The 503,235-nt window shown below is 36.8% G+C and overlaps 18 protein-coding genes and 4 long non-coding RNA genes across 43 annotated transcripts; 10 read left to right on the forward strand and 12 right to left on the reverse strand.

Annotated features, from left to right (window-relative positions):
- Positions 1–4,229: 4,229 nt before the first annotated feature.
- LOC149911408 (uncharacterized) lies at positions 4,230–25,309 on the forward strand. 2 transcript variants are annotated; one of them, XM_090106151.1, is made up of 9 exons: positions 4,230–4,377; positions 4,532–4,629; positions 10,190–10,331; positions 20,279–20,447; positions 20,780–20,968; positions 21,152–21,390; positions 22,686–22,892; positions 23,681–23,876; positions 24,408–25,309. In XM_090106151.1, exons 2-9 carry the CDS (start codon positions 4,546–4,548, stop codon positions 24,541–24,543), a joined length of 1,362 nt encoding a protein of 453 aa, XP_089962277.1. In that variant the 5' UTR covers positions 4,230–4,377; positions 4,532–4,545; the 3' UTR covers positions 24,544–25,309. The 2 variants fall into 2 exon arrangements, with proteins under 2 accessions (XP_089962277.1, XP_089962286.1); XM_090106160.1 differs by having other exon boundaries at positions 4,265–4,377; positions 4,535–4,629.
- Positions 25,310–26,027: 718 nt separating this feature from the next.
- Positions 26,028–36,236, forward strand: LOC149911409 (uncharacterized). Its single transcript, XM_090117238.1, has 5 exons — positions 26,028–26,077; positions 27,569–27,670; positions 29,559–29,638; positions 35,338–35,466; positions 35,807–36,236. The coding sequence occupies exons 2-5, from the start codon at positions 27,577–27,579 to the stop codon at positions 35,966–35,968; spliced, it is 465 nt and encodes a 154-aa protein (XP_089973364.1). The 5' UTR covers positions 26,028–26,077; positions 27,569–27,576; the 3' UTR covers positions 35,969–36,236.
- A 433-nt stretch (positions 36,237–36,669) lies between these two features.
- Positions 36,670–42,154, reverse strand: LOC149911410 (ATP synthase F(1) complex subunit gamma, mitochondrial-like). The gene is made up of 5 exons (XM_090117339.1): positions 42,063–42,154; positions 41,511–41,716; positions 39,181–39,344; positions 38,260–38,424; positions 36,670–36,967 (listed from the first exon to the last, which is right to left on the reverse strand). The coding sequence occupies exons 1-5, from the start codon at positions 42,152–42,154 to the stop codon at positions 36,701–36,703; spliced, it is 894 nt and encodes a 297-aa protein (XP_089973465.1). The 3' UTR covers positions 36,670–36,700.
- Positions 42,155–46,969: 4,815 nt separating this feature from the next.
- Hn (phenylalanine hydroxylase) lies at positions 46,970–51,856 on the forward strand. Its single transcript, XM_090106170.1, has 6 exons — positions 46,970–47,123; positions 49,482–49,785; positions 49,885–50,244; positions 50,343–50,605; positions 50,779–51,008; positions 51,238–51,856. Exons 1-6 carry the CDS (start codon positions 47,073–47,075, stop codon positions 51,392–51,394), a joined length of 1,365 nt encoding a protein of 454 aa, XP_089962296.1. The 5' UTR covers positions 46,970–47,072; the 3' UTR covers positions 51,395–51,856.
- Positions 51,857–52,562: 706 nt separating this feature from the next.
- Positions 52,563–91,781, reverse strand: Awh (LIM/homeobox protein arrowhead). Its single transcript, XM_090117433.1, has 6 exons — positions 91,663–91,781; positions 68,214–68,395; positions 54,922–55,139; positions 54,446–54,688; positions 54,239–54,334; positions 52,563–53,749 (listed from the first exon to the last, which is right to left on the reverse strand). The coding sequence occupies exons 1-6, from the start codon at positions 91,726–91,728 to the stop codon at positions 53,670–53,672; spliced, it is 885 nt and encodes a 294-aa protein (XP_089973559.1). The 5' UTR covers positions 91,729–91,781; the 3' UTR covers positions 52,563–53,669.
- A 14,861-nt stretch (positions 91,782–106,642) lies between these two features.
- On the reverse strand, positions 106,643–112,036 carry LOC149911413 (uncharacterized). Its single transcript, XM_090106281.1, has 6 exons — positions 111,740–112,036; positions 111,230–111,436; positions 110,488–110,586; positions 109,602–109,700; positions 109,229–109,303; positions 106,643–108,994 (listed from the first exon to the last, which is right to left on the reverse strand). Exons 1-6 carry the CDS (start codon positions 111,771–111,773, stop codon positions 106,680–106,682), a joined length of 2,829 nt encoding a protein of 942 aa, XP_089962407.1. The 5' UTR covers positions 111,774–112,036; the 3' UTR covers positions 106,643–106,679.
- Positions 112,037–122,471: 10,435 nt separating this feature from the next.
- pins (G-protein-signaling modulator pins) lies at positions 122,472–164,086 on the forward strand. Its single transcript, XM_090106182.1, has 10 exons — positions 122,472–122,684; positions 124,798–125,027; positions 125,341–125,619; positions 125,854–126,093; positions 127,975–128,239; positions 128,799–128,978; positions 131,341–131,543; positions 148,418–148,613; positions 156,644–156,772; positions 163,981–164,086. Exons 1-10 carry the CDS (start codon positions 122,640–122,642, stop codon positions 164,029–164,031), a joined length of 1,818 nt encoding a protein of 605 aa, XP_089962308.1. The 5' UTR covers positions 122,472–122,639; the 3' UTR covers positions 164,032–164,086.
- Positions 134,031–135,076, forward strand: LOC149911415 (uncharacterized). The gene is made up of 2 exons (XR_016457139.1): positions 134,031–134,378; positions 134,779–135,076. It is a non-coding gene; the product is annotated as an uncharacterized LOC149911415 (long non-coding RNA).
- Positions 164,087–169,050: 4,964 nt separating the features above from the next.
- LOC149911416 (uncharacterized) lies at positions 169,051–170,916 on the reverse strand. The gene is made up of 2 exons (XR_016457140.1): positions 170,413–170,916; positions 169,051–169,621 (listed from the first exon to the last, which is right to left on the reverse strand). It is a non-coding gene; the product is annotated as an uncharacterized LOC149911416 (long non-coding RNA).
- Positions 170,917–171,707: 791 nt separating this feature from the next.
- On the reverse strand, positions 171,708–172,496 carry LOC149911417 (uncharacterized). The gene is made up of 2 exons (XR_016457148.1): positions 172,181–172,496; positions 171,708–171,856 (listed from the first exon to the last, which is right to left on the reverse strand). It is a non-coding gene; the product is annotated as an uncharacterized LOC149911417 (long non-coding RNA).
- Positions 172,497–172,537: 41 nt separating this feature from the next.
- Positions 172,538–247,061, forward strand: cyc (basic helix-loop-helix ARNT-like protein cyc). Of its 8 annotated transcripts, none has more exons than XM_090106239.1 (14): positions 172,538–172,879; positions 173,742–173,789; positions 181,505–181,564; positions 230,507–230,653; positions 234,738–234,854; positions 235,558–235,626; positions 235,862–236,198; positions 236,516–236,633; positions 237,848–238,024; positions 240,067–240,271; positions 240,783–240,986; positions 241,477–241,619; positions 242,104–242,279; positions 243,989–247,061. In XM_090106239.1, exons 3-14 carry the CDS (start codon positions 181,542–181,544, stop codon positions 244,280–244,282), a joined length of 2,010 nt encoding a protein of 669 aa, XP_089962365.1. In that variant the 5' UTR covers positions 172,538–172,879; positions 173,742–173,789; positions 181,505–181,541; the 3' UTR covers positions 244,283–247,061. The 8 variants fall into 8 exon arrangements, with proteins under 8 accessions (XP_089962365.1, XP_089962381.1, XP_089962372.1 ...); XM_090106255.1 differs by having other exon boundaries at positions 173,742–173,785; XM_090106246.1 differs by lacking the exon at positions 173,742–173,789.
- A 1,569-nt stretch (positions 247,062–248,630) lies between these two features.
- Positions 248,631–251,378, reverse strand: LOC149911419 (OCIA domain-containing protein 1-like). The gene is made up of 6 exons (XM_090117545.1): positions 251,167–251,378; positions 250,968–251,094; positions 250,666–250,840; positions 250,209–250,357; positions 249,462–249,570; positions 248,631–248,837 (listed from the first exon to the last, which is right to left on the reverse strand). Exons 1-6 carry the CDS (start codon positions 251,239–251,241, stop codon positions 248,750–248,752), a joined length of 723 nt encoding a protein of 240 aa, XP_089973671.1. The 5' UTR covers positions 251,242–251,378; the 3' UTR covers positions 248,631–248,749.
- Positions 251,379–251,613: 235 nt separating this feature from the next.
- Positions 251,614–252,309, reverse strand: LOC149911420 (OCIA domain-containing protein 1-like). The gene is made up of 3 exons (XM_090117648.1): positions 252,202–252,309; positions 251,987–252,113; positions 251,614–251,819 (listed from the first exon to the last, which is right to left on the reverse strand). The coding sequence occupies exons 1-3, from the start codon at positions 252,307–252,309 to the stop codon at positions 251,614–251,616; spliced, it is 441 nt and encodes a 146-aa protein (XP_089973774.1).
- A 994-nt stretch (positions 252,310–253,303) lies between these two features.
- Positions 253,304–261,588, forward strand: LOC149911421 (uncharacterized). The gene is made up of 5 exons (XM_090101405.1): positions 253,304–253,508; positions 253,590–254,303; positions 254,476–255,082; positions 259,804–260,026; positions 261,439–261,588. The coding sequence occupies exons 1-5, from the start codon at positions 253,304–253,306 to the stop codon at positions 261,586–261,588; spliced, it is 1,899 nt and encodes a 632-aa protein (XP_089957531.1).
- Positions 261,589–261,656: 68 nt separating this feature from the next.
- Positions 261,657–398,498, forward strand: Pdp1 (PAR bZIP family member Pdp1). Of its 12 annotated transcripts, none has more exons than XM_090106318.1 (9): positions 261,657–261,797; positions 348,483–348,521; positions 381,669–381,805; positions 382,185–382,392; positions 382,666–382,778; positions 385,804–385,896; positions 389,653–389,790; positions 390,099–390,215; positions 396,020–398,498. In XM_090106318.1, the coding sequence occupies exons 1-8, from the start codon at positions 261,698–261,700 to the stop codon at positions 390,183–390,185; spliced, it is 915 nt and encodes a 304-aa protein (XP_089962444.1). In that variant the 5' UTR covers positions 261,657–261,697; the 3' UTR covers positions 390,186–390,215; positions 396,020–398,498. The 12 variants fall into 12 exon arrangements, with proteins under 12 accessions (XP_089962444.1, XP_089962452.1, XP_089962505.1 ...); XM_090106326.1 differs by having other exon boundaries at positions 261,664–261,797; positions 381,669–381,796; XM_090106370.1 differs by lacking the exon at positions 261,657–261,797 and adding an exon at positions 346,021–346,048.
- LOC149911423 (uncharacterized) lies at positions 354,401–360,744 on the reverse strand. Its single transcript, XM_090106656.1, has 2 exons — positions 356,401–360,744; positions 354,401–356,227 (listed from the first exon to the last, which is right to left on the reverse strand). The coding sequence occupies exons 1-2, from the start codon at positions 359,590–359,592 to the stop codon at positions 354,401–354,403; spliced, it is 5,019 nt and encodes a 1,672-aa protein (XP_089962782.1). The 5' UTR covers positions 359,593–360,744.
- Positions 398,499–416,274: 17,776 nt separating the features above from the next.
- LOC149911424 (uncharacterized) lies at positions 416,275–417,863 on the forward strand. Its single transcript, XR_016457152.1, has 2 exons — positions 416,275–416,829; positions 417,619–417,863. It is a non-coding gene; the product is annotated as an uncharacterized LOC149911424 (long non-coding RNA).
- Positions 417,864–418,319: 456 nt separating this feature from the next.
- On the reverse strand, positions 418,320–444,980 carry LOC149911425 (proton-coupled amino acid transporter-like protein acs). 3 transcript variants are annotated; one of them, XM_090106401.1, is made up of 9 exons: positions 444,673–444,980; positions 439,343–439,428; positions 439,155–439,217; positions 438,663–438,813; positions 438,347–438,553; positions 431,086–431,355; positions 419,744–419,919; positions 419,482–419,663; positions 418,320–419,268 (listed from the first exon to the last, which is right to left on the reverse strand). In XM_090106401.1, the coding sequence occupies exons 2-9, from the start codon at positions 439,414–439,416 to the stop codon at positions 419,009–419,011; spliced, it is 1,383 nt and encodes a 460-aa protein (XP_089962527.1). In that variant the 5' UTR covers positions 439,417–439,428; positions 444,673–444,980; the 3' UTR covers positions 418,320–419,008. The 3 variants fall into 3 exon arrangements, with proteins under 3 accessions (XP_089962527.1, XP_089962539.1, XP_089962531.1); XM_090106413.1 differs by lacking the exon at positions 444,673–444,980 and adding an exon at positions 439,940–440,142; XM_090106405.1 differs by lacking the exon at positions 444,673–444,980 and adding an exon at positions 439,905–440,142.
- On the reverse strand, positions 421,377–429,503 carry LOC149911426 (uncharacterized). Its single transcript, XM_090106668.1, has 2 exons — positions 425,379–429,503; positions 421,377–421,460 (listed from the first exon to the last, which is right to left on the reverse strand). Exons 1-2 carry the CDS (start codon positions 428,553–428,555, stop codon positions 421,377–421,379), a joined length of 3,261 nt encoding a protein of 1,086 aa, XP_089962794.1. The 5' UTR covers positions 428,556–429,503.
- A 9,781-nt stretch (positions 444,981–454,761) lies between the features above and the next one.
- LOC149911427 (proton-coupled amino acid transporter-like protein acs) lies at positions 454,762–461,255 on the reverse strand. The gene is made up of 8 exons (XM_090117755.1): positions 461,191–461,255; positions 459,222–459,278; positions 458,914–459,064; positions 458,634–458,840; positions 455,715–455,984; positions 455,412–455,587; positions 455,086–455,264; positions 454,762–455,012 (listed from the first exon to the last, which is right to left on the reverse strand). The coding sequence occupies exons 1-8, from the start codon at positions 461,253–461,255 to the stop codon at positions 454,762–454,764; spliced, it is 1,356 nt and encodes a 451-aa protein (XP_089973881.1).
- Positions 461,256–462,351: 1,096 nt separating this feature from the next.
- LOC149911428 (proton-coupled amino acid transporter-like protein acs) lies at positions 462,352–467,806 on the forward strand. Its single transcript, XM_090119176.1, has 8 exons — positions 462,352–462,400; positions 462,469–462,526; positions 463,923–464,073; positions 464,157–464,363; positions 464,576–464,851; positions 464,963–465,141; positions 465,231–465,406; positions 467,565–467,806. The coding sequence occupies exons 1-8, from the start codon at positions 462,352–462,354 to the stop codon at positions 467,804–467,806; spliced, it is 1,338 nt and encodes a 445-aa protein (XP_089975302.1).
- Positions 467,807–490,842: 23,036 nt separating this feature from the next.
- On the reverse strand, positions 490,843–492,123 carry LOC149911429 (uncharacterized). Its single transcript, XM_090117867.1, has one exon. The coding sequence runs from the start codon at positions 492,121–492,123 to the stop codon at positions 490,843–490,845; it is 1,281 nt and encodes a 426-aa protein (XP_089973993.1).
- Positions 492,124–503,235: the final 11,112 nt, after the last annotated feature.

A 503,235-nucleotide genomic window follows, 5' to 3' on the forward strand; every position in this document is an offset into this window, starting at 1 on the left:
TACCTACTAGCTTTTATTTTTTTCTGTCTACTTAAAAAATAATTCGGTGTTGCCAACAAACACCACAGGATGGCGCGGCGCCGCAATCCGCCGCGGCAACGAATTATTTTATGAGTTTTTTTCATAACTGGAAAAATGTGAGTTTCAGTCGTAAAAGGTAATAGTATCTCAATTATTGTGATCTCAATGGTTCCAGTATTCATTTGTTGAAGGATTGGAACCCAAAATGTAAGGTTTAATGCTTGTTTAATTATCAAATAACATTAATTTTATGCGAAAATAATATTATATAGGGAATTTAATAATTGGTGGAAAGAAATAAAAAAAACGATTATTGTGTGGACATTAATATATTTATTTAAATTTTTTAATTATATAAATTAATTTAATTTATTTAATTAATAGAATTAATTTTAATTTATCATCCCATAACATTGTAACCACTGTAATTAATGTATTTCAGCAAGCTTACATTAAAATACTTTTACAAAATTATGCAAGTGTAATACTTAATTAACGGTAATGCATTTCAAATAGGTAAATAACTTAGTAGAAACGTTGGGGGAAAAAATGAGGGCGCCACAGACTAAAAACGAATGACTACCTACCTACTTTAACACGAGGAAAACAGGTTGTCTGAACATTTAATTGTTAAAATTTTTTGAAAAATCATTTTAAGAAAATAAATGTCATCACATTACTTTTGAAATGATTTTTCAAGTCTCTCGAATACATAGCACATGCGTTAATTCATATTCAAATTAAATTCTTCAAAATAAAGCATGATTCACGCTACACCGTGCCGTCAACGGGCCTTTCACTGTCCCTGCCCCGTCAGGGCTCGATCAAACATTATTTTACACGAAGTTATTCATGCCCGACGGGTTGGCTTGGTTGGTAGTGACTAGTGGCGCTGTCTTCCCAGCCAGAGGTAGTGATTTCGATTCCCACCCGGGGCAAATATTTGTGTGATGAACATAGATGTTTGCACTGTGTCTGGCTGTTAATTATCTATATGTCGTGGCCATATCGTAGATTTGCTCATTTCATGAAATGGCCAACATAGTTTGATCAGATCGTTAAATCGTCAACGTTTCACGATTTGGTCATCGACATTTGGCCAGATCGTATAAAATATCTTAGAGAGTCCATAAAACATTAAAAAATTGTTTAATGTCATTTAAGTTAGTGCCGCGGTAGCGCCGGCGAATACCAGAAGCGAATGGTTTTTTCAATAGAAAACAGTTAGGTTAGGTTAGGTTAGACTTTAATAAATATTAGATTTATTTAAAACTAGGGGTCCGCCCCGGACTCGTACCGTAGTACCATCCTCGTACTTCAAGGAATATTAAAAAAAAAGAATTATCTAAATCGATACACCCGTTCACCCGTTATATACCCGTATATACCCGTTCGTATATACAGGGTGGAAGGTTAAGATGGGGCATGAAGGGCAGGTACCTTAACCGTTGTAGCTACATGAAAACGTTCTTAGGAGACTATCCTTAAATTCTTGAGAAATTTTAATCTGCATTTACAGATTTTTGAAAAAATGTACGGTCAGCAAGGAAATCGGCAGTTTTCAAAAAAAATTTTTTTGATGCTAATCGATCCAGTTTCTCATGGGGATCAAAACACTCTAAAAGACCAACTGAGGTATGAGTACTAGAAAAGTCAGAAATCGCGAAAAACTATTTCCACACATTCACTAAGAAAATAAGTGATTCAACAAAAGATGCGCTAATAGAAAACTCCAAAGAGATTTTCAGGCTTCATGGCTTCATGTAGCTACAACGGTTAAGGTACCTGCCCTTCATGCCCCATCTTAACCTTCCACCCTGTATTATGTACATATTATATAAGTATGTTTATCAGCCATCTGGTTTCCATAACACAATAAGCGAAAGCTTAGTATGGGATCAGATCGTGCCATGTGTGAAAATTGTCCTGAAATATAATAAATTTATCTAAAAAATAAGGTGTAACATGCGGATGCGGGATTGGAACGAAGTTCCTTTCATGTTGAAATAAGTATAATAGGAGGTATAATTAAATAAATTAACAATATTTAGGATTTAAAACATGATAAATGAAATAATCGAAGGAATTTACGCTCGGAGAGCGCTACGCACTTTAAAGCAAGTCTCGTGAGAATTTTTCATGACGCTCGAGCTCTTATTTAGCCTAGCGCCTCGCCAGCGACTGTTTAGTGCAAGTGATTAGTAGGCTGTGTAGTAAAGTGAATAGAAGCGTTTTCTATTTTTTTGCGAGTGGACTGCGAGTAGCCACGTCCCGCGCGCCCCCCCTTCCCCCTCACTCGCAGCGTGCCTGCACTCGCACTAATCACCTGCACTCGCAGTGAATTGGACACTACTCGCACTACACACCTGCACTCGCACTAATCACCTGCAATCACACTAATCAAAGTGTAAACCAGCTTTTAGCCAGCGTACCGCGCGATAAAAAACTTTGTTCCAAAAAATAGTTCAGAAGTTTTTGCGTGAAAACCAGACAAAAAACAGTCTTCTGCAGTTTTTTATTATAACATTATGTACCAACACGTACCAATAATAATTAATTGTTATGTTTATTATCTGTGCTCCGCGTGAATAAAGCACGAATAAAATAAAACCCATAGAAATCTAAATAACAAGACACTAGAAGTCGTAAGCGTGCGTGACCTTGTCGCCACTTAGGTGATTTGCACATCACCAGTTGCATTCGTCACTGTTCAGTTGCTCTGGAGACGTATGAGTGTATACATGGTGTGTTTCAGCAATTCCCATTGCGGAAATTCTTCCACAAGTTGTAATTATACTTATAAAGAAATAATATTTCATCGGAAAATATTTTTTTTAGAAATAATGCCGCTTTTCCTTAAAATTATAGAATATTTACAAGTATTACGAGTGTCACCATAGTAATCGAAATAACAATGAATGACACAGTCGACCATTTTTATTATCACGTTTGTTCGTATTGGAGCAAAAAGTCTCATATACTTAGGGATGTTATTCTAAAATAAACCGTAAATTCGTGCGTTAGGATACATATTCAAAAGCTTAATTTAATAGATAAGTTAGTTTTCACTAAAATCAAGCTGTCCAATAAAAGGCATAGTTTACTTGTGTGTACTGTTTAGCTATCGGTTTGAATGTGTTGATTTTGGCGACAGCGGTTTTCATACGAATTATGACATTATAGCACTTCTATGTGTCTTGTTATTTAGATTTCTATGATAAAACCACATTAAAACAGTAATAGCGCCATCTATGGGAATTTTTGGAGTGATTCATCATTCAAGCATCATAAATTATTATTTAACTGTTCAATGTTCATGATCTTCCCGCAGGAATGAGATGTTTCTCCGCTGTAAAAAGTAGCCCATAACACTCTCCTGGTTTTGTAATGAAACTAATAAAATCATACCTTAACGTCGCTTCGTTGTGACTTAAAAGAAGGACAAACAAACAGAGTTTCGCATATTAGGTAAATATAGGTGTAGGTATAATGTATAATTATTATTATATTGTACTAGCGGTCCGCCCCGGCTTCGCCCGTGGTACATATTTACGTTTTCTCTACATAAAAACCATCCTCGTACTTCAAGGAATATAATAAAAAAAGAATTAACGAAATCGGTTCAGCCGTTCTCGAGTTATGCGCTTACCAACACATTTTGCGATTCATTTTTATATATATTGTATTATGTTAATTGTTAAGATATTCTTAATAATAATTAACTACATAATATATAAAAAGATACTTACCTATTTATATAAATAGATTTTCTAAATATTAATGTATTTCCCATAAATTAAAAATTTTAATTTTAAATTTTAAATTTATTGAAAAGACTTTTTAAGTTGCGTAGAAAATAGATATTCATTACATAATTCTAGCAAACTGGTAGTTATAGAATACTTGCCAATATATATTGTCAGGCGCTAATTAATATAAAAATAATATACAAAGATGGTTATTTTGTTGTGAAATTCTTAATGGAATTTAATTAGCTAATTAATATAAGGTTATGAAATATCTTTTAAATAATTGAGGTATTCTTAACTACCTATTAAATTGACAGAATAGTTTTGAGAACTTCTTGTGCGAACACGTTGTTTTGGTCTTTTTATTAAATTAATAATATTAGTATAATTTGACAAGCATAAGCATAAGATTATTATAAAACAATATCCGAGTCGCAACTCACAAGAAACGAGGTGTGCTTATGCGGTGAGCCTACGGCTACCGCTTAGCGCCTGCCGCCTGCGGAGCGGCGTGCTCGGGCTCGGGTGGGATTAGTGGCACGGGCAGTTTTATTACGAGTTCTGTGAGGAGCGGGTGCGTTCACTCGCTAGCTAGCCCACACTTTAGGTAAGAAGCCGTTCAATCATCTATTAGCTCATTGACGCCACAGGAAATCGTCTATAAAACGATACATCGACCCCGACCACTATTGAACTATTCAATGCCCCGAATTTCGAGTGGACATTCCGGTGCATTTATATTTAATTATTGTTTTTAACAGCAGGAATAAAGAAGATGGCGAAGAAGAACGGATTGGAAATCGAAGCAGCCGTGGGGAAGTCGGAAGCCACCGAGTCAACCCCCCTCGTGCCCAAGGGTGTAAGTGTTTTAAGCGAGTGAATGATTTAATAATTAAACTAACAAAAAGTTTTTGCATCATAATCAGCGCGGCTAGAAGTTTTTTCACATCGCGCATTTCTGATCGCGTTTAACTAGGTATTATAAGTATATATTTTTTCTATATATAAGTAACATTTATAATAGACTATCTAATACCATGCAAAGATTATTCTCGAACAATATTCTCGTCATTAATTACAGCCGCGCTAGGTTTCTTAACAACATGGACAGACGATCGTTTGCTCCATCTATTCCCACAAAAAACCTTTTAGTATCTTGATAAATTCGTCAGGTAGATACCTCACCCACTGCCGACCTTATAAAAAAGTTTAAAGTAGTTTAACTTTTTCTTAAATCACTTTTTAGTAAGCACATTAATTATCGATGAGTGTTATGCTAATTATTTTAGCAATTTAAATAAATAAATGCAGTAAATGGGAGGAAGCATTAACAGCCTGTAATTAATTTGAAATAGTTTATCGTGCAATAGCATAATGATTAGATATTAGACCGGACTCTCAGTGGAGTTTCGTTTGCAAAAATCGCGGACCTAAATCTGACTTCTGATATATATTGTATAGATCCCAGACATCCTATAGACAGATGTTGCCAACCAGTTTTGTGGTCCGCCTGCCCGCACCCCGGTAATTAAATATGGCATAACTACAAAGAAAAAAATAAAAATTTCCAAAACATGCCGTGTGGGGTATCAAATGAAAGAGCTTATTGAGTAGATCACGAATATATAGCATACTATATACATTTCTTACACTTTCTCTAAGATTTTTTAGAAAATTTACGAAAATGGTCCATTTTTGAGTTAACTTTAAACCACTATAGATTGAAAACTCATGAATATATTTTTTAAATTATTATTTTAAATAATTAACAATAGTCCATTGTTTACGATTCAATATTTCGTACAGTGAAATAGTTGCATGGGGGAGTGGGGGGAGCATTCAAAGATGGCGAGTATATTTTCAAGTTCATATAGTATATAGTTATTTTCATCAAATCCACCACATAGCTCACTTATATTATATTACGAACTATTGAATCATAAACAATGGACTGTTGTTAATTATTTAAAATAATAATTTAAAAAATATATTCATGAGTTTTCAATCTATAGTGGTTTAAAGTTAACTCAAAAATGGACCATTTTCGTAAATTTTCTAAAAAATCTTAGAGAAAGTGTAAGAAATGTATATAGTATTCTATATATTCGTGATCTACTCAATAAGCTCTTTCATTTGATACCCCACACGGCATGTTTTGGAAATTTTTTTTTTTTTTCTTTGTATGCCATATTTAATTACCGGGGTGCGGGCAGGGGGACCACAAAACTGGTTGGCAACATCTGTCTATAGGATGTCTGGGATCTATACAATATATATCAGAAGTCAGATTTAGGTCCGCGATTTTTGCAAACGAACATCTCCTTGGAGCCTGCTCTATATTATTTGACAACGTGTAATATTACTGAAAGTGACGTTAATTTAAATCCGTTACTTCTTTCCAATTTATGTATAGACTTTAGGACTGATGTTATCATCTATTCCTTGTAACTCTTTGATCGATTTAATTCCTTGAATATTCAGTTCCAACTTCCAAGCTATACAATGTATAAGTAATAACTAAAATTAATTTAATAATATGATATGATGGTAACGCGCGTGCCCACTCGCACGCTGCAACCAACGAAGCGAGCACGAAAGTTGAAACTCTCATACAATATCACTTACATTTTGCGGTCTAGCATGTCCTTCCCTACGTATCATAGTATATTTCAACTAAACGCCAAAGTCCTAAGGACTTAGCTTGCTTGGTAACCAATCAAAGACGAAAATGTAATCTTGTATCCTATCGATTTGTTAATAATGTAACTGAAGTGTAATGTACCCTGGCCAGTGGCCACATAAGCACCTAGCTTCTTAAACCTTATACCTTATGACATTTGGTTGCGAAATGTAAGAGGGACAAACAAATAAACACATATACTTACATTACTTACGACCTATATAAATAGGATGTACTTATAGATAGCTAATGGCTATTATCTAGGAATTTTGAAAAACTCATCGCTTCTTGCGCACTTCACCTGTAAACCGTTTTACTTAATTGCAGTTATCTTTCCTAGGTTTAGTTTGATTTTGAGGCATAGGTATATGTTCCAAAGTATACACATATGAATTTTAATTTTTAATAGGTACTAAAAATTAGATATATAACTGAAACATTTGGTTTTCTCTATGTGTCTAGAGTGATACCTACCTATATAATTTTCTAGCTGATGTTTTTCTGAATCAAAACGTACGAGCTTTTTAAAAGCTACGAAATAAATTTTATGTCTCATATGTGAAACATAATTATACTTTAAGCATTAAAGGCTTATGTATTGTGTCTGAGAATGTTTGTTGTAAATGTATTTCAGAATTAATAAACCGCGTTTTAATTACGTCAACAAGTATTTTATTTCTAGGCATCGAAGAATCGGTAAAATACGTGGACTACTTTTTGACAAACAGGAAAGACGAGTTTAAGCTTTAAATGATTAAAGCTGTCGCTACAGGTAGTTGTTTTTAAATATAACTTTAATGTAATTCGTGAAATAAACACCTTATCGATAATAATATAATTTTATCAAGAAATAAGTCTCGATTTATTAAATAAATGTTAATAAAATGAAACGGTTCGATAGCACAAATCCCGGGCTTAAAAATGTTCCGTTGCATGTTAAAAATACAAATCATATATTTCTACAGCCAGTATTACCCTGGTTTCCTAGACATAACATTAATTAGGTTTTTACTTTTATCGCAATTCATTTTATGGCTTCTCTTTGACTATAGGTCAGGAATAGATTATTGTTGTCTAATTAATTTCGAATCATATTGAATCGCAGATTTATATATTATATATATAACATATTACTTTTATTTGTACAATGATCGGCTTATAAACAATTTTATTTGCTTTAAAACCGAAAATAATACATTAAAGAACCTGATGAATATAATATTATCTTGATTCGTACATATCTTTTTACCCAAGAATTTTAACTAGGAAACCAGAAAATAACTATACAAATACAGTTTTATCTATATATTATCTTGTTTCATTACGCTCGCTTGTAAAAATACTTTTCATGTACAACTGGAAAAATATTATAATTTGATGAGCATAGAAACAAATGACAATAGACTAGCATGTGATATCTTCTTTGTATGTGTGTTACTCGTCGTGTCTAATCAGATGTAAAGCAATGAAACTCAGACTGACCTTACAACTAATTAACCGCATAATGAAATATTAAAAACATAGGTAGGTATCTAATAGAAATAATTAAATGGAATACTTTAATTTGTATGTAGCTATACTTACGTAAAACTATTGAAAAATGGATTGTTCACACTAATCTTCATAAAAGCAATGAAGTTCCATAAAAGAATATGAATAGTCTTGCAGCTCCTAGTTATTATTCTGTGGTCTTGCTTAGATTCTGTCCACAACGACTAGATAAAGTCGAATATTATGCTATTTAACATAATTATCTATTATGTTTCTATTTTTATTTAAAACCTGTCGTGTAATATTATAATGTACACTACTCAAATATAAGAGAAGAAATAGTAATAAAAGTATTAATTATTATCCTTAGTGCAGATTAGTTGGATTTTAGGAATATTTTATTTCATCATCTTCATCATCATCAACCTACAAATATAATATAGACACGGGACAGGGTCACGGGCACAGGCCTCCCATGAGGGTATATAAATACCGCAAGTAAAAATTTTATTGTCATCCTAGGAGAAGGAATCTTTAGAATTTTTATTATTGTAGAAGAATAATATTTAGACTACATTTTTCTTCTAAATTAGGTACCGTTTTTAACTTTTTGATCCTCAAGCTTCACTAAGTAAGCTCTCACCTCTGGGACGGTTCCGCCAAGTACCAGCTGGAGGCGCTTGAGGCGATAGAGAGGCGTGCCAAGAGGCTCATAAACGACGATGACCTAGTAGGCAAAAACTCCAGAGCCTCGGTCACCGCCGCAGAGTGGCCAGCTTATCGGTCTTCTATCGGATACACTTTGGAGAGTGCGCTGCGGAACTGCACGATATCGTTCCGCCATCCCCGTTCTTCTATCGATCGTCGAGGCGCACAGACTCTAGGCATCGCCATATTATGGTGGACGTTCCATGTACCCGGACTAAGCGGTTTGGTTCCACATTCTTTATCCGAACCGCGAGGGACTGGAACATGCTTCCTGAGTCTGTGTTCCCCGACGAGTACAATATGGGGGTCTTCAAGCGTAGAGTGAACAGGTACCTTCTAGGGAAGCGCGTTCCATCTTAGACCACATCTCAGCTTAACATCAGGCGAGATTGTGGTCAAGCGCTTCCCTATAACCAATAAAAAAAAAAAAAAAAGTAATAATACACCCTGATAACCATAATATCGAGTTCTTTTCCATTCTTTTTGTATTCTCTTCTTTTTTCGAATTCGCATTCACCTATAAGATTATATTAATATCTGTGACTATACAGTATACTTAGTTTTCATAAACGTATTAAGTTTCACAAAATTGTGGACAGTCTCACAAACGATAAAAATTGGAGATTGAATTATAATAATGTGATGTTCGATGATATTGCAATATGTTCTGATACCGGTCTCTGCGGCAATCACATACCTAATGTTTTATTTATTAAATTCTATTTGAATAAGAATTTAGACGAGTTGCGTTATCTCAGAAAACAAGACATTTTTGTTAGAATCAACTCTTTGTGCATTGTAAGAAAACAACATGAAGGCATCATTCATATATTATCGTGGGTATTCTATTGGTTGGAATTAATATGATAATAATAAATATCCATTATCTATGATATTTGATAAATGTGGAATTTTAATATTAATTAAAAAAAATATTATTCTCATTAAAATGAGAATTTGTTTTGGAAAGGTAAATTATAAGTAATATTTTACTGAAATTTCAATCAACATTTAATATGAGTGGATAAAAACCAATTCGATATATTACATTTTATGTCAATATAAACAATAAATTCAGTTTTCCGAATGAGACCAAATATTGGGTAGTTACTAGTTACCTATGTAGGTACCTATTTAATATAATTATTAAAATGTAAATGTTAATTGTATGTACTTGTATGAAATTGGAATTTATGGCATACTTTACGCCTGACCTATTTAACACATGGAACTTCTGTCGCAGAAACAAAACTCAAAAAATTAAAAAAATGCGTGTCGCGTGATGTCGTAGGTCGTAGAGTGTTAACTCCCGCACTCCTGTAGGTAACTGAAGGAAACCGTGGGCGGGAAGTTAGTTTCGTTAAACAAAGTCGTATATATATGTATTATCATTAAATTTCAATTTCAAATTCTTTATTTGCTTTTATCAGAATATACCTCTAGGAATTGGTAGGGACACAACTCCATACCTAGATATATTTTTGTAAAAGTCAGGAATTTCAATTTCATATAATACGATCTAATGAACCATCCTACACAGGGTGTCGACACAGGGGATGGCGGCGGCTCCGGCAAGGGAGGTGGCCAGCGGGGCCTCTCCGTGAAGCAAACGGCCATCCTGGTGGCCGGGGAAATGGCCGGCAGCGGAGTCCTAGCGCTCCCAAGAGCTCTCGTCAAAACCGGTAAGCTATTATTGAAAATGCAAAGCGATTGTTTACTTTTAATGTGTTCGTTGTATCATTTATCTAATGTCACAGAATCCTTAATAGTAGCTAACGCTACTAATGTAGAAGTGTTTATTAAAATGTTATTAGTATTATTAAGAATGTTCAGAAAAATAGGTTAAAATGAAATTGCAATATGAAACAAACAAGATATAAAATGTCCCACTCGTTAATTGAAAATACGGTTCGTCGCTTCACAAAGACTTTCCTGGAACAAAAGAGAGATGAGATTTTTATTGAGACACGGTATTTGTTAGGTTTTCTTTAAATTCGTGTAACTGTACTTGTTATTTGTAGCTCGGATATAATAATACATGCATGCATTTGTATGTCCGACTATTCCCATAGTTACGTACCCTGGAACCGTCGTGGTTCGCTGCATAATTATTACCTTAATTTGATGTACCGTAATATTTAAATTCTTTTTACTGTAGTAATATGTAAGGTAGTAATAGGTATGTAATATTACTAAAATGTGAAGTATTTATTAAAATTTATCTTTGAGTCTAAAATCTAATATTTCAAAGTTAGAACTTAGAAGTGCTGCAATTTTTTTCACTTCGAAACATTATTAAGTAGGTACCTAGACTACCTACCTAGAAAGCAAAAGTATAATAAAAGTATTGTCCAGATCAAACTTGTAATTAAAAACATAATCGGATTACCAGAAGAAAAAACTTAAAGCAAAATTTATTTATTCTGAAATCGCTTAACTGACACGTCTTTTCAAAGTTTTATCTGTCTGCAGTACCTAGTAACAAGTCCATAATTAATAAATTGATGGGAAGTTATTTGTATGACGAGTCGCTCATCTATTGCAATGTTATTGTTCATATAACAAAGCAAATAATAGTTTTACTCAAAGCCTATTTGCTAGTTAAGTACTTTTCTTGGTGTATAATCTCCTTAGCGATTTTTCTTATCGAGTTACAAGCAAAGGGGTGTGGGGACTTTCAATTATGAACTACTTTCAACATTTTTATTTACACGATAATTTTGTTCCATTGTTATTATTGAAAAACTGTTTTGTAGTTTCATATTGCTTATTTATAGTCTTATTGTTTACTTTAACATTGTTCTCTAGTAGTATACTTATTGATATTTAATTGATTATATTGATCACTTTATTAATTTATTAATAAGTTAATAGCTTTCTTGATACTTTCTAGTTATCAGACGTATCTTCTCAATTAGTGCCAAAAACAAGTCTACTGATACACACCCAAAAATTTTGTTCTTAAATTAGACACAAACAAGTGGGTGTTATATTAAAATTAATAATAACCCAATTGTTACATCAAAATATGTTCAATATCACCACAATTTTGTACGGCTTCACTCCCGGAGGTCGACAACCCTTCACGTATCGTGCTTGAAATGTGAAGAAAGTAGCCGACGTATTTACGTATACTGCTTCTTTCATACACATATAGGTACATATTATTAATACATTATTTTTTTAATTTAGCTACGTTAATTATTTTTTTAATGGTGCTTTAATGATCTTTTTTGTACTTATAAAGTCTCCTGTTCCTGTCCTATACCTACTTTAAAACATTTTTTAAATAATTATATTTTTTTTAACCATTATACACATTACATTATTTTATATGTTTTTATTTATTTACGTATTTATTATTCCAAAAATCTAGAGTAATTTAAAATCGGATAAATATTTGTTAACAATTGTTTAGGACATGATTGGCGTTCTGTTAAAGCTGTAAGTTCTTTACAAGCTTACAGCTCATAAAAATTAATGAGGACTCAGCGTATTTGTTTCTTATACATTATATCTATTTATAAACATGCGCAGCGAATTTTGACGTATATATTTGTAGACAGCGAATGTTACTTATAAATATGAATGTTTTTGAGTAAGCGACTGTAGCCATGCGTGTGAGAAGCGCACGCGACCGCATACCGGCCATTAGACGCCGTTTACACGTCACGTGACAATTACTTTTATTTACATTTCATATCGAAACAGGATTTTAGGAAAGTGCAAAGTATCAGACGAAATTGGGCACATTTTCAGAGACTTACTTTGGTTAATTATGTCACTAACTGTATAAATTGCATCAACTGCAGACCGGCCGACGTGAAGCATGTAGCCATTAAAAATTATATCGATCTTTAACTGGATTTGGATTTTCTGTTTAATATTTATAAACATATTTTTTTAAACCTTGAATAATATATTTTGTGAATTGCGATAGGTACTAAATAATATATAGACTTTCTTGATCCTTTGGGATGTTTAATATAGGTATATTATACCTACATTTGATAATATTTTCCTGTAATCTTGGCTGTAGATCTCTGACACAAATACTAGCTTTTTTGATGTGACAACATTATTAAAAATAATTACAGATAATAAAGCGATTTTACTCAACTCCCTAACGATCTTAAGTTATCGATGTTGTGAAATTGATTATGAAACTTAATCACTTGATGATATTCAAGAAGTCGTTTATAATGTGGTCAAGAGAATTATATTTTTTCAAGTTCTTAGAATGTGTTAGTTCGTGGAAAATTTTCGTTTTCCTTACTTATTTTTCAGGAAAATGCACTGTCTGGCACTTGTCCTGGCAAAATATATATGAATGTTTGAGTTTGAATAGAAAAATATAAAAAAACCCAAAAAATATTGATAAAAGAAATAACTTTTTATTTTACATTAATGTGCAATAATTTGACTTTAGTGGTGTTAAAATGACAGGTACAATCTTAGGGTACATTACAGGCATGATGAGCCCTAAAAGATAAAGCAATAAGCCTTGCTAGCCTTTTCACCTTGAAATAGTCAAAATTAATTTCATAGAAACTAAAGTATTATATAAACTATAAATTATCGAATTTAACATTTAAAAACACATTTTTTACGATTAACTCAGCGTTTAAAGAGCAGAGAATAAACGAGTTTTATTCATAAATGTTTTTATAAGTAATTTATATGTAGGTATGTGAATATAGATTCTCTTATTAAGTTCACGTCACTCTAGAGATATATTTGGTGCACATACTATCAACTATGTAAGAATTCAGTATTAGGTACTTGGCTATACTATCAAAAATTTGTTCAGGCGCTGTACAAATAACGCGTTTGTTTGTTGTTCCATTTCTTGCACTTGCGATGTACACCTGTTACCTGTATTACCCATAGGTAGGTACATAGGTAATACATTTTTGTGAACCCTTGTAATATCAATTTGATGAATTAAGGTATATTAAGGTATTACATCAACAAGATGACATCTTTCCTTTAATTTTGTGCCCAAAATCTTTTACTCCTGAAACTTTAAATCAACGCTCAAAATTGCTAAACTTCTTCTTTCCACATAGTTTAAATTCCCCAAAGTGTTAAATATTATTTACCTTTCTAAACCGATATTTATCCATGACACCTTAAGTGTGAATATGTTTCACACAAACTAAAGCAACTTGTGTCCCTTCGTCCAGCATACTCACCACAACTCACCATGGAATCCTGATATTTCATGAATGTCAAAAAACTGTTCTGAAATAGTGCTAAATAGTGCCCAAAGGAAAAAAATAGTGCTCTTGTACTTGCGAAGTTATAGCCATAGTTCGATGAGTATGCTGGACGAAGGTTTCGCCCAGCATACTCACCTCCGTCCGGAGAATCTGTATACGCTTCAAACATAATTCATACTTCAAAAAATAGTTCCCAAATAGTGCCAAACGGTGCCCAAAAAGAAAAAACAGTGCTCGAATAACTTCGGAGTTACAGGCTTCGTTCAGTGAGTATGCTGGGCGTAGGTTCTACGCCCAGCATACTCACATCAGTGCGCGAATATCGAACGAGCTATAGGAACAATTTACGTCTCAAAAAATTGTGCTTGAAATAGTGCCCAATATCAGTCCAATTTTTGCTTGACTTTTGACCTAGAAAACCATTAAATTTGATTGTAAACTTCTACATACATTACATTGAGTACAGTCGAATACAATATTATTAACTTTCTTTCTTTATTACAATTTTTGTCTTGTGTAAATTATTAATTGTCTATGTAAGGGAGTATTTACTTTAGAATCGCAATATTATTAATTACACATTATTTTAATAATACTTTATAATAATATGATTAAGCCTTCGCGCGTCGCATGGGACCCCGGTAGCTAGGAACAATGATTTTATATATTTGTCTAGATCACGGCGCTTGAAGGATTAAGATATCAAATGAAGTAAATCATGCATGAAAAATAAAGTTGCTGTTATTAATGCTTACATTACAACTGACAAAATTATTCAAAATAATCATTTTCCGGATCAAGGACGGTACCACAACGTTTACGGAATTGACCTGTATTCCTCATGCGATAAAGTTCAATATAGTGTGGCAGTAATGGATGCACGTACGGTCAATAGGTATGGGGCTTACGACGCGCGGCGCCCGCGACGCTAAACATTTTTTTATATGTATATTATATACAATATTAAAACTACAATTTTTTCTATTTACATTGATTATATTATGAATGTTAACAAAAGCTGTGAACTAGTTAACTAGAATTCTGATTACTTTGGCCCTTTAAATAGTAATAAATAACGTAAGTAATTAAAAAATTTTTTTATTGCTAAACCTTTCATTGATGAAACTATTGGAAAGAGTTTTAAAAATTTGTATAACTATGTCACAGTACTAGTTTTGACTGGTTATAAGTTTTGCCTGCAACATATATACAAAAAGAAACTGTATAATTTCCTTTTTACAATTTTTCAAGATATTAATTTTATTGGCTGCAAATGACTGTTTTTATTCAGACAAACACACAATGCAATGAAGTAATAGACTTCATTTACGCTTAAAGTTTCATTCATTTATTATTATTTATAAAATATATAATAATGCATTTAATCGAAAGTTTTTGACATGTGAGAAAATACCATAATTATTTCCAATAACATGAAGTCTACAATTAGAAAGTTTAATATTTTTGTCCAAAAACATGTGTCGACGACTGTACCCCATTTTACGTTAGTATGTAGAAGTTTACATTAAAATTTAATGGTTTTCTAAGTCAAAAGTCAAGCAAAAATTGGACTGATATTGGGCACTATTTCAAGTACAATTTTTTGAGACGTAAATTATACCTATAGCTCGTTCGATATTCGCGCACTGAGGTGAGTATGCTGGGCGTAGAACCTACGCCCAGCATACTCACTGAACGAAGCCTATAACTCCGAAGTTATTCGAGCACTGTTTTTTCTTTTTGGGCACCGTTTGGCACTATTTGGGAACTATTTTTTGAAGTATGAATTATGTTTGAAGCGTATACAGATTCTCCGGACGGAGGTGAGTATGCTGGGCGAAACCTTCGTCCAGCATACTCATCGAACTATGGCTATAACTTCGCAAGTACAAGAGCACTATTTTTTTCCATTGGGCACTATTTAGCACTATTTCAGAACAGTTTTTTGACATTCATGAAATATCAGGATTCCATGGTGAGTTGTGGTGAGTATGCTGGACGAAGGGACACAGCAACTTCCTCATTCGCATATAAATGAAAGGGCCGCTACAATCGGTCAATGCACCGACATCACTGAAACGCACGAGTATCCCACATTTGAGACAAATTTCTGTATAAACCTGTTTCTCGTTTTTTCCACTCACATTATTATAATAACGTCCCACTCGCCGGAACTTGATCCAATAAAAATTGTCCAAAATCAACATGATTGCAACTCTGCTATTAAAATTAGGTACCTACCGAAACTTTGCATTTATTTTAACTCGGTATTTAATATTTTATGCCAAATTCCTGAATATTTGAAATATTGAAGACATACTAGGTATAAGTTTCTTTTTCTCTGGTTACCACGCGAATCGCGATATAAGCCGTAGGTGTGTATGTATTGCAGCCTGCAGGTAGTTTTGTTAGCAACTGTTGATAATGTGCACTAATTAAAATAAAAGGAAGTAGAAATATTGTCGTCCTTTTCTGTCTCATCTTTGTCATGTCTAAGTTGAAACTTTTTAGCTTAAAATATTAAAACCGTCTTTTTTAGCTTTTACCCACGCTTATCTTCTGTGATCCCTTTTTATTAAGACGTCTAAAACTTTTTGTTATTAAATAGTAGATATCAATTTCTATTTTTTTTAATTTATTTAAGACCTTTTACATATAAGTATCACATTATACATCATTTATTAATTACCATTCAACCTATTTGAGAAAAATTTATTAAAACATAAACTCAATCTCAACTTTATTGAGGAAAATGAATGCCAATAAAAATGACATAATATTGAGACGCGTCTTGCCGCGGTCGCTCGCCAAGTCGCCACAAATGATACGTTCCAATCGCAATATCATACGAGGCGCAGAACACTTGGCTCCGTTAATTATTTCCTATCGTAATGTTGCGCAACATTATTCAATAGAACCTTTGCTGACTTAACTAAAAAACTGACGAACAACCCACGGCCGATTTCAACATTCTCGACTTTGTTTATAAATTAACATAATTCGGTTATTTTAGTTACTTTCTTGATTGACCCTATATTTGGAGTACGTGAGCGAGACACGTGTTATCTCCAACGTCGGTGTGAAAGAGATGGAGCTAGAACCTGTCTTACGGGTTTTGTTTTAACGAGCCACGGCCGGAGGACAATCCTCGAGTTATGTATAAAATATAAATACTAAATAGTAATAGACAATACAAACAAATTGTTAACTTTGCTATACAATCTGAGAAACCTAGAAGTTATAAAAAAAGAACCATATCATTCTGTTTTTAAAAAGTATAAAGCACGTGCTTTTTTGTCTGTGCCAGTCTATTTGTTATGCCCAAAATGGGCTCAATACAAAAACACCTGTTTTCTACGTATCCGACATCAAAATTCAATAAAATAGTATTATTATGTATTCTAATTTTCTACGTCGGTCTTAAGAAGGGTTGAACCTAGTCCTAGTGCATGACGGGTGCATTGCGGTTTCTAATATAAGGTTTCAGGCACACGACACAGTTTGTATTACAATTATTATGAAGGATAATTATAATTTCACAAGCAAAAAACTAAGAATGAATAGAAATTATTTATTTTACATTTATTTTTGTCATAAAATAATATTTACATTGAAGCCAAAGCCCAAAATAAATAATAATGTCAATTTTATTGTAACTTAAACAATTTGGGTAATTACAAGTTTACCAGAAATGCATTAGATATAAGAATCATACGAATCTGGAAACATTTACTACAAACCTAACCCTGCAAGCAGTGAACACCAATAACTAACTACATACATAGGTATCTACTAGGTATAAAAAATAAAAATAAAAAAAATTGTCAAAACCGGATTCATAGTGGAATGCCGTGCTATGTAGATTATACATACATAATAGATACTGCGTACTATGACAAACTTTAACTATTATTTTATATTTCTCTGAAGCCCGTGTTGTTGACCTAATCTCTATCGCTAACCAACAAAAAAGAGACAGACCGTCACAAAAAACGAAATAATTAAACTTCATGTATAACACACTCGCGGCCCAACTCCCAACACAAAGAGACACAAGGGATAGAGGTACAACGTCTGCCTATAAGGATAAAAAAGCAAGAAGTATAAAATAAATCGATAAATAGAGGCTTCTAAAAAAGTGCAATTAACGCCCAGACCACTAAGACACCAACAACCAAATCTAATCACGTACCTCTTGCTAGAAACTCTGAAACTTCCCTAAAAACCATACCCTCCTTATTGAACGTGTAATTAAGCTAAGCACATAAATCTCAAGTTAACTACATAATTCTTCACAGTCGCTGCGTCAAGACTTTCATAGTATTAATCAACTCTCTTGGCGCTGCTCAGCCGTGAATATCTCACGATAACTAAATAACTATGAAATCTATTTAAATCATAAATTAGTTCTTCCTTTGTAGGCTCTTTGAGCCATTCAATGACTTGATCTAAAATTGTTGCATGTTTATGTTTCACTATGCCAATGCTTATTTGCTTTCTGTTTAATAAAACTGCGAAGATGACGCCTTTTGCGATGGATAAAATAGGTATATTATGAAATCCTCTTAAATAAGTCTTTCTTTGGTTCTACCGTTAATTAACCTACATTGAGTAGCTTTAACACCCTCTTTTGAAAATTCAAAATCAGTGTACCTAATCATATTTATTGCATACTTTAAAAATACAAGAAAAACATTTAAATATATATAGATTTACAAAGATACATAGATTTACATCTGCAAGTTGCAACAGGTCACGTGACACGATCTATTCTGAACTCAAAATCTGAATTTCAAACAGTATTTATGTACTTATCTAAATCTGCCGTGGGACAGAAACGAATGTTTAGGTTATCTTGTTAATCTGTATTGGTATTCAAATAGATCACAATCAAAACCAGCTCAGACTGATTTGTTAATACCTAACGCCAACAAGTTTTGCCGTCATTTTGAATTTTTATCACCCATTATGCACAAAATTGTCATAAGGTAGATAATAGATCTGCTGTTTCCTATAATATGATGTGTCTATCTATACTTAGCTCATTATAATATTATGTTCCATCAATTTTTTAGCTTGACACTTTGTTGTCCTTATACATACATATTTAATTTTCACGGTCTGCTCAGCTTTATCATCTCATAGCCCTTTTTGGAAACGTATTTGTCTCTTACAAAAAGACATAGGTAAAATAAAGTATTTTTTTCAATCGGAATTTATTGAAGGTTCGTGCTATGGTTTAATTATAGATGTTTCTATTCTATATTCTGCTGTCATTAGTTTGAATAATTAAATATATTATTGTGGGTGAAACAGTATTTCTCACAAAGAGTATAGTTATATTATATTATATAGCTTTGCCCTTAGTAAGTTGTGTAATTTGATTAAAAATGTCACATAGTTTACATCAAAAACCGAATTTTATACTAATATACCGACCATAGCTTGGCCAACCAGTTAATAAAAACATGTTTTAGATATCTTTGAGTATGTAAATATTAAGAATTAATAAGCGAATTGAGTCGAAATGATTCGGAATCTTCAAGTATTACTAACAAATGTGGAAGTAGGTGTCTCGTAGACGAGATTTCTCCTGCATTTTGAGCACGCACTCTTAAAGTTTCCCCGCGAAATTATGTGCAGTAATACTTATAATTATAACGACTTGACACTCGTCACTCGCCTAACATCATTACACAGATCTAAATCTGTATTTGAGCCGCGCGAGCATGACAGTCGTTCCTCAATCGAATTTCGATCCAAATTGGATGGAAATTCATTTAGGTTTCCTAAAATTTATTTTGTCGCGTAAACAAAACTTGTATCAAAAATAGGTAGGTACTACATAATTTATCTTTCATAAAAACGAATATCTAATAATACATATAGTTCAAAGTACGATCCTAAAAAATATTTCTCAGATTTCCTGTATCTCTCAGAATTTTCATCCATTTCTCCAATTACCGAACTTTTTATCATCTTCGTTCGATCGTCTTGTATTTCCTTAAAAACTGTACGCCTCCATTTACTTGAACTGCAAACTTACTCTTCCGAGTAAGCGATAACGTTGGTTTTAATTAATGTTATATTGAGATTTTGGTTTGCTTTTAATTGAAGTATAGTGTTACATAGGGAACGCTGCAATTCTATATTTAACTACTTCGAATACACTTGCAAATTTTCATATCATGCTGCAAAATTTCTGCGAAGTTAAACAAATATGTTGTGAATTTTGCAATTGTTCAGTCAAAGTTGCTGTATTTAAGCGAAGTATTTTTTCAGTCTTAAAGCATTATTTGAGGCGTACACTTTTTTATATGCAATTTTCCAGCAATGCAAAATTTTCTGATATCCAAATTGTTTTTTCTCCGTCGCCCTATTTTAAACTGAATTCTCGTTGTTTGCAGGATGGGTCGGCATCCCGATCATCATAGTGATGTGTATCATCGCAGCCTTTAGCGGCAAGCGTCTCGGCGACTGCTGGACCATGGTTGAGAGCCGCAACCCGGACATGCGGACCAGGAAACGAAACCCTTATGCTATTATCGCTAACGAGGCTTTGGGACCTATTTGGAGGTAAAGACATTACACGTAGGAGGCCATATTTGTTATGAATATTTACTTATCTTTTCCAGGATTGATTCAATGAAATTTATCTAGAATAGGAATTTTTTTTAACTGTTCTGTGGCTTATGATAGTTCGTATCAAATAGAAATTCTTAATTAAAATTTCTCATTTTTTATACATTTTCGAATATAGTATCACAATTTTAATCGGCATGTTATTGAAAACCTTTCTGTAGAAACATTGCGATCCACGAAATATTACATTACAATCGATATAAAAATCTGAGTGAACTTTGAACTATAGATGCCTGACATAACTAACAATATGTTCGTATTCCCAGTGTGGGCGTGTCCCTCGCACTGGTGGTGACGCAGTTCGGCATGTCGGTGGTGTACCTGCTGCTGGCGGCTCAGATCATCGAGCAGATCTTCCTCTCGCTGATGCCCAACGTCACCATCTGCATCTGGTACCTGGTGGTGGCTGGGGCGGTCACTCCGCTGCTGCTGTTTGGCACTCCCAGGGACTTCTCGTAAGTTGGGTATTGGTGGGATCATTTGTAGATTTATGCGGTAGGATTCGACTCGACTACCAGAAAAAATAATTTAGTGTTTATAAGAACTCAGAAGGTATTTTTATCAATAGCATATCATCTAAGTAGAAACTTAATATCATGGTACTACAAACTCATTCATTTCTTAAATTTTTTCCACAGGTTGCTAGGCTTCATCGCGTTCATATCGACGGTAGTGGCTTGCGTGCTGTACTTTATCCAAATGATGAACGACATCAAGCCCTTCGTGTTCCGCTACGGAATCCACGGCTTCACGGACTTCTTCCTGGCGTTTGGCATCATCATGTTTGCATTTGGAGGAGCTTCCTCCTTCCCCACCATCCAGAACGATATGTCTGACAGATCCAAGTTCAATACTAGCCTGCAGTACAGCTTCCTGGGTGAGTTTGTTGGAATCTTCATCATCATTGCCATTGTCAAGTGCGCTTAGTGTAGTGTAGTATATTAACATATCTTTGATGTTTCGTTTGTTAATTTCATCATCATTTTTTCTATTAGTTGTTTTTTATTGGAATGTAATTTTAAAAAATTTACATCTTTCATTTTCAATTTTTGTAATCGAGTAAAATTAATGAAGCAATATCGCTCTTTCGGCCCAGCGTACCATAAGTTAATTAACCTCATCAATTGGGCCAACGTGTATACTCTTTAAAATGTTTTTCATATATATTTCCGTTTTACATTACATTATTTGGATATTGCGATTTGCGATATTGTGTTAATTAAAAATGATTCAATTTTAATCGAAAACAAGTTTCTTTTACCTAACTTGTTTTATAATATTCTCTTTTATTTGTCGTGTTTTGTTAGCTCCCCCACCATTAGTTAATGCTCTTTACAAAACTTTTTTCTCATTCATGTTAGAATTATTATATTGTACTAGCGGTCCGCCCCGGCTTCGCCTATGGTAGTTACGTTTTCTCTCCATAAGAACCATCCTCGTTATTCAAGGAATATTACAAAAAATAATTATCGAAATCGGTCCACCCGTTCACGCGTGATGCCGTGAACAAGGGAAATACGGATTCATTTATACAGGGTGTCCCACTGTTGGTATACTAAGCTCAAAGGAGGTTATAGTTTTGCATACGCTGAGTACGTAAAAAATATTTAAAAAATTCCAGACTCATTTTTTTTTCAAATAGATGAATTCTTAAAAATCTATGTGTACACCCATAACAAGCAACCCGCCCATTTTAGCCACTAGCACGTGAGCTTTCATTTAAGATTATGTTTTCATAGACAAAATGCTCACATTAGAGAAGCGGTATACGACGGCTGCGCGAAGCTAGGGAAGAAAACATGGATTTTCAGGAAAAAAATATCAAAAAAATTTTGACGTAATTTTGTTGTTTATATATTTTTTACGTGATCAGTGTATGCAAAACTACAAGTCCCTTCGCGCTTAGTATACCAATAGTGGGACACCCTGTATATAGAGACTGGAGGTCCGTCCCGGCTTCGCCCGTGGTACATATTATTATTATTTCGCAATAAAAGGTAGCCTATGTCCTTTCTCGGGTATCAAAATATCTCCATACCAAATTTCATGCAAATTGGTTCAGTAGTTTAGGCGTGATTGAGTAACAGACAGACAGACAAAGTTACTTTCGCATTTATAATATTAGTATATAGAGATTTACCTCTTTTCTAATACATTATTATCCTTGGACAGCAATCCTGGCCCTCTACCTGCCAATCGCCATCGCCGGTTACGCAGTATACGGTGAAGCAGTAGCCCCCAATATCGCCGCATCTCTATCAGCTACACCATTGTCACTCGTGGGGAATGTGTTAATGGCTGTCCATTTACTGGCTGCTTTTATTATCCTGGTGAACCCAGTTTGCCAGGAGATGGAAGAGCTGTACAGTGTACCTAATGGTAAGTGAATTTACAATATTGTGTTATGCAATGAATCATGAAGTCCTCTAGAAATTAAAGGCTAAAAAATACCATGAAATCAAATACTAGAAAATACCATGAACTCCTCTTTATATATTTCTGGGGAAGTTTATACATTTGAATAGCGCGCCTAAAGATAAGTGGAGAAAATATGGGAACCATGTTATCCTATGAATCTGCATCAACGTACTTATATACTCATGTTGTTCAACTCCTAGGATTATCTAGAAATTTAAATAAGAAGTGGAACAATATTCTCAATTTTATTTCATACAATAGTTTTATCGTGTATCTGCTATCACATACAAATGGTGAAAACTGATCAACAAATCATTGAAAAACGTGCCTCGAATTTATACCTATTAATATGAAGCTCTGCCAACCCTATAAATACCAAACCCCGATTAAAACATTAAAAGGCCCACAAGGCAACTGTAACATTACCAATATATTACAAGTGTTGACAGGTAACCAGTAACCACTTACCATCAGGCCCTTTGCTTGCTCTAAATAAAATAAATCTCACACACTTTTTTTTGAAGTGAAAACTTCTTTAGCGGCGTTGGGTATAAAATCTTAAACTCGCGTCAGGACACGTGGCCTGATCGAAAAAGCGTAAGACGGATGGATATCAAACATAATCAAGTTTTCACTTCTGCCGGCACTCCCGGAGTGAACCCGTCTTTTTATTGAACGAACGATCTCGCCTGATGGTAAGCTGAGATGTGACTAGATAGAACTTCCCTAGAACTGACCTCTTTCTCCAGACTCCGTGGGCTACCGGACCCTGGTGCGGCTGTCCATCATCGCCGGGATCCTGTTCATCGGTGAGAGCATCCCGCGGTTCTACACGATCCTGGCGCTGGTGGGCGGCACCACAGTGGCTCTGCTGACCTTCGTGCTGCCTTCCTATTGCTACCTGAGCCTGCTGAATAAGGGCCCGGGTGAGGGACAGGCCCCTATGTGAGTATCAACTAGCTGTGCTCCGCGGGTTCACCCGCGTGGCTCCACTCCTGTTGGTCGTAGCGTGATGATATATAGCCTATAACCTTTCTCGATAAATGAACTATCTAACACCGAAAGAATTTTTCAAATCGGACCAGTAGTTCCCGAGATTAGCGCGTTCAAACAAACAAACTCTTTAGCTTTATAATATTAGTAGTTATAGATAATGTGTTTTTGTATGTATGTTTGACAGAAAATTACTGGACTGTTTTCATAAATTCAAAGCAAAAGAGCCCATTTTTGCTCATGCACATTTACAGCTGATAGCGACAACATGCCTTGCCTATGACATTTCTTAAGGTCTTGTATAATATGCTGGAAGTTGGAACCATATCGATTCAGTAATGAGATTATGATGTCAAAATATTTGAAGAAAGAGTTACTTTTGCTTTCAAAGAATTAAAGCTTTCAAAAATTATATTGGCTACATTTCCAGAACAATAAAATTTAAAACCTTGAAAATATACCAAACTCATATTTTCTCACCAGCACCGCCTCCGGCTGGACGAAGCTGTTCTGTTGGGAAGTGATCACGGTGGGAGTGGTGGGAGGGATCTTCGCCACTTACAGCGCTCTCAGCGCCATCTTCAGCACCGCACAAGCGATGCCGTGCTATCTGCGATAAACACACTTTTTGGGGTAATTACGGAGTGGGGAGAAAAAAAAACAAAAAATCCACATTTTTTGCATCGAGCTCACAGTTTTTTAGTTTTACGTGTCAGGCGTTTGAAAAAATACAAAAAATTGCATTTTTGAGCTCATTTTTTTGCAATTAGCTCAGTCTTCCCAGCTGGGAATATTCATTTGAGCTGATCGTTGTTGTAAGAAAAATTGTAAAAATCAAACGATCCTTCGAGGTGGAAATCACAATTTTCGAAACAACCCTACATTCGGAATTACCCTGAAACATTATTTTGAGAGCAGTGCGGATAAAATAATATGAACACAAAGGGCATTACACAAAAAATTGTAAAAACTTATTTTTTATAACAGCCCTAATACGAATTTGCATGTTTTATGCGTTTTACAGAGTTAATATACTCTGCTGTTTATTTGTTTGTTTTTACTTTGCTAATAGATATTTTATTATTAAGGTGTCCAAGAACCCATCGTAAAATCCTGCATTCTATATTGCGTTAACAGTTTGCATTTTTATTTAAGATATTGAGATCAAAATATAATATTTATACGGAAAGTTAAGATTCAATTAAATAAGATCTAATACTAGGTACGATAAGCTAACACTATTTTGTAATAATAGAAGTAGTTATTAAGGGGTTTTAGAGGGTATTCCCTTACTACTTTCGATCCGATAGTTTTCAAGTGTACCTAAATACATTAGTTTTTAATTTTATGTTTTCTACCTTACTTTAAATAAAGTCTTTTTAATATATCCGTGTTTTACTTGAGAATACCCTTTCTTTTTAATTCCATACCAATGAAACACAAAAAATAACTTCAGATATTATAGAACCTACCTAACCTACCTGTACCTACCTGTAAAACAGGTAAAACTTTGATTATATATAAACAACATTAACAATCTATTTTTTTTTCATATTAATGTTTTCAAATTGTTTCTCATCAAACGTTACATCATTAATTATTTTATAGAACGACCTTCCAAAATGAGAACACTCCATAAAATGGAGAATAACAAATACAAACTTATCAATTACATAGGTAATTAATGTATGTTTACATCAATATTACTGCTTCAAAAAAAACACATATTTTGTCAATTATTACAATTCATATTTCATTGTTTATGCTTAGGTATTTATTTTGTCTAAAATGGTCGTCATATACTTAAGAAAGACGGAGTAAACGATCATTATAAATAACATACAAAATTGTAAATGAATTTCAGAATCTTTTGTCACAGCCTCCTAATATAAAGTCAACAAATTGCAAACGTTCGTCATACTACTATTTTTCATTATAAAAAAGCCATTATTTTACCTCTATTCATATAGGGAAACATTACAATTTTCTTGCACATATTAATAAAAAAATCAATTATTTCTATTTGAAATATAAATCGTCATAAAATCTCCGTCGTCACCAATATTCTGTACAAGTGAACTCAGAAGAGATTACCACAGAGGTCATCGGGCACTCCGTGCACGCACGCCGTTAGAAGCACACGTATATCACATGTAAGTATTTTATTATTATTTATTATGCGAAACAATTTAGGAATTGCGAATTTTAAGCTATGCAAGATATTTTTTGAATGTAAAAAAATGACAAAAAATTTTTTGAAAAAAAAAATATAAGTTATACAAAAAAAACTTTTTTTAGTCCTTCCACTATTTAAAGTTAAGTGACTAATTTTGGAAAAAAATTGACTTAGTTAAAATTTTCATATTTCACGCAGTTTTGCGCTGGATTTGTTTAACCCCTTATCAACCCACACTTTGTAATTAGTGCGAGTGCTTATTGTATCTAAAGTATTTCGACTAAGGTCAACAGAACGTTCATTGATAAATTTTAAGTGGTGTAATAAGTTTAAGTTTGATTTTCTCAATTTGTCTGCAGCAGTTTACTTTAGGAGCAATTTTTTTAACTCTTCCCTGATTATCTTTTTTGTAAATTTTACGAGAAAATGACAAATAAAATCCGTTCAGATGCTCATTAGTTGTATGTGATGTACCTAGCTAATACGACTTTTTTATAAAACAAAGTAGGAACAACTATATAGCTGATGTAAAAAAAAAATAACTTTAAAAAAAATCTGCTGCATTACAAAAGTGTATGCTACACGTCAATCGACAGTTTAAATAGATCTTTAAATACAACAAAAAGGGGCCAAGGTCACCAGAAGATATTGTAAGTTACTTCCGAAGGCAATCTTTATCTAGTTCATAATATGTAAAATAGTTATAAAAATCAATAGCATTCTACACTTCTAATAATTATTCTATTCTTCTTTTAAATATGTACATAAGATTTTTTTTTTACACATATATCACACAAAATGTGATCAAAACTCATTGCTACATTCAAAATAATACGTCGATTTAAAACATCAACAATCAAAAAGAAATGCTTTTATAAGCAGTTACTATGAATATAATCAACCATTATGAATACAATAAAACCAACTTTATATACTTTCAAACATCCTTATCCGGCTGATGTAAAAGCTATGAGGGAAAATAATAATCCCAATGCACAATAATAGAACTTAAATCCTAGTCTACTATTAACCTAGAACCGTGTTTTGATACTCGCGTTCCTGACTTATACTGATAGGTCAACGTAAACTGTTTTCTATGTAGCAAAACAGTTATATTGACGTCAAAATTACATATATCGCACATTAGATCATCGATTGACATAAATTAGCTACGAATGTATACTATTTAGTATCAATGATTTAGATTTGAAATCCTGATGATAACGAAAGTCATAATATTTTATTAAAAAATTATGAATGAATTTAAGGGTATTATTTATATATTATTTATATATACGAATTTAATCAAAAATAATTACATATTTTAGCCTTTTGGAACTTTAATGCAATGAGTAAAAAAAATATCTACATACCTTTAAATTAAGTTTTAAATTTTTATGTATATATATCTAAACGTAAATTGTAAGTTATGGAAATGTGTCTCATATATCATGAATATTTCTTTCAGTATCAAAAATGGCACTAAGCTGTGTAGTAAGGGCCGTCGCACGCGCACACCGCACCTCTCTCGTCTCTTGTTGTCGTAGAGCACACACATTGCAACATAAAGGTATGCATTTATCCTATTTCTTTGATTTTTTATTTATTTATTTTTATAAAGAAAAGTCCTTGGTATGTATTATTTTAAGCTGAAACTGCAAAGGAGAGAGAAAATTTAAGAAAAAGTTGGATCTAATAACGATCTATTGATCGCCTACTTGCCTATAAACATTGAAAGTAAAAGGCAGGGAGAAAAAAAAAAAGTAATATAGAATATTCCAAACTGTACGAGACAATTAAAGCTATGCGAAATTAATATAATCCTTGTTTTAAAATAAAAGCTACATTTTTATAAAGCTTTTTTTTTTAAATAAGAGTCTGTAAGCTCACGCAATTATATTATACTGAATGTTACATGGCTTATTTTGCGAAGAACTTTTGCGATTGCACAAAATGATTTAAATTTTAACATTCATAATATAAAATAAATAAAATATATATAATAATATATTTAGCGAAAGCAAAGTCAGAGCATATTGCTAAGCTTGGTGAGAAACTTGCCCGACTTCCTTCGGGAACACGAGCTTTTTGGGCACTCGCCAAAGCTGTGCAAGGGAACTTCTGTCAGCCGTCCCTACCATCTCTGCGCATGGAGAATGACCAGTTGGCCCACACGGCAAAAGAGAAAGCTGATCTCCTTAGCTCCCTCTTCGCCGCAAACTCGACTTTAGATGACATGGGGAACTCACCACCTATCATCCCACGGCTTGAGGGCTCTATGCCGGACATCCGATTTACCCAGAGTGCTGTGCGTAAGGCACTGTTCGCTCTAGATGTCCACAAGTCGAGTGGCCCCGACGGTATTCCTCCAATTGTGCTGAAGATGTGTGCACCAGAGTTGGCACCGGTCCTCGTGCGCCTTTTCCGGCACTCCTACTCCACATGCGTTTTCCCGAATTCATGGAAGAAAGCATTAGTGCATCCCATCCCGAAAAAGGATATATATATATATATATATATATATTATTATTTATATATAATATATATATATATATAATATAAAGGCTTTATTTTATTTTGTAATCTAAGGGCTTTTGTAAATAATTATAAAAAAATGTAGTAGAATACTAAATGACTCGCTACACTTTGTAAGCACTTAGTTAGGAACGTACCTTTAATTTAATTGTGTAAAATATTTTCTGCCACTTAATTAGCTAAAATTCATTAAAATTAAAATGTATAAAATCGTAAAGTTCCACTTTCCATTTTTCATTAAACTACGAATAGCCTGGCCCTGGACACTTGTTAAAATTTTAATAAATTTATTAAATTCCACGCAAAGTCGCGTCTGCAAGTAGTGAATCCGTATGAGATACAAATGTTTACAATTACATCGATGTTTATCCAACAATTATTGACAACATAATATTATACCCCCTGCGGCGTAAAACTTATTCGTTGATAAGAACATGATAAGATTGACCAATTCTGATGAAACTTGTACTTGGACGTTGTAACAATTATTGATGAAATTATGTAATAGGTAACAACTTTGAGTGTTATGTATTTTCGAAATAAACATATATTTTTATCACTAAAAATCATCATCTACAAAAGAAGGAAGATAGGATAAAACGAAGATATAAATTAAACTTGGAATTAGAACGTGCATAGGTACGTTCCTACGTTCATAATTAGTGTCTAAAGTAGACGCGACAAACATTTGGGTATTCTTGATGTATAATGAACTAAAATAATACTTATTATATTTTCTCAAGTGTAGATTACTATATCAATAAAATAAAACTGACTTTTTGATGATAATAATTAATTTTATTAATTAGGTATATCTATCATTCTCCTGCTACATGTTGCGACTGTCTTTTAGCTTAGCGATTTCGCATTTATTTTCGTTTATTCTAATATTTTATTAATAAAGTTATTTTTTATATTTACAGGGCGTTTATACACCAAGAAACATGAGTGGGTGTCAGTGGACGGTTGTATTGGAACAGTCGGCATTTCAGACTATGCTCAAGTAAGTAGATTTTATTTACGACCAAGTTTAGTTGAAAATAAATAAATAGTTTGAGTTTTGACCAAAAGCATGGTCATGCTCACGAGATTTGCAATTGATGCTTTTGAAGTTTCATGCCTCAGAATAAAAAATAAACTTAGATAATAGCGAATTAATTAAACACCTTCTATGGGTGGAATAACTCGTAACATTTTCAAATGAATTATTTGTTTGATTTGATTTATATTAAGATGTAGTAACAAGTCACTATCAAAGGGCAAAGCTGTTCAAATTTGGGTTAAGATTGCTTGTTACAGTAATCGCAGGACAGAGGTCAGGCGCGATCGCTCTCACGCATTCTTATCTATTCATTATAATTATAAACCAACAGTACACGAGTATCTGTTATTTATTTTAATTAATTGGTGAGTTCACCTGTCGTAAATAATTATTTGAATAGTGAGTTTCAATAATTGTGCTAAAATATAAATCAAAACGTGATTGGTTTATAACATACCTATGTCTTACCTATAACAAAAATTAGGAATCCCTTGCTTCAACATTGAAGAGAAAATTTATTTCAATCAATGAACAGACATACAGACACTTGTTACACGTACCTCTCTTAAGGGAAATTATATGTATAAGTAAAAGTATCTTTATAGATTTGACCGTCTTGGTGAACCTCTAGCTTTTTATACCAAAAAAAGATAATTAAAAAAAAGTGAAATAGTCTATAGTTCGTGGAATCAAGAAGTTGCTTAAATAATATTCGTTCCGGTAAAGGATTGTTCTAAAGTCTTTTCGTTGTAGAATCAAGTGAAGAAAGTTTTCCTTAAAAAACTCACAAAGTACCTATAATAATAATACAGTATACTGATGTGGAAATAATAGGCTTAAATAAACAGTTCTTGAGCACTAGCTCGGCTCAAAGCAAACTTTGCCTTGCGTTGTGAACTGGAAAACGATATCTTTAAGAGGCTGAGTTCCCAAGTACAATATTGATGAACTTCAATTTCAGGGGTTGCTGCACATTGCAATATAATTGTGATTGGCAACATTGATTGAACTTTATCGGGTACCTAATTGCTATGAATTATTTGTTTTGAATATTTCGAAGGTTTATTCAAGCTTTTCGCATGAAAATAACGTACCGGGGAATTTTTTAAGGAAAAGGAAGGATTAGGAATTTTTTACCGGGGAAATCACAACAGCGAACCAACTAGGTATCTTTTTGAATTCTCTCGTTGACCTAACTATAGTAAAAGGAGTATAGGTGGTAGTCCAGCAATCCAGTCCATCTCTAGGTATGCCAGAATTCCAGAAATAATACATTTGCATTCTATTGTATTCTGGACTCTGGTGTGACTAAGACCATACAAATACACTCTCGGATTTTTAATATTATAATACTAATAACACATTAAGTCTATAGGTAGTACTTAAAGAGTTTTATCTCTTTTTAATCGATTTCTATTCTAATACTTCATTGTAACGGTGATACATATGGAAACAAATTTGCATGTTATCTCGCTGTTATCATAACAGTTGGATGTCTCCAGTTTTACTCAGAGCTTATCTTATTCATACTTGATCTTATTATTCGTAACCTCTAACGTTACCTAACGTGTACTTGGTAATTTATTTACAAATTAGCGGTCCGCCCCGGCTTCGCCCGTGGTACATATTTACGTTTTCTCTACATAAGAACCATCCTCGTACTTCAAGGAATATAATAGAAAAGAATTATCGAAATCGGTTCAGCCGTTCACACGTGATGCCGTGACAAAGCGAAACGGGTGCGGACCCGCCGCCTTTTTATAGCTCCCGCCGCGAAGCGCGTCGAACGCCGCAACTGATACACAAAAATAATCCTTATGGCATGTAATTCACGCGCGATGACTTATAGCGTATTTCATGTATAACTTTGGTGTTTCTACACCGATTTACATGATTCTTTTACTATAACCTGCCCAGGAGTATGAAGAATAATTGTGCCAAATTTCGTTAAAATCCGTCGTGTAGTTTTTGTTTCTATAACGAATATACAGACAGACAGACAGACAGACAGACAGACAAAAATTTTACTGATTGCATTTTTGGCATCAGTAGCGATCCCTTATCACCCCTTCATAGTTTTTTTTTAAATATATTTCATGCACAGAATTGGCCTCTCTACAGATTTATTATAAGTATAGATATAATAATTAATACAATATTATTTGAACTCACCGTGTGATGTTTCACAGATAAGATTCTATAAAGAATAAACAATATAAAATTCTAAAACAATCAGTTAATGATAGATGCTGCGCTGTTTTTCTTAAAGATAGATAGAAAGGGTCCAATTTACAATCAAAAGCTTTTCTTACAGTAATTAATCAAATTCAAATTCAAATTCAAATTATATTTATTTGCAAGAATGTAGTTACAAATTATAGATGTTTTTAATTACAATATTATGTGGCTAATACATTCTACCCATTGATTGGGTGTGCAAATATTGAAAAGAAAGTTGATTAGTCTAATTATTTAAATGTACACACAATTCAATTTTCACAATTACGCGAACGCACTACGTTTAACACGATTATATCACACACTTATCACACACAATTCAGTTTACACTACTTAAAAGTCATAAATTCTTCAATGTCATAAAATTGTTTCACCATCAACCAGTTCGTCAGTTTATTTTTGAAAAAATTTATTGGTAGTTCCTTGAAATCGTCCGGTATTTTATTATATATTTTAATAGCCATAAATATTACACTGTTTTTAGCTTTGTTAATTCTACACGTTGGGAAATGTAATTTGTTTTGGTATCTTGTCAACATATGCGAATTTACTTCTCCTTTCTTCTTAAAGTATTCCGGGTGATATTTTACAAATAAACATACTTCTCTTATGTACATGCAAGTTAAAGTAAGGATCCGTAATTTACTAAACAGAGGTCTACAACTGTCTCTTTGGTTCAAACCGCACAGAGCTCTGATACATTTTTTTTGTGAGACAAATACCTTCCGCACATCACAAGATTGTCCCCAAAGAATGATTCCGTACGAAAGTACAGAGGAAACGTAGGCATGATAAGCATTTATTGCTGCATTCATAGAAACAGTATCTCTTAAACGCCGTAATACGTAAACGAAACGATTAATTCTGTCACAAACGTAATCAATATGTTTGTTCCATTTTAGACCTTCATCCAACAAAACACCCAAGAATTTATGATGATCTACTTGTTCTATTACTTGGTTATCACACTTTATATTTAGGTTTATTTTGGAGCAATTCTTTGTATAAAATTGAATTATTTTTGTTTTTAATAAGTTAATTTTAAGATTGTTGTCTTCTAACCATTTTACAATATTTTTAACTGCTTCATTTATATCTCTCTCGTACGTTTCCTTTTCAGTACATTTAACAATTAGGGTAGTGTCGTCTGCGAATAAAACTGATTTGTGTTTCACTGATTTCGGTAGGTCATTAATATACAAGAGAAATAAAAACGGGCCGAGCACACTTCCTTGTGGTACACCTGATCTATTAGTTTTTTTTACTGATCTATATACGTTTCTTGATTGATTTACTATTTGTTGTATTTCCACAAACTGATTTCTATCCTTTAAATAACTAGCAATCCATTCTTTGGCAATTCCTCTTATACCATATTTATCTAACTTAAGCAAGAGTAATTCATGGTCTACAAAATCAAATGCCTTGCTCATATCTAGAAATATAGCGCTTACGGGTTTTTTTTCGATGAAGGCTTGAATTATTTCTTTCACCATATCAAAGCATGCTAATGAAGTGGAACTATTTTTCCTAAATCCAAACTGTTCTTTACATAAGATCTTGTTTCTATCAATATAATTTCTAATTCTTTCTAAGATTACTTTTTCAAATATTTTAGATATCACTGGTATTAACGCTATCGGTCTGTAATTCTTAATATCTTTCGGATCGTCTTTTTTAAATAATGGTTTTATCACTGATGTTTTCAGCGCGTGTGGAAAAGTTCCCTGTTCCATCGATAAATTTACAAGAAAAGACAACGGTTCGCAAATATGGTCACTGCATGATTTTAATATTTTTGTACTTATTCCATCTGTTCCTACTGAATTAGTGTTATTAAGTGATTTTATTATTTTACAAATTTCGTTACTGTTTGTAGGTGTTAAGAAAATAGTATTGCAACTTTCTGTAGTCAAAGTCTTTTTTATGGCATTTACATCAAAATTAAATTTTGTTTGATTTGTGATGTCAATAAAAAAATTATTAAACTGTTCGCAAATTTCATTCATTGAGTCGTATATTTTATTATTAACTACAATCTCTTCAATTTCTGTAATATTGGTTTCGTCATTAATATTATTAGATATCATTTGCCATAATGCTTTGTTTTTATTTTTTGCCAATTTAATAAATTTTTCACTTTGAATTTGTTTTGATTTAAGAATGCACCTTTTTAGTATATTTTTATATTTCACATAATGATTCCAACTATGAGTATACATTTTTTTTATATATATATTTTTAAGATAAAGTTGTCGCTTTCGTATACAACATTTCTTCAATCCTTTTGTTATCCAGTTAAGATTAGATTTTCCTGTACTTCTCTTTATCTTAATAATAGGAAAACAAAGATCATAAAACAGTTTGAATAACTCATAAAAAGCATTGAAGCATTCATTTAAGTTATTAAATTCATGTATTTCAGAGAAGCTTAACGATGACATACATTCACAAAATTTACGAATATTCTCATTACAGTAGTCTCTTTTTGTTTCAAACCAGGATACATTTGTTTTGCGCTTTATCATACTAACTTTTAATATCTGTGCCGTTTCATGGTCTGACAAACCGAGGTGTAGTACTTCTGTATTCACATTTCTTTTTATATTTGTTGCTATTTGGTCTATGCATGCATTTTTCCTAGTAGGTGTTTTTATTAAGCATTCAATATTAATCAATAAACATGCCAAACGCCACACACACACGCCACACACAATGGAGAAACAAAATTATAATAGGTATGTGGGTTTTGGGGCCAATGGTTTTCACTTTTCATAATAATAATTATGACATTAAAGAACTTCTAGTGCCTTGTAATAATATATCATAAATAATTTGGAAAATCCAAAAGTGCACGCCTCATAATTTTTTTTAAATAAATATTTATTAATTATTATTTTTGATTATTTAATTACAATTAAACCACATCGAATCAGACCCTGAAAAATGAAAGGGTTCTATTCCTGAGCATACTCAAGCGTAAGAGAAAAAAAAGACTCGATTAGTAAAGTATTTCGGTCGCTATCGTGTTAACAAGAAAAAGGATCCGCACATACAGACACACGGACGTCCAAGACAGAACTTTTTTAAACTGTTTTTTAACTAGTTTAAATAACAAAAATGACATCAAAAATATCATGAACGTTAAAAATAGTGTTTTTTCTTAATATGTGTGTGTATGTATTATCTTACAAGTGCAATGTATGATACATAAAGACATTTTAAGTTTGAAAAATCAGATGTTTTGCGCGAAGTGACAGTACCACCTCAACGCTTCGCTTATGAGGCGTGCAAAAGTACGCAATCATTTTAAAACGATAACGGACATACAGGCAAATGTTGTTTTAGCACACAAGCATCCTCCATTTGCGACAGTCAAACTATCACAGCACTATTAACAGAAATCTCATGACTGTTTCCAGGAAGCCCTAGGCGAGGTGGTGTTCGCGCAGCTCCCAGAAGTGGGCAAGGAGATCCGAGCTGGTGAGGAGTGTGGAGCCCTCGAGAGCGTGAAGGCGGCTGGGGAAGTGTACTCGCCTGTGTCTGGATTGGTAAGCTGATAAATAGCACTACTTGCTTATTACCTCATATTAATGCAGACTCAAGAGATAAATTATATTCTTCAGTATTTTATCATCTGTGTTACAATTACTATGTGTTATAATACAATTCATATCTTAATAATCAATAATTTGCATTGTAGGTATGCACATTTTCAGTTTGTTATTCTGGAACGATTTTATAAATTGCCAAACGTATCAATAATTCAATAGAATCTTATGAAGGGTTAGATTTTCAATGTCAACCATTTGTTTATTTTGTATTGTTTAATGAGGTGAACTCTGAAAATTCAAAATACCTGAAATTATCTAACAATAACTTGTTCATCAGGTAACAGAAAAGAACGACGCCGTGGAGTCAAGCCCGGCGCTGATCAACAAAGCCTGCTACAGCGAGGGCTGGCTGTTCCGGGTGAAGCTGTCCACGCCGGAGGAGCTGCAGCAGCTCATGGACCAGACCTCCTACGACTCCTACCTCAAGGACTTGCACTGATCGTAACAGGACTGTAGCGACGATAGATATTGTTTATTTGTAAGGCGAGGTGGTTGTGTATAGGGTGATTGTGACGGTCATACAACTTGTTAGCAGTTTTACAAATGAAACGATCCTACCTTTAATAAATATGGCTGTGTTTTAACAAATTTCAATGACTCAATATTGTATAAAAAAATTCTGTTTTACCTAGTGTAAGAAATAAGAAAGTTTTTATACTATCTCAATATTAGAAAATAATCTGCACTGTTGTATATGACTACCGTAATGTAAGTAAAAATAAAATACAATTATTTAATAACCGTTTTATTTCATGACCACAAATATCTGCTCGTAATTATAACAATAGCATATAGCTTATATGCTTCTAATATGGTAAGTGCAAACAACGTCAAAGTTCGACTATTAGGACCTACATTTGTGTTCGAATAGTGCAATATACACAAGATCGAGCTGTTATTGCAATACACCTACACCACGAATAGGTATTCCTATAAATGCCGCGACTGTAAATTGATCAAAGGAATACCTACATTTCCTCTGATAGTAATATTTACATCAAGCGACCGGCTTCACGTTATTTGCTATAAAGATTGAAATTGAAAATGCAGTTCAAGTCGGGAATAAAAAAAATGTTTTAAAGATGTTCAATGGACAATTCCTTTCTATAAAGATAAAAGGCTCCAATTGCGCCTCTTAGTCAAAACTTTTCTATCATTCCTTCTACGTGAATTATTTAAGAGCAGCCGCCCCCGAGATGATCTCGATCAGTTCTCTCGTAATCACAGCTTGTCTCGTCCTATTGAACAGTAGCGTGAGCTTGCGTATCATCTCCTCCGCGTTCTTGGTGGCATTGTCCATGGCAGCCATGCGGGCGGACTGCTCGGAGGTCGCGCCCTCCTTCAGCGCGTAGTACAGGAGCGCGGCTAGCGTCCATTCTGCGTAACACTCGAGTTGGTCCGCATCGACGTCGTCGAAGGCGTTTATGTTTGGCGCACTCTGGAAAAGAGATCATTTCAGATGTAATAAAATGTAAATGGATATGTGATTGAAGTCAGGAATAGGATTCTGTCTAATAAACCTATATTATAATAATTCTGAAAGCACAGAATACGTAATAGTAGCTAGCGCTACTAAAATACTGAATAATAATTATTAATCGGAGAGGATTGATTAATTGCCCCGTAAAGTATATAGGTATCTTATAATACCTAAGAATAGGTACCTATTGTAAAAGACACCTTCACCAAAGTACCTACCTATTTAGAACCAAAGTTGGCAAGCCGAATAAAAATAGCAAAAATAAATAAAATAATTTTATAAAGCGAGATATTGAGGAACTATAATATTATTTTCCATGGTTTTTCTTATGTAGCATAACCATTTTCCAATCATTTGATTCTAGCGCCATCTATTCGATTTCATAATCATTACGGGATGGCAACTGCAGTGAAACTGCTGCAATCAGTTCCTATCATTTGTAGCAAGTAGTTCTTTTGCTTATCACAGAGGGCGCTGTATGGTTATCAGCACATAAGTATTTGTATATATATATATTTTGTATTGGTATTGGGGTTCACTGAAAGGTTACAATTTAGTTATTTATTTCTGTCCAATTGCCTTCAACATGAGCATTGTTCCGCTATAATGTATGGTATGCCAGACTCAGACTATACCATAGGTACCAGAATATTATTATTTTGGTGTTCATGGCAAGGTTTTATCTTCTTATATATAAAAATGAATCGCAAAATGTGTTGGTAAGCGCATAACTCGAGAACGGCTGAACCGATTTCGATAATTCTTTTTTTATTATATTCCTTGAAGTACGAGGATGGTTTTTATGTAGAGAAAACGTAAATATGTACCACGGGCGAAGCCTATGTAGATAATTGACAAAAAAATAAGCTTTTCTTATGCCTACTAATATTATAAATGCGAAAGTAACTGTCTGTCTGTCTGTTACGCTTTCCCGCTTAAACCTCTCAACCGATTTTGATGAAATTTGGCACAGACAATCTTTAGACCCTGAGAAAGAACATAGGCTACCTTTTATTGCGAAATAATATGTTCCACGGGCGAAGCCGGGGCGGACCGCTAGTAATTAATATAAATAGCATAGCATAGAGCTACCTACCTACTAACTACTAAGTACTAACTTCCAAATGCATATCTGTATTCCAAATTTCAAATCAAAATCGATTCAGTTTTTTAAGCCTATCAGATAGATAAGGTTACTTTAATGCAGTAACTATGTAAATAAATAATTTTGTATCTGAATTAATACCCACCTCGATTTTAAACTTATTAAAGAAGGGAATAACCGTCAGCTCATACTTGACGGGTGAGAAGTATTTGTTAAAGAATATTTCACCGAATTCGTACAAATAGCCCGAGTCTGCTATCGCCGCGGCCATCACAGAAGCGTCTGCGAACACTGGTGATACACGGCCTATCTGTGAAGACGAGTATAAATAATTTTCAATGAAATGGTCTTATGCAGGTGAAGAACTAGCCAGCGTATATAGTTATTATACTACTAGTGCCATCATTTATTTTTGACTATTTTGGTTTGGTGGAAAAGGCAAATAATAATTTTCTAAAATTATAAGCTATGTTGAAAAATATATAAGCTAGTAAAATGGGTAGGTATAGGTAACACAATTTTTGGAGCAGTGCAAGACCAAGAGGGCCGTATAAAATACTAGCTGCTCCGCGCGGTTTCACCCCCGTGGATCCACCCCTGTTGGTCGTAGCGTGATGATATATAGCCTATAACCTTCCTCGATAAATGGGCTATCTAACACCGAAAGAATTTTTCAAATCGGACCAGTAGTTCCCGAGATTAGCGCGTTCAAACAAACAAACAAACAAACAAACTCTTCAGCTTTATAATATTAGTATAGATTTAGTATGATAATTCATCACATCCCATAAAAATACTGATGACAAACAAAACAAAATGGCTTATAGCCATAAGGCCGCGCGCACTGTATGCCGATTGTATCTTTTATTTTGTGTCGTCTTAATCTTGTATTTCCTATACAGTGAAGAATAAATAAATAAATAAATAAATAAAACATTTATTATGCCTTAATGTAAATAAGTAGTATGAAATTGCGGATTATGGGCGAAGCTGATCAAGCAGGACCAGGTGATAAAGTCGTTTCACGAATGCATCAGGCTCCCTTTCTACATAAAAAAACACTAACATCTCTAATATTAATGAGCATATTCTCCGAGAAGGTCCTGCGCAGCATCCCGCGCGACTTCTCCCCCACACAGACCAGCTTGTGCGTGGCGCCGTCCGCCTTGCGCGCCGCCATCTCCCTGCGAATGCGCCGGGACACGCCGCTGTGCACGCCGCCGCAGAGCCCTGGTTTCAGGAAAGAAAATATGTTTATATTGGACACATTTGTGTAATTACAAATAACTGGTCCTTAATAACACAAGATCATGATCATCGAAGCGTTTCATGATCATTGAGTCCTCTTCGACCCTTCGTCTTTAAATAACAGTTTTAAAGTATGAAAGGCGTGGAAAAATGTTACAAGTGCAATCGATGTAAACAAAAACGAAAACTGAAATCACAAAAACGCTCAGGAAATGACGATCCATTTTTGCTAAAAAAACATTACACAAAAGATTTGGCCTCTGATCATTTTGTAATTGCTAACATTATTGAGTCATTTAATAGAAACATAACATTAATATTATGTATGATGAAAGCTATAGTACATATTACATTATTGTCGGAATGTCGCGTAAAATGCGAAATTCCCATACTATTAAGTAGGTACACATATTTGTACTAATATTATGACCTTTTGGCATCGCGTGTATACCGGAGCAGAGCGTGGAGGAAAACCAACTAGTATCATCAATAAAATAAAATAAAAACCGGCCAAGTGCGAGTCGGGCTCGCGCACAAAGGGTTCCGTAGCAGCAAATATAATAAATTACAGTTAAATCAACCTATCTCAAAAACTATAAGAGATACTTTGATCAAACCAAAAATCGTTGAAAGAGTTAATTAGCATGCATCACCTCTATTTTTTTTAGAATTTTATACCCCGTAGTTATAAAAATAGAGGGGGGGGGACATACTTTTTACGACTTTGAGAGCTGATATCTCAAAAACCGTTCACTTTAAGAAAAATGTTTTTTAGAAAACTTTATATCATTTTAAAAGACCTTTCCATTGATACCCCACACGGGTATGTACATCGAAAAAAAAAAATTTCATCCCTCAGTTACATGTATGGGGGGCCCCACCCCCAATTCTTTTTTTTACTATTTAGTGTCATATTTTTGTAGCGGTTCATACAACACATATTCCCATCAAATTTCATCACTGTAGTACTTATAGTTTCCGAGTAAATCGGCTGTGACAGACGGACAGACGGACAGACGGACAGACGGACATGACGAAACTATAAGGGTTCCGTTTTTGCCATTTTGGCTACGGAACCCTAATTTTATAATATCCACGGATACAACCCTAAAGCTGTTCCATTTATTCGTCATTGACCCCTTCTGTGTGACGTATTAACGCTCCTATCACAATGTAATTAAACAAAATATTATTTATTTTAAATAAATCTGTAGCTGATATTATACATTAATTATCTTTGAAATGGTTTATGATTGTTGTCAGTTTATTAAAACGGCAAAGAATTCGTTCGTTTGATTTTATGAAATTGTCTATACACAGAAATTTATTTTAATCCGGGAAACAAGATCAATCAACTTCACTTAAGTTTAGTTAGTGCAGTCGAAATGAAACATAACAGTACCTACACCAATTTCAAATTCTTTTCAGCAGGAAAATAATTGACAGGAAACATCCGTTGCCCACTGTGACTTATGCATTGTAATTTCGTCCATTACTTAATAGGAGAAACCTTTGATAATGAATCGATAATTTCACGTACTTGGCACACGTACTGTAACTGATCGTGTTGTCTAATCACATAGCTGGGGTCATCATGTCGGCGGTCGGAGATAGCCGGATATCTCAGCTTCGCGCCTGTGTAGTGTGTCCACGTGTCGCTTATCTGCTGATTGGACTGCGCCAAACTTTTATTGGATTGTTCGAGATAGTTTTCGATTCATTAATAGTTACATAAATAGGATCAATTTAAAATCATGAGACATGAAAGGGAGAAGAGTAGAAGTTGATTATATGAATATTTTCGGGAGTACAGAAGTTGCTTGGTTTGTAATTTTTTTTAAGAGAGAAAATATCTTGTGGTATTCAATTTTCATAAAAGGTAGTTTTCGTTGTGTGATTAAATTTTAAATAAATAATACGACTCTTTAATAACTTGTCTTTCACGTTCTGGCGGTAAACGTGTGAGGTATTCACTTTAAAATTATGTAATTGGTGTTATCACAAAATTACTTCATAAACATTGAACAATTTCACATATTTTGTTCTATGACCACTCTATCCTTGACCAGCGGAGTACAGTTTATAAATTCAGGCCAGACAGAACGACGACCTGACCCTAATTATAAGTTTATCCTTTGCAAATCGAACCTCGATCAGACGTCATTGCAACGTAGAGCCTCTTCGCCTTAGAGTCTTCTATTTTAACTTCTTCAGGCTTCACTTCTGGCTCCACAGCTTTGTCGTCTGGCTTCTTGTCGACGGGCCCTTTGACCAGTTGGCTGGACTCGTAGAACTTTCGAGGTCCGTAGCCGAAGGGCCTCGCCGCTTTTAGCTCCCGTTCAGCTTTAGTGAACCTGGGTTAACGGAGATAATCATAAAAGTAGTTTTATTTAGGTAAAATATTTGCATAATATAATGTATTTCAATTGTGTTTTTATTTAAAGGATTTGGTATTTCCCAAAATGTTAATATTATATTTTTTATAAGTACCTAATACATTTGATTACGTTAACCTTTAGGGTAATAATTTAAGTACCTGAATATCACTTATTTAAACAAACTTAGTTCTGTGCTTTTTTAATATGAAATAATACCTAGAAACATCAAAAATCACCACGAAAGCCCATTAAACCTGCATAGTGTAACCCATCATTATTATTAAGTGAAAGATAAATTGTAACTGTAAAATAATTGTCTCACTTGCTGGCTGACACCATTTTCATGGTTTTGGTAATTTTCTGAATGTTCTTGATAGATTTTAATCGCAGGGATACTTGTTTTAACTGAACCATGTTTTACGTTTCCTTATTTATACATTTTGAAGTTACTAGTCATGATGACAGTTTTATGCCACATTACATTCATAGATTTTTAAATTTATAAGAACTCCTTTTCATAATATAAATGATATTATGAAAACCACAGATGAATTTTATATAAAATAGGTAGGGCATTTGACCGCTATCCTGCCTGATGTAAAGCAGTGATGCGATCTATTTAAAATGTACAATCTATTTAGTATGTAAGTATGTAAAGTATTTTCATGAAGTAATTTTCTTTTTTAGGTGCGGTTAGTTCCGTACCGAAAGGGTTAAACGTCTTCAGGTCTCCAGGTGTCGGTCTCCAGGTTTTATCTCATAAACCGTGATGACATGATGTATTTCAGTTGCAGATAACAACAAATACAAAAAAAGAAAAAAAATATATTAAGGGGGGTTCCCATATAGTACGGAACCCTTCATGCGCGAGTCCAACTCGCACATGGCCGGTTTCTTTATTTAATTAGGTACCAATATTTAAATGGATACCTATATACTTACATATATGTATATATATATATTATGACTTTGTTTTGTATGTTTTATTGCTGTTGTATATATAGACTTCGCATAATATTATTGATATGTAATATTATTTACATTAAACAACATATTTTATTCTTATGGATAAACAACAGGCAACACTTGCAAACATTTCACTCGTGTTTGTTTATATTAATGTTTTCCCAAACCTCGCCACTAACATCATTATCTATGGTGACTACAATTACATATAAATTACCTTAACTGATACCGATATTATAAAAAACAAGCGAAACATAACCAAACAAGTTATTATGTTGCGTAATTTGTTGTATCGCGAATCCGAAGGTCGACTTCACAGGCGAGATCAGTTTTGACGCCGCTCATTTATCGACCTCAGATAGCAATAAGATTTTTGTTATTGTTGATAACATTGTTTTATGTACACGAGAAATAGGGAGGCTCTAATATATTATTATCGTATGCAAAGATCAACATGTAAATAAAATAATAAAAATAAGAACAATATACAGTACCTATACTGGCTTGATATTTAAATTATATAAAAGGTATGTTTTGATTTTCCTAACAGGCACTGCATGTAAGATCTTAAAATGTAGTAGATAAGTACATACTTAATGGTGCAAGAAATTATTAAGTTTACTTCACGACCCTTTACAGTTTATTCTCGAAGTAGTATATTACGTGATATTATGCAAGATACTGGAAATAATTGAAAAGGTCTGTAAGTGTCACTTATCGGGAAACTGCTTAAAAGCGGTTCATTACATCATACCTATAAGGTACCAACTTGTGATTATTATAATATATTGTTCTATCAATCAACCCTTTGTGAACAGGGTTAAAATATAATCATAATAATATGCAGTTATATTCAAGAAGCAATTAATTGGAACTTTAAGTTTTCACACAATGAAAGGGATTGCTACTAACTGCAGTAAAGTTATTAAAATAAGGGTCGATTTTTCAATGCTTGGATAAAACTTATCCGTCCAATAAAGTATTACACGATAATATTAAAATGTCACATAAACTGTTAAATACGGGCAATTAGAATACGTTTTTAAAATGGTAGTTTTATACAGTATTCGATGAATAAGTTTTATCCAAGCATTGAAAAATCGGCCCTTAGTGTACTAAATACCCTAGTGCAGAAGCTCATATATCCTTAATAAAGGAGTGCTCATTTTCTACACACATAAGTAAATAATCCACAGAAAATAAATATTTTTCTTTATTTACCAATTACCATCGACCCTACAGAATATGCATGCATGCAATATGATAATTTCACTCGACATTTTCAGCTCTTACTCTCTTTCCATGAACTTATATTCCGTAATGGGTAGCTGTAAAAAATTACAATGGACTTCTAGTCAAACTAATTATGTACAAAGAATATGATTAGCATTAGGTAACATTTTTTTACATAAATTCGACGACTTATTGGTGCGACAGTAAGGAAAATATAAAACCTGATGCACCGATGTTAAAAATATCATTAGGTTAAAATTGTAATAAAAATTATTATTCGTTACATTTTGTTAAACTTCGGTAACCTTTATTTGTAGAAAAGTTTTATTATGTTTACAAAACGATATGTAAAGGATCTCGTCAATACAAAGCTTATTTTAACATTACGGAATTAATGGGTACGACCTTGTCGGTGCAAACTAATTACATATAATATTTATAAACACTTCTACAAGACTACAAGTTTGAGGCTGGAATAACATCGGTCATGAACGAGTCGGCATTTGCTTCGAGGGTTGTGGACAATTTATTGTTCTTAATTTGTAAATAGAAGGGAAAGATCTTAAAATATGAATAACATTTTTTTTCAGGCTGTTTCCATATTTCCTACATCCTTTACAAAAATGTAAACATTACTTGCTACCTGCTTTCAGAATGAAAACTTAATTTAAAAATAAATAGCCGCTATTACGCTTGAAATATCGTATATTATGACAACTCTTACTTTTTATTTATTAGCTGTATTTATATATATATTTACTAGCGGTCCGCCCCAGCTTCGCCTGTGGTAAGTACCTACATGTTTAAACTATCCTATCTCTCAAGTTGGATTGAACTGCACATGGTGTGCGAATTTTATTATAATCGGTTAAGTGGTTTAGGAGTCCATTGAGGACAAACATTGTGACACGAGATTTATATATTATGTACCTAATACCCATATGGATGTTGACCACGTATGTGAGCTGTATTTACGTAGTAACTATTTTATTATCTGTGGCTACATGCTCCAGTGACGTCACCACATCGTCACGGCAGATCTACGTCGCAAATAATCTATCTTTTCTATACAAATATTATAAAGAGGAAAGGTTTGATTTTTTGTTTGTTTGTTTGTTTGTATGAATTGAATAGGCTCCGAAACTACTTGGCAGATTTGAAAAATTCTTTCACTGTTGGAAAGCTACATCATTTCTGAGTGACATAGGCTAGGTTTTATCCCGGAAATCCGACGGGAACGGGAACTATGCGGGTTTTTTTTTGAAAACGCGGGCGAAGCCGCAGGCGGAATGCTAGTCTTATATATAAAAATGAATCGCAAAATGTGTTGGTAAGCGCATAACTCGAGAACGGCTGAACCGATTTCGATAATTCTTTTTTTATTATATTCCTTGGAGTACGAGGATGGTTCTTATGTAGAGAAAACGTAAACATGTACCACGGGCGAAGCCGGGGCGGACCGCTAGTCTTATATATAAAAATGAATCGCAAAATGTGTTGGTAAGCGCATAACTCGAGAACGGCTGAACCGATTTAGATAATTCTTTTTTTATTATATTCCTTGAAGTACGAGGATGGTTTTTATGTAGAGAAAACGTAAACATGTACCACGGGCGAAGCTGGGGCGGACCGCTAGTACTAAATAATAATAATATGTATCTCGAAAATATAATATATATTATTTATAATTCTATAATTTTTTTTTCTATTATTTATAACTTTTATCTAATAATATACTATTTAACTAAATTTAAAATAAATGATAGAGCTTTTAAGCCCAGAACTTGCTTATTTGAAACAGTTCCGTTTGAACTCTACATTTTTAATTACTTTCGTTACATTTACTAAAATCTGCCAAACTGCTAACAATTATAATCATAATAACTGTAGTAACTGTGTGTTGTATAAGTATATCAAAGTTTTATAACAAGTATTTAGACGCAGAACCCCATAAAAAGGGTCAATTTACTAACGACCATGAATAGCTGTTATAATTCATCAATAGCGTATTGGTTATAAGACGCAATTTCAACCGAATAGCATCGGCTATCATTGTACTACGTACAAACACTTTATATATTAAAAAGAACATTACATAATCACGAACTTTAGCTTACATATTATTTTTTCAAGCCTCGAAAGGATCTATGTTACTATCACCACCTTAAACTCACAATAAATCTAAGTAGTCGAAGGAATCGAAATTATGCTACCAGAAATAATTGATTTTTAAAGTATCTACATAATATTAACATATATAAACATTAAACAGGCTGGATTTACATGGTTATAGGACATCGGCAGGTTTTGGTGAAAGCAAAAAGTAATCTTAATTTCTTTGGGACGAATTTAAATAGTCCTTTCACCAAAGATAAGAGCGAAAATAATAACCCTATAATATGTTTTATGTAGGATATAATTATTACAACTTTACAATAAAAATACGAAAAGCCTTCTTGGTTACTGGTTCATTTTTAACAATTTAACATGGTATATTATAACTGATGAGGATATTTATGATTACAATTATATTCTTCCATATAACAAAACTATTAAAACAAATCAAAAGCAAGTCAAAATTGCATCCATCACAAACTCTACATTTCTACAAACGAGAGCTTTACGAATGACGACATCCTTTTTTAAAATGTTTTAGGTCTTAAGTACTTTTTTTAAAACAACATGGCAAAGTGCACTTGTATGTCAGTGATTATAAATACTGTTTTTATTTAAATAACTTTTTTAAAACTTTTAGATGTTATTTAAATAAAAATAATGTATCGGTAGAAATCTATAATAGCAAAAATCATAAATAATAGTAATTATAGCAATGATCTTATTTGGACAGTATGAATAATAATTATATCATCTATATAAACTTATATTTAACACCGATATTCAAAATATTTTTCTCCATACAAGATAGTCGTATCGATATAAAATTGTGAGTTAAAGTTTACAAACACAGGGGTTAGCTTGTGACGTCATCCGGCGCGATAAAAGCGGCGCACGCGCTGCTGTTTCGTTTCTATTGCGACCGCGCCTCTTGCTGTGGTGGTGCTCGCGACGCTCTGACAAGACCGCCAGACAAACAAACGACCAGACGATCGGACCACCAGACCAACAGACAAGCATGGACATCCAACAGCCACAGGAGACGCTGTCATCCTCCCCACCTGATAAGGTACGGCTGGTGCAATTTGCGAAATTCTGTATTGTTTTTTTTGGAAAAATTTATCGTGATTTCTATTTTTTTTTTGGTTAATTATATTGAATGAAAATGTTGTGTAAACTTACAATGTAAACAAATTATTAAGTTTTCTATTGTTTTTAAGTTTTATTAGACTAAACTCGTTTAATAAAGTAAACATAATATTTTCGTAAACATAAATTCTTAATTTTGTACATGTATTTTTCTGTATACAGATGTATATCTCGCTGTAAAAAAAGTGTGAAATCTTTATAAATTAATGTAATAATGTCTATTGTGCGATTGTTATATAAGTTTCCAGAACTTAATGCATTTAAATAATCATTTAAAATGCGCAAACAGAAACTCAACTGAACAGGTGTTATACTTCAAAGCCTAGATACAGTATAAAAAGTAAATTCTATTTTACAAATGAAATAATGTAGAAATAGTATATGTAGTGGGGTGATACCAAATCTAACTACAACATCTATATACGAAACCAATGAGTAATCAATACTGGTAATTTAATAGCTCTATTTAAATGTCATACTCAAGACGTTTTTTCTGAAGTAGTGGAACGCGGAAAACGTTCGAGCAAAAACTTAATGTAAACTCGTTAACTAGAGGAAGTAAATAAACAATTTTATACTATATACAGGCAAACAGTAATAATATGCCAGGAAAATACCTAATAGCATGTTATTCTTCATTTTTTGTGTAAAAACTTATAAGTAAATTGTTATTGTACCGCTATCGCCGCTTTTGATTACCCAAAACTTCGCATGTAAACACGTATATTTAAAACATCTGTTATGTAACAGTACCGATTAAACTTACAGAAGCTTTATCTAGTGTTTTCCAAAAAGCTTCAATAAATAATAATACTATATGTTCCATTCAAAAGATTGTTTGGTACCTACATAATATCATGATGTCGCGTTGTGTCGTAATTACAACTATTTGTTTTAATTTTTACTTCTTATTCTGTTTTAAATTATATTTTTTTATGCGAGCTATAATTTTCGATGATAACTGGATTACCGACTTAAGTGTATTAGCACAGACTAATAATAATATACTACGTGGTATCTCCTTAAATACGCAGTGGCCTGCAAGTGAGGATGCCGTAAAATATGGCCTTTGCTTAAATAGATTGTAAATTATATTAGAGACTCATGAACACACAATAATAACGTTTAAAAAAACATTGTTTATTAAATTTTAGTGGTCAATTCGCTATAAAAAGCTTGAAAATATTAATATTAAAAATGAAAAGATAATAAAAACTAAGATAAAAAGTCAGAACTCTAGTAAATTCTATAATTATAATATTATCCTGTTATCCATCGTAAAAGCTTATCAAGGATTAAGTGTTGAGAAAAATACAACAATAGACTCTAGATACAATCTATATCATATATGTATCTCCTTAATTATTTTTAATTATTTATAATCTCTAGAATCAGTTGAACACGTATTTGCATACAAGATGATACCATGTAGTAACTAATTTCGCGAGATAAAATAAATAAATAAAAAATAATGAATTGTTTAAAGTGGATTTAAATTTATAAAGTGGATTTGTTAAAGATCAATCAAATGTATCGATGCCATAATATTAGTAGTAGCATATTCATTAGTACGTTTATACAAAACTTATAATTCCGGAAGTATTAAAAAATAAAGCAATTGCAAATGAAACGAATAACAAAATCTTTCAGTACCATCCCTATTTTTGCGCATAGGTACCTACCAACAAGCACCAATAACATTACGATCGTGGCGTCATAGCCGGCACGCTTGGTTTCGTCCTTAATTATTATTATCTGTGATCTTACTTATCGTTGGTCACATTGGTCACATCGAAGTACAGCGTAACACTCGCAAGGAAATCAACATATTAGGAGAAAGTACCAGAACATGAGCAATACGGCTGACATTATACATCATTTCGTATCACATGTCAAAGAGCAGAGGCTATCAGCAGACACTAAAACCAAGCACTCCCCACTCGGGATATCTTCCAAACATTCAATGGAACGATCGCCTTATCGACATCGCAATTCGATCGATGTATATAAATACATTGACCCTAATTTTGACATGAGGTGATAAAACTAAATATATGTATATAATTTAGATATTCATTGGTGACTGATTTGTTCAATTGAGATCACAATTGTCTCGTAATAGATCATTGCGGAAAATGTAAACATGAATTTGTTTTTAAAACTTAGTTCCTTACTTTCATCACGAACCTTACTTATCCTTTATCTTATATCCTCCCTCTTTATAATATCCTCCCTCTATCTTACTTTCTTATACCAGACAAAAGTATTTTCTTTCCAGCCAAAGTTAATTCATGGCGGTAACTACATAGCCGAGGGTCGTGACTCCAGCAAGTCTACGTGGCTGCTATTCGCCCCGGGGACAAGGGACGAAGCTGGTTCCTTAGCCAGGTTCTTGAGCGTCTTCTCCAGACATGGAGTCAACCTTAGCCACATCGAATCTCGATCTTCCGCCAGAAGGCCAGGCTATGAATTCATGGTGGAGTGTGTGCACGGTTCTGGAGATTTTGGAGCCGCTCTTGAGGAACTGAAGAAAGATACTGGCTATTTAAATATTATTTCCAGAAATTATAAAGACAATAGAGGTAAGACACCGTTAGCTTTCTCGATATATACCTTCTTCAAAAAATGTACTTATTTTAAATCTCAACTCTATCCACGAATGCATATTTTATTACTTACAGCTGCGGTACCATGGTTCCCCCGTCGTATTCGTGATCTGGACAGGTTCGCAAACCAGATCCTCTCATACGGTTCTGAGCTCGACTCCGATCACCCAGGCTTCACGGACGCAGTGTACCGCGCCAGGAGGAAATACTTCGCAGACATCGCTTACAACTATAAGTACGGACAACCCCTACCACGGGTTGATTACACGAAAGATGAGATAGCCACTTGGGGAGTCGTGTTCAGGAAGCTGACAGAGCTGTACCCCACTCATGCTTGCAAAGAACATAATCACGTCTTCCCACTCCTCATTGAGAACTGTGGATACAGAGAGGACAATATTCCTCAACTTGAAGATGTTTCTAATTTCTTGAAAGGTAAATTGATGTCACGAAATAACTTTACAAATTGTTGCAATTTTTAAATATACATTAGCAGTATTTTCGAAAATGAACCCCATTTCTTCTCTCCTCAGACTGCACAGGCTTCACGCTCCGGCCGGTGGCTGGTCTGCTCTCCTCCCGCGACTTCCTCGCTGGGCTGGCGTTCCGCGTGTTCCACAGCACGCAGTACATCCGCCACCACTCCCGCCCCCTCTACACCCCGGAGCCAGACGTCTGCCACGAGCTGCTGGGCCACGCGCCGCTGTTCGCTGACCCTGCGTTCGCGCAGTTCTCGCAGGAAATCGGCCTCGCTTCTTTGGGAGCGCCTGATGATTATATCGAGAAACTTGCCACGGTATGAAATAGTTTGAATAAAAGCAAATCAAATTAAACGAAAAAGTGAGGGATGATGATTTCGTGTGATATTAATTATTGTACATACATATTTTTTCAACAAAAATGACAAATTAGTTCTCTCAGTTATCATAACCGTGGGATATTAATCTAGTATTCTGTTTAAATTTACAGTGTTTCTGGTTCACGGTGGAGTATGGTATCTGTCGGCAAGACGGCCAGTTGAAAGCCTACGGAGCTGGCCTACTGTCCTCGTTTGGAGAACTCGAGTACTGTTTATCTGACAAGCCAGAACTGAAGGAGTTCGATCCTGAAATAACTGGTGATCAGAAGTATCCCATCACAGAGTACCAACCCATCTACTTCGTGGCGAACAGCTTCGAAAGTGCTAAGGACAAGATGATGTAAGTTTCTATGTATATTTTCAACAAGAGCAATATTTCAATTTAGAAAGTAATTTACGACACACCCTTTCATCTTTAATTATATTAATTGTAGTTTTTAATATTTCAGTTTCTTCGTAGAAAACTGTAACAAGTGTATTATTTCGATTTATTTGTTATCTGCAACTTATAATGCGTATGATGAATAGAAAGAGAACAAAATGAATAATTGCAAATGTTAATTTTCCAGCAAATTTGCCCAAACGATACCCCGTGACTTCAGCGTGCGCTACAACCCGTACACGCAGAGTATTGACATACTCGACTCGCAGAAGCAGATGAGGGACCTCCTCCGACAGGTGCACCAGGAGATGAACCTGCTCCTCAACACTATGGAAAAACTATAGATCTATTCATGTGCTGCTCCGATTTATTTGCTGAAGAGTACCTACGTTAGGAATTCCATTAGGTACTTATAAGAGCAAATGTATCAGAATCACTACAAATTATAGTATTAGGCAAAAAAATTTATTAATTACATAAGCATTTATAATAGAAGAATTATATAAGATTATAAGTTAAGTGTTATTGACTAGAGCAAGTTTTACTGACCAAAATAATTTCGATTTAATAACTAGATTGTTTTTTGAATATTTTTGTTTTAAGATAAGATTTTTTATCTTGTATGAGTATTACAATTTTTGTACGATATTGTGAGAAGTCATCACTTTGCATAATAATATCATACACGAATAGTAATCTAATAATAACAAGAATGTATCCTAAAATATTATATTTTATCTGTGATCTAAGCCACTTTTATAAAACCAATTATATCATAGGCCACATGTATATAACTAATAATAATTATTAATTGATTAATAAATAATTAAACTTTTATTTCATTATTTAATTCCCTTTTACTCAAAAACTATGTGTGATTCTGATTTTTCTTTACTTTTTTTGACATTCATTTCGACTGTTGTCTAGACTTTCTGGGAAAGTGGCATCACAATCAATACTTTCAATTACAACAAATTTTCTTCTCCTACACCTACATGAAAACACACCCACACTTACACACAAACAACTTTAAAGTTTACCACTTCAACGAAGATGAAATAAAACAAGAGTAATAACCAACATAGTATAATTAATAATTTGTACAGAATAAACTAAGTACCTAGTACTTATTAGCTACTAATTTACCAAAATGACAAGATGACGGGTCTAAGTCTTAAATAAAATTGAATTTACAATAATTCATCATTAATATATTATATTAACTAACATTTAGATTATTTACAATACTGAACAAATATATTAGCGAGATATAAGCCAAGTAATTGACATTAATTTATAATTATATTGAAAAAAACTATTTAACATAGGTATAAATTAACCTGACTATGCACCTTTATTTTAAACCGGTCGTGGTCCATACTGAAAGAAAGCATTAATGCATAAAGGGAAATTTGTGAAGTGCGGATATTAAATGAAAGCATTTTTTTAAACATAACTTTCTAGTAATCGATAACTAAAATGGACGTGCATTCACACACACGTGTGTATCTATATACGTAATATTAACGTTACATATGCATTGTTTAACAATATTCAAATATCATTAACAATTATTATTGCATCCTTTTCTTCTTTATAAATCGGCTCTTTATTGTTTCACAAAAACAAAGTTTGACAGCTTTGCGTTATTTAAACGGATATTACTGAGTAATTACATCAAAGTAATTATTAATTGCGATATTCAAGTCAAGATTGCGGTAAAAGTTATTTTACTATCTGCTAGTAAATTTAAAGATATATATATTTATGTACATTGCAATTTGTTTACTCAATACAAGCGAAGCGTTACGTAATATACCTACTCGATTTTTAACTTATATAGAAACTACATCATTATAATATTAGGTATATAGGTATTATTTAATTACACATTCAAACGATGTTAATCTACTCGTAATTTGGCACTTTTTATTGTTATCATATAAACGCTTGTCCGTAAAATACATTTTCCCAAAGTAACCTTTCCGTAAGTCGTATTACTGCAGTTAAGTATAATTAAATGCAAAAGCGAAGCATTAAATTATTGAGATATTAAAATCGTGTTTCATAACCGATCTAAAAACAATTTTCTGAGTAATATATTGTACGGACAACCCATGATTATTTATTAATGTTACTTGTTTAATTATAACACGCAATGTACTGTAACTTGGCGAGTAAGTATTTATAAATTAGACGTAAAATATATTCGAAGGAACGTATCACAGTTACTTATAATAAATAAATAAATAAACCTTTTTACAATAATATTGAATATAAAACTAAATAGGGGTCTATATTATTTTTACAATTCTACTTATTTAATAAAATGTTCGGTTATCCGACTGTTCAAAAGGTGATTTAATTGGATTATATTTGAACCTTACATGTAAAATTATTTAAACGGTGTTTCGTCTCTATCGTTTGATAAAGCTTCACGGAGTCAAACAGCGACTAAAGAGTGATTAGTTAAATAGGTAATGAATACATACCCTTACAATAGCAAGGGTTTTGTGTAGAAACAGTGTATCTTCATAAGAATTGAAGTCTACATAAAGCTGGGTCTGAGGGGTGCTACAAGCTGGGGGTTGCGTGGGGATGGGTCACGGGGGAGCTGGCCTATGCTTCACTTTGCATGCAGTGGATTGAAGAGTCTTCTGACAACTCATCCATAGAAGAATCCGTGAACGAAGTTCCATCTGAAATGAGAAAACGATCATTTACGTTTGTGACAAAACAAAGGAGATCCATTTTTTTTAATTTTATATAAAATGAAAAATTACATTTTTATCTTTATAATTTACTGCAATTGAATTATTATTTGTTTGTAAAATAAAAATAACTGGATTATAAATGGTAATTGAAACGCAATTTTTATAATTATTGTCCGCGTGTACTGTGTAGCCTGTAAGTTATAGGTAGCTTGTTCTGAGTAATCAAAAGGGTTAGGACCAGACTTTCACTTTACTGATGTTTTAATTCTACCTTTAAACTGTTTGATTTATTATTTTAAAACATAATATGAAACGTTCATTTATTTCAGACAAGCTCAAATTGGGTTTTAACAAAACTGACATAGAACTGACCTCTAGAATAAAATAACACTGATTCTTGTACCTCAAAACTGATTCAATATGGCTGGGGAATATAACATGAATGTCTTTGCAAAGTAATATTAGAGAACTCACCTATCGGCACAAAAGGAGGTTTGTTCTGGAAAGAGTACGTGAGGTGGAGGTTGATGGGCCGACCAAACCCCACCGGGTCGCTCTCCCGCGACATCACTGCGGACAACACAACCAGTTCACTGACAAATTACACATGACATCGCTATAGGAACATCGCAGTGCAGTTACATCATTTGCAGGTGCAGCAGAGAAACGTGTTCCACTGACCTTGATTCTGTTTCCCTTTCCCGGTGTGCTGGTGTTTCTTTTGCCGCGCCCGGCTGTTCTGGAACCAGACTTGCGTGACCCTCTTGCTGAGACCGGTGACCTGGGCGATGCGCTCCAGGTCTTGCCCGTCGGGGTTCGAGTCCAGCTGGAAGTTCGCCTGCAGCACCTGCAGCTGCTCCTCCGTGAACGTGGTGCGGACCCGTTTCGCCTTACTCTTGTGATAGCCCTCCGAGTCGCACCCATCTGTAATCGAGATTTTACAACATAATACACCTAAATTTAATTTTATATCATTAAATCATTTATCATTAATCGCGTAATTATATAAGATATATATAGCTAGAAATATAAATCTCTACTATCCAGCATAACTACACAATATATTTGAATCAGACAACAACTATTAGAAGGTTTACCGTTTTAAACGGAATCACATATTTATTTACTACTATGTTGACGTCGAAGTGGACTCTTACCATCTGAAGAAATGGAGCCGCCGTCGAGCGTCTCCAAGTAGTGCGGCTTGCAGAGCACGCGGTCCTCGTGCAGCGCGAACTGCTCGCCCGTGGACAGCTGGCGGCCGCAGGCGTCGCACGCGAAGCACGCCAGGTGGTACACCTGCTCGCGCGCCTTGCGCACCCAGTCCGACGACGAGATGCCGCGGCAGCACTTCGAGCACTTCGCGCCGAAGCTCCTGCAACAAACAGCCTTTGACGATCCTGTTCATACGCAGCGATTAATACTGAAATATCACGCACGCCGATGATTAATGGTGCACCCAGCGATCATCGTTTCGAGAGATGATTGCATTTAATAATTACATTTGGGTAACTGCAAGCAATCATGCAATTCAGGCAGGTGATACTCGTATGTGTCCGAGCCCAATTGAGACTGTTTTGCAACACAATCGCGTACCAAAACAGATCTGTTATGTAAAGCTAGACGACATGACGTGTGTCAGAGCTGCTATATTGCTATTGTGTCCATCAGTGCCGCTCACAATGTTTTGACGTCCTGCAAAATGTCCGACTATTTTGTCTGACTACAACTGCAAGTTACATCACATGTTAAAGACGTATATAAATAAAAAATGATTGTGGCCGGAGACTTATATCAAACTTCTTAATTAAATAAATAAATAAATAAATAAATAAATTCGGAATAAAATAATCAATCGCAAAGCACAACATTATGAGCATCATGTCTTTTCCTCCAGATATCAATTCGCATAGCAATATATAACACTTTAGTGTAAATCAATCCCATTCAATGGAACTTAGAACATAAATATTGATTTTGTACGTGTGGAAATTTTATAGTAGGTATATAATTAAGATGAATAAGTAAGGATTGTTATTTCTTATTATATTTATATTTAACCAAATTACATCTAGAAAATATCCCAATCTTCGAGTTCTATCGACAGTGGCACTGGACTCATGGACTTCGGGTTTCGTTCTTTCATTTATAATTATCAGCCGTAAAGCTATAATGTCTCCTAAAAAGGTATATTACATACATAATACTTTTAAAAACATTAACAAACGAGTTACAATAAAGGCTTACTACAAGTGTTTTATAATTTCATTTTAGGTAATCTCGTATCTTTTTGGTTTATGCTGATCTACACAATATAATTTCGATAAAAAGCCGATTTGCGTAACATAAGTTTGTCGCAGCCTATTTATTCAAGTGCGCCGCTCTGAGGGTCGGCGTGCGGCGGGCGTCGGGCATCGGGCCGCGGGCGGCAGGCGGCGGGCTGCGGGCCACAGCGGCAGGCGTGTGTCAACATAAGGACAGAACTACGTTTCTATAATTGTAAGGTTTAACGAGAGCGCTCTGAGCTCGCGTGACCCTCCGCAGGTGAGCCTCCACTGACATTATATGTCGGAAATAAATAAGCTCTAACGGGTATCTAAATTATTTTAATTAATTTCTCTAAAGTATTGCGTACCGTGGACGCGGTTAATGTCAATACATGGCACAAACGCAATCGTCCCATAATGATAGCTGCTAATCGATGCATCTGATCTAATAATGTAGCCGGCCCGATAAATTACATGCAAGTCTTAATTTATTTCAAGGGATGTTTATTTCATTATTATGTTATATCCGCTCGTACACGTATCGCGCATGAATATGATTATTATCGATATAGTAATATTGTTTGCATAAATACAGTGCCTCTTATTTGGAAGAATATATGTAGTTAAACTAGTTATGTTTTTTTTACAATTTGCGATCTTTATTATATTAGTGTCATTATTTTAGTATAATTATACAATTTTTCAATGACTATTCAGTTTAATGTCGTCGTACATAAAATTCAACATTTATAACGTTACGCACCTTTGTTGAACATAGTAAAACGTACTTATAATATCGCGCCTAGTTTATCCAGAGCAGACTGCAGACACTATCAACAAGGCGACGCTATCAAACCCGTTCCAGGGTGCTTTCAATGACATTTGTTGAAAATAAAATAATTGCATTTGTGTCTGTTTTATCGTAATACAAAATAAGGAAAAGTAAAGTTAAATGGTGCGTGGAAAAAACAATGCTAATTGACACCCTTCATGATTAAGGTCGCACTTACAGACGCCGGTGGTGGTTGAAAGAGATCTTTCGATCAATAAATTAAAAATATGTCATTAGTTGAACTATTCGTGAATATAATTTAATTGTTTTTCCTAGAATACGTATAAACAATATATTTGTATAATTGACGGATGACAATTACTACGAAACAGGCGAAGCAAACGGGAGCGCACGACTTGTGAATCGAATAAAAACATTATATCTAATAATTTTATATCCAGTGCATTGTAAATTTACGATTACAACTTACAAGTAACATAGAACAAATCCATTACCCGATAGTAGCGTACACAGCACACAGCATATCAAAACACGGTCGTTGCTATTTAACAGCGTAAAAAGTTCAACACTTGTAGCAAAAAGTTATCGAGGTACGAATCAATGTCCAAACCTAAGGCTGTAAAGGGCGAAACACTAAACTATAGTGCTAATAAAACGTAATAAGGTGCTACTATTACATGCGTATGCGTATTGCGCCACAAGGTGTAGTGTTTCTACTGATTAATGACATTGTTCTGCCGTCCGACCTATAAATAAACGACATTAATATTTATAGCTCCTGCAAAGGATCCCGCCGGAACTATTTAATTACACGTATTTATCTCTATATTGACATGCTAAACGTTTTTATTTTACAATTAATTCCTTGAATCTATATTAGAACTTGCCGTCTGCTAAACGCTAGCGACTATGCTAGCGACCTTGCCGCGCTTCCTGTGAAAGCTATTCAATATAAAATGCTATTTTTGTATTTTCAATTTTATGAGGAAACCACTGATTTCATCTTCTTCTTTTTCTCTTTTTTAAATGTTACTTGCCGTACCATAAAATTGAAATTGAATTCCCATATTGTGTAGTTTGTTGCAGTTTAGAGTTAATGTTTAGTCTTTTAATGCAAAGATTTTTATTATCAAGGTCTAAATTACTGTAGCTGTATAGGGAAAATATTTAAAATTGTTAAATATTGGTAGATATTAATATGAAGTAATACTTTGTAATGTTGCTTTTTCGTGGAAATACGCTCTACATATTTTTGCTATTTAGAAAACGAAACTATTTCAACTAAATTAGCACCGGTTTCAAAACAATACGGATGTAGGATATTATATAGTTTATTTGAAAACTTTATATCCTATAGTATATTTTTATATATTTTAAAATTATATACATATTTATTATTCCCTGCGTTTGATGAATCAAAGTGAAACAAACACGATGCGGATAAGAGACATTAAGGGACCTCAGATATCAAACATTTCATTAAGAAATATTTGACAACGGAATGGAACCCTCGCATGCAGATTTCCGCACTCAGAGAGGCCGGTGAGTGCAGACTGCAGAGTGCACTTTGAGAGCGCGTCTCGTGACGCGGCTGAAGTCGCTCTACACTTGTTATCGCCTCATTACCATTTCGCGAAGCTTAATATTTAATTAATTAAATAAACGCGTTCAACACTCCATTACGACAGTATCATATCGGCCGTTCCGAAACTTTTTGCTCTCAGAAGCTGCCCGCTATCGGCCCGATATGAACGACTTATTTTTATCGCCTCCGCTTTTATACAAACAAAACACAGCAACACACACAAGAACAAACGTAAATAACTCAGCCTTACTTGATGCAATTTATGCCTAATCTTAAGAATTAATTCGAAAAAACCGTAGCGGTGCGCACTGCGCTCGATACACCATACCGTGACATAATAATTGTTATTTTTGTTATGACTCAACGATTATTACTTGTTTTCAAACATTTCTTCATATCAAATTCAGCGTTTTTATGCTGTTGTGTTTTATGGTACAAGGAAATGTAATGTTACTTGGACTTGAAGATTCGTGTGCCTAAATTCCATTTTTATTTTTTCATCTTCTTTTTTATGTCACACTAATTAAAATTGAATTATCTATACGATAATAAATATTCACTTATATTATTAAATGATAAACGAATTAACAACAATATGTAAATGCTATAAATAAATGGCATTTTATTGGTAGGTATTGTTTATTGTTGTTTAAACAAATTAATTAAATAAGTAATACATTTAACGGTACGTACAATTAATATATAAAGATAACTTTAATTAGTCGTTTGAGTCTCAATATTAACTCATTCAACAATTCCTAAAAAAAATACGGACACCTTTTTAAAATACTGATAAAAGAGGGTGAAATGTCCTCAAATCCATAGAGTATAGAGTATAGACGAACACAAGACGGATGGGTGTAATCCACAAGCAGATAGACTATAATACGACGAGTCCATAGTAGGATGGGAGACGCAAATTGCGTAGAGCCCGTTTATTAATTGGCCATACATTATCGGCGTTATCCATAACGATGTTTCACGAGTACATTTGCATTTCAAAAAGTGTTGGCGGACGCTCCGCGCTACCGTTATCATGCTTATTAACATTTTGTCGCCGGCAATATCAATTAAAGGTCTCGCATAGTAATTAACACAGTGACAGATTAACAAGTTTTTACACTCTGCCGTAATGAAGACGTCTCTTAGACGTGACTACTGGTGGTCTAGCGCCGCCCCACTGGCCACTTCTAATGGAGATTGTATGATTTTTAAGATAACATTGTTTAATAGATGCTTTGGGTGAAAAATAAAAAGAGTATATAATGTCGTTGTCCTGCTGAATAAATGTATATTTTATTATTGAGGGAACTAGACCCTTGTCAAGATCTACTTAGATGTTTTATTATTTATACTCTATTATTTTATGTATTTATGGTTGGGTTGAGAATGGTAAATTGTTAAAGTTTATGATAACTTTTGTGCGAATACATATTGCATGATGCGTACCGAAATAATTAATATCTATATATTTTAGAGTTTATTTAAATATTTTAGCTTTATTTGCTGACCGTACCAGTTTTTCGAAAAGCTGTATATCTATTGTTTTGATCAAGAAGTATAACATGAGAATGCGTGTAGGCGAAGTGATCGCATGTGCTATCGCATTGCGCACTGCAACGGACGGACGCAAAAAGTGCAATCACAGCTCGTAGATGTGTGTAGCAATTATTAGAAAATAATTATGACTTTGTTTACTTTGTTATTCTCTCGCGCGAGCTCTACAACACAATAACGTGTGAATCCTCATACATCCTGCTCGTTATTGTAACAGATATTTGCGTGGCTGTCTAAACGCTCTGAACTCTATAAATAAATGATATATAAACGCGGTAACTGCCTCTTTTTTACGCGTCGATCCGAAATAACCTTTGTATTTGTTGAACGATAACGTCGCTCGCTCAGTGTGAGACGACTGCAGTTTATAAGCTTTAGACAGGACGGTATTATAATTTATTTCATTAAAAAACTGCATCAATTTTCTTTTAATACTTAGTCTTTTTTTAATTTTAATTAATTAATTTTTAATATCGAGCCGTATACTTACAAAATTCTCCCCTGTTTAATTTTGGGCCTTTTTTGGGCTAATTCCTGGTCAACACACCGTTCAGACTGTAAAATTCTTATCTCGTATCAAACAAAATAACTATTAATAAATATATTTGTCAATATTTTTTTTGTCACAAATTTTATTTTAATAATTCAACATTCCAATATGCTTTAGAATTCCGTGAGTCACACGAGGACAGAGTACGCGCGACTCAAAGGCAACAGGTGCGTGAGAATCAGTCCCATAAAAAAGAATCTATGTCCCGATCGGTTATTGAAAAATCTCAGCTCGAGTGTGGCACAACAAAGCGATGACGGCAATGCCGGTAAAAAATACCCAACCGTGACTTGCAACACTGGACTTTTCATTTGTCATTTATTTTGATTGTGATAAGTCGACGTGGAACGATATATTTCAATCGGATGGATATGTGAGGAATGGCGGGACCACCTGGACTCCGAAAGGGTTGGCTGTGGACGGTGGTAGGTATTTGTGAAACTAGGTTATAGACTATAGGTAAAGAAGATAGTAGTTAGTACCCTCAAGATAGTAGTACTTATTGTTCTAGCATTGTAAATCCCGTGTCCCTTTCGTCGACACATTTTAAATTTGATGAACTGATCGAATATAACTTTTAATGTATGGTATATCAAACTCAGAAGCCCTATATAAGATTTTACATTAACGGTGCTGACCGCCGAATAAAGAGTAACATTTGATCTTCATACATCCATGATCCCATAAATCGGTTAAATATCGTCATGTTGTGTTTCGTGCTACACTATTATGAAGGTAAACACTCGGTAATAACTGTTATATACTTAAATTTATTATACGGTAGAAATTAAATAGAATCAGAAATCAGGGTCTGAAGGGAAATAGTATCACAATTTTATAGCAATACTATACGTGTTGTAGCTACATCTTTGGTTTCAGTAACAATTACCTACCATTATTATAATTTCAACTATTCTTTATAAAAGTACATTAATGCTTAACTTATAATGATGTGTTTGTTAAACTATTTACTTCTTTACAAAACATTATTTCAATAGCTAATATATTAGGTATACCTAGTGGAATACATATTTTGTACCCTGACAAGGGCCTGATATTAAAACACGACCGAATATGACACAAAATGCCACGAAGTTTCAATTTATTACTTCAATGCATTATTTATATTCGCACTGCCTTTAGAATACAATAATGGCATATTACACTAATCAATTCTATGTAATATCGTTTAGAAACTGCTTTCCAAATGAGTAAATAAATTATTGCTAATAATTTCCATTACGAATTTTAAAAAATCCTCAAAACATGGAAATATAAACGTTTGATAAAATAATTATTTGGTAAAATACTGCATGTCTCAATGTGTGCTACAGAATCAGAGAGGACTATCGTTTCACAAGGAACACATAAATCCTTTGACTTTAGAGTAGTCCTTTTTTTAAATAACATTTTTTGGATACTCTCTATGTATTTTCCATTTTTCTGAAGCCTTACAATTCCTTGGATGGTGTGATTGCGTTCTTTTATTGTTGAAGATAGTTTAACGATTTAAAACTACGCAATACCATCTTAAACACCAAACTGAACTGTTAGTAAACGTCTGTTTATCGCAATATTTGTTTAAGAGGTTTTCGGTTCTCTTTAAAGCGCTCTGCTGTAGCGAGCGTGGCGAAGCGGCCGCAACAGAGCGGCGGCGGGCGGAGTGGCGGAGTGGCGAGAGCCGTTGGCTGCAATCAGCGGGTCACGAGGTGTCACTGCTTGACGGGTGACATCGAGTGTCCAATATTCAAACTATTTTTACACCACGTAATTGCGTATTGAATATTGATACTGTCAGATTCCATTAGTCGGTTCGATTCGCTTTGTAGTTCTCCGTAGCTGTGTTTTTTGTAAACGTAGGTATATTATGTTGTAAATGTTTATTTATTTGTATATTTAGAGAATTTAAATTGACTTTTTCGGCATTTGCCTAACGGGTTATTTTATAATTGGAATATATTTTGTTTTAACAATTTTGTACTCGTTAGTCATTTTAATGTTATTTGCTGTAGCTTGTGTTCGTTATTAAATTAAATAGGTAAGTGATAGCAGAATTTGTATTCTACGTTGTAATAATAGCGCGAAAAAGTAAGTAAGTAATATTCACTAAAGGTAAATTATTTTAAGAATTACAATAATTAAATAATTGTCGTTATAAAAGGAAGACGCCGATAAAATAGCTCACCTAACACAATGGTTAACGAAGGAAGACAGTACACTAATTCAAATAAGTAACACTACAACAGCCGTTTTTGAAATTAATTAAAAGCAATGTAAACCTGCAATAATATTCCATATAATTAACAATAAAATACTGCATATCCTGAATGTTGCCATAGTAAGGGATCGTTAAAATCGAACGCGTCACCGTTAAATAATGTTTATGTTGGCAACACAACGAGCGGTATTGCCAGTAAATCGAAGTTGCCGCCGGCGACCACCTTAATTGCTATTGTTGATGTATCATATGTTTATTGTTTATTTAACGCACCTTTTTGTCAGGTAGCCGGCCTTTTGTTTTAGCAGGATGTTCCTGACACCAGCGCAGTATCTTTGGGATTTGTATCATATTAACGACTATTGTGTTTTTCAATTCTGATATTCTTAAACTATTATAAGGTACTCAGGTGTATAACTACTTTAGCATTCATGTTATTCTTACTATGGAAATCGATTTTGTTCTTTTCTACCCTAATAAGAGCCTTCAAGTTGATATGATTAAGTAGGCTTACACCAAGTTATCTCGAATTCGGCGCTGCCGTATTTATAAAGCACAACCGGTAAACGAAGATGTCAATGAAAATAACCAATCCGATCATTAAAAATGTAACTACATCACGGCACGGATTAAAAAAAATGATAAAGTGCGTTCAAAAAACCTCGTGAGTTGATTAGGTTTGAGATCAAGGGCGATTTATCAAGAACGGGGCTTATTATAATTGGAACATCAGTAAAACTGACGCTTTCATTACGGGACACAGGAGCCCCGTCCCGTGTCACGCGATGTTCGCCCACACCGTCGCCGCAAATGCGCGCGCCGTGTTCTATGTAAATGCACCATGTCCTCCGACTTTAATTAATCTATAGTCGAATAAATAAACCCGACTTAATCGATTCACCCTGAATATTAAACAATGCATGATATGCCGATCCAACCGTCTTATTGGGATATACTTGACTTGGATATTGGACAGTGGATGAATCGATCATAACTCTATTCTAAAAACAATTTAAAATGATTATTATCAATAGTATCATTTAAAAAAAATCAAGTTATTTATGTTTAAATCATACAAGTAGGTAATGCTCTAAAAGAAAAATTCAATCCCATAAAGCACGCCTGTAAAATGTGTCTAAAATAGTATTTCTGGAGCCAAGCAAAAGCATGGGCAAGCGACATTTTGTTATCTACTTAACGGAACTTGCTCAACTAAATCACGTTCAAATATTCAAGTGCTTACAGAATATAAATAACAGCTAAGCGTATGTCGTTTGCTGAAAATTTAAAGCTTTTGCCAACCGCTAACTTTAACATTTGAAACCGTAAGCTTACAAATCGATATAAATAGCCAGATATAAATATACTGGACCAGATATTGGAACCCACTAAAATTCTCCACAACAATAGCCAATAGTGGAAAGTAATTAAAGCGAGGATATAAAGCTATCAGGTTAGAACTGTCGGTGCGCTGGCGGCGATGTTGGTTTCGGTAAAACAAATGCGCATAATATTCCAATGAATCTCTGCTATCTAAAACAAATAACTTAAATCATGTCCAGTGAGCGCTGAATGGATACCTATTAAAATGTGGGGAGGGAAAGCAATCAAGCAGACAAGATTTATTTCTCGCGCCCGAGGCGAACGCTCCGACGAGCTCCGAGTTCCGACGCACCAGATTGTCAACTCGCCGTTTATTTTTAAGGCATTTGTATGAACAAACAGATTTCACTTACTAGTTATATGTATATAACTATATAGCTAGGAGGGAGTAATTTTTAAGAGGCTAAAGTTACTGGTATAAATGCATATTATTATTTTATGTTTGTTTGCAAGTATCCTTCAATGCTGACCATTGCGGACTGAAATTAAAGTAAAAGGGTATGTTGTTAGTTTGGAGACAGGGGTATACGGGGCCCCCGCGCCAAGGGGGCCCCCAACGTGCGCTTTTGTGAGAAATCTTTACCCTTCCTAAGGGTCCCCAAACAAATTTTTATACGGGGCCCCGTCAAGGCACGCTACGCTTCTGTTTGGAGATGATATAAAGTAATTTGGAAATATTTACAATGAAAATATAGATCCAATAGAGATGAGTCTAGAAAATCTCAATAGTAGATTGAACATGATTTTATTTTACTTTATCTACTCCTGTTTAAAAAAAACCGTGAATATATACAGTTGATTTCCATAAAAAATATGTTAAAATTTGGAAATATAGCAAACTTATTAATTTTGAACTTTTTCCTTATATTCGATGCTATCGAAAAATTTTAGCAACCTACTTATTGTTGCTTCACTTGAATGATTCACTATTAAACTTTGCTGGTTTTATTGACTCTAGTTGAAGAATAAAAATCTTAAAAGCTACTCTCATTTATACGCTACAAACCTCTTAACAATTGACGACGTTTGCATATTCCACTGATGGTTAATTTAAAATAAGTCATAAATAATTATCAGAACGAGTTGTTTGCCAATATTATGTAATATTTAATTAAATTTAATTAGTCTAGAAGCAACTGTACATTTACAACCGACTCCGAGAAATATAGCGTTTGATTTACAGTTACAGCACTTCTACTAATAACGGCTAAGTTATTACTGAATAATGCAATTAATTTTTAAACGTATATTGTGTTTGGCAAAAAAAAGTATTAGTCACTCTCCGCTTATATTATTGAACAGTTTCATTTAGTAATCGACGCTTACTACTAAAACTATTTATAACATGATAAGTGAGAATGTAATAACGACAATCCATCTTCTCAGCAACGATGTCAATTTTTATCGACTCACAAATTAGTGAAGCTCGTATGCTACAGTGTGGCTACATGGTGGCTACATATGTAACGCGGCCCATTTGTTTAAGCGTCAAAACTCGTGTGAACTCAAATTTATTTTGGCTCACACTTTACACTTACTTTGTCATCGAGTTTATCATAATTTAAACGTTTCATGTGTAATGATCGGAGATGGATATAAAATTAATTATATACATTCAATAAAATGAGGAAGGTGTTACTTGAGATGAAATTTCGTAATAGGTGTTAATCTTAATGTCAAAAGTTTGGAATTATTTAGCAGATTCATTTAAGTATTTTGAATACATAATTGTCATTTTATGTTTTATTTTATACAGAATAATAATATGGACTTTTTTAAGGCATTGGTGTTAATTAGTTAATATTTTTTTTAAGAAGTTATACAAATTAAATGTTTTTTATTAGATGAACCATAGTCATTTACAGTTACTTCTGTTAGCTTTACGTTATTCGCTACACAAGCTATATATGTAGCACATAAATAAATAAAAATATAAATAACAGCTTATCAAGAGTTCTTTGGGTCTGTTGTGTATGATCTTGATTAAAATTCATTATTTACTATCGCACCTGCACGTTGTTTAGCAAAATCTACATTAATGTTAGGTCGGTTCATACATCACATATTATAAATGTATCAAGAGTACGTTTTCCTTTTTAAAAATAATATCGAGCTTAAGTATTTTAATTTAGTTACTTCTAGGGTTTTAAATTAAAAAAAAGAGCAACTATGGAGTTTCTTGCCGATTATTCTCCGTAGATACTGCTTTCCGAATCGGTGGTAAATGTTAAAAATATGTACCTATGACGTTTCAAAATTGCTTCTAGAAGAAGTCTAATTGAATAAATAAATGGTTGAGTTTGAGTTTGAGTTTGAAATATAACTATTTTCTACTCATTCTAAGTAGGTACCTACGTCTATGTATTGAAGAAATGTGTATTTTTTCCTCGTTTTATAAAATTTATTTATTCATAATTGTGTTTTGAATTGCTACAGCTCGTATATTATAGGTAATCATAATACAGGTACATATATTATATAGATTTTTGAAATACTGAAGCTTTTTTTCTCCAAAAATGATTGTACACGAGCCGAAGCCTCCATCCCTCGACATGTTAGATTTGCGTTGTGATGAAATTGATAAAGAACACCGCTGATAGTGCAGTATCATGGCCACACAGCGCGGGTCAGGGGTCGCCTGCCTCCACGCATACCAGCGGCAACCCGGCCGAGTGCCGGAGTCCCCGCGCGCCAGCACCGTCCTCGCGCGACCGTACCTCCTCAACTCGGCCGGGTAACGGATGACTCGAGGAATCGATGACTACGAACATTTCTAATACGTGAGGTTAATTGGACGCAGGCTCTGTATTGTGAAGGAATTAATGGGACTGATCCGACTGTTTGATGTACGAATTCTTCGACTATGGTTGTGGAATTTAACTTTTAATTGTTCCGAATGATGTTTATTATATGTACCTACAGTTATTCTTGGAAGCTTATTAGAATTGACGTAATTATTTCACGTTGCGAACAAATGAAACGTAAATAAGGACATGAGAATGATCACAGTATAGCAATTAAACTTTCTTTTTTGTTACGGTGTAATATGGAACGGTAGTAACTAAGAAAAGATTTTGCCAATGTTTTATTGTATAGAAGCAGGTATACAATTACTCTTGGAGGCACGTGGGCTGCGTAGGTACGTGGTATTTTGTGTCCATTTTTTGTTGATTTTTCAGGTTTTTTAGAAAAATAATCAACTCGTTTAGTTTTGTCAACATATACCTATTTGTCCCTATAAAGACCACTTAGTAGACTTAAATATCGAAATATTCGCCGCAAATTCAGCAAATAGATAACATCGGGCCTAATCCCGTTGCTACGGAAGTGTGCACTGTACAGTGTACAGTGTACTGCACAATAATAAGGCACTGTAGTGTACTGCAGATAATCAGCGACACAACGCCTGGCCTAACTGCACTAACTGTGCTACTTATATCTGATAATGAGAGCCAAAGCTTAATAGAATGAAATCGTTTATTCAAATGTGATGCTTAGGTGGAAATGACGTTTCGTGTTGGGATATTTCTTGTACTATGTAGGGATTTGTGAAGGTAGTTACCTAATATCTGTATTGCATGCAAAAAATATCTTAATACCTGTGATGGAAGCTCCACTTGAAATTATTTGTTTTAATGTCAACTGAATAAATACTTCTAGTCATGAATTTTTATGCAGTTTTGGCGATAATTACGTAGACGTGACATTTTGTAAAATTAGAGAAATGATTGATATCTTATAAATGTCGCTCCAAATATCAAGCAATTATTCATTATAATTAATTAATGCTAACGTCATATTTCAATAATTATTTTTAAATCATGTTATAAGTATTCATTTATTCAGACAACGATCCAATTAATATGATGTAGAGCAATAATATTAATAAAGATGTCTGAAGAAAAAACCTTGTTTTGTTAAGGCGCTACATTGTTACAATTTCAATTACTTACGTATTTATAAGGTAGGCTTAACTAAATGGTGAAATTCCACAAGAATTCGTTGACACAAATTATCTAACAAAAATTAAAGCCAAATAAGAAAATTGTCACAGATATTGATAAGATATCTGTTAGCATGTAAGTAGAGCACTCACTTGGCATAGTCCTGCTTGCAGTAGACCTGTCTGTCGCGCAGGAAGCAGGAGGGGTGGCGGTCGAGTTGCACGGCGCACACGCAGCAGCGCAGGCAGGCCGTGTGCCACGCGCCGCCGCCCACCTCCAGCAGGAACCGGTCTGCGATCGGCTCGCCGCACGCGCAGCACGTGCGGTGCTCCGTCTGGAAACACCCTTATGTTAGATCGTGGAACTAGAAACCTAGATAGTTCTGGCAAGGCTCTGGGCGGGTTAGAAGAATCTAGGTGAAGGTAGGTAAATAGTGAATGAGGTAGGTGGAATTTTGGCAGCATTAGGCAATTTTATCATTAAACAAACTTTTTTATTCAAAATATAAAAGACTAAAATTTTCCATCCTACTTAATTAAAATCGTAGGTGAATAAAGTCTCTCTAAACTTTAACTTAAACTTAACTTAACTTAACTTAAACAACATGCACTTGAATTTCAAAATTGATACCGCATTTTATTTAGTAGTCAATGACGCTCGAAACATCAGCTTTCATATTTATGCTGCGTATCTCAAATTAAATTCCAAAAGGACTAAACGTCTCAATCGAAAGGACAACATTTTAAAGCCGGCCCAGGCGCGGTGAGCACGTATGAAAACAAACCGTCTCCGTGTCCGTCATCCAAAGTGACACTCATCTCATTACGCCTCCGTCACAATAAGAGATCCCGCTCCTAAATGCAATTACATTCGTAAATCGCGAATAACACGCGGGAATTGGTTAAACAATACGCGGCCACATGTCGTCCGAGCCTAGTCGCGAGGGAAGGGTGCGTCCGTAATCTAATAGAGCCGTTGCATAAATACCCCGCCCTAGCTTAGGTGCGCGGTAATCAAACGCGGGATAAATTTAGTTAAATATTTGCAACGCAACTCAAATAAAATTTAGTCGCACGAGCGAACAGGACGCAGCGTAATTGCGTTACGGCTTCCAATGCTGTATGATTTTAAATTTGATTATTTGCTATTCGTTTTTGTTAGAACTGCATACGAGATTTGATATAGCGATGTGTGTGATCGAAATATGCAACGTAGTTTGCAAACTCAGTTCAACGAAACAATGCAAAAACTGCTAGAAACTAAAGCAAATTTGTCATTCTTAAAAGAACGAGAGAAAAGAATCTATTGCCGAAACGACTAATTTTATACCACCATAACAAGCGATATACTTAGGTATAGTTAAACATACATTAATTATCCTATTATCCTTGAAAATATTCTGATAAAGTTTCACCTGGTCAACCAACTCGAGCGTGATATCTCAGTATTTTCGGATATCCTCGTGAAAGCAAAGTTCATTGACTTCAATAATTGCTTAATTTCCTCAATGCCAAGTTTATGTACAATTAAATTTCAAACGAAATTGATAATAATTGGTTTGATTAGGTACTCTATTCAATCTAGTTCTAGAAAATCATTTTGAGGATATTTCACATTATGCATAATATTTGTGACTCTTCTTTTGAAAATTTTGATGCAATGAAGGACATTAAGTATTTAACTCTATAAATATCACGCATGCTATTAAATCATTTGCTTTCCCATTTTGCCACAAAAGCTAACACAATAGGATGTTTATTGGCTCGCAACAACAAACAAATTCGGAAACAGCATGTTATGGCAACTCCATAAATATTTCCGAACGACACCGCGGACTTCATCAGGCCTTCCACGGCGGCTGCAGCCGGCGACACAATAACAAACAATGGGGAGCTCCACTGACGTTTAGCGACGCTCCGGCACCCCAAAACAAATCCATTGCAATAAAAGTTGGGCTCACCGCACATATGTTGACTCCCTTCGCAGACAATGCTACTTGTCACCTATCAAACTTTGTAACAAATTTCTTAAGAGCCCCATTCATCCGAGAGAATAGTGGCCCGGTGGCTTTGTCCGTCTTCAGCTGATATGGATCCCCGTTTTTATGACACTTTTTCTGAACGAGCTCGCTACTCCCGTATAATGACGATGTTTGAGCGTATTTAACGCGTCATTTACGACTGTTTGTTCTGCCTCTCTGTAAATTATGCTAATGACTTACCTTTTTCACGGTTTGACGTTTTGTTTGATATGCGTCTCGCTACCGAGTGCTATCGTTTACGAGATTTTAAATCATTTAGGTACATTTAGAATTCATTAAACGAGAAGATGATTAGATATTATGAGCACATAGTAACGAACATTTTCAAGTATATAATATAATCCATACTAATATTATAAATGCGAAAGTAACTCTGTCTGTCTGTCTGTTACTCAATCACGTCTGAACTACTGAACCAATTTGCATGAAATTTGGTATAGATATATTTTGATACCCGAAAAAGGACATAGGATAGGTTTAATCCCGGAAATCCTACGGGAACGGGTTTTTATCTGAAAACGCGGGCGAAGCCGCGGGCGGAAAGCTAGTATTTTATAAAAGCAAGAAGGTAAGAGGGTATAAAGGACTCTAGTGGCTTATGTTTTAATACATTAATAACAGGGGTTGTAATGTTCCAATAGTTACAAAACGAGCATGCAGTTGAGCAGTGCGGCGTACCGAATGTCGTGTTGTGCGCCGATTCGAGGGGCGGGATTACACACTGTTACCACTGCACTGTTACATTCAAGTGTTATTATTTTTTTCAATTATAGTATTATCCCCTATTAATTTTAAGTAACTGTTGCTGGCTGGCATTGTGGTGTACAAAAGTATCAAACGGATTCGTTATTTGCGTTAGTGTAGCATTATAGGTGTCATTTCTACTTTCGATTTCTTAAAATAAATTAAAAAGGCATTGTAAGTCGCAACGTTTTAAACCTTGGCGAGCGCCGTGTCAGCCCAACCCATAGGCAATAAATACCGGCACTAATTTTACTCAAAATACAGATATTACGAGCTATATCTAGAACAACATCTGACACTTTAGATTTACACCAATAATTTATTTAGAATTTATTGCTCTCTTAAGAATTCAATCCAATCTGTAATAAATCTGACAGGCTCGGCAAATACATACCTAACTGTATCTCCCGTCGCCTTATTAATACAAAATCCGGTTTTTATCTTTACGAAAAGCCGCCGCATGTCAATAGAAATTAAAATGCAAAATCGTCATATCCATATGCAAATCGTGTAAACTAGATCATTTTAATTTCGTCGGATTTGGAAGCAATAAATTCGGCGCTGTTAATAGTTTTTCGATAGAGTGCAGTAAATTATCTAGCATAAAAGTGAGTCGATGGTCCGCAAATCAGCAAATAATGCGGCTGGGCGGCGGGGGGCCCTTCGGCGTGACGGTGGCGTGACGGCCGCGGCCTGTCATTGTCCCGCGTCAAGGTGCGCGGCGCCTACGCCATTGTCGTTGGCTTACGTTCGCAAATCCGATTTATATTTGAATATAATTGACTTTCGGCCCGAGATCAGGTATGAAGCTTGTACTCCTTTGTAAGCGGCTCATCTCAATGGCATTTTTATCGTCTGAACATGATAAATGTGTTTGGGAGATTAAGTTCGGTTCGAGCCGACCGCGACCGCTGGAGCGCTTCGACTGATTTGTATTTGTAATTCGATCACGTAATAATCTCAGGCTTTATAGGCGATGTTACTGACCGTGCGTCTGTGTGTTTAAACAAAACAGAATATTGATTGATAGCGAGAATAGCTTATTGGATTTTACGGAAAATAAATTAATACAGGACACGAATTATTTGAATCGTTTGGGTGCTTAAATGCTATGAGAACTTCTAACGACGAGACTCAGTAAATCATCTCGCTCGGAAATTGGCTGTGAAAAATTTATAATCCGAAAAACTCTCGTTGATTTGAAGTATCTATTTGACAGTTGTTATTCTTCCGTGGCGTGATGTGAATATAGGAAAAACAGATGAGACACTCGTCATAACAAAGTAAGCGAAGCACGTAGCTGGCGATCACCCAGCGCGGGCGGAGCGACGCGTCGCTCGTTCCCGCGATATTTCCATAACAGTAGTCAATCTCGCAAATTGGCGGCTCCTCGGGATTTATTCAACGTCTCGACTCGTTTTCGGTTGTGAAAATTCAAATCGACTATTTGTTTTGTCGTTTGATTTATGGCTGATACAGGATGAGATGTATTTTATAGTAACAAAGGCGAATCGGAAATAAATAATAGTCGTGTGTCAGCGATCGGTGAGGCCGGCACAAAGCCTGCCCCCCGCGGCTCGAGCGCCATAATAGGACCGTTTCACACCATTCAAGTATCGCTCTTCAGTTTTTTTGGTCGAGCATTCGTCAGAGCTCTCCACGAATATTGAGTTTGATTGCAGAATCCTAGTCGATAGAAATCGCTTTAGCTGCAAACTAGGCTGTTAGGTGTAAATTAAAATCTGTATCCTGTAGGTTGTACCTAAACATTTTTCATAAACTTTCCAATACCGGATCGCGGTAATTTACCTAACAAATTATAATCTGTGAATATTGCATCATGCGGTTGCTTCATTAAACAATCAAGAAGCTATTATATTTTGATATTGGGTAAAATACATTAGATTTAGGTACAGTAATTAATCTAAGAGACAGATTTTACAGAAATATATTAATTTTGAGTTTCAAATAAGTTTACCTAATAAAAATAAGTGGTTAGCTATAGGTTCCACATATCTAAAAATAATAAAATACACGTACAAGACGTGGTAAGTGGTTACAATCATTGATCTTTTTTCTCGTTTACAATCTCAATGGGTCTTCCCTTATCTGGGTTTGAATATTCAGCTACTGTGCTCAGGTTATTGTAATAAATAATACACGATTGAATGTTATTAAAATTGATTCCAATCAATATTATCATTTTCAACAGTTTCCCTTTCAATCCATACTTCCATAGGTACTTTAATATTATAAATGCGAAAGTAACTCTGTCTGTCTGTCTGTCTGTTACTCAATCACGCCAGAACTACTGAAACAATTTGCATGAAATTTGGTATACCTAGTGATATTTTGATACCCGAGAAAGGACATAGGATAGGTTTTATCCCGGAAATCCTACGGGAATGGGGTTTTCTCTGAAAACGCGGGTAAAGCCGCGGGCGGAAAGCTAGTAATAAATAAGTTAGATAATAATATTGGACAAAAAGATTATTTTATATTAGGTAGGTAGGGTACTTGTGTCTATAACAAAGCTTTTGACTTATATGGATCCAAAGAATTGGTATAAAATTTTGAAATGAAAGTTTAGGCGCGTTGAGAGTAAAATTTCATGGTCGCGTCACGACAATACCGTCACGTCATGGAGTAAGGCGACGATTTTGGTATTGTTGAATTTTGCCATGAATCACTTCTGACATGTGTTCTGCACACACGCTCTTTTTTGTATGGAAACCGTTTAATTTTATTGAACTACATATTTTTTAAGTCCCTTTTGAGAGAAACGTAAAAATAGATAATTAATGTTTAAAGCCGTTGCATTATGATTGATTAGAAAAGTACTTTATTGTAAAACAATTACTACCTATGTATCATTTTTCTAAACCGGTTAAGTTTATCAATATCCGCTTCGCATTCAGCAACACTGACAAAGTTACAAAGCGTCGCTAGATCGCGAACTGCAGGGGAGAACAATACGCGATTAGAAACTTTATTTTCTAGGGATAGGATGTAAAATGGTTTGCTGGTGGTGAGGCAAGCGGGCGGGGTTGGGCGTGGCGGCGTGACGTCAGCGCCCCTGTGCGCGCCCACAGCGGCATAGCAATGAGCACAGATTGTACAGATTGCGGGCACGCCGGCACACGCGGGCCCGCGAACATGGCCGCACGGCTCTTCAAGTGACGTCACCTTTTGTTTTGCAACTACCGCCCTGTGGATGTCTCATTCAGGATACATCCTGAAGGCATGCCTGTACAACTACATAATATGATACGTAAATGCCAAAGTCTTATCTGTTGTTGAAACAACAACAGACAGGGTTTTTTGCACAGTGATAAGTAACGGAATTTTTATTAGACACTTTACTCTGCGCAGGCGATGCCGCCTAGATGTTAGATAAAATTTATAATGCTTTTGATGATGATTGAGATAATTTTTTTTCAGGTCGCTTTGGAAGCTCAAGGGGAATAAATATTATTTATTATTCCGTAGAGCACAAAAAGCTCTATATATAAATAATTAAAACTAACAAGCAATAATTTTTATAGGAAAGCCATTAAAAATATAAAAATTCTTAGTCCCAAAACATTTTCCCTTCATTGTATCAAAAGCTCTATCTACTGAATCGGATAAATTTTAAATTTGTTTGTAAGTTGATTAGCAGATGAAGTGAAAACTTGTCCGCATTCAAACATTAAATTCAGTAACTTAATTTTGTTACAATTAATTGAGTTATTGGGATTGTTTTAATTAAGTTGGAAATAAACAAGAAACAATCTTGCGGACAATTTTCAACAATAAACTAAAACTCATTTGAGCAACGCAGTTAATTAAAACAAAGTTACCCAGATTCATATTTTATAGCATTTATTGGAGCGCTATATTTAACCAACTGCTAAAATTGTTATTTTGAGATAAAACGAACATTATAATATTTTTTTGGTGATAGAGCTGTTGCTGTAATACATAATTTATTTTCCTATCGAGAAAAATACTCCCACACCCGTTTGTCGACTTCAGAACTGAATGTCTGGAATGTATGATGAAGTTGTATACCCTTGTAACGATTCCTTCCCTATAAACATTGTTTCATAAAGTTGTACACACTCGTATTATAACCATAAAAGCTTGGGAGACGACATAGATTTATTTCGTTGACCTTTTTACAAGAGAAGTAAGAAATTTCTTCCGTTAATTTTATTACAATTTCAACAAATTATAACAAGTCATTGGATTGATTGATAGTTTATGTCCAAGGTTTAAACTTTAAATGAGGCTGTGTTATTATGTTTAATTTTTTATGTTAACATAATTACCAAGGACCCAGTAATTTCACATATTTTTAATTTAAACATCACATCCTTAACTTTTTGTTTCAAGTTCCTTCTTATAGAATGAAAAAAAGGAATGATTATAGAATAGCAATACAAAGTAAAGTTGTTCAAAGTAAGACAAGTGGGAGGAAGATAAATAACGTTCCCGCACTGATTGTAACAGATAAAGCATCAAACAAAAACGTCGGCATACGTAGGTACTTGTGTATTATGTGTATTAGTTTGAAATCTTTTATATGTAGTAATATTCCCAACGGTAAGAACATTTAAAATTATCTCCATCAGCAGAGTATATTTACAGACATTTATTTTTCTTAAAACAACAAACTACACAGTTTAATTATATTTCAGAATGATACGTACATTTTCCTCGAAGCTATTTTTATATTTTCAAAGTACCTTATGACAATCAATAAAATCCTGATGAAAGAAAACCTGGAAGTGATTTTATCGTAATGTATATCAAAGAAAAATGGCCTAAATTATAATTGTATTATCTTAAACCAATAGTGACCTTGTTTCCCGTATTTGCGTCTGACTCTAGGCGTACAATGTAACGTTTAATTCATTTCATGGTCGGTCGACAGGCCAGACAATCATAATTATTAATTACTTTGATTTACAATATTATCATGGATAACGGAATCGACGTTTCGTTTACCAATCGTAAGATAGAAAGCTCAAAATATTTTAATTACCTCAACTAGAATATAAAATAGAGTCGGAACTCCATAACAGGGAACGGTCTCCGCTTCATAGGGTATTAAGTAATAAACAGCCAATAAAGATCCGTCGGCCGGTCGGTCGGCGTCGGCGCAGCGGTAATTACCGACAATTAGAGCCCGTGTCCCGAGCTGTGCCCGCGCTGAGCCCGCGCCCCGTCGAGAACAACCTATTTATTGCATATGGGAAACAAAAAACCTTATACTCTCCAAAGTTCCAACTGCTCTGTTTTGGGACAAACATTTTGTTTGTTTATTGTTTTTTTTGCGGATGTTCTGTCTTATTTGGAGATGATAGAGCTTTTTGTAGAGTTCGTGAAGGTACAGCTGATTAATATTTTAATGAGTTGTGTACGTTGAATGAAAACAATGAAGGCTTTAGAGACCTTAGGCTTTTACTAGAAATAGAATGTAAATTAAATATAATATCTTATAGACCGGGAGATACTGACACAAAATTTCGAGTCATTTCTAACAAGGATGGCGGTTCTACAGGGGTCTTAGTACGCAATGACAAAAAGAAAAATGATGGTGTGAACGCTGGTACCGGTGGCTTAGTCGCGTGGGCGTTTGTCGAACTCGTCGGAAAAATAGCGAAAGTCAAACGATTTGTAACACAAAAATTTTAGAATTTACCGATAGCCCATAAAAAAGTAGTAGGCGGTAGTGTCATGCCATACTTTTCCGGTGTGACTTACAGCCCGCCATACCGATGCGAATGTGTTGATTTAAATAAAACAATCATTCAACCATTTGTACCAGGCTAACTTTTGCACAGGTAACTATCGTCGTGCAGCCATTTACGAAAATCGCCATGCCATACTTTTCGGACGATTCCAAATGGTCGCCATACCGTCGAAAATCTGCAAAAAATTTTTATTTCGCCAAACTTTTTGTACCAGTATTGCATTTGGATTTTTGGAGAGTATTTGATAAAATGTGACCATTATTATATTTGCCATACTTCTAGTAGGGGGAAAAGTGCTGTCATACTTGAAAACTTAATTTATTATTAATTTATATAAGTGAAGATTTCCAACACATAGATCTTTGAAATTTTGTATTTATATTTGTTGATCCTCAAACTTAAAGGAAAAATAAGTGCCATACTGTTACAAATCGTTTGACTTTCACTATTTTCCGACGAGTTCGACTAACGCCCACGCGACTAAGCCGCCGGTACCAGCGTTCACGCCATCGTTTTTCTTTTTGTCATTGCGTACTAAGACCCCTGTAGAACCGCCATCCTGTTACAAATGACTCGAAATTTTGTGTCAGTATCTCCCGGTCTATTAGTATTTAATGAAGAATGTAATGCTTACAGCTGATGATGGTAGCAAATTTATATCAAACGAAGTAAGTGTAGGTATATAGATGAAAATCTCTGTGTGTTTTGTAAGCAAGTTATAAAAAATTACATTTTCAAAGTACGTTGGTAAAAATAGATAAATTAAAACGTAAAAGCAGTAAAATTTCAAGATGAAAACAACGCTGAAACAAACGTTTATCGTAAGTAATAACGACGTGTTCGTGATACGATATTTCCATTTATTTACGCTATAACTTGAATGTAACTTTTTGTAGTTGAATACTGAAGCAAAATAATTACAGTTAAATACACAAAAAGTGACATTTCTGGGAGATAAAAAGTAAATCACAGTGTGAGCAGCAAATAAATTATTTAGAATTCGAAAACCTCACGGAAGCAATTAACTAATAATAAAAATATTTTGTGTAATTTTTATGATGCATAAAACATTCAGAGATGTTTTGCTTTTTAAAACTTTTCTTTTTACATTGATTTTACAAGCTACAATTGCGACTTTTTTGTAAATTTTTAATTATCCAACATTTACTTAACCTGATAAATTTATTACCTAACGATATGGGAGCTAATTTAATGATAACTAAAACGTAAATAAATCAGTAATGGAAGGAAATAAAATTCCGTTCAACTGCACCTTAAAATACAAGCTTTTAGAGGAAAATTAAGTTAATATGCTGGTACATCATACATATATGTAAATATTTATTAAATTACCTTTACATTATCATTTTTTTAAATAGGTAAAACACCGCTAAGTCATACCATTATTCCTTAAGTATCAAATGGATTTAAAAAGGGTCTCTCCATCAAATTTTAAAGTATATTGAAAACGGACAAAGCTGATTCAATCCAATATAGAATTGGAGGATCGAATGGATCATAACATTAAAAGCAAGACGATCGTACGAATATGGTTATAGCTAATAGTGGCGAGGCGTGAGGCGGGCGGCGCGGGGCGGGCGGGGGCGCGGGAGCGAGGGGGGGCGCCGCGCGCGGGCGCATCGCAACTGTCAAATAACTCTCGCTCTAATAGGAGCGGCGAGCCTTGTGCCAACTATTAATCCCGTACGCTATTTACGTTAATGCCCTACGAACTCTTATTGACGTATAAACTTCGAATTTCTTTTTTTCTTAACAGCCGAAGGCGCCAGTTGCTCCTAAATATTAATAACGCTAGTTCTGTTCCTCGGTTTTAATTGCGTTCGGCTGGGAAGTAGTAAATTAGGCGGGCGCTTTAACGCGCATAGCGTTCTCAAACAAAATTGTAAACTAATTAAATGTTGTATAAGGTTGTATGTGAGCCGGCGCCGCTCGGCTGCTCAGCTTGGAACGAATCGCGGCGCACGGTGACGGCATGCCTCTGCGATATACGCACTACGCACCACAACCAGTGCTCAATCATTGATGCCAATACGACCATTTTAGTCCTCTGGCCTATTTGTAAAAACATAAGATTAACACCGTTCGATGCCATATTTTAATCACCATCATCCACTGCTGGGACACGGTCCTCTCGTAAGGAATCAGGCCGTAATCCACTACGCTGGCCAAGATGGATTGCAGATTTTACACGTCGTCAAAATTTTTGATTGTCCGACATACCGGTTTCCTCACGATGTTCTCCTTCACGGTTTAAGCAGTGGTGATGCATTTAAACATGCGCAAATCAATTAAAAAATCAATTAATTTCCTGCACGCTCCCTTGGTCCCAAACTTCCAACTTTTCGATTTGGAGTCCGAGGTCTTCACCACTGCTTGTTAATTCAACCCACACCTTATGTTAATCAAATGCTAAATGTGACGATTATTTGAATGTTTATATCGATCGATTGTTATAATAAAAACTAGGTTCGCCTTCCTTACAAACCTTTCGCTTTATTTTAGATTTTCAGTATATTTGCTTTGGTACCTAGATTTCATAGTTCAACTTCACTTTTATCCATATAAAGGTATATTTTAAAGAATATTTCCTGGTTTTGAAAAATCATCAATTGCAGCATCATTGGCCGCAGGACAGATGCGTTTCACGTCACACGTCACACGTCGTTCACAATCTTTATACATAAAGCATTTTGGAACTTTAATATTGTCCTGTTGTTAAAATACCTCTCCTACATCTCTAGATGTACTAACTGATGGAGACAGATGAGTAATGTTACAAGGTATTACGGTAACTGGTGGACTAATTTTCAAATATATGATCAAAACATACAATTTCTGATTATCTTCACATCCACCCGAATTATTGGTTAAAAAATAATACCTAAATATTAGTAATATCCTGTAACTGCAGATATGACGTGAAGCATTCTTCTAGATTCTATAATGTAGAAATATCACAAATATTGAATGTGACGCGATATCGCCAGTTGGATCCATAAATTATTATTTCCAAAAGGAGTATATGACATACACCTTTGACTACCTTCGAACATTAAAATACAATATTTATTTTTATAAAATCTGATTCTTGTAACAGCATTAAAACGTAAACACCTCAAACATCATAATCTTAAAATATTTATGGCCACCATTAGCCGAGATGGCGGGTAATTAAAGTTTGTTACTAATAATGACGATATGGATCGCGAAAATGCGAGCGCGCAGGTGTGAGGCGATCAGCGGCGCCTAGTGATGCGTTGACACTTATCGATAATATTGCCCTTTGAAGCACCTCAACTTACACCACCAAGTATCTAACTTATGTGTATATCGAACATGTAAAGTAAGCTGTTATAATATGAGCAATTAATTTACTCAATCACGCCTTAACTACTGAACCAATTTGCATGAAATTTGGTATAGAGATATTTTGATACCCGAGAAAGGACATAGGCTACTTTTTACCCCGGAACATAGGATAGGTTTTATTACGGAAATCCCACGGGAACGGGAACTATGCGGGGTTTTCTTTGACTGCGCGGGCGAAGCCAAGGGCGGAAAGCTAGTTCGTAATATGGATAACTCGATTATTCTTTATCAATTATTTATAGTTCTAATACGAGAAATTTATTATAATTAGTTTGTAATAAATAAATGCAGATAACGAATACGTTCATCACGTTGCATGTTACTCAGATCATTTAATTGAGGACTTACATGGGTTTCTTAAACTCAACTCAACATTTTCCAAAATTAAAAAAAACCGTTCCACTCATAGGTCAAATTCATCTAACCTCTGAAAGCCTAGAACATATTCATCGACTAATCGATGTCGATAAACACTTCTCGTATCGGTGTCACTCGCTGCGGGGCGCCGCTCGTGCTTCCCCCCCTCCCCCTCCCCACCGCGCGCCATTTGTACATAAATACCACCCATTGTCTACGCAAACATACCTAAAGTATTGTTTGCTACAACCGGTCCAACGCCCCGCTGTTTCGTGATTCTTCTCAGAATAAGGGAATCCCGGCCCGGTGGTCGGTACGAGCGTTATAAAATTAATGATTGCTTTAATGTGCGCAGACACACGAGGCGATAATGCAGTTACACTACAGTACCTATCGACATGATTCATTGCGGCACACCACTATGCCGCTCTTTCAGGATATCCTTGAGATGGACAAACTCCTCAAACACTGTAAATATAGGGTAAGATATGGTTGAGTCTTGTTTTTTCACAAACAGCACGGTGGTATACATAGGTAACTAGGATTTGACTAAAGGGTAATCTTGAATTAGCAATACTTAGGTCAAAAGTTGCAGATATACCAGTCCACTTCATCGCTCTCATATCCATTGCTACAAGAACATTGCGCCTATAATGATGAGCAATTCTTTGCTATTTGCGAATCCTATTACAATTAGCCGTAACGGAAGATTTCTAGAGATTTGTAATTCTAGAGTAAATTATTATCGATATCATAGGGAAAATAGAAATAGTAACAGGAAAATAAAATAAACACATCGTTACATATTGACGTACGCATTTGAAGCCCGCCGACAACTGTGTTCAGAAGCCGCTGTATTTGTTCTTGCTTAGCCGAATTTTCAAAATAACAGCCATTATTTACACAAAATATTGTTTGATCAATGCTCAATGAGAGAAGATGGTCTGTATATGAATATGAATTTTACTTGACTGGAATAAAGACGTGTTTACTTTACAAAGTTGTGTTCATTTTAAAAACTGAAATAATTGACACAAGTGACTACCTATACTGTCTCACTGAGTACACACCTGTGGTAGCAGAGAAAATGTGACTCTGCCTTTAATAGGTAAGGTCGTTAATTGATTGGTCTACGTATGGAGATACGTTATTTTGAAACTAAATTTAGACGTAGTAATAAAGATGTCAGAAGGCCGTAGTTTGTGTTTCCCACTGACTTTTCGAGGCGCGACCTACATTCTTTGTTTCTAAATGATATGAAACTATTTACCTCAATTATACGGGCCTTTTGAACACATTGATGTGTTTATTTTTCTATTTTTTTTGTGTTGTAATAGTTTTGATTTGGGATATTTTTATGGGATCGATATTTTTTTCTCTCTTTGGAACTCTCTTTGGAACTGCAAGCCGCCCGGCAAGTCTGCTAGGACTCGTTATCTAATGATTACAAATAAAGCGAAAAACAACATACCAACAAATATTTAACATAAACAATTAAAATACCAAACCACAATGCTTTATGAGCAGGAACAAACAATTATTATTTTCTTGGCAAGGCAACGGCCATAAATAATAGTAGGTAAGTAGAATATAATACAAACATAGCTTTTAGATATCAATAACATACTTAGGGTGCACTCACACACATCAGTCACCGTCACGGCACGTCACCGGACAGGATTAAAAAAAAATATGTATCAATAGTTCTAGTATGACTCTGTTCCCACACGACAGTCGCCGGCACGAAATCTATCAGTGACGTCACCGGTCAGGCACGTCAAATAATCTTTCCATACATGTATCATACTTTTATCCCCACTCACCCGGTGCCGTCACGTCTCAGTTCAGTCAGCGTCGTGCTACCGTCAATAATTGCTACATGTTCTCTAGCGTGACACACGTCTAATCACTGACTAACCTGATGTATGTGTTCAATGATTCAGTCAAACCGGCGACGTGACTGACGGACAACATGACGGTGACTGGTGTTTGTGGATACGTACACAAACCGTCACCGATCAGTCATCGGTGACTTGACGGTGACTGATGTGTGTGAGTGCACCCTTATACTGATACATGACGCTGTCAATAAACACCAATGGGCAATAATGAACTCGTTACAATGCGAATAGAAAAAACATAATTGAACGTCGAGCAAAACGCTTAAAGGCGGACTAAAAATACATAGTATGTGCGTCTTTTACAAAAAGTTTGTCGCCATTAATTACAGGATTACGATTGTCGATATATATGAAGCGCCGCAGCCTCACCGAGCCGATAAACATGAAAAACACGGCGAAGACACAAATTGATAAATTACTCGGAGGACACGCATAATCCTTCCAAATGATTCCCTATTGAGCGCATTTCTGACCGCTGCCTTGTTCGGGGGCTATTATAGCGCTATAAAACTTGCTCTGGTGTTATTTGGTAGAGGGGTTTTATGACTTGTCTTTACAAACTCGAGTGGAGCTTTGATTTGACTGTTTCAAATAGTAATTAGTACAGAAAGTGGCGATTTATGGCCCTGTTTTATGGTAGAGCACGCAAACATAAAGGCTGTGGATATAGGTCACTTTTATGTCGTAACTTTTTATTTCAAAACATATTAATTTTTATTAGATTTCAACAATTCATTAAATGATGTCCCTACGGCAATTCTTTAACAGTCTATTTTTAGATTTCATTATTTTACTAAAATTTGTTATGTATTTTTTTCTATCATCCGTATTACCCAATACTAAACCATGATTAACCATTATTCCTTTTGCAAAACCAAAACAGGAATCGTTTTCAAAAATATCATACGACAATTTTTACCAAAAAATTGTTGTTGTATCAATACTTTGTTTGTCATTTGTTTTAAAATAAATCCGTGTGTTTAATAGCGCGTCAGTGGTGCTCGGCCCTAACTCCAGAAGTGTGGATCGGATGATATACGGCTTGCATTGTGTGCCTCCCATTTGTAAGTTACACCTTGTAGTTTGAACCTCTAATAATAATTCCGTAATGAAAAATGTTGGCCCCCTGATAAATGCCTGTTATGTATTATGGTAATGCGATGTAACGATCTTTTAGATCTCACCGAATTCGATGGCTATCCACATGGTATCTACGAATTAAAAAATCTTTGTTATTACCAACATTATTAAAATAATGTAATATTAATCTGGGATATTACTTATAACAACAATGATAATTCAGTAGATTTTTAAGAGGAACTTAATAACTTTAACGAATAGTTTTTATTCAATGCAGAGCAGTAATTTCTTAGGCACTAGACAATATCATCATCCTAAGTATTTAGGTACCTTATAAGAAGCAAGAAAAAAACTGAGAAATGTAAAAAGAAACCGCAAACATGTAATATAGTACCTATGATTCTAAACAAATCAAACTTTGATGTACTCGTAACGAGCATTGAACGGTATCAGACACGAAATATTGGATCGTTTCTCACAATACGCAACAATACTGGTTTCCTTATTAGCCTTATTATTGTGACTCCTGCGATGTGCCTTCAATAAACTTTGATGTTCAACACAATTAATAAAAATCATATCCAACCCTTTAGCCGTCACGAGGCGTGGGTGAAATATGTTTTCTTTGGAGTGAGGGTTTTTTGATCCTTTGTCTGTCTGTCACTAGCGAGTAGCGACCTCTAAACGCATCTGTTTGGATGGACCTCTAGTGATAGTGCCTTCGTGTTGTTAGTTCTAATATTTTTTACTTACACTTAAGGAGTTTTAAGTTATAGTTCAAATTCTTTGCATTGTATTTTTTTTAAATATATTGAACATCGTTTGTTTTTTCCTGAAAAATTTCCAACAAATATGATGCCCTTGTTGCAATCTATAATCGTCAAAGAAAATCCAGTTGCCAATAATCGAAAAATAACTACATTTACAAAAAAAGAGACACAGTACATCTAGTCAAAATTAAATCTACCACTAAACTTATGCACAATTTTAAACGTTTATTTATGAACCATATTTCGATGACGTTATACTGGTACATCACTAGGAGGCATAAATCAGTAGAGTTGCCAACAAAGCGCGAGCGTTAGGTCCATCCGTCTCTGACACAAGGAGTATAAACAGTTGGCCACGGGTGAACGATACGGGGCTATCAATTTTACTAAATTATGCTCTTGGTGTTAGGAAAAAATAAGAAGGAACAGCCAAGTTGTAGGGAAAAGAAGTAAATTTAAATTATGGTCGATGGCGCTAGGTTAAATTAAGTAAGGTGAATTCAAAAATTACTTGAAATAACAAACATAAATATTATTTGTAGAAAAGCTACGAAAAATAATTAGTTGAAGAAACACGAAAATTATTGTTTAACATAGTTATTTTGTGCAAAAACGGATGATTAAGTTCTTGAAATGAAGTTTTAAATCCACATTTATATGAAATACTAGCGGTCCGCCCCAGCTTCGCCCGTGGTACATATTTATGTTTTCTCTACATAAGAACCATCCTGGTACTTCAAGGAATATAATAAAAAAAGAATTATCGAAATCGGTCCACCCGTTCTCGAGTTATGCGCTTACCAACACATTTTGCGATTCATTTTTATATATAACTAGCAGTCCGCCCCGGCTTCGCCCGTGGTACATATTTACGTTTTCTCTACATAAGAACCATCCTCGTACTTCAAGGAATATAATAAAAAAAGAATGAACGAAATCGGTTCAGCCGTTCTCAAGTTATGCGCTTACCAACACATTTTGGGATTCATTTTTATATATAAGACTAGCGGTCCGCCCCGGCTTCGCCCGTGGTACATATGTTTTCTCTACATAAAAACCATCCTCGTACTTCAAGGAATATAATAAAAAAAGAATTATCGAAATCGGTTCAGCCGTTCTCGAGTTATGCGCTTACCAACACATTTTGCGATTCATTTTTATATATAAGAAATAAGATAATTCATATATGTACTTCTTAAAATCTAGACTTTCTCACGAGTCTTATTTTTATATTAATCTTATACATAATATCATGTTTGATGATTCGTACCAACTTACAATGTGTAAAAGCCACGGTTTCACCGAAACAAAACGTTAATAATCAGATGTAAATCTGACTCTTTCCTGTTAAAATATGCCACTTTTATTTTGTGGTGATATGATTTTTATATTTAGATTTGCGTGGTAGTGAAGAAGTATTGTTACATTATGTAAAAATAAATATCTCTTAAGGATAGATATTAAATTGATGAAACCTTACTCATGCAAAATATTAATTAGGGCACATCTTTCAAGAATTTGAATTTTAATACATAATTTCAGTGCTGTTATAGTTTTTGGAATAGAAACAGACTTATTTGAGAATTATTTGCATGTTAGTAATATATTTATATTGTTACTTCTAACGTAAAATAAGATTGTATTTTATTCCAAATAAGTGCAATTTAGCCGAGAGAGAAATTGCAATTTAGCCGAGAGAGAACTCAATTAATCTTAAATATAAAATTGAAAATTTCCACTTAGTCTCTAATTTGTCTCAATTCTGATATTAAATGTAAAATTTATTAAAGATTAATTGCGTAATGAATTCCGGCGTCACATGCATATGACTCAAATATTGTTATGTTTTAAGTGAAGGATTAAATAACGTTAAAAAAAGGATATTTGATGAACAATCAATTTGAGTTCATCTCCACTCGAGTGAGGCTGTGGAACAAGCTAAGGAGAAAAATGTGGGTTCTTTATAGTTATTGACTACACATATTTTTTTATTTTTCTTTATTATAAACCAATAAATATACAATATTTAAGATATTATGAAGAATTTTTTTTAACATGTCCCCGATGATGCAAATAAGATCGTTGAATCCGATTTAAAGAAATACAACGCCTTATTAATCCGTTCAGTTAATGTCTAAACGTAGAATGCTCGATATAAACAAATTTAATTAAATTCTCTTAAATAAAGAAACCTATTTCACCTTGTACTCGTTGTTCCCAGTTCATTACCACGCTGCTCGATAGACGGCGCCTACGCATGTGACGCCGGAATTCATTACACAATTAATCTTTAATAAATTTTACATTTAATATCAGAATTGAGACAAATTAGAGACTAAGCGGAAATTTTCAATTTTATATTTAAGATTAATTGAGTTCTCTCTCGGCTAAATTGCAATACCTAAATACATATTAAAAGGCTGATAATAGAAAAATTCAAATAGGATTTTTACCGGTCCAAACTATTATAACAAAATTGATTAAAATAAAAAAAGGCTCGTTGCCAGAGATCTTTTTGTTTGGAAATGTAAAGTTTGTTTTTCCATGCAACATAATAATATTTTAGTATAGTAAACATCATTAATTAATGTTGTACGGAACCCCAATCGGAACGGCTAGTCACGCGGCACAATGCGCCCGCGCTGCACTTTGTTTATTTATTATTATTTGTACCAACGATAACACAACTTTACACTTATAACCAAAATAATATAAAAAAACTATAACACCCAGCATATAACCTAAAAATAATATAAAACATTTACTAAAATTTTCTGACGTTAATGATATTGTGTAATAATTTTAATTTATTGAGAAATATTTACTAAGTTTGGAAGTCCCTATCAAATGCCAAAGTTGTAAGAAACGATACTTTTTAAATTTTAAAAACACCTGCCCATGATCGGCGATATAGGTAAGTATATAATATTATGTTGAATCACTTATTTAAATATTCGGTTTTATTCAATCCGATATTACGATAAAACGTTACAAATATCGTAATAAGTCAATAATTAGCAGAAGTTACGGTTGGGACTGCAAGGTGATAAGCCGAATATAACGATTTGTTTTCGTTTTGCATGCGGTATGAGCGGTGTGTGCGTCGGGGATGGCTTGTGCGGCGGGCGCGGCGAGCGCGGCGCGGGGAACAAAGCGCAGAGGTCGCGACACCGACTTAACCCATCAGGATCAATACTCAAAGAAGACATTTGCGTTCGAAGAGTGATACATTCGTATCATTAATATCGCCTTTGAGCCGGTGGCAGCGCCGCAGGGCTCCGGCAACGCGTTAGCGGCAAAGCGGCCGCTGCCATAACTCTCCCGCTCGAATAACTTTGGGAATCGTATCGAATCGACGACAGGCGACACGCCATCGATTTATCGACTGCACCCGATAATCCGATTTCGTGTCCCACTCGCCTCCATTGCTTTTGGATTACCGATATCATTATGTTCGAACGTTACTCGCCGCACCGGAATATTCATGTCCCGATGAAATTATTACTATTGATACAATTTTATTTAAACATTTCTTAAGGTTATTCTTAAATTAATTATATCTATATGCCTTTAGTGCATTAATTTACATCGAAACGAATCGTCTAACTTTTACTTTATATATATCTTTGAACAATTTCCAAACGTTGTGTTGTAGAAAAGTATTTCAAAATTCAGTCTGACTTGAATTATAATAGTAAAATGCGATTTAAAAGCATAAAGTATTCAATTCGTTATAAATATTCTCAGCAATATGAACAATATAACGGGCCGTATCAAACGATATTATTATTTAAATGCTTGTAAAATAACGCTACAGCTACACTACGAGTATTAACTCGTTTCCCAGATCTTTTGAGGATTGCCGCTGAATTAATTTTCACATCGCATTGTCATAATTAGCTGAAAGGCTGAGAATCTCGTACGAAGCTCGCTCACCCGTTGATGTCTTTAACTTGCACTCTGCAGCGCGTAGCTTGCTATTTACTCAACGACTTTTTTGTAATAATATTAACTTAGAGTATCGCATCAAAAGATGTAATATTTAGTCAATGGAAACAGTGATAAAGTATATTTTATTTTGAATAAATGTATAATATTAAGATAACGTGAATTATAAAATTCCAAGTGATTTCATATTATGAGCTACGTTTATTTGTGTTTTGTAACTTGCAACCTTTTACTAAAATATTTCAATTTAAAATACATTTTACAGTTCAAATAGCAAGACTTTATTATGCTATTTGCAATATGTAGCTATATCAAAGCTATATTTTAAGAAACTTCTTCTGATCTATTCTTTAATTCATTTTCTGCTATGATTTTTGCTCTAGAGTTTTAATAACGTTATTTTTAAAGTGTGTTAATGTGGTTAATTTATTATATTTGATGTATAAAAAGGCAGCTAAAAACAACAATATTGGGATTTTCATAGAGTAATTAATTGACAATTTATTTAATTTTTTTTTTCACAATTTACTTACAAAGTTTAAACATATATTTTAATTTATCATATTATCATTAATGTCCTCATATAAATACCTAATTTATGTTATTGAATATAAAATGATTGAAAAATTTTACAAGTCAATCTTAAAATAAGTACATTCACCCAATGCCTAGGTAATTGAAATAATTTAAGATTTAGAAGGACATCCTGAATTTATTTATATAGTAAATGGCATTGAACCTGACCCTAGATGGATTTAGGCATTGCTAAATTGGAGACCTGCTGGGAATATCTCTGTACCGCTTGAACTTCAATATAATTTAAACGCTCATTTAATTTAGAATAAATGTTTTGCATTATAGTCTGTAGGTATTTGTATGGTTTTTATAAAAAAATAATTACCTATAACTAGATGGCACATATTTTTCTAATTTAGGTTTAAGAGGTCTAACCGACGGTTTAACCAATAATTCTTTGACGTTGATTTATAATTTCAATGCTTAAAAAACCTGCATTGTAACTGATACGCCAGTAGGCACTTTATAGTCTCCTTTTTCTACTTGAAATAAAAATTATGAGCATGAATTTAAATGTAGAGCAAACATTAAAAACACTATATTACAATACCCATACAGTAGTACTACATTAATTAAAAGCTTTATTTGCGGTAAATAAACAAAATTATGTTCCATTCAGGTCCTTATAACATCTAAAGTTTCTTATCGATACCGTTGTGTCTTGAAGAATTCCAATGAAATGTACTTAGACAGCTAAGTACCTATAATGATGAATTTAATGCCAAACGTGCGTTTTTCTATAAATCTCATCCCAATTTTCTATCAACGATAAAACTATGAATTATTAGAGTTTACTCACAACTAACTTAGAAATGCTCATGTCCTATAGCTTATAATGGTAGGTATTAGAAAATATTTTAGAACAAGTAATTTAGTTTTACAGTTTTTCACTATAACTAAACACTTGATAGAATCAATCGGCAGTGCGGATATCTCACCGCTCATAAACTACAATGTTTGCGTCGTTATAAGCTGACCGCGGCTGCGCCCGCGCCGGCAACATGCCTTCTTCATCATACTTTGTAAATCAATGCTTGATTGACTTCATCTTAAATTGTATACATAATTTATTCTTTATGGATGTTCCCGCTTTGGATTTTGTTTGGAATTAATTTCGGTTTTCGGTCCAAATGTCGAAAGTTTATTAGTATATAAATATCGTGTTGTATTTGTCGACTTTTAATTTTGTTTATTTAGATGTTCAATCTAATGTTATAATTAGATAATATGTATCTTATAAAAAATGATAGGAAAATAACTCAGTGAACCTGTTGTTCTACTTAAGTATAAAATCCTTGTCTACAATTTATATTATTTAAATTGACAAAAGCTTTTGATTGTGTTGTGATTTATATCTTGATTTAAACATTTACCAACTACCACCATCTGACAGAACTTTCAATAATTTGCAATTTCAAGCTATAAAGTTGTAATTTTTCTAACAGCAATTAAGAGTTAATTAACGTGAAATGTTTGAGTGCGAGCGGAGCGCGGGCCGCGGCCCAATCCGCGTCAGATTTGAAATTCAAATGCGACTAAATTTAGCCCTCAGACCTGCCGACGGACGCAACTGCTTCGTGAGCAATACGACTGTATAGCCTATAGCCTCAGTCCGACTGGTTAACAACCCATACTACATCCCAAACATGTTTGGGTATTATAAATGCAGTTTTAAAAACAAATATGCAATGCATTAGCATGCTACACGCAGGATAGACATTTCCTTTTTAAAAGCTCAGTAGATAAAGCGATTTATTTTTACTTTTTCGCTTTTCTCAATCTATTTTTATGTAGTGTAGTGCTTAACACTAGATAATTTAAAAATCTATCTATAATATTTCCGTACAATCAACAAATTGCAATTTATCGGGAACTACAGGGTATTTCCCTTAAAGTTCTAGGATCTATTTCTATGTCGGTCCCACACCTGAACATAGTTACCTATTTGTGGAGTTCTCGGACACGGATCTAGAACTCTTCCAATTTCCAGACTCTAAAAATAGTTTTCCACGAAGCTTCTTGTATAAATATTTCAAAATAAATATCGATAATTGATTTTACTCGTGAATAATATTCGCAGAATACATATAATTTTAATTATAGCTTTGAGACGCAAAAAACCTACATCTTTACGTTGGCGTCCACGAGTTCTATCAACTAGGTAACTCGGTCATTTGATTATTCTTCAAATATTGTACAATAAATTTCCAGTCATAACTTTGTTGAATTTGTCATTTTAATGTATATTTTATTATTTTGTTTGAATTCGTTTATTAGCATTTAATTAAAAGTGTCTAGACATGCATAATTATGAAAAAGGTATATATAATAAAAGATATTTTTATGATATTTACCTATCAGGTAAGGGTATACCAGACGCCAAAAAGAGACAAAAATAAAAAATATCTTTATTTTTATTTTTGGCTTTTAACTATATAATATATTGAAGGTAGGGTACATAATACCTATATCATAGTTACCTACGCACAACAGCGCATTTATAGTTTTGGGTCATTTCTATTCCTATTTATTAGGTACCTTTATTTCTCATAATTTATTTATTAAACCTGAAATAAATTGGATATTACGAATTTATTTCAGGTTGGATATTACGAAGAATAGAGGAAATAAAAGCAGTATTATAGTTCGTACCTACACCTACTTTTTAGATCCTTTCTTTCCCATTGGATTAAATAGCAATACCTATAGTTTAAGTTTAAATAATAATTAAAATGGATTTTCAATTTTACTTTACATCAATTTTCACATTGAAAGCTGGAGGTACAATTAGATTCTGATAAATGTTACGTTGTAAGTGCTGTTCTTTAGTAGGTACTAGGTACTGATTATGATTGGCCTAAAATTGATCGCGTGATCAGGTTTTAGGGATCAAACTTGAACCCTAAATTGCTATTTATGGTGTATTCCTGTGCCAAATCTAATTATTGCAAATGACAATTGTTTGCCATCCTAATAAGCACACGAATCATCGAATACAGAGTGCCAAAACTGTGCTTTTTGCGAATGCCATGGAATCTCCCATAAGACCTTACCTTCATGTCTGTGCGACAGGCGACACTAATCTTCTGGCACAAAACAAAAGCACACGCAGGTCTCATACACACATCGTACACTCGCGGTGGGGGCGACCACTCGCGGCAACTGTTAAGTCCAAACTAAGTTGGCGAGGCGGCGCCAAGCGGGCCCCCGTGCGGGCCTTCTGCGCGGGCCGGCCTGCCATTGGTCGGCCGCGGCGGGCGTGTCCGTTCGTATGTACGCACCGATGTGTCCGCTGCTGTAATCATACCGGGGACTCTGATGTGGATAAATCGAAATGGATCTCTATATTTTTTTTGTATGCAGCGCGATTACGGTTATGGCCCCGCTATGGTCGCGTAAGTCTATAAGAAATAGTGTAATCGGTGGCAGCTTTTGTCGTGCTGTCCTAATTTACTTCTGTGCCTTTCCGCTGTATAAGGAATTGTGGAATTTAGGAATTTACTAAATTATATTAAATTGAAATTGCGATTGTCGAAGTAAACAAAATGGTTTTCCAAAACCCAAACACCAGCTTTCCTAGATAATATAATTGACCTACCTTTAGCCTAAAACAACATCTTATGTGAATAGCCGTTAAATTCCACCGAAAGATCATCTAAATTCTAAACCTTCTATGTCTTAATATGACGTGAAAACTTTAATATCTATTTAATATTCCGCAAATATGTTGAAACATGCTCTATGTGAGCTTTGAAAAGCTCTAGGTAGTCTCTATAAAATTCCGTTGGCAAATATTTAATTCAATCATACCAATACGTCATTGGAAAATATTCGCTTAAATATCTAAAGAGAGCTAAAGCTATTACCTAGGCTACATTTGCCGCTCTTATTAGGTACTCTTTGGCGATCATTTTAGGACTTCTAAATTTCATAACACTATAAAAGACTGGAATAAACATAAAAACTTGAAAATTTTAATTGAATAACGGTTCAAAAACGTCATATTATATTATCATCGGCGAGTCAAACAGTCGAACGGAAACATTACCTATAGTGTAGCAAAAGTTCGTAGAAACGCTCGTATGTATGTCTCGTGTGTATACAGTATGCTCATTGCTCGTGTGTATACCTACAGTATTATTGTATAGGGCAACCCTCAATGTCTCACAACACTAGTGGTTTACTCGTGGTTCGTCCAATCCTGCAGCGATTTGCGCCAGCTGCAAGCTACAAGGTTAATGTTGTGTTCTTGTTTGTTTTTAAAGGAACTTGATTTGGGGAATTGGGGATGAAATAATATAAGGCGTATGTTTTCTATATTTATTGATGTTCAAAATGTATTCTATAAGTTTAATATGTATATAATGGTTTTAAAGATATCCGAAGGATTCAGTGTAATTTAACATTTAAAGGATGCCAATATTTAGCTAATTATTTGAATTCAAAGGTTATTTAATGTTTTATTAATAGGTATGAAAGCAACCCCACTTAGAACTTCTATATTATCGCTATAGGTAATAATATAACTGTACGACCAACTTGCTTATGAAATATGCAATTTCGGCGAGTTTGATAATGTAAAGCTCTAAATATAGAAAAACAATAATTAATTAAGGAATAAAGCATCCTACCTAAGTAGCATACCTACCTATGCTATGCTACTAACTAATATTAGGTATCTACTAAATAAATACTTTATTTTATACAATTCTGCACCTACAGCTCTATCTAAAATCTGCTAACAATTGGAACACAAATGGTAACTCGTAATTCATCTAACGCTAAACACTGGTGCACACAATTGTTTTCACGGAATTACGAGCTTTCCGCTGCTATCGGCGACCCCTGCAAAGGGTCGAACATCGAGTTAGGTACAATCTATCTATATATAGTCACAGATAGACTCAGTAATGAGAGGCTTAGCGCAATCAGCGCGCTTGTCGCTCGATGGTCCTTCATTCGAGACTATAATTTTGGATTACGGGCTTTACGAACATCGCAGATTTGAGCTTTTTGTAACACTTCGCTCGAATGCCTTTTGTTCAACCCTTGTGACCTTGTGAGATAATTGGTGACGTCAAGTCTTATCGAGAGCGTAAGATAGTTTTTCTATTTTTCCTATGTTGTACCTGTATAGTCGAATGGCTATTTAAAGAGCTTTAATATAACTTCCGGAAAAGAAATATTCTCAAAACACCGTGTTTTTATCAGAAATATATGTATAATTATGGAAATTCTGAATGTAAAGACAATAAAAGGTATATAAAAACTTAATTTACTGACCTCGAAACCATACTTATTTTTTATTAATTATAGGTAGGTATCTCAAAATCATGTTATTTTTGTAGAAACAGATTAATTAAGCTAATAATTGCTTTTTTATCTGAAAGATCGCTTCGTTCATGTAACTTTACTGACTTATATAATCAGGATTTCATTTTATTCGTTTTTTTATATGAAAATAACTTGTATGGATAAATTACAAGGATTATATATTTTCATTAGCAATTACCTACTAAGAGCTCTGCACCTACTACTATCGAATATAATAAATAAATAAGTACCTAAATCTAAAAATAATTCTTTTTATACCTACAGGTGTTGGACAGTATCGTGACCGGACATAGTGATATTGTAATGGTTTGAAAAAAAGTATAGAAATATAACTAACGTACTTACACGCTCTCAACGGTAATTGGTAAACAATACTAAACTAGGGAAATCTGAAATCTGAAATCTTTCTTAATATTTTTCCTGAATAAATATTTTTGTGATGCTAGTTACAGCTTCTTTGCTAACCACACCTTTCTCCATTTCAGTGTCCGAAGATAAAAAACTATCTACTTATAAGGGTTGCAAGGTACAAGAGGTAAGAAGCGGGCTGTATAATTACGCCGATCGGTTGTCGCGCCGCGCGCCGGCGCCGGCTATGCGTCCCGGCAGCGGGTATCCCGGAGATCTCGGAAGGGCGCGGATTGGCCGGAAGGATCGATTTTTCATCGCAAATTTCCATTTGAAATTCTAATTACGTCCGTCCCCTCCGTTTTTACGGCCGGCTGATTTGCCTTTCAATTGGTGTCGTTGTTTTCGACTCCTTTATCAACTTGTATTTTTTTTGCTTGAGCGACCGTGCTTTACTGTCAAAGGAGTAAATTTGACGTCGTACTGGGAACATTTATCTACTAATAACGGATATATTTTATCAACTTATTCTAGAAAAAATCATAATATTATGTTTACATCCTAACTAATAATTCCACTGCGATGCAACTGTTTCACTGAATGCAATAAAAAATAATCGAATAAAATAGAATTCTAAAGCGGAACATGCATGTTTTATGTTTTGCACAACAAGTTATTTCTTTGCCTACACAGCAAACAATGTTTTTAAAATCGTAAATAAACACATTAAGATAAAACTATAACATAGAGGGGCACATAATAATATATTCGTGTAATTTATGTGAAAGAATACCAAATGCTAAAAATAATCTGACTAGACCACTCTAAGCCATTCGTAGTTCGTTATTCCATCACCGTCTTGTTCAGGTAACACAAATTCCTATTAGAGTTTACAATACCTGCCATAGAATATAATTAGGTACGTTTAGTTACTAGTTTTCCTTTTTTATGTTAAGTAGTTAGTTTAAGGTGAAAACTGAAAACCAGTGCGTGTATTATACGTGCGTCCAGCGTCTTCCAGATAAGTCGCAATCTTATGTGCAATACGCAATATTACGTTATACGTAAGCATTTGCACTATTCATCATAATATTTCTATGCAAATTGAATCTTATCCATTATGAAAGCATTATTCATTAACTTGACGTCAGATGTAATAGGCATTGTAATCTATTTCTCTAAATCGCTCACAAACTATATTCCTGCATTTGTAGTGACTAGTGACGCGCCACAACCAAAATTAACCGACGAATCTGTAACTACGCTAATCTTAACAGACGGTCTACTTACAGAACGGCGCGGCGTCTCTGTCTCCGCCGGTGCGCCAGAGGGAGACGGAGGGTCGTCAAATTCGCGGTTAGTTAGCCGGGGCGCGGGGTCAATACCACCCGAACGTAGATAACTATCTGAATGAATCAAGTTAGGCAGCTCGTTAACGAGAACACGGCGGTTGCGCTGCGTAGGCTTTCATGGGTAATGTTTGCATATTCCAATCATAAAGACTATGCATGAAAGACAGTGTAGAAGTTATAGTTTTATATTATCTTTGCTAGTACCACAGAATATGTATTCTAGAGTCATGCGTACTTTGAAACATATTTTCTATGTTTGCTAAAATCTATCTCTAAATTTTATTTAGAAAATCTATAGTGAGCTCATTTTCAATTTGTCCATAAATATAATGTCGTAGTTCACATATTACTTTTCGTATTATTTTTACGACATAAGCAGCATCGTCCAGTTGCCCCGTGCGCCGCCGCCCTAGCATATTGCCCAACACAACGTATCGGCATAATTACGGCAATCTATCTAGATCTGCGGTTTGTATACATTTGTGGACAGGTGTACCGATGACTTATCAGCAATATTACGAACATTTATCTCTGTTGTCGATAAACATTAACAAATCTCTGACTGAATGCACCTAATGAAAAAGCGCTAGTTGGGATAATATTCCGTCAACAATTACGTAATTGGCGGTAATAAAGACCCTTATAATATAATCAGCCAACATCTTTTTGCATTGTATCTGAAATCATACAAAATTTGTAAGATTTTTTTACTGTAGAACCTACTGATCAAGCCCACTACTATAGACTAGATAATAGATATTAGACAATTAAAAACCTATTAACAGGAATACCTGAAAACAAAACTTAAAAAAAATACGCCTATGGAAACTGATACGAATAACACAATAAGGAAATACATTGTAATTAATTTTCTATCGCATGGACGCATTTATTACGACAAGTAATTATAGCCAATACCAATAATAGACCCAACACAAAAAATATATGTTTAAATTTACAAAACAAAGAAAAATATTACAAGATAATTTCCTATTACAACACAACATTCTCTAGAGATAGATTATTTGTATGTATTTATGTAAACCGTGTAAATTGCGCAAAGTGAGCAAATAAAGGAAAAATCCTCGGCTGCGAACGTGGCGTGTATCAAAACAGGAGCAAATTCAGTTAGCCGCCCGTGTTTAGCGGGTCCTGCACTCGGGTGGATATCTTGACAAGATATACCTGGGATTGTTAATAAAATATAATGAATATTATGTAGAGCATATCCACAATAATATTATTCTGGGTCTGTTTGTCGTTACCGATGCCACTGGTAAAGGCGTAACCGATAGCTCTACAGTAATATGAACAATGCATACCTGCCAGTAATAATGTGTATCACTAAACATTTTGTACCAAACTAGAGATCACAAAAAGAAAGAGAGTTTCACTACCTACGTAGCTTATTTGTATATGAGTTAAATTTTCTCTTATAACAGATTAAAGCCTAGATTACAACCTGCCACTTCAAGCTATTGGTAATTGCTACCAGATTTTGGCAGAAGAAAGCAGAAGTGGCTTAGATATAGGTTGGAGTATTAGTATTACACCAGTTATAAAAATGAACTAGCTATCTACTTCTTTACAAAAGTCCCAAGAAATCGCGAATAATATTTCCCACAGCATCCCTCCTCGAGGTGAGCCCTCCTTGGGGATCGTATTATCAATCAAGCGACCTTGTCCGCGGGATCGCCCCACGAGGCCGGAATAACGATGGGCCGGAGGTCTCGCCAGAGCCCATGTACTTGTTAATGAACTATACATACATTCCATTTCTATCCTGACCTAGAACTAGGAGATATGGCTAGCCTGTACACGTTGTTTCATATTGGACTTACCTTAAAGGTTTCTGTTTTGCATAATATTGTTCTAATTTGAATTTCTGTAGCTTAAAACTAATTTTAACCGGAGACGTCATTCGCATTTTTCTTGAATTCACTGTCCCATCTCTACTTATACATATTTATAATTTTATATACTTAAATTTTTTTTTTAAAAGCATCTGTGAAATATTAGCAAAAATAAAAGTATTTTTAACCCGTTCGTTGTTAATTTAACCTATGTTGTGTTAATTTAACTATTAATTCACCATTAAAATACTAAAATTTTTAGGATTCCGTACATTGAAAAAAGTAATTACACCTTATATTATGCAAATAGAGAAAAAACACTCCTTTCTCTATCTGCACGACCATGACTGCTATTCTCATCAAATCTCACTCACACCTTTTTCCGAGAAGTACCTACTTGAAATCATCATACTTGATATGGCAATAATATAATATTAATTAATTATAAGAGTTTTCCCTAAGAGCTTGTTCCTACTTCCCACTAGCGCTTGAGTTCTTGCACTTTACCAACATTTTTCTTAGTAACCCAAATATTATAATAGCAATAAAAAAGAAGTCAGATTAACATAATCAAATGCCGTAATATGGTTTATAAATACACATACAAATTTACAATTAAATAAATTTGCCGTATAATTATAATACCTAACGAATCATCAATCATTTTTTTCTTTTGAAGAAGTCAATTGTTACGCAGCGTTTGTATTAGGTAATAGTATCGAAATATATCATTAAATAATGAACAAGATATTAATAAAAAGCCTAATGAATACAAGGGGATTATCAGTTTGACAAAAAGACAATCATTCAAATTCAATGTCTGGCCACAGAGTAATGAAAATATATCATTTAATCATTTGTCACCTCAGCTGGCGCCGAGTTTAATAATATAATCAACAACTATAAGATACTGCTGTACGCCCGCGGCTTTACCCGATGCTCAAGGAACATTTCCATTTGGAATGAGATACTTATGTTGCGACGTGAAAGATAGACAAAAAAACAATTTCGTGAGGATTTTGGAGAAGTTGTGGGTATCCAGCAAAATCAAATGACTCGAAAATACAATATTGGTAGGTAATACTACTCAATACGATTTTTAGCACTACGTTACGCTGATCTTCAGTTTTGCTCGTGTCTTTTTTACACTCCTATGCACTTTGCTTTGCAATCGCATCGCTTGTACAATGTAAAATTTATAGTATGTATAACAGAATTTAAGACTTTTCACCCGTTGTAGTTCGCCGCCCTCTGATTAAGCATTAAAATTTATTTCAGATTGAGACATGAAAAATAAAAGTATTACTATTCACAGTCTTACTTGATTGCTTCCAGTATATTAATAAATATTATATTTATTTTTCATATTCCGGGAAATATAAACGCGTAGGTAAACAAACTGTAATGAAACGCCAAGTTCAAAATACCCACGCCCACACGTTTCTTTTTCACCTCTTCAATTTTCAGGTATCCGCAAATTACACAACGAGAAAATTGTGTACTAATTATAGGCCATTGAACTAGAAATATTATTCAATAATAAACTTACTCGTCTGTAGTAGAAATCGTTTTTATAATTTACGAAAGAAGTTGTTATTAGGATGGATGATAGAGCACACAGCAGGCCATGTTGGTAATAGGAACTAAGGAGTAATTAATAAAGAATATAATTGAATTTTGCTTTCTAAATAACTGTTTCTTACAAATTATAATATACTTATTCCTTGTATTGGAGAAGAGCTAGGATTTCGCTTCGCATTAGCTAGATCAATGTACAAACATGGATCTAATGGACTACAACTCTCTTATTTCTATTTTCTACCGACCTCGCCCGTACACGATACATTGTAATCGGAATAAATACACAGTACAATATTAGCACAAACGATTGTCACACCCTCTCGATTGGATTAGCATCCGAGCGCGGGTTCGCTCGTGCGCATGATGCGTTATTGTGAGCAATTATTTTGGTTACCGCACACGGAGACATTTTATTATTCTATTGCTGATATTGATCAGTACGAGCAAAGGAGCGTATCTATTGTCTATTGTACACTTGTGGACAACGAGTCTGGTATAATTGGCGAGAAGATGATTGCAGCGCATTTATGAATGATCGTGCACTTTGAATTGTTACAAGGTTTAGAGTATTTCTATAATTTTCTGCTAATGCTAGAGCAGGATAGGGTTACTAATTATAATATTACTGCTCTCATAAGTTTTATGGTAGAGTCTGGACATAATAAGCTAGGTTTAAATGATTGTTTTGTCATTTGTTCTTGCTATTTCCAAAATAGTTCGATTATTTATGGTGAGACTTTCACTTAAAAACAGTTATAGGTACATAATAATAAGCTGTAGCAGTATCTAAACCTGGAATGATCACATACAGCTATAATTAGAACAAAACCTAGTTATTGATAAGTAATTGCACTAAATCGGTGGTAGCATTTGGAACCAGAATCCTTTCGTACGCAGTTCTCAGTGACATTTGGCACATCAAATGATTCCGTTTGATCCGTCTTTGTGCGGCTAAGACTATTAGCACAATGGGATTACCCGGCCCCGCTCGCCGGCCCCGCTCGCCGCCCTCTCGCACCCTTTACTATTCTACCCACGACTCTCGATTGTAGCTTTTTAAGGGATTTTTATGAATGCCCATTGTGTATCTCCATTTAAATATCTATGTTTATCATAAATGCCAATTTTTTTCAGGGCGTTATATCAATTGGATGCTCAGATACATACTTATTTAACAGTTTTTGATAACGAATCATGTTCGAACGTTCATATGTACCTAGTTCACGAAGTCTTTCTATGTGTCTTAATTATACAAATGCTATATGTGAGTAAAAAATAAACCACATATTTAACTCCAAACATTTTATAACATCCATATTCCATACATGCACATAAACAATTACTAGGGCAAATGGTTATAATTAATTGAGAGTATAGATAACTATATACTATAGTAATTATTTAATAAAATTTCGACCAATAATGGTATAATTTAAAGCTTAAATAATGATTTGATAGTGACGCTCTTACAAAACTATTATCAACTATCACATTACACGCAAATAAAGCGGTAATAAACACCCTTGGCCGATAAATGTCCCTATCCCCCGCTCGGGACTTGTTAGCGACGCTTGCTATTGTCCTGTTATTGTTTCTAATGCGATGTCCCCCGGGACGGGGACGGGGACGAACCAAACAACACTGACATATGCGGTAAAGCTGCGTTTAGCGACGATTTAGTTCACGTTTCATTATTATAATTGACTCATAGTCAACTGCATGTTGTTTGTGACTTTGCCACTGAAAAAAAAGCAGGCTTTTGAGTTTTGATGCGCATAGGTAAACATTTATTAAATAAGGGTTAAGCATGTACGTACCTATACAACTGAATGCCATGTGTTTTATGCGGAACTTTCCTAGCAAACCCAGCATTTTAATCCCTTTCTAAGTATCTAAAATGCGATAAAAGCTTATTTAATACCTATTTATATATATAATACTCAATCAATATCCATTTCAATTTACAACATTCTATCCAAATAGGATATTCATCCAGGTAAGTACCTACATAAAAAGCACACAAGAAAATGTTCTTCAAAAAAGCTTATAATACCTAATATATGAATGTTTAGTATTCCAGTGCATAATTCGATGTTATCAGTGAAGGCGAGTTAAATCAACACATAATTTTAGTACTAAGCCTGATTTACGGACGCGCGTCGCGCTCGCCGCTCCCGTTTTTTCAATTAACAGCTATAATATCTTCAACTCCCATACGAGTGATATTCAAAAGCCTTAAAGGGTTTTAATAAGTTTTGTAGCTGTAAATCAAATTCTTATTAAAGCCCCGTTGACTGGACTCGGTGTGGAATTAGCTGCGGCTGCCCGCAAACTGTCGTTTACCGGGTAGAGAAGGAAAATTATTAACTGTTTATTATTATTGTTTACTTACTTACCATTTATTTCATTATTTTTATAGTGAAATAATATTAATTGTTTTGTGTTATGCGTACAGCGTAGGTCGAGTTTGGTTTGGATCACAGATAATATAATACTGGCTTCGACGAAGGCTTTTGAACTATGGTCTATGACTATTCATCCAAATGAGGATTATTTAATTGATTATTCTGGTAAACCTTTCCCGATTATTTTTTTCTGTGTGTGCGTGTGTGATAGCTCAAATAGATAAATAAATTATAAACAGTAATCAAAAAGCATACATAATAATTTGTGAATGGCAAAAAAATTAAACATATTTATGACGAGAAATGTTTGATGAACATCCTCCTGTCCCATATTCCTTTCATCCTTGAGACGTCTTCGAAATACCCAAGCTACGAGTAGGTACGCCACCGAGCCACCAAACGAATAATAATTTAATGCAATAAATTCAACTTCTCCGGAACGTCTTATAAAGTTTTTGCGTTGCGAGTGGTGAACAAACAGCAATAAATATGAACAGCCATATATCTGTCGACGCGAGCGGTTATTTACGACGGGCGGCGTGCAAATCGCGGCGTTTGCGCGCAGCCTCTCACCCGCGCCCCGCGCCCGCGCCCGCCGCTCGCGCCCACGCGCACCAATTCAATCACATTTCGCGCTTCCTGATTGTTCTACAAGACGGACATGAATTGGAACAATGATTAAAATATTATAACAAACTAGCCAAAAGGCTTTCTTTGTCAAAAGTTGCACGCATTTAGTTTAAACTTTTAACTATATACTATTTTATGGCTGCAATACTTTAAACTTTATTGCAGCCAAAAAAGAGTATAGCTACAAAACTCGTTATCGTTTTATATTTATGAAGAAAAGAAATATGCACCACACCGAATTTCCATTTTGCACGTATATAATATAATAGGAACGGTAAGATAAGTTGCCCAAGTAAAGATATTTCAGTTCAATTGAATACTTCAGCGGAACATTGCATAATAAATGTGAAGTAGGTACATGATATTATCTGAAGGAAAAACCTCGACTTGAACTTTCAGTCATGAGTCATGACTCATAGCAATAGAAAATTATTTCTAATAATATGTTGATTGTTGGTAGCTAAGGCTGCTATAATTGCTCATACTACTGATAATATTCAATAAAAGGGCTTAGTCTTAGTAACCTAAGACATTTTCCTGATCACAGCTTGATCAGGAAAATAAGAATAAGAAAATCGATGATTGAAATCGACGAGTGATTTTCGAAATATTTCTTGAAAGTATTTCCTAAACAATATGTATATACTTATTCATCATTATCCGCTTTTATTATTTCATTAAAAGCCAAGCTCTCAAAATCAAAAGGATTACAAAAAAGAGTAATAAACAGCTGCAGTCAAAACAATCACGGTGTTTTCCACCGCCGCTGTGAAATGTTATGTACAGACACAACATTTTAATTGGAGTCAGAGATCACTGCACCAGTACTGCATACTATATTAGCCAGTACAATACGCCAATCGCGTGTTACTCAATGAAAAGCGAGCGACGAATGAGTGGAAGTTGATTATCAGTATGGATTTTCTGAAAATCTGCATCATACTGGTTAACTTCGCGGGCGTCTCATTAGGCGGGCCCATTGACGCTCCCCACATGCAGCGCCGGTGGACGCGAATACTGATATGCAATTATTAATCAGCTGTATTCATTATTGTCCAGCTTTTGAAACGAATACGTGATCTTTTTCGCGTCAACCCGCTGAGTGGTGACGTGATGACACGTCTGCTGTAAGCGTCACATGTATAAACAATTGGCAGTCAATTCGTGTCTGCTTTATTGTCATCTAACCTCAACATTGTCATGTGGGATGTCCACATTGTTCTAGTTCAAGTTCATGTTCAATGTCCATATTCGGTAGGTATTTTAGAAAATATAAGATGAATACAATATATACTCGTATTTACACAATGGGTATTTTCATATTGAATTAACCGGAGAATAACCAAAATAGTGTCGATGCATCGTGCATGATATTTAACAATTTTATATAAAGCATCGGATTTAGAGCATATGAAATGCCCATAGAGTAAGTCAAAAACAATCTAGTTAGGCAGTCTGTAATTCCCTTCTCAAATGCAACATCAGTATAATGATATAGACGGCCAAGTAGAGCATGCCTCCGCAGCAGAGGGCCGTCCCGCCGAGCACCAGCGGGCTGCTGACGAGGGTCTGCTTCACGCTCTCCAGCTGCGCCATCCCTGCTAGCAGGCATAGCAACCCTGGAATATTGAGGGACATTTTTTGTTTTCCAGATTTTTTTTATGGCGTTGACGGTTGAAATTAAACCTCGTAAATTGAAAGAGGAAGCCAATAATATATAATATAGCCAATATGCCACCATTCTAAAAACTGAATTTTGTTTTGTGTAATTTATTAGATACAACACAATATTTCATACTTAATTCATAATTGTGAATCTGGGCATTTAGCTATAATATTGGCTAAAACTTATTACGAATTCAATGATGAAATATTACAAAGCATAGGTATAAACTGACCGATTCCAACATCGACGACTGCAGCCAGCCCAAGAACACTGAAAAAAAGTAAGTTTTGATAAAAGGAAGTCACAAATTAAGTAGATCTTAGTTATTTGAACATATTAAAGAAAACTTTTGAGTCTTCTATTACTAATAATTATTCTCTATTTGTTAATAAAAATATTCCTTTGCGGATTGATTAAATAATAAATTGATAATAATTTTGGGAGCTTTGTGAGGAGGATATTAAGAAAACAGAAAAGCTAACATAATTTCGAGATCGTGGTTATGCACAATAAATAAACTAACCTTGCCCACATCATCTGTTTTGTGCTGTATTCAGGCATAATGATAAAATTATAGTAAAAACATGGAAAAATAGACATATTAAAATATTGGACGAGCTTATAATTATGACGATGATAAGAACTATCGAAAAATTAATACAACGCAATACAAGCACAATACAAGTTTGATTTAATTTACATAAATAATAGATTATGTGATAGATATGAAAGAGAATAGATATCAAAAAATAATACAGATTGTAATATTATGACAAATTACTTTAATAAAAAGTCTGTGAATAAAACCTACTTATATCATCGCAACCTTGATCGCAACATAATAAAAAATAAAGTATAAAAAATAGGTAGGTAAGTAGTAAGTACGTATTTACAGTACTTTGTCGTCTCGCAAATATTTTTGTTTCCGACAATTTCAATACAACGTTTTGTATTCCACCTCCAAATGTTTCTTATACAGTAAATATTGGTAGAGACGAAAATTCTAAACTTAGTAAATTCGTTACTCGTAACGAACTGTTTGCAGCGCACGGGGGCAGGTAATCTAATCTGCAACTCCTCTACCATCGCCCTCCCGCTCCCCCCCCCGTCCCCCCCGTCCCCTCGCAGGCCGCACCGACCCCCTCGCTCCCTCACAGCCCCTGCTGAGCCATCTTTACCGATGTTTATTTCAGTATCAGATCGGACTGTACGTGGCTTGAATAGAGGATTGCAATAAAATACCAAGTGAAATGAAGGCATATTGTTCTGGCGGCTATGACATTTTCTTCGGTAGGTACTAGCCACTAGGAATGCCATGTTTGTAAAATGAATATGAATTGAGGGATAATTAAAGGGTATTAAAAACAACTCCCCGTTTATTCAGAGTCGAAAATCTGAAAGGGAGAATTTGCATAAATCTTACATTTTCATCACGAGCTCGGTAAAATATATAGTACGCGCGTAGGTTTAAATAACAAAATATTCTGCTAGTGTAATGTAAACTCAAAAAACAAACTCAAACTCAAACTCAAAAAAATACAGTTGTGCGTCACACACAAAACTTTTATCGCAAGACCCCCACGCAACAAAATATACCCAAATTAAGGCAACATTATACGAATGAAACGTCCTAACCTCAGGCGTGGATATCATTTATTCGCGTAATGATCAAAGGCGTGCAATCAGTGGATTCGGATTGTAATTTTCGCTGATTCCATTCACAGTTCACTTGTTATGTGAACGAATGAGTTGCGTGAGAGCGATTTGTTGACACGCGACTTCGCACCTCGCTGCCCACCAATGGCCGACACACCATGGTTTAAAAACACCATGACAAATTCATTATGCACCTTAATTCCACCTAATAAAGTCTACTTAGAGTGCAACCAAGGCGCATACTAAGAGGACTTTTTAATATGCTTACGGTTGTAATTATCAATTGGATATTTAGATTGTTCGGATTCGTTAGAATAAGGTTTGTTTAGTGAATCGCTCATAAACACGAGGGATGGGGCTTGGAGGCGTGAGACTATGACATCTTTTCGAAAATTGTGTAAAAAAATAAATTGTGATGTATTGACTTATTGACTTCATTCGGTTATACCTTCTAATGTCCATGATGCATTTGAATTAAGAAATAATAAGGTACCTAACATTAACAATAACAACATTCAAGTAGGTACACTATTTAGGTATAATCTACAATATTTTCAGAGCGATTATTTTCAAAAATTTTAATATTGTTTACATTTCAATTTAATCTTACTTAAAGCGGCATTTCAAATCAGTGGAGGTACTACAATGAAGTTTATTCCTAAATACCTACTTCAAAAAGTTTACAAGGATAAAAAGTCTTTGAATTTAAAAACATTTTTAAGTGAAAGTCATATTTTATGTGGATCTCGCAAGTCATCACCACTTATATTAAAAGTTTGTGACGTTGTTAATGTATTTGGAATTAACAATTATTAAGTACATAATAAACATATTTTATAATACTTCACCTTAATCCCAAGCTCTTGCTCATGGGATTGCAGCATAGAGTAATATAATATATACGGGTATAGAGAGCCCGCTCGCAGAATTTTTTGAAGACCGCTAATGTCAATTGATCTGATAAACAGCGCCATCTATTATCGGCATCCACAAACTTGTGAAATGTATAGCTATAGCTATAGACATCTACTATATTACATGCAATGGTACTTTGACTTCAGCTTCTTACTATTTTACTTGTATTCAAGTTGATAGTAAATCAAATTAAGTAAAATCTTATCAACTTGAATACAGTAAAATAGTAAGAAGCTGAAGTCTAAACATAAGTTTCAGAAAGTGAGTGCATACAAATAAAAACCAATTTTATTTTACAATTTATTTATTTACAGCTAATTAAAACTTACATTAATTTTTATTTGTTAAATGTTTATGTCTGTTTTTATATTTTTGTGCTGCTATTTTTATTTCGTCCTCACCGTGATAAGTGATTTTGCCAGACAAAATCCGATTTATTGATCGGCACCAACTGTATACAAGTACATGAATTACTATATTTTCAAAATATTTCTTTAATGTCGTTTTATGTTTATCACAATTAAAAGGATAATCAACAAATATGTCAGTAAACATTTTAATTTTTTCTTTCAATCCTTTTTTAGGTACATCTTTCTTCAATATATCCGTCACTAAATTTTGTAACTGTATGAAACATTTTTCCATAGCTTTTGACGGATATATTAGTGACTTTTTATTTTTTTTATATTCTTTGGCCCTTATGTATTCATTTGATGTGCTCTCAGGGTCGCCATACATATTTTTTTTGCAAACTTTGCAGCTTTTACTAACATTTTTAATACATCTGTGCAGGACCCACCCACACACATAATTGCCCTGTCCAACATCATTTACTGAAGTATTTAAATTAATGAAAGGTATCACAATTTCTTGTGCTCTGTTCTTTTGTGAGCTTTCGGAAAATTGTGGTGCCTCGTCATCAATTGGACTGGGAATATCAGAAGTTGAGGGCACCAAAACCGACTTTTCTTTAAAAAAAAAATCCATATTTTGCAAACAATTGTCCTCATCTTTTTCGCAGTTTGCGTGAAGAGAATGGGGCGAGTTAAAATTATTTATTAACAGGGACTTAAAGGCCCCTTCGAAAGCCACCGTGTCTGGTGCCGTATTTCTAGCCCCATAACTTCTGATATTCCCAAAGAAATTTTCTAGTGGGTCCTGGTTAAAATTACGAGTTAGCATAGCATCAAATGAATACGTTTGAGACAACAATATCCATATTTGTTGCATTCCTTCAATTGTGCGTATTAAGTTTTTAACAGATGGTATTGCTTGTGTTTCAATTAAACGGATTTTGTTGTTATCTCTAATTTTTTTCATAAATTTTACTGTTTTTAAAACTTTTATAGCATTCTTCCACAAATCATGGTGCAAACTATTTCTTCGCACACACCCTTTATAAATTTTACCATCTGGTACATTGAATGTATTACAATTTAGCGAATCAAAAAGATTATCTATTAATTTAGTAAATTTTACCAAATTTTGGCATTCTCTTGGAATTTCTCCTCTTGCCACAAGATGTCCTGCAGTTGCAGCCATTGTGTGGCTAAAAATTTGGGCTGCTGGTTTCACCTTCATTTTCCTCATTTTTTCCACATAAATGTGCTCATCTGTAATTTTCAGCAGGCATTTTAACTCTCCATAAGACTTATCAGCTTCATAAGTTAGCTTGAAATACTCCCATTTAACAATTTTTTCGCACTCCTCTTCAAAATCATAATACTTTAAGTCTTTTGTGAGCAAATTGTTTCTGACTCCTTTTATCAAATGCGGAACATCAAATATAGGGATTAGTGTGGTCTTCCCTATTTCAATTAATTCATTTTTCCATTGTTTTTTTTCTTTTATATATTTTCGTCTTGTGTCTTCTATTAACTCATTGATGACACTGACATTGACTGTGCTTTGATCACACACAGTGCACACAACCTTTAGTCCTGTACTTCGTACATACAAAACAATTTTTTTTAATGTTTTTTTTAATTGTGCCTTATTTAAGGCGTTGGTGAAATAGTACGCAATGGGTTGTTTGAACTTCCGTCTGAGTCCCTTCACCATGAAGACTAATACATGGTCTGCAATTTTTTCACCATTAAATGTGAACCCCCTAAGTTGATCTTTTGCAGCGTTGTAGTGTATTTGCGGGGAAATCGACATTTCGTCGAATATAAGACTACACAATCTGTCTTCTGGGCACAACTCCTCGACTGTATTTTTTATTTTTAAAAATATACATTTATTAAGCCCGGGCTCCACTTCTACTTTTGATAAAAGTCTCTTTAAAGATTTTATTGATGGCAATGTGAAAAATTTTGCCAAAAGAGGGTAACTCCTCGGACTTTTCTTATATAAAGAAAGTGAGAGCACTTTTTCTTGATGCGTGAATCTGCGGCCAGAAGGCTTCTTTGTTGTCTGGCTGTACTGCATTTTTGTGAAAATTTTTGCTGCTGTTGTCATTTTGCATGACAGTTTTTTAAATAAAAGGTCAGCAGACATTTTTTCCGCACTGGCTAATCGGGATTGAAGATTTTGGTTTCTGCTCTGTGATCTCAACAAGTTAGATTGCAAAATTTTAATTTTTCTTCTTGTTGTTTTCAGCTGATTCAACCAAAATGACGGCACCTCCTGCTGCTGATGTTTACCTGTTAAAAGAAACACAAATTATTAGTGTCAAACTAAGCTAAATAGCATTTGTATGCTATGCTGTATGTATTAATACATTTGTTTGTTCTAATAACTCAGCCCCCGGAATCACAGACACAATAGAAAATCTATTGTGTCGTGGACCGATCGGGCCACTCGGGGCTCAATGGGTTAGCTTCTAAAAACATTTTTTTTTTAAGCCTATCCTGTCCCACTCCCCCTCTATAACTTACTTCTGTTTTTATTTATTGCCTTCTTCTGCAGTTGGCAATAATTGTGTTCTGAAATTATGATTCTGGCAGAATTATCTGTAATGTGAAAAAATAAAAATACATTAGAAATATTAATAGTATATAATATATATTATATTTATATATTAAAGGCATTGCGTATAATTCGATATTCTATACAATACCTAGACAATGTATATAATCCGGTATTCTATACAATACTGCAATGTATAAAGTTAAAAAAAATAACCCTAACCTGTCCATGTTGGGATGCGCTAAAATTACATTACCTCCTTCCTTGTCTTTTACATCCATATTTTATAACATTTACCAACACCATGAATGCAATAAAATAATTATAATTAATATGAAGTACCTGTCAATATTGATTCTGATACGGCGAGGCTACTTCCTTCATGTTTGGATTCAGGTACAAGTGTAACTTTCTCTGAAGGACCAACATCATCAGACTTGCCTGAAAAATAAGAGTACATGTTATAAGTATAATGCTGAGCACGGATACACATAGAAAGATTTTATTTATCATTGAAAGTATGTTTTACTACAACCTAAATCCTATCTAATATTATAAATGCGAAAGTGTGGATGTTTGTTACTTAATCACGCAAAACCGGCTGAACGGATTTGGTTTAAATTTGGCATGCATATAGCCTTTGACATGGAAAAGAACATAGGTCTTTTATCCCGATTCCTTAAGTATCTAATGCCACGCGGGCGAAGACGCAGGCAAAAGCTAGAGGTCAATAACTGTATTGATTGGGTTCAATACAGTTATTGACCATTTAGATTCTACTACAATAATTACATTCTATCAGAGTAGGCCCAAAATTAATTATGAATTATGATACTATTATATTTCACTTGTTATAACAAATAACTATTGAATGACGATGACCTTTTGGAAATGTTGATGGCACCTAGAATACTAAACCCCTTAAAATAAAAGAAATAAAATAAATTTGCTTTAAAATGAAACTAAATCTTTATATATATAAAATTCTCGTGTCACAATGTTAGTCTGCATACTCCTCCGAAACGGGTGGACCGATTCTCATGAAATTTTCTGTGCATATCGGGTAAGTCTGAGAATCGGCCAACATCTATTTTTCATATGTACCACGGGCGAAGCCGGGGCGGACCGCTAGTTTATTTATAAAATTAATTAATTTTGTTTTAAATTTGTTTCTTTAATAGCCTTCTTTGATAATTAGAATCCATATAATTATGTAACCTGTACATACCTGCCAGTGTCGATTTTAGTGTAGTTAGGCTGCTTCCCTCAATTACAGGTTCAGATGCAAGGAAAACTTTTTCTGAAGTACCAGCTTCATCAGACTGGCCTGAAAAATAAGATATTAATAATATTATTTATTTATAAAATAAATAAAAACTTATAAGTTATGTCAGAGAATTTTAAATTTGAAGTGGGACAAAAATATGTACTTATGTTTTATATTTGTAACCCATAAACCCTCTTAAATATGTTTTTTTTATAAATACAAAAAAAAACAACCTGAGTTATAAATAAAAAATAATATTTTTGATTTTTGTTTGTTTTATGTGTTAAAATTTATCTCAAAACTACTTGAACCACTCCAAAAATTCTTTCACCATTAAAAGCTATATTTTTTCTATTACTTATTTTCTTTCATAGGCGAAAATGCTGACAGAAACAAGTAGTAAAAAAATTATTTTGCTTTTCTTTAATAGCCTTTTTTGATAATTAGAACCTTTAATTATGTAACCTGTACCTGGATGAAAAAAGATTGCATGTGGTGGAGATGAGAATAATAAATATAAAAATCAAAAATAATAGTAGCCATGTAAACTACAGTCTCAAATGTTGGTGGGTAAAACATCATGGTTTTGTCTAATGTGCGCAATTTTAGCAAAATACTAACTTCAATTCAATAAGTGCTAATAAATAGCCCAGTAATAGTTAAGTTATAATGCCTTAATTTGAAAATTATATGTAAATCTTACCAGGAAGATGAAGTGATGGCACAGCTAGAAAATTTAACCGGTTATTACGGTTCCTGTCCCTGTCTGTAAAATGGATATCACAGATGACCTTCTTTGTATACAGTTCATAATCAGTAGGACTATCTAACTTCCCACCCACTATATGAACCCAAGCCTTGAAACGGTCAGGATTCTTTTCTGGATGAGGAAATCTATGGTAGGTGTTCTCTGAAAAAAAAAGCAAAAATCACTTTTAAATTAAAGCTTAAAGTTAACAATACTGACATCTTACTTATAATATACAGTCAAGTTAAACTTGCACTCAAATTTTTTTCTATCACCATGTGATATATGATGGGACCGATGGGTTTCCCCATGTTATTGTATAACATGGGGACCGATGGGATTCCCCATGGAATCTATGAAATCTATGAAGAAAACAGAATGGCAGATATATATATATATATATATATATATATATATATATATATATATATATATATATATATGATGACTATACTTAGTACTTACTGTTATAACATCCTAATGCACAACGTTTAGGCATGATGAAAACAAATCACGAGCGTCTATATCGCAAAGATACAGCACAAACGTAACGGTGGAGGAACTAAAAGCTCAACTCTCACAATAACTTCGGGAAATTCGTACACTTCACTACGGAGGAGAGGACTCAACTCAACGCGGATCGGCGGATTAATTTCACGAAGAACAGTACAAATATGGAACAAAACTACAAACAAGCGCAAACGCAAGGAGCAGTCGCCATATTTGTGTAAAAAATTTCACAATCAATATTGAAATCAATTCACTGTGTTGCTATCGTAATTATTACTCAACTTGTAAGTTATACAAAATTTTATAATATTTATAATACAAGTTCAATTAAATAATTAGATATTTAAATAAATGTTCTTTGTCTTTTTTTTTTTTGTAATAAATTATTTCTTATCGATTGTTCTGCCATCTGTGATCGTATAAAGCAACTAATTGTTTTGGATGCAGTTAAGAGATGGCGCATTTTGAAAATAAAAACCCCAAATCTGTCATTGTATGGAACTGTCCTACCCCTGGATTGCAGTTTGCACATTTCTGCAATAACAGTGGCTAATGATTTTCGCCTTCTACAATAGTTGAGCAAAAATACGACGTGATTACAGAACCGTCATCAACAATAGAAAATAAATCTCTGTAGCTGTAAGGAAATATTATATAAGTACAGTTTTACTGTGTTTAAGTGGCTAGAAGTAGCAGCAATATATTTTATAAGAAGTTAAGAGAACTAACGGCATCTCTGACTTTACCTTATAGGTATTTCCTACTTCTATAACTCCATGCACCTAGGAAATTTTATTAACCCTAGTTGATTTTATTTCACTGAATATTTAACACGTATAGGCACACATTTTAAATGTGTATTAGGTAAGCAATTTGTAGGTATTTGAAAAGATTTTTGAAAAAATTCAACATGGCAGTAACTAATCAAAAGGTGTACAATTTATAAAACGTCACAATATAGTTATCACGTACATTCATAGTGTGTAATTTGGTTGATTCGGTTAAAGGAAGCTGCGTAGGGCGACAGGGCGACGGCGAGAGCACGCGCAGGGCGGGGGCGCGGCGGGGGCGCAGCGGGGTGCGGGGTGAGGGACTCGTATTTATCCTATTAGGCCAGTAATCACCGCTCACTGTCTTTTTAAACCACTGCGATAAATGTACTTTGATATTTGAACAAAGCTTGTTTTGCAGGGAATAAGGTTTTCATTGACTTAATTTTTTTCTACCGCTTTTATGAGCGGTTATAATAATTTGTGGGTCCAAGTATTAATCGCACATCAGCACATTGTATTCTTAATTTTATTATTGTATTGTAATTACTTAACTTATTATTTTAATTTTGACATACCTATTTTTAATATGTATTTAAGTTTTAATGATTTCTGTTTTCTCCTGAGAATTTTCTTCTTGCTCAAGTTTATGAATGAAGACATACATTTAAAATAAAAATTTGGACTTAAAAACTAAAAAATATTCGCCATAGTTCGTCAAGTATCAACACTAGACGATCGCAGTAAGGGGTCGAATGGGAGTTGACGCGTGCAGCGCGCAATTATGTGCGAATTGAATCAATCGCATTCATTTTGATCGGTCACCGGTGGTCACATCTAGTGCGGTCGAACTTGATCGAAATTATATTTCAATGGCCAAAACTTTCACAATTACATAAAAATACTAGCGGTCCGCCCCGGCTTCGCCCGTGGTACATATGAAAAATAGATGTTGGCCGATTCTCAGACTTACCCGATATGCACAGAAAATTTCATGAGAATCGGTCCACCCGTTTCGGAGGAGTATGCAGACTAACATTGTGACACGAGAATTTTATATATAAGAAGATTTAGTGGTAATTTTTTCAAAGAGTTCTAAAAATATATGAAATATTATGAAACTAATTGTTAGGATAGAAAACGAGATAACCGAGGAGTTACATGTTTTATTTGTGGTAAAAAAGCACGTTTACGATTTAGTAGTTATTTTAACAAAGAGAAATGAAAGCTATCGAATGAAATAATGTAGAGTAAAAAAGTAAACCATAACACTCTAAGTCCTAATACGATAGCGTCATAGAGTATTTCCCTTTCACAGGTAAGCTTGTGATAATATATTCGTCTATAAACTTTTCTCCAAAGGTGATTGAACAACAATACATTTTCTTGCAGCACGTGTTCAAGCAAATCTTTTGCACAGAGGGCTGAGGGCTGAGGGAACCCCAAACGTTTGCAACTGCAAACAGAAGCATGCGGGCGTCTGCTTCACCGATGAATAAAAAACTAAATCCCTTTTGTCCTTATGGAGATGTTCTCTGGGAATCTCTTTGAACTGTTTTTGAGCTCTCGAGGGTTACAATATATTTTTATAACATTTAGATGTAGTTGGTGCAGGACATCGCCACTTCTTCATGTTATAGGTATTTATGTTTAGAGCTAGTTCAAATTATTCTAGTAAATGCACCTACGAATAGCATTCGTCTCTTACAATAGGATAACGTTAACGGTTCTTATACAGTCTATTCTCTATACTGAAACACTTACATGATTAGTATTATGAAATTCACACACCTATTCTGAATATTCATAGGATCTCATATGAAAGATAAAGCAATTCTATAAATTTTATACTAAAAATTATTTTCGTGAAAAAAATGCACTTCACAACCCTACATTTTTCTCGCAGCATCAACGAAAATTAATTTATAATAGATTTCCGATAATTCCATTTTCCTCGAAACCTGGATTAAAACACGTCATCAAAAGTCGAGCCACAATCGAATGAAACTCATAGGGCCTCGATAGAGTATTGGGGCGTTATAACTGTATTGGCGAGGAAGGAAGTCGCGCGGCGCCTTTGTTGGCGGCGCGGGCCTGCGCGGACCCGGCCCGCCGCCCGCCGCCCGCCGCCCGCCGGCCGGTCGCGTGCCTCGCGATAATTCATTACTTATAATCCGATTACATTCACTCACTTTGTTACCGTCTATTTAGTATAATCACAAAATAAAGGAACGGTCAACAAAGAGTGATGACGTTTCATAAATTGTACAACTAATTTAATGAAGAAAAACTTATGAATAAATTTAAATGAACTTCACTTCGGGACAAAAACTTTGTGGTGTAATGGGCTTATCATATGTTTCGACACCTTTGATTACGTATCAAAGATCAATGTATAGCAATATGTTAAGCTTCTCTTTTGGTTTGTATACAATGAAAGGAAAATGGAATTTTAATTAAGTTTTCTTTTCGGCTGCGGAATTTATAGTATACCTTATTAATTACTAGGTTGCCGCCCGCGGCTTTGCCCGCGTAGTCAAAGATAAACCCCTCAAAATGTTGGAACGACTTGCCGCCGCCTATTCGTTCACAACAAAGCTTATCTTCTTTTAAAAAAAAATTAAAGTCATATCTTCTCGATTATCAAAAACGTCAACAAGAAAAAATTTAGTATCCCCAATAATGTTTCTATTTGTTTATTTATTATTTAAGTCTAAGATTTAAGTATTTATCCAATAATCTCGTCACTACTCTAAGCTAATGTGTAATTATGTATTACTAGATTTCCGCCCGCGGCTTCGCCCGCGTTTGCAAAGGAAAACCCGCATAGTTCCCGTTCCCGTGGGATTTCCGGGATAAAACCTATCCTATGTGTTTATCCAAGTTACCCTCTATATGTGTGCTAAATTTCATTGTAATCGGTTCAGTAGTTTTTACGTGAAAGAGTAACAAACATCCATACATCCATACATCCATACATCCTTACAAACTTTCGCCTTTATAATATATATTAGATATTAGATTTATTTCCTAAGTATAAGTATATATTATAATTTATAATATTAAAATTAATTATAGTATTTTTAGTAGGGATGTAACGATACATGATTTTGCCGATACGATACCGATACCGATATTTGTAGTAATGTATCGGCGATACCGATACCGATACCGATATTGATGGCTTGGTAGAAAAATAAATAGTGAATTATGCATAAAAAGTTACCAACATTTAACAGAGACAACTGTTAATCGTATTCTTTTAAATAAAAATGCCAAATCAAAAAACAACAAAACCATTTATTTTAGTATTATTGTTTTACGAAGTCAGTTAAACTTTAAGTAATACACATGCAATCAGTACCTAATAAAAGTTTACTATAATTGGTAGAGTTTTTTCAGAAAACAAAGTGCGCACGCGCGGGCGGCCTCCCGCATCGTTCATTTGGCGCGGATTTTTGAATTATTTGATATCAAAAAAATTGGTTGTTTGTAAAGTAGGTTTACGATCGAGATGTTTACGTGATAACATAATGCAGTGGCAGCGCTCGAGATGAAACGGGAGATCGGTCCGTCTCTCTCTCGTTATACCTGCGATCGCGCTCGTGAGGTTTTGGTGTGACACAAGTTTATGAACATGTCACCCAACTAAAACGATTTTAAAAACGTTATCACGTTAAAAATTAAAAAAATTCAAAATTATTTCTTTCTTTCCTTTACATAAACAAATTTGTGATTGGAACACTCCTAGTAAGCAAATAAAATGCTTGTGTCAGGAGGTTCCGCTCTTCCTTAACACTATTACAGAAACAGAAATAAATAATATGAATGAATACAATGCAAAAACATAAAAGAAAAGAAAGAATTTAATAAAAAATATCGGTATCGGTTGATTTATTATCGGCGATACCGATATATCGGCTTGCCGATATATCGGCCGATATATCGGTATCGGTATCGGTATCGTTACATCCCTAATTTTTAGTATATATCATATAATATTAAAATAGATATATATATTATTATTTTTTATCTTTTAATAACTTTATGCAGTTTTGAGCAAAAATACATCCACTGTCAATAGGGCATTCTAAGGCAACCACTGAAAATCAGTGTATTGCACTGAGTGGCAGGCCTTTTGTGGCATGCATAGATTTAAGTTAGATTTAAGTTTCTTTGTTTTATTTTATTTGTATTTTTTTTTTATGTATCCACAATAAACATATTTCATTTCATTTCATTTCATTTCATTTCATTTCATAGTTCCCGTTCCCGTGGGATTTCCGGGATTGCGTCATTTTCCCGGGATAAAAAGTAGCTTATGTCCTTTCTCGGGTATCAAAATATCTCCATACCAAATTTCATGAAAATTGGTTCAGTAGTTTAGGCGTGATTAAGTAACAGACAGACAGACGGAGTTACCTACTTTCGCATTTATAATATTAGTATGGATACGTCATTGATAATCTTTACACCTATGTAAGAAGTATGCTTATTGCACTTAGGTACCTACACATTCTACGGTTTTACGAATTACGAAATGTACCCAATTATAACACGATACCAATATTTTCATAATAGCGAAAACTGACAATTAGACTACAGGCCCGTGTTGAAAAAATTATGGGTCATTTGACCCACCAGGTGACCTATCTAGAACGATATAAGAGCATAAAATAATAAGATTCAGCACTATGACGTCACTTGTAAGCTGTCCACCTGAGTGCAGATGAGAATTCGAAGGTTCAGGTAGAGATTTTCTCCCCTTGTCTCCATGATTTTTGTACGGCGTTGCGGAATAATTGATTAAAAGTAGTATAGAAATACATAGTATGACACAGATGCCGTACAAAATCAAATGACCAAATTTACCCCGGCAACTGTCGAAAAATAAAAATAAATTCCGACTTTGTGGACCACCATTTTTGTACGGCATCTGTGTCATACTATTTCTATACTGCTTTTAAGCCATTATTCCGCAACGCCGTACAAAAATCATGGAGACAAGGGGAGAAAAGCTCTACCTGAACTTTCGAATTCTCATCTGCACTCAGGTGGACAGCTTACGAGTGTCGTCATAGTGCTGAATCTTATTATTTTATGCTCTTATATAATTCTAGATAGGTCACTTGGTGGGTCAAATGACCCATAATTTTTTCAACACGGGCCTGTAGTCTAAATGTACAACCGTCATCAGCATAGTTTATTATATAATTTTTTTTTTACTTTCAACTAAATTCTGTGTCCTAGTTACTACCATATGAAGTAACTACCATATGAATTTTCAAGAAATCTACTCGCATGATCACAAATTAAAATTTTCCTGTGAACGTCCGCGTCGTCAGTCGGATCGGAGCCGGGAGAGCCCGGGAGGCAGCTGGTAGAGGAATGCCGACCTCTGGCCTCACTGATCGATACATGCAATTGATACACCGTGGAGAAGGCTGTGTTGTTCTTTATATTGATCTTTAACTGAAATTAATTTTGAGTACCTAAGGTTTAACTTCATTGTTAATATCGCCTGTTGGCATGTAACACAATAAATTACAGGTGTTGGTACCAAAAAGCTTAAGTTTAACAGTTGGTAGGTATAACACGATATTATAATACTTATTATGAAAAGACGTAGCTATCTAATATCATACGATACTTACAAATTGCAATTAAAATGAACCAACAACTATAATTTACACTTAACAAAATAAATTAATACTTAGTAACATCAACGACAATAACTGTCTAGATGCGTGTGTAACTAGTTTTAACATATTTAATTAATGCCATTTTAAGTACACAACTAAAGGGCAACACACATGACGTCATGTCACAATATTCTCTTCACCTGAAATAAACGTTAAAATTTAAAACCCAGCAACAAATATGGAAAGCCTCCTCCGATCGTAGCGGCTCGGTGTCGGTCAAGTGGACCGTGCGGCTAACAGATATTGACATGCCTTGAAAGCGGCCGTCACAGCGCTTCATATATCATTGCGTATCTTTTCATATCGCCTACAACGATGCACAGCTTAAATATACCAAGAGACACTCTCTTTTCACCACCACATTAGGGAACTCTTAATCTCTCTTATCTAAACCTAGTCATATTTGTAGACACTTGTAGACATACTAATAAGAAAATAACTGAAAATAAGTATTGATGAAATAAAAAATAAGGAGTTTTGTATAATTAAGAAATATCTAAAATTATTGCCAAAATTTCAGAAATCAGTAATTATAAGAAATGATCATTAATAATATAATTACACCATGTCATGAAGACAGATTTTTTGATAACATTCTCATTAGCAGTAATTGTAAAATTTCTAACAAATTTGAAATTATTAACAAAAAAGAATCGCAATTAAAATATCGCCTTATTTAACAGGTCGGTTTTGAAATAATTGGAATAAGTAGGTGTTTTAATTTACACGTGATTTACACATTTATAAATAAATTTTCATATTTTAAAGTAAAGAGCAATATGAATTTGTTGAAATGCCTCTACATTATATTAATCTGCGTTTTCCATCGTGGCCAGTGATCTTCAATTGTAGTGGACCACCTCACTATGCAAGTCATATCACCTTTAGAGGACTCCAGTATAATTTGATCTCTATTTAATTATCATAAGATTAAATATTCCATAGCAGGTTTCATAGCGACAAGTAGATATCAATATCATTCGATTTAGCTTTAAAGGTTCGATATCGCGGCGTATAACTGTTGTATGCACTCTGGTATCTATAAACAGAGGTTTAGCTTATCTGATGGGAATCGGTGAAGCTTCAATATCATCAAATCATTATTTGGTTAACAGAGGCTGCAATCTTAAATGATATTATAATGTTACAAATATTCGGTTGCAAATAAATGATTCCCGATTGATAGATTGAATTCTTAATTGAAAACAATAATGTTTTAATAGAAAACGAGCAATAGGTTTAAGTTTAATTATTGGGTTATTTATAACATAATATTTAGATTACTTATCTAAAAAAATATCAATAGTAGCAAGCATAGTGCAAAAGTGTTTCATTTCAAATGTTACTGCCAGCGGTAATCTGGATATTATTATTTATTCCATGTTATTCCAAGAAGAAAAAAATATTTTTTTTATAAGGAAGTTTTTAAAAAGCATTATCTCAAAAAGCGCACTTAGGTACATTTTTAGCGCATTAACAAACGTAGGTACCTACATAGTATATGATATAGGTAGGTGACAGATCACAGAATACCATAATATAAGGTATTAACATTATGTGTAACATAGATAACGGGGAAATACTGAAATGAAAATGTTTATTTAAATGAAAAGTAATTCATTTTCATTTACTTAGTTTGAAAAATGAGTGTTTACATTGGATACAATTAATTGAAATTATTAAGCCTTCTATTAACGATAGTAACAGATGAATTATGACTCTCATTAGACATTAACGTAACTTCCTAAATATTTTGCAGTGCAAATCATGAGATTTCATAGTTAGATACTAATCTAGCTACACGTGTTTGTACTAATAATTAGTGCCATCGGAACAGGATGCCAAACATCAATAATTATTATGCAGATTTTAGTCGAGTTGATAATTTGACCCTCATTTCCATAATAAAGCTTACATTAATGAACTGCAATATTTCATATCAATCTTGCAGCTTCATAAAAAACCTGACGTATCGAATATTTTTAAAATTCGGCGGCAATGTAGCAATATTCGGATATTATTTCCACGTTGGAAGCTTTAATTGCGTATGAAGTGTTAATAATCCGCGCGAGTACATTTCACGGAAGGCATCCTTTGAGCGTTTTATCGGGATATGCATTCGCGCTATAATAGTCAATTCCGGGAGATGTGGATGGCGCGCCGAGTCAGGATATTTGCATAGCTAACGAACCTCCCGCCGCCACCCGCCGGCCGCCCAGCCCCGCCCGGGGCTCAAGCGGGCCCGCTTTTTGGATTCTGTTGCACGTTTCGATGAAATATTATTCGATAATACTTACATGCTGTAGATGAGCATTACCTACCTACTATCTGAATTTTCATTCGACTGTATAGTTTTTCTCCCTGTTTGATTCCTTTTGTCGGTAGATAACTTCATTGGAATACAAGGTAAATATACATAATATTACGCGATAATTATAATTTCTACAGGGCGGGGCATCTTATATTTTAACTTATCCCATTAATACATAACAACTAACAGTCCGATTCGAATTTAAGGAAAATAATGCACTAAAAGCTCTGAAACCGATTCAGAAAGTTACTAGACGTACTTCCTAGGGTCGGTAGGCACTGTATGATAACTACTTTCGTAAAGTTTTTGGAATAGAATAATATTTTCTGATTCTCTATTCCATTTTAAGATAAGTACCTACTACCAAAATCGGAGTAGCAAAGAAGGTTAATAACATCGAGGTTAATAATAAAATACATCATGCAAAATATTTGGATGGATATAATAATACCTATCTAATTTATTATTATGTACCAATAGTTAGGTAGGTATGTAAGTTTTTGACCCAAATTTCTCAAACAACCTGAAATGTTTTTATCGAAATCATTATGCTTTTGAATACGCTGTAAAATATTAGTTGTATCGTAACTTACAACAGATGATTTTTTTTCTTTTGAAATATTACCGAAAAGCCGATACAAGAGAAAATATAGAGTTTGAGAAGTGTGCCTGATTTAGTAAAAGCTCATTATCACACTGTTTGTATGCATTTCCTGAGAACATTTACTGTGGTAATGTTTATTTTTTTTACACTATGTGAAAGTAAAGATTTCAATGAACAATAGGCTCCCCAAGTTTTTGAAAAAAGATGATATTTTGACGGGTAACTTTTCGATTAAAAATTAGGTTGCTTTTTTGGTATTAATTCAAAATAAGGCGAACAAATAAATATTTTCAATCAAATAAATTACAGTGTATTTGGGACATAATAAAGTAAGTTTCCACTAAATTTCGTAGAAATAAAAATTTTGAAGTAGATAAAAATAAAAAACCAAACACTGGTTTTTTGAATTTTTCACCAAAATTTTGAGGTTAGGTAGTTACTTATGTGAAAAAATTGCAAAAACATACAAAAGTTGTAGATCTTTTTATTACCTACAACTTTGCCATTGAACTTTTTTCCGTAGGATTTGTAGTTTTGTCGGAAATCGAGAGAAACCATTTTTTTTCTTAAAAGCTCCCCCCTCCCACTTCCCGATCTCGGATTGACCTAATTTATTTTTCCTTTTATTTTCATCATATTCCCCTCCTTTTCTAATGGGTTTCATCCTACTGCGATTTTTTTTGTTTCAAAAATTATCTACCCTGGTGTACTACTCTCAAACCTCCCTGAACTATGAATCAATATTAAAAAAAAAATCGGTCGGTCTGTTTCCGAGTAATAGTACTTAATAAGGCAACTAGCATTGTTGCTAGCTACCTTTACACCTTTTTAAATTATTATCCAAGAAACCGTTTATTTTGCAGACACAATTAAATGGGTAGAGTACTTACTTCAATTTAGCCAAATGAGAGTTTCCATCAACATTCAGTAAATAATTATATTGTAATATAATAATTATTACGATTTTAAGAAAACTGTATTTATAAACAGAGTTTAAACTTGAACTACTAGTGTCCTCTATTGGTGCTCCAATAAGTCTGGAACATCTATATTCAACCATTCTCGTTCCCCTTTAAGATCACAGATGGCACTGCTAAAATTAACATCGTTGACTCTGATACAATCTATCAGCTAGGTATTTATTAGAAAAAATAATAATAAAACTATTCATATTAATTGTAATGAGATTTTACTTCCATAGTTACTTGTCATTATAATCTTTCTAAATGTTTAGTAGTAAATTATTATGGCAATGATTGCAAAAGTGCATCAAAGACTAGAGTACGGCAACACTTCATTCTTCATTAATAAAAAAAACATCGCTGGACGCTGTGCTGTGTCAACCGTAACATTCGTAAACGCCCTGCAACTTACAAATAAATAACAAAACAATAACTATGAGAATTATTAACTGACCGAAGTAACTTATTTCTTTTTAGTTTTATTGTTAAATAATTTTTGTGTGAGAATGTCTGTGAGTGCCAGTGCTGAGAATCTTTCAACGGACGCTCAGGTAAATATTGAATGAAGATAGTTATGTACATTGTGTATAGCACGTTGATATTGCACGATTTAATTTAGCGGTAATAAAGTGGTTGATGGTTACCTATGATCGGGCTCTGACTCATGCGTTAGGGTCCAAATACGGAAATCAAAAGCAGCTGTAATATCCGTTATGATTTACGGACAAAGCATTTTAAACTTTTTTAATTATAAATACCCAAATTGGGTCAAATGTTATCATTTCAATTAAAACAGCCGTGTTATAAGCTTTCTGTGCTATTAAGGTAACGTGAAAAATTATTTACATAGAATAACATGCTACGTAAAAAGTTTTACGAGTGTTGTAATGAATAATAAAAGTTTTGAAACTTTATTTATTCAACAAAAAGTTACTTTAATCATCTTCAATATTACGTTCCTATTATATAATAGTTTTTTGATTAATAATTAAATAATATTAATTTAAAAAATCTAAGAAATTATTAATTAAAAAAGTAAAATATATACTTACATTACATTAAATACATAACAACTGATGATGCTCTATGTTTCTGAGAATATAAAAAATGTATAAATTCTCTTAATAAATAGCCAGTGAACATATTTCATGAGTCAGAACTCTGCAATCAGTAGTCATGATTCACAAACATTTAACATGCTTCAGTTTACTTTTAAGAAGAATACATACATGTAAACAATGAGCACATTATATAAAACACCAAACATAAATCTTAATAATATAAAACACACGCAGGAAACTATTTTCCCTGTGTAAAATTGGGTTAATACATAGTTAAATTATTTTCTCTACAAAAATAATATTATTCTGGATTGATTTTGGCCAAACAAATCAACTATAAATGACCTTAACTTAAAGCTATATCATGAAGTGATATAACACAAATATCACTTATACAATGTAGCATGATTTTCTGCAATAACTCAACTAACATGAACACTCAAGAATTGAAGCGTAAAGGTATTAAATGTTACTTAATATTTTGTAATGGCTCGTTATATTCACAGACGGACTTGACGGCTCAACAAGATACCCTTTGTGTAACAGCTAGCATTGAGAATCATTGCACATTCATATTCTGAGAAACGGTTATTCAGTATGGTTTTAATATTTGCTTTGAGGGAATCTTGTGTATCTTAAGGCTAGCTTTCTTTTAATTGTTAATGCCTAGTTATTGTTATGGAAGAGAAGCGCCTTCTAACACAAGTGAAATTTATCACTTAAATGAAGGCACTTACCTCCAACCCAAGATGAAAACTTGTTTAAAAGAAATAAACAATTTTTATTTATTTTTTATTTATTATTTATTTAAGGAATAAAAATTAATTTAAATAAAACATTATTTGTAAAAGTTGTAACTATCAAAAAATTTTTTTGTTACATATACATATGTACTTAGTAATTTGCCTTATAATGCTTACTACCAAATTTACACACCAACCATTTTTTTTTTCTGTTTTTATATAACAGTATACTTGTTAATTAAACTGTACTACAAGAAAATTAATTGATATCTTTCTTAAAAAATAGTCGAAACAACTAACAAGTCTATGTAGAAGACAAAACATGTAAATAGTATCATGCTTTTATAATAGCAGACATGTGAACACTATTAGCAATGTTAACTGCAGCGAGTGAACGAATGTGACACCCCAACCAATAATAATGATTGAGATCCATCAATGCCAGGCCAATTACAATTTGATATCAGCCGACCTACTTCCTTTCATGTACAGTTTCATGAGACCTTGCATTCAATATTTATAAAGGAAATCATTGTTTGGGATATACATATATTATATAATCAGACAATGCTGATAAGTGATAATACATTTAAGTTCGTCTATTATTTTTACTAGACTCATTTATGTTTATAATTATCTACCTATGTAATGGTAATTTTTATGACCTTACTTTTAAACGATTTTATTTTACAATCCACAACAGTTACATTAATTTCTTCTGCACAATTCATAATTTCAGTTCATTTTAAATTCTTTTCTACTATTAAGTTCAAATACCAGCTAAACTTGTTCTTTGTGCAATTGAACAAACTTCAAACATTGAAAACAAAATATTTTCAATTGCTCATCTCATATTCCAGAGTTGCGATGGAGGCTCAATGTGTTTGGAGCTCGCATTGGAAGGCGAGAGGCTATGTAAAGCTGGCGACTGCCGCGCGGGGGTGGCGTTCTTCCAGGCGGCGATACAGGCCGGCACGGACGACCTGCGCACGCTCAGCGCGATTTACAGCCAGTTGGGCAACGCGTACTTCTATTTAGGAGATTATAATAAGGCCATGCTGTATCACAAGCATGACCTGACGTTAGCTAGGTGAGCTAAAGAAATATGACCCAATTTCAACCAGATAATATAATATGCAATATCAAAGGTACTAACATCTCTCGGGTCATGAGGTGACCTCATTAGATTGTTTAAAGTGCCCTACTTATGCGACAAAAATAGCGTTTCTTTTATTGCAAAAAGCACATTGTAACTATCAAAAGGCCTTTTAAAAATCAATGTACTTTAGATCTATTTTTTAGTTTTCCTGAATAATGATTATTTACTGATTTTCCCTTTCTAAAAACCATATTAAACCTCTCATTGTTAAAAGCATTTCAACAGTATTATTTTCTATTTACAGGTCAATGAATGATAAATTAGGTGAAGCAAAAGCGTCCGGCAATCTGGGTAACACATTAAAAGTAATGGGAAAGTTTGCGGAAGCGATACAGTGTTGCAAACGGCACCTGGAGATATCCAGGTCTCTAGGTGACAGGCTCAGCGAGGGCCGAGCGCTGTACAACCTGGGCAACGTGTACCACGCGCAGGGCAAGCACTTGGGTCGGGTGGGACAGAACGACCCGGGACACTTCCCGCAAGAGGTGCGGGAGTGTCTCTTACAAGCTGTTGCGTATTATGAGTAAGTTGTTATGTTTTAAAATTAAAGTTAAAATGAATTAAAGTTAAAATTACGGACATATTTGTAACCAATTTTGGTTAAAAATTTGTCTGTAATTTTCAAAATTTCTCTAATATTTTAGTTTGTTTAATTCATTTATGTGCCTCCAAAAGGTTGTTATATCTAAAGAAATATAATTTTGACCTGTTTGCTAGATTGTTTCATTGTATGAACAACGTGTAATACTTATTGCAGACAGAACCTGGAGCTGATGCGCAGCGTGGGCGACCGGCAGGCGATGGGGCGCGCGTGCGGCAACCTGGGCAACACGTGCTACCTGCTGGGCGACTTCGCGCGCGCCATCCGCTACCACCGCGAGCGGCTGCGCATCGCGCAGGAGGTGGGCGACCGCGCCGCCGAGCGCCGCGCCAACAGCAACCTCGGCAACTCGCACATCTTCCTCGGCCAGTTCGAGAACGCGGCCGAGCACTACAAGTGAGTGACTGGCCGAGCGCCAACTCGATAGATATCCGGTAGCAGTACCACTGGTACGGGTATTTGGATAGAACACAAGTCTGCGTGATAGTAACGACAACCGTCTGCGTGCAGGTAGCGCTGCTCGCATGGGTTTGTTCTAGAAACTTAATAGTTCGTTACTCCCACCACATTTCCAACCTCATGGATTACGAGAAGGGTATTTCGGAAATATAATAGTGCGTGTGACGTCACTTGCGAGTCTCCGATAATTATATGCTGCAGTAAATATACTCTATGGTTGCAAAATGTCCTTACGGAGTACAGTATATATGCCTGGATATTTCTCGAATGCCACAAAACATTATATGCAGTGCCCAATGCAATATCAATATGTGATGCATAGAAAAAAAAAATTAATGGTCATCTGCAAGCAGGTATAATTTGCAGACCTACTGGATTTCACAAAATTTCATGAGAATCAGTCAAACACTTTTGGAGGAGTTTATCTTCAAACACTGCAACACAAGAATTCTATATATTACATTATTTATATGTAAAAAATTCAATTAGATATCCCAATATGTTGATATTTTGGATGTGGATGGACACTAATTCATATGTAATGTTATGCTCATTGCTCACTACTCCAAATTATATCCTTTACAAAGTATTGGTAGTATTGTTATATGCGAAAGTGTGTTTTCGTTTGTTTGTTTTTCTTTTAACATCTAAACCATGCGATATTGTAATTATTATGTCTGAAAATAGGAGACTGATATAGTTTTATTTTTCCCAGAAATATTTACAAATTAAATATGGGCAAGGCGATTTAAATTAATTCATATATGCAGGTGAAGTTTGAAAAAATATATAAAACTAATATTTTTGTAGTAAAAAGCATTGGAGGCGTGTCACCTGATTCTATGATTTTATTTGAACAATGTGAATGTCGGACTAGAAACTTTAATAATTATTGCAATTGTTTTAACCTGCAAATGCGACTTGATTGGAATGTATACTATTTATAGAAACTTTCTGTGTGAATACGGGTATTTTCTTACCTATACCCGAATATTTAGGTATTTTTCCACAATTCGACGACGAACGCTTATTTAACAGTTACCTGTTTATACTGTAATCGAATCCACGATCTCCTTTATATTTAGAAGTATAATAACAATAATTTGCGAATGTTTTATAAACTGACTATTATGAATGACTATCATATAGCGTAAAATTCGATAATTTTATGTATTGTTGCTCTTTAAAACTATGAAAATGTTGAATATCAATTATTGTTTCCACATGTTTATTTTTATTTTTTTTGCGAAGATATTTTCATACAATGTAATTTTTTATATTGAAAATTGTTTGTCATTCAAATATTTGTGCTTGCAATTTACTGTATTATATTATATTATTATTATAGATATTTGCCATTGCTTTAATGTGTCCCTTTTTCTCTAGTCGAAGTAGGATTCTATCTTGGCGTATGATTTAGTTTGCTCCTTGATTTGATCCTTGAGTCATTATATAAATACCTCGTCGTTGAATAAGTCTAGTTGGTACAGAGTAAAGAAGGTTGGATATATCTGTCCAATGGTAGAAATATTTGTCCCATACCACATTGATGGATGGCGTTTGAATATTTACGTAATCTTAAAGTAAAAAACAATCCATGTATTTTTTGTCTCCATTCAAAATTGACAGAAATTTCTTCTTTTATATTGAATTAATCTTAACTTTGTTATTTGCAAAGTTCAAGTTACGTATTACGTACGTATTAATCTTTTGTCTTTCAAAGTTATTATTCAAATTTAGCGAAATAAAGTAAGTGCGATGTACGCTACTACAGCACCACTTATAGCCAGTATCGTACAAAGCACATGTCGTGTACAGACGCACACTGGCGCTCGCGGAGGCGCTGGGCGACGCGGCCGTGGAGGCGCAGGCGTGCTACTCGCTGGGCAACACGTACACGCTGCTGCGCGAGTACCGCGCGGCGGAGGAGTACCACGCGCGGCACCTGGCGGCGGCGCGCGGCCTGCGGGACCGCGTGGGCGAGGGCCGCGCCTGCTGGTCGCTCGGCAACGCGCACGCCGCGCTCGGCAACCACGAGAAGGCGCTCTACTACGCCAAGGAGCATTATAACATATCCAAGGAGGTGAGGCACGCACTACATACACATACCAATACTATTGTGCAATATGCACATTGCACAACAATACCAAAACTACAAAGTTTCTCATAAACACATTGATGAATCTTGATATTTTTCACGATAGTTTGTCAATGTTTAAACGAAAAGTGTACATATCCATATCGCATCACGTTTTAGAATTAAGCAATGTTTAATTAATATAAGTACTTATTCTGGTTATATAAAACATCCTCATTGTTTTATCTTTAGTTTTTCTTGTAATGCTGTGTATATCTATAATAGGGTCAAGCATGAGAATATTCTTACTTTGTACCTTCTTTGATGTAGGTACCTAAATAAATAAATAGTATTGCTCGCTTTGAATTGTAAAAATGTTAAATACTTCAATGAATAAAATAATTTATAAAGTAATGTCGGATTCCAATGAATGATCCAAAATACAAAAAATATCTTTACCGTTGTTGGCAAATAAATAATAACAGCGCAAATTGCCGTTTAAGTTTCTTGACGAATCTCGTTTTCAAGTGACCAATATAACAACAACTATACCGTCATTCCTCAGCTGGGCGACGTGCTGGGCATGGCAACAGCGCAGATGAACATTGGCGACCTGTGCAAGGTGCTGGGCCTGCCGGTGGAGCCCGCGGCGGCCGGCCCCGCGCCCGCCCCCGCGCCGCCCCGCACGCCCTTCAGCGCGCTGCGCGTGCGCAGGCAGAGCATGGAGCAGCTCTCGCTCATACAGGTGACACACATCACACGGGACACTTACGTATGTAGAGCATGGAGCAGCTCTCGCTCATACAGGTGACACACACACCACTCGGGACACTTACGTATGTAGAGCATGGAGCAGCTCTCGCTCATGACATGCACGTACTATACGAGCACGCACACACAGAATACGAACGCTCGGACACAATGGATAGAGCATGAAGCGTAGAACAGCTCTAGCTCATATTAGTGACACGCATACCCCGCAGCATGCGCACTGCATATTTACAACTAGCTGATGCATGTATGGTGACAGGTATTGCGAGATCGCCACACAGACCAGCACACAAGCGCACAGTTAGATGCACAAAAATAATAGTCACACACGCACGCACCCACACTCTAAGACACAAAATACACCAAATGAGCAAGGAAACACACAAAAACATAAGTCTAGACAAATACCATTATTATCAATAAATCATTTGTACACGACATAGGTATATCATGAGAAATGAGGTGTAAAGTCTTTTTTTTTTTAATCGGCAGTAATAAAATGGAAGGAATAAACACAGGCATTCAATACTATGTTACATAAGCAGCAGCTACAGCATCCTTGTGAAATTAAAAGAAATCTAAATAAAAAAACAAAAACTTGATTATTAAAAAATGCTATTTCAATTAAAATCCAAACGGCAGGTGTGTTTACCAATTAATAAATTCACATATAAAGTGCTAAGAATATTATCTTATGTCTATCATTTTTAATTCAAATAAGTTACGCGTCCATACACTGTAGCAGTAAGCGCAAATAAATGATATTGTAACAGCATTTTTATCCGGAATACAAATAAACACAAACTTTGATGTTTTCACGTGCCTAAATAGTATGTTTTACAAAAATGATTTGATTTAAAAAAAAATGTGCAATGTTTGTGTCTTGTGACCTCACAGATACCGATAGGGCATAAAACAGTTCACACTTAACCCGTGACGCGTCCTATGTACAGACGGTTAATCGTAACTCAAAATGGTACTGTAGCGTCCTGCGTAACAACGACTGTTCATAACGCGGCCAATGTGAATGTTTCCAGTATAAAAAATATTTCTCTATGCCTTAAACATTTATAATTCGAATCGACACGACTCCGAGACAGGCAATAGAGACCAAAACCACAAAATAAAAAAAAAAGTGAATCATTGATTGAGTTGCGTCATCGGCCATAGTTTGTGACATTTGTCTTGTTCAACGAATATTTGGATTGTGAATTATGCCGAGAGGAATAATTAGATGAGTGATAATTGAGACGTATATTACTGGAAATTTTACGTAGAATACGTTTATGATATTAGTTTTAGGGATATTTGAAGAATACTCAGTGAAAAAGTGTCTCAACTTTTCAGTGCGGAAGACGCAAAATGGCGCTTTTTTTCTTGTTTGTGAATAATGGAGATTTGTTATTATTCATAGTGAAATACGTTGTGTTAAATGTGTGAAAATATAAGTGAATGTATTTGGCAATCGTGTAGTGATATGAAAACGTGAATATGATCATTTGATGACTCAGCATTATCATGTAAGTGTTAGTATGTAAGCAATTAAAATTAAAACAAAAGAAAATCAATTTTTTATAATTTTATAGAAAAAATATATCGTCATGATTACATTTTTATGCTATAACTAGTTTCTTCCTCTTTCCAAAAATATATCATACATGGCATATAATTATAGAACAATAGGGTAAATAAAATTTTCAAACTCGGTAGTCATAAAAAAGCTAGATTTCGTAAACTCCCTTGACACTATCGGGATCGGTGCCGGCTGTGCGCCGGACGCGTCACGGGTTAAACACGTGTACAATGCTTAATACGCAAAACGAAAATCCTTACGTATATATATAAGAGCACACACGCTCACGTGCTCACACTACGCACCAATACACATTATCATTCAACCTACCTACTACTACTAATTTCCTAAATTTTGTTATAATTCGTCCACACATGAAAAGTTACTTATGTTATAAAATTTAACGTATGATATTTATTTAAAAAAAGTTTAATTATGCATAATATAATGAGATTGCTTAAATCGCATTAATGTCTTGATGAAATATAATTAAATGTAAACTGATAAGCTCTGAAATCCGATACGATCTAGATTCTAAAGCATATCAGATTTCCTAGAAACTAGGAAATCTAAAACAACTCATTATCAGTCTTTAAAATTTCTTATTACAGATTTATTAAAGAAGAAAAGTTTTAAATGCAAATCCTTTTGTTTTAATTCTGCTGTTATTTTTGCTTATTCCATATTATTGAATATACATGTAGAGTAATTACCAGTACATATAATTTTGCATCGCAAGTTACCATACAAGCACCATCCATAGATAACGCCGGACGCGAAAAAGAAAGAAGCGGAAAAGCGTGACGGCGAAGCGAGCGAAGCGAACGTGGAGCTGACGCGAGGCGAGAGCGAGGAGGGGGAGCAACCGGCGGACGTGTTCATGGAGCTAGTGGCGCGCTGTCAGTCGCAGCGCATGGACGAGCAGCGGGCCGAGCTGGATAAGGAGAACCGGGCCCGGGATAACAAGTTAGTGTTAAGGGGGGTAGTGTGTGGTGGGAGGGGGGAGGGGAGGATACCAGTCTAGTGCAGGTATTCCCAATCTTTTTCAACTCGCGGCGCAGTTTCATGTTAAGTTTTATCTCACGGTGCCCTAACCCCCAACCTCGCTATTTGCACGTAAAATGAAACACTCGATATAGGTACCTACGATACTAGAATAGAAATTAGGTTAGGCAGAGAAGAACAAAAATTAAAATTTCTTTATTGTAAAAGTATTTAAGTCGTAGATCGAGTCACGTCGCGGCGCCTCTATTCACTTTCTACTGCGCACACTTTGGGAACCCCTGGTGTAGTGCAATGTGTAGTGGTAGTGTTAAGTGGTTGTGAGTGCGGGCTATTGAAGGTAGTGAGTTCGTGTTTTGTGTAGTACGGGTTGTTAGACGGGAAGGGTAGCAATGTAGAGCAAAGTGTAGTGAGGGTTCTTGGTTATAGCGATTTGTGCCGTGTGTAGTGCAGGTTGTTTTGGCTAGGGATCGAAAGATAGGGGTGGAGTAGCGGACGAACATTGATGGGGCGGGTGTGTATGGTCAAGCTGGGCAATGTTTTATTCGCGGTTAGTGTTGAAGGTGTATATCACGATACTAAACTACACGAAAAACGTATCGTATATTTTTTATTTTATTAAGTATAGCACGAACCATTCGCGTTGTTTTACCTATTTAGATTCAGCCGATGTTACGGTAAAATGTTAATCGTTTCAATGATTCGCATGTTTGAAATATGTTTGCATTTGTTACCAGTTTTGCGTTCAACAATGAAAATAACCCTGTCTTAGTTTATTATACGAAATTCATCTTACAAAGTTATCTTCATTTTTTTAATTAACTTGATACTATCACTTGAACTTGCTTATTTTGTAAACTATATTGTTACTATAACCTCCTCGTACCATTAACTACCCCCTAAAACGAGAAAAATATACAAATCTTACATGAATATACATTGTAAAGTCACACATGCGCCATCTTTCAAAATTGCATGCAAATGACATAAAAATGCTTGGTTCGTGTCTGAGTTTTAACTATAATAAAATTCAATGCATTGTGCAGGACATGTAGATTTTACGTTGTTCCCATTTTGTCCATAGATGGCGCTTTAATTAATAGAAATAAATAAATAAATAAATAGAGATATAATTCAAAGTTACTATAATTATTATATCAAAGTAAAAGCTATTATAACTATTATGAAGTTCAAGAGGGTATTAAATCCATACTAATATGTATTATAAATGCGAAAGTAACTCTGTCTGTCTGTCTGTTACTCAATCACGCCTAAACTACTGAACCAATTTTCATGAAATTTGGTATGGAGATATTTTGATACCCGAGACATTTCTACTTTCGACCTTTCTACATAGGCTACTTTTTATCCCGGGAAAATAACGTAATCCCGGAAATCCCACGGGAACGGGAACTATGCGGGTTTTTCTTTGACTGCGCGGGCGATGCCGCGGGCGGAAACCTAGTAGTATAATATTTTTCTAGTGTAGTGGGCTAACAAATGTTAGAGTGTGTTTCTGTACAAATAGTTCATTTGTAAAGTACAGTCTACAGAAAATATACATTTTTTAGGGTTCCGTAGGTACCGAAAAGGTAAAACGGGACCCTATTACTGAGACTTCATTGTCTGTCTGTCTGTCTCCAGGCTTTATCTCATAAACCGTGATAGCTAGAACGGTGAAATTTTCACAAATGATGTATTTCCGTTGCCGCTAGACAGAATTTTCATTAAAACATTGGTTCAACAAAACATTGGTACGAAGATCGTACTAATTCAGATTCAGATATTTAAACACAATATAAAACCTTTAAGATATAACCTTTGATTTAACCGAAAATCTCCCCAAAAAATTATTGTGTATTCGAAAAGAGTACTCATACCCTATTACCCCATGCCAGGATTTCTTTTACAACCATAACAATAAGTTTTAAAACCTCCCGATCAATATAAGAACGCAGCAAGGTAACCCATAACATGATGAATCCTAGCCTATATGCAATATTCGCAAATAGACGGAGATCAATAAAGCGAAAGGGATCAGCGATGCTGGCCCATAGTTGATCTCCCTTTGAGGAATTGACATCCTGGATGCATATTGGCATAATACTAATCAATTATTTTTGTCTGCCGAATCGTTTTGGGGATTATTTTTCAGTCCATGGAACGTTTAGAATTTATTTCTACATTCTAAAATGTAATGGTGTTTATTGAATAGGTCGTTTTCGAATTCCTGATTTATGCCCTAGTTTCCTATATGCAAATGTTAATGTAAATTGATAATAAGCTGATGAGTTAGAACCTTAGAAATGTAAGGACGGATCAAACTCTGGGCTTCGCTACTCAGGTCCTTCTCGTAGTCGTAAGCATATTTTCGCTTTGAGACACAAAAGGAAGCTGGCATTGAAAATTTTCTTTATTCATATTATAGCGCGTGTAGCCCTAATACGTAGAGTGAGAATGAACCATAGAGGAGGCACTAAAATGACAAGGAATGCGTGAGAGAAATACACTTATGACTATAAAGCTAAGAGCAAGAGAGACAGAAACATTGTTTTTTGTTTCTCTCATGTTATGCGATTTCTTTTGTTGGGGACAAAGGCAGTTTGTCCCAAACAAGCGGCTACAGTCCATTGTTTTGCTAGTTTTCTGTTTTTTCTCGCTGTTAAGTGACTTCAAAGTTTAATAAACGTTGACAGTGATCTGTTTTAATCCGACTTTAAGTGAAAATATGGTGCGTTGTAGTGTGATTGGTTGTAAAAATCGGCCGGAACGAAGATTACCAAATATTACCTTTCACACGTAAGTAAACTTATTTGAAGTATATTGTTTTATAGAACTGGATATAGTTGATACATTTTCATTAACTCTAATGTGAAATTATCTACAAATATATAATATTTTCATCGAAATAGACGTAAACATTTTTTTGTGTTATCCGACTAAATTACGAAGTGTTCTTGTTGTTCAGGACGCCATTTGTTTTTACGTAGTTTCAAATTTATGGTATAATCATGTGATTAACATTAGGGATACCAGTACAGGGTAAAATTTTCCCCAAAATCGTGAAATGTTTTTTTAATATTAAATGTTAATGTTTGTGTAAAGTTTGTTACACGGTTCGGTTTTCCGGTTCAGCTTTCCTCATTTGCATTGGTTTAAGTATTTTTTTTTTCAATGTCGGTTTTTTTGTATATTCCAGGTTACGATGCACATCATAACGCTGAAGACTGCGAAGCTGGCCCTTCCACACGAGCTGCAGCTGCCACTGAAGGCAGCGAGGACCCTGCCCCGTCAGGAGAGGCGGTGTTGGAGTAAAATCCGGAAGGCCACCCCCCGCGCCTTCCTCACCGAGGTGCGGCGCGCCTTTATAAGAACGAACGAGCGGCGGAGTCGTCCATTTTCGTCTGCTACTCGCGCGCACATTATCGCGGACCCTCTGCCCATTTATTTCTACCGTCATTTTGCTGTTCATTTTCAAATAAATGTATTTCGTTTAATTTACTTTTAATTTGAACTATTTCCAGTACGTTTTTATTAGACTACATTTACGGCTGTATCTTCTAATTGCGTTGACATAGAAATTTGATTTTATTACTGCTTAAAGGTATAATAGACCTAAGTTTTTGATGTGAATATCAATTATTGAATACCTACATTACATTTGCGTTCATGAGTAAAGGGGTTATAAGATTAATTTTTTTTTTTATATAATGTAATAAAAAATTCATGTTTTTCGTAATTATTCCCGTATCTGTTTTATAAGATATTATTCTGTCTTCTGATTCAAATTCAATTTGAATCTGAATCAGAAGAAATAGCAATTAAAACCGCATATTCTGAAACTAGCAACTACTTGCAAGGGAATCACAACCTACAAGGTACTCCCCACGTCCTATAGCACAGACAAAGAAAAAATTGCTACAAGCAACATTTAAAGATACAACATAATAAAACAATTAGGTTTGTTCGAAGCCCTCGGTGCGCGAGTCCGACTCGCACTTGACCTTTTTTGTCCTAATTTTACTGTATTTTCTATTATTATTTACCATTGATTGAAATGATATCTAAACTTTAGCCTTGTTTTTTTATAAAAAATATATGAACTGGGATATTTCGATATTTGTGGTTAATTGCGAGAAGTGTAAAAGCAAAAGTTGTAATAAATATTTTAAATACCTACAACTTTACCATTAAACTTTATTCCGCAGTTATAGTTTTTTTAATCCCGATCTCAGATCGATCGTAAATAACTTTTCCTCTAATTTTTGTTACCTATATTCTCTTCCGTTTGAAATTGATTTCATTGTTCTATAATATTACTTTTATGTTTCAAAAGTTAATAAAAAATCATGTTGAACAATATTACTTTGTTAATTTCAAAAGTTAATATTAAATTAGTGGTCCACTTAGGTCGTGCACATGGCCCAGGGGGGGGCATGGCCCATGACCCCCATGACCCCCCCCCCTGGATCCGCGCTTGTACCGGCCGGCCGCCCGGCTATATATTTTATACCCGTGCGAAGCCGGAGCGGGCCGCTATGTTTTTATATACAACGTTCACAGTTTTTCTGTAGTGTATTTACTATTTAGTATCAGCATTGCACCCGTGCGAAGCCGGGGCGGGTCGCTAGTTAAGTTAATAAATAACAAAATCTTTTCAAATCTGTCTTTTTCTTCATAAACCTATCTTACAAAAAAATACCCAAACATTTATAGATATTTTGCCAGTTTTTCGGATAAAAAGTTTTTGTAATAGTTGGCAACATTGACGTAAGGATTCGCCATCTCGTTCGGGTATACGCCGATGTCGTCTCTAGTACATTCTCCCTCTACGCCCTAATACTATGGCAATACGAAATTAGTAGGTAATTTAACGATGACATAATATATAACTTAGTTTATTATAGACTGACTTCAAGTCTTAATAAAGTGAAATAAATACGATTTTTCGGGTCAGCGATGTTTTGTAAAACAACCTGTATTGTGGAGCTTTCCTTTCTGGGTCACGCATTTCAACCATATTGTTGTACTCCATATAAATGTTTGTTTGGCCCATCAGGTCTTTAATACGTCTAACATATCGAAATATTTTTGTTGTCCTTTTTTAGGTTTCAATTCTTAAACTTTCTTATGATATTGTGTTCTTATGATACAACCACGAGGGGCCCTGTATAATTGATTCGCTCTTGCGCGTACCATATTAAGACTCCTGCAAGTCTTAATATGGTACGCTTATCAATGTGTTGTTTTAATTTCCCTCTGGTATTATTTTAATTTTTTAAGTATAGTGCATAATTACCAAGATTGAAACTTTTCTCTATGAAGTCATTAGATAATGATTACGTTTCAGTATTTGTTTTAGTGAGCAATTTTTGTTTGAAGTATTAATCAATGTCGAATCTCCTAGTTATTTGTCACTTCATCATCATCATGGGTTTATGTATTCAAGACGTTGGGCTTCCTACTTGCCTAGTGTTGCCTGCTTATGTGCTCTACTTATTTCAATATAATATCAGATAATAAATGCCAATCTTCTATAGTTAAGTTTTCTAGCATTGATATTATTTTATAGTCATATTGTCAAAATTTAATACGCTCTTTAATATTTTCGACGGACGAAAAAGTTTCGGAGAGCTGAATTCGCGTCTTGCTTCTTTAATTTGTTTTCTAAATCATGTTAGTGTATTTTTTTCGCAAAATTATTTGAATCAGTATAATGAAATATGTTATATTCATATTTCAACTCAGAAATATCTTGTAATTTCTTATTTTATTTGATTTCGATCTCTTTCTATCTATATAATATAGTTTTCTATGAAATAGGAGAACTAATCTTCTTGGAAACGTTATATAGTCGTTCTTGCTGCTTTAAAAATGCGCTCTGAATAACTAATTAAATCATAGCATTAATAAAATCTATTATGTTTAAGCTTTGATTTACTTTACATAATAAATTGTAAAGTATTCGTATTAATTATAAAATGAACTGTTTTTTCACTTCGTAAATCTAGTAAGTAGCTTTTACTTGGAACTTTTCAATGCTCTGTTTGTTATGTTTTGTAAACAATTAAATGTTTTTCTAAGAATTAAATGTTTCATTGGGTTATTTTCAGCTTTGTTAAATGATTTTCTAGATAAAATATGACCCAGTTGAAATTTCATATAAAATATTGGTACATAACACATTAATTTAAAATAATTTTTGATTGGAACTTATTGATTTTGTATAAAAATGACGTGCATCAAATTGCTTTCCATTGTAAATTTTGATGATGTTTAATTTTATTTAAAAAGCTCCCGCTCGGTTGTGGAATATTGCTCCGCTGTGTTTTTGTTACACCTTAATTGAAATACGTAGTTTACTCAATGTTGCCCACGCGGATTGCGGCCACACGTGCACCGATATGTACAAAAAATATTAGGATACGTTTAAACAATTTCAATACTTATTTTATACAAAGAGAAAATGTAAAGTCACTTAACTACCGACGACGACCTAGTGAACTACTAAACAAAAGGTTTTTACTATTATTTACGACGATGTAAATAGAAAGAGAGTATAGCTTATAAATGGCTGTAGTTTTTAATAACGACATGACATTCATAGTTTTTACTTTGCAACTGGCAAAAATTCAGCTCAGTTGGCGCTGTCTTTTGCTTTGTCATATGGCGATGTTTAAAGGGACATATATTAACATTTCCAAGAGAAGAGTTTAATACTTTCAGTTTTCACTGAACGCTTTACTAAACTCTACTTTTACTATTTTATCGTGTGTTTTAATAAAAAGTTTCATATTTTTCGCACGATAAGGTTCAGAGAAGCCTTGTGTAGTTTTATGTCCATATTATAGTCAGTGTACGGGCTATCCTCTCTTGTGTCTATTACATTTAATAAAAGTTTATTAGAAATTTTTTATTAAATGGAAACTATTAGTGAAATGAGCCACGTGCAATTAATGACCGTCTGCGATGAACTAGCTCATTGTAATTATTAAATATGGGTAATAACAAAAATGCAAGCGCATCACTGCCCCTAATAGACTAACATACAGTCACAGTGACAGCTCAGTTGTTAAGAACATCTTAGTAAAAACTGCTAAGTTTTCTCAAGGGTTGAAGACAGTTCGGTACTAGATAAACTCGCCAATATCAAATTGATTTCTCAATTTACCTCATTATTATCCACAACGCTGCAATTTAAAAGATCTTTACGAAACGGGCATGGCTAAGAACTAAAAAGTTAGACATGTGTACTAGGTCGCACTTACACTGGTAAGTGCGACCTAGTACACATGTCTAACTTTTTAGCACTGGCTAAGATACCCAAATTAGGTGTGGGGTTCTAACGCTCTGTCACGATAGTAAAGTGAGTTCAAAAAACATTTTTCAAAAGTTCTATTATAAAACCTAAAAGCTCCGAAATTTCCGGACGACTCAAACACACGTGGAAGCTCGACATACAAGTAAATAGCGTTAATTTTCAAATATCAAACAGAAAATACCAAATTCACTTTTTCCGCTTACATAATTCGGAGCCTCGGGGCATATACAGTTTACAGTTATTGATCGTACCAAAAACAAAATTGAAATAAATTATCTGTAAAGTTTTCAATCATTTTCAGATATACATATCATATTTACATTCAACGCTCGTTTATAATAATAATGAATTTCCATATAATTATTCCAACGTACTTAAATATTAAAAAAAAACTAACGTTAATCTTATCCCTCAGAACAACATACTTATTATTTAGATTTTATTTAGTTGTTGATTTCGCACTCAGGCTTCGGATTTATTATGTATTCACATACTCCCGCCAGTATTAATCAGGCTAGCTAAGTTTTAATGATGTTTTTACTAATTTTCTTATACGTTCTTGCCGTCCTTTATTTAACCCAATGATCAATATCAAAACTTGAAAGTATAGATAGGTCTCATCAGGTCACCAACAATACCGTATCCCACGCATAAAGTAGATTACATCTCGCTCGCTCGCCCACATGAGTCAGGCAATTACCTGAATTTCATAGTGCCATTTTGTAACCTATCGATAACTTTAAAATTGTCTTAAGATAGCTCCACTTTTTTTCGACCCGAACAATAAAATGTAATAACCATAACCTTACTTAATGAATAAATGTCGTTATAAACATCTGTAAAAAGAGCAACCATTATGATGAACCCAACATTAAGCATTGCGTAGTCTGTCCGAATAATCGCAACTCTCTGAAGGTAATTCTAAAAATCAATTTAAGCGAATTTATGCATTCTCTTTATATGATAATAGCATCAGATAGTTCAGTGAAATTAAAAATGCTATTAACTATTCCGGATAAAATAAGTTACACGTGCTGCAGGATTTATCAATACGTAGAAAATAAAGATTTCAGAGAATCCATCGGCGCGGATAACGTTTGACGGTCACATGCATCAAATCACTCCCTCTGAATGCTTTCTTTTGCCTTTGTCCAGGCCTTAGCAGATTTATTGTGTTTTCAATTTGGAAAATGTAAAAATACATTTTTTTTAAAGCGGCGGTTTTCATGATCCGATTTCCGTAGTTTTTAACGACATTACGTGCCCTCGATAACCTAATCCGGTCGATGTAGGTCGGGTCATGTGGATAAATTACCTGAAAATATACTTCTATTCTCATAGGGGTACCTGTAATCTCACAATAAATAAATTTTGAATTTGAATTTTGAATTTGAATTTGAATTTGAATTTGAATTTGAATTTTGAATTTGAATTTGTATATGCAAGTTGATAGAATTGATCCAACGCACAGCAAAAGTCAAAGGATCTGATGGCGTGTCCGCGCCACTGGGTTGTGTGTAGTGTGGCGCGGCCCTTACGGCCGCGTGGCGGAGCGCGGAGGGAGCACGGAAGTGTGTCACTGGGGCTGTGGGTCTGGAGCGACGGCCCGCGCTAATTCTCGCAATTCAATAGTGCACGGGCCAAATATTGACGTACTTACCGCATACCCCTTTTAATCTAGTTGTTTTGAAAATCTCGTTGTAAGAAATCTCGTTAATAGGTGATGCCTTTTTAACCGTTTTACCGATAGAGATTTTTCAGCGTTTGAGTAAACAATGTTCGTCCTTGTAATTATTTTAACTTGCATGTATGTAAGCCGAGCGTACGAATAATCCACAAATAAAGATATCATGTCGAAAATGTTAAAATTTAACATTCGAATTTATAAAATGTTAAATTAATATCCAATATCCTGCAGCACTCGGTAGGCATTATAATATTCGTATCATAAAAACACATAGATCTGATATATGATACGACTATTATCAATTATTGTAATTGTATTTAACTTGATTCGTGAAAATATACCTTATTTTAAATAATCATCTGGTCAATTAGTGAATTTATTAAGTTCAGCTGTGATGTTGGTCTTACTCTAAGCAGTCAATAGGTACGATGGAGCATATACAGGGTGTCCCACTGTTGGTATACTAAGCTCAAAGGAGGTTATAGTTTTGCATACGCTGAGTTCGTAAAAAATACTTATAAAATTCCAGACGCATTTTTTTTTCAAATAGATGAATTCTTAAAACTCTATGTGTACAGTGTACACTCATAACAAGCAACCCGCCCAACTTTGCCACCAGCACGTGAGCTATCGTTTAAGATTATGTTTTCATAGACAAAATGCTCACATTAGCGAAGCGGTATATGCCGGCTGCACCAAGCTAGCGAAGAAAACATGGATTTTCAGGAAAAATTCAGCAAAAAATTTTTGACGTAATTTTGTTTTTTAAGTATTTTTTACGTGATCAGTGTATGCAAGAATACAAGTTCCTTCGCGCTTAGTATACCGAAAGTGGGACACCCTGTATACGTTGCTAATGTTTAGGGTGTCAAAGTTAAACAATACTTAATATTATAATTATCAGTGCAGTCGATGGATCGTGACTTCCTAAGTATTGCAAAAAAAATGTAAATTAATGTGTATACTACAGCTACTAACATCATTTTCATTTCATTTCTGGACAAATATATACTTCTAAAGAATCAGTTTCATAACATAATATTATGACAATGTTCAAAGTAGTTTCAATATTTGCGGAGATTGTATTCTTCTATTTTCCCGATCATGTATTGAAAATACTTTTGAATTTTTATTTTATTGGGTTTTGACATTGATATCCGATTGAGCTTATTTTCAACTCAATTTCAACTCCATATAAGTAGAACTGTTATGACATAGGATATGCAACAAGTAAAAAAAAACCTTCAGTGAAGAAAACTCTCATTTGGAATTCATTAGATACTGCATTCAATCATATTACTTATCACAAGCAAAGATGTCTCTCAGAAATAATGTAATTCAGATAGTTGAAATTATTTTTAAAATGGTTTTAATAATGATCGATATTACATGATACGACTCGAAGTTAACCTCTCACAATATGAGTGTGCATTACTTACACATGAGTGCGAACGTTCTCTCCTGTCACTGACTTCGGAATATTAAAATATCACGGTGTGATCATTTGCTCGGGATTTAAACGGAAAAATTATTAGGATATGATATCTATTTTTAGAACTACAATTTTTTTCGTGTCAAGTGTTGACCTTCTAATAAAAACTGAGAATCAGAACACGCCATATTCAGAATTATTTTTATGAAAACGAATCTTACTCGCCTTAATTTCGGGATTAAAAGTTACTTCTAACTGCAGTGAGATATTCAAAGTATTCCTACAAAGTTTCATATGAATTCGTTCAGAAGATTCAGCGTGGGACGCACATACATACAGACAGACTTTTTTAAAGTATGCCTACTTCTTTTTTTTTTTAATTTACATTTTTATTGTAGTGTCGATAAATAGTACATTGAAACGGCAAATCTGTGTACATACGTGATACAGCCCCTCAGCGCCCAGCGCGAGCGGGTTGTACTATCGGAACACTAGTTGATTCCACAACAAACACAAATGCAATACTTTTTTTAGTATTTGTTTACGTTGCACTTTCATTTGAATAGGAATGTTGATACAGTCTAGCCGAGGAATGGAGCAATGAACGCCAATATCGGATTAAGTTAATTTGAACAGATTTATAGCCTAATAGAATACCTGTCTAATGTATTAAACGCTTTCTTATTAGACTATTATTAAAACGTAACGAACGTACAGTCTGACTGTAGAAGCTTTCAATAAAATTATACTTATTTTATTACAAGCGCTTTCCAACATTCCGCGCTAAAATAGATATCAAGTCCGTAAACAGTCTCTTAAAAATTTTGCTATTGTAGATTGTACTTCAAAAACTTTTCATTGACATAAAAAGTGCATGTGAAAGTTGGACTGAAATACACAACTGCATGTGCCCATTGGCCGGCGAGCGTATTGAGTTATCAGTCATCTGTGTCTATTATTAGTTGTCAGATAAAAATCAGCAAGTACACGTGTCGTATATATTTACCGAACGGTGTGACATCTCTTATCAGATATCAGCGATAATTCCGCATATCGGCCGCGTCTTGCCGCTCGCCGCTCTCGCATAATAATATAATTATTGTACCGTGCTATCGATTATGAGTGCGACGTCTCATGTGCATGAAAGGTATGCTAAATTGCATAAGTAATCGCTGTTTTGCTTGTGAACGTTGTAAAAATGCGATAGTTGTGGAATTTAATAGTGTAATAAATTAATACAAATTGTATTTTCATGTTATGCCGTCTTTGTCTCACTTTCGTTGAAATTTTAATGAAAAAGTGTATAGTTTACTGTTCTGTCTGCCAATAACATACATTTAACCCCCAGCATTCACAATGTTCCCAGATTGTCACTAGCTGAAGCCTTTTGCGTAGCTATTTCGTAACATAACAATCGAGCCATTTAGATGAAAAATATATAAATTTTAAATATAAAAATTACATTTTCCTCATGACATGGTTGGACAAACATAGCACGTATATTTTATTTCAAACAAATGAGTGTTTCATTACGCCTCAAAATTTTCTCCGTTTGTTTTGCAATCTGGACATTCTATTGTGGTGTTAACTGTTAGCTGTACTGTTGTAGAGCCTTACAAACTCGCTTTTTCAACTTTTCTTTATTTTTACACTTTGCGTAGTCGCGTAGTTGGTATTTACAAAATTTTCCTACATGTATTTTCCCCTTTATGGTAATCGGAATCGTTATAGTAATTTTGATAACGTTTATCTATTGATAGTTATGTTGTTCAGATTATTTGCATGAAAATAAACCATCACTGTTATGTTTAAGTACATTATACGCAATAATATACTAATTCAATCTACAACTTATTAGAACCTTAGTAGCAACATTATGAAAATATTAAGCAGGTTACAGTAAAACAATAAACATTTACCAATAAAATTAACATTTTAAGAGAAATCCTGCCCGATGCCATATTCCTTTATGTTGAAGGCTATTCTAAGTTACACTCTGGTCAAATGAAAGACGCATTCACGTATTAATTAAATGATTTTTTTGTGTAATAGACAAAGCCAGTAGAAAAAGTAGGTGGACAGTATCTGTGAGCTGCCCCCCTAGTCAGTTGGCTTTCTGTTAGCGTAGCGTTCAATAGAATAGACTACTAATGTATGAGATTGACGTAGGCTGTAGATAAACGTATCTACAGGTTACGTCAATCTCATACATTCGTAGTCTATTCTATTGAACGCTACGCTAACAGAAAGCCACTTGACTAGGGGGGGCTGTAATTGTGACCTTGCGCTGTGTCGTGACGGATGTTTTTGTCATTGCCGTGTCGTTGCTAATAATAAAGGCGTGCGTTTAAATTAAACTCCATATGAATTTAAATAAATAAAGGCTCAGCTGTTTACTATCTGTGCTCCTAATGCTCTAGTCGGCAATAATTAGAAGTCAGATCATTCCGACTAGACATTTTTCTCAGTACATACTTGTCTAATTCAATGTTCCGCAGACTGTAACCACTGGATATATTGCACGCCTCATAAGCGAAGCGTTGAGGTGGGTACTACTGTCACTTCGCGCAAAACATCTGATTTTTCAAACTTAAAATGTCTTTATGTATCATACATTGCACTTGTAAGATAATACATACACACACATATTAAGAAAAAACACTATTTTTAACGTTCATGATATTTTTGATGTCATTTTTGTTATTTAAACTAGTTAAAAAACAGTTTAAAAAAGTTCTGTCTTGGACGTCCGTGTGTCTGTATGTGCGGATCCTTTTTCTTGTTAACACGATAGCGACCGAAATACTTTACTAATCGAGTCTTTTTTTTTCTCTTACGCTTGAGTATGCTCAGGAATAGAACCCTTTCATTTTTCAGGGTCTGATTCGATGTGGTTTAATTGTTATTAAATAAACAAAAATAATAATTAATAAATATTTATTAAAAAAAATTATGAGGCGTGCACTTTTGGATTTTCCAAATTATTTTACAATTCTTATGGCCTTAAATATTGTGTTGGGTCGCTATTCACGTAACCAATTTTATAATTACAGTATGATCCAACAAAATATATTATGTTAGGTATATTAAAAAATTGGCCTTCCTCGCTTCGATGTACTGCACAATACCAATCTTTCTATTTATAAACTTAATCTTCTACAAGGCTTCGGAAATGATATGCGAATAAAATTGTAAAATATTGTGAGTACAATATTTCTAGTCAGATTGTAAACAAAAACTCATGCAGCACTCTCGTTGTTATTTGATTCCGGGAATGTTAGGGCTTCTCTTTGCTTACAAAACAGCAAACAGTCACAGGAGAACAACTAATAAACATCTATTTTACACATTCTAAAGCTCGATGTAAAAATATAAACAATTATGCAAAGTAACAAGAAACTTTGGTTTCTTTGCTCGCTGCATAGTGTTTCAATAACAAATGTTAAAATATTATTGAAGACAATACACGTGTATCGGAAATCGTCGAACAGATCCAGAGTGAATTACACCGCCCCTTTGAAAAGATTTAACAAAATAATAGGATTACACGATAAGACCGAGGAAATGTTTACAATATTTATTTTTATTACTTTATAATCTCGGTCTATCTATAATAATCACTCTCTAATTTGTGAGGGCTAGGATCGCATATAAATAAACGTTTATTTTAAATTTAGGTGTCAATAATTCGTCTCTTATAAGTTATCTATTACCAATTTTGTAATTGTCTAGTGAAGCTGCGGGCGTAAGCTCATCATCCGCATATAAACTGAAATAGCACCTACCAGAATAGTTGTCGTGATTGTGTTATAGACTATACGCGTTGCCAACACTACTATATATAGTGTTCGAATGATGTTGCTGACCTACGTTTCATTGATTTTAAGCCAGCTCCTAGAATACGATCAAAAGCCTCTCTCAAAATCACAACTGATTGATATTAAGCTTTGTCCGTCGGGCACCAGAGAGGCAGTTCCTTTTCTACCCGTTTTTGAACACAGCGAAATTGCCTTTAGTCCGACATGTTTCTAAATTACTATCCGTACGAACACGTAACGTACTGTGTTGAGTTTATTACAAATTTCTATCAATAAATCATCATATATGTATATGCGTTACTATGAAAATAGTCCACCAAATCATCTTGTGCATCTGTATGGAATGCCTTCTATTTAAATTAGTTCACAAAATTAAACCAATCTGAACATTCAGTCAAATAGTTACGGTTTTCTGGAATATTGTGTAATCATTATATTAATTTTGTTAGCAAAAAATTATTAAATACTATATAATTATTAATAGTATTTTTTTATCAATTATTTGCCTCCTAAGAGCCTTATGTATCCCTTTGTTCGTAAACGAGAGACGTGCATCTCAAAAGTTTAAATGCTAATAACTTAAGCTCTATTATAACTTTGTAAACGTTCATATTAAATCATATTAAATTTGTAATTCAAAGCTGCAAGCCCGGTCTATTTCGAATGCTAATTGAGTTGTTTTGTGCGGTGGCCGGTGTGGACCTGTTGAATCCACTTCGGTACGTAGTTCGCGTCTCCGACACAACGGCCGGCGTCGTATCAGACAAGGCTCAATAATGTTGGGCCGAAAACAAGTGAACTAATGAGAACTCTGTGTTCCTATCTATAGTGCACAGCTATATCGGTGCAGCCGTGTGACTTGTAAACATTAGTTTGCTAAACGACACGAACTTCAGAAATTGACCCTTTGAAATCGATGATTTTAAAACGGATTGAGAATGTGATTTATTAATTATTATTGATCGCAGTATTGCGAACACTTTACGACGCCAGCTTGCGACCGCAATTGCTCTCAATCAAATATTAAATTTATATTGATTTCATAATTTTAACCCTAAGCGATATCGATTATTATTTTATTGGCCAACTAGCGGTCCGCCCCGGCTTCGCCCGTGGTACATATTTCGCAATAAAAGGTAGCCTATGTTCTTTCTCAGGGTCTAAAGGTTATCTGTGCCAAATTTCATCAAAATCGGTCCAGTAGTTTATGAGCCGGTTTTCCTCTTTATAATATTTTTTTAATTTATGTCGTAACAAACAACATTATATTTTTTAAGTTATAAACATTATATTTTTTTAATTTATGTCGTAACAAACGAATAAATCAAGGAAAGTGTTAGTTTAAAAATTGCCGCTATTATAAATATTAATCGCCCGAAGCCCATTTTTTTTTTTGTGAAAAGCTTATTGAAATAATCGAAATTAGCCGGTCAAGTGACGATAAGTAGTTAAGCATAATGAGCGGTCGCCGAAAAGGCACCGGAAGAGTATCTCGTGAGGCTCGGGGGGAGTGCAGCGCGCAGTCGGGCAGGGGGCGGGCGCCTCCTCCCGCCGCACGCACCGGCCGGCGTGCATACTGCACGGCCGCTAGCCCCGGCCGCCACTCGCCCGCCACTAACCGGCCCACGGCATTTCCGCCGCGATCTCCGCCCCTTCCCGTCCGTACTTTACATTATCTCGCTCCGTCCCCGGTGTTGGCATGGCTCAGCAACAATTTAAGAACAAGCGCGAAAGACGCAAAGCTATGTTGTATGTAAATACATAAGTATTCAATGTTGTGTCAAGTTTTATTTTATTTATATCTTTTTTGTTTGCTTTGACTGTTGTAGTTAGTTTTTTTTTGGAAAAAAAATGAGCCAATTTTAAATGTTCGCATTATTGATAATAAATATTATTTTATGCAGTTTATGTAATTTTTAAATTTACTTAATTAATAAATAAAATAGCATTCAAAAGTTAAAAAATGTCCCGCTTTTAATTGTTAGTATCATTGGTCAAAAAGCTTTTTTTTAAATTTGTGATTTGATATTTAGTTCTTATTCTTATTTATATTGTGATACAATTACATTCAAAGTGATTTTATTTTCCTGTTGCATGTTTAGATGTAATTATTTATTTAATTCCACAGTTTCAAATACGTACTTAAGAAAAGCAAGAAGCATTGTGATTTATAAGATATCGGCTAGTTACAGTGTTATTTAAAGTTGAAAAGTGGGGAAAAATGTGAATTGCAATTAATTATCATTCTCGAATGTCTTGACACGGGAAATGATTCGCATAACGGAATTTAATCCCGGTTTTATTCAAATAGTTAAATCGGTAATGAGATTCGTTTCAGTGAAATCGTTCGTGAAAAATTTCATCGGAAATATTATCTTAAATTTTTGTTGTTTAATTAATAAATTCTTGCATCGCGAGGGCGAAACGTACGATAAATTTTTAACAACCCTGCACCTTTGCCATCGAGCGTGTTTAAAATTCGCACAATAAATACCGAGCGGGGCCCGGCGAGGCCGGTGTCATTAAAGTAGATCAGAATAAGGACAAAGAATGCGTGTGTGACATGGATTCTCGTTTCAGGAAATCGGAGGCGATGAGTGACATGCTCAGCCTGATATCGGAGCTGCAGTCGGAGCGCATGGACGAGCAGCGCGCGGAGCTGCGGCCGCTGAAGGGCCAGGAGGCGAAGGGCGCGTCGCTGCCCGGCCTGCGCCCGCTGCAGACCACCAGCACCAAGCCCGAGGACGACTTCCTCGACATGATCGCGCGCGTGCAGGTCAGTGCGGCGTGCTGCTCGGTACAGTCGTTGACGCGTGAGCGTACCACCGAGGGGCCCTAGGGGTTCGATTCCCGGTGGAGACGACGAAAAAAAAATGTCTCGGTCTGGTACGACACAGAAGGCTGATCACCTACTTGTCCCTAAAAGAAAATCGATCAGTGAAACAGATGTATAATGCATCTGCCGCTCACTAGGGGACATGGGACTTCACTAATTCAAATTTAAACAACAAGTGTTCGACTGAATCGTCATATTACAACGGAGCCCCGACCCTTCGCCACAGGCCTTTTAACTTCTTTTTGCCTATAGCACTCTCCGAGCCGAATAGAGACGCTTCAGTCGAACCTTTTAACTCTAGGGATGTTTGTTGGAGCCGTCGCTCGCAGATTTACTTTAACAACCGGTGTATACGCGTATTCAATTCGATGTTTTAATTAATATTTGCGGTGAATAGTCTCGTGTAAAAGCAAGTTTTAGGGATGAATGTTAATGAGGGTTTCCGTCGGGCCACGGTTCAGATGATATAGGTTGTAGATACAGAAATATGAACTATAAGCCATTTTTCTTGAAGCTATTTTGTTTGCTAATGAAATCAGTTGTAGAATTTTAATAATCTTGGATATACTTAATATATTTTATTTACAAACATTTTTTTTTATATCGAAACAAATTTTTATCGATTTCATCAAATTGTTCTATTTTTGTGTTTATGACTAACTGACCCGTGGCTGATTCTCGTGACGTCAATTACGCAATATTTTATCGGTTTAAAAACTAACGTTTACCTAAACCATAAATATTTATCAGGTTTAAACGAAATAATTTCCTTTTAAATATGTTGTAAGTGAACAATTATTGTTGTTGTGAAAGGGCCCTGCTTATTTTTCCTTTTATTATACTTGTTGTACCCATATCCTTTCGTCACTCTTCCCAATTTCCTTTATTTCTGTCATGAATCCTGCCTTATCCCTTTCCGTTTACAAAACGAAACCTACTTGAAGTGGTGTAGTCAGTAGTCACCCCAAGGTGATGGTGATCACATTTAAAGCAAATAGTTTTCAAGTTCTAGCAAAAAATATATTTGTATTGTGTTTTTACTTTGCAATGATATGCCACTTGAGAACTTGAAGAACTGAATTCCAATAATAATGTTGTAATGCATTTCTATATTTTCATGTAAATCAGATTATAGAGCTTGATGGCTATTGTCTTCGCGAATATTTTATTCTGGTAAACGCTGTTTTGCGATTGTTTTTAACAATAAAAAGCTTTAATATTTCGTTTTGCTATAATGCTTTATTAATGATAATAAAATGATCAAGAGTCGAATTTTTTCGATTTTATTCACTATTTGATTCTAAAAAGACGCGGGTTCGATTCCCGCCTCGTGGTCAGTTTTTTTTTTTTCAATTCTTTAAAATAACGTCAAATAAAAAGCTTTTTAAGGGATTCGAACCCTGCGAACCATCCCTTAACTGCATATGCGAACATTTGATGTACTTTTATACCTACAATCGCGCGTTGCAATGCAACATCCATTAGAAATTAACCTTGAATATTCTTTACAAATTCATTGGAAAACAACGAAGCGCTGATAAACTATTCCTGGAAACTTTAAAGCATTAACGATGAAGACATTGAAAATGTACTTGTATTTTTTATACAAATGTATGTAAAGCGAATATATTTTATTTATATTATACTAGCGGTCCGCCCCGGCTTCGCCCGTCGTACATATTTACGTTTTCTCTCCATAAGAACCACCCTCGTATTTCAAGGAATATAATAAAAAAATTATCGAAATCGGCCCACCCGTTCACGCGTGATGCCGTGTCCAAGGAAAGCGGGTTTCGTATATTATAATTTATTTTTATTTTATATTGTTTTATGGTTCAACTATACTTAAGGTACTTACTTCTCACTGTCCCGATTTGACAAAAAAAAAGAAGTCGGTAAAAGCATAGTATGTAAAAGTGTATACCTTTTAAAAGAATACAATTTCCGGTAAAAACTTCCTTTACCTTAACCATTAATAAGTCTGGACTTTCTTAGATATTCTAGATGTTCATTCTATACATTTTTTACTTCCATTAAAAAAACTTGGTATAAAATGTAAAGGTGACCTACTTTGAATGTGCCCTATTTCGATTTGGTCTATTTCTGACAATTAGAAGGCGGGTTAAATTTATTGTGTTAAAAACAATTAGACTTGAAATGTTGAGAAAAATGTGACGTGCAGGGACACGTTTCAAATACCGTGCTTGCTAAGCTTTTAGCTTTACTAGCGGTAACGGTAGTATCATAGGAAACGACAGAAATGTTAACAGCATTAAGATGTCGGCTTGCGCAAACACCTCTTCACTACTCCACCGGACACCCGCTGCGCCCTAGTTATATAAAAGCATCCTTTAATAAGCGGTATATCCGCGAATCCATTACCTAACAATGTCCAAGCAACGTGACCTTGCCCGTCACCTCGGATAAACAATTTAAACGCCCTTACATCTCGCCCGCACGCCAAAGGCGCGACACGCTGACACCCATTACACAACGAGTGACGGCAATAATGGACCGATCCGACATGAATAGGTTCCACTCCGTAGGTAAGAACACTGGCGCGCCGCAGGGGTGTCACGACAATCATTGTTGTGCGGTTTAGAACAAATCGGTGAGGTGTAAGTTTAATGTGGCCCCCCCCCCCCGGGCGGGGCTGTCCGCTGCCCGGCAGTACAGGCCGGTCGACTAGACGCCGCGCTAGACGCTCGCCACCTGCCTCGCTCCAATCCTCTTCATTGTCAGCGCCTGTTACATCATTGCGCCGCTAACTTTCTCATTATTTGCAATATTTAGGTATACATGTCACGAATTTTTTAACAGGTCATTTAAGAAAGATAGCAAAGAAAAACATCTCATTAATGCCCTAACCGAACGATGATTACAGTCTCGTGTTCAGAAAATAAATTAGGTCATCATAAGATTTAGAAAACATTCAATAATTTACGCAGCTTCAATTTAATACAAAACACATTATCATTATCTTACATCTTTAATGAGATGTTTACGTACAAAACTCACCTTAACGGATTTACTGAAGCGTCCCATACTTAGTGGCGCGTGCTCTTCAAATTCATCTTGACATATTATTTACCTAAGCATTGTAGTGTAAATATTATAAGCTAAAATGATAACCCTCGTAAATTTAGGCTACATAATCTCGAAGTAGATATTTTAAAAGGCCAGTAGCGGTTACCGTAATGTAACAATTTTTACTTCAATCATTGCTACAGTTGATCCCGACTTTGAGTTGACTTCTAGTTTTTTTTCTTTCCGAGTACCAGAATAACGGGAAATTTTAATATTTTACTTTGAATAAACGTCGGCTAGATGGGAATTTTGGTCGTGGTCGTCGTCGTAGTTATCCGTTACCGAATCCTTAGACCGGCTACTCACGTAAGTATCTGCAGCAGGGGCAACATTGGAATTGGACCGTGAGGTAGCCGGCATTAGCTAAACGTCATAAACTTATGTCAATTTGTATCGATATCGGATTGTATTTCTGCCATTTGTCCAAAGGCCATTTGTCTAAAGATTAGATACCGTCTGAAAAACCTAAGGTATATATAGCGCGAGCGCTTATTAAAAAAAATATTCACGTCACTAATCTCCATACCAAAAATATTATATACTTTTGACTATATTTTAATGGGGAATAATAAAACGAGCGACTGAAAACAAAGTGAGCGACTGATTATGAGATACTGATTTAATAACTTGAGCGGTATGAATTTGAGTAATCGACAAATAAACTAAACAAGCAACGAAAATTAGTTGATAATAAAATACAGATTGAGCGCACTAAAGGAGGATTGTGATTAATCCATTTGATATATTAGAATTCTAACTGTGTGATTACATTACTATATGAGCGACTAAATTACTAGTTGAGCGAATAGATTACTAAGTGAGCGACTAAATTACGCTCATCTAGAGTGACTAAAAACACTAAAATAAATTGTTCAAATAGTTATTTGATAAAACTTTCAAAAACAAATTGAACTGATAGTAACTACTCTGTCTATTGTCAGAAATTTGTGAGTGAGAGTGTTAAAAATATATTGATGCGATAAATAAAAGAATCAGCTAGCAATAAGTTGAGGAAAATCTAGTCAGCTGATGCATATAAATTGGCAATAGATGCTTCTGTCTAACTCCTATGTAATAAGTTTCAAAGTATCAGCTGACGGTTTTTCCACCAAGATACAGCCAGCTGACTTATATATTTATCCACAGTTACATATAAGCTATCATCAGGTAAATTTTTGTTTGAGAGGAAATCACGGAAAATAATATTTTTTTTTTCATGTTCGAGCCACCAGCTGACGTATAATACACCATGCTGTAACCAGCTGATTATTTTTTTTCGTTAAGATATTGGGTTAGCTACAATTTGACAAATTTTTAGCTGAGAGGAAATGAATGAATGTATTTTTTTTTCCTACGTGCGTGGGAGGCTACAACCGCTCACCCCCCCAACCGAGCGCCAGCTGACGTTCACGAGGCTTTATAATACTATACTCTGATGCTTCTGACGAATTATCTCTTGAGAGGAAATAATGAACCCAATTTGCACCTGGCTCCCTAACTATTTGTTAGTTGCTGATCTATTAATTTTTCATCGCTCGCAGTCAGTCGCTCACTTAGTAATTCTGTTACCCCAATTTATTATTTTTGTTAACTAAAACTTTAATTTACAGTCACTCGTTTAAATACTACCCTATTTTAATCATTGCCTTGTAATTCATTTGCAATATGTCTATCGTAATACTCGTAAATAATCGTTTTCTGGTATACATATTTAAATAACATGTATGGACATGTTATTAAAATATGTACCAGAAAACGGCAGATTGTCATTCGCAAATATATGTATTTTGTAAATTTAATTCAGACACTTCCATAGAAATCTCCAGCACCCATTTGGCCGTTCGGTATATATTACAAATTACTTTTGCATTTCCCGCAACTCGTGTATCGCGTCCCTCCCCCCGCGCCCCCTCCCGCGACGTGCACACTAAAGTGCGGACCTTCCGAACCGAACTGCGCTTACACTATTTTAGCACTATTTAATTATTAATTATCGAAATATAAATAACAAGATTTCCGCCCGCGGCTTCGCCCGCGTTTCAAAGGAAAACTCGCATAGTTCCCGTTCCCGTGGGATTTCCGGGATAAAACCTATCCTATGTGTTAATCCAAGTTACCCTCTATATGTGTGCTAAATTTCATTGTAATCGGTTCAGTAGTTTTTACGTGAAAGAGTAACAAACATCCATACATCCATACAAACTTTCGCCTTTATAATAGTACTAGATTTCCGCCCGCGGCTTCGCCCGCGTTTTCAAAGGAAAACCCGCATAGTTCCCGTTCCCGTGGGATTTCCGGGATAAAACCTATCCTATGTGTTAATCCAAGTTACCCTCTATATGTGTGCTAAATTTCATTGTAATCGGTTCAGTAGTTTTTACGTGAAAGAGTAACAAACATCCATACATCCATACATCCATACATCCATACATCCATACATCCTTACAAACTTTCGCCTTTATAATATATATTAGATATTAGATTAAGATTAAACCAGCGAAATTGCTTCCCTTTTGTTTGTCGCGTCGACGAGATGTCAGGGCGCGGGACACGTCGGTTAATGTTTAACATAATAACAATTATCAATTCCCGGTAAATTTTAATTGTCTAATTAATAACACACCTCTCCATTAACATTTCTGACAATGGAGAAATTGGATTTGGATTTACACGTACGCGTTGGCCGTGAAAAGGCTTTCAGGCTAATTATTCGTAGCGTTGATGCGTCATATGTGTATCTTATTTGTCAATAACAGATTTTCATGTCGGTGCAATCGGCTTACTGTCGCACCTATTCAGAGATAAAAATCTTCTTAGTTTAGCGCCATCCGATGCTCTTACAGATTAATAAAACACGTTTTAAAAATGTTTGTGACGTCTCTGTTAGCTGCATCTATTTTTCATGGCTATACTTATTGATACGTTATTATTTTACAAGAGAGAAGTCGAACGAGCGCATAAGATATTAACTAAGCATATTGAAGCTAGTAGCGAGCGAGTGTTGTTTATTTCTGGACGACAGGTGGACGCGGGGCAAGTTGCACGCAAACATTCGGAGTGCCCGTGACAAGCTGAGACGTTCTTTTATCTTATACCTAATATTGTTATTAAAATTAGTAGCTAATTAATAGATTGCATAAACCTAAGTGACATATCACACTAGCGGATTGCGAGCGGTTTCAAAGCGGAGCGGGTGCGCAACGAATACGTTGCGGGCGCGCAACGAACACGCCGCGGTTGCGCAGCGAATTCGTTGCGGACGCGTCATTTTGTATACTCTCGCACAAAAGCCAGCCCTTCCGCCTTGCCTAACTTCCATTCAATATTTCCATCGTTTCTGTAGCACTCAATTTTTTAACCGTACTGTGGAAATGCACTTACTTAACAGTTAACTAAAGATGTAATAACAACTGGAGTTGTTAAAAAAAGGTGCTATAAAATTGAATTACTAGGACTTTTAGAATGTACCATACATTCCAAAAGTATGTAACGACTGACCAGTATAATCTCTCCCATAGCAACGTATGTTATAAAGAGATTTTGTGAACCTAATTATGAGCAAAGTGATAGTGAGTTGCTGGTTGCTTGATAAAATTTTCTATTCACTGCTATTTATCTAATAATAAGATAGCCCTGTTTTAGTTAAGGAGCTTTAACATTTATTTCACTAATGAACTTTCTTAATGAGCAATTAAGTTATCTGATTGCATTTCGACCAAGATTTAATAGATAAAACAATACCCTAAACATTAACATGTTATGAAACTCGTAAAAAATAATGATCTCATAATTATTATACTATCACAAGTTATAAGTAACAACCAGCACGGATTCCATTTTGTTAATGAGTGTACATGACTGCGACGTAAACGTTGCGCATCTGCCACGCGTCCGCAACGAATTCGCTGCGCAACCGCAACGTATTCGTTGCGCACCCGCTCCGCTTTGAAACCGCTCGCAATCCGCTAGTGTGATATGTCACTAAGAAATAAAACATCTATCTATCTTGAATATAAACTTATACATACCGCCTGTCGTTTATTTTTTAAATGGCATGATTGCAATATTAGAGAAGAAATGAAATGAAAAAAAATGTTGTGTGGTTTTATGAAACCACGATAAAAGTGAAACTGTTCGAACGGTTCCGAACACTGCTTTGTGTAGCGCACAGTGTAGCGCATGTCGCGTGCCGAATAGGTATACCCACTCGGCAGCCGCGATACACGCGACATGCGCTACACAGACCAAAAAGTTTGAGACGATGTAATAAAAGTTTCACTTTAAAAATTCAACGTCAGATTTTCTTTGTCTAAATACACACCGGCTAAATCGAAATATTGAAATACGAATAGGCGAAAATGCAGTGATACGTCCTGTCAACACCGTATTTAATGTGTCGATAACCCGGGAACCGATTATAGGTAATTGGGAACGTTGACGTGCTCCAAATTATTGGCTCTGCTAATACCCCAGCTTTCGATGGTTTTCCTATGTACTTTCACCTATACGTAATGATTTTGTACTTGATAATATTATTTTTGTTTCTAGGTAGCTTTAATACTTTACGTAGGATGCTCTTAATTATTCCTCGAACTCAGTATCCATGGAAATATATTTTTTATAAAAATGTTACGTTTACAGGCAGCTCCATGTGTATCGATCTATTAGAAATATTTGTATATTTTACGTAATTTGCGATTTTTCTGTTAGAATGTTATTTTTTGTAACAATGTACCTTTTTTAAGTGGAGACTTTCAGCCGCGTTATGCACATTTGATTAAAATATTATGGGTTCTATGTTATCTTGTATGTGCGTTATTGTCTATGCGCAGTCCATATGACTGCTTGTTTTCGTTTTGTTAATGTGTTTGTGCGTGGTGCAGGGCTCGCGCCTGGAGGACCAGCGCTCGGAGCTGCCGCGCGCCCGGCCGGCGGCGCCCGAGCCGGACGACGACTTCTTTGCACAACTCATGAAGGCGCAGTCGGGCCGACTCGACGACCAGCGGGCCACGGTCAGTTTACATAGCTTTTATTTCTTTTTTCTTCTATTCTTTTATTTTTTTGTGTTTTCAGTGCAGGCTATATATAGAAGTTACTATTTGTTCTGAAAAACGATGTTCTGCCTTATTCTTATCACTTAGGGGTATAAAAAATTGAAGTTCGATTCTCGATATGCTTCGGAGGAGTTTAACTTCAAACACGAGAATTTTATACATTAGATGTTCTGAATGGAAGAATATAATAACGACTAATATCTCCGGATCCTTGGAAATTGCAAACTACTACTTCGTTTATAACAATTAAATACTTAATTACAAGTTACTGTATTCATGAAAATTATAGTACCTTGATTTTTTACGCGACTGATTAACCTTCACATTATTGTTTGTTAATATTTCTTACATTGCAAACTAGGTAATTACGAGGAGAAACAATACATCGATAAGTTAGAAATGAACATGTTATTCAAAGTCGATCGGGTGATGATTGCAGATTTTACTGATGAACAAATTGGACCATTAGGTACACCGTGACTCACCGCTATGAAAAGTCAATTACGATCGATTATATCGATATTCACTTTTAATACCACAAGAGCTTCAAAATTATCGGGTATTTTCCGATAGGTTCGTTGCAAACCAATGAAGGAGTCAAGTTTCAAAAATCACGAGCGCGAAGCGCGAGTGATTTTTCCTGAAAAACTTGACGACTTTATTTGTTTGCAGGGAACCTTGAGGGAAATGCCAGATAATTTTGAAGCTCGTGTGGTATTCGGGGGATTATATTTCCGTCCCAAATGTCGGCCAATAATTTCACAATTGAATTCAACCTGTCAGTTTGACGTCAACTACCAGAGAAAATTTTCAAAAAATTATCACTTATAACACCACAAGAGCTACAAAATTATCGGGTATTTTCCGATAGGTTCGTTGCAAACAAATGAAGGAGTCAAGTTTTTAGTCAAGGTTAAAAAATCACGAGCGCGAAGCGCGAATGATTTTTCCTGAAAAACTTGACGACTTTATTTGTTTGCAGGGAACCTTGAGGGAAATGCCAGATAATTTTGAAGCTCGTGTGGTATTCGGGAGATTATTTTTCCGTCCCAAATGTCGGCCAATAATTTCACAATTGAATTGAACCTGTCAGTTTGACGTCAACGACCAGAGAAAATTTTCAAAAAATTATCAGTATAATACCATGTAGGTTGTACCACGTGGCGTCGAATGGTGCAATTCTATTGGTCGATATTTGGGTCGGAAAAATAATCATTATAAAGGCGTTTAAGAATTCTATATACATTTGTGGAAACACATTATACGTTACAAGAAGTCGGTTTTTAATTGTTCGTAATTTTCTCCGACTGTTATAATTGCTGGACCATTGTTAACATAATGATGCGTTTCCTATATAAAGAGCTATGTTGTAAGGAATGATTTTAGCTATAAATATCTTCCATATAATGATCAGTCAGTACCGGGGCTGAACAACAATACGATAAAGTCATTGTTGCTAGCGTTGGACGCAGGGAAGTAAGCGCTAAATATTAAAATACACTAAGCCAAACACTCGTAAACCGATATCATTGTAGGACACCGGTTTATGACACGTTTGTTGTTCGTTTGTTTGTGTTTCATTTACTAACTGACAACTTAGTTCCTAGAACAGGCCTCGATTCATTAGAGCAGCCAAATAAACGAACGATATCGAATGTTTTGTCTATCCCCTGCCCGAAACACTTGTTACGTCCCGGCCTTAACAGCAAACTGCTGACTACGCCGTTCCCATGGGAACGGAATGCGAGCGTGGTTTTGCTGTGTTCTCTTTTAAGACTTCTTTAGAATAATCATTAAAAATGTATATTGATTCCTTAACTCAGGTCTGCACCGAGCAGACATGTGTGTAAAAGTTTCATTTTAATTATTAAATGTAGTATTTAAAGTAAATCTGGTTTTCTTTTGGGGCCTCCGGCTGTGGGAAATGTAATTCATTCCCGTATGTGTTATTGTGTGTATTCACTTACACCAGACACCAAACTTTATGTCATGTTTTTTGAAAAATAATATTTATTCGCGATATATTCCTGTAAGAGCTGGTCGGTGGCTTCTTCTATGTTTCGTTCGTGTTTACAGTTAACTAACGCTTTTTTTACTTTGGAAAAAGCGCACCGTTGTTTTATTTTATATCTAGCTAGAAATTAAATGCTTCAATTTTACGGACTTCTTTTCTAGAATTAATTTCTAACGAAGAATTTAATTATTGTATGGCTTTTCAATTATTAGAATTCGCTTTAAAGATATTATTAAAGAAAAATATGCATTCATTTGTATGATCATATTGGAAGTGGTTTTTGTATGCCCTTTTACCGTACGTGTCTTTAAAAACAATAAGCGAATTTTGTATTATATATTAATTAATGCTTGATAAGATTTGTCTTGATTTTAAAGATAACCCAAACGTTTGTAGGTGTCTTTAAAAATAAGAACGAGACCATTGTAAGATGAATGATGTCCCGTTAATAATGGAGACTGAGACACACGCTAAAATACAAGTGTACCTAAATTACTTAAAAAATCTTAATTATATGCGCGATATTATATTCCTAACACTATTCCTTAAAAGTACATGCTCCCAATAATTGTAGGTAGTTACATTACAATGTGATTGAATCACTATTGAGCGTCGATTGAAAAACGAAAATCAATGAGTATTCAAGTTCAATGGCAGACGGCAGACACACATCGGAACCGCTAACAGGAATTAATATGGAATGGCAGCTTAACAATATATTTGCGAAAACAATATTCATCCGACGCTGTTACAAATTGGTAAAGACATTTCACACACATCGTTGTTATGCGTGGAGATAGCTCACAGATTCCAAAATTCATAAATATTTTTTCGGCGATGATATTAATGATAAAATATTATGCGTATTGATTTGAATACTGGAGTATAGGTACCAATTTAACAAATTTTCATATTTGTAGTGATCTTTTACTCACGTCAATGTCAATAAAAGGAAAGATTTTTCATCACATCTCATATTTTAAAGACTAAATAAATCGTCGAGATAATATGATATGTGATTTTGTGGCTCTCGCACTGACCTACGGTGTAGATACTTAATGGTGTGTTAAATTAACGATAATGTTTACTTCAGTTACCTAGGTGAAATTAAATCTGAATCCTTGGAACGATTTTCCATTCTAACCCTGACCGTGTCACCGCTACGCGTCAACCTGTCCTCGCTCCGCGTTCATCCCGCGAAGTTTATATTTTAATTCATTTTATACTCACCCATCACCTAAAAAACTAAATATTTAAAACAACCTCGCCCTTACAATCGACGCGAACTTCCAATTGAACACGTGTAGCTTTTGATGAATTTGACAAAACAATTGTGAATTCGCAACACGGCTCGGTCTGCGGACATGCTGCCTTAGGACTGAGCCTTTGTTCAATTACATCTATTAAGATATGGTATCTATCTGTTTGTACAGTTTTATTTCTTTAACAGCAGCAGTAGCAGCAGTTTTGTTAATATTTTATAATAATTAGTTGCTACAAATTAATTTCAATTTCATAGAATACTTTGAGACAAACCTCAGACGCTATGAAGTATGATTGCAGGGGAGATGCATATAATAAATCCTTTCTTTTAATTTCTTATACATTTCTACATTGAGACTTCTCTTAAATTATGTTAGAAGGCAATTAGACAAATAAAATATATTAAAAATGCTTTGAGGGTTAATATAAAGAAAAAGCATACTTCCACTATTAGTATATGCTTATATTTTGCAGTTTCGATATGAAGACAATTATTTTAAATTTATTTATGAGATTTTTCTTCGAATCTTGGAATATCGTAATAAAATAATATAATTCATTAAATCGTAAGCAGCTTATCTATTTAAAGAAATAAACAATAGGACGCCCACTCGGCTCGTGCCGCCTCACTTTCGTTGGAAATGTTAGAGACGCATAAACTAGTTCTCGTGCACTTTGAGATGCGGAGCCTCGAACTTAAACTATTGATCCCGGCTGTCGGCGCGTGTTTACGTGTATCGCTATATCATTGCAAATTTCATTGAATCATTCCACAATATGCGATCGAAGTTCGTTCCGGGGGTACACAGCTATAACAATCGGTCCGTCCGATCGTTTTACTAAATCGTCGCAGTTAGCTGAAACCGCAGCCCTTTACGATATTAGGTATTGTAAATGCATGTCGTCTGTAATTTTGTCGTTACGAGTAATTTGCGTAATACATAGACGACGAATACGAGCTGAAGACGGGCGCCTAGTCCGCGTCGCGACGTTTGAAAAAAATACTTCAAAGCGCATTATGGTTCAGGTGCCCTTTGCATTCCTGATGGCTGTGATTGTTTCTGGACGACATTTTATAATCGATTGATTTATTGTTTACACGTTTTATAATATAAACGTTACAATAATGTTCTGTTAGAAACCCGATATTGACGACGTCCTTTTTAAAGCTTTTTTATTGCTGCATTATTGAATCGAAGTTTTCGAAGAATAATCATTTCTGATTAATTATTTTAACTGTAGCGCGAATGATACGTAATACCTGCTTCCTAGTATTAAGAGTTGTTCAAAATATAATATGTTCAAACACAAACCACTTCACTGTACAAATTACAAATTACAATACATTGATACAATTTAATTATGTTGGGTATGAATTCTGATTTATCATTCTCAGTTTGTGCTTTTATGTTTCAGAATTTAATTGTATAAATATTTTCTTTTATTATTACTGAAACAATATATATAATAAAGTGGTTTGATTGAGTACTCTTCTTAGTAGCATTTTTTCTCTAAGAAATAAAACAAACACATTGTTTATCTTAAGTATATTTTAAATATTTGCAAAAACAGCCACTACGATTCCTATCCTTACCCATTTATAGAAAAGTCTCGTATACCATGGGGTCGTTAGCAGTTACATTTTACATCTAACTAGTATCACGAATATCTTTTTTGCGGGAATGAAAATTAGCGATTTTAACTTTAGATATTTTGAATGATCTCGGATAGAATTTGGTGGCCTGCAGTGGCTATATCTTCGTTGCGACTTGTGACAAAAATATATTTTAGTATTCAGTTACTTATGCCAAATTACCATGCCTATATCACACTAATAAATAGCATAGGTAGGTACTCAAATTATATGAAATGAAATGAAATGAAAAATGAAATTTATTCGCAAGAAAGGTGGTACCACATTGGTGTACAGTCATATGTCGTTATTTTTGGCAAGTCATTAATATACCTAAATATTAAAAATAGTAACGGTCCAAGTAGACTCCCTTGGGGTACTCCATATCAATTATGTTGTTATGTTGATTTGTAAGCCATCATCTCCTGGTTTTCATCTTTATTTAATATTTTCACATACGTGGGCCACACTGAAAGTTTTGCGTAACTAATAAATAAAACAATTTATTTGTCTTATATTATATTTACTACTTTTTACAGTATTCTCCGTTACATTTAAAACACTTTTTCATCCGTTCAAACCATTTCTGGAAACATGAGGACCACTGGTCCGAGGGTATGTTTTCTGCGTGCTGTTTGAAAGCAATCACGGTCTCTTCTGGTCACGTAAATGTCGAACCACTCATTGAATCATAGATTTTTGTGAAAAGGAAGAAATCGTTAAGTGCTAGGTTAGGACTGCGTGCGGCATGAGTCACGTGCTCTATGTTTTCAGAAGCCAAAAATGACTTTGTTTTGTTCGCGGTGTGCGCCGAAGCACTGCCATGGTGCAACAAGATGCGACTTCTAGGTCGCTTTTCCCTTATTTTTTCTAAGACATTGGGCAAACAAATAGTGGTGTACCACTCAGCATTAACAGTCTTTTGTTACTCAAGTGGGATAGTGCAGACAGGATTCGTCTTAGAGAAAAATAATGCAATCATTTGTTTGCCGACCCTTCTCGCCTGCCTCAATTTGGTTGGTTTGCTGTCACTTTCAAACACCCACAAAGAATATTGGTGTTTTCTTTCTGGAATATAACCATATACATATTAATATTTCATATCCTGTCACGATATTATACTCGGCATTAAAATGTCCGTAATTGTTAACTTTAATAGCATTTCTTAACACCAATCTACTCGATGTCGTTTTTGTTCTGGAGTGAGTTTTGGAGCAATTCACCGGCAACCAAGCTTCCTAACTTTGAAATGTTCATGTAAAATTTTCTGAATTTGGCTCATACTAATCCCCAAATGTCCTCGAATCTCCTAATAAGTGATATGGCAATTTTCTTAAATTAGTCGTCTGACGGTAGCCATATTTTCCTCCGTGATCGCAGTTGAAGGTCGACCTTCACGAATTTCATCATGGAGAGAAACACGGCCGCGATGAAATTCAGCATATCAATGCCTTACAGTGCTCAAATGAGGTGCCTCCCTCCCAAAAGTATTTTGAAGGCGAGCAGTGCAAACTTTCGGAGAAAGCGAACTTTTAAAATCATCAAAAATCATCGCCCTAAAATTGTTTCGTGTTAGTTCCGTTTTTGCTACGGACAACGAACTTCAACTTGAGATAAAAAAAAATTGACAAGCGCTACCCGCCAAATTTTTTTTCCTCAACTAATGAGACTTCATATGTTAAAAAAATATAACATTCGAAATTCAAACATATGGGTGGCCAGAAACGCAAAACTTTTAGTGTGCACTAGGTATTGTTTCCTATTTGCCAGGTAGCTTTTTATCAATAACTATTTATTATCTAAATAAATTGCGCATTTCACAGTAGACGTGTTTCCCTGTCTTTCCACCTTTGGTGGCCAATATTAAGAAAATATAATTAGCCTACATCTGAACGTACAAGAAATGCAATACGGCGATGAACATAGCCGCGGGCCATGAAAGTGAATAGAAGAGGGCAATCGATCCCACCCGTGCGTAGGAACTTGGCCTTAACAACTTAGCAAGTATTACTTCGAGACGATACCCACAACCACAACGCAGACTTGATAATCGCTAGTCGTTCTTATCTGTATCGGAGACATATACAGAGAAACTTTCAACTTTATTAAAGAAAGGAAAGTCTGGCCGTCGTGGGCTCTTGATCTATAAGTGTATAAACGAAGATTTTTCTCCCGATTAAATATTGAATTAGCAATGATTTGTATGTATTGTTCATAAAATTTCCCTAAATACATATTATGGTGTTAACATTTCAGATCCCGCTGCAGGACAGGCAGAACAAGGCTGCGTCGGGCTCCAAGAAGTAAGCGGAGAGCGCGACCAGTTCCATATTATTTGCACGTTAGCTTTGCGTTAGTCCGCCCCCCCCCCCTCCCCTCGGCCCCCGCCCGCCGACCATAACTCAATTGCCCGTATTAATGATCTGCCCCACAAATATGTTGCTTTTTTAGGATCCACCCCAGTCATGCATACGTTGTTAACGGTTACATTTCAGTTTTTCCGTACAATTTGCATCTGTTGTTCGTGATAGTTTTTTAAGGTTTGTCAAATTAAGAAAATACAAAATTCTACTCTTTATTATATTCTTATTTAAATAATGTGTTATAATTATGATACTAACTGTAATTTAGTTATGTTAAATGCAGATCGTTAATACGATATCGGTGTTTATCCCTAATTTTAAGAAATATTATTTAATGAAAGAAAATCCTTTTATTGGTGTCTATTTTAATCTGTGTTAATTGATTACGTCACACCGTCACACTGTTCTCGAATATTCACTAAACTTTGCATTTTTACATTCCGTTGCAAGTTGAAGCCGTCTGTTGTATTTACTTTAAGATATTTGCTTGTAGACTGACTTTATAGACTTTTTCAATGTAAACCTCGGCCTAATTCAATTAGATTGACTTATTTTACAAAATAAAATGAATATATCAATAGTTATTATACGTTTAATATGTTTTTGATTATTCGAAACGCACCCGCACTGAACGGACAATACAATATACGAGATTACTTTTAATTAAAATCAATTAATTATTATTTCAAAAAAGGCTGAATGGATTATTTCGTGGAATTATTTTTATTGTGTATGAATTTTTTTTTATTGTATTTATTAGTTTAGGAGTCGATTAGGTCTGCGACGCGACACCGCACGTATTTACATAAATTAATTGGGCAAACCAAAATAACAATATCGTAAAAGAACGTTTCATTATTATAATACCTAACATAATTTAATATTATAAAGGAATACACTCTGGAAATTTAACCAACTAAATTGAAATTAAATAATAGTAAATGATGTCACACTTAACCGATCTGATTTATATTGGCGCTCCTTGACTCAATTAAAGTGAAGTCTGAATACAATTAATTTAGCTGTAATTAGGTAAGACAATTTTTAACTGTATATATTTTTTGTCAGCGATTGTCTTAATCGTCGTCTATTTGTGCCAAAAAGGAGTATTAATAAATATTCATCAACTAAATAAAACTTTAAATTAATATTTAACTTGACTGCAAGAAATCATGCCGATGTACATTCATGCATCATGCATTTTTGTGCATTTCTGTCAATTGGCATGAATATTTTAAAATTATAAACAAGCATCGTTCATTTGGAGTACATTCTTAATAGCATATATTGGTCTAAGAGCCCGTGGGAAATCGTCCTTCACCGATCTGATGGTTAACAAAGAGACATATTAAGATGAGACATATTTTTTATAAAAATTTTTTTATAAACAAATATGCCAATAAACGCTTGCCTATCGAAAAGTGGTCATGGCTATTTTTAATTAAATTAACTTATATAGATTTTTTTTCATCACCTTCATACTTTTGATAAACCAATGAAATTTATTTGACTGACATATACTGTGTATCAAAAACTATCAGTCAAATAAATTTCATTTGGTCTCTCCCACGGGCTCTCCTACTACATTGGTCCTACTACTCAAACTCAATATTTTTATTATTCTTACTTCGATAGAAAAGTTACTGAATTAAAAAGTTAAATAAACTCATAATCTCAAATGTTGTTCCCACCTAAAAACTGGTATCATATTAGAGATACATTCCACACGAAAAAGGCAGATTTTAGGTCAGGTTTCAGATTTCAGTTTTGTTTTAGTATGTTGTGCCTGTTTGCTCGGTATATATACGAAATATTTTTGCATTGCTTAGCCTTCAAAATACAGGCTTTATGAAGATTTCAGTAAACGCAATTTCATGAAACGCAATTTCTAAATAAATTGATGAATTAATGGTATCTAATAGCCTTTTTACCCTCATATTTCCAATCTTGAATTTATTTTTAAAATCTTATGAAAAATATTTTTCTTCTGTCATTTTTTTACAAAATTAGCTTTACAAAATTAATTTTTTAAATTTTGTTTTCTTGAACTGATATTGACATTCGAAGTTGACATGCCTCACGTTTACTAAAATCACCAAAAAACCTGTATTTTGAAAGCTAAGCAAAAATATATCGTATATATAAGTATAGAGGATATATAGCATAACATGCTTGCTAAAATAAAAGAGGAATCTTAAACCTGACCTGAAATCTGTGCCCCTTCGCGTGGTATGTGGCTGTTGCTTAGTAATACTAGTATAATATGCGTGCCGGTTCGCTCTGCAGACGTTTACATTTATGATAAGTTTGTGTCGATTGAATGTACTCATTATTTATATTCGCTAGCTATAAGTTACCGCTATTTATTTATATCTTACGGTGCTGATGAAACTGGAAACGGCCGATAAATATCTTCATATACATTCATAGTTTATTTATAAGTCGCTGTGTAGACAGAGCACATATTTTTTAATATGGAAACGTTTACGAAAAGAGCGTGGTTCCAATCAGTCAAAAAAGTTGTGACCTTAAATTTCCCGCGCTCTTTCAAAAATAGAAAAAAAAGATATTTTTATGGCTTTACCAATAATGTGTTGAAAAAGAAGATAGGTTTCTCAGATTGCCAAATTTTATTATATTTAATATTAGGCATTATTATTGACGGTTACAATAATTATTGTGTGTTGTCATATTGTTATTTTATTCAACATTGTTACAGTTTCGACTTAGCTAGACTAAATTAATTGTATTGTATTATATATATCTAACTATCTCTATTAAAAATTTAAATATTATTGTATTTTAAGTTCGGCCTATTTTCATGCCTCGGTTCTTTTTTGGTATAAATCTGTTTAAAGTATTTAGTTAAACTATGAGTGATGGTTCTATTTCGTAGTTCGTACAAATGTCCTAGCTCTTTATGAATTGTTTAACACCTGCTTCTTATTTATAATTAAATTAATTTACACCCCCATGTTGTTTTATTTACCCCTTGTTTACCCCTCACCTCACCTAAAGGCTAAAGCAAAGCAAAACATTTCGTTACTGAGTATTTGCAGCGCAGACATCAGAGCGAAAGCATATTTTGTGGCTGGATATTTTCTTCTAAAAATCGAATATTGAAAATATGTTTAATTTAATGTTTTACATATTATCAATTATTTCAAGATAATATCATCATCTAGCTTTCCGCCCGCGACTTCGCCCGCGTTTTCAGAGAAAAACCCGTTCCCGTAGGATTTCCGGGATAAAACCTATCCTATGTCTTTTCTCGGGTATCAAAATATCTCTATACCAAATTTCATGCAAATTGGTTCAGTAGTTCAGGCGTGATTGAGTAACAGACAGACAGACAGAGTTACTTTCGCATTTATAATATTAGTATGGATGAAAAACCTCAGGAAATTTGTGAATCCAAAAATTAACCGCGGATTAATAATTAGTAAGGTCTACTACGTCCTCTAAATCAATTAGTAAACAACACAATGAGTTCATTGTTTATCCCACAGACATGTATCGTTTATCCTCATAATTTATGTTTAGGAATACAGATGTGCCTTTGAAATGAATAACTAGATGGAGCCAAAATCAAATTATTTGTTGTATTGGTCCCAGAGTAAAAGCATATACAGACGCTCCGATTTGGTTGGTGCCAACCATATTGGAAGTTTTGGAACCGACATGGCAACCATTCCAACATTGCTACAGATTGTCCGACGGTTGGCCTTCCAGCTGTCAGTTGACCATAGAGTAATATGTCAGTTGACCATAGTACGAAGAGAATGGGCTAAATTCTACTATAGAAATAGAGAAAATTACAGTCATATGCGGCTCTTATAACTTATTTTCAAGGTTTTTAATGTAGCCGCAACTGTCAATTTTTTTTAATACTTCTAACATAATAAAATACGCTTGATTTCTGGCATCTCTATTGGCGTAACCTTTGTTACTTAAGTCCCACAAACAGGGAAAGTCTTTATATAGTTCCAGTAATTTTATTAAATATGTCACGTTCGGTGACCGTAACTCCCTCGGCGTTCATGTTGACGTCCTACACCGGCGGCGTTGCGAATATGAATGAGCCAATTACCTATACAAATTACTCTATGGAATGAGCCGATTTGGTCGGAACAAAGCTTCCAAACGTTCCAATTTGGTTGGATCGGATAGGAAGTTGGTTTGGTCGGTATTGCTGGCGCATCCGACCACGTCAAACCAATATTAATAATAATTATTTCGGACCGACCGCTCTCTTCACTTTCCGATTTGGTCGTGGTTGGATGGTTGGCACCAACCGAATCGGAGCGTCTGTATATGCTATTAAGGTCGCATCATGGCAATACCGTCACGTCAGTCGTCGAGTAGGGCAAAGGTATCTTTGATACTTGCCAAAAAAGTTTCACTTCTGACACTTCTTCTCTTATTGTTTCTTTTGTTGTTTAAGTTAAAATCCCTCTGATTCTTAATGTCGTTTCTACCGAGAAAAATCTGCAAGAATCTCGATAGCTTAGACGCTAAGGCCTAAGATTAAAGATATCTTACTCTTTATTATAATTAATTGTAAATCCGTTATTTTCTTAAAAATAATTGCCATTTAAGTGTAAAAAATCTAAGAAAGATATTTAAAGTTTAAACTACAATTTACCTAAACGACGGCCGACATGACCCGACTTATAGCATTAAACCAACATTGGTATATAATGTAAAGTCTAAACTTCTAAAGGCTAAGTAACCCGTTGTGTAACCGTTGTGGCCGTATCTTAGATCATTTACCTACTTAATGATCTAAGGGCCGTACAGTAGATTTACTGATTTCATGAAATGGTCAATCATTTCATGTAAATGCATTACCATTTAAAAAAAGGGTATGTACCTATACTTTGTCTCGTTTAGAGCTAAGATATGACCTCTTAACATTTTTATTGATTAAATTCAACATATTTAGTTTTTTCTAAGTACATACAATTGTCCGTATTTAAGCAAAAAGGAACCACCCAGCAAAAACGCACTTCTGAGATATTAAAGGATTTACAAAAACATTTGCAGCTCTGTCAGATGAAGTAAAATTAAAATTTATTTTATTTAAATTCATTGATAAATTACTTATTTAAGTATGTGTATATAAATTTGCTCTGAATATTCTTAAACTTTCTAGATAATTAAGAAAATGTGCATGTGGTTCCTTTTAACATTTATCAATTGATAGGTTTTCTCTTATACAAAAAGGAACCACATCCCAGGGATTTAATGATATAAATGAAACTATGTATTTATAATATCGTAATTAAAGCTTTAATTAATAAAATATATAAAATAATACTTATATAGGACGTTTATTCGACGTTATCATCAAATTGGATTTCGAAATCCACCGTGTCTAGTCCATCTATGTGGTCTTCTTTTGCATCATCACTAATGAGACCGCTATAAAAACTGTGCATCTTGTGGAATGAGATGTAATATGGACTGAATATCGCTAGAAGGTGAAGAAAGCTTCTCCAGAGGCAGCGACGTATAAGGTTCTTCGTTATCTTCTGTAATAAAAAGAAAAAAGCTTTAAATCAAAACAATAAAGCCGCGTGGCTTTTATACGTAGGTATATGGCGACAGCAAAATATTATTAGTTCTTATAAAGCCGTGTCCCTACTAGACGACTAAGTATGTTGTATGTACATGCGCCATGTACAAAAAACTGGCTAAGTGTGAGTCGGACTCGCGCAACGAAGAGTTCCGTACCATTATCTATAAAAACGGCAAAAAAATCACGTTGTATGGGAGCTTCTTAAATATTTATTAAGCTATTGCATAGCTTCTATCGCGGGCCTTGAGCGCGGGGACTGAATCGAGAAATTCCGTAACGAAAAAACCTCACTCCGACGGGCTCGGAGGTGTGGCTTGAAGGCATGCTATGCAATAGCTTTACCGCGGCAGTCCCCGAGTGCCACACGTCTTTTTTTATTCTGTTTTTTAGTATTTGTTGTTACAGCGGCATCAGAAATACATCTAAACGTATTTTACCAAAATAGTAGGTAGGTACCTAGATCATCGACAGTTATTTTTAAAACAGGGTTTAGACTTTAGTAGTTTCATCTCACAATGACAGATGAATCGTAACAAAATGATCTCTTAATTCGACTCGCCGCGCCTTCGTGAACAACGACATTGTCGTTAAAATACGTAAATCCACAGAGGATTCCTCTTGTACTTACTTAATGAACTATCTTCTTAAAATCACACCACAATCGGGAATGAATCAAAAGTGGATAAAGCGTACCTGCATCTCAGATTCAATAAGTACTTAAATGCATTAAATAAAACTACTTACCCGTTGTATCTTCATTATTATCTTCGGTGTTCGTCTCCAATGCTTTTCTTACCCATTGCTTGCTTATTTATTTATTACTAAACATTTTCACATTTAATTTTAAAGGTAATTAACAAAAACAATAGAACTTACTTCGCGGAGGAAAAAAACACCGTCACGTATTCGAACTACTTCGCTGAATGTCACCTATATTGACAGATGTTCGACGTTTTACTTAAAAAATTGGAGTTTTGCACTTTGAGCTATTTAAGTAATGAAATACGTTGTTTAAAGATGAGAAGCATTGTAACAAGTTAAGGCATTTGGTTCCATATAGCGATGATGGGTTTCAGAATGTTTTACAATATTTATTTATGCATAATAGAACCGAATGCTTGTGGTTTTATTTTGCAATAAAAAATTACAATTAAATTATGTATTTATTTTACGCATAACCATACCACAGAAACCTGGTTCCATTTTGTGTATTAAAAATAATTGTTATTAATAGAAATATGTGTAATGTATAATGGTACCAAGTAGGTGTGGATCTGTTTTGTATAAAATGACATGATAGTAATATCGTTTATTTGTTTGAACAAAGCAGTCCCGTGGTGCTGTGGTTCGGTTTTGCTTAATATGGTATTATTCGTTGTTGCTGGTGGTTCCTTTCTGCTTTTAGTATACCTTGTTTCCAACGTAAAAATCATGTGGTTCTTGTTTGTATAAGAATTTAGACCACTTTTGAATGAGTATTCTTCAATAAAAGCAAAAAACGAAATTTGTCGAGTGGTTCCATTTTGCATAAATACGGACAATTATATTATTATTATATTACTATAACACCACACAAACCACGGACGAGAAATCTTGAGAACTTCTTGAGGAGGGCTTATTGTCTATGGTCTGGCTAGTTTACACTTTACAGTGCGACACAAAAGAGATGAAAATAAATGAGGGCGCCACCGTCGCTCATATAGCAACACTGATACTGCGACGCAAGCGATCTTGATACTATAGAATAAAAATCCAAAAATCTATATAATATAATCTAAAATAAATACCGCGATTTAAACCGTTATAATTGTTTCATTGTAGCAGTGTAATTTAAGACAAAAATACATTAGTATTTTAATTGACCTACCTAGGTCAAATTTTACTTAAATGTATTTGGAATTAGTTATTTTATAAAAATCGGTCAAGTGTTTAGACTGCAGAGGCACACATAGAATCAAACATACAAACAAACAAGCATACATGCAGCTCAAATACATTACCCTCTTTCTGGGTCCGTCGGGTAGAAAAAAACAAGGCGATTTGAAAACCACATATTTTTATTTTTTTTTGTAGATAAATTTTGTACATTAATATAATTCATCAAAATCTAAATATTCTACTCCTTCAAAGGACTGATCATCACTCTGTTTCGAAGTACTGGCAAGAGGGTACGGGGCATCTTCAGTATCTGTAAATATGATACAGTAAATATGATTTTTTTTCTTATGGTTTGATTGATTAATAGATAGATAGCTGTATGAAAACAGTTATCACTATACTATGTAGTAAAATCTAAACTAGGTACTTTATTTGAGGCTGGTTGGATTGGATATAACTTCTTGACTCAAATTGTGCTGGTCGCACTATAAAAACTAGTTTTTGTTTACATACAAATAACCTCAAATTAAATTGCGAAAACGTAATAATCGCCATACATACATACATTAAACACTCGTTACTAATGGAATATTCTATTTTACGTAGTACTGAGCAAAAATAAATGGAATCTCACCGGTATATTCTGCTGTACGTTTGTAAACGTTTTCCAAATCAGTCAATAAATTTCCAGCTTGAAATTCGGACAAACACCGAATAAAAACTTTATACACCACATCACGGACACCGCTACGTTTAACCTTTTTCATGATGTCTCCTTTTTTATTTAAATTTCTTGTTCTAAATAACAATTTTATCTTAATAATTCTCCACTTCACGAAAAAAACAACAAATTTTTATTCAACTTGACAGCTACATTGCCAATTCAGGGTTGCCAGGTAATGAAAAACGAATTAGTTCCAAAATAATTAATTTCATCTCTTTTATGTCGTACTATACGCCAAGACATCTGAGTGCTGTCATTCTTCTGTGCTCTGTAGTTTGAAGTTTTTGACAAGAAGAAAAGTTTATGACAGTTGCATTCGTGACAGTGTATTTGTGTCTTCCATAATATAGTTTGCGATACGATTTAATTCTACCTATATTATTGCAATTGCTAGTTCTACAACGATCCCGTTCCATTGAGTGCCTTATTATATTTGCCTGTTGAACTTTCTATCCAGTTGAATATTGATAAATTACTAGATTGACAGCGTTTCGTAAGTTTTGGTGGTGACTGTAAAGAAACAAGTTAGATTACTTCTTGAAGTTTCCATGCTTTTTCACGCGGGATGGATGGTTTCCTCAATCAACCGAGCACATCCAGCGGTGGCCAGTGAGTATTATTAATATTGTATTTTAGCTTCAAATACATGCATGCTACAACAAACGTCTTCACTTCTATGTAATATACGCAGTCTCAATAAGACTACTTTGTATCGCAAAATATTAATAATCTGTCTTTATAAATGCACATATTTACGTATGAAATTGTGTTTCTACAAAATTTGCACTGGAACTATTCAACTAATGACGAAACATTGTAATATAGTCTACTGTATCACCTCGCTTCACGCCATAGTCGCGTTTGTCCTTGCGTCTATATTCTCTGAAATATCTTATTACTTATCAATATTATCGAAAGAATTTCATTATTCATTTAAATATGTTTTTGACGTATACTGGGCATCTATATTATGTACCTACCTAAGAAGTTGTATGATGATTCTTGACATTATAATGTAACATATTATGAACATTTGAATGAATAATATACATATAAAGGAACAATGCAACAAAAGTATTGTTACCAAATATTTACTGAGCAAATCTAATTTTTTTCATAAATTTGCCATAAGATGTTTTTATTATGGTAATACTTTATTAGATATTTTAAACAGCCAAATCAAAGAACAAAATACTCACCTATATTTATATAATAACTACTAGCGGTCCGCCCACGCTTCGCCCGTGGTACATGTTTACGTTTTCTCTACATAAGAACCATCCTCGTACTTCAAGGAATATAATAAAAAAAGAATTATCGAAATCGGTTCAGCCGTTCTCAAGTTATGCGCTTACCAACACATTTTGCGATTCATTTTTATATATAAGATTATTAATTTGTGCTTTATGCTATTTGTAAAATATGCTTCCAATATTTAACAGTTAATATAATATATGTGTTTCTTTCTCAGATTGTAAAGAAAAAGCATACATAACGAACAAAGAAATCAACATTGTAGGTCAGTAAATTATACAGGGTGTCCCAAAAAGTAGTGATATACTGAAGCTGGGAGGTAGAGAACTTAGAGGGCTATCCGAATCACCCCCATGTGTGTTATGCGATTTTTCGTATTTTCGGAGTTATTACATTTTTTTCAATTTTTCATCTATCGCCGAGTACGATGAGATTTTTATTTATGGTGACGTGAATTATTGCGCTAGATGCTCGATTTTTTTTGTGTGCTAAGCTGAAAGATAGGCCAATTCAGTATGGTAACATTTACTATCGTTAGATCTTTGAATGGAATAAAAAAAACAATTAAATGCCAAGAAAGATAAAATTACCCAGTATGTTCATAACTTCAAGGGCCCATAAAAAAATAAAATCACATAAAAAAGGTTTTCCATTTAGCTTTTAAAAACTTGCTCTAACGATCAGGTAGCTATCCTAAAAAATTCATTTTATTATTCTGAAGGCTTCAATCGAAAAATTGAAATCTTAATGTGGTAAGTGCAAAATTTTTATTAACATGATGATCATTAAAACCAATAAATAGGTGTTTAATTACCAGAATTTTTTTAAAATAGCCCCGCTGTTGCTCAATGCAAGTGCGACATCACCGTAAAAAGTTGTCTTTTTAATGGCTGAATGTTCTTTTATCATTTTTAATGGTTTCTTCTGCTACTATGAATTTCCGGGTTATTTCGTCCAAATTGGGGCATTCTCTCAAGTAGCCGAGGTCTTTTTAGTATCCCCATTGAAACAATTCAATGGGGTTTAGGTCGAGGGACCGTGGAGGCCAGGCTTTAAGGTAGGCGTCACCGGCGCATGCGCAGGCTGCAACGACCAATCCATCTTTCAGGGTATTTTTGCCCTTTAGCCTGACCTCCACGGTCTCCGGACATAAACCCTATTGAATTTTTTCCGTGGGGATACTACAAAGACGAGAGACTGCCACAATTTGGACGAAATAACCCGGAAATTCATAGTAGCAGAAGAAACCATTAAAAATGATAAAAGAACATTCAGACATTAAAAAGATAACTTTTTACGGTGATGTCGCACTTGCATTGAGCAACAGCGGGGCTATTTTAAAAAAATTCTGGTAATTAAACACCTATTTATTGGTTTTAATGATCATCATGTTAATAAAAATTTTGCACTTACCACATTAAGATTTCAATTTTTCGATTGAAGCCTTCAGAATAATAAAATGAATTTTTTAGGGTAGCTACCTGATCGATAGAGCAAGTTTTTAAAAGCCAAATGGAAAACCTTTTTTATGTGATTTTATTTTTTTATGGGCCCTTGAAGTTATAAACATACTGGGTAATTTTATCTTTCTTGGCATTTAATTGTTTTTTTTATTCCATTCAAAGATCTAACGATAGTAAATGTTACCATACTGAATTGGCCTATCTTTCAGCTTAGCACACAAAAAAAATCAAGCATCTAGCGCAATAATTCACGTCACCATAAATAAAAATCTCATCGTACTCGGCGATAGATTAAAAATTGAAAAAAATGTAATAACTCCGAAAATACGAAAAATCGCATAACACACATGGGGGTGATTCGGATAGCCCTCTAAGTCCTCTACCTCCCAGCTTCAGTATATCACTACTTTTTGGGACACCCTGTATAATATGTTTTCAGTTTTCACTCATGCTTTACGCTATCATTATTATGTTTATGGTCCATGTTGATTTAAATTTTATACTTTTATAGTTTACTAGCTGCTTGTTCAGGCTTTGATTGATGAAAAAGTGAAATGCACTGTTGCTCAGTAGGGATGTAGATAAAAGTAAAATAATTGTTAAAATGGTTGTGTAGTTTCTTATTTTAAAAGTTTAAACAGAAAGCAAGCGCTATTGGAAATACATATTTGATTTCAAAATTAAGGGCTGGCACAGATAATGCAAAATGTAGCGCTGAGCATTTTTCATTGTCAAGCTATTATAGACATTGTCCTCATTAAATCAATATTCAAAATCAAATAACAACCATTTATTCCCAAGGAGAATTGCTTGTGAATATTATCAATGTCGATAATAGTTGCACATTGAAAAATGCTCTGCGCTGTGCTCGGCCATATCTGCGCTGGCCCTTATAGTTTTATTTCAAAAGTTTAGTTTGACATTTACATGGAACAAAACCCTCTGAATTGAACTCAATTTTATCTGCTTGTGGTTGCTTCTTTATACTGATTAATGAAGATAACAATAAAATATATAAAATTTTTAGGCAAACTTAGGATTAATTCTTAATAATAAATTTAATATATTCACATGTAATATAGAAGCTACGAAAAGATACATCCCAATTCCCAACAGGCGCTCATACTCAAAGTTTCATAGCCCTTCAGTGTTTGGGTCAACGGCTATGAGGCATATTGCCTACTTGACTTTTATTGTTATTTGTATTTACATTTTAGCATATCAGCTATCATTCTGTACTTAAGCGTTAAGCCTTCAACATATATACTAGTTTATACTGTTTATTATTATTTACTTACTTACAATAAAAAGTAATTATGACGAAATATTTGACGTAATTTAGTCATTATTATTATTGTTACATTGATTGGACAATTAATAAACAGTTCATTAGTTTGAAAAGTTATTTTTTTGAGAATAACATAGCTATAAATAAAGTATGGATAATAGTACATTAAGTACATAACAGCTATGTTTCGATATTCTATATTTCGATCCACGGCGTGTGTTGATATGCGTGTGTCTACAATTTACTCAAGTTTGATAGTTTAGTGGACATTCCTCTAGGAGCTGTTTTAAACAAAAGACGTGACGTTATGCGCAGCAGGAAGCGAATCAATAAACAATTTTGCATTTATTTGCAAAAATAGAAGAATCTCTGTCTCCCATAATAATTTTACTGTAGCGGCATTTATATTATATATACTAGCAAACCCGGCGAACTCCGTTTCGCCACCAGAGGCACCTTTTCTTTGCTATAAACTTCACGGAGCCCGAGACCTTTCCAACGAATGCAAAACCGTGGAAATCGGTTGGTGCGTTCTGGAGTTATAGCGTCAGGAAGGAAAACCTGACTTATTTTTATATAGTAGATATTTCTAGAATGTATCTACGTAAACATAATAATGTAATTCCAAATTAATTCTAACGTAATCTTTCTCCTTTTTAAAGTCACTTCTTTAGTCGCAGTCTTTAGGTAGGTACTATAAAGTTTAGTATACTTTCGAATTTACATTAGTACGGTTTTTTTACATAATCTTTTACCATTTATTCTATAAATAAACCTCGAACTCAAACCTTTTATTTCATGTACACTTTTACTTTCTTAAGTATTTATGTAATTTTCTTAAATCTACCACCTTATACTTTTGGATGTTTTATTAGTTAAAACTTATAGTAACAACAATTTCAAAATCTCAGTTCTCGTCGGTATTGTGTTCGCAAATGAATACATAATTTATTGAGAACCTACAGTTCGACGAAACCCAAATAAGCAGATGTAGAATGATTTGGACTTCAATTATGTTGATATGGAGGAGGTCGCGGCGACCGCATCGCCTCGACAACCTCTTGTCCTCTAATCTTACTCTATGTAAATTAAGAAACCATTACCAAACACACAAACTGTTCAAATATTGTTTTTTGTCTAAATACTTCAGCTAATAAAATCACCGAATGATTTTTCGAATCATGTCCTAATCCATTTTCACTAGACTCTATCGATACGATTTGCATATAATTCTTTCAAAATTAAGGAATGATTTTGTTCAGACTAACTCAAACTTTCGCAGGCACCTCAAATAAAAGCTTTAACATTTAGCCGCTCAATCCCCAGGCTGATCCTTCAGCATTTTATTAGCAATCGCCTATGTATAGCAATTACCAAGTGTGCAAGTAGGTTCCTCCCAAACTGTGCATCGCTTTGAGAGGATAATCGGCGGACAATCCTCTCAGTTAGTTAGCGGACGATTAAGCTTGTTACTACGCGTTCTCAGATCACATCCATACGTGAAAACGTCTCGTATCGATTATTTTTTTCAGTGCTGAAATTGTTCACGTCAAGGGCTTATAGGACATGTTACGAGTTGGAATATACTGAGTTCAGTTTCGTTTGGTGTTAGCTGTACTCTAGTTACTTCCAGTAATTAATACCACACAAAATCATATTTTTATTTTCTTTAGGAAAAGTTGTCACTTGAATTCCGTGCAATTATTTTTAATTCATCCACTAATATATAGAGATGTAAAACGTGTGTAAAACTCAATATAAATCCATTTAAAAACTTACATTGCTACTTCTACAGCTGTACGTGGCGACATTTCAATATTTCAATCAGTATGAAACGTCATGGTTTAAACATGAGCCATTTATGAGGCCATATTTCAAAAGATCCATATTTTGCGGAGACGTTTCCAGTTCCTGCTTCGAGACGCTTCGATGTCCCCAATACAATGATATGACATCTCGAGTCTGCAAGAGCTCTCAGCAGTGTCGACTCTCGACTCACCTCCGCTTCCGTGCGTCGGTCAATGATTTTTATTCATGCTGCTATTACGAGCGAACATTCTGGTCTTCTGGTCACTGGTCACTTTGTAAACAGACTGCGAATTCCATTTCAATGAGCTTTCTGACTGTTTATCAAATATTTTGACATTCCCGCGTGAAATATGACCTTGCTTTAGATTTTATTACACGTGCCGATCGTTGTGCATGAAAAAATGTCCCTCAAAACTGTTTATTGATTGCAAAATGTTTACGTAATATTTTGTTTCGATTTTGTTAACATTGTTCATGTTCAAGTAGATACTTTCCAAACTCACAAGGAAAAACAAACCGAAGCAATGGAAAGCTCCAGTCGCCAAGTACTATAATCATTAGTGCCGTTCAATCAATGTATTACCCGATGTTACTGTTTATAATAGACTCCTTAGTCTATCGCGATTGCACAGTGCACTTGATTGTAAGGCACCCGTTACACGCTCAATCTAGAATGTGATCCTTGATCATGATCATTGATCTCAATCCAGATTGACTGTGTAATGTATTTGATTGACGGATCGTAAAATCTGATCAGAAAATATCTAGATTTTTAGAAATCAACGATCTCGATCCTTTGGTCGAGATCCAGATTGATCGTGTAATGTAACATGCTGTCAAATTACGTCAGTCTGCGTTCGGAGCGCGATGGTATGGGACGACAACACACAGGTGTAACCATTTTTAACAGATGATCAAAACATGCCTCCTTCATCCTGTAGTAATTTGCGTAATCCTCTTCCTCTTCCGTACTATAAATTTCATCTAACAAGTTCGAATGTGTATAGATGTTCCTTTTTAGTAGCCACGGTTTAACCCAGCGTTTCCTCTTCACGCGTTTTTTCAAATAACAGGCAATAATTATTGCTGCACAAGCTTTGTTCTTATTCAGATCTATTTAGTGGTTGTGAATGCGTGTGCATTTGACAATGTCGAACAGTGGACTGATATGATCTGGATTGACCATCTAATGTCGCGACGATCCACATAAAGATTCGTCAATCCGTCACCTGACTTGGATCGTGATCTGGATTGAGCGTGTAACGGGTGCCTAATAACATGCTTCATCAATAGCAATTAAACCTTAATAAACCTAAATGATATTTTTTCAATGAAAACTTTCCTAGTCACAAAAAAAAGTGAAGTCCCGTGTCCACGTAGTGGGGTAGGGGGCAAATGCATTATTCATACATTTGTTTCACTGATCGATTTTTCTTTAGGGACAAGTAGGTTATCAGCCTTCTGTATCCTGATTCCTGCCAGACCGAGACATTTTTTTTTTCGTCTCCACCGGGAATCGAACCCAGGACCCCTCGGTTCTACGCTCACGCGTCAACCACTGTACCGAGGAGGCGGTCGAATAAAGTATATATTTTTTTAAATGAAGCAAGTCAAACTCAAACTTAAACATTCATTTAATCAATTAGACTACTATTTAGTAGCACTTTCGAATCGTCATTACATAAGTATTTTTAACATTTACCACCGATTCGGAAAGCAATGGAGAAGAATCGGCAAGAAACTCCATAGTTGCTCTTTTAAAATCATGTCAATATTACATAATATGTAACTTATATCTAAATATGTACATAATATACCATAGGTAATATGCCAAAGAACTGTCCTGTGGTTTTTACGCGACAACCCTCCATGGGTTTTTATCGTCCATATATTCCTGAATACTGTAGTACGCTCTCTGAACTAGTACATTCTGAACTACTAAACCCTTTAATATTATGAGGTAGTCTATTGTAAAAGCGTATACCTTGACCCATAAATGAATTTTTAACTTTAGCTTATCGTAAAAATGGCAATTCAATTCTATTTCTGTTCCTTGTGCCATCTCCTACTCTTGTGTGTAAGTCGGAGCTTTTGTGTACATGCAAAATATTATTAAATATATACTGTGATGGTACAGTAAGGATACCAGTATTCTTAAAATGATCTCTGTGATTGCTCGTATAATTGGTCGTTTCGATAAGTAAAACGAAAGTTTTCCAAAACATAAAAATGCACCTTATCATTTTCTCGTAACCCGTTGAACACGTATGCGCTAGTGTATATGCGCTATTTTATCATGAAAATGGCTATCCCCATTTAATTTGTCTGAAAAACTTTTGTTATCATAGGTAAACGGATATATTTCAGGTATAGTCTCACTATTTAGTTTGATTTTTTGGTTTTAAAAATATGTACTCATTTCCATTATCTACATTTGTTTATGGATAGTCGCACTAGTCGATAAATGCCAACGATGTAAGTTTTTCAGGACGTAAACGTAAAGTCAGATTAAAATAATTTCTCGTAAATGTTAAGAATCGTTATAATTCCAACGGAATATCATTGTAATGGCATAAAGCTACGTAAAAAAATAATAAATGCCATTTTTAGACGCCTCCAATACGTTTCTAATCTTTAATGGTGACGCCGTTACAAGTTTGTCTCTTGAGAATAACTGTGTGTCAAGGAATCATCATTCGCCGAGCCGAGTATAATCAATCAATCATTCAATCAGGTTGGATTAAAAATTAGGACTGGGTTATCTGAACACTTAATAATAAGCAATTTACTGTATACGTACGAAGTAAGTACTTGTGCACAAAATTAATGTGAACACAGCAAGGTCGAGACACGTCTTTCACCTTAATTTTTGATGATATGACGCACGTAATTTCAATGTCAAATTTGTTGAATATAATTGTCATATTTTCTAATTGTAATTTGAACGTTACTCCATTTGAACCACAATTTGAACATTGAACAGCGTTCGAAAATAATGTTTTGTTTTTTTTTCCTATGGATACGACAAACAAATTTTATAACACTATAAATAAAAATCTTGTTTGTTATTCACGCTTTGCTGTTGATTGGTCGTTAGGGCAATACGCGTGACGGACAATAGGGCGCAAAACAATGTAAAACAACGGACACTGCGCTGTCTGGCACGGACTAGGCTTTCATTTACTGCCATTTTTCGCCGATTGTAACAGGGGCCTAATGTTGAACCTAACAGATCAAACCTACACGATATTTCATTTCCCATCGCTTCCCATGTGCATTGAGCGCCCCCTACTTAACATCACCATTCGTGATCTGTGCCGCACACCTCACACCATTAGACTAAGCGCACTAACAAAGCCAAGCTTGTCACCAGACTGAAGGTGTTCGATGGTATCGGTATGAGCGGGTGCTCTGTTGCAGGTAGGCCCGGCGGCAGGTGCGGTGGCGGGCGCTACTCATGACGCGCTTCCGACATATCAGGTATTTACTCTACATCTAGATTTATTTCTCATCCTTCCATTACTTAGTTGAAGAAACACAGGACCTGGCAATTATCCGCTGAGCGAAAACGTGAACCGAATAATTTGTCGCTTTATAAGGTGTCGTAATTAAAATTTAAAAAGTACACTATCAATGGTTCCCTACTACGACCTGCGTCTATAAGGTACTAAGTTGGTACTACGTACTTTTTTATTGTTTAGTGTTACTTTTTTTATTGTTTAGTTACCATACTGGAAAATGAGGCTGATTAAACGATCTTGATGTCAGTTAACAAGAAACCTAAAATTGAAACCTGAATACTATACAACACAATTTTATTTTGAGCTTAATATTCTTAATCCGACACACGTAGGTACTGTTATTCTTTATATCTTGTTCTTAAAGGTCGCATCGAAACCAAATTCATTTGTAATATTTTGACTGCCTTGAAGTCGGGTCCGCTAAAAAATGAGCAAAATGAGTGTCCTCTGTAGACTGTACAACGGCCTGCCCGAGCTGACCCCGTCTGCCCACGTACAGCGTAACTCGTGTGAGCTTCAGCCCCTCGCGCCTCGGTGCAATTGCGTCCACTCTCCGACGGGATCGTACCGACTCGTCAATTGGTCTATCTCGGGATTCAATTAGGTACTTTAATCAGATGTGGATTCCATTAAATTGCAAGTGAATTGTATTGTTTTATGTGCGCTTTGTCGAATTCAATGCCATAGTAGGTATTATGATACCTTCATACGGGAATAATGGAATTTATAAGTCTTCGTGTTTTCGGTATATAAACATTGAGGTAGATTATCGGCTTTAAAATTCCAGTATGTTTATATAACATTATGTAACACGAGTGAGAATCTTCCAAGGTCGCCATTGTACCGGTCGAGCTCGTCATTATAATGTTCATTAAGATACAGATGGGTCAATTTAAAATATTCTTAAGTTGAATACAATTTCCGTGTTATTTTTTCGAAGAGATTATAGCACGTCGGTTATTATTCACCACTAATATGAGCACTATTTATGAGCGTAGTCAAAAATACATGTCATAAATGCGAAGACCGGCCTAGGTTCACGCAATCCGTAAAATATATTATACGACGAGTGATGAGAAACGCGTTAAAGGTCTAAATCAGTATTAGCTTGGAGAAATAAACCCTTTGATTTTTTTAAATGGAGAAATAACCGATTAACTGAAATAACCCACGGATTTTATCAGAATTCAGAAATAACCCACGGCCTCCGGGAAAGGGGCCGTGGGGTATTTCGGATTCCTAAAGACCAAAACCCCACTGTGTTCCGTCAAGACGTATCAACGACGAGGCCACGGGTATGGTAGAATTCGTCCGTGACCCCATCAGCGGTTGCCCGTCTCCAGGCCAAAACTTAGGAGAAATACCCTACGAGAACGGGCTAAACCGCTATAAACATTAAAGTCGGATTAAAAATTGTCGGTTAATTTCGACGGTAACTTAGCAGATATGATTTCTATGGAGCGTCCGTGGAGTGGTCTGCGAAATTGCGATTTGCGAACTGGAAGCTGTTTTCGGAAACAACCAGTTGCAGCCAACCAACCAACGAGTTGCAGCTTAGTATGGACTAAACAGTGAACATGGACACGGCCTCGAATCATATTGTTCACAAGACAATTTTCCTCTTTCTATTTGGCGACTTAAAAAGCTTTGTAACAACAGTATTGCTTTAAACTAAAGTATCTATTTACGAGTATATAATAAGCCCTATTTGTAGTATCGACGGTCTGTTACATGCATTTAAATCATAATTATTGTGAGTAGTCAACTGGTCAGTTACACATGGCGATTCCAGTCGGCTTGTTACAGTAATTGCCGATCGCACCAGGGACTTAGATGTGAAGTTTCAAATGATTGGACGATTAATTGACCTCAGTTTGATAATTGAGAACGCTTCCTAAAGCGAAACATTTGCAATAGCGTAGTGTGTTGAAACGTCTCGAGATATTACGTTACAATTCAGTAAAGTTATATCAGGGGTATGGATTCTATATTAATATTGATATGTAGACGTTCGAGGTAAGTATTCAGTATGTAGAATATTCAAGACATAATCTATCTGCATATATTAAAAATTATACGAAATGTGAACTTCCATTATTTTCAATTTCCTTAGTTTTTTGTCAAGATAGAAACACCGGTTTATTTACGGGTATTTGCATCTATACTCAATAATTTATGGAATAAATAATTGGACTTTACTTTAGACGAAACAATAGTTGGATTGTTTATTTTATTAGGAACAAACATTCGAGACAAAGTTTTTTAATTAACTATGAATTAGTGTTTACATCGTTTAATTAGAAGAACGATAAGCAACGTGGGTGTCTGGTTCATTATAAAAATGAAAAGGGTCATTAAAATAAACAATTTTCTCGAAAAATATACGAATATTCAAAAAAAGAGCAATACCAGATTCGCATAATGTATTCATTTGAGAGTGACATCACAGCAGGCGGCAAGTGCGGAGGACATTTGCGTGAGTCCCTTTGTGCTGGCGGGGCCGGGGCCGCGCCGGGGCCGGAGCCTTCGGCGCCAGACTGTATCCGACGCATCGGACCCCACAACTATCTATCGAATTGATCCCCAAATAACGCTTGTCCATCTTTATAAATCTTGAAATTAAAATTACTCACCACTCAGATGGAAATGCCCATAAGATCTTGCTAACTATTTTGATTCAGCACTTGACAATTAATTTTAAAATAATAAATTTAACAATGAATTGAGGAAGTTACAGTCCATACGTGATACAATTACATACTACTATTGAAAATATATGAATTATTTATGTAATTATTTTTGATTAGCGACGTATAATACAGGACTAATTGCCTAAAACGTACGTTTGTCGTAGGAAGTAGGTACCCGTACATGAATTTGTTTGGAATCAAGAAGAATCCGTTCCTCTAACGGAAAGTTGGCCGTGTTACAAGGCGTCCCAAGTAATCATTATGTTTGGCGATTCGGAAGTGAACAACAAGGATGAAGGAGGAATGTTTACCGCTTACGACACGGGTAGGGGCGGCGGCGGGTGGCGCGGGGGCTGTCAGCGACACGCAACAGGTCGCGTTGCCACCCGCTCACTCGCTCACCCGCTGTCTATACCTACATTTGTCCAACTTAAGGTTGATGTTCCGACCGTCCCTCCATACATTTTTGATTACCTCTAAACACTTAACACAGACACTATTTCTTTAAAACTAATCATTTTATCACTTCTCTATAATGAAATGTGTGCGCGTTCGACCTTTTTAATCAATAATTTACAATATTTACTTAGAAAAACAACAGTAAAATACCGGAAAAATTTGACACTTCTACAGTAGTGTGCGTGACTTTTGCCAAGCGAAACACGACATAAAGCACGACATCTAGCGCATAGACTATATACTTATTACAGATCTAGCGCGTCAATGTCTAAACGAAAGGCGATGTTTAGACATTGACGCGCTAGATGTCGTGCATTCGCGTTCGTTATCTTATGCATAATGAGCATAATTCTAATAAATCAAAGTTCTGTGTAAAAATTGAGTAATTTCATTTCCAATCGTTCAAAGAAAATAACAATAAAATAAAATAAAACTAATGACCTTAGAAACTATGTTTTTTTTTATTTATTACTCATTATTGTTCGTCCGTCGTAGGTCTGTAAACTGTATTGTACACTGAAGGTAAATGGTACTGTAGGTACTTTAGTTCGGCGTCGTCGCTCGTCGGCTTGATATAAAATTACATTCTTGATTTCATTGACACGCGCTATGATTTGCGCGCGGAATTTCTTGTGTTGTGAATTTATTTTTGTATGCTATGCATTTTAATTGATTCAAATTGCAATGTTTCTCTAGTATGCATTTGAGACTATATTGTAAATTGTAATAATTGATCGTGGGTATAGTAATTAATTATTCTAATAACGCAATTAGTAATATATGTATTTTCGGTGAGATTCAAAACAAAAAATTGGCCCGTGATTTTTATGAAATTTCACCACATTGCAAATCACATCAATCATAGTTCATACACATGTATGACGAAAGTGATTAGTATTGTGGCTAACATTGACTCATCAGTTCATCACTGAAACCAGTGATAAATCAGTACCTATATCATATTGTGTTTGAATATTTTTAAACAATGATATAAGTATACAATTATTATAAATCGGTAAACTATCAAAGTAATCACAAACTTGCAAACATTGGTAAAATGTCCAGTAGTTTATGAGCCTATTCATTACAATTTACAATCAAACAAACAAACAAAGTTTTCCTCTTTATAATATTAGTGTAGACAAACACTATGAATACGATCACTAATGCAAATTCGGGGATTTTCTAATTATTGCTAAATAATAATTGAATTCGTTTTGAAATACTCTATAATTTTTAGTGTATAAATAGACATTTATAATGTGGTGCTCATTTTTTTTGTACTGCTAACGCTATTGTAGGTACCTATTTTCGTTGTTTTATTTCAAGTGAACACGGCCATACAATTTTGTCACGAGCCGCCTATGATTGTAGGTACTTTTGTTAGGCTCCTTCGTCGTCCGCGTCGGCTCGAAAGTTCTTGATTTCATTGTCACGCGCTATGATTTGCGCGCGGATTTTCTTGTGTTGTGAATTTATTTTTGTATTATTATTATTTTTTATTTATTTTTTTATTTTATTGATTCAAATAAAATATTTCACTAGTATGCATTTGAGACTATATTGTATTATGTATAATTTATCGTAGGTATAGTTATTCTTATAACGCAGTTATATTTTCGGTGGGACAATTTGACCCGTGATTTTTCTGAAATATCACCACGTTGCAAATCACATCAATCATACACACGTATGACGAAAGTATAGTGGCTATAATTGACTCATCAGTTCATCACTGAAACCAGTGATAAATCAGTACATATATCATATTTTATTGTGTTTGAATATTTTTTAAACAACGATATAGGTATACAATATTATTATAAATCGGTAAACTACCAAAGTACTTCCGAATTTTCAGACAGACAAACAAGTAGTTTGAACACGCAGTTTTCTTATACTAGTAGCAAAAATCAAAACCATAATATTATGTTTCCCTACTATATTTTACTAAAAGTCGAGTGCGTCGAAATCGTAAATAATAATATGTTTTTCACCTTCCTGGTTATTTTCCCATAGTAAATAGTGTTTTAGGTTTGTTGTTGTAGGTAGGAATAATAATAATTATTCTTACATGTTGGTTATGAAATGTATATTGAAATAATTTACTTTTACAAATCATTAGTGATATAAGTTTTGAGTGAAAATGCTTGGATCAGCATAATATTATATGGTACTTCAAATACATGTTTTGATAAAAAAAACAATAGTGTAATAAAATAAAACTGCGTTTTATTGTAATCAATGTTGACAATTTTAAATTCCAAAATTATTGATCAATAAAATAGTTTACACCAACAAATATAACTTTTATTTTTATAACAATCGTTCATAATATAAACCGTAGCAGGTGGCGTTTTGAAGTTCTGTCTACTCATACAGAAAAATGGAAAACTTGTTTTTTTTGTAAACAATTTATTACTCATGTTGTTTGGCAACTCGAAGCGTGGTCGTCCGTCGTAGGTACTTTTGTTCGGCGTCGCGTCGTCGTCCGCGTCGGCTTGATATAAAACATTCTTGATTTCATTGACACGCGCTATGATTTGCGCGCGGAATTTCTTGTGTTGTGAATTTATTTTTGTATGCTATGCATTTTAATTGAATCAAATTGCAATATTTCTCTAGTATGCATTTGAGACTATATTGTAATAATTGATCGTGGGTAGGTATAGTAATTAATTATTCTAATAACGCAATTATATTTTCGGTGGGATTCAAAACAAAAAATTGGCCCGTGATTTTTATGAAATTTCACCACATTGCAAATTATATATTATACAATTACAATTACAATTATTATAAATCGGTAAACTATCAAAGTAATTACAAACTTGCAAAATATGCTTTTCCGAATTTTCAGACAGACACACAATTTTATTAGTTTGTTTTAGCAAAGTAGGTACCTATACCTATACGCTTACGTCGCGCGTCGCGTCGTCGAAAACGGTGCGCCCAGAAACAAACATACCTAATTCAGTTACAATCCTTTTTTTGTTCCGTAATTTATTGTATTTATTCTAATACGATTTTTTTTATTCGTCGGCCAGTTCTACTAGGTATAAAAAGATAAAATTGAAATATAATTATTGTAGCGACAGCCATATTATGTTACTATGTTTTCGTAAATATGTTTTTCACCTTCCTGGTTATTTTCACATAATCTTATCTTATATATAAAAATGAATCGCAAAATGTGTTGGTAAGCGCATAACTCGAGAACGGCTGAACCGATTTCGATCATTCTTTTTTTATTATATTCCTTGAAGTACGAGGATGGTTTTTATGTAGAGAAAACGTAAATATTATGTACCACGGGCGAAGCCGGGGCGGACCGCTAGTCTTCTTATATATAAAAATGAATCGCAAAATGTGTTGGTAAGCGCATAACTCGAGAACGGCTGAACCGATTTCGATCATTCTTTTTTTATTATATTCCTTGAAGTACGAGGATGGTTTTTATGTAGAGAAAACGTAAATATTATGTACCACGGGCGAAGCCGGGGCGGACCGCTAGTATCTTATATATAAAAATGAATCGCAAAATGTGTTGGTAAGCGCATAACTCGAGAACGGCTGAACCGATTTCGATCATTCTTTTTTTATTATATTCCTTGAAGTACGAGGATGGTTTTTATGTAGAGAAAACGTAAATATAATAATAAATTAGAACAGCTGATTCAAAATAGCCTAAAAAATCTTAATAATAATAATTACGCTTCACAGCAAGAAGAAATGTACCATATGTACCCGCACAAAGTCGATATTGTGTTGCCTACCGTTCGACTCAATGGCTAGGGTTGTAACTACCTTTAATAATTATTACCAAACTAATAAACCGAGTGATGCGAAATAACCATAATTCTTTTAGAGTTTGATAAAATGATCAGGCAGGTATTTTCTTTAATCCTCTGAATTCTCGGTTACTAAATTGTATCGTTGAAATTATTCTTAATCGCGTAAATTTAATAAATAATCATATGGAAAACACTTTTCATTTGTTTTTTTACTTTCACGCCCAACTACTATACAATAATTACGTTGTTTCGGTATTTTGACGAGAAAACGCAGGAAACATCCGTTGTATCATTTTAGATAGATTGTATATTTTGTATCTGTAGAATTGAAATCAAAGCTATGTATATGTTGTCTCCATTCTTTTCTTATCGGATTGTTGATCCCAATGCGAATGCGTCACTTAAATTTTATAAAAGACAATTAAGAACATCAAAAATAAAGTGATACGTAAATATTTCACAGTGCAATATATTATATAATTAATAATAATTATATATTTATGAAAAAATAATTACATCAGATTTAATAATAGCAATTGTTTTGAATGTACATAATATGAATAAATGATTACATCATAATAGTAATAATTACAATTGTTTTATTTCCCATTTGTTGCAACCCTAGCATATCTTCATGTAGCAGCAGAAGTACCTACACTGGCGGCGCGGCGGCATCGTGCGACATCAAAGGCATTGCCTTACTAGGTAAGTTTATAATGACTCATTTCTTTTATTATATAATTTACGTTTTACTTTTACAGAATCCGATTCAATGGATTATGAAGACGAGTCACACAACGCCATACGATAGTGATGATGAATGAACATTTCAATAAATGCATGCGTGTTTTTTTATGTTGTTTTGTAATTGTTAATTGTTTCTTAAATAAAGAAATAAACTAAATATTTAAATGATGATTTGTTATTTGCAACACAACTTTATATTTGAGATTCTTTACAAATGTATATTTAGTTTTGTATCATCAAATTTATAAATTTTATTCCATAGTTTTCAAAATTAAATGTAAATGACCATAAAAACATTAATAAAGTAAATCATTGATGTAAGGTCAGGGAACGTAATACATATATACATCTGACCATGTAGAAGCTAAGTCTTGTTGACTGCTGAAGTCTGTAAAGTTTTGTTGTCTGCTGAAGTCTGTACGCAATGAAAATGTCTGCCGTTTCGAAAATAAGTTTTTAAGACCCTAATAAATAAAATATATGTATATATAATGGCAGATCTGGTCAAATACTTTCAAAATTGTATTTTTTTCAGCACTTTCATAAGTGTCTGCCAGAATGTTATCCGCGTGATAATGGTCTGCCATTGTTATTTTCCGATAGTAATAATAATCTATTTTCAAATATCAAAATGGCAGACGTGGTCAAATGGTTTCAAAGTTCGCCAAAAATTTCCACCTGTCTTACCTAAGCGCGCGCCCCGTCCACCACTCTGGGCTTAGTGACTCCTCATCTCATGTATAGTAGGTATAGGGGAATCAACACACAAAAATCCAGGTCTGGTCAAATACATGCAGGTAGCTTTGCGCTAGCTCTCTAGCTATTACTTCTTATGGAGAGAAAACGTAAACATGTACCACGGGCGAAGCCGGGGCGGACCGCTAGTAAATAATAAAATAATAAATAGTGTATTAGATTTGTTATTGTATCTTGTATACCTACGAATAATTATTCTTACGTCTTGTTGGGAAATGTTCAAATACCTACCTATTGAAATAATTTACTGTTACAAATCATTAGTGTTATTAGTTTTGAGTGAATAGGCATGGATCAGAAATTCAGAATATAATATGCTACTAACTACTCAAATACATACATGTTTACACAACAAACACCACTGACCTCTATAACTATAAGTTATAGAGGTCAGTGACCGTCAGTGACAAACACTATGGATACCTACGCTCGCGAATGCAAATTCGGTGATTTACTAATTATTGATACCTAGTCATTGAATTCGTTTTGAAATAGCCTGTACTTTGTAATTTTTAGTGTTATAGACATTTATAAAATGTGGTGCTCATTTTTTTGTAATAAATCATCCCGAACGCTATTGTATTTTCGTTGTTTTATTTCAAGTGAACACCTAGGTATACAATTTTGTCACGAGCCGCCTCTGGCCTCTGGGTGAAATAAACAAGTCAAATGATTTTTGTTCTAATTGTATTTTGGTAGTAGTTTGTTTAGAATTTACATTACCATTGTTTAATTTTTATTTTGTATTTGCAGTAAAATAAAAAGATGAAAAACTTCATTAGGTATATTGTACGACACCTCACTCTGAATCGCGCTAGCGAAATTTTTTCGTTACAGAGCACATATACAACTTTCGGACAATCTTCATTGAGGCCGGCCGGCAAATCGAGTATGTCGAGAAACTTCACTTATTCGATGGAGGTATTCTACCTTCCTTCCTCCACAGTTGTGGGACCCCGACGTGCATTGAACACGCAGCTTTCTGATACTAGTAGCTAAAATCAAAACCACAGATATGTCTGTGATCAAAACCATAATAATATTTTTACCTATTATTTTACTAAAAGTCGAGTGCATCGAAATCGTAAATATGTTTTTCACCTTCCTGGTTTTTTTTCCATAGTAAATAGTGTTTTTGATTTGTTGTTGTATGAATAATTATTCTTACTTGTTGGTTATGAAATGTATTTTGAAATAATTTACTTTTACAAATCATTACTGATATTAGTTTTGAGTGAAAATGCTTGGATCAGCATAATATCATATTTGCTACTTCAAATACATGTTTTGATTAAAAAAAAACAATAGTGTAATGTAGGTAATAAAATAAAACTGCGTTTTATTGTAGGTAATCAATTTTGACATTATTTATTTCCCAAAATTACAATAAAATAGTTTACGCCAACAAATATAACTTTTATTTTTATAACAATCCTACTTCCTACTAATGCGAAAGTTCATACATGTTTCAAAAGAAAAACTTTTACTTTTACTATTATTTCAATTTATCCGGTTTAATTAAGACTTAATATTGATACATATGATCATTATAAATACAAATAGGAATTAACAATATAACGAATACGTGGCACAACTAAAATTTTACCGATACCACCCGTGGTCATTCTCCTTTGTGGGTCATTTGTAACAGGATGGCGGTTCTACAGCGAAAAAAGAAAAATGATGGTCAGAACGCTGATACCGGATACCTTAAGATACTGTAATATAAAATATTACTAGATTAGATAAAATATTATAGGTAGTATCTTCACCGTGTGTGACGCGCTTTACATTCACGCCATCTAGAGTTAAATCTTTATCATTTTTGTATACGTCTGTGTGTGTAAACGACCCTGTATGCAATGACAGATGTTAAAACGCATAATTTTACCGAATTGGGTGGATTTTAAGGCAATGATATAACATATTTCAATAAAATATAATATTCAGTAACCGCCATGACTATTCCTAGGTTTGATGACTATTCCAATTACGCAAAAACTCAAATAAACTAGAAATGTAGAATTCAGCGCCATCTAGCGGGATATTGGCTGGGAACAGATCGTTGCAATCACCTTAAACGTATTTCAAATAACTTAGAGCCTCAAAAGTCTTCATATCTATTTCTAGAGTTCTACTTGAGACGCGAAGACTGTGTACAATTGGTATACACTGATGAGTTTTGTTTAGTGTTACGCGATAATACATCTTCATAAAGCAGTCGATTAATTTATCGTATTAAGATATCAGTTACAGAAAATACCTTTTAATAATACCCTCGAATTCGAAATCGTTGTTCTAATAATATTAAGATTGAGATGAGAAGGCCTTTTAATGTCAACGTTCAAGGAATTTCTTTTTAGCGTAAAAATATCTGTACATAATTTTTTCTCTCGCTGGTGCTTTTGTCAATAATTGACGATTTAAATTGATTACCCACACAATACACACAAATATCGCACACGTGTGTAATAATAATACAACTTTATTATAACGTGAGGATCTCGTCAAATAAAGGACGTTCAAACAGTGTGGTGAGATGTACGTCGGTGTTTGTGTTGGCCGATATCGGCTGTCAGTAAACAATATGCATCCTTGCTCAGTCTCCCGTGTTGATAATTTCACGTTAAAGTAAGCCCTGACCCGGAGCTGTGTGCGTTCGCAACTTGATCGAATTCCAACTGTAGCCAACTCAAACATCCTACAGACAAGTCCACTTACATGCCGAAGACAATAGTATATAGTAGTGCCTATTATACTATAGTTCTTTCCACTTACCTTTCCACCATAGAAATCTAGAGAGATGCCAATCGCTTGCGTTGAGTACGAAACCGTGTCTTGCATTACAAATTTACGCACACAACTGCAGTAAACAAAATCAAAACAATACTTCGCGTTGTGTGTACACAAAAATATGAGAGCGACTATTCGTTCGCACACTAGATTGTAAGTGACGTATGTATACAGCACGACTACAGCTTGTTCTTTTTTTGGGCATATTGCTGCGACACCGGCCCCGCCCCCTAACCATATCTCCCTTTAGTTTCTGTGATCTGTGCTTTCCACCTAAGATGATTTCTGTGACACATTGATTTTTGACACGTGTAGAGATGTCGGTTACTGAAATCGTATCAATCGTAATCAATTATTTCGGATAATCGATATTATTTTATATGGAAATGAAATCGATTTGAATAAAGTACCAAAATTAGTTTTTTCGGCATTTCGCCAACAATTAACTAGGGAAACTTAGCAAACAACAGCAACAAAAAGTCAACAATAACAATTAGTAACAATAACAGAATACCACGTAAAGTATCTATATAAAAATGCAACTTGTATACAAGGCTGACGCACTCGTACAGACGATTGACTCGATTGACAAACGATCACAAGATGGGCGCCGCGGCCGATTATATGATTTTCCAACTCTATGATTTTTTAACGATTCATTTCATGTACACGAATTGCGTAGGTATTATATTTTTGTGTTATTTTATTTTATTTTTCATTATATTTAACTAAACAATACTGTTTTTGATTTATAAGCTTAAGATGTTTCATTTTTTAATTTTTGGTAATAATGCCGCCATGAAATAAAAATATTATACACTAAAATTATTTTGGATTTTTAAACATAAAATACGTAATTCGGAACACGATGAAGTGTCACAGGAATCATCATAGGTGAAAAGAACTATAGGATGATCTCAATATGGAAGCAAACTTTATTGGTCTTTTATATTGAAAATCATTCTGTCAACAAGAAGTGTCAACAAACATTTTAGCGTGTACAAATGTGTTAACGCTTATAATTTAAATTAAACAGTTTAAAATTAAATATTGATCATTTAAGTACAACACTCTATCTTTTAACTCAAAAGACTTATAATATTTGTAAATTGTATGAGTAAATACAATTTTCATTAAACCATAAAAAAATCGCAGCATTCATAAAGAGTCGTACAGTCGCGCCATCTCCCAGACGTCTTCTTTAAGCCGACAATCGATATCGTGAAATATAAACGAGTAATAATTTGCTCAACTATCGTTAAGGTGATTCCTACGATCTGTTCCCAGCCAATGTCCCGCTAGATGGCGCTGAATTCTACATTTCTAGTTTATTTGAGTTTTTGCGTAATTGGAAAAGATTAAGGTCGTAGGAATAGTCATGGCGGTTACTGAATATTATATTTTATTGAAATATGTCATATCATTGCCTTAAAATCCACCCAATTCGGTAAAAAAATGCATTATAACATCTGTCATTGCATACAGGGTCGTTTACACACACAGACGTATACAAAAATGATAAAGATTTAAGTCTAGATGGCGTGAATGTAAAACAAGTAGGATTGTTATAAAAATAAAAGTTATATTTGTTGGCGTAAACTATTTTGTTGTAATTTTGGGAAATAAATAATGTCAAAATTGATTACAATAAAACGCAGTTTTATTTTATTACATTACACTATTGTTTTTTTTATCAAAACATGTATTTGAAGTAGCATATACCTATGATATAATATTATGCTAAGAATAATTATTCATACAACAACAAATCTAAAACACTATTTACTATGGAAAAAAACCAGGAAGGTGAAAAAGATATTTACGATTTCGACGCACTCGACTTTTAGTAAAATATAGTAGGTAAAAATTAAACAATGGTAATGTAAATTCTAAACAAACTACTACCAAAATACAATTAGAACAAAAATCATTTGACTTGTTTATTTCACCCAGAGGCCAGAGACGGCTCGTGACAAAATTGTATAGGTGTTCACTTGAAATAAAACAACGAAAATACGTTCGGGATGATTTATTACAAAAAAATGAGCACCACATTTTATAAATGTCTATAACACTAAAAATTACAAAGTACAGGCTATTTCAAAACGAATTCAATGACTAGGTATCAATAATTAGTAAATCACCGAATTTGCATTCGCGAGCGTAGGTATCCATAGTGTTTGTCACTGACGGTCACTGACCTCTATAACTTATAGTTATAGAGGTCAGTGGTGTTTGTTGTGTAAACATGTATGTATTTGAGTAGTTAGTAGCATATTATATTCTGAATTTCTGATCCATGCCTATTCACTCAAAACTAATAACACTAATGATTTGTAACAGTAAATTATTTCAATAGGTAGGTATTTGAACATTTCCCAACAAGACGTAAGAATAATCATTCGTAGGTATACAAGATACAATAACAAATCTAATACACTATTTATTATTTTATTATTTACTAGCGGTCCGCCCCGGCTTCGCCCGTGGTACATGTTTACGTTTTCTCTCCATAAGAAGTAATAGCTAGAGAGCTAGCGCAAAGCTACCTGTATGTATTTGACCAGACCTGGATTTTTGTGTGTTGATTCCCCTATACCTACTATACATGAGATGAGGAGTCACTAAGCCCAGAGTGGTGGACGGGGCGCGCGCTTAGGTAAGACAGGTGGAAATTTTTGGCGAACTTTGAAACCATTTGACCACGTCTGCCATTTTGATATTTGAAAATAGATTATTATTACTATCGGAAAATAACAATGGCAGACCATTATCACGCGGATAACATTCTGGCAGACACTTATGAAAGTGCTGAAAAAAATACAATTTTGAAAGTATTTGACCAGATCTGCCATTCATATATTTTATTTATTAGGGTCTTAAAAACTTATTTTCGAAACGGCAGACATTTTCATTGCGTACAGACTTCAGCAGACAACAAAACTTTACAGACTTCAGCAGTCAACAAGACTTAGCTTCTACATGGTCAGATGTATATATGTATTACGTTCCCTGACCTTACATCAATGATTTACTTTATTAATGTTTTTATGGTCATTTACATTTAATTTTGAAAACTATGGAATAAAATTTATAAATTTGATGATACAAAACTAAATATACATTTGTAAAGAATCTCAAATATAAAGTTGTGTTGCAAATAACAAATCATCATTTAAATATTTAGTTTATTTCTTTATTTAAGAAACAATTAACAATTACAAAACAACATAAAAAAACACGCATGCATTTATTGAAATGTTCATTCATCATCACTATCGTATGGCGTTGTGTGACTCGTCTTCATAATCCATTGAATCGGATTCTGTAAAAGTAAAACGTAAATTATATAATAAAAGAAATGAGTAAAGTCAAAAATAATTATTAAAGAGTTAATCATTATAAACTTACCTAGTAAGGCAATGCCTTTGATGTCGCACGATGCCGCCGCGCCGCCAGTGTAGGTACTTCTGCTGCTACATGAAAATATGCTAGGGTTGCAACAAATGGGAAATAAAACAATTGTGATTATTACTATTATGATGTTATCATTTATTCATATGTACATTCAAAACAATTGCGATTATTAAATCTGATGTAATTATTTTTTCATAAATATATAATTATTATTAATTACATAATATATTGCACTGTGAAATATTTACGTATCACTTTATTTTTGATGTTCTTAATTGTCTTTTATAAAATTTAAGTGACGCATTCGCATTGGGATTAACAATCCGATAAGAAAAGAATGGAGACAACATATACATAGCTTTGATTTCAATTCTACAGATACAAAATATACAATCTATCTAAAATGATACAACGGATGTTTCCTGCGTTTTCTCGTCAAAATACCGAAACAACGTAATTATTGTATAGTAGTTGGGCGTGAAAGTAAAAAAACAAATGAAAAGTGTTTTCCATATGATTATTTATTAAATTTACGCGATTAAGAATAATTTCAACGATACAATTTAGTAACCGAGAATTCAGAGGATTAAAGAAAATACCTGCCTGATCATTTTATCAAACTCTAAAAGAATTATGGTTATTTCGCATCACTCGGTTTATTAGTTTGGTAATAATTATTAAAGGTAGTTACAACCCTAGCCATTGAGTCGAACGGTAGGCAACACAATATCGACTTTGTGCGGGTACATAATTATGGTACATTTCTTCTTGCTGTGAAGCGTAATTATTATTATTAAGATTTTTTAGGCTATTTTGAATCAGCTGTTCTAATTTAATTCTAGAAATTTATTAAAACGTGATTTTTTTTAAAGTATATTATGAGTTTATAAATACCTCAACCAATAGTTATTGTGTCCTATCCTCATTTCTTTATATCTTGGTAGTTAACTAAAGTGTTAAATTTACATAACCTCAACAACAACATTTACACTGCCACTGCACTAAAACTAATATGGAATCCATCACACAGTCTATTGATCAGATGTTTGAAGTGTTTAACCACAGAATGGATGAGTTCCAAAAGGATCTCCAGACAATTTCAACAGCCCCAATGGGTAGCCCGTCTTCTAAATTAGCGTCTGACTTTACAGTCTTTCGCACATTTGTCTTGACATCACTACAGTGTCTACAGTCTGAGGTTATCCTCCTGAGTAACAAAACAAAAGTACCTACGACGGACGACCACGCTTCGAGTTGCCAAAGTAAAGCAAGCAAGTTTTCCATTTTTCTGTATGAGTATACAGAACTTCAAAACGCCACCTGCTACGGTTTATATTATGAACGATGGTTATAAAAATAAAAGTTATATTTGGTGGTGTAAACTATTTTATTGATCAATAATTTTGGAATTTAAAACTGTCAACATTGATTACAATAAAACGCAGTTTTATTTTATTACACTATTGTTTTTTTATCAAAACATGTATTTGAAGTACCATATAATATTATGCTGATCCAAGCATTTTCACTCAAAACTAATATCACTAATGATTTGTAAAAGTAAATTATTTCAATATACATTTCATAACCAACAAGTAAGAATAATTATTATTATTCCTACCTACAACAACAAACCTAAAACACTATTTACTATGGGAAAATAACCAGGAAGGTGAAAAACATATTATTATTTACGATTTCGACGCACTCGACTTTTAGTAAAATATAGTAGGGAAACATAATATTATGGTTTTGATTTTTGCTACTAGTATAAGAAAACTGCGTGTTCAAACTACTTGTTTGTCTGTCTGAAAATTCGGAAGTACTTTGGTAGTTTACCGATTTATAATAATATTGTATATATCGTTGTTTAAAAAATATTCAAACACAATAAAATATGATATATGTACTGATTTATCACTGGTTTCAGTGATGAACTGATGAGTCAATTATAGCCACTATACTTTCGTCATACGTGTGTATGATTGATGTGATTTGCAACGTGGTGATATTTCAGAAAAATCACGGGTCAAATTGTCCCACCGAAAATATAACTGCGTTATAAGAATAACTATACCTACGATAAATTATACATAATACAATATAGTCTCAAATGCATACTAGTGAAATATTTTATTTGAATCAATAAAATAAAAAAATAAATAAAAATAATAATAATACAAAAATAAATTCACAACACAAGAAAATCCGCGCGCAAATCATAGCGCGTGACAATGAAATCAAGAACTTTCGAGCCGACGCGGACGACGAAGGAGCCTAACAAAAGTACCTACAATCATAGGCGGCTCGTGACAAAATTGTATGGCCGTGTTCACTTGAAATAAAACAACGAAAATAGGTACCTACAATAGCGTTAGCACTACAAAAAAAATGAGCACCACATTATAAATGTCTATTTATACACTAAAAATTATAGAGTATTTCAAAACGAATTCAATTATTATTTAGCAATAATTAGAAAATCCCCGAATTTGCATTCGTGATCGTATTCATAGTGTTTGTCTACACTAATATTATAAAGAGGAAAACTTTGTTTGTTTGTTTGATTGTAATGAATAGGCTCATAAACTACTGGACATTTTACCAATGTTTGCAAGTTTGTGATTACTTTGATAGTTTACCGATTTATAATAATTGTATACTTATATCATTGTTTAAAAATATTCAAACACAATATGATATAGGTACTGATTTATCACTGGTTTCAGTGATGAACTGATGAGTCAATGTTAGCCACAATACTAATCACTTTCGTCATACATGTGTATGAACTATGATTGATGTGATTTGCAATGTGGTGAAATTTCATAAAAATCACGGGCCAATTTTTTGTTTTGAATCCCACCGAAAATACATATATTACTAATTGCGTTATTAGAATAATTAATTACTATACCCACGATCAATTATTACAATTTACAATATAGTCTCAAATGCATACTAGAGAAACATTGCAATTTGAATCAATTAAAATGCATAGCATACAAAAATAAATTCACAACACAAGAAATTCCGCGCGCAAATCATAGCGCGTGTCAATGAAATCAAGAATGTAAATTTATATCAAGCCGATGACGACGCCGAACTAAAGTACCTACAGTACCATTTACCTTCAGTGTACAATACAGTTTACAGACCTACGACGGACGAACAATAATGAGTAATAAATTGTTTACAAAAAAAAACATAGTTTCTAAGGTCATTAGTTTTATTTTATTTTATTGTTATTTTCTTTGAACGATTGGAAATGAAATTACTCAATTTTTACACAGAACTTTGATTTATTAGAATTATTATGCTCATTGTGTATAAGATAACGAACGCGAATGCACGACATCTAGCGCGTCAATGTCTAAACATCGCCTTTCGTTTAGACATTGACGCGCTAGATCTGTAATAAGTATATAGTCTATGCGCTAGATGTCGTGCTTTATGTCGTGTTTCGCTTGGCAAAAGTCACGCACACTACTGTAGAAGTGTCAAATTTTTCCGGTATTTTACTGTTGTTTTTCTAAGTAAATATTGTAAATTATTGATTAAAAAGGTCGAACGCGCACACATTTCATTATAGAGAAGTGATAAAATGATTAGTTTTAAAGAAATAGTGTCTGTGTTAAGTGTTTAGAGGTAATCAAAAATGTATGGAGGGACGGTCGGAACATCCACCTTAACATATTTTCTCACAAATAAATTCCGATAAAGCGCATCTAATAAAGAAAAGTCTACAAAAGCGTTAGCGAAATAATTAGGTTCTGCGAGCCGGTGTCGAGTGCCGGTGTCTGGTTGCGGGTGTCGGGTGTCTAATGTCTGCCGCTAGTTGCTTGCGAGTTGCGACGGCTTGCCCGTTATTTGCTGTGATAGACATTCCCTCGGATATCTTAATTCTTGAGCATGGAGCTTTATTACTGTCGAGTGTCGAAGCTTTTGATTCGCTCCCAAATTTAATTAAGGAACTTTTTATTCATTAAATTTTTTCTTTCGCGTAAACATTGATGAGATATACTCGAAACTCATATTCATCAATTCAAAGTCTCTCCAAAACACTGTTGAATTATACCTACAATGAGGCCTATAGTATCTTCAAATTACGTCCCACCTGTAACCTGCAATCTACCCCTTATTAGTTTTAGTCCTTGAAGCTAATTTCAGTAGTCTAATACAGATATTTATTTAGTAGGAAAATGTATAATTTTTTTTCAATATACCGACGAATGAATTGAAATATGTACTTAGTTTGTATAAAAATATGTAAATGTAATTTGAATCTTATACTTTCTTAATAATCACGGTGAAAATCTTCTTGGTTATAATTAAACAAATTACTTTAAGTTTTCCCCGTGAATTGTTGCATTGAATGTTGAATGGATCACGGCCAAGGCGAGTTACAAACGAACACTTTCATATTAATTCATGTGTCTTGGAAATGCATTGATATCTGTTCGTAGCGGCGCAATTGACATGTTAATAAGCTAAATCAACACGCGGCCGTCGGCGTCCCCTCGCAACAGCGTGGGGGATGAGTCGCTACTATATTGGATGAGCCACATCCGATCGCTATAACTGCCCGAAACCTATAAACGGCTCTTATTACGTACATTTTGCAATGACACAGATGCGCTGCATGTCGTGCTGTTTGCACGGTCGAGATGGATATCAAAATTGGAGAATGGTAGAGTTACATGTTATGATTTGTGGATTATTTCCAATAAGTTTTTAAAACTGGATTACAATATTATCAAATCTACACAGAATAAAGATTCATATATGTATTTGATGCAAGAACTCGAAAAATTTCAATCAGTCCCGGGAAAATGTTGAAAGAGCTTTAATCTGCCATAATCTCATGATGGAACTATTACTAAGCTCGATTGTTTTCAGTTTATGGGGAATTGTTGTTATGATTCAGTAGATCTAAGTTCTACGGAGATAATATTGACTTATGCACTCCAAGATAGACGCGAAGTAATCCTTGGTCTTAGAACTTTGAGCTTTCCATATAATACAGAATAATCCCACCCTGAATTTTTTTTTAAGCGACGGAAGTTTTCAAATTAGTTTAATATAAATCTCAAAATGATTGTTACACATGATATAGTTCCACGAAAATAATAAAAGGGAATTTGGAAACGTGTGTTTGCGGTCCAGTGGCAGCTGGCGAAGAGGCGCGGGCGGCGGTCGTGTTATCATAAAATGCGCAGCGCGAAGGGGCCGAGGGCGTGCCGGGGGCGGGGCTGGCACGCATCATCCGATCTTAATGATGCACTTGCAGCTTTCCCGCACGACAGCCGACCTGCACCGCGCGCCTGAAATGTAACCGAGCCCTTGAGACTCGAGCCACCGCCGCTTTCAATGTCTTTGCTATGAATATCTCATGATGGCCAACTTATAGATTCCCTAATTTAACATTATCACAATTAGAAGAAAATACTTTCAATAAACTTACGTACAATGTAATGTACACAAATACTTTAATTTTCATCGCTTTCACATCCCATAACTAAATGTCTGAATATAATTCATATGCAATGTTTTATTTGCATTGGCTATATCATATATATGTAAGGGATAGCAAACAAATTACCGGTAATAATTTATCGATGTGTTGCTATGAACATAATGTGTAGCATTGAGTATTGATGAAATGCATTCCTATTTGTTTGTGTGATGTTTAAAATTGAATCTTTAATTGATTTGAGGTACGCGGTTATAATAAACTATTGTTAGTTAATCAGTAACAATTAATGAAAAACAATGTAACGTAGGATATAACCAAACATAACATCGATATCGTGGAGATATGAGAGTGCTAATTTGGCGTAAATCCAATGAAGTTGGACACTCTCGGGCCCAATTTCCCCGTCCACTTAATCAAGATATTTTATATCAAAGTGTGAAAATTGCACTTCGATGTATGTCCTCCTCTTCAATCAATTTCCAGCGTGAAGCTGTCGCTACTAAAATCATTTTATAAACGAACTGTGGAGCTCACATCCGCGACTAATAGTTTTAGCCGCCGTGGGCTATGAATTGACCCCCAGGTAACGCGTCGCCCCGCTCGCTACGCTCGGCAAAAAACCAAAACATCCAGCACATGATGCGATGTATCGATGCAACGAATAGGGATCTGAGGCACATGCATATTGTATGATGCTCTCTTACATCACCTCCGTGACTGCTCACAATTTGAGTCGGCCATAGATTTATTCATATGGACCGATTAATGAGATGGACTATGAAATGAGATACGTGGCATATAGACTACAAGCCCGCATAGGACAAAAATATGGGTCAAGTGAACCACAAGGGGACATATCTAGAACGATAGCAGAGCAAAAAATAATAAGATTCATCACTATGCCGTCACTTGTAAGCTGTCCAACTGAGTGCAGATGAGAATTGAAAAGTACAGGTAGACTCGGTAAATTTTGGTCATATATTTTTGTACGGCATTCTTAACCATCGATAGATCCATTAAAAATAATAAGAAACCGCTCAGTGCCGTACAAAAATGGTGGTCCACCAAGTCGGAATTTTTATTTAATTTCCGAGAGTTACCGGGGGTAAATTTGGTCATTTGACCATGTACGGCATCTGTGTCATACTATTGCTATACTGCTTTTAATCCATTATTCCGCAACGCCGTACAAAAATCATGGGGACAAGGGGAAAAAATCGAGAGATGCAATCCCCTCTCTTTCCCCACTCCAGGGGGTCATTTGACACAACACGAAATAAATTTATTTTTAAAGTATTTTATGCATAGATAATATTTTTTCATGTGCCGTACATTTTCGTTGGTTCAAAGGGGAAAAATCTGAAAATGAAAAAAATCCATATAACGAAATGTTTGCTTTATATTTTTATAATAAAATATAAATATACATTAATATTAAGAAGCTCGAGGTGGTTAATTATCACCTTGGAAAGTCGGAGTCAGGTGGAATGGACTCCGTTAAATTGATGAACTAATAAAAAAGCTATGAACGAAAAGATGTGAATTATATGCAATCAGTCCATGAATACAGGTAAAGTCACAAGCAAATGTTAGTAATATATACATATTCAAAATGTACAAGTAAAGCGCTTTCAAATGATACCAAACACGGCATATTTATCTTAACTTTATTTTTTTACTCTGTATGTTTTGTCCGCTAGAGGGCGCCACATTAGATTTTGTGAAACCCCATATAGCCTTTAGCTAGCTGGTCGTTGGTTATCCAGTGAACAATTCAGACGCCTCTAATGATATGTCATTTGTCGAATTCTGATAAGTAGTTTAGAAGTTACGAGGGAATAGATGAACATACATACATGACCTGTAAACAACCATAACCCTCCTTTTGCTTTGCCGTAGTTGGGTAAAAATATGTTAATGCCGTACTGTATCAAATGGCCATAAAGCACTCTTAAAATTGTAGCTTTCGTCGCTTTCATCAGCCTAAAAGATGTGGTCTGCACAAAAATGTACGGCATCGTTTTTTCCTAATTTATCTATGTTAATACTATTTAAAACAACGGATAAAGTGTAGAAAACTATTATATTTCATTAATCTACGATGTTTAAACTTTAACAAAATTTCTGGTTTTGCATTTCTCTATAACTTTTTTTAGAACGGTTTCTTTTGAACGGCAACACTATACAACAATTGAATTTTACAATATCATGTTAAAAAAAAAGTTCCCGTACAGGGTCAAATGACCTTACAGCTCTTTATATCAAGAATTCGATGAAATTAAGATGATTATTGGTATACATTTAAAAGAACAATTATTTTTTGACGGCATTGCTTTTAATAGTACTTTTGAGTGCTAGATAATGTTTTGGAACCGAAGCCGTACTTAGTCAAATGACCCCCTGGAGTGGGGAAAGAGAGGGGATTGCATCTCTCGATTTTTTCCCCTTGTTCCCATGATTTTTGTACGGCGTTGCGGAATAATGGATTAAAAGCAGTATAGCAATAGTATGACACAGATGCCGTACATGGTCAAATGACCAAATTTACCCCCGGTAACTCTCGGAAATTAAATAAAAATTCCGACTTGGTGGACCACCATTTTTGTACGGCACTGAGCGGTTTCTTATTATTTTTAATGGATCTATCGATGGTTAAGAATGCCGTACAAAAATATATGACCAAAATTTACCGAGTCTACCTGTACTTTTCAATTCTCATCTGCACTCAGTTGGACAGCTTACAAGTGACGGCATAGTGATGAATCTTATTATTTTTTGCTCTGCTATCGTTCTAGATATGTCCCCTGGTGGTTCATTTGACCCATATTTTTGTCCTATGCGGGCTTGTAGTCTAATACTGAACGGTTGTGTGACGTGTACCTTACGAGTCGAGGAGTAAATAATAATGCATTGTTTGTCTCAGGGCGGGCAGGACAAGCGTCACAGGCGCCTGCCCTGCGCCGCCTGAACGCCACGTAATTTGTTTGTATCCAGCAAAATGAATGGCAGAGATTTTACTGTGTTTTCATCTTGCACACACAGATATCTAGCTACCTATGCGTTTTGGTCGACTTATGTTGCTCTACATTACGTGCGTAAGGTTGGAATAAATTTAAAATCTGACTTGACTATGTATTTATTGCAAAATGGAAGTTGCGATTTTATTATAGTTTATTTTTAGAAGTGAATGTGTTATTTAGGAAACAAACACTGGAAAGTGGAATGCAAAACTAGGCAACTATAATCGTTGGCAACTATAATCGTTGTAACTTATTCACCAGACCCTATGTAGATTCCATATTTTTCAATTTCAAACAGGCATAGCCAATAGCCATATTGCATTTGTTTGTTACATGATATTTTAAATTTTCATAACCTTTTAACAAAGTTTTAGATTTCAACTATAGTACAATAAAAAATATCGGTAGTTACGGCAGAATTGAGAACCTTTTTCTGAGAGGGTTAAAAATAAAGCAGTATTAAAAGAAAATTACTAACTTTTTTTACTAATCTATATATATACATATACTAAATCTGTAGAAGGGTCAATTCTGTACATTGAAAATATTGAAAAAATAAATAGCAGGGGTGTTACTGGATCGATACCAAACCCAAATATGTGATTAAAAAAATTTTTGTCTGTCTGTCTGTCTGTATGTGAAGACATCACGTGAAAACTAACGGTTCGATTTCGATGAAACTTGGTATAATTATACCTTATTATCCTGGGCGTAAAATAGGATACTTTTTATCCTGGAAAAATACGTAGAAAAAAATTAATCTTAATTTTTCAGTTTTATCCATTTAATAGACGTTGTTCTGTAGAACCGCGAACACGCGTTGCGTATTATTATAGGCCTAGCCGTATTTGGGTCCAATAGATATTTATAAGATTTCATTGTTAGAGTTACTCAAAATGGAGAAATAAACCATCCACGCGAAGACCGACATCCGCGCGGACGGAGTCGCGGGTGGAAGCTAGTTAAACAATAATTTTATTGTTTCGATTCTTATATTCGAAATAATACAAGTTATTAATTCTGTGAAACGAAATTATTTTATTTATTTGATGCTTACAAATTATTGCTATAATATTGTGTTCGTTTTAATTATTATTTTATTGACAAAGGTCGAGGTAATCTTATGTTCTATACATTCTGCACCGGGATTGGTACAGACGAACCCTTTACCCCGCCGTTCGACTGTTTTGTTAGGCGCGGGACATATACAAGCGGCGCGGCGCGCATCGGGCGCACCGCGGGCGCACTGCCGGCGCGCCGCGGGCGCGCTGCCGGCGCGCATCGGGCGCGCTGTTGGCGTCCGAAAATGATATTTATATAGAGTGGTTAAATGCATTTTCTTCATGCATAATTTAGTAAAATTATGTTTTTTGTGCTAAAAGAGATTAACATTAATTTGAAAGTAACGATTTTGTTTTGATAATTCCTTGTAAGTAAATAGCGAGGATAACCCCACGATTGCAAATATATCTTTGTTGGAAATGTTGGAATTTACTTGGAAAATTTTATAGTACTTTTAAAGTAATTTTAAAGTAGTACTGGTGTAATGATGGAAGAAAAGAAGGTTAAAATAACACAAAATTTATATTGTACTAGCGGTCCGCCCCGGCTTCGCCCGTGGTACATATTTCGCAATAAAAGGTAGCCTATGTTCTTTCTCAGGGTCTAAAGATTATCTGTGCCAAATTTCATCAAAGTGAAAACCATACATACATACATACATACATACATACATACATACATACATACATACATACATACATACAAACCTTTCCTCTTTATAATATTAGTATAGATAAAATATGGTTTTCAAACACAGGTTTACATTTAAACCATATAAATCTTATCATTAAAATCTCAGTTCAAAAGTATTTACAGTACTGATCATTCCACAATATTATTACAATTACAAATAAATAAAAAACACAATCAAAATCAGGATTATCTTTATTTCTGACATTGTAAATACATGGGAACTTTCATTATGCTCTTCTTCATTTTCACTTTCCCTACTGCCATCACCTGTGTAAATAATTTCATCGATTAATTCAATTCACCTTTAAAAACAAAACGAAGAAGGGTATGTAATAGCAGCTCTATATAATTCCACACAGAGAGAACACATTTTTGACTGACAGGCTACCGTCTCCTACCACCCGATTTGTTTTTGATTGTGTATGACCGTGAATTGACCTCTATTTGGATGCGATGGGGGAAGCGCGCCTGCGGTACGCCTGCGGTACGCCCGCGGCGCAACCGTGGCGTGCCGCCTCGTCGCCTTTCCAAAATTCTTTCATACAAAATGTATAAGAAGGACGTGGTGCAAAACAGATTCAAGAGGTGCGCTTATGGCACGCCCGCGCCCGCGCCGCTTGTGTTTGACCCGCGCCTTAGTAACTTTGTTTCGTAATGGCTGCTGAAAAAGTGTAGTCACTTGTTTTTGATAGCTACCTATATTAGTCACTAGTTGAACACAAGTTGAATTTTAATTTAATGAAATTGCAGTGATAATTGGTATAAGCTAGTAGATAACCACACTCTCCGTACCTTCTAAACTACTCTAAAATTATGACTAGGAAATTTCCTCTGTTAGGTCAAGCCTAACATCTAGTCTAGTAAGCAGTCTTCTCTAGACCGACAATGAAGCTTTTATTTTACTACTAATTAATCTATATTTTGCAGTATAATTATGATATTTGTCTATATCGGGGCACGTCGCGTGGTGTGCGGCGCGTTCCTCGTTTTATGAGAGCGCAGGCTGTGATATTGGCTGCCCGGCTCGCAGCTCGCTGACGGCCATCATCACTCTATATCAGACATGTCTCAATTAAATTCACTGTATTATATCATATTTTGCTGGGGAATATTCCCTTCACAATGGACACGTTTTCCCTTTGTGTGAATCATTCCGGGATTTTATTCAGGTGTTTGTTTTTCAACGAGAAGAATGAGGGCTTTTGATAAATTAATTAAGAAAACCCGTTTTCCTCCTTTGGACAATAGTATTTAACTTTGCATGGTGTTTCACCATGGTTGGGCAATGGCTTCTTTGATAGAGAAACTTACGATAGAGTTGTGACAATTGACAGATGTTTGTTCAGTTACATATTTTTACGGGAAATAAACTAAACTTAAAATTAAGCAGGGTTCTTCAAATGTTTGTACCTACGTACCTACGAGTATAAAACCTCACAATGTTGGAGACTGGAGTATGGGCTAGATGCATGTAAACGATTGTCTTTTCGGGTAAAAAGAGGTGATAAGTGATAACTAAGTCCTATATTTTTTGTTTATCTCCACCGGACTTCGAAACAAAGGCGATTCGGCTCTATGCTCATTGCACACGCGTACCTACGTTATTAGACAAAATAAAGTAAAAATATTGTCATGTGTAGGTACCTATATAAAAGTTATATGAATATTCCACAAACTGCGCGAAATTAATAAAATTTCGGTTTGAACGTGTCCATTATTTACACTTTCTACATGTACATTTTTGACACTATAAAAAGTTTTCAAATGTTAACGGAAGTTCCGCGGAAACCCGAGGCAGGGGTGCCGGGAAAAGCGTCGTGTGCGTCGGATGCGTTGGGCGCGTTGCTGCGCGGCGCCGCGGCGAAGGCTCGCAGGGCGACTCGAGAGGCGGCCGGCGAGCTGCACAGGTGCCCGAGCGGGCTGCGAGGTGCGAGTTGCGAGCGGCGAACAGTTAGCACGCAGCCGTTGTCGGAACAGGTTGTACCGCGCCGGCCCCGCCGCGCCGCGACATGACGCGCGAATACTCTCGAGTTCAGGAGTTCTACCTGCAGATGCACGAGCTGCAGCCGCCCCTGAGCTACCATCACTTCGACTTGCAGTGAGTGACCCGAGCATTCGTACCACATATTTATTTTATTAACGCAATTACACAACTATGTAATGACCATTTCAGATATTATGTTATAAGACGTCCTGAGATTGTTTGTTTTCATTCAATAAAAATATAACTCGATTGAAATTTATCTAAGTTAATTAAATACCTGGTCCTTCGATAAAAATAAAATTTTATTTAAAAAAAATGAAAAATTATTTTTTCGAAAATGAGATACACTTTTTAGGCTTAAGCAGTTTTCCGTTAGACCGGTTCGACATCAAAGTTAAATAAACATTGCTATTTTCGTGCGGTCACAAATAGTTAAGTATGTATTTACTTTGAAAGTTTTTTAAAATAAAAATAAATTATCTATACTAATATACTTACTTAATACCTAAACTTAAAAACTAATACTTAAGTTATTTTTTTTAAAGATTTCTAAAATAATAAAACTTCTTACTTAAAATATATTGTGATTCGTGACTGATTGCATCTTAAATTTAATGATTTTAAAAAATATTTCGAAGTATGTACTAAAAATTTAGAAAGAATACATTCAACATCGTCTTTGAAGATACTACCTAGAAGTAAGATTTCTAGGTAGTATCCACAGTAGGTACATAATAAGACAATAATATTGAGCGTTTTACAAAATGTGTTTGTTTGGATGCGCTTCACTGGAGTACGATAGTTTTATTTATTCCGATAATATAATATGTGTGACATAATCTTCGTAATGTATTCAAAATGTTTTTTGCCGAAAACGCTCGTTTATTTAATATTCCTACAAGAAAAATATAATTGTGTACCTACAGGTAATATAAACCTGCTGTGGTGTGAAAATATAGATAATGAGTTGCAATTACCTACACTTTATATAGTTTATATTTTGCTCTTTTATTAGGTTTGCTTACAAGGAGTTTAAATAAACTACACTCTGTCCATTATATTATTTGCTTTTTGACAGCTTCACGCCTATGAATTTCGTGTCACAATGTTTGTCCTCAATGGACTCCTAAACCACTTAACCGGGGCGGACCGCTAGTTATCCATACTTACTAATATTATAAATGCGAAAGTAACTCTGTCTGTCTGTCTGTTACTCAATCACGCCTAAATTACTGAACCAATTTTCATGAAATTTGGTATGGAGATATTTTGATACCCGAGAAAGGACATAGGCTACTTTTTATCCCGGGAAAATGACGCATTCCGGAAATCATGCGTGAAGTCCCTTCACATGCGTGAAGTCCCTCTATTGGAGGAGCAATAAACAAAGAAGCAGAAGAAAAAGACCACCAAATTGGTTAAGACTTAAGAGTGAGGTCACTTTATATAATATATTTTTTGGCTTATTCTCAGCAAGTTGCATTGAAAATAGTTTATGATGATGGTTGATGGTTTTATTTAAGATGGCGGATCTTGGGTTTGTCGCCTTGTTGGATCTAGAACACAGCTAACGTTGTCTATGGCTATTTTGAACCTGTATAAAAATTTTCAGCTCAATCGGCTAAAGATATTGGGTACAGAATTGAGTTGTAGGATTTCTTGACAGGTTCGAAAATTAAACGAATAACCAATTTTTTTAAGTCGCTCTTTATTTTGTACGGAGCCTCTGTTTTGTGAATCCGACTCGAATTTGAGCGATTTTTGTATCTAATAAAAATATGAATAAAAAAACTTAACGTTCAAGTTGAAAGTCAGTCTGAAAAAAAAAACTTCTTTTAAAATTTTTATAGTACATGTCATTTAATATACAGCATCTTTTCCATCGAAATCGTATATATGTTTAACTGAATTTTACCATCAACCTGTGTATTCCTAGTTGCCATATATGATATACATAGTTATTTGGTATATGGATCTCGATCTTGAGATTGATGTGAAAATGTAAGATTATTTTAAACCAATTTTAAACACTGCACTCAACAGAAAATCTCTTTAGTAGACACCAAAGCAGATTTACTTCGATTTATTTTCACCTATTACATATTGAAAACGTTGGACCTATTTTTCTAAACTAAGGAATCTAAAAACTAACAACGCCTTGCATTATACAAAAAAAAATCAAACTTTGTTGAAGTAAAAATCAATACTTATTAAAGGACAATTAAAAAATTCGAGTCCGAGAAACCTTATCAATATATGTACTTCACACTATTGTAAATGTTGTTGGTTACTACGTGGGCCACACTGAAAGTTTTGCGTAACTCATAAATAAAACAATTTATTTGAGTAATATTACATTTACTACTTTTTAAAGTATTCTCCGTTACATTTAAAACACTTTTTCATACGTTCAAACAATTTCTGGAGACATGAGGACCATTGGTCCGAGGGTATGTTTTCTGCGTGCTGTTTGTAAGCAATCACGGCCTCTTCTGGCCACGTAAATGTCGAACCACTCATTGAATCTTAGATTTTTGGGAAACCGAAGAAATAGTACGATGCTAGGTCAGGACTGCGTGTGGCATGGGTCACGTGCTCTATGTTTTCATTAGCCAAAAATGACTTTGTTTTGGTCGCGGTGTGCGCCGGAGCACTGTCATGGTGCAACAGGATGCAACCTCTAGGTCGCTTTTCCCTCATTTTTTCTAAGACATTGGACAAACAAATAGTGGTGTACGACTCAGCATTAACAGTATATTGTAGCTCAAGTGGTATAGTGCAGACAGAACCCATCTTGGAGAAAAAAAACGCAATCATTTGTTTGTCGACCCTTCTCACCTGCCTTAATTTTGTTGGTTTCCTGTCACTTTCAACCACCCCCAAAGAATATTGGTGATTTATTTCTGGAATATAACAATATATTCATGTTTCATATCCTGTTACGATATTATCCACAGCATTATAATGTCCGTGATTGTACTTTAATAGCATTTCTTTACACCAATCTACTCGATGTCGTTTTTATTCTGGAGTGAGTTTGTGAGCAATCCACTGGCAATCAAGCTTCCTAATTTTGAAATGTTCATGTAAAATTTTCTGAATTTGGCTCATACCAATCCCCAAATGTCCCCGAATCTCCTAATAAGTGATATGGCAAATTTCTTAAATTAGTCGTCTGACGGTAGCCATATTTTCCTCCGTGATCGCAGTTCAGGGTTGACCTTCACGAATGTCATCATGGAGAGAAACATGGCCGCGATGAAATTCAGCATATCAATGCCTTACAGTCCTCAACTAAGGTGCTTCCCTCCAGAAAGTATTTTAAAGGCGAGCAGTGCAAGCTTTCGGAGAAAGCGAACTTTTAAAATCGTAAAAAATCACCGCCCTAAAATTCTTTCGTGCTAGTTCCATTTTTGCTACGGATAACGAACTTCAACTTGAGATAAAAAACAATTGACAAGTTCTTCCCGCCCAATTTTTTTTTCTACAACTAATGAGACTTCATATGTTAAAAAAATATAACATTCAAAATTCAAACATTTATGGGTGGCCCGCAACGCAAAACTTTTAGTGTGCACTAGGTATAATTCATGAATGTATGAACAAATTGTATAATCATTTTTTTCGGTCTTCGTCTGTATTGGGATAATTACTCTTAAAATTTGGAGATTCGGGTGGGCAGCTAGTCTATAGTAAAACAGTTAGGAAAGGTTTGATGTAAGCAATAATATATATACATACTAGTGGTCCGCCTCGGCTTCGCCCGTGGTACCTACATGTTTAAACTATCCTATCTCTCAAGTTGGATCCAACTGCACATGGTGTGCGAATTTTATTATAACCGGTTAAGTGGTTAAGGAGTCCATTGAGGACAAACATTGTGACACGAGATTTATATATATTAAGATATGTATATAATACGGTACAGACATCACACCCACACGGTACTGACTGCGATGACAGCTTATAAAGTTTTGCAACACCGCTAATCATATTTTAGCGACCATCAGACTAATTTCATTGAGTTCAGTCTAAATTTGTGGTTTTAGCCGTGCATTGATAATTACCCATGTATAATTATTAATTACAGATGTTTATCTGTAATTTCATAGTAGAATCCATATAAACTATTAAGTTACCTGTGTCCTTAGCATGGATTCACTTCCCTCATCCTATATTGATCCTGAGAAAGATGCCAAAGAACTATGGTCGTGTCATATATCCTATCTTACTTCCAGTAAACTTTACAGTTCTTATAAAAATCTAATACAATAATAATATTATAACAGTGCCTACTTATATTTATTAAAGTCTATTTGAACACACATGTATCGAGATGGTGGAATATCTTAGATATCGTTTCTTGGCAGATATCCTATGTCATAAAGGTTTCCCGTCTAAATTGCATGTTTCTCGCTGGAGCGAGAACCAGCACCTTTGTTCTGGGATGATCGATGTCTTACCATATCCGATAGAAAATCAAAACATAAGCGGGAATTATTGTGACGGGATATTAAGTACGTGTTTGCGACCAAATAGACTTCACAATAAGGAACATGGATGGTACATTTTTGATTTTATCGAGTGGTCGTATTCCGGCGTCGGTGGGTGTCGCGCGGCGCTCCAGGTGTTTGGTTTGGCAGAGCGGGGCGCTTTTGCAAGTGGGTGCACTCGGCTATTTCGAGCGGCAATCCGTGTTTTGTTTGGGGATTATTTCAACCTCAAGTGCTGTGTGGTCGGGGCTACTCGTTTGTTGCTTACGTGAAAGGCGGGCCGAGTGTAGGAAGCGGAATTTTCTTTACAAGAAATTGTGTAAACAAATTTATTCTTAGAATCTATCTTTCTTATCTCTCTTATCTTCATTTTTTGTATTTATTGTCTAAAAAAAATAATAATAACGTTCATTACTACATATCTTATGCACTACGACTAATTTTACAGATAAACGCAATTAACCATATTACATTGTATTTATTTGTAAAGTTTCATGTCATAATAATTTAATTAACATACTTAATTTTCTGCTCCATTACGTTTTTAAATCTGATGCATAATATATAACATTCAATCAAATGGAATTTGTTTCTAATTGAGTTATAAATAAATAAATAAAGCCTTTATTAACATAAATCTAAATGGTACATTTCTTCTTAAAAACTAATTAAGTATTATTAGACATGTAAGTTTATGAAAGCAACATCATATTAAAATAATATTGTTTGCATTAGACACCGGTTTTATGATTGTCTTGCTCTTGGGCATAGGCCTCCCCAAGAATTCTCCACATCGACCTATTTCTTGCTATCCTCGTCCAGCATGGTCCTGCCACCTACTTTATATATCATTTTATTATATCTAGGGCACCATTCCGTCACCTCCCTCGTCCACTTTTCTATCTTACTTCTTGTTAAATGTCCTGCCCATTTCCATTTCAGCTGTTTGATTCGGTACTTATTATATCAATAACTTTAGTTTGTTTCCTATAGTTGTTTTTAGCAATTTTAGCCTAATTTTGTCTTTTAGTTTTACATTAAGTATGCTTCTTTCCATTCAGTGTTGGCAAGTCTCTAGAGATTTTATGTTTTTCTTCGTACAACTCCATGTCTGACAACCATAGGTCATGCTTGGTAGTATGCATGTATTAAATAGTTTGGAAAATCCAAAAGTGCACGCCTCATAATTTTTTTTTTAATAATTATTTATTAATTATTATTTTTGTTTATTTAATAACAAATAAACCACATCGAATCAGACCCTGAAAAATGAAAGGGTTCTATTCCTGAGCATACTCAAGCGTAAGAGAGAAAAAAAGACTCGATTAGTAAAGTATTTCGGTCGCTATCGTGTTAACAAGAAAATCCTCCGCACATACAGACACACGGACGTCCAAGACAGAACTTTTTTAAACTGTTTTTTAACTAGTTTAAATAACAAAATATAATGAATGTTAAAAATAGTGTTTTTTCTTAATATGTGTGTGTATGTATTATCTTACAAGTGCAATGTATGATACATAAAGACATTTTAAGTTTGAAAAATCAGATGTTTTGCGCGAAGTGACAGTAGTACCCACCTCAACGCTTCGCTTATGAGGCGTGCAATATCTTCTTCTTGCCTTCAATTGGAATATCTGCGTTTTTCATTATGTCTCTTAGAGCCCAGTATCTCTTCCATCCCAATTTAATTAATATTTAAAATATTAATTAAACTGAAATGTATCAATACAAGCATAATTGTTAAAAATATTTGATATCCATACTCCATATCCAATTGCAGCAACGTAGCTGTTTTTGACCGAGGCTGGCGGAGGCTTTTATACAAATCCTCTTTTTTTATTTTAAATGCTATTGTTTTATCGTTTTCCCTCAGATATATAATATGTACCTTTTTTAGGTCTTAGAGTTCCGAAACTCTCTAGTAACTCTCTCACTTTGTTGTCCGTCTGTCTGTCTGTTAACACACTTTTTCTCAGGAACGCGTGGAGGTATCTGGGTTCCAGTCAACACAGAGTATTGAAATTTGGTTAAAACAGATAAAGGAAAAATTACTAAACAGTAAACACATACATTTTAAAGTTACAACATAATAAAAAAAATACGTTTGTTCGGAGCCCTCGGTGCGCGACTCCGACTCAAACTTGGTCGGCAACTCGACTTAACTTTTTAATATTTCAAGTGCTGTCAATAAAACCGGAAATTATAAATTAAATGTTACTCAGATACTTAACTGTGAAATTATTTTCGCAGCTACCATAAATGTATAGCTACTTTTGTATATTAAATCTTAATGCTTCCAATATACGCAGTATTAACCCGGAATATTGTGCGTGGATAGTGACTGCTAATGAGTTGGGCTTGGAATGCACACATTATGATGTAGTTATGCGTACAGGAGCCTCTTGTTATCCGCTTGGGGGGCGACTCAAGACTCACGGCGGTCGGGGCAACTATCGCTTTACCAATTTATGCCCTATACATAACTGATAATTTGGCTATTCTTAATTATTTTTGATGTTTGGAAATGATTGATCAATCAGCACACAATAGATTCTTGGTTGCTGTTCGATGTTGTCTCCGCTTCCGCACTGGAACCCCTTGACTATGCAAAGTGCTTCTAAAAAGAGTAGGTAGAGTCTATTTGAAAGATTATGTAGTTTGATTTTGAAAATAATATTATATGCCGAATGGATGACATTTTTGTTTTTATATTGTTTCAGTGATAACTTTATTATCGATAATGCGATAATTATGAAAATGATAGATAAGCTAATAATAGCAATTTATATTTGGAAATACACACCGGAGTAGTCGGCTTCTAGGCAGACATATTATGTAGATTGTAGACTGTAGAGGTTGTCCATGCGTTCAGTGAGACCGCCACTCTGCGTCGACAATTCATTGGCAAATATCAATCGCGGCCGAGCCACACAAAGCGGGCGCGTTACATCAAAGCGCACCTTGCAGGTCGGATAATCATCTCTGTTGTGATCGGGTTAATTTCCCGCAGTTGCCGGCAAACACCGATATTGTCGCCGTTTCATTTGAGACGTATTCGATGTCAGTGCACGCAGATCGCTGCCCGGTGAGGGGGCGGGGGGGACGCGGTCAGATAATCTGAGCTGGTCGCAACATGCGTCCGTTTTAATTAAGTCTTGCTTAAACCCTAGCCCCATTAGGTCGCCGTAATGCACCAAATACTCGTATTTATGTCTTTATTCCTGTGCATTATTGGCTCTACTTCATTAGTCCAATGATCAGCACGTAACATGTGAAAGAATCGCTCGCGTTGTTCTAAAAAAAGATATTGCCATGTAAAGGACGGAGTTACTAGGTACCTATCCATACTAATATTATAAATGCGAATGTAACTCTGTCTCTGTCTCTGTCTGTCTGTTACTCAATCACGCCTAAACTACTGAACCAATTTGCGTGAAATTTGGTATGGAGATATTTTGATACCCGAGAAAGGACATAGGCTACTTTTTATTGCGAAATATGTACCACGGGCGAAGCCGGGGCGGACCGCTAGTAGGCAATAAACCAAAATGTTTCAAAGAAAACGTGGCTTTCACCCTATAAGACTAAAAGTAGTATAACAGATAATTATTATGTAGATGTTTACTTGTGAAGTATGCACTATAAACATCTCTCGTATGCCAATGCTCTACGTCTGGTCCGACCGAGCCTCCGTCGAAATTCGGTCGGGATGGCTACTTCAAAGAGCATTTACTTACCTGTCTTTGCTTTTGCTGGTTTGTTTGTATAAATATAAACTATGCGCAGGATATACTGATGAACTAGGCTAAATAACATCGGTTTTCCTGTAAGCTTTGAGAGTTAATTTTGTAGCTCGTGCTCTGCTCCATGCAACGGTTTGCTGAACGCTGAATTTAGTAGGTTATGTTCAAGACAAGAATTCCTTTCTGTTTAACTATTATTATACGCTTTATTTTCTTGCTATTTGTCCTAATTACTCTGGGTACACAATACACATGAGCACTAATTGTATCAGTTACGTGCTTGTTGCTTCAAAAAGATGTATTTTTAAATATTTCAGTTTTCATTTAACGGATAAAATGCAGGTATATTTAAAATGATAAAATATTTTTTTCATTTGTATTTTCTCTTACAAAGAGCTTTTAATTAAAATACAAATAAGTTTCCCGAATTCGACTTCATTGTAAAATGTTATTAATATCCTAAAGGATATATATTATTATGTCAATAATAAATGAATATCCATTAAAACGAAATTCGGCTTCCGTACGGATGGCTGCTTGATTTTATTTGTTCAAAACTGAAATGGTTGAAAGGTAGGATTTATTAGTATTTGAAACAAGCTGGGGTTTACGCGCTGTTGGCTTGAGGCGCATGAGCGCATCCCGGAAGATAGCGCAGTAGAGGAGGTAAGGAGATGTAATCTATCCCATAGCTGCTTAGGGTACGCAATTGGGCCGATTTGAAAGCGGTTTAAGAGTTCGTATGCACCTGTTGCTACTTAATACCTTTTTTTGTATGTGGGGAAATCTTGCATAGATACCCACGGCCTCCGGGGAAGAGGCCGTGGGTTATGTCGGATTTCTACCGACCAAAACCCCACTGTGTTCCGTCAAGCCGCATCAACGACAGGGCCACGGGTATAGGTAGAATTCGTCCGTGACCCCATCAGCGGCAGCCCGTCGCAGGGCCCAAACAATCTGAGAGCCTGCCAGCTCTACCCTCATGGAGTGGCGTGAGCGGAACACGTCTACGCCGCCTCATCGCACCGGACAATGGACTAAATCCCCGCTACATCGCCCGGCGCCACGTTCCACCTGCCACCCGGACCTAACACAAACAATAATCGTATCGATATTACTCCATGTGTTCCTGCGAATCGCCGAGCACACCGCACCTACGCGCTCATAAGTAATGTTTAATTAGCTAAGCCCCTGTTAATGTGCAGTGTGGACGCGCTTTACATCGGCGCTATGTAGCGCGCCGGAGCCTCGCCACACAAACAAGCGATGTACTGCAAACTTATTGTTGCGGAATTTCAATTGTTATTCGCTTACACGTTTAACGTATTGTATACCTACAATACCTGTAGAACACCGGAACCGAGTGTATGAGTTTGAGTGATTCCCTCATAATTCCTTTTCGAGTGGGTCTATTTGTTTATTGTTAACGGCTAACGCACTATATGTTATTATATATAGGAATATTTACATAACAAAAGAATTGTTGAACATTAAGTAATTGGTTGATAAAAAAAGATTATCATTTGGCATGAATTATTATCGTCATCGATCCTTGATATTATCGATATTAATTGTTAACGCATACTATCTTTTCTTTTTACTGTATCTAATTATTATAGATAAATGCAAAATTGGTCGCAGTACAGAACATCTCTACCTTCCCTTAAATTTACCATCGCTACCGAGATGTAGAGACATATGCTCATTGCACAAATGTGCACTGCAGTTGCCCCCGGCGACAGGTTCGATACTGGCTGTATACACTATACAGTGTAACGAGTGGTCGGTGATGCAAGAGCGGTAACTCAGCGCACCTGCGATAAGCCGCGATAACGCGCCACGTGCGCCTGCGCTGCTCTACGTTCGCTGCACTCAGAGTATCGCTGCTACGTTATTTGGTTTAGCGGTGGTAGCCAAGGAAGTGTTTGAATGTAGCAATATTTAATGTTGATACAGATAATTTACTTCAATTAGACACATAGGTAATATGTTTCAGGTGTACATGTGTCGAAAAACGTAGTGTGGTATGTACCTAAACATTTTGATTATTGCCAAATTTTAGCCCTGTATCCTATCGGTCTCGCAATAACCCTCAACCCTTACTGGAGATACAAACATCAGTTGAAACCCAACAACTGATCAGAAAATAAGTTAATAAAATGTAACAAAAAACTTTTAATTGGAATCACAATTAAAAATATTCGTCGCGCTAACGACTCCATCGACTTGTGACGACTGACGGCGTTCCTTAGTTACTCCTTTCCTTATTAGCCACTCGATATTTTGTTTGATCTAATTATTAATCTTAAAGTTTTTATAATGATAATTCAAATACATATAAAAAAATTGATGTGCTCATTACGTACTCAGCATAACAAAAACTAAGAAAAAGATTTAAACTCATTACTCAAAGTTTATTAGATTAAGGCATGATTAAGGCATTAGTAATAATATGATTATTAAATGTAAAAACTTGTTTCGAACACCAACAGCCACATAAAAATGAATACAATAAAGATATGATATAATAAATATGAAGATACGCTAAATTTTAATTACCTAATTTATAAAAGTTCTACCGTCGCGTAGCGAGGTAAATGTTATTTTAATAAATGTATACTGTGCAAAAACCCTGTCCTACAACATGACACTCGTAAACAAACACCAGCACTTGCTCGCGATCGCATAAGCCGTGAAAGCCTTCGCATTGCAATTTGCATAAGGCACACGCAACGCGATGCCTGTACTCCGCCACCGTGCACCCAGCACCGCCCGGCCGCGGCAGGACAAGGCCCGCTACTATTGACTTACTAACACTGAAAAACATTTGCTGGTTACAGTTTATACTTTACTGGCTATCTGCCCACGGCTTCGCCCGATTTGTCTAAAACCTAATAAAATATATGCATACTAAAACCTTCCTCTTGAATCAGAGTGAGTCTTAAAAAAAATCGCTTTAAAATCTGTTGTGTAGTTTTAAAGATTTAAGGCATGAAAGGCTGAATCGGGTAGAATTCCCTTTTAATACCGAAAATTAACTTTAATTAGTTATAAGTTTATAACCGTTTTTCTTCTTAGATTCTTAATGTACATATCTAAAAAAGGTATATTAAAGTTTCGAATATGATAAAGGGCATAAACCAAAACGCTAAGTCAATATAACGTCAATTATTATTGTAGTGTTCTTACAGTGTGTTTATGAAATTGAAACACAGGGCATGGTTGTTTTAATTTTTAATCCCATATCCAAATATATTTTTAATAATTTTTATACGTACTTTTCCTACGGTAGATTCGCGCCGGTCCCCCGATCCCGCCTTGTAAATCATCTAGCAAGGTCGCTAGCCCCTATTAAGGCCTTAAGCATACATGGGGACATAGCGACAGAAAAGGCACTTTTTTAATACTATGTAGTGATTGGAAAGCTGAACAGTGTGGATGTTGGCGGTTGGATGGTGCTAATTTCAGGGACTCATTGTTCGAATTATTTTTGTATTTGATAGTCCATTTATAGATTTATAGAATTAGGTGAAATAAAATATTCCTTTTTGCGCGCGCTTCTATAGCGTACGGTGCGTAAACGGTTATTCACGAACTACATAATAGTATCGATCTGAGAAAACCTAGTAATTATAAACTACCCTGACACTGTAAGTAAGTGGAAACTATACATATTTCATCACTAGTTTATAAATAAATAATAATATATCAAGTTGGAAACGCAGCTATGGGTCATGCAGATGTGCAAACGCTATTCACTCCATGCAAGAGATTTGAGGATATAATATGATCAAAAAGTACAATTTTTGGGATAACTGTAGAACGTAATTCATTGCAATGTTCTTTATCTGTTTATATATTTGTTACCGGAAATATATGAAATCAAGGAATTGTATACAAATCCTAGGAAATGTGTACAATTCCGATACTATTTAGGAAATGTATAAAATTTTGTTTAAAAAACTATTGAATGCATAGATATCCTAGGAAATGTATAATTTTCCTCGGAATTGTATATAATTCCAATATCGTATTAGGAAATGTATAAAGTAAATGCTTTCTGTAATAAAACACGTTATTTTTTATGATAGCACTTGTTGAGACAAGCGGGTTACAGTCATACCGGAAAAAAACAATATTATGTTCATCAACTATCTATTAACTGTCTATTATCTTTTTCTTTTTTATTTTTTTACTCTTCTTTAACTTTATTTTTTTTCCGTAAGTTTCACAAAATCAACTTATATTTATTCTTATAACAAATTTTTATTAGCTGGGTCCACACCGGCCGATCCACCGCGATCCGATCGCGCGCGGCAGGCGCGCGATCCAAAGATGCGGGCGGTGTGGACGTGCCGCGCGCGATCCATGCACGCGTTTTGCCGCGCGCGATCCCTACCTCGTGCGATCCGTTAGCGGGCGGTTTTTGTACCCGCTTCAAAGGTGCCTCAGTTGCGTGATGCGCGCGGTGTGGACGGTTATGTTGGATCGCGCGATCCACCTCACCATGGACATCTCAGAAAGTCGAATATCTCAAATTGAATAGCATTCATTCTTGCAAAATTGTGTTCCACTTCATCTGAAACTAACTCTGCGTACAGCTGAGTCCCAGATTCCAATCGATTTTTGCAAAGTTGTTTCACCCAAAACCGTCGATTTCTTTTTTTTGATTTTTTGCGCAAACATTTCAGTATAATAAAAGTTACTGCTGCAACGGCAAGACGCCGCCGTTGTACGTGTGACTCCATATCGTACAAGAGTTAGACTGGCTGAATCACGGATCGCCTTAGGATCACTTGGAGCGCATATTTAGGATCGCAAGTTTTTAAAGTGGATCGGCCTAACATGATCCACGATCCATGCTCCGCGATCCTGGATCGCGGATCGCGGGATCACTGGATCGGCCGGTGTGGACCCAGCTACTGGGCAGAAAATCAGTCTGATAATTAAGGAATTATAAATGTCACATTATCAAAGTAAATCTTTATATTAAAATACTTTGTCAGTCCATACAGCTATTTATTTTTGCGGAGTTAGCTCGAATGGCATTTGGAAGTGCATAATACTTTATTTTTAAAGCACAGACATCTTGCTGTAGCAATCTTAGAGCAATACCCCTCGTCCCGCTGTCCCCGCGTACCTTCCAATATCTTAAATGTTTTACATATTTTACGATTGCTATTTAGAAAATGTATAGATTTCCTAGGAAATGTGTATAAAATGATTTATTTCACACATTTCCGTGCGATTTTAGGAATTACATACATTTCCTAGGAATTGTATACAATGACGGATTACATAGATTTCCGTTAACATATATACATGCACTCTAGACGTATTATAGAATCCATACTTATAATACTATAAATGCGAAAGTAACTCTGTCTGTCTGTCTGGTACTCAATCACGCCTTAACTACTAAACCAATTTGCATGAAATTTGTTATAGAGATATTTTGATATCCGAGAAAGGACATAGGCTACTTTTTATCCCGGGAAATAGGATAGGTTTTATCCTGGAAATCTCACGGGAACGGGAACTATGCGGGTTTTTCTTTGACTGCGCGGGCGAAGCTGCGGGTGGAAAGCTAGTGTATAATATTTGTACAGGGCTGATTTTTTTCACTTATCCAAAGCCATTGGGAACTCAAAAAGTTAAAATCGTTTGTAATAGCGCTTTAAGTTTATAAGCATTCGTAATTGGTTATTTACCAAGGTTGAACAATCGATTAGGACCACATCACCTTGGAACTTTCTTATTATTATCGAAATATTTTTTGTCAAAAGTACCCGAGGTGAGGACACTACACCCACGTCTCCCTATTTGTGTGTGTAATGTCTATAGAAATCTAAATAACAATATTTAGATTTCTATGGTAATGAGTATCTAATGACATAGCCTACCTCATAAAATTAGAGTACAATAAGGATTTATATGTATTCCATAGAAGAACGTTAATTTCATATTAATTTATTATATTTCTTGTGTGTTAATTCTAATAATTTTCTCAAATGATTCATCACCACTGATTGGAAGCTGCTTTACGAGCGAAGTCAAGATTGTTAGATATATTGGCAACACGCGCACCATGACAAATACAATGTTTTAGCTATATAATAAAATGGAATATGTAATTATTACTACGCTTACACAGAATTTCTGCGATACCTTAATGTTAATAAAAAAAATTGACGTTTCACAGGCCCTTCCAGCCTTAAAAAAAGATTTTACAAACGTCTTATAATCTTTCATTAATATTTCATCAAATCTCTTGCAAGGCGTTAAAGGTTAACATCGACTTCAAAAAATAAGGAGGTTTCTCAATTCGACCGCATATAACAATTTTTTTATGTGTGTTCGCGGATAACTGCGTCGTTTATAAACCGATTTTGATAAAAAAATACTATCACAATTTAGCTCACAATTTGGTTTTCAGGTCATAAGTTCTATTTGTTTTTGTTTAGGTGGCATTGATTCCCTCAATAGAATACACAAATATCTTCACAAATACATATTCCAATATAATTCACTCGACGACATCTAGTGATTTAATTTCCCGTTCCAATGTAAAACGATCCGATTTGCGGACGGGTGCTCGTTTTGACGTTTGTCGCCTTTTGTCGCACACTACTACTTGTGATCTATAACTTCTTCACCTATATTTTTATATTATGCAAAATGGCACTATGTTGTTATAAGAAATAAATTAACAATTAAATCTAATTCAACCAACGTGATACTTGGTAGTTTTACTGAATATAAGTACCTACTAAATGTTATTGAAACATATTATGTTCTCAATTCACTCATAGAGATATGTGGGAAAGATGAAATTTTTAATTTCTAACTTTTAATTCATCTGCTAACAAAAAGTGATTGTATAGGTAACTTCAATCATTTTTCCATCCAATAGATCTTTTTTAATTTTACTTAACCACCACTTACAGGCTACAGAGTTCATGCAGTAGGTTCATGTTTATGTGACTGTATTTATACCAACGAATATTTTTTTTTTAAGATTGTGTAAATCAAATCAAGAAACAATAGACCACGCTTCAGTCGATTTGTAGCAATGATGATGAAACCCTGAGGTTCTTTGTCGACATAACCCATTTAATATTTCCTTTTGAAAACAAATAAGTTTCGATAAGCATGTTCCTGGTGTCAACACCGGTGCGGCCTGTCCCCCGCTCGTTGTTAGGGGAAGCCCTGCAAATTGCGACAAACTTGTACAATTGTTGCTCCGAGACTCACATCGCGCGACTTTCTATTTTTTTGTTTGTTTACTTTTTAATTCTCTGGATTTTTAGGCCGAGTGTTTCCTTAACTCTACAGATCTTTGATAGTACATACTTTTAATTTTTTGTTTTCTTTTCTGTAGGTATAATAAATAATAATGTACTTACCTTAAAATTATTTAAAGCGGTTTATTGCTGTAGTGTGCTATCAGTGCTTATTATAACGAATACAATTTGGAATATTGTTTTTACAACAATCTAACTTTAAAAAGTAAGTATTTAATTGTTACCGCCGCACTGTGCAGTGTGCATTTGCGTGCAATTACCGATTTACTTATTAATCTGGAATTGTATAAATATTTTACTGTACACACTACAAATCAAATTGAAATTTAAAGTTATATTAAGTACTTAGAGTTAGACGTATGTTACGACTTACGTTGGTAAGTACCCGTACTGCGCTACACAAATTGGTTTAAATTATAATTAAACTTTATAATTGTCCAAACATATCTACTTTGGTCTACAATTTCAAATGATAACTTACAAGTTGTTTGAAGTAGTGTATGCACCCGGGGGGGGGGGGGTGAGTGGGGGGAGGAGGTAAACTTAATTACGTTTATTGTATTATTGTATTAGCGTCGGAATCGATTTGAGAAGCCCGATCGACGCCTCCACAACTATTCGCCAAATGTTGTCGATGTTAATTAGAATTTCACCAAAAATAATTCAGGGTTCATGATTGCGACATGGGCACTTACCTATGGCATCTTATGGGAACGCTTGATCGCCGCCTAGTTAGTACCTCTGTATTTTATAAAGCAGCTGAATTTTATGCAAAATTAAAAATGTACTGAGTCGCGCCATGGCAATACCGTCACGTCATGGAGTAAGGCGAAGATTTTGGTATATTTGAATCTTGCCCAAGAAATTTCACTTCTGACACGCCTGCTCGGCACACACGCTTTGTTTTCATATTTAAATATCTGCGTCTTTGCGACGAATGGTAGGTATATAACATTACCTATATAAAATGTTATTTTAAACATTAAGAAAAATTAGAAAAGTTTTTTTGCTTATTATAGGTACCTATATTATCAAGTATCACAACGAGTTTTAGAAAATAATTGAGTATGAATCCAGCGGCGAGCGCCTATCCATCCATCATACGGGTAACGTCCTTTAACGAGAGAGCGAAAAGCCTTGTCACAGCAAACCAATCACAACTAGAGCATCCTTTGTTTTGACTGATAAATGGACCTAGGAGAGTGCGTGTAATAGACAGATATTGCTAATTAGCTAGTACCTACATATTTGGATTTTACATGCACTAAACATATACAAGATTAGTTTATCGCAAAATTTTAACGATTTCATTCATTCCATTGCATTGTTTGAAACGAAACATTGCCTCCAGCGTTGATATAACAGCGTGTCGTACTTATTAAGGCCCAAAGTTCAATTGTGATTATGTCCTCATAGCCGCGTTATAAGGAGTTTGTTGAAGTGTGAAGGGGCGTGTCCTGCCCCGCCCACCGCCGCGCCCCGCCCCGCAGCCTCTGGGCCACTTAAGACGTCCTGAATTCATCTACACTACAATTCATTATTACATTAAACAAAAATGATTCGACAATAATCATCAAAATGCGCCGCAAACGCGCAGAAGGTATCTACCTGTCGCTTACTACCAAAATCTCCAGATAAATGGAAATATGTAGACTTTTACGACACTCTATCATCTATGACGAGGAGAGATTGATTAATATTTAGTACAATATTGTGATAAAAACTTATAGTAATAAATTGAAGTGGCTGAGAAGAGATTCGCATAAAAAAATGTATAGGTATGACCTATCCTACTGATGTCGTATCCCTTGCGATAGATACTGTTTCTGCCAACGATGCTTTAAAAGCCCTTTAAATGTGACTAGGTTGGCTCTACTAGGCTATTCATGCTACATAGCGTAGATAGAGTCATAACGCATTCCGTCCACATGATCTGATATGTAATACAATGTCTGTAACCATCTCAGACCACGATTAGATTACTATAGGCCTAACGCGAGCTATTCAGGGGACGACGTACCTGCTACCTGCCGACGCGGTGCACTTGAGGTCGCCGCTCAGTGCTCACACAAGTCGCAAACACAGTGATGTCACGCATGCGAACTCGATAATGCAATACGCGTATGCTAAGTTAGGCCGGTCGACGTATATGCGAGTGTGCGGCTGAAATCCGAACCTTCACATGTTCTGATTGCAATCGTGACGTCACTGTAACACCTTATTTACGCTGATTAACCGACTTCAAAAAAGGAGGAGGTTATCAATTTGGTTACATATCATAACATGTCATTAAGAATTTTCTTTTTTTTTTATAAAATATAGTTCTTTTTCCTGAAAAGTGTCCGCCTAAGTACCTACCTACGTCAGGGAATATATTTGCAATTTATATATGTAATTATAGGCAGTAGGCACCTATGTATTAGTTTGTAACGAGGTAACATCATTTCACCAACGAACAATGCTTGTATATGAACTGTATAAGTGTATAGCAACGCCTAGAACGGAATAAATAAATTCAAATAACCATCTCACTATTAAAACTTAAAAGCTCATATTATTGAGGCAGCGGCAAAAGTGGGAATTCGAAAAATTTTCAATAAACTACGTATTGTACGCCGCGCAGTGGGCTCAATGCTCTCCCCATTTATTGAATCAGTGTTTTTAAACAACATAATAAGCAACACGTACCTAAGTCAGATGATCCTATAATAAGGATTATTGCTGTTCATAAATCACATGCTATAGCTATACCTACCATCGTCTATGTCACATTCACAGATATCATATTTTATCAAAAAGATTTCATCTATTCGCCTACGTATCGCCATGATTAAACTTTCTACATGAAGTTAATCATCGAGATACGTAGGCGTTGAGATGAAATCTTTCTTATTACGTTCAGAGCGCTATGTAGATACTTATTATGTCATACAATATTCATATATCCTTCCAGTGGCGGCAGAGCTGGTCGCATAGTAAACAAAGCATCATCACGCCGCGCTGTAAGGGCGGCTGAAGGTCACGCGATCTCGCCCGACGACGACCTGTTGCTAGCCTCCGCTTTATCATCGACTTTATTCTTTACTTCAAAATTTATACTTATATATCGACGTTCGCTTGAATTGCTTGTGTACCTATGTTACCTTTGCGCCAGTTACTTTTTTATAGATTATGATATTTTATGAGTATATATAGTATACATATACTGGGTACTATTAATTCAAAGAAGCTTGCGCCTTTATGACTGATATCTATGACTATTTGTAGATGTTTTATGAAATAAAGTACTTATTTGAAAAACTTATTGTTTGGTTAAGAATTGATATTTGATACAGAAGAACTGGAAGTACCTATTCATATTCAAAGTATGTTTACAATACTTTATGTTACCGGCAATCAACGACGTCATACTGGCAATAGACACAAAAAGCTTACAAAAAGTATTAAAATGAAAAACAAAATTCAGTCGAACAGCACTCTCGAGTTTTATAGCCAATTTAATAACAGCGCGTATTATTTTCACACGACTGAACTGTGGATTGGTCTGAAACAGTCTGAAACAAAACGAGGTCTTACAGCCGTTTCGTTTATGTATATTGTCTATTGATAGTGTATCGATTTCACACTATATAGTACTTATATACCTACATTAAATATTGACAAAACAAACTGAACATTTCTCCATAAAATCTAGATTTAATTTATTAAAATTTAAAAGCAATTAATTATATCACCATGAGTAAGTCTGCCATAAGTGATTAATAACGCGCGCCAAGGTCAGACCGGTAATAATAAACTTCTTAATCAGAAATAGAATAACCTGATTCACTTATGTATTATGTCTAATATTATGTATTGTGGGGAATTGCCTCGAAAGTCCTCGCAATCTCGGTTTCCATTGGTGTGAGAATTGCAAATTAAATAGAACAATTAAATTATTAAATCTGTAAATTAGCAAAATAAAGGCTAAATACCTATTATAAGTGTCTTTTTAGTGTAGTGTTTGTTGGAAGATATTAAACTGATGAATTAGTTACTTACGAAAAATATGAATTAATTAAAGACCGTAAGATATAAGATGTAAAAGCAATAGTATTGGGTGTCAAATTGATAAATCATCAAACAGATATGTAATATTATCTGTTTAAATGATAACGATAATTTCATAAAATCGATATATATTTTTCCAACACACTGAGTTTTGCTTATATTTTGTAAGGCAGACTATATCAGGAACAGTCTAATTAAAATCTTAATATTAAACTAATATTATATAGTCTAATGTTAATAATATTACCTACTGATAAAATAATAATAAACAATTACTGCTTATTATATATTATACCTATATTACTCTCGGTGAGTTTGCAAGTTGCAAAACGGTGCATGCGTTCTTCGAACGTAGGTACTTACTCGTTATTGTCGAGATACATATTGTCATGTTTATATACAAGTATAGTTCTAATTTTACATATTATAACGATAGGTATATGGGCCCAGAACAATAAGGGTAAAGGTCAAAAGTATTCTACACTATTGATGAGACCCCAAGTGGGCCACTGTTTGAATATTACATGTACGTGACGAAAACGATGAAACGATATCCAAATTTTCAAAAGAATCAATTAATCGTGTCCAATAAAAATTGTGAGCAACCAACATACAAAACGTTCGATTGTCCAAGGAACCTAATAATCTCTCGCGCATTACATAAGATTACAAAACGTAAACACTGAATAGTAACGATTACGTCACTCTCCTTGCACTTGAACCGCGATCGCATTTCCTTGTACTGTGTACACCCACACACGCACAGACATACACACACACACACACATTGTACACACACACGCGCGCGCGTCTTTTGTTTTATTTGTATTTCGCAATTTGTTTTCAATGCAAAGTTTAAAAAAAATACTTATATAACGGATTATACTTGGATTCGTTTTTAAATATCAGATTACGCTGAATTTATTCACGTGTGCGAATACTTTACAGGGTGAACCGTGAATGTCGTTTTTGTGAAACACAACATTTCTGCTCCCGATGTAACTATTAACTATGTAGCTAAAGGCCATCGAAAATAATTTTTTAAAATTGAGTGACGATAAATTTGAAATCATTTCGGAGAAAGATTCGGGTATACCTACATATTTATTTTTCTCGTATTAATTAAATTCTGGGAGGTTAAATGGAAATATTGATCGAAACGATTTACAGAAGTGTACAAAGTGTATCGATTGGGACCGCGAGCGTAGGTGTGCGCGATGCATCATGCAGTGTGCAGTGTGCAGTGGCTCGGCTGATAAACATGATTACAGCGATAAGTCGAGCGCACTCCGCACTCCGCAGACCAGTGTCAAGGTCGCGTGCGCGGGCGCTACTTATGATGTGATTATATCATTGAGTAATCACTGCTTACTGTATGCTACCTGTTTACTCAACATTATTCGTGTTTTTCTACAATCATTCAATATTATATTATTTTTATAGTTTGCAAAAAACTACCTATATTAAAATTATAATATGTATTTATATTAAGTATGTGAAATGGATAATATAGAATTTTGATAAACAATAACTTAAGACATATCGTAAATACTAAATGCAATGGCAGCGATTAATTTATTTTGTTTGTTTAAGTCTTGTAGCGTAAATGGGTAGTTTCTGCAACGTTACCGCCGCGGCGCGGCCGGCGGACTGTTGCGCGATGATCATAAATCATAATCATAATATTATGTATTACGCACATTATACTGCATTCATATCTGTAATTAGAGGCATTTAACATGACTACAGCTAACATTTCCATCGCCTTTATATATCTACAGATAATAATTGCTAGGTAAATACAAAAAAAAATACTATAAAATAAACTATCATCAATTAATCACAACTCACAGAAAAATATAATATTTGTCTCTTATAATGAAAATTCAAAGCGGGGTAAAGAATAGAGCTTTTATACACACTCGATGCACATTTGTCTAATTTTCTTTTGTGTTCTCATTTTCATTCACTGAAACTAAATGATGTATCATTTTTGCCGTTCCTTAATTAAGTGAAAAAGCAAATACATTTTCCTTCAGTGCTATTTTAAAGGTATTAATGCACTGTTCTCCATCAATAGGTACAATAGATACATCTTTTATGTCGTACCAAAAAGATCGAAAGAAGTAATGATATGATGATATATCTTGGTAATAAAACCAATGTGGCGTATTGAATAGATAATAATATGATACCTGCTGGTCGACGTTGTTCCGGTTCTGAAGAAGATTTTACGCTACGTAAAAGTGCATCGGTTTACGAGATATTTAAAACTTTTATAATTTAAAAATAAATACACCCTCTGTCACTCTATTTGGTGCCAACACTCCTCTAACTGCAGGTTTCATAATTATTATAAAATGAAATTTGTAATTTGTATAGAATTGAATGAAATGAATAAACGTTGTCTGTGGCAGCGGTTCGGTCCCGGGCGCGTCGCCGGGCTACGAGCTGACGGCGGGCGCGGGCTCGGCGGGCGGCGAGGGCGCCGTGCCGCACGCGCTGCACGAGCTGCCGCACCAGCCCGCGCACGTCGAGCCGCGCAAGAGGAAACCGCCGCCCTAGTGAGTACCATCATCATCATTGACATTATGTTCCCACTGCGGAGATAGGTCACACTGGCCAAGTGCTGGTTCGCAAACGCCACATTCTTCGATGTGACGGAGCAACACAAGCGAAAGCCTTGTATAGAATCAGATCGTGCCGTGTGTGAAAATTGTCCTGGATAATTATTTATGAATTTTACGACATTTTCTGAGGTTTCGTGGTACCTGGAGATTTGGTAAAATCCCTGATATCCCCATTTTCTTGTTCATATGTATTGCCCAACGTTTTCAAACTTTTAAACACATAATATAAAGAGCATAACTCACACATGCACTACTACAGTTTTCTTTTGTTATATAATAATAAAGATTGAGTAAGCGACAAGGGCTTCTTATTGCGTAATTGAGTAATTTTACTTCTTATAGTTATATTCCCACTAGTAGGCATATTGAAATCTTGTTGGCTATAAATATTTGCCATTGCATAACAGAAAACTCTAGTACGTATGTCAAACCCAACAGGTTTCAATCTTTGAACAGATTCTGCTATTTCATATCCTTTCACTTACTATAAGATGGTCCATATTTAAGCGTTGTGATGTGGAAATACACACGTAGTTACTGCTATCTGTCTATTTTTATAATCTCAGGTACATTATGTTATATGTAGTATTAATTAATTTATTTAAACAATTACATTACAGAGATCCATTAACATTTTATAATTCTGAAAATGCGGTTGAAACGCTAAATAGCATCAACTATTATTTTGCTAATATTGGTAAGGAACTTGCAGAAAAGATTTCACATAATACATCTGATGCGACTCTTCCTTCCTCGTCCCCGTCCAATTTTTTTAATTCTTTTTGTTTCTATGAAACCGACGAGATAGAAATAAACAATCTGATAGTCTCTCTTCGAAGTGATTGTGCAGTTGGATGGGACAACATCCCAGCCAATATAGTTAAACAATATAGACCTATATTTGTTAAGCCCCTTGTGTACATTTTTAATTTGTGCTTGTCTTCTGGGACTTTCCCCAACACTTTTAAAAAAGCAATTATCCATCCAATATATAAGGCGGGAGATAGAGGTTCTATGAATAATTATCGCCCTATATCGATACTCCCATGCCTCTCAAAGATATTTGAAAAAATAATGAATACACGTTTGGTTACTTACTTTGAGAAGCACTGTATTTTATCACCCAATCAATTTGGCTTTCGCAGATCGAGATCAACGACGGACGCACTACACAATCTTATCGATCACGTTGTGGCTAATCTTGATATAAATAGAAGATGTGTTGCCGTCTTCCTCGATCTCGCGAAAGCTTTTGATACGGTATCGATGCCCCTGCTATTAAACAAACTAAATTATGTCGGTATAAGAGGTAAACCATTTGAATTGTTCAAAAGTTACTTAACCGATAGAACACAAATTGTTAAACTAAACGGCTTAATTAGTACCGAACAAACGCTTTCTTTTGGTATTCCGCAGGGAAGTATTTTAGGTCCAACGCTTTTCTTACTGTACATGAATGACTTGACAAATCTATCTCTTGAAAACGGCAAAATAATAGCTTATGCAGACGACACGGTTTTAATATTTGATGGTTGAACGTGGGAGGAAGCTTTTTCACATTCACAGTCTGGTTTAAATATCGTAAGTAATTGGCTGCTATCTAATTCGTTGACTCTTAATTCTGATAAAACCAAATACTTAACTTTTGGCATAAACAAAAATTCTATAAGACATTCAAGTAACTTAACACTTAAAGCTCATTTCTGCCCTGATAAACTATCTTGTACATGTATAACTCTTCAAAATGTTGATTCCATTAAGTATCTAGGTGTTATTGTTGATTGCTATGATCTAAATTTTAATAAACATGCAACACTTCTGGCTGCCCGCATTCGTAAATTGATAATTATTTTTAAAAATCTCCGTCACATCATGAACTTCAACCTCATTAAACGGATATACTTTACATTATGCCAGTCCTTAATAAATTATGGAATATCTGCTTGGGGTGGCATGGCTAAGAGTAACATGCTTACCATTGAGAGAGCACAAAGATCAGTTTTAAAAGTCATGACCTTTCGGCCAATTGATTATCCGACCAAAGATTTATATAAAAAATGCCAAGTCCTAACAGTGCGACAATTGTTTTTGCTGCAACTTATTTTAAGAAAACACCAGGAACTTGAATTTGACTTAAACAGCACTGATAAACGTAGATCCTACATGGTATGTGAGGTTAAACGTTCTCAACACTATTTTCCTATGAAGTTTTATGCTATATTAGGAGATTATATTTACAATAAAGCAAATAAAATCTTAAACATATATTCTATGAATAACTATAAATGTAAAAAAACAGTCACAGAATGGTTACAGGAGTTGTCTTATGAATCCACCGAAAACTTACTAAAGAAAAAACTATAAAACTATAAATCTTGTTTCACATATAAATATTATAAAATATATATAATTTGTTTAGTATTTAATCAATTACATACTAAATTTATTAAAATTATAAATCAATATTTGTTTATTTTACCTATTTTTTGTATTTTTATTTATTCTCTTATTTATTTATAATCTACTTGATATATTTACTTTATTTTGACACACATATACATGCCAACACACACACACACACACACACACACATTACTCATAAATTTAAAATTTTATATTTATTTAGTAATCATATTTGTATAATATGCTTGCACATAGATACCATTTATATAACTAGCTCACTTTTCAAGTTTTTTTTGTTTTATTTAAGTTCAAATGACTCAGGGAGAAGCTGGTGCCTGTATATATACAGGCTAGTTCTTCGAACTAAGCCTAAAACGGGTGCCACTTATACTTTTTACTTGTGAACAAAACTATATTGAATATGTCCATGTTTATGTCTATGAAAAGAATAAGAAATAAACGATATATTATTAATGTTAGTACGTGACTTAATAACTAATGTTAGTAAATAATTAAATATTAAAAATATACTAATTAATATCAGTTGATGAGGCACCTTATGCGTAAACCTGTCGCTTTGAATGGACAAGTTCACGCACAGTGTGTCCCAGAAAAGATGACATATATCTCTCCGAAATGATCATCATGAGACTGTTGCGACTGCGCCGCACTCTATCTAAAGTAGAGGCTGTTTTTCTGCGTATAATCGCCTAGAAATCGTCAGTATGGGCATTAGCGAACATTCCAGACGCACTGCAGTAGCGAGGCAGTCCCAACTCCCAACTCCCAACATCATTCTAAACGCATTATTGTACATGACACGTAAGGCATTAAGCGATCTATCAGTATAGTCAAACCATAGACCACCCGTGTAGAAATTTTGACAGTAGGCTTTAAAAAGCGTGATTTTCACTGAATTACTACAACGGGCTCTACGGGAATCTACGGGCCAACATATTACTTCGGATCGCCAATGCCCTACGCTCACGCTCTAAATCTACATTATCCTTGAGGTCATCAGTAAGCATGTGTCCGAGATACTTAAACTCTTTAAACTCTTTCAACTGTTATAGCGTAAAGAGATATATATCAGACGTACATTTCCTATGCTTACCAACGTCCCCAAAAACAATGCATTTACATTTAGACACATTATAAAGCAGATCGTGAGCAGCGACATATGTCTCGCAGACTTTGAGCATCTCAGATACATAATGAAGTATTAATGCTATTTGCAGCAACATTTTATGGAGTTGCATAATTTACATAACTGCGTGTTATTTGTGCTTTGTTATGTTTAATCTGCTAATCTCTTGTACGAGCCATACGTGGTGTTACAGAGCTTATAGTTCATACGAGTAACGCAAATAGTTTTTACAGCTGCACTCTCTACCCAGTTTGAAATATTGAATAATGCATGATTTTAAATATAGATACTTACTTCTTGTATAGCGTATGTACATTTTACGTGCAAAATATCTGCATTCAATTCCTATTTTTTATTTCGAAAACACGTTAGAATCTACCGATCTAAAATCGATTTAGAGTAATCGATTTTGTGCACGTCCTGTCTTAGAAAATATAAAAATATCAAATAAACGATGAGTTGTGTCAGTTCTGAAGGATACGAGCTGTCGAGCTGCGAGCTGGGCCTGTCGTTGCCGCCCGCGCCCGCAGCCGGCCCGCCGCCGCAGCCCGCCAGCGCCACACGCAAGAGGAAACCATCTTCTTAGTGAGTTTTTTTCTTAGTACCAATTAAATTTCTTCGCACCGAAAACTATTAATTTGTTAAGACACAATTATTTTTTACAAATTTTTGAAATTTATTTTTGAAAGAATCTGTGTCGTAGGAACTCGTTATTCCAATTTCTCGTTGAGTTCCTTAGAATATCAATATAGTTGTCGAATCCCTAGAAAGTTGTTCACGTCGAAATTATTTGCGACTGTATCAACACTCGTATTTATTTGCAATAGGTGAAGTCGAAATAAGTGGGTGCTCGCTAGCTATAGAGTCGGTGCGTTATTTGGCTTCAATCCCCAAAGGAGCCAATTACGGGTCCCACTGACCCGCCGGCGCTCATTGTGTCCGAGCACCTGCCCGCTCGCCCACCAGGCTTGATGGAATATTATATACACCCTATAACTTATACACTTTGCAACCCTTTCTTACATTTCAACAAAAGGTTGCTGGAGAATCATTCGTAGGTGGCGAGAAAGTTTATTGATTTTATTTAGTAGTCCAATTAGCCCAGGAGATGATAGAACTAAATGGCAATCAGTCCTTTTATAAATTAATTAAATCGCAACATATAGTGAAAATACTTTTCATTAACTCCAAGAAAATAGTTAAAATTTTATTTTAAGTAGGTTATTCATGATCGAATAGTAAGTCCAGGTAATAAAATTTATTTAAATAAAATTTGTTTTACTTTTAGTTCTGGGACCACATACGATGACGATGGCGGAGAAGACGCACGGTCCTCCCGCACTTTACCGGACAAAAAGTAAGTTTGTCATCTTCGAATTCATTGGGGTTTTAGTAATATATACTTGATAATTTGTTACTTGTCTTTTTATCATGCGAATGTATCTAGCCTCTGCGAAAGTTTTGCTCCGCTAGTTACTTTTTTCTGACTTAACATTGTGCATTATCTCTTCCAAAGCCCAATTTCCAATATTATGTGTGATGATGTGTGCGTCGTATTGTGCGTGTCTGACTGTGCCTCCCGAACGCCGCAGACAGAACCACAGCGAGATCGAGAAGCGGCGGCGCGACAAGATGAACACGTACATCTCGGAGCTGAGCGCGATGGTGCCGATGTGCGGCGCGATGGCGCGCAAGCTGGACAAGCTGACGGTGCTGCGCATGGCCGTGCAGCACCTGCGCTCGGTGCGCGGCGCGCTGGCGGCCGGCCCGCTGGCGCCGCGCCCGCGGCCCGCCTTCCTGCCCGAGCGCGACCTCAACGCGCTGCTGCTGCGCGCGGCGCACGACTGCTTCCTCATGGTCGTGGGCTGCGACCGCGGCCGCCTGCTCTACGTCTCCGCCAGCGTCACGCGCATGCTGCACTACGACCAGGTTACACACTACTACACCCTCCATTCACGCTCCTTGCTCATATAACAAGGGCCTCTTGTGCTTTTCATAATTTTTTACAAAAATGTAACAGGATGACTTCCTTTAGTCGTCCATATAAACCCCAAAATGATCCCTATCATTTGGACGTATAACAGTACATATAGGAATAAAATGGCCTTTACGCAATAAATTCGGAACAACTTCACCGATTCCACTTCTAATTCTAGCCAATGTTATGGAAAATTTAATCAAAGTTAAACCTTCCAATAACTGAACATCATCTAAATCTAATACTAAACGAGAACATACCATTCCAGTCCGAACTGCTGGGACAGAGCCTGTTCGACATCCTGAACCCTAAGGACGTGTCCAAAGTGAAGGAGCAGCTCTCCTCGTCAGACCTCAGCCCGAGGGAGCGGCTCATTGATGCTAAGAGTTAGTACTGACGCATAATGCACTTCGCTATATTCGTTTATTTATTCATTATCCATTTTGTACATGTAAGAAAATGCTTAGATAACTTTTGATTATCAACTTACAGATAAAATAGATATTTTCCTATTTCTGCATTAAAAAGTATAATTTGGCAAGTATTCTGGTAATACCTCATTAACTGTAAGTACCTCATATCATTCAAACGTTTTTGTTTTCTATAAAATACAAAATATCCAGCACAAAAAGCTTTTCACGCCACCTGAATTCTGAAATCATTTAACCTGCTTAATGTAATTAAGCCCGGTATATCCTGCAGGCCTTTTAGCTCAGCTCAGATTATTTTGTAAACAATGCATTATCGCATAAAGTACTATAACGATAATGCACTATGGAGACTGCCACGTGAAAATTTACAACAGAGCTGAGACTAATGGATGTTTACAAAACGTTACACATCTCATATGACCTGCTTACTATTGAGCTTCAAGAATAAGGTTAAAAGGTGCGTTAATAGGAAAGTGAGATGAATTCCTGGAAAATTTAATGTAAGAACATTCTTATCCAGGAATTATTGTTCGCCCTATTTTTTTAAGAAGTATCAGTTGCCGCCAATTTAAAGGGAATATTTTGCTGAAATCCTAGTTGAGAGAAATAATATAACCTTAGATAAAATATAGGTTTCGTCTATGCTCCGTCTAGGTTACGAGACAAATGTACCGACAACCGTCTCGCTTTCAGTTGTTGCCATTATTCGTTTCACGCATTATATCGCATATTCGTTCCAACCTCGTCTGGCCATGCAATTCTGGTTCGCATAACTGAATTGATAAATAGACTTTGAAAATATGTGTATCTCCAAAAATGTATGATCCATTCTTTGTGGTCCCAGTAATTAAATCAAACCTAAAGTTGTTTCAATTTCTTTCAGTTTATTGTAAATCAATACCACTTGGACGTGCAAATTTCTTTTTTTGTCTTTTAGAAATTGAGTAACTTTTTTTATCTTTTCATTAAATTTTATAGACGTATCGAATTTGCCTAGTATTTAATGTCCCAAATTTATCCTCGGTCTGGCATGCAACCCACTCGCAGTGCCCGTCGCCCGCCCCACTTGACCCCATGCGTATGTCAGTTCTGTGACGTCACACGGCTCCGAAGGGGGGGCGGGGAGACGGGACGGGCGAGACGGGTACATGAGGGTGCTGTATGCGCAGCGATGTTGCCAGTGAAGGCGGACGTGGTGTCGGGCGCGTCGCGGCTGTGCCCGGGCGCGCGCCGCTCGTTCTGCTGCCGCATCAAGTGCCGCCAGGAGCGCGCCGACGAGGTCAAGGAGGAGGACAAGGCGCGCAAGAAGACCAACGAGCGCAAGTACTGCGTCGTGCAGTGCACAGGTTAGTATTATTCGCTTATCTGAAACTTTTCTTCGATGGAGTTGATGTTAGAAATACAAATTTAAGAAATTGAACTCATATGCTTAGTTTTGCCAAACATAGGAGTAACATTTGAGTCTTTGGTTTAAGTGCTTATGTTGAGACACTAAAATTTAATAATTTAACCTCAAAACCCCTATTTAATAGGCAAAATACGTGGCTTCCGCTGAAGGTGGGGTTGTAGAAGAATATAAATTAAATTTATTAAATTGCAGCGGCGCGCCTAATAGGCCTACTTCCGCGCCTCTTTGCCTGCAATCGTAATAGGCATGACGAAAGATTTTGAAATCCTCTTCCATAATGTGTGTATACGTTTACTATACAAGAAAAACCCTATATTTCGGTAATATACTTAAATTTAACGAAGATAAAAGCCATTTTTCAAAAAATATTTATTAACTGTGCCAAAACAGCTCGCAGGTGTCATGGCGTAGGCGTGACGTCAAACTTTGGTAAATACGTAATTATTTGTACGAATTGCGAGGAAAATTAAAAAAGTCTTTATTTAATATGTGTTTTAGAAACGAACTTTAAAGTTTATGAGTGGTGTGCAGTATTGCAGTATGAATCCACATAAAAATAATGCTCAAAAATGTGTTAGTAATTATTTCAAGCGAGAAATAATAAGAAATGATTGTATAAAGTTGGTGCGGAGAACCCCGAACCACGTATTCGTGAATTCGCAATTGTATTTCTGTTCTGAGTCGATAAAGCATACGTGAAACAATAGAAAATAAATAAAAATGCGTATTCTCAACATATTCATAACAACAAAACACATCTGACGCGAGTTGTTTACTTAAGCGTGACGTCACGCGTGTTTTAGTCAAAATGGCTAACTGCAGAATTTCAATGTTTTATTTTATTGATAATCTCATTAATCTTAATGGTTTTAAGATTTCTAAGTCACTATATTGAATTTATTTATTGTACATTTTCCCTTAAAAACACTAATACGATCATTTATGGATACTGTCGTCATGCCTATTTAATTCGATTTAGTGCTGCTATTTCTCTCCGCTTGTCTTGATAATATCTAATTACATTTATAATGTTTGCAAATTTATTATTATATTGAAGTTTATCAACAAGACATGCCAGTTTGGTATAAATTTAAAGTTGAAAAAAATGTAAAATTTGAAAAATGTATAAAAATTTATATAACTACATAATAGTAACACATTTTTTTACCCTAAATTTTTTTATCTAGTATATTGTCATTGATAGTTTCAAAATAATTTAGAAGATAAGCCGCCGCGCCAGTCCAATGTAACTTTATACATAACTAGCGACCCGCCCCGGCTTCGCACGGGTGCAATGCTGATACTAAATACACTACAGAAAAACTGTGAACGTTGTATATAAAAACATAGCAGCCCGCGCCGGCTTCGCACAGGTATAAAATGGATAGCCGGGCGGCCGGCCGGTACCGCCGCAAATGCTACGTCCCGCAATTTTTAAATCTGTAATATCTTCGAAAATATTCACTTAAATCATACGGTGTAAAGGGCCATATAGATCTATATTAAATGAACAATGTATTCAAGGTATTTAATTGGTTAAGGATTAATGCTGTATTGGTTAAAATCGCATCGAAAATTAGCCATTATTTGTCGTAAAAAGTAAATGATAAAAAAAAGTTATTGTGGGTTATCCATAAGAGGTAGACATATACCATCGCGGACTTTTCTGTAGACCTTTTCAATGTGTATAATACTAAGTACATTATTTTCATAAAACTCGTAGGGTTCAGCCTGCGTTTGCAATGTAAGCGGAAAAAATGTAATTATTTACGACATCACATTAGAAACCTCAAAAATAACAGTACTTCTCCACTATTTAATGGATGTTATTATACATATAAACCTTCCTCTTGAATCACTCTATCTATTAAAAAAAACCGCATCAAAATCCGTTGCGTAGTTTCAAAGATTTAAGCGTACAAAGGGACATAGGGACAGGGAAAGCGACTTTGTTTTATACTATGTAGTGATATCACTCAGGGTACCTAAAATCGTGGGCACCGGCGGAGTTGTCGGAGTGCGGCGGGGGGGAGCCGGGCGCGGAGGAGGACGCGTGCACGCTGTCGTGCCTGGTGGCGGTGGGGCGCGCGCTGCCCGCCCCCGCGCCGCCCGCGCCCCCCGCGCCCCTGCTGCAGTTCGTGTCCCGCCACGCGCCCGACGGCAAGTTCGTGTTTGTGGACCAGCGGTCAGTACCACCACACACTAGCTTGTATACTTGCTCATAGGTACTCGAAGTAATAGTGTTAAATGGACGTTACATTTTGAAACACTTACTCCAAAATAAAATTAATTAATTAATTAATAAAATTAATTAATTAATTTAAATAAAATTAATTAAAAAAATAAAATTAATTAATTAAAAAAATAAAATTAATTAATTAATAAAATTATTAGTGCTAAACTAATTACGTAATTAATTTTTGTTAACTAGCAGACAGACATTTTTGGTTGTTTTTAATTTTTGTTTTCAATTTAAAAAAAAGAAAATCAGTTTGATTGTTTTTAAGGCTTCTTACTTAACTTTCAACTGAGCGAACCAATTTGGATAAATTTTTCATTGAAAGCTGGTACTTACCTCCTTTATGATTCCATTTATTTGGTGCTGGTTCAGTTTAGTTGTATAAAATTATTTTTTCATAAGCCTTCCATGGCCTCTGGTGAAGTTTGAATTGACGCAAGTGGTGATATGTGCGCAGGGTGACGATGGCGCTGGGGTTCCTGCCGCAGGAGCTGCTGGGCACGAGCCTGTACGAGCACGTGTGGGCGGGCGAGCTGGGCGCGGTGGCGCGCGCGCACAAGGCGGCGCTGCTGCGGCGCGAGCCCGCGCGCTCGCCGCCCTACTGCTTCCGCCGCAAGGACGGGCTCTACGCGCGCCTCGCCACGCACTTCAAGCCCTTCCGGTACCACCAACTGTACCCTTTTTTTTAAGTTGGGAAATCTTGCATAGATACCCACGGCTTCCGGGGAAAGGGCCGTGGGTTATGTCGGATTTCTACCGACCAAAACCCCACTGTATTCCGTCAAGCCGCATCAATGACGGGGCCACGGGTATAGGTAGAATTCGTCCGTGACCCCATCAGCCACCAACTGTACAGTAGGGTACTACCATTATGTGCCAATCCACTTCTATAACTTACGTTCCCTATAACTTGCGAAAGAGCGTACACTTTAGTGGGCGACGATGATCACCTAACACCTGTTTGTCCGCTCTCCACATATATAAACTTAACCTTGCCTTTATCTTAAATATGAAAAAAACATTTGGGCAACAATGAGCATCACAAATAAGGATAAAATTGTTAATAAGATTCGTAGATTACATGACATTGCGTTTTTTATATAAGTTTAAAAATGTTTATATCATGGAAATAAAACGTTTGTAACGCACAGCAACCCGTGGACGAAGGATGTAGAGAGCCTGGTGGCTAACAACACAGTGGTGGCGATCACCGCCGAGCCGCCCACTGAGACCGGGTTCGACGACGAGGCGTACAAGAACGCGGTGAATCACACCGCCGTGTCGTCGCGATCTGGTAACTTGGATACATTCAATGTTTACTTTCTTTTTTTTCATGGATTTTACACAAAATCTACAGTCAGTCAGTCTACAGGAATTTATACAAAATTTGTTTTTAATACTTAATTAAAAAATTGCGGCAAATGTCTCTTAAATTAATTTAAAAAATTACAAAGGTAATATTATTCTGCCTAAAATATGTCAGATATGTTTTGTTACCTATAATGTAATTTGTTATCTTTGTGTAGCGACACCTCGCTCTAAATCGCGCAAGCGAAATGTTTTCGCTACAGAGCTATATAAACAACTTTCCGACTTCATCCATCGGGGCCTACACGGTTGGCCAGTCGAGTAGACTGGTCAACCGTGAAGGGAAGATCCTCCCTTTTTCGATGGAGGAATTTCACCTTCCTTCCTCCACACTTTGTACACACATTATGCAAATAAAGAGATTTATTTATTTATTTACTAAACGTCATAGTCTATATATTACGTCCCAGAAGGCGAGGAGGGCTTGGCGGAGGCGGACGTGGAGATGCAGCGGCTGATCGACTCGCAGCTGGAGTCGCACAAGGTGGGCTCCACCATCGCCGAGGAGGCCCTGCGCCGGGCATCCGCCGACTTCTCGCCCGACCTGCCCGCCGACCTGCTGCAGGACGCGCTCTTTGGACACCAGGTGACTGCGCACACGTGCACGCACACGCATGCACACGCACGTATACGCACAGACAGGACCCACGAGACCCGTACGCGCACATGCACGTACACGCATGCACACGCACGTATACGCAATATCTCTTGTTTATTTTTAATTTTTAAACACTGACAACATTTCATGGAAGGAAAGCGTAAAAAACCTAATAATTTTCTCGCACATCAAAATATATATTAATTTATCTCGAAATATTTTTCGAATGGATCGCAGATCTCTACGTCAATAAAAAAATGCATGGTACAAGGTACACCGTACAATGCACGAGTGTGAAATTTAAACAAACTTTTAAAAATATATGTTTAATATTATTTTTTTAAAAATTCGGGTTTATACTGTTTGATGATCAAAATCAAATATCTACAAATAAGACAAGAGGATATTCACATCTTCTTTTATGTTTCCTCTGTTTGGAATTTGGTACACACACAATATAATCGCTTTCTGTCTTTGCCTATTATTGTTTTGTAACTTTTTTATTCATACCTAAGAAACGCCATAAACGTGGTAGTCCTTCCGGAATCTCTCTGTCTAAAAAGGGGTAGTTGTTGTGAATACATGAGCTGCTTGAAAGAACGTGCCCTTGCTTGTCAACAGTTCCCGTGGTAGGCAGCTGCCTAACCACAGACTATACCATGTGTAGAGCACACCCGACACCACAGACTGACGGCCTCCCGACACCCGACACCCGTCCGCTCCACAGAAGTCTACCATCACCCCATACTTACCTGTCTCATTCCATTTCAATAAACACACTTCGAGCAGTTCATGTATTTTTCTTTTAAACCTCGCATAAGTTGGCTTTTTGTGTTATGAGTTTGGTTCATGCATTTCCGGGTAAGATATTTTATAATTTACTTGCTTGGTTTGTCTGTATTGTATTGTATATGTATATGTATGCACGAATTGGTGACAATATAGTTTGCTTTTATTGTTTTATTTAGTGTGTTTAGTAAAATTTCAAAAAGAACTGAAGTTTACAAAGGTAAGCCTGTTTATGTTTGTAAGATATGCAATTGTCTTTTTTTATATTAATACAAGAAAATACTGTTGCTAAGATTAATAATTTTGTGCCGTAGAAAACAAATGTCGCCCATAGCTTACCTTTTGGAGTAATATCATTCACGGTGATGAAGATGTAGTACTTGTTATATTAGACCGCGCGGTTTCACCCCCGTGGCTCCTCTCCTGTTGGTCGTAGCGTGATGATATATAGCCTATAGCCTTCCTCGATAAATGAGCTATCTAACACTGAAAGAATTTTTCAAATCGGACCAGTAGTTCCCGAGATTAGCGCGTTCAAACAAACAAACAAACAAACTCTTCAGCTTTATAATATTAGTATAGATTACTCAGGAGAAACTCATTAATTTCATTTTGTCGCAATACAGGTAAATGCACTATGGAGTAACAACTACAATATAAAAAGTACTTTCTATTCGCTAAAAATATTGAATTCTGTCAATTGTCATATTATTATATGACAGCGGGCGGCAGATTTTATTGGTCTTACCACAAAACAATTTAAACACAGTCTAACTTTAAACCAGGGATCTGTCACTTTAATAGTAATGGTGAGACAGTATAAGTCTGTATTTATAACACATATTATTTTAACTTGTCTGTCGCTCGTTGTGGTGACTGAGTGTAACGGTGCGTGTGTGTGTGTGCAGTCGAGCCTGGTGGACTCGGTGCTGGGCGCGGAGCTGGGCGCGTACGGCGCGGCGCACGTGCGCAACAACGTGCCGCTGAGCGCGGCGGGCGCGGCGGGCTCGCCCCCCCCGCAGCCCGCCGGCGGGCCGCTGCCGGCCGCGGGGCCCGCCGGCACGCCGCCGCCCGCCAGCCCGCCGCTGCCCATCGACGGCAACGGCGAGGCGGCCATGGCGGTCATCATGAGCCTGCTGGAGGCGGACGCGGGGCTCGGCGGGCCCGTCAACTTCTCCGGCCTGCCCTGGCCGCTGCCCTGAGCTGCCTCGAGCCGACGACCTTTGTTAGCTCGATTTCGACTTTGTATTTATGTAAAAAGAAGTCACAGTCCTTCTGTGGTGTACTGTATATATTGAAAATTACTTTGTTCAAAAATCAGTCTCAAGGACGTCCTGCGTATTGCATTTAAAGTCATCGTTGAGAAAGTTAAACTCCACTTTGTACAAATTTTAGATTGTAGCGTTAGGAGTGTGCTGTATCGTGTATATACTGTCGTTCAAAGCTTTATACCTTCTAGTGGATATGATTATTTCTTGTGTACAGTTTACCTTAATTTAAATTCATGCGTCGATTGAAAAAAATACTTCTTCTCACTGGCAAACAATCATACAGCACTATTCCTAACTTAGTTACCATTCTCTTCAGTGTGACTTCCAAGATACAATTATAAAGTAATTCAGGTATAAATAATCAATTTGTAAGTAATTGTAAACTAATTTAAATTTGTTTTATTTTCTAATAACTAACGTACAGCCTACCATTCAGAATGAAATCCTTTCCTTATTTTGTCTTACTTTTTAGTATAAATCAGAATTTGTTTACTTAAATAACTATGTAAGTAAATTATGGCCTTATTTTTATATGAAGCAACATTCGCTCAAAGAGTCTTACTCGATAGAGAGCATTGCGCACAGTTCGTCATGTAGTTACAATAATGTGGTGGTTAGAGATTATCCAAATCGGGTAAGAAGAGGCCCACCTTAAACTGAATCACAGTAAAACCGGTACCAAAAAGATATGAGTTACATTTAGTACAAAAATTTTAGGGAGTTTACGAACGAGGTATGTGGAGTTAGCTCGCGCCAATAAAGAAACGAATGTGGTGCGAGCGAGATAGAACGTAATGAACACCAATGAGTAAACGAGACGACAGTCGACACGCGCACGCTCTTTGATTCGCTACTTTATTGGCGCGGGTCGTAGTTACTACTCGTTAGGATACGACTTTGAGCTGTGATTTTATTTATATTGCGTTTTAGTTGCAATAACGTTAGGGATGTTTGTGAGGACTCTGCGAACACATAATCTGCCATTACCCTTTTCCTATCAAGTAATGAAGTTTAGTCAATTATAGTAGAGCCATTTTAATAGGCAACATTTGACAGTTCAACAAAATTCAACAACGTAACCTAGTAACGACGACATAGAATTAAGAATAACATGATATATCGTTTTGTTAGAACTGCACATTTGCTTAACTTTTTTCAATTACGATTACATATTTATAATAATAATGACCGATACAAGTTATTTTAAGATTTCATTTTACTGATAAACCATTCTAAACATAATAAACAATTTCTGAATTGAAGAACTGACGTCGCTACAATTTTGTGTCAATAAACCTTTTATTCTTTTTAAATACCAGAGACGTTACTCTAAAAATCGAAATCTGACATCTAGAATCGAATGCACTGAATACTTGTGAATAAAAATCATCATAAATTAATAAATTCGATTGACAAATGTTTCAAATCCGTATCGATTAATTCACTTTAATCGATGTTTTTAAGCAGGTTACCTCTCTTCGAAGATGAAATTGATAGACGTCAAATGTTGCCTATTAAAATGGCTCTATAATAGTGTAAGACTCCGCAAAATAACCTTAACCTGTATTATAGTTTAAATGTCTATTATTTTTATACAAATCTAAGCCATGCTGTTTGCGTAAAGCCAGCCTTTCACCGAACAGTTTCAAAGTACATTAATTTTAAACATCAAAATATGATTTTGCCCCTCAGAAGTCTGCTTTAGTCCAAGTCTAATTTTTTTTTAGGAAATGAGTTTTCAGCGCTTGGATTGTGAATAATGTCGTCTTCACACGCGCACAGTCTAGAGTTACCGCGTCCTTTTGCCGTGCGTGTGTGTGGGTAGGCCCTAATACTACGTAACCCTTCGGCCATGTTTATTTACCAGAACTTTGTGTCGTGTTTAGTGCAATTCAATGGCCATATCTTAAGTTATTAATAATATTATTGTTAGTTAATTTTAAATTGTCTATGTGGGAATGCAGGGGACGTCCGCAAATAATTTGAGTTCACGATCGTTTTGTTAAACTTTCTTAAATTATCTTATTGGAGTGTCGGATCCATGAAACATCACTAATTGGGTAGAAAACACTGAAACACTTTTAATTGTGTTTATCTCTATTTAAATTGTTTATATGAAAATAAGTCTATTCGAGGCCAGCACGTTATCGCTGTGGAGATGTGGGCCAAGTTCCCCGCGGTATTATCAGCTGATGATTGTTTTTAAACATTTGAACTTTGCTACTAATGTATGACTTGTGGACGTCCCGCTGCTGCGTACTGTAACTTAAAAGTTAATCTCTAGTTATAACACAGTATTTTTAATTGATTTCAAAATTTTGAAATATCATAATATGGAATATTTTGATATTAAATGTTGAATCTTAAGGTGCAATTTGTCGTGTTGTAAAATCATTTGTTGGCGGACAGTTCCGTCGTTGTGTACATATTTATTATATTTTGTAGTCGCAGTCTGTGTCCTCGGGCCGATGTCACACTGGAGCTATTATTTTTAAGAAAAATTTGTAGCATTAAGTAGATATTTTTTGTCTTAAGTCTAGGTTAAAATCGTAGTTTGAATATAAAAATTAAATGTATATAACTAGTAATGTATCACAATTTAGTAATAAAAATATGATATTTTTCGGCAAAAGGTTTTAAATGATAGTTCCAGTGCTACTGGAATGCTGTACCTATTGTTGTTTAATTGAATAAAATATGTTTCCCGGAACATTTGTTTTATTTGCCTTTCTTGCGAATTATTTTTAACTTGCCCTTGCAACAGTTTCTGAAATATGAACAATTTACATTATATTACGTAGTTCAATTAAGGCAAACTGCAATAAGTTTAAGATAAAATCAGACAATAATCCAGTGCTGATTTTTAATTATTATTATCAGCAGCAGTGCGAGTTCTTTCTTTTATTCTGCAACGCAATAAATTTTGTCTACATAACATGCGATATGCCTAGGTTGTAGACTTGTAAGTGCATTGCAAATTTTTTATATAAACGACATTGGTTATTTTTTTTTAAGGTAATTATCCAAAACCAAATGGAGACTATCTAACAAATCAGATGTCATTAAAATCTGTTTAGCCGTTCTTGAGAAGTAACTACTATACTACTATACTACTAGAAGAAAATACTCCTTACAATGTGCTCAAGGCAGAAGATAGTAGGTATCCTAGCTGTCAATGCGATCGATTCGATTTTTTTCACAAGCAAATTACATTTAGATTTTATAAAATATGCTTATTTTTAATAGTTTTTATAAGAAATAACCTTGACTATGTATTTTTATTTTTTACCTGTGTCCATAACAAATGAACAAATGTCTACCTTACCTATACCACATCTACTATGTACTAACAACATATTTTAATAAAAATATATTCTTTAATTGATAATGGAGCATTTCTTTCCTTTTTTGCTTATTTTCAGAATATTTCAGAGAAATGAAAATCAATGTATTTTTATTACTAGCTTTCGGTGTGCTCCTTCGCCCGCATAGGAACTGAACACCCGTTCTCATTCCCGTGGGATATTGGGGATAAAACTATCTATATTCTATGTCCTTTCTCGTCTCGAAGTATCTCTGTGCCAAATGTCTTCTAAATTTGTTCTGTGGTGACTGCGTAAATAAGACACAGAGTTACTTTTACATTTATAATATTAGTTACTAATGACGATTCAAAAGTGCTTCTGGAAGAAGTCTAATTGAATAAATAAATGTTTGAGTATGTTTGAGTTTGAGTTGGGATTTTCAGAAATAAATAATTCACTACAAAACCGTTTAGTCTTGTAATTTCTTCTAGTAGTTCTAGCGATAAGAAAATGGTCTAAGGGAAATATCGTAAGAAAATAGCTCAGGAGAGTGAACAGGTACATTCTAGGGAAGCGCGCTCCATCTTAGGCCACATCTCAGCTTACCACTAGGCGAGATCGTGGCCAAGCACTCCCCTATTGCACTTTGCAGCATATAAAGAAAAGGTTTTCTGTTTTTGTAAACATTGAATATTCACTATATAGTCGGTCGTCATATCTGTCAAGTTACACAATTTAGGATTTATGCATAATTATTATGATCCAAAAACTATCAAGTACGGTAATGTTTAGGAGAAAAACTATGCACACCAAAGATTTGAATACAGAAATTTTTGTCTCAATTTTCAGTCCTATACGAATTGTTGCACTTTGTTACGTCTATTTTTGTGAACAACGAGCAGTCTCTTACTTTAAGCTAAGCGTCATTCCAAACATCAATGACGAGGAAAAACGAAAATAAAACAAACAAAAAATAAAATGACTACAAACTAGTAAAATACTTTATTTCAACAATAAAACGAACTCAAAATGTAATATTGCGGGTAGTATTGTTCTTAAGCATCTATGAGGAGGGCGTGTGTGCGGTGTGACGTCACTCCATGGCGTCCCCGTACTTGTTGGTCGGCGCGGCGGGAGGGGGGGGAGCGCGCGTCACCACCGGCGCCGTGCTCGGCTCTAGCCTGCGATTTATGTATTATGTTATTATATCGAAAACTCATAGCTATATATAAGCTAGCTTATTATAATAAATTTCACTTAGGAGCTGGATAAGGAGTTATCCATTAGGAAAAGAAAAATCATATAGAAATGGAACATCAAATAATTTATGGTCATTGGTCAGTACTAGTTTCATTAACTCAATATATCGCTTATATGCCTTACTCTTTATTACTAGTGGTATAAAAAAAGAGATGATATCCCATTTTTATGTACCCAATAATTATGTAGCATACAAAATTTCATGGGAATTGATCATGCCATTACGGAAGAGTTAAACTTCAAACACCACGACACGAGATTTTAATATATTAGGTTTATGAATCAAACGACAGGATAATAAAGAATTATAAATAAAAAGACGTGTGGCACTCGCGGACTGCTGCGGTAAAGCTATTGCATGTTGTGCCTTCAAGCCACACCTCCGTGCCCGTCGGAGTGGGGAGCGTGAGGTTTTTTCGTTGCGGAATTTCTGTATTCGGTCCCCGCGCTCAAGGCCCGCGATAGAAGCTATGCAATAGCTTAAAATTATGAGAGAACTAATTAATAGCTTCATATTATAACAACTATAACAGTCGGTGACTCACTTGTAGGGCTCCTGGCGCGCGTCGCTGTACTGCCCGCGGTTGCGGCGCCGCAGCTCGTCGTACGACAGCGCCGAGCGCGGCGCCTCCTGCGGCTCCGTCTGCGCCACACCTGACACACCACGTCTTATTGTTATAGCCCTTTATTGCTGATAATAACTTTATTTTTATTTATTTACTGTAACTTAGGTTTCTATACGATTGTTGGTGAGTCCTTGACATAAAACTCTTCTTCTAGACAGGACAATATGTTATCATAACACAAATTGCAACAAGGTACAGCCTTACTATTTACTAACAGCTTCTTTTAAACAATACTAGAATAAATATCTGAACACCACTTAGTACAGTACAATATCTGTATCAAATATAAAATGTATTTTGGTCATGACCACAATTGAACACACTATAACTACATTTAAATGTAAATAGCGACAAAAATCCTGAGCACCTGTACCTCAAATAACAAAACAAAGACAATGCTACAAAAACTGGGTAGAAACAAGAAAGAAATAAATAGTGTAAATAAATAAACTGGATAGAATGTTTGTAATCTTATTTTTAAATAAGTTTATTATTACTTAATAACCTGTGTTAAAAGATATGTTCAGTTACAGTCATCCTTGTGCAGTATTGATAAAACATTTGAAACCTAATCCATACATCATCTGCACTTTAATGTACCAACAACATAGCAAAAGCCAATAGCCTATACACAAAATATTATGTAAGAATATGAACAAAACATACTGAGATCAGAGTTGGGCATAAAGACATCTTCGGTGAAGAGTGGGCGGTCGGTGTCGAGGTCCAGGGAGCTGCCGGGACCTGCGTCCGAGTAGATGTCCCCCGGCGACGCGCCGAACATCGTCGGCGGCGCCTGCGGCCGCGACAAGCCGCTACACAAATACATTTCTATTTTGTTATTATGTTCATTTTCAGACTAAAAAGTATCAATCTGGTAGGGTAAGCTCATAATTTTGCATTGCGTTTTTAAAGAAAATTAAGGGAACATAGGAATTCGCTATATGTAGGTATATATGTAAAACACAATTGTTAGTTTCATTTGCTGCATCACATTTTTAATGTACACTAAAGCATTTAGCTAGCAGTTTAGAGATGCAAAACATATCGCAGAATTTATTTAAATACAGTAAAACAGCAAAAAGCTTTATTTATGTTTAAAGATACATTGCATTTCTCTTACTCAAATTTGCCTTCTTTTCTTTCACGGAGGAGTTGACCGATGTAACTGCCTGGAAGAGCCATGAGTTTCTCAGCGCATGCTTGCTGATATGACAACTTGCCCAAAAAGTAGCCCATAATCACTGCCAGAGTCACTTTCGGGAATGCACCAAACCGCGGGTTCGGCTTTAAGTGACCTATAAGCCAAAATATTTTTAAAACGACACCTAATCTAAAGTATTATTGTATTGGTCAGTATCTCATAAGAGTGGCTATCAGAAAAAAAAAACGGTTCCATAAAGGAACATTTTGGAGAGTACTCACCATTTTGAACGCCGAAGAAAGCACCCAAACCGAGTAAAGTACCTAATGGCAGTGACCGTTGAAAGAAACTTTCGTTGTTGCACTCCTTCAGGACTCGCAATTCATCAGGCGAAAATTTATACGGCGCCTAAAAATCTACATGATTATACCATCGCTAGCAAATTTCATTATGTATTACATCTATGGAACATAACCTTACCGCGGCTGAAGACCCGGCCGGCGCTGGTGGCGCCTGGCCACCGCCATCGTAGCCATATAAACGTGGCTCATTCATTAGAATAGACTTACGAACAGTCAAATATAAAGAATGGGTAGTATGTACCAAATTTCCATTAAATCTAAACCTCGACAGTTAAAATGATGTCGACTTTGATTGAATAATTTTAGTTTTGACTTTTGATTCCTGACACAGTGACACTTGACAGTGACAGTTTTGCTCGTTGTTTTGTGTCAAACTTTATTTACTACAGATTATACGAATACTATATTTTTCATTCAATTTCATATAGGTAAAAACAAGGAATTTAAAATTTAAATAAATTGCAAAAGCTATATAATATGAAAAGTATTCATAACCCAGAATATACTAAAAAAAGAATTCATTATGTTAAATAGATCAAAATTATTTAGATCGAATTGTATCTCATCATCGCTTTTTTTTAGGATCTGGGGGAGGATTATTTTCCAAATAATATTTTCGCATAACGTTTCCGAGATGACTATTCGCAGGCAACTTTCTCAGTTTGACTTCACAGTCCGGAATGTAAGAAAGGCGACCATAACAATGACCCACGAGTGCAGCAACGACAACCTTAGGCACTGCGCCAAAGTGTGGATTGCGGCTCATGAACCCTAAAAGAAAACATTCACAGAAGTAAGGTATTGGAAGGAACGTCAACGAAAAAAAAAAATATAAAAATTCAATGATTTCATGTGAAATATTTACATATCTTACTTCTATGAAGTTTTCGTGGCGTCCCTACCAATTAAAAAATATATTATGGTGATGAAAAATTTACCATATTTGATAGCAGCGTACGTGAGAGTAGCAAAGAGCGTGCTAAACGGCAAGCAGCGTTGATAAAAGCTCTCTTTGTCACATTCTTCCAGCGCTTTTATCTCGTCTTGTGAAAACTCATAGTACCGCTGAAATATTTATTAATGTTTTATTAAAATTAAGTTTGCTGAAGCTAAATACCTATAAAAAAATATTCGTAGGTATACGCATATTTACCAATGGATGTGTCACATTGCGCACAGGAGGACAAGTATTCTTTTTTCGAGACTCCGCATAGCAGCTACAGTCCTCCTCCTTTTTTTCATTTTTATTGGCCCCACTCATAACGAAGCTTATGTGCTATTTCATCTTAATTTGGTAATTGTGTACATAGAAATATTTACATTATTAAAACATTTTGTTAGAAGGCTTTAGTGACATTCAAAATCCATAGATTATCCAAATAGGTAATGTTAAAATTAAAAAAATAGTTTTCAGGCTGAATATAAAACAACTTTCAATAAAATTTTATACACAGATATGTAGGTACCTAATAATTTTGCTATAAAACGGGATTGTAATGTATAGCTAAGGTATACCTATGCTATGTTTTTTTTTTTTACAGTACAATAGGGGAGCGCTTGGCCACGATCTCGCCTGATGGTAAGCTGAGATGTGGCCTAAGATGGAGCGCGCTGCCCTAGAATGTAAAGATTTTTTTAGATCTACGATTAGAACTCGAGCAAAAGCCCAAAAGCTAGTATAGAATAAATATACTCTAGATTTAATAATAAATTTTATGAATGTGTAAATCAAGGAGTAAATACATCTTGAAATACATCAATCTTGTAATCTAAGGGCGTATTCACAAAGAAAGCTTGAAACTTATAAGCGCTTATCGGCGCTTATAAGCGCTGGTAACCCGCGTAGGAAAATATATGAACATGCGCTTATAAGCGCTGATCGGCGCCGACAAGTTTGTTGAAACTTGTTGAAACTTGTCGGCGCCTATCAGCGCTTATAAGCGCATGTTCATATATTTTCCTGCGCGGGTTACCAGCGCTTATAAGCGCCGATAAGCGCCTATAAGCGCTTATAAGTTTCAAGCTTTCTTTCTGAATACGCCCTAAGCATCAATCAATCTGGTATGAATTCAAATTGACATTTAAAAGGAAAAGTAAGTGTCAATAAAAACGTAAATGAATCCAATTAGCCTTCAATGTCAAATTTTTAGTTACAAACTTAATAATTATGTCACATATTTTACATAGCACGAGCGGCGTTTCGCCGTCATAGAGAGCGTATTTAATTTGCGGCTTCGCTGTCGTCGCTGGCGGACATGGCGCGGGCGCTGGTGCTGGCCATAGCCTGCACGGTGGCCACGTCGGCCACGGCGACCAGCTACGGGGACTACGCAGGAGCGCGCATGCCTCAGTACCACATGGATTATGAGAGCCGGGACACAGTGCGAAGCGAGGATTATCCCGAGAGATCTCCAGATGCCCATGTGGCTTCAGATTATAAATATGAAGAGGATCCTCATGGTACTAAATTGAACTTAAGTGTATTAGTATAGTTTTATGTACAGTTTTGGAACTTCTAACCGCCAAAAATATTTTCAGCAGCGAAACACTATAAAGCTCCAGAAACAGTAGTAGAGGAAAATGACGCATGGCTTAAAACTAAAAAGAGAAGAAATAAACCTATAGATTTAGATCATGAGTATAGTCAAGAGGTAGATAAGTTGTCCAGTACAGACGAGAGAGATAGGGGCCAGAAAGTAAAGTCCAACCGCATACATTCCAGAAATAGGTATAATTTCAAAAGAAAAAAAGTTGACATTGAGGATGAAACATTCAATGAGCGCGAACGCAGAAGGTACGATGATTCGAACAATCTATCGCGTGAAAATTTAGTCCATATTAGTAACGACGGAATAATTGATAATAAAAACTTCGAGAGAAATGCCAAAAATGTCGTTTACGCCAGAGGACAGAAGAGGCCAAACAGACGCAAAACTCGTGATAAAGCTTATCCGCGCATCGATGACATCGAAGACGGCATTATGACCGCCGAGAAGGTGTTTGAGACGGACGATAGCGGCGAAGAGGAAGTGGCGCAGATCACCGGACAGCGGCGCATGATGGACCCTGAGCGTGTTAGAGTTACCCAGCCCGAGCCCGACTTCACAACCGAGCTGGTCCGCAGAAGGCCTGATAAGAGCTATGCTGATTATGACGAATATTACGACATGAAGCGGGTTCTGAACATTAAAAACAAATTGCCACTGCTTCTACGTCGCACAAAAGGTATTTTATGCTTAACTACTAATATTATTTGTTTCTAGTGATTTTTTATTTTCCCACCCGTATTACCTATATCTTAAAGATTACTGTTTTGTTTTTGGTGACTGAAGTTATATATTATAAGTTATCCGTATTCCAAGAGTTTATTTATTTGCGTGTTTGAAGTGAGTGAAAATGTTAACGTTGTGCTTGTATGTGTGCTCAGCGAGGTACTCTACGACGCAATCGACTCCGCTGGAAGAGGAGTGGTTCCGGCGAGCCAACATCCCGGATGATGTAAATAAATATGAAGCGGAGGTATCTTCTACCACATCTACAAAAGGAACAACGACAAAGCCGACCACGGAAACCAGAGTTACATCTAAAGCTACCACTATGCCCCCTCGAACGACTACAACGACAACTTTAAAACCGAAGGTTGTGTCATCGAATAGCTCAGAATTGTCTTTAGCCGAAAAGTCTAGACTGTCCATTCTCAAGAAGGTTCAGAGAAAGGAGAGTCTAAATAGCGGGTCGGTCACGACGAAGCCCCCAGTATTAATGCAAGTGACGGAGCGCATGCAGACCGTCGTGATGGTGGAGCCGCCGGGGTCGCTGGTGCAGCGGCTGCGCGCGCGCGAGCTCTCGGACGACTCGCCCGAGCGCGTGGCGCGGGCCAAGCGCCTCATGCGCCACAAGCTGCTGTCCAGCGCTAAGAGCATCCACGACTTGACTGACAACTGGGATGACACGGTGTGCGAGTATATCGACGTCTCGCTGCTGAATAGAGCTGCCGATACACCGTCCGACTTATCTCGTAAAATAGGATTAGCGTACGTAGTAATACGAAGTTGTGATCTATTATTTAATCTACAGTGATATCCTTTTATAACAACAATTTGCAATGTCTATTTTTTATCATCTTGTGCAATAAAAAAAATATTTATAAGAAGTTTTGTTTATTTTATGATTATTTAAAAAATATTTATAAGAAGTTTTGTTAAGTAAATACAAAATAAGTACTCAACATTAAAAAAAATTCACGTAACAATATTATCACAGTATTACAATATTATTTTATGTAGGCAAAAATTTACTACTTAGTTACCTATAGGTAACTAAATTGTTAATACATATAATTGAAAACATAATATTTATTTATTATTGACATCGTTGATTTTTTTTATTAGCAGAGATTAAATATTGACATGGTATATACCTACTAGTACAGTACTCCAAAATTGATAATGCGCATAGAAGTCTTCGTCACTGTTCGACAACAGCTGAGCTGTATATAGAGTGGTTAAATGCATTTTATTCATGCATAATTTAGTAGAAATATGTGTTATGTGCTAAAAAGGATAAATATTAATTAAAAAGTAACGAAATTTGTTTCGATAATTCCATGAAAGTAAATAGCGAGAATAACCACACGATTGAGAATATATTATCTTTGTTAAATAAAATTTTATACGTACTTTTATGGAAGTACTTTTAATATGTCTTACTGAAGCTGGTGTAATGATGGAAGAAAAGAAGGTTAAAAATGGTTATCAAACACAAGTTTACATTTAAATTATTGTAGAAATCTGATCATGACAATTTCCGTTCAAAAGTATTTACAGTACCTACCTGATCATTCCACAATGATATTATGATGTAGCGACGACAAGCCAATTTACGAGTTATCGAATTGCAAGTGTTCAAAGAAAGCTCACACGGTAACTCGTAGGTATATAAACAGTTTGTGCGCTATGCATAATTATTGTCGGGACGCGGCGGGTGGGACGCATAGGTTTACATACGAATATATTTATGTAGTTATTGAAATATAACCTTTGCATAGTTATTCGTCTTTCATTACACCCGACTATAACAAGCCCCGACAATAATTACTACAAAAAAAATATCAGAATCAGGGAGAATCTCTATTTCTGACATCGTAGATTCATGAGAACTTTCATTATGCAAAATTAAGAATATTCAAATTTCAAAACAAAACCAGGAAGGGTATAGGTCTACCAGAATCTGATGGCATTTTTATATTTATAAAATAAAAGATTTTCATGTGGCAACTTTATTTGACAAAGACTACCTATCAAATCTAAGCTGTCCAAGTCAACTTTCTTATGTGTGTATCTGTTAAATGTATATTATACATGTAAGTAGGTAAGTAATACATAATATTAGTGGATATCTCATTGTTAAGTACAGTATTGTCCACTTATGTAATGTGACTAATGAATTAATGATATTGAGGCCAAAATAAAAAATAAGAAGTATCAAGGTCGTTCAGTCCATTTTCCCTAGGGTTGCAAACTAAAAATTTTGATTTCCCTAATTGCCATCAGATTCTGGTTTACCTATATGTAACAGCAGCTCTATATAATTCCATACATAGAGAACACGTTCAGTCACCACCAATATATATAGACCGGGAGATACTGACACAAAATTTCGAGTCATTTGTAACAGGATGGCGGTTCTACAGGGGTCTTAGTACGCAATGACAAAAAGAAAAACGATGGCGTGAACGCTGGTACCGGCGGCTTAGTCGCGTGGGCGTTAGTCGAACTCGTCGGAAAATAGCGAAAGTCAAACGATTTGTAACAGTATGGCACTTATTTTTCCTGTAAGTTTGAGGATCAACAAATATAAATACAAAATTTCAAAGATCTACGTGTTGGAAATCTTCACTTATATAAATTAATAATAAATTAAGTTTTCAAGTATGACAGCACTTTTTCCCCCTACTAGAAGTATGGCAAATATAATAATGGTCACATTTAATCAAATACTCTCCAAAAATCCAAATGCAATACTGGTACAAAAAGTTTGGCGAAATAAAAATTTTTTGCAGATTTTCGGCGGTATGGCGACCATTTGGAATCGTCCGAAAAGTATGGCATGGCGATTTTCGTAAATGGCTGCACGACGATAGTTACCTGTGCAAAAGTTAGCCTGGTACAAATGGTTGAATGATTGTTTTATTTAAATCAACACATTCGCGTCGGTATGGCGGGTTGTAAGTCACACCGGAAAAGTATGGCATGACACTACCGCCTACTACTTTTTTATGGGCTATCGGTAAATTCTAAAATTTTTGTGTTACAAATCGTTTGACTTTCGCTATTTTTCCGACGAGTTCGACAAACGCCCACGCGACTAAGCCACCGGTACCAGCGTTCACACCATCATTTTTCTTTTTGTCATTGCGTACTAAGACCCCAGTAGAACCGCCATCCTTGTTACAAATGACTCAAAATTTTGTGTCAGTATCTCCCGGTCTAATAAAGACGACTGACGGATTTTTGACTGACAAGCTACCGCCGCCTACCGCCCGAATTGTTTTCGATTGCGTATGACTGTGAATTGACTCATACTTCTTTCGAACAAGGTGCAAAATGCAAGTGCATTATTTAGGGCTCTTACGGTTCAATGATTCGGGTGTTCCTGGAAATACGACAATTATCGAAGATCTGCATGCGCATTATTATTTTGGAGCACTGTAACTAGTTACTATTGAAGGTAATTTTAACAATGTAGGATTGAAAGAATAAATGTTTTTAGAAAATTACATCGGTTTTACCTATTAAAAACACGGCATCCAAATCATCAAAGAAAATTACATCGGTTTTACCTATTAAAAATACCGCATCAAAATCCAAGCACACGTGTCAGAAGTGAAACTTCTTTGGCAAAATTCAAAGATCCCAAAATCGTCGCCGACAATACGTGATGGTATTGCCAGGACGCGACCTTAAAATTTTACTCTGAACTTTTTAAAAATTTTACTTTAACTCTGAACGCGACTATAGAAGTTTTGACTTCAATAATGATTTGGTCATAATTCAACTTCTAAAACTAGGTACTGCTTTTAGTTGAGTTTTAAGGATTTCTCCTACCGGCACGATTTAAATAATAAATGTTGCAATAATCCTAAATGCTCAATTAATAAATAATTAAATAATAATAGGTATGTAATAACTAATAATGTAATCATACAGATCAATCGCATCGTTAGTTAATGGTTAGGTAAGATTTTCCTCAAAGGTAACGTGCAATATAATTATTATGACTATTTACTCGAGCGAAACATTCTGTATTTATCTACTTTATTAGTAAGGTCAACCGGGGCAAATGCAACTATGGGGCTATGGCAACTAGTTATCATAACTAATTTATTAGAGTTGCTGTAATAAATCGCCACCTATGATTCAATAACTCAACGACTAATAAATCTTACAAGTAATAGATGGTGCCCCTACGATGAAAACTATTTGATTGATAGGCCATTGTGTCAAACCGCTATTTTGAAGTTGGTGTGCGTAAAAACAGGTGTCGAGTTTTGCAGACAAAAAAATTGTTTAGGAGTGATTTTTTGCAGGTGTTTTTGATTGGACACGATTATCACAAGCCGTTAAGCTTATTTCATTTATATTTTTAGTGCGTTAGTTGACTCTATTTTGTGTTATTGATGCAGTTACAATTGCCTCATGAAAATTTCACTGTGGGGTTATTGCAACTGTGAGGTTAGTTACAATAGCCCCTTATATTTTTGTATGAAACTAAAAACACTAGTGATGTGACAGTGTCGATATTTTTATTATGTATCCTTCTTGGTAGTCAAAATATACTTTCTTTATGATTAATTAAAGAAGAACCATCGATTATTTCTTCGATATTATACCCAGAGACGGGTTCATAAGTAAAATTCAAATTAGATAAAGCGTGGTTAAAGAATATAAGTAACTAAAAACGATAGGTAGGATAGTTCTGTGATTGTTCAAGTAATTTTTAGTAAACGGTTGATTAACTAATAAACGTATTTTGTTTGGTTTACGTTTTTAACAATATTTAACACAAAGAATATTATTTGTTCTGACCAAAAACTAAAATTGACTTAGTAGGTAGTACACTGTTATTTTTTTTTGTTGCGATTTAAAGTGGTAAATCAAAGTAGGTACATGAGTTTTTCCTCTAAATAATGCGGCGCCATCTACGATCGCAACGTTATTGTATAGATAACGTTATTGTATATATATATAGAATAATAAAAATATATCGATGAATAAGTTTTTTGCATTCCCCACACTAATTCTCTAACAAATAGTTGCATTTGCCCCACAATCAGAAAAATAAGATTTTTCCTGAAAACTCGTCCTTGCTACGCGGTAATCCAGTTCAAAATCCTATGAATAACATGAAATCTCATAAATATATTCTATATTCGTTGTTTTATATGAAATAGAAGAAGAGCTATGGCAGTTAGTTGCATTTACCCCCGACTAGGGGTTAATGTAACTTTTTCTACCAATTTTAGGAAATATTCTCACTACCAGTTATTTATAAGACTACTGTATTGCTTGATTGGTTGAAAATAATCTTGAATAAATACAAAAATCACTAAATGGGTCAAATAAATGACCAAATATAAAAGGAGATAACTGCAACCGATCAAACTTGAAACTTGTTATTTTTTAGTTGCATTTGCCCCGGTTGACCCTATATGTAATTCTATTTCGCTTCGGTCTCGTTACTGTGCGTTACACAGTATCTACACTCTACAGCAAGGACCCACTTTTGCAGCGCCTGAAACTACAGCGGGCACGAGCAGCGCGGCGGCGCGGCAGCTGGACGCAGCATTGGCGCGGCGCCAGCGCAAGGAGGCACCGCCGCCCCCCGCACCCACCGCACACCCCCTGCCCACCTTCCCGCCCTTCGCCATCGAGCAGGGGCTGCAACGCTCCTGGAACACATTTGTCCTCACCAACAGGGCGATACGAATGACCAATATTTCTATTCTTATTCATTTTTTAGCTTTAATACACTATTTACAATATTATACTTCTATATTATTTATTTTTGTTCCTCTACGGTATACCTATACCTACACTGATTTTTTAAATTGAATATTTAATTAATTATGTTTAAGAAAATTTTGTTCCGCTCGGGACTTCACCCGCGTTTTCAAAGAAAATCCCGCATAGTTCCCGTTCCTGTGGGATTACCGGGATAAAAAGAAGCCTGGGTGGTATTCTGGGTCTTCAGCTGGTAGGTACCATTGAAACTAGGTACCTCTGGGCTATGTTATTACAATAATAATTCACAGTTATTATTATATATTCTGTTACCCCAATTAATTATTTTTGTTAACTAAAACTTTAATTTACAGTCACTCGTTTAAATACTACCCTTTATTTAATATACTACTAGTGGTCCGCCCCGGCTTCGCCCGTGGTACCTACATGTTTAAACTATCCTATCTCTCAAGTTGGATCGAACTGCACATGGTGTGCGAATTTTATTATAATTGGTTAAGTGGTTTAGGAGTCCATTGAGGACAAACATTGTGACACGAGATTTATACCTATTGTATATTATTAAGATATTATGTTCATAAAGCTGCGTGGTGCGTGGCAGTTTGATAATCGCCTTACATGGAACGCCTCAGAGCGAGGTAACGCCGCATGAGTCATGTTTTTTCGTGCGTGCAGCCGGCTCAAGTCTATCGAATTATAAGACGTTGCCGCGCTCAAGGTCTGCGATAGAAGCTATGCAATACAGCAATAGCTTAAAAAAGTTCACGTTTGAATTGGTTTCATTACGACAGCTATCTTTTATCAACAAAATATTTCTAAGATGTTGAAAATTTTATCTATTTTCTTATCTTATTCATAGAATTATAGTAATCACAATAAGATGCGTAAGTAGGTACTTTACTTAGATACAATAATGACTCCGGTTGTGGCGGTCTGAAACTTACGGAATCTCTCTAAATATTATATTATTATTAGAACTAATAGAATAAATAATAGAAGTTCTATATGTAACAAGCAATATGTAGTATTCGCGATATTAATATCGTGTAACAGACAAACTTTTACATGGAGTATTTCCTTAATAATACTTAATATTTGTCACTATAAATAGTAATTTTGATCCTTCTCAAGGAAATAGCGAACTCTACATTGCGCATTGTAGAGCGCAGCGCTGAGATCACGTGGACGAGTCAGTTGTGTGCGTACTAATGAAGCATAATATTATCTAAAATGTTATACAAAAATTTACTAGACACAACGTTAACTATGCCATATTTCATTTTTAACCAAAAATGTTATAACTGTATCATTAATACAGATGTAAACAAAATATCAATGGAGATTTTTTTATTGGTGTATAATTGAAGTCAGCGCTATCTAGAGTGGAAGCTCACGTTCGTCGTTGGGCCGCTAGAGGGCGGCGGTCGCAAAGCGGCACGCGGGCTGAGGACGGAGGTCGGAGGCCGGCGGAGGGAGGGCGTGCGCGGTACGGCACGGCCGAGTGCGGAGCTGTATAGAGTATTTATTCGCCGCGCGTGCCGCGGGCCGTAGGTCGCTCGTGGACTGTACGGGGCCGGCGCTCCCCGTGCGTGTTGTCGTTGATCGAGTCGTAGTTAAGTGACTAGTATGAGTGACAGGGACCGGTCGTCGCCCTCCCTAACGGACACCCCGCTCAAGACGTACATCGGCCGCCACGACGACGACTACCCTCTAATAAACGGAAACGGTGAGTACCCCGAAGTTTACGAAGTTTGCGGATGACTCGGCCCGGCATTGATCCCGGAGCCGCCGCGGCCGCCGGCCACTGGGTCGCCGCGTCTTCCGCGCGGAGACTATGAGCCCTCACGACGCGCACTCGTTTTGCCGCATTGGATTTGCTTCGACTTCGATCGACCCGTCCCTACTTCCCCACACCGAATTTTAAACACCTAAGTATACGTAGTAGCTCCGCCGTAATGCGGACGAAGCGAAGAGTTATCTGGCTGGATCAGCGCAAGGCCGGTGGTGCTGCCAGGTGCTGCGTGGTGCGGCGCCGAGCTGCGTGGTGGCGGAGTGGTGCAGCGCCGGCTGGAGTCGGCGCCGTGGTACCGGTGCTCAGCTGTCGCCGATCGATACCCCGTGACCTTAAGACTCAGATTAGAACTTATCCAAACATTTTTTGCTAGCGCCGAATCTTCCGTATTTAAGAATAACTACGCATTATACATATTATATTGTCGAACTTTTTGTCGGACTCTAATATAAAAAACTTCGTCAAGATCGAAGTCGACGTAATATTCCTCGACAACACTTTTAAAGTACGTAAAATTCGATTTCCGTTAAAAACTAGTTGTTCCCGAATTAAATATAGATTAGTGTTTGTTATTATCGCGTCGCAGTGGAACACGTAGATGTAGTACAGAACGTATTCTGCCAAGGCGTTAGTCATGTGACTGGAGCGCTCCGTGGAGTCTCAGAATACTCTAAGAAATAGGTAGGTAATATCACATGCTCGCGGCCGCATCCGCACTCCACGCTGCACGCTCCACGCTACACGCTCCACGCTACACGCTACACGCTATACTCTACAGTCACACACTTCTCCCGTCATGTGATTCCTGCATTTGTAATTCCGATATCAGTAATTAAATCGCCGCGATAAAACCCTTAAACCAAACGGCGTTAAATCTGATAGATTTACTGAACGAAGAAAATATTTTTATAAATATAACTATCTTATCGTTGCGATATAAAAATATCTATGTGCGTTATTCGTGTTGAAATCACAACGCTAACAGAAATGCTAAAGTAAACTTTTTAATGTTTACGTGTTTTCGTCACCATTTTATAAAATATCCACTAACTATAAGTTTAATATGATTATGTCAAACTATGTAATAAAGACAATTATTAACTTGTTACATTGAATAAACGATTAACTAATTACATATCAGATTTTTGTTTATTAACGACTTACAAAAGTCGATCTAGAGTTTAATCATTATCTAATATAACTGCTTGTGAAAGTGTATAAATATTATATAGTAGTTATATAGATTGTAACGAATTGTTAAGAGAACAATAAGAAAATGAATGATATATTAGTAGAGCGCGGTTATTATAAATTTAGAACGAAGATATTTCGGCAGGAACGCGGCGCGGCCTGTCGGCTGTCGGCCTGCGCGCTCAGGCTCATTATCAGCTTATCTCTCGGTTTACGAGCAGACATCTCCTTGGATACTTTATGATTGACTTATTTTGTAATAACAATAAAACATGTCTTACGCTTGTTAAGTTTTGTGGCCGGCCAGCGCGACATTCTACGCATTCATATATTTTGTCGCTGAAGTACCTATGATGCACATACATAATATGTTTCACGTCACAGCGGAGCGATTCTTTACGTATGATTGATGATGTATTGGTAGATAATTAGGAGGCTAGAGATTGTAAATTTTTCCGCGATGCATCGTCTTATTCTCATGCAAATTTCTTTTGACTACACGGGCAGAGTCACCAGAGGAAATCTAGTGAAATTATAAAATCTATCAAATGAAAACAACACGAAAGCAAGAATAGGTGAAAAATATCTCTTGTTATTTGTATAGGTACTATATCCGTAAATGAAATGTCATAAGTTTGATATGATAAATCCTCCGAGTGAGTAAGTAGGTAGGTAGTAATTAGCGTGAATGCAACGGGCCTGAACGGACAAATTGGCTCTCTTTTAAAGACCTCCGGCAAAATATTCAATTTCTAGCGCTACTCTAATTTTCAAAGCTCGCCCACGTCCGTTTCGCAGTCAATAACAAGAATTGCACGTCGAAAAAACCTAAAAGAAAAAATATGAGAGTCGCTTTTTTTAATCGGACGTATGACACGCAATCCGGTATCGCTTTTATAAAAGCTTTCTGTGTCGACACTATTTGTAATTCTTTATACATCCCATAACTTGAAGTACTTGCCAAGAATAAAATTGCATCAAATATTTATAAGGGAAAGTCGTTAAGGAGGTAAAAAATAACAGAAATCGTGAACAATTTCTGCGTTCGTACTAAAGGAATAAGCAGTAAGTACCTACACTCGGACTTGATTTTTCCATTCAAATACCGATATTATTTTCTCGTTAGTTGCTTTACAATAACTTTTACTACTAAAAATAGCAAAAGTAATATATTAATATTTAATATTTTTTCATATATCAATGTTCGCATTATAGATAAATTTTGTAAGTCAACCTTTGCTCAGTAAGGTTAAAATTATTGTGTGGGTCAAGGTCATCGGTTTTATAACAATTTCCTCAAAGTTACTGGACTCTGTCGAACTTTTTTAAACCAACCCATACATAAATACATTTTATTATATTTCTTGTTACGCATTGTGTCTGGATAGTGATACCTAATTTATAATATTGTGACTTGTGAGTGAAGGCGAGACACTACCTACTGTAGTGTTCTTTAATTAATGTTTTATCAGGATCAGTTTTGATAAAAAGAAAAAAAGCATGTGTGATAAGCGCACGTGTCAGAAGTGAAACTTTGGCAAGATTCAAAGATACCAAAGATCGTCGCGTTACTCCATGACGTGACGATATTGCCATGACGCGACCTTGAAATTTTACTCACAATGCGCTTAAGTATTTTCACTTCAATGATTTAATCTTCCATTAAAAACATTTTATATTACTTTTAAGATGTTATGTTACTTCTAAGATTTTATAGCGCGTTTCCATGTGATTATCAGTGATTAACGGTGCAACCATTAAAAACACTCGACATTACCTTTAACTTATAAATAACTAAACAAGCATCATCAGATTTTATTCTAACGATGCATCAAAAACGGCCTGATCCCTTATGGGAGGCTGATGTCTTCTTTCATTGAATTTTTAATTTCAATTGGGAACATTGAGGGATGATAGTGATGACTGATGATGCATCTATTGCTAGATATTGGATACATAATTGGCTATCGCTGCGGTTCGGCGGTGGGCGCACGCAGTGTGCACAGTGTGCACGGGGCGTGTGCACGGGGCGAATGCACGGGGCGAGTGCACGGGGCGTGTGCACGGGGCGAGTGCACGGGGCGAGTGCACGGGGCGAGTGCACGGGGCGAGTGCACGGGGCGAGTGCACGGGACGAGTGCACGGGGCGAGTGCACGGGGCGTGTGCACGGGGCGACTGCACGGCGCGAGTGCACGGGGCGAGTGCACGGGGCGAGTGCACGGGGCGTGTGCACGGGGCGAGTGCACGGGGCGAGTGCGCAGTGTGCGGCGCGAGCGCATCCATTCACAGCGGGCGGGCGGCTGGCGCGATGGCTCTCGGCGTCGCCAAACTCGCATGCGTCACGCAATCCAAGACGCTCAATTTAAAATCAAATGTCGGTTCAAACCATCCATTCTTTTAATGACACGCTTCTAACATTTGCTAATTAATTTAAATGCCAAAGTTGATATCGTCACGACGATCTATTATCATCAGAATTGGCACAATGAGTAAATGGAAAAGATAATGAAAAGTGTTATTTGTTATACATAGGTGTGTACAACGTTTACATACTTTTTACAGATTAAAGATGTGATGCTATGATTAAAAAGAGTTTTGAATTAACTTATGAAGATACATTGTTTATATATTAGGTAAGAATGTGACGAGTGACGACTAACTGCATGTATTTAAAGGCAAGATGCACGTTCAGCTGCCTTTTTTTTAATAGTGGAGAATGCATTTAGGCATACCCAGGGCACTCGGGGGAAGAGCCCTGGGTTATGTCGGACTCACCCTGCTGAGTGCAGGGTCCTACCGACTAAACTCCACTGTGTTCCGCCGTGCCGTTTTATTGACGGGGCCGCGGGTATTCGGTAGAACCGCGTCCGCAGACACGTTCAGCTGCCTGAATCAAAGTATTGGTTAATTGTCATTCGGAATGATGCGTCATTCATATATAAATACCTTGATAAATACGAACAAGTTAGTGTCGAATATCAAGACGAAGGAGAACTTCGAATCAATTAATACAAAATACACCAGATTGACGTATAAGTGGTCACACACATGACACAACACGTTTAAAAGTTTAAAACATAATTGTACACGTTACACGGCGCACGCCGCTCCAGGAATTCCGCAAGATAATAAAATGTTTTCAGTGAAGGGGAGTTAATGCAATTTAGCAGGAGCCGGTTGTTTTTGCGATATTCCGCAAGAGCGGGGCTGAATTTAATTGTAACTTTGTCAAGAGCTTGTTTTCGCACGATTTGTTTACGAGAACGAGACGATGCAACCAATTAATAGCTAGTATTGTCGCGCTGGATCGGACAATTAAGGCCGACGCGGACGCGACGTCGCAACGCTTTAGTAGGTCGAGATAAGAACTATGATCATGCTATGATTGACCCTTAAACGTTGATCTTTGTCGCTTATTAAAAATATAGTATCATGTATGTTCTCTGTAGCGTATTTCCAAACTATACCTACATAGCCAGAACGCAACCATAGGAAACTGCTCGTGTATACTTTGTAATGCTGTTTTTAAGTTTGTATCACTACATAGTATAAAACAAAGTCGCTTTCTCTGTCCCTATGTCCCTATGTATGCTTAAATCTTTGAAACTACGCAACGGATTTTAATAGATAGAGTGATTTCAGAGGAAGGTTTTAATATATAATTTATAAGGTTTTAGACAAAGCGGGCGAAGCCGCAGGCGGTAAGCTAGTTACAAATTACAATATATACACGAATTTTGCGTACTGATCGTGTTTACTTTGTAACGCGGATGCTTACTTCTACATTCCAAACTATACACGATCAGTACGCAAAATATGTATAACTAAATATAGCTACTACACCGCTTACGCTTGAGCGAAATAATAAATATACATATAATAGGCAATCAAAGACTTGTACAGCTATATCTATCTACTTTTATTCTTCTTGATTGATTTAGTAAAATATGGAATAATATTAATATTATTAGGTAAGCTTAGAAAAATAAATAGGTAACAGATGTTACCTATGGGTTAGGTTAGGTTCGTGTTTTTTTAACTACATAAAAATAGCAACGTCGCCTCGCAACCGTCTTCTTCTGGACTTATTAGATCTTACATTTTATCACTATTGTCAATTGTAAGTCGTGCAGTATAGTCGGGAACGAAGACACAAGCATCCTCGATACAAAAAATATACGATCAGTTCGCAACATTATATACACAATACACATGCATACAAGTTATGGAACTCTTTACCTTTAAAAATTAGACTTGCTCCTTCCCTATCCTCTTTTAAATATCAAGTTCGTAACCATTATCTCTCAACTGCTTTTAATTCGGATTAGTATATTATATTTATGTACCTAGTATTAGTATATTTATATATATTTTTTTTAATTATATAGTTACTACTATTTTGTATGTATTTGTATATAGTATATTATATAATATGTATGTATGTGTGTCTTTAGTTGTATTAATATAATTAGTTTATTATAATGTATAGTATGTTGTGTGTATCTTGTATATGCATTTTATTGTATTATATAATTACTTCTACTCAATCCAATAATTTTTTTTTTTTCTTCTGTTTCTCAATTTATTATCTCGCTTCTTTGCCTTCTCCCCGTGGTTGCCTGGCAGAAATCACTGCATAGTGATAAGGCCGCCCTTTGTGCTTTTGTTTATTGTAAACTGTTATTTTATGTATCTGGTTTATTGCACAATAAAGTGTTAAATAATAAATAATAATAATAATAATGCATTTTAATAATAGATTTCAAAACAGCAATATAGGTACAATAATATAAACGCGAGCAATGGAAAGACGCCACGCTTACTCCGAAACATACACGATTAATTAGTCCGCATGCGTACTGGCGCTGTATATTTTGGAGCGCTATTCTTACTTACTTCATTACAAAGTATACGCGAGTATTTGCGTACTGCTGTTGTATTAGATTGGAAGAACTTTGTAATTTATTTATTTATTTATTTATTAAAGTGAAACTTTTATTACATCGTCTCAAACTTTTTGGTCTGTGTAGCGCATGTCGCGTGTATCGCGGCTGCCGAGTAGGTATACCTACTCGGCAGCCGACCGACACGCGACATGCGCTACACAAAGCAGTGTTCGGAACCGTTCGAACAGTTTCACTTTTACCGTGGTTTCATAAAACCACAACATTTTTTTAATTTATACGTGACTAGTTTCACACCGTTGCGTACTGGTCTTGTATAGTTTGGAAAGACGCTTCTCTGTACTCTGTAGTACTACGATTTCCGGAGGAATTGTATTGTGGAAAGTACGACCGAATTTAATAAATTACGCCATCGAAACTTTGGTCATAGCAATTTTTTGCGAACCGGTTAATTCCAGAATAGTAAGTAGATAATGTGAGTGCTCCAATAACAGTCGTCGGCGGCGACACTTCCACTTGCACCCTCCGGCTCCAACCGGCTGGCCTCGGTATTGATTTAGCTGAATAAACTTTTTGACCGCTTCCTCTCGCTCGTGACCCGCGCTATTGTCCACGCGTGATCGCCGTCTCGATACTTTTTGAAAGATTTAAAACCTTAAGTGTGAGATACGTATTTTCGCCACTGCAATTAATTTAATCGAAAAATCTTCTTTAATTTTCATCAATTATGCAAACGAGAATCAGAGCCGCGATCGCTCAGTTAAACATTGAACGTTCTTTAAAATTGTGTTTTTGCGTCCTTTTGACCTTATATTTACAGATTCAGTTGTGTCGAGACTCTGCAGATAATATGTAATATAATCATGAATACTTCCTGAAAATAAAGTTGCTTTTCATAATAATAATTATTCTTCGGTGTTGGCAGAGCTTCAGGTTCCGGTAAAAATGATTTTTTCCACGAGTTTAGTTTTGATTTCAGAATAAATCAAGTCAGATAAGATGTTTATCGGGCTTGTTAAACTGATAAGTGATACTGCGATGCGCTGTCAAATCGTTTACTTTTATTGGGTTTACTTGAAGCATAAGGAGCTCACATTTTCACTGGATTGTGATTTTCGATCCGACCGATTGAATTATGTATTAATTTATTTAAGTAGCATTCAAATAAAACTAGACAGTGGCGCCCCGGGATGTGCCCTCGCGACGAGTGGCGCCCTGCCGGCTGTGAGCGGGCGCGCTGGGCCGACATGCAGCGCGACTGCCACTGACAACTTTATTTGAAAAGGACCCGAGCACCCGTCCCCTTTAATATATTCTGGATTTTCTTTGAAAAAGGTAATAAAGATAAAATCCTGTGAAATCGTATCATCGCGGGATTCCAACTGAATTGCGTACTGTTTGCCTCGAGGATTTATTTATTATTTTACCGAAATATATAAAATATGGCACCTAGTGCCGTAACGTAAAATTACGAAATTATGCTTTATTTAATTTAATTTTAACTGTATTTCGAACAAGTTAAAACTAAGTTGTAGGTATTTTAATTATTAGAACAAGGTCAGAAAGGATGCTAAGAACAAAAAAAAATACGTTTATATCGTCAACATTTTGATGCAAACATAATGAAAATGCTTCACTTAGATTGAAAGAAGTACCGAGCTACTGCTGAGGTCAACCTAGTGCGTATCATCTGTGGTGCGAAGCCTACACTTTGCAAACCGCTGTTTTAGCGAGCGCCGAGCACCCTCATTAGTGACGTCATTTTCTTACCCAAGTGGGTCAGCTACAGAACAGTTGCTGCGTTATTTGTGTCGTCTTCTTTTTGTTCGTTCTATTTGAGCGACGTCCGAACGTCGTGACATGACATATATAACTGAATGAATACATGTGTTAGAAGCACATTAGAAGGTTAGCGTGACAAGTATTTTGTTAATTTAGCTCACATGCTAGTTTAAATGACCGCTTTCGACTGTTTTATAGGCTTTAATGAATAATGGCGAGCATCGCGCTAAACTCAGAAATGGTGCTCTATATTCTGCAATTATTATCATGCAGTGACAAATTCTTGAGCGGATAAAGAACGCGATAAAAAGTGATGTAACAACAATTAATAATTATTACGAAACTCAATGAATAGGTCAGTAAGCGAGGGAGCTGTGCGCTGTGCGGTAAACAAATAGTTGTAAATACGGGTATCGCGGTTGTTTCTATGTGTGTTCGCTGCGAAGTGCCAACGTCATCGATGATTTTTGTTAGCGCGTGTGCGCATGTGTGCGTGCGCCTGAGCGAAACATTCGGACGGCTTCTATTTATTATCTCGAAGTTTATTATTTCTATTAAATTATATAATAATATATGAGTAAGAATGAATATAAAGTATTGTTTTTTCGTCTATTTAATGTCAACCTATTTCGCTTTACCTCTGCACTGGTCCAGTGGATCCCGTGATGGCGTCTAATTTTAGTCCGACAAAAACAGTTTGTAAATGTATTACATTTTCACGGCTCTATTTTTAACCTAATTCAAGATGTAAAGTGACTCGACAACTCAGAGAAATACCTACATTATATTAATATTTGTTTAAATTACTTTAAGAAATACGCCTCTTTACTTCTCGTGTTTTTAAGAATTTATCAGTTATTTTCCCAAGTTGTGTCTGTCTGGAAAAATACTAGAAAGAAATATTGTAGTCTCCGTAAAAAGTGCACAATAAGTTTTGTGCAACTCCTTTTGTACGTGTTGGAAGATTGTCGGAAAATTGCGCTGCTTTGAGGCTCCGACAGAATTCCAACAATTCAGCTTACATTTTCTGTATCGAGCTACTTTCTATAGCGTACCAACTGCTTATTTATATCCACAGGATAATCTTGAGCTTTAAAAATATCTTCATTTTTTAACATAGAACCGTTTCCATAGGTATCTAGAGTTATTTAAAAAATATCTACAAAACATTTTTAATATCCAACAGTATGAAAAAATGTGGTAATTGGAGGTAACATAGGTAATTGCTGTAAAATACGCATTTAACGCACGTATCTTTTTAATTAGCTGAAATTAATCGCTAAAGGAAGAGACACAGAATATTAAATGTTCAAATTGAAACTAAAGCTACAAATTAAACTAAGACAGGAATTAATGAAACAATTATCATCAGAGAGATAGATTGCAGCACAGCAGGCCGAGACTAACGGCAGAGAATAGAATAAACGCTAAGGAATAGAAACTGCTATCGCTAATTATTGACATAAGCTCATGACATTTTCGTAATGGTTCGGTCACACTACCAACGACAACAACGACGACAACGACCAAAATTCCCATCCAGACAAAATTCGTTCAAATTAAAATTTCCCGTCATACTGGTACTCGGAAGAATAAAAATTCGAGGTCAATTAGGTAATAAAAAAATAGGAATTACCTTTTACCAAAATTGTAGATCATAATATTATCCATAAAAAACTTCAAATATTTTTTTTTCTACAAAAAAAATCTATGTTATTTTATATCATTATTCGCAAAAAAAGAAATCCAATCACCATAACGACAGGAAATTTTAATATTTTATTTTTAAGTGTGTTTTTCACAATTTTGTTAAATTGCGACTGGATCAAAATTTTGTTTGTAGTCGTCTTCTGTGTCTTCGTCGTTGGTAGGGTGAACAAATCCTTAGCGAAATATCGTACGCTTATGACAATAATTATTAGTATTAGTCCACTGAAATGTTACATTTTTTAGGCCTAACCTTGTGTTTTTTAGAGGACGCAATCTTATTTTTTGGGTGTGTAGGGGGGGTCAGTGTGAAGCTAAAACCAAGTTTGTGGGGTCACCGCACCCTTGTCCCACGGCCGCCATCTTGAAAATAGCGGTTGAAATGGTTTTTACGATATATCTCTTAAACTTAACTCAGAAATTAGAGATATTTATATATTATGTATTTCAATAAAACTTTTTTTTTTTCATTTTACGAAGAAATTATATCAGACCATTTTTGAAGATTGTTTTTCGAGGAACAGCTTTTATTTACAACATTTTTTAATAACGTCAATAGCTAAGATTTTACAGCGCCCTGAAGTGAGTATTATTTTTCATTACTCTTAAGTTTACATATACAGGGTGTCCCACTATTGGTATACTAAGCGCGAAGGGACTTGTAGTTTTGCATACACTGATATTTAAACAACAAAATTACGTCAAAAATTTTTTGCTTTTTTTTCCAGAAAATCCATGTTTTCTTCTCTAGCTTCGCGCAGCCGGCATATACCGCTTCTCTAATGTAAGCATTTTGTCTTTGAAAACATAATCTTAAACGACAGCTCACGTGCTGGTGGCAAAGCTGGGCGGGTTGCTTGTTAGAGTGTACAGATAGAGTTTTAAGAATTCATCTATTTGAAAAAAAATGCGTCTGGAATTTTATAAGTATTTTTTACGTACTCAGCGTATGCAAAACTACAAGTCCCTTCGCGCTTAGTATACCAACAGTGGGACACCCTGTATTGGCTATTGGCTCTTTTCCCAGACTCCAGAACAATGGAAGTACACTGCAGAACGTTCAGCCTTGCTTTTCGACGTGCTTCTAGACTCTACCTCCTGGGTGATGGGGAAAAGAGTCAATAATTAATTAATTATTAATAATATTGCAAAATTAATTATTAAAAATATTATGATAACAGAAAAAAAACAATTACTGATGACAAATTACTATTAGTACACACGTAATATATATATGTATAATGTATAGCTAATACCACTGAAAAATAGTACTCACTTCGGAGAGCTGTAAACCCTTAGCTATTGACGTAATGAAAAAATGTTATGAATAAAAATTGTTCCTCGAAAAACAATCTACAAAAATGGTCTAATATCATTTCTTCGTAAAATGATAAAAAAAAAGTTTTATTGAAACAAATAAATATCTCTAATTTCTGAACATTTTCACTTATAACTTTTTTATTTATAGTTCTACGACAAAAAGTTACTGGACTAAAATTGTAGAGAATTTAATTTGCAACAAATAATGCTAACAATGTTTTTTATCAGATAAATAGTTTAAGAGATATATCGTAAAAACCATATCAACCGCTCTTTTAAAGATGGCGGCCGTGGGACAAGGGTGGCGACCCCACAAACTTGGTGATAGCTTCACACTGACCCCCCTACACATCAAAAAAATAAAATTGCGTCCTCTCAAAAACGCAACCCCAAACTTTTCAATGGACTATATCGCTAGCGGATTCCTTTACGTTTTGACGTTTGTCTCGGCGCTCAGTCATCAATAATTGAGTGAACTATGTTTCGAGGGCTAATTGTGAAATAGGGTGTGCCGAGAGCCGAGAGCACGTGTTGTCTACAATCGAATTATCGGTTTTCGCCATGACCTTGAGTCAGAATAATCTAGTATTTTGATCGTGCTAGAAGCAGATAATACTACACCCTCTGTCACTCTTTGTGAATACCATGGTGGGTATTGACAAATAGTATAAGATCCCACCGCAGGATTAGTGCGTTCATAGTTTTTTTGATGAAACCAAAATTTTATGTATAGATATTTATAAGTAGGAGAATAATATACAGGGTGTAATCGTTAAGTGTGCACAGGCGATTTTTCCGTAAGTATTACAGATAACAAAAAACTTTAAACTGATATCGAAAGTACTTAACCTAATGAGTAAAATGGCCGTAATAAATTTTTAAAAATAAATCGAGAAATATCAAAAAAATTATCTTTAAACCCTCCCATACATTAGTTGAGTTTAGTATGAAATATGAATATCCCGTATACATTTAATATGAAAGATTTTTAGCTTTCTTTTTCTTTTTTGGTTTTCTGCTTTAATTACTTCGCAAATTTGAAGTGGCATTTTCCACGCTTTTTCCGGACATTTTCACGCATTTTCCGGATATTTTCCGGGGATTTTCCGGGAATTTTCCACGCTTTTTCCGGACATTTCCACGCATTTTCCGGATATTTTCCAGACATTTCTCTGGCATTTTCCGGTTATTTTCCGGGATTTTCCAGACATTTTCCGGGAATTTCTCAGGCATTTTCCGGGGATTTTCCGAGCATTTCCCGGGGATTTTCCGGATGTTGCCCAGACATTTTCCGGACATTTCCCTGGCATTTTCCGGGAATTTTCCACGCATTTCCCAGGCATTTTCCGGACATTTCTCAGGCATTTTCCGGGGATTTTCCAGGCATTTTCCGGACATTTCCCTGACATAGCCTGTAAATGTCTGGAAAATCCCCGGGAAATGCTCGGAAAATCCCCGGAAAATGTCTGGAAAATCCCCGGAAAATGCCAGGGAAATGTCCAAAAAATGTCTGGAAAACATCCGGAAAATCCCCGTAAATGCTCGGAAAATCCCCGGAAAAAGCCTGGGAAATTCCCGGAACATAACCGGAAAATGCCTGGGAAATGCTCGGAAAATGCGTGGAAATTTCAGGAAAAACCGTGGATAATCCCTGGAAAATGCCAGGAAAATATCCGGAAAATGCGTGAAAATGTCCGGAAAATATCCGGTAAATGCGTGAAAATGTCCGAAAAATACCCGGAAAATGCCTGGAAAATCCCCGGAAAATGCCTGAGAAATGTCCGGAAAATGCCTGGGAAATGCGTGGTAAATCCCCGGAAAATGCCAGGGAAATGTCCGGAAAATGTCTGGGAAACATCCGGAAAATCCCCGGGAAATGCTCGGAAAATCCCCGGAAAATGCATGGGAAATTCCCGGAAAATGTCTGGAAAATCCCGGAAAATAACCGGAAAATGCCAGGGAAATATCCGGAAAATATCCGGAAAATGCGTGGAAATGTCCGGAAAAAGCCTGGAAAATGTCGAGAAAATGCTCGGAAAATCCCCGGAAAATATCCGGAAAATGCGTGAAAATGTCCGGAAAAAGCGTGGAAAATGCCACTTCAAATTTGCGAAGTAATTAAAGCAGAAAACCAAAAAAGAAAAAGAAAGCTAAAATCTTTCATATTAAATGTATACGGGATATTCATATTTCATACTTAATGTATGGGAGGGTTTAAAGATAATTTTTTTGATATTTCTCGATTTATTTTTAAAAATTTATTACGGCCATTTTACTCATTAGGTTAAGTACTTTCGATATCAGTTTAAAGTTTTTTGTTATCTGTAATACTTACGGAAAAATCGCCTGTGCACACTTAACGATTACACCCTGTATATCGACTGCCGACTGGGTTGCCCGTCAAAATTTGGCCGCAAGCATTGCGGCATTTATAATTAAAAAAAATTCTAATTGATTTTTCGGAAAACCTTTCCTTCGCTTGTTATTTATTAAAAATGTAGTCTAACATCATGGCAAATCATATAAAGATTTAAAAAAATCACGGTTGACGTTTTTCACCTGGCCGCAACATCTTCGCAGCCTGGTGCAAACAGGTTGATGATTTCGATCCATTTACATTTATGAATCATATATCAAATTAAAGCTATTCTTTTCGGTCAATCCATACTAATATTATAAATGCGAAAGTAACTCTGTCTGTCTGTCTGTTACTCAATCACGCCTAAACTACTGAACCAATTTTCATGAAATTTGGTATGGAGATATTTTGATACCCGAGAAAGGACATAGGCTACTTTTTATCCCGGTAAAATGACGCAATCCCAGAAATCCCACGGGAACGGGAACTATGCGGGTTTTTCTTTGACTGCGCGGGCGAAGCCGCGGGCGGAAACCTAGTTACCTATAAATAAGTAGTTAACGAAATGTTTCCTGAAAAATCGATTAATTTTTTTTGATTGAAAATGCTTGCGACCAGTTTTTGACTGGCAACCTAGTCGATAGATATTCTTCTAATTAAAAATATACATACATAAAAGTTTGGTTTTAGCAAAAAAAAAACTGTGAACGCACTAATCCTGCGGTGGCCGGTGGGATCTTAGACTAAAAGTGGAATACTAATTCAGAAGGCAGGCGTTACGAATGGCAAAGAGCGGCTGGTATTGTCAGTATTGCACGATTAAACTGCTCTCCTTTGGGATTCAGCTTTAGTTAGATAATTTATAATTACAAGTCTATTATACGGCACGTATGTAACAGGACAATTCAAATTGTTTTATTATATTATACACTATTTTTTTCGTAATCTATCCTGTTGTAAGTACACGTTTACCTCCTTGTATCATATCCTAAATAAGTCACACAAAGTCCACTGTATTTGTTTCGTAATATAGATCGGTAAATAGTTTCCCTGAGTGTGTCTCCCGTCGTCGTGCCCGTGTAGGGTCTGTGCCGGTGTGCGTTGGCCACACAGAGCGGTGCACACTTCGCCGCATTGCTGTGTGTCACACACGAATTGATGAACTAGAAACTACCGCAACCATGCACCAGCTTTGACAAATAGTCAATGCACTGCAGCTGGTGAAACATCGTGACAAAATTACCTTTTAGAAACGCCAAGCAGAGCAAATATAATAAAGTCATGTCATCGTGTCGCAAATTATATTTTCACTTCGTCATGTCAAAATAAACTAGAGTAGATAATTTTTGAAACAAAAAAAAATCGCAGTCGGATGAAACCCATTAGAAAAGGAGGGGAATATGATAAAAATGTAAGGAAAAATAAATTACGGTCAATCCGAGTTCGGGAAGCGGGAGGGGGGAGCTTTTAAGAGAAAAAAATGGTTTCTCTCGATTTCCGACAAAACTACAAGTCCTATAGAAAAAAGTTCAATGGCAAAGTTGTAGGTAATTAAAAGTTCTACAACTTTTACATTCACAATTTTTTCACATAACCTAAAAATTTAGGTGAAAAATTCAAAAAACCAAGTTTTTGGTCTTTTATTTTTATCTACTTCAAAATTTTATTTTTTTCTACGAAATTTGGTGGAAACTTACTTTATTATGTCCCAAATACACTGTAATTTATTTGATTGAAAATATTTATTTTTTCGCCTTATTTTGAATTAATACCAAAAAAACAACCTAATTTTCAATCGAAAAGTCACCCGTCAAAATATCAGCTTTTTTCAAAAACTTGGGGTGCCTTTTATGCATTGAAATCTCTACTTTCATATGGTGTAAAAAAAAATAAACACCACCATAGTAAATGTTCTCAGGAAATGCATACAAACAGTGTGAAAATTAGCTTTTACTAAATCAGGCACACTTCTCGAACTACCTGAAATGTTTTTATCGACATCATTTTGCTTTTGAATATGCTGTAAAATATTAAACTTAGAACAGATAATTATTTTTCTTTTGAAATATTACCGAAAAGCCGATACAAGAGAAGATATAGAGTTCAAGAAGTGTGCCTGATTTAGTAAAAGCTCATTATTACACTGTTTGTATGCATTTCCTGAGAACATTTACTATAGTGGTGTTTATTTTTTTTTACACCATATGAAAGTAGAGATTTCAATGAATAAAAGGCACCCCAAGTTTTTGAAAAAAGCTGATATTTTGACGGGTGACTTTTCGATTGAAAATTAGGTTGTTTTTTTGGTATTAATTCAAAATAAGGCGAAAAAATAAATATTTTCAATCAAATAAATTACAGTGTATTTGGGACATAATAAAGTAAGTTTCCACCAAATTTCGTAGAAAAAAAATAAATTTTGAAGTAGATAAAAATAAAAGACCAAAAACTTGGTTTTTTGAATTTTTCACCTAAATTTTGAGGTTATGTGAAAAAATTGTGAATACAAAAGTTGTAGAACTTTTAATTACCTACAACTTTGCCATTGAACTTTTTTCTATAGGACTTGTAGTTTTGTCGGAAATCAGGAGAAACCATTTTTTTCTCTTAAAAGCTCTCCCCTCCCACTTCCCGAACTCGGATTGACCGTAATTTATTTTTCCTTTTATTTTCATCATATTCCCCTCCTTTTCTAATGGGTTTCATCCGACTGCGATTTTTTTTATCTTTTCATTATTTTTAAAGGCTTCTACCCCAGTCTAAAAGTTAAAATAAGGATAAACAATCCATACTATAATATTATAAATGCGAAAGTAACTCTGTCTGTCTGTCTGTTACTCAATCACGCCTTAACTACTGAACCAATTTTTATGAATCGGTATAGAGATACTTTGATACCTGAGAAAGGACATAGGATAGGTTTTATCCCGGAAATCCTACGGGAACGGGTTTTTCTTTGAAAACGCAGGCGAAGCCGCGGGCGGAAAGCTAGTACGAAATATATTATAATCCAATTGCGTTCAAGTTTAGCGTATTAATGTGGAATTAACTGCGTATATTTGTCGTATTTCGCACACTTTATAAGCGCCAGTCAGGAAACAGTTACCGCAGCTTATAAATGGAATACATCGGGGCGGGAGCCGCTCGCTGGAACTCGGGCTCCGGCCGCAAGTGCGAAACTGCAGTAATTCATTTAGCCTGACACCTCGCCGTGTTGTGATGAACTTCGCACGTTGGCCGATTCAACTAAACGGTTGAGGTTTTCCGTTAAAACTTTGCCAGGCTGGCTTTCCTCGAGGTATAAATTTTAAATCACGAATAACGTGTGTCTAATTGATTGCAGCGAAGCATTTAAATATCGACCGCTGTATACGCGTTGGATAGATAAAGGCCACTGTAGTTTATTTTAGATTTTATGTTTGCCGATTGTCCGTATTGGCCACTCTGCTACGACTGTTCGTGCGGTACTATACCTGAGATATGTATCGAGCCGAAATATCGCTTATACATATTCGAGTACCTACTTCGATTTACAATTTTATTACAGGGATCAACAATAGTTCATCTGAACGAGAATATGGGTGTAACATAGATGCATGTTTGCAGCTCCATCGTGAGCGATCTGGAGCTAATAATAATATGTAAATTTAAGTATACAAAGGGGAGAAGTGAGCTTAATCTCGGTTCACATGACGATGCACTCGGCACTGGGCACCTCGTTAAGGGACGACCGCTTTCTGTGTCATTTCGAATAGCGAATAGCGATAGCAAAATACTTTCGCAGCTAAATGCCGCAGTCATGCGGGTTCACTCGACTGCTTTACTTGTTAATTCTTATCATTTTGAGATCTAGGACAATTTTATAGTGCACCTATTTATTGTTTTATTTTATGCATCGTGAAAAGCTATTACATTTTACAATCGGCTTCAGAATTATGTTTAACATGTAAAATTATATAGCTCCTGGACCTCCTGGTCCTGTCTCAAATTTTTATTAGCTGTAATTCCATGAAGCGATCGCATGTTGTATCCCAAAGTAAATGCGCACTGCAGCTTGTGGATCTACCGAGGATTCGACCTCGATCTATTTTTCTTTTCTGGATTGGAATTTATTGCTTAACGAATTGTTTTTGGGATTACGAGAGACCATGTCAGAGTAGATTTACATGTCCTCATATTAAATACAGAAAACTAGACAAAGTGTTACCAGAATATTGATATTTTTAGGATTCGTACGTGGGTGTACCCGATGCGTGACCTTTTGGTGATTCGGTGACTCGCGTGAAATCATTATAATTGGATTCTTTTTCTATTTATTTATTATAAGTTATCGTTTGTATGGTTATAGTTACAAATTGCTGGTTTTTTAATATTTGCACGGACAAGCTTCAGTTTTAAAACTAAAACTTGTGTGATGGTTTTCGGTTCCTTATACCATTTATTTAATAATCGGGTTCTTATGTCGTTTTCCCATGTGTAATTGCACCAATGGTTTTTTACGTTAAGCCGAGACATGCTTCCTCATTAATTGGGTCAACCTCGAGCTGTTGAAGATGCCACACCCTTCAGGAGGTCGCTGTTAAGTTTTAGGATTTTATTTGAATAGTAGTATGGTTCGGTCGGTAGAGCGTCGGTACGTGATAATCTTTCTAGATTAATGCATATAATATTTATGACACCATTTTATTTAATAGAAATAACAACGTTAAAAAATAACAAGATCCCGTGAGAGTTGTTGTATTCCTCGATATGATGTGTGTCTATCATCATAACATCTATCTAAAAAACATGTTGTAGTTACTTATATAAAAATGAAAAACATTTATAAAACCATTTTGAAATTCAAAAAATTGAACGGAAATTCAGCTGTCAGTTAAACCAAAGCCGACTCTGAATGATAAAATGTTTCGTGGTTCGAAAACCTAAAAATGAAAAAGTACAGAGAAATCAAACTTTTAGGAACATATTGTTGGGATTGCCGCGGAGAGAGAGGGTGGGGGGTGGGGGGGGATTGTGCGCGGAGGGTGTATGGGGGCGAGCGGGGGCGGCGGGCGCGGCAGGGCTGAGGAGCGAGGAGGGGACGGTATAGCTTTGTAACTCATTGTAATATCGGTCTTGCCTTTTTAACTCATGCTACAATAATAAAGAATTAAAGAAGGTACATCATAAATCATAATATAATTTTTTTATAATCCGCAGGCTTCGCTTCGTTTTTTCTTTTTCTTATGAAATGTATAAAAAGTACGCATGGGAAAAGCGTAATCGAGAGAGGAAGTTCATTTATAGAAGTCTGTTATCATAATAATTATTATAGGAAAACAGTAGGAACCTTAAGCAACTTTATACAAATAGCTCTATAATTTGGGCCAAAGAAATCTTATCGCACGTTACACCATCGCATCGATCAACGTAGATAAAAATAATACTTTAATATCGACGAAGTGTGTTTTAAAATGCGCAAATTGCGTGCAAAGTTTAAACATTATACATACTATGTTAAATAACAGGGCGGAATTCATATTTAAAAAAATTGATGAATAATACATGAATAATATCGTTTTTATTTTAAGAAAACCAATAGACAATTATTATAATGTAGGTAATATTTTGGCTTCTATCGAAAGGAGAAACAGGTTTTTAGAACTATTACTAATACTACTTAATTATACTACCAGCCACAAACTAAAAATATTTCAATAAGCAACAACTCGTCGATGCGGTTGTTAGAAGGAATCAGCTGATGTCAGCGTCTATCAGTCCCGATAAGCGGCTATCGGGTAATCGGACCGTCAGTGGCGCAAGTCGCAATGTGGTCGCAACTCGGTCGCAACTCGGTCGCTATCTCCTCGCCACATCTCCACCAATTTGAGAAACTCACAAACCCCGCGCTGGACACTCCTTGTTACCGGGGAAATGGGATTAAGAAGGAGATTAGCGGTTGAGCCTCGACTGCGAGCATATTTGCATTTTAGCAGAAATAATTTCAAAATTCGACACGCAGACGTGGACGTTCGCTGACTTTATGTGAATCGTCGTTGCAGCTTTCAATTTATGTTTCAGTATTTCAAATTGACTGAAACAATTTTATAATATTTATTACGATAGTTGTTATTTCAAATTAATTGCCTACCTATCTCAATAGATTTTTAAAAATAGGTTGTCGCATTAGCTTCTATACGCCTCTACAATTTTTTTGCTCAAATACTGATATAATATAAAAATTATGTCAATATGAATGTTTCACACTAATGATGGATGCCAAATATAAACGCTTTCTTATTTAAAATATTCATAGATACGATTTTATTATTGAATCTCACGTAGCCCGACGGCTTGCGAGTCTCGCAAGCATTGTTAATAAAAAACCATTGAAACAAACCAATTGAACGTTTTCAAGCGACTCGCGACTATTCATAATTCACGAAGCCTTGACATAATTTTAATATTGTTAGAGGTAATTTTTCCGGACTGCGGCGTGCGCGTGCATTCGGCAAGCGGCAGCCGTCAGCCGCTGCCCGACGGCGGTGCTGCGCTCGTGAGCGACCTGTGGCCTGAATCTGACACCTGTCTTCCAAATAATATTATACGAACTGTCAATAATAGGCATGACGACAGTATCCATAAATGATTGTATTAGTGTTTTTAAGGGAAAATGTATCACTACATAGTATAAAACAAAGTCGCTTTCTCTGTCCCTATGTCCCTATTTCCCTATGTCCCTATGTCCCTTTGTACGTTTAAATCTTTGACACTACGCAACGGATTTTGATGCGGTTTTTTTAATAGATAGAGTGATTCAAGAGGAAGGTTTATATGTATAATAACATCCATTAAATACTGGAGAAGTACCTACTGTTATTTTTGAGGTTTCTAATGTGATGTCGTAAATAATTACATTTTTTCTACGAGTTTTATCAAAATAATGTAGGTACTAAGTATTGTACACATTGAAAAGGTCTACAGAAAAGTCCATGATGGTATATGTCTAATGTCTATCTCTTATGGATAACCCACAATAACTTTTTTTTGTCATTTACTTTTTACGACAAATAATGGATAATTTTCAAAGCCATTTTAACCAATACAGCATTAATCCATAACCAATTAAATACCTTAAATACATTGTTTATTTAATATAGATCTATATGGCCCTTTACACCGTATGATTTAAGTGAATGTTTTCGAAGACATTACAGATTTAAAAATTGTGGGACGTAGGGTTTGCGGCGGTACCGAACGGCCGCCATTGCACCCGGGCGAAGCCGGGTCGGGTCGCTAGTAATAAATAAATTAAATATAGTGACTTAGAAATCTTAAAAACATTAAGATTAATGAGATTATCAATAAAATAAAATATTTAAATTCTGCAGTTGGCCATTTTGACTAAAACACGCGTGACGTCACGGTTAAGTAAACAACTCACGTCAGATGTGTTTTGTTGTTATGAATATGTTGAGAATACGCATTTTTATTTATTTTCTATTGTTTCACGTATGCTTTATCGACTCAGAACAGAAATATAATTATGAATTCACGAATACATGCGCGCCAACTTTATACAATCATTTCTTATTATTTTCTCGCTTGAAATAATTACTAACACATTTTTGAGCATTATTTTTATGTGGATTCACACTGCAATACTGCACACCACTTAAATAAACTTTGAAATTCGTTTCTATAACACATATTAAATAAATATTTTTTTAGTTTTCTTCGCAACGCGTACAAATAATTACGTATTTACTAAACAGTGACGTCACTCCTACGCCATGACACCTGTGAGCTGTTTTGGCACAGTTAATAAATATTTTTTGAAAAATGGCTTTTATCTTCGTTAAATTTAAGTATATTACCGTAATATAGGGTTTTTCTTGTAAAGTAAACGTATACACACATTATGGAAGAGGATTTCAATATCTTTCGTCATGCCTAATGTATTATTATTATGCTTAACTATGAAGTATGTATGGGAATATAGCATAGGAAAAACGATGTAATATCATTTGAGTTGAGTTTGAACTTATCGCCCGTAGTTGTCCGCTTGGTCAAAGGAAATTCCAATAGGAATGATATGGTTATCAGTTATCACTCTGTAGACACAAAAGTCATGCCATAAAATCGCTCCGTTGCAGTTGCGACAAATAAACAAATATAAAAAAATAATTTCACATAATATTTACAAAATAATACATTTTATTTTTACTTTAATGTTTAAAGTCAACAGACAATATTTGCAATCATAGGACAACAGTACAACACGTTGTTAAATTTATCGACAAATAATGTTTGTGATTTTAGCTGCGAATATATTTTTTGCATAACGCTATACTAATATTTTTTGTAAAGGTAACAAAGTTAATTTTAAAAGCGCTCGGCGGCGCGCGACGCACGTCCGCTGAACAAGGCTGAACATTAGGTACGTAAAGCTGGCGATGAAAAATTAGCGAAATTAAAAAAAAACAACACCAGAATTTGTTGCTAATTAGTTGCTATAATGACGATTTTGTTGCTCAACCCGTTCGCTGAAAATCAGCAACAGTTCTAGCTTAACGTTAACTCTGAACATTGTTGGAACTAATTCGATTTTAATTTCTCACTTCGTTACGTTCAATGTGTTGACTCTGTTAGTTTTACAACTAAATGTATTTACTGCAAAAGGTCCCAAATATGAACTCATAAATTTAATATTTACAGGAAAAGAGTCGTTATGATTTAAGCAAAAAACAGATCGCAATGGTTAAATCGTGTAATGTTCAAGTGATAAGTAATATTTTATGAAATAGTGGAATACGCAAGAACTGTCGCTATTCCTTATGATGTGATAAATCGTTTGAGCGGCTGCGGATCGGCGTAAGCGCGTTTCAGACACAAGGAAGACTGCAATAGAGTTCATTTAACTTTCCCCGCATTATTCGAAGCGTCACGCTTAATCTGCAGAAAGGTATTATCAAGTATCATTCATTGTGAATAAATAAATAGGGTCGGCGTGAATCAGTTGCGGTTGAGCGAGATAACGAGGCGCTATAAAATATTCCGATGGCGATTAGATTAGCGACTATCACTAACCGTAGACAACAGCCAACCGCGATACACTCGTAATTGGTCAAAATTAAAAATGACATTACTATCGCACGTGTTCTTGACGCCAAGGCACAGAATACATAATAGTAGCTAAACGCTAGCCAAGGCTTTAAATGAGTAAAATATAATCTGGCTGATTAAAGTTTTTGTTTCATGATTTCATCTGATACCTAATAATTGGAGTGGTATTAGTAAATCTGTTAGTGTACACGTGTCGCTGGTAAAGTAGACACCTGGCCGGCTCATATCATTGAACGAGCTCAATGAGGAGCCAATTAAATGACATAATGCAACACACGGTGGAAGGCAGATAAGGCCGCTCGCAGCTCGGGGTAGCTCGGGCGTCGCTCGGCCGCACCTGATAACTGTTTACCGACGTGCTTACTGTAAGGACTCGTGCACACATAACGAAATCCCATTTACATTTCTGCCTTTGTGGTTGGCATAGGCTGAGTGTTAAATAGCTGTTAACACAATAAACACGCCGATAAAAATAATTACATATTTCTATCGAAGACGGCTTTGAAATATTTTGAACCAATATATCACGTCGCCACGCACGATTTTACGATATGACATCTATACAGTATACTAATATTATAAAGCTGAAGAGTTTGTTTGTTTGTTTGTTTGAACGCGCTAATCTCGGGAACTGCTGGTCCGATTTGAAAAATTCTTTCGGTGTTAGATAGCCCATTTATCGAGGAAGGTTATAGGCTATATATCATCACGCTACGACCACCAGGGGTGGAGCCACGTGGGTGAAACCGCGCGGAGCAGCTAGTTACTTATAATTCGCATTTGCGTCACTCCGAAATTAAAAATTCCGACAGATTGTGCTACCTATATTAAAAATGGGATATGATAATTACTGTTAATTTTCTGTGACCACGCGAGCGAAGCCGCGGGCGGAGAGTATTTATGTTTATATATTATAGTACTTCATATATTGACGCACATCATTATTAGTCTGTATTAATGACTATTTCGTTCGTGCTGTCCTAGTTAGCGTCGTTTCATAAATAATTGCGATGAAGTTTATTAATGACGGTGTAGCGCTTTCAATGATACAATAAAATCTATAAAGATCACTGCTGCGACTGCAGAGAGCTCAGTCATGACGAAGTCATATTAATTATTTGGTATAGCATCTTAAAGATGTTATTGAATCCGCTATTAACTCTTTATTAGATACTAAGTCATTTCTCAATTTTTGTTTCTTTATTTTATATAGTAGTATAGTATAGAGTAGGTAATCGATTTTTATTTATTTTTAACTAAATAGCTTACCGCCCGCGGTTTCGCCCGCTTTGACTTAAACCTAATAAATTATATACTGAAACCTTCCTCTTGAATCACTCTATTTATTAAAAAAAACCACATCAAAATCCGTTGCGTAGTTTTAAAGATTTAAGCATACAAAGGGACATAGGGACAGAGAAAGCGACTTTGTTTTATACTATGTAGTGATTTGTTTATAATATTATAAATTTGTTATAAAATAGTGACACATAAGCCAATAAAACAAATATCGCTGAAGTATTCGTTGCGAAACTTCAAAATAAGCAGATGAGCGTCTCCTAACCTCTAAATTTGTAAGAGTGAGTACAGAGCTGAGAGCACCTGCTTAGTGCCAGCGGTTGGCGGTGCCGGCGGGACTCGCGAGAGACAAACTTGCCGACTGGCCGAGCACGCCACTTCATTGTTCACCCTAATAGTAATATTGGTTTTCATCTGAAACCCTCCGATATATAATAAAGACGGAACTTCGTCAAGAAATTAGATCGGTTAATACTCATTACTCAGTCACTAAAAGTCGAAACCTAATGCAGCGCTTTTAAATTTGTTACGTAGATAGTAATTTCTCTCGATATAAAGTTTTTGATCGATGGTACTACTTATTGTGTTTTAACCAAATAAAGGTTACAAACATTTTTCATTTATATTGTTATAACAAATGCATCTTGTCTACTTCAAGAAAAACTTCGATATTGGAGAGATTAAAAATTTCAATAAAGAGGTAGAGTTGGTTTCCTATTTGTCCGTATATTGCGATTTGCGATCAGGTGCCGCAGGATGATATATATACATTCTTATGGTCTCGTGATGCGGATCAAATGAAACGCATCGCTTTGTGTGGCGATTTACCGAGAACTCGCTCTACGCCCGTCCCCGTGTCCCCGCGTCCCCATGTCCCCACTAGAGATACAATATGTCGACTCTTATCTGCATAAAGTGTTTCTAAGTATCGGCACAATATAGACAGGTGATTTAGTTAGCGTGGACTTTGATCTCGAACAATTTATTTGATATTAAATAATAGTAACTTAAATTGATATTTGAATTAAAGTCATTAAGTTTAGGCTGAATGTGAAAGAAATGTAGATATCGAAACGAAATACAAACAGAATGCTAGTTATACAAATCAACTATCGGCTATCACCTATCGCAATCACTATTGATAAATTAGGAAGCGCAGTTCGAATCGAATCAATTAATTAAATGACGTGCGATACAGCTTCATTCGAAGGAAATGAGAGATAAACTTCATCGATTCCGCAATTAAACCTCATCAGTGTGTAAACGATTCAATGTGACGTGTCTTTAATAGAACGTTCATTGCTCTTTGTCTATAAGAGACAGGATAATGTAAGCAATAAACACGAAGTAGTGTAATAGGTACGATTGGAAATGGCAGCCAATTAAGTTAGATATACCTCAAATCGGTAGTCAGGGTGTGCAATCTAGGAGCAGCCGCAGACTTAATTAGCTTCATGTAATCTAATGCTTTCTGCGAGTCTTGTCATTTAGCGAGATGTGATGCGGCTTAATAAATGTCCGGTTTGAGATTACTTTGCTGGCAAATTGCAATTTATGGTTTGGATGTATCGATTACGTGCAAATGACATATCTATTACCTACATCACCGAGCTACCCGTATCTCTATAGACGAAAAGATAATATTTACTTCAAATTTAGGGTTATTTATACACATACTAATGAATGTATAATTCGTCAAAGCAAATTTCTAGATATTTCCTAGAAAGGAGGGAGTCGAGCCGGGGCGTGGGCGGGGGGCGGGCGGCGCGCGGGCGGGGCAGGCAGGCTCGCGTGGCCGTTCAATTACACGCTTCGTGCTTTTTGCAGCGGCGGATTTGATCATTTGCCGGAAGCCTCGCACATTCCAAAACCAATCAGTTTTTGAAGAACGAGCGTGATGACATTTAAATTCGATCATTTACGAAATATCATCTCCCATTAACGTACTCGTAAGTACAATCGAATGTAGCGGGTAGCGGCACTGTCGCATCACAATCGACTGGATGAGAGTGATTGAGATAGCGACTGCGGAGCGCCTTCCTTTGTAAAAATAATGTTATCGAGAGAGTGCACGGTTAAGACGCCGAGACGTTTCAGCGGAGTGCTTTGCGAATTGCGATCGTATTAGAACTTCACAAACTAAATCTGAAACCCACTCACAGTATCACAATGACAGTTTTACTGTTCAATGTCAGTCTATTTCTTATTTAATTCTTTCGTTATCATTTTTTCACATGTGTAAACTTGTTTGTATATATAATATCATTGTGTGTAAATGGTAATATCTATTAAGGACAGACGTTACTTCCTTACGAGAGATAATAAAGCGATATATCTCATATATCGCAAGGCCTCGTGCGAACTGGTTTCGTTATTCTGATTTGTGAATTGTGACGCTTGTAAAAAAAAACATCGTTAGTGATATTGCATGAAAGTTAATTTATTTCACCATTATTATCACCACCAGTACTAAAATTTGAGATTTTATTGAGCCTTTTGATGAAACGATTTACGTGGAATTTGAGCTAGGTTCATTAACGCTCCGTATCGAATACGTCCCGATATAAAAGCGAAATAAATACCTATTTTCGTATGAACTATGTTATTTTAATACTTAATTTCATAATTTGATAAGTAAAGTGATAACAATCATTATGTTGAACAATATAATGATATGCTCAATAATATATGAGTTTATACTTAGCAATTCTGCCATTAAATCTTCATAAATATTATCATCTTCCAACATCAAACAGTGGTCTCAAGTCTCAACGGTGGTAACCAGCTGTGGAACGACTTGCCACCTGCTGTGCGTAGTGTGGTGTTCTCAAACTATCACGATATTGGGGCCTTCATTAAAAGTGGGTATTTGTCACTTAAAGGTCGACCTGCATAGTATGAAATAATCGTAGGATAAGAGTTAAAACATTAATATTAGCGCTTTTGCTGTAACGTCGTGTGCAATGATACCCCGGGCCGGTAATGCTGTCAGCGAGATAGCGGGCGAAGTTAACCCTCAATTGAACCGATCATAGAAGCTGTACCGCTCCCGCTTCATGCCTCATTTTCTGCCCGCATGCAATGTTCTATTTCTGTCAACGCGATTTGCGTGTCAAATCCACCCGTGATGGCCTTTGTACGTATGCGAATACAACTTGAATCTTACCGATTCCAATCGATTGGTTATACTAGTACTAATCGAATATACCTAAATCTTTATTCTTAATCAATGGATACTAATAAATTTTATTTTTATCAATCTTTGAATATTTTAATACACAGTCAACATATAATCGATTTGCAATGTACTAATATTATTACTAACTTATTAGAAACGAAATCTCCTGAGACGGTTCGGATTAAAGCGACTGTGTATCGCGTGTAGCGGCAACTTCAGATTGATTTTATAAGACATGTAACAAGTTAAGGTAAAAGTTAAGGAATAGTTAATTAATTAAAGTTTCTCGGGAGCGGAACTCGAAACGTTTACTTATAGTTTTGCGGAAAAAGTGAAGTGTATAAGTTTATGAAAGATAAATTTGTTGATGAAGATGGAGCGCCACAATTGAGTATTTGAATGAATTTTTTTTTGTGATAAATGGAAAGATTATATATTAGTTTTATAACAAAACTGTTTTTATTTTTATTTTTTTTGCAATAATTCAAAAGTTATTTCAAAATAGAAATTAGTCTTTGAATCCAGTACCGAAGACACGCCGACAACTCCCGAAGCGTTACCCGAGCGCGTGTGACGTCATAATGTTAGTTTTCACTTTTCACTCATTGCAGTTGATAGAAAAATAATTACCTATAGTTTGAAAAACTAAACAGGATAATAAGATAAATTCATGAAATTATTGTATTGTTACCGGGTTTTTATACCTAAGTATACAAAATTTAAATTAAATCCGTCGGTTTATAGTGGGTCTAAATCGAATCGAAAGGAGAATTGGTTTTATTTGGAGGGACAAACATATGTTTTAAGCTGATCCTGGCGATCCTTATCAGGATAAAAGGATATATTTATGATATTATTCAAAATTTGAACAAAATCCGTCGGTTTTAAGTGGGTCAATCAAATACTCAATTATGTACCTGACTTTCCAGCGCTTTATGCATTGTTTAGCTTATCCTTACTCATACGAACGTGAACTGTACGAGATGTGCGTAACACAGACACGCTTATCATAACCTTTTATAAGACTAAGAAGCTAAACTTTTATTTTTATAGTTTTTATCAGTAATTATCGAAGTAAATTTCTTGTCATGTCTTTACTCGGAGACATCTTGAAAGTTTTAACCGACCACACTTCGCTCGAACTACTGTTCGTTTTGAAATTCCTTCAAACTGCTCATAAGTGACCTCATTTCCTTTTTATAAGCACAAAGGCGATGCAATCTGAGGGTAATTTACATTATGCTTCGCAACCTCGCGGGCTCGCCACGCTCGTTATAATATTATTATCTATGATATTGAAAACAAAAAATAAAACAAAAGATCATAGAATTTATGCATTTTCAATTTGAAGGAAGCGCAGAATTTCTTAACTGATTATTGAGAGGAAATTCAAGGCAGCGCAAATACCCATCTATCCATAAAAACACTCGAGAAGAATAAAGATATAATAACATATTATGTATAAGCATTTCTCACTGAAATAGAGTGCACTTTAAAACCGCAGTGAACATTATTATGCGTGGGCTGTGCCAGGATTGAGTCGCACGCGTGACTCAGCCCTCGGCCTTCGCCCGCGAGACTTCCTGCGGCGCTCCTGCCTGCCGAGAGCTGTTCCCTCCTCACACGCTTTCAATGGAGGCCTCGACATCTGCTTTTGGGCTCAGGACTGAATATTCAATATGCTGACGAGTCAGATCGGAGATCTCTTCATGTCTGTTTTTTCAAATTCTTAGACATTCATCTCTATTTAAAAAAAATGAATCAGAAGAACTTAATGAAAGTAAAACGTAAGAAATTTGCTAATTAAGAAAACCACGCATAACATTACTCAACGTCATTACCACAGAATAGTGAATACATAATAGTAGCTAAACGCTACAGAACGGACACTCTCCGCCTCCCGCCAAAATTAAAAACTTACCTCACCCCGCACGATCAGGCTAAAAATGGTCCGCATTTTTCTGTAAGGACGATACGCAACGAAGAATTGACAACATTAATCAAATTGAGTAATTTTATTATTTTGGATTTGTGATTATCGTTTTTCGTAGAAAATGGTTAGATATTGTGCTGTTTACGGATGTATTTCATCAGAAAAACGCGTATTTTTTTACGCTAGTTAAAAATGTGCCAACCATAAAGCGTTAACACACACATTTGCAGTCTCTACAGTGTGACAGTCAAAACGATAATTTTGTATGGAGTGTCCGGGGTGTGTCATTACTTCAGGTCGCACGAATGCATTAGCTCTGACCTTGCTCTGACGGATCAGTGAGTAGAAAAATAAATGCGGTGTCATACGTAAAACTGTGTAGGTATCATAGAATTCGAGATGAAGAGTTTGTAGAGTACACACTGCACATCCATTGTCCATTCATAAATATGATAATGGACGGTAGTTCACGATATAATTGCGGTGCAAACGTGTGCAGCGCGGATGCGGGAGGGCTGCCCGAGCTCAATCAGCGCTTCCTCGCGTCGCGGTCGCCTGCGCACCACGCTCCTGTGCACTGCCGTCCCTGCCGTCGCTTGCCGCTCACTATTTACAGGAATAGTAATCATTGCAAATATATTTTCTTGACTAATCTCTGATAAATCTATACTAATATTATAAAGAGGAAAGGTTTGTATGTATGTATGTATGTATGTATGTATGGTTTTCACGCATAAACTACTGGACCGATTTTGATGACATTTGGCACAGATAATCTTTAGACCCTGAGAAAGAACATAGGCTACCTTTTATTGCGAAATATGTACCACGGGCGAAGCCGGGGCGGACCGCTAGTCTATTATATAAACGCACCGAACGTACCTATAAAACTAAAAATATATTTTGTGTTGAATAGTGCATTTACAACATCATCAACGTTGGTGAAACCACGGGGCACAACTAGTATAAATAAATAAAATAACGCTAGTTTATCATTCTTTATATTGCCACTGTTAACGAAAACCAATTCCACGAGCACCTAGGAGTACCGCTTTCATACATTATTGAGATAAAATTGAAAGAAGACAGTTTTAATGAAATTCAAGGATTGTCTGCCGCAGACGAAGTTACTAGGGTTGAAATTTTTATCGAGACGGGGTTTGGCACGGGTTCAAATGTACTCGGGCCGAGATAAATCTTCGGGAGTTGCAATAGATGCGGCCGTCCCTCGGCTAAATCGCTGCGGAAACAACACTATAAGTCGCTTTAATTTTAACAACTGTAGCTTTATAAGCTACTTCAAAAATGTTGTGTGGTCTTATGAAACCACGGTAAAAGTGAAACTGTTCGAACGGTTCCGAACACTGCTTTGTGTAGCGCATGTCGCGTGACGGTTGGCTGCCGAGTAGATACCTACTCGGTAGCCGCGATAAAAGTGAAGACCCGTGTCCCCGTAGTGGGGTAGGGGGCAGATGTATTATTCATACATCTGTTTCACTGATCGATTTTTCTTTAGGGACAAGCAGGTGATCAGCCTTCTGTGTCCTGCCAGACCGAGACATTTTTTTTTCGTCTCCACCGGGAATCGAACTCAGGACCCCTCGGTTCTACGCTCACGCGTCAACCACTGTACCGAGGAGGCGGTCCGGTAGCCGCGATACGTACGTAAAAATAAAAGTTTCACTTTAAAAATAATGTAAGTATTTACTTTGCGGCTTCTTTGTAGAAATTCACTCAATGCAGATGTTTCGTCGTATCGATGTAAAATTAATGGAATATTATTATAATGGTAGGGACATATTATTACATTATATAATTTGGGTGGCAGACTGACATGAAAACGCGTGCATGTGATTAAAAGCTTTATATCATGTTGTCTTCGTCGGTCGGGAAGCAAGGCGTAGGATGACAAATAGGTAGCGTAGTGGAAGCGGTGAAATACCGAGAGATCACGTGAACGGGAGCCGTGGGCGGCCGCGCGCGCTCGCGCTGCTCGCTCAGCGTAGTCACACTTCACTTCTCTCTCATATATTTACGTTCTATTTATATCTTTTAACTTTACATTGAACATTACTTTTCGTAAAAGCACGTCACTGAAAATGTACCTTGTTCGGTGCAATGACCACCGAACACCCTAGTCAGCAATACTAGGTATCGCGGGCGGCGTTTAACATAAATTAATGCAGTCCACAATCAACAGTCCACAAAATAACATATTACCGTCGCGACGCGTACATAACATTAACATTAATCATATTATAACATAACATAAAAATCTAACAGAATAATAAATATATAATTTAACAATTATTAACAATAGCATTAACAGTAAAACATTACAAGTAAAGTATAACAGTGTTTTGTAACAAATAAGTAGAACAGTGATTTTAGTAATAAATTAATTAGTGTAACTTTAGTTTGATTTTATAACAAATCCCTCCAACACTAGCCACGCAGCCCATCACTGGGTCTATCGCCCTACATACCTAATTGTTCATAAATGTTAGTTATATGTGTGGCAATTTTTTTTTATATTATAGGGAGGCAAACGAGCGGACGCACCGCCAATTATTGTTCTAAATCACTACATAGTATAAAACAAAGTCGCTTTCTCTGTCCCTATGTCCTTATGTAGTTATGTTCCTTTGCACGCTTAAATCTTTGAAACTACGCAACGGATTTTGATGCGGTTTTTTTTAATAGATAGAGTGATTCAAGAAGAAGGTTTATAATTCATATATATAATAACATCCATTAAATAGTGGAGAAGTACTGTTATTTTTGAGGTTTCATATAAGTATAAGTATGTCGTATATGTCACATAAGTCTTACATTGCAAACGCAGGCTGATATGAACCCTACGAGTTTTATCAAAATAATGTACTAAGTATTATACACATTGAAAAGGTCTACAGAAAAGTCCGCGATGGTATGTCTATCTCTTATGGATAACCCACAATAACTTTTTTTGTCATTTACTTTTTACGACAAATAATGGCTAATTTTCGAAGCGATTTTAACCAATACAGCATTAATCCCCAATTAAATACCTTGAATACATTGTTCATTTAATATAGATCTATTATGGCCCTTTACAGTGAATATTTTCGAAGATATTACAGATTTAAAAATTGCGGGACGTAGCGTTTGCGGCGGTACCGGCCGGTCGCCTAGCTATATACATATATAATTATATATATATATATATATATATATTATGTATTTTATACCCGTGCGAAGCCGGAGCGCCTCTTTGTTTTTATAAAACGTTCACAGTTTTTCTGTAGTGTATTTAGTTTCAGCCATGTATCAGCATTGCAGCCGTGCGAAGCCGGGGCGAGTCGCTAGAGCCGGAGCGGGCCGCTATGTTTTTATAACAACGATCACAGTTTTTCTGTAGTGTATTTAGGGGCGGGTCGCTAGTAATAAATAAAATGCTGTAGTATTTGTCGCTGTGTACGGAGTACGGAGCAGCAATTAGCAAGTTGGTGAGTGCTATTAGGACAGGCTACAGTTTCCAGCGTCCGGAGATCTGAGGCTCATCGTTAAACCGTTTGAGTTCAAACTTTTCAGGTGTTTTGAGTACGTCTTGATAATTTTCTAACAATCTCCCGAGTCAAGTTCGCGATGCTCTTCGGATTGCGAAGTGTCTGGAGAGACTCAGTTATCAGTTACTCTACTGAATGCAAAATAATAATGTAAAATAATAATCCTCATTATACTCGTTTTAAGTTCCTCACCCCGATGTTGCCATACATAAGAGCACGTGTGTCGTTTTCTAGGTTTGCTTTTCAAAAATTTTGGGTTCGTATAATTAACGTGTTGATGCTTTGTAGGTGGAAATTAAAATGGAACTGTAATATGCAAAAGATAATTAAACCTCGTGGAAAAACAATATATAATCGGGATCGATAGGGACATTTGGCCATATTATCATCTGTAATAACCTAATTGGGATCAGTACGAAATCCAGCGAGTTTACTCAGATTCAGCTTTTGATTGTTTTGTCAGGTCTATTATAATATGATTATCAAGGGATATAGTTTGATACTGTTTAAAAATATTGTGTAAGTTCCTAGTAAAGCATAGAAAGGTAGTACATATTCACAATAGCAATCTAGGAACGAAGCCGGGGCTAGATGACTGATGAGACACTTGTAGTGTTTCTGCAAAGCTTAGGTACCGCACAAGGTATCAATTACTGACCTACATTATGTCATAATACGATGTTGTTTAGTGGTTTTACAAGAGTTATCAGAGATGACAGGAGCTCTAATGCGTCTGGGACGCCTTTGTTATCCACGTTCGACTTTTATGGGCTTTGTTCAACATTGTCCTGACTCCTACCCGCTAATGCAAGCGACGCCTTATTCAATGTGTAAAGTATTCAATGCGAATAAGGCATCGTAAGTTCCTGCGATAAATTAATGTGCAGTTCAAATAACAGACGTGTTAAACACGTTAGACGTGTTTCATACGAGTATAATTTACCTTATTGTCAACGGATAAGAAACACAAAACATTTCCCTACATAGGAATTAGGAAACTAGTTAGAAAAAAACAAGAAAACAACGACGCTTATAATAAGAACTAAAGTTTGTGCACTGTAACAATAGAATATGAAAGAGACTAAGTACTTAACATTTTAACTTTAAATATTTTGTTGGTGTCGAACACTTTCTGGCGCTTTTCAAATCGCAATTAAGCACGTTCGCCCAACAATTAATGTGCATGCTCATCAAATGACGCCACTCCAGCGCGCTGCCGTCCTTTTGTCACTTAAACTCTTGCCTGACCTGGCCTGTTTGCTACTGAAATAATTACAATAAATTACCTTATCTCCAGTTACGTACGCTAATAGCTCCGCAATTACTTTATACATTCGATCCGTCGTTTTAAAGTAATTAATATTACATTAAAGTAAACTATACGCAACATTATGCAATTGTGCGTATCTCGCTAACCCTACTGAGTACATTTCCAATATCATTCATTACCGTTATCCATCACTTGTCATTGGAGCGTGTAATTCATTCGTTGGAAGCTGAAAGTGAGGTCGCACCGACACACCTGCATAGTGTGTAACACAAAGCGGTGCGGACAAAGTCGGATGTCGAGAGTTAGTTCCTCTGATTGATTCGTTCTCAAGTCTGTTGCCATGTTGCGTCCATTCATATAATCGTTTATGTGGTAACTTTCATACATTGTATTTTCTAAATATAACCTGTACCTCGTGTCGACGGTCGTGAGTTTCGGGATGATTGACTTCTCTGCTCTGCGTTTTTATTCTGACTTTCAACACTTAATTTTCATAAATGGTGCGAGTCGACGAGAACTATTTTTTTTTGTCTTTTTGTATTTCCGCTTTATATATACCAATGACGATCATTAGGTACAATGATGAACTTCATAAATTCTATGCTAAGATTATTTCCCTTATTAATGTAAATCTCCATTAAAGTAACTGTGTTCATTTTATTAGTCGATCTTTGGTTTTATAAGCTCTTCAGTATAAATGCTTGCCAATTTCACAGATGAACTGATCTCTGCGTTCCCAATCACAAGGTATTAGGGCCCGCTTAGTACTTTACTATGAGCGTGTTACAGATTAAGTTCTACTCCCACCGTGGCCTATATAGCTCTAGATATCATACATTGTAGGGTTTTAAAGTATTATAGCATGCGCAGTATGTTGTCCGTTTGGTGGCAATGACACAACGATTACGATTCGTGACCTACATGAGCTAGAGCATCGTGAGGTGCTTGCCAAGTGACGGAGCGACGCTAACTCAATTAGCGGGCATCAATGTTGACTGGCCTGGTCTCGAGTAGACGAAGAGCTGACCCGACCGCTCCGGGAAGGAGCGCTCCCGGCCGTGCTCCCCACAGCGGTATCGGGTTCCGAGACGCGCCTCGGCCATCAATCATGACCATTTCGGGAGAGCATCACCATAGCAGCGCGTTCCAAATATAATGATTAAACTATTTAGGAGCTGGCGCGCCAAATCATTACAATCCGATCACGAGATGCGTCGGGTTTCCTCGTCTTGCCAACGCAGCGTATAAATATAAACTTTCGGATCCGAGCCGCAATCGAATAACGTATTCATCAATAATTCTAATTCAGTTCATTCATTCTATCTATTCTTAATGCACAGGCCCGAATTAGATTCCTCGGTAATAAAATACGTAAACTGCAAGCGAACGAAGTTGGTTTGTACAATAATTTATAACACCTCTTTACATATTATATCACCAAATAAAACAGGTTTTTTATTTTATTTTTGCCAGGACGATGCACTCCGCTTATCAGTATTCTTGTAACTTTCGTCGCAATTTTTTGTAGAATCTATGTCCATGATTCTGGACACGTCTGTTAGCAGCAACGTGATCTGGAACTTAACAACGACCCGATTGTATTATACAAAGTTATGTATATTTTAGGGTTTTGTTCCTTATATATAAGTAATTACATAATATTATATAAATTTATATGAAATATCAATTTCTATAAACATTAGAGAAAGAATAGATCAACACTGTCCATTCGCAACTGAGAGCGTTTTGTGATGAGCTATGGGTGTCCAGTGCCCAGTGTCTCTATTTTGTTCGGAATGTAGACCCGCGCTCTCGATCAGGAACACGGAAATGCGCCGGCCGGCGCGGGCGCACTCCTGCGGCTGATATGTGTCTTTTTTTTTTTGTGTGGTGTCTCTCAATGTTAGCCAGAAGGGCTTCTACATTTTAACGCGGACGCGGGGGTGAACTGAAGGTTCACCCTGGTAGCGACATGCACAAGGGCGTCCCCCCTTGACGGGGACCACGAACCTCGGCTTGAGCTGTCGCTTGAGTGGAGGAGGCCAGAAGGGCCCTAATCGGACGGGCTGATATGTGTCACTGAGTCAGTAACTCAATAATACTCACGCTCGTGACGCGATCATTTTCGTCCTTATTAATGCTGATAATTACATTGTTCCATGTGTAACCTTGCACCTGTGCCTTGCAATTAACACACCAACTTTTTTTTTTGCAAATGAATACTTACGTATCTTTATCTTCGTGTTTTTATTTTCATCAAAACACTTTAAAGAAATCATTATGGAAGATTCTCGTATACATGTATATGTATAGTAGAAACAATCACATTATATTGCATACTTGTAAATATTTTTAACTTGGTGTGGTACATAATTGTCAAATAAATAAATAAATATTTAATTAATTTTTAATTTTTGTTATTTAATAAACACAATGCACACATCGCTTTAAAAAAAATATATGTATGTACGTGCAAATTGAAAATAGAGTAGGTATTATATAGAGTTAGTGTCCAATAGTATCTAAATTTTACATAATTTCGTAAGAGCATTCCACATAAAATGAGAAGTGTGATATTTATGTTGGAATAATTGAATATGTAAGTAACATTTGTGATTTGACAATAGCTTATGACCTTGTCATATTTCGCAGCGAGCAGAGAGCGCGCGTTGCCACTTGTCAGCGCCAGCCGGCACCGCACGGGCGCCGCCGCGTGTACGGGTGTACGGGTGTACGGCGCATCACATGAATAAATAATGCACTGTAATGGTGCTGTCCTTTATGTTTCATTGCATGCAATTTGTGTATTTTGTTTCTTTGTCATTCACTGCATTCGCCTTTATAGGTTTTATTGATTTTCACTTCGACAATTATGTAAAGGAGCGACGGCTGGCGATGAACGAAACATAAAAATAGCATCGCGTACTGCATCGCTTATTTCCCTCTTGCCGTAGTAACAATGAATGGGCGCGGTAATGACGCGTAATGCGAATTATAAAACATTCCGAGTCGAGGACAGGTCGCCTGACGCTCGACATGCTCTTCGTTGTGGTCAGAGAGCGATTTAATGTCATATGAGACAGAGCAACTTATATCGAGGTACGAGTTTCGCTGGAATACAAGATAATATTATATTGAACGAGGACTACCTGATATTGGCACCTCCAGGAGCACTTATCGTGGAAGAAATAATTTATGAAAACAGGCTGTGTTTGCAGTAGATAGTATTTCTTTATTGATTAAAATTAAAGCATAATAAAGAAATTAAATCCATACTATTTGAGGTAAAGCGTGAGAAATCTATTTTTATATCCTGTACCTATAACTTGTAAATTAGTGATTAAAATTGTTTTTGTATTCGTATTTAAGGTGCATTCTCAGTTTTAAGAAAATCAACATATACTTGAAAACCCGGATGTCTCATTTGCCTCCACATTTAGACATAAGGAATCCGACATCCAACCTCAGAAATCAGAGGGTTCTTCACTATTCCTGTTCAGCCTATAAATATAATGTCCGCCATTTTTTGTTGGTAGAAATGACGAAGTGTCGTATAGTGGCGGTCACAAGCGTTGGCACGTTGCTACGTGGAAGATGCTGGTGCTATTTTTGCCGTGTAATATATTTTAAGGTTGTCGATGATGGACGTACTGCCGAGCTGTGACATGGCTGCTCGAATTCCCCATTCACTGGATCCAACGGTCCACCTCTTTGCGTGTCCACTCGCAAGCGGAAGACGGCGATATGCACCAGCTTCCAGTTTATATCTATTTGATGTTTCGACAGAGTTAATTAGCCTTTTTCGAGCACGTTACTTCTGAATTTTCTGTGGGGGTTATTTTACCACAAAATGTTATCAATCTAATCGCCACATGTAAAAAAATTTATCCTTTCCACGATTGGCGTTAAAGATTCGAAAGGATTATCTAAGTTAAAACAAAATGAAGCAAAGTTGGATCTTTACTGCAATGAAAGTTGTGGAAGCTATGCGGCAGCGGCGGCAGGCCGTCAGCGTGACGCGTGACGTCGTGTTGGTTGGAACTCGTTCGCGCTGCATCGCTCCAACTCTAAATTGCTATTGTATTCTCCCACGCACACATTACGCGAGTGTTGTTACGAAAATTGGACGATTTTGCATTTAATCATTCATCAGTTACTCCACCAATTAGAGTCACTGGCACGAAAATGGTTACGATTGATAGTATGCAAACTATGGAGTTTGCATATTATCAAACTGTTGGTTCAGACTTAAAATAATAGTAACGTTTACTTACTCGCGGCATTGTTATTAAAACTGATGCCCTTGCGCTTCGTCACTTAAAGAAAACTAAAAAAATAGAAGAAATGTTAGGATTTGTTGTTTCTCGATGTTAGCCACGAGTTAAACAGAACACCCTGGTACTCCCTGGTATCAACAGCGGAGGGAGGTAGCGAAAGAGACTGTGTTACCTTAATCTCTGTCTATATGTCAAAGCCTAGAAAACTGTTATATCTTGTGTGTTCTTTTACCGCAAGCTAGTTTTTGCATTCGCTAACCTATAAAAGATAAGAAGGTAATAGGTATATTGATTCCTCCAATATTTGAACAAGGGCGAATTACAAAAGGTACTTATCATTGTGAAAGAAAATTGCATGATATCAACATAATATGGGGCAGTTTGTCTATGTAAGGTAATTGGCATGTACAGTGTACACAAGCGACGCCAAACCCCCGTAACTGCACATCAAACATGTTCGATTGTACTACTTTTGTCAGCCGCTGCTACCAGGCGCTGCTGACGTACTTTATGTCCTTGTTACACTTACAACTATTTATAAGATAGTATTTACACAAATCATACTTTTGATTTCTGTGTGTTATTTTATGTTTATATCATAACTAACTTAAGTTATATGGCGGTTGTCTCACAATGTTACATAAGAAATTGATACAAAGCAGTAGATACTAGATACATACCTACGCTTCATATAAATAAATATCTATTATTGTTGAATTTTTTCAACAATGTCTCTATATTGATACCGCAGTATTTTATAAATAGATCTTCTCACTTGAATGTAATCTCAGTTTAAAATCTACAGCTCGGTGCTCTACGAAAGGATAACCACAAAAAAGCTTGGTAGGAATTATTTTAATTTTATACTAACTTTTTGCTCGTAGACAAATAAAATCCTAGAGAATGTTACGTCCCATTTTTAATACCGGAATTTATAAATTTCGGTGTTATTCAAATGCTCATCGTAATGAATTTTCCCGTACGAAGAGATGTTTCCTGTATTAAAAATAAGTAATATAACTATCCCCAGTCACAAAATATAAATTGCCGTGTTGCAACTTGCAGCACATGTTGCAATGTGAATTTATAAAGACAGACAAACAAACTTTCGCAAGACGCGAAAGTATAATACTAATATTAAATTATAGACTACACCTAATATTATAGTAAAAGTATGGATTATATTTATAAGAGTTACGATTCTTAGATACCAAGCATTCATAGGGGTAACTAACTTTTTTTTATCTACAAAGAAAAGTTAGTTGTACAGCCTGAAAAAATATATATAAAAAGATTTGATCATTAGGTATTGGGCACTCAACCTCTCCTTTATATTCTAAAGATCATTTTCCGAACGCTACATAGATATCTGCTAATTTTATTGTCTTTAAACATATCCTCAGAACATCGACGCCTGGGCCGGCCGCGGCGGCGCGCTGCGGCTAACTTTCCCTGAAATACTGCATGAACTTGTAGTGCATTATATGTATATCACCTCAAACATCCACTCAGAATTCAATAATAATCCTCCAAGAAACTATTCCAAAACTCTTCGTTAATCGCTTTCTGCGAATCGTGAATATTAGATAACTGGTCATATTATATATATGTCGTGGCCATATCGTAGATTTGCTCATTTCATGATATGATCGATCATTTCACGAAATGGTCGCATTTCATGAAATGGCCAACATAGTTTGATCAGATCGTTAAATCGTCAACGTTTCACGATTTGGCCATCCACATTTGGCCAGATCGTATAAAATATAAAGAGTCCATAAAATATTTAAAAAAATCAGAATATTCTAAAAACTTGTTTAATGTTATTTAAGTTAGTGCCGCGGCAGCGGCCGGCGAATGCCAAAAGCGAATGGTCATTTCACGAGAAATGGCCATTTCACGTGAAATGGCCAATCATATCATGAAATGAGCAAATTTACGATATGGCCACGACATATACATATATCCATGAATGACGCAGCGATACGGCGTAGCTCGTAGGCGTACAAATGCCCAAATATTTTTACCGAAGCCGACAAAGGGTTGTCGACCCTACCCGTTCAGTCAATATTACATCTGGGTCAGCCCGTCTACGGAGGGACCAGCCCTATTAGACCTCTTTTATAAGCGCAGTGCCTCCGCTGTTTTATCGCTTCCGATCAATCTTGTGTCGCTCTTCACTTACCTACTGTTTGCCAACGTAGAGAATTAAATTTGTGGCTATATACACAGGCATCTAGCATTTTTTTGAAGTGAAAACTTCTTTAGCGGCGTTGGGTATAAAATCTTAAACTCGCGTCAGGACACGTGAGCTGATCGAAAAAGCGTAAGACGGATGTTTTTTTTTTTAGCCCTTATATTCCATGCGTAAGACGGATACCATTCCAAAATATCAAACATGATGTACGTTAATAATCAAGTTTTCACTTCTGCCGGCACTCCCGGAGTGCAACCCGTCTTTTTTTTTTCTTATCAATCTCATAACTTGATGTTTTATACGATCATAAACGTCGATTAAAAAATAATATCAAGTATGCGCACCAACTATACTCTTACAATATTAAATTTGGTACAAATGATGGTTGATTTTCTAAATTAAATAAAACACTTTTGGCACATAATACATTTTTTAGAAAAAAATACAAAGCCAAAAGTGTTTTATCGTGCCTTGTATAAAAGCCCTTGCATATGTTTTTATATAATTGATTTTGAAAAAAAAAATCATAATAGGTATTACCATTACGATGTCAAGTAGAAATCGTTAAGAGTGTGAAAATTAGAGGTAATTTCGTGATTTCTTTTAATCGAGTCAATTTTAATATTTTTTGTATATAATCAAACAGAATCCTCGAAAATATCATCTAGTTTGATCTATATATTATTTTTTAGATTTAGTTTTGAATATTACACGTATGATCTAATAGAAGATTGGTAATTTTGCTTTATACCCACTCTTACGAACGGACATCTCAAGTTTCCTAGGTTCGAGCTAGTTAGCAACAGTTTCACGGGTCGTCGGTTACAATTGCGCGCAAAGTTTCGAGATATACAGCAGATATAATATGTACATACAATAGCAGATATGGATGCGTTTGTTTTGATGATGTCGGAAGCCAAACTTACGTGTCGTCAAGTGCGCTAACGGCTCGCCGCCAGCGCGTATGCTCTGTGTTCGATCACCTCCAATGTTTGCGCTAGGAATAGATCAGCGTAATCAGCGGATCACCCTGGACTCGAAAGGAACAGATAAATGGAGCATTGTGGTCTTCGTGCGAGATTCCTCGCAACAGCAGGGTTAAGCTATCGATCGCACAGCGGCTATATTAAAATAAATTAAGATTCGCACGTCTCATATAGTAGGAAAAAACAATTCAACAAGAATCTTTGCTATTTAAATAATTTCAATCGTAGCTGTAGGTATGAAATTTTGATTTTTAAAGTGAAACTTTTATTACATCGTCTCAAACTTTTTGGTCTTTGTAGCGCATGTCGCGTGTATCGCGGCTACTGAGTAGGTATACCTACTCGGCAGCCGCCCGACACGCGACATGCGCTACACAAAGCAGTGTTCGGAACCGTTCGAACAGTTTCACATTTACCGTGGTTTCATAAAACCACACAACATTTTTTGATTTATAACTATATACCTAACATTTTTTCGTAAAAAAATTTCTACATCTATCTGTGGGTACAGATATGGTACAGATCAATAGAGAAAAAGGTAAAGTTCTTTAGTGCAGTCCTGTAGAGGAACATTTTGGGGGAAAGTTCAAGTAAGCATTGCTCGAGCTCGGAAGTTTCATCATTCATACAAACTTCAAAAGATGAATTTATTCGAAATGAATCGTGACTCTGAATAAAATGCAACGAAAAATTCAGTGATTGACAATTATAACACTGATACATTATGTTAAATATGAATTGTTATTAAACCAGTTAATGATGTTAATCTGGCTTTTGAAGTACATAATATTTATAAATACGAACCGATTGCGCTAACGTCCAATAGGATTACATAACTCTAATTAAAGCCTGTGATTAATAAATGTTTATTTATTATGGTTGATTACCTCTCCCAATTACAAGGATTACGTAAGAAAGCGTATTTACAAAATACCAAATGTTCGTGTAAATACGTGTAGCATTAAAGTCATGGAATGCTTTTGAACGTGTTGTTATCAGAGTTGATTATACCGAGGACACTTAGTTTTTTGTAAAATCGCCTCAGTGCCCACGACACAGGCTTGCCTAGTGTGGGTACTATTGGTAAACCTTTATTATAAACCTAGATAAAGCCAAATGTATGTAAAACGTGCAACATAAATACAATTGTAACTGTGTAAAACATATGTATGGTTTTTAAATAAATATATTTTTCATTTTTCATTTTTTTTCATTGTTTCAGGTGAGCTGTCGATTTCTCTATGGTTGTGCAAAATGGCAGGGTGAGTGTACGCTACCACGTGCTACTGAGTACTTTGTGTTTACTAGCCTCTCGGATTTTAACAACATTAGCGTCTTCAAAAGTAGATATCTCGTTTTAGTTCATAAGTAGTTCTCACAGGGCATACGTATTATGGCATACATCTTTACGATCCAATTAGTGTAATATTAAGCAGAAGAATTCACAAGAAATATTTAAGTGCTATCTGGAATATTAAATCAATTAAATTATATGAAGTGTATTCACAGAGAAATTGCATGTGCTTTTCTGTGCGTCTCGCGTCGCGGAGTGGGAAGCGCGTGGCGCGGTGGAACATGCAGGCACCGACCGCCAGGCGCGCCTCGCGGGCGGAGCACGACGCGACGCCCGCCCGAGCGCTCCTCGACCGCCCTCGAGCCTTCTTCAACCGCGTCTTCACTATACCTACTTCATTAACGTAAAAAAAAATAATATTTATAAAAAAATATATCTCGTATTCAATGGCGCTCCCCTCTAAATATATTATTCTCGCTCTATATCGCCGGTTTTTATTTTACACATATACTTTATGGGCATTATGAAATACATTTTCTGACTTTGTGAAAGTTAGAAGATCCCCGAGATTGCAATATTATCTTTAGTGCTAATTACTAAATCGTAATATCTTATCGGTTTTCTTTACGGCGCGGGCGGTCTCGAGTCCCAGCACAGCGTTACGTATGTTTGACATATTTTAATAGCAACAGTCTTTTCTGCCATCTTCGAACCCTTCATTATACAGATCTAGTTTCTAATTTCATCTCTGACTTGATCGTTCTCGTTATTCTTCTTTGTAGACATTCGTGGAGATATTTTCTGATAAGAGGTCGCCTTTGATTATATTTTCTGCCTTCAGTTTATCTTAAGAACAATCCACTTGGGATGATGCATAAACATGTTATCATAGGATTAAAAGTATAATTTGTTTAGACAGCTACAGCGTACCGCGTAATGTTTGCATTCAATATACACTGAGTACAAGAAGAATTCGGGTGCGGCGGTCACGGGACGCACGTATTAATAGCTGGAGCTCAATGACGCGCGTTCATTCAATATTTGCTCGATACCGTTACAGTTTACCGCGAAAAGCACATAAACAAACATTATCTTACTACTGAGTCTACACGAGCCCAAATGTACCATGTCAAAAGCAGAAAGGTTTACGGGAATTCGGTACATATTACATATTATGAAATTCGAATTGACGGTTGCAGAATTTGTCACTAATACAAAATCTCTGCAGTAATAAACCCGCGCATCTCTCGCGATTCGCAATTTTTAGTTCATATCCACAATAATCACCTAAAATAATAGCTTTGTTTTTGTTATAACGTAAGTATTTGAAACATTTTTATTATCAATAGAGCATCCGGATCTAATAAATATCAAAGTGCAGAATAAATTAAAAGAGATATAATTAAAACTGAAATAGCTTGCGACGGAAGCGCGGCACTCGTATCGGTAGAGGTGACGCAGAGCCGGCTCCGAGCAGCCTGGCCGCGGCGCGGGCGTGCCCATACGCGGCGTGACCGCACGGCTTGGCTCGCAGGCCTAGGCGCAGCCCTTGCAAAGCAGATATCGAAACAAGTATTTGATATGACCATGATTACACTCTGTCCTATGGTAGCGTTTAGCTACTATAATGTACCTATTATGTGCCTATGGTAAATGGATTTGACGCTCGTTTGATATGATGCGCACGGAGATGAATTTCGTTGTGGCATAAGCTGTCAAACATGCTTCACCACAAAATATAACTATAGTAGCATATTGCATTAAGTGGATTTATTTAAAATTAAGTTTGTTTAATTAGTTAAAAAGTATTCATTGTATAACTCGCGGTGAGTTGCTCCAGCTCGCAAATTCGCGAATATCGATTCCGGTTTTCGGAAAGTTAAAGTAATAGCCGAAGATAAGCTCGAGTTAGTGCGCCCTAAAAATTTTTATCTACGTGCCGCGCCCGGGCCCGGGCGAAAGCCTGAACTCGAACACACCACACTTAGATACGACATGCGCCGTTTAGTAAATGCCCAGTTTTCTTATAACACCTAGCAACATTTTTCTCAGATTAAAACATAATGATTTAAGCATATTATTTGCTCAAATTGAAAAATATTGTGTACAATTATTTTTTGCCCCGTGACATCGATAAGATAATATCGAATGATCAGGAGCTGCATGGAGTGGCCGTGTGTCCACCCGCGGCGCTCGCGGTCTTGCACTCAACACTAAAGCCTTTTTCATATTCATGAAATTGGCTCGGAATTCTTCGCTTTACCTGAGCGAGTGGGAACAGTATTGATCTCAATGCTAGACCCCACTTCTGGAACGCGGCCAAAAATGTACCCCAATTGATAGTACAGAGACGTATTGCCGCTAGCGAGCGCTCACAACTTTGTTCCTTGTGACCAGTCATTGTGCTACAAAAATGCAGGATTCAGTCTAACCAGGTTAGCTCTCAAGCGATATCCCGACCCGATCGTCACGTACGAAATTTTCGCGATCGTGCGGTTCTTATGTTTTATTGCGTATTTATTGCGTCGTTAAAATTATAAAACGCGTAGACACATCTTAATTAGAAAAATCATCATTAAAGAGATTTATCGGAGACCATAACTGTAACGTTATTGCTCTCATAAATCAATACAATTAATAAGCAATTGCGGGAAACGTGCACCCTTCAAACGTTCCTGACAGTGGGCTGGTTGAGGAATGAGAACGAAGCGGGGACCACTTGCCTGCTCGGAAAGCGGAGCGCTGTGCTGCGTGCCCGCGCGTCAGAGAAAGGTACTCCGGCGGTTCCTCTGCGCCACGCCACCGGTCTCACTACGGCCTCGTATTAATTAATGGGTTGTGTGTTGTTCTCGGGCCTCCTTGCTTTCGTACATTCCTAATTATGTGTGAGTTACTGATAGCTTTTTTTTTCTTATTTTTTTTTTTTTTTTTTATAGTGGAGAATGCATTTAGGCATACCCAGGGCACTCGGGGGAAGAGCCCTGGGTTATGTCGGACTCACCCTGCTGAGTGCAGGGTCCTACCGACTAAACTCCACTGTGTTCCGCCGTGCCGCTTTATTGACGGGGCCGCGGGTATTCGGTAGAACCGCGTCCGCAGACCCGTCAGCGGCAGCCTGTCTATATTATAAGTACTTATAGGATACGATCGTCGGGAATTATTATGGTTTTGTTACTCAAATACTAACAGCCAAAGAGCAAAGCGAGCATCGAATTGCAATTGCGAGTGCAAACGATACCTCGTGTGTTACTGTCGTGAACGTGTATTTGAGACTCAAGTGAAATTTATTCTTGCGTACCTATTCTTTAAAAATTAGTAATAATTAATATTTTTTTTTATTAATAATTAATAAGTGTATAAAATAGAAATAATTTATGTGTTGTTTAATGTGGGCCAAAATCGCCTGTATAGGAAAATCCGTTAAATTTGTCGACTATAAAAGCATGTTAATAACAAACCTTCTTTCTTACAGAAGAAATGACTAATTTGTTTATTGGTGGATTTCACCAATCAAGAATAAGTCCTACTCCAGTCCTCCATTATCCATAACAACAATTTATTATTCTATGATTGAACTATTTTTAAGTTTCACCAAGGATTTATCCTAGGGTAAAACGGTTATTCTCATGTAAATCACTACTCTGTCAATTTCTGATGAGTATTGCACTTAATCTATACTAATATTATAAAGCTGAAGAGTTTGTTTGTTTGTTTGTTTGAACGCGCTAATCTCGGGAACTACTGTCCGATTTGAAAAATTCTTTCGGTGTTAGATAGCCCATTTATCGAGGAAGGTTATAGGCTATATATCATCACGCTACGACCAACAGGGGTGGAGCCACGGGGGTGAAACCGCGCGGAGCAGCTAGTCATGGATAAGATTTCAATATAACGTCCGAATGTTACAGCTGACTGTCAAGTATTATTATTTTATTTTCCCTGTATCCGTATTATTCATTATTATTTTCCCTAAACTAACTGTATTTTATCCAAATGGTTGATCGTTTAAGTGTTTACTTATATGTATTCATTTTGAATGTGCAAAAGACACGTACTTAGTACGATTTTTGAATAGTTCAACACACTATTTATTTGTTGAATACTTTACGTACTTGCGTTTGAGCCATAATAATATTATGTAGATATTTATTAAGAATAAACAAGTCTCTTATGGCCGTTCCCAAGATTCAAACTACGGTTATAGATAATCTCCGATAGCTAGCAAGTTTCTATCTATCGTAACATAGATACTATATTGGGAACGGATTACTGGCTGACAGCTGTCAAAACGTTATTGGGACCCTCAAATAGACAAATTCAAAGAGAAAAATATACCTCTAGTAAGCAGTTAGTCCTCCAGACGATAGATAGCGATCAGAGATATCAGATAGGTAACCTTATTGGGACGCCAAAACAAAAGATAGATAGCATTTTCTATCTTTACTAGGGTCAAACCAAAGATAGATACGATATTGGGAACGGCCATAAGTGCATACCTACACGGCACCCGTTAAAAATTAAAATAAATGTTTTGTATTCTTATGTTCCTATTGTGTGAGCGCCCAAAATATCTCGATGGCTTTAAAACGGGTCTTAATTACTCCGAGTCGCACCTGCCTCGTCTCCAGACAGTAGCTCTAGGTAGCAACTCCTCGTTGCTGTAGTGCCTAGAGTTACTTTTTAATTTTATATTTATCAACATTGAGATCTTTGGAAAAAAATTATATAATTAATTGAAGTGATATTTTAACTGAGGATATTTTCAACGTGCTTCTACATATATACCTAACTACACCGCCGCCGTTAAATGACAACTATTCGCTGTAATGTCGGAATTTCACGTATCTGGAAAGCTTTCCACGTGAAATAATAAACGTCGGTGTTGAACACACAGCACTTCTGTCGGATTTAACAGAAATGAAAACAAAAGCACCATCATTTTATTAATAGGCGGAGTACGCATGAGCGTTCGACTCGCTCGAAAAGTGAAACCCTTTTCGATTGGGATGATGATAGTATAAATTGATGTTTGCGAATTAGGTATAAAAGATTTGCGAATTATAGAAAGATATGTACGCTTTCCTTCGTTTCCCGATATCGGTAATTTAATTTAGCTCATACTGTTCCATCATCACTACATAGTATAAAACTAAGTCGCTTTCTCTGTCCCTATGTCCCTATATCCCTATGTCCCTATGTTTCTTTGTACGCTTAAATCTTTGAAACTACGCAACGGATTTTGATGCGGTTTTTTTAATAGATAGAGTGATTCAAGAGGTAGGTTTATATGTATAATAACATCCATTAAATAGTGGAGAAGTACTGTTATTTTTGAAGTAAATTAAGTACATTTTTTCCGCTTACATTGAAAACGCAGGCTAAACCCTACGAGTTTTATTAAAATAATGTACTAAGTATTATACACATTGAAAAGGTCTACAGAAAAGTCCGCGCTGGTATATGTCTATCTCATATGGATAACCCACAATAACTTTTTTTATTATTTACTTTTTACGACAAATAATGGCTAATTTTCGAAGCGATTTTAACTAATACAGCATTAATCCTTAACCGATTAAATACCTTGAATACAATGTTCATTTAATATAGATCTATATGGCCCTTTACACCGTATGATTTAAGTGAATATTTTCGAAGATATTACAGACTAGCTTTCCGCCCGCGGCTTCGCCCGCGTTTTCAAAGAAAAACCCGTTCCCGTAGGATTTCCGGGATAAAACCTATCCTATGTCCTTTCTCGGGTATCAAAATATCTCTATACCGAATTTCATGCAAATTGGTTCAGTAGTGTGCGTGCGTGTAGCGTGATTGAGTAACAGACAGACAGACAGAGTTACTTTCGCATTTATAATATTAGTATGGATTTAAAAATTGCGGGACGTAGCGTTTGCGGCGGTACAGGCCGGCCGCCCTGTCGCCCGGCTATCTATTGTATACCCGTGCGAAGCCGGAGCGGGCCGCTATGTTTTTATATACAAGGTTCACAGTTTTTCTGTAGTGTATTTAGTATCAGCATAGCACCCGTGCAAAGCCGGGCCGGGTCGCTAGTTGAATAATCTTTTATCATTGATATTTTCGCATCTGTACTGAAATCACACTAATACATCACCTACGCTAACGGGTAATTATACGGGTTCAATTTTAATGTAAATTTGATTGCTGCGTGGGTATTCTCCGCAAATTCTCATATCATATTATAATATGATATTCACGGATCATAATATAACTTATGTTAGTATACCACATGGCAATGGCACACTGTAAATATTAAATGTTAGATGTTAAACAAGTTGATATTATATTGAACAATCCATAGATGAAAGCAAATTGTCGTTAAAAAAATACATTATGTGCATAGTATCTACGAAATGTTGCAAATCTCATTTTATATAAATACCTACAGATACTTGGAATTTATATTGTTTATTTATCCTATTGCTTAGGTAATGGACTAGCTACTTGCTAGGTATAGTAAAGGACTTCAGTCAGCAAATATCAAAGTCAAAGGAGTTATCTCAGGACTCTCGGTTGAGGGCCGATGGTCCGATAGCACACGAGCGCGCCTCGGCTGAGCGCCCGGCGCGGCTTGTCCGCCCGAGTCCCGACTCCACCCTGCTTTCAGCTTGTAATAATGTTAACTTGAAATTTCCATGTACAAAATAATTACATTCTACAGTGAAAGAAAGATGTTGAAAAATAATTGTGATTGCTACATCGACCATAAATTTTTTAAATAAACTCAATACATTTCGTCGTAGAATTTTATTGTGTTCTAAATCTCACCATTCCGAACAACCGAAATAGACGAAATGTGACGGGAGTCGGGATGCTGGACGCATTAAATCAATCGAACAATAAATAAATTATTTTACATTTTTACAGTTGTGTGAAGAACTTAAGTTGTCATTTCGTTATCGAGTTGTACCAAACTATTTATGTCACAATTTATGTAAATATTAGTTAGACATTGAAATATAAATCTAAATAAAAGTATACGTGTGTGTGTGCGCGCTCGTGTGTGCAATTGCAAGTTATTACTTATTAGCGACAAACTGATAAGTATAATATATTGCACTTGATAACTTCTATTGTTTTGAAACTGTATCAAAATAATTCAAACGATCACAACAACTTCAAATTATGTGTAAACAGTTTAACATATATAATATATTACTACGTAAAAGAATAATTAATCCCACCAAAAACATTTTCATGTAAAACTAGCGGTCCACCCCGGCTTCGCCCGTGGTACATATTTACGTTTTCTCTACATAAAAACCATCCTCGTACTTCAAGGAATATAATAAAAAAAGAATTATCGAAATCGGTTCAGCTGTTTTCGAGTTATGCGCTTACCAACACATTTTGCGATTCATTTTTATATATAAAGAATGTTGCTGACGAGCCCATATGACTCGCACTGTCAAAAAGTTATCAGATCTCATGTAGAGCCATGCTTCTAACACTACACGCCCTAACTCTACAAGGCCTAACTTCACAAACTCTGCACCTTAGTCAAAATACTATGTGGCCATTTCGCTACATTCACATCGGCGTAAGGTGAAAAATTAATTCACTGTTCATTACTTTTGTGTTATACAATAGTTCTTGTAGTAACGAACGGCCAAGCCACATATTTTGACTAAGGTGTAGAGTTTGTGAAGTTAGGCCTTGTAGAGTTAGGGCGTATAGTGTTAGAAGCTTGGCTCTACATGAGATCTGATAACTTTTTGACAGTGCGAGTCATATGGGCTCGTCTTAGCAACATTTTACATGAAAATGTTTTTGGTGGGATTTCATTTCTTTTTGTAGGTTGTTTGTAACAATTTTTTTTTAACAAGGAGTACCTATACATATTATATATATCTAGGGGAACCAAGTTTTAGATTATTAGATTAGACCTCTAGCGTCATCAAAATTTAATTTAAAATTACAGGTCTCATACAAACTCCCATCCCCTAGTTTAAGGGGTTGGGGGATGAAAGTTACAAGTTTTATAATTTTTTTGTTGTTCGTGTGCTAATACTAGCTTACATACAAAATTTCAGCTTTCTAGGACATTAGGAAATACCTTAAGAATTTTGATGATCATCAGTGAGTCAGTGACGAAATTAGCGTTTTTTAGATATAAATTAAAAGGTAATGTAATTAAAACTTAATATGTTCAATAAGTCTGCTATTGACAATATACCCCGAAAATTTTGTTGATCTAGCATAATCCAAACCCAAGTTATGAGGGTTCAAAAAAACGTCGAAGCGCTTCGAGAAAAGGTAGGTAGTGCCCGTGCGCCTCGCTTGGCTCGTCTTGGCGGGGGCACTACCGTGCCCCCAGATTAATATCACCCAAAATAGATGAAGGACTTGCGTCGAATTGTGAAACGCTAACTTCTAAGTGCGTAGTGGAGGAAGGAATAGAGGGAGAGTTGATATTCATTTTCATTACAAGTATGTCTCATTCATTATTCATCCATTCTGTTTAAGACAGGGACTTCTTTTATTCATATTCAATAATACCCAGCGATGGACCGAGGACCACCCTCGTACGATACAAGACACAACAGCAGCTCTACTTTGAACAGGTTATATTGACACGGGCATTTCCATTACTTCATCGTGGCACATAAAACTTTGTTACATATTTGATAAACTTGACATACCTTAATGTATACCGAGCCAGCTGGCGTCCGCCTTGTTCGCATTTACCCTCCCGTATTAGACCATAATATGAGGCGTGGAGCGAACCGCCCTGTAACTGCATAATTACATATTACATATAAACGTTTAGAGTATACTGTCCCGGATTTTGTGTACTATAATGAATGGGACGCATATTTTTCGGATACTGATTATGACAAAATACTTCATAAATTTTTGATTGATATTGCTTAAACGGTGTGTTAACAACATCAAGCCGCTGATGTTGTGTTTATGACAACATAATTACGTATTTGGTATAATAATTGCGCACCAAGAAGCAAGTTCAAATGTTTCAAAAGTGATACTTCATTTCATTGTGTCAAGACATTAAAAGGATTTAAAGAAAAATATTCGCGAAGAAGAAAAGCCAGGCCGGCCAAAATTATAGTAATGCAAGCAATTTTTATGAAAAGGCACAGTTAGAGTCCTATGTACGGACACGCGTAATTTATCAACAATTTCTTTGGACTCAAGTTCAAAAAAAATAAAGTGGCATTAAATAAATATACTCGCGCTTGCAACAATTTTGCATTATTTTATCTCTTAGATTACAAAATAAAGTACAGATGGAGCATGTCAATCATTCATCGCCCGTGTCAAAGAAAATACGAAATCAAAAACGAATACGTTCCTCTGCTAGTGCTATAGCGATTCTAGTGTCATGCAATACGTCAAAAGGGATTTGATATTTTAGTAAAAAAATGCTGTTTTGTGATATTAAAACGCTGTAAAACTTGTTCCCGAAAACAAACAAAAAGATAAAACATCGTTTTACAGATTTTCAGTAGATTATTTGGCTTATTTAATTTTGTATACAAATAATAATTTTACAAATACGAAGGAATTCAAAACTTCAACGTATGCTGCCAGTATTTTGAAAATGAATTTGCCATTTTTAGGGGTAAAATGGTTAAAAGATATTCGGGGTAGTGCTGTTGGATTTTTCGATCGTGATTGTGATTATTTGTATAGTGCAATAAAAGTTCATGGTCATTATTAGATTATTTTAAAAAGCATTATACATTTTTTTGTTACTTTTATAAAAAGCGTCGTTTTCGCTTGCGATTTAATTCATGTGAACACATGATGGATATGATGAAAATAAAATGTCCCGCATTCTCGACTAAAAACTACCGCTGTTCGCATTCATATGTTTTGAAAAATAAAAACTTTTTTTAATGTAATTTATTTAATAAATTTAATGTAATTTATTTAATAAAAATTGAATAAAATTATTTTGTCCATGTATAACTTTAGTAGATAGGTGATAAAATAATTTTTACAATATTATAAAATAATATCAAAAACCCGAATTTATATTAAAATAAAAATTAAAACATGACTGCTAATAATTTATGTAGCCTACGTCACACCACCACAGCTACCTTCATAATTCAGATGATTGCAATGACACCTCATAAGTCACAACTCAAAATCGATCCAACAGTTTATACTGCAGGGCGTGTCAAAGAAATATTATACATACATACCTACACTCGAAAAACATAACCCTCTTTCTTCCGTAGTCGGGGAAAATTTTGGGAAAATTTTCAATATCTGGTAACATAACACCCACACAGAAGCACCGTGTACGTACAGTGCAACGGCGAAATGACAGCACACATAGCTTTATGGAAATGACGATAAATTATTCGGTTTAGTTCGGCAACGCTCCATCTGTCTTTTATTTTGTAATCTAAGTTTTATCTGTAGGGCGAGTGCGTTATCCGTGTGAGATTGTATTGACGTTTGTAACGTGTTATTATGTTTGGATATCCCAAAGCTCGCACTCGCCGTCCGCGGCACGTTCTGCATCACGACAACTTAACTCTTTCATGTTATCGCTGTTGGCTTTTTATTTATTTACAAAAAGGCGAATGTACCAGCAGCTCAACCAGCGGTCGTTAAGCACAACGGCTTCAACGAATAATTATATTATCATTTATAATATGAACGTTCTGTCAATGTTGACATTGACTGAAAGTCAAATACTGAGATTTGACTGAGATTCAAATAATCTTTCATATACCTATTCGAGAATCAATAAGACTTTAATACTGGTATGGTAGAAAGCGAGACGTGCAGTTCTCCGCGGCGCGGATGCTTCCTGGATAATAAGTGAAGGATTAATTATTTTCATACATAGGTTAATACCTATCCTGCTAGTAGTGGATAATACGAATTGCGTATAGGTATATATATATGTTACGAAATGTATGAAATCAAGGAATTGTATACAAATCCTAGGAAATGTGTACAATTCCGATACCATTTAGGAATTAATGTACTTATAAAATACTAGAGGTCCGCCCCGGCTTCGCCCGTGGTACATATTTCCCAATAAAAGGTAGCCTATGTCCTTTCTCGGGTATCACAATATCTCCATACCAAATTTCATTCAAATTGGTTCAGTAGTTTAGGCGTGATTGAGTAACAGACAGACAGAGTTACTTTCGCATTTATAATATGTATTAGTATGGATTGTTTAATAAACTATTTAATGCATAGATATCCTAGGAAATGTATAATCTTCCTCGGAATTGTATATGATTCCAATTTCCAATATCGTACAGTCGACTCTCGTTAATTCAAACCTGCGATAATTAGAACCTCTGTATAATTCAAAGTTATTACGAGGTCCCTACAAAATCTCTTTATATTTTGAACTAAATCCATACATTTTTGTGCACTTGGTAATTCGAATGAAAATATCATTGCTATACAGGGTGTACCAAAAAGTAGTGATGAACGGAAGCTGGGAGGTAGAGGACCTAGAGGGCTATCCGAATCACCCCCATGTATGTTTTGCGATTTTTAGTATTTTCGGAGTTATGACGATTTTTTCAATTTTTCACCTATCGCCGAGTACGATGATATTTTCACTCATGCTGACGTCAATGATTGCGGAAGATGCTTGATTTTTTTTGTGCTAAGCTGAAAGATAGGCCAATTCAGTATGGTAACATTTACTATCGTTAGATCTTTGAATGGAATAAAAAAAAGAATTAAATGGCAAGAAAGATAAAATTACCCAGTATGTTCACCACTTCAAGGGCCCGTAAAAAATAAAATAACATAAAAAAAGTTTTCCGTTTGACTTTTAAAAACTTGCTCTATCTATCAGATAGCTACCCTGAAAATTTCATTTTATTATTCAGAAGGCTTCTTCTTCTTCTGACTTCAAAAATAAAGGAGGAGGTTATCAATTCGGCCTGTATAGTGTATATTTCTGTTTGCTTTTTTTTCACAGTCGATTTTGTGGTAATTTTGAGATTAAAACTCGACAAATACAAAAATGGTGTAGCCTAAATATGAATTTACAAGAAGAAACAATCCGAATTAAATTTAATACACCTTGTAAAAGTAAATACGTTTTTATCAGTGCTATATTTCGAAATCTTGTTTTGTTATGGACGCCGATGGTTATATTTTAATGTACCTAAATTATTTATAATGCTTGATATTTGTATTATACATATATTCAATAATTATTTTAAACCAGAATTTACAATACTTGTATGTAGGGTGTACCTACTAAATTATTTTTAAAACGATAAATTAAATTAAATTAAAAAAACATAAAATATACAGAAATAAATTAAAATAATTTGGAAAATCCAAAAGTGCACGCCTCATAATTTTTTTTTAATAAATATTTATTAATTATTATTTTTGTTTATTTAATAACAATTAAACCACATCGAATCAGACCCTGAAAAATGAAAGGGTTCTATTCCTGAGCATACTCAAGCGTAAGAGAAAAAAAAAAAGACTCGATTAGTAAAGTATTTCGGTCGCTATCGTGTTAACAAGAAAATCCTCCGCACGTACAGACACACGGACGTCCAAGACAGAACTTTTTTAAACTGTTTTTTAACTAAAATGACATCAAAAATATCATGAACGTTAAAAATAGTGTTTTTTCTTAATATGTATGTGTATGTATTATCTTACAAGTGCAATGTAAAATACATAAAGACATTTTAAGTTTGACAAATCAGATGTTTTGCGCGAAGTGACAGTAGTACCCACCTCAACGCTTCGCTTATGACTTATGAGGCGTGCAATTATTATTATACGAGCATAGAACCTCCACCTTTTTGTTTTAGGATGAAAAAGAGAATAGTTTGACAGGCTTAGTGCTTGACAAAGTGGTGACGCCACGTATCGATAAAAATACAATAATGAATATCTACATAATATCTTTTATGTGTTATGTTTTACATTTTGGTGAAATATATTATTTCAGTTTAATTTAAACACGTGCTTATAGATGAAGTTGATTTCGGCGATCATTTTCAAAATGCCACCTACTAATTGCGCAGTATTCGGCTGCTTGAATTCAACTATACCAATTATACCACCAGATGATTTTGTTCAATATGTCGAGAAAATGTTATCCTTTCGTTGCTGCTTTAAGAGAGAACACATAAACTGTAAAGTGGCTGAATTAATTTACAACGAATTAAACATAATCAGTTACTTAAAAAAACTGTTCAGAGGATTGAGAATATTTTACATTATAAAATTTAACAATAAATTCCGAATTAGTCGTAGACCGTAGTAGACGAAAGTATATTTCAGTAAATAATAATTTGTTTTTTTTAGAATAAAGGCATATTTATGTAATGGTTATTTTAATATCTATACATAATATAATAAAATCGTAGGAAAGTCAAAACTGTAGATTGAATATTTTTTTAAAAGAATACTTGGGACAATAGATACCGAAGCCAAAAATATAGTTAGGCTACAAACTGAAACAATCGATATTTATTTAACGTGAAGTCATTGACATCACTTTTCTATACTATGTATCTTTGTCATTCAAAATCTGTGGATGTGTCATCCGCTACTATCGATCCCCCTGAATACCCTCGTAAACACGCTTGATGGGGGGGGGGGGGGGGGGCTATTTCGAACATTTTGTATGAAGTTTCCTTACTGTATGTACATATCTGTATATTGTGGCAATAGCTTTACCGCGGCAGTCCCCGAATGCCATACGTCTTTTTTTGAAGTGAAAACTTCTTTAGCGGCGTTGAGCACTTTTTCTGTAATGGGTATAAAATCTTAAACTCGCGTCAGGACTCGTGACCTCGAGATCGAAAAAAGTGTAAGACGGATGGATATCAAACATGCTCAACGTTAATCATCAAGTTTTCACTTCTGCCGGCACTCCCGGAGTGCAACCCGTCTTTTTTTTATTATAGTACTGAGACAATCGGGTAACAGTCTTACCGTAAAATAATAATAATATGTTCATACTTCATATTATCTTACTAATTAACATTTCTTAATAACTCAGACCCCGGAATCACCCCCGGCCCCCCCAACGGTCCAGGCCTTGTCGCGGCGGAGGGGCTCAGTAGCTCAGAATTATGGCCCTCTGAGTGAAGTGAAATTGGACCAGCGAGGGACTGAACGGCTGGTTTAGAGTCGGGGAGATTCGACCGGCCCGACGGCCAGGGCTAGGTGTGGCCCAGCGGCCGCTATGTGCAGCGTGAGATGGCGACCAGAGGTCGTGGCTTGGCGGACCCCGTGTCCACTAGGCAAAGGTGGCGCTGAACGGCAGTTGGGGTTGGAAAGCCTCGACTGACCCGACGGCAGAGGTTCTGTTTGTGGGCCAGAGAGGAGCCGGCTTTTATGCGGCGGTGGATGGCGGCCAGAGGTCGCGGCGCGGCGGGCTCGCTGGTTCAGCAAGCCACGCCGTGCAGCGGAGGGCGGGATCCCGACGCGTCATTGTGATGACGCGCGGAGAGTCCTGCAGAGAGGTGTGGGGCGGCGGCTGCTGTAAAACGGCCGTCTGCCAACTCGTTATCCGGTCCGTGGGGCCTGACCGAGGGCCGCCACCTCTGGTAATCTCTATAAAAGTGCGCCGGAGGGTCCCCCAACGTGTATTTCACACATCGGAGGACCTTCCGGCGTGCACCCTCCGGTCGGACGGTGATGGGGTCGGGGGTTCGGGGGAACGCGGATGATGGAGCGGGGAAAGATCCATTGTCTGCGCGTTGGTGGCGTAAGCCTTTGTTCCAGCAGCCACCAGCGAGGGGGGTTCTAGTAGTGGGCCTGGAAAGAGCATCTGCTGGGCGGGACACGCGGTAGAGTCGTAACTCGTAACCGTTCCCGCAGTTCCGTCCAAAGCAGCGCGATAGAACAGAGTGGGGTTTTAGTCGGTAGAAATCCGACATAACCACGGCTCCATCAAGAAGATTTCCCCACTATAAAAAAAAGGCCCCGGAATCACAGACACAATAGAAAATCTATTGTGTCGTGGACCGATCGGGCCGTTCGGGTCTCAATGGGTTAAATCAACTTACTTATATATTCAATCAAATCAAATTTTCATTTGGTAAGTAATCAGTTTCCTCCTCCCGCTGTCCCCGTGTACATTTCGCAGTCGGATTGTATAATCCGCCGTATTACAAACGGCTGGCATTTTGTAATATGCCGAAATTCGTCTTTTTCCAAAATTCTACAAAAAGACGGTCGCGAGCCAACGGATCCCCACGAAGTGGGGCTCCTTTTTCTGTGTAGTTTTAAAAAACACGAACCTAACCTAACCCGCCCCCTTATCCAAACCAAAAATTTCTGCATTCGGCATATTACAAAATGTCGGCCATTTGTAATACGGCGGATTATACAATCCGACTGCGACATACACACCCCTCGTCCCGCGTACCTTTCAATATCTTAGATGTTTTACATTTGCGATTGCTATTTTAGGAAATGTGTATAAAATAATTTATTTCACACATTTCCATGCGATTTTAGGAATTACATACATTTCCTAGGAATTTTATACAATGACGGATTACATACATTTCCGTTAACATAATATACAATAAAAACCGGCCAAGTGCGAGTCGGACTCGCGCACCGAGGGTTCCGTACAAACCTTGTTTCTTTTGATTGCGTTGACATGGAAGTTTGATTTTGTTACAGCTTAAAGGTATTATAGACCTGAGTATTTGGTATGAATTTCAATTTAATACCTCTACGCGTTTATGAGGAAATGGGTAGTAAGTTTAAAATTATTTAAAAAAATATATTATGTGATGTAACTAAAAATTTATGGTTTTCGTAATTTTTCCTTTATCTATGCTATAAGACGTTGCTTCGTACCAAATTTCAAGATTCTGAGTTCACGGGAAGCACCCTGTAGGTTTTGATTCCCTTGCAAGTGTCGAAAATTTGCGGCATAAACGGCTGTATCTTTTGATTGCGTTGGCTTAGAAGTTTGATTTTTTCACAGCTTCAAGGGACAGTATACCTGAGTAATTGATATAAATTTCAGCTTCATACCTCCACGCGTACCTGAGAAAAAGGGTCTTGACAGACGGACGGACGGACGGACGGACAGACGGACAACAAAGTGATCCTATAAGGGTTCCGTTTTTTCCTTTTGAGGTACGGAACCCTAAAAAGTAATAGTTTACGTCGCCTTAATATTTAAAAAAAATTATCACTTCATTTTTTTTGTCATTAGTTAAGTTAATTACAATTTCTTTTAAGCTGTTAAGCATAACATAATATTATGTATGGATGTAGCACTCGCAGGTTTTGAAATAGGTCCTCCTTCCTCCGCCTCGCCTCGTCTGAAGAAGTCTCCCCCGGCGTCCGCGTCGCCTCGCTAGTTAGCGTGACCTTGCCCTCTCACCATTCAACAATCCCATCTATTTCGAGCGGCGCAAGTCGCAACATCGACATGTAATAATTCAGTTTCACTAATTAAACAACTTTTCGGAAGTGGGCGAGCCCCACAACAACTGCTTCCGGCTCCGCAGGATCGCGCTTCTAGCCGAAACTCTGCCTTCATTAGTACCGTGGATAATTCTAAGTCTAATTACGGACTTTCCTTGAACCAAATTAATCTCTCTACGTGTGACGAGTGCATGACATGTTTGAATAATTATTGCAACGTTATGACTCCAACAACTCTAAGCCAAAGTATAATCCGCAACAGGGGAAGCCGATAAGAACAAAAAAATAGGTGAACTACATCCAATATGGCCGGTCGTGCGGCGAGCGAGCGGCGGGCAGGCGGCCGGCCGCGGCGGCGCGCGGGAACGCGGCGTCCTGTCCGCGCTCTACTAGCGATCTTTGTGTTTTTACAAGCTTTTATTTCATCGAAATTGGATGATTTGAAACAATAGTTCAATTTAATGGTCGGTTTTGTACGTTCATCATTCTATTGCACAGTATTGAAATCAATAGTATCTGAACTATTAATGTAGTTTAATAGAAACATAAAAACACTAGTTTCAATTGTAAGTACGTATCGCGATTTCAACTTTTAATCACGGCTTCCAATTATTCATTTACATATTATAAAATTAAGCTAACGTATCAACTACCTACAAACGTGGCTTCCCGGTGTGTTTTAAAAAGGAAGGTTTTAGCATATAATTTAAGACACGACAACGCGGGTGGAAAGCTAGTTCGATCCGTAAATAATGAAACAAAATTAATACGGATACAATATAAATCATTTCCAACACTGTTGTGTATCTGCAATGTTTACGATACGAGCTAGATAAAAGCACGCGACCCCTATTAAAGTAAGTAGGGGCGCGATATCGTCCTTCATAGCGTCTCGCGCGGTCGCCGATAACCGCGCGCCGGTCGCCTGCCGCGGCGCTTCCGCATCGCTACCGGCAGCGACGCAGGCGCATGAACACAGCGAGCGTTACGACGCGACGTGCCCCCCGCACTGCACCGGCACGACACTGCCACACACTGCCTTACGTCTTATGCATCGCACGTGGCTTATCTATTTATTTATTACCTACTAGCGGTCCGCCCCGGCTTCGCCCGTGGTACATATTTACGTTTTTTCTACATAAAAACCATCCTCGTACTTCAAGGAATATATTAAAAAAAGAATTATCGAAATCGGTTCAGCCGTTCTCGAGTTATGCGCTTACCAACACATTTTGCGATTCATTTTTATATATAAGAAGAGAAGAAGACTAGTGGTCCGCCCCGGCTTCGCCCGTGGTACATATTTACGTTTCCTCTACATAAAAACCATCCTCGTACTTCAAGGAATATAATAAAAAAAGAATTATCGAAATCGGTTCAGCCGTTCTCGAGTTATGCGCTTACCAACACATTTTGCGATTCATTTTTATATATAAGAGAAGAAGACTAGTGGTCCGCCCCGGCTTCGCCCGTGGTACATATTTACGTTTTCTCTACATAAGAACCATCCTCGTACTTCAAGGAATATAATAAAAAAAGAATTATCGAAATCGGTCCACCCGTTCTCGAGTTATGCGCTTACCAACACATTTTGCGATTCATTTTTATATATAAGAAGAAGATAAAAGATAAGATTATTCTAGATGAGAAAAAGAGACTTATGAATCTTCTAGCTATCCGAATCACCCCCATGTATGCGATTTTTCGTATTTTCGGAGTTATGACGTTTTTTTCAATTTTTCACCTATCGCCGAGTACGATGATATTTTCACTCATGCTGACGTCAATGATTGCGGAAGATGCTTGATTTTTTTTGTGTGCTAAGCTGAAAGATAGGCCAATTCAGTATGGTAATATTTACTATCGTTAGATCTTTGAATGGAATAAAAAAAAGAATTAAATGGCAAGAAAGATAAAATTACCCAGTATGTTCACCACTTCAAGGGCCCGTAAAAAAATAAAATCACATAAAAAAAGTTTTCCGTTTGACTTTTAAAAACTTGCTCTATCTATCAGATAGCTACCCTGAAAATTTCATTTTATTATTCAGAAGGCTTCAATCGAAAAATTTTAATCCAAATGTGGTAAGTGCACAAATTGAATTAACATGATGATCATTAAAACCAATAAATAGGTGTTTAATTACCAGTTTTTAAAATAACCCCGCTGTTGCTCAATGCAAGTGCGACATCACCGTAAAAAGTTGTCTTTTAAATGTCTGAATGCCCTTTTATCATTTTTAATGGTTTCTTCTACTACTATGAATTTCCGGGTTATTATACTTTCTTAAATATTCATTATTAAAACTTGCTGGTTTGTTATTTTCCTTAAAATATGTTTATAGCAAAACTCACAATCGTGTATTGTTTAGTTTGAAAGACTTTTTTATGTGAAGTGGGATTAGATTTTAGAAGCACGTTTATTGTCTAGGAAAGCTCGTGGAAAACAATTTTTGCGTCGACCGAACGCTTCATTAAGAATAGACGTTATTTATACGAAGTAAAATGACGTCACTTGCGTGTTCGCGATCGTCAATTTAATTTTATCAAACAATTCTTAACAAAATAAATATTGTCTCAGGACAAATAAATCGAACAAAAATAGTTTACAAAAATACAGAGTGTGAATTAGTGACACAGATTTGAGATCGGCTAATCGCGAGATTTATTTCATTTGTCGCGCACACGCACGCCGCGGCCGGGCCGAATGCGCGCCGCTCTCGCCTCTACGCTCTGCACCCGCTCGCGCCCGCTCGTCGCCCGCTCCTCGTCCGCTCCAAGCCCCCGTCTCGTTCAATAGTGATGATAAAATAAAATTTAATTATTTTTAGTTGTATTTTTAATTGGGAAACTACGAGGAGTCGAGAAGTTTGGACCTACGATGAACCAATTACATCTTTCATTTCACAGGATTATATTTTAACGTCTACCTATAGGTTTATGTAGTAATTTTAACAATTAGTAATGTTGAAAGTTTGAGAGTTATTCAGCATTAAAAGTTTCGGCGCATTTGGATGAAAATGTGGGTACCTTTTAATTTTATTAAGTTGGTCGTTTGGGATGATCCGCGAGTTCGTAGCGAGGGACGTGCGACTCGCAACTTGTTGGCCAAGATGTTGACGGGACTGCTTCATTACGCCTCGTGAACGTATGCTATCAGTACTATGCTATCGTTTATTTATAATATGAAGTGCCATTTTATTTCAATATAACTAATATTGCCCACTTTCAATACTTTAATATAGCAATAACTAGGTATTTAATGCTCTAAGGGCCGATTTTTCAATGCTTGGATAAAACTTATCCGTCCAATAAAGTATTACATGATAATATTAAAATGTCACGTGAACTGTCAAATACGGGCAATTAGAATACGTTTTTAAAATGGTAGTTTTATACATTATTCGACGAATAAGTTTTATCCAAGCATTGAAAAATCGGCCCTAAGAGCTCTAAATTCCAAAAGAGTAAAAATTTCCTAACTCTCCTTTTATCTTAAATTATTTTTAAAGCAATATGAAAATAATTTCAATAATAAACTGCATGTAAGTATTTCACTAGAATTTTAATTTCAAACATTATGAAAGAGCTCACATACAGAAAACATGTAGAATAATAATTGGCAGCATAATATATTTTATAAAGCGTTGTCAAATCCGCTTTCCACAATAACAAAAATGCATTAGGATTCCGACAGCTCGCGACCCGTCCAAGTGATCATGTGACGAGTGGGCCAACTCGCCACGCTGGGCAAACGTTAGCGCAAACCTGGGCCAAGTGTGCGTCACGCTGACTAGTTATTTCTGCCCCGCGCCGCGTTGCCAGCAAAAAATCAGGCTTTTGTAATTTCTATAAGTAAGTGTATATGGTTAGTTTTACAGTCACTCATAATGCAGAACACGGCCTTTATAGTCTGTTCACTGTTTAGCGGGTTGGCTCTAATTTAACTACAACATTTCGTATGCATTTGCGAATTTCTGTTTGTGCTCACAAATTACATAGTTTACGGAATTCAGTATTAAAAATAAATTGCTGGTATGAATAAATTGGCTAACACTTTAAAATGCTTTTGAATTTTAATTCCCTGCAAGCGCCGCGGCCCGACCGCTAGGGGCCGGCTGCACTTGCGGCTGCAGCGTTTCAACCGCACGACGGACATTTTCTCCCTTTTGTCGAACATTTGAACTACATTTCATGTATGTATCTCAAAATATTACGTAAAATAATTTTTAATATATTCATTATTCACCGACCTGTCTCTTGGGTTAGGTTTAAAGTTTAAACAGATTAATCACACAAAACATCATTTTATTTAAATCTTATTAATATTCAGAATACCCTTGACCAAAAAAGGGGCTTTTCACATTTGACATCACATTTTATAAAGTTGGTGTATCGACGATTTTTTTGATACAATATGCACCACTTTGTGGGTCATGGTGGAGGCTGGTCGGGGTTGGCGGGTGCTGGTGTGAGCTGGTGCAGGTTGGCGGCGGCTGGGGATGTTGGCAGCTCTTCGGCGCACGCGCAAGATGAACAGCGAGCTGACCTATAAACCGACGTTCATTCCCATCATTTGTCATCACCCGAAATTCTTTACTGGTTTTAAATGATATTTGTCTAATAATAGAACTGTTGTCTTAGAGCTACAGTTAAATCGATGTCCGTAGCACGAATTATCTACAAACTGGTGATCTGTCTCCACATAAAAGCGAATAAATATTATTATCTAACAAATAATGACAAATTATTATTCTAAATTCGTTATTCTCCATATACTTATTGCATTTTTATGTGTTTACTTTACTTCTTTATTTTAATGAATAGAGCATAATATTGAGACTAAAGAGTAAAGACATATAGAAAAGGCATATTCCTGTCCCTGAAACCAATTTATTAATAAATGGTGCATGAAGTGAAGCAGTAAATTAAATATTAATATATTCATTTAATATTTTAACGGAAACGATTTTCAATGTTTCTAGTAATTTATGTTTAGAGAAAATTTAATTCTCAAAAATAACGTAGAAAATATTATGTTTCCATGCTGGAACTAGAAACATAAACAATTTATAAATTGATGTAACTTTTGAAAATATTGAGTAACTAGCTTTCCGCCCGCGGATCCGTCCGCTTTTTTAATATAAAATTTAACCTAATAAATTATACACTAAAACCTTCCTCTTGAATAGGTCACGTAATATAAAATTTAACCTAATAAATTATACACTAAAACCTTCCTCTTGAATAGGTAACTATCTAACTATTAAAAAACCGCATAAAAATTGCGTAGTTTTTAAGATTTAAGCATACATAGGGACATAGAGACAGAGAAAGCGACTTTGTTTTATACTATGTAGATGTAGTGATTTCGAATTTTAATTAATAGGTACATTGTTCCAGAAAACAGACGAGTGTCCCGTTGCCGACTCGCAACTAGAACAACAAGTTGTTTACTCGTTAAAATCTCGATCAAATCTGCAAATACGGTTTATTACGTCTAACGAGGAAACGGATTTCAACTAATTATTAATTAGTATTCTTTACATTGTCTCATTAATTAATTCGAATATCTATTTGATTAAAAAAACAATTTTGACCTCTATTTACAAATCAATAATAATATTATGTAAAAAAGACATAAATAGTATATCTGATTACCTACTTACATCTATAAGTTATAAGGTAGTGTTTCAAAAACAATAGCTAAATTAAATTCCAAGCGTCGAAGGCCTAAATCTCGATAATCTAGATTAAAATCCATTACCTATGAAATTGCATGAAACCTTTCGAGAACATGAGGCCGAACCGAGCCCAGGCCCCAGTCGCTCAGCGCGGCCCTGCGCGGTCCGCCTGCCCGCCTGTCCGCTCGCTCGCCTGCCCGCTCGCCCACTCGCCCGCTACTATGTGACGTACTTGACAGATGATTATCATACCCGACTAACTACTATTATCAGATTTCGTGCGCGGCTAAGTTAAGGCCATTAGAGATATACCGCTAATCAAATATTTATGAATAAGCCATCGTATTCACTCTTATTTTTCGTTCAGACCTTGAATAAATAATTTATAACAATCCGTCCAACGAATTTCAAGGTTTTTAAAAATCCCACATTTGTATCAGATAGTGATACCTACATTCAGCGGTGGGGTCGCTATATTCGATAAATTGGACGGTCAATTTGTAGAAAGCCATTAGTTTCCATGTATTTTCGCATTTTCTTTTCGTTTCTCCATTAGCTACGATTAATTTTATCGCAGTTTGAAGCAAAAGCGCTTTTAAGGCCGGATATGTTTTTTGGGACGTATTTAAGTTAAAATAAATAAGATTTCTCAAAGCGAAATTTGTGTATTTTTATCGTTTGAGGAGAAAATGTATTTCAAATTAGTTGATTGTCGATGTGTCGTCCATATTAATTATTACTAGCTGCTCCCCGCAGTTTCACCCCCGTGGCTCCGCTCCTGTTGGTCGTAGCGTGATGATATATAGCCTATAACCTTCCTCGATAAATGAGCTTTCAAACACCAAAAGAATTTTTTAAATCGGACTGATTAGCGCGTTCTAACAAACAAACAAACAAACAAACAATCAAACAAACAAACAAACTCTTCAGCTTTATAATATTAGTATAGATAACGACCATAAATGGTATTGAAATGTTTTGTGTTGACGATAATGTAAACGAACGCGCATTAGTTCAAGAAAATGAAATTCACACATTTCATTGCCCCATTGCATTACCGTATACCCTGTCCTCTAATCCGTGGATCGCTCACGAAGGGTGTAGCTCTGGTCGCGGGGCTGGTCGCTCCGTTGCGCCCGAGCCGTGCCCGCTGTGGCCGCTGCTGACTGCCAAGACGTCTCCGTCGGCGCCGCGGCCGTGGCGTTGTGCAACTCCGCCTGACACCGCGTTTAGTTCACACTAATGCGTTTGTTCGTATTATCCGCGGAACCCACCGCGACCGGCCCGCGCGCTCGACGTGAACGCGGTCGCTTTACCGCGTCACATCGGGATTCGGGATAGAACAGTGCATATGTTTTAATAATATTTACAGGACTAAGTACTTACACGTTGCACGATTCCATCGGCCGGAAACTCTATGATTATATTTTATAATCCTCGCAGTAATTAAACCGTGGTCTGTATTGTTGGCTATGAACAATGCTGTAAGTCATTAATACCTTCCGATTCAGATTGAAAAACAATGGCATGTAGTTAAAATAAGGTCCCTATTATATTTTATATTTATCATAAATAGTTCTAATTTACATTAAATTAAATTGGAAAAGTATCCTTCTGATTTTAAGAGGAAAAGCTTCACCGAAAGGAAATCGAAACATGTTTCTGAGAATGAGTTTATTAACGAGCACTTTGATATTATTAAATGATTATTTGCATTGGTCTACAAATAAATTTGCATTTGTATTTCTACAGCGGTAATAAAATCTAATTCTGTTGCCGTGTATTGCCAAGTGTTTTTATAATTTTATTACTCGCCGTTTCGATGCAACTCTGCGCTGTTTGTCTTCGACATTATTTACATTTCGGTGTCGTTTCGTACTACATTCGTACGTTGATATAGTATCTAATAGTATAGCTACGTCTAGTCTCTAATAGTCTGTAGAAGGAGTGACTACTATTATAGCTTGTTTTTTATTTTGAAACTTAGAAAAGAACCGAAACCGATGTCATTCAACTTCGTGCGAAAAGTGTAGATATATATGTACCTACTTCTATCTTCTATTTAATCGTGTAAAACATTGCGTTTATCGGAATGAATCAGCTTTGTGCAAATGACGTGAACGTTGTGACATACAAATGACTTTCATCGAGCGGTTCATTGATAAAGACAAAATTACGTGTACAGTTGTGGAGTATCTCGGAAGGCCGGAGCGGCGAGCGCTGGGTATCGATCGGCGGTGGCTCCGGCACGTGCCAGCCTCTTCACCAAAAATTTTCACTTGTTATACTGTTACCGATGCCTATGTGGCCTATGTCGCTACATTATCGACAACTTGTATTAATTCGTGCATTCCGCTACGGTTAGCGCTTTTCGTAGCGACATGGACGATCCCGATGATGTTTGTGCGCATGCAATACTGCACCTACATCGGCACATCTATTGGAATAATTTCATTCTCCAAGTAAATATCTTATTAGGAAAATGGCAATAACGGGAAACTACGTTGTATATTCTTTCAGCGGTCATTGTTTTTATAGGTGATAAATAAAAAAAAATATAATTTTACTAGCTTACCGCCCGCGGCTTCGCCCGCTTTGCCTAAAACCCTACAAATTATATACTTAAACCTTCCTCTTGAATCACTCTATCTATTAAAAAAAACCGCATCAAAATCCGTTGGGTAGTTTTAAAGATTTAAGCTTACAAAGAGACATAGGGACAGAGAAAGCTACTTTGTTTTATACTATGTAGTGATGTGCAAAGTTTAGCACGTTGTACGTTTTAGCAAAAAACAAGTTTTTCAGCAAATTAATGTAGATACGTTTATAATTACCTAACGTACTCACCTACGTTCAAGATAATAGAAATAAAAAATATAAGTAAACAAAAAGTTTTATGCCGCAGCCATGCTGCATTATTCATTATTGTATAATGGAAAATACGAAGGTGTGAGTTGAGAGTGAGCTCTCGAGTGATTGCTTAGGGATAAACTTTGCATTTTCTTTTATTTATCATTAATGAAAATCACTGCTAACAAAATATTTGCTATAAATTATTGCAAAAGCCACCAGTTTCTAATATCGCCGCGCGAGGTCAAGTCCCTAGTAGCCGCCGGTTAATTTAGTTTTACTGTATGTAGGTACAACACGGCCAACTGCGGGATATTAATTATTATTAATAGGCTATGTTGCGTTTATTAGAGCAGTGGAGTTAGCTCAGCGTCAGGTAACGTGCTTTAATTGATATTGCCTCGTGTCATTACCGCTGCGGCTGCGGCGTGTCGTCAGTGTTACCAACTCTCAAAAATATTAATCCCTAAGTTTGTGTCAAAAACCCCTAAAAACGCCTAAATTATACAGTTGTCCCCCTAAAAAAATATACAAATACTAGCGGTCCACCCTGGCTTCGCCCGTGGTACCTACATGTTTAAACTATCCTATCTCTCAAGTTGGATCGAACTGCACATGGTGTGCTAATTTTATTATAATCGGTTAAGTGGTTTAGGAGTCCATTGAGTACAAACATTGTGACATGAGATTTATATATATTGAGATAAACTCATTATTATTTAGAAATAATATGCTGTAATATGTTACAAAAGTCTTTTTATTACAAGTTATTTAATATATAAAATATTTCGTCTTAATCTGAAGATGATTCGACATCACTAGATGTCGGTATGAGTCGCTAGATCAAGAAATAAATATTAAAACTAGCTAAGTAATTGTCAATTTAAAAATATTAAAGAGTCAAAAAAATCACTAAAAATACCCCTAAAAATTTCAGACCCCTAAAAAAATCCTATCTCACTTATTTACCCCCTAAATCTGGGGGGAAAACCCATAAGTTGGGAACCGTGCGTGTCGTCGTCCACACTACACGGAAACTATAGGTACTTATGTGCTTATTGCACTGTAAGCTCTGCTACAGACTGCACACGCTCACTTGCTTATCTACATAGGTAATAGATTTTGTTCTTTATATTTTTCGAATTGAACAAAAAGTCATCTATAGGCTAAAATTATTTAATGATAATATACCAAGTTTGAGGCGTAGGTATTTCAATTTATTTAGGAAAAAATATTTCATATTATTTCTAAACTGAGTTTTGTGTTTACTCATTTATTTCATTCTAATTCGGTGTCGATGTGGCTCGACCATCAGGCTGCGACACACTAACGCTAATCGTCGATTATTATTATGTCTTTCGTCCGCCTGGAACCGCCCGCGTGGCAGATACGATTCGAGCTAATGAAGTTAACTCGAGAGACGCAATCTCGGGTACGATACAATACAAACGCGATCGTTTGAGTTTCCTAGGTGAAATAATGTGACTTACGTTTTTCGAAATCCTCGCACGAGGATCATGAGGGATAAAAGCAAAGTTTGCGTCATCAAATTAGTTACGTAGGTACCTATAGCGCAGGTACCTATTACGTAGGTACCTATAGGTAATGGTTTCTAGTCATAAAATATTTAAAATTACTATAATAATATGTGTACATACGTATTACAATCCTAGATATTTCTCATCTGTGAATCAGCTCAGGGCAGCCGCTGCAGGCGATCATCTCTAATTTAGCTGTGTCAATATTTCCCTTTGCCATTTTGTGAACTAAGCTCGAGCATTTGCGGCTTATTTACGTAGTAGAAAATCAAGAAATCGATTCGTTAGTGATCTATTTCATTTAAAATTGTGAATGAAATGGTAACGTATTATTTCGAGTTTTTGCATATTCTTCCATACATAAGTACCTAAGTAATTAATTATTGAATGATATATCCATTATATGGATATTATGAATAGGTTAACATAATATATTTCCGGGGGCTATAACTCTATTAATGAAAATTAAAAGTACGTAGGTAACCGTAGTTCAACTCAAACTGTCCTTTAAGAAGTTTACTATTCAACCTTAGCCTCACTCACTTGAGTGGGCCCGCCGCCCGCTGCCCACCGTCCACCGCCCGAGAAACCGCGAGCAAATATATTATCAGCTCTATATTTCACGGGCCACGCGTCTGAATTACATGACCGAATTCCAAAATATACAAAACTAAAAACTGTTCAATTACCATAAATTAATTCTTATACATTCTTCGGAAGACTATAGATTTAATTTGTGTATAATATAATACGTCCCACGGCCGTCGGTCGCGGCTTCAAATGTTTATTTATCGCCGAGTCCAATGATTTCCAATTTCCTGGTGCAGCGAGGAGGCGAGGACGGAGCACGGAGCGCCGCTTGCGAAACATTTTACTTTTCATTCGCATCGAAATCATTTCCTCTTTCTCAAAACGTTATAAATTTAATCCCAAGTGGCCTATTTGTAAAATTTTATTATAGATAACTCCATATTTCTATATCAATAGTTTAGGCGACAGATTGTAGTTTTAACTTTGAATCAATTACTTTGCCCACACTAAACAATTAAATCAAATATGGATTTCTTCCATCTTTCACTAAGTTGGCTCTGCAGAGCGAGTACAACGTGTAGTCGTTAAATATTTATGAATTGGTGTTTCGTGAATATTTTCCAGTTACAAAATCATTACGACTTAGGGTCGTGTGGTTGAGGTCAAACAAAGGAGCGGAATGTACCGCACACTAACATTGTATGACACACACACACACACTCGACATATTCATATCTAATTACTCTATCGACGTGTCGCTAGTGTGTGTACTCACAGACCGCCTTCAATTAAAACTCAATTAATGTAAACACCAGCCGTGACGTCATCGGGATTATCCTCCTTATTACACATATACATCATAATGGTATTCATAATGATTACTAGAAAAACATAGTTAACCGAATGAAGTTTCAATAATATCTAGTATGTAGCTAAGTTTGAAATAAAATCTATATTTTGTAATATTCTATCTCAATAATTTCACGCAATTAAAATATATAATCGTCTATTTCTAAAGTTAGAAGTGGATCAAGTTACTTGACACGATTCGCAAAATGATAATTTTATTTAGTAATCTCTCGAGTCACGAAGAACCTAATATTTCGTTGAAAGTACACACTAGGTACATTACATGGCATGTGTATGAAATTATGGAATTATTCTCTTACGTTTTGTGCATCAAAGAGTCAAAAGGATAATAATATTATGTAGTAGGTAAAAATATATACAACTTCACATTCGAATTAAAAGCATTAGTATGCAGGTAGCATACTTAAATGTTACACGAATTGTGATTTATTTGAATACCTACTCGTAGTTATAATAATATAATTGACGACGAAATAAGAAACACTGTGCAAAATTTATGAACAATATAAAATTAATTACTGAGTAAGGCCTGAGTAAATAAAGAGTGTGCTCCGAACTCAGGCAGCTTCCGCTATCCCGCGAGAGCATCGTCTTTTGGACAAATATCGAGCTCGATTCGTTTCTCTCATTCTCCATTTTCGTTTTGTTGTTTTTGAATTATATAGAATCGCGATACTTTTTTAAATGCCAATATTATTGCCTTTATTATTGGCAGAAAGTTTCGGTATTTCGGTCGTTCACATAAGGCCGTGTTCGACCGTCCAAACGATAGTATCAATATATTCCACGGATCACGGGCATGCCTGTTATCAATTCGCTTATCAGCTTGAACCGCACGCCCGTAAAAATCATATTACACTAAAATTTGTAAAAAAAACATGGTGCGTGACCTCCGCCTCCCGAGCCGCTAGCTCCGACACTTGCATCATCTGCGTGACGTCAATTGATGGCCAATAGCCGCGTCCAGACCGGCTGAGCGCGGCTCGCGAGCCGCACTCAGACTTCCTGCTCGCGAGCCGTGGCACCAGAGCTATTTTGTGAAAAGTTCCGAGCCGCGCTCGCGAGCCAAGGTGAGCCGGTTTGAGCATTCAGTTTATCTCCGTATAACGATGGAAAACCACGTTTTATTAGCTGCTGCGGCGCTTGTGTTGTCTGGATATCATAAAAAAAAAGAAAAAAGAAACAAAAAATCTGGATTAAAAAATTGTACCAAAACCGAAACCAATACGGTAACAGTTTGTTAAAGGAACAGGAACTCGCTTGTTTTTATTTAAATGATCTGGATCTTTCGAATCCCATAACATTTTGAAGCTTCCGTAAAGTTGTATTAAGCGAATACTGTCTTCTTTATCCATTTTTGATTCTGGCTCGCGAGCGTCGTTATGTCCGTCCACACCGGGCGAGCAGCTCAGACTGAGCCGCCTTTGAGCATCGCCAAAAACCGACAACGCATGGCTCGGGGCTGAGCGGCGCTCGGCCGAGCCAACGTGCGCCCGAGGAAGCCCGAGCGCCGTCCACACCGGCCGAACTATTGGCTCGCGAGCGGGACTCGCGAGCCGCGCTCGGTCGGTCTGGACGCGGCTATTGATAACAGTACCTACTCCAGTAGTTTTGTTTTTTAACTTATGATCCAAGCTGATGTTTTAAGAGATAATCGCAACGAGTTCTTCTGTGAAAGTATCCATGAATGGCGATCGTACCTATAAAGCTCTCAAATAACGTTAGAATTTTATAAGCAAGTTTTTTTTTCTGCATTTTAAGACTGGTCCGAAATCTCGTTAACTCTGCCAGTTTAAATCTAATCCGATAAAAAGTGACGTCTCACCGCATTGCGTTAAAGTTCAGGAAGTGTGCGCACAATGCGTCACTCGTTCATGTGTTATCTTCGAATTTCGCTTGTTTGTTCGCACATCGCAACTCGCAGGCGTGGTGCGACGGCCGACGCGTCGCGCGCTCGCAGTCGGGTCGCAACTCGCAGTTGACACTCGACAGTCGTCGCGGTTCCGCTCCGCGACATTCGGCATCGCTTATCGAGAGATAACCTCGCGACACACAAACCACATCGTAATGCGTTTAATGCGTATGTTCGATTAGCTCTTTTTTCTATGCTTATTATTTAAATCTAGTCACTATCAATAATCGATTCAGTTCGAAGATAACAATATAATAGAGATACCTTTTTGAATATTGAAACTAGCATCAAGAAATAGCGAGTTTACTCGTGCAGTGTGAGAGCACGCCTGAGGCGAGTTTGGGAAGGTAGCTAATAGCTGTGTATTTAGTTTCTAGCTCTAACAATATTACAATAGTAGTATCCGGTATCGATACCCGTAGAGAGTGCGCTGAAAGGCTTACAGAATATTCCGTATCCATTTCCTGAAAACAGATTTGATTGCGTAATTGATACTAAGACAACATTTTGTTTTATTAAAAACAAAAAATAATTCTTAATAAAAAGAATTCGTTTTATTAAAAACTAGCTTACCGCTCGCGGCTTCGCCCGCTTTGTCTATCTCACTCTATCTATTATACCTACCACTCTATCTATTATTATCTATTAAAAAAACCGCATACAAAGGGAAATAGGGACAGAGAAATCGACTTTGTTTTATACTATGTAGTGACAAGCTGTGCCTCGCGGCTTTCCTCCAATATTCCTTCCACTGTTTGGTCTTAGCGTGTTGAAATAAATGGGCTATAGCCTTTCTCGATAAATGGGCTAATTGACAGAAAGAATTTTTCAAATCGGATCCGTTCATCTCTAAAATTCAATTACGTACCCTAAAAAAACTTTATATTATATTAACATAGAATACCTAGTAGAAATATTCGCATAATATAATTATATTGAGAATAGATAATAAATAATAATTGATTAATTGCACGTAATAAATACGCGTTGATAAAGTTGACAAGATCAGTAAATTGAGGCGTAACGTAATTATTGTTGAGTTATCGCGACAAAATACAAAATAATAGTTGCTAAAAATTCCACAGTAAACAATTTAATTGGCGAAATAACGCTGAGTTCACGAGAGCTACCAATGATCGATTAGCGATGATAACACGACTGACTGCGTACGCCACGATATGATAGGCGCGGGTCAAACACAAGAGGCGCGGGCGCGGGCGTGCCATAAGCGCACCTCTTGAATCTGTTTTGCACCACGTCCTTCTTATACATTTTGTATGAAAGAATTTTGGACAGGCGTCGAGACGGCACGCCACGGTTGTGCCAAGGTTGCGCCAAGGTTGCGCCTTTCCAAAATTATTTCATACAAAATGCCAATAGCGCACCCGATGCACGCCGGCAGCGCGCCCGCGGCGCGCCGCGCCGCTTGTATATGTCCCGCGCCATAGCGATACGGCGCGGGCGGCTACAGGCAGGGCCGCGCGCGGGCAGAGCAGGCACGCGGGCAGCGCGGGCGCAGCGCGCACTCTCGCCGCATATCCGCGGTCCGCCACCTCGAGATATAATACGTGTATAGCATAATACATATAAATTTTTATATTATGTATTATGCTAGATATCTCGGGGAGGCGGTGGTGCCACGATTGTGCTATTATAATCTCACGACATTGCGATATTTTTTTAATTCCCCGTATCAATCTTATTTTTATATGATACTCGTAATATGTATATGTAGGTATGTCACTGTATTTTATCCATAATCCTGTAACTTACAACAATTAAATCGGTGGTATTGGTAAAAAAAAAAAAGTGAAGTCCCGTGTCCCCGTAGTGGGGTAGGGGGCAGATGCATTATTCATACATCTGTTTGACTGGTGATCAGCCTTCTGTGTCCTGCCAGACCGAGACATTTTTTTTTCGTCTCCACCGGGAATCGAACCCAGGACCCCTCGGTTCTACGCTCACGCGTCAACCACTGTACCGAGGAGGCGGCGTGGTATTGGTAAAGTCGGTGGTAAATGTTAAAAATATGAGTAATGACGTTTCAAAAGTGCTTCTAGAAGAAGACTAATTGAATAAATAAATGTTTGAGTTTGAAATTATACTATCCAACAGGATAATAATTGGTAATAGATTCATACATAGATTGAAACAAACGGTGTTTACAATTTTACGATGACACAGTATGCTATGTAAATAATTACTTATCCCTATTTAATCCATACAAATATTATAAACTTAAAAGTAACTCGGTCTGCCTGTCTCTCCTTGTTGCCTCAACAAACACTGAACCGAACTTAAGAAAATAAGTAGAACAGAGAATAAGTATTATAGCTAATTCACTTCCCTGTGGCCATAAATTACCATTAGCAAGCGACTGAAATAAACATTAAATTATTTTTTAGGAAATCATTTCGCTGGGGCAGAGTAAATTGAATTCATTTATGGTTAAAATTAGTCACATGATATTATTATGTCTAACATTCCCATTATACACGTTCAATTAGCCCTTCAGGTGCCACTAGATTAGATCCCGGCAGTGTAGTGCCAAAGGCAAAGACACGTATTGGTCGGTTATTCAAAGAGGTGATCCGGCAGAGCGCACCGAAATTGAGTCGGCTTTGTCGGCCAGGTAAAATAGCACAATACCATCAGTCCGTCCGATTTCGCCTCACGTCCTCAGCTGCATTGGTTCGAAGACCAATAAACCTGTCAGCCCGGGAGGCGGTAACGCCGCGCCGCACCGATTACAAACTCATTTACAGATTCCTTCAAACTATTTCTCGTTTGCGTTCTTTAACTTCTTATTGACTGCGCTCTGCGGCGATCACTTTCAGAGAGTATACTATAATTATTGTAATTTATTGATCTTATATGTACTGATATTTTTTTTGTATCATAGCAATATATACATATTGCTATGATACAAAAAAAATATCAGTTATAAAAAAAATTAATTATAACTTATCTTACTATTTTATTTTGCAGTTAAACTAGACTATATCAAAGCATGGTAAGGCTTTAGGAATTTTTAGGAAAATCGATCGAAAATTGCAGTACAAAAGAGCCGCCCCCCCCCCGCCGCCGCCGCTCCCGGCTCCACAGCACTCTAGTGACTCTAACCAGCACAATATGCTTCGAGGTCGCTCAAATGCGATTATTTCGGGGTATCGTCCGTGTCCGTCGTGCGGCGCGCCGTTCATGTTTGAAAGTTATTTTTTTCAATAGTTGAGATATTTTAAGAATTTGGGAGCTTATTAAATTCAGGCAGTTTAAAGCAGATACAAGGCACAATAACCTTTACTGAACCGTATCACCGGATTACATTTTTGGTCGAAAAGAGCCGAGAACAATGTTTGATTGCGTTATTGATGCCTACATAATAATTGATCCGCATTGTTTTTGTATTTTAGTTATGAATATTATGAAAAATGAGTTTAACTGTATTCTGATATTAAAAAATAAATCCTACCCATAGTTTGCCTGGTAGAAATCGCTTAGTAGCGATAAGGCCGCCTTTTTAGCTTTATAACATATTGTCTGTTTCTTTTTTTACGTGTATTTACTTGGTGCTGAATAAAGTGTATAAATATTTATTATTATTTATTTTTTGTTTATTTTCTTTTATTTCTCCCTTTTCAGGGGTTTGTTTGCTAGGGGCGCGGGCTACTTAGCCAAGAGACCCTAGGTAACTTACGGTTCGATTTTAATATCGGTTACAGTAGTTTCGCTGTCACTAAGAAATTTTCGCACAATACGGCAGGTATTTAACTTCAAGAGGAGAGTGAACAGGTACATTCTAGGGAACCGCGCTCCATCTTAGGCCACATCTCAGCTTACCATCAGGCGAGATCGTTCCTCGTGGCCAAGCGCTTCCTATTGCAGCGTAAAAAAAATAGCTGCCTTTTGCATTGTAATGTATGTATTTTTTGGTAGATCTAGAAGTTTCAGGCTATGGTGTAAATTAGTTGGGATAGCTCCAGTACATGACAAAACTATTGGAATATACAATATACATTATTCCAATAGTTTTGTCATGTACAACAGTCCTGGTTCCATATTCGGAGGATTTCTTCTTTTAGTTCGGTGTATTTGTGAAGCTTTTCGCTAATTGATTTTTGTATGTTGTGTGTGTTGGGTAGTGGGTACGGTCAACGGTGACGTCAATGAGATAAGCAGTTTTTGTGATTTTATTTACGAGGGTTATATCTGGTGATCTGCGGTGATCCTGAAACCTGAACAATCAACGACATTAGTGCTTAAAAAAAAAGTTAAGAGTAATCAGCCCTGAAAGGTGGTTCTATTCCGCGAATTAATACATCATAAAAGATTTATGAAACCTAATTTGGGTTGGTTTGAATTAATTAAGAATTATTTGTGTAAGAAACTCGATATTTTTTGCGCTTAGCTGGGGCCGCGGGTGCCGCTCGCCACTCGCTGCTCTGACGGCGGGCGCGCGGGCGGACATAAGGCGGGCGGCACCCGCTTCACCCCGCGTGAGCGGATTATGTTTTTGTTTGGAAGTTTCAATGCCCAAACTATTTTGGTATAATTAATATTTATCTATGGAAAGTAGGCTGCTCGGAATATGTATAACAATTTACGACCTATAATATTGTATAGAGTAAAATATGTTTACATTACGCGAGCTTTTATTTAATATTGTTGCCGACTCTAAACTAGTTATTGTTTCAATACCTATACACAAACTTCGTGAGGAAAAATAAAACACAGTAAAAGAGCGGAACAGCATAATTGTAGCTACGTTGTGTTATCAAATAACACATACACAAGCGCTTAGCAAAATATTGCATCACCATTCGCCACTCAGCTGATTGAACGGGTTATTTTTTTGTTTGCAGCGAATACGTCCACATTATTTCGATATCACGAATCGCTTCGCTTCAACGTGGAGCAGGATAATCATCAATAAGTGGCAGTTTTAAAAGTTCAATATTTAACCCATAATCGGTAGAAAATTGCTACTATAAGGTTCTTTGTGTAATTAATTACAAATGGCAGGGGTTCGCCCGATAATAGCAGATAGTTCGTGGTAGTAAGCGCATCAGATATGCAGCCGATGAGCGGGCGGCTCGCGGCGTTACTGCTTTTGACGACATTCATGAATTATTAAGGGGGGGGGATACCGACTTTTAGTACTGTTTTTTTACGTTTGTAAAATCACTTATTACATTAAAGAAATAGAAGTCTTTAAGAGAAACTTCAAAATCATGAAAGATTTGCTAAGTTGTAAGTAGGTAGTTGGGACTTTCTCTTGCGGCGGCGGATGGTAACCGCTCATTTGGCATTGTGCGGAGCGTAGTTCGGTGTCAAGAGCTGATCGGATTGCGGCGGCGTCGCGCGTGGCCGGTGTCGGCTTGCGGAATGCATGCTAGTGTCGACTGTCGATACCTCCGCGATACTTGCTACTTGCGAGTCTTAGTCTTAGCTGCACAGGCTCAACTTTATCAAACTACTTTTTGATATTATACATACTTAATTTATTATCGACCTTGAGCCTCGAGGTGAACTTTCTTGTTGAAATTATACTTTAAGAAATGTTATGAATAATGATAATACTGAATGTACCTACGTCCTACACCACAGTATTACAATACCATGACGCAAATAATTAAAGTTACATTCGCTTCGGGGGTTCTCCGGGATATTATAAATAAGTAATAACTATATAATATATATATATGTATCTACTTAACTAATCTTACTTATTGGCAATAATTTATCTATGTAATTACTAATTATATTTACCTAAATGTAAGGCTAAATGAATTAAAATACATTTATTTTACCACAGTATAAAAAAAGAAACGCTTCGGTAATCTAAAACAACATTGGGCATCGGCTTTTGCGTGGCAATATGTATTCTTGTCGGACTTCTTAATTAAAACATAAGTCAATGAGTGGCAGCTCAACGTGTCTCTACATCAATTTCAGTGCAGAATAGCTGTGGGTTCAGATGCGACCAAGAGTGACGAGACTACAAATGTTTCATTTGAGAGATCTACAATATTAAAGCTTTAGCTGCGGAAAAAAGTGAAAGGCTGCAATGAATGTGTGTCACACGCACGGCACCCCGCCCCGGCTACCAGCGCAGGCGCCGCGGCCGCATGCGAGTGCGACCTCAAGGTTCGAGCGACACGTACTGATCATAATTATCATCGCAGTCGCGTCGTATCGCGGAGCCTTATCTGAGACACTGCTCACCTACATCTCGTATCGCTCAAATATTTTAATTTGTTTAAAAAATTATCAAGGTTCGAGATAGGAAAGATTTGCTAAATAATTGTTTGTGATAAGATTGTAGGCGCGCCATCTTCGCCCGAGATAGTTGTCTGTTGTTATTTGTGTTTTGGAATTATCTCCGCACCGCACGTTATCTTTGCACTTACGACATATTTTATGTGAACTGTTTCGTAAAAAGTTCTTAGTGCTATACCTACCTATTATATTCGAATGTCCTTACTAAAATCTATTGTAAAATAATATAACAAGCATCGACGGTACGGCCACGTGTACGGGTATAATTTTATGTTTACAAATCGGCCGCGGCTCATTAGTGATAATGAATAAAATTCCGCGCTATTTTCACAATTACGAGTTGCGGGGCGCGGGGCGGGAGGGTGGAGGGCGCGGCGGTGTGGGGGCGCGGGGCGCGGGTATGCTGACAATTACCAGCGACAATAAACCGACATCAATTATTGTTACGTGACGTATACAGGGTGTAATCGTTAAGTGTGCACAAGCGATTATTCCGTAACTATTGCAGATATCAAAAAACTTTAAACTGATATCGAAAGTACTTAACCTAATGAGTAAAATGGCCATAATAAATTTTTAAAAATAAAACGAGAAATAACCAAAAATGTTACATTAAACGCTCCCATACAATTTATTTCCCATACATTTTGTATTCATAGTAGATTTTCGAAGTGACGTCCTTATTGTGCAATACAATGAGGAGGTCTATTTACAGTTTCTAAATGAACTTCCCTCCAAATTTGCGAAGTAATTAAAGCAGAAAACCAAAAAAACAAAAAAAAGCTAAAATCTTTCATATTAAATGTATAGGTTGATCCAAAAGTAATGATAATTGGGTATTTCCTGTGCACATAAAAATATAAAATAAATGTTTTATGCTTGCTCATGTAATCACTAAGTTATCACAAAAAAATTATATCTACAGGCCACGTTTCCAAGTATTAACATTAATTTTAATGTGAACAGTGCGAGCCAGAATGTTTCCAGACGAAAAGAAGAAACAACGATTCGACATTTAGAGGGTGAATTTCTAAATTTTTAATCAGATCAGGATAATTTTTTGTCACGATTTGTGACCATGGGCGTTACCTGGGTTCACCATGTTTATGCTGAAACCAAGAAACAATCAATGGCCTGGATGCGAGCTTCCAAAGTGACGGTGAAGATTTTCAAAGTGAAAATTAGTGGGATAGATTAAAGCCGTAGTTTTTTGGGACGCTGAAGAAATGTGGAATATTTTAAGAAGGTAGCCACTACTACACAGGGCTCTTACTACACAGACCTAATCAAAAGATTGCGGGTAGGTTAGTAAGAAAAAGAGACATGGCAAACTTCAGTCTTGAATGTTGGTTCACCAAGACAACGCACCAGATCACAAAGCGTCAGTTGCGATGGCTGCCAATCAATAATCGGCATTGAAAATGCTTGAACACCCACCCTGTTTGTAAGATCTAGCTCCTAGTTAATTCTATCTCTTACCTCGGCACAAGAAACACCGTTGATACAAGAAATTTTAAGACGACAGCGAAGTGATGGCCGATTTTGAGGGGTTTTTGTAGATGAAGTCAAAGTTTTTTTTTTTTTCTAAGTTAAGGAAAAAAAATATCGAAGTATATTATCTAGTTAGAAGACTATCTAGAGAAATACATAATTATTTTAACTGTAATGACCTTGTTTAATATTGATTTTCATTACTTTTGGATCAACCCATGTACATGGGATATTCATATCTCATACTAAATGTATGGGAGGGTTTAAAGTTAATTTTTTAGATATTTCTCGTATTATTTTCAAAAATTTATTATGGCCATTTTACTCATTAGGTTAAGTACTTTCGATATCAGTTTAAAGTTTTTTGATATCTGTAATAGTTACGGAATAATCGCCTGTGCACACTTAACGATTACACCCTGTATACGTGATTGTACTAGTCTAGTGACAAGTCGTGCGAGCCACGCGCACATTGGGCGCAGACGGTAGAGATGAGTTTGTTTACATATTCTGTTCTTTGCTCACGAGTCACGGCTCATTGTACAATACAAGAGTAGCGACCCGCTCCTCATCTATGCGTGTGCGCATGCAATTATTCCGTCACTATTGCAGATATAAAAAAAAAACTTTAAACTGATATCGAAAGTAATGAGTAAAATGACAATAATAACTTTCATAAAAATATAACGAGAAATATCTAAAAATTTAACTTTAAACACTCCCATACATTTAGTATGAGATATGAATAACCCATACTAAATGTATGGGAGAAGTCTTTAGAGAAGGCCTTTGTCGAAACACAAACTGTGTAATTATTGAAACCCATTGATAGAAAAGATGAAGATAGTAAGAGATTCTAAAGTTGTAGGTAACTATTGTAAAAATATTTAACAGTAATAAAAGGCTTATTTTATTTTATTTATTTATTTTATGAATATCCCATGTAGGTACCTACATTAATGAATATGAAAAATTTTACAGGAAAGTTCATTTAGAAACAATAAATAGAGCTCCTCTGCTCCTCATTGTGTAATACATACATACGTCACTTTGAAAATCAGGTACTTTCGATATCAATTAAAAAAAAAGAAAATCTGCTATAGTTACAGAATAATCTGTGCTAACTGCTAACGATTACAACCGGTATATATGTCATCTAGCTAAAAAAAATAAAATAATAATTGCTGATTTTCGGCGGTATGGCGACCATTTGGAATCGTCCGAAAAGTATAGCATGGCGATTTTCGTACATGGCTGCAGGACGATGATTACCTGTGCACAAAGTACCTGGTACAAATGGTTGAATTGTTTTTTTTTTTAAATTAACGCATTCACATCGGTATGGCGGGCTGTACGTCACACCGGAAAAGTATAGCAGGACACTACCGCCTACTTCTTTTTTATGGGCTATCGGTAAATCCTAAAATTTTTGTGTTATGAATCGTTTGACTTATGTAATTTATCCGACGAGTTCGACTAACACCCACGCGACTAGTCCGCGGGCCGATACCAGCGTTCTGACTTCTGACCATCATTTTTCATTGCGTACTAAGACGCCTGTAGAAACGCCATCCTGGTTCCTGTTACAAACGACCCGAAATTTTGTGTCAGTAATTCAGTATCTCCCGGCCTATAGTATACATCTAATTTTACAGAGCTGTTACGTTTGATGTATTACGCGGGTCATAAAAGGCTTTACAGAAATTAAGACTAGTTCTATCTAGGGAACACTCGTTCTAACTGCAGAAAACGTGTTTTAAGTGAAACAGGTAAAGACAATAAACTAGGTACCTACATAAAGTTTATGACAATTCATAAATTCAGTAAAACAAAACAATCGACATTGAACGGAGTAGTCGATTGTTTGGTACTTGAGTGAATAACTAGAGATTGATGTCCGACCTCCGATGACGCAGCTCGACGCCGCGGCCGCGGCCGTTCCACCACTGCTTATTAAAATTTTTCCTCTTAGGTACGCCTGTTTTTCTTTACTGTGGCTAAGGCTTAGTAATATTTGCTGGGTCTTTGCCGAGAACGACATTAAAATAATAATATAGTAGGTACTAAAGGTACAACTTACAATGAAATTTAATAAAATTTTCAAATATTTTATAAAAATATAAATACCTCGCGCTCGATTCATTTAATGGCTTAAAAATACTTTTATAGTACCGCACCGTGATACCTGATTGACATGAACGTAGCTCTAGCTGCATATGCATAACAATAAACAGCATAAAATACAATTATTTATCGGACACCTTTAAAATTGGTTTCAAATCCATAAATGTAATCAATTAACATTCGATAAGAGTGGCGAGAGAGGGTCCGTTGACGGTAGCAGTCCTGTCAACGGTGCGCAGTGTGCTTGATGCATGGTGGCGCGGCGGTGCGCTATGGTGCGTGTGGCGCTTAAGCTTGCGGCTGCGCGGCGGCCGCGGCGGGTCTCGCACTATAAATATGACAGGCCATGTCCGCTGAGGGATGATGCACAAGTATAAATACCCGGGAGCATCGCGCACACATGCGTACGATGCGTGCGCCCTGCTCTCTGTCGCGGGACATGCTCTTGCACGCGATACGGATGGCGTAGGTTCGATACGAGCCCCGACCGGTTGACAGTGGACACGATTGTGTTCCGAATTAATTATTTTTGACGTGACAACGTCTTATAATTCGATAGCCGGCTGCACGCACGAAAAAACACGACTCATGCGGCGTTACCTCGCTCTGAGGCGTTCCATGTAAGGCTTGAAGTGCAAGCGAGAGCGCGGAACGACATTGTCACGTTCAACTATCGTCAGTAAACCGACTTTACAGACAACCAATTTTTTGAATACGTTTTATATGTATATATATTAAGTAGCAATAGTAGCATAATAATAATCTCATCGGTCTTGTGGTTAAATCGATTTCAAAGCCGCAAATAGCGGTTTTAACAATTTTGCAACGTGACATTAAATCAGGGTCGTCGCGGATGCCAGAAAAAATTCTTGGCTATGAGTTTTTTTGAGTGTTGAAATATAAATAATATTAGTTATGTAGATGAGTATACTTTGAAAATAGTATTAATTATTGATAGTATTAACTGTAATATTATCTACTGATAGAGCGATGATAGCGTTAAGTTACTAAACAAATTCAATAAGTAGATAGCTATAATAGGTATATAATATATATACTTAACGGTACATTTAGCATATGTTTAGCATAATAACAGTACCAGTACCAGTATAGTGTACTGTAACACAATAGTGTTACAGTACAAATTAATATTATGTAAAACATTGATAGCTTAAAACCTCATTGTTTTCGTCATAAATTGTGGCAACTATTGAATCCGATACAAAATTGTCCACACGGATAAATTGTTTCAAGAACATTTAATTATAATAATATTATCTATTGAGAAGTAAAAATATAATATCAGCAGAGACGTCAATTGAACGAATATCTACAAACGACTCCGAATGACGTGAAGGCCATCGGCATTTTGTTCATTGATAAATAATTATTTTAAGCCAACCGCAATTATTACTTGGGTAGGTACTTATTTTAAATTCCATTATTCTGTGATAGACCGTACCTATGACAAAAATAAATACCTATTTTTTAATTTGATAATTGTAAATAGGGACCGCCCTACATCTTATACAGTAATTAAAACCAGCTTATAATAAAAGCATTAGGGTGTACCTATCTATACCTTTTAAATTTTAATCAATAATATGTATGCCTATTATTTCAGATAGTAATAATTTATGTCTCGAATCATTTAAAAAATATTTTGCATCGCACCGAATCTAAACATTCCAAGCGTCTGCGACCTGCGTAACTTTTGTTTGAGTGTTTACGCTCAGTCCGAGCAGCGGCCGATTATGCGAAATTATGTCACAGTGTCAGTCTGTAGTAAACAATGGGGCGAGTGGCGCCATCTGTAGTCAGCTACGAGCGAGCTGCGAGCGGCCTTCGGGCGAGCTCGTCACGTGCGGTCCCGTGTTCTGCCTTACCGACCCCGCGCCGGCCCGCCAATGGCGCAGCGGCCTGCATTACCGACTTTCCGGCGCGCGCCAATCGTGGAGCACTATACTTCGCTCGTCGCGCGCACATGTGACCGAACTTAATTTTCTTCTTACCTTATAAATTAAATATCTACTTAAACTTCCTGGATCTCACTCTAATAGTATTGTTTTGTGTAACTGTTTTTATGTCAGCGGACATTCGTGTAATCGGTGTTAGAAGACGATGAGTCGGAACGGTGAGTGCGTATGGAAATATGCAGCTAAAAAAAATTGAAGTCCAACTTTAGCAACATGACTCTCCAACGCCATCTAAGTCGATTAAGGGAACTAGAAAGAAGAACAGCGATACGGTTTGTGAGATTGTAGTCGTAGTTCCATGTAGAGCTTGTAGATGGCGCTATGCTAAATTACCATCATGTTTATTGTCGTTTTATCATACAGTTCATGTATTGGTTTAGTTGTTAAGCGTTGGTAATGTTAAGTGATAATAATCAGTGAGAAATTTTAATACTTACACATAACAATTTAATAAATTGCTTAGATATGCATTGTTTACTATATGCAGTAGGAAATATATAAATTAATAATATACATACATCCATACTTATCCATACTAATATTATAAATGCGAAAGTAACTCTGTCTGTCTGTCTGTCTGTCTCATCACGCCTAAACCACTGAACCAATTTTCATGAAATTTGGTATGGAGATATTTTGATACCCGAGAAAGGACATAGGCTACTTTTAATCCCGGTAAAATGACGTAATCCCGGAAATCCCACGGGAACGGGAACTATGCGGGTTTTTCTTTGACTGCGCGGGTGAAGCCGCGGGCGGAAACCTAGTAATAATAATAATATTATAAATGCGAAAGTAACTCTGTCTGTCTGTCTGTTACTCAATCACGCCTAAACTTCTGAACCAATTTTCATGAAATTTGGTATGGAGATATTTTGATACCCGAGAAAGGACATAGGCTACTTTTTATTCCGGGAAAATGACGCAACCCCGGAAGTCCCACAGGAACGGGAACTATTCGGGTTTTTCTTTGACTGCGCGGGCGAAGCCGCGGGCGGAAACCTAGTATAATATAATATTTTTATCAATAACACGTTTCTCTTTTGTACACATATTGTACACTAGATTTACGCCCGCGGCTTCGCCCGCGTTTTCAAAGGATAACCCGCATAGTTCCCGTTCCCGTGGGATTTCCGGGATAAAACCTATCCTATCTTATCCAAGTTACACTCTATATGTGTGCTAAATTTCATTGTAATCGGTTCAGTAGTTTTTACGTGAAAGAGTAACAAACATCCATACAAACTTTCGCCTTTATAATAGCAATTAATTAGGGTCAATGTACCACTAGCTGACCAAGCGCCAATACATGACCGAAATTCAAATATACGCGCCAATTAAGAAAATACGGCAGCCCCAGATGATAGTTTATTGTTTTTTCTATAAAGCAACATCATCTATAAAATAAAAACAAACCTTGCTGCCATTGGTCAGAAATATTGACATTTTTTCAACACGAAGATGTAATTAAGTAGGTGCCCCGTAAGTAATCACATTTTTTACTAAGAGTTTTTTATCGGGAGTTGATTGGGAAATCTTAATTTATCTTGAATGCAATCGATTACTCTTTATATGTCTTGTTATAGGCATAATGTTGAACCATTCTGTTATAGACTTTCGGCTTCATTTTTGGCATGAACAGTTTTTCATGATTTTTAGCGGCCTGGTTATCTTTTGGAGCAACGAAAACAATTTTTCGCCTATTGTTGACCAGTATGGTCAGCTCTTGGTTCTTTATATTTTGCTAAGAAAGACTTGCTTTGGTTTGTGCTTATACCTACCTAATTTAACAAACCATATAAGCCGTAGTTAAGTCATAGCTTTATGTTGCATATTTCCAAAAGCTGACCACCGTAAGATTTTTATACCGAACTTAGTTGGTCAGGTTTCGGGGCCGAGAATATTATTAACCTTGAGTTGTCCACTTGATTTCCGTGACCAAGTGGTTTGATTTCATCAACCTATCTTTATTTATTAAATAATATACCTATCTATTTATTTATTAAACAAAACTAATGTTCGAAGAAGGACATTTTGTCCATTTTGAAAATGGTCAACTTTTAGAGTAATGATGGTCAGATATTGGTGATCAGTGGTCAAGTAATGGTGTTTTTAGCAGAAATAACTTTCAGAGTAGTTTTCATAAAACCTTTGAAGGTTATCAAATTGATATTAAGAACAATAGTTACAGTGAGTATTCAATTATCTGTGTCCCAAAAATAACATTGAACGTAAAACAAATAACCCGTTTTTTATATATAGCTAAAGATAAAACCGCTTAAATGGTCAACTAGTGGTACATCCACCCTACTTAATATTTTTTACTTAATTATAATAATATTATACTTACATAACATGTTTCTTAGTATATTTCTATATAATACTTTATTATTTTATATTCAATTGCGGAAACATCAATGTAATCCAAAAAAAAAACATATTAATAAGTTCAGTAATATTGTGAATTTAATTTTGCTTGTACTATTTTATCTCTAGCTCAATTGTAACAGACTATTTTGATGTACTAGCGTAAATAAATATATAAAATACTGAAGAACAATAGGTTTCTAATAAGAGGTTGTTTGTCAACAGATTTCCTGAGCCACGGGGCGAGTTTCAACAAAAAATACGGTTAGTACGAGCCTCCCGCCTCGCCTCCACTCGGCCGCTAACTCCTGCCAACTCTACGACTTTACTTGTCTCTCGTCTCTCTGCCTGCCGGCTGCTCGAACTACGATACGCTATACTTTACAATTTATTTTATTTTTCGCTCAATATTTCATTTCTTTAGTTTCTTTGCTACAAATGTAAATATGTCTTACCAGCTAACACATTATGTAGGTAATAAATAATTTTTCTTTAATGCGTTTTAAATGGCGTATCATAATTTGAGAATCCTTGCAAACTGTGCCGTAAATATTTTGTGTCTGTTTAGTAATAAGTAAATATCCTGTTTTTTATTTAACTCGACCCTTCTTCTATACAATACGTCATAATGGTTATCAAATGCAATTGGCGAAGTTACAAATATAATAATTTATGTATGGTTGTTATATTTTAAAACGTTATATGTAGATATAATATAGCTATGTACATAATATTAATTAATCGATAGAATCCAAACATAGATACTAGTGTATACGTAGTATATTATTATTAGTCTGTGATACTAGTATTGCGGCTGCGTGATGTCGTTACGCCAAAGGATATAGAAGACAATATTATGTATAAAAGAAACAAAAACAACAACCAATGATAATTAATTGAGCACTTTATATTTAATTCTTTTTTAATTTATGCTTCATACGATAACAGTTTATTTCAAATGGCATAGAAAATATGGCTAATAGCCCAGTCATATTAGGGGTTTCACCTCGGAATGAAAGATAATAAGCTGGAAATTGGTAAAAACCTTTGTTTTGGTACCCTAAATATTGTCTCAAAAGTCACAAATGTTATCGTGTCCGCGTCTTAAGATATTGAAGGTCAAAGGTCACAAAAAACGATTTTTCGCGAATATCTCGGTTCCTATTGCTTAAATGATATTTTCACCTATTATAAAAGTTGTAGAGTATAAAATTCTCTACAACTTTTGTCTAAACTTTTTTTTTATACGATCAACCGTTTTTGAAGTAGAGCGCGAAGAGTGCGCAGCGTACAGTCATATATGAGCTAATGCAGGGTCAAGCGTGAGTTACGGTTATCAGTACGTTGTATAAAGTCAATTATTGACAAAAAATTATAATTATTAAGCAATTATTCAATTATAGTATATTATTAATTCTGGATTATCTATTTTAGTTATATTTTAAAATAAAACGACATTATATATGTTTCCTTTAAAACGTGTAAATTTTTAAATACTTATATAACTGGAAATACTTGTCCCTACCCTATGATCATTTCTATTTATAGCCGATTTAAAAAAAGAAAAAAAAGTGTTACTAGAGCATTGGAGAAAATTACCAATTTGGATAAACTGGTGGAAGTACATATTTCAACAAGAAAACTGCCCCGTACAAACTTTATTTTAAAATGGAGTGCGCATCTTTTTGGCATTATATAATGCTCCAGAATCTGAGGACAACCTTGATTATTTCCGCTACACGCAATTCATCAAATTAACAAAACTAAATAAACCTGTACAATTGTCAACACTTCCACCAACAAGTGTAGCAGCCCGTCAACATATCAATCTCATAATATTATAAATGCGAAAGTAACGTCTGTCTGTCTGTTACTCAATCACGCCTAAACTACTGAACCAATTTACATGAAATTTGGTATGGAGATATTTTGATACCCGAGAAAGGACATAGGCTACTTTTTATTGCGAAATATGTACCACGGGCGAAGCCGGGGCGGCCCGCTAGTGAAAAATAAAGATATATCTAAAATATATTTCCTTACTGTCTTTTTATCTTAAAATATAACTAAAATAGATAATCCAGAATTAATAATATACTATAGTTGAATAATTAAGTATAATAATTAAGAATAAGTACAGAAATAATGGGCATTGCTTAATAATTATAATTTTTTTAATTATAACCGTAACTCACGCTTGACCCTGCATTAACTCATATATGACTGTACGCTGCGCACTCTTCGCGCTCTACCGCAAAAACGGTTGATCGTATAAAAAAAAAGTTTAGACAAAAGTTGTAGAGAATTTTATACTCTCCAACTTTCATAATAGGTGAAAATATCATTTAAGCAATAGGAACCGAGATATTCGCGAAAAATCATTTTTTGTGACCTTTGACCTTCAATATCTTAAGACGCGGACACGATAGCATTTGTGACTTTTGAGACAATATTTAGGGTAACAAAACAAAGGTTTTTACCAATTTCCAGCTTATTATCTTTCATTCCGAGGTTGACCCCTTTTTTTACCTAATTTCACTGGGCTATAAGTCAATGCTACGAGACACAAACCGGAGGAGCTACGATGTAGAGCAGTACGCGGTCGTATCGGGCGCGTGTGCTCCAACTTCCATAGGCTTCAGGCCGCGCTAATGTATTTACGTGAGCGCGTACCGCTAATGCTGCGATATTACTTCAAGTTCAATAACGACATCTCCCAATCACACTAACTCAAATCAATAACGGCCTTATGTTATATAAACGTGTACTTATGCTAACCGTAGCTTTTAAAACTACGGAAGAAACGTTATACAAACCATAAACCGAACCGTCGCCCGCTTACTAAAGTCGATAAATAGCGTCAATACTCTGGCATATTATTGTTTCAAATAATAATGTTCAAGGCAATGCAAAGTTAAAAGTTAAAAAAAATCTTTAAACACTATATTAATTGTACCTATTATAAAATTTCGTTCCAATCCATACTTAATATTATAAACGCGAAAGTAACTCTGTCTCTCTGTCTGTTACTCAATCACGCCTAAACTACTGAACCAATTTTCATGAAATTTGGTATGGAGATATTTTGATACCCGAGAAAGGACATAGGATCCTTTTTATTCCGGGAAAATGACGCAACCCCGGAAATCCCACAGGAACGGGAACTATTCGGGTTTTTCTTTGACTGCGCGGGCGGAAACCTAGTTACATGATAAAGATTAAAAAACAGCGGACATAGACTACCTAGGTACCAATATTTTTTCTTCTCTCAATGATAAATAAACAATTAATTGGATAAAATACAAAAATAGTGTTTATATTCCATTTTTTTATAACCATGAGAAGGTTTTATAAACTTAATTTAATTTTTAATAATTAACAGCTTTTTAGATTGTGACTAATTTAAAAGGAATGGATCAAAATAAAGATCAGAAATCTATTTGGAAGTTATATAATATTGATATTGTGATCAAAGCAATATAATAAATATTCCTTTTTAAAATTCATTTCTCCATAAACTTTCGGTGTCTATTTTTTCTCATTTAATGTAGGGAAGCGATTTTATTACTTTTGCAAGGTTCATGAATCATGAGTGAGCTGTAATATGGTTGACAGCGAAGAAAAGACGCTAAACCTTATTAAAGCATTGTAATCTGTTTAATTGGCAATTGCAGGCAATTTATTGCTTAATCTCTACTGAATCTAGCTTGCTCTTCAAGCGCAGAGTGAACGGGTACGGTATCAGGCGAGATTGTGGTTAAGTGTTTCCCTATCTACAATAGAAAAAAGCTTTGTGCTCCATCTATACTTAATGTAACTGTCCCAAGCTTCTGTATGTGATAAAGTTCAAGACAGATATTTATTGCAATTGCGATACTAACGTAACAACACAACAGTAACGTGCGAGTGGAGCAATCCTCATAAATTGGTCCAGCTCGCCTCGGGGAGCCGAACTAAGGTGTTCGCTTCCCATCAGGCAACCCACTACCCGCTCAGTTGCACGTTGTTACGTAAGTAAAGAACAGAGTCGAAATACAACAAAAGTTGTGCGTATTTCATATTTCTGTCCTCATTAAATCAGTTCAAGTTTATATAAGACTCTAAAAATGCCTTCCATAAGCCTGCCCGTAAACGTGATGTATTTTTCTTTGTTTTCCATTATAACAATGTGGACAATTTTATCCTCATAACAGGCTAATTTTAAGATCATATCGGAATGAAAGAGGAAAAACAAAATTAAATCAGTAGCTGGATCGCGCAATATCGCTCTCTGTTTCCGGGGGAAAAGGCGCAGATAAATTGCGAAATATTTTGGAGTTTGAACTGGTTATGTGGCGCAGCTTACCCCCCGACGAACTCGCTGGCAAAAGCAATTACAAATTTCTATGACGCATCGTCATAACCCGGTCGATTTCACGTGAACGTTACAGATGTACCTACGTAACCTGCATCCTCGGAAGAATTAAATTAATAGTTCTACCTTTTCTGTAAAATATTTTATTTGTTACTTTCATGCAATATGTTACATTGTATTGAAATTGTCATTAAAATGAAACCATGATGTGTCCGCAAATTATTCCGTTATTTGCAAGCGAGACATTCGTATGCGCGCGATATAACGGTAGGTTCGAAAGTGAAAACTGGATGATCTTTGATTAAAGCGCGCAGGGTCGGGTGATGCATATGTATGGCGCTGGGACGGGGCCGCCATAGCGATGCCGCCGCGTCGGCCGCAGTCGGGGCACTCGCATAGTTGTGCCCTAATGCTACGACAAACCAAATCAAACAAACACACCCTCACATTTATAATTTTAGGTATATTACAATTACTCATACAATCACACAAGTACCTATAAGCATTGTCTCGTTTACATTTAATCGAGTAGGTCTTGTAAATGATTATATGAAGAAATTATGATCATGAAACTAGTACCTACTGATCATATAAAATCCATTTTGCACTAGATCAATAAGAAAATTGTGTAATTGTAACAAAACTGCAGTGAAGCTTATGTCTTAGTTTTATTTTCATTCCATACGTGATTGATCACTGATGAGTTCGTGTGCCGGCCCTCTCGGTGGCTCCCGCACCACCACTGGGCTGTTTACTGGGTTTCCTCATTCGAAGCGCTATCTGTGTGATTTACAACGTGATCCTCACTAGAAAACTAGTGACTACATCCTACACATTGTGGACCACACTAGTCGATGTCGACCTCACCCTGTTTATTACCGAACGCTAATTAATTAGATTATCCAAACATTATCCGCTTCTTAAAAACTAACATTTAACTTGTGTGAATAAAATCGTAAACTATGAATCTAAAATACGAAAGGCAAATGCGATGGACGAGGGCTCTTTTGAACTGAACCGCAAAGGGCGACGCGTCGTAGCAGTGCTACGAAGCTCTATCATTTTATAAGGGCTTTGAATAATGTTTACAGTCAGTTTCACAACTTCTGGATTATGTTCTGTTGAGGTCGCCTGTCCGTTACGAGTAATGTGTGAAAGTATGTGTCAACATTAGGAAATAGGCTAACTTATGAAGGGCCAGTTTTACCACTTGCTCATAGTAACTTTTAAATAAAATAAATAATGTATCTGACGTATACTAGGTATCCATATTTACATGATCTTCAATATAAAAGGATATCGTATTACTTACTTCAATTTACTGATTTATTTCAAATACCTAATTATTTAAGAACAGATTAACAGATTCTAATGATTATTGTTAAAAGATTGTTTTGTACCACCAGCAATGTAGTACACACTAGCCAGAGTCGGAAATAAAACACACAAAAACGCTCTGACCGTATATTTGCGGAGGATGCGGAACTACAGTACCATTTTGCTTATATCTAATTACAAAAGAATAACATAAGCGCGATTTAAAAACACGGCTTCTACAACTAGCGTCATCTATTATCGAATGATGGAACTAAACAATACTAAAACTTATACTATTAAACCAACGGTTTAGACATACCGCCCGCCAAGGACGAATAGTCCTTCACAATACAAAAAAAAATACAACTTTGCAAAAAGATACAGCAATACATGAAGCAAATACATTTCTTTAAACTAATACTTATTCTTTACTTACGTCTAACATAATACATATATATTTTCTTTTTTACATTTATGTTTCTCTAACGGGCAACACACATAGTTTCGAAGTCGGTCTTTGTATGTGAGAACCCCTATATCTCAACGTGACAACACGTGTCACCTTATCCTTACCCGGATGTAATTCAACCACCAATCCGTACATCCATTTCGCAGGAGGCAAATTGTCCTCCTTCACTAAGACCACGTCTCCTACCTTGATGTCGGGGACCTTGCCTTTCCATTTGTACCTTTGAAAAAATTGGGTTAGACACTCTTGGGACCAACGCTTCCAAAAATGCTGCACCATCCTTTGGGTTAACTGCCAACGACGCAAATTGGAAATTTTCTCGTATTCAAAATTATTATCCGGAGCCACGATCAATGGCTCCCCTATTAAAAAATGACCCGGTGTTAACGGGTTGGGATCACCTGAGTCGGAGCTAGCTACGGACAAAGGTCGCGAATTGAGACACGCCTCAATTTGCACCAAGACAGTCGCCAGCTCTTCAAAAGTAAGAGTAGAATCGCCGATTACGCGACGCAGATGATGTTTAGTGCTCTTTATGCCTGCTTCCCACACTCCACCGAAATTTGGAGCATGAGGAGGAATAAAGCGCCACTCTGTACCATTGTTAGCCAATGATGATGCAATGTCAACAGGCAGTTGGGATTTCTCATTTGCAAACAAATTCCGCAACTCCTTAGAAGCACCTACAAAATTGGTGCCGTTGTCACTCCACAACTGAATACAACGGCCTCGTCTAGCAACAAAACGTTTGAAAGCTGCCAAAAAACCTTCTGAAGTAAGATCGGAAACTGCTTCTATATGAACGGCTCTTGTGGCCATGCAAACAAAGAGACAAATATATCCTTTATAGGATTTATGGCCACGACCCTTCGAAACGCGAATATTAATGGGACCAGCGTAATCAACACCGGAGTATAAAAAGGGTTTTCGAGGTGTGACTCGGCAGGCAGGCAGCTGGCCCATCAATTGAGTTCGAAACTTCGCCGCGTTTCTTACGCATGAAACGCATTTGTGTATATTAAATCGTACTAGATTTTTCAATTTGGTGATCCAATACGTCGTACGTATGTAGTTAATGGTCAACTGGGGACCTCCGTGCATGGTTTTGGCGTGGGCATCGGCTATAATCAACTTCGCCAAGCAGGAGTCACCGTTTACAATTATCGGATGCTTGCTGCCATCCTTCAGGCAAGAATTTTCCATTCTTCCTCCGACCCTCATAATTCCTAATTCATCTATTAATGGATTTAAATTGTCAATTTTACTCTTTTTAATGATGTTTTTATGTTTCAGATTCTTCATTTCTTCAGGGTACCAAGTAAGCTGATGCTGACGGATACAACACATGGTGGCATCTCGGAGCTCTTCAGCTGAAAGGTAAGGTAGAAATTTCGGACGAGTTTCAACGGGATCCTTCAATTTCAGGAATCTTCTGCAGTATGCGACTACTCTCACCAGCTTCGTAAAAGATGAAAATTTTAAAAATATATCTATATCTTCACAGTTCTCCTTAGTTGTAGCATGTACTTTAATCTTTCTTTCTTCCAGGTCAGTTTTAGTGCATATGGAAAGCGGTTTACCATACGGAATATCAATCTTACTTAACCAATCCGGACCATACTTCCACAAATTATTCTCAACTAGCTCAGAAGGTAGTATTCCACGAGACGCGCAGTCAGCGGGATTTTCTTTGGACTGTATATACGACCACTTACAAGGTTCTAAATGATTTAGAATTTCAGAAGTCCGGTTGGCTATGAATGTTTTCCACCGACTGGGATGGTCACTAAGCCACGCTAGGACGATGGTGGAATCCGTCCAAGCATGCAACTGTGAAATTGGTATGTTCAAAACTTCAGCTACTTCAACTAACAATTTAGTTACCAACACCGCACCGCAGAGTTCCAGTCGAGGTATGGAGATTTGCTTGATCGGGGCAACTTTAGTTTTTGCAGCTACCAGGTGAGTTTTAATTTGTTTATCTTCAGAAACGCAACGAATACCACAGCAGCATAGGCGGCATGTGAAGCGTCACTAAACCCATGTAACTCCACAACTGTATCTTTGCTTCGTGTTTGCACCCATCGCGGTATTTGGAAATTTGTTAGCTGAAATAATTCCTCCCGGTAAGTTATCCATTCACTAATAAGTTCAGACGGTAATCTATCATCCCATCCAAATCCAGTCATCCATAATTTTTGTATGAATATTTTTGCAGTGATGATGCATGGAGCGATCCAACCAAGCGGATCGTACAGTCGACAAATTTCGGCTATAATTTCTCTTTTGGTTGCAGGAAGCGACGCTGATAAAAACTGAACTCTATAACTAAAGTCATCGGTGCGGCGGTTCCAAAAGAGACCTACTACTTTAGTCACGTCATCCTCCTTAAGTTCCCTGTCCTGTTCTATATTTCCTTCAAAACCTTCCATCACCTCCATGCTATTACTACTCCATTTCTGTAGCCTAAAACCTCCTTTACTTAACAATTCAGTTATTTCTTCATATAATCGTAATGCTTCTTTTTCAGAATCACACCCGGTTAACAGATCATCCATGTAAAAGTCCGTTTTTAGTCTTGCAGCAGCTAGTGGATAGCTCCCACCCTCATCGACTGCAAGCTGTTGGAGAGCTTTGACCGCTAAATAAGGTGCACTGGAAGTGCCAAAGGTAACGGTAAGTAGACGATAATCTTGGATTTCGTTGTTGTCATCTCTCCACACGATTCGGTGATAATCTGTATGCTCCCTTTTCAGCTTTACTTGCCTATACATCTTTATGATGTCGGCTATTAGGCATATCGGGTGGAGACGCCATCTCATGATTATATGACGTAATTCTGGTTGTAGTCTTGGGCCAACCATCAGGGCATCATTTAACGACATACCATTAGCACTTCTATCTGACGCATTGAATACTACTCGCGTCTTAGTAGTGCTTTTGTCTGGTCTGACTACTGCATGATGCGGTAACCATACCGAACGTCTCCGCGTCTCTTCCGAGTCTTCCTGTACTTTTTCCATATGACCCAGCAATAAATATTCCTTCAACACTTGCGAATAATTATTCTTGAGTTCGGTGTTCTTAAATCTTTTCTCTAAACTCTTTAGCCTTTGCACCGCTACACTTCGTGTATCTCCAAATTCATGCTTTACTTCGGGGCGGAAAGGTAAGTTAACAATATATCTTCCCTCCTTGTCTCTCTTAGTTGTCCTCTCAAAAATCTCTTCACACGCCTTTTCTTCGATTGTCATTATTTTATTGCTTACCAAACATGGCTCTGCTTCTATTTCCCAGAACCTTTTTAGTAGTTCATCTTCATTGCATCCAGCGTGCATGCTGACGATCACTCTCGGTTGTTGGTGCGTTCCAGAATCTAACATTTCTGATTGAATGTGCCCAGATAATATCCACCCTAATTGCGTTTTCTGTGCTAACGGACATCCAGGGGGACCCTTTATCATGCCGTCCTCCAGTACCTGGGCATACACCTCCGCACCAAGCAGCAAATCAATTTTGTTTGGGACTTCATATTTTGGATCAGCCAATTGCAAGTGTGAAAGCTCTGGCCACAACCGCAGATTGACTCTCCTTGATGGAAGAAACGATGTAAGCTTACCGAGAACGTGCGCTTGAACGACCATGGTAAACTTGGGATTATATATTGATCTGATTTTTACTTCAACCATAGATCTTGACGCTAAAGAATCTTCCTGACCTCCTACTCCAGAAATACGAACCTTATTTGGAATTTTCTTTAGCCCAAGAGCTTGAACCGTGGATTCTGTGATGAGAGAAACCATTGAGCCTTGATCCAATAAGCATCGCAAATTAAAGTTAGCCTTACCTGTATTCGACTCCGCTTCCACAACTGCAGTAGCCAAAAGAACTTGACTACGGACATTCGAAAAACACGTAACAACATCGCGTTCAGATGTGGTTGCTGAAGAAACAACCACATTCTTTTGATGGGACTCAACATTTTTAGATTCTTCGGGGTGAAGCAATGAATTATGTTTACGCTTACAAACCTTACATCTGGTGGATTGGCGACATGAAAATACGGAGTGGTTGCTACCAAAACAATTAAAACATAAGCGACTATTTTGTACAAATTTATGTCTCACATCATAGTCCGACTTCGCAAACTCCTTACAATTATATAATTTATGAGTTGCCCCTTTGCAATACGGACACTTCGCCACATAAGACTGACCAGATTCAACACTATCCGTCAAAGTATTGTTCACATAAAGTACTTTGGGACTAGAACGAGGGTTTTTTACGTTTACTGACTTAGTGTCTAAAAACTCTAATGACCTAAACTTATGCTCCAAAAATTCTCTAAATAGAGTCAAGGTTGGTAGGTCTTCGCAATCATTTGCCTTGGACTCCCACTGCTTCCTGGACTCAGGGTCCAATTTGTGACTCATTATATAAATAACGATTGTGTCCCAGCTAGTAATATCAATTCCTAGGTTTTTTAGAGCACTTAAGCATTCGTTCATACTATCTAATAATTCTCTTATCGCCGATGACGATTCATGATGCAATACTTTTAGACTCATCAAACGTTTTAGGATATTGTTTGACAAATACTTTTTGTTGTCATAACGGTTGACTAGCTGAGCCCAGGAAGCCGTGTAGTTTTTATCGGTTATTGCTGTATGTCTTAGGAGCTGTTCCGGTTCTCCTAATAAATGACCCTTTAAATAATGTAATTTTTGTACATCATCTAATTTATGGTTATTGTGTATTAATGATACAAAAAGATCTCTAAAGGTAGGCCATTCTGTGTATTTTCCTGAAAATTTAGGTAAAGAAATTTCTGGTAATTTTATGACACATTTTTCTTGATACTCGCTGGAATCACTTGACTTTACCCCGGACCGACTATTACCCTTTAATTCAATCAAAGCATCTTTCAATTCAGTTTTGTAATCTACATATAGTACTTCGGTCTCATCATATACACAATTTTTAATATAGCTAGAAGAGTCTAACTCCCTCTTAGATATCTCGCTAATAATTTGGCGATGAATATCGCAAAATGATTGCCACTGATTTTCTAAAGATTCCAAACGAGTTTCAACATACGAAACAGTAATTCTTTCCTTAGGGGATTTTTTAAAATTGACTCTACCTTTAGAGATAAGCTCTTTACTATTTTCTTGAATTCTATTAAATGCTTCCATTATAATATTTTAGAGACTTCCGAACAACAATAAGATAAATAGACTTTATATTCTCAAACTTATTTGAAATAAATAAATTTAACTTAATATTAAAATTGCATAAAACAAAAACTAACTCACATGTACAAACTGTCTCCTCAACTCTAAAATATTATAAGTGGTAAATTCTTTTACAAAATTTTACAAGTGTCTATTCAATACAACGAACAAAAAACTAAGTCAATGTAAACATTGAAAATATTCTAAGTCTATGTAAACAATGAAAATTTTTCTAAGTGTTTTAAAGTTACTTTAATTTAATTTGGGCATGGATTCCCCGTCACTTCACTTTATCTTCTTGGACTTAAGGTCCAATTTTGTATAATTGAACTTCAAAGTACTCACGTTTCACTTCACTGGTAGTCCTTCTCCCTCGCACCTGTACTCCGGAGTCGGTTGACGTCACGGATGTTCTCCCTCTCGCTCGCTCCACTGGCCGCTGACGTCCCGGATGTTCTCCCTCTCGCTCGCTCCGCTCGCCGCTGACGTCACGGTTCTTCTCCCTCTCGCTCGCTCCGCAGGCCGCTGACGTCACGGTTCTTCTCCCTCTCGCTCGCTCCGCTGGCCGCTGACGTCACGGTTGTCGCCCTCTCGCTCACTCCGCTCGCCGCTGACGTCACGGTTCTTCTCCCTCTCGCTCGCTCCGCTGGCCGCTGACGTCACGGTTGTCGCCCTCTCGCTCACTCCGCAGGCCGCTGACGTCACGGTTCTTCTCCCTCTCGCTCGCTCCGCTGGCCGATGACGTCCCGGTTGCTTCTCTCTCGCTCCCTCCGATGGCTGCTGGCGTCCCGGCTGCTCTCCCTCTCGCTCCCTCCAATGGCCGCTGACGTCACCACCTGGTCTCCAATATTCGGCTCGCAGGACCAAATGTTTTGTACCACCAGCAATGTAGTACACACTAGCCAGAGTCGGAAATAAAACACACAAAAACGCTCTGACCGTATATTTGCGGAGGATGCGGAACTACAGTACCATTTTGCTTATATCTAATTACAAAAGAATAACATAAGCGCGATTTAAAAACACGGCTTCTACAACTAGCGTCATCTATTATCGAATGATGGAACTAAACAATACTAAAACTTATACTATTAAACCAACGGTTTAGACAAAGATATTCTAGCTAAATTGAGCCGGGCGTGCTGCTATAGTCTATACTAATATTATAAAGAGGAAAGGTTTGTAATTATGTAAGTATGTATGGTTTTGACGCATAAACTACTGGACCGATTTAAAAAATTCTTTCACCATTAGAAAGCTGCATCTTCACTGAGCAACGAATTTTTAAAAGTGTCAATCTACGGAAAATAGTAGGTATACTCTTTAATACAATGAGCAGGCGTAGTGCGGGACGGGGTGAAGGTGATTTTCAAATGAATAAAAATTAAACCTATAGTCCGACCTCTAGTAGACTTTTCACTGTCACGATATCGTTATCTATGCGGGTGAAACCGCAGGGCATTGCTAGTTAGTAATAAAACTACGCTCGCTGAATAAATATATTATATGGATAAGAAATCGTAATCGAATGACTCGGTCAATACCTAATTAAATATTACTCCCACAAGCATTAAATTGCATCGTCAATGCGCACTGGTACATCATTCTTTAATAATTAATTGAATCAATTATGTGATCTCTTATTCGAAGTCGGACATAGAACATTAAACACTTAGAACAATATATTGAAAATTACATTTCATGGGGGAGGGACGGCTGATCAGAGAGAAAGTGAGGCTATGATGTGCGCGCAGGTCAGCGCGGGCGTCGGGCAACGACACATTCGCCCGCACCGGCCGGCCGCAGCGCGCGCGCGTCTGGTGACTTTGACTTTGACACAGCTGCAGGTGCGACCGTGAATGCGTGGTCATAACGAATGGGCGCTCCTCCACCGCGCGGCCTTGGGCCGGAGCGTTGACGGCGTCGCGTCGCCTCTAACCGGTATATTGTGTGCTATATTATGCTTAGACCCTGATCTCTTTGCTCCTTCCGACTTGCTGCGAATACGATTATTTACATTAGCGGCAGGCGGCAGCACGACACGTGATCGGGATGATATTGTGGATTTCAAAAAATCCCGATTTAGCGGTGTCGGCCTGATATTGGAAATTTGAATAATGAGATACTGATAATAATATTATCCGTTCTCTGAATTTCCTAATACAGTATACTGACTATGGCAAGACTAGTGAGCGAACAGCTTTTTAATTTTTTCTATTTCTACGATAAGTGAACGGGAATGCCGATTCTAAAAAATTTTTACAATTCTAAGAAATAAGAAACAAAAATGTCTGGAACTTAAGTACCTACGCACAACTGCATACTTAAAAAGTAAATTTTATGCCTCATATCTTCGTGTATAAAATTATAATCTCTCGGTGATTTGTACCGACATGATTCATTCGGTGTCGACTGTTGGATAAGGAGCCCTGCTCGATCGTCCGCGTCGTGGGACCGGCGGCCTTATTAGCTAAAAATCAGCAGATAACGACCACCGCGCAACAGCAGCGCGACAGGTTCGCGACTGTTCGCAAAACGTCAAATAAATTCGTATTATGTAAGCTGTTGCGTCGCTGTCGCACAACATCTGCTTTCTTCGACCGATGCACTTGATTTTGTATGGAAAGCAGCGCCACTCACAATCAAGTGGCAACTGTTGGTACTACGTATGTTTATAAACAAGCACAGACACTCGTAGTTCTCCCTCTAACATTTATTAATTAATAAACATGTTCGTGCCATTGTTTATAAAACCGTAAATTAAGATATTATTGATGTATGCGACGACAAATTTAATACCTCCTTATTGGTACAATGCTACAATTATGTTCGAAAACTTGTCGAAAATTTTAACCTAAAACATTTTGCACACTTACCGCAATATATTTTAATTATATTTATAAATATTTGATGATCTTAGTTAACAATCAATAAAAAACACTATATTTGTGAGTAATTTCGCGTTTTTATACACTTTAGTGATGATAACACAAGCAGCAACTAGTCAACAACAAGCATTAGACCTGTCGCATATTTAACAGATGAATTGCTAAGTTGTTGCTGTCGTGTTGCTGTCACAAGTCATAGATAATACCGTTTGCAAAGCAACTTTTGACTTTACATTAGCGACAACTGCATTTTTAGTTTTTCAGTTGCTCGACAGAGGCAGCACTGTTGACGGCAGATTATCTGCTTGTTGTCTGCTTTTACGTAATAAGAAATAGACGATTGACAACAGCTATTGTGCAATTTTGGGTTGTTGCTTATCGTCTGCAAGATCCGTAATAAGGCAGCGGGACGCTAGGGTCGGCAGACGAGTGCCGCAGGAGGCGCGAGGCGCGCGGGCGCGGGGCCGCACGTGGCGGGCGCCGTGCACGTTGCGGGCGAGCGTGCCGCGCGCCGCACGCTCGCCGCCACGTGCCCTGCTCGCATCTCCGCAATCCCGCCTCGTACCGCTCCGGGATCGGTCGCGTCGTCGTCCACCGTCACGATTGAGCTCGCCACGGAAGCGCGCCCGAGATGCTGGCCGTCGCGCCGCCTCGACCGGCACGGCTACATCGACATGGGCATCGACTCCATGGGCCCGCCGCCCCTGCAGCCCTTCGTGTCGCAGGAGCGCTGCTTCCTCACGCCGCCCGCCCCGGCGCAGCCCTGCCGCCACGGCGCTAGCCGCTTTTCAGGTACGCCGACCCTCGCCTGAGGCTCATCTGGATTCTGGGCCTGCCAGCCGCCGCCGAACTCTCCCACTTGATATTTAAGCGAAAGCTCCTGTTTTGTGTACCATGGACCACGTGGTATCATTCGGATACTACGTTTGTTTACGTCTACGTAACACGTGTAATATTCAATTTTTCAAACAAACTAAAACGTATTACATTGTACCTACATGTTTTCTATCCATACTTACAGTAATGAATGCTCTACATAAAGCCTCGTCTTCTCGTCTTAATTTATGAAACTAAACATAAGAATAATATGTAAGTAAGTACTTAATACAGATTATGTAAATTAAAATAATAAGATTGTCAGTATGCATTGCAAATTCGTTATCTATAAACCTGTTTGAAATTAATTGAATTGAAAGTTATTTAAAGTGAACAAATAATAAATAGAATAAAACGTGACGTCGTGACGTCTCCGCCTACTCGTCGCACGTCACTCTCGCGGTAAGGCTTCGTCACATGGCCGCGCGGCGCCCAGCTGGCCCGGCCGCGCGCGCCGCAAGCCGCACGCCGCACGCCGCACGCTGCACTCCGCATTACTCATAATATACATACGCCCAAAATCGCCCTTAGCGATTAACTTAGCTTGGGAACTAATTAAAATGTTCGACCTAAATTAATTTTAAAATTTATCCACATCATCACTGTTCGAAATGATAGGAAAACTTAAGAAAACCGAAATATCTAAGAATCTCAAGCTCGACATGTCTGTCTGCCAACCCATACTTGGCCAGTGTGGTGATCTATGACCTGATGAAAGTGACGAACCCTCTTCGGAGATCTGTGTGTTTGAGTGAGAGCTGTCTACTCTTTAAAGCGCCTGCACATTACAGCGCTGTGGAGGGCGTTAGCAGCGCGTCAGAAGCATAATATCCCTAATCCCTTCACATTATAAGAACAGCCGCGCTGCCGCTTTTGAAGTGTGGTATTCCTTCATTCAATGGATTCCAACGGGAAAATATTTCAACAACCAAGCAGGAATAAACAATGCACTTAATTCTTTCCAGTTTTTTGGGGTTGTGTTGTTGTAAATCTCTTATCTTGAGTCCTTCAAAAAATTCATCGCCATTCAGTCGTCAAAGTCATAAAAGGAGATTAATGATTATTTATCAATTCGGCCGGTATGTTTTTTTTATGTATGTACACCGATTACTCCGAGGTTTCTGAACCGATTTACGTGATTCTTTTTTGGGCTTTGCGGAATGGTGTCGAATTGGTCCCATAAAAATTTTATTCGAATAGGCCCTGTAGTATTTATTTTATGAGCATTTTTGTCTGATCTCGATGACTTAATTGAAATGTAGCAAGTAACTTTGATTCACTAAAAAATCCATACTTAATATTATAAATGCGAAAGTAACTCTGTCTGTCTGTCTGTTACTCAATCACGCCTAAACTACTGAACCAATTTTCATGAAATTTGGAATGGAGATATTTTAATACCCGAGAAAGGACGCAATCCTGGAAATCCCACGGGAACGGGAACGGTGCGGGTTTTTCTTTGACTGCGCGGGCGAAGCCGCGGGCGAAAACCTAGTATTAAATAAAAATAACTACGTTAAAAACAACCGACTTCAAAAACGGAAATGTAAAAAATAAAAAAGATTTGATATTATTAATTACTATTTACTACATATTATTTAGATGTGATATTAACTAAAAAGGTTTGATGTCGGTGCACGAGTGGTTAGTGCTTGAATATTTTTTTTTCATCATGGTGTAGGTTCTGTGCTGACGCAGGATTTTTGGTCGCGTCGCACATTCATATAGCGTCATCTCCCTACACACAGCTACACTAAAATGGGAAACTTTCTACGATAAGAGTATCGGCTAATCTATCGATCTTTAGAATTGATTAATCAGGATAATATCTCCTGAGCTCAGATTATCAGCAAGCAATTTAAAATATCAGTAAGCACGTAGCATTGACTAATAATATCGTGAATGATGCTACAGTGGATATCCGCATCCCGGTCTGAGGGTCCCTCCCGGCATGCCGAGGGTCCGCTCCCGGCGCTCACGTGCGGCGCTCGCTGCCAGCCTACGCGGTGCCGCGTGCCGCATGTTCTATAGCGCCTTTGAGAAATGCTGACTGTATCTCAGAAATAAAACCTTCATTAGACACTGAAACACTGATAGTATCGATGCAGAGGATTTCGCAAAATGCACCAAAACCCTCTGGTTAAAAACCTGACAAAATTTAGAAATACGTCAACTTCAATAAGAAGAAGTAATATCTTCGAAAATTTTCACTTAAATCATAGTGTAAAGGGTCATATAGATCTATATTAAATGAACAATGTATTCAAGGTATTTAATTGGTTACGGATTAATGCTGTATTGGTTAAATCGCTTCGAAAAATAGCCATTATTTATCGTAAAAAGTAAATGACAAAAAAAAGTTATTGTGGGTTATCCATAAGAATTAAGATATAGACATATACCATCGCGGACTTTTCTGTAGACCTTTTCAATGTGTATAATACTTAGTACATTATTTTGATAAAACTCGTAGGGTTCAGCCTGCGTTTGCAATGTAAGCGGAAAAAATGTAATTTTTTACGACATCACATTAGAAACCTCAAAAATAACAGTACTTCTCCACTATTTAATGGATGTTATTATACATATAAACCTTCCTCTTGAATCACTCTATCCATTAAAAAACCGCATCAAAATCCGTTGCGTAGTTTCAAATATTTAAGCGTACAAAGGGACATAGGGACATAGGGAAATAGGGACAGAGAAAGCGACTTTGTTTTATACTATGTAGTGATGATAGGGGGCGGGGGGGGGGGGCGGGGGGCACCGTGTTAACGACTTTGGCGGGCTATATCTTGCAAATGATAAAACTTATAAAAAAAATTGTACGAAAACTCTACATGTATTGGGAGGTACCCTTATAAAGGGGTAATATTTATGTTTGTACTTTTAAAATTGAGATCTATATCCAAAGTATCCTAAAACCAAGTTACATGCAAATCGGTTCAGAAACATAGTAGGTAGCTATTGTGCTGTGCCAGACTTGAGACTGGGACAGACAGACGGACGGACTGACGAACTGAACGATCTTATAAGGGTTCCTTGTCGGACTACGGAACCCAAAAAAATATCATAGTGTGGTCTCGAAACAATGTAAATGATTATTATAATAATATTTTTATAGTACATTAGTAGATTTGAGCTAAGTTACTTCGCCGATCTCTTGCCTGGGTGAGCTGCCGAGTGCCGCATCACCGGTCTGATCTGTGAACTTGTACAGTCTCCTTATTGTCCATGCAATATGCATCCGTTGTTGTCCCATCTACGAGCCGACACCCGTGTGAGCAATACCGCGAAAATTGAAATATAGGGCTCTAAATGTGGATTTAAATCACAATCGTGGTCAAAGTTGCGTCATGCGTGGTTTGCGCAAGCTGCGAGGCGCTGTGTGGCGCGGCGTGGCGTGGCGCGGTGGGGCGCGGACACACGGCCCGGTAACGTGGCTCGGGATAACGTTAAATATTTAAAGGTCCTAACTTTATTACTATTCCGTTCCCGAACCCGCGTCCACATTATAGGGATGTCGAAAGTGAAAAAAAATATGGATATTTCGATACATCGATATTTAAAACATATCAATATTGGCATTGATATATCGCGGAAAAATTAAAAAAAAATTATTGTGGTTTTAAAATAACAGTGTATTTAGCTAGCCTAGCGCAATAATATCAATTGTAATTTTTATACAAAATGTAAATTATTTTAATGTACAAATATCTCAATAGAAACGAAGGTATTTATATAGTTATTCTTTTTTATTAGACAAAACAAAAAAGTCATAGACTATACAGTTATTTTTTCATTTGCTTTACGGCTTTGGATTCTAGCGACCTTAGCCAAGATCCATATATAAAATAAAAATATCGTTTTTGATGCAATTTTCGATATTGGATATTTTATATCGATATATCGATTTATCGGTTAACAATATATCGGCAAAAATATCGATTTATCGAATTATAAACATCGAATATATCGATGTATCGATATTTTTTCAACAAGCCTACCAGTTACCACATTGATCTTGAACATTAATAAAATTTAATGTATAGTATCAAAATTTCGGGTGGACTTGGGTGGTATTTTTAATAAAATATTGCATGATAATAATTATACATATTATATATACAAATTTTACATTATTATTTATTAGGCTTTATTTTATTTCGACATAACCCTGGGTCTCGGTCGCAGGCGGAGCCAGGACGAGTGTATAGTAATGTATTAGATTATAAAATTAGGTTCACCAACAAAATATTAATTTGAATTTAATTTAATATACCTGCATTTGAATAGACCCTACGTTCTGTATTGTAGATATTCATCGGAACAGTACACATTCAGGCAGCTGTAATTACCGCATTTTTAGGCAACGGTGAAAGTGGTCGGGTTTTTGAGAAAGGAAAAGTAGTTTATTTTTTGTAGTAAGAGGCTTTAGGCGCACCTCCCCCCCTGCCTCGAAAGTGAGAGCTATTGCAGCTTTCGTGCGCGACTCCGCGCCGCTCGCGCTCGCCAGTTGCGACCTGCCCACTATTCCTACCTTTGCGTCGAACGCATTTGACTTTACAAACTGTTATAAATTTCGTGATCTAGTTTGCTTTACAGATGTTATGAAATATTTATAGGAACTCGAGCCGTGCCACATGTTTCGGGGTATTAAAACTAACCTCAGTCGCCACCGACGCACATAAGACCAACCTTACCTAATTTGTCATTCATTCTTCATGAACACGATTTTTAGATTACTATTTGAAGTATTATGAAGTACATAATAATATCAAGTTACGATTCGAAGAAACTAGACGAGGGAGAATAAATTAATAAAACAATATTATTTTCAATTTCGGACGAATATCCCCCATACTTCTGGCCAACCAACACCGCACTGAGCCAGCGCGGTGGATTAGGTATGGCTAGCTGCTAGCCATAGCCATAATGGTAATACTGTGCCATAGCCTCATAAGATGACCGTGTCCCAGCAGTGGGAACGTATATGGGCTGATGATGATGATCCCCGCTGCTCTAGTTCGTGACGGAAAACATTATTACGAAAATGGCACTTTCAAGAACTAAAAAGATGCATGAATTGTTCACCCCCAACTCGCACTTTCCAGGGTGGTAAAAGCTGCTAGTCTAACCCTTCATATTATTATGATGTCGTCTCATTTGGACTCATGATAATAGTTGGTTATCACTTATCATATTTTTACCCGTATGAGCGTCGATAACACAATATGTATTCATTTGGGCACTAAATATTTTAAATCTATACTAATATTATAAAGAGGAAAAGTTTGTATGTATGTAAGTATGTATGTATGTATGGTTTTCACGCATAAACTACTGGACCGATTTTGTTGAAATTTGGCACAGATAATCTTAAGACCCTGAGAAAGAACATAGGCTAACTTTTATTGCGAAATATGTACCACGGGCGAAGCCGGGGCGGACCGCTAGTATATTATAAGATTCTCAATCCAAACTAGTGGTTTCCGATTTTTATGAAACCATTCACCTATATACTACAATCTATTTAGAATTTACAGACATCTCTTCAACTTTCCAGCGAAATCTTGTCTATCCCTCAAAGGAAAATATATTTATTATATTTTCTCGACATAATATTTTTATTTAATATTTCACTCCATTAAAATATATTTCAGCACCTTATTCAATTTTTTTATTTATTATTTAATAATAAAGGCCGGCAACGCACTGACATAATGACCCTCGGCATTGCTGGTGCCTTTGGGCGACGCAGTAAACAGTTAACATCAGGTGACGCGTCTGCTCTGTTGCCTCCTCTTATACATATAATATATATATATATTTTAATTTTGCCCAGAATATAAGAATCAATTTATTCGCATGTATTCGTCTTGTTTAAAATAAAATCATATCAAAAAAGGTGAAAGTTTTTGCAATCAATGATTATTCGCAAAACAAAAATTACTGTCGGAGAGAGGCACACGTCAAAACTTGTGCCGTTTTTAACCGATTTCAAAAAAAAGGAGGAGTTTATTAATTCGGCCGGTATTTTTTTTTGAAGTGAAAACTTCTTTAGCGGCATTGAGCACTTTTTCTGTTATCGGTATAAAATCTTAAACTCGCTTCAGGACACGTGACCTGATCGAAAAAGCGTAAGACGGATATTATTCCAAAATATCAAACATGCTCAACGTTAATAATCAAGTTTTCACTTCTGCCGGCACTCCCGGAGTGCAACCCGTCTTTTTTTTATGTATGTAGGTACACCGATTACTCCGAGGTTTCTTAACCGATTTACGTGATTCTTTTTTTGTTCGATGCGGGATGTTGTCGAATTGGTTCCATAAAAATTTTATTCGCATAGGCCCAGTAGTTTTTATTTTATGAGCATTTTTGTCTGTACTCGATGACTTAATTGAAATGTAGCAAGTAACTTTGATTCACTTCCCGGTAACCGATTGAGCTGAAATTTTGTATACGTATGTAAATTGGATAGCGATGAAACATTATCATGACATAGAGCTGAATTGATGATGGAATCGGAAGGTGGCCATAGGAACTTAGTAATATATTGACTTAACTTTATCGAGATTGGGCTCGTTTGATTCGTGTTGAAAAATACACTAAAACTATTTTTTAGTTTTTTTTAGTAATATAATAACACATCTAAACAATATGTAGTAATTAATGATATCAAATCTTTTTTATTTTGTACTTTTTCGTTTTTGAAGTCGGTTGTTTTTAACGCAGTTATTTTTATTCATTTTTGATTCAGTAACGTGACAGCGATTAGCTAACGCTTGCAGCGCCTCGTTTCATTACTTTTACTCAAATTGCAGGTTCATTGATACCAGTTTTGTAAATGACTTGTAATTGACTCAATATTTATTATTACACTTAGTACACTTACTTCGGCAATATGAAAATGTTAAGTGAAAAGCGTAAAAAATTAACACAACATTATCTACAGCCAAATGGCAAATATAAATATTGTCTAGTCGGATATTCGGTCGGCGGTTCAAGGCCGACTCCGATACTACGGGTTATCATCATAACAATATTATGTATCGGCTCATTGAGTTCTTATAACTGGGAAGTGAGATGAAATCATACATGTTACTTAATAATAAGTATTATAATAATTATGTAACTCGTAACTAAAGCCACTTTTGAGATAGAAAATTGCAGAACGAGGAACCAGACCTCACGGTTTTCAGAAAAAAACCTACTTATCGCAATCGTCCGGGGCGCCGGGGCGCCAGGGCGCGGGGGCATGAGGGCGACAAGCGGGCCGCGGGGGCGTCGCAACGTAGGTGATGACGCGGTGCAAGTTGACAATGAGCGAGGTTTCAGCTGGCGAGGGTCGCGCCGCTCTGTTTGTAAACAAATGGGTTACATAAGCGCACGCGCCGCTCGCCAGCGCCAGCTCTGCGAGAGCTCGTATGACGTTTTTACAGCTGGCTCGCTTTATCTAAATCATATTAAGTATGTTGATTCGATCGTTATAAATACTGAGCGCTGATTTATATTTATTTAATATTTAAAGTATTTCAGGACAATTTTCACACACGGCCTGATCTGATCCCATTCGCTTGTGTTATGGTAACCACATGGCTGATAAACATACATATATAATTTTAAATAAGTACTTATATAGATAATCAACACCCAGACACAGAGCAAACATCTATATTCATCACTCAAATATTTGCCCCGGGTGGGAATCGAACCCACGACCTGTGGCTTGGAAGGCAGGGTCACTATACCAACCAAGCCAACCGGCCAGTCAAATTTCTTAAATAATCGATATTTTAGAATAAAATTTTGACTGCATCCGTGTGGTTAACGAGTGAGCGTTGTACTGAGGGGTAATGGGTTCGATTCCGGGTGCAGATGAAGTAAAAAAAATCTCGGTCTGAGAGGACATAGAAGGTTCTTAATTCTTATCCCTATAGAAAATCGATCAGTGAACCACCCTTTTCCCACTAGGGGACATGGGAATTAGGGGACTAAATAATGTTTCACATTTCATAAACGTTTTCGTCAAATTTTCTAGCATCCCGTCCTCGATTTCTCCAAAACCATATCTCATTTCGAGACGGTCCATATCGAAGTAGGGAATGCTCAAGTCGCGGGTTTCCGAAGTGTAATCACAGGTTATAGTAGTTTCTCGGTAATGTTTACAATGAATTGTTTGGGTTTAGAACGATGTTTAGAAAAAGAGCAGCGCGACTGAGTCACCAGGCCATCTGGGCGACAACAACACCATTGTTCGTTGCATCGCCCGTGCACCTGCCGCCGACCACCTGTGCCACGACCTGACTGTGACGCCGCACATTCCAGGAGGCAGACTCTATAGAGCTCTGAAAATCCAATAGGCATATGGTGAGATTGGTGAGAAGAAAGCGACCTACTTTCTTCGTAACAGTTTCCTTAAATCTCCTTCGAATATTTGGAGATAAGCAGCGACCGACGGCGACGTTCACGACGCTTCCCTCTCCCAGCTCTAGCGTACGGCGCGTGCCGCTCCTTGCGTGCCAACCCTCAATTTTATCATGGCCGTCGATGATAATAAGGAAACAAATAACATCATAGAAATAATTTCTCAATTTTATTTCATTAAACTTTCACCTCAAAAATCAAAGGTAACTTGAGTCGTATTATGGGCAAAAATAAAGGTTCTTGTAAAAAATTCTTAATGAAGTGCAAATTCACAATCTAAAAAATAATTGTAATAGTTAACGGAGAAATTATTTTTTTATTAAATTATATGTCAACCAATAGAAACGGAGAGGCGCTCGGCCGTTCAGAAGATTTCAACGCGTGTGCCCCGGAGCACTGGGACTGCACTCAGTGACACATATTTTTGAAAAGTACTATTTTTCAAAATAGCTCTTTCGTTGATTATTATCAACAGGTAAAATTTATATGAGATGACTCTGAAATCAATTCAATGAAAAAGTTCTCGGTTGAATTGAGCTATTTTTATGGGACGATATGAACACAGCATAAAATATTATGTCCGGTTTGTGTAGTGAAATTGTGGTGATTATTGAAATGAAATCGTTTCGATCGGTCACAGGTCTACGCTTGAATCTCGCTAATTAGTTTCCGCGATGATCCGGCGGCGTGTGGGGCGCGGCGGGGCGAGGAGGGCGCGCGCGCGGTGGGGCGCGGGCGCGGTGGGGCGCAGGGCGCGGCGGGGCCGGCGAGGCGGTGGGGCGACGCGCGCGCGCTGGCCGCGACTCGCGCCCCGCTCGCCGCCGCGCTCGCACGTTCGGCCCGCGCCTGCGCCGCGCGCCTCGCGATGTGTACACACTGACCGTGCTCAGAACGATGGAGTACCAGCCCCAGCCCGTGGCGCCGCTGGGCCCGCCACCGCCGCCGCAGCTGCTGCCGCCGCCGCAGCCGCTGCCCTCGCTGCCGCAGCTGCAGCACGCGCACGTCCCGGACGACGACCGCTGGAGCCAGTACCACATTTGGAGACAACACGTTTTCGTCAACGGTCAGTGGCGCGCCCTCTCGCACACTTTCCTCCTCCCGGGGAAAGTGCGCGACCGTCCGGGAAATTCATTTTTCGTCGTGGTGAGAGATGGTATCGGGATGAACGTCGTCGTCGAGACGCGAAGGTCGCGGCGACCCGTGCACCGCGTGTAGTGACGCCGGAGGGTGATGACGGCGGCACAAGATCTGCGCTCGCGTGAACCAATTTGGCGGAGGATGAGCAGCGCCGAGCTGCGGTCACGTGGCCCAAACGCGATTAGCTTCGTCGGAGGAAGCCCTACGGCACGCCGCTCAGCCGCCTGAGCGCTGCCTCGTCGGATCACTGGGTCAACGTATGTAAACGAGCGTTTTGTTCCTAACACCCTCCGACTCACCTCGCTGGCGCCCTCACTCGAGGCCCTCTGTGAGTTACCAACTTTTACCCTGTCTAGATAATCTGGGCCTCGATTTAAAATAAATTCCGATTTCCGAGATGAAATTATTCGTACGTAAGTGTACAAAGCATTTTTTTTGTTATTATAAATTACTAGTATTTCACTACGTTTCGTTACAGTCTAAAATAGAAACGTGTAATAACAAACAGAGTCTAGTATATTAAATGTCATGTTAAATATTCATTAGCGATCGCTAAAATGATCACGAAGGATGTGCATTGTGCAACAGAAAACGAAGCAAGGCCTATAGGGTACCAAAGATCATAAGATGTTTATCTAGTCGCGACTCGCAGACACATGCTCCCAGTTCCCGCGGGAAAGCTACGTGCGACTCTTCCAGGCCATTTTCATTAGGCGATAGACGATGTCGCTAGTCGCTCAAATTACTTTAACTGAATGAAAAAATTTCATCGCTAAAATCATGAATGTCTTGATTAAATTATTTATAAATAAAAATGTCTAAAGCTTCGGTATTTAGAGATCCATATTTACGATTTAATTCAATATATTTTAGATTTTATTCAATAAGAAAAACTCAAAAATATCGATAAAACGTAGTTAGGTATGTATATTTCAAGTAGATATCTAAATTTTTGTTGTTTTTTAGAATCTATTTCTAAAGTATTTATAATATTGTGTGCAAATTGGCCATTTAATCTTGGAAAAAGTTCAGCGACACGTTCAATACAGAGATTTTTTTTGTTAGGAAACATCATATAAAGTAAAACCCATTGTTGATATAAAAATAAAATGTAAAGTAGAAACTAGGTCATTAGGTTATACTTGCTCCGGTTGAGACGTTAGGTCGATGGAACTGCATTAAAGATATTATCAGCATTGTCTTCAGTCTTACTGCTACCAAATTTGGGAAACAAAAAAATAAAGGCGATATGTAAAGACAGAGGCTTTTAAGAAACTCTTTCTTAAACGTTTCTTATTTCGATCAATCCGAGCGTGGCCGTCAACTTTCACTCCGAATATTTGGGAAAAAGTAGCGACCTTTTCGCGACTTTCTCTGCGCGTGCCCCCCTCGCCCTCGCGCCCCCGAGCCTCCGCGCCCTCGCGCCCCCGCGCCCCGCTCGAGCACGTGCTTTCTTCCGCATGCGCAGACACTTTTACTTTTAATGCACTCTCGAGATGAAAAGTACCGATTTAGTTCTACATATTATTAAAACCATGGAATGAACCCACTAATAATAATTGATGTCATTAGTAGTGATAAACACACCCAATATCTGTAAAAATTGTATTATAACAGATATCTCAGCTGAGTTGTAGTTTTAATTCATAATAACAATTTCTTTTTCGAACCTTGAAATCGTGAGGAACGCGTATTGCGTAAAATTGGTTACATTTTAGAACAGGTCGATATATGTAACACTAACACATATGTTTCGATAAATGTACAATGTCACTATGGCGCGATAAGGGGTCAGGTCAGCGCGGAAAATTTGTACGCATCGATAAATTGCTACTTATATAGCAGTGAATTAAAGGTCGCCTGATGCCTCGCGCGCTCGTGCTCGTGCCCGCGCTCGCCCCAGCCTCGCATTTCGGCATTCAACAACACCAAATTATTTCATGTTGCTTTGTGTCAACACAACTACAGTCTAGAATCACAATTTAACTATACGTTAATAAATTTGTTATTGTGTACTATTGCATGGTAATAACTTGAATATTAATGTTTATAACAGCGAGATCCCCAAGAAAAAGCGAACTGAAAACTATAACATTTTATACATATATTTTATAATTGTTATGTTTATCTTTCAGAGGCTTAGGCTTGTTTTTACTTATAAATAAATTGAATGTCGAGCGTGTATCCCTGAAGCAGCGATCTGGCGCTCGATATAATATCGCGCCCGCTACTTTCTTTCTGCCTCCATACCATTTCTTACTGGCACGATCCACTTTCGATTCGATACAAAGCCCTCGGAATATTATTGTAATTAAGCTCTCAGCATATTTTAATAACGACGTAACAAACACTTTCGACAAATGAGTTACAGGCCACATTATCACATATAACAGAGATTGTGCCGGTGGGAGGGAGACCGAGTGCGTTGTGCGGTACGCCATCGGCACCGAGAGTAAAAGTATCTTCCGCTAAGGCTTCCGCATCGCGCGCCCTCCCCGCGCCCCCGCGCCCCAACGCCCCCGCACGCCGCGCCCCGCCGCGCCCGCGCCCGCTACTACATCTTCCGACTTTTACTTTTCCGCTGACGTAGCAGCGTTTGCGCAGCTTCGATGTACCGACAGCACAGGCGGTAACTTAAAGATCGGCTAATCTAGTGTATCTTGTCTAATTACACTTGACCCATTGAATATTCTTAACTACCGCATGCCCGTGGGTAAATAACGTTATTAGCAGTACTTCCTAATACAAAATTTTATGTGGATGTTGGAATCAATTTGGAATCGTTGGAACAGTTGTTTAATTTTACTACTAATTATATTCATAAATTAGAACTTAATCCAGTCAACAGACGTCGCCATTTGCGTTGTAAGAATGGTTTAGACTTAGAGCTAACAGATAATTATTGACTGTTAAATAATAATAATTTGCAATAAAATTAATTTAAGACTATAAACGGAGATGTAACCTATCATATCTTTCAAGTGACATCGAACTGCACGAGGCGTGCGAATCGAATTTAAAATCGGTTCAGTAGTATTGGAGTCCATCGCGAACAAACAAAGTGGCACGTTCTTTTCATATTATACACTCTATGTGTACACTCATAACGAGCAACCCGCCCAACTTTGCCACCAGCACGTGAGCTATCGTTTTAAGATTATGTTTTCATAGACAAAATGCTCACATTAGAGAAGCGGTATAATAGTATAATAGTATATCTAGCGGCTGTGCGAAGCTAGAGAAGAAAAAACATGGATTTTCAGGAAAAATTTAGCAAAAAATTTTTGACGTAATTTTGTTGTTTAAGTATTTTTTACGTGATCAGTGTATGCAAAACTACAAGGCCCTTCGCGCTTAGTATACCAATAGTGGGACACCCTGTATAAAAATAAATAAATTAACCTATTATGGTGCATCATTATTTAAAATTACGTTTTAATTATATATTATAATTATTATTTATTTGTAAAAAGTACGTTTTAAATAAATACGATGATTCATATCTTAATAATCGTAAAATAACTTGCAAGTTTCCAATGTATAATTTAAATGCATAGGGAAATTATCGAGTTCCAATAATCAGACAACCTTGACCCTTACATAATGACGGATGAACGTCGAGTAATGGACAACCTAAAACTTAACTGGGTATCTTGTGTCTGCACGCCGCGGCCGCAGCGCCGGGCCCGCCGCCCCGCGCTGCGTCGATGCCGCGCGCGCGCGATGCGCCACTGCCCCCGTGCGCCGCTGCGCGCACGCGGTTCGTGCTGACTGCTGCCGGACGTATAACTTCCTAATAACTTCGGTATACATACTTAACTTTTTGTGATAGTGGTTTAGTCAGTCAATGGAGCATTTGAACATTGAAACTTGAAAGTATAAATAGACACGTTCGTAAATTACGAATCGTAATAATAATATAAGTAGCTATTGCTCTTAATTAATTAGGTACCTACTACAATTTATACGAGTTTATTATAATCTAGAAAGGATAATGAATATTATTATCTTGTCATATAATAATACGTCTTCTTGCATGTAATTTATTTACACATGTACATTGTACAATACATGCATTCGGCATTTGACGTTATTTTAAACCTTAAAGCTATGTACCTTACTCTTTTATGTAAAATTCAAATGAATGCCAAACAGTGTTCACACTTTCCCGTTCACTTTCGCTAAATTCGCACGTTAACGAAAATGATCGTGCGTCCGCGTCGCCGGAAAACGGCTTTCTCCGTTGCGCAACCGCAACTTTACTTCCCGGTTATTCCCCCGCACCCCCACACCCTCGCGCTTTACGCCCCCGCACCCCCGCGCCCTCACACCTAGCGCCCCCGCGGCCTTGCGCCCTCCTCACTTATTTATACTGAACAGGAAGCAAGCTCGTTGCGCAATACAGCTATGATCTATCGATGCCTCCGGCATACCTACCCAAACCCAATATGTCACCTGTGATCCACTTGCCAATGACCTATTGCTATCTCTTACTACTTTATTCAAATATAAAACAATATAAAAGAAAACGTGTTTAATTTTACGAACATGGAAATATTAATTAAATTATAGGCAAATACGATATTTTATGAAAGATTGCGATAGTAAATATCACCGATTCCGTGTATTGAAGTTGAAAGTAAACTACATTATGCATAGAGCGTTTGGACAAATTTTGATCACAAATAAAAAAAAACAAAGAATGTCACAGGTGGCCGAAAGTTGAGGTCGTTTTTAGTGAGAGAACGGGGGGGCGGGCACTTTCTAATGCGCCACAAGAAAGTGAGAGTGGCACGTCACCGCCCCGCGCCCCCGCGCCCTCATCCCGCGCAGTTTATTTGGACAACACTTTCTCTGATTCGGCACCTCGTTAAACCCAGTTAAACCACTTCACCGAATCTTTGTAATAGAACTTGTCACCCTTCGTCAATTGACTAACGAAGCGATAATATCATTCCATTTTTTTGCATTAATTATACAAAACAAAAGGCTTATAAAGTTCTTTTGGCTCTTAGATGACACTGTCAGCTGTCAAGGGTGGATTTGAAAGTGATTTGAAATAAGGTTTCTGATGCATATTTATGATTCGTAAACCTTCCGTCAAAAATTCGTACTACATTGACTACATACAATTAAAACTTTTGTAATTAAAATAAACTATCCTAATTTTTGGCTGAATAACTAACATAACAAATAAAAATGACAATGATGTATGTAAAAAAAAATTAAAATGTAAATGATGTAAGTAAGTAATGCGACAAATTTGTAACATTGTGTTGTCGGTGACATGAACACATTCATGTTATGAATATAAAATTATGTTCGTAGCACATCAACTTTAAGCTTTCGATTAATATAAAATAATCTCTGGTCAGTAATCTCCGCTAACGAATGCCGAGCTGCATTGTGTCGCATGTGATGCACATTATTATTATCACTCGAATGGACGCAGTTATCGTCTAACGATGAGGTTTTTTTACCTGAAAAATAAAAACGCCATCTACGTTAAACTTATTCGTATTAGATACGTCACATTCTACCAAAATATAATGTAGCAATATCAGCATAGGTATGCATACAATTTTATTTTTTTAACATGAATGTTAGGCATCGACGTTAGGTGGAAAAGCTAGTATGTTGGGTATTTCCCGAGAACGCATCGGACAAAGGCGCTGGTTGCGTTAGGCGAGCATAGTGCGCGATGTCGTCACGGCGACTTTCTCCGATAAAAGTGAGAGCGGTCGGCCCGGAAGTCGCCGCCGCGGCCCTGCGCTCGCTCTTCACTCGCATACATATTTGATATTATAATAATATAATATTTTCGTTACTGTTTCTCTTTTCACACCCTTCGATCGGAACAGCAACGATTATCAGATTTTGTTGTCCCCTCGTTGATCGCGGTTTTGACGCTCGTTCTTGAAAAGTTGGTAATGTGTCTTTGAAATACCACCGGTCGTAATTGTCAAATTACACATACTCATAACTACGAATTATCTCTTACACCCGAATTCCGAATCATGTAAAGCGAGCACTGATATGCAGTATGCACGCCGTTTATGTCGTATGAGACTCACGCTGTACTGTGTATTGTTCGATCGCATGGAGCTGGTATTTCGAAGGAAATGTGTGCGCTCATCAATGTAAAGCAGCGAGCTAACGTAACGTAGCTAATTAGATGTAATAGAATGGAATGTTCTAGAACATAGTGCAAGTGGAAACGCCATGTGCAGTGTGCGGTGCGCAGTGATTGTATAAGCGGCGTACGAGCGTGCCTGCGCCGCGCCGCCTCTGCGCCCCACGCCACCTCGCCATCACGCCACCACGTAACAACTGGGTTACTTCCTGAACTTCCTACAATTCGCGTTTTTCATCAGGAAGCGCCGATTGATCGATATTGCCTTATTACATTACATCACCACTTTTTCTTTACCTTAGATTTCCTGACTTGCCTTATTACGGCCGGAGCCGCCTCGAAAACTTTCACGTCGTTAACTAAATTAGTGACAGCAAAACGATAGAGCGCGCGATTTATACAGTTCGCGTCGGAACATTGAACATTTCTTGTTTTCATACCGACATAAGTCATAAAGTACTACTAAGCGACGGTGTTACTTCCTATACATCCATTTATAATATACTAGCTTTCCGCCTGCGGCTTTGCCCGCGTTTTCAAAGAAAAACCCGCATAGTTCCCGTTCCCGTGGGATTTCCGGGATAAAACCTAGCCTATGTTACTCGTGGATAATGTAGCTTTCGAATGGTGAAAGAATTTTTAAAATCGGTCCAGTAGTTTATGAGCCTATTCATTACAATCAAACAAACAAACAAACAAACAAACAAAGTTTTCCTCTTTATAATATTAGTGTAGATGTAGATATATATAATATATATATATATATATATATATATATGGTGAAATGGCCAATTTAGTTTGGCCACATCATGATGTGGCTTGAGCAGATCAATGATAAGAAATCGTTTCACGACATGGCCAACTAAACGCGCGGTTTTTTCATGAAATGATCAAAATTATTTGATCATATCGTAAAATAGTTACATTAATCATTGGTAGAGGCGCTGCAAGCTCTGTCTTTATGTGATAAGATGGCGGCCGCCGGCGAAAATTTAATTATTCGCAGTTAAAAACTTCATAATTCGTTTAATAACAATTAACAATATGAAGAAAGTCATAGCAAAGAATCTACGACGGTTCGAGTACTATGGAAAATGTGGATATCTTATATGTACCTATTGAAGAAAAAATGCGTCTTAAATAAAATAATTTAAGACGCATTTTTTCTTTTAGGATATATATTTATATATCCTACTATAGTATTATAATTGTTTGTTTTTTAAAAAGCGATCCGCTTCAGGCACTCGCCGGCCGCTGCCGCGGCACGCTCGCTTTGCTCGCTCGGCTCGTGCGTTGTTTATGAAAGTCTAACCTAACCTAACCTAACTGTTTTTTTTATTGCAAAAACGATTCGCATGGACTCTTTATATTTTATACGTTCTGGCCAAATGTGGATGGCCAAATCGGGAAACGTTGACGATTTAACGATCTGATCAAACTATGTTGGCCATTTCACGAAATGCGACCATTTCGTGAAATGGCCAGTCATATCATGAAATGAGCAAATCTACGATATGGCCACGACATATGCATATCAGGGGCTGTATTATGACCACTTATTCCCAGTCAGTTTAGGCCGTGAATTTAACTGACTGGCAAATTCATGCCGTTCATTTCACTATCGATCCCAGTATTTAACCGTTCTCGTAGGTCGTCATAGAATATTATTTTCATTTGGGATAAGGGGATACTGCCCTCGTAGCACTCTTAGACAATTGCAAAGATAAAATTAAGATACAACACAAATATAATAATTAATCAGTCCCCTCAAGAGGGATCTTCAGGGAACAGTGTACCATCTCGAATAATATTCACACATAGCTGTTGTATGGTGGTCATGAGATGGCTCATGGCACGCGAAGGCTGAGCGCGGCGCGGGCGGCGCGGGCGGTGCGGAGCGGTGCGGCGCGCGGGGCGTGCGTGGCGCGCCTCGTGACCGCTCCCCGCGCGCACTCGCTCGCCGGACACGTGCTGATCTCGCCTTAGCGAGAACCTATTATTTATGACAATCATCTATTTACGACATAGAAAATAATGTTCGGAATGAATCTCTGCATTTACTTTAATTTATCACTTCGTAGTTAGTATGATTTTAAATAATCATATATATTTTTTTCTCATAAAATCTATTAAAAAAAGAATTATGACAATCTCAGATATTTTTGAGAAAATGTTCAATAAAAGGCGAGGCGAAACCTTCGAGATTACCTAGTTGTCGTTTAGCCGCTCGTGTGGTGTGCGCGGTACACTCGCGCCCTGATTTAATAAATATTTAAGTTACCTTAATTTGGCAGTCGATGCTTTCTTTGCGTTATTATTATACTACATTGTAAATTGACTTTTGTTTATTTGATTCTCTGTATGTATATGCCGTTGCGACGATATGTTTCTATGTGGTATCTGAGCTGTGCGATTGTACTTCTGCGCGTAGCTAGCACATTGCAATGTGTGGACGGTGATGTAGCTCCGACCGACAACTGCACGACGGGCGCGCACCGGGCCGCCGGGCCGCCAGGCCGCGCGGTTGTCGGGCCGGGGCTCCAATGACCGGGCTGATGCCCTTGTTGTTACAGGCAAGTCGGTGAACAGTAAGGATGTGCTCGAAGACAAGAAAGATGACAACGAGCTGTGGGAGGCGCAGGCTGCCTTCCTCGGGCCTAACCTGTGGGACAAGACGCTACCCTATGATCCAGATCTCAAGGTACAAGAAGTCAGTAATCGCCACTTTATTACCTACTGCGTGTTGCGTGTCGTGTGTGTCTCTTAGCTTAGCCCGCACTAGGTAATGAGTCGCGCTCCCGGCTCCTCTCAGTCTCTCCGGTTCTCCGCCCTTCGAATCTCCTCCGCTTACCATTCCGCTTCGCCTATTCTTTTTGTTATTTTATTTTAAGTTAGTGAACATGTCTGTATTCGATTAATTTTTATGTGTCATTGTTAGCATCGTAAGGCATTGCGAATTTTTGGAATTGTCAGCAAGGTTTGCGAATGATTTATTTAAAAACGCATAGCGGCGCGTCGAACGCCGCGGCCGGTTCGAGCGCGAACCGGGCGCGGTGGGCCTGCTGGTGTGACGTAGCGTGGTGTTGCAGTACGTGGACCTAGACGAGTTCCTGTCGGAGAATGGCATGCCGGGCGAGGGCCTCGGCGGCGGGCACCTGGGTGGCTCCGCGTTCGGCCCGGCCGCCGGGTTGGCGCTGGGCCTGCAGGCGCCCGTCACCAAGCGGGAGCGCTCGCCTTCGCCGTCCGACTGCATGAGCCCGGACACCATCAACCCGCCGCTGTCTCCCGCCGACTCCAGTACGTATGCCCGCCCGTTTACCATTACGTGATTATCTATTCCATATACTTTGTAATTATATATTCTTAGTAAAATAAATATTATAAGAAACTTTCTTGCCCTTTCATTATAAATTAATTTAACTTTCTAACTACATATTATAATCTAAGGTGAAGCCTCTTCAGCGCTCATATCTTTTGCTTTAGGTTAGACATTTGTCTGTTGGAATTGTATTGTAATAATATATATTTTAGTGTTGGTCTTAACAAAATAAATGTTAACTGTACTTTCAGCATTCTCAATGGCGTCGTCGGGACGTGACTTCGACCCACGGACGCGTGCCTTCTCCGACGAGGAGCTCAAGCCGCAGCCCATGATCAAGAAGTCGCGGAAACAGGTAAATGATGTTAGTGCGCTGATCATTCCTAGCGGCATGCGACGGCCTGGGGGGCGGCGTCACTCGCGCATACAAATCATACCACGCCACAATACACCACACCACGCTACAACACACCACACCACGCCACTACACACCATGCCACGCCACAATATGGCCCACTACACCACACCATGAAAGTATGAACCGATTCATTAAAATGCATGTTTTAATTTATGAAGTAGTTAAAATTAAAATTAAACAGTTTTATGTTACTGCGTTATTTACATCATATTGAGAGTTCCTACATTGCTCTGAAAAAACAAACACACACACACTCACACACACACGTACCCACATATTATGTAATATGTATGTGTGGTCAATGCGGTGTCAGAAACAGAAAATAATAAATATTAATATTTAGATATATACAGTAATGGTTACAACAATGAGTACGTACCTACCTATTAAAGAGTTGCTTCCTTCAATATTTTTTTTATTTTTATTTTTTTATATAGAAATAGCCAGGCATTTGACTGCACCATTACCTGATGGGAAGTAGTGATGCAGTCTATGAAGGGGCATGCCTGCCTAGATAGAGCCTAATCACTTTTGCCTTGAATGTGTTTAAATTGTATTTAACTGGGAAGACGGAAGCGGGTAGGGCGTTCCAATCCCTTGCAGTTAAGTTGATGAACGATTTCTGATAACGTTTTGTGGAGGCGGGAGCATTAAGCAGTTGAACGAGGCCCGGCATCAAGAATAGAACACCGCAACGCTAACAGCATCAACACTGATGGGTGGCTGGTCTGGAGACCGCGGGGACGCCCGAAACCCCCCAAACATTGCCAACGGGTCCTCTCCTCCGGTCGCCAACCGGCACGTTGGAGCCAGTCCAGGATTATGCGCAGGCGGTGGGGCAGCCTTTCACAAGTGGCTAACTCATTACTTGGGCCCCCTACAACCTGCGGTCGGCCAGCGCTGAACCGTTTCTTCGGATCCCGCTGCTCTCCAAAACCAGACACCCGGCGTTAGAAATACTGCTGCATTGGAACTGTTTAATCGACGCATAGATACTGTTCAGATCAAAATGCTCCCAGAGGCTTCCTTCAATATAATTTATATTTTACTAGTAACCCGCCCCGGCTTCGCACAGGTGCAATGCTGATACTAAATACACTACAGAAAAACTGTGAACGTTGTATATAAAAACATGGCGGCTCCGGCTTCGCACGGGTATAAAATAGATAGCCGGGCGGCCGGCCGGTACCGCCGCAAACGCTGCGTCCCGCAATTTTTAAATCTGTAATATCTTCGAAAATATTCACTTAAATCATACGGTGTAAAAGGCCATATAGATCTATATTAAATGAACAATGCATTCAAGGTATTTAATTGGTTAAGGATTAATGCTGTATTGGTTAAAATAGCTTCGAAAATTAGCCATTATTTGTCGTAAAAAGTAAATGACAAAAAAAAGTTATTGTGGGTTATCCATAAGAGATAGACATATACCATCGCGGACTTTTCTGTAAGTAGACCTTTTCAATTTGTATAATACTTAGTACATTATTTTGATAAAACTCGTAGGGTTTAGCCTGCGTTTTCAATGTAAGCGAAAAAAATGTACTTAATTTACTTAATTTGAAACCTCAAAAATAACAGTACTTCTCCACTATTTAATGGATGTTATTATACATATAAACCTACCTCTTGAATCACTCTATCTATTAAAAAAAACCGCATCAAAATCCCTTGCGTAGTTTCAAAGTTTAAAGCGTACAAAGGGATATAGGGACACAGGGACAGGGAAAGCGACTTTGTTTTATAGTATGTAGTGATGATATTAGAAATAAGTAATGAAGAATAATCATTTGCCAACGCATTTGTATGATTTTTGTAAAGAGACCTTGAATATTTTAGTAATTACGTTTAACATTTCTTAATTGATAAGTGGCATGAAACGAAAGCGTTTTGATATAATGTATTATATCCTGAACAAAAAAAACTTGAAAAGATTCTAAAATCTAAATATCATAATAAGACACCCGTGACACACACATACATATTATGATACTTTCGGCGACATTGCTTATTAACGCTGAAGACTTACTAACTGGGGTTATTTTAAGTGGAAAATAATTATAAATTAGAAAGTAGTAACCAATGTTCTGAGTAGACAGCCGGGCAAGGACCCTTATTGTTCTGCTGTCTACTCGACAAGAGATAAGAAGGGTGTGGTTGCATGGTTATGAGTTATGACGTATGAATGACTCATTCACTCATTTGCACAGTATTTTTTCCACCTTATATTGTCCGTGTAGTGGTTCGGTTAGTAAAGCATTACATCCCAGTCTGTACACCGAAATTTGGATAACGGTGATTTAAGTTATTTGAAATGATGCATTTAGCTTTCCCATAAAGTGAAACGAGATTGTAGCCTAATTTCATAGTTACCTATTTAACTCGTATTCCAAGAGCATTCTGTGTCTTATCCGATTGAGATAATATTGTGATTCCAACGGTCGATCAAGATAGTAATAAAACCAATAATCGTGGCTCGTCATAAGATCATTTAATTGTAACCTCTCGTCGAGTTCCACACGCGAGCTCGCAGCCCACGCCACGCCGCGGCCGCTCGATGCGGGTTCTGCAGAGCGGCGCGGCGGCACATGATGTGCATAGTCAGGCATAGGGTCGCTATCGGCTTATCTAAACGAGTCTCCGTCGGACCTGAACCCGAGCTGAACTTCCCGACCGAATACTGATAGCCGATCGCCACCGACCAAGTGTTTACAAACGTAATACATGATGATATTATGTGCATTTCTAATTTAGGACCACTACACGAATCAAATACAATTTGAAAATCTTAAGTCCGCTTGCATTCAATTTTATTATATTTAGCACCTATAGATCTGCCCGTCGAATCGAAAAGACAAAATTATATAAACTTATAACAACCGAGTGTTATGCATCAAATGAAAAACTACCGACTATCTCGTTCAATGGAATAATTTTGCTCGTATATTTATCCTCCGGCTACGGGCAGGTCCACGGTCTAAAGCACACGGGCCGGCGCGACTCCGCCGCGGCTCCCCGGCTACCGCAGATATTGTGCCACACGGCACTGGCTTCTCACGAGGTGACGAGTGAAAAGTTACTTATACAATTTGACTGCGACAAATATAATCTTCGGCACTCGAGAGTCGCGACACGAACCGACTAACCGTATATAATTATTTTAAATATTCACTTAAGAGTGCTTAAGACGACCGAAAGGTTCTTAATTAGCTCTGGACGTATTCGTTCGCTGCAATATCCATATCATAACATAATATCAGCTGATCGAGCTCATTCGCTTCGTGAGAACTGTGTATCAGATTAGACTATTGAGTGCCGAGAGCTGGGGGACGCGGGCCGAGCCGCGAGCGGCGGTACGCGGCGCGGTGGCGCTGCAGCGGTGCGGCGAGCGGTGGAGGACGATAGCGAATACCGATTGACACTCGCCGAGGCTCACAACTACTCGATTTATTATTGTTGCACTTCATATTATTTGCTAGAGGCTGGAATTTCACACGTACCTTTCGATTAGGCTCGTAACGTAACGGCACCAGTCTTGAACAGATTAAGGAAAAAATTGAAGTTTTTTGCAAATTTCTCGTAGGTTTTTTAACTTTATTGGATATTGTTTAGTTTATACCTTTAGTTCAATGTTAGTTTAACGTAACCAATGTTAGAAAAAAGATTACAATGCATAAATAAAGAAGTTATTTATAAATTAAAAAACCACTTTTTTGCACCAGTGTTGGACAGTGAAAAATCTAATGATGGACACCCAGTTTTGGACAACATCCAGTTATGAACACCCATTTATGGACTGTACCTTATGTTGTTTCTCCAGTTATTTACACTTGGAGAAGACTTATAGTTAGCAATAGAATCTTGAAAATGATGATTGGAATACAATAAATCGGGGATGCATTTATGAAAAATAGTACTTAATAATTATTTTGCATACTTATAATATTTAAAACAGTTTTAATTTCCATTTTCTAGGCAAAAATTGGACAAATGCATCGTTAAATACGTCATAATTAAATGAGTCATGTCCGTTAAGAAACACCAATATTGTTTTTTTTTCTCAATAAGTCAGGGATGAAAAATATAACTAAAAAAGTACTGCCATTCCATCCATTTTGGGACTTATTCTTCTTCGTTATATCACTCTAGTCAGAGCGAACGTGGTCAACATGAGGTTTGGGGGGGGTAGATGTTACCCGCTTCACGATGTTCCACCATATCTCTCTGTTTCCTGGCATTCCGCTACACTCGTGAAGTGAATCGCCAATCTGAATCCGCCAGCAGCCTTAATCTGATCGGTTCATCGATATGGATTCCAAATTGTAGCACCCTCGTGCTACAATGGATTCCAAATTGTAGCACGAGGCAAAAAGCTTTTTTTAAACTGTTGTCAAGATTGTGTGGATGAAATTTAAGCATGTATGCTATATGGTGGTGGAATTTAGCAGCAGACAGCGATCCAAACAGTTCATCAGAGAACTCTCTATGATAGATGCGTTACAATACGCATAAGTATGCGACTTCTCTACGCAATGATAGAGAATGAAGCCGAGAACGAGTCGCACAGCACATAATGACCCATTGTTCTAAAATATATTCTTCATGTTTAGATACATATTATGTTGTTGGACCCATTAGTGTAATTTTAACAAAAAATATCAATGTCCATTATAGGAACCAAAGCAAATCCAGTCATGGACAATTGTTGTACAATATTGGAACCCTTTGTTTGAAATGGTCGTGATAGGTATATTATTAATCAGAAAGAAAAGACAATACAGAGGAGCGCATGTAAATAATAACTTTAAAAAAAGTTTATTTTCGACATATGTCCATAAATGGATATATCCATAGAATTAAATCCAGTTATGGACACTGAAGAATTTTATTTAAACAACATAACCTATTATGATACTAAATCGTGTAATATTTCGTACACTTAACTACTATAAATAAAAGTAATATCAAATTTTGCTGACATTTATACAAAAATTCTTATAACTAAAATTGTGTCCTCACTTCCTTAAGGATTTCCTTAGTAAAAATGGATTTCTTCGAAACGAGTCGCAGCAACTAAACATAACCTTCTGCCATCTTCAAACATTTTGGCCGAATAAGATGAAGTGTCGTATTCTGATAGCTTATGAACCAAACTTTTATTTTAAGTATTGCCAAATTATATAACGTTAATTTTGGCCTTAATATTTAAATTTAATATTTATTTTGTCCATTACTGGATGCTTGTCCACCACTGGTGCCGTTACCTTAATACTCCTATTCTGGCATAATTTTTTTTGAATTTATATTTTTGGCTTTATGGCATTCAAATGGCACTTTTCAAATTTATGGCATTTTTCTATTCTTTATAAATTTATATAATCTTTTTTTACAAAATATAGCTTTAAAACTTAAATTATAAGTGACTAGCTTTCCGCCCGCGGCTTCGCCCGCGTTTTCAGAGAAAAACCCGTTCCCGTAGGATTTCCGGGATAAAACCTATCCTATGTGCTTTCTCGGGTATCAATATATATCTATACCAAATTTCATGCAAATTGGTTCAGTAGTTCAGGCGTGATGGAGTAACAGACAGACAGACAGAGTTACTTTCGCATTTATAATATTAGTATGGATGTACTGATTTTAGGAAATTATTTGATTTTACACATGAACTTAAATATTTTATAAATATTTCAATTGCTGCAATTGCAAAGAGCAATGGCAGATTTTCCTACGTGGAATTGGTTGAGATGAAATGACAGCGTCTATAAATCTAAAATTTCTTATTATTTTCTGTGTATCTATCTCTGTGGCTCCGAGTAACTGTAAAGTATCGAAAATATTGTCGTGAGGAGGCTCACAGAGGAGGATTGAACTTTTCTGATAGTATGTCATATATTTTAGTCTCTTGGAAGAAGTCATACGCTCTGTGCTTGTTTGTTGTTAGTTATAGAGTAAGATCCCAGAGCCGTAAGATACAACTTATTTTTTAAAGCATATAACTTTCGGTTCACAGTAGTCGCTAGTGTACTTTTTAATACCTGAATGTTTGTGGAGCTCTACCGGTGACACCTGCGCCACCTGAGCCAAAAATTTTATCAGTCGCTTTAAAGCTCTAATAAATGAACTTAATTTATTTTTAAATGTTTGATTTTTTTATATGTTATTAACAAAATTATTACTATGTTCTATTTAAGGGGAGGCTCCCTAAATTTTAAGTGAATTTGCATTAATATTCTGAAACAGGCACGCATACAATCAAAATTGAACTCTAGTATATGATTTATTGGGTATTTTTCTTTCTTGTACAAGACAGTTACGTAATTGTAACATTTTCGCTCGATTCATTTTTTATTCAAAAATTATGCCTTTTTTAAGGATTATTACATTTTTTCAGGATTTACTTGGACTTTATGTCTAAAATAAAAGTTAACAGTAAGAAAATAGAGTTTACTATCGAATCCCAAGATATTTTTCTCTAGATCTTATATTATTAGTTACTTTAGTTATAAACGAAATAAGAATTGAGATTTGAGACTTCGAACGCGAGCAAAAGCGCACGCGATATTCAACTTTATTACGGCTGTGTTAGCGTCTAGTACCGTAACCGGTCTCTCAGTGCCAGAAATTATGTTAGGGAGCCTCCTCTTAAGGGCGCGGGTGGCGCGGGCAGCGCGGGTAGCGCGGGGTGGGGTAGAGAGTTGTGAGGCTCGGCGCGCGACCGGAGGTGGTGCGACGGCGCATAACGCGCGTTTGTTGGGTGAAGGGAGGTATGAGTGTGTGGCGCGGCGTGCTAACCCCCTATCGACGTCGCCGGCAGTTCGTGCCCGACGACCTGAAGGATGACAAGTACTGGGCGCGCCGGCGGAAGAACAACATGGCAGCCAAGCGGTCGCGCGACGCGCGCCGTATGAAGGAGAACCAGATCGCCCTGCGCGCCGGCTACCTCGAGAAAGAGGTAACTAGCTGTTTATTTATATACGAACCTTCTTTGTTATCAATTCTATTCAAATAATAACATTCCCACCCGTATATTTTGGTAGGTAATTATATTTTATTTGGTTTTTGATGGCCGACGAGAGCATTCGGTCGTAACTAATTTAAGTCGTTCACCTGCAGATATGAAATAAAGGCAACAGAAAATTGCGAAGATTAACTTATAGAAGCAATATCATTTTTTTATAATTTCCTTTAACAAGAACAAAGTAATTGTTACATAAAATATGGGTAAAGAATGGTTCTCAGTGATTATTTGTGACATTTCAGAACATGGGCCTGAGACAAGAGGTGGAGTTGCTGAAGAAAGAGAACCACATTCTGCGCGAGAAGCTCTCCAAGTACGCGGACGTGTAGGCGGCAGCGACCGCACAAACACACCACCATGTCAGTACCTTACGATATCGAACAACCCCACAACTGACATTTCACATTACGCATTATGCCATCGGCTATCCAAACCCATACTGAATACTCTATTGTTTACCGAATTCACAAGAAATCAACTCTATTTATAAAATCTTTTTACGTTTATAATTATCTAGGATTAAATTTATTTTATGCTTTTAATTACTTTTTATTAACTTAAATTAATGTGCAAGTATAAAAACATTGTAAATACTAAATGGCTCTAAATGGTATACATTGATATTGGTATAGAAAAGATATAGAGGGTTTGACGCATTTGGTGCACTTCTCAACTCGTACACCATGCTCAAATGGTGAACTTAGCAACTTGTACACTTCTCAAATGGTGCACTTCGCAAATGGTGCACTTTTTAAGATTAGTTGAGATTTTGAAAAATTGTGTAAAAATGAAAGAATTTTTGGTTTTGGATGTTTAATATTTATTATTATGTCAACAAAATAATAATAATTAAACTATACAGAATCACCTTAAACACGCAAAGCTTTTATTTAATTAGTAATAGTTAAAAGTTAAATAATAATATTACAAAGGTTATTGATATAATATGATATTATATCATATCTATATTATGATATTTTTTTACTGTAAATCTACTTTTTTTTCTTATATAATTATATTATTTTTATTATATCCGAGTCACATTTTTATTTTTGAAAAAATAAAAATGAACCCAAATGTTATAGTGTTTAAGGGCTTGGTCTAGTAGTGCAAACAAATGCATCCTGTCATCTATATGTAAATAATACAAATGTACTAAGGGAAAGTTGCTCCACTTAATTTTTAAAAATTAAATCATTCGTATGCATAATTTAATATTCGTTATAAGTACCTAAAATGACAATTTGAAACAATTTTCGTGAAAATTACACCGGGTGATTCTTTTTATCAGTACACAAAATTTGCGAATACGTTCTATTGATATCTTCAACTTTATGTTTATATAACTGATCAACTTTTACAAAGAAATTTGGACGAAATATAAAAAAATAAGCTTTCCATACCAAATGCATAACTCTATACGTTTTTTCGACCTAAGTTTCTAAGTGAAAGTTGTTCAGTTTCATATAGATAAACAAATTTTGTATACAATAAAAAAATGTGATGTATGTGTAAAAAATTATAAAATAGAAAAATACGCAAATGAAAACAAAAAATATTTATTTCTCATTTATATTGATAAACCTAGTAAATTATTTGCTACTTTCTGATGCTTTATCGGTTACACTAGATTTTTCTCTATTTTTTTTTTGTATATTTTTTTCAATTGCTTGAATGATATAGGATGGGTCCTTGATGGGCATCGAACGCTGAAGTCTCGAATCAATCAATTCTGGCAGTAGGCAATTTATGTAAAATCTTGATAATGGTCCTATCATTTTATTTTGCCAAAACGTAACATCCCTTTTTATATATTCTATTTTTAACGAATGATTCACTCCAGTCCAAACGGCAAATAAGCAGACTTCTGCTTCTGCAATGTTTAGTTGTCCCTGAATTTGGAAAAAATAGTCATGATTCTTATCTACGACAAAATTTTTATTTTTTTCATTGTATTTCCAAAATTTTATTTTTTTATTTTTTACCGCATCTTCCGCATTCATGTCTTTTGCCGAAAATGGACATTTAACTTCAACTAGTCCCATTTTCCCTTCTTGATCATAGTAAATACCGTCAGGCGTAGCTGCTAAATATTGAAAATTTTTATGTATATACAATCCACAACCCATAATCGTAATGTTTTCCTGCAGGGATAATTGAGCTAACGCGGTTTGTTCGTGGGCTTTACCATAAGCAACCGATGGGACGTTAGATATATTTTGCGGTTTTACAATTGATTTTACTAAAGGACCGCAGCTAATATTATCTTTACGTTTACAAATTTTTCCGAACATAGATGCTGTTAATCTGTTTTTTCTCATTTCTATCCATTCTGCACTAGAACATTGATTAAAAGTTCTTTTTTGTATTTCATCTATTTGCTTATCAGTGAGTTCCATCTGTTTCAAAAATTCCTGTTTTGATAACTGAAAATCCTCATCAGCCATGTCTGGTCGTTGTGCATTTTGACCGTAATCTGGATCTTGTCCTTTTTTCTGAAATTTTTTACGAAACGCTTTTTTGTAAACTTTTCTTTGTGCTTTACTTGTCTCATACATATTTGAGTATTTGCCAGTAGGTTTACGAAATATGTGTGTATGCACAGCATGGATTGGTTTTTTTGAATTAAAAGATATTGCTGCAACTGAACACCTCTCCTGATATGAATTTCTTTGTGTATAATTAATTCTTTTTCCACCTACGTATTTAGCAATAACTGAATTGAATGTTTCTGCAGCATTACTATCAACGTCATGTATTAAACTTTTTGCGTTGTTTGCTAAGAAGGATACAATTTGGCACATTTTTCTCCAAAGGATTGAGTTTAGTAAAATTATTGCCGTATTGGTGTCTGTTTTATCAGGTGCAGGGCAAATAGCACTATCACAGTTCAAATGATCACCAAAAGTATGCTGTAAAGCATTAAAAATATCTGCGCGAAGTTTTACTATTTTTTGAGTTTCGGAAAATTTTTCGTGCTTTCTAAGCTTTATAGCTCGCACCGTGTATCTGCGCAACTTCATGACTTTGAAATCCGTCAGGTGTTTTCTCTGTTGAATAGGAATACTCGTATCTTTTATTAGTGCTCTTAACTTGTTGCAAAGATTTCTTAACAGATGGTTTCGGCACTCAATTTTTTCTACTTTACAATTCCCATAGGGATTTGATTCTAAAATTTTTTTATGACTACTTGAATCACCATCTGATATAAGCCTAGCGTATATTAGGCCATGAGTTTGCAAAGAACTTTTAAAACCTTCAACGAGAGATGCAGATTCCATGCTGGAAGAGCTACCAGAAAAGTTCTTGAAACATGTATGTTTCGTTGCTGCTGTATTTTTGTTTTCAGCTTTTGAGCATACACTACAGTATTTATTTTTTACACCTAGGTAGAGCAGCTTACCCGTGTGTGCCCCGATAATTGCTGCAGCACCTGATGAAGCTGAGTAGTTATTACGGAAAGATCTTTTGGACCAACACCCATCAGCGATCACGTCGATCATTGGTATACCATTGCTATTAACATTACCTATTTCTTTAGCATGTTCCGATTCTTCGATACCAGCCTTACGCATTTCTTCTAGCGCTGTCTCATGAAACCATTCATACACTTTTTTACTTGTTTTGGCGTACATACTTTTTGTCATTCCGGGTATATCAGCATTTCCTGCTAGTTCATTTAAATTGGCTAATCCACATCCAATGCTAATAATACCCGCAACTATGCTATGATTGGCATCACAAGTGTAAGCCGGATCTTCAGTGCTGATGTCAAATTCAGAATTACAAAGTTCACATTTAAAATGTAATGTTGATATAAATCCTTTACGCTGTTCACCGAAACATTTTAAATGAGTTAATCTGCAACCGAAGGATGTTTCATTGTGATCAGCAATTTTTCCCAAAATTTTTAAAAAATACGCTATTGATACTATTCGTCGTCCCTCTAGACAAAAAACTTCACCACTGTTATCGATAATTTGTTTTTCATTTTCAATCAGCAATTGGGAATCATCAGTTTTGTTTTTTGCAGATTGGTGACGTACCCTAACAATACGTCGAAAAGGGAAAGCATCATCGAATTTTCGTTTTCGTCCCCTTTTTTTATTCTGTGCGTCTTTGTTACCTGTGTTTGTTGAGTTCTCAACACCCATTGAATGTTCTATGTTATTGTGATCTTCCATTACGTCTGAGTTTTGATGGTGTGATGATAATCCATTCGTTTTAATATTGGTACTTAGAGCTGTTAATGGTGGACGAAATGTGTCAGCGCGTCTGTAAGATCAAAGCATAAAACCAACTTATAATGACTTCCTGTATTTATGTTACAAACTTAATAATCAAACAACATGCCGCTACGTTTAAAATGACTCGAAAAAATAATTTAAAACACCTCGATATATTTAAAATTTTGTAGTAAACAAATCATTTTCACCGTATGTCCCTAGTTACAATAATAAACGAAAACTAAGCACTTTTCTATATAAGGAACTTTAGAAAAAAGAAAATGTATGAGCTAACTTTAATTTTAAAGGAACATATATCTCTATACTGACACCCCGTAAAATAAAGAAATTGATGCTACTCACCCTTGTAATCTATTTGCTTTCATTAACTTAACGTTTGAAGATACTTTTTTTTTTCTAGTACACGCATATTTTTTTCGTTTATTTTCCATAACGAAATCGAATAATAGTTTGAAAATACAAAAGTTTTCACAAAACTAAGATAAAAATAATCAATTAACAAAAATATTAAATTTAATGAAGTAGAGCAACTTTCACTTCGGTATGAAGGAAAATCGAGCGTAGAGCACACGTCAGAACGCTCCGGCCCAAGGAGCGCGACTGAAGAAATTCGCTAGGATTTTTCCTAGTTATTTAAAATATGTTTTTAAAATTTAAAGAATTATCAAAATTCAAAATAAAAACTTTTTAAAGGATTAATACTCATTGGTCTTCAACCAACTCGAATAAATTAATGGAAAAATAGCTTTTAGCAGTATTTATCAATAGTTTTTTGTAAGGCAAAAAATGGGAAATTTAATGAATTTATAACGTTCTAATTAGGAAAATCATAAGTTTTTCGGCAATTGTATTCAGCACATTTGAATTACGACTATATAAGAATATTTATGTGCTGATCAAATTGTGTAAATTGTAATCGGTTGCAACGTAGTGAGTGCACAAACTTAGCTCGAAATGATTTTGGGGGAAAGAGACTTATCTTGAAGGCCTGATTAAGGTAACATAAAGTAACTTTATAAATGTGAAAAAATTCACGCGCATTGCGCATATAACACTAATTGATAAACAAGAAAAAAAAATTCAGTTTATCATTTCATTAGCCGGGAAAAAATTGTCAAATAACTTGTTGAAAACGCAATTTTGCTAGACTGCAGCCTTAAGGTGATTCTGTATAGTTTAATTATTATTATTTTGTTGACATAATTATAAAAATTAAACATCCAAAACCAAAAATTCGTGATTCTGTATAGTTTAATTATTATTATTTTGTTGACATAATTATAAAAATTAAACATCCAAAACCAAAAATTCTTTCATTTTTACACAATTTTTCCAAATCTCAACTAATCTTAAAAAGTGCACCATTTGCGAAGTGCACCATTTGAGAAGTGTACCAGTTGCGAAGTGTTCCATTTGAGAAGTGTACAAGTTGCTAAGTTCACCAATGAGCATGGTGTACAAGTTGAGATGTGCACCAAATGCGTCAAACCCGATATAGACTACAAGCCCGTGTTGAAAAAAAATATAGGTCACTTGTAACACCTTGTAAGCTGTCCAACTGAGTGCAGATCAGAATTCGAAAGTATAGGTAGACTCGGTAAATTTTGGTCACATATTTTTGTACGGCATTCTTAACCACCACTAGATCCATTAAAAATAATAAGAAAACGCACAGTGCCGTACAAAAATGGTCGCACAAAGTCGGAATTTTTATTTATGTTCCGAGAATTACCGGGGTAAATTTTGTAACCACCAAAATTATAACTTTAATTAAATTATAACTCGCACCACTACGTAACTTAGCTAGCGAGTAAGATCACTGAAAAGATAATTATACGGTACTAATTAGTTGGTATGGTTTTTATTACTAAATGTAGGAAAATAGAATTGATTGAGTGAACTCTCGTTCGCCGCAGGTGAGGCGTCCACCGCGAGCCGCTCGAGCTCGGTCCGCCGCGCCCCGACTGCTGACCCTCGCTGCCCGCTCACTCAGGACTCCTCTTGCCATCGATCGCTCACATCGCGCTTAGGCTCGTATTACTAGATCCTTCTCGAGCGTAAGATCGATCCGATCTCAGACTTATCGCTGGTCTCGGGACCCGACGCCTGGAGTCGGCCGCGTGAACGAAACGCCGGTTCTCTAATCGAGAACGATTCGCTAATACGGGCCTGAGTCAGCCAGAGGTCCCAAGTTTTATTGTTTCACCACCTCCGTTAGCGGCCTCCAGCGAGTCGACTAACGTCTGATGTTTCCCAGTTTATGTTAAAAGTTATTGTTAAGAATCGTTATACAGTTACCGTAAGTTAATTTAGTGTAGGTGATAACCAAAGTTCCCAGCTGTTCTGTCGTATCCTTGGCCTAGGAGTCGCACCAGGGTCAGACCCGGACCGATGGCGAGCGGTGACGTCACTCGTTACGAACCGTTCGCACTGATATACATTTACCAAACACGTTCCGCGCTCGTGCAGTCGTGCTTATCTGATAATTTCGCACCACTACGTTCGCATCGTTCAACACAGAAGCGTCACATGAATGCCAGATAACAAAGGCAAATGAGTCCCAGGAACGTAGCCGCCAAGTCACACGCCGAGCCGCAGGGCATGGCTGGTGAATGTGCGTCAGTGCGAACCTAGAGTTAGTTGACACCGCCGATAGATTGCTCAAGTGGCGTTAATGCGCAAGTGTAGGCTGCGTCTGTATATAGATAGTCGTAATGTGTCTCGCGCCTGCCGCCGGGTTCGCAACATCTGCCAATAAAGCTGTTAATTAAATTAAAAAGACTTTGTTATAATATTTATACGGGTTTACTTGATAGAATTGTTACTTCTTGATGGAAATTTATATTGACCATAGTTAAATAAGGCACTTTAAACACAATATTCCGCTATTCATTCTAGAAATCCCCAATTTTAATGATAGGTTGTGTGTCGCTGAAAACGAGTCACAACCGGTGGTTGAGATTGCACATTTTTACAATAAATAGCGCAAAGTGTCTCATTTAACCATCGTTAGGGGGGTTAGTTAAGAACGGCTGTATTCAGACCCGGCGGTGAGCTGCGCGTCGCGCTGGGCGGACGCGCTCGCACTGCTCGGGCTCGCCCGACCCCGTCCGTCTGTCCCCGCAGCCGCGTCCGCCCTTGCCTCCCCCTTCCCTCTCCCCCTTCCCCCTGCCCCCTGCCCCTGCCCCCTGCCCCACACTACGAGCAGGCTCGGATTTTGTACTTCTACTATTATTTAAGCCCTCAAACGGCAATGCTACACCAGAATAATATAATTTTATACCATTATGATTCCATTTTATACTAACGCATTTTATATTACACTAATTACTTTAATGATATTTGCATACAATAAATTACTGAATGTTGGGTGTACCTTTGAAAAATAATACATACTATACAATTTTGCATAAATGTTAGTTATCTCTTTAATAATATTTGGCCACAAGTATTGACGTACTCAGATCCAGGTCTGCCCCATCCCCAGTCCCACTCCCCGCCCGCTTGTAGACCGCTCCGTTGAGATTAGTATCGCGCAGCGCTCGCGAGCGCCTGTGCGTTCCGTTCCCGTAGTGAGCGAACACTAGTTTCGTTTCGATAATCATAGTAAATAGTGTAAGTAGTAGGTAGTGCGTAGCGTAGTTGTTATTAGTATATTTTTGTTATGGCTGTAGTTGTTAACGTTTTGAAAGTTTATATATAATTTGGTTTAGTTGTAACGCGCCGCGGCCGCCACTGCGCACCGACCGCATCTCTCCGCACTCTATACGACTCTCGCTAATCTTATAATATATTTTTGTAGATTTTTGTCGTTGATAAATGAGTCAATTGTATGTTTATTGAATTGATAAAATTAATGTTTATGAAGTTAAGACTAAGAAGTTGTTGCATTTGAAAGTATTTTATGACTTGGAGCGAGAACAATAAAACGTTTTTTTATAAATGTTTACATGTAACAGACTCTATGTACGGAGGCGTGACGGTTGACTTTGAAATGCACTGTTTCATATCAAGTGATATTATTGTATTATGTAATGATTCGGCCGCGCTCGCGCCAAGCCGTTTGATATTCCCACTTGTTTGTTGAACATATTGTAATAATTATTATACATTAAATTATTATCCAATGAATATCGTGTACGATACTTTTACATGCATGTAATTGTTTATCCGGAATTTGTAATAAATGTGTATAAAGTTGTAACGTGTAAGGTGTCGTGATAGGAAGGAGTGGAGTATATGACCTCTATTTATTTATTTAGTCCCTCTTTTGCCGTAAGATTCGCCTTATGTGTAAACACTCTGCGACAACACAAACCATATTGATGTACGAGTAGTATTTGTTTCATTTAATTTATATGGTTCTATGGATTCAAATAAACGTTAATTGTTGTATTCATGTGTATTATTGCCGACTGGCCGACTGGACGACTGGCCGACTGGACGACTGGCTGATTGGCCGACTGGCCAACTGGCTGACTGGCCGGCAGACCCTGAATTTAATCTCTTATATATAATAAAACATTGTTCTAAAAGAAGAAAGACACTACATTTAATTGGGAAAAATCCATGCCACTTATAAGTACGTGCACGTAAAAAGAACGCTGGATGAAAGTGATGGGGTGTGTTTGCGCATAGATCGAGTTTTGTACGAAAGGTATTTGACGATTATTTTATTTATAAACTAGGCTCGCGAGACGTGGCTTCGCAACTACATATTTGTTATTCTTATACAACCTCATAACATATATTCTATACATATAATAAAAATGTACAAGGGTCAATTCTGTACATTGAAAATATTGAAAAAACTCAAACTCAAACATTTATTTATTCAATTAGACTTCTTATAGAAGCACTTTTGAAACGTCATTACATATTTTAAAATTTACCACCGATTCGGAAAGCAGTATCTACGGAGAAGAACCGGCAAGAAACTCCATAGTTGCTCTTTTAAATCATGTCAGTTTTACAATTTTACAAAATACATATGTAACATCATAATATATTATAATAACATGCCAAAGAACTGTCCTGTGGTTTTTTCGCGACAACCCTCCATGGGTTTTTATCGTCCATATATTCCTGAATACTGTAGTACGCTCTCTGAACTAGTACATTCTGAACTACTAAACCCTTTAATATTATGAGGTAGTCTATTGTAAAAGCGTATACCTTGACCCATAAATGAATTTTTAACTTTAGCTAATCGGAAAAATGGCATTTCAATTCTATTTCTGTTCCTTGTGCCATAACAGTGTCTATCTCCTACTCTTGTGTGTAAGTCGGCGTTTTTGTGTACCTACATGCAAAATATTATTAAATATATACTGTGATGGTACAGTAAGGATACCAGTATTCTTAAAGAGATCTCTTAGTGAGTCCCGAGCACGTAAATTATATATAGAACGAATGGCTCTTTTCTGTAAGATAAATATAGTTTCTATATCTGCTGCCCTGCCCCATAGTAGAATTCCATAGGACATAATACTATGAAAGTAGCTGAAATAAACCAATCTAGCTGTATCTTCATCGGTTAGATGCCTTACCTTTCGGACTGCATATGCTGCTGAACTGAGCTTACCTGCAGCGGTGTTAACATGGGCTCCCCACTGTAGTTTCTCGTCCAATGTTAACCCAAGAAATACAGTCGATTCTGTATGGTGTAATACCTCCCCGTTCAAGGTAATATTTCTGCTTAACTTTTTAACGTTTGGTAGTAAAAATTCAACACAATTTGTTTTTTTGGCATTTAATAATAAATTATTAGCAGTAAACCAGTCGGATATGAGTAAAAGAGCACTGTTCACTTCGTCAACATTTGGGTCATGCCTATCCACATTAAATATTAATGAGGTATCATCTGCAAACAGAACTATTTCACACCTATCCTGTAAATAATAAGGTAGATCATTGATATATACCAAGAACAAGAAGGGTCCTAAAATAGATCCCTGTGGAACACCAATGTTAATTGACGCACCGCTAGAACGTTCTCCATTAACAACTACAGTTTGTATCCTATCATGCAGGTATGAGGTTCTGAGCTTGTCCTTTAATCCCATAGTGACTAAGTTTACGCAATAAAGTACAATGTTCAACGCAGTCAAATGCCTTGGAGAGGTCACAAAATATCCCCAAAGCATTTTTTGAGTTTTCCCATGCCTTATATATATGTGTTAGTAGTGCAGCTCCAGCATCTCTGGTTGAGCCCCCTTTTGTGAAACCAAACTGTTTGGTGTGCAGCAAATTATTAGATGCAAAGTGACTAGTCAATTGGTTTAATATTAACTTTTCGAATACCTTACTTAATGTTGGTAAAATCGAGATAGGTCTATAGTTGTTACAGTCTTCTTGATCGCCTTTCTTAAATAGAGGTATAACTTTACTAAGCTTTAATAAATTAGGAAATGTACCATAGTCACAACACTTATTAAATATAAAAGCTAAATTGTTCGCAATATTTTCTATTATATTATTAACTAAATTTACGGACATTCCCTAAAGATCACAAGTATTTTTTAAATTTAGCGTCTTAAAGGCTGTAACAATATCATTATCAGTTACGTGTCGCAATTCAAATAATGTGCTGCACCCCGCAACATGGTCCCTCAAAAAGGTCTCTGCAAGTGCTGAAGACGAATTTAAATTATTAGTAATGCTAGCAGGGACACTACTAAAGAAATCTTCAAATGCAAGCGCAACATCAACATTTTTGTCAATAACCATGCCATTATTAACAAGTTTTATGGTATTACTTGATTTGCTTTTACCCATTTCACCATTAATAATAGACCAAACTGTTTTAACTTTATTATCCGAGTCGCGTATTTTATCTCTCATATACAAACGCTTCGCAGTAAAACAAACAATTGTAAAAGTTTTTGAGTAATTTCTAACATAACTAAGAAAAGATGGGTCTTTGTTATATTGCTTCATACCATATAACTCATAAAGAACGATCCTACACCTATGTATGCTAGGTGTCGCCCATTTACTAAATGGTAAATCCTTGGTAATATTTAAAGATTTAACTTTAAATATTTTTTCAAATTCATTATGCACTAAATTAAAAATATTTTTAAACATTTCACAAGGATTATTATGACAGGATTGATCATTCAGTACGGGCAGGTTTTTATTAATATTATCTCTAAATTTATTAATGCCTTTTTTAGTTATAGGCCTAACATTAATTCTTTAATTCAATTTTCTTAAAAATAAATAGCAGGGGGTGTTACTGGATTGATACCAAACCCAAATATGTGATTAAAAAATTTTTTGTCTGTCTGTCTGTCTGTCTGTATGTGAAGACATCACGTGAAAACTAACGGTTCGATTTCGATGAAACTTGGTATAATTATACCTTATTATCCTGGGCGTAAAAAAGGATACTTTTTATCCTGGAAAAATACGTAGAAAAAAAATTAATCTTCATTTTTCAGTTTTATCCATACCTAGACGTTGTTCTGTAGAACCGCGAACACACGTTGCGTATTATTATAGGCCTAGCCGTATTTGGGTCCAATCATAGAAATCTAAATAACAAGACACTAGAAGTCGTAAGCGTGCGTGACCTTGTCGCCACTCAGGTGATTTGCACATCACCAGTGCATTCGTCACTGTTCAGTTGCTCTGGAGACGTATGAGTGTATACATGGTGTGTTTCAGCAATTCCCATTGCGGAAATTCTTCCACAAGTTGTAATTATACTTATAAAGGAATAATATTTCATCGGAAAATATTTTTTTTTAGAAATAATGCCGTTTTTCCTTAAAATTATAGAATATTTACAAGTATTACGAGTGTCACCATAGTAATCGAAATAACAATTAATGACACAGTCGACCATTCTTATTATCACGTTTGTTCGTATTGGAGCAAAAAGTCTCATATACTTAGGGATGTTATTCTAAAATAAACCGTAAATTCGTGCGTTAGGATACATATTCAAAAGCTTAATTTAATAGATAAGGTAGTTTTCACCAAAATCAAGCTGTCCAATAAAAGGCATAGTTTACTTGTGTGTACTGTTTAGCTTTCGGTTTGAATGTGTTGATTTTGGCGACAGCGGTTTTCATACGAATTATGACATTATAGCACTTCTATGTGTCTTGTTATTTAGATTTCTATGGGTCCAATAGATATTTATAAGATGTCATTGTCAGAGTTAATCAAAATGGAGACCATCCACGCGATGACCGACATCCGCGCGGACGGAGGCGCGGGCGGAAGTTAGTATGTAATAAACCGATAAATCGCCAATGCGCAGCTTAACCGTCAGCGTTCTTTTTACATGACGCGAGTCGTACAGTTGTTAAAATTATTATTAATGTAGTTACTCATTTACTTATACTTATTTACTAAAGCTTAGTAACGTTTTACCTTTATTTAAGAAAAGCGATCAAGAAGACTCAAACTCAAACTCAAACATTTATTTATTCAATTAGACTTCTTCTAGAAGCACTTTTGAAACGTCATAGGTACATATTTTTAACATTTACCACCGATTCGGAAAGCCGTATCTACGGAAAAGAATCGGCAAGAAACTCCATTGTTGCTCTTTTTAATCATGTCAGTTTTACAGTTTAATTTTACAAATTACATATGTAACATCATAATTTAAAGTGATATGCCAAAGAACTGTCCTGTGGTTTTTACGCGACAACCCTCCATGAGTTTTTATCGTCCATATTTTCCTTAATACTGTAATAGGCTCTCTGAACTAGTACATTTTTTATATAAGCACAGAATACATAATAGTAGCTAAACGCTACAGAACGGACACTCTCCGCCTCCCGCCAAAATTAAACTTACCTCAACCCGCGCGATCGTGATTAAAATGGGCCATTTTTCTGCAAGGACGATACGCAACGAAGATTGACAACATTAATCAAATTGACTTAAAATAATTGTATTATTTTGGATTTGTGATTATCGTTTTTCGTAGAAAATGGTTAGATATTGTGCTGTTTAGGGCTAGCGCATAACTACATACAATTTTTAAATTGGATGTATTTATAGTACATACAACTTTTAAATCGGATGTATCTCATCAGAAAAACGCGAATTTTTTTTACGCTAGTCACAAAATATGTGCCAACCATAAAGCGTTAACACACACATTTGCAGTCTCTACAGTGTGACTGTCAAAACGATAATTTTGTATGGAGTGTCCGGGGTGTGATATAAGTTTTAAATTTATGTAAAAGCGTACAGTTACCCATAAATGAATTTTTAACTTTAGCTAGCCTAGCCGGATGGCATTTCAATATTACATAGGTTCCTATTGCACGCCTCATAAGCGAAGCGTTGAGGTGGGTACTACTGTCACTTCGCGCAAAACATCTGATTTTTCAAACTTAAAATGTCTTTATGTATCATACATTGCACTTGTAAGATAATACATATACACACACATATTAAGAAAAAACACTATATTTTTTAACATTCATGATATTTTTGTTGTCATTTTTGTTATTTAAACTAGTTAAAAAACAGTTTAAAAAAGTTCTGTTTTGGACGTCCGTGTGCGGAGGATTTTCTTGTTAACACGATAGCGACCGAAATACTTTACTAATCGAGTCTTTTTTAGGGTTCCGTAGCCAAAATGGCAAAAACGGAACCCTTATAGTTTCGTCATGTCCGTCTGTCCGTCTGTCCGTCTGTCCGTCTGTCACAGCCGATTTACTCGGAAACTATAAGTACTACAGTGATGAAATTTGATGGGAATATGTGTTGTATGAACCGCTACAAAAATATGACACTAAATAGTAAAAAAAAGAATTGGGGGTGGGGCCCCCCATACATGTAACTGAGGGATGAAATTTTTTTTTTCGATGTACATACCCGTGTGGGGTATCAATGGAAAGGTCTTTTAAAATGATATAAAGTTTTCTAAAAAACATTTTTCTTAAAGTGAACGGTTTTTGAGATATCAGCTCTCAAAGTCGTAAAAAGTATGTCCCCCCCCCTCTATTTTTATAACTACGGGGTATAAAATTCTAAAAAAAATAGAGGTGATGCATGCTAATTAACTCTTTCAACGATTTTTGGTTTGATCAAAGTATCTCTTATAGTTTTTGAGATAGGTTGATTTAACTGTAATTTATTATATTTGCTGCTACGGAACCCTTTGTGCGCGAGCCCGACTCGCACTTGGCCGGTTTTATTTTTCTCTTACGCTTGAGTATGCTCAGGAATAGAACCCTTTCATTTTTCAGGGTCTGATTCGATGTGAAAATAATTCTATTTCTAATAATTTGCTAGCCAAGCCTTGAATATTTTGATGCACAATGGAAAAAGGCTGCTTAGCTGTTGTCTTACATACTAGTTTAAATCTAGCTTAGGGCTAGTTTGTCTGTCAACACTTAACCTAGGTTGATGTATATAATTATAAGCGCGCTGGCGGCGGGCCGTTAGCGCACTTGACGACACGTAACTTTGGCTTCCGACATCATCAAAACAAACGCATCCATATCTGGTATTGTATGTACATATTTTAATATCTGCTGTATATCTCGAAACTTTGCGCGCAATTGTAACCGACGACCCGTGAAACTGTTGCTAACTAGCTCGAACCTAGGAAACTTAAGATGTCCGTTCTTAAGAGTGGGTATAAAGCAAAATTACCAATCTTCTATTAGATCATACGTGTAATATTCAAAACTAAATCTAAAAAATAAAATATAGATCAAACTAGATGATATTTTCGAGGATTCTGTTTGATTATAAACAAAAAATATTAAAATTGACTCGATTAAAAGAAATCACGAAATTACCTCTAATTTTCACACTCTTACGATTTCTACTTGACATCGTAATGGTAATACCTATTATGATTTTTTTTTCATAATCAATTATATAAAAAACATATGCAAGGGCTTTTACAAGGCACGATAAAACACTTTTGTCTTTGTATTTTTTTTCTAAAAAATGTATTAAGTGCCAAAAGCGTTCTAAACCATCATTTGTACCAAATTTATTATTGTAAGAGTATAGGGTCATTGCGCCTGTTCGCGTCCACTTAGTGCAGTTGGAAAGTTTGAAGGAGAAAATAAAAATGTTCCAGAACTAATTTCAACGCAAAATTTATGTAACGTGTTCATTACATAGTCTATTTTAAGATTTACTTTCAATTGTGTTGGAAATATCATGTGGTTTTTATTTATCTAGACAAATAGCAGAATTAGGCGTTTTACCCAGTTCGCGTCCAAAAATTCCATTTTGCGTCCACCCGTGGACCAGTTCGCGTCCACCAGCTTAGAAAAAGAATTAAGAGTGTATTGGGTGATATTTTATCAGATAAATGCAAATAAAAATTAGATTTTAATAAATTATTTATTTACGAATATAGTTATTTAATAAAAACCGGCCAAATGCGAGTGGGACTAGCACACCGAGGGTTCCTGTATAAACTGTTTTTCGTCATATGTTTTAACTGTAAATGATTATTTTTTCAATGTTTCCCTTATTTGTGCTATAAGACGTTGCTTCGTACCAAACTTCAAGTGTCTGTGTTCACGTAAAGTACCCTGTAGGTTTTGATTCCCTTGCGAATGTCGAAATTTGCGAAAATTTTCAGCATAAACGGCTGTATCTTCTGATTGCTTTGGCTTATAAGTTTGATTTTTTCACTGCTTCAAGGGACCGTAGACTTGAGTATTCAATATAAATTTCAGCTTTATATCTCAACGCGTTACTGAGAAAAAGGGTTTTGACAGAAAGACAGACCGGCAGACGGACAAACAGACGAACGGATATCAAAGTGATCCTACAAGGATTCTGGTTTTTCCTTTTGAGGTTCGGAACCCTAAAATCAACATTATTATTAATATAATTCACTGTAAGGAAACTGGAAGAACTTATTTAGTTATATTTATCTTCTCATCATTAATAGAACTAAAAATTAACAAAAAACAAAGTTACGTTATGTAAATAAATAATAATCAGTTCTATTAAGATTACCTACCTACCCTATTTTTAGTTTCTAATGAATTAAATTTCTTTTTTGTTTATATTATTTTCTTAACCACAGACTTATTGATTCTCATTCTCAAAGATACTAGTCTCATTCTTAGAAAACCCATTTTAAAATGAAAAAAATTGCATAAAAATTAGCTAATTTGAATGAAAATTTAAATTATCAACTTGTAGTCTTAGTCAAAAATTTACAATCTATTTTAAATTACATATTTTAACAAACAATTCATTGCTACTTAATGAAAAACAATGTGGACGCAATATGTTCTATTGTTATGCACTATGGGTATAGTTTGCGCCCACCGTGGACGCAAAATGGAAGTTGTACAAATTCGGTGTAGTAATTCGCGTCCACCTTATTTTAGCTATTAATTGTAAAAGAAATAAGCTGATTTATAATCCATACTATTCCATGTTTTGTTAGCAAAGTTAAGAAACAGTTACATATTCAAAAATTCACATTTAACAATAAGATACTTACCGTCAAACGCGACGCTGCGCACTATTTTTTTCTCAAAATCCCGCGCGTTTTAGCTCTCTCGTTTAATAACCAAAATTAAATATTTTTTTTAAATAGGATAGGCGGTGCGCAGGCATATATTGAATATGTGTGCATGTCTCTTATACATTGATGTATTATCGGAAATTTTTCTTATTACAATTTTACTTAAAGTATACTTATTTTCGTGAATTTTCTAAAAGATATCCGCAAAATGGACGCGAATAGGCATGTGGACGCGAACAGGCGCAATGACCCTAGTTGGTGCGCATACTTGATATTTTTTTAATCGACGTTTATGATCGTATAAAACATCAAGTTATGAGATTGATAAGAAAAAAAAAGACGGGTTGCACTCCGGGAGTGCCGGCAGAAGTGAAAACTTGATTATTAACGTTCAGCATGTTTGATATTTTGGAATGGTATCCGTCTTACGCATGGAATATAAGGGCTAAAAAAAAAGTCCGTCTTACGCTTTTTCGATCAGGCCACTTGTCCTCACGCGAGTTAAAGATTTTATACCCAACGCCGCTAAAGAAGTTTTCACTTCAAAAACACCTCACGTAATTTATGAACGCCCCCTAAGCAACACACTTGCATTTTGCACCTTGTTCAAAAGAAGTATAGGAGTCAATTCACAGTCATACACAATCGAAAACAATTCAGGCGGTAGGTGGCGGTAGCCTGTCAGTCAAAAATCCACCTGTCGTCTTCATAATATATTTGTGGTGACTGCACATGTTCCCTCTGAGTGGAATTATATAGAGCTGCTGTTACATACCCTTCTTGGTTTTGTTTTGAAATTTGAATTTTCATACTTTTGCATAATGAAAGTTATGTATGATGTCAGAAATAGAGATTCTCCCTGATTCTGATATTTATATTTTTATTCTGAGGTCCTTGATTGAGTTAAACAATAAAAATGTTCGATTCCATGATATTTTTATTTATAAAAGCAAATATTTTTACGAGAAATTAACAATTTATAATTTTTACCAGTATTTGTGTCGATTTGTATTATAAAATAACAATTTAATTTTTTTAATTTTTATTCTATTCCCGGTCGAAGCAAGTGAATTTTCGAAAAGCTATGAATGCAGTTACATCTCTTTTTAAAAAAAAAGGAATGTTTCCTTTCAGAAAAATTTTCAATCTCCAGTATTTCAAGTAGGTACGTTCCCTCCAGGGCCCATCGAAAATCTCCACATTGTATAATTACATTTATATTATATTTTACATGTACCCAAAGCGCTTACTTACACACACAAGTAGGTGATAGACATTGTTATATTTTATGACGTCATCATTATTATCAGCCTACATTTGTCCATTGCTGAACATAGGCCTCAGTCATGGGCCATGGCACGCCACTGAGCCCACTGCCCAGTCGTTCGCTCGTATGAATAACAAGATGACAATTTTTAAAAATAACAAAATATAACTCTGTTTTTATAACATAAAAAAAATAACAAGCAGAGATAAAATTGAAATGCCATTTTACCGGTTAGCTAAAGTTAAAAATTCATTTATGGGTCAAGGTGTACTCTTTTACAGCAGATTTCATTGTATTGAAGAGTTTAGTAGTGCTTTAATACCAGGGATGTTTCATAGGGAGCTCCGTAACCGTAACCGAAACTATCGGATATCCGATATAAAAAAATATCCGTAACCGCAACCGAATCCGAAATAAAAGTTTCGGATACTATCGGATAGGGGCGGAGCTTAATTGAGACACGTTAAGACTTGTTGTTTTGATCGGCCGGGCGCAGCCGACACACAAGCCGCGCGTATTGCAGTTTTATTATAGGTACATAACTAAGATAACACTCAATATTAATTTATAATCATTTTCATATTTTAAATACACACTGATTGTAATTCAAAACTCACAGACCGATTGTAATTTTTACCAAATGGTAACATATAAATCTGTGGTGTTTGGTATATAGGTACCTCGTAAGTGCAAAAATGGCCATTTTTTGTTTTCTGGCCAGCTATACAGATAAAAACGTCCTCTTTCGTTTGGTCTATGTCACATAAGCCTACTGATAGTAGAAATACCTTAAATAGGTTGTATCAAAACCCCTTAAGTACAAAAAAAAATATTTATATTTGATACAAATCACTACATAGTATAAAACAAAGTCGCTTTCCCTGTCCCTATGTCCCTATGTCCCTATGTCCCTTTGTACGCTTAAATCTTTGAAACTACGCAACGGATTTTGATGCGGTTTTTTATAATAGATAGAGTGATTCAAGAGGAAGGTTTATATGTACAATAACATCCATTAAATAGTGGAGAAGTACTGTTATTTTTGAGGTTTATAATGTGATGTCTTAAATTTTTTCCGATTACATTGCAAACGCAGGCTGAACCCTACGAGTTTTATCAAAATAATGTACTAAGTATTGTACACATTGAAAAGGTCTACAGAAAAGTCCGCGATGGTATATGTCTATCTCTTATGGATAACCCACAATAACTTTTTTTGTCATTTACTTTTTACGACAAATAATGGCTAATTTTCGAAGCGATTTTAACCAATGCAGCATTAATCCTTAACCAATTAAATACCTTGAAGACATTGTTCCTTCCTCTTGAATCACTCTATCTATTAAAAAAAACCGCATCAAAATCCGTTGCGTTGTTTCAAAGATTTAAGCGTACAAAGGGACATAGGGAAATAGGGACATAGGGACAGAGAAAGCGACTTTGTTTTATACTATGTAGTTAATACCCGTGCAAAGCCGGAGCGGGTCGCTATGTTTTTATATACAACGTTCACAGTTTTTCTGTAGTGTATTTAGTATCAGCATTGCACCCGTGCGAAGCCGGTGCGGGTCGCTAGTATATTAATATAACTTAACATAGACTTGTATTTTGTAAAACGAATACTCAATCAACGAACGGCCATTTGCAACGTGCTTACATACGGCCATTTACAACTTGAACAATTATTATCATCACTTAACTTATTTGTACCAAATCAAATAAAATTATTTGTGAACTTAACAGGTCTTCTCTCTTACTTAAATATAACGTTATTTGGCACATAATTTAAATCTTCAGACATAAGGTCCGAAGCCTGATCTATAAAGAAACATGCATATGATGCAAGATCTCTTATAGACTTAGTGTGTTCAGAAACGTTTACCAATCTTTAAATCGATTTAAAGATTGGTAAACGTTTAAAAAGCCAAGTAACGATACCTACATGCACAAGGTTTGATTCTTTGTCTCTTCAAATTCATTCTTTCGTGTCAGATTAGAATAGATTTAGAAAAATCGGAACATAAGGCAACATTTCACTATGAAACTAAAAGATATAAAAGCTGTTTGTTTACAGATTCCAAATTTAACTGCATCTGTAGCCTTTTATAAAAGAAACTTTGGACTTTTAATTTAAAAATCCGCAAAGTTACTACTAGACGAACATTCCATTATGTTGAGGTGCAGATGAAATCGCATCATGCTTATGGCATTTTATTAACGGTTTGGCAGAAGAAGTAGAGTAGCTTATTTTATATTCAGTGTTGTCCAGGTCAAAAAGTGAAGTCCCATGTCCCCAAGTGGGGTAAGGGGCAGATGCATTATACATCTGTTTCACTGATCGATTTTCATTAGGGACAAGTAGGTGATCAGCCTTCTGTGTCCTACCCATAGAAATCTAAATAACAAGACACATAGAAGTGCTATAATGTCATACTTAATTCGTATAAAAACCGCTGTCGCCAAAATTAACACATTTAAACCGATAGCTAAACAGTACACATAAGTAAACTATGCCTTTTATTGGACAGCTTGATTTTAGTGAAAACTAACTTAAATATTAAATTAAGCTTTTTAATATGTATCCTAACGCACGAATTTACGGTTTATTTTAGAATAACATCCCTAAGTATATGAGACGTTTTGTTTATTTTTGCTCCATTACGAAAAAATTCGGCTTTTCTACAACAGAGGTTGTCAATTTTCAATAGATATAACTTTGAACATAAACTCAAAGAAATAAGGTTGAAATTTGTGTTAAACGTTATAATAAGAATGGTTGACTGTGTCATTCATTGTTATTTCGATTACTATGGTGACACTCGTAATACTTGTAAAATATTGTTTAATTTTAAGGAAACACGGCAATATTTATAAACAAAAATATTTGCCGGTGAAATGTTATATTATTACAATTTATGGAAGAATTTCCGCACTGGGAAATGCTGCAACATACCATGTTTATTCACACACGTGTCAGGAACTGAACAAGCGACGAACAGACTTGTGGCATGGTAACCACCTGAGCGGCGACAATGTCACGCGCGCTTACGACTTCTAGTGGCTTATTATTTAGATTTCTATGGTCCTACCAGACCGAGACATTTTTTTTTCTTCGTCTCCACCGGGAATCGAACCCAGGACCCCTCGGTGCTACGCACACGCGTCAACCACTGTACCAAAGAGGCGGTCAAAGGTCCAGGTCAAAAACGGTTAAGCAGATATTGAAAAATTCATTAAAAAAGAAACAGCACCACATCCGTTCCTCGAGATAAATGAAAATAACCAGCAATCGCCATGATGTAAAATTAATGAATGAATCTGACTTCTTTCCATTTTCGAAACTATTGACTACCTACTCATTTTATCAAAAGAAATACTACAACAGACAAAACTACATTTGGTTAGAACTTTTTTTTCTCGTTGATGTATGAAAAGTCTAATGACGTAGATTTTAAATACTCTTTGAGTGAAAATGAAGATTTTCTGTATTTCTGGTTTAAGAGAACTGAGAAAAGAGAGAAGTCTCCGAAGTGGCTTTGCCATTGGCCTCTAATGAGCCTATCAATATCGATGCTCTGAAATTCAAAGATCTCTTAGATCTCCTGCCAATAAGTGATCTAATTAATTATGATGATTATTTCAAATCATTGTCTCATGGTCCGACTAGAAACAATCTTATGACTTTCAGTGACAGTGATGACGACTATGAATGAATGTTGTAGTGGTACGTTTTACAAACAAATTTTAAAGTGAAACTTTTATTACATCGTCTCAAACTTTTTGGTCTGTGTAGCGCATGTCGCGTGTATCGCGGCTGCCGAGTAGGTATACCTACTCGGCAGCCGACCGACACGCGACATGCGCTACACAAAGCAGTGTTCGGAACCGTTCGAACAGTTTCACTTTTACCGTGGTTTCATAAAACCACACAACATTTTTTTTTGACTTGATCCAGCTCGTAACTATTTGCAGGATAAGGGCATCTTCTCACAAGGAGAAGGCATGAGCAGTAATCACCATGCTTGTTCACTGCTGGTTGGTGATTTCAGACCAAAATCCCGGTTGCCATCACGATGTTTTTCTGTTATTAGAAATGATGATGTTTTCTTGTTATAGAAGATGTATCTCTGGTTATTAGAGAATCTACTTATGCATCCGAAAAAGACACATTGGTACATGTCGGTTGATGAGATCGATCCCGCAGCATCTAGCACGGCGGGCAAGTAAACTACCGTGACTTCTGAACCACACACACACACACACACTACTTTTAGGATTTTACTTTGTAGAGAGAGTATCAGAGAATTGCATATTGCACGAAAATCACAATATTTCCTGGCTTTTTTATGAGCTTACTTATTTGTGGCAAATCACACTCCTATTCGTTTTTGTTTTTATATATATGGTTAAATCTATTTGTATGGAAGACGTTTCCCCATAATATTGCACGACTCATGATGCGAAGCATCAGAGAGTGCTTTACGATCGAAAAATTTTTTTCGCCTCATTTTTGCAGCTATTCTTATTATTATAGCCTTGTTAGTTCACGGAATCAAGATATTTTGCATACTATTGTCGAGATAATTTAATGGAGATTAATCCCATACTTTTTAAAAATTGATTTACTTCAATAGAATTGGAAAAAAACACCGAAATAGGTCAAAAAATTTTCCTGTCCATGAAACCTGAAAACACTATAACTTGTGAAAAAATCCATCATTTGAGTTAATTTTTTTTTTAATATTCTAATCGACGATTGTAGGTCACTGAATGCGAATGATTAATTAATTCAGTGTCGTTTAATTGCAATTAATAAAAAACGAAAACTACAATAAGTTTTTTTTTTATTTTTTTATATTTCATAATTAAATGAGCATTATGAGTCGTGCACTTTTGGATTTTCCAAACTTTTTTTATTTTTTTTGTAAGTTTTTAAAACTTGAACATAATAAACATTTAAATATCATAAATTTGTTTTACTCAAGAGTTTATTAACATGGTGGCAACCGCGAAAACTTTCAAACGCTCATACTCAAAAATCACCATTTTGCACTTAAGTGGTACGTACCAAATACCACAGAAATAAAAACGTGTGCGTGTACTAGTGTACACACGGAAGAAGTGAAACTTCTTTATGACCTTATTTTTCAAAAAATAATTTAAGTACTATATTATGCAACTTTACAGAAATACGTCGAATCACGCGTGGTAGGGATAAGAAAAAGATGGCGCGTAACGGAAAAATGTCACGCGTAACGAAAAATTGTTACACTAAATTTTTTTCCAACCCCGATAAAGAAGTTTCACTTCAATAATTTACTATATGCAACTTTACAGAAATACGTCAATCACGTGTGGTTGGGATAAAAACAAGATGGCGCGTAACGGAAAAATGTCACGCGTAACGAAAAAATGTTACACCAAATTTTTTTCCAACCCCGATAAAGAAGTTTCACTTCAATAAAACCATTATATTAGCTATAATTTGTATTTTACTTTTGAAATTCATTAAAATTTTAATATCCGTAACCGAAATTATCCGAAACTAACGGATAATCCGAAATAATTTCAAATCTGTATCCGTAACCGTATCCAGTATAATAATCATTCCTATATCCGTATCCAATCCGTATCCGAAACTTCATATCCTTAACATCCCTGTTTAATACCTATGTAAAAAATGTATTCGTTCAGAGAGCCTACATGGAAGATGAAAGTCCATGGAGGGTTGTCGCGTAACCTGACACCACCACCACCACCACAGGACAGCTCTTTGGCATAATATTATGATACAACGATATTATATAGTTCACAGGGTTATGATATATTAGGTAGTTACATATTATGTAAAATTAAATCCCATCAAAAACATTTTCATGTAAAATGCTGCCAAGACGAGCCCATATGACTCGCACTGTCAAAAAGTTATCAGATCTCATGTAGAGCCAAGCTTCTAACACTAAACGCCCTAACTCTACAAGGCCTAACTTCACAAACTCTACACCTTAGTCAAAATATGTGGCTTGGCCATTTCGCTACATTCACATCGGCGTAAGGTGAAAAATTAATTCACTGTTTTTGTGTTATACAATAGTTCTTGTAGTAACGAACGGCCAAGCCACATATTTTGACTAAGGTGTAGAGTTTGTGAAGTTAGGCCTTGTAGAGTTAGGGCGTGTAGTGTTAGAAGCTTGGCTCTACATGAGATCTGATAACTTTTTGACAGTGCGAGTCATATGGGCTCGTCTTGGCAGCATTTTACATGAAAATGTTTTTGATGGGATTTCATTTCTTTTTGTAAGTTGTTTGTAACAAAAATTTTTTTTTATTTTTAGCTACTGTGTGGACGTAAGAGGCAGGAGACGTTCGCAACACTTCTATTCATCATAATTATTATATGATCTGATCTGAAGTATATGTCTCAATATATGTCGATTAAATTTTTTTTTTAACAAGGAGTACCTATACATATATATATCTAGGGGAACCAAGTTTTTGATTATAAGATTAGACCTCTAGCGTCATCAAAATTTAATTTAAAATTACAGGTCTCATACAAACTCCCGTCCCCTAGTTTAAGGGGTTGGGGGATGAAAGTTACAAGTTTTATAATTTTTTTGTTGTTTGTGTGCTAATACTAGCTTATATACAAAATTTCAGCTTTCTAGGACATTAGGAAATACCTTAAGAATTCTCATCAGTGAGTCAGTGACGAAATTAGCGTTTTTTAGATATAAATAAAATCTGAAGTATAAAAGCTAATGTAATTAAAACTTAATATGTTCAATAAGTCCGCTATTGACAATATATCCCGAAAATTTTGTTAATCTAGCATAATCCAAACCCAAGTTATGAGGGTTCAAAAAAACGTCGAAACGCTTCGAGAAAAGGTAGGTAGTGCCCGTGCGTTTCGCTTGGCTCGTCTTGGCGGGGGCACTACCGTGCCCCCAAATTGTAATATTGACATGATTTTAAAAGAGCAACTATAGAGTTTCTTCTCGATTCTTCTCCATACATACTGCTTTTCGAATCGGTGGTAAATGTTAAAAAAGCGTTATGACGATTCAAAAGTTTGAATAATAAAAAGCTGAGAGTTTGGTTGTTTGAATGCGCAAATCACTGGACATCACTACATAGTATAAAACAAAGTCGCTTTCTCTGTCCCTATGTCCCTTAGTACGCTTAAATCTTTGAAACTACGCAACGGATTTTGATGCGGTTTTTTTTAATAGATAGAGTGATTCAAGTGGAGAAGTAGGTACTGTTATTTTTGAGGTTTCTAATGTGATGTCGTAAAAAATTACATTTTTTCCGCTTACATTGCAAACGCAGGCTGAACCCTACGAGTTTTATCAAAATAATGTACTAAGTATTATACACATTGAAAAGGTCTACAGAAAAGGCCGCGATGGCATTTGTCTATCTCTTATGGATAACACACAATAACTTTTTTTTGTCATTTACTTTTTACGACAAAATATAATGGCTAATTTTCGAAGCGATTTTAACCAATACAGCATTAATCCTTAACCAATTAAATACCTTGAATACATTGTTCATTTAATATAGATCTATATGGCCCTTTACACCGTATGATTTAAGTGAATATTTTCGAAGATATTACAGACTAGTGGTCCGCCCCGGCTTCGCCCGTGGTACATATTTCGTAATAAAAGGTAGCATATGTCCTTTCTCAGGTATCAAAATATCTCCATACCAAATTTCATGCAAATTGGTTCAGTAGTTTAGGCGTGATTGAGTAACAGACAGACAGACAGAGTTACTTTCGCATTTATAATATTAGTATGGATTTCAAAATTGCGGGACGTAGCGTTTGCGGCGGTACCGGCCGGCCGCCCGGCTACCTATATATTTTATACCCGTGCGAAGCCGGAGCGGGCAGCTATGTTTTTATATACAACGTTCACAGTTTTTCTGTAGTGTATTTAGTATCAGCATTGCACCCGTGCGAAGCCGGGGCGGGTCGCTAGTAATACATATTTAAAAAAATATTTCAGCGCTGGGTGGTGTGCTCAAAGTGATAAAGATAATATAAAAATTAAAAGATGATGAAATGATGATATTATATGAAACATTTAGTATTTAGGTTGGTTTTGTTTTTATTTATTTTTATTAATTGCTCAGTAAAATTAAGCAAGTTGATTAATAATATAATTGTCCGTATTTATGCAAAATGGAACCACTCGACAAATTTCGTTTTTTGATTTTATTGAAGAATACTCATCCAAAAGTGGTCTAAATTCTTATACAAACAAGAACCACATGATTTTTACGTTGGAAACAAGGTATACTAAAAGCAGAAAGGAACCACCAGCAACAACGAATAATTACATATTAAGCAAAACCGAACCACAGCACCACGGGACTGCTTTGTTCAAACAAATAAACGATATTACTATCATGTCATTTTATACAAAACAGATCCACACCTACTTGGTACCATTATACATTACACATATTTCTATTAATAACAATTATTTTTAATACACAAAATGGAACCAGGTTTCTGTGGTATGGTTATGCGTAAAATAAATACATAATTTAATTGTAATTTTTTATTGCAAAATAAAACCACAAGCATTCGGTTCTATTATGCATAAATAAATATTGTAAAACATTCTGAAACCCATTATCGCTATATGGAACCAAATGCCTTGACTTGTTACAATGCTTCTCATCTTTAAACAACGTATTTCATTACTTAAATAGCTCAAAGTGCAAAACTCCAATTTTTAAAGTAAAACGTCGAACATCTGTCAATATAGGTGACATTCAGCGAAGTAGTTCGAATACGTGACGGTGTTTTTTTCCTCCGCGAAGTAAGTTCTATTGTTTTTGTTAATTACCTTTAAAATTAAATGTGAAAATGTTTAGTAATAAATAAATAAGCAAGCAATGGGTAAGAAAAGCATTGGAGACGAACACCGAAGATAATAATGAAGATACAACGGGTAAGTAGTTTTATTTAATGCATTTAAGTACTTATTGAATTTGAGATGCAGGTACGCTTTATCCACTTTTGATTCATTCCCGATTGTGGTGTGATTTTAAGAAGATAGTTCATTGTAAGTACAAGAGGAATCCTCTGTGGATTTACGTATTTTAACGACAATGTCGTTGTTCACGAAGGCGAGTCGAATTAAGAGTCATTTTGTTACGATTCATCTGTCATTGTGAGATGAAACTACTAAAGTCTAAACCCTGTTTTAAAAATAACTGTCGATGATCTAGGTACCTACCTACTATTTTGGTAAAATACGTTTAGATGTATTTCTGATGCCGCTGTAACAACAAATACTAAAAAACAGAATAAAAAAAGACGTGTGGCACTCGGGGACTGCTGCGGTAAAGCTATTGCATAGCATGCCTTCAAGCAACACCTCCGAGCCCGTCGGAGTGAGGTTTTTTCGTTACGGAATTTCTCGATTCATTCCCCGCGCTCAAGGCCCGCGATAGAAGCTATGCAATAGCTTAATAAATATTTAAGAAGCTCCCATACAATAAGCCGTGATTTTTTTGCCGTTTTTATAGATAATGGTACGGAACTCTTCGTTGCGCGAGTCCGACTCGCACTTAGCCAGTTTTTTGTACATGGCGCATGTACAACATACTTAGTCGTCTAGTAGGGACACGGCTTTATAAGAACTAATAATATTTTGCTGTCGCCATATACCTACCTACGTATAAAAGCCACGCGGCTTTATTGTTTTGATTTAAAGCTTTTTTTCTTTTTATTACAGAAGATAACGAAGAACCTTATACGTCGCTGCCTCTGGAGAAGCTTTCTTCACCTTCTAGCGATATTCAGTCCATATTACATCTCATTCCACAAGATGCACAGTTTTTATAACGGTCTCATTAGTGATGATGCAATAGAAGACCACATAGATGGACTAGACACGGTGGATTTCGAAATCCAATTTGATGATAACGTCGAATAAACGTCCTATATAAGTATTATTTTATATATTTTATTAATTAAAGCTTTAATTTCGATATTATAAATACATAGTTTCATTTATTTCATTAAATCCCTGGGATGTGGTTCCTTTTTGTATAAGAGAAAACCTATCAATTGATAAATGTTAAAAGGAACCACATGCACATTTTCTTAATTATCTAGAAAGTTTAAGAATATTCAGAGCAAATTTATATACACATACTTAAATAAGTAATTTATCAATGAATTTAAATAAAATAAATTTTAATTTTACTTCATCTGACAGAGCTGCAAATGTTTTTGTAAATCCTTTAATATCTCAGAAGTGCGTTTTTGCTGGGTGGTTCCTTTTTGCTTAAATACGGACAATTGTTCATCATTGTACCGTCAGTACCGTGTTGTTGTAACCGAAAACTACTTCAGTTGTAATTTTTGGAATTCGTTTCGTTACACGTGAAATGAATCCAACCTTTTAATGGATAAGAGAAGTAAAAATACATGGAACATTTTAATAATAAATGTATTTAATTAAAGTAGCGTAAGATCTAGGTACTTTGTACACTTTCAAATAAATTAGATCAGCTCTTTACAAAAATAGCAAGGCTAAGCTTTCATAATTTGCTCTATTTAAGCTATTTACCCAATTGGCTGAATCTAATTGAATAAAAAAATACAATTAGGTATAACGTGATATTTTTGTGCATTATTTACTAACGTACAAGATTGGCTTCAAATTATAAGTTATAACATAAACATGATAATATTGTTAATAATATTATACAAACGCAAGGTTTGCCATGACATGCTGACGATGGTTTGTGCATGCTTTGGTGGAATTTTTCCAATACAAAGATACAAATATGTGTGGGTATAACTAAAACAACTGCAATATAGGTACTATTGCAATATACCTCTCGTCTCTCGAAAGAATTGAAATAAGTTATAACTTTATTTCTCTATAAATCTAAGTGAAAAAACTAAGCAAGTTAAATTATATCAGTTAATAAAATTTAATTCGTCTTCTACAAAATCTATCACCACATTATTTTGTACTGGCGTTGTAAGTGAACATATTGTGAATTTTCCACTGCGGCGTTCACTATTCGTATGTCGATCACGTATCACACAGCCGCTGTACAGAGTAGGTACACTTAACACTAAGCGGAGGGCGCGCGGGGCGCGGGGGGCAGTCAGGCGTCGGCGGCGGGCTGGAAGGAGCGCACGATGCTGAGCAGCGCGGTATAGGTGCCCGCCACCAGCCCCACCAGGCCCACGACGAACAGCGCGCCGTCCTTGAGGAAGAGCAGGCGGCGCGCGGCGCTGGCGCGGCGCGGGAACGCCACGCACGCCTCCATCAGCGCGGGGAAGCAGATGCCCAGCGCCGACAGGCACAGCGCGCCGAACAGCGAGATGAACAGCCCCAGCCGCGGCACAGACACCGCCAGCACGACTGCGGACAACGTGGATCATGTACGTACTCTCCGCCTCTTAATTACCTAACTACGACCGATCGCTGATGCTCAAGGGTGATTATACAAAAGTTGGGTGACTCTTAAAGATATTTTGTTCACTATAATTATTAAATCAATTAATTATTACAAATTCGATATGATAGCTAATCTAGTCTAGTAAATTCATTCACATGCTTGTGTATGCTACTTACAAGTGAGCAAACACAATGCTATCCTGAGCCCGTACTCCCAGAGGCGCAGCCTGGTGGAGCCGGAGCGCTCAAGCCACGGCAACAGGTAACCCTTCCAGAGCACCTCCACGGGCACGTAGCAGTGCAGGCCGTAGCTGATGAAGATCGCCAGCGCGAACATCACGATCACGCTCGACGCCAGCCTGCGCATCGAACACAACGATAATAATACGTAGGGTATTGTGAAACCTTAAGTAAAAGTATTTCTTAGGATTGCACTCACGGGCCTTTGGGCAGGTCGAGGGTGATGGAGTCGCTGCAGTCGGACACGCAGTACACGTAGCCGATCGCGCCGACGGCGACGTAAAGCACCACGATGATGACCATGCCGAGGTTGAGCACGCCGCACGGCCGCCCGAACGCCTTCGGGGTCTTCATGTTGTTCTCCACGGCGATCACCTGCTCCGGCCCAGAACACACGCTTTAATATAAGCCCGGTGAAAAACGACGTTCATTTCAGTTAATATAATTTTACTAGCAAAATTTTATTTATCGGTTTACGCATCAGTTATATAGTTATTCAATAACAAATAATAAATAAATATTTCAGGACAATTTTCACACACGGCACAATGAAAAAAAAAACATGACTCATGCGGCGTTACCTCGCTCTGAGGCGTTCCATGTAAGGACCAATGCAAACTTAGCACCCCATCAATGGAATTTTGGGTCGAAAATGACCTTGATCGATAGGTCTCTGTAAGGTCCTTTAAGGTCCCACAATTTTTTTGTTAGGTCCCCTTTAGTTTTTTTATAAATATTTTTTTTTAATTTTGGGTACTTATAAAAAAATTACACTTTAGCACCTCATCCATAGCAAAATTGGCGAATTTTATCAAAATCGTATTCTTTACCGTTAGGTCCGTATAGTCCATCATTGAATTTGTTAAATTATTTATTTTATTAAAATAATAAAATTATAAAATAATTAATGGCGGCTGTACACACTCGCCGAGACACACCGAGACAGGCAACGCACGTGTTTCACTGTGTGGTCTAATGAACGAGAATTACAGTTTTTGGAGTGCTATCAAACAGAACCTTTTTTATGGAACTTATTTTTTATGGATTTATTTTAAATTGGCCAGAAGGCTCTGCCACCAACTCAGCCAATTGATTTTCCATTGTACTTCTGAAACAAAGAAGCGTTTATATTGATTCCTTAAAAATACAATAAAATACATTAACTATTCAGGAAGTTTTTATATTTATTTCCCTGTTTCTGCTGCGGTGCATAGTAATCATCCACCATCTTCTCTTTCTCCATGGTTTGAGAATTTTTTTGCACGCCTCACAAGCGAAGCGTTGAGGTGGGTACTACTGTCACTTCGCGCAAAACATCTGATTTTTCAAACTTAAAATGTCTTTATGTATCATACATTGCACTTGTAAGATAATACATACACACACATATTAAGAAAAAACACTATTTTTAACGTTCATGATATTTTTGTTGTCATTTTTGTTATTTAAACTAGTTAAAAAACAGTTTAAAAAAGTTCTGTCTTGGACGTCCGTGTGTCTGTATGTGCGGATCCTTTTTCTTGTTAACACGATAATAGCGACCGAAATACTTTACTAATCGAGTCTTTTTTTTTCTCTTACGCTTGAGTATGCTCAGGAATAGAACCCTTTCATTTTTCAGGGTCTGATTCGATGTGGTTTAATTGTTATTAAATAAACAAAAATAATAATTAATAAATATTTATTAAAAAAAAATTATGAGGCGTGCACTTTTGGATTTTCCAAATTATATTTATAGTATATGTTTAAAAAATTAAAATAGCTCACGGCACAAAGACAAATAGCAGCAGCTATTTCTACGTCCATTCTCGTGTAAGTCTTCAGTTCAAATGTTAGAACGAGTGTGTACAGGCATGCTCTCGACGAGAGTCTTTTCGGCCGAGGCTCTCGACGAGTGTGTACAGCCGCGGTAAAACCTGCGCATATCAATAATCGTCGATGCATCGTTTAGCGATATGATCGAGACAAATAATCGAGTCATGTTCACTCGATCATTGATGTGGCCTCACGAGACTATCATGGAAAGAAAATCTACTCAAATTTAATCTTTATGAACTAAGCGATAAAGTTGAATTTAGAACGCGATATTGAACCGCACTCCCCACGAGACTTGGAAAGAAATACAAATTTAATCTTTATGAAATTAGTGATAGAGTTGAATGTAAAAACTCGACACTTATAAGGTCGTAAATTTTTACGACTTTCTTACTGACGGACTACTTCTAGCTATCGTTGTTGATAAAAAAATATTTTTATAAGTATAATTTGAAATGAGATGAGAAATAATCTTTATTATATTAAAATTTTACACAACTGCACAAAAAGGAGTATAATGTTTATTTTGTAAGTAAGTATAAATTTATTAAAAGTTTCGCTCGGTTACTTTTAACTGGCAGAACATTTTAATGGTACAGAACCCTTCGTGCGCGAGTCCGACTCACATTTAGCCGTTTTTTTGTAATGTTAACCTTTCTATTATGTACATAATTTGTTTATATGTATGTATTAATATTGCGTATGTTACAGATTATATATTTATGTCATTTCGTTCAGACTGTCATAAATTTTTAGTACTACTTATTTATTACATATTTATTTTATTGAAATGTGCTGTGCTATACGAATAAAATGGCTTTTTATTGTTTTTTCGTATGCATATAATAATGATGAAAACGTTACACACGACCTGTGTAGTAGTTTTTATGAATAGTGTGAGTTACCTTCCCCGCACCAAAATCGGCAGAAACTAGAAAGTTTAGTTATAACACATGCCAGCGTACTTCATCCATTACTTAATAACTCAGGCCCCGGAATCACAGATGCACAGATACAATAGAAAATCTATTCATAAAATCTATAGAAAATCTATTGTGTCGTGGACCGATCGGGCCGTTCGGGGCTCAATGGGTCTAAGGTTGAAAAGTAGGTTTTTAATAAATAAGCGCTCACAGAACAATTGATTTATTTAATAATTGAAACGATACCAATTTAAATTTCGCGCTGTTTATGTATGATGTGCGCATGCCTTAAGGGTGCGTATAAAGCAAAATTACCAATCTTCTATTAGATGATACGTAATATTCAAGACCAAATCTAAAAAATAAAAACCGGCCAAGTGCGAGTCGGGCTCGCGCACAAAGGGTTCCGTAGCAGCAAATATAATAAATTACAGTTAAATCAACCTATCTCAAAAACTATAAGAGATACTTTGATCAAACCAAAAATCGTTGAAAGAGTTAATTAGCATGCATCACCTCTATTTTTTTTAGAATTTTATACCCCGTAGTTATAAAAATAGAGGGGGGGGGACATACTTTTTACGACTTTGAGAGCTGATATCTCAAAAACCGTTCACTTTAAGAAAAATGTTTTTTAGAAAACTTTATATCATTTTAAAAGACCTTTCCATTGATACCCCACACGGGTATGTACATCGAAAAAAAAAATTTCATCCCTCAGTTACATGTATGGGGGGCCCCACCCCCAATTCTTTTTTTTACTATTTAGTGTCATATTTTTGTAGCGGTTCATACAACACATATTCCCATCAAATTTCATCACTGTAGTACTTATAGTTTCCGAGTAAATCGGCTGTGACAGACGGACAGACGGACAGACGGACATGACGAAACTATAAGGGTTCCGTTTTTGCCATTTTGGCTACGGAACCCTAAAAATATATATCAAACTAGATGATAAATTATGTTCAGCGATTCTGTTCAATCAAAAACATAAAATATTAAAATTGACTCGATAAAAAAAAATCACCAAGTTAGCTCTAATTTTCACACTTTTACGTTTTCTACTTGACATGGTAATACTTATTATGATTTTTTTTTCATAAACATTTGCAAGATATTTGTCAGAGCATTTTGTGTAATTACTTTTAGTTTTGGTTTTATCTGCGATAAACCACTTTTATCGTGACAAAACCAAACGTTTATCTCGAGAAAAAAAGAGCGCCAAAAGTGGTTTATCGCAGATAAACCCAAAACTAAAAGTAATTACACAAAATGCTCTGACAAATATCTTGCAAATGTTTTAATATAATTGTTTATGAAAAAAAATCATAATAAGTATTACCATGTCAAGTAGAAAACGTAAAAGTATTAGTATGGATTATCGAAACAAAATCGTAACTTACTAATAAATATTAAGTAATCACTTTTAGCACAAAACACATAATTTGTTGAATTTATATTTTTGGTTTTATGGCATTCAAATGCTTTATAAATATAAATTTATAAAGAATAGAAAAAATTCGATCACGAGGCGGGACTCGAACCCGCATCCTTTCGCGCCATTCCGGGGCGGATGCCTGACCAACTCAGCCACTCGTGACCCGCCAGAGCAATCGAATTTATTCTATTCTTTCAGTTTTATGTGTCTGAAGGGACACACCGCGCGCCATCTATTGAGATGATTAACAACCATTTCAACCAATATGAAGCACTTTTCAGTGAATACAATATTGTAACGATGGGACAAGACCTTTTTTGTTGAATTTATATTTTTGGTTTTATGGCATTCAAATGCTTTATAAATATAAATTTATAAAGAATAAAAAAAAATTCGATCACGAGGCGGGACTCGAACCCGCATCCTTTCGCGCCATTCCGGGGCGGATGCCTGACCAACTCAGCCACTCGTGACCCGCCAGAGCAATCGAATTTATTCTATTCTTTCAGTTTTATGTGTCTGAAGGGACACACCGCGCGCCATCTATTGAGATGATTAACAACTATTTCAACCAATATGAAACACTTTTCAGTGAATACAATATTGTAACGATGGGACACGATCTTTTTTGTTGAATTTATATTTTTGGTTTTATGGCATTCAAATGCTTTATGTTCGAACCAAGGCCTGCCACCCACTGTCTGTCGGGAACGATTATAATAAAACAAAAGTTCCAAGTGAGCAACAAAAATTTATTCTTCTAAACAAATATATGTTTACACAAAAAAACTACAATAGTGCGATGTAAATATGGCTTAAAACAAAAATATGCCATCTCTCAGCGAATAGCAGAACTAAGTATACTCTAGGTATTTGATAAATGAACAAACAATTCAATAGCGCGATGCAAAAACACACGTTTTCGGTACAGCGACCTCTAGCGACAAATAGTTATAACTAGTACCTAATCAGAACATTTAACATTCCGCCCACCATGGACAGAATGTCCATCACTTAAAACTACATACATTGATAACTGCGTTACCGCCCACCATGAAACATTAATGGCAGTAACGTCTTAAGACACAATACATGTTTTAGAATAGAGTAAGTGGACTGTAAACAATAATAATAAAAAAAAACAAAATACATAAAAATAACTTCGATACAATAATGCAACTACACGTGTGTAGTGACTGGGAGTACAATCAGCTTTGAGGTGGGGCATTTAATATGCAACGCAAGGACACAACTCTTGTGACCTTGTCCGAACCAGTATGTTTATCTAAAATAACCCAATGAAGCAATCGCGTAGGAGGCAAATCATCCTCCAGCTCTCAATATGTGTTCACTGTCGAGATACGGATGAAGCGAGGTAAGCCTAGGTAAGCCAAAATAATGACTCTGACATACACGAATGCACGACATTAAAACCTCATAAATTTAAATTAACAGAAAATTTTGTTTTAGATTTAAAAATTAAAAAAAAAAAACCTTCGGCAATATGTAAGAACTCTCGTTAGCTTAATCAATGATGAAAATCTTTTAATAAATTCATTTTCTCCATCTCCTATCTTAACCACGTTGCACATAAATTTGTCCTTCTTTTCTTCAAGATGTGTATTTATAATTTCTCCCTTGCTATAATCAATTACCTTATTTTTGAGCCATCTAGGTCCCTCCATCCATGACTCAAGTTCCAATAACTCCATCGGACTAACACCTCGCGAAGCGCAATCTGCAGGGTTGTCCTTCGATTGAACGTGTGACCATTGATCGCCATCCATAATGGTAAGTATTTCAGAAACGCGGTTTCCAACAAAGGTCTTCCAACGGCTGGGGTGGCTTGTCAGCCATGCTAAAACTACCGAAGAGTCAGTCCACGCATGCAATTTATTTTTCGAAACGCCTAATGTGACTGAAGCTTCACTTAGAAGTTTCGCAAGCAATACGGCGCCACACAACTCCAAACGAGGTATGGACACCTGTTTGACAGGGGCTACCTTGGTCTTAGATGCTATAAGACTAATATGAATATTGCCGTTGGAAACAACTGATCGCAAATAAACCACAGCCGAGAATGCCCTATTGGAAGCGTCACAAAAACCTTGTAGTTCGAGCTCAACATCCTGTCGACTAGTGTGAATCCACCGGGGCAAGCGAAATTGGGTGAGTTTATGTAAATTGTCTCGATATACGAGCCAATCCCTTAAAAGCTGATGAGGAAGTTCCTCATCCCATTCAATACCCGAAAGCCAAAGTCGTTGTATAAACACTTTAGCCGTTATAACAACTGGGGAGATCCATCCGAGTGGGTCAAATATACGAGCTATGTCCGATACCACTCGCCGTTTGGTTACTGGAGTCTTCAAAGTAGGTAGATGGACAGTGTATTGAAATTCATCAAAATTTCGATCCCATGTTAGACCTAAAATCTTCATAACATTATCCTTTTCGAAGATAATGTTCTCATTACAATCACACGTTCTATCTCTTATCTTGAGTAACAATTCATGGCTATTGGTGGACCACTTCTGAATTTGAAAACCTCCACGACTCAACAACTCGGACAACTGACGATGATTCTGTTCGCCTTCAGAAATAGTCTCACAACCAGACAGAAAATCATCGACATAAAAATCAGACAAAACACGTTTTGCTACCAAAGGAAAATCATGTCCTTCGTCATGAACCAATTGCTGCAAGGAACGCACGGCTAAGTATGGAGCCGAGGATGTACCAAAAGTTACACGCAACAAACGCAAATGATGTAACTCAGTTTGCGTATTGTCACGCCACAAAATGCGTTGATAATCTACATCCTCGTCAGCTATATCCTCTGACTTGCCAATCTTGCATTGGGGATTGTCTGTCTTAAAAGGCAATCTATCGTCTCTTTTGGTAGTTTTAGAGTAAAATTCCTCGCATTTCTGTTCTTCTTCAGTTAAAATAACCCCCAAATGTGAAGAATCTTCCGACTCTTCCAACTCCCAAAACTTCTTCAGATGATCATTGATATTCACCTGTGAATTAACAACTACGCCGTAGCAAGCCGGCTTTTGAGTTTCGACGGACTGGACTTCGCCAGACAAAATCCAACCGAGCTTAGTCCTTTGAGCAACTGGTGCTCCAGGTGGTCCTCTTATCAAACCTTCCTCCAGAACAGCGCCGACCACTCTAGTGCTCAACAGCAAATCAATACTGCCTGGAGTATGGAATGAGGGATCCGCCAACTCCAAAGGCGAAACCATCGGCAAAGCCTGAACGATCCTTCTCTCAGGAAGGTGTGAGGTTAGCCTTGTTAAAACATACGCGTCGACATATAAAACAAAATTGGGGTCTAGGCGAGACTGCAATTTAAACTTAACAATCCACTTGGAAGGCATTGAAATGCCTTCGTCATCGCCTAGACGGAGTATGTCGGTATGAGCAGGTAACTTGGTCAAGCCAAGAAGCTGGACTGCAGATTCCGTGATAAAGGAAACCTGAGAGCCTTGATCCATCAAAGCTCTTAAAACAAAGGCAGCTCCAGATCTCGATTCGACGTTGACCAAAGCTGTGGCTAATAAGCCTTGACTATGAGTATTTGCATAACAACAAACAGGGGTGGTTGACTCACCTTGATAAGATGTAGCAGCTGCTACATTTACATCTGCTGGACTATCAGTCACAGCAGCGTTGACAGTTTTAGGGTGCAGAAGTGTGTGGTGTCTTTTCTTACACTTATGGCAACGGGTAGATTGACGGCATGAATAAACATTGTGATTTCTATTAAGACAATTATAACATATTTTACTGGTTCGGGCAAATTCACGACGAGAGTTAATGTCCTTTGCGGCGAATTCTTTGCAGTGACACAGTTTATGATCACCAGAACATAGAATACAAGACACTGAAGCTACATGAAACGATTTAGGATTATGTGAACGAGTAACATTTTGTTTAGGATCTAGATATTCTAGGGAACGAAATCGGGTTTCCAAAAATTCCTTCATACTATCAAAAGATGGTAATTCATCTTTCGAACTAACTCTCACCTCCCACAACTTGCGCGATTCGGAATCTAATTTTAAGCTAATTATGTATATTATGATTGTGTCCCATGAACTCACATCTATACCTAATGTACGCAAACCGTGCAAACAATCAAGTGTCGTATCTAAAAGGTTCTTAATTAAATTTGAAGATTCTTTTACAATGGTTGGCTGATTCATAAATCGTTTCAAAATACAATTAGACAAAAATCTCTTATTGTCATAACGCTTAATGAGAGTTGCCCAAGATTCCGTGTAATTAGAAGCCGTGACAGGAGTATATCTCAATAATTGTTCAGCTTCTCCAGATAAATGTGTTTTCAAGTAATGAAGCTTCTCAACGTCGTCCAAAGTTTCATTTTTGTGAATAAGTGAAACAAAAAGATCGCGAAAAGACGTCCATTCGTTATATAAACCGGAAAAAATAGGTAAACTAATTTTGGGTAACTTTACTTTCGATGTGACTTGAGATGCTTTACTACAATTATTACAATTTAAATTATCTTGTTGTGTATTTAACAACTCTTTTAATTCTGATTTATAATTGAAATAAATGTCTTCTGTTTCGTCGTAGACGTCAGCCGTAAAATAAGGGTTAGTGGTTGCATCTTTGTCAGATGCCTTTTCGATGATAGACTTATGAGTATTAAGAAAATTTGACCATTGTGACTCGAGTGCTTCTAATCGAGTTTCAATATAAAACTGAGTCAATCTTTCTTTAGGAGATTTTTTGAAGTTGATCCTGCCCTTGTAAATAATATTTTTGTTGTTTAGTTGTACTTTAATCAATGATTCCATGTTAAACAACAATAACACAAATTTATGAAACAAAAATAAAAATCAGTAAAAAATTCTAAGTCCAAGAATAAACTTGAAAAAATTACAAGTGTTTAAATTTATGAACAACTTAGAAAAAATCGGGCATGGATTCCCCGTCTAATCACTTTTTGCTTAATTATTCTAAGTCTAAATTAACTCTAAATTTTAAACTAAGTACAATGTTCTAAATATACGTAAAATAATTAAAGTCCCAAACACTTCACTAATAACTGTAACTTGATAGAAGATCGAAATGAAATATTTTTACAAGTACACAATGTTTACTCACAGTTGTTTCTTCAAACCATTCATAATATGTTGCCAGTCGTAAGTGGCGCCCTCTATAGTTGGTCGTGCTCAGTTGCTGCTGTGTGGAAGGCCCGCCCTCTGCCGGAACGTAGCACTAGACTGCGAGTGCTTGCTGCTTGAACTGGTTCCCATAGGCTGGTGGCGCCCTCTCGCGGAAATGCTGCAGCTTCTTATGCACACTCCTTATGGATGCGCTTACGCCGCTCACCACAATGGCGCTTCAGTAGCAATCCACTACCGGTTTGCGCGCCGTACTTTAATACAAAAATCCACTGGTCTAGGTTCTTAATATTCGCGCTCGAAGACCAAAAAATGTTCGAACCAAGGCCTGCCACCCACTGTCTGTCGGGAACGATTATAATAAAACAAAAGTTCCAAGTGAGCAACAAAAATTTATTCTTCTAAACAAATATATGTTTACACAAAAAAACTACAATAGTGCGATGTAAATATGGCTTAAAACAAAAATATGCCATCTCTCAGCGAATAGCAGAACTAAGTATACTCTAGGTATTTGATAAATGAACAAACAATTCAATAGCGCGATGCAAAAACACACGTTTTCGGTACAGCGACCTCTAGCGACAAATAGTTATAACTAGTACCTAATCAGAACATTTAACACTTTATAAATATAAATTTATAAAGAATAGAAAAAATTCGATCACGAGGCGGGACTCGAACCCGCATCCTTTCGCGCCATTCCGGGGCGGATGCCTGACCAACTCAGCCACTCGTGACCCGCCAGAGCAATCGAATTTATTCTATTCTTTCAGTTTTATGTGTCTGAAGGGACACACCGCGCGCCATCTATTGAGATGATTAACAACTATTTCAACCAATATGAAGCACTTTTCAGTGAATACAATATTGTAACGATGGGACAAGACCTTTTTTGTTGAATTTATATTTTTGGTTTTATGGCATTCAAATGCTTTATAAATATAAATTTATAAAGAATAGAAAAAATTCGATCACGAGGCGGGACTCGAATTTTTTCTATTCTTTATAAATTTATACACATAATTTGACTAAATTATGCATGAAGAAAATGCATTTAACCACTCTATATACATATCATTCTTGCAGACCTCAATTCAAAGAACGTCTCTTAACACTTACTGGTTTGTATATTGCACGCCTCATAAGCGAAGCGTTGAGGTGGGTACTACTGTCACTTCGCGCAAAACATCTGATTTTTCAAACTTAAAATGTCTTTATGTATCATACATTGCACTTGTAAGATTACAACATACACACACATATTAAGAAAAAACACTATTTTTAACATTCATGATATTTTTGATGTCATATTTGTTATTTAAACTAGTTAAAAAACAGTTTTAAAAAGTTCTGTCTTGGACGTCCGTGTGTCTGTATGTGCGGAGGATTTTCTTGTTAACACGATAGCGACCGAAATACTTTACTAATCGAGTCTTTTTTTTCTCTTACGCTTGAGTATGCTCAGGAATAGAACCCTTTCATTTTTCAGGGTCTTATTCGATGTGGTTTAATTGTTATTAAATAAACAAAAATAATTATTAATAAATAATTATTAAAAAAAAAAAATTATGAGGCGTGCACTTTTGGATTTTCCAAACTATATTGGAAATATGTATGTTTGTAAAAAAGCACGGTGAACTCTTCAAACCAACCAAAAATAATTCACAATTGGGTTTTTGGGATCCTACTCGCCTATTGATGCCAAACTGTAGATCTAAACTCTTTCAAAACAATGCCAGTGTGAATATGTGCATAAAGGTATTTAATCACATTCCTAAAGAACTGCGTGAAATGCCAAAAAATTTAATGCATAGAAAATTGAAAATATGCTTATCGGAAAAATGTTTCTATTCTTTAAATCAATTTTTTAAATCGTGATATGTATTAATAAAAACGTGTTAATATTAATGTTATTGAATATTATGTATATTTATATAATCTGCAATGTAATCCTGAAAAATTTGTATGCCAATTGTTTGGCGAATTGTGTGGACTATTTTATTAATTAAATCATGTGACCTTGTAACTATATTACCACAATTATTCTGACAAATAAATAATTTGAATTTGAATTTGAATCATCTTCGGACGCTCCAGGAATATGACAGTTGCCGAACAGTGACGAAGATTTCTATGCGCATTATTACTTTTGGAGTACTGTATATATACATAATAATAGACGGAAAAAAAGACTTACGACGCCGACGGCGGTTAGTGCGAAAAGTATCGTGCCAAAGAACAAGGGGAAAGTGGTGGGCGAGCCCCAGAGGTCCAGCTCCTGCGTGGACCTCTCCCCCGTCAGCAGGAAGTACACGATGATGCCCAGGCCCACGAAGGTCATGAGGTTGGCGAGCGCCGAGAACGGCGCCAACATCTTCAGACTCGGGATCAAGTTGAACGCGATCAGCGGGCCCAGGATAATGAGCATGTGGATCTCCACCGCCATCGTGTAGTAGGGATCCACGACCTGCAAACGAACCATTTTGTTGTTGTTAATATTCGTTTATTCAGTAAGCGAGTCAAAGCGAAACATGGCTACCATCTTCAACCTCTACAGCATTATAAATTAAAACGTAGGTACTTATTTGTGCTTATAGGTTCTAAGCATTATATTATGTAAAGCGAACTTAAATTATTATAAATTGCGAATGAATGGATATTTTTTACGGTTCCATTAAAATTTCTGCGCAGACGATTATTCCGTAACTATTACAGATATCAAAAAACTTTAAACTGATATCGAAAGTACTTAACCTAATGAGTAAAATGGCCGTAATAAATTTTTAAAAATAATACGATACATATTATCTAAAAAATTAACATTAAACCCTTCCATACATTTAGTATGATATATGAATATCCCATGTACCTTTAATATGAAAGACTCTAGCTTTTTATGTCTTTTTTTGGTTTTCTGCTTTAATTACTTCGCAAATTTGAATGGAAGTGTAATTAAGAAACTGTAAAATATAGATCTTCTCATTGTATTGCACAATAAAGACGTCACTTCCAAAATCTGCTACGAATACAAAATGTATGGGAAATAAAATGTATGGGAGTTTAATGTACCTAACATTTTTGTATATTTCTCGTTTTATTTTTAAAAATTTATTACGGCCATTTTACTCATTAGGCTAAGTTCTTTCGATATCATTTTAAAGTTTTTTGATATCTGCAATAGTTACGGAATAATCGCTTGTGCACACTTAACGATTACACCCTGTATATAATGATATAATAAAATGTAGGATACTCAATAATTGTCACTGAATATCTTTTTTAAAGAATACTTGGTCCGTGATCCATAATCGATATAGAAGCCAAAAATATAGTTTTTAGAATTTTTGTCTGTTTGTCAATGGGTCTGTATGTCTGTACATTATGATAGGTTCTATTTGTGGTTCTATATATACATATATATTACTAGCGGTCCGCCCCGGCTTCGCCCGTGGTACATATGAAAAATAGATGTTGGCCGATTCTCAGACTTACCCGATATGCACACAAAATTTCATGAGAATCGGTCCACCCGTTTCGGAGGAGTATGCAGACTAACATTGTGACACGAGAATTTTATATATAAGAAGATATATATATTATATATATATGTATATCTATACAGGGTGTCCCACTGTTGGTATACTAAGCTCAAAGGAGCTCAAAGTTTTGCATACGCTGAGTACGTAAAAAATACTTATAAAATTCCAGACGCAGTTTTTTTTAAATAGATGAATTCTTAAAACTCTATGTGTACACCTCTAACAAGCTACCCGCCCAACTTTGATACCAGTACGTGACTTATCGTTTAAGATTATGTTTTCATAGACAAAATGCTCACATTAGCGAAGCGGTATATGCCGGCTGCGCGCAAACATTTTTTGATGTCCTTTTGTTGTTTAAGTATTTTTTACGTGATCAGTGTATGCAAAACTACAAGTCCCTTCGCGCTTAGTATACCAATAGTGGGACACCCTGTATATAAAACTCAAAGGTGACTGATCTATCAACGCACAGCCCAAACCACTGGACGTATCGGGCTGAAATTTGGCATGCAGGTAGATGTTAGGACGTAGGCATCCGCTAAGAAAGGATTTCCCAAAATTCTTGCGGGAACGGGGAAAAACGGGGATGCACGTACAAAGTCGTGGGCGGAGACTAGTCCACATCCACAATATAAAAGAAAGTCATTTTATTTACACTATCTATAACTCAAGAACGGCTGAACCGATTTTAATGATTTTTAGTTCGTTGGATTCTAATGTTTGTTAAAATCTAACCGTTTTCGATATATTATTAGTTAGTTAATTGTTTTTTTAGGGTTCCGTAGCCAAAATGGCAAAAACGGAACCCTTATAGTTTCGTCATGTCCGTCTGTCCGTCTGTCCGTCTGTCCGTCTGTCACAGCCGATTTACTCGGAAACTATAAGTACTACAGTGATGAAATTTGATGGGAATATGTGTTGTATGAACCGCTACAAAAATATGACACTAAATAGTAAAAAAAAGAATTGGGGGTGGGGCCCCCCATACATGTAACTGAGGGATGAAATTTTTTTTTTCGATGTACATACCCGTGTGGGGTATCAATGGAAAGGTCTTTTAAAATGATATAAAGTTTTCTAAAAAACATTTTTCTTAAAGTGAACGGTTTTTGAGATATCAGCTCTCAAAGTCGTAAAAAGTATGTCCCCCCCCTCTATTTTTATAACTACGGGGTATAAAATTCTAAAAAAAATAGAGGTGATGCATGCTAATTAACTCTTTCAACGATTTTTGGTTTGATCAAAGTATCTCTTATAGTTTTTGAGATAGGTTGATTTAACTGTAATTTTGGTTAAGTTATTGTGCTTACACTGAAAACGATGGCTGAACCTTATAAGATAGATCAAAAAATATACTACAGAATAAGTTTATTATATTTGCTGCTACGGAACCCTTTGTGCGCGAGCCCGACTCGCACTTGGCCGGTTTTATTTTTTTTATAAAAAGACCCGTTTGACGCCTATGAACTTGGATATCTTGAAAAGTTGTCTTATTATAAGAGTAAGGCCGAGATTCACAGATCACACTTTAACTTTACTTTGATGGAAAGATCTACTTTCACAGAAAAATATATTTCTTAGTCGTGTCAAGCTCATCTTTACTTTTCGAAAACTATACTTTACTTAGTAAAGGCTAAGGAGTCGATAATCATGACTTTGGTCTCAAAGTAAACTTTACATGACTATGCGTATAAAATAATCATGTAGGCCTTCATTTTAAACTAATTTCCTAGAACAGAAACGCATTTTAATATGGTTGGGTTATAGCTCGAAACGGCATGTCGATTAGAGTGACATTTTTTTGTTGATTTGTTGATCGTTGCATTGCTTCGTTTGTTTTATAACATTATAATATTTTTCTGACGAATATTGCTGTGGCTACCGGTTATTGATATTTCTACGACAATCTTCCCGACCCTGGCTTGTTATAACGAATTTGAAACTGCTACCTGAGTACCTGACTGACAATAATTATTATTGCAAATCCTCGTAGGTAATACATTGTGTTTTTTTCTAATCAATAAAATAAAATAATAATATTATTATTATATATGGAAATATAACTTAATTCAATTATATGTTCTCAAAAACATAAATTATGCGTATAATGTAACAGTCACACGTCTTTCCCTATACTTTACTTTGAGGCCGTACTTTTCTAAGGAAAGTCAAGCAATTGTCTCTGAAATTAAATATGTTGAAAGTAAACTTCGGTCATACAAAGTTTACTTTGTGAAGACTCTTTTGCGGTAAAGTACTTAATGTCACGACTGTGAATCTGGGCCTAAATGCCGCCGTCTAATCTTCGGCCTATAACTGAAACACACCCAAAGTTAAATTATAAACAATTGATTTATCTATAAGGGTGGCCGTGCTCCGTTGGTAGACTAATACTTATGTATCTATTTGGTTCTAATTCAAATCTCTTTATTTGCAGGATATACATTTACAAAGATGTTAGGTAGGTACAGATTACACAGACTCTTAAACAAGAGTGCAAATCCCTACTATCCCTCTGTCTGTCAGTCTGTTACGCTTTGAAATTTGGCACAGATAATCTTTAGATCCTGATAAAGAACATAGGCTACCTTTTATTGCGAAATATGTACCACGGGCGAAGCCGGGGCGGATCGCTAGTATATTATAAATTACATATATCTTATATATAAAATTCTCGTGTCACAATGTTAGTCTGCATACTCCTCCGAAACGGGTGGACCGATTCTCATGAAATTTTCTGTGCATATCGGGTAAGTCTGAGAATCGGCCAACATCTATTTTTCATATGTACCACGGGCGAAGCCGGGGCGGACCGCTAGTATTATTATAAATTTTTACAAACAAAATAATTCGGTCGAATATTAGGTTCGGAAATTAGTTTTTTTTACATAATAAATATGATTCTAACAAAGATACACAAGTCAATACAATATTAATTATTAAGCCTAAGCTAAGTCCTCGTTCATCTTACATTTCAGAAATTCATTCACCGTTTAGAAGCATTTTTGTTTCAGAAATGAAGCAATCCTCTATTTAAATTTATTAAGATTACAACTTCTTATATTTGCGGGAGAGTAATTATAAATTTTTATTATAGTCATTCCTTGACAATTTGCATAAAATTATATATTTTGATTTACACATGGGGAAGCGTAGTCGGGTGGGATCCCTAGTCTGAAACAGGCAGTCTTTTTCAAAAAAAACAAAATGATCTCTATGCTATTTAAAAAGCGCTTTCTCGAGAATATAAAGGCAAGCTACAGTCTGAGTCAGGATCTGTAACCTTCGGAACATCGGTCTGCAACTATCGAGTGGGCCTATTCCTGTTACCTATAGCTCTGACACACTTTTTTTGAGCTAGAAAAGCTTGGTGTACGTCAGTAGAATTACCCCATATTAAAATGCCATATCTCAATATAGAGCCAACATAGCCGTGGTAAGCAACAATAGCAGCCCTTTTTGAAACCACATTACGTAATTTTCTAAGAGCATACACGAATCTATGAAGTCGTGATGCAACTGTTCCACTTATAGGATTCAGATTACAAAAAAAATATGCACATTGTTGTACCTAACCGAGGAATTGAATGGAATCAATGAAAATTATAATTTATAAACATTATTATTGCCTTCCGCTTGTTTCTTCCTAATTATATACAATTGTATAATATACTTGAGCCCTAGTATCTGTACGCTGGTATGCGAACAATTATTAATGTAGATTCGATTACTAAGTTGCTGTTTCTTCTTATTAAATTAGGTACCTTTAAAAAGACTACTTTATTTAACTTATTGTTTCCACGGGCCCTATAGGCAAATGGCAAAACGCTTATCATCTCTACATTTGCTTTAGGACTTTTGGTACAGTCACACTAGACATTCAAAACTATAATATTTCCCATACGGCTGAAAAATAGTTCAAAACATGATTGGGGATAAGGTATCGCTTTTCCCGACGTTCTGGTACTTGGATAAAAAGGAATAGGCCAAAGAAGGTAATTGTTAAGTTTATAAATTTATTGCGGCTCCGCAGGTTTTATCATATTCCAGAGAGTCGAGAGCGTTGTTATATTCTACTAACCCTTGTGTTGTTATAAAATTTGCCATAAAAATCCTGCTTTTGCTATATTTGGCTACCAAACATACAATACTAATAATATGGTTATGGAGTTCTCTCCAACACAGCCATCCGCCCATCCTGCAGCCCGCTAGATTCCATAGTAAAAAAAACCGGCCAAGTGCGAGTCGGGCTCGCGCACAAAGGGTTCCGTAGCAGCAAATATAATAAATTACAGTTAAATCAACCTATCTCAAAAACTATAAGAGATACTTTGATCAAACCAAAAATCGTTGAAAGAGTTAATTAGCATGCATCACCTCTATTTTTTTTAGAATTTTATACCCCGTAGTTATAAAAATAGAGGGGGGGGGACATACTTTTTACGACTTTGAGAGCTGATATCTCAAAAACCGTTCACTTTAAGAAAAATGTTTTTTAGAAAACTTTATATCATTTTAAAAGACCTTTCCATTGATACCCCACACGGGTATGTACATCGAAAAAAAAAATTTCATCCCTCAGTTACATGTATGGGGGGCCCCACCCCCAATTCTTTTTTTTACTATTTAGTGTCATATTTTTGTAGCGGTTCATACAACACATATTCCCATCAAATTTCATCACTGTAGTACTTATAGTTTCCGAGTAAATCGGCTGTGACAGACGGACAGACGGACAGACGGACAGACGGACATGACGAAACTATAAGGGTTCCGTTTTTGCCATTTTGGCTACGGAACCCTAAAAACCGCGGCAGCAATTACCTAGCATTAATTACAATGCCTGATATACATATATTAGAGTAGTGTTGGAATTTCCGCATCAATTAAAGCACAATGATGATATATTGATAAGTACGGGCTGTAGGACGGCGACGTCGCCACCGCGGCGCCCTTGATTGGAATTGACAAGTTGACGTGCGAGCGGCCGCGTCGTCCGCGCATTCGCAGGCTAATTGATAGCGATTGATCTAGCGATCTCTCTGTTGACTGTCTGCTTAGTGTTTATAGAAGCTATTGATGGGTAAAACGACATCTCAAATAGTTCATTGTTATCAGACCAGAGTTCACGTTCGATCAGACGTCACGTCAGATCACGTTTCAAGCGGGTCCCATCTAATCGCCAGCGGATGTTTCAATTCCTTTTCAAATACGCTGATTTATATTATTTGATTCTCTTACGTCATAGCCTAGTGCGCTTCAATATATTTCAAATGTCATTGTCATAATAATATGATTCAAAATTTAAATACATTCAATACTCACACACACTCGAGGATTAAATTATAAGCAGGACAGAAAACAAACGTTAACAAAGATGCACTTTGTAACTAGTGTAACATAATAATATTATAGTACCTTTTTATAACTAGTAAAAAAACATCGCTCGCGTAGTATCCTAAATTATAATTTACTAGCTATACGCCCGCGGCTTCGCCCGCGTTTTCAAAGAAAAACCCGCATAGTTTCCGTTCCCGTGAGATTTCCGGGATAAAACCTATCCTATGTGTTAATCCAAGTTACCCTCTATATGTGTGCTAAATTTCATTGCAATCTGTTCAGTACTATTTGCGTGAAAGAGTAACAAACATACACATACACATCCTCACAAACATCGCTTCGCATTTATAATATTAGTAGGAAGTATTGCTAAACCAAATTGTATCCAATCAGCTGATTTTGTGAAAAAGTAATCAATACCCATTCTCTATTTTACGTTCAGAATATTAGTGCGATCAATATGAAGTAGGATTCCGTACCAATATTAGTATTGCCAGTACCAATATTTAGCACAATCGTTAACGGGCCTAAGTGTCAGGCGGCATCCACGGAAAAACGGTTCGGACGGTCGAGTACCTTCTTAATATTGTCCGCGATGAAGACAATGTAGACGCAGCAGATGCCCAGTTGGTAGACGACGAGGAAGATGTCGACGGCGAGCGCGGCGGGGCGCGCCAGCGAGCGCAGCGCCGGCGGCCCGCAACCCAGCGCCGTGGCCGCCGCCTCGGGGTACGGTAGCAGCGGCACGCGTTGCCGCTTGCACGCCGCATACTGCGACCGCACCTGCGAAGTACTTTACGTGTCACAATGTTGAACCTTTCTCCGCCGTTTGCTATGCTCGAGGCAGAGCTCGGAGCCGACGGGGGACCTATTCGTTATTTTAAGTGATTACCAAGATCTGCAGGCAGTGCGTGACGAGGATGCCGACGAGCACGGTGGCGATGATGCCGGTGACGAGACCGGAGCGCGCGAAAGCCTGCGGCATCGCCAGGATGCCCGTGCCTAGGCTGCACTTCAGCAGGTGCACCAGTGTCTCCATGTTGCTATAATTTTACATAGGTACACCTTACATTCGTTTTTAAATGAAAAGCTCTTATTTATTATAGCTATGCAATTATAGCTTAAAAGATTTATTATAATAAATATTTTAAGCTATTGCATAGCTTCTATCGCGGACCTTGAGCGCGGGGATGCATGCATGCAATAGCTTGCATCCCCGCGATGCAATTGCTTTACCGCGGCAGTCCCCGAGTGCCACACGTCTTTTTTGTTGTTATTTTAATAGACTTAATAAAATATTGTAATATACCTACGTTTGCGGGGATTCAAATAAGTAACTAACTACATAGCGGTCGAACAAGTAATATGTATTGAAGGGACTCACTTGGTTGGATTATCGAGTTGACGATGTAAATGCGGATCGTAGTCATCTTCCTGCTCCTCTCCTCTAAAATAATGAGAATATGACGTGTTATACAATAATGATAATAATATAAGATTACGTATGTAGGTGTAGGGTAATGAGGTAGGTAGAGGTAGGGGACGGAAGGGGCAGCTCGCTCGGGTACTCACGAGTCGCGGGTGACGCTGGGCGACGCGGTGTTGGACACCGGCTTCAGGTGCACCGTCTCCGCCTTCTCGTCCATCGCGTCACTGGTCTGAATACAAAAATTAAAATATTTTAAATTTAAACCGGTGTACGATCCTAAAATATCTAACATTGGCATAGTTAACACCAAAATTGGCACAGTTTCCAAATTTTTCAGTTCATTTTAACTATGTAATTTGTCGATTTGAGCAAAACAGATATCGCCCTACTTCGAATATTATTCTCAATTGGTTAACTGAGATGAACGACTGGTCACTTAAGCCCACGTTTCTTAATAAAGGACTCTCATAGCGATCATTATTATACCCACCCAAAACTGGTAGTAGATGTCTTCATAAAATACGTTTACAGCCGATTTCGTGTTTAAATCTTTTATTATAATCTTTCATTGTATATCGTGTCAAACCTCGCGGTCGCTGAGGAGGCCGTACGCGGCGACTCTCGGCGTTCTCTCGAATATAGTTATTATCGGAATACTATCCCATACTTTTTTTTTATAAAACCAAGAAGAAAATGTCGGTTTACCGTTGTCGTTTCCCTCACGAGCGACGTTCCCGTACCTCAGAGGTGTATGCGTGGTCCTGAGGTCGAAGTCTACTATCGGCCCTCGCTCGCGGGCGGTTGGCGTGGACGTGCAGGAAGTAATTTTATTATTTTTGAGGAGTTGTAGAGGAGAGGAACCAGCGACGGTCTACGACGCACTGCACGGAGCGGCGGCGCGTGCGACCCGCGGCCCACACCTGCGCGCACACTCGCGCCGGCCGCGGCGGGTGTGGCGCGTGCGCACACACGCACACCGACACGCACTCCTCCCGTCTCGGCGTCACGTCACTCAATCACGTGCATCAAGCTTCTCAATATGACGGTGGCGTGCGCCGAGCGGTCCCCGTCGACCGACCGTGGATGTTCACGGAACAATACAATTTACTACTGGGGATACGTGTTATTTTTAAAACGTCCTCGATATATTTTCATTGTTGACATAACAGTCAACTATGTGTATCGATAAGCTAAAAAATCCGTAAGTAAGTAACGTCAGACGCCGGAAGCTCAGATAGTAAGCACCTTCTCATAAAATGTAAGAGAAAAAGCAACATAAAGTTGTTGTTAATTTTAATTGTCTTAGTGTGAAGGAAAGCAATACATAATTCCGAAGAACTATAATATTACAGCCTCATATATTTTTATAATTAGGTACTGCGTTCAGAAATTTGTACATCACTACATAGTATAAAACAAAGTCGCTTTCTCTGTCCCTATGTCCCTTTGTACGCTTAAATCTTTGAAACTACGCAACGGATTTTGATGTGGTTTTTTTTAATAGATAGAGTGATTCAAGAGAAAGGTTTATATGTATAATAACATCCATTAAATAGTGGAGAAGTACTGTTATTTTTGAGGTTTCTAATGTGATGTCGTAAAAATTACATTTTTTCCGCTTACATTGCAAACGCAGGCTGAACCCTACGAGTTTTAAAATAATGTACTAAGTATTATACAAATTGAAAAGGTCTACAGAAAAGTCTGCGATGGTATATGTCTATCTCTTATGGATAACCCACAATAACTTTTTTTTGTCATTTACTTTTTACGGCAAATAATGGCTAATTTTCGAAGCGATTTTAACCAATACAACATTAATCCGTAACCAATTAAATACCTTGAATACATTGTTCATTTAATATATATCTATATGGCCCTTTACACCGTATTATTGAAATGAATATTTTCGAAGATATTACAGATTTAAAAATTGCGGGACGTACCGTTTGCGGAGGCACCGGCCGGCCGCCCGGCGGCCCGTGCGAAGCCGAAGCGGGCCGCTATGTTTTTATATACAAAGTTCACAGTTTTTCTGTAGTGTATTTACTATTTAATATCAGCATTGCACCCGTGCGAAGCCGGGGCGGGTCGCTAGTAAAAATTAAAATACACCGTGAAAAAAAGAGTAGGTATAAATAAATATTTTAATCTTCCTTCTACAGTAGAAGGAAGATTAAAATATTGCACGCCTCATAAGCGAAGCGTTGAGGTGGGTACTACTGTCACTTCGCGCAAAACATCTGATTTTTCAAACTTAAAATGTCTTTATGTATCATACATTGCACTTGTAAGATAATACATACACACACATATTAAGAAAAAACACTATTTTTAACGTTCATGATATTTTTGATGTCATTTTTGTTATTTAAACTAGTTAAAAAACAGTTTAAAAAAGTTCTGTCTTGGACGTCCGTGTGTCTGTATGTGCGGATCCTTTTTCTTGTTAGCACGATAGCGACCGAAATACTTTACTAATCGAGTCTTTTTTTTTCTCTTACGCTTGAGTAATGAGTATGCTCAGGAATTATAGAACCCTTTCATTTTTCAGGGTCTGATTCGATGTGGTTTAATTGTTATTAAATAAACAAAAATAATAATTAATAAATATTTATTAAAAAAAAATTATGGGGCGTGCACTTTTGGATTTTCCAAATTATTTATTAAGTATAGGTAATTGCGTAAAAGTACAGGTAAAAGACAGTTTTCAATTTATCGGAAATGATTTATGCGTTAGGTAGGCAAACAAAAATGTACCATGGTCCCTGAGGAGTTGATCTTCATTAACCATTATTGTTTTTAAAATATAATTAATAGGATTATAGTACCTGAGTAATAAGTATGTTATAGAAACCTACGTAACAACACGTTTTAAAACACTTAGAACGTTTTGATTTTATTCCACTATTGTTATCTGTATACTGTGTCCCCAATTTCCAGGCCGCTACAGATAGAGCTGAAATTAGGACAAGATCCGGTATCCGGTATGCCGCGGCCGCTCCATAACGTTGTTCCCGCCCGGACTCGTCAAAAGCATTAGCACAGTATTCACTTTCATTTTGTTCATATAAGTGACTAGTCGAACTAGACCGATTTCAATTTAATTTTTTGTTTTCAGGAGGATTCGAGAACGGATAAGATTTACAATTATAAATTACTAGTGGTCCGCCCCGGCTTCGCCCGTGGTACATATTTCGCAATAAAAGGTAGCCTATGTCCTTTCTCGGGTATCAAAATATCTCTGTACCAAATTTCATCCAAATTGGTTCAGTAGTCAAAGGCTACAGGCTAAAGGCGTGATTGAGTAACAGACAGACAGACAGAGTTACTTTCGCATTTATAATATTAGTATGGATTAGTATATATATGTATATTAGTATTAGTATATTAGTATTAGTATAATATATTAGTATATTTATAGTATTAGTATGCATATTTACACGGGAGCCCAGCTGCGGCAAAAAACTAGATTTTATCCTAATACCTACTAGGTATATTTAGTTATAGCATGTTATAGTTAAAGTATCTAGCGCTCAAGAAATAAAGAGAAGAAGCTCCTTCCAAATGTTTACTATTTGAAAGAAAAAAAAACATTTATAGTACAGGTTAGTTACAATTACAAAAATACAAAACAAAAAAAAGGAACTTAAAACTAAACCATGTATAAAATGAACTGTCCACTCAGTGATATGAGCTGATATTGTACCTAATACATAGGTATTTCAATTTCTGAATCATACTAATATTATAAACGCGAAAATTTGGATAGATGTTTGTTATTAAATAGCCGCGTCCAGACCGGCTGAGCGCGGCTCGCGAGCCGCGCTCAGACTTCCTGCTCGCGAGCCGTGGCACCAGAGCTATTTGTGTAAAGTTCCGAGCCGCGCTCGCGAGCCAAGGTGAGCCGGTTTGAGCATTCAGTTTATCTCCGTATAACGATGGAAAACCACGTTTTATTAGCTGCTGCGGCGCTTGTGTTGTCTGGATATATCATAAAAAAAAGAAAAAAGAAACAAAAAATCTGGATTAAAAAATTGTACCAAAACCGAAACCAATACGGTAACAGTTTGTTAAAGGAACAGGAACTCGCTTGTTTTTATTTAAATGATCTGGATCTTTCGAATCCCATAACATTTTGAAGCTTCCGTAAAGTTGTATTAAGCGAATACTGTCTTCTTTATCCATTTTTGATTCTGGCTCGCGAGCGTCGTTACGTCCGTCCACACCGGGCGAGCCGCTCGGGCCTCGGACTGAGCCGCCTTTGAGCATCGCCAAAAACCGACAACGCATGGCTCGGGGTCGAGCGGCGCTCGGCCGAGCCAATGTGCGCCCGAGGAAGCCCGAGCGCCGTCCACACCGGCCGAGCTATTGGCTCGCGAGCGGGACTCGCGAGCCGCGCTCGGTCGGTCTGGACGCGGCTTTTCACGTAAAAACTACTGCACGGATTTGGATGAAACTTTTAAGAAGAATATATGTTATACATCAGAATAAAACATGAGTGAAGGCACACAGTTTGCCGCCCCAAAAACGGGTTTCAGAAACTTGGGCCGGTCGACCTGCTGTCAAATCTGCCACTGAGGTTTTCTTTAGCAAGACCAACCAAACGTCTTGGCAGAATAAATCAGACTAGTAGTTCCTCAGATTAGCGCTTAAAAAATAAACAAATTCTTCAGCTCTATGCATATAAATAGAAGTAGATACGTATTCTATAATACGTATAAGGATTAATTTAGGAAATCACACATATTACTTCACAACCTTATCAACATAATATCTTAATCTATAGAAGTTAATACGAAAGCTTTTTAGTACATATAAGTAATTACCCCCGATATGATAGAAAACTTTATGTTTTCGAACAGTGCTGGTAAGTAGATGTGAAGTTTATTATGAATCACTTGGTTGAGTTTCAGAATATGGTGTGGAATTCACTTCGGATCATCGTCAATGCCATTCACGTTGACAACTACACAACTCACAAGCCACCTAGAGTTTCCTACTTACAGAGCTCGGGACACTACGCGGTTGACGCGGTTTCGTTCATTCAATAATTATTATTCTTCATTTATTGAATGTAGATAATTTCTTAACGCGTTCCTCACACACTCTCCACTTTATATTTTGTCCCAAAGATCTTTAGTTTCTTTCAGTCGTCCTAACATTAATTATTAATTATTTTAAATCTTAACAGAGCAACACAAAACGGATCAAGATGATCCCTCAATATAAGAACTAAATTTTGACTCCTAAAAATTAATGCATTGCTACGATTATTATATAACGGGGCTAGAAAACAGAAAATAAAAACATTATATTCATTATACAATGATACATTTTTATTGCAATCGCAAATAGTTCTCGACAATAGAAACAATATTACAAAACAATAATACCATCGCGTAGAACATTCAAAAAGGGCGCTACAGTCACACTACAGTTATGTAATAATTATACGCAAAAGTAAAGTTACCTATAGAAGCGGAGCGATATCGATCGGCGTGCGAGACGCGCGGGACCCGGCCCGCACACTGACCCAGTGGCCCGGCGCGGCGCGGCGCCCCGGCCGGCGGGCTCCGGCGCTGCGCACCGTACCGCTCCGCCGCTCCGCCGCTCCACCGCTCCACCACTCTACTGACGCTCGCACCAATTCAAGTGCGACTAGCATAAAACTTCAGTCACCCCTATTTTTAATCGATAACATTTTAGACCAGACCTCCAATAGAAATAGGTGAAATATTGATTATAGGTATTTACAGCAATTCGCGGCGCGAGCTGTGAAAGTGTTTAGTGATGCGGGCTTTCGCCTCCCGTCGCTAAAATATGTATAAGAAAAAGTTATACTCCAGGGGCAAAACGCGGGCGGCGTAGTGGCGGGGGGGGCGCACGTGCTATGCGCTAAGTCGGGTCCGCCGACTGCTCGCTCGCTCTGAGCGTCTCCAAGACTACGACCGCACCCCGCTACGCCTCACTACGCTAACTTTACTATCTAACCTATTCTATATAGGTTTTGATCCCCTTGCGAATGTCGAAATTTGCGAAAATTTTCAGCATTTATGGCTATTTTTTTATTGCGTTGGCTTATAAGTTTGAAATTTTTTCAGCATCGGTAACATTTCCAAAGAAAAAATTTCATCTGATCAAAGTAACGATACTACAGCTAACATTTTACAGCATGATCATAAACAAAATGATGCTGATAAAAACATTTCAGGTCGTTTGAGAAATTTTCCTGATTTATAAAAGCTCATTATCACACTGTTTGTATTCATTTTCTGAGTAAATTTCCTATGGTAATGTATATTATATTTTACAGCATCAGAAGAAGAGATTTCAATGAACAAAAGGCTCCCCAACTTTTTGCAAAAAACTCATATTTTGACGTCAGAATTTTATATTGAAAATTCTGACAGTGTATTTGGGGCATATAATAAAGTAATTTTCCACCAAATATCGTAGAAAAAACATAAATTTTGAAATTCATAGATAAAAAAAAAAACAAATCATGTGGTCCGGGAGCCAGCAGCAGATTTTATGACCAAGTTCCTCTCAAGCGGTAATTAGTAAAATGCATCAAAGTATAGTATTATGAAGCCTCGTGAACGTCAGCTGGAGCTCGGTTGGGGGGAAGAGCGGTTGTAGCCTCCCGTATCAGCTGACGGTTTTTCCACCAAGATACAGCCAGCTGACATATATATTTATCCACAGTTACATATAAGCTATCATCAGGTAAATTTTTGTTTGAGAGGAAATAACGGAAAATAAATTTTTCTTTAAATTTAACTTTCATGTTCGAGACACCAGCTGACGTATAATACACCATGTTGTAACCAGCTGACTATTATTTTTCGTTGAGATATTGGGTTAGCTACAATTTGACAAATTTTTAGCTGAGAGGAAATGAATGAATGAATGTATTTTTTTTCCTATGTGCGTGGGAGGCTACAACCGCTCACCCCCCCCAACCGAGCGCCAGCTGACGTTCACGAGGCTTTATAATACTATACTCTCATGCGTCTGACGAATTATCTCTTGAGAGGAAATAATGAACCAAATTTGCACCTGGCTCCCTAACTTTTATTACCTTTTTATTACTTGGCGATTGAACTTTTTTCCATAGGACTTGTAGTTTTGTCGGAAATCAAGAGAAACCATTTTATAGCCTTAAAAGCTCCCCCCTCCCACTTCCCGAACTCGGATTCACTGTAATTTATTTTTCCTTTCATATTTATCAAATTTCCCTCCTTTTCTAAAGGGTTTCATTCCACTGTGATTTTTTAAAGATTTTTATTGTTTTGTAAGGGATTGATCACACAAATTGTAAATCGCATAGCTATATTCAATGTAGGTTCAATATCCTCAGTGTGTTCTTTTTCTCAAATAAAATGAAGCTTATATTAGAGGAAAAATTACTAGTTATTGTTTTAGGGAAGTTTTTAAGGTTTATAAAACTATAGCATAACGCATAACAATTACCCTTTTAAAAAAAGTTTTCATGTACAGAAACGTTTTGGTTACTTTTCTTAGTGATCCATTGAAATGTTACATTTTTTAGGCCTAAGGCGCGGGTCAAACACAAGCGGCGCGGGCGCGGGCGTGCCATAAGCGCACCTCTTGAATCTGTTTTGCACCACGTCCTTCTTATACATTTTGTATGAAAGAATTTTGGAAAGGCGACGAGGCGGCACGCCACGGTTGCGCCGCGGGCGTACCGCAGGCGTACCGCAGGCGCGCTTCCCCCATCGCATCCAAATAGAGGTCAATTCACGGTCATACACAATCAAAAACAAATCGGGTGGTAGGAGACGGTAGCCTGTCAGTCAAAAATGTGTTCTCTCTGTGTGGAATTAATGCATCTACAGACGCTCCGATTTGGTTGGTGCCAACCATCCGACCACGACCAAATCGGAAAGTGTAGAGAGCGGTCGGTCCGACATAATTATTATTAATATTGGTTTGACGTGGTCGGATGCGCCGGCGGTACCGACCAAACCAACTTCCTATCCGATCCAACCAAATTGGAACGTCTGGAAGCTTTGTTCCGACCAAATCGGCTCATTCCATAGAGTAATATAGGTAATTGGCTCATTCACATTCGCAACGCCGCCGGTGTAGGACGTCAACATGAACGCCGAGGGAGTTACGGTCACCGAACGTGACATATTAATAAAATTGCTGGAACTATATAAAGACTTTCCCTGTTTGTGGGACTTAAGTAAAAAAGATTACGCAAATAGAGATGCCAGAAATCAAGCGTATTTTGTTATGTTAGAAGTATTAAAAAAAATTGACAGTGCGGCTACATTAAAAACCCTAAAAAATAAGTTGTAAGAGCCGCATATGACTGTAATTTTCTCTATTTCTATAGAAGAATTTAGCCCATTCTCTTCGTACTATGGTCAACTGACATATTACTCTATGGTCAACTGACAGTTGGAAGGCCAACCGTCGGACAATCTGTAGCAATGTTGGAATGGTTGCCTTGTCGGTTCCGATATGGTTGGCACCAACCAAATCGGAGCGTCTGTAGATGCTTTTATATAGAGCTGCTATTACATACCCTTCTTCGTTTTGTTTTTAAAGGTGAATTGAATTAATCGATGAAATGATTTACACAGGTGATGGCAGTAGGGAAAGTGAAAATGAAGAAGAGCATAATGAAAGTTCCCATGTATTTACAATGTCAGAAATAAAGATAATCCTGATTTTGATTGTGTTTTTTATTTATTTGTAATTGTAATAATATTGTGGAATGATCAGTACTGTAAATACTTTTGAACTGAGATTTTAATGATAAGATTTATATGGTTTAAATGTAAACCTGTGTTTGAAAACCATTTTTTATCTATACTAATATTATAAAGAGGAAAGGTTTGTATGTATGTATGTATGTATGTATGTATGTATGTATGTATGTATGTATGGTTTTCACGCATAAACTAGGTACTGGACCGATTTTGATGAAATTTGGCACAGATAATCTTTAGACCCTGAGAAAGAACATAGGCTACCTTTTATTGCGAAATATGTACCACGGGCGAAGCCGGGGCGGACCGCTAGTACAATATAAATTTTGTGTTATTTTAACCTTCTTTTCTTCCATCATTACACCAGTACTACTTTAAAATTACTTTAAAAGTACTATAAAATTTTCCAAGTAAGGAACAAGGAATTATCAAAACAAAATCGTTACTTTCAAATTAATGTTAATCTCTTTTAGCACAAAAAACATAATTTTACAAAATTATGCATGAAGAAAATGCATTTAACCACTCTATATAAATATCATTTTCGGACGCCAACAGCGCGCCCGATGCGCGCCGGCAGCGCGCCCGAGGCGCGCCCGATGCGCGCCGCGCCGCTTGTATATGTCCCGCGCCTTACCTTGCATTTTTTAGAGGACGCAATTTTGTTTTTTTTATATGTAGGGGGGGGGTCAGTGTGAAGCTAAAACCAAGTTTGTGGGGTCGCCACCCTTGTCCCACGGCCGCCATCTTGAAAATAGTGGTTGAAATGGTTTTTACGATATATGTATCTCTTAAACTATTTAACTGATAAAAAAATATCGTTAACATTATTTGTTGCAAATTAAATTCTCTACAACTTTGTTGTAGTAACTTTTAGTCGTAGAACTATAAATAAAAAAGTTATAAGCGAAAATGTTCAGAAATTAGAGCCATTTATATTTTTCAATAAAACTTTTTTTTATCATTTTACGAAGAAATGATATCAGACCATTTTTGTAGATTGTTTTTCGAGGAACAACTTTTATGTACAACATTTTTTCATAACGTCAATAACTAAGGTTTTACAGCGCTCTGAAGTGAGTACTATTTTTCAGTACTCTTAACTATACATATATTGGCTACTGGCTCTTTTCTCATACTCCAGAACAATAGAAGCACACTGCAGAACATTTCAGACCTGCTTTTCGACGTAAAAAAAAGTCGCGCTTCCAGACTCTACCTCCTGGGTGGTGGGGAAAAGATTCAATAATTAATTATTATTGATATTGCAAAATTAATTATTAAAAATATTATAATAACAAAAAAAATCATTACTGATGACAAATTATTATTAGTACACATAATATAAGTATACTGTATAGTTCAGAGTACTGAAAATTAGTACTCACTTCGGAGCGCTGTAAAACCTTAGCTATTTAATTAATGAAAAAATGTTGTATATAAAAGTTGTTCCTCGAAAAACAATCTACAAAAATGGTCAAATATCATTTCTACGTAAAATAATAAAAAAAAGTTTTATTGAGAAATATAAATATCTCTAATTTCTGAACATTTTCGCTTACTTATAACTTTTTTATTTATAGTTCTACGACAAAAAGTTGCAGGATCAAAGTTGTAGAGTATTTAATTTGCAACAAATAATGTAAACAAATTTTTTTTATCGAATGAATAGTTTAAGAGATATATCGTAAAAACCATATCAACCGCTATTTTCAAGATGGCGGCCGTGGGACAAGGGTGGCGACCCCACAAACTTGGTGATAGCTTCACACTGACCACCCCTACACATCAAAAAAATAAAATTGCGTCCTCTAAAAAATGCAACCCCAAATGTAACTTTTCAATGGACCATAGGTACACAATATGGTTATATTAGACCGGGAGATACTGACACAAAATTTCGAGTCATTTGTAACAGGATGGCGGTTCTACAGGGGTCTTAGTACGCAATGACAAAAAGAAAAATGATGGTGTGAACGCTGGTACCGGTGGGTTAGTCGCGTGGGCGTTAGTCGAACTCGTCGGAAAAATAGCGAAAGTCAAACGATTTGTAACACAAAAATTTTAGAATTTACCGATAGCCCATAAAAAAGAAGTAGGCGGTAGTGTCATGCCATACTTTTCCGGTATGACTTACAGCCCGCCATACCGACGCGAATGTGTTGATTTAAAAAAAACAATTATTCAACCATTTGTACCAAGCTAACTTTTGCACAGGTAACCATCGTCGTGCAGCCATTTACGAAAATCGCCATGCCATACTTTTCGGACGATTCCTAATGGTCGCCATACCGCCGAAAATCTGCAAAATTTTTTTATTTCGCCTATCTTTTTGTACCAGTATTGCATTTGGCTTTTTGGAGAGTATTTGATAAAATGTGACCATTATTATATTTGCCATACTTCTAGTAGGGGGAAAAAGTGCTGTCATACTTGAAAAATAAATTTATTATTAATTTATATAAGTGAAGATTTCCAACACCTAGATCTTTGAAATTTTGTATTTATATTCGTTGATCCTCAAACTTACAAGAAAAATAAGAGCCATACTGTTACAAATCGTTTGACTTTCGCTATTTTCCGACGAGTTCGATTAACGCCCACGCGACTAAGCCGCCGGTACCAGCGTTCACACCATCATTTTTCTTTTTGTCATTACGTACTAAGAACCCTGTAGAACCGCCATCCTGTTACAAATGAATCGAAATTTTGTGTCAGTATCTCCCGGTCTATATGTTTTTGTTTGGTTTTTTTAAATGTATTTGACATGTCTATAGATTAATAATGATAGTCGAGCGTCTCGTTCTCGTATTAGTTACTATACATTGACGTAATCCGATACGTTATCTACGAGAAGTCAACACGAGCCCAAGGTTCACGTTACTGCGGAATTTTTCTCTAACAATGAATGACGCTCACGGCTCAATTGACGCTTTGCCCTTGTTATTGTTTATGAATCGTCCGTCCCTTGTTCGTCCTCCTCTCGGCTGTGAGTAATTAATAATTGCAGCTATTATAAAATTATTGTTATTATTTTAGGACCATTATGCATAGGTACTACATATTTTATTCTCTTTAAAAACGTACTAGTTCAGAGAGCTCACTGTAACTATTATGAACATTTACAATGTAAAGTCGACTCAATTTTTTTAGCAAGTTCATAAGCAATGATTTTTTTCTTTATAAAAATTGATATTGGTAAGTATATTCTTTGTGAATATATTTTACGTACCCAAAATATGTTGAGATTATTTATCGAATAGGACTCAATTTGTCAAAATTGGTGATGTACAGAGTCAAAAGCGGTCAATAAATTTTGGCGTTCCTCAGGGATCGGTACTTGGCCCTAAGCTCTTTTTAATATACCTAAACGACGTATGTAATCTACATAATATGATACTGTTATTGTTTTTCAAGGGGAGACGTGGGAATCTGCTCGTTTGGCAGCTGAATCAGGCATACGATTGGTAATAGATTGGCTAAATACTTAATAATCTTTTAACTTTAAATACAAAAACTATATAAAATTTTCTTTTAACTTTAAATTTTACAAAAACTATATAAAATATATAAAATTTTCTCTTAATATTAATACCAGACCTCCCGTAAAGGCGCATACGTGCTTCAATGTAGGAAACTGCGATTGCTATACTCTTTGTACATACAATAGATAGAATAGATAAAAACTTAAACTGGAAGCCGCAAATAGAAATTTTAAAAAGTAGAATACGTAAACTTATCCCAATTTTTAAAAAAGTGAGACGCCAGATGAAACCACAAACAAAATCGTTTATCAGTCTTTGTGCCAATCGCTCATTAATTATGGTATCTCGGCTTGGGGTGGCGCAAACAAAACAACGCTTGAAAGATGTATCTTAAAAGTACTACAATTTATATAGATATCCAACAAATCTCTTGTACAACGAATGCCGCATTCTGATTTCTGACTGTGAGGCAATTGTTTATCAAAGTAATAGTCTTGGAGCAACACACAGTTCTTCCATCTTCTTCCGTTGTTACAAAAGGAAAAACCCGCATTGAAGAGATTTACTGTGTGCCAGGTTGTAAAACTTGTTTTGCGAATTGCTCCTTACTTGTATAATTATATTAACAACTAGCTGTGCCCGCGACTTCGTCCGCGTGGAATAGTGACTGCATAGTAGTTACTACTTAACACACAATTATTGATTAAACACGTCTTGAAACACGTACTACCATAAACAACTAAATTATAAGTACTTACAGATTATTTTACAGTTAAGAAATAAAAAAAAATAATACAAAATAACTGTTAGTAAAATTAAAACTAAACTGAGCTATAAAACTTTGTTACAGAAGAGTTCAAAATTTCCAGGGTGTGGCTATCCTCTCGCTCCCATGTCCCCCTCTTCTTTCACAGCCTTTCAACCCTTCCCTTTCCATCCCTAGTAAATGGCAGAACCGATTTTGATGTAAATAATATTATCCAATTGTACCTATATGTACACGTCATATCCTATCGTTTGATGCTCCATTTGTTTTACTTATCTAACCACTGTCACCCCTAAAGTGCCCTATATGTAATAAACGGATGAACCGATTTCGATAAAACATTACTAATTGTAATTCACCCGTTATGCACATTCATTTGATATATCACTTAGGTAGGTACTTACTATCACAATATTTGACAACATTCGTTTCTTTCATTCCCACTTATACCTATACAGTAAAGTAAAAAAAGTAGTCAAATTTTATCAAAATCGGTTCATCCATTTATTTGTTAAAGAAGGTATAAATTATATATTTTGATTAAATATGTCTAATTATAAATCGGTTCATCCATTTACTATACCTATATACATATATAGGTATAGTAAAAGGATGAACCGATTTTGATTAAATATGTCTAATTATACTTTACACGTTTCATTTCATTCTGTCATTTCATATGTCACTTGAGTCAAAATTCACTTTTTTATTATCTACCACTTTTATACCTATATCAAATAAATGGATGAACCGATTTTGGTAAATTTTGACGTATTTTTACTGATAGGTGGTTTCACTTTCATTTAATTTATCACTAAAGTATATTCGACAACTTTAGTTATTTTCATTCCCACTTTTACCCCTATATACCTAGTTACAATAAATGGATGAACCGATTTTGAAACAGTTTATTTAAGAACCAGCGTCGGAAAATATGCTGCCTAACAAAAAAACATCATCTAATTCGGATTACCTGCTAGCGAGCTACGGTGGCACAAACACACACACACACAGCGGTCAAACACTTATCACCCATATATTTTTTGCATCGGGGGTTAAAAAATATATATTGTATAATACGACATAATTTAAAGGACATTTTATGTATAAAATTTACCTAGAAATACCCCTCCCCCCTACTACCTCAGCTTACCCCCCCACCCTTGGGAGTTGGGGACTTTCGATATGATCACTTGGACATAACTGTAGCGTATAACAGATAACTTACGTTTTATCGTACACTGTATGTGTACCATAGAATGCCTTAGCAAATGTTCGCCGTGAGTACTTAAATGGTCATAACTTTTTTATTTATGAACCGATTGACATGAAATAAACACTAAATGTTAAATGAAGATTATCACAATATATTAGTGAAAACCGCATCGAAATCGGATAAGCCGTTTCTGAGATTAGCGTGTTCAAACATACAGACAAACAGACAAACAGACAAAAAATTTTTTAACTACAGTTTTGGGTTTGGGATCGATTTAATAATAGCCCCTGCTAATTTTTTTTTACATATTATCATTGTACAGACACCACTTTTCTAGAATTTTATTATATGTATGTATTGATGATGATGATGATTGATGATGATAAAATTAACTTCCAAAAAAATAAACTTCCCAGCTGTAACACACGTCAGCGACTAGCACGGAGGGAAGTACCTTATGAAAGTTAGGTGGGTTGCTTGTTAGGGGTGTACACAAACATTTTTAATAATTCGTCTACTTCTTTGAAAAAAAATGCATCTGGAATTTAATAAGTATTTTTTACGAACTCGCGTTTTATGCAAAACCACAGAATACGTCATAATAGTAGCTAAACGCTACAGAACGGACACTCTCCGCCTCCCGCCAAAATTAAACTTACCTCACCCCCGCGCGATCAGACATAAAATGGGCCATATTTTTCTGCAAGGACGCAACGAAGATTGACAACATTAATCAAATTGACTTAAAGTAATTTTATTATTTTGGATTTGTGATTATCGTTTTTCGTAGAAAATGGTTAGATATTGTGCTGTTTACGGATGTATTTCATCAGAAAAACGCGAATTTTTTTTTACGCTAGTCACAAATGTGCCAACCATAAAGCGTTAACACACACATTTGCAGTCTCTACAGTGTGACTGTCAAAACGATCATTTTGTATGGAGTGTCCGGGGTGTGGCAAAACTATAACCTCCATTGAGCTTAGAATACCCACGATGGGACACCTGTATATCTGGCTGTCTATTTGTCCTTTCACCTGTCATCAGGCTGTTTCCACCAAGAGTGATAATTTTCATTAAACTCAGGTAACTAAACCTAATTCAGGTAAAGTCGAAAATGGCGTTAATTAATTATTTCAGCAGACCATTTTTCAAAATTCAGTCGGACAAAATTTGATAAATTAAAAGAAAAATACCTTCTAAGGCCACTTTATTATCTAATCGTATACTTTATTTTGTATATACATATCTATTTAAAATTTTAAAATTATGCCGCGTCAATTTGTTCAATTATTTGGTGTTACCATGGTGTTACTAAATTTACCTATATATAAATTTAAAAAAAAAATCAACGATCTGTAAAAGACATGATTATTCCTAAGATAGAAGTGTACGTGCCGGCCACCAGGCCGACAATTCCGGCGACAAACAGCGCCACGTCCTTTAGCATCAGCAGAAGGCGCGCTGGCGACGGTGGCCGCGCGTGCGCCAGGCTTGCCTCCATCAGCGCCGGGAAGCAGAAGCCAAGCGCTGACGAGCACAGCGCGCCGAACAGCGAGATGAATAGCCCCAGCCGCGGCACCGACACCGCCAGCATGACTGCAAGCACACCACACGTCGACACTCAGGCCGTGAGCCGACCCGGGAGCTCTTGCTGAACCCCACAACTTACACGTCAACAGACATAAGCCCACGCGGACGCAGTACTCCCAGAGCACCAGATTGCAGCCGCCGCGTTCGAGGCGCGGCGACAGGTACGTGTTCCAGAGCACATCCACCGGCACGTAGCAATGAAGAGCGTAGCTGATGAAAATCGCCAACGCGTACAACAATACCGCGGCCGACGCCAGACTGCAACGATGTGCCCCTGATACGTTACGTTCGCCCTGGCTTTGTAATGATTAGTAAGGTGCATTTGAAATAATAGTAGGTACTATTGCATGTTTTTGTAAAATAACTGAGGAATTATATCAATGGTAATAACGGAAAATATCTCACGTTTCCTTCGGAAGGTCCAGGGTTATGGCGTCGCTACACTCGGACCCACAGAAAATGTAGCCGAAGTAGCCCACCGCCAGGAATAGCGTGGTAGTGAGAGTCATGCCGATGTGCAGCACACCACACGGCCGCCCGAACGACTTGGGCGTCTTCATGTTGTTCTCCACGGCCACCACCTGCCGGTTCGTTTACTGTGCTAGGCCGGTTCATTGGTCCCAAAAATACGGTCGAGATTTCAATATAAATTTTGACAGAACTTTATAAAGTTTTTTAATGTATATAATAATATGTGCTTCCACGTACCACGCCTACGGCAGTCAGCGCGAACACGATGGTGCCGAAGAAGAGAGGGAATGTGGCCGGCGAGCCCCACAATTCGATCGGCTGCACAGACTTCTGACCCGTCAGCAAGTAGTACAAGATGATGCATATACTTATGAAAGCCATCACATTAGCCACCGCGGAGTACGGAGCTAACTTTTTAAGGCTTTTGATCAAATTTAATGCAATTATGGGCGGAAGAAAAATTAGCATGTACATTTCCACAGGCATCACGAATACTGGATCAAACAACTGAAATTAAAATATTATTTTTCAAAATTATATCGTCTAATAGGGCAATAATACCATCCTTTAAGTGCCTATTAAGTATATAATATTTCTTATTACCTGTTAATAATATGGTTGAAATACATTTTTAAATCGTCCAGTGTCTAGCTTTAATAATCTTAACCTAACACATAAGTAGATAAGCTGTATACTGTATAGAGACAATGCTCCTTACCTATTTCGATTGGGATTACAAACCGAATAAAATGGCATTGCCCTACCTTGAATACCAAAAGTGAATATTGTCTGTTTGAGTTTATCCTAAAAATATTATAATCCTAGATACTAATATTATAAATGCGAAAGTTTGTGAGGATGGATGGGTGTTTGTTACTCTTTCACGCAAAATATACTTCTGAACCGATTGAATTCTGAAATATTGAAGACTTGATCTTCAGCTATATACCAATGAAATTTGGTATTTAGGTTTTTATCCCGGAAATCCCATAGGGACGAAAACAATGGGAGATTTTCTTTCAAAACGCAGGCGAAGCCGCGGTTTAAAAACTAGTTTAATTATAATATCTGTGATGCTTGATGGGATTCCGCGTACCATACATTGAAATATGGGCTACATTCCAATCTATGGTACGGGGAATCCTCTTTTGAACTATAACTAGCGGCGACACAGATCACAGAAACTAAAGGAGCGGCGAACATGTTTCGCGCGAAAATACTCGCGTGATGTTTTTTGTTTGTCCGTCTGTCTGTCTGTCACTCAAGACTATTTTTCTCAGGAACGTGTGAAGGTATCATGCTGAAATTTATATTGCATACTCAAGTCTATGGTCCCGATCCTATATTATAAGGGTTGTGTTTTTTCTTTTTGAGATCCGGAATCCTAAAAACAGTTTTATACAGAATCTCCGGTGCGCGAGTCGGACTCGTGTTTGGCCGGTTTTAATTATTTACTTCCGCCCTACCTGTAATCAATGCTGTATTATGTACTCCATAATAAAGATTTAATTTTTTATTTTTTTTTAATTTTTTCACGGATAATATGGTATAGTTTAAGAATAAAATAACAATTTTTATTTCTTTTTAATTTTTAGTTCTAATAAAGGAATGTTACCTTTCAGCAAAATTTACTATCTTCATTATTTCTAGTACCTACTTTCCCTCCACGCATAATTATTCAAATACAATAGAATTACAACTACTTCATACAATACAATACAATATTTCATGCGGTCGAGAAATTGTGAATATCTGTTCGATCGGCTTATTCGCTAATGAAGTCACATTGTTAAACGGATTACATAATATTATTACCTATATAATAATATATAAATATTTTATAATCGAGCCAATTTAATAGGCAACATATTTTGACGTCTATCAATTTTATCTTCATAGGGTGGTAACCTGCTTAAAAACATAGATTAAAGTTAATTAATCGATACGGGCTTGAAACATTTGTCAATCGAACTTGAAATAGTCCGGGATCCATCGCCCATTTTTGCAAGTGATTACTATCAAGCTAATTATTCGTGAGTAGCTTTATTTTGATGAGATGCCCAATAATTTCATATACGAAACTCTCGATTGTGGTAGCTTACAGAGGTAACAAGGATAAAAATTTTTGATATGACGGTTCTCAAATATTTATTACGCAATTTGTAGGACAATATGTCTGTTGAATTATATAAGTATTAAATAAGTGAAAATAAAAAAAATCAGCTGGTTAGTAATCATTTATGATGACTTCGTTATCGATACACATTGGAAAGGGGGACTCTTTGATCAAACCATAGATTTTGTAGGACAAATATGTTTTCGAATAATTTAGATAATTATCTTGATATTGAACAAAAAAAAAACATTCAGTTAGTAATTAATATTTGAGAACCATCAAATCAAAATATTTTATCCTTGTTACCTCTGTAAGCTGGTAGCTAAAACAATCGAGAGTTTCGAACATGAAATTATTGGGCATCTCATCAAAATAAAGCTACTCACGAAAAATTAGCTTGATAGTAATCACTTGCAAAAATGGGCGATGGATCCCGGACTAAAACACATGTCAATAATTTATGATGATTTTTATTCCCAAGTAATCAATGCATTCGATTCTAGTTGTCAGATTTCGATTTTTAAAGTAACGTCTCTGGTATTTAAAAAGAAAAAAGGTTTATTGACACAAAATTGTAGCGACGTCAGTTTTTTAAATCAGAAATTGTTTACTATGTTTAGAATGGTTTATCAGTAAAATCAAATCCTAAAATTACTTGTATCGGTCATTATTATTATAAACTAGCGGTCCGCCCCGGCTTCGCCCGTGGTACATAATATTTACGTTTTCTCTACATAAGAACCATCCTCGTACTTCAAGGAATATAATAAAAAAAAGAATTATCGAAATCGGTTCAGCCGTTCTCGAGTTATGCGCTTACCAACACATTTTGCGATTCATTTTTATATATAAGAAGAAGAAGAAGATATGTAATCGTAATTGAAAAAATTTAAGCAAATGTGCAGTTCTAACAAAACGAAATATCATGTTATTCTATGTCGTCGTTACTAGGTTACGTTGTTGAAATTTGTTGAACTGTCAAATGTTGCCTATTAAAATGGCTCTGCTATAGTAAATATATACGTATGTATATCCAGTACCTTTTTACAACTGTTAGCCATAAAAACTATGTAGCAACAGCACACGCCTAGCTGGTAGGTGACCAAGAAGAAGTCGATGGCGGCGGGAGTCGGCCTGCCCAGCGGGCGCAGCGCGCGTGGGCCCTGCTCCAGGGCGATGCGCGCCGCCTCCGGGTACGGGACCATGGCCACGCGGCGCATCTTGCACACGTCGTACTGTGCCCGGATCTGCGGAGGAACGCGAAGGGTTGGCGAGTCACGAGCCTCCGCGCGCCGCCGTGAGCGAGCGAGAGGCGCTTACCAACACCTGCAGGCAGTGCGTGACGACTACGGCGACGATGACTGTGGCAACGACGCCGGTGGCGATGCCTGCTCGCGCGAACGCCTGCGGCATGGCGAGGATGCCCGTGCCTAGCCCCAGCCGCAGGATGTGCACCAGGGACTCCAGGTCGCTGCGATTGTAATAATTTTAAAGTGAAACTTTTATTACATCGTCTCAAACTTTTTGGTCTATGTAGCGCATGTCGCGTGTATCTCGATATTAACAATAATAATATTATAACAATTATATTATCTATCATCACCGTTATCAATCATCTGTAAACTCACGTTGTGGGGTTTTGCAGTTCTCGATGCATGTGAGGATCGTAGTCATCTCGGTCATTTCTAAAATGAAGAAGACGTTTAGTTAGTTCCCTTGAATCAGTTTTAATCTAAAACCTATCATTATTAATTATTCACAGCTGTGCAATGATTAGGACCTCGAAGTAAATACATTGACATAAATGATTATTCTGAACTGCTATATTTTATGCCCGGTTTCTGAAGTCATCAGTAAAGACCGAGTTTCATCATGCTATATAAAATGTTATTTAGTGGGTATGTAGTTATAAGTTGTTAGTAGAAGCTTTACTTCAAGTTTGTGGGGTGGCGCGACCCTTGTCCCGCGGCCGCTATAACTAGCAACCCTTCAGAATATGTGTCAAGGCGAGCAAATTGAAATGCAAATTCAGTTGCTTTCATCTTTTTTCGTAAAATTGGAAATAAAGAAGAAGAATAAACTAAAAACAAACACGTTGGGAGAGCGCCAAGTACCTATGGAGGAAGAGGATATTTTAATTTGTGGTGTTTAGTTTTCTCTTCTCTTTCTTCGTGTTATGTGTAAATGCGGTAAAATACGTAAAGAAATGCATTATCTCTTTCTCTGCGAAGTGCCAAAGAGTCAAGTTCTGTCCAGAACTATTTTGTTCGTTCGTATTCCATGTGCGGCATGACTCGTGCATATTACGGCATGCCATGGCATAACATTTTGAGCAGCAGAAGTGATATTATAGAAACAGCATTTAGGACTCAATAGCGGTTTATACGAGCTAAATATAGAGAACCGACAGCTGCAGCTGTGCTCCTTATTTTTAAAATAATATATTTTTTGTTTCATTCAAATCCGTCCAGTAGTTCCAGAGATTAAAAAAATAATAATCCTTGTGTTGTGCCTGTTTGTTTATACACATACAAACAGGCACAAGGATTATTATTTTTTTGGATTCGTGCTCTATTACTGTATTAAAACGCCCTTTCAATATATTTTTTAAAAATATATATTCAATGTGCAGACACAGTTTCTTTAACTATTTACTTATTAATTATTATTAATTATTATGTATTATAGATTAAAGTATAGCAAAATGTTATATTAAAGGATGCATATTAAACTCAACATACTTTAGTATCAGCATTCAGCAATGCACTCGTGCGGAGACGGGAATCTTATAAAATAAAATTATCAAAAAAATGATTTATGTTTTCTAGTCCCTTGGTAACCCGTAACATAGGTAGCGGACGCTAGTAAAATAATAACAATATTATAGTATTACATATGTTACCGGAAATGTATGAAATCAAGGAATTGTATACAAATCCTAGGAAATGTGTACAAATCCCATACCATTTAGGAAATGTATAAAATATTGTTTAATAAACTATTTAATGCATAGATATCCTAGGAAATGTATAAAATAAATGATTTCTTTAACAAAACACTGTATCGGGTAACAGTCTTACCGTAAAATAATAATAATAATATGTTCATATTATCTTACTAATTAACATTTCTTAAATCAACTTATATTCAATCAAATCAAATTTTCATTTGGTTAGTAATCAGTCCTCTCGTCCCGCTGTCCCCTTGTACACGTCCCAGTCGGATTGTATGATCCGCCGTATTACAAACGGCCGGCATTTTGTAATATGCCGAAATTCGTCTTTTTCCAAAATTCTACAAAAAGTGGTCGTGAGCCGACGGAGCTCCACCCCCTTATCCAAACCAAAAATTCTGATTACGAATTTTCGGCCCTCCCCCTATCGACCCACGTACCTTCCAATATCTTAGATGTTTTACATTTCCGATTGCTATTTAAGAAATGTATAGATTTCCTAGGCAATGTGTATAAAATAATTGATTTCACATTTCCGTGCGATTTTAGGAATTACATACATTTCCTAGGAATTGTATACAATGACGGATTACATACATTTCCGGTAACATATACACTTGATTCCAAGCGACTCACTCACTCACCTATGCGCTAGCGCAGGCGCGGCCGAGTTGCGCGCACGCCGCTCGCTCCGGCCCTCTGCGGCCATCGACACTACCACCTGCACAATTCTTTCTTTAGATACTTGTTTTGATTACCAATCAGACTTGAAGTAAACTCATTTTATAATTATTAAAGTAGATTGTTTTTTTATGTTATTTAACAAGTAGGTACCATTCCTTCTTAACCAGCGTATTTATTGAACTTTATTACAATAATTAGTAATTGTCTTAAAATAACAAATATTCAAGAAATGCTGTTAAGACGAAGCTTTAAATAAAATTTATATTTCATGTTGGAAATCTATTAAAACACCAAGTGTTGAAGATGACCTTTTCTTCTTTAAAGTGTTTTTCATCAGTGAAATAATATGGAGCCCTAGTTCAATAATTTGAATTGTTAAACAGCAAGTAATGATATTATATTTTATAACTGATATATTTACTTACCAACCAAGTATATATCTTATTAATAAATTAATACTGCTTCTGTAAAGTATAGTAACCATTCTTTATAATATTTACTTGAAAAGGTACATGTATTTTTACCATAGAAAAGTCATTGTCAAGTTTTAATTTTCCGCTAATCTGCGATCATGCAGCAACATGGCAACAAACAAGTCAACAACCGCAACAACACGACAACATTGACAACAACGATGTGCATAGATTAACAACTAGTTATTGTATTGATGATGTCCGCCAAGCTTAATAATATGTCTACTCGTGGTCCACGCACGTGAAAATATGATAAAAATCACAAATATTCAAATCAGATTTGTCAACTGCATTTTCTATTTAGTTATAAATTAGAAACAATTTCATTTTGATTGAGTGCCCATAATTGGTCCATAACTATGAATTTAAAAAAGAGAATCGGCTTCATTGGATAAAAATATCAAGAGCTTAAGTATAAAAAGCTATAAACTTCTCAATGAAAGAGACCAAAGATATGCAGAGCGTAGTGACTTGTTATATTTATCTGTGTAATTGTAGTGATTTAAATTCTCTTTGGGACTGCAGTGTCAAACATACTTCACAATGTGTCTCTGCTGTTATGAAATGTCCTGTAGCACGATACACGTTCGAAGTGTACGATGTAAATGAAGCGTTCGGTGTCGGGCGGCGCAGAAACCAGAAGGCAGCATGTTCGTGTACGAGTTCATGGCCGGCATCGTGGACACCATCACGGGAGGTGCGAGCGCGGCGCGCCGGCCCCGTCCGCTGCCGCGCCGCGCTCCCTCACGCTAGCTCTGCTTTCAGGTGACGACGAGGAGGCCTACGACCCGCACCAGCACCGGAAAGTGGAGAAGCCCACCTCGTGAGCCCTTTTGTGTTCTTTGATGCCTTTTCGGCCCGTCGCTTTCGCTTCCGCTCGAATCGAACAATCGTGGCAAAGAAATCTGTAGACTTTCACTGTGTACGTCGACAGCGCAACGCAGAAAATTTAAAAAACCGGCTATGTGCGAGCCGGACTCGTGTACCGAGGCCGAGGGCCCCGAACAAACCTATTCTTTTTAGCAATATTTCCTTTATCCGTACTATAAGACATTGTTTTAACCAAATTTCAAGACTCTGTGTTCACTGGAATTACCTTGTAGGTTTTTATACCCTTGCAAGTTGCTATAATAACTTCAAAAATAAAGTTGCTGCTTTTATTTTTAAAAAACAACCGTAACCTACTGTAGAATGTAGCATCTCTCTTTTGTGTCTATTTATCTGTATGTATGTTTATTAATTTTTTATTTTCGTTATTATTTATTACTATTTTCTTAATGGTCTAGTATACGTACATTCCTATGCCTTCTATTTATATGTATGATATTTATAACGTGTAATATTGTTTATTTTATTAATATAATTTCTATCCCTCTATACTTCGGTCTGTAGCTGTACTTCAAACAATGGGGGCCACTGAAAATCAGTGCTGTGCTGTTGAAGGCACAGCTTAGTACTGAGTTGGTCCCCTTTTTGCTAAAGGTCTGCCACACTTTTGTCTTTTTCTGTGTTTTTTGTATTCCTTATTCTTTTTATTATATCTGTTGTTGGCTTTTGGCGAAATAAATTATTCTTATTCTTATTCTTATTATTCTTATTCAATTAGTTGCGAGTTTCAGAATATGCGGCTTTAATTTCTATGTCTTCTAATTGCGTTGACTGCGTTGACATAGAAGTTTCATTTTATTACAGCTTATAGGTGTTATGCATACCTAAAGGTGGTGAGTTTTTGATGGGAATATCAATTTAATACATGTAAGTGTTCATGAGTAAAAAAGTTGTAAGTTTAAAATTCTGAAATTTTTTTTTACTAAGTATAATCTAACTAAAAATTCATGTTTTTCGCAACTATCCCTATATCAGTGTTATAAGAATAAAAGTTACCTTGTACCAAATTTCATGACTCTGTTTTCATGAAATCACAGGGAAATCACAGGGTGGTTCCCGTGTACATAATACATTTTTTTTTTGATTCCCTTGCGAATGTCGAAATATGCGAAAAATTTTAGCATTTACGGCTGTGCCTTGTGTGTGTGTGTTTATACGTTTGATTTTTTCACAGCATCAAGGGACCGTAAGTAGAGATCCTATATGGGTTCCTTGTTCCTTATGAGGTTCGGAACCTTGAAAATTAACGTTGCCATGTTCATTTAACAGGATTTACTTTAACTTAAAATCAGTCTCGTCGCCGAAGTGACGGGATGGCCATCTGTCGGCAGGTACGCGGACACGATGATTCACCTGCTGAAGGGCAGCATCGGGGCTGGCGTGCTGGCCATGCCCAGCGCCGTGAGCCGCGTGGGTGTGTTCACGGCCATCGTGGGGATGTCGCTCATCGCCTCGTTTGCCGCTTACTGCATGCAGCTACTCGTGAGACACGCATTTCGAGAGTAATTTTGATGTTTATTTTTCCGAATGTTGGACGCGTCGTCGCAAGTAACCGTTTGGAACAGATCGCAGCGCAGTACAGGCTGTGCAAGAAGTGGCGGCGCGGCTACATCGCGTACCCCAAGTCCATGTGGCTGGCGCTGCAGGACGGGCCGCCGTGCCTGCGCTGGGCGTCCGGCCTGCTCTACTACTTCGTAGACGTGGTGCTCATCCTGTGGCAGCTCGGAATCTGCTGCATCTACTGCGTCTTCGTGGCGGAAAATGTCAAACAGGTGCATGTGTATGCAACTAACTAAATATACTTATCATATTGTACAGTTTAATTTAATTTGTTCTTTCATATTATAAAGCCTAGTCTAACCTACCTATTTGTTAAAATGATGTTCCATTTGACTTTTATGATAGTTAAAAATCGCGTATCATGCTAAGTTATCATATGTATAAAATTCTTAAAAAAAATGTAATTTATTATTACCTACTTCAGGTGTTCGATTTCTATGGAGAAGAAATGTCGTTGAGAATGCACCTGTGCTTCCTGCTGCCGCCGTTGACGCTGCTAGGCTTGGTGAAGGACCTGAAGCTGATGACGCCGCTGTCCACAGTCTCCAACGCTGTCACCATGCTCGGCTTTATACTCGTTTTCTTTTATCTCATAGAAGACGATGTCGCGTTAGACGACGAAAAGTTAAATATGAAGAATTTAGCAGACATACCTGTATTTATAGGAATCGCCTTATTCGCACTAGAAGCCGTTGGCGTCGTTAGTACTTTTTTTCATGTAAATAATATTTGATATCTCAGATGAGCTGCGTCGAACGTAGCCGGGTAAGCGTGTAGGTAACCCACCGTCTGACGAGTCGTCCGCCGGCAGGTGCTCGCGCTGGAGTACAACATGGAGCAGCCGAAGCGCTTCGTGGGGCTGTGCGGGCTGTTCAACGTGGGAATGGTCGTCATTGTGACGCTGTACCTCACCATGGGCGTGTTCGGCTACCTCAAGTATGGCGACGACATTGCGCCTTCTATCACTCTCAACCTTCCGCAAGAACAAAAGTATGAGCAAATACAATAAATAAGTAACGTGAATAAATTTACCGAAAATACTAATGTTTATAACGGACCTATCTTTTTTTTATTTTCAGAAAAGCACAAGCAGCTAAAATAACATTTGCTCTAGCAATTTTTCTCTCATTTCCTTTACAAAATTTTGTCGCTTATAGCATTCTATGGAGAAAAATAAAAAAAAAATTGACTCTATCGTCTAAGAGCACGTGGTTCTTCGATTACGCCTTAAGACTTTTATTAGTATTTATACCATGTAAGTAAATAAAGAGTAGTCATATGAAAAAACTATATGTCTATGTATAATATATGTATATGTTACCTACAATAATTATATCATGCAGGCTCATTCTATACAATACTTAGTCATATTATGTAGAATACCCGGGTCATTGTGGCAATGTATGAAATACTACTTAAATTATTATATTATTGTACCATAACATACTTTACCGTCCTTACCTACAGATAATTCCTCAGGATTGTATAGAGTACCTCTCGATACCTACAATAAACTGATCTTGGTCTATACAGGGTTACTTGTAAAACACCAGCAACCTCGCAGGACAAGATAGCTAACATCATAATTAACAACATTTTGTTCTACGACTTTTGGCTCAACGCAATAAATTATTTTTAAATGATTTTTTAAGCTTTTATTGTACTCTCCTAACATTTGTAAGTCTATGTTCTATTCATTATCGAAAGGACGACGCAACGCCCCCTTCCCCCTCTCGTTCGCTTTTTGTAAATACGTAATTTTTGGGATGCGCGTAGAGTTTATAATATTCAAACGGAAAATTAAAAGAATATTTATTTTTGTATGAAAATAAAATCTAACAAATTATCAAAAGTCGTAGAACAAATGTTGTTACTTATGATGTTAGCTATCTTGTCCTGCAAGGTTGCTGGTGTTTTACAAGTAACCTGTAACCCTGTATATTTTATCAGTGAGAAGTAATTCCCACACACAGGTTTGTGTTTTTTATTACTGTCCCCGTAAGATTGTAAACACCCTTTATATTTATAATATGACTCGAGAGATAATTATTAGCGAGTAGTGAGTAGCACTAGCAATACAGTGGATTGGCAGTGGGTATACGGGTAATTGAAATTAAAGTATTTTTTGTGCGTAGTCCTCACGACGTTATGCTTTGAACATGTCGTATAGGAGGTAGCAAGGTTGACAAGAGAGAATTTTAGAATACCTACTTGGTTCTTTGATATACTGTTTCCCTTCCTATTTCTGTTAGAGTCCGGGCTGTCTGGCTGGCCGCAGTGGTTGCGTTTATTAGTGCGCATCTTATCTGCACAGGAAAATATCCTTAATTTAAAGTCATTTATTAACGCATAATTTTTAATCTTTTGCCTTTAGATAGATCTATCAAACATAAATTTTTTGAGAACTATGCGGGTTTTTCTTTGACTGAGCGGGCGAAGCCGCGGGCGGAAAGCTAGTATTAATAAATAATTAGTAAACTAATATTTTTAATCCATCAGTCCTCGGAATCACAGACACAATAGAAAATCTATTGTGTCGCGCCCCGATCGGGCCTTACGGTGGTCAATGGGTTAATAGATGGTTTCAAATTTATTACATTTTTGGGTATTAATATGAATTTGATGATATTTGGATTTTATCAGTTTACATTAACGTCCTATTTGAGGTTCGTTGGGAAAAGGAGGCACCATGGTAGATTGTTGCAAAAAAATTGTAAATAGTAAAATGAATGTTATATAATTAATTAATTATATATAGTACTAGAGGTCCGCCCCGGCTTCGCCTGTGGTACATATTTTGCAATAAAAGGTAGCCTATGTCCTTTCTCGGGTATCAAAATATCTCCATACCAAATTTCATGCAAATTAGTTCAGTAGTTTAGGCGTGATTGAGTAACAGACAGACAGACAGAGTTACTTTCGCATTTATAATATTAGTATGGATAAGTAACACAGTGATAACTTATCCTTAACGGGGACTCATGTTGATGGAATTTCACTTATTTCGATGACACTTTAATTATTTTGAAATAAAAAATTGCGTATGGCACCTATTTAACAATTTAAAAATTACGCGTTAATAAATGACTTTAAAGTTAAATATATTTTCCTGTGCGCACTAATAAACGCAACCACTACCGCCAGCCAGACAGCCCGGACTCTAACAGAAATAGCAAGAGAAACAGTATATCAAAAACCCAACTATACTAAAATGACTTTTTTTAAAACGTTGCTAGCTCCCGTACCAATGATAGAGATTGCAGTATTATAAGTTCTGCACTTCCCTGTTCATGTCCTACATCATTACCGTATTTTAAAATCACCTAGTCTGAATTGTCACCTAGTTAGGAAAGCATAATATGATGATAACTAGGTGTAGCGAGTAGCGTGCATCACGTGACGATTGCGCGCAGGGCTGCTGGCGCTGCTGGTGCCGCACTTGGGACCGTTCATCGCGCTGTTCGGCGCCTTCTGCCTGTCGCTGCTGGCCGTCGTGTTCCCGGGCATCATGGACGCTTGCATCTGGTACCCGGGCGAGTACGGCCTGTGCCACTACCGCCTCGTGCGAGACGTCCTCATTGTCTTCGTCGGAATGGTTTGCCTCGTCTCCGGCTGCTATTCGTCGATCATCGAAATCGTCGAAGCGGCCGAATAATAATTATTGACCACTGTACTTCATACATTAATTAAAAATAGATGCTATTGAATAGTTTTTCTTAGTTATATTAATTAAGAGCCTTCATACTTTGCATAGTTATTAATCTACACATAATAATATTATGTTGTATAATAAAAACAGCTGTTAAGTAATGGACTGGTCCATTGATATTAAATAATTTTAAAGAAATGAAATGAAATAAATTTATTTGTCCATTTTATGTTTTACAATTAATGTACGACAGTGGGTCCCAAACTAAGTGAAATACTTGTGTCTTGGGACCCTGAGTTGCACTTCTTGGTTATATACATATATTATGTTATGGACAGTAGAAAGTTAACAAGTAGGTAAATAATCTAATGTAATGCAAGTTAATACAATTAATAAAAATAAAAGAAAAACACAAAGTAAATTATTTTGCGGTTTACAGCACGCGTGTTCGTGATAGAGTGTGTGTGTGTGTGTGTGTTGACGTGTGTGTGTATGTGTGTGTGTGTGTGTGTCATTGTTTGTGACTGAAGGCATGTTATAATTTGTGTCAGCTCAGTGGTCCTTTAAGTAATTGTTCGGTTTCTTCAAAAGAAAGCGCATGTAACCATTTCTTTATGACCTTCTTGCATACATGTGTAGTTAAAGAGCTTTTACTATGCGTATGAAAACTTTCCACCCGCAGCTTGTCTGTATTTTTAGAAATCTACAACTTATATGTATATACTTACCTACTAACAGCTCCCTCGAGACCACTATGTATATTAAAAAAGTTGTATCAAAATCCATAGTTGTAAAGATCGGCGGGGCCCTGGGCCTGGGTGAAATATCAATATTGTTAATCATCCGACGAATTCGGTGCGGGTCAGCCCGGAGTCTCATATAATATTTTATTGTAAATAATAGGCTTGTAATATAATAATGTGTATCGTATAATAATGCACAACATCAGGTATAAATTCAAACAAGTCGATTTAAGTGATTAGGTTTCGGTGTGAATGGTTGGCGCGACGCAGCACCTTGTCGAGCCGCTCGATGTGCCGCAGCTGCCGCACCTGCCGCAGCAGCAGCCGCACGTGCGCCGTGCGCAGCGCTGCCACGTCGCCGGCGCAGCCGCGCATGTCCGTGCAGCGCTCGCACTCGCCTTCTCGCCCTGTATGCCGTATGCCGTGCGGAAAACAAAACAAATAACGCATATTATTATTATGTTTAAACATACTACCTAGTACCTACGCCCGAAAAATTCTTTAGTCAATGGCCAACCATTTTTATTATTATTATATAAATCAAATAACATAATATCGCGTAAACAACTTAATTTCATGTACATATAAATGTTAGTTTTGGTCACATAAAGAAATACTCAAAGGAAACTATAGTATGAAGATAAAGAGAACTATAATGGATACCTGCATCTTACCTAGCCTACTATATGGATGCCAAACATGGACCTACACAAGCAAAATTAAGCAAAGAATAAGTACAACCCAAAGGGCAATGGAAAGAAGTATCCTAAACATAAATATCAAAAACAACATAACAAATGAAACAATACGACAAAAAACAAAATTTGTAGACGCACTAACACACGCGTTGAAGCTTATGTGGCAATGGGCAGGTCCGCAGGTCACATCTCTCGCTATACCGACAAAAGGTGGACATGGCTAACGACCAAATGGAAAGGACCAGTATTGGGGAAAAGAAAAGTTGGACGTCCACTCAAAAGGTGGGCTGATGATGTTATAGAGATTGCGGGAAAGAATTGGATAAATAAAGGAATAGATAGAAACCTGTGGAAGAAAATGGAGGAGGCCTTTACTCTAACGAGATCCATACCTCATTAAATAAGTAAATCATACTAACATTAACTAACTAGAATAACAACATACTAACAATACTAATAATCATTTAAAATGTAAATCTGAGAGATATGGAATAAATAAGGTTTTTATTATTTATCTCAATTCCATAATACTCGGACTTGTAGTTTTGTCGGAAATCGAGAGAAACTATTTTTTTCTCTTAAAAGCTCCCCCCTCCTCACTTCCCGAACTCGGATTGACCGTAATTTATTTTTCCTTTTATTTTCATCATATTATTCCCCTCCTTTTCTAATGGTTTCATCCGAATGCGATTATTTTGTTTCAAAAATTATCTACTCTAGTCACACTAGTCTATACGTAGTTCGTGGATTTTTGATCTTTAAATTTTTAAAGTAATCTTTTTTATTATTATGTATTATTTTTTTTTGTAACCAGTTTATGTGTGGTGTATATTATAATACAATGAGGAAAATAAATTAGACTTTCTTTATTTCTTTCTAAATTCGAACGTGTCTTCTTTCGGATAATGTAACAAAACATTATACTTACAGTAAACGTTATCATAAAATGAAGAATTTGAGATCGAAAATTAGGGTGCTTTTTCGATATTGAATCTAAAATAAGATTATTGAATTAACTTGGCTATTGGAATTTTTTCACATGAATTTTGAGGTTGTGATAAATGATAATGGTCAAAAACAAAAATTTTAATAATTAAGTCTCACCTTCGCATTCTGGTGAATGTTCGTTTGAAATTCCTGCAGATCTGCAAAAATGTAACTACATTATACTAATGTAAAAATATTGTAAATATAAAAATCGCATAACACTCATGTGGTTGATTCGGATAGCCCTCTAGGTCCTCTACCTCCCAGCTTCAGTATATCACTACTTCTTGGGACATAATATTATAATATACTAGCGGTCTGCCCCGGCTTCGCCCGTGGTACATGTTTACGTTTTCTCTACATAAGAACCATCCTCGTACTTCAAGGAATATAATAAAAAATGTTGTGTGGTTTTATGAAAGCACGGTAAAAGTGAAACTGTTCGAACGGTTCCGAACACTGCTTTGTGTAGCGCATGTCGCGTGACGGTCAGCCGCGATACACGCGACATGCGCTACACAGACCAAAAAGTTTGAGACGATGTAATAAAAGTTTCACTTTAAAAAAGAATTATTTAAATCGGTTCAGCCGTTCTCGAGTTATGCGCTTACCAACACATTTTGCGATTCATTTTTATATATAAGACTAGCGGTCCGCCCCGGCTTCGCCCGTGGTACATATTTACGTTTTCTCTACATAAAAACCATCCTCGTGCTTCAAGGAATATAATAAAAAAAGAATTATCGAAATCGGTTCAGCCGTTCTCGAGTTACCAACACATTTTGCGATTCATTTTTATATATAAAAGATAACATAATATTATTATATACTAGCTTACCGCCCGCGGCTTCGCCCGCTTTTCTAAAACGGAATAAATTATATACTATAAAACCTTCCTCTTGAATCACTTTATCTATTAAAAAAACCGCATCCAAGTCCTTTGCGTAGTTTTAAAGATTTAAGCATACAAAGGGACATAGGGACAGAGAAAGCGACTTTGTTTTATGTACTACTAGCGACCCGCCCCGGCTTCGCACGGGTGCAATGCCGATACTAAATACACTACAGAAAAACTGTGAACGTTGTATATAAAAACATAGCGTCGCCCGCTCCGGCTTCGCACGGGTATAAAATAGATAGCCGGGCGGCCGGCCTGTAGCGCTGCAAACGCTACGTCCCGCAATTTTTAAATCTGTAATATCTTCGAAAATATTCACTTAAATCATACGGTGTAAAGGGCCATATAGATCTATATTAAATGAACAATGTATTCAAGGTATTTAATTGGTTAAGGATTAATGCTGTATTGGTTAAAATCGCATCGAAAATTAGCCATTATTTGTCGTAAAAAGTAAATGACAAAATAAAGTTATTGTGGGTTATCCATAAGAGATAGACATATACCATCGCGGACTTTTCTGTAGACCTTTTCAATGTGTATAATACTTAGTACATTATTTTGATAAAACTCGTAGGGTTCAGCCTGCGTTTGCAATTTAAGTGGAAAAAATGTAATTTTTTACGACATCACATTAGAAACCTCAAAAATAACAGTATTTCTCCACTATTTAATGGATGTTATTATACATATAAACCTTCCTCTTGAATCACTCTATCTATTAAAAAAAACCGCATCAAAATCCGTTGCGTAGTTTCAAAGATTTAAGCGTACAAAGGGACATAGGGACAGGGAAAGCGACTTTGTTTTATACTATGTAGTGATAGTGATGATGTAGTGATATAATATACCACCTATACGTCCCTTTGAGTTGTGTACTAAACTCAAAAGGGACGTATAATTTTACATACTACGCAGAATACGTAAAAAATATTCATAATATTCCAGACGCATCTAATAGACGAATCAAATTTAATTAAAACTCTATGTATACAACCCTAAGGGCGGCCATACACGGACCGCTTGAAGCAGTAGAGACCGACGGCTTGAAGCCGCGGCCGCGCATAGGTACATATAATATTATGCATTATGGAATATTTAGTACGTAATTACTGTAAGAGTTGCCCGTGCGCCTGCACGGCGATGTTGCGAAAAGATGAGTGTTGCTCCACTTCTGGCGCTACTTGAAACGGTTCCTTCGGCTCGTGCGGTTCCTGTAGCTCCCGTGGCTCCCACAGCTCCCGTGGCTCCCGCAACTCCCATGGTCCCCGCGGCTCCTGTGGCTCCCGCGCCTTTGGTTCTTGTGGTTTTTGCAGTTCCCGCCATTCTGGAGGTTCCGGCCTATCAACACGTTATCTTGTGTTAATGTGTAGATAGTGTATGAGTTATTTCAGAAGTTACATATATAACCTTATAATACTTATTTAACAACTAGGATCACAATTATTAATAAAATAAATTATTCCCTAATCAATAAAAATATATCGATGTAGGTCCATGACATGTAATTAAACAGACATAAGTATCGTCACAGTATCGTCAGATATAGAATTGATTTAGATTTAGACTTTAGAGAGGCCGTTCACGGAAAGTCGCTACAAACCGCGCAGTTGACGGTTTGAAGTGGCTGCGGCCTGCGGCTCGAGCAGTCCGTGTACGGCAGTGAATGAATGTCTAATGTCTATAGTTCACCGCGCGGTCGCGGCTTCAAGCCGTCGATCTCAAATGCTTGAAGCGGTCCGTGTAATCTTATATTAATCTTATGGAAATAAATATGTATCCTAATAAAAAATGTATTATACTATTACCACAGACTATTACCTATCACAGAATAGTCAATTTATTAGTACCTAGCTCGCTACAGAACGGACACTCTTCGCCTCCCGCCAAAAGTAAACACTTACCTCACCCCGCACGATTACGAGTAATATCAATTAATATGGCTGGCGCTTACCGCAAGTATGATACGCAGCGAAAATTACGCTTGACGACATATTAGTATAATGTTTGAAAGCAATAATTTATGAATTAATGTACTAAGTAGATGTGTCATGTGTTGTGATGAATGTGTTATTGATATGGGTATCTAACTAGTGTTTTAAACGTAGTTTCTAACTATGTACGGTACCCACCGCGTGGAAAACTCGCGAGTCGCGGACATGTTGTGTTTTTGTTAAAATATTGTGTCTGGCGGGTCAGATAGTAATATAATAATAGTATAAAGCTGTTAATTACTTGTTATTATGAAATAAATAAATAAACAAGACAAATAATATACATGTATTATTTTACTAGCTGACCCGTCAGACATAATCTACAAACATTATAAAGATGAAGAGTCAGGAACTACTGGTCCGATTTGAAAAATTCTGTCGGTGTTAGATAGCCCATTTATCGAGGAAGGCTATAGGCTATATGTATATCATCACTGTAGGGCGCAGCTAATAATAATTAATACGTGTGAAGATTAGAAAGAAAGAAAGAAGAAAGAAAGATCATTTATTTGACTCCACAATAATAACAAACACAATTGACACAGAATACAATACTTAATTAAAATTAAAACAACACAACATGAAACAAAACAATAAATTAGATAATAACAGATTAGATAGCCGCTGACCGTGACCGTGGCCGTTGTTTTTTTTTGGCGCAAATATTGTCTCAATTATTTTTCATAATATCCTACACGATAATAAGAAACATTTTTTATAGAGATCTATTCACACTCGATGCCGTAATCAAGGGAAATAGGGATTCATTTTTTAACAAAATTTGTTCCACGTGATTAGCATTTTCTGCTGATCTGATTTGAAAATATCATTATAATAATATGTAACCCAAGCTTGAAGCTTCACAGCACAGATGTGCATGAATCTATGTCCGTATGTTCTTCTTCACGCCTAAACCGCACGTACCGCTGCAGCTGTACTGCAGATTTTGATTAAATTTGTATCAAAAATAGTATGAGAACTGAAAGACTAATTTTTATCTAATTCTTAATAATTAAAAAACTAATATTTATCGCGAAAATCCGACGGGAATAGGAACTAAATGACTTTCCTTGACTACGCAAGTGAAGTCGCGGCGGAAAGTCAGTGCTTTGTATAGTTAGTTAATGTTACAGGTCATATTTTATATGAACAAATTGAAGGATACAGTATACTCAATAGTCAATATATTATATAATATACATAGATATATTATGATGGTAGCACTGACGTGGGCAGCGAGACGGCGGCGGCACGCGGCAGGGGCAGGGCGGAGAGCAGCGAGCGCACGGCGTACCGCGCCGCGCGCCGCGCCGAGTGAGCCCGCGCTGGCCGCTCCACCTACACCTCCCTTACTTTACTTTCCAACACAATTTAAAAAAATGTAATAAAAGTTTTTTAGCGATATACCTCGTAATATTTTAACCTCCTGGGGCCTGCGGTCATATATATATTACATAAACAACAAAAAAATATTGCAACGCCATCTTTTGCGTTTATGCGGGAATAATACCTCGATGTAGTGGTATGTTATCCACTATACTAAACGGTTTTTGGTTTTATAAGTGACAGTGATTTGAAGTATTCTCATTTCGAAGTTGACGATGGCTGTGCGACGGCAAACACGTGGTCAGTAATCTTACATTTCTAGTGGAACCATTAGTATATTGCAGTATATCTTTGTATATCTAATTATAATAGATATTATTTCTGCAACCGCAATAGTTATTTTGTAAGATAAATCTAAAACAGGTGAAAAATATGAATGTTTTCTTTTATGTCATACTGGTAAGACATTTGGTCTCAATTCTTGCCAAATTGGTCTTGGTACAAGGGCCCCATGTATTACCTATATGACATTCTTTAGTTTATGTTACAGATTTTATTATAATTTTCAAGAATTATAAGATACTGAGATCTACCAACACCTAGATGAGTAAAATATTGACCTATATGATGGACCTATGGAGTTTCTTGCCGGTTCTTCTCCATAGATACTGCTTTCCGAATCGGTGGTAAATGTTAATACTGTTATGACGATTCAAAAGTGCTTTTAGAAGAAGTCTAATTGAAGAAATAAATGTTTGAGATGAAGATAATGCCCCAAATGATACCGATGAAGCCGCCCAAATACCAGAAAATGATTCTTCTTCCATTCGTCCAATGAGTATGAGTCATGTCAGAACAGAATCGTCACTATGTATGTCATCTTCAGTTGTTGGCAGACCATCTCGGGGACGCACATGACGTGGACCAAGCATTAGAGGAGGCTGACCGAGAGTATGGATTAGAAATAAGACCTAGGGGTGGACGTGGCAATATAAATACACCGCCGCGCCGGTGCAAAATACTTGAACTGGTCGTTTCTCACCCTTAAAAATACCTATCTTTGAACAAAGGTACAAAAAATAGACACAGAACAATGGATACAATAATAAATATTTAGATTCAAGTTTAAAAATATATAATAACTAAAAAAACATGTAGTTTTTCTTCATTTTCATAAACTTATTACACCTGTAATATATATATGACATAAGGAAAATCCAAGTTTTCCAAGAAAGATTTTTTTTCCATTTTTTTGAATATCTATAATTGCATTAGAACAGATACAGCTAATTTTTATTAAAAAAGAAAGAAAAAAAAATCCTGGGTCTCAGGAGGTTAAACTGACTAAAAGGCGCCCAAAGAGATCCAAGAAAGTTCATATTAGTAATTACAATACGTGGAGAACATGACAAAATATATTAACAGAAATAAAAGATACCTTATTTTTCTTCTTTTTATTTAAAATATGGGTCGAGCGCGGATCGGGGCTCGCGGTGGGCAACGCCACCAGCAACACCGGCTGCACCGGGGGCCGCGCGCTGAAGTACGAGAGCGGGCGTGGGGCGCTAGAAAATCAACGTAAAGAATAGATAAACCGATAACAGACAAACTGTATCGAGAGTAATCGTTGTTTGTAGCATTGTCTTTTTCATCACTGTATAAACATGTTATGTGGTGGACACTTGCGCAAACGCCACGCCGGGCAGGGGAGGTGAGAGCAGAGGCGCCGCGCGAGCCGGCGAAGCCGACGGGCTGCGCTGGCGCGGCGGCCGCGACCACGCGTCTACGTCACTCCTGAGTATATTTCACACGTAAATAAAATTGGTTAACAAGCTCATACTTTACTTCAATGAAATATAGTGTGTCGAAATTGTTATTGAAGTCAGTTAAAAATCGTATGAACTTACTCTTCACATAATTTTGCTTACCTAACGGGTGAGGATCGTGAGCGTCGTCGTCGCCTGATGTCACCGTCTGAAATATTCACAAAGAAATAAAGAAGTAAAACGATAATAACACATAATATTTCATATACTAATGATAGGACCATAGTCGCCGCCGCTCAGGTGGTTACCATGCCACATGACCATGACCATTCTTATTATCACGTTTAACACAAATTTCAACCTTATTTCTATGAGTTTATGTTCAAAGTTATATCTATTGAAAATTGACAACCTCTGTTGTAGAAAATCCAAATTTTTGCGTATTGGCACAGAATACATAATAGTAGCTAAACGCTACAGAACGGACACTCTCCGCCTCCCGCCAAAATTAAACTTACCTCACCCCCGCGCGATCAGACATATAATGGGCCATATTTTTCTGCAAGGACGATACGCAACGAAGATTGACAACATAATCATAATTTTATTATTTTGGATTTGTGATTATCGTTTTTCGTAGAAAATGGTTAGATATTGTGCTGTTTACGGATGTATTTCATCAGAAAAACGCGAATTTTTTTTTACGCTAGTCAGAAATGTGCCAACCATAAAGCGTTAACACACACATTTGCAGTCTCTACAGTGTGACTGTCAAAACGATCATTTTGTATGGAGTGTCCGGGGTGTGGTATTGGAGCAAAAATAAACAAAACGTCTCATATGCTTAGGGATGTTATTCTAAAATACACCGTAAATTCGTGCGCTAGGAATTAGGATACATATTAAAAAGCTTAATTTAATATTTAAGTTAGTTTTCACTAAAATCAAGCTGTCCAATTTATAAAAGGCATAGTTTACTTGTGTGTACTGTTTAGCTATCGGTTTAAATGTGTTGATTTTGGCGACAGCGGTTTTCATACGAACTATGACATTATAGCACTTCTATGTGTCTTGTTATTTAGATTTCTATGGATAGGACACATCGCTTTTATTCACAATATGGTGTTTAACGATTATTTTTCACCTGTTTTTGGTATCCTTTCTTTACTGTAAAAAATATAGAAAGCATTTTAAATCATGACTATTTTGAAATATAAGGCGTCCTGCACAAAAGTTTTCGAGGTATTAGCGGTAGCCAATGATGACCACAGCTATTGTGATTCATAATATTATTCACATTTCCACAATAGGTACTCGGGTAAGTACCACCAGGTAACCAATTTTAATATGTTGTGGGACTCCTGCAGCCGCAGCCTGCCCATGACTACACCATAGAGATACAGCCCTGGGCAGGCCGCGGCTGATGTAGGACTATTGCAGAATTGGGTTGTTGAGGAAGTGATTATGAGGAAGAGGAGGAGGAAGAGGAATTTTCACACACAAATTTAGAGGATGCGGATGAGGAAGAGGATATTTTTTTGAGGAAGAGGATGCGGATGAGGAAGCGGAAGAGGAAGCGGATGAGGATGATAGGAAATTATAATCAAAATTAAAAAACAAAAACTTTTAAAATTAAAAATTAAAACAAAAGCCATTCTCCTGTCTCTATACCCGGCGCGGCCTAAGATGATCCCTATGACACTGACAGTTATTCTCAAGAGACAAACTTGTAATGGCGTTACCATTAAATTAGAAAAGTATTGCAGGCGTCTAAAAATGGCATTTATTAATTTTTACGTAGCTTTATGCCATTACAATGATATTCCGTTGGAATTATAACAATTCTTAACATTTACGAGAAATTATATCAATCTGACTTTACGTTTACGTCCTTCAAAACTTACATCGTTGGCATTTATCGACTAGTGCGGAAAGTATCGATAAACAAATTTCGATAATGGAAACGAGTTTTGGAAACGACATTTTTTCCATGCTTAAGCTATAGTTCATTCACTATTGAATGGAACAGAAGATCGCAGCATAATTAATTAATTAATTACCGTTCGCGTTAATTTACTTACCTATGATAATACAAGTTTTTTTGAAAAATTAAATGGGGATTCCATTTTCATGATAAAATAATATACACTGTGTTAAACGGGTTAAAAATTACGAGAAAATGATAAGGTGCATTTTTATGTTTTGGAAAACTTTCGTTTTACTTACCGTTTCGTTGACATAATAGACGTTAAAAATTCATTTTATAATATTTGTAAAAACATGTTTACCGACGTGGCTGAATGCAAACCACGCCTTTGCCTATAAAATAGTAAAGTATCGACACCATCCATCATACGAGCAATCACTAAGACGAACTGTCATAGGGATCATCTTAGGCCGCGCCGGGTATACATATTGATGTTTAAGGTTAGGGGAGGTTAGCTCTCCCGATCGCGAATTTACAAAGCCTGTAACTTGTAAGTACTATAACTATTTGAGTCACGAGCCGGACTCAGATGAGCTTTTGTTTATGCATATTACTCGAAAAAACCCACAGAAAAAACCTAATCTATATCAGTGCCAGAAGCGACATTAGGCGATTTCCACAAAAAAAAAACTAACTGGTAGATATTATTATGTAAGCTTAAACATCTTGTTTGTTTTTTAATTTAAAATGACATTTGACAAACATTATTTGGTAAAATATGTTTCTTCTGAGTATTATGTTTAGAGATAAGTGTTAGGCGCAGATATAAATATGGCGGTAAGACTCTACTCTTGTTCGTTAGTAGAGTCCGACTCGTAACTCAAATACATAGTTTAAATAGGCTTTGTAAATTCGCCGCCCGATCGGATCAGCATCCTCATAAATTTCCTCTAAATTTTGAGGAAGCGATAGCGGAAGAGGATTTTTTTATTTTCATTTTTGAGGATGCGGTAACGATAGAGGAACCCAAAATATTGCGGAACTTCCGCATTATGAGGAAGCGGAAGAGGAATCCTCAACAACCCTATTGCAGAATATGGATATTTAATAAGTGGGCTATGGATGGGGATGCTAAATCTCTCTGTTCCATCGCGCTGCTTTGGGCGGAACTGCGGGAACGGCTACGACTATACCGCGTGTCCCGCCCAGTAGATGCCCGTTTCCAGGCCCACCACTAGAATTACGGGTCTTGGGTGGCTGAGTTGGTCAGGCATCCGCCCTGGATTAGCGTGAAAGGCTGCGGGTTCGAGTCCGCCTCCTGATCAAATTTTTTCTATTCTTTATAAATTTATATGTAGTAGGAGTTATTATAATTAGTTTAAATGAATAGAATTTGGAAGTTGAATATTGTCAGATAGCTCGCGACAGCAGTTACACGAGGCGAGGTGAGGCACTAGGTAGTATGAGACGCTCACGCGGGCGGCGCGCGGGCCTGGCGCGGGCCGGGGCGCGAGACGCGGTGCACGTGCTGCTCGCCCGCCCGCCCTCGCCGCCGCCTCCACATCGCCCACTGCGCACCAAAATTTCGGTCCTGCATAGCCTATAATAATATAGCTATAATAATATAATGTCGAAATAATAATTATTAAAAATTTTAAATAAAGATTTTTTCTATTTTTCTATTGCTATTGAAAATTAACAAATTTTATTATGGCACAATAGTAATCCTTTACTACTAATATTATACATGCGAAAGTTTGTGACGGTGGATGTATAATTATGTTTGTTACTCTTTCACGCAAATACTACCCAACCGATTACAATGAAATTTAGCACACACATATAGAGGGTAACTTGGATTAACACATAGGACAGGTTTTATCCCGGAAATCTCACGGGAACGGGAACTATGCGGAATTTTCCTTGAAAACGCGATAACGCCGCGGGCGGAAAGCTAACTAGTATACCTAGTAATAATGTGAAAGCAACTTTTTTAAATATATCTCACTTTGAACTAGAAATACCATCCATTTTAACACGAATTCACTGTAGCGTTTAAGAACGTTTGTAAAAAGTACAATCAGACAAGTAATTTTAAAATTTGTATCAAATATTATAATGAATAACTACACGACGAAAGGTTGAACTATGGGCGTATTCAGAAAGAAAGCTTGAAACTTATAAGCGCTTATCGGCGCTTGTCATGTTCATATATTTTCCTGTCAGTGCTGTCAACCCGCGCAGGAAAATATATGAACATGACAAGCGCCGATAAGCGCTTATAAGTTTCAAGCTTTCTCTCTGAATACTCCCTATGTGACTTGACGTTTCCTCTATAGTTTCCTCTTTCCTTATAATCTCTGGTATAATATATACCAGAGATTATAAATCCGCTGGTGCACACCCACAGTGCACACCGTACCATCGAAACTTGATTGTAACTAATTGAATGATGGACACCTCTGAAGGGCGATAACACAGCCGCACAACTTAATATTAAGCCCGTGCACCGACATCAAACCTATTTAGTAGTAGGTAGGCACATCAGTTATTTTTATATTTTATTTGTATATGTGAAGATTTTGTTATTTCTAGTTAATGTACTAAGAAAGTGATAGACAGGGTGTCTAAAATCAAAAATAAAAGTGAATAACAATATAACTACATAACTATTTTGTTCAACCGAGTTTTATAGTGCGGATTTGCATTAAAATATTACCTCATAAATTTTAATAACCGTTTGTTCGATTGAATTGAATTTGAACAGATGCGTGTCGATAAGAACTTTCGTTTGAAACTAATTTTGTGGAAATCTATATAATAATATTATCTCCTGAAGAGTTATAGAGCAAAATCACTTCCAAAAGTGCTATAATTCTACCGCGAATATTTAATTAATGAGCTTATAAATATCATCAATTTTGATGTCTACATCTGATGCGAGTTACGGCCCTGCCTTCATACGAAACTGATGAATACGCCGTTCGCACGGGAATAGAATGTTGGTCCGATTTCCCTGAGTTAGCATCCAAGCTTACGTCTTTATAATTATTAAAATGTATAAATTGTTGAAATTTGAAGTTGAGGAGAAATCGAGGAAAGTCGCAACGGGAGCCACCTTTTTGCGGAAATAGACTTTTCATTTGATACCAATATGTTAAAAATCCGACTCTGGTTTACGAGATATCAGTGAAAAAGGAAACGCGACGAATATAGACCGGGAGATACTGACACAAAATTTCGAGTCATTTGTAACAAGGATGGCGGTTCTACAGGGGTCTTAGAACGCAATGACAAAAAGAAAAATGATGGTGTGAACGCTGGTACCGGTGTCTTAGTCGCGTGGGCGTTTGTCGAACTCGTCGGAAAAATAGCGAAAGTCAAACGATTTGTAACACAAAAATTTTAGAATTTACCGATAGCCCATAAAAAAGTAGTAGGCGGTAGTGTCATGCCATACTTTTCCGGTGTGACTTACAGCCCGCCATACCGACGCGAATGTGTTGATTTAAATAAAACAATCATTCAACCATTTGTACCAGGCTAACTTTTGCACAGGTAACTATCGTCGTGCAGCCATTTACGAAAATCGCCATGCCATACTTTTCGGACGATTCCAAATGGTCGCCATACCGCCGAAAATCTGCAAAAAATTTTTATTTCGCCAAACTTTTTGTACCAGTATTGCATTTGGATTTTTGGAGAGTATTTGATAAAATGTGACCATTATTATATTTGCCATACTTCTAGTAGGGGGAAAAAGTGCTGTTATACTTGAAAACTTAATTTATTATTAATTTATATAAGTGAGGATTTCCAACACTTAGATCTTTGAAATTTTGTATTTATATTTGTTGGTCCTCAAACTTACAGGAAAAATAAGTGCCATACTGTTACAAATCGTTTGACTTTCGCTATTTTCCGACGAGTTCGACTAACGCCCACGCGACTAAGCCGCCGGTACCAGCGTTCACGCCATCGTTTTTCTTTTTGTCATTGCGTACTAAGACCCCTGTAGAACCGCCATCCTGTTACAAATGACTCGAAATTTTGTGTCAGTATCTCCCGGTCTAATACCCACCCTCGCGTTTGTCATTCACTAGGCACGACGGTATTTTTTGTATAATGTTCAAATATATCAACAAATCATCCTATAAACAAAATCAAATTAAAGAACAGTGTAGCATCACCCAAATGGATTTCAAAAGGTATAAGAATCTCAAGTCGGAATAAACGTAAGCTTCGTCATACATACTACAAAAATAAATCTGAAAATAACAGAAATAATTATAAAAAATATAAAAGAGTTTTAAGAAAGTGTATTGTATCTTCTCAAAAATGTATTAACCGTAATTATATAAATAAATCAAAAGCTACATGGAATATAATATCAAATAAAATTAATAATAGTAACATGTCTGAAAATATCGAATATATATCACAAAACGATATTGTAATAAATGAACCAGCTAAAATTGCAGAAGCATTCAATACGTTTTTCAATAGACATAACTCCGCTAATGGTTCTGGTTCTGCTAAGTATAGTATTGAGTCTAACGAATCCTCTATTTTCTTATCTCCGTGCATAGAATCCGATGTTTATAAAGTTGTACAATCCTTGAATAATACGGTACTGCAGCAGTAGGATATGACAATATACCAACATGTACTATTAAAATGTGTATTAAAGTAATATTATGTCCTGTATTAGTCCATCTGCTTAATCTATCTCTTACACAAGGTATATTCCCTGATAGACTCAAATATTCAGTCATTAGACCTATACATAAAAAAGGCAAACGTCAGGAATTAGTCAATTATAGACCAATTACCCTTATACCAATAATTGCAAAGATTTATGGAAAAATTATGTATAGCAGGTTAAATCGATTTATAAGTAAATTTAATATCATTAAACAAGAACAGAATGGATTTCAACAAGGTAAATCGACCACACTCGCAACTCACACATTGACTAAAAATATAATTGACAACATTGATAGGCGTAATGAGGTATCTGTAGTCTTCTTTGATATGAGCTGTGCATTTGACTGTGTGGACCATGAACGTTTACTCAGCAAATGTTTTCTGTACGGAATAAGAGGTCCAGCGCACAAATGGTTGACCTCATACTTGACAAACCGTATGCAATGTGTAGAGATATCGTATATAGACAACAATTCGTTAAAAAAGTTGGTAAGATCACAATACGTACATAATAAATACGGAGTGCCACAAGGCAGTATCCTCGGGCCTCTCCTGTTCTTATTGTACATAAATGATCTTCCTAACGTTACAGAACATAAATGTACTCTGTTCGCGGATGATGTATCCATCACCATACCTCGTAACAAATTGACCACCTACAAAGAAGACATTTATTTGACTATCAAAAATGTAACAGAATGGCTAAAATATAATAATTTAACTCCTAACATTACAAAGACAAAACTAATGCAATTCTGTAATTATCATAACATTAGACATAACCTTGACATAACTTATAATGGACAACGTATTGACGAAGTTACTGAAACGGTATTTTTAGGTATCACATTAGACAACCACTTAAATTGGAAAGCTCACACGGATTCTGTTTGTACCCGTGTAAATAAGTTTGTATTTGCCCTCAGAAGAATTAAACAGATTATTGATGAGAGAGCGGCAATCATTGCATATCATGGTTATGTTTCATCGTTGCTTCGGTATGGTCTTATATTTTTATGGGGCAACTCTACAAACGTAAAAAAAGTTTTTATAGCTCAGAAAAGGTGTGTCAGAGCAATATGTGGAGTAGGGCCCTTGGAAAGTTGTCGAGATTTATTTAAGCGACTCGGACTTTTAACACTTACTTCCTTATACATCTTGGAGGTTGGAATATTTGTGAAACAGCATCCCTATAATTATGTACATTAGAAGTTGTCAAAATAGTCAGTACCCAACCAGGGATCCTCACATATTGCAACTTCCAATTTGTCGCACTGCTTTATGTAGCAAAAACAGTCATTTTATGAGTGCGAAGATATATAATAAAATCCCGATGGCATTTAAGGAATTGCCCATGCAATTGTTTAAACTTAAATTAAAAAAGTGGCTGCAATCTCATTGCTTTTATAATATAAATGAGTTCTTTGCTTGTAAACATTAAAGATAGGAAAGGTAGATAATAATAATAACTGTAATGTAAAATGTTAAAATTAATCTAAATATAATATATTGTATTTTAGTTAAATATGACGTACGAAGAATTGAAGATGCCTATCACGAGGTCGCATAAGAAAACTCCGATTGATCGTCGTACGTCAAGACAAGATGATGAAAGCCGGCTTGAACTAACGCCGATGAGTCACGACGCTACGACGACAGATGTTAATGTTGTATCAACGTTACTAGTTTAGTTAAATACACATAAAATATTTGTATGCCAGTTGATGGCGAATTGTGCGGACTTTATTGTAATATATTGTAAACCTTGTAATTAACCACAATTCCTGCAAATAAATTATTTCATTTTATTTCATTTCATTTCACTGACCATTATTTTGGCGAGACCCTGTAGAGTCCAGCTCTTCCTCTCGCAGCAGGGCTTCAAGAGGCCCTCGCTCCACCGAACCTACCCTAAGAAGCCTACCCTAAACTAATCTAACTTTGACATGATACGAAACATAAAGAAATGTAACATAAGGTTAGGTTAGGTTAGTTAGTTATAGTTATATATTCTTTATTGCACACAAATTTTTAATTTTACAATACAAGGATATCAGAAGCAATTGGCGGCTTTATTGCTAAACAGCAATTTCTTCCAAGCAACCAGTACCAAGCATGAAATATACAGTTGCAAATATGGGAAGATAGTGTACACATAAAGCAAATAAATTAATACAAAACATTCAAATCAAAATAAACAAAAAAAAAACAAACAATATCAAAAACACTAAAAATAAAACACAAAAAGAAAAACAGCACAGAAAATTAGCAGGTTTGCAAATAATGATTCTTTACCATATTTTCAAAAGACTCAAGCGATTGAGCTTTCCTAATGCTGGTGGGTAGATTATTCCAAAGTTGCACAGCTTTAACAGTAAAAGAAGCGTTATAAAATTTAGTTGAGTGAACAGGAACACTTAGCATTAGGTTATCATTAGATCGTAGGTTCAAACTCCTGGCAGATAAAAATTCAAAGTTATCTTTTAAATAGCAAGGAATACGAGGATCAAATAGTATGCAGTATAGGAGCGAGAGGACATGAGCATTGCGGCGGTGGCGGATGGGTAGCCATTTAAGCTGCTTCCGAAATGCTGAGACATGGTCAAATTTTCTCAACCCAAAAACGAAACGCAGGGCAAGGTTCTGCAAACGTTCGATTTTATCGAGTTGCTCCTGGGTTAGGTTGGAAAAACACACATCAGCATAGTCCAGAATGGGCAGCATTAAGGTCTGAGCAAGCATAACTTTGGTGGGAATAGGCAAAAAATTGCGCAGCCTTCTTAAACTAGATGCTGTCCAAAATATTTTTTTACTGATGTTTTTTAACTGCACTGACCATGACAGAGTTTCGTCCATATATAAGCCCAAGTTTTTAACCGATTTTCGGTAAGGCACGACGACGCCATCAATATAGATAGGTGGTAAGGTAGTCCAGTTGATTCTAGCCACCAGACTCTGACTACCAATAATGATGGCTTGTGATTTTAATGGGTTTAATTTGAGACCATGGGATACACTCCAATCATACACCTTATTTAGATTGTTGTTTATATCATTAATGGCAGTGTTAATATCAGCTAAAGGCGACTGTGTATATATTTGAAGGTCGTCTGCATAAAGATGATAAAGGGAAGTTAGGTGAGGAGTTAAAAAATTAATAAATACAGCAAACAGAATTGGAGAGAGCACACCACCTTGTGGCACGCCAGCAGATATGTTGCGCCAGGTTGAAAAAGAATTATCAACAAGAATACGTTGCTGGCGGCCAGCCAAGTAACTCTGAAACCATCCAAGAACATTGGGAGATAGGTTTATGGAACGAAACGTAACGTAACGGTTAGGTTAGGTTAGGTTAGGTTAGGTTAGGTTAGGTTAGGTTAGGTTAGGTTAGGTTAGGTTAGGTTAGGTTAGGTTAGGTTAGGTTAGGTTAGGTTAGGTTAGGTTAGGTTAGGTTAGGTTAGGTTAGGTTAGGTTAGGTTAGGTTAGGTTAGGTTAGGTTAGGTTAGGTTAGGTTAGGTTAGGTTAGGTTAGGTTAGGTTAGGTTAGGTTAGGTTAGGTTAGGTTAGGTTAGGTTAGGTTAGGTTAGGTTAGGTTAGGTTAGGTTAGGTTAGGTTAGGTTAGGTTAGGTTAGGTTAGGTTAGGTTAGGTTAGGTTAGGTTAGGTTAGGTTAGGTTAGGTTAGGTTAGGTTAGGTTAGGTTAGGTTAGGTTAGGTTAGGTTAGGTTAGGTTAGGTTAGGTTAGGTTAGGTTAGGTTAGGTTAGGTTAGGTTAGGTTAGGTTAGGTTAGGTTAGGTTAGGTTAGGTTAGGTTAGGTTAGGTTAGGTTAGGTTAGGTTTTTTTTTTTTTTTTTTTTTTTTTTTTTTTTTTTGTAAAAGCACCCGCCATCACAGGGTGTTGTGTGCTTTCCTCTGGAATATTGTCCAGAGATGTTTCTTTTGCTTTTAATCAAATAATTACCACACTATTATTTATTAATACATTAGGCCTAAATGAATACAATTTAAAATAGAAAATACAATTTAACAATTTACAATAACATTTCCAATTCAATAATAAAATACCAAAATTAAATATTACATTTAAAAACTTACATTAATTAAAAACATTGCACTGAGAATAATAAAAAATAAAATAAAATAATTAATACAATTAAAAGTAAATACTTAATACAATTTAAAATTTACAATGAAATTTCCAAGATAATAATAATATACTAAAATTAAATATTGCATTTAAAATTTACATATTATATTAAAAACATTACAATAAAAAGAAATAAAACAATACGGCACAACACTTATAAAACTTAACCCTAACATCACAACTTATCACAGTGTCTTTTGTTAACCACCCTCACAATTCTTTCGCAATACTCCAAGAATTCAGTTCTCGTATCATCCCCCAGGGCCGCGGGCAGATTCTCACCCGTCATCGCGATGCCCAATTTTTGCTCAATAACATATCTATCTCTTGCAAAAATCGGACACTCGAGCAACAGGTGAGAAACCGTCTCGTCGACTCCGGGCTGACACAGGCACGATGGATTCTCCTTCAGCTTGAATCTGTTCAAGTAGAAGGCGAATCCACCGTGTCCAGTCAGTGCTTGTGTGGTGTGGTGTGTGATGTCTATTTTCCGTACTATTTTGTATGCAGCAGCAGCGCTTGGGAAAAAGAGCTTCGTGCCTCCAGCCGTCTCCCCCACATCATATCTCCTGTCCCATTCCCCGATCGTATCCCGTCTCAGGATACGCTTGACGAATGAAACAGGACACAGATCGTAGTCGGGTTTCTTCTTCGACCCCAGAGCGGCCTCCTTGGCTAACTGGTCCACTCTTTCGTTCCCCCTTAGCCCTGCGTGCGCCTTGATCCAAAACAGAGCGACCTCCCGCCTCTGCGAAGCAGCTTTTCGGAGGGCCGCCCTTGTTTGCACAGCAAGGGGGTGGGGGGAACCGAGTGTGACTGCCTGGAGGGCCGATCTGGAGTCGCTGAAGATGCCGACCTTCGACACTCCACTCTTGCAGGCTCTAATTACTGCTCTTTGGAGCGCTAGGAGTTCGGCCTGGTAGACGGTGCAATACGGCGGCAAAGCAAGCTTGACGGCCTTCGTCTCGGCCTCCCCCTCCCATACGGAAAGGGCGGCTCCGACTCGACCCTCAATCTTGCTGCCGTCCGTGTAGATCCTATGTACGTGGCTATCAGCCACGTCGGAATACGAGTCCTCGTCCACCAGCCCGAACCCCAGCCCTTCCTGCTCTGCCGGATGTGGGTCCTCAATCGCCGGAGCCATTCTTTCCACCTCCCTGTCTCCCAACGCTGGGTGCGACACCCCCTTCTTGATCCCATATAATCTCGAGACTTCGAGAATTCTGAGATCAAGGGGGAGTATCCCAGCCAACAGCATAGCTGAGTTCAGGGAGACGGTCCGATATGCTCTGCAGATTTTTTGGGCGAAACCCCGTTGCACGGTGTTCAGCCTTTTTTGGACCCCCATCTTTTCCACTGTGGGTGCCCACGCTGCCGATGCATACATAATAGTCGGTTCAATAACAGCTACATAAATAGTCTTAATAATATCTGGGCTAAGTCCCCAACCAACTCTGGCTGCCTTAGCCAAGAGTTTATACCGGGCTATTGCCTTTTGGCATACAGCCCCGACGTGGGCGTTAAAGGTGAGGCCGCTGTCTATTGTTAGGCCCAATATTTTTATATGGTCAAAATATTTTATTTCCACATTCCCCATAGCGAGCCGTGGCACGTCATATTTTAATCTCCTCGTGGAAAGGAGGGCACAAGTTTTATGCGGTGCAAATTTTAGTTTGTTTTCCTTTCCCCATTCATCTATTGCATTTAAGACACGGTTAGCTTCCATTTCAATTTCAAGGGCCGTATCACCCTCAAAGACCAACACAATGTCGTCGGCGAACGCTTGACAGAATACTCCCATATCCTCTAACATCCATAGCAGAGGGTCCAGCAAGAGGTTCCACAGGATTGGTCCACCTATGGATCCCTGCACGCACCCCTTGCTGGTCCCCCTACTCACTTCCACGCCCGCATATCTAACTTTCACTCCCCTTTCACTCAGGTAGCTGCTGATCACCCGCCTCACGTTCCCCGGGCACCCAACTTCAGCCAACCGCACCTTTATGGCTGGCCACCAGGCGCTGTCGAAGGCTCCCTCTATGTCCAGCGATACCACAACAGAAATCTTCTTCTCCTCCCTCATATTTCTGATGTGGTTCACTAGTCTATAGAGGGCGTCCTCGGTGCTCCTCTGTGGCATAAAGCCATACTGGTGGGGGCTTATTTTGGGCAACAGGTAAAACCTGAGTCGGCCGACCAGCATCTTTTCGAAGATTTTGCCGAGAACAGGTAAGAGGCCGATCGGTCGATAGGCTTTCGGTACCCGATATGATTCCTTGCCCGGCTTTCGCAGTATAACCACGGTCGCCCACTTCCACTGTGCGGGGAAGTAGGCGGCAGAGAGGCATCTGTTGAGCAAGGCAAGGAACCATCCCGGGTTACAATCCACAGCGTGCTGACAGATGTCGGCCGTGAGGCCATCCGCCCCGGGGGCCTTCTTGGGGTTGAAGGACCTTACGGCTCTCTTCAACTCCTCCATGATGAAAGGAGGGTCATCCGGGCCCGCCGGTGGTTCGGTGTCCAAGGACTCCGCACACCCGCGCACCCGACGATGTCCCTCACTTTCACCACTTTCCTGGTCCTCGGGGTAGAAGGTCTCCGCCAACAGTCCTGCCGAGCTCCGGGCATCGAGGGTCTCACCGCCCCTCGAAAGGGGCAGATCCTCCTCTCTCCCTGTGGCTCTATTAAGCACCCTGTAGATGCCCTCCCAGACCCCCTCCCTATCCTGTTTCCGGCAAAACTCCTTCCAACTCTTCTCTTGCGCTTCTTTCACTGCCTTTTCATACATCTCTCTTTCTTCCAGGTACAATCCAACCACGCGGTCTCTGCGATCAGGTGCTGCGTTTCGGATCCTGCGTCTCCTCGTGGCCACCTGCTTCTTCATCTGCGCGAGCTCATCATTCCACCACGACAAGGTGAATTTCTGTGTGTGTTTTTTGGTCGGCATTGTGTCTCTGCATGTCTGTGTGATTGCTTCAGTGTATCTGTCTATTGCGTCATCTATTTGTTGTGTGCTGTGTATTGTGTCTATGTCTTGTATAGTTAATTGTCTGTCCGACATCAGCTGGGTCAGTTTCTCATGAAACTGAGTCCAGTTTGCCTTGTGTGTGTTAAATATGCGTGTAGTTCGTATTATGTTCGTGCCTGTGGATTTATGTTGTCTGATGCCGAAGGATATGCCGTTGTGGTCCGAGCTCGTGAGACTCTCCTCAACCCTCCAGTTGTCCACTCGGTTCAGCAGATCGTCGGAGCACGCTGTCACATCCACGTAGCTAGAGTACCTTTTCCCACCTCTAATGGTATCGAACGTAGGGATGTCCCCGGTGTTGAGTATGTGCATTCCCATTTCTTCCAGTACAGCAGACACATCTCTTCCTCGCGAGTCTTCCATTTCGCCACCCCACCACGGGCTTTTTGCGTTCGCATCGCCTCCCAGGACCATCCTATGGATACCCAGCTCACTCCCTATCCGCCTAAGATGGTCCAGGTAGAGCCCCACTGGTTTATCGGGCTCGAAGTAGAAGGACACTACAATCATCTCCCAGGCTTTGGTTCTGAGAGTGGCCACAACGATGTTGTTACTGCTAAGGCGTGTATGTAGTTCGACATCCAGTGTGTCGTCGAGTACTACAATACACGCCTTTACTGCTCCACCCCCTTCCCCTTCGCTCTGGAAGATCCTCACTCCATTGTATGTCCTCATACTTTTCGCCCCACCAACGTAGGGCTCTTGCAGCAATGCTACGCATGCCTTACGCTTGGTGGCTTCGAGCAGTAGCTCCCGTGTGGCGATTTGGCTCCGCTGGAGATTGGCCTGCAGCATTCGGTACTGGAAGGACTCACCTTGGGCAACCTTAGCAATACGCTACCGCCGATCTGGCCAGAGCATCCCACCTCTTTCTTTCCGTACACTCTCTGTCAAAGGCGCTGTGCTCTGCGCTGCCTTTCTTAGCCTTTATGCAGTTGATGCATTGAGGCACTTCTCCCCGCAGCCACTTGTCGCACTCGGTCTTCATGTGAGGACCGGCGCAGTGGCTGCATCGTTCCTTCTCCTCCCTACACATTCGTCTCGTATGCCCGTACCCAAGACAGCGCGAGCACTGCACTAACGGACTTTGATCCATCACTTTCACTCTACTTAGCCCTATATGGGCGTATCCTTCACTCGTGCATCTCTTCCATACCTGTGGACTCACCCTGGCCACTACGTGGTTCTGGAGGTGGTTCCTTGCTTTCATCACGTACGCTACTTCTACCTTTCTCTCTTCCCCCTTCAGGCCCTCAAGGATGCTTGCATTTTGATTACTGAATGCTGTGACGAAATCGTCAACTTCGCATTTCATTACATCCCTGAAGACTAGTAGAGGGCTCTTATTTTTTACATCTTCCACTACTAATCCCTCATTCTTTCTCAGCCTTTCCTTCACCTTGATTCTTTCTTCCTCATTCGCACAGCCGACGACCACCTTCCTGTTCTTCACCTTTCTTACCCTCTCTACTTTCACCCATCCGTCCTTTGCATCCACAGTCTTTCTGATCATTTCTAACACCTCATCACCCGTCTCTTGTTCGTCTTTGGATGACACCATGACCGAATGCAGGGCTCTTGCTTCGGGGAGTTTCTCTATGACTCCCTTCGAGACAACGCCCGCATAACTCGCCGTTTTGGCGACAGTCATGTTGCCCTCCAAAAGCGAGCTTAATTTGTCCATTTTATTTTCATTCTCCCGCATGCTTACTCTCATATCTTCCATTCTTGTCATCATCTCTTTCATACTTTCTTTCATTCCTTCACTTAGGTCCAGATTTCTCACCAATGCGTCGTCAACTACGCTGGGGCCAGCATCGGATGGCGGGGGGGGATGTATAGGGTCCCCACTACGCCCTCCGCTACCAGCCCTGGCATTGGTGAGTTCAAATTCAATCTCTTTTATTATTTCATACATCCTTTCTAGCGCCGTAATTACCCCGTCTTTTATATCAGTCTTTAGATTTCGGGACTCCCGCAGGTGGGCTTTCCCTTTCAGCAGAAGGGCTTTCCCTTCTGCAGTCCGACTTTTAGGTGTTGCAGGCTTCTTCACTGGTTCGGAGATAGTGAACGTGTCACTGGCACGCCTCTGGGGAGTGTGGATCATGATGACTTAGGGGAAAAAAAAAAAAGAAAAAAAAAAAAAAAAAAAAAAAAAAAAAAAAAAAAAAAAAAAAAAACCCCTGTCAATAATAATTATTCTTAACACTATTAGGTCTCCCAATAGGGGAGATACCTGTCAATAATTACAATTAAAAATTAATATCACAGATATAATTAATATAAGATATAAAATATTAATATAAAAATATAAAGTATTAATAGGTCACTGATAGTTAAAAATGGTCAACTTAACACTATTAGGTCTCCCAATAGGGGAGATACCTGTCCAAAATTACAATTAAAATAAATATCACAGATATAAATATAAGATATAAAATAATAATATAAAAATATAATATAAAATAAAAATATAAAATATTAATAGGTCACTGATAATAAAATATTAATACGTCCGTAATAATTACAATTGGTCAACAATAAAAAAAAAAAAAAAAAAAAAAAAAGTCAATACTTATACTTAATCAGTCTCCCAATAGGGGAGGCACCTGTCAGTGATTACAATAAAATAAAATAAAAATGGAAATGAGCAGCAAATACTAATAATATGATATTAGTAATACCTCATAAGTATTATAGTCTATAGTTCAGTTTAAAAGTCAATCTATAAGTTATACGATAATATTATCGTACGGTTCGACCTACTAAGCTAGCACTAGCTTACTAAAGCTAGCTAGTCAGTACTAACCACTCAAGTCAATAATTAATAATTATTATTATTACTTAAGACTATCAGGTCTCCCAATAGGGGAGTCGCCTGTTTATGATTTAAGATAGAATTAATATATAGATAAGATCAAAATGAATACATATATGGACAAATAATACATATGAATAAAAGATAATAATATTATAATATTATTGTGTTGTGTGATATAATTATGGTCCCTAAGCACTCAGTATATTATAATACCTTAGTCTAACAGCTACACCAAAAATGATGTAGCTGGTCTATTTTTACAAAATACTAATATACAAATACAAAATATAAATTAGGTTAAAAAGAAAACATTAATTCGCCACCACGTGTTTACTGTTTTGTTGATTGCACCCGTGACCTACTTAGATATTTCTCCCGAAATACGTTATGAGGAGTTAAGATAATTTATTATCTTTGTGCGGGAAGGTGTATGGAATATCCCAGCACTAATTTAAGTAGGAAACACGGTGGGGGGAAAGGAGAAAAGTAAAGTTTTGGCGGAAGAAAGTTTCTACTTTTAGGTTAAAACACTCTTTGGTGTCTATCTTCGCCAATTTCCAACCGATTTCCCCGGGACAAAAACCACAACCTTTATTTTGATAAGACGCGTCTATTTGCACTTGTATCGTTTCACCATGCACTGAGTTAGGGAGGATTGCCACCGCCCGGCTTGCCGAAAATTGTTTGTTTTACCTTATGTATGGGTCCTAAAAATCCCAAAATTTTCACAGGCACTCGTTTCACTAATACCCACAACACTACAGTTCCGGTTCGCGAAGTCCCCGATATAAATCGGGACTTCCCAGCGACGCCGTACTTTTGTTAATTTAGTAAAAATTTCTTTTCGTAATAACTTTTCACAGGCTCACTCGATTTTAAAACCGTTTTCGCGTCCGTATCTGTTGTCCAAGCGCGCATCCACTGGTATACAACACTAGTGTGTAAGATGAAAAAAAAAAAATACCACTTTTGCAAAAAATAAATTCAGGAGCGATGCGATTTAGCTGTCAACGGACCGCGTTCGGGCAAATGACTGGGTTAGGTTAGGTTAGGTTAGGTTAGGTTAGGTTAGGTTAGGTTAGGTTAGGTTAGGTTAGGTTAGGTTAGGTTAGGTTAGGTTAGGTTAGGTTAGGTTAGGTTAGGTTAGGTTAGGTTAGGTTAGGTTAGGTTAGGTTAGGTTAGGTTAGGTTAGGTTAGGTTAGGTTAGGTTAGGTTAGGTTAGGTTAGGTTCCCGTGTGGAGTTTCTGGTCTCCCATCGGGCGCGTCCTCAGGTGGCGGATAGGGGAAGGCCTCCCAGATATGGGGGGTACCGGTGGTCTTGCCGGCGCGGACCAAAATCAGCGTGGAGGAACTCGAGGGCTACCACGTCCTCGTTGCAATCTCTGCTTTGCAGAGAAATTGCTGGGTTTGTTTTCGAACAGTGCTGCTTTTGCGGCGAGGTATGGCGACCAGTGGTTGCGGACGATTTAGTCCTACTGGACGACGGGCTGCTTTGCAGCGATGGATGGCGGTTGTATCAATCGCGGCGCGGCGGGCTGGGCGGCAGGCTTTTCTGTCGCCTGGTTAGAGGCTTCGGCCTCCCGTCGGGCAACCTGTTATCCGTCGTAGTGTTGTTGTCACGTCTAGCAGCTACGACGGACCAGGAGGCTTGCCTTAATCGGCTGGCCTGAGAGGAAGGACACCTCATCAAAAACCCTCAAATCTGCGTTGTAGTCCAGCGGCGTGGATTTCCTGTCCTTCCTGGACAGTTTGGCTCGGGAGAGCGTGAGCTTTTAGCTGTGTACACCCATGGATACCGCCCGACCTCCATGGTGTAAAAGGGTTATCCGGGTGCAGGGGGCACCGCCCGGATGGACGTTTTATATCCCCCATACTCGTGGGAACAAAAATGTCCTTTAACTCTGAACCGATCAACGACGACTTTAGCAAACACACAATTATGGACACTGAAAACTTCTATGACCTCGAAGACACTGACGGAAGTATGTCTCCGGCGCGTGTCGAGACAAGGCGGGGCAGGGCTGTGCTGCGTTCAAGCTCCAGCTCTGTCAACAGCATCATAGAAACGGATGGAAAAGACAGGCTGTGGCGGAAGCGGACGCTGGACACCAGCTGTTCTGGTTCCGACACAGAGGATGGCACAGGGGTTTTTACATCCCCATTTATTAAGACCACCTCAAAAAGAGGGAAGGGCCGCCCATCGGGTTCAAGCGCCACTCGGCGCGAGGCCACATTCGATATGACGAGGTTGCGTAAGAGGGAGTTGGAGGCGCAGGCCGAGAAGGAGGTTGCTGAGTGCGCCGAGCGCATTGAAGTGGCGCAAGCTAGCGCTCCTCTCCCTCCCATTCCAGCAAAGACAAACACGTCGGAGGCTCTCAGTCGCCGCATTGCCGATGACCTGGCTGCAATCGTGAAGGTGATGACCAAGTCATCAAATCTCAAGGGCACTTTCAAAAAGGCCTTGAAATTGGCCCACGATGACATTGAGCAGTCAGTAGCTCTATTAGAGAAACACACTGTCTCTGAGGAGACGAGATTGCTGCAGGCAGCCAATTCCCGCCTACAGGTGGAGCTCGACTCCCTGAAAAGGGAACTCCAAGAGGTGAAGGCCTCTCAGGGCTCGTCGCTGCCTGCTCAGCCCCAAGATTCGGATATCTTGCGCCAGGTCGGAGCAATGATTAACGCGAGATTTGAGGCTCTAGAGGAGCGTCTGCTGCCGGAAAAGCGCATAAGACCTCCACTGGCGGCAGATAGCAGGAAAGCGGCAAAGGCGGCTGAACAAGCGATGGCTGATGACCTCGCACCGCCCCCTCCATCAAAGGCGAGGACATATGCAGGTGTTGCGGCTTCATCGCAACCCGGTAGATCGGTGTCTGGGCCCGCAATTAAGAAAACCGCGAAGCAGACGGCGGTCCCAGCTTTGGAGATCGAGGCAACCTCGAAGAAGAGGAAAAAGAAATTGGCGAAGGGGAAGGAAAGGGTCCCCGTGCAGCCTGATCCGGCGGGTTCAAAGCCCCCCAGAAAAGATACGCTGGCCACGTCATCCGGCCTCCCGCAGCAGCCGTCAAAGGTCGGAGAGTGGACTGTGGTCGGAAAGCGAGGAAAAGAAAATAAGGGGAAAGGGAAGAAGCCTGCGGCTAAGTCCCGCAAGAAGAAGTCGCGAAAGCTCCACGCTCCGAATTCCTCGGCTGTCGTCCTTACCCTGCAGCCGAGTGCGAAGGAGCGTGGCGTAACCTACGCCGGTGTTTTAACGGAGGCGCGGCGTGGAATAGACCTCGCCGAAATTGGCATCAGTGCAATGCGTTTTAAGCGCGCTGTCACTGGTGCCAGGATACTAGAGATCCCCGGTGCTACCAGCACCAAGGAAGCGGACTCCCTTGCCGCCAAATTGCGGGAGGTCCTCGGTGAGGATAACGTTAAGGTGTCCAGGCCGGTCAAGTGCGCAGACCTGCGAATCACTGGCCTGGATGACTCGGCCACAGTCGAGGACATTGCGGCTGCGGTATCGCGCGCAGGGGAGTGTACCGCGGAGCATGTGAAGTGTGGTGGCCTGCGCACGGGCCCCCGAGGTGCTGTATCAGCCTGGGTTAGTTGCCCGGTGACTGCGGCGAAGAAGCTGGCGCAGGCGGGGCGCGTAATGGTTGGGTGGGCTTCGGCGAAAGTCTCTCTCACCGAGCAGAAGCCCCTGCGCTGTTACCGCTGCCTGGAGGTGGGCCATGTCAGCGCCACGTGCTCCTCGCCGACGGACAGGAGTGCCACTTGCTTCCGCTGCAGTGAAACAGGCCATAAAGCTGGTGGATGCGATGCCGCCTCCGCTCGCTGTGCCCTATGCACGGAGGCAAAGCTACCGGCAGAGCATCGGCTTGGAAGCGCAGCCTGTAAGGCCCCGAAGCCTAAAAGAGGTGGAATGCGGAAGCAAGATGGCGCTCCAACGCCATCACGCTCTGCTCCGGTGCCTGATGAGGTACCGCAAACGGAGGCAGCCATGGAAACGCAGTAATGGCCCCACTGCGTTTTCTACAGGCCAACATCAACCACTGTGCCAGGGCCCAGGACCTTTTACATCAGAGTCTGGCAGAGTGGGAGATTGACGTGGCGGTAGTGTCTGAGCCATACAATCTGCCCCCCCGGGATAACTGGGTGGGCGATCTGGATGGCTTGGTGGCGCTGGTTGCTCAAGGCGACACACAGCTTGAGCAAATCATAAGGCGACGGGGATGCGTCTCGGCGGTTGTCAATGGCTTCACCGTTGTGGGGGCGTACTTCTCGCCGAACCGCTGCCTCGCCGATTTCGAGCAGTTCTTGGTTGAGCTGAGGGATCTGCTAGACTTCGCACAACCTCAATCTGTACTTCTGGCCGGGGACCTGAACGCCAAGTCGGTGTCTTGGGGCTGCGTGGCAAGTGATATACGTGGCTCGACACTCGCTGACTGGGCAGTTGCGTCGGGACTGACGGTTGTTAACCGTGGAGCAGAATTAACGTGTGTTCGGCAGAGGGGTGGATCCATTGTGGATGTCACGTTTGCGAGCCCCCCTCTCGCTCGTCGTATACAAGACTGGAGGGTTCTTTTGGACGTGGAGACGCTCTCGGATCACCGTTATATCCGGTTTAGCGTCTCCACGCCCTCGACGGCTCCCAGTCAATTCCCCCCTGGCGATTGTCGTCCACGCTGGGCACTTGGTAGCCTCGATAGGGAGCTCCTCATTGAGGCTGCCTTAGTGCAGGCTTGGCTCCCGTCGCAGCAGAATGGCGGCGAAAACGTAGAGGAGGAGGCCACTTGGCTTGCCGAAGCTATGTCTCAGGTGTGCGACGCGAGCATGCGGAGGGTGCGGTCGGTTCCACGTAGGCGCCAAATGTACTGGTGGTCCGCCGATGTTGCCCAGCTGCGTGCTTCATGCGTGGCTGCGAGGCGGGCGTACACCAGGCACAGGCGCCGTAGGCGGCGTGACGAAGAGGAGGAAGCGCGGTTATACGCCGTCTATAGGGACTGCATTGTGTCTCTGCAGCACGCCATCAGCAGCGCTAAGACCCGTGCATGGGAAGAGATGCTCGAGAGTTTGAACCGCGAACCTTGGGGTCGGCCGTATAAGAGGGTGAGGCAAAAGCTTCGCCCTTGGGCCCCGCCCTTGTCTCAAAGTTTCGAGCCACGATTTCTGGAGCAAGTGGTGACGTCCTTGTTTCCAAGTCGGGGAAGACATTCTCCCCCACCGATGGCACCCACGATGACTGCGCAGGAGGAGCTCAACAACGAAAATGTCCCTCCAGTCACTCGCAACGAGCTCGCTGTGGCAGTAGAGCGCCTTAAGGCGAAGAATGCCGCCCCCGGCCCTGACGGTGTTCCCGGGCGGGCCTGGGTGCTGGCGCTAGAATCTCTTGGACCCAGGGTGGAACAGCTGTTCACAAAATGCCTCCAACAGGGCCAATTTCCCCGTAGGTGGAAAACCGGGAACTTGGTCCTGTTGCAGAAGGAGGGACGCCCGCGCGACTCGCCCTCGGCTTATAGGCCGATCGTGCTGCTCGATGAGGTGAGCAAGCTCTTTGAGCGCGTCTTCGCAGCTCGCCTCATCGACCATCTGGAGGGAGTGGGGCCGGACCTAAGCGAGAACCAATTTGGATTTCGCCGGGGAAGGTCCACTATCGATGCGATTGCTGAATTGCGGAACCTCGCTGATCATGCAGATAATGAAGGCGGAGTGCTTTTGGCGGTGTCCCTTGACATCGCCAACGCATTCAACACTCTGCCGTGGAGTTGCGTGATCGAAGCGCTCCGCTATCACAACGTGCCCGGGTATATGGTGCGCTTGTTGCAGTCCTACTTATCGGAGAGGGCTGTGGCGTACCCCGCGCGTAGTGGGTGGCTAGAAAAGGAAGTGACGTGCGGTGTTCCACAGGGCTCGGTTCTTGGGCCCCTTCTGTGGAACATCGGCTACGACTGGGTCCTGCGTGCCACTTATCTACCGGGTGTCAGCGTGCTTTGCTACGCGGATGACACCCTGGTAACTGCACGCGGGGCCTCGTACAGGGAGGCAGCCCTCATTGCGACCGCTGGTGTGGCGGATGTTGTGCGCCGAATCAAACGACTTGGCTTAGAGGTCGCTCTGAACAAGTCAGAGGCAATTTTGTTTCGCGGCCGTCGAAGGGCGCAGGCGGCTGGTTCAGCTATCCAGGTGGGTGGCACGTCCATCGGCGTCGGTTCCACTTTGCGCTACCTGGGCATCGTGCTGGACAGCCGGTGGACATTTGTGGAGCACTTTCGTCGCCTCGCCCCCCGTCTTGTTGGGGTGGCCGGGGCACTTGGAAGTCTGCTCCCGAATCTAAGAGGGGCTGGGGGTGCGTGTCGTCGTCTTTACACCGGCGTCATTCGCTCCATGGCCCTCTATGGTGCGCCCATTTGGGCCGACTCTTTGAGCGTCCGTACCAGACCATACTTGCGTAGACCGCAGCGGGTCATGGCGCTCAGAGTCGTGAGGGCATATCGCACAGTGTCCTTCGAGGCCGCGTGTGTCATGGCTGGGACGCCCCCGTGGGACCTGGATGCCGAGATGCTGGCGGACGTTTATCGCCGCGTCACGGCGTCCAGATCGCATGGAATTAATCCATATCTGGAGCAAGTCCAGCAATGGAGGGCTGATGCTCTCGAGCGGCGGTTCAGGGAGTGGGAACGCCGGCTCGAGAGGCCCAGCGCAGGAGCGAGGACGGTCGAAGCTATTCGACCGGTCCTACGCGAGTGGTGCGACAGGCGGCATGGGGCAATTACCTTCCGCCTGACACAGGTGCTGTCCGGACACGGCTGTTTCGGGTGGTACTTGTGCAAAGTCGCCAGGCGGGAGCCGCAAATGGCTTGCCATTGGTGTGACAGTCCGGAGGACACGGCAGACCACACTCTCGCCGTGTGCCCCGCGTGGTCCGAGCCCCGTGCTCACCTAGTCGCAGTCGTCGGCCCTGATCTCTCCCTGCCTTCCATAGCTCGCGCAATGGTTGGCAGCGACAGAACGTGGCGCGCGGCTATCACATTCTGTGAAGATGTGATGTCGCAGAAGGAGGAAGCAGAGCGGGTCCGCGAGGGAGATCCCAACGCGGATCCTATTCGGCGGCGACGTCTTATTGGGCGCAGTCGCCGAGTCGCGACCGCTGTACACGGTCGCGACTTGCTTCCCTAATGTTGGGTGCCGGACGGTGGAACGGGGACATAATCCATCGTCCGGTGCGGTGAGGCGGCGTGAGACGTGTTCCGTTCACGCCGCCCCCCAGGAAGGAGGAACTGGCGAACACTAGCCAGGTCTAAATCGCGATGGGCCTATATAAAAAATAGGCTGCCGCTGACAGGGTTACGGAAGCGGTTACACCAAATACCCGCGACCCTGCCAATATAGCGGAGCGACGGAACACAGTGGAGTTTAGTCGGTAGTCGCCGCATTCTGCGGTGTGAGTCCGACATAACCCAGGGCCCTTTCCCCGAGCGCACTGGGTATGCCTAAATGCATTCTCCACTATAAAAAAAAAAAAAAAAAAAAAAAGGTTAGGTTAGGTTAGGTTAGGTTAGGTTAGGTTAGGTTAGGTTAGGTTAGGTTAGGTTAGGTTAGGTTAGGTTAGGTTAGGTTAGGTTAGGTTAGGTTAGGTTAGGTTAGGTTAGGTTAGGTTAGGTTAGGTTAGGTTAGGTTAGGTTAGGTTAGGTTCCCGTGTGGAGTTTCTGGTCTCCCATCGGGCGCGTCCTCAGGTGGCGGATAGGGGAAGGCCTCCCAGATATGGGGGGTACCGGTGGTCTTGCCGGCGCGGACCAAAATCAGCGTGGAGGAACTCGAGGGCTACCACGTCCTCGTTGCAATCTCTGCTTTGCAGAGAAATTGTTGGGTTTGTTTTCGAACAGTGCTGCTTTTGCGGCGAGGTATGGCGACCAGTGGTTGCGGACGATTTAGTCCTACTGGACGACGGGCTGCTTTGCAGCGATGGATGGCGGTTGTATCAATCGCGGCGCGGCGGGCTGGGCGGCAGGCTTCTCTGTCGCCTGGTTAGAGGCTTCGGCCTCCCGTCGGGCAACCTGTTATCCTTCGTAGTGTTGTTGTCACGTCTAGCAGCTACGACGGACCAGGAGGCTTGCCTTAATCGGCTGGCCTGAGAGGAAGGACACCTCATCAAAAACCCTCAAATCCGCGTTGTAGTCCAGCGGCGTGGATTTCCTGTCCTTCCTGGACAGTTTGGCTCGGGAGAGCGTGAGCTTTTAGCTGTGTACACCCATGGATACCGCCCGACCTCCATGGTGTAAAAGGGTTATCCGGGTGCAGGGGGCACCGCCCGGATGGACGTTTTATATCCCCCATACTCGTGGGAACAAAAATGTCCTTTAACTCTGAACCGATCAACGACGACTTTAGCAAACACACAATTATGGACACTGAAAACTTCTATGACCTCGAAGACACTGACGGAAGTATGTCTCCGGCGCGTGTCGAGACAAGGCGGGGCAGGGCTGTGCTGCGTTCAAGCTCCAGCTCTGTCAACAGCATCATAGAAACGGATGGAAAAGACAGGCTGTGGCGGAAGCGGACGCTGGACACCAGCTGTTCTGGTTCCGACACAGAGGATGGCACAGGGGTTTTTACATCCCCATTTATTAAGACCACCTCAAAAAGAGGGAAGGGCCGCCCATCGGGTTCAAGCGCCACTCGGCGCGAGGCCACATTCGATATGACGAGGTTGCGTAAGAGGGAGTTGGAGGCGCAGGCCGAGAAGGAGGTTGCTGAGTGCGCCGAGCGCATTGAAGTGGCGCAAGCTAGCGCTCCTCTCCCTCCCATTCCAGCAAAGACAAACACGTCGGAGGCTCTCAGTCGCCGCATTGCCGATGACCTGGCTGCAATCGTGAAGGTGATGACCAAGTCATCAAATCTCAAGGGCACTTTCAAAAAGGCCTTGAAATTGGCCCACGATGACATTGAGCAGTCAGTAGCTCTATTAGAGAAACACACTGTCTCTGAGGAGACGAGATTGCTGCAGGCAGCCAATTCCCGCCTACAGGCGGAGCTCGACTCCCTGAAAAGGGAACTCCAAGAGGTGAAGGCCTCTCAGGGCTCGTCGCTGCCTGCTCAGCCCCAAGATTCGGATATCTTGCGCCAGGTCGGAGCAATGATTAACGCGAGATTTGAGGCTCTAGAGGAGCGTCTGCTGCCGGAAAAGCGCATAAGACCTCCACTGGCGGCAGATAGCAGGAAAGCGGCAAAGGCGGCTGAACAAGCGATGGCTGATGACCTCGCACCGCCCCCTCCATCAAAGGCGAGGACATATGCAGGTGTTGCGGCTTCATCGCAACCCGGTAGATCGGTGTCTGGGCCCGCAATTAAGAAAACCGCGAAGCAGACGGCGGTCCCAGCTTTGGAGATCGAGGCAACCTCGAAGAAGAGGAAAAAGAAATTGGCGAAGGGGAAGGAAAGGGTCCCCGTGCAGCCTGATCCGGCGGGTTCAAAGCCCCCCAGAAAAGATACGCTGGCCACGTCATCCGGCCTCCCGCAGCAGCCGTCAAAGGTCGGAGAGTGGACTGTGGTCGGAAAGCGAGGAAAAGAAAATAAGGGGAAAGGGAAGAAGCCTGCGGCTAAGTCCCGCAAGAAGAAGTCGCGAAAGCTCCACGCTCCGAATTCCTCGGCTGTCGTCCTTACCCTGCAGCCGAGTGCGAAGGAGCGTGGCGTAACCTACGCCGGTGTTTTAACGGAGGCGCGGCGTGGAATAGACCTCGCCGAAATTGGCATCAGTGCAATGCGTTTTAAGCGCGCTGTCACTGGTGCCAGGATACTAGAGATCCCCGGTGCTACCAGCACCAAGGAAGCGGACTCCCTTGCCGCCAAATTGCGGGAGGTCCTCGGTGAGGATAACGTTAAGGTGTCCAGGCCGGTCAAGTGCGCAGACCTGCGAATCACTGGCCTGGATGACTCGGCCACAGTCGAGGACATTGCGGCTGCGGTATCGCGCGCAGGGGAGTGTACCGCGGAGCATGTGAAGTGTGGTGGCCTGCGCACGGGCCCCCGAGGTGCTGTATCAGCCTGGGTTAGTTGCCCGGTGACTGCGGCGAAGAAGCTGGCGCAGGCGGGGCGCGTAATGGTTGGGTGGGCTTCGGCGAAAGTCTCTCTCACCGAGCAGAAGCCCCTGCGCTGTTACCGCTGCCTGGAGGTGGGCCATGTCAGCGCCACGTGCTCCTCGCCGACGGACAGGAGTGCCACTTGCTTCCGCTGCAGTGAAACAGGCCATAAAGCTGGTGGATGCGATGCCGCCTCCGCTCGCTGTGCCCTATGCACGGAGGCAAAGCTACCGGCAGAGCATCGGCTTGGAAGCGCAGCCTGTAAGGCCCCGAAGCCTAAAAGAGGTGGAATGCGGAAGCAAGATGGCGCTCCAACGCCATCACGCTCTGCTCC

This window comes from Colias eurytheme, chromosome 1 (assembly GCF_061535395.1).
Source record: "Colias eurytheme isolate Ceu_HAF_F1 chromosome 1, ilColEury1 Martin Lab GWU primary, whole genome shotgun sequence".
Taxonomy (NCBI): domain Eukaryota; kingdom Metazoa; phylum Arthropoda; class Insecta; order Lepidoptera; family Pieridae; genus Colias; species Colias eurytheme.

What these genes read in the sequence shown, in the direction of transcription:
- LOC149911408 (XM_090106151.1), top strand. Translation starts at nt 4,546, where the DNA reads ATGGCGAAGAAGAACGGATTGGAAATCGAAGCAGCCGTGGGGAAGTCG. An exon ending in AAGAGCTCTCGTCAAAACCG is followed by an intron (nt 10,332 to 20,278) that starts GTAAGCTATTAT and finishes CGTTGTTTGCAG; the next exon opens with GATGGGTCGGCATCCCGATC. An exon ending in GCTTTGGGACCTATTTGGAG is followed by an intron (nt 20,448 to 20,779) that starts GTAAAGACATTA and finishes TCGTATTCCCAG; the next exon opens with TGTGGGCGTGTCCCTCGCAC.
- LOC149911409 (XM_090117238.1), top strand. Translation starts at nt 27,577, where the DNA reads ATGGCACTAAGCTGTGTAGTAAGGGCCGTCGCACGCGCACACCGCACC. An exon ending in ACACACATTGCAACATAAAG is followed by an intron (nt 27,671 to 29,558) that starts GTATGCATTTAT and finishes TTATATTTACAG; the next exon opens with GGCGTTTATACACCAAGAAA. An exon ending in GCATTTCAGACTATGCTCAA is followed by an intron (nt 29,639 to 35,337) that starts GTAAGTAGATTT and finishes GACTGTTTCCAG; the next exon opens with GAAGCCCTAGGCGAGGTGGT.
- LOC149911410 (XM_090117339.1), bottom strand. Translation starts at nt 42,154, where the DNA reads ATGGTTCAGTTAAAACAAGTATCCCTGCGATTAAAATCTATCAAGAAC. An exon ending in AAAATGGTGTCAGCCAGCAA is followed by an intron (nt 41,717 to 42,062) that starts GTGAGACAATTA and finishes CCGTTAACCCAG; the next exon opens with GTTCACTAAAGCTGAACGGG. An exon ending in TGCAATGACGTCTGATCGAG is followed by an intron (nt 39,345 to 41,510) that starts GTTCGATTTGCA and finishes TCCTGAAACCAG; the next exon opens with GGCTCTGCGGCGGCGTGCAC.
- Hn (XM_090106170.1), top strand. Translation starts at nt 47,073, where the DNA reads ATGGACATCCAACAGCCACAGGAGACGCTGTCATCCTCCCCACCTGAT. An exon ending in AAATTATAAAGACAATAGAG is followed by an intron (nt 49,786 to 49,884) that starts GTAAGACACCGT and finishes TATTACTTACAG; the next exon opens with CTGCGGTACCATGGTTCCCC. An exon ending in AGTGCTAAGGACAAGATGAT is followed by an intron (nt 51,009 to 51,237) that starts GTAAGTTTCTAT and finishes TTAATTTTCCAG; the next exon opens with CAAATTTGCCCAAACGATAC.
- Awh (XM_090117433.1), bottom strand. Translation starts at nt 91,728, where the DNA reads ATGAGACCTGCGTGTGCTTTTGTTTTGTGCCAGAAGATTAGTGTCGCC. An exon ending in TGCAAGCAGGACTATGCCAA is followed by an intron (nt 55,140 to 68,213) that starts GTGAGTGCTCTA and finishes TGTTTGTTGCAG; the next exon opens with GAGCTTCGGCGCGAAGTGCT. An exon ending in CGGCTCCATTTCTTCAGATG is followed by an intron (nt 54,689 to 54,921) that starts GTAAGAGTCCAC and finishes TCTCGATTACAG; the next exon opens with ATGGGTGCGACTCGGAGGGC.
- LOC149911413 (XM_090106281.1), bottom strand. Translation starts at nt 111,773, where the DNA reads ATGCCTAAACGTTGTGCATTAGGATGTTATAACA. An exon ending in ACTAAAATCGACACTGGCAG is followed by an intron (nt 109,701 to 110,487) that starts GTATGTACAGGT and finishes CTTATTTTTCAG; the next exon opens with GCAAGTCTGATGATGTTGGT. An exon ending in GGCAATAAATAAAAACAGAA is followed by an intron (nt 108,995 to 109,228) that starts GTAAGTTATAGA and finishes TTCTTTTAACAG; the next exon opens with GTAAACATCAGCAGCAGGAG.
- pins (XM_090106182.1), top strand. Translation starts at nt 122,640, where the DNA reads ATGTCTGTGAGTGCCAGTGCTGAGAATCTTTCAACGGACGCTCAG. An exon ending in ATCTTTCAACGGACGCTCAG is followed by an intron (nt 122,685 to 124,797) that starts GTAAATATTGAA and finishes CTCATATTCCAG; the next exon opens with AGTTGCGATGGAGGCTCAAT. An exon ending in CAAGCTGTTGCGTATTATGA is followed by an intron (nt 125,620 to 125,853) that starts GTAAGTTGTTAT and finishes TACTTATTGCAG; the next exon opens with ACAGAACCTGGAGCTGATGC.
- cyc (XM_090106211.1), top strand. Translation starts at nt 208,522, where the DNA reads ATGACGCGCGAATACTCTCGAGTTCAGGAGTTCTACCTGCAGATGCAC. An exon ending in AAGAGGAAACCATCTTCTTA is followed by an intron (nt 234,855 to 235,557) that starts GTGAGTTTTTTT and finishes TTTTACTTTTAG; the next exon opens with TTCTGGGACCACATACGATG. An exon ending in TTCGTGTTTGTGGACCAGCG is followed by an intron (nt 240,272 to 240,782) that starts GTCAGTACCACC and finishes ATATGTGCGCAG; the next exon opens with GGTGACGATGGCGCTGGGGT.
- LOC149911419 (XM_090117545.1), bottom strand. Translation starts at nt 251,241, where the DNA reads ATGAATGAGCCACGTTTATATGGCTACGATGGCGGTGGCCAGGCGCCA. An exon ending in AGAAAAGAAGGCAAATTTGA is followed by an intron (nt 250,358 to 250,665) that starts GTAAGAGAAATG and finishes GTATTTGTGTAG; the next exon opens with CGGCTTGTCGCGGCCGCAGG. An exon ending in GCGCGCCAGGAGCCCTACAA is followed by an intron (nt 248,838 to 249,461) that starts GTGAGTCACCGA and finishes CATAAATCGCAG; the next exon opens with GCTAGAGCCGAGCACGGCGC.
- LOC149911420 (XM_090117648.1), bottom strand. Translation starts at nt 252,309, where the DNA reads ATGAGTGGGGCCAATAAAAATGAAAAAAAGGAGGAGGACTGTAGCTGC. An exon ending in GCAATGTGACACATCCATTG is followed by an intron (nt 252,114 to 252,201) that starts GTAAATATGCGT and finishes TAAATATTTCAG; the next exon opens with CGGTACTATGAGTTTTCACA. An exon ending in GTACGCTGCTATCAAATATG is followed by an intron (nt 251,820 to 251,986) that starts GTAAATTTTTCA and finishes GTTTTCTTTTAG; the next exon opens with GGTTCATGAGCCGCAATCCA.
- LOC149911421 (XM_090101405.1), top strand. Translation starts at nt 253,304, where the DNA reads ATGGCGCGGGCGCTGGTGCTGGCCATAGCCTGCACGGTGGCCACGTCG. An exon ending in ATATGAAGAGGATCCTCATG is followed by an intron (nt 253,509 to 253,589) that starts GTACTAAATTGA and finishes TATTTTCAGCAG; the next exon opens with CGAAACACTATAAAGCTCCA. An exon ending in CATTTGTCCTCACCAACAGG is followed by an intron (nt 260,027 to 261,438) that starts GCGATACGAATG and finishes GTATAATTGAAG; the next exon opens with TCAGCGCTATCTAGAGTGGA.
- LOC149911423 (XM_090106656.1), bottom strand. Translation starts at nt 359,592, where the DNA reads ATGGAAGCATTTAATAGAATTCAAGAAAATAGTAAAGAGCTTATCTCT. An exon ending in ATGCCGCCTATGCTGCTGTG is followed by an intron (nt 356,228 to 356,400) that starts GTATTCGTTGCG and finishes CCAATTTCACAG; the next exon opens with TTGCATGCTTGGACGGATTC.
- Pdp1 (XM_090106294.1), top strand. Translation starts at nt 372,720, where the DNA reads ATGGAGTACCAGCCCCAGCCCGTGGCGCCGCTGGGCCCGCCACCGCCG. An exon ending in ACAACACGTTTTCGTCAACG is followed by an intron (nt 372,889 to 381,668) that starts GTCAGTGGCGCG and finishes TTGTTGTTACAG; the next exon opens with GCAAGTCGGTGAACAGTAAG. An exon ending in CAGATCTCAAGGTACAAGAA is followed by an intron (nt 381,806 to 382,184) that starts GTCAGTAATCGC and finishes GTGGTGTTGCAG; the next exon opens with TACGTGGACCTAGACGAGTT.
- LOC149911426 (XM_090106668.1), bottom strand. Translation starts at nt 428,555, where the DNA reads ATGGAATCATTGATTAAAGTACAACTAAACAACAAAAATATTATTTAC. An exon ending in CTAGATGGCTCAAAAATAAG is followed by an intron (nt 421,461 to 425,378) that starts GTAATTGATTAT and finishes TGATATGCGCAG; the next exon opens with GTTTTACCGCGGCTGTACAC.
- LOC149911425 (XM_090106401.1), bottom strand. Translation starts at nt 439,416, where the DNA reads ATGGACGAGAAGGCGGAGACGGTGCACCTGAAGCCGGTGTCCAACACC. An exon ending in CCCAGCGTCACCCGCGACTC is followed by an intron (nt 439,218 to 439,342) that starts GTGAGTACCCGA and finishes TCATTATTTTAG; the next exon opens with AGGAGAGGAGCAGGAAGATG. An exon ending in AGCATTGTGTTTGCTCACTT is followed by an intron (nt 419,269 to 419,481) that starts GTAAGTAGCATA and finishes CGTTGTCCGCAG; the next exon opens with TCGTGCTGGCGGTGTCTGTG.
- LOC149911427 (XM_090117755.1), bottom strand. Translation starts at nt 461,255, where the DNA reads ATGGCCGCAGAGGGCCGGAGCGAGCGGCGTGCGCGCAACTCGGCCGCG. An exon ending in GCGCCTGCGCTAGCGCATAG is followed by an intron (nt 459,279 to 461,190) that starts GTGAGTGAGTGA and finishes TCTTCATTTTAG; the next exon opens with AAATGACCGAGATGACTACG. An exon ending in CGCACTGCCTGCAGGTGTTG is followed by an intron (nt 458,841 to 458,913) that starts GTAAGCGCCTCT and finishes GTTCCTCCGCAG; the next exon opens with ATCCGGGCACAGTACGACGT.
- LOC149911428 (XM_090119176.1), top strand. Translation starts at nt 462,352, where the DNA reads ATGTTCGTGTACGAGTTCATGGCCGGCATCGTGGACACCATCACGGGA. An exon ending in AAAGTGGAGAAGCCCACCTC is followed by an intron (nt 462,527 to 463,922) that starts GTGAGCCCTTTT and finishes ATCTGTCGGCAG; the next exon opens with GTACGCGGACACGATGATTC. An exon ending in CACTAGAAGCCGTTGGCGTC is followed by an intron (nt 464,852 to 464,962) that starts GTTAGTACTTTT and finishes GTCCGCCGGCAG; the next exon opens with GTGCTCGCGCTGGAGTACAA.
- LOC149911429 (XM_090117867.1), bottom strand. Translation starts at nt 492,123, where the DNA reads ATGATCCACACTCCCCAGAGGCGTGCCAGTGACACGTTCACTATCTCC.